Below are 576,716 nucleotides of genomic sequence, written 5' to 3'. Positions count from 1 at the left end.
GATACCCTACCTATTGAAGGTGTATCCTCTTCTGTCTAAGCAGTCAAATGCTGCCAGGCATGTAGGAGCATGGCCTCACATAGAACTCACAACAACAGTACAGGAGGCAAAAAAAGCTCTTGTCTGGTACAAAGAAAGAAAGAACTGGGGGAAAAAACTGTTACTGTTTGAGGTGGTTGTACAGCACCTGGCATGCTGAGAGCTGATCTCCCCTGGAGACTCTGTGAATGCAATTAATATTCCCTACTGCCACCCCTAACATCAACAATACTCTGGCAGTCAAGACTGTTTTTCCAACTACATCTAGAAAAATCAAAAAGAAAACATGACTCTGCCATGAGGCCTGTATAGACCAAATTTACTACATAGAAAAACTTTTAAAGTTTGTAAACTATTTCATTATTTTTTTATTCAGTCTGCTTGATAATCTTTGAGGAAAAATTATGTTTATCTGTAGGAAATGGGCTAGTTCTGTGGCTGCCTGGAGACATAAAAGCACTTCATGCAATTAGGCTTCCCCCTGTGCAGGGTTATGTTTGCTTGAACGGAGCCATGACTGTCTGTGCCCTCCTCCCAGGATCCTGACACAAGGTTTTCCTTGTACATAGCTCACTTCAAACCTGACATGGTAGGACTAAGTGAGCACAGCTGGGTCCCTGCAGCCACGGTGCTGGTCTAATTTGGCAGAACAAGGTAGCCTTGTACAACCCATCCACTGATGAAGTCATGGCCCTTTCCATCAACTCTGAATCAGCATTAATGTCCCTAGTGACAGCTCTGAGAAAGTAATTTTCTTCTTTGCACTAGGTCAGAAGCAGATGTCTTCCTTAAACCTCATCAATGTCACAGGACCTGACGTCATGGCCTTTAAGGCCTTTCTGAAAGATGGGTTTCCACACTGGTAGTGTGGTCCCCCCCTGGTGACCGGCTGTTTCAGTGGATAAATGGTCTGGACATCCCTCATTACTCAGAAATTCAAATCTGAGCATCTTGCTTTGAACTCTGCCTTCAAGGGTCAGGTCCTGAGTATTTTTCATATGATCAACTTGGGATCACTGGCTAAAACTGAAGGCAGGATTTGCCCTTGTGTAGCTTTAAAACTGGCTCCTCCTACTGCCCAGCTTGGTTCCAAGGAAGAAGTGTCAAGCAGATGGAAATACTTACCTTGCCAATGTTTTACAGCATATTTTTATTAATGCAGGCCAGTACAATGTTTTTTTTTCCAGCCCGTTTTGCACAGTTGATTCTTGGTCAATTAATTATCACCCCCGAGCTCACACTAGTCCCACGGTTCCTCCAGCTAATGTGGCAGTATTCCCCATTCCTGTCCTCCACTGCTGCATCTAGTGAACATCCACTGCTTTGCATTGACTGTTTAATGCTCCTGTCTGCAATTAAAGATCCTTTGTGCTACGTAAAGCAGGGCTGGACTAAACACCGAAAGAAATCCACAACTGCCTACCACCAAAAATGTATGTTAGGGATGGTAAAAAGCACATTTTTAACTGTTAACCTTTTGTTGCTTGTCAGCAATCATTTCCCATTAAAAGCACCTGTGCTGGATCTGGTGTAGTGGGTTTAGGAAGTTAATTGAAGGAAAACAGAAAAAAAATATTTCTGCCTGTGCTGAGGCTGGTGGTGTTGGTGAAGATACACTCTGAAGGGAAATGTATTCAACTGCAACTGAGAAGAGAGGTGGGGAAAGAGGATCTCCTGCATCACAGGCCTAGAATATAGGAATCTTGAAATTAATAATTTCTGGGGCATGATCAGAGTCACTTACTTTTGACACTGATTTCAATGTTTTTACAACATAGAGCTAAAACAGACCCAGTGACTTCTCTCAAAACAAACTCCTCCATATCCAGCACAAAAACACTGCAGTCTTGATTGCAAAATGCTTTACGCTACATTTTCAGTTGTTTCAGTGACAGGGGAGGGTTAGTGGGTTACTTACAGGCCTTCCTGGAATGTCAGCACAGCGAGTTTCTGGTGCTCGGAGTAGAAAAAGGCTTCTGAGAATCTCCTCACCTGGGGGAGAAACACACAAGTTAAACCTAAGGTCTGCTGAAAGGCACTGAATCCAATCAGGCTAAGAGCAGTGACTGTTAGGACCAGATTCCTTAGCTTGCTCTGTCTGCATTGCACCACTCTGGTGAGAGAAAAAAGACAAATTCTACTTCACTTTTCCACTCCAGCACAAAGCAGCCGGTGTTGCTGCATATTTTGCTGAAAGGTATGAAGTGTCCCTTGACAGTAAATGACGATTTGCTTACGTGCATCTTCTGTCTACTTTTCTAAAAGCTGTCGAATTTCCTATTTTTTCCCTGTATTCTTAAAGTGGGGCAGATTTCTTCCTTTCCCACTGTACAAACTGTATAGCAACGGAGTGAGTTAATTATAACAATTCATAATTTATCTCTTTTATAGGAACATGCACAGTGACTCCCAAAAGAGTAAAGAAAATCTGATTTCCCAGCCCAGAATAAGTCCTATCATGGCAGAAACACATATGCCTATGTCATGATGCTTATGAACGAGAGCTCTTCAAATCTCTTCATGGACATTAGATCTGCTCATTGTTGGATAATCAATTACAAAAGAGCCACAGATCTGAAGTGGCTGGCAGAGCACAGAGTGTGAAATAAGCTATAAAAAATTCAGTGCTGCTGTCTGCCCTGGAATAAGCTTTGAGTTTAAATGAATCAAGCATAATATGCAATAAAAGGTACTAAGCTGTTAAACTGCAGCCCATACATTACTAACAATATTTGTAAAAGTGACCTCTGTTACAGTGTCAGAAAAAGGCAGTGAAAAGCATATGTCATAGCATCTTGGCATCTCCCTAAATCCCAGCTGTACTTTAACAAATGATCCTTCTAAAAAAAGGACTATCATCCCTTCAAAACAACTGTATCTTCATAGCATGACTTTTCATCCGGGACTCTTAACCTGTTTTCCAAATCTGGGGAAGTATTATTACACACAGTTTGTATGGGGAGGAACGGAAGTACACAAAATGTAACTCATGAAAGGTCAAGCAGGCAGCTGACATCCGTTGAGGCTGGAACAGGTTGGGGATTCACCTTGCTGGATCTGGGAACATATGGAACTGGTCCTTTTCCTCTCAGTCAAGGGAGACCTAGTCAAACTAATCAGGGGATTCTCAGCATCAGCCACTCAGCCAACTTATCCTGAATTTTATGCCTCCTTTTTGCAAGCTCAACAATGTTCCTGGGAGAGAAACCACACAGTTGTTTTGGTCACTCTGGAGAGTAACTGCACCTCCACTGACTTTGACAGGAACCAGAACACAAGCTGAGATGTCTATACATACACTGTGGACTTCTAAAGCTAAGCAAGGTGAATCCTACCCTTTTCTCTATGTCCTTTCTCTGATGATTAGATCAGACTATAAGTTCAGCTCAGGTGATGTACTGAGCTGATGTCTGGTCAATAACCAAAAACATCCTAATGTAAGACACAAGCATTTGCTGAACTAATCAGATAAGCAGATCTGACAAAGTTATCTCAGAAGACAAGTGCTTTTGTACCTTCTTTGTTATCAAGCACAAGAAGCAATTTCCACATGAACAACATTAATATTTTGTTGTGTGCACACGAGAATTAGCTATATATATATGTGACACAGTGAAGAGAACAAATCTGTATTCCTCATAGTAGTTTTGTTTTTGATTTATATATATCTAGCAAGTACAGGCGATATCTACCTCTTCCCACTCATCTTCTTTCCATGTTGGATTCTGGTGTTCAAAGTGCACTCATTTTACACAGGATCCTGGGGCTCATAAAAGCAACAGCCTTCATTCCAGAAATCACAATCTGTAATTTCAAATCCTGGGCTTCACCTTTTCTTCTCCTATCATCCTGCACACCCCATCGCCAATAAATACTCATATGGGCAGAGTAGTATTGGAAACATACGTCCAGCTGAATTATTAATGTCTATCAGGAGGTTACTATTACTAAACTTGCTTTTAACTCCTTAACATTACCCTTAGCATGTGATGTTCCTGAGTCAGATAAGCTGTGACTTCTGGATGGAGAGTTGCCACCTCCAGGAACTGGGTCCACAGTGCCAGAAGGTGGGAGCAAAGCCATGCGAGGTCCTTGCTTATCTGTTCTGCTATCTTCTCTGGATTGCTCAGCAGCTGGAGGAGAGAAAGGATATTTTGAGATCTAGACAGTGTCATGAACGAAAATCAGTTAGTGTGTTAGCTTAAGTCCCTTTAGGAACAACAACAACGACAAAAATCCTCTTGATTTAGAATTATTATTAAAGCTACTATTTTCAGCTATTTTACCCCAAATAAAACCAGTGAAACTTTTGCTTTCACTCTTTAAAAGCCACATATTTTAGCACAAAGGATCTCAGCTACACAATTGGAGAACAAGAATTGGGAACAACCTTAATTTTTGCAGACATTTCACTGCAGATGTAGTAATTGAAAAAAATCAAAGTGGCTTCCAAATTATCCACCAGATGGTGCTGGATGCTCTGAAATAATAAACCATGGCCCGTCATCTCCTTTCTGATAGTAAACGAAGCCTTCTCAGCCATATCATACTAGGATACCAGATGGGTGATCAGGTGGGTGGGGGGAACGAACAACAAACTCAAACCGAAAACACTGTGTCCTCAACACGTAATGAAAACAGACATCCCTGAGTCTGCTGTGGCTTCTCTCCTGCATTAGGACATGCTGGGACCATCTATGCCCTCTAGTTCTAGACTGCAATTCTTCAGAAAAGCTCTGCAGCCCAGGAAGTGCACATCAGCAGCAAGCTCTCTGCATACCAATCTCCCTGGTTTCACGATTCCTTTAGCAAGAGACAGACGTTGCATTTTATCTCCATGTTTTGGCACAAAGAGTATGAGAAATATTCCAGAAATAATACCAGAGGAATTGCTTATCAGTTCTTGGCCAGTTTTTGTTTTATTGGGTTTTTTTTTGGCTAGGACTTCAGTCTAGCTGTGTATTTTTCACATTTTATTATGCAGGTACTTTCCAGATTGGTGACACTGCAAGCTAAGCCATGATTAAAAGCAAATTGTCTGTATGAGAGAGAAACAGAGAAAATGAATGTGTGGATAACACAGTTATTCTCAATGAGTTTATAATGTTTGGGTGCTATTCTATTTTAAAGACTCGTCTGAAATAGCAAAAGCTCCAGTACCCATTCTGGTACTGGAAAAATCAGGGGGATGCTGGTAGACAAAAGATTCTGGCTAAACATTTCGCTTTTCAGAGTCAAGGCACTGCTTTATCTACTGCACTGAATTTTCTATGCTGTATGCCAATTTTTTTTTATGTAGTCAGTACGCTGCCTCTTACATCATAATCTGAAAGCACAGTCTTCCAAGACGCATTATTAAAGAAAGTCATACTAGGAATGGGTGTACAATGGCTGTTTTTCTATTTTCTTGGTTCTTAACCTTTAGAACTTCTTAAGAGAGGAAGGAAGGAAGGAAGGAAGGAAGGAAGGAAGGAAGGAAGGAAGGAAGGAAGGAAGGAAGGAAGGAAGGAAGGAAGGAAGGAAGGAAGGAAGGAAGGAAAACATTACTTATAATTGTGAGAGTCTTACTGCACTGCTACACACAGGACAAGAGCTTAGCAACACTAGCGACACAGGTCAAATTCCAGGGACTCAGTTCCTCAGAGAAAAATCCAGCAACTAAAATGATCACCAAATGTGATTCTGGCTACTTTATTCACTTCTCTGCTGCTGGGCTGTTCCCTGTGACTGCACCTTTCAAACCCCACACAGGGTAGTCTGCCTTTAACAACACTGTCACACAAAAGAAATTGAGAGGGTTTTTTTAGGAGTTATTTTTATTAAATTATTTACAAATCAGTTACACAATTTAAAAAGTATTTCTCTTTCACTTTCTCGTGCATTGAGTATCTGCTATCTTCTTGGGTTGAATATAAAGCCATAGCAGGTTAAACTCACTATTTTTCCTTCTTTTGTTTGTGTTTAATTTTAAAAATGGATGTGGCTCTGGTAACATGGTAGTAATGGGAGACTAATCCCACAGGCTCTTCTCTGTATGGTTTTCAATAGCATTTTCTTTCTTTATAAATGACTGGTTTTCTTAAGTTCTGCTGAAAAAAATGGTTTCAGCTCACATTTTCTAGAGGCAAAATACTGGGAAAGCATTGCCAGTACTCATCTGTACACCATACCAAGATACATATGACTTCAGCACTTACTCTGTAGTGATGGTCAGATGGGCAATGCTGCACCTATGTATCACCAGTATCATAGAAGATCTCAGCATTTATGTGTTGAGAGTCTCTTCAAGTTCACTGCCATTTTCATCAAATTTTGCATAGTTTTAAAGAAAGCTGTCATCCCAGGATGCTAAGGTAAAACATTTTCACGATGTACAGGAAAACCACAGGTTTTATAACACCACAGAGAAGCAGCTGTTCTGGCTGTTGTGGTCACCTATCTGTTGCTATGCTGTTCCCAGCAGCTTTCAAACAACAGTCAAAGCAGCCTGGCTTATTAATATTGCCAGGCAAAACAAGTCAATAAGCTTTTTTGGAGAATAAGAACTGGACAGGAGTTAGAAAATACAGATAAATTAATGCTGGCATTTTCTGATGTATGCCAAGCCAATTTGGACTTTCCTAGACTCATAGCAAAGAAGTCCAAAGCAGACTCTAGACTGTGTTGTCTGACCTCCTATAGCCTAACAGCTTCTAAATCTAGTAGAGCTGAGCCCAACGATTTATGTTTCTCTAAATCAAATTTACATGAAATCAGATTTCTTGCAAAGTAATCTAGTCATTACTTAAAATTAAGATATTTGCCATTTCAAACATTTTCCACCAGTGACTGACAAACATTAACCCATTGTTCATAACTGGAGTATGAATGTGTTTTCAGTTTGGTTTGGCTCCAACTTCCCTCTGTTAATTGTTATTTTGTCATTCTTCCCTCCGTTGTCCCTTCTGCTAATAAACTGAGCAAATCAAACCTATTCAATTTCTGATTATAAAGCATTTTCCCCAATGATCACCTGATGCTTGAACTTCTTTCTAGGAATCTTGACAACCTGTCTGTGTCTCACTTGAAATAAACATGTCAGAAGCAAATTCAAGAGTCAGTCACTTCTGTGCCAAAATCACTTTTTTCTTCCCATGAGTCTCCCTACACATTTATGCATTTTTATTTGAAACAAAATGGTTGTACAATCTGCCAAAGTATATTTTCTTCTGTCAGCATAAAAGCTGTAATTGCAATCTACCCCCCAAATAATTTTTTTCTGTATACTCTGATACTCAGGGCTAAGCTCACTGAAGGATGTTAAAGCAATCCAGCTGGTGACTTGTTAAAAGTGACAGAAACATCTCATAAGTGACTAAACAAAATTATGTGAAATTGTTGGTGGAAAAGAAACATTCAACAAACTTTCTGATGGCACAAAATTCCCTTTTTCCCGTCCCTGATACATGACTGGGCTGTCTCAGTGCAGTTGAAAAATGGACTTGAAAAACATGTGGGAAGATTCTGTTGCAGAAAATACCTGCAGCTCCGTACAAAGCTGAGATAACGTCTCTTCCACAGACAGCTCCTCTAGGGAAAAAACACAAAGGAATAGATCAGGTTTGAGAACAGTAGATGTGAAATGTTAATGCGCTGCTGTTTATTCATGTGAGAAATAGGTCATTTGATATTCTTACCCGACACACAAGTTTTTGTTTGGATGTGGACACTCCACAAACCACCTTGTACAGGGACAGGTGCAGGTTCGACTTCTGCTCATGTAACCTGGACCACTAAACCTGTAGTTTTGGAATGCTATTGTCAGGACAAAGACAACAGAATTTGGTTTTTCCTTGTCTAGTCTCTCTTTTATTAGAATTTTGGTATTTATATCCAACTCCAGAATGGAATGCAAAGTCTCACAACTGTAAAATCTGAGCAAATGATGTGTAAGAAATGGTTCTCCTTACTGTGCTACACAGGACTGTGTAAGTGATACCAGATGTCAGACTAGTAAAAGATTGGGCATCTCTGTATTGCCTTGTGGAATGTGAAGTACCTCTCCACTCCTACAGCAAGTAGCAGTGCTTTGATGTAGTCCTGAGAGAATCCAGCACAGGGACACTGCACTTTAAATGTACCACAGACTGTAAGGCAAAGGAAGATATAAATCAACTGTCCACAAGTTTGTCAGCTTGATTTTGCAATGTGGAGATTTCTATTAGTATCCATAATGACACAAAGTAGAAAAACCAACAGGTCATTCCCCTCCCCAGTCCCCAAATGACGCTTCTTAAATAGTACTAAAGAATGGGAAAGGACTGACTGAGATGGGTAGCACCTTGAAAAGAGCTATCCTCAGCTGGTAAAATCTTGGAAACCATCATTCTCACTTTTAATATCTAAACTACCCTATTACTTTTTTAATATACTACCCAAGGAGTCAGGAAAAAAGAATTAGGAAAGACTTCTGAGATACATACTCTTGGATTTATCTTAACTATCTTTAGAAAACTATGCAAGATTAATCTGAGTGATACAGATGTTTACAATTGAATGAGTCATTTACATTGTCCCACTGGTCAGCGGAGAAAAATGAGCAAGTACAAGATGCAGTTCATGCCATCCTAAGGTAGAAATCACTGCCTGTCAGATAACAAATTTTATTGTCCTAAATGGGCCTGTTTCTTTCCAATGATTGTAAAGAGACAGGCATAAAAATTTGCTTCCTCTTCATCATACTGGGTGAATCTTACACCCCGTGATTTTGCTGAGTTTTGCAACAGGAGTCAGAAGATTAGCCTTAAAACCAAATCTTCAGTAGATTTTCAGACTGTGAATAAAATGACGCAAATAGCACTCTGTTCAAGAGGCTAAAAAGGGTATTTGCATTTAGAAAATTTACATGCGTTACAACAAGTACATTTGCTAATTAAGTGCCTGCTTCAGTACTAGCAGTCATTTGAAAATCAAGCTAATTGTATTTAGAAAGCCAATATGTATTCTGGGGTGGTTCTCGAGTTGGGGTCAACCAACCATATGTAACAACTGTCTCCCAATCTATAAGCCTGTTCAGGTGAAACACAAATAATCTATTCTATGTGCCTGGTAACCAAGATGACTGAAGCATGAGTTTTGTTGCATGTTGGATTCTGTCTGAGAGTTCGTAAGTTGCAAATAAAAATGTTGTATTTTCTTTTTTCTTACAACTGGACTGAATAATACAGTATGTGCTCTTCCCACCCTATGAATTTTAGGGTATCTTGAAGGGAAATGTATGTTGGGGAACAAGACATGAAGTGGAAAATAGGAGCCATCAAGCCCATAAGTCTGTAAAGCATAATGTATTAAGTCAGATAGCTCTTGTGCGCAATCACTGTACAGTGAAACTGGACAATGTTTTCTGCTCCCTTTTTAAATCCATTGGCCAATGCAATCGACTCTCCTAATTAAATTGTCTCTGCAACATAACAAACAGATAACTTCCAAACCTGTATATACCAATACAGAGACACAAAACCACAGACGTGAAATCTTGAGCCACATTCCCTGAATTCAAAGAAACAGGTGGGAGAGCAGGAATTAGTGAGGGATGTGCCTCATTTTCACAGGAATTCCCACTGTCATTACAAACATGACTAAACACAAATTACAGAGATCCTTTCCTCAAATCCAGCCAGTCAGCACTTGCACATTGGACCTAACAGGCCTGATCAGCCAAAAATAAAAGCTGCTGCCAAAACCAGAAAATCTATTAAACAATTGAATCAGGAAGAAAAGCAGAATCATTTTAAAGAGAAAATTGTAATTATGTAATTGACAAATTGTAAATGAGGGGGTATGTTTCAAAAACACTCATACTACCTTTCAGATCTTTCTTTTCAGTTTTAAAAAATTGCTTTCTTAAGAGAAAAAAATATGCTAGAGTCTTCCCCAGTTTTCTGGCAGTTCAGAACTGGAAGTTCAAGACTTCAAAAAGCAACTGAGGCCAACAATCACTGAAAGGCAATTATTTTGAGAAATTTATCAAAATATTTTACCCCTCTACACATCAGGCCACTTCCTAATAGAGGATTTGCACAAGCTGAGAAGACAGTCATTTTTAACAGCATGCCAAAATAAACATTAATCAGAAAACAGGAACAAAAATGCTCTGAAACTCTGAACAGCCTAAGAATATTGATACTAAAATGTGTATAGAAAATGCAGCACTGTAAAATATTCAGTGATTTTAAATGTTTCTTCACTTACCCAACTTCAGGTGTGGTAAACCAGGAATTTCCTTCATTATGAGGGTGTAGTACATGTGAAGTCCTCTTTGAGCATTCAAGAGCAGAAGACAGAGGTCCTTATGCCATTTGTATGCATGCTGCATGCAGTTTTCAGATGGGACATAAAAGCTGCCCTATGTAACAGAAGTGTCAAGAAAATAAAATACAGAGATTAAAATTCACAGTCTCCATTCGTCCTAGGGGTTTCCACAAAAAATCCACTTGTGGATAGCCTTTCACTTCTAATCAAGCAGTTGGCACCAAAGAGAGATTTTAACCACCCATACCTCCTAGCCACCTAACTAGCTCAATGTGTAATCATAATGGTATCTCATTCTACATGTACATTTTGCCCAAACCATACCAAAACTACTAGGTCCCAGCAATGCTGTCACATGTACAAAGACCCTCAGTCCAAACAATCCAACAGAGAAGTCAATCTCTGTCCTTCACACATGTCTCACTGTGGAGCTAAAATCTCCCCACAATGTAGATAGTGCTGTGCAAAACACACCCTCGCAGCTATAGGAAAAGAGCTGGAAAGGACTATGAAGATGGTTGTATTCGCTTTCCTTTTTCCTTATATCCTCTTGTCACCTTCTGCAAAGGTTGCTGCTTGATGGTGTCACAGTACGTTTTTTTTATGTGTATTCATGAAAAAAAAGCAGATGGATGCTATTCTACCAGCAAATACGAGCTGCTCTGTACTAAAGGATCAATGTCTGGATTAGTATATCTTTTGTGGGAGGAGATGTAATTGGACAGATCACAGCATGTTTAATACAAAAATTTCCCAAACAACACATTTATACTTAGAACATAAACCGAGTTTGCATTAGGCCACCATCAATCAAAAGGTTTCAGTTCTGTCAAAAAACATTGCTTGTATAACTTACTCATATTTGAAATTTGCACTGCTCAGATTTAAAATAAAACTATTTATTAAACTGTGATTTTATTTCCCAGGATTTCATGGTATTATGGATTTGCATGGCAAGGTTTTGATAGCAGGGAGAGCTACAGGGGTGGCTTCTGTGAGAAGCTGTGAGAAACTTCCCCCATGTCTGATAAAGCCAGTGCCAGCCGGCTCTAAGATGGACCCACCGCTGGCCAAGGCCAAGCCAATCAGCAACGGTGGTAGCACCTCTGTGATAAGATATTTAAGAAGGGGAAGAAAAAAAGAACTGCAGTGAGACAGCAGTTAGAGCAGGATGAAGAGAGAAACAGCTCTGCAGACACCAAGCTCAGTGAAGAAGGAAGGGGGAGGAGGTGCTCGAGATGCCGGAACACAGAGCCTTCCCTTGCAACTCATGCTGAAGACCATGGTGAGGCAGGTTGTCCGCCTGCAGTCCATGGAGGTCCACGATGGAGCAGATATCCACCTGTAGTCCATGGAAGGGACCCCACGCTGGAGCAGGTGGATGCCTGAAGGAAGCTGTGACTCCGTGGGGAGCCCACGCTGGAACAGGCTCCTGCCAGGACCTACAGACATGTGGAGAGAGGAGCCCACGCCGGAGCAGGTTTGCTGGCAGGGCTTGTGACCCCATGGGGGACCCACGCTGGAGCAGCCTATTCCTGAAGGAAGGATCCACACTGGGGCAGTTCGCGTAGAGCTGCAGCCCATGGGGAGGACTCATTTGGGAGAAGTTTGAGCAGAACTGTCTCCTATGAGAGGGAGCTCACGTTGGCGCAGGGGAAGAGTGTGAGGAGTCCTCCCCCTGAGGGACAAGGAGCGGCAGAGACGATGTGTGATGAACTGACCATAACCCCAATGCCCCGTTCCCCTGTGACACTCGGCGAGAGGAGGTAGAGAAATGGGAGTGAAGTTGGGCTCAGGAAGAAGGGAGGGGTAGGGGGAAGGTGTTTTAAGATCTATTTTTAGTTCTCACTATCCTACTCTGATTTGACTGGTGATGAGTTAAACTCCCTTTTCTCCCCAAGGTCAGTCTGTTTTGTCCATAACGGTAATTGGTGAGTGATCTCTCCCTGCCCTTTTCTCGACCCTCGAGCCTTTCATCATATTTCTTCTCCCCTGTCCAGCTGAGGAGGGGGAACGATAGAGTGGTTTTGGTGGGCACCTGACATTTATCCAGGCCAAACTAAAACACATGGAAAGTTACAAGGAGCAGTAGAACAACTATCAGTAACGGCTCATATTTCTCATTTTCTCTGTATGCATTTTACAATTTTTATCCAACAATGTAGTAGAAAGTTGTGTGAGCACTTGCAATCAATGACGATAGCTGGTTGTTGTTCCCCCAAACAGGAGTAAGTTATCTGTATTGCAGGAGAAGAAAGGCTTATGAAAACAGAGAAGAGAGAAAGCCACCTAGATGCTCTGCCTTTGAACCCTATGAAACATCAGGTAAATTGAGAATGCGTCTAGATCTGCTTTTTATAGCGCATGGGCTGCACAAAGGCACCAGGATAGGTCTCTCACTATTGCGTGGCTATGGAGAAATATGAACAATTCACAACTTAGAACACTGCTGCTCTTTGATGGGAAAAGAATACAGTTCCTACATGCCCACTAGATACTGAATGGCTTTTGGACACTGACTGTGCCAATAGCTACCCATCTCCAGGAGCAACAGTGAAGACTGACTAACCCCACGCCAGTGCATCTCCTGTGTTGCTATCCCTTTGTATTCCCTAAAGCCTGCATCTTAAGCCTCTTAGCTTGAGCTGGGATGTTTCCCTCAGCTTTCTCAGGTAAATCTTCAAGATGTTGAATGGAGAAGATGAATTGAGAGAAATTTCTTAGCAGGAGCTGTTGCGATGGGACAAGGGGTAATGGTTTTAAACTAAAAGAGAGTCGATTCAGACTTGTTATAAGGAACAAATCTTTTACAGCAAGGGTGGTAGAACACTGGAATAGGTTGCCCAGAGAGGTGGTGGGTGCCCCACCCCTGGAAACATTCAAGGTTAGGTTGGGTGGGGGTTTGAGCAACCCGCTGCAGTTGAAGATGGCCCTGCTTATTGCAGGGGATTGGACTAGATGACCTTTAAAGGTTCTTTCCAACCCAAACTATTCTATGACTCTAGATTCTATGCTAACTAGCATTCTGTGGAAGACACATTGGGAACTGCTCATCTTGACCCACAGAGAAATGGCTGATGATAATTGATGGAGTTGATTGTTCTTGGAAGGTTTAAAAACCTCCAGCCTCAGCATGAATCTATTTTACTCTCACCATGGAATACAGAAGCGGAGAGCACAAAGAAATGCAGCTGGAAACAATAGAAAGTGGATTGATATACAACGTCATGAAAAAATGTCTTCTTTTACAATCCATTGCTGATTTTTTTAGGCAAAAATTACTCTGGCATTTAAATGCTACAGTGGCAAGCAGAAGGAAAAATGTGAGATAATTTTATAATTCATATCATATTTTTGTGCAAGACTACACTTTAATTGGTATATTTTCAGCCTTTTTTGGCATATTGTTTAAAACTAAAAAGTAATAGGAAAACACAACTGCAGGTCAGCTCAAAAAATGTGTGAATTAAAGATGTTGAAAATCTTTATCAATGAATTCTGTTTTAAATTCATTAGTGCTTGCTCATTTCTTTTATGGTGATTTTTCAAAATTGACCTCAGGTGAATTAATAAAAATTCTTAGAGACCAGATAGATCAACTTAATGAAGCACAGGGTTTAGGGGAGTATACTTTGCAGAGATTTACACAGTGGCAAAACATACAATGGGGAAAGAATCATAGAATCATAGAATGGTATGGGTTGGAAGGGACCTTAAAGATCATCTAGTTCCAACCCCCCAGCCATGAGCAGGGACATCTTCCACTAGACCAGGTTGCTCAGAGCTCCACCCAGCCTGGCCTTGAACACTTCCAGTGCTATACACTTCCAGAACAGTTATAAAAAATAAACAAATAAGCCCTGTTCACTGTGCATTGTATATTAGCAGCACAGCTTGGTCGTTATTGTAGAAGTCTAGAATAATTTAGGCTGGAACGGACCTCTGTAGATCACCTAGTCCAAATGCCTGCTTTAAACAGGTCTAATCAGATCAAGTTGCTCAGTGTTGTGTCCTACTGAGTCTTGAACATCTCTGAAGAGGTAGATTCCACCACCTCTCTGGGCAGTGTGTTCCAGTGTTTTACCACCTTCACAATATTTTTTTTTCCTTGTATCAAGTCAGAATATCCCAGGTTTCAACTTGTGTGTGTTGCTGTTCATCATGTTGCCATGCACTATCAAAAAGAATATGGCTTCACTTTCTCTTTAATCAGGTAACTATAAATGGCAGTAACATTCCCCATGAAACTTCTCTTCTCTGGACTGAACAACATCAGTTTTCTTGGCCTCCCTTTGTACATCATCTGCTCTAGCCCCTGAATATGTTGGTGCCTTTTGCTGGACTGATTCCAGTAAGTCCATACATCTCTTGTACACGGGAGCACAGAACTGGACACAGTACTCCAGATGTGTCACACCAGAGCTGAGGAGAGCGGAAGGACCGCCTCCCTCAAACTGCTGGCAATGCTTTCAAAGGAGCGGCCAGAACTTCTCTTTTTTGGCAGCACTGTTACCTATATCAGAGAGCTTGAAATGTAGCTACTTTTGTTGCGAAGGACCTCAACCTTATTTTCTCTTTTGTAGACTCAGGAATGAGAAGAATTTACCTGCTTTGTGTCCTCTTTCAAACATTTCTGTCAATTCACCCTACAGATTTACTCAGGGTTTCAGGAAATAAATTAGATTAGTATGAATCAAAAAATCCAGAAAAAATCAGCTATTTCTGAAGATCCTTTAAGTCCAAACCAATTAGTTTCAGAGACACTGCCATGCAAAAGCAACAAGCACCTAGAGTCATTGCCCTACTAATCTGTCACCTGAAGATTTTAAATGTCAACGCAAATTTGTTTATTTGCTCTGAAGGTAACTCTAGGATTGATGTTACTGTGGGGTTTTTTAATGAATGAATAGCAAGAGTGTATGTATGGGTGACTAGGTTGTTTCTTTACCAACAGAGACAAGTGGCCTCCTGATTAACCATTTCAGAGTTCTAGGGTCCTCTGGAATCAGAGAAAACAGCAAAGCCTTTGCCACCATTTTAGCCATAATCTATACAATTCAGTCTGGATCCTGATTTTGCAAAAGGAGATGCTTTAGGATGGAAGAAGTACAGCTAGAAAATGGTGCAGTCCTCCGAAGTAATGCTGGTTTTCCACATAAGTAGGATCCACATGAGCTACTCCTTCTGCTCCCTCCTTAAAGGAGTACCATGTTTTAATATTAAACACTAAGTGAATAAAGACTAACTGTGTGTATTTCTCACAAAAAATCATTCCAGTTTCATACCTTCCACTTTAAGAGAAAACGTATAAGGGGGAAGATTGTAAAATATCTTCAATAAAAGCAGATGATAAGAAAATTCTGAGCTCCGAGAGAAGGACTCACACTTGCAAACTTAGATACCTCTTTCTGAGCTACCACCTCTGATGACCGATGGAGAATTGATAAAAAAACACCACACTGCTGGGGAATGATTGTTTTCATCATAAAGCTGACTTCTAAACTCAAGCAACTGAAATGTGGCCACTTCTTCCCATTAATAATGAAAGAAGCACAGAACTGACCACATGTTCTACACTGTAGACACACAGAATTGGGAGCATCGAGCACAACCACAACAGACAATTCAAATTTCCTCTAGCATTGTTGTCCTTCAAAGTGTAAACTTTCTTCAAATTATTTTAAGACTTGGATGATATACATGTGTGCATAAAGGGCTGAAAAGATTGCTCGTAGATCTCCTTTCTCTTCCTGTCTCATCTGTCTGTGCCAAAGAAAGATGCTGTGCTTTGAGAATACCATTGCATGGGAGGAACAGCACTGCACAGTCTCAATTCAAGGCAATGCCAAGCAGTCCTAGTCTAGGCCATGCCACACATGACTAAGAGGCCATATCATTCAGTTGAAGCATTTTGATGAAACTCTAATAAATAGCAACTGACTTTGAAATGCTGTTATTTAACAGGAGCATCCACCCTAATTTGAAAAATCATCTTGTCAAGATTGAAAGTGAGCGTCATAGAAAAAACACACCAAGCTCCATATCTCTGGTCCTTCAGTAACTTAAAGACATTACTGCTCTCATAACACTGTTTCTTCTGAAAGTTGTTACACGTATACAGTATGCAAAGCAGGACATAACAACAATTATTAAAACCACCTCAGGGATGGTTTAAGCTAATGTGAACTAAGGTCTGTGCATCCTCATTGCCAGGACCCCAGCAGGGCAGGCATTTTTCAGATGATGCCATTATAAACTGCTGCAGCTAAATCAGCTTATCCGTCACTGTTCAGTAAGCTGAGAAATGTCAAGAAATGTCTTCCTTTGGGATGGCCTGAAGAATGCAAACCTTCCACATTCACTATTTTAATTGGATCATCTGTGCATTTATTTGGGTGGTCCCCTATTTCCTACGTTATAGCCTGAAACAGGGATTCAGACTAAATAGTAACAAATCTAGTTCAGTAAAAAACATGGTACATGATATTCTAAGGAGAAAACACTGCCATAAATCTAGCAGTCAGGAAAGCCAGTGGCTATGACCCATTAAACAGCTAATAAGTTCTCAGCTCTCTGGATTTCTTGAATCAGGAGGACAGATATTGATTTACTTCTGGTTAAGACAAAACTCCTATTAAAACAAAAGTTCATACTAAAGCTGACAGTCCCAGCTTGCACAAAGCATGATGGCTGCCCTGGGCTTGTAACATCCATTGTAAAAATACATTCATTTTCTTTGTAAAAGTTCTTATGACCTTTGGAGTTAATTTCTTTGGTCTACTATGATTTTATTCTCACTAGTTTGTAGGTAGATAGATTTTTCTACGCTACTTGCAAAATGCATCTGTACTGATTTCCTTTTCCAAAATCATCTCTGTAACAGGAAACTATCTGTGGCTTTTGCCCCTTTCTACTTGAGAAAATCTTAGGAGCAAATGAACCCCTGATGAATCTTTATTGCAAGACTTACCACCTACAGGTACTCTGATAGCAAAGATGGATGACAACACAGAAGCTAATAGTACTGACATCAGAGAAAAGTACGACTTCATTGTGCCACCATCATCACAGGCAAAACAGATCAAGAAAGCCAAGATATGATGAGAGGCAGTCAGGAAAACAACACAAACAACTACAAATAATGCTGATAATTGCAGACTCTCCAATGGTTTACTTCAAAAAATGTTCTTTTCTGTGTTATTTGAAAGAACATCAGCTTTATTGATTCAAGGTGAAAAAAGAAAAAGTTGTCCCATCAACTGCCAAATGAGAATATTTTCCAGCACCTACCTGATGAGATTCCTTTTTATGTTGAGCAAGTTATCAGTAGAGATGTAGGCATATTACCAAAATCTACACCTAGTGACCTCAAGAGAAGGAAATGTTTTACCAACTTTGAAGACAGAATTAGTGCTGTGAGTGCTAGATTTCAAAAGCTGGAGACAGGGAGGTTGATAACATTGTGCCTTGCCTAATCTCTTATAGAAAACATTCTTTTGTTGTGCTCCCCAAACTAGAAGCAAGGCATTAAAATAAATATATTATACTAAAAGTAGAATCATAGAATCATTTAGGTTGCAAAAGACCCTTAGGATCATCAGGTTCAACTGTTAAACTAACACTGCCAAGCCCACCACTAAACCATGTCCTTAAGTGCCAGGTCTACAGATCTTTCAAATACCTCTAGGGATAGTCACCCAACCACTTCCCTGGGCAGCCTATTCCAATGCTTGATAACCCTTCCACAGAAGACACTTTGCCTAATATCCAATCTAAACCTCCCCTGATGCAACTGGAGGCCATTTCCTCATCCTGCCACTTGCATCTTGGGAGAAGAGATGACACCCACCTTACTACAGCCTCCTTTCAAGTAGTTGTAGAGAGCAATATGGTCTCTGCTGAGTCTCCTTCTCTCCAGACTGAACAGCCCAGTTCCCTCAGCTGCTCCTCATATGACTTACTCTTTGGATCCTTCACTAGCTTTATTCCCCTTCTCTGGACACACTCCAACACTTCAATGTGCTTCTTTGACAATGAGGGGCCTAAAACTGAACACAGTATTCCAGGTGCAGCCTCACCAGTGCCGAGTACAGGGACACGATCACCTCCCTACTCCTGATGGCCACACTATTCCTGATACAAGCCAGGATGCTGTTGGCCTTCTTGACCACATGGACACACTGCTGGCTCATATTCAGCCGACTGTTGACCAACACCCCAAGGTCCTTTTCCTCCAGGCAACTTTCCAGCCACTCTTCCCCAAGCCTGTAGTATTGCATGGTGGTGTTGTGACCTAAGTATAGGACCTGGCACTTGGCCTTGTTGAACCTCATACAATTGACCTCAGACAATTGATCAAGCCTGTCCAGATCCCTCTGCAGAGCCTTTCTACCTTCAAGCAGATAAACACTCTGGCCCAACTTGGTGTTATCTGCAAACTTACTAAGGGTGCACTCTATCCTCTAGTCTGGATTGTTGACAAAGATAATAAACAGCACTGGCCTGGACAGTGAGCCCTCGTGACTGGCTGCCAGCTGGATTTAATTCCATTCACCACAACTCTCTGGGCTTGGTCATTCAATCAGTTTTTTATCCAGCAAAGTGTACATCCATCCAAGCCATGAGCAGCCAGTTTCTCCAGGAGAATACTGTGGGAAATGGTGTCAAAGACCTTACTAAAGTCCAAGAATATAATCCACTAAGTGGGTCTTCTTGTCATAGAAGGAGAACAGGTTAGTCAAGCAGAAACAGTCCAGAACAGTCTTAATTTCTTCATTTCTCAGTTTACTGAGGAGTGATAGCATAAGGAAAAACCTAGTCAAATGCCAGATAAAAACAACTGCCTAGTGTTATGGAGATATAAAGTCTTCAGTTCAATTTGATCCTGTTCTGCAAATCCAGATCCCAACACTAAACCATGGAAGTCCCTTGTCCATCTGTCCTCTAGATGTTCTTCCAGCTTTACAGAGCCAGGTAAAATAGCCTACAAAATAAAGAGCCCCAAACAAATCAAACATTCTTGACAATATCTCTGCTGAATACATTTAAATAAATCAGCCTTTTAAATGAATAGATTTCCCGTATAATGTTTTTTTCAGACAAGAGATTTCTCCTATAATTAGAGTGTATTACTTTGTAAATGTACTTTTTATTTAGAACAAGAGAAAGGAAAATTACTTGAGAAAAGAAGACACTAATTAAATAAGCTTCATGCCAATTCATTATTCAAATGCAGAGAAAAATTTGTGACTCTCCAATTCCAGTGTACTAAATCCATCTGATATCAAAAGGCACCAACTGGATTTTACGCTTTGTAATATACAGTAAGTTGCTTGTATTTGTTTTGTATTAAAGTAATTTCACAAGCTAACTATATGTAATGTTCAACAATAGCTCTAACAGTTGGTAAATGAGACCCTTTACATTTTATCTAATTTGAAACAGCATTTTGCATTTCATATTCAAATTCAAATTGCTTGTCAAGAATTCTAAGATACTACAAAACTGTTCCAGAATAAATAGACAAGTTTTGCAGTCTCCAGCGGTATTTCATTAGCAGACAGAGCTAGCCTACCTTGTCTACTTGTGGTGAAGACCTAGATAACTGCTTGAAACTGAGGAATAAAACTCAACATCCCAAGATTGATACAGTTTCTGAGAGCAATGTATGCCCATTCATCTGCATTCTCATCTTAGTCACCAAATATATACATTTTGTTCTCACTTCAAACTCACTGACTTCATCTCTACTTTGGAGACTGATTTATAAGAGAAAATTTCCTGCTATTTGGTGGCTGAAAATGAAATTATAGTTATGGCTTGAGCTAATACATTAGTATTTACAATTCATTATAAGTTTTTGAAAAAAGAAAGAATGAAAAGATTAACAGTTTCTGGTAATTAGGGATACACCTGAGCTTATGAATAGAAAAATACTCTTTCACATGTGTAAGAACACAAATGACAAAGAGAGATATTTTTATTTTATAATAAAAAAAAAGCAAAACAGGAAGGGAATCATGATCTATAGTATGCAGCTCATGTTATGCCAGTTACGCTTGTGAATTATTTCACAAATATTTATATCTGCAAAGTGTCTGCTAAAAAAACTCAGCCAATCAACCAACCAAGCGAAAAACCCCTAATTCACTAGGATCTTTGCATCAGATAACACTTGTATGAGAATCCAATCTCCTGAACAGTACAGTTGGTTGCTGTCCAAAGGGTGATGCTAGTCTCCATTGCAAAGGTCCTAACAGTAATCTTCAGCTGGATCAGGTAAGACTTCACCAATTGCTTTTCTGCTGAATTCCTATACCAGCTGGACTGCGGTCCTGAGTGACTACCCCAGCACATGCATCATCCATTGTTACTGAGTATCTTAAACAATACATGCAGAATCTCATTAATATCTCGACTGTTTATGAAAGACAGTTCTAGAAAGACTTCTGAAGGAATACTTCCTACTGATCATCCACAAGAGTCTTATCTGCGTTCATTCTGGTCACTTTGGCACAAGGAACTTCCCATCAGAATCTCTGGGACAGACAGACTGACCACCCTGGAAGTTTGGTCACTACACCAAAGCACACAAGTTGTACCAGTCAGCTTTTCTAGGAGCTGCTTGGAGGAATCTCTGGGTCTGGTTAAAATTCCTACTCGGAAAGATTCTACAGCAATGAGCTAATGCATCTTCTAATTGTTACCCCCTTCTCTCAGATTGATCCATTATCTCATCCATGTAGGTGACAAACTGAGGAGTTCCTGGACCACCAGTGAATTAATGCCTTCAGTGCATGGAGTGTCCATACAGTCACAACCCTGACACCCTACTTTTCCATAACTATAACTATAGGATGAACTTGAAATTCATATTTATAACACATTTGTCACTTAAATTCACAGCTCTTGTCAATGATGATAAAATGATTTTTTTACAGTAACTGACAAATGCTTTCAGAAGCATAATTTCCAAAAGACTCATACTACTTATCTTGCAGTTAAGACAGACTCCAATAAAAACAGGTCTGCTATATCTAGCCCTCCACAGAAACAGAAAGAAAACATAGATTTACTAAATGGCTAACATCATTTTAGTTTTCATATTCTCTTGACCTTCTTTTTTATCCCTCCTTTAACCCTGTTTTATACTTTTTGCTGAGAAACCAATCGTAGACCCACAGATGTTCCCTCTTCACATGAGGGGACACACAAGACTATGCATGTTGAAGGAAGTATGATATATCACTGTTAATCAAATCAGTGTTGTGAATGTAAAATGTAAAATCTACAGCTTGAGCAGAGGGCACCAGTGGTGAGAGAAGAGCAAGTTCTTTCCCTATATACTGGAACTGGTTGCATGTCAGAAAAAATTTTTGTCTTAAAGGGGTTATCATGTAAATATGCTAAACTGAACTCTGAGAAAAGACTGAAGAGGAAAAGAATGTCTTCTTCTGAGCCCCAAAACAGTTTCTGTGGCAGAAACGACACAAAATCCAAATGGAAGAAAAGAACCTTGAAGTTTTAAAATGAAGTACTTTCAATGAGAATGCTTAATGAGAAAAAAATCACAGAAAAATCCAGCATTTGGGTTGACTAAGAACATTTTTATAAATATGTAAGTTATATATGTAAAAAACTATATATATATGCACACATGTATGTACATATTTATACTTACATTTTCATTCAGCTATGGAAAAAACCCCTAACAAATATAACTCCCGTTCATTAATTCCCTCATCAACAGAAAATAACTTCTAGATCCCTGTGCCAGACAGTGAAAAATTATTGGCCAATCTGAAACTATACCTTAGTTCAAGGGCATGAAAGTCCACAATGGTCAGCTTGCGGATGCCATTCTGTGACATACTGATTCTTCTTAGCCTGGTTCCCTCCGCAAACACTGCATATTGAATCATACTGTCTGTGTATGTGTCCTCTGCCAGTGCTTCCATCAATTTTTCTAAATGGTGGATGAATTTAACTTTCTTTCAGAGACAGAAAAATACCCCCAAGACATTAAATGTCTTAATGTGTGGTGAAAATTGGCAGCCAAGAAAAAAAAAAGCGACTTTAAATACTTTTCTAAGAGAAAGACTGTAGACTACATATAACAGGCATTGTACACAAATCTTGATCCTATCTGGCAGAAAAACAATACATCTCTGTGTTCTCCATCTGTAAACAGTAGATCTGTGAACACAGAACCTTCTTGAGGGATGAGTGACAACCATATAAGTCAGCTCCTATAAACTTCATTCCTCTAATAGCCACTAAAAGGAAAACAACATGCTTATGGGAGAAACAGTTATGGAAAATTGGGAAAATTATGAACCTCCCATCAAATAACATGAAACCTAAAACCAAACGTGCAAGATAAACAGATATATTGGACTAGGATGCATTTGAATCCACATATTCTATCAACTTCATAAACTGTCTTGCTTGTATTGCTATACTAGTCTGCTATATGATACGATGGTTCATTACCCAAAGCTCTAAAATAAAAGAAAAATTAAATCACAATATTATATATACCTTTGATTTATAAGACACTAGTAATACTAATCAAAAATGTCAATAAAAGACAATAGTTAGAAAGACACTGACAATATACGGAACTATTTGTGCTTCGACGTTCACTAAATCTGTTATGTAAGAAAACATAGGTTGGTATTTCATAAATGTAAGATACAATCTGACATTCATATTAACTCTTAAAAGTCAGTTACTTTGCCAAAATCACTGAGATGTTAATGCAGCAGAAAAAATATTTGAGATAGGAGTCAGATTTAGTGATAATTTACACTTTGTACAAAGCTAGCAGGAAGACAGTATTTGACTTGAGACCCCTGAAAAACAGGAACCATCAGGCTTTAAAGTGAGCCATCCTCTGAACAGGTAGAAGAGAATTATCCTGGTCAGCTCTAACGCTTGTGTCTCGGGGTTTCAATATTATAAGTTACTGCTCAAAACACAAGCTGCAGGTTTCTTAAGTACAAGTGGTTCAGAAAGAAGTGGACAAGAAACTATTTGATAGTAAAATTTCCTTCCAAAATTACCACTCTACTAAAAGGAAAATGCTTCACAGGTCCCACTGATTTCCCTTGAAGTTCTTTTAGGACAAAAAGCTGTTAAAACACTGACAAAGTTCCTATGTCTCATATTGACACTCTTAGAACAAAACATTTTGATTTTTCAAAACTTTCATCTTTTTTTTAAATTTTCTTTTTCATCAAAATCATGATCAGATAGTAGTACATTGTGCAGTTTAAAGGTCCAAAACAAAACAAAACGCTGTCTTCCATGCACAGGTGTTTTCGTTCATTGTGGGGTTTTTCCAGATTCTTCTTCTAGGGGACATTTCACAATTGTTTAATGTCTATTCAATAGAAATGAAGCCAAATTCTGAAATCTCTTCAGCTTGTGTGAAGTCTATTGCCAACATCACTTTAAAAACTGAACCTAGTGTCTGGAGGTCAAGTTAAATCCTATATTTCATCACAGCTGTCTACAATCATGATGGCTCTTCATGTAAAAGCACACATAGGGTATTCTATAGAAGTCTTTAAACAATTATGATGATGATGAATTAGAAGGGCAAAAATTCCATTTCCTCCCCATGATCTCTATGGTTATACATCACCATAGAGAAAATTAAAGCCATAAAAATATTTCTTTAGCAGTAAATAAAGCACCAGGGAAGATGTCTCATGCAAGTTAGAGCAGGTGTCTGACAGGAGCCATACTTCTTCCAAGATAAGCACTGAATAATCTGACACAAGAAAAGTCATATTCTTTCCTTTCCCTCTATTGGATATATGTTTGAAAATGGCACATATTGTCCATATCTTCATCTTATTATTATTAAGAGTCTGTGTAGGGAATATTCACAAAGTACACTGAAATATCCTTTGGCTAAGAGATTATACAGCAATACTGAATAATCATTTTATGGGAAAAACAGTGGTTGATTTTCTAACTGTTTGAAAATAAATGTTTACGCAAAAAAGGGGCCAGTTTAGATGCATATATAGATAGAGATATAGACATATATGCACACACACATATATATAATAAAAACCTTGTCTTTATATGTAATTTTAAATGTAATATTTGTAAATACACAGACACGCACATGGTGTAAATTCTGACTTCTTAAACAAAATAACACAGTGGAGACATCAAAAAGGGCCTTAGTACACTGTACTTTCTGATTAAAGAGAGTCCATGCTGCTTACTCACAGATAAGGAAAGCAAATCCACTCCTGTTGCAGTGATCAAACAAGGACCCCTGAGCTGAAAATCTGCCTGGTTATTACACATCCCTGCAGGCAGCAGGCATAAAACCAGTGAAGTTTTACAATGACACGTTACCACTTTTTGTCTCTCCCACTCATATGTACACAATCACACATATAGAATGAATTCCTGTTCAGTGGCCTGATGCAATTGTGCCATTAGAATTGGCATTCAGGGCAACAGAAAATACCAATAAATTTTGATTCATCTTTTACACATAGCAAGAGGGAAGGATATGTTCAGCTGCTGCTCTGGCTGGGGTGTAGATGGTTTTATGCTACACAATTATGCAGGTTAGCAACTGGCAGAGGAATGTTGCTCTTTGCATCAATGATATGTACTGTCTGATACTAAATACATGAATTAATAAATAAATGCGTGCTTCCCAGGATTTTACAGCATTTCTTTTTACATTTTACAGCTTTACTTTAAAAAGTTTGCAATTAATTACATAGGCAGCAATGATCAAAGCTCTAGCACATATTCTAGTTTAATCATATAGGAATGGTGAGATTAGTATCTAGTAAAACTTTTGTATTTGGACTGTAAATTTGTCCAACTCAGCTTACCACCCTGGACTTACTTCATAGCACATACAGGCATTTTTGGAGCACAGTTCATCCCTTCTAATTCCAATGTTGATGTTACAATGCATTATTCTCTAGAAATGCTCCTTGCTTTCCACAGACTGTTTGTGAAGGAAAATTCAACTTTAATTTGTATGCAGACAATTCAGAGAAGTTCCACGCCAGTGGCTTACTAAAACAAAAAAAAAAAGGAATTCATATAGTTTTTAGCAGTCCTTTCTAGTGAACTGTGATGTTTTAGGGCTTAGAGGTAACAGAGACTCTAACTTAGTTTACTTTTTTAATTCTCCAGCTTCTAGAGCAAGAATCAGGATTTAATTGGGGATTGTATTTATGTCAGCCTGGAAATACTGAAATAGCAATGGCAATAAAAACAACACACAAAGATTAAGAGGCTCTGTTTTTACAAAGTGGTTGTCATTTATAAAATCTGAAGTGCACCATAAATGTGAGTACAGTTTCCCATGTTTTACATTTGAGAAAACTAATGCTTAGAAAGATTGTCTGAACAACCCTTTCCAGGTGCAGGCACAGTGAGAGAACTGCAGGGCATCCTGAACTTGAACAGATATTTTCTTCCCTCAAACAGTATGAATGTTTCAGACATAACGATTTGCATTCTTCACGCAGCAGTAACTGTTGGCTTCAAGGAGCTGACAACCAGTCCCAGAGCAGGTATTTGTCTGGAAATCCTTTCACTTAGAGAAAACGCAGGAACTGGACACACCCAAGATGGAAGTGAAGAGGTGTGTCGGGAAGTAAAAGTACCCTCTTGCGTTGTCCTCACAGTGTTCCCTGCAGGAGGGTATCACCCTGGCTGATGCAAGACCCAACTTATAAATGCTTGTAAATATCATAAGGATGGGTGTCAGGAGGATGGGGCCAGACTCTTTTCAGTGGTGCCCAGTGACAGGACAAGGGGCAATGGGCACAAACTGAAGCACAGGAAGTTCCAGCTGAACATGAGGAAGAACTTCTTCACTCTGAGGGTGACAGAGCACTGGAACAGGCTGCCCAGGGAGGTTGTGGAGTCTCCTTCTCTGGAGATATTCAAGACCCACATGGACACGGTCCTGTGCAGCCTACTGTAGGTGACTCTGCTTTGGCAGGAGGGTTGGACTAGATGACCCACAGAGGTCCCTTCCAACCCTAACATTCTGTGATTCTGTGATTCTGTAACTGACGGCACATTGCCAGAGCACATGGGCTAGTTTAGACTTGACAGACAAATCAGTCAAAACCAGTTCTCTTGCAGATGCCATTTCTCTCACAGTGTTTGGCACAATATGCTATGAAACACAATGAACTTCTATCATACTGCACGCACCAAACTACTCAGGTCAGTGTTGTTTTCTGATGCACAGACCCAGAGCAAATGGTCACTCTGAAATGCTCTTTATTTAATAAAAGCTACAGTGAGGACCACAGCTTCCTATTTAGAAATGCCAAGCTCTATTAAATACTGCCAGTCACTGCCGGAAAGTGACTTCAGGCTTGGATCTCTGTTCACGTATGACTACAGCTACAGGAATAATTGATTTTACAGTTCTATGCCCTAACTGGGAAAAAAAAGAACATGTTAGGTCAACTTAGAAAGAAAATATTTCCTTATTCAGAGTGAAATGAAACAGTTTTTTTTTTTTTAAGGCATTTTTAATAGTGATTGCAAGTTACCTAATTATTGTGGCTTCACATTTCAAGACTTGTCACTTAAGAATCACAATAGACCTTGTACACCTTCTTAATGTGCTACAGATACAAATTACCTTAAACTCATCTGTACATTGTGAAGCTACAGAAGTTGCCGTGTGCTGAATCATGTAACATAGCACAGGGTGCTATAGCAATTTTTTAAGAAGGGGAACAGTAAACAGTAGGATGCAGAGAGGACGTTTGTATGGAAAATATATTCCAACCTACTATTACACACAGCTATTTCACAGATTCCCACAAAGGTGGTGGACTGAACTCAATGATCGCATTACCACTTTCTGTCTCTGACCACAGTATTCCGGCTCTCTCACTTGTTAGGAAAACGGCATACCAATAGGCCACAACATATAAGAGGAGAATTAGGCTGACACTGCATCATCAGCATGTCATTCAATATTGAGAAATAACCCAAGTTACACTGCACTTGCCCCACTGATACTCCATTTGGGTTTTCTGAATTTTGATTCCTTTTTTGCTCTTCCAAAAAGTCTGTAGAAATTGCCTCAAAATTCAATATCACAGTGATCAAACATTTAATGAGTCCTGTTTTTAAGGTGAAGTATTATCACCAGAGGAACCAGAGGAAGAGGGTCCTGATTGATATCCTGCTACTAAGCACAGGATCAACTTAGCAGTCTCATTAAACAAATGTACCTATAGAAACCAAACTCATTTTGTATGCAGCAGATGATGACAATGAAAACTTAGCGTGGACCTAGTGAAATTTCCCTACAAACTGGGCTTGAGTTGTGTGAAGACCTTGAGACAGCCGCACACGAAGCTGCCATTTTAAGCTCAAAACCTCCTAAAATAAAACTACTCAGCTACAATATGTCCATATACAGAGAAAAAGTTAATTACTTCAAACACTGGAGTGCAAACTTGTCATAAGATAAAGGATGGATTTTTAGTGTTACTTCACCCTGAATAAATTCTTTATTTGAAGACTATGTTCCAAATCTGGAGGTTGAGTAAAAGCTATCAGCCAGGAAGTCCTGGTACTTATGACCCTGGTGGTATACAAATCATGCCTAAATTATACACACAGCAGTAATCTGGGTTAGAGAACTGTATTTGAATTGAAAGGTGAGCATGTTGGTGCAGCCTGTTAACTATGTACCAGCATTACCTATAAGCTGAGCAGAGGCAAAAAGAACCCACAGCTAGCAAGTGGGGAATTTGCTGACAAAGTGGACATGGATCCTTATCTACGGGGAAGGAAAAATTATATGGAGTCATAAAACTGGAGCCTTACTTTGGAAGATGTGTAATAAGAAATGGGAGGAGATGAATTGCTGGTTACCCCAAGAAGCAGCACTCTGTTTCTGTATCTCTGCTTCCATGACTGGTGTAAGACTTCAAAGTAGAAATAGAATTTGCTTCTCAGCTATCATTCAGATGAGTGTGTTTGACACTTGTGTAGAAGGAAAGATTCAAAGGCAAAGACAGGGATCTTGCTGTTCAAAGAAAGGCATATATAAAGAACCAGGCAGGACAAAAGTCCGGAAAGGATACTAAAAAGATTTTCAAAAAGCAAGTCCCACTTACCTGAGGTGAAGAATTTCCTCATTTGCAGTTCGCATTTTGCAGAAAAGACCTTTATGAGTTTGATGCTGCCACAAGGAAAATCTGAGGACCCTTATTCAAGCATCATGCATTATAAAATAAGATATATTTCCTTTATTTTAGGAATCTAGAATTCAAAGATCATTCTGAGTCCCCTCATTCTATGCCCACTGGCTTGGCTTCTGAAATGACTTTTACAATGGGTATTATATGAAAATAGCTTCCCAGTGGGTCATTTTAGTTCTCAGTCACAGAGTCTCACGGGACAGAAGGGATGTGGTGCCAGTCATGCCCACCAAAATGTATTTATTCGAGAGCTTTGCCCAGAATTCAGTGTGAAGATGTCTATAATCAGAGCAGTTACTGCATGCGGGTTAATTAGCTTTGTCTTCACAAATGGATATAAAAATTGGAACAGTCATAACACTATTTCTGATCTCTTCCTCAACTTGGTAAATTTAAACATTAGTAACACTGTCAAACAATGGCTAAAGAGGAAATATTTAGTTGCCTTTTGGCAGTGACAAATTATTTCAACCTTTACGGGTTCATTTTTTTAAGCAGTTTGGCATTTCGTTACTAAGGCAGATTTTTTATTTGATTGTTTCTTTCAGTCTGTTACCCAGCCACAGTGTTGCCAAGTAGGTTCCTATGAGTCATATGCAGGTGGGAAGAAATCGTGTCTATACTGATAGCACTATTATTTTTTTTATTATTTGCAAATGCTCTGGCATATCCCCCTCTTTCTGCTTGGTTCATAACTGACTTCTCATTTTTCCCCAAAGCTGTGAGCAACATATGCCCATTTGTATAGGCTCTGTCAAACTGGATCAGAACAGAAGTCCAACAAGTCATGTGTTTTGCAACCAATCATACTAAAGTACCAAATATTCACTGAGGAGACAGAGGTAAACAAAGAAAATAAAATCCAAACCTAAGCCCTGACAACTTCAGAAATTGCATGCCTTCAGGCAAAGTCTTCCTCAAATTGCCCAAATGTTGATTTACGCCACAGCCCTCACAGTTCCCATCCTTTCTGAACAAGGACTGTAGTAACTGTCAGCATTGTTGTCTTGCACAATTGTGGCAAATCCTACAAAGTTCACAAAAGCACCTTTCAGCAATGTGTTATACCTGCTATATTATGATCTATAAAAACGGAGGAAGAAGAGAATCCTTTAATTGGTTTGAAACACGCTATTCTTCAGCTTACCTGAATTTTGTACATTATTGTATTGTGAAAAATAATCAACAGAGTATCTCTTGCAAGATCCTACTCCAAGGCTCATTGTAAAACCAAGTAACACAAATCAGTTTCCATACCTTTCCCAGTTATTTGGCTGAAGATAATTCTACAGCTTAAAGGGTTCCATCACTCAGCTAATTCAAGTTTTCAAAGTGACCAAATGAGATCCATTGGATTTTTCTCTTAGCAGTGTTTCAAAACCTCTTTTTTTCTGGAGTATTACATAAATTCAAGCAATCACACCCCAAAACAATAATTTACAGCCCTGGTTACAGACACCTTCCATCTTGCAAGCAATCAGAAATGCTCCACTTTGGCCTAGGTGCTATAAAGCTGGTCTGTTTTCTTGGATGTGGGGGGAAGTGGCTTCTATGCCTTTTGTTGTCAGGAAACAGCTCAATGTCTAATGCTGTCATGATGCATTCCTGAAGTACTCACTTAAGATACTCTCAGGCAATGAATCATTTATGGCTCTTTGACATGCATGCAAACATACATCAAATTGCAAAGCCAATTATAAAACAATATACAGTCCTTTTTATCACTTCAGAAATCTACAATTTCTGGTTTAACACTGAAACAGAAGTAATGGCTAATCAGAAACTTTCCTGGGTATGTTACTTTGAGACAATTATATTAATTTGTTATAATTTACTGCAACAAAATGGGGAACTTTTGAATAGCTGCAGCTGTATAAATTTGCATAAGTATTACATTTTCACAGGTTCATTTTCCTAGCCCAGTAGATACCTCCTGTATTATGCATAGTACATATACCAGCCCTCAAGTAATTTCGACTCAAAGACAATCAAATTTCATGAGCCATGAGTAGCTTACCATTTATTCTGCAAGCCATCATTTTATGGTTTTAAATAAAATGCTTTTAGTGAGTTTAGTAGAGGAGAAAGAGGGTCTGACTGACAGCTCTGGAGAGTCAAACTGTATGTGTTTAGAAAAGAAACAAACTTGTAGAGCAGAAACAGTGCTTTACCACCCCCAGGAACACGACTTCACACTGTGTCAGGTACAGACATACCGCTCCGTTCTGTTCAGGCTTTCACCCTTGCTTTCCATCAGCCAACTTGTCTACCAATGCCAGGTAGACCTAATTGCAACAGAAACATTGCAGATTGCTTCAAGACCTAACAAAAACCTGTGAGATGAAAATGACTTTTAGTCTGGGTCATCAAAGAGCAGATATATAGTGCCTTCAAGTGACTTTACAGCTTTCTCTTGCACATGGAAAGAGTTTGGGAACATCTTGGGACACCTTATTGCAGCCTTTCAACACTTAAAGGGGGCTTTTAAGAAAGATGAGGAGACACTTTTTAATAGGACCTGTAGTGACAGGACAAAGGGTAATGGTTCTAAACTAAAAGAGGGTAGATTTAGACTAGATATAAGGAAGAAATTTTTTACCCTGAGGGTGGTGAAACACTGGAACAGGTTGCCCAGAGAGGTTATAGATGCCCCATCCCTGGAAACATTCAAGGTCAGGTTGGACAAGGCTCTGAGCAACCTGGTCTAATGGAAGGTGTTCCTGCTCATTGGAGGGGTGTTGGACTCGATGACCTTTAAAAGTCCCTTCCAACCCAAAGCATTCTATGACTCTATGATTCTAAGAACATGACAAGAAGGAAAAGTGATGGGAATAGGCTGTTTGCGTTATCTGACTTACTAGAAACCAGAGGCTATAGATTAATGATACTGCATCTCCTTCACACTTCATGACATACCCAGCTATGCTGGGATAATAGAGTGATTTAGCACACAGATGGCATCAATGCACCAGACCCTATTCAGATACCATACTACCAAGCTGGGAACTGCAGAGGTAAACACTATTGTAAAACTAGAGTGACTGGAAGCTTGATTTCTCAAGGTTTATGCCAGTCAAAGAAGCCATGTAAGCTCATACGCATCTGGCTGTGTCTAGCTTACCCTAAATACATGCTTAGACCTTGATTCTCACCCGAATACTCCTATGTCTAGCTGCTTGAATTCTCACACACCTTTCTTGATTATGCACACAGCTTTCTTGAAGCATTGTCCCCATTTTGCCCTTTTGTTTTTTTTGGCACTCATCAAAACACTCCAGTACAGACTCTGAATGTGCGATTAAGTCAAATCAACTTCAGAAGTTATTCTTGTACTGAAGAGCTGAAGAGCTTCTAAAATTCATTTTATATTGCTATGTGGCTTCAAAAAATACTGTATTTATACTGGCTAAACTTCTGTCTAATGTTATTCACCTCTGCCCGTCAATACTTTTGAGAATTATAACACAGAATCACAGAATCACAGAATCACAGAATGGTAGGGGTTGGAAGGGATCTCCATGGGTCATCTAGTCCAACCCTCCTGCCAAAAAAGGGTCACCTACAGCAGGCTGTAGAGGACCTCGTCCAGGCGGGTCTTGAATATCTCCAGAGAAGGAGACTCCAGAACCTCCCTGGGCAGCCTGTTCCAGTGCTCCATCACCCTCAGAGGGAAAAAATTCCTCCTCATATTCAGACGGAACTTGCTCTGCTTCAGTTTGTGCCCATTGCCCCTTGTCCGGTCACTGGACATCACTGAAAAGAGCTTGGCCCCATCCTCCTGACACCCACCCTGCAGATATTTGTAAGCATTTATTAGGTCCCCTCGCAGCCTTCTCTTCTTCAGGCTGAACAAGCCCAGCTCCCTCAGCCTCTCCTCATAGGACAGATGCTCCAGTCCCCTCACCATCCTTGTAGCCCTCCGCTGGACTCTCTCCAGTAGCTCTTCATCTTTCTTGAAGTGGGGAGCCCAGAACTGGACAGAGTACTCCAGATGGGGCCTCAACACACTGACCCATCTTTATTCTCTTAGACCATTTTTTTCTGTTTGTCAGACTGCTGAAACTTGCCTGATCCTTGGAGAACTCATGAAATCACTGGAGCAAAAAGACAGTTATTTGTGCACAAGCTAATGTCACAGGGACTGCACTTGTAAGTGTTTCTCCCAAGTACTGCACCAAAACTTATAATTCATATTAGCTGTGAAACTGATGCTTCGGTCATTATGACTGGCGTGAGGGTTTTGAAAAAAGGTACAGGCTCTTGCTGTCACTTCAAAATTTATTTCCACAAAACAAGACAAAGTTATTGGGAAAAGAGGGAATCTCTTTCCTCATTCCCCAGTCCCTGAGTTGCTGTCTGGGACACCTGCCAATACCAAAGAGTTAGCTTCCAGATGATGGATCTTGACTGTGCTGTTGTTGGCATCTGTGCTCCTGTTGGAAAGGCCATCAGCTTGGAAGCTATGAGAGTTGATTAGGTCTCCTTTCAAGAACTCTCTCCTCATCAGTCAGTGGGAATTATTGTAGTGTTCCTTAGGGCATATGAAGATAATTTTTCAAAAAAGTACTACTAAGAAAAAAGTACTGAGAAGAAAGAAAAACTGAATCATAGAGCACTCTATCAAAAGGTAGAGAGCAGCCAAGTCCACTTCCTAAAGTGAAGATTAGAAAGGCTGTTGCTGTTGCTCATGCACTCTATTTCAGGAAAGAAAGAAACTCCTGTCCCAAGCCCGCTCCTATAAACTTCCTCAAAAATCAGTGCTGGAATCTGTAGAAAGGGAAAACTTTAATTAAAAGAGTATTGAATAAGTGAATGACTGTACAAACCACTTCAGTGGATTTCAGCCCCAAAGAGAGAAATTATGGCAATGGGAGACAAATAAGTTCTTCAGTATATAACTGCAATAGTAGCTGTGAAAGAAAAAGAAGTTCTCCATGCTCAGTCTATTCTTACCAATCCACTCAGAACTACTCTAAATTAGCCATAAAAAATTTTTCAGCTATACAACTCTAGGTGTGACTTTTTCACAGTGGTATGCAGAGAAACAGAGAGATTTATAAAGATAATGAATCAAGCAGATTTTTAAAGAGAATGCAGCAGTCTGATTCCTTCCAATACATATGCATTGCAGGAAAAAAGCAAAAAAAAAAATAAAGCGGAACTTCCTGTGCAATTTCTATTGATTTTCAAAAGGAACTAATTACCTGTCCACTATGAGCAATTTCTGAGGAATTTCTGCAGAAGGAGACTCCGTCACTGCCCTGTCTGGAGTCTTGCAAGAATCTCCAAATGATTTCATGACACTTTCATTGAACGCCCACAGTGAAAAGATTGAAAAACTTTTTCAGCATCATGTTTTAGACCTAATCCCAAATTAATCTCCCTTTTGAACTCTATCATAGTGCAGATCATTGCCTTGTTGCACCCTGCATGTACCAGATCAAAAAGTAAGAGCCACAGAAAAGAAATATGTCAATGATTAAAGAAACCAGTTATTGTCACATTATTAGTTTCCTTGTTTTCTGCTGCAGCTAGGAAATCATTTAGTTCTTTCTAAAGATCAGCCATTTATCTTCAGGCAACAGAAGATTGTTAAAGACTTCATCAGTAACTATCACAAATGGTGCCCTGAACACACTGATTAAAGGTACTTGTCATTATACCTTATAAAGAACAGTATATCAGCTCTCTCTTACTACTTCAGAATAATTATGCATTAGACATCTGCTGGGGACCCAAACACAACTAATCACCATTTGTATAAGCAAGACAGTAAAAGAATCCTGTTCCTTTAAAAACACTCATTACCAACACAGGCTAACACATGAAAGATGTGCTTTCCATACAACAGTCATACCAAATCAGAGAAGTCTGAGACCAAAAATAAAGCTGCTTCCATGTAAAATCAACAATTGTGGATGAAATTCTGATGTAAACTACACTTCTGCAGTCTGGATTAGTTATATGGAGTAATTATAAATAAAAACTATTGTAAATACTAGGGATTTTTAAAATTAGGTTATTTTAAAATGTGAAATACTATATACAAGCGGTCTTACATACTGAAGTTCTAAATTGGTAAAATCAGAATCTTAACTATACCTTAAATTTGTAAATAATCAGGCATTGTTTGTAAAACATCTCCCTTGGTACACAGTCAAGAAACAGAAAACAGGAGAGATTAAAGAAGACTTGGCAACTTCACAGCCCTCCCGACACTTCAGGTCCCTTTTTTTCTATCAGGAGATAGAGAACCTCTGCTAGTTTCAAAGGGAAAAAAAGAGAAAATACACATTGCCCTTATTTTAAAAAGAAACAGTGGAGTTCTATTCTTTTGCAAAGTTTTAGTTCTTTTGCAACGCTAACACCTTTTTTTTTGCCTTACATTGCCTTCCCTCACCTGCACGCCACTCCCTCAGCCTTTCTCCCCTGCCCTTTTACTCTTTGTCTCTCTGTCTCTTGCTCTGATTTTCTCAAATAATTTTGTTTCAGGGTCAAAGCACAGCAGAAAAAGTAAAGAATTGTGGCCAAAGAGCCATAACTAGACGTAAGAAAAGAAGAATAAAACACATGTGACTCCTATGTAACATTAAAATGTGGGTTTGCATAACATTTTTGTGTTAAGTCGGAACAGCCTAGGTTTTTCGTACATTGCTGAAAAGATGAAAATATTAGCAAACTGTCTGTGGAAATGAAATCTTATAGATGCCATTTTATTTGAATTACACTCCTAGTTCTTGTATTATGTCAGACATAAACTTTATGTCTTTTAGGACAGCTACATCAATGCTAGATGAAAGAAGAACACTTCTTATCAAACACTAGTGCCTTATTAATGGGAAGTCATATGATTAATCAATCTGACTACTTAGAAGTCAATTTATCTGTAGTGTAACTGCTATCCAAATGAAAATAAGATTACTGTGACTACAGTTTATTAATAACCCCCAGTATGTCATTGACTCAACTTGATTATAACACAGCAGGCATGTGATGCGCAATATTACAAAGACATTAAAACAGCCTGACAACAGTGGATACAGAAGAGGTGTATGGTACACGGTAAGGCATAAAACTCCTGAAATGTAAGTAGCCATTCCTTTTTCATTTCTGCAAGAAACAGTTTATTTTTCTTTTATTGTAGATATAGGGTTTGTAGATATTTTTCTGTGTGCAGCTCTTATGGCTGCTGAGATCACCTGAAAGCATGAGTCCGCATGCTGTCCGGACGCAGACCTTGTAACGTCTGAAACAACCCCTTGAACTTCCCTCAGAGGGAAAAGCGATTTAGCAGACCCAAAGGGGAATTCAAATACCCTTGAGAGAAGCTAGTCACACACAGCTCATAAGACTGTTTCATCCCATGAGATCTCCCAAGCCTGCGGTAGATATGATCCTATTTTGAAAATATTGTTAATCTAATGTGATATATATACTCCCTGTGTGTATAGGTTATGGGCTGAAAGAAGAGAGCTTGAGTGCATATTCTTACTCTGTAGATTGTTCTCTACTAGTTTTTTCACCATAAAAGCATCTTCCTTCATATTTATCTGATAACGAAAAATTCTTATTTCAGTAAGAAATATCATTATTGCCTTCAATGTGCTTGAAAGGAAAAGAGTAGTATAGATAGAGAGAAAATATTAGAGAGGGAAGAAAGAAGCAATGGAGAAAGGGAAGATCCCTCTTTGCTAGGTAGATGACTGGGAAGACAGTGGAATACTTAAAAAAAATCACCAAGGCTTAATTATTATAACTACTTCGTTAAGCCAGGAGATGAGGAAACTGTCAGTGGTGTTGAGAAGCCACTTGGGGAGAGCTAGGGAAAATGCACATCTACAGTCCAAAGCCACTGGCATTTAATTAGTGTCCACACTGAGAAGTCATTAGTGCAGAATGAGGAGCCCTCAGGATCTACCATTAAGCTGTGGCACCACAGCAGCCCTAACGCAGAAGATTAGCTTATGAAGTGGCAAGAGGAGCTAATGACTGATACAGACATTCTTTAGAAATTAGGGCAGTCACTTGCATTTTCAGTAAGAAAAATGCAAATCAACTACATAAACTAGATGGGAACTTCCACAGTCAATCTATGGGCCTAAAAAAGACAATAAGCTCGCTGATGCACCCATGTTTTATGAGGAAGAAAGAGATAAAATGGGATGTAAGATCTAAAGACGATATGTGAAGATAAGAATCCTTCACTATGCGTTCAAGAGATGTCTGGAAAACATGACTTACTAGTATTAACATCAGTTTTCAGCAAAATTCTGGCTTTCCTGAGGGCCTAGCACTACTGTAAATCCAACCTCTACTCTATTGAAACTATGTATTCAAATCTTGTCTGAATCATGTGTGGTGGGTTGGCCTTGGCTGGCCACTAGGTGTCCACCAAGCTGCTCTATCACTCCCCTTTCTCAACAGAACAGAGGGAGAAAAATATTACAAAAAGCTCATGGGTCAAGATAAGGACAGGAAGATGACTTACCAATTACCGTTACAGCCAAAATAGTCTCATTTTGGGGAAATTAATTTAATTTATTACCAATCAAACAGAGTAGAACAAGAAATAAGAACAAATCTAAAAACATCTTCCTTCAGGGCATAGCCATCTGCGCCAGCATGGGGTCTTCCATGGGCTGCAGTGGGACAACCTGTGTCACCATGGTCTTCACCAGAGGCTGAAGGGGAATCTCTGCTCTGTCACCTGGAGCACCTGCTCTCTTCTGTCTTCACTGATCATGATGCCTGCATAGGTGTTTCTCTCACATTTTTTCACTCTTCTTCGTCACAGCTGCTGCACAACGGTTTTCACTATTCCTTAAATATATTGTCACAGAGGTGCTACCAATGTCGCTGATGGGCTCAGCTTTGGCCAGCAGTGGGTCCATTTTGGAGCCAGCTGGAACTGGCTCTAATAAGGGGGCAGCTTCTAGTGTCTTCTCACAGAAGCCACCCTTGCTCCCAACCCCCTCCACTACAAAACCTTGCCATATAAACCAAATAAACCATGGCGCTAGTCCTTCTGTTGAGTATGATGACACTAGTGAGGGCAAAGTTCACTTTTGTGAGCCAGTCTGCTTCATGACTTCGTAGAATTTATGTGATAATGAATAAACTGTGGAATTCGTAAGTGCCTTAGACACAGTGAACCACTAATTCGCTGGGGTTTTAAGCCATGCATCTCCTAGACTTGTGGAAGAGGGTGCAACAGGAATGATTTAAAATTCCTACCCATTAGAAACTTCTTCTCAAACGGAAGTAATCTGGAAAAATAAACTGGCTACAACTGTGGGGGGAAAAAAAAGCTCTGTTTGGTTTACTCACAATAGGTAAACCTCAAATAAGGAAAGTCTCAATTCTTTGTAGTGTTACAGAGAACTGAATAATCAGATTCAGTTCCCTAGAAAAGACATCAGACAGAAGACACTTGCCCAGGAGACATATCTTAAGAGCTTTAGGCTGGAGATTTCTCAGATCAAGGAAAACACAGGAAGGTATGTGACAAGTAGAAGGATCCAAGCTTAGTTTTGCAGAGATGAAAATGAAACAAAACCAAAGGAAAAACAGGATAGACTAACATTATCTGTTTCACAGCATGTTATGACATAAAAATGAATTAAGCGAAGTCTCTTTAAAATTCATTTTCACATGTCCTGCTGCCCATTGAGGCTTTGTCTGCCTTGGAAGACAAGATATATTAATTGTTCTAGCCTAGATTTAGCCAGTTGCATCAACTCAAAGTAGCCCACAAACAAAAAAAAAAGAAGTGTGGTATATCTTGAGTTAAGGTACTCAATAGTTACTAATTTGGACATGCAACAGGCAAACAAAAATATATATAAAGTGAGTAGAGAGGTCTGCAGTTTTCATTTAATGAAAAGTGTGGGATCCATTCTCATGCCCACTATCGGTGATCGCAAAATTCCCCAAACCTGGACACAACTAAAGTCCACTTGAATTTACATTCAACAAACACATTCAAACAACCTGTAATGGAATCTAGAAATTTTTAAAGGGAATTAAACTTTACCCAGTGCAAAGCATTGCACCACTGTAAGAAATAATATTACTCCTCTTCCTTCAATCACTTATGGCTTGATATAAACTCCCACATAACCCAGCAGTCAGTCACAAGGCCCTCACTTAGAGTTTGGTTTACCCCTACAGCAGTTTCTTTTCTGGCTCTGTACTGTTTTTTTTTTTATATTAAGCTAAGATAAATAGTCTTTGCTCATTATCATACATCATGGATAGCATATGCAAAAAGGCCATCAGAGTCTATTAAATTAAAATGCTCAGATCAAGAACAGATGTCATGACTTACAGAGGTTCCTGAAACTAAGCAAATGCATATCTGGCCATGTGTAGGTGGAGTGTGCAGCATTATATTTATGATTGTTTGGTATGTGACGTTCTGATGACCTACAGGGTAGCAGAGTGCTAAAATCAGTTCATAATAGAGTGCTTTCATTTTGTATTTAATAGGTCACCTGTTAGAATAATAATTATGCTGTCATTTATAAAAAAAAAAAAAAGAAGAAAAAAAAGCCTATAATCAAAGAAGATTAGTCAACAGAAATAGTAGAAAATTTGAGTTTTCAGCTAAGGAAAACATTTGGGAAAGAGATCAGGTTTCCTAATCACAGCAGACTAAGATTTTTCAATGGAGAGTAAGAGGAAAAATGGGAGTGAACAGTTAGCCTTTTCATTTATCTCTTTACAATTCAGATTTGTCCAGAGGATAATGAAAAGTTGGAACCACTCTCCAAAGAAGCCACTCTCTTGCATGAGGTAGACATGTACAGAGATTAGTCTACAAATATTTGAATCAGTTATTTAAATTTATATGATGTGACTGTCTACCAGAGAGGCAGAGGTTGAGGTCAGTTTGTTTGCCAAAAGCATACAATGACCCAATGGTTTAAGCAGCAGCCTCAGGCCAAACATTCTCTCAGCCTGAGTTAATTCCCTAGTAGTTCTTTTGCACCAGCTGCTCCAGGGTAGCATATTTTTAATATTTATACAGAACAGAACAGCTTCGACAGGAAAGGTTGAGGGAAGCTGAGTGTAGCGTGTCAATCAGAGCCCATGAATCAGGATTTCCTAACGAGTTATTGATTCCAATATTCTGGGTTGAATTTCTAGATCTGAGGAAACATTTCTGACAAAAAACACTTCAAAGTTAGCACTTAAAAAAAAAACCAAAAGCCAAACTCCAAAACCCCCAACTAATCATTATTTTACAAACAAGCAGCTTTGTACTAAAAATTGCACAAGCTCTCCTCTTCACCTGCGGTAAGTAATAAGATCAAAGGCATACACTAACTGTGGGTCTGCCTTGAGTACGGCAATGTGTGTAACACGCTGTCACCAACACACCCAATACTCAATACTCCAGGCACAAATCCTTCCTTCACAACATGCTTAAAAATGCCTCAAGTCCTCTGGCTGTCAAACATAAGACCTGAAAGCAACGATCTTTTTGTGAATAATTAATTTCACCTTACAGCAGAAACCTGGTCAGGTGAATCACGCCTTAAAAGTGTCATTGGCAATCAGGGGGATACCCATACATCTTGAACTTTTCTGTAACAGTTCATATAGGTGGGGGCTGAACACCCAGTAACTGCGTATCAAAGTGCCAGGTGATTCATGCAGAAATGTTTGAAGGGTTCTTCTTCCAACAAAGTCCTGTTACTAGCAATATAAACCTGGGCACAGTCTTCACAGATATTGTGGACATTTTGTGACCAAATGGAAGCAAGACATCACTATTCATTCTCCTTACCTCTGAAGAAGTGGGTTTGCAGTAGCCAGCTCCAAACACTAGATTTTCTAGTGACATACTGGACTGGTCTGGTCCCGCCTCCAGGTTGCCTTTACCAAGCCATGAACCTTTCCCTGGACGAGCAAAACTAAAAGAAGGAAAATTGAGAGGAAAAATAATCAGAGCAGTATTGTTAGAGTCATTGTTGTCCCAGTGCTATTCAATTCCATAGTAAATGTTTGCAGTTTTGGTTTTGGTGGTGGTGGGTTTTGCTTTTACTTCTTTCAAGATGTTCAGCATGTTTCCCTTTCAAAACGAACATTGTCCAGTATGCATTAGCTCAAATTCTGTGAATGGAATTTGCTTTTTTGACATTCAGTCCAGTGGCTTGAGTGTTATCTTTCACTCAGTCCTTTCTCTGCTGTTTTACAGACTTTCTTCATGCATAACAACTTTACAATAGAGACTTTCCATCTATCCACATAGGTAATGAACTTCTCAAATTCTCATCAGGTTTCACCTTGATTGATGCAACATCTTTCTCTCTTGCTGAAACCATATCACCCTTCCTTTCTAAATTGTGCACCATCTCTCTTCACTATTAATATCCTTTATAGCTCATCCCAATTTTTTATTACAGACTGGAAGGTTAGTTCCCCCTTCTCACTGTCCAATGACATAAGCTTCCAACACCAAAATGGTAAGATTTCAGCCCAAAAACTCTATTTCCTTTTGATGGTTGCAGTCCACTCATTTGGGATGCGTTCTCTTATGCCCATGTGAAACACGAATTCACTGTTATTCAAATTCTTCCTCTAAAACCTGATAGAATTTAAGTCAGTTTAGTACTGAGGTCATTATCTCTCAGTCCTGACTGTTATGGTCACTGACTGAAGTGTTCCCTTCTGACTGTACCTGTGTATTTCCTATCTTACAACATGAACGCATTAAGAGTGGAACATCTTGGTTGGAGTTTACTCAGCATCGAGCCCACCAGAGTCCTGATGCATAGCTAGGGCTCTTACCCTGGATTAATCTGAGCAAATGTCTGCATTCCAGTTAATGATGTAGGCTGCCTTTATACTCACTGGAGAGGAATCGGCATTTCTAGTGTATGAGTCATCTCTTTCTGAAGTGGTGATATCAAATAGGTCAGATGAATTTCACCCTCGAAGTGCTTATTTCTTATTGTGGGCTATAAAGAGAGGCTAAGATGACTGCCTCATAAACAACTGCAGGTAGGTGAGATAAATCCCACTGTTAGCCCCTGTGACAACATGTGCTGTACATAAACTACATCTTGATTTCAAGAGAGAAATCAGGCTACTTGTGGCAAACACGAGCCAAATTACTGAGCCTAAAAGGTGATGTAAGCAACTGTAAGTGTTCTTAAAAAGCATGTAGGCAAAGGTGGAATTAAATAATGAACTGCAGAGAAAAAAGAAAACCACATTTGCTGGTCATACTCAATGCAGAGGAAGTGCCACCGAGTTTATGCTACAGCTTTCAGACTGGGACCACCATCTGCAGACACCTGATGCTCAGACAGGCATCCCAAATTAGACGATACTCAAGAGACCTGGTGTCCTGGTTTCAGCTGGGATAGAGTTAATTTTCTTTCTGGTAGCTGGTGTAGTGCTGTGTTTTGGATTTGGGATGAAAATAATGTTGATAACATACTGATGGTTTTAGTCATTGCTAGGCAGTCAAGCACTTTTCAGCTTCTCATGCTGGCCTGGGCTTCCAGGTGCATGGGAAGCTGGGAGGGGACACAGCTAGGACAGCTGACCCAAACTGGCCAAAGGGATATTCTATTCCATATGACCTCATGCTCAGTATATAAGCTGGCTGGGGGACAGCAATTGCTGCTTGGGGACAGGTCAGATATCTTGTGGTGAGAAATTGCATTTGCGCATCACTTGTTTTCTTCTTATTATTGTTCTATTACTACTACTATTACTATTATTATTATTATTATCTCTTCTTTTGCTTTCCTGTCAAAATGTCTTTATCTCAACCCACGACTTTCTAGCTTTTTCCCATTCTCCTCCCCATCCCATGGCGGGGAGGAGGGGAGTGAGTAAGTAGCTGCATGATGCTTAGTTGTTAGCTGGGGTTAAGCCACAACACCTGATCCCCTTGAAAGAACAAAAGCTTCCAAGATAGAGAGCACAAAAAGTCATTTTAAAACCGTAATATGCCAGAACAAAAAGCTCAGGGCAGTGAATTTCATTCTGCCAAAACTTTCCAATATGACGTTATTACTCTATGTAGATCTGTATCACATGGCCACATCAGCTCAGATCAGTCATAATTCATAGTTATCTACATCTGATTCAGTTTTTAAGGAGATAAGAGTCCTGGTTGCAGTACAGAAACACACAACAAAAGAAAGAATGCTTATGCTAAGGATACAAGACAAGAGAAAGGTGCAGCAATATTTGTTATCACCCAAATAACAGGTGACATTCTGATGTGCCAGGAAACTCAGTGATACATGCAACATCAGAAAAGGAATCTGAAGCAAAATTAGGAATTGGACCAGTTTCAGAAACTTAATCACAAATCTCTGCCTCCCCTCTAATTCAAAACTGCTGTTTGTTATATATTACCCAGCTTCATATACTAATAAAAAGGACATCCCATAAGGAGGAGGATGGTGTAGAAGACCTTAGCATATTTCTGGCCTTGCTTATATATGTATTGATTTATGTGATCCAAGAAACTTCCAGCTGGCTGCTTCTAAACAGCATGAAGTCTTTCCATGTATTTCCTACGTGCAACATTTAAGACAAAATAAATAAATAAACTAAAGCAATTTCAAACAGCCAAGAGATAAACACTGCTCTGAATAATTTCAGCTGTTATTGGGCGATGTTGTATGCCCTGGTCTGTTGGAAAGGCTCAAGAAGCAGAAATAAAAAATTATTACTGTGGTATCAGAGAGACAAGCTTAAACAAATGTTGCTTGCACACAAAAAACTCCTCATTTGAATATTAGCAAAGCTTTCAAAGGTTTTAAGGGAGAGCAAAGCACTTTTTAATGCCTTTTTTATTTATTTATCTTTTGCTTTTACAGCAGAGAAGGGATTTTAATCTGCTGGTTTTATGGAAATTGATTTCACATAGCACTGTAAAACAAAAACCTTTTTTGGGAAACCTGCCAAAATGTCATTTTTCTGTTGAGGGAAAGTTTAACTGGAAGGCTTACAAACTGTTGAGGTTCCCCTAATGCTTTCTGAAGTACATAATGTTTGCAGACAATTTTTATTACCAATAACAGGCTGGTTCGCTACATCAAATTTTGTTTTCTGTTTTTCTATTTTCCAGTTATTCCTGCAATCAAGATCATTTGTATGAATCTTGAACCTTGGTTACTTGCATGTGCATTTGGACTGTCTTTTTAATAGCATTGATTTAATATCAACATTTAGATCCTTATCCTGTATGTTAACCTTAGCTTTTATTTGGAGTCAGGATAAAAAAGGTCAAAAGTGGTAATGTGTGCTTATCCAAGAGAATGAACATGTGTGCAGAATTATTAATATTTTCAGTAAAGGAAATAATTTTTTTTGCTTTTTGTTCTTTCTGTTTTTTTGATGACCTTATCCATGAGATGTCTTTATCCTGCAGGGGAGTCTCATAGTTATTATAGCAGCCATCTATGGATACATACTATTGTAAGATGCCTTAGAAGTCCATTTCTTTCCTGTGGTATAGCCTGCAAGATACCAGCAATCAAAATTTAAGAGCTTTCTGACTCAGAGGTTATAGTCAGGCAATTATTTCCAGCAGTCGTGGTTATGTTCTACGAATTTGTGTCCATGTATTTTTGATTTATACTTTTGGCCTCTGTAACATCTTTTGGAATGAATTGCACATTGTAGGAAGAGCTTCACTTTCTGTTTGTTCTGAACTCGCTGTTGGAGAATTGAATGTGGCACCTCTTAGTTCTCTTATGGTGCAAAATATTAAATAATCTTTCCTTGTTTTTTATCCTCTGTGTCCAATTCTTTTACATATAAATGAGATAACAGTTCCCTAGCATAACAAATGGATTGGCCTTGATAAATGTTAATTCGGATGTGTTATTGAAGTAATTCAGAATGAATGCTTTAGGCCAGTTTAATACAACATAATATTCCCTTTGAGATTAAATTGCCGTAAAATGAAATAACCTTTCTAAAATTTTTCATTTAGTTTTTTCAAAACGAAGACCTTTTGGGTTTTTTTGGTAAGCAAAACTTAATTTCTTCATCACTTGTAGTTTTCAGCAGAATGGGGTAAGAAAATCAACAGACTGGAAACTGAACCTTGCTTAGGAATAAAACCTATCTTGCACTATACGAAATGGTCAAACTGAAAAAAAAATAAACAAATGAAAAAACACATAATCATCACATTTCTAACCACAAGAAATTATAATCTTGTGACTGAACCAGGAGTGGAATTTCAGAAAATGAACTTTCATCCCATTTAGGCCAGATCTTATGGAGAAATCACTTCTTTTTCCCTCAGTCCCTTATGCGTAAATTCTTATCCATCTAAAAAGTGAAAAATATACCTAAGTTCCATGGAATTAACACACCTCAGAATTCAACCCTCACATCCTCCACTGACAGCACTGTTTACATTTTACCACGAACTTCCTCCTAACTCCCACAGATCAGAAAAGATGTAATGCACAACACTGATTTCCCTCAGTGTTTTAACTCAAAAGTTTAATATAGCTTTTGGCAAACTACGACTGGCATGTGGCCATAGGTTACATGGATGTTCTGTTATTTATTTTTGAGAATAATATGTGAATATTTACAGATTGTGCTCCTCTAGACTTGTTTGTCTCCTACACAAGGAGTTTCACTAAGGTTATAATCAGCGACTGTAAAATGTTCTGAGATTCTTGGGTAAAACTGATAAGATTTATTCAAATAAAATTTGTAATGGAAACAGATAATCTCTCCCTAGATCCCAAACAAAGTCAGAGGGAGATCTGGTTTGAAATCTCTAGTGTTTTTGATTGCTGAAAAATGCTGGTTCATTTGTCCTGAACCTAACCTTAGTTGCTATAAAACTTGAAAGCGTGGTGATATTTATTCAGTTTTGGGTGGAATTTTTTTGCTTTTTGGTTTTGTGGGTTTTTTTTGAAATTTTGACTCAGAAATACCCAGTTTTTTTCTTATGTGACTTCTCAGCTGGTAGCCCAGGAGAATGGCATATCACAGTGGAGGTTTATTTTTTGCAGATACATAACATATAGTAACAAATAAAAGAAAATTCTAAGGAAAAATCATCCAGTTATTATGCCGTAGTTCTTAGAGGAAAAAACTGTAAACCAATGTTCTTATAATAAACTTAATATGGAAGCAATAGTTCTTTAATGCATAAATATTCCATATTCTTTCTACAGATTATTTTATTTTCAAATACGATGGAGAAGGAAAATAAGTCACGGACTTTACTACCCAGGACTACATCTGTGGCAGTTTCAGATATAAGCTGCCCATAAGCAGGTGCCAGCTACACTCACAACTCTAGAAAAACTGACCTGCATAGTCTGCACTCAGATTCAAGGTGCACAGGGTAGTACAGTGTGTGTATCACATGCAGATATATCAGTGGTGATTCTGAGGAACAGAAAGATGCCTGGGAATAAAAGAATTTAGGAGAGAGAAAATTACTCAAGGATGGCTGGAGTTGGCCTGATTCTTCAGTACAGTGGAGCAGAGCATAACTAGGTCAGGGCTGAAATCTTTAAATACCCCATGTCCCTTTGATTCTGTTTCCTCTTCCAGAGCACAACAAGCTCAAGGCACTGAAAAACTCAGTATATGTGTCCTGGTCTCTCCACCAGGAAAATGTAATTAACATCATTATTTCCCCATCTCAGATGCCACCAAAATTTCTTATTTATTATACAGTAACTTGGATGCGGGCAATTAAGAATTCAATGTTAACAAATAAAATCCTGAAAGTTTACTTTATTTTTCATGTAGACTTTTCATGTAGACTTTTCATGTTTACTTTGTTTTTCATGTATGAAAGTGGGGAAGAGAATAGAAAGTTGAGGAGAATACAGAAAGATGAGGAAATTAAACCCCTTTCTTGTGCAAACTAGCAAAACCAGGTTTGCCAGCTGCCTGTGATGAAGGATCTTGCTTATCTGCAGCAATTTCAAGTCTTGCTTTTTTTTTTCACCCCTTGTTGGGATCTTTTGGGTTTGGATACTTTTTTTCAGATAGATTGAAAATGTTTTCAGCTGAAGACCAAGAGCCAAAGTAAGGCTGCAGATGTTGTGGCCATCGGGTGAGCTGGATTCTGCACAGTCCTTAGACAAAGCACGGCTTTGGGGAGACCATTCTGTACAGGTAGTAACAGTCTGCTGCTGAAATTTAACTCTTACATTTCACAGAATCATAGAATCATAGAATCATAGAATCATAGAATCATAGAATCATAGGTTGGACAAGACCTCCAAGATCATCAAGTCCCACCATCAACCCAACACAAATATGCTTACTAAACCATATCCCAAAGTGACACATTTACATGTTTTTTAAACACCTCCAGGGATGGGGACTCCACCACTACTCTGGGCAGCCTGTTCCAACATCTGACCACTCTCTCAGTAAAGAGATTGTTCCTATTATCTAATCTAAACCTTCCATGATGCAACTTGAGGTCGTTTCCTCTCATCCTATCTCTTGTCACTTGGGAGAAGAGACAAACACCTGCCTCACTACAACCTCCGTTCAGGTAGTTGTAGCGAGCGATAAGGTCTCCCCTCAGCCTCCTCTTCTCCAGACTAAACAGCCACATCTCCCTCAGTCGCTCCTCATAAGACTTGTTCTCTAGACCCTTCACCAGCCTCATTACCCTTCTCCGGACACGCTCCAGCACCTCAATGTCCTGCTTGCAGTGAGGGGCCCAAGACTGAACACAGTACTCCAGGTGCAGCCTCACCAGTGCTGAGTACAGGGGCATGATCACCTCCCTACTCCTGATGGCCACACTATTCCTGATACAAGCCAGGATGCCTTTGGTCTTCTTGGCCACCTGGGCACACTGCTGGCTCATATTCAGCCGGCCGTCAACCAACACCCCAAGATCCTTTTCTGCCGGGCAGCTTTCCAGCCACTCCTCCCCAAGCCTGTAGCATTGCATGAGGTTGTTGTGACCCAAGTGCAGGACCCAGTACTTGGCATTGTTGAACCTCATACAGTCGGTCTTGTTCCATCAATCCAGTCTGTCGAGATCCCTCTACAGAGCCTTTCTACCCTCAAGCAGATCAACACTCCCGCCCAGCTTGGTGGCATCTGCAATCCTACTGAGGGAGCACTCAATCCCCTCATCCAGATCATTGGTAAAGATGTTAAACAAGACCAGACCCAAACCTGAGCCCTGGGGAACACCACTCGTGACCGGCCACCAGCTAGATTTAACTCCATTCACAACTCTCTGGGCTCAGCCATTCAGCCAGTTCTTTATCCAGCGAAGGGTACACCCATCCAAATCATGGGCATCTAGTTTCTCCAGGAGGATGCTGTGGGCAACAGTGTCAAAGGCCTTACTAAAGTCCAGGAAGACAACATCCACAGACTTTCCTTCATCCACTAGGTGGGTCACCTGGTCATAGAAGGAGATCAGGTTGGTCAAGCAGGACCTGCTTTTCATGAACCCGTGCTCTCTGGACCTGATCCCCTGGTTGACCTTCACATGGCACACTCAGGATGAATCGCTCCATAATCTTCCCCAGCACCGAGGTCAGGCTGACAGGCCTGTAGTTCCCAGGATCCTGATTCTGGCCCTTCTTGTAGATGGGTGTTACACTGGCGATCCTCCAGACATCTGGGACCTCCCCTGTTATCCAGGACTGCTGACAGATGATGGAGAGTGGCTTGGCCAGATCCTCTGCCAGTTCCCTCAGCACTCTTGGGTGGATCCCATCTCGCCCCATAGACTTGTAAGTGTCCAGAAAGGTTTCAGGTGAAGAAAGTATAAACCATCTGGATAAACTTTCAGTAGAACACATGCCAACCAGATCCTCTTGTGAATGCTGCTTAATAGGAAATACAACATACAGTGCATTGTTTTCAGTATAGGAAACTATGTGTATGTGGGAGACTATGTATTCAGGTACTTTCTTTAGAGATTATTTATGAGTTGTATTTTTACTTATAAACAGTAGCATATGCTAAGTCCTCTCGGGAAGGAGTGGTGCAGAGGTCTATGGAATTAATGAAGCAGGTAACCATGTTTCTTGCTGTTTGCTTCCTAAATGAGTCCAATATAAGAAAGGCACTGAGCTTGCAGCATGCCTGAGACTAAGTAGGCCCGTACACCTTAGGCATGGATGTATCCCTTTGGGAAAAGCAGAAATATTTTCTGAAGTCTGAGCTATGTTGGGGTAAAGTGCTTTTTCTAACAGCTGACGCTGGGCTAATAACTGCTAGTTCCACTTGCAAAGCCACTGATAGGGAGCTGTGGGAGAAGTCAGTACCTCAGGCCAGAAACCAAACTGATCTATACAAAACAGAAAACTGGAGTCCAAAAGCCTTAACTCCTTCTTCGCTTTCTTCTGCAACTGCTTACTCACATTTAGTCTCCGGAGATTAAGTAAGAGAATAAAAAAGGTATTTCAGCACTGTGTGGAGGGAGCTGGGGAGTACTCTCAAACCTAGACATTGTTCACTTTTTCTGTGTATCTTTCAACAGACTTGCTGGGATCATCTTCTGTCATCCTGGGTAAAATGAGGTCACCAGAGGCAAGACCTTTACTTTCCAAAGAGAACTATCTTTTCTTCAATGGTAGGAGAGATGTGCTCCTAGCACAACTACTGATTTAGATTCTCCTCTATTTCTCCCACATTCCAAAAGTCTGACAATACTGCTCTGTGTCCTGCAGCTGCCAAGAGCATTCAGTCCAGACACCATCACCCTGCACAGCAGCTGTGACTGTGGGAGAGCAAGGGGATTGGGGTCTGCAGCAGCACAGCTTGAACCCTGTGGTTTGCAAGCAGTGTTGTACCACATCCTGCTGTGCCTGGTGGAAGGGTTTGGGTGTAGTGAAAGACACAGGTGAGGAGAGCAGTGTTTTGCGTTGAGACGTTGTCTTTCATGACCATTGTACCGTAATCCCTATTCTCCCCTCTTATTGCACTCCTGCCTGGAAAACCAAAGTTTTGGACTTGGTTCTGAGCAGTTCAGCTTCCCCAGCCACTTCCAGGATGATTTTTAGAGAAGTCAAAGAACTCTAAATGTCAAAGTGAGAATTTTTAACCAAGCTAAAGCCTGTAAGGACAAGTCAAAGCCACCCAGCACCTTCCCTGCTACTCAGAGTCCCCTTTGCAGCAGCATTTGAGAGGGGTACAGCTGCCCAAGGAGCCAAGTGAGGAGGTAATCAAAGCCCCAAAGTTTAAATACAGGCAACAGGGAAGAACTTTGGGGAAGAGTATCTGATTTGCCAACAGAGCTAGCAAAATATGAAAAGCTGAGTCCACAGGGAATACGTGAACAGATAACCGTTCTTTAGACAAAGTTGTTTTCCAGGACAACTTCAGGACAGCAGTAAATTTCAATTTTAAGTAAAGTGTGATCTTTATTTTCTGGGTAAGTTTAGAACTGTTGTTGGTTTACTTTTAAGTCTATACACATGTGTGAAAATAATATGTACACAGTATGTACTATGATGGGATAGTTCAAAGTACTAAACTAAAACACAGTGAAATACTGCATAGACATTATTCCCAATAATGTAACTGGTGTTTATATTTAAAAAACACCTGGTGTTTATTTTTTCTATAATGTGACAAAAAAGACTTTCCAGTCATTCACGTTCTATTGCCTTACAAAAATGAAGCTCTGATTTTACAAATAAACTCTTTTATTTCTCTGTTCCTAGTAAACTCCACTTCTCTAAGTGATAGGCAGGAAAGCTCTGAGCTGTGAGAAAAACAAGTAAGTTGTAGATGGCTCGCTTCATTTCAGAATGCTTAGAATTGGCATTTCTTTTACACTAGTGTCTTCACCCTGATTTATATTTAGAGAACACATGATATAAAAACTCTTTGAGTTTTGAACATTTTTCAAGAAGATAAATCCTCACTATCACACTTTAACATGATTTTACTGGCTTAAGAAAATGAGACTTCATAGTGTGTTGTCAAAAATCCTGATTCCACTGCACTAAGTAAAAATATTGTGTACTTCATAAATGTCCAAAAAATCATATTTTAAAAGCTACAATAATCTGACTACAGAACAGTTGCTTATCATGTGATTTATGCCTAATAACAGTAACAAGTCTCTGCAGCCCCATTCATTACAGGGTAACAAAGCACGGAAAACAGTCATTAAGCCTGATAACTATTGTTCTTTCATCTTTTTATACAGTAGGACAATGAGCAAATTATCTGAGCAAAATTATCTGGTCAGAATTAGTCTGTTACAATCTAATTCACTATTTAAAAAGCCAACACATAGCAGAAGAGAGATACAGCAGCTACCTGTAACTCAGCAGCAGAAAAAAAGACAGATATGTCAGTCTGATCTACTCATATGACTAGTGTCACTGTCACAACCTCTTACAATCTTAATTCATTCTATGACATCATGTATAAGCAATGCCTTTATGCAAATAGAGAACTGAAGCAAAGATCTATTAAGTCAAAACCTGAAACCTGAGGAAAACAGAGTCTACAGGTTTATCTTTTCTTTCTGACACAGTGCTCTTTGCACAATATTTGGCAAACTTACGAGTCTCCTGGTCATCTGGTAAACAGCAAGGCCTTGCTGGAGTGAGGGAAGCTGAACAACGCTTAACACTCCATGTTGCTTCAGGACCAAAGCAGTTTCCTCCTTCTCAGCACTCTTTACCTCACGCGATGACAAGATTGGACACAAAGTAAATTGCCAGAAAGACCTTTGCTTCCCTTCATCTGCTCTAAATATTAGAGGATATTGACCTCCAGCCCTCTTTCATTTGAAGGAGTTCTGAATTATTTTTCTGTCATTACGAATCAGATGATAACATAAATCACACCTAGACCCCATGGCAGCTAGTATTATACTGCTGCATGGTTAAATCAGACAATGTTGCAAAGCAAAAGTTCAACAGAGCCTTATCCAGCACTGACTCATGCATGCCTTCTTCTAGCCATGCCATGAATTATGCTAATGCACAGAGGCCACAAATGAGATTAGAGTCCAACTGTCCTAAATGCTTTACGAAATAACAGGAGAAAAAATTTAAATGCTCTTCATTGCTTGCAGACTAAAGAGGAAAAACAGCCAAGAAAATTTTCATTTTCCCCATGTTACAGATGGGGAATAGTGAGCTCAAGACTAACCAAAATTTCTGAACCTCTTCCCAAAGATATTATTAGTTTTTGATCAGGCCCCAAGTCTTTTATCAAGGGAAGGAGCCTGTGTCAGAGGCTTGCTCTAAACCCCAATCTCCAGAATCCTAGCCCAGGACCAAAACAGTTGAAATTAAATTATCTCTCTGCTTCTTCTATACAATAAGCAAATGAACTGCTTCTCCTATACAATAAGCAAATTAACTCAGAAGAGGAATCTCCTCTGTCTTTCAACAGACATTTGTGTTCTTTACCTGATCAGAGGCTGGTGTAATGCTACCAGTGACGCATGCACGGTGACAGATATCACTGACAGGTGGAAATAGTCAAACATGACAGGAACATGGTGGTGCAGACCTCTCCGAGGGTGGAAGTGAAGACACAGTGTACGGCTGCTGATCATGGGGATCGCTGGAACATCTCTCAGCCTGGAAGAGAAAGAGGCTTACAACGGTTAGTGAAAGCTTGAGTTGTCACAGCCTGAAACATGCTACAGGCAGCAGACTGGGAGATGTGTTAAGATGAATTTTTATTGCTTCCCAGCTTCATAATGGTTTATACAACTGACGAGTATCTTGTGTTGTGCCTAGCATAAATATAAATATAATATAAATATACATATTAAAATAAATAATAAATAACAGGTGTCAAATTATATATAAATATACCGTGTAAAAGAAAAATAGATGTGATTCCAGTTTCCCCTGGTGATTGTCCTTGACATCCACCTATGCACTAGTTCTGGGGACTTCAAGAAGCAGCAGCAGGAAATGCATTTAGTGAACTGCTCAGCTTATTTGAGTGCTCATAGACAGGACAGTTCACTACTTGTGATTTTCAGTGTAAGAACAATCAACTCAGGCAATCTGTGAGAGTTAGAAGCAGTCTTGTGTCAGAGAAAGACAAAAACATTCAGAGTACCTTTCCAGATTGATGATCTTCTGAAAAAACCTTTTGCAAGAGGCCAAAAAAAAGAGTAAGTGAAATAACTGCAGAGAAACAATACAAGTTGGACTGGCTTCTCCTTTTTCCGGTAAACGAAACCCAAGACTTTAATTTAAAGTTTGATTATAACCATTCCAGAAAAAACTTTCCTAGTGTGAAGTCAACCACACGACATCTGAGTCACCTATAGGCAGGAGACTGAGATGTAAACCTGGAGCATGCCTAACCACATCCTCCCAATGCAAGTGAAACTCACTCCTAAAGAAGAATTCTTTTACACCATTAAAGACCCTTCTGAGGCCAAGTGTTCATAGAGCTAAGAAAACCTACAATGAGATGGTTAAGTATGGTTCACAGTTAGTCCCAAGAAGAGTATTTTAATGAGATTTGCAGAATATCCTTTTCTAAAAAATCATTGCTTTTTTTTCTTATAGTGCATTGTATTAATCATTCAGATGATAACAGAAATTAAATGTATGTGTTAGAGCACAATTACATAATCTGAACATTTCGGTTCTTTTTATTCTTGGCTATCACTTGACGTTTGTTTTTTCTCTCTTCTAGACCCATCAGTATCACAGCTGATGACTAATGGTCCAGTCCCACCTGCCTAAGCGAACAAGTTTTCACTATTTTTATCCTGCAGGCAAAGGAAACATGCTCTCAAAATTTGTTTAGGTGCCCTACGGATATGAATAAAATCACATGGGAACAGTCTTAGCATGAAACACAGCTTAGATGACATCTCTGCACCCCCTTGCTTCCTCCTTAAATACTGCTGAAGTCTTTGGAAGCCTTTTCATTGGTTCAGTGAGGCTGAATAGCATCTGGGATCACACTTTCTGCTATGTCTCAGGAAGGGATGCTACTCCCACCTCACCTAAGATTATGGAATCACATGCATTTGGAAGAAATTAAATTCAATGGGAAGACTCTTTCCTCCTACAACACAGAGACAGCCTTCGTTCTTAATACAAGAAAAGTACTTAGCATGTTCATACACCCATCTTCAGCTGGAAACTACTTTATCTCCTGAGATAAATGCACTCCTGAACCACAGCCCTTGCTCACATGGAGGTCAGTGATGACATTGCCTTTAACTTTAACAGCAGCAGAGACAGAACAGCACTTAATATCTTTGAAAACCTCACACTTAAATGAGAAAAAAAAATTCCTTTAAAGAGGAGTATGAGATACACTCTTCAAATACAGAGAAAAGAAACAGAAAGACTTCAACACTGCGGCAAAGGAAAGACTTATCAAAGCTATCCCTTTTTCCAAAGGACTCCTGCTTCATCAAAGTAATTTCCCAAATGAACAGACCCCTGCACTACCATTTGAACTTTAAGACACCACTTACTGTTGTTCGCTATCAGTAAAGTGCAGGTCCAACTTGAGCTGAAAATCTGCCTCACTCAATGCATCTTCCACCTACAAAAAGAGAAAGACAGGTTCACCCTCACAAGTTGGCATCTACAACATTGAAGGCAAAGGTGGATGGCTTTGTCTGATAAAAGGAAAGCCAAAAATATGCAGCAACAGCTGCGCCCCACCACAGTGGCAAAAAGGAGCAAATGTGACAGCAAGTCAAGGTAATTGCTGAAGGAGTCAGAGGCAACCAGAGCTGTCAGAGGTGTTACCTGCTCCTGGGTGTCCTGTCATGTCAAAAAAAGCACTCCAGACAAGAGTAACCAGAGTGCGTAGAGCACTGCATTTGTTGGGAGTCAGTGGAGTATTTCTGAAGCTGTGTTCCCTCACTGAGTGAGTATTCACTTGGGTTATCTTCTTACTGAATGAGAACAAGGACTAGGTTTTCTTGATTGCGAAACAGCCATGAATCCTTCTGGTTACCCACCTGTAACTGATGCAAGGTTCACAGTTTACAATTTAAAGCAACCAGAAATGACTCAATACTGATAATTTCTGATCTCTTATCATTAGACTTTTAGTTTATTTGTACATGAAGGGAGCTGTCAGTTCATTACCTTCACCTGGAAAGGACTACATTGGAAAACACATCCCAGCTTGGCACACTTAAAGCAACTACAAACAATGGAAATAAATAAATTAGAATGGCAGAAGGATTAAGCTGCCCAGCACTTTCCCTTTCATTCCTTTTCTTTCCCAGTAATGTGGTTTTAATAGAATAAAGAAAGTTTTTATTTCTATCAACCTAAATGGAAATATGAATAAAATCTTACACATTTTATTATCAAAATAGTCTTGTTTTCTGTGTAAGCACCCTTTCTTGTATACCAGAGTACAACAGGAGATGTACAGGAATGCAGCTGGAAAAGTAGAGTTGTTCACTGGGGGCAGGGTATCATAAACACAACTTCTTTTTACCCAATTTTTGCCACAACAAGGTGAGGCGAGACATCTAGGTTCTGTTTTTTGTCAGTAGAAAGCAATGAGCAGATGCATACAGTGAGCTGATGCATCCTGAGTTACACATTTGAAAAGGACAATTGACTTGTATTTGTGCCTGTCTCTTTCCATAGACAATAGATAGAGCCTAGAGAAATAACTTGGTCTAGATACACTTGAGTTTTAGACGGCTTGAATTAGGCAAGATGAATTCTACTTTCTCAGGTTGTTTAGCACCTTGTTAACAACAAACTATACCAAAAATGCACTGAAGGCAATGTCAGAGGCATCTAGCCTGCTCTGACAGGTAGGAATCGTAAAATGTATAACATAAACCATGTTTAGCTATGTTTTTCGAAGGTGAAACACCATCTACAGTGTACCTTTTAATGTTGAAGCAAGAAAATGGAGAGTCAAGTATTGATTGTATTTTGACAAAATTATCAAAGAGGTAAAATTTAAACCCTTCTGAGGTAATATGATATTTCTTCCAGCATGACCACAGACACAGAGATGTGAGCAGAAAATTCCAGCTTCTATTTACTGAAAATGTGCTTTCTCTTTTGTGTTCGTCTCAAAACACCTGGAAGTATGTCTTTCAGAAAAAAAGACTTGCCTTTTTAATAAGTTGTTGTCACTAAAAATCACAGTTTCTGGCAGTTGCAAAGGAAATAATCATTATTGAAGCTGCAGTCTGAATTTAAATTAGGAATTCAACTCAAGTATTGTGCTTCAGACAAAGCAAACCTCATTCTCCAGCAAAGGGGATGAAATTTTGGGTCTCTGCCTAATACTGCCGAGCACCTGCAACTGTCACTGAGATCTGAGTCTGTGTTTAAAACAAGTTCAATAGCTAGTGACACTAGCTCAAAACACCTTGAGGCAATGAGCAGATGTCTGAAAGACTTAGAGACATGCACCACTGCATGGGGACATGCATTAAGGTGCAAGTACAGGATACTTTTAATCCCAAAACTGTACAAAAATCAGACTGCTCAGAATAGTGCAAAAACCCACAAAAAATCGGATCACAGTTCTCACTACAGAGATTACATGTTTTCCTTTGTACTTGGAGGTCTAAATATCAAGACAAGTCAAAATTGAACAGTTGTTCAAACATCATTGAACTCTTCATGAGAAAATATCGTTAAAAGGCGTATGCACAGGTTGAGACACAACAGAATTACGTACAGTAGTTACCTGACAAAAGTTACTATACATCTTTGATACCTGCTGGACTTTCATGTGTTTTATTTTTTCCCATTTATTAGAACCACAGGTGCATAAGATCCTCTACACAGGAAAAAACGAAACGTCCTTTCCATAGCTCATACAGAAAAGGCACTGAAATTTCTATCATTCCTCAGTCTCCTGTATGAAATAATATTGTCCTTAAATGAAATATTGATTGCTTGTTTAAGCACTACTAGGACTATTAGGACTATTATTGTGTTTTTCACAGTTATCATTTACAGACTGTATAATTTTCCAAAAGTTTGATAGACTACCAGATTAGATTTTTTTTTTACTCTCCTGAAGAAAAGTTTTAAATTCTCACACCAACCTACTTAAGAAATTAGCCTGAAAAATTTCTCCAGAATATAATTGGTGTTTGATTGTCTAAGCCAAGCAGCATCCTCCCAGATACTCTGTGAAGGGTCTTCCAGTGTTTCTTACAAAGTTCTTTGAGCTCTCAGCTGTGTTAACGATTAAAAACACCACTTGTGAAAGAGAAAATAAAGATCTGTGTTTGTGGAAATACATTAATAATACACAAGGAATCTTGTTCTGTTCCGTAATATTCTGAAATATTTCATTATCCCTGGAAGCATTCAAGGCCAGGTTGGACGGGGCTCTGAGCAACCTAATCTAGTTGAAAATTTTCCTGCTCACTGCAGGGGGGTTGGGCTAGATGACTTCTAAGGGTCCCTTCCAACTGAAGGCATTCTACGCTTCTGTGATTCTAAGATTCTATACACCCATATAAAAGTAAGGGAAATTCAGAACTTCTGAACTCTGGGAAATATCATTGCATGAAAAATAAAATAAGTAATTTTGAAATTTTTCTTTGAAATAGTACATGCATTTCATTCTTTCCTTCTTTTTTTCCCCTAAAATCAAACAAAGCTGAAATCACTTTTGTCATTTCTCATTTGATTAATTCTTCATTGTTTGCATCAGCTTAATATAACTCGGCATTTTCTTGTAACTTCATCTTGCGTCTTGTGGAAACTCTGCAAATTCAGTATCCTGCTCTCCATTGCTGGGGTGTGCCTACATTTCCCCTAGTGCTCCCACCTTTGGCCTCATAGCTTGTGCAAAAAGACCACACATCCATTTGTGTGTGCACAGAATGTTCCAGAAGGTGCTGTCCAGAGTTCAGGCTGTTTTCTAACCTCTGTCTCTCTTGCCAAAGGACTAAACTGATAGCAAAATGCATTTTATTAAACACTGTTTGGCATCTGTACAATAGAAATTATTTTTATATGAAAAGTAAAAGTATTTTATACAATAAAAATTCTATACAATGCAAAGTACTCCAATTTCTGTTGAACCAACCCAGAATCAAATGCATCATTTCAGTTTTGAATTTTAATTTTTCAGGTTTACCTTTACATCATTGGTTTAGCTTTTAAGATCTTTGACAATACTTACAACTGAAGTTTCCAGTGTTCTTGTAATGTACTTCCATAATACTTAACCATTAGCCAGAACGTCAGACTGAATGATCTGGATTTCCCACCTCACTTCAATTTCTTTGGGAAGTACAAAATCTAATACAACGTGATACCCCAGCTTGCCTCACTCTGTCCTCTCCCTGCTACTAATTTGTCACTCAAAGAAGGCAGCAAGGAAGGAGAGAGAAGGCACCTGTTTTATTGCCTGATGAAAGAGGCAGAACTCCGTTTTAATAAGAACGAAAGCAAAAGCTTATGAAAATAAATTAGACTTCTTTGCAACACTAGAGGCTGTCTCAGTCCTGCAATATTGTTTCCTATGAATTCAAAGAATGCTGCATTCTGGGGTAATACAGAAAAAGGCATTTAATCAATCAGAGAGATTTAAAGCACCTTTTATATGGTGAAAGGTATGCTCAGTGTCACTTCCAGGCAGATATTTGAGGCTTCTTCCATCTAATGCCAGACAAAAAAAAGTTGTATTTCCATATTTAAGCTTAACTTATCTTATCTTATCTTATGCAAGAGGAGGGGGAAAAAAAGAAAAAAAAATAGTAGCAAATAATCTAATCTGGACGTGTACATTGGGTTTTGTTGTTTTGGATTTTTTTGTACTGAGCTTATCTCAGCAATCTATCTCATCACCAAAACTACCCTAGCCCCATGAGAAGAAAACATACTGCTCTGTTCTTACACTGCTTGATAATTCCAGCTCTGACAACAGAAACTACACGGAGCACATGAACTCGATACTTCCATTACCCAGTCTAACTTCCTTGTCTATTTATTATAACTTCCATTTACAGAAAAAGCACAGAACAGATCGTTCACCCTCGACCAAAAAAACTCACCTGAGCACACTACTGGCACAAAAAGGACTCACACCTGTCATGTGTTAAATAAGGTATGAAGTTATGAACAGAGATAATGTTTAAAATACTTCACAAATCTTTAGGTGTTTTGCCAAAACCTCATTGTAAGGGTCACACCCAGCATAGAGATTATGTGACAGAGATGCAAAACTGTCTCTGAAGAATAGATGTGGATATAGTAGATTTCTTCTGAGCATGGTGCCCAGTGGGGTGGCACACTTTGGTCTCCCCTGTATTTATATCAATTTTGTAAAGTTGGGGAGAACAAGATACCAAAGCAGAGAAAAAGAGGCCTGGGAGCATTAAGAATTGAATTGTGCTAGTCTCCTGAATACGCAGAAGGTTTTCCAGACCTTTAATTTTTCGTTCTTCAGAGTGACTTAAGCAGCTCATCTTGGACCAACAGACCTGTTTATCCTCTTATTCCATACCCACGAAAACCCAAAGCAACTTCATCTTACAGAGGTAATGGAGTTTTCTCTATGCAAAACCGTTCTCTAAGTACAAAATTGGGCAGCTGTCCTTTTCCCAAGGGACCTCCTATGAAAAGACAAGCGACATGCACATAGCACATCAAGAGTCAAAACTTTTAGTTTTAGCTATGAGGACTCTTCTGGGATTTTTTTTGTTTGTTTGTTTTGTGAGGTGTAAAACTTTGCTGAATAGTAATACAAAAATCATCAGAAACCATGCCTGCTCAACACAGAGGAAACTGCTTTAATTTGAGGGGAGGGACTTTTAATCAGAGATGTTCCACTGAGGAAGGATAAAATTAATATCCAATTAGGCATGTTGCAATATTTTCCTAATGCATATTGATAAACTTGTATTTAGTATTTTTTCATATAAGAACAAACCAACAATTCTAGGGAGGAATAAACAGATGACATAATGTTAAAAAAAAAAAAAAACTAAACCAAAACAATAAGAAAAAAGTGGGAAGGAAAGGGAAGCATGTGGAATAAGCTTAAATTAGGTTCTCCAGCTGTTTTAATTTAGATCTGTATAAAAGTCATGTGTACATGGATTGAAAAAGTACAAAATAGAAATTTTAAATCTCTTCATGTTCAAATACAAAACTGTACAGGGAAGGACAGGTGAGCATCTCTGGCCCCAAGTTCAACACGCAGCATTTGATTCACACTGGCTACATACCTTCTAGGACCCATTTTTGATGGCATGCTGATTTTGCAAAAACGGCTGATGTCATGTGTCTCTCATTACCACTGAGAGCAAGTACCAGTGCCATATATTTTGTACCAGTCCTTGTGCTGGCAAAGTACAGCGATGACACATGGGGCCAGGCCTAAGTGCCATTCTACTGTGACGTTTTCTCCCCTTTCTGTTTAAAAGCCCAGTAAAACAGTACCCTCTGTACTCAAAGATTCCTCCTGGGAACAGGAGTTATCACTGGAAGACATTAGTTTCATATCAGTGCGAGGAAGCCAAAGGTGCCCTACAAGATGGGTAATACTGGTCATGTACTTCCCTTGTGTGAGTGCTCATGTTGGCTGAAGGAGTGGATGCTGAGTGGGGAGCAGGATCTCTGTATGAACCCATTCTAGCTGAGACATGATGGAAAGCAGAGGGGTTGTATGTGGACTATAGGGAAGATAAGCTACAGCAACTCTGCCATGCACTCCTGCAATCAGGAGCACTAAGGAGAAGGGTAAGGAGACCTCCGAGTCATGGAAAGGAACTGGGTAGCTTGGTCACAGTACTGTCACTGCAGTAGCAAAATCCAGTCACGAGGAGAAGGAGAAGGCAGCAGTAATGGATGGCGTGACCTGGATAGGCTGGAAAGCTGGGCAGAGAGGAACCTGATGAGGTTCAACAAGGGCAAGTGCAGGGTCCTGCACCTGGGGAGGAACAACCTCATGCACCAGTACAGGCTTGGGGTGGACCTGCTGGAGAGCAGCTCTGCGGAGAGGGACCTGGGTGTCCTGGTGGACGACAGGTTAACCATGAGCCAGCAGTGTGCCCTGGCTGCCAAGAAAGCCAATGGGATCCTGGGGTGCATCAAGAAGAGTGTGGCCAGCAGGACGAGGGAGGTTCTCCTTCCCCTCTACACTGCCCTAGTGAGGCCTCATCTGGAGTACTGTGTCCAGTTCTGGGCTCCCCAGTTCAAGAAAGATGAAGAGCTACTGGAGAGAGTCCAGCGGAGGGCTACAAGGATGGTGAGGGGACTGGAGCATCTCCACTACGAGGAGAGGTTGAGGGAACTGGGCTTGTTCAGCCTGAAGAAGAGAAGGCTGCGAGGGGACCTTATAAATGCCTACAAATATCTGAAGGGTGGGTGTCAGGAGGATGGGGCCAAGCTCTTTTCAGTGGTGCCCAGTGACAGGACAAGGGGCAATGGGCACAAACTGAGGCACAGGAAGTTCCGTCTGAACATGAGGAGGAACTTCTTCCCTCTGAGGGTGACAGAGCACTGGAACAGGCTGCCCAGGGAGGTTGTGGAGTCTCCTTCTCTGGAGATATTCAAGACCTGCCTGGACAAGATCCTGTGCAGCCTACTGTAGGTGACCCTGCTTCGGCAGGGGGGTTGGACTAGATGACCCACAGAGGTCCCTTCCAACCCCTACTAGTCTGTGATTCTGTGATTCTATGGTAGGAGTAGAAGCTGGTCCTAGCAAGATGCAGAAGATTCCTAGTTTTCTGAGGGGAGGTTGATCTACACAGATACGTAGAATGGGCTATCTAGCGCACAAATGACAAATTACAGTCAATACATTTGAGTTTCTGATATATTGATTTTCCAGTAAATGTCAACATCTTATTCCACTGGAAAGACAAGGTGTAGACTACTTTTCATAACAGACACAGTACAAAGGCCCTATCACAGAATCACAGAATCACAGAATCACAGAATCACAGAATCACAGAATCACAGAATGGTAGGGGTTGGAAGGGACCTCTGTGGGTCATCTAGTCCAACTCTCCTGACGAAGCAGGGTCACCTACAGTAGGCTGTAGAGGACCTTGTCCAGACTGACCTAATGCAGATGTTTATAGTGTTGGCATTTACAAATATACAAATCACCTCAGGCACCCTTGCCAGCATAAGTAATGATGGGTACAGGACCGTCGATTTCCTTCTAATGCAGATGCTGGTACTCGGTCAGATAAATCATGCCTTTACCTCCACCAGCTACATTGATGAGAACTGTGACAGCACAGAGACCCCATGACTACTTCTGAAATGGAGATAACTGCACAATGCAACACCTAAAGCTAAGCAAGAGGAATCCCAGCCCTCCTGGTTTTTACGGGCATCCCAAGACAACTCACCCTTTCGCCATCCAGAAGCAGGTGCACTCTGAAGTTCATTGATTCATTAAGAATGATCTCTTCATTTCTGTACAAAATCTGAAATATTCTGCTGTAAACGTTGTTTTCATGAACGCAGGCTGAGCAAAGGCTGGAATCACCTGCACAAAACAGACAGACTCCTGGTGTGATTTCTGCAGGGAGATTATTATTTCTCCTATGTTTTCACTACAGGATTATCTAGGCAAGTTGCATTAGTACTTATAATTAAACACTTGCTTTCTCAATAATTAATGGTAATGGAGCACATTGTTATTGTGGGTTGCAGGTTCCCAAACATAGTATTTAAAGAAAATAAATGTTCAACTGTAGGTGGGCTGGATTTCAAAATGCGAATAGCTGACCCTGTGACAACACTTACCCTACTAACTTTGTTTCTAATGAAAGCTAGAGCATCAACTGTCTTTTAGGAAGTGTTTTTTTACCCAGCACCATGAGGACTGTGGGCGTTCACCTGTGAAATTTCGTCTTTTATCTGCAATGGGCATCTTTCAGAAGAGGGAGTATTCTTGTCATCTCTGGTGAGCCCAGAAGGGATTACCTGGGAGGCGGGACAATACCCAATAGAAGATATCAAATGTAGAGCCTGGAAGTGCAGAGGCATCTTAAGTTAAAATACAGAAAAAGGAAAAAGTAGCCATTTTTTCAAGATGCCTGTCCTGTGCAACCCTTCACGCCCTTGACCCATGTCATAGCTGTCAGTTTGGCCCATACAATTGGGATTTATTTGAGGAACTCAAGAACCAAACCCCTAAGCTTATCCACCTTGAATTTAGACAGTCAATAGCTTATTTTGTGGGCTGATAGCTTCATAGAATCATTTAGGTTGGAGGACACCTTCAAAATCATCGAGTCCAACCATTAACCTAGCACTGTCAATTCCACCACTAAACCACGTCCCTAAGCTCCGCACCTACACGTCTTTTAAATACCTCTAAGGATGGTGACTCAACCGCTTCCCTGGGCAGCCTGTTCCAATGCTTTACAACTCTTTCTAAACCTCCCCTGATGCAACTAAAGGCCGTTTCACCTTGTCCTATTGCCTGTTACTTCAGAGAAGAGACTAACACGCACCCTACTACAATCTCCTTTCAGGTAGTTATAGAGAGTGATAAGGTCTCCCCTCAGCCTCCTGTTCTCCACACTGAACAGCCCCAGTTCTTTTGTTGTTAATGTATTTACAGAAACATTTTTTCTTGCCTTTCATGGCAGTAGCAAGGCTAAATTCCAGTTGGGCTTTGGTTCTTCTAATTTTCTCCCTGCATAACCTCATGATATTCTTGTAGTCCTCCTGAGTGGCCTGCCCCTTCTTCCAAAGGACATAAACTCTCCTTTTTTCCTGAGTTCTAGACAAAGTTCTCTGTTCAGCCAGGCTGATTGTCTTCCCTGGTGGCTCATCTTTCGGCACATAGGGACAGCCTGCTCCTGCACCTTTAAGATTTCCCTCTTGAAGAGTGTCCAGCATTCCTGGACTCCTTTGCTCTTCGGAACTGCCTCCAAAGGGACTCTGTCAACCAGCCTCCTAAACAGGACGAAGTCTGCCCTTCGAAGTCCAAGGTAGCATTCTGCCAAGCCCCCTCCTTACTTCTCCGAGAATCAAAAACTATCATTTCATGATCGCTGTGCCCAAGAAGGCCTCCAACCGTTACATTACCCACAAGTCCTTCCCTGTTCACAAACAACAGATCCAGCAGGGCACCTGCACTAGCTGGCTCAGTCACCAACTGTTAGGAAGTTATCTTCCACATGCTCCAGGAACTGTCTAGACTGTTCTCTCCCATCTGCATTGTTTTTCCAGCAGACATCTGAGAAGTTGAAGTCCCCCAAGAAAACAAGGGCCAGTGATCGTGAGACTTCTCCCAGCTGCTTATAGAATAATTCATCTGTCTCTTCATTCTGGTTGCATTGTCTGTAACAGAATACCACCATGCCTTGTTGGCCTCCTCCTAATTCTTACCCGTAAACACTCAACCCTATTGTTGCCATCATCAAGCCCTAGACAATCAAAACACTCCCTAACATATGGGGCTACCCCGTTGATTCTCCTTCCTTGCCTATCCATTCTGATGAGTTTGTAGCCATCCATTGCAGCACTCCAGTTGTGCGAGTTGTTCCACCATGCTTCTGTGATGGCCACTATATTAGTTATCCTGTTGCATGATGGCTTCCAGCTCCTCCTGTTTGTTGCCCACACTGCATGCATTGGTGTAGATGCATTTCAGCAGGGCTGTTGATCCCACACCCTTTCTGGGGGGAAAAGCCTCAATTGCTATGTGACTATTTTCAGGTGCTTCCGTGGGTTCTAACACCTCAATAACCCTTGCACCTTTGCTGCCACATGGCTCTTCATCCCCTACCTCCACTGAGACGGCAGACCAAAGGACTTGACGAGCACACTGGCCCTTGCACATTGGTATGCCACTCCCAGCCTTATCTCTAGTGATTCTGTTATCATCCCTTTCCCCCTTCAAATCTAGCTTAAAGCTCTTTCAATCAATCAGCCCTGCTAACTCTTGTGCAAGGATCCTTTTCCCCCTTTGAGACAGGTGTACCCTGTCTGTCACCAGCAGGCCTGGTGCTGTGTAAATCAACCCATGGTCAAAAACCCCAAAATTCCACCAGTGACACCAAGCTTGGAGACAGGTGTTGGTCTGCTGGCTCTTCCTGTTTCCTCCCTCATCGTTCCCTGCAACTGGAGCGATAGAGAACACTGCCTCTGCTCCTGATCCCTTAAACAGTTGCTCTAAGGCCCTGAAGTCTCTCTTGATAGCCCTCAGACTTCTAGTTGTCACTTCACCACTGCCCACCTGAAAAATCAATAACGCATAATAGTCCGCAGGCCGTACCAAAGTAGGAAGTTTTCTTGTCATATCTTTAACCCGGGCCCCAGGGAGGCAGCAGACTTCCCTAAGAAGTGGATCCAGTCTGCTTATTGGATGCTCTGTTCCCTTCAGAAGGGAGTCTCCTATGACAATCTCTTTTTTTCTTTCTGGGACCGGTTTTGACACAGAATGTAGGCTGACTTAACCTTGGTGACACATGCAAGCTAGACAAACCATCATCCTCATCATTGTTTGGTTCCACTTGCAGGCCCTCATACCTATTATGCAAGGGTACCTGGGGATGTAGTGTAGTCATGGAGGAAGCATGCCTGCTGCACTGGGCAGGAACTTGTTGGCATCACCTGTATCCCTTAAGTCACTATGATCAGCGAGGTTGAGAGAGGATAGGGATAGGGAATCCTCTGCATCGTGTCCTGGCTGCGTGTCTCAGGGAAGGTACGGTGCAATTCCAATAGTCAATCTCTCTGTCACATGCCCTGATACTCCTCAACCTACTCACCCCCTCCCGGAACTCTGTCACTAAGTGGAGGAGTTGCTCTACCTGGGCACACCTCCCACAGCTGGGTTCACTGCTGCCGTCGGGAGCAGGGCCCACCCTGCATCCTGTCCCCAGGGCAGCACCATTCCCATTACAGCTCTGTCTGGGAAGCTGCCTCAGTCGAGGTGGATACAGAGTTTGGAGCAGCCTTGGCTTTCTTCTGGGTGGACACCACTGCACCCTGGTCAAGCTGGCAGAGCTTCAGCACCCTTCCTGCATGTCTTTCCTCACAAACTGCCATACCACACCCTTTCTGCCACACCATGGCCTGTTTGCCCACCCTGGTCGCAGTGCTCTTGGTTGCCACCACTCCCTAAGGGCTTCTTCTATTTGGGGGGGAGGAGGGGCTTGCCCACCGTTGCTCCTTTCCCCATTCAGTCAGCTGCTGTCATGCGAGCTACCGGCTACTGGCTGTTTTCTTGGGTCACTCTGGGGTTCCCTCAGTTTGGGAAACCCCCCTGTGCACCACACTAGGGTGCTCCGCTTTTGGCTCATGACAGTACTGGAGCTGCTCACCTCAGCAACTGTATAATGTCATCACAAATGAACTCACATGAAGTCAGATGGGATTTGTCCTTCCTAACTCTTAGGTGCCTCCAGTGTATGCATTTGTTCTGGTTACAATGGAGCCTGTGGCATTTAAGACATCATTCATCTGACAACAAAAAGTGAATAATTTAGATTGAGGAAAATCTGTGCTTGAAGTCCACTGCTTATTGAGTAATTCTTCTTTCACTAACAGGAAAACACAGTGACTTGCTTAGCTGTACAAAACCACATTGGAGGAAACAACATTTACTACAGTGAATTCCTTCCAGAGGATCCTGAGATGACTGTGTGATTATTTTATGAATAACTGGGCATCAGAGTTAGGTACTTTCAAGTTCTGTCTTAGCTGTTCGTCAGAATCCTCTGTCCGTTCTACTTCCATAGCCCCTGAGCAACAACTTCTTGCAAAATTTGCTCAGACCTAGTTTTGTCCCTGATCAGCATTCAGTTCTGTAGGAATCTCAGCTTTTGAAATATAGTCCATTAACAGATGATATTTTGGAACTGTCCTGGCAAGGTGTGCTTAAAAAAGGTGCACCAGTATCAGTGCTTCAAAGAGAGACAGATCTGCGATCATCATCGTCAGGAAGCTAGCAGGCACATGCTTTTTACAAATAGCTTTTCAGAAGGTACTTCTGGGGATTTGGGCCTTTGTAGATTTGTTCTGAGTGCATGAACTGTAGTAAGATAAAAGTACAGGTCAGAAAGTCTTAGGGACTGCTGGTTTGCCAGAGTTTCAAACCAGGACAGGTCTATTCTGCTGTGCTGCTTTTCAGTGCTATTCTGCTGCTTTGCTTTTCAGTGCAAGAATCATACATAATTTGCAATCAGAAGTCAGTGAATCAGGACTGACAGAGGACTAAAGATTTCCTGAAGTAAAGTTTGGTTGGGGCGGGGGGGGGGGGAATAAAAGAAAGAACTTAGAAAAAAGCACACTAAAGGCCCCGGTTGACAAGTGAATGGAGTTTTGTCATTATAATGATTAGTTTTTGTGGCGCGGGTCTGCTGGAACTAGAATAGAGCAGACAAAGAAGTACCTTCTCAAAAAAAAAAAAAAAAAAAAATCACATGGGGCAGGGGGAAGAGCTAATTAAATACCAGTAAGACCAATAATACATGAGCTAATTAATTAGCAGGACCGTAGTGCTGTCATCCAAACTGCATTCAAATCATTTTCCTATCACTGACTTTTAGCAAGCACACCCAGGAACAGCCTGTTTCACCCTGCTACTGTCTTCCCATCGCATATCCTGCACAATAGTTATGCATAAGTCCAGGCAGCCTAGATAAATACACATTTCTTTCACCGTGCTACACCAGTTAGTCTAGAATATTTCAGCTTGATTAGCTCTTCAAAAGCATGCAGTCATATTTATTTTAATTTAAACCTCATCATATTAGAGACACTGAAAAAATTGTATTAGAAGTATAATCCATTCTTATTCTTAGCTGGCAGACAAAGGAAGCTTTATGTTATTTGATTTGGATATTGATATATATCCTCTTCTAGGATGCAATGTTTAATGTCATTTTCTTTTCAAACGCACTCTTGCACAGATCACGCCTCCTGTGTAATTGCTTTAGGAGCTAGATTTGCAAGGTGGCATAAAAAGTCCTTCCTTTTGTTGGAAAGGTCAAAGTCAAAGACATACTACAATTCTTAGGGCTGTCTTTAACCAATGTGAGTGAATATGATATGACAGGGCCAAAAATTTCTCATTTTTAAGCAGAAAGATCTACCTTTGCAGAGATCTGGCAAAGAGCTACAGCAGATGAGTGCCTGATCATCTTCTAAACACAACCCATCTCTGCCTATTTCAATGGCCACAGCCTGCTTCTTTCTCTCTTAAAGTATGACATTAGGCTGGGGCAGGAGTTTTCTCAGAGGAGCGCTTGGCAGCATGAAAATGTCTTAGTAACGCTGACAGCAATGCAGGCATCCTGCCTCTCAAAGCAAAGGGGAACATCTCCATAGATATTGCCCTTCAAGCAGTAGCACTCACTGATGCATTCTGTGCTTTAAGGTACAGACAGGGACCAGGTTGTATGACTGTACTTGAGCTTCTTTCATTAACAAGAAGTGGTACCTGCACCAAACATATCCTTCCCTAGTCTACTCCATGAAAACACCATCATCCCAGTAACTTTTACAAAATTCCCCTTGTTCCTGGGATACCTTCTGACACTCATGTCTCTCTACACCCACAGACTGGTCAGTTAACAGCCAGTGGCAACAAGGTTGGCTTTTGTCACAGATGACATTGTTCAGAGAGGGTTGCTGCCAGGAGACACAGCAGATGTACCCTTGTGTTCACACAGGCACCTCTGTCCTTTAGCACAAGGCACGGGATGGTGTGAGAGCGAAGCTTGAAACTATAGGCTTTCCCAAATATCTTTTTATCATAACCTCAGTTAAGCAAACAGCTCTGAGCTACACCTGCACTGCTCAACAGTCACAGGCAGTCCAAGGAAGACAGACACAGTGTGTGGAAACTGCTGGGAGCTCTCACGCCCTGGTGAGAGCTGGAACTAAGAGCTTACTGATCTGCATTTAGCTCTTTATTCCACAGTTTTAAAGACTCAGGCTTTGGTGAACTCAACAAGGAAAGTCTACTTTTGTGGTAATAAGCTTCTGCTCAGTAAATTTCTTTGTTAGGAGATTAATTTGTGACACTTGCAGTATCTCTTAAGCTAGAAGGCATCCTATTTTCCTGTCTTCTTTTTCTAAGTGGCTATTCCATTTACTGCTTATCTTCTTTGGGCTGAATAGGTCTTCAAATTATCTGGAAAGTGAAAGAGCTCTCAGGGCTGTAAGATCCATTGCAAGCATGAACAGGACAGTTGTGCTCCACAACCTTTTAGTTAAAAGAACGAGAAAATCCTGTTGATGCGTCTCTCTTTCTGTTCTTTCCACAGGAAATATACTGCCATCCCACCACTGCCCGTTGCAATCCCTTTACAGACTGAGTAACGACATTTTAAAAAAAGGAAGCGAAAAAATGCTCTTTGCAGTCGTGCATGCTTTCATACACATACCGTAGACTACCTGTACAGACGACTCAGTATATCATGTCCTGCTTTCCCACTGTCTCCATGTGCAATTTACCCCCCCCCCCAGATACAGTCTAGTCTACATAATCTTCCCATCTGGAAGTTTCTATAGACAGAGATTTCTGAATGTTATTGCAGCACATCATACAGAAATCATCCCTTTAAAAAGTCAGAGAGAGACTTTGCTATTTAGATGTTGGAGACCCCTGAAAACATCTGTCCAGATAATCTTACATGGAAGGAACTGATGGGTAGGTGACCTGTAAACATATTTGTTACTTATCTTCAGTCTAATTTAGTGAGAATAGAAACTGAGTGGAATGGAATAGAATAGAATAGAATAGAATAGAATAGAATAGAATAGAATAGAATAGAATACAATACAATACAATACAATACAATACAATACAATACAATACAATACAATAGTTTTGCATAATGCCTCAGAGCACATAACAAAAGTTGGTATAGGAAAGTAGAAACAAGTAAGCAATGGATAAGAAAATCTTGTTTAACACCTTTAAGAATAAGCACTGGAACCTGAAGTACACCATCAGAAACCATAGTCCTCTACAGTGACATGTGACATCTGGTCTAACTCACTTAACCATAGCTTTGTTGTTGGTAGTAGGTATAATTTGATAAATTTGATAGAGAAATCAACTTTAGCTGACTAATGTGCTACTCTGTTTGTGTTTTGAAGGTGTGTGATATGCCAGAATAACTTCGATTTCTACTTGAAGGACTCGCTGGTACATCAACTGAAAGTATTGCCTGGCCAGCCTGGCAGCATCCTTCAGCTGGTGTAAGGCTGTGACAAGGACCTAAGTTTTACTGATTTTTAAAAGTTCTCATTTATTTTAATTCCCCCAGAAGCACCTTCACACCAATTCTGTTCATGTGAGGACAGGAAGACATTTCTAGGGAAAAGTAAACAAAGGTGTTGATAATATCCTGCAGGTCAGAACTGTAGCCCCAACCGTTCTAAGACTGTAATACACACACTATATAGATTAGCGCCCCTCCTCCCAAACCCCACTGGTCAATTATCCCAGTCGTCCTCTCCAGATACCCCATTTTCTTCATTTTTCAACTCTGAGCTTTTATAGCTTCCTTCCTCTGCTTTCACCATGCCTAAATTACCTCCCTTCTTCCCTTTAAATCTCCTTTATTGGAACCATTCTTTAATCACTTTTTTTTTAATCTCTATAAAAAGGGTTTGAGATGTTTCATAGTCGTTCTACGTCAATAACATTTCCAAGGAGCAAACAAACAGTGAATTCACCTTGGCAGAATCAATTTACAATGACACGCGCATATCTCAACCTCTGATTTCTGTCAAGGAGAGACTTTGAAATGGCAATGTCTTGATGTGGCTGAGACTCGATGATGAATGATTTCCCCAGAGCCACCTAAGTCATATGTACCCCTTCTGTTTGCAAAACAATAGGATTGGCCAGTTTTTATGGCCTCTGCAATCTGTTTGGTGTGTAAGTGATTGGTATGCTCCAATCTGGACAGCTAGATTCTTTCTGTAATTACATTTTTGATTATGCTTCCTACTGATGTCTGTAACTGCTAAAGAAAACTGGAACAAATGTTAAGCAACAAACCTTTTCAAGGATGGTAATCACTCTGATCTGAGACCCAGATTTGCCCAAGGATATTGGTATAATCTGACCTTTAAGAAATGCTGGAGTTTTGTTTGTACGCATTTTTTCAGAGCTTTAAAACATGCAAATGTCTAGTTGCACAGCCCCTAACTCAGAACTCTTGCATAACATTCCTATGACAGGAGGGTACCTTCAAAGCCATGAGTGAAAGGCAGTATGTTTTAGACAGTTTCTGAAGAAAAAACAACCATTGGAAGGGAAGAGGTTCTCAGTTGCAAAACTACCATGAGACCATGCACAGCGAGTGTGATTATCATTACATCACTTCAAATTACTTTTTAACTCTGCTTCCAACAGGTGCCAGAAGCATGAAATGGAATTAGGTCCTGGGTTTATTTTAAAATTGACTATCTTGCTAAGAATAACTTTATATAATGTTAGATTACCGTACACACAGAGCATGAGACCTAAACGAAATGTGAAAAACAGTGTTGTTCAGATGAAACACATTAAAACCTCCTTCACAGTAAATTTTCTCCTATACAACAATTCTGTTAAACTTGCAGGACTTGAGTACAACTTTGCTGAGAATTACAGGGTAACCATCATACTTATACCTCTCCGTTATCTCTGCTTTGAGTAGACTTCAGCTTCTGGGTTTGACAAAGAAAGAACAGAAATAGGATTTACCATGACTCTGTCCTCTATTCAGTAGCCCAGAGAAGTAAGATTAATTACTACTTTTTCAAAATATGGAAGTATGAAATGTGATGACTCAGTCCTGACACTCTGTTGCCGGAAAGATTACATTGCTTCCTATCCCTCACACAAGGCAGAGAACAAAGACAGACATATTTTTTTATTCTAAATATAAAATTACTACTCCAAGCAATATGGCCTTTTAAAAAGATGACTTTAGGTTTACATCCTGCTTTCTCCAGGATTATCTCTCTACGGTTTATTGACCATTTTGTGAGAGGTCTAAAACGAACAGGGAATGATTATACAATCAGGAAAAAAATCCATATGGAAAACAGATCTAACTTCAGATCTAGCCTCTTTAATGCCTTTATGACTACAGCACTGGAAATAAGATAATTATTCAATTGCTGGCAACTTCTTGAATCTCTCTTGCTGTCAGAGAAAAGCAGTATTATTAAGCTGCTGTTCAGATAAATGGAAAAGCAGAGTTCTGCTAAATTTCACTTTAATGAAAGAGATGCTCCTCAATAACATGGGGAAATCAAGATGCAGCAGTTGTAAACAGAGCTTTACTGCAAATATTTCTTCATGAATAACAGTGTACACTTAAACATTTGTATTTCAGATTAACTCAGAGCCACAAAAAGCATATCATAGTCTCTATACTTGGGTTCCCACACAAGAAAATCTCAAAGACTTGTGATACCTTTCAACATAGATGGGTTCATTCTCCCAGGTCACTCGTGCACAGACAGATGAAGGGCATTGCAACACACTCACTTGAGAAAGAGCTGTGAAAAATTCCTACCCACAAACCTTATGTTACCACCAACACAGACATGTTGTGTCAGCGGTTCATGTGATCTTTCTTAATCTGCTTCAGTGGAAAGTCAACTGTTGGCAAATCACAGCAGAAGGCAGTTTAAACTGAGTTAGATGTCCTTGCCCTGAAGCGAATTGGAAGCAATCCCGTAGTCTATTAACATAGGTGAACAGGGAGGGCGATAATAAACATGTATAGATAGTACTGACTTTAAAATCTTAGTCTGGACTAGCTGGAGCCCACTTACCTGTAATTGGAATGATCTCTACAGCACACATCGTCCTGGCTGGTATTGTCATAAACATAACCCAGATATATCTAGTGGACGATCACCTCCCTCACCCATTCAGACACACACTTTGGCCTGTCCTGTCTCTTGGTCTTCAGTATTTGAAATTCCCACTAGCCTCACAAGCAGAGTTGGTTCTTGTTCATAGTCCCTGCAAAATAGGTATGGATTTTATAATTTCTAAGTTTCCTTGTCATCTAATTTCTTCTACTATTGCCAAAATTCTTAAACCCTTGTAGGCCATACTAATTTTGCTATTTTTTAGAGAAAATTAAGACATGTGGGCATTCCTAGAATGAACAGTATACCATCTTGCTAGGAACTAAGCACCATACTGCAAAACCTAACCAAAGCAGACCAAAAAATCTTGTGCAATAGCCCTGTTTATCTAACTTGCTTTTTTTCCTTTACCATCTGTTGGAGCCATATGCCTTCTTCAATAAGAGCTAATTATAGGTCTCCACCACAACCAATCAAATAGTGGTAACTGTTGCAAACTTCAGCTGGAAATTTCATTTCTTCTTTATAAAAATTCCCCCTCAAACTAGACACTGAGATGGCTGCCTTTCTCTGGTTTACTGGACCTGGGTACACAGTAGTTACAGTTGATGCACACATGTCTGTGCTAACATATGGGAGAAATTCGTAACAAGCTGGATAAATAATGAGAGCCAAAGTACAGTTCCCGCCAAGTACATTAGGAGGGGTGACTTTGGGACAGAAAGTGACTGTGTATAATAAATATCCACTGACATGTACTGTAGCAGAGCTCTTAGTGTTTTGAGTTTTCCTTCACTGCCCGTGCGCTGTTGTACTGAGTGAAAGAGAGAAAAAAAAAAAAAACTGTCACAAAATTTTCTGCCTTTTAGCACTAAAGAAGTGGAGCAAAGAAGGTTCCAATACTAAAATTAAATTTTGGAAGAGAGATTCCAGTCAATTTAGAGAACAATAAATCTCCTAATGAGCTCAAAAGAGACAGGATTTCACTTTCATGTCCAATGGGCATTTGTATAAATGTCCATTTGTATAAACGTCAATTTACACCATTCAGGCAAATCTTTTATAACTGCCTCCAGTGTCAATGTCACTCTGCATTGCTGTGTAATGTGAAAGGTCTGAAGGATAAAAATTAATCCAGTACTAAATATGGCAAATGAAGAGTCGAAGTGCCTTTTAAAAACCCCGAACGCTAAGTAGCTTTTTCAGTATCACAAGACTGTGGTTATTTGAGACTCTCAAGCTGACCTTCCAGAATTTTAGAACCGTTCTGGCAGAAATTAGGAAATTAGGATTAAAAAAAAAAAAGGCAAAAAAACCCCACTGCTCGCATCATGTTTTTACAGCTGGAACACCAAAAATGTTTAAAGATCCAGATATGTAAGAGTTGAAATACATAAAAAAAATGTGAATATATGTACTTTACAGACTCTTCAAACATGGATATAACATTAAGACCCACTTGTTATTCCCTCAGTGCCACATAGCATATCTGGCGTCATCTGATCAACACAACAGCAACCAATTCAGGTAAGTCCTGAGTTAAAATCACACACTTTCAGACAAACTGGAAATTAAAGATTTTCCAGATGGGGCTGTAACACTTTCAAGTCCTCTGATCAATGGCATGGATTAGGAACTAAATGCTCTCCTAATGTACTATTGCAATGCCTGCTGTGTTCAAGAAGGTGATGGATGGAGGTCATACATTTACCAAACTTTTATCTTTAACATTATGGCCAGTTGCACTTTACTCATAGGGTAAATTACTGTGAATTAAATATGTAAAACATTTTACAGTCTAATAAAAAATCTGACAATAAATCTAATCTGTCAGATGTAAGAAGTAGTCCGTAAGAACCCACTGTAAAATAAAAAGCCTGAGGATTCAGAGTGAAGGACCTCAGACTCCCACTGGAAGCAGCCACCACTGTTGGACTGTGGTTCTGAAAAACCAGGCAAGTTATTTAGGTATTTAAAAACAGGTTTCTGAACCCCACTCTGGAACACAAAATTAAACACGCAGAAAAGGCTTCAAGGTCCTACAGTTTTTTCCCTCTTTGTGTGCAATACCAGTCAGGAAGCTGCAGCTGCTACAGCTGAGGATCCTTCATGCTACAGGCTGCAGGTTCAATTTCTAGTGTGATATTCAGAGTGTGTTTTTCACATCCACATTTGCAGGGTGATCTCTCCGCATTATGTTCTTCTTCCACATTCATCTGGACCTGATCAGATCCCTTGCTCATACAGGAGAGACCTGGTCCTAGTGACCAGGTGGTGTGTGATTCTGACCACTAGATTTGGTATGCATGTACAGTGGGAGAAAGGGTAGAAACACATCTACCTCTTTATCTGCCCACAAAACAGATGGAAGAACTCGTTGAGTTCCCAGGGGAAGATAATGAGCTATAAATCAGATGTTCCTCTTCTGACCCCAATACTTTCCACAAATTACTATACAATCTTTGTTCTGGAGACATTTTACATGTACAGCACTGGTTTCTCAAGGCGAAAAAATACAAAACAACTTCCAGAAAGGTAGTCAACGTGATGGAGACTGGCAGAATTAGACCACAGGTAAGTTATGTCAAGGCCTCACATTTTCAACACAAGTGTCCTCACAGTCCTTGAAGCAGACAGGTGGCACTTAGATACTCAATCAAAACTGTACAATTTTGTCTGCTTGTTGAAGAGGCTAGAGGAATAAAAATTTCACCTAAATACTAACACACATGCACACAAAAACAAATCACAGTTCCATTTCCTAAAAAAGAGTTTCTGTTAAAAATAACATTACTATTAAGTATCTTCCACATAAGCAAACTATATTGTTAATCTGTAATAGGAACTGTTTCCGTATAAGCCATAAGCTTAACTGAGACCCAAAGTGTTCTTCTGTATGTTTTGTATCTTTTAACCATTCCTTTGAGCAGATATTTTAAACTTTCCATCCAGTTGAGATGCAAGATTTCTCCTTTCTTAGGTCAGCCAGCTCTTGTCTGATTAGTGATTTCATTGCCAAACTGTTTATACAGCTTAGCACAAAAATGCAATAGAACTATTTTCTCTTATTCATTTGCTTCTCCAACTAGATTCCATCAACCTCTGCCACTACATTGGTAAATTTTTTTTGCTTTTTAATTATGCACTTTATCTCAGCTGAAATCCTGTATCTTTATCTGGATCACACACTGACATAAATCAGCAAGAGACCAATCACTTTGTCAATGCATGTCAGGCACAAGCCATTTGGCTTTCTGTCTGGGATTTCATTAAACTGCATTAAAGTTCTCTGCCTGTGATGTGCCAAGAGCATCATTAGCTGTTCTCTTTCTTTCGGCTGCCTTCTGGTAAGGCTATTCATCATCTTCAGGCTAAGTTAAGGGTCATTCAAGAAAAGGATCTGTTATCACTTTCTGAACAGTCTGTCTTTTTATTTGGCATAAACTTTGCATACATATCGTGGTCCTGCAGTAAGCTCTGAAATGGACTAAGCAATACAAGATAAAGCATCCTGAATCTAATCCTACGTACCTTCCTCAACAAAACCTGTCTAAGACTTTGAAACTGAAATGGGCAAAATCCTATCTAGCCAAAGAATCTCACATAAATTCCCCTATACTCAAAATTTTAAATGCCTTTACCTCTCCAAGACAAATAAAGGTGTCAAAAAAGTCTTACTACCACCACACTATAGAGAATAAACTTGCATAATGTTATGGCAGATTGATCAAAATACACCTGAAAATCAATGGCAAAGCTGGGAATGAACTCGCATCTAGTATGAAGAAAACCCCATATTTACTGCCAGACAGATGCACTGCTGTTATACTAGACATCATGTTGTAGGGGTATGTGGCTACACTAATACTGTTTAGACAGCACTCCAGAGATCTGGATTCCTGTGCAATCACTGACTTCTTGAGAGACATCAGGCAGATCATGAGTCATCTCTGTTCCTCAGTTTCCCACATATTAACTTCTCTTCACTTTTTTCTCTGATTTAACCAGTGTGCAGCTGCCATTTTGAGCTGCGAGTTTTATTACAATACTTACCACACTGATCTCAGCTATTATATCTAGCTCGGCTGAGAAATACTGTTGAAGCTGGGATGCAAGCCTTCAATGGCTTCCACAACAGATAAATTGTGCAGATGTTTCCCTAGGTATTTTTTGTCTAGGGACAATCATACTCACAAATTTTTTCTAAAGATTTAATAAAATCTTGGCACTTTTTCTTCATCCTCTGTACTTATCCATGAACATTCCTGATAATTTTGAAAGTAATGATCCCACGTACAATCCATGGAGGCAAATACACCTCCCTGACGTAAGCTGACAATAATCAGGACACATGATATGCAAGATTTGAATTGAAGTCCATGGGGTCATTTCCTGGAGGTACTGTAACATCTTTCAAAGTTAGCAGAAGATGACGGATTAGGCCTGTGTTGCAGCTGCTTACATCTCCCTTCCTAGCTTTTAAACCTTTTCCCAAAGAATACTAAAATGAATAATATATATTCAAGTGGCATAACTTTGGAAACAACCCATCATTTCTGCTGCTGCATTTCAATTAAGAAGAGGAACACGTAATTGCATTCTTCATCTGGATTTTGGTGGTAGGAGAGTCTGAGAGAACAAATATTGGAGATCGCAACTAGCAAATATTGCACTACAGAAACCAGAAAAGTACCTATATAGCAGGGTGAGAAGACTCAAAACCTGTAGAAAAAAAAGCCCTTCTCTTTTCAATACTTTTACAAATGCTGGAAACCAAGGAGATGTTGTTTTGCATTACTCTGGGAATAGTGATGTAAGTTAAGATTGTTCTACAGATATTAAGCAGGAGAAAAAAATTGCAGTGCATTTTGCATAATGCTCATGTCCTGGTAAGGATGTCTGTCCTTGAAAATGAGAGCTATGGGAAATCATATAAGAGCCCAGGTATATGAATCACGGGTAAAAGGCTAAGAGTTAGCTTGTTCTTATTTAAAATTAAAAGAGGGAATTTAAAGACTTGATGAGAACTTTTCACAGAGGCAAAAAGAATGAAAAACTGTGGGGAAATTGGAAAGCATCCAAAATAGGCTTGCCAAGAACTTTTAGCAGAAATGGTAGAAAATCTTCATAAATTATAAGGAGAATAAAAAAAAAAAGGAAAGGAAAGAAGGAAGATTATAGGCATTCTGAGAACTAAATCATCACTATCGTATAACAAGCACCTTAATGCATGAGCTGTTCAAAATTCCCTGGTTTCTGAGGAAAGATGTGGAATACTGTACCGGACCCCTAATTGCTTCCTTAGTGTTCCACAATCACATTAATTTCTTGGGAGATCCGTATACAGTCCATAGTTCACTCTACTTTTCACATCCCTATTGAGATATCTGGATATTCTTATGCATCTTAACCCACTGTTGATGGATTCAACACTATTTGGTGTCAGCAAATTTCAGAGGCTTGTCGTCTTGAAAAAAATTTCCTTTGATGATGCTTAAGGTTGTTTTATTTCAGCATTCTGGATACTCCTTTCTTCCCTTTCTGTCTGAAAGGTTGAATTCAGAGATCAGACTTAGAATTTATGTTGTTTATAGAAGAGGTGCAGACAACAACTCATGAGTTGAAAGAACTTAGCAGCTAGAGATATTCAGAATGGCAGAGTTTATCCACACAGCATGACAACCATTTCCACGGAGTATTTAATATGTAGCTGTAATAGACTTTATGGACAGACACTTTGGAAACTACAGCTGATATTCAGTAGTTTTCTATCAATCACATTGCTCTTCCTGTGTTACTACTCTTATTCTCTTCTGTGCACTGAAGCCAATTATTCTTCTCTTGCACTGCCTACCACATGTCTGCTTTATACTTTAAATCACACTTCTATCTGGACAGCTAGCCTCAAGTAAGTAAACAGCAGCAGAGGATTGACATGTCAATCAGAAACAATGGATAAAATTTTTTGCAGATAGGTGTTCAAAAATTTCCATCACATAACCTCTCTAGCAATTTATGAGCCAATCCTGTCAGAGCTGGAATAATCTTCTCTGTGGAAGGCAAACTTGGGAGTTATTGTGAAACCTATTAACTAAATAAGCTTAAAATAGAAGACATGCGCTGTCAGTGCACTGGTGTTTAACCAGTATTTTGTGAAGAGTTTGTGCTCCTCCCTTATTTATTACAAAAAAAATACAGAGTCAAGAGGACAAAATAAAACCATGACACAAATGCCAATCCTGTTCCAATGACCTCAGCTCTGAACCTGAAACTATAAATTCCTGTTCCACTTTTATCTGGTCTGTGGTAGTAAGTAAATTACATGTGACTGGATTAAAATCCTGGCTCCATATTCCTAAAGCTGGATCATTAACACACACTTCCTCACCCAGTACTCTTCTATACTCAAATCTGGGGGAAGGCAAAGTATCTAGGTTCGCTGAAGAATTATGCAGGCAGCAGACCTTTCTGGAGCCAGAGATGATTGCTAGAAGCTCAGGACTTATGGAAAAGTGGTCAACCCAGTAAACTGGCACCACAGAATCACAGAATCACAGAATGTTTGGGGTTGGAAGGGACCTCTATGGGTCATCTAGTCCAACCCTCCTGCCGAAGCAGGGTCACCTACTGCAGGCAGCACAGGACCTTGTCCAGGCAGATCTTGAATATCTCCAGAGAAGGAGACTCCACAACCTCCCTGGGCAGCCTGTTCCAGTGCTCTGTCACCCTCAGAGTGAAGAAGTTCTTAGGATCTGTTTTTCTTCAAAAAAGAAAAATATTTTTCTCTTTTTTTTCTTAGTTGCAGATGAAGTTCTGCAGAGTATAAAGGCAAGTAGATTCCTTGCAGGATTGAATCCTGCAGAAATTGTGTCTAAATCAGCCCAAATTAGGGCTGAGCAGCTGACTGAATCTTAATTTCTACAGACAAATAAATAATTTAAAGCACACTAACATCAACACCTGGTAAATGTTTCTTTAACATCGTGTTGCCATTTTCTAAATTTCTACGTTTCTCTGGCTGAAATCACTCAAATTTAACTAGTTTTCCTTCATACTTTTAAAATGGACTTCGATGTCTGTTTGAGAAAATTTTCTGTCAGGAAAAGAAATATAAGTGCACCAGTTTCAAGCAAAATTTCATCTAAAGCTGGGTCAGCACCTCTGAAGAGAGCTTGTGTTGGAACGGCAGCTCTTTCTTCAGTGCAGCTGTACTTTTCCTGCTTGAGAACATTGTCAAATCATTTACGATTGGGTCATTTCTGGGAACTCTCTCAAAATATATGAAAAAGAGATGGTTTTCAACTCAAGCCTGCAGGCTTTAAAGAGTAATCACTACTGGAGTGTTTTTGTTTCTTTTCTGGCACAATCTACTAAGATGTTTCATAAGGTTGAACTCTTCCAAGCTGAGAATGGCTTTTCCCTTCATGCTATTTCCTTTCAGCACTGGCTGCATACTAAGGTCTACCTCATACTCAGATTGTCACAAAACTTGCCACAAAAAGTCCTTGATCTTCTGACGAAAACGAGGAGAAACTTTGATCAACTCATCTAGCCACATCTGTTACTCATCCTTTAGCTTTTCACTTAACTCCACCTTCTGATCTTTTAAATCAAGGATAATGCTGAGGTCCCCTTGGTCTATGTTGAACTACACTTGAGAATATTGCAGTGTTATCAAAATCCGGTGCCTTCAACATGAGGCTTGGGTCAGGGGAGAACAGTCTTTATAGTCTGCTTTTGAGCAGACTATAAAGTATGTGAGCCCTATGCCTAATCCCCATGGAGGCACTGCTCCTTCTTGAATTATTTTAGGGAAACAGAATGGAATTTGATAATTTCTTGTTTGTACAAAAGCATCACCAACATACTCTTTACTCCTCCTCTAGTGAGGGATCAGCCACTTGGATCAAGAAGAATAAGTGAATGCAATCAAACTTCTGCGCAGGAGTAGGCTGGCTACCTCAAGTATCTGCATTAAGTCTGATAGACTTAAAGGCTTAAAATACGAGAAGGTGGTTTTATTTTTTTTATCCATAATTATAATCTACTTCACAACTGAGACTACAAAGCATTTATTTAGTCTATGGTGATCACACTTTATGAAATAGAAATATCTCTTCCCATACTTCCCCAAGTTTGCATTCACCATCTTCTTATGCTGTATGAATAGTCTTTACGCTTTTGCTTGCAGTCAACAGGCAAGCAACCTCACAGACACAGGCAAGCACTAAATTCAGTTCAATTCACTTGTGTTTTCCTTAATTGGCTGTCTAACATGAAATCTATCCCCTAAGACCACCCACATCCTGCAAATGAACACTGTCAGGGAGAACTCTCTCTTCTGAAGATACTCGTCACTAATAAGCCTCAGATTGCTTCCTTGCATAAGCCAATTTCCCATTCCACATAGCAATTATGTAAATGAAGGTGAAGTTCCTGATAACTTCCATTGGTTCCTCTCAGCTCACAATTAAAAAGATGAAAAACATTAAATAACATTAAATAACTTTCATTTCAGTCTCGGTAAAGAGCTGGCTACTCAAATTAAAAAATAAAAATAATTTTTTAAAAAGAACATTTTAAAATGGGCTTTCCTCTTTATCCCAAAAGGACAATAATAAATAGATGAAACCCCATCCCCTAGATGATATTGTTCAAAGACTTCACTTCATTGTGTGTAGTCACTCAATTTCCTGTTGCAACCAACTGCTGTCTAAATCAGGCAGTGTGCAATGTAAATGGTGAGCAACCTTCTAGATTAATTCTATTTGATATGTGTGCAGGTTTTGGCTGGAATAGAGTTAATTTTCTTCATAGTAGCTAGTAGAGGGCTATGTTTTGGATTTGTGCTAAAAACAGTGTTGATAACACAGGGATGTTTTTGTAATTGCTCAGCAGTGCTTACACAGAGTCCAGGCCTTTTCTGCTTCTCACACCACCCCACCAGCGAGTACCCTGGGGGCGCACAAAACCTTGGGAGGGGGCACAGTTGGGACAGCTGACCCCAACTGACTAAAGGGATATTCCATGCCATATGTCATGCTCAGCATATAAAGCTAGGGGAAGAAGAAGGAAAGGGAGGATGTTTGGAGTTACGGTGTTTTGTCTTCCAAAGTAACAATTAGGCATGATGGAGCCCTGCTTTCCAGGAGATGTCTGAGCACCTGCCTGTCAATGGGAAGTAGTGAACGAATTCCTTGTTTTGCTTTGCTTGCACGCATGGCTTTTGTATTACCTGTTAAACTGTTGTTATCTCAACCCACAAGTTTTCTCACTTTTACCCTTCCAATTCTCTTCGCCCCATCCAGCCAGGGGGCCGTGAGCAAGCAGCTGTGTGGTGCTTAGTTGCTGGCTGGGGTTAAACCATGACAATACGACATGAAAGCCTTCAACATTGTGTGAATGGCTTAGAGGCAACCCATCACGTGAACATTTTTATAGCCTTCACCACATCCTCACAGTGTGAGTTGTTCACCTTTTTCTTTATCCCTCACAATACTGTTTGTAGATATTGTTCATACTCATTTTACACAGGTGGGAACCTTATGCAGAGTACGACTTGGGCCTGTCTCCTCAGGAGTATTCAAGATAAGCCAATGCAAATTAGGCCTTTGAGGGACTTTGAAGATCTGAATCTAAGTGCCTTGCCTAACGTTTAAGAGAAAGCCTGATGGAGAGTAGGAAATTGAAGCCAGATCTCATAGATCAGTGACAGTCTAGACTCCCTGTTCTCTTTCTCTCTTCCTGATATTGTAGAAACTTCTGTTACTGGAAACCAAAAGACGCAACAATTTGCAGTAGAATTTGGTTTCATTAAAACCTAAAACACAATTAAAAAAAACAAAACAAAAAACAGCCTTCCTATTATAATCCACAAACAATAGAAATTCATTATAGAAGTCTAAAAAACTGCTTTTGTTGCCTGTGCAACACTAGTACAAAAGCACACAATAATTCCTTGGATCCTGTCAGAGGTCCTTAATAGTCTCTTCTAATCTAAATCTTGAAACTCTGACCTCTGATGTGTACATTTTCAACCAAATATTATGTCTATTAACACAGAGATTCTTATTGCTTATTTGTACAAGAGACTTTTCATCTCCCACTAACATAATATCTGCTTTATTAGTACTTGAATGGAGTTATCACACTGCTTCCCACTACTTAAAAGGGTAGGAATTAAACCTTCACATTTCTGAGTACATCACATGGTGAAAATTCAAATCCTAACTTCCACATACTTATTAGAACAGAGCTTACTGACAAGGCTCCCCAGATTCACGTCATACCAGTACTGCCACTCAGTTGCACCCACTAGCCTTGAATTAAATTTTTAGCATGGGATCTGTAATGTCTTATTTTTGTCACAGAAAAGGCAGACAACTAATTTAAGTTGATTTTTTTTATGATCAGTGGAGAGAAATCAAGACCTAATTGGAGAAAATCACTGTAACCTAAAATTCATCCTTCAGATATGTGGAATGAAGTCCTTCCAGTGTTACTAATGAAGGAAACTTGCACTGTAATGTTAGGCTAGTCAGTCTGACTCTAAGGCTACTCAAGTCTGTAATTATTGCTAAGATAGTGTGAGAAACTCCCTTCCCTCCTTCTGAGATTGTGAGTTGAAGTCCAAGGCCAAGATCAGCAGACAGAGATGTAAGTGATGATTCAATCCTATCAGGGGTACAGTAGAAACTGTAGACATATATGCAAAACTCAAATCCGAAGCAAAGTAATACTCACTTCTGTAAACAGTTTCTAGGTGAAGTGTAAGACGAGAGATCACAGATGGATAGACATAAACAGACAAATCCAGGAAATTACGAGACAATATTAGTCACCACGACTGAAAGTACTCTCAGCACAAAAGTAGGATAGACTTGCACTGTTGGAAAACGTCATAGCATTCAGTGGAAAAAGAGGAGGCTCAGGGAGAGCCGCGTTCAAAAAACCTCACTCAGTACTTCCCATTATTTCCATGGATAAAACTTGAACTCGAGTTATACTGTTTTCCAGTTGCTGGGACAACATGCAGACGAAACACAACATTTTTAGCCTACATCTGTGCAGGGCTTTGGGTGGTGTTTTTTGGGTGATAATTATGGAAAAAAATCTTGGCATGGTACCAACAACTGCACAACAGAGCATGGTGGAAATACACCTAACAGCCAGCAAACTTCTACCAAAGCAAGAGGCAGGATGAATAATGTACAACGTGATGACATTCAGCACAAGTACACTGCTCTCGGGAGGTAAGTTGGTTTAGAGAAGATGTTCTATTATGTTGCAGAATGTACCAGGTCAAAGCTAGGCTAAAGATTTGCAGTACATTTTTGTGCTTCACAGTACAGACATCAGCTCTTGTTTATGTCACAAGAACTTGGCCTTAAAGCTGAGTTAACTCACAGTAATAAGGCATGCTGAGATGTGCAGATGGAAAGTGCTACACAGATGTGGCAAGACCTAGTGTCTGTTAATGAGAAGATACCAAAAATCATTAATCAATTTATCTGAGTTGTTTAAAATGAAAAAGTTCTTTTTCTCCCACATTCTTAATTAGTTTGCTCTGTTGCTTATGAAGATATAAATATGCATCTTCCTCCATCTACATGACAGACATTAAGCTTAAGTTTCCCAGAAAGTGAAAGAACATTGCACAACAAACAGGAAGATGTCATCTGCCTAAAAGCAGCCCTAACGTGAAGGTGTTAAAAAGAAAATTTCCACCGAGGTAGTATCTGGCTGCATGTATTATGCTACCCAAGCACTGTGCAGAAAGAGATGTAGCTAAGCTGGTTCCATTTAGGACATAAGCCATGTTCAAAAACCTCCCACCTAGAAGAAAAGTCAGTGGTTTTAATTACATTAACAGACTCCTAAATTACTGTTATTATTGCAACTCATTACACAGTGCGTGGTAGAAATGGTAGGTCAAACATTTCCCTCTTTGTATCCACTCTATTAATCTCTAAAATGTGAACCGACAATAAAAAGTTTCAAGACTGTAAATAATTCTCTGCTCTCCTACACTGTCACATATCCAAGAATATCAAAGCTCTTTATATTAAGTAATTAATTTTCACAATATTCTTATGATACAGATAGTATTAACCCCGTTACACATATGGGGAAACTAAACCAGAGGGAGGCTAATTGCTTAAGATCAGAGCTGGGAAAAAGAGCCCTGCAATCATAGCAATTAAGGACTAGTAAATCCTCCTGGGTCCTCAAATCCTCCAGGTATCATATGCCACACAGGCACATTTATAACTTCAACATAACTCAGTGCTACAGACACTCAGGGGGGTTGTTTCTGTCAAGCTGTGTCCTGAGGTTTTGCTTCTGGTATTCACTGGCTTGAGTGAATGCATTGAACATATACATTGGTTACTATCCTTACGTGCTGTGGTTTCATTTTTATGTTATTTGTTTAACCAGGTAAAATGTCAGTAAGACAGGGCTCTTCTCTGCACTATGCTTTCAATTGAGTTTCTTTTGTTAAAGCAACTAATGCTGCAGTAAGTTTCTCTGAATGAAATATGAGTAACACAATTTCACAACTGTTTCCTCTAACATAATGAAATAGCTTTATTTTTACTCTTCAGGCATACTGTGTTTATTTCATAGATTTTTTTTCTAATTTATTTTTATTATGTGGAGTTTTTTCTCCGTTTAAACATCAGCTTTTGCTACTGACATCTGATGCCTATTAGGTAATGTGCAATAACACTTCTTTAAGAAGAAAAAACAGAAGGTAGAGCACCATCCCTCAGTTATATGCTGTTTTTTTCATAATACATTTTCTTTTCCTCCTCAAACATCATTCACAGCATTTATAAAATACTCTTGTGAAACAGATCTCTCAAAGTTACAGTCTTCAACACTAGAGTAAAAAATTATGGCCCATAGTGGCTGGAGACTGACTTTATCACTTTCTACTCTGACACAGAAAGATATAGTGAATTGACTATTCTGTTCATCTACCCACTTTACATGCAGTCCTCAGAGACACTGGACATAGCGGAATTGAAGGGAGTTTATGATCTTACCAGTGGAAGGTGTTGTGGTAGCAAATTTTTAATATGCATTATGACTTCCCCCATATGTAGGCAAGGGGAAGACATGGTATCTGCAGTAGAAGGAGAGCTTTTACAATCTGTCTGTAAAAACAAAGTTGGTCATTTTGAACTTTCTTAGTTTGTCTAGGATGCATGCTTTTCATCTTGTATTCTTATGCCACCAGCTATATAATTTAAAATCCAGGTGAAATCAGGAGTTTTCCAAACTTTCATCCCTAATCCATCAAACCTTTAAGCAAGTGCTTATTTAATAAATGAGCAGGATCTACTTAAGCCAAGAGGACTGATTTTAAGCTTCAAGTCACAAACCAGCATTTTACTACACAGAATTTTACAGTAGCCACCAGAGAATGTGTCTGGTTCTGGGAGATCGGGTCACATTCAGAGGTTCTGTGTAGTGTGGAGGAAGTTGTGTGTTCATGGAATGTGAAACAGGACCCAAATTTACATGACCCTTGATATAGAAAAGTAGGAAACACCAAAGAAAGTGTGGGGTTTTTTTCCTGCATAGCTTGCACCTGTTTGAGCCATTCGGTTTGTCATCCTGCTTTAAGTGCTTCCTAATCATTCATGCAAGTGCAAAGACATTGCAAATTGTTCTCTGTTCAGGACACACGTTGCTTTTAACTTTCAGCAAAGGTGTGAAAGTTTTGCATGAAAGCCAAGACAAAAAGGGTATTTAAGTAAATGAATAGACACAATATTACTTCTACATGTGGAAAGCTGTAGGAAAGGAAGTGGTGAGTTCCAGCATTACCTGCAGGCTGCTGTGATGTCACACCAGCAAGGGATGCAAGTCTAAAGAAGGGAGAAGGTTTGAATTGTTCTCCTGTTCTTCAGTATGTTATACAAACCTGAGGTCTCATTCTCCTCAGGCCTCTACCTTCTTCCCTCATTTGCTGTACTTTCCTTGACTTCCTAATGACTCCCTCTCACGTTCTTTTTTGTCAAAGAGAGAGCAAGATCAGGCCTTACAGGTTCAAAGCTGCCATTCAAATCAGATTCACTTTCCATGCAAATGGCTGCTACCAAGCAAAGGCTACAGCAAAGCTGGGGTTTTCCCACTGGGACATATGGTCAAATGCCAGGACTGAGCAATGCAATCATCAACATTGCTGTAGTAGTTGCTAGGCACTGCTGGACGGGCTGCCTACAGCATGTCTCAAAGGTCCTGCTATAGATGGGAGATTGAAAGATATGAGAGAACCTACACAATGAGGTCTTTCTTTAAGGGCAGTACACACATCAGTGAGAAAGCAATTTGACTCTAGACACAGTTATATATCATCACACACATCCCGTCTGTGCAACTTAAACGTCAAAATGAAATGTGAACACTTAAAGGGCAATCTCAGTCCAGCAAAAGTGGCCATGCCTAAATGGACTAATTTATTTACTCATTTCTTCTCACATTTAATGGGTAGCTAAGGCAACTGTAAAAAGAAAAGTGAAATTGCTGCATTCAAACCTATACTCTTTGTCCATGCTGGTCATGACAACTCATACTGAAAATCATAGAGGCATAGGATGGTTTGGGTTGGAAGAGACCTCTGAAGTTCACCTAGTTCCAACTCCACTGCCATGGGCAAGGACATCTTTCATCAGATTATGTTGCTCAAAGCCCTATCCAACAGATTGTATCTGATTTTTTTTTTTAGCTTCTTTCAGTAATAAGGAGAACACAAGGAAGATGAAGGCTAACTAATACTACAAGTAAAGGACACATCAAATCTCTCTGATTACAGCTGCTAGAAAGGCAATGGGTGTTCCACTTGTTTCTACTACAAAAAGTTATTCAAATAAAGCAGGTCAATCCTTGCAAGTGGACATGGAAAAAAAACCATATAACCCAAAAAAAACCAATATCCCAAAAAACACTCTCTCTTAAAATTTGGTTTGTTAATGGCCTCAAGCAACATCAGGGGAGGTTTAGGTTGGATAATAGGAAAAATTTCTTTCCTGAAAGAGTGGTCAGACATTGGAAAAGGCTGCCCAGGGAAGTGGTTGAGTCACCATCCCTGGAGGTGTAGAAAAAATGATGGCACTTCAGGACATGGTTTAGCAGGCATGGTGGCGTTGCGTTGGTGGTTGGACTTGATGATCTTAGAGGTCTTTTCCAACCTTAATAATTCTATGATTCTATGATTCTACGAAAAATTACTGTTGAACATTCTTCTATAAAGCTATGCCACAGTTCAAAAACCAGAGCTGTGCTTTGTGCACAAAACACTGGCTAAATTTCTATGGCTTAGGTTCAGAGGGTATCGGACTAGTTATGAAAATGGTCCTTTCTGGACACTAAAGAATCCACGAACAAATCCCCCAGAACGTTTCCCTCTCATTGCATCATTATCCTCTCTGGGACATAGCTTTTCTGCTGATGGAAGATTTTTATTCACCTGCTAGAGGGTACATCTCTCTAGCTATTTGGATTCCTGTTGTTTATTTTACACATTTGGAAAGTTATAAAGTTATATATATACTTGCATCTTTGAAGCAGTACCATCATTTTACAGGTAAGACAGACACAAGGACACACAGTTTATCCTGCTGTCTGTGTTCCCTGTTTTATTCTGTAGGTCAGAAGTTCTTTCAGAGCAGTCCCTGTCAGTGTTATTGACGGGAAATTAAACCAACCAGCATTCCTTGGCTGGCATAGTAAATTAAGCAAATACTTCTGAAAGGCCCACATGTACACTTGAATGCATAGAAAATGCTCTCATTTTTCTAATTTATGGTCACATCTCATATATAATATTAAGCTTCAGAGCTACTGACCAGAGTAATGTCCTAGACAACTGTTAATAGTACAGAGTGCTTTGCTGAACCTCAATTTCAGTTCCTGGTTCATCAAAATTCACGCCTGGCTTCTATTTCCCACTATATTCTTTGTTCATCTGTGAAATTTATGGTGAAAATATAATCATTGTTTTAGTCGTACAAAATATAAATAAACTGCAACTCTTCCACAATTTCATTTTCAATTAATAAATCACCTTGCCATTCCAGAAGGAAAATGTCAATTCATTTTTTATATCATACAGCATTTTTTTTCTGTTAGTGGCAGAATGAAGTCCAAAGAAAATAATAAGAAAGTTGTTCCCACACTGGAGTCTTCTCCTTGCTTTAATTTTTTACCATGAGAAACCATGCGGAAGCGTTATGCAAAATCCTGAATCAAGATATCATCTTTGATTATTCGCTGGGAAAGACAAGGGTACCATTTCCTCTCTCTATTGACTGTGTCACCTTTCCTACTTTTCATTATTACTTGCCTAATTTGCATGGATACGTGAAGGCACAAACTGCAGTCACAGCTTTTTTTTGCTAGGTCTTTTACAAGCACAATGGAAACGTCTCTCTGCAGAAGTTCCTGCAACTTCTTTTATAATAAATGGACAGAAATAGGCGTGATTCAACTCACGTTAAAATAGATATGTTAAATTAGTCCCTCAAATTACCTGTTTCTCTCCTCTGACTATAAAGGGAGACTGGTTGATTAGCTTAGGTGGAGATACAGCACAGATATCAGCAGTTAGATTAAATGATTTTTACCCTTAGTCACAGGTTCACAGGGCTCCTTCCATCTCACTTCCATAACTCAGGTTACAGATAATTTACTGCCTGCCCTTAGAATACAGGCTAACACACCGTTACAAGACAACTGTTTCCTGCTACTATAGAAAACTTGGTGAAAGAAGGTTTGTTAGAAAGCTTATATATAAAATAATGTCAGATATCCTCTCCAGGAAGAACCATTATTACCTCTAACTTTTAAGAGTATATATCTATGTTTTAACTACTAAATATCTACTTCTTACATAGCAACTGTCATCTATAGATCTCAGGATATTTAAATCCTAATTTTTTATGATCTTCTGTGTCCAGTGGTCACTAGGACATCCTGACGTTCTATACTCACAAGAAGTCATCACTCTCTGTGGCACATCCATAATGATGTGCCAAGCAGAACACTGAGACATAACACACCACCCACACGTATTTTTATAGAAAGGCTTAGACATACTTGTGGTCCCCATATGAAAATACAGTTGTACTTTCCTGAAATTATATTAATTTAGTTTACTACTAATTTCGACCCCAAGGTGTTTCAGCTCAGATGCCTGGTGAGGTTTCATGTTTGTCACCTTGGCTGGGTAGCGAAATCTTCAATCCAGAATTACCTGCTAAATATGAAGGTAAAACTTTTGAAGAGGCTGAGGTGACTGAGAATGTAATCATGCTAAATGAGCTCCTTACTGGGGAACCCCTCTAACACTTGGCTGCAGACATGCAGCCATGCTGCCTGCTCCTTCTTATAATCCCGTGTTTATTTCTGCATTTTGGATGCAGAGAAGATCCTCCCTTAACTGGTGATTCATAGCCTTCAACAAAGGTGTCTATGCCCTTTATTTCAGGACTTGAACTATCTGAAAACTGTAGAAAGCATTTTTTAGAAAAACAGAAAGGTGACAGCGGATAACAGCAGACGAAACCAAATTGAGCAGGTGTGTTGATATGCCTGAGGGTAAGAAGGCTCTACAGAGGGATCTTGACAGACTGGATTGATGGGCCAAGGCCAATTCCATGAGATTCAACAAGGCTCACTGTTGGGTCCTGCACTTGGGTTATAACAATGCCATTCAGTGCTACAGGCTTGGGAAGAGTGGCTGGAAAGCTGCCTGGTAGAAAAGGACCCGAGGGTGTTCGTTGACTACTGACTGAACATGAGCCAGCAGTGTGCCCCGGTGGCCAAGAAGGCCAACGGCATCCAGGCTGGGATAAGGAATAGTGTGGCCAGCAGAAGTGCGGAAGCGATCGTGCCTCTGTGTTCAGCATTGGTGAGGCCGCATCTCAAATACTGTGTTCAGTTTTGGGCCCTTCACTGTCAAAGACACGTAGGTGCTGGAGCATGTCCAGAGAAGAGCAACAAATCTGGTGAAGGATCTAGAGAACAAGTCTTATGCGGAGTGACTGAGGGACATGTGGCTGTTTAGTCTGGAGAAGAGGAGGCTGAGGGGAGACCTTATCGCTCTCTACAAATACCTGAAAGGAGATTGTAGAAAGGTGCGTGTCAGTCTCTTCTCCAAAGTAACAGGCATTAGGACAAGGGGAAATGGCCTCAAGTTGCATCAGGGGAGGTTTAGATTGCATATTAGAAAAAATTTCTTCCCTGAAAGGGTTATCAAGTATTGGAACAGGCTGCCCAGGGAAGTGGTTGAGTCACCATCCCTGGAGGTATTTAAAAGATGTGTAGATTAGGCTTAGGGGCACAGTTTAGTGGTGGACTTGTCAGTATTAGGTTAATGGTTGGACTCAATGATCTTATGGGTCCAATGTAAATGATTCTATGATTCTGTGAGAACATTCAGTTGCGCTGTCTTCCTATTTCTTAGCTACAATAAATCCAGCACAATAGCAACTTTTGCAGAATTTTCTAGTATTTTTATAGACCTTTATTCAGTATGTTGTACTCCCTCTGATATATCTTACCTAGAGGGAATCATAGAATCATAGAATAGCAGGTTATTACAGCTGTCAATACACATGATACTACCCCAAGTTCACATTGAATCCAAGAGATGCAGGACAAACGTTCAGTTTTATCTGTTTTTTCTGTAGAAAGACAATATACCTGTTTTTCACTCTTTGCACTAACTCTGTATCCTTTCAAGTACTTGGTGCTCACAGGGATTTATAGCGCCCATGAACTGCTAAGGCAAATCTATTCTGGTTTTGGCTCTGATGACTGACATGAAGAACCTTTGCTGGTAAAGCAGCGTTTTCTCCTGCATGGAATTCTGGATACATTTTGTGTTTTTTACTCCTGTGATCTATATAAAATTGTTGTATGCTAGTTAGTAAAAGTCATTTGTTAAAATATTCATAGTTTGTCACAAGCTGTCCATGCTTTAATGCAATTTCACTTTTTTGGCACTCAGTGAGCAGAAAGTATTAGATATTTTTTAAGATTTTAAGCTGTGATAGGTTAATTAGCCCATTTTGACAGCCCTTTTTCAGAAGTACCTTTCTACTGAAACTTTAGTATTTCAGGCTGAAGGAAAAACAAAACAAAACAAAACAGTGACTTCTGAAAATTTAGGCTTTAAAGGCAACAAACCAGGGTTGAATGTGCCACATCTATCTGCATATACTGAGGTGCATAACTGCTTTTTAGAAGGTGTGAAATATCACTTGCTGAATATTGAAAATACACATTCTTTAGGAGGAATACTCATGCAGACCCTCCATTTTTACAAATGAACTAAAATAAGCTTAATTTGAAAGTGCAAAGACAACATTTTTCAGGCACAAGCTCTTTCAATACACCATCATTTCCCTATTTAAATGTTTGAAGATACTTTTTTACTTATGAAACATTATGTTTAGCAAATTTATATTTGGAATAAATGCAGATGTTATATTTAGGATAAATAATTTCTAAAGGAGACACCATTATTTATAAATTGCCTGATCAAAAAGTTCAGAATGTTTTCTCTCTCAATGTGACTTCTGATTAAAGTTGCACATTTCTGAGATGAATCCTTTATCTTAAACTTACCTTTTGACATTTTGAATTAGCGTCATGGAAAGAATCATATAAAACTACCTCTCTACCCATGCATAGATTCAGCGATGATAAAATGGAAGATGTCCTATTAATTTCCTTGTATGAAAGATCCTAACATAAATGCAGTCTCTTATCGCGGTACTGCTCCGCAATACCAAGGTTCATTTCTCAGATATGCTGAAATGTGAGATGATAGAATAGCTGACCCACTTAGGATCAGCAGAAAGTTTTATGTTTGTTTTCTTAAATACTTAACATTTTGTTGAAAAAGCAGAATCTATGCTTTTTGCAATGTTTATTTCTGTTTCTAAACTCATCACCAGTTCCCCAAGAGCCTTGTTCAGTTAGAGAATTCATGTCTGAAAATAATTCTGTGCTTCAGATACTTAGGTGAGCATATATTCGTTTGTTGCATCACCTAACTGTATAGCTGACACTCCATATATTTATTCAAAATATTAACTTCAGATGAGAAAAATCCCTGAGTAAAGAATGGGACATCACAAGAGGACACCATGTAGTTTTTCATCAGTGCAGAGCAGGAGGAAATAGTTGCCTGTATGCAATTTACCTACTGAATTCATGTAAATGACTATTCAATGTTTAAAGCAATGATGGATTTTAAAGCACTTCTAAGATTGAACCTTACATCAGCCTGAAGAAGAGAAGGCTGACAGAAGACCTCACAAATGCTTATAAATATCTTAAGGATGGGTGTCAAGAGGATGGCGCCAGGCTCTTTTCAGTGGTGCCCAGTGACAGGACAAGGGGCAATGGGCACAAACTGAAGCAGAGCAAGTTCCAGATGAACATGAAGAAGAACTTCTTCACTCTGAGGGTGACTGAGCATTGGAACAGGTTGCCCAGGGAGGTTGTGGAGTCTCCTTCTCTGGAGATATTCAAGACCCACCTGGACAAGGTCCTGTGCGGCCTGGTTTCGGTGACCCTGCTTTGGGAGGAGGGTTGGACTAGATGATCCACAGAGGTCCTTTCCAACCCCTAACATTCTGTGATTCTGTGACTTTGTGATTACACTGAAGGCAGTAATGATCACTGTGTGGGGAAATCAGAGACATATAAGTAAATCTGGGAGAGAAGAGAGATCTTTGAAGGTCAAATCTACACCAGAATGGCAGGTCTGAAACAGCTATGTGGCCTATTTAACCAGAGAACTGAAGTTCATTCTTGGCCTCAAGCAGCATAAATACTGTGTTGGTGCTCTGCATCTGAGCAACTGGATTGTGTTTCTGACAGACCTTCAGGTGGCCACTGATGATGAAGTTATGTGTCTCAGCTTCATTGCCTAGGGCAAGAGACTTGTGGCATCTGTTGGTGCTTACAGGGCCTTCCTAGTTCTGGCTTTCTCCCCTGACCAGGTCTCAGTTTTGGGTTGGGATGCTGTTCAGCGTCTCCAAGTCTGTGGCCTACCCCACTGTCATCTGTGTGATCTGCCCCAGCTTCTGTATGGAGGATACGAAGGTGTCCTGCATAGTTCAAGATCTGCAATGGAAAACCTCCCAGCCACAAATACGCTTTTTAAGCTTCCATACTTTCAGCCATTTACGAAAGGCCTTGACCGGAAGAGGATTGAGACATGCACACAGAACTAACACATCAGTCAGAGATATTCTCAGTTCGCTCCTTTTCATCTTTTTTCTCTGATCTTTTCTTCTTCTCTCTTGGAATATCATGGAATTAGTTCTGTTTAGATTATGGATTAGCAATTCTTAAAATTTCTGACCTTCTCTTATGATCTCTCAGCTAATGAGATTGTCTAAGACAACCCATCCCCAAAATAACTTCTCTCACTGTAAGATCCCCTCCAGATATAATTTTTACTTGTCATGTATGCTTTATTTTATATATAGAATACATATTTATTTCACATTAATAAGCTTTGAAAACAAAGCCATGTGTTTGTTAAAGCATGTATCTCTCCCCCCTTTTCTCATGCTTCAAAAGCAGTAAGCTTATCTTCACTTAATGGAGGCCGAAATTATCTTTCAAAAAGTTATTGAAACTAATGACTGCAATTTCATACTGTTCCACAAGTCATGGTGCTGTTTCTTCTTGCTCTAATGAGCAACTAAGTGCAAATGCTTGTTTGGACTGCATTAAGAAGCCATCTACAACAAAAGATTTTTCTTTAATAATGAAAGTAGAATTCCTTCACCAGGAACTTCTTTGAGATACCCAAATACTAATAAAGAGATTAGGATCACTAATTGTTTATTAAAAATGGACACAAACAGTTCATTAAGGAACATATCAGAAACTTAAATAACCCTTCAAATTAGATCTTAGGTGCAAGGTAGTCACAGATCAACATTTAATTTATGGGAAAAGGCATTCAGTGTGGGTGATCGTGAAGTCGTATAGCACAGTGCAGACACAGGTTACAGCAATGTTCTTCATTTTCTGATATTCTCTCCTACTTTCCTTTTGCACATCACAATTCAAATCATGCTTTTTTTTCCTTGTCACCAAATGTCAGATATTCCATTTTATGCGAAAGCATCAAACTGCGTATATGAAACATCTCTACATCACCAATCAAAAGAGTTAATGTATAATGGCAGTCACAGATACTTTTCTTGACTTGTCTGGAAAAAATACTGCATCTTATCTCCCAAGCCTTACATGAGATAGATGAAGAAAGAACCACATTTTTTGTCTGTCTTTGGCTTTCTGCACTCTTAGACACTAATCCAGTTTAACTGACTAAAATTAGGTGGAACACTGCTACAATCTAATAAAGATTAGCCTGGCTGGTATTAACTTTTCTTAAACATTGTGTATTACTTGCAATTAGATTTTCAGGTCAAGTTTTCAAAAACATTTGTCTATCTGAAAAGTTTTGAAAATTGGTAATGTAGTACTTCTGGATGGCAAGAACAAAGAAAATCTGGACAAAAATCAAAGCCTTGGCCTTGGCCTGTAAGGCAAACAGCTAGGCAAGCTGATAGGTAAGCAGCAATTCATGGCTGCAGTACATGACAATGAGGCATAGTGAGTTTAACAACAAAACTTACAAAAAAACCTGACAGCAACTTTCACTAATAAAGAATAATTCTCTTTCAAAACAGTAATGCATCAAGGCGGTGTGTAGACTACTGCAAAACACTGCAGAAGAAATGAAAATTTATACTTTTCCTGAGATTTGTCTTAGCTGGCATCTTCAGCAATGTAATTCACCCTCGTATTCTTCATAGGCAATAATGCTGTTAAGATTTACCCCAGGCATACCATCTTCCTTAAGTAATCCTCACCTATACTGTTCTCCTGGTCTCCACCATTCTCCACTCCTTCAGGTGGTGCAGGAAATCAAGCTAAAACAGCTAATCGTAACTGTTTCTGACCAGTTCTATTTCTCCCAGTGTTTTGACCAACGACCTTGTGTGCTTACAGGAAAACTTCAAAATAAAAATGTTTTAAAGATATGTTTGTAAGATAAGCTCCTGCAGTCTTTCATCTTGTACCTATAGCCTGGAAATCACGGAATGACTGTGTATTCATAACTTCTATGAATCCTTGCCCCAAAATTTATACAGTAGCCTAAAAACTTCACAAAGACATTTAGTGGATCATAAAATAACTCAACCAAGGAGTTAATTATACAAATGTGCTACTGTAAGATGGCATATTCACTTTCCCAGTTCCTTTAGGTATTTGTGCTTGAGTCATGCAAATTCAGCTCACTGTATGCTGCAGCTGGACACCATCACACAGCGACTTTAAGAAGCCACGGTGCTGAAGAGCACCAAAGGCAAAAGCCCCATAAACCTGCTTAGAAAGGCATTCCTAGAGTTTAGCTTTAAGATATGTCTGTGTTAGCTCAGTCCTGCAGAACTGATGCTGAGGCCAATGCAGTATGTGCTGTTATAAGCTGCACAAGAACAAGCAGAGAGCATGGTTTGTTCTTTCTAAGCTAAAAACAGGCTGCATCAGTCATGATTTCTATTCAAAGACAGGAAGGTAAGTTTCATGGGGGCTGAAAACCTGCATGAGAGCAATTAAAGACTGTTCACAACAAGTCTTGTTCCCTCTCTCCTTTTCATTGCTGAAAAAGTCACCAGCCACCAGTCTTCTCATCTTTACGGAAATCAACCTTGTTAAAAATGCTTAGGAGTATGAGTTAAATGTATATATTTTTATGAATATATATAAGTTCATATGTATATATGCTACATGACATATTTATATTCATACAGCCTGACTCAGTGCAAGCTAACACGCAGCCTTGATGACCTAAGTGATCAAACCACAGAGGCTACTGGGCTCCAACACAGTTCCCCTTTGCTTCGACAAGGGCACATAGCCCATTCTCTTCCCACAATGTAGACAAGATGTGGCCAACATTTGGACCATGCAGTAGGTCATCAAGGCTCCCTGTACAACCTGTTGGTCCTGCACCATGGATGGAGTCCCTGCTGTGCAGCCACCAAGGGAATGCCGGAGACAGGCTTCAGCTTCTACTCTGTTGAATTCTTGAAAAGTCTTTTTTTTTTTTTGCCTCTGTGCTGAAAACATCTAGTGGGAAGCAAACATCACTAGTGCTGTCAGTTCCCATGGTTTTATTGTAAATCCTGCAAAATTTAATAAAAATAAAAGGCCAAATGCAGTGGAAGGTAAATACTACATCTTCTTTGTTTTACTTATTTACATATTTTATATATTTTATTTCTGCATATATTCAGAGATTTTACTTTATAAATTTAGACACTTTTTTCAAAATACATTCTCAGTTCTTATAGATCCTATGAATCTGACAAGAAAAACATTAAAAATAATTCCTTTAAACCAGACTCCTGAATTCCGTCTATTTTGTATTCATTGCTGTTGGTGAGGTAGGAGTTCATTCACTATTTTATAACATCCTTGTTTTGTTGTAATACTACTTTAAGAGGGGCGTCTTATTGAAACATGCACAACAATTTAATTAGTCCTATCCCAGATATCCCCATACTGAGAGAGATCAGTGGCACGAGAACAAAAAGAATATTATGGCCTGTTTGCTTTTAAGTTCAGTCCCATTAAACAATGCTCTCTTGCAGGCCTATCAAATCAATTAGGAAGTACTTGTGAAGATAGTGAAGGAAAAACTGTTTAAAGCCTTAAGAGCTTAAATACCCCCTGTCTTGATGTTAGCCCTATAAAGCTATTAGACTCCCATCTGGATTGCATTAGCACTATGAAAGTCAGCTGCTAATCCTGTAACCACGCTGCCTGCCCCACCTCCCTCCTGTCCATACTTTTACATGAATTGTTTCCAGCAGAGGTGAAAGAAGGTGGGACACTGAAGATGTATCAGACAGAAGAAAATACTAACCTGAATAAAAAGGAAATGTACAAAACAGATTAGTTCTTTCCTTAAATAATATAGCCATCTCTGGTTCAGTGCAGAATAGTAGCAGTTTGGGTTTCCTGTTGTTTGTTGAGGTTTTTTCCCCCTTAGCAAGTAAAATTCTAGCTGTCTTCATACTAGAGAGTATTTAATTAGTTCCAGACTACTTATACCAGAAACTACTGTAATTTGACGACATTTCCAGAGAGCAAAGGAGCGAAGGAGCTCCAAGGGATTCTGGATATGCCAAGGGTGAATTACACTGGAACATGGTGGAAAAATATTTTCTGTCTTCCTTGGGAATTTTTCACACTAAAGGTTTTCCAAACCTGGACTGCATTTATTTATTTATTTATTTCTTTCTTTATTTATTTCCTGAAGAAATTTCTTCATTCAAATTTTCAGTTTAGGAATTTTTTTTCAGGTGATTTCTTCACATTTTTCTATAACTCTTTGCATTCTATACAAATATAATTTGCCTTATAATTTTCTATTTTAATATATCTTATTTAATTGAAACATAATTTCAAATTGAAAAATAGATTTTTACTTAAAGAAAAGAGAACTTTTAATCTACAAAAAAATATTACACTGGAAAATTTTCAAATGTAAAAAGTAAAAAACCACAAAATGTGATATCCATCTCAGGAACTCATTGATCCTGCACTCACATTTTTTCTTCCTCTATGTACGGTATTGAGTCAAAAGGTCTCTTTAAATTATTCCTTAAAAGCTGTTGTCAACATTGTGTAATGGGTTTGCATGGCAAGATTTTGGTAGTGGGGGGGCTAAAGGGATGTCTTCTGTGAGATACCAGAAGGTTCCTTTGTGTCTGACAGAGCCAAGGCCAGCCGGCTCCAAGACAGACTCACTGCTGGCCAAGGCTGAGCCCATCAGCGAGAGTTATAGCACCTCTACGATAACACATCTAAGAAGGGAAAAAACCTGCTGTGGAACAGGAGCCAGAGGACAAGAGTGAGAATATGTGAGAAAAACCACCCTGCAGACACCAAGGTCAGTGAAGAAAGACAGGGAAGAGGTGCTCCAGGCGCCAGAGCAGAGATTCCCCTGCAGCCCGTGGTGAAGATCATGGTGAGGCAGGTTGTTGTCCTTCTGCCCATGGAGGTCCACTGTGGAGCAGGCATTCACCTGCAGCCCATGGAGGACTGCATGTCAGAGCAGGTGAATCCCCAAAGCAGGCAGTGACCCTGTGGAAAGCCTGCGCTGGAGCAGGCTCCTGGCAGGACCTGTCACTCCATGGGAGACCCATGCTGGAGCAGTCTGCTCATGAAGGACTGCACTCCATGGAAAGGACCCATACTGGAGCAGTTTGTGAAGAACTATAGCCCATGGGAAGGACTCCGGTTAAAGAAGTTCCTGGAGGACTGTCTCCATGTTGGAGTGGGAGACGGACCCGGAGTAATGATGAAATCTCAATGTGAGTATGGTCGTTTTCCTTTATTAGTCAGCAAAACAAGGTTTATATAGCAAAGCAGTTACAGCTTCTGATTGGTTAGTTATCTTAACCATATATAGTCAAAACAGCTACAACTCGCTGTGATTGGTGCAGAGCTGCATCTCGATGAGGAAGCGACGATAAGGCAGGAAGCAGCGACGTGGCCGGAATCGGCTAAGGCAGGAATCAAAAACGTGGCAGTCCCCCTGCTCCAGCGTTCCGTGTTCGCCACTCTACTTCTGTAGCAGTGTTCCGTGTTTGCTACTTTCAAGGTCTATCTCCGTTACCAAGCCTGGGTTGCTCAACAGCACCAAGCTATGTCCCCTCTTATCCAGCCAGAACTCCACATCTCCCATGCGAGGAACCCCACACTGAGGCAGGAAAAGAGTGTGAGGAGGAAGAAGCAGCAGAAAGAACTTGTGATGAACTGACTGCAATGCCCATTCCCTGTCCTGCTGTGTTGGTTGGAGGGGAAGAGGTCGAAAAATTGGGAGTGAAGTTGGGTCAGTGAAGAAGGGAGGTTTGGGGGTAAGGTGTTTTAAGGTTTCGTTTTATTTCTCAGTACCCTACTCTTGATTGGTAATAAATTAAATTAATTTCCCCAAGTCAAGTCTGTTTTTTCCCGTGATGGTAACTAGTCAGTGATCTCTACCTGTCCTTTTGTTATATTTTCTCTCCCTTGTCCAGCTGAGGAGGCGGAGTGATAGAGCGGCTTTGGTGGGCACCTGGCATCCAGCCAGGGTTAACCCACTACACACTGAAACTATTTTAATCCAAAAATCACTTAGAATAGTAAACCAACTCTTCCCACTCACAGCAAGGAAAACAACATAAGAGTGGTGTTGGTGAGACGGTGAGATAAGATGGTCAGAATTTCCTCTGCTTTCCTGACAGACGCAAGCATCAAAATTCAAGCCGAACTCAGCCTAAACCCATACCAGAACAGAGAGCTGAACAGCCACTGATCATTAGGGAAATCCAGGTTTGGATCCAAATCCAGGCTCACCCGTTTCCCACACACACTCTCCTCCTCCATGCTGCCCCACCTCCAGTCATGTCACATCCCACTGGGACCTGCTTACCTGTCTGTCCTGCAATCGTAGCAAACAGTCTGTGGGGAATCCTGGATGGGATCTTCAGTCCAGCTCTTATCTGGTAATACCTGGGGAGAAAGAATTAAAAATTACCTTCTGTTAAATAAGTGGCCGCTTGATCCAACCTAAAATTCTGTGTGAACACATCCTCAGCATCCGCACTCACAGAATCACAGAATCACAGAATAGTAGGGGTTGGAAGGGACCTCTGTGGGTCATCTAGTCCAACCCCCCTGCCGAAGCAGGGTCACCTACAGCAGGCCGCACAGGACCCCGTCCAGGCGGGTCTTGAATATCTCCAGAGAAGGAGACTCCACAACCTCCCTGGGCAGCCTGTTCCAGTGCTCCATCACCCTCAGAGGGAAGAAGTTCCTCCTCATGTTCAGACGGAACTTCCTGTGCCTCAGTTTCTGCCCATTGCCCCTTGTCCTGTCACTGGGCACCACTGAAAAGAGCTTGGCCCCTTCCTCCTGACACCCACCCTTCAGATATTTGTAGGCATTTATAAGGTCCCCTCGCAGCCTTCTCTTCTTCAGGCTGAACAAGCCCAGTTCCCTCAACCTCTCCTCGTAGGGGAGATGCTCCAGTCCCCTCATCATCCTCGTAGCCCTCCGCTGGACTCTCTCCAGTAGCTCTTCATCTTTCTTGAACTGGGGAGCCCAGAACTGGACACAGTACTCCAGATGAGGCCTCACTAGGGCAGTGTAGAGGGGAAGGAGAACCACCCTCAACCTGCTAGCCACACTCTTCTTGATGCACCCCAGGATCCCATTGGCTTTCTTGGCAGCCAGGGCACACTGCTGGCTCATGGTTAACCTGTCGTCCACCAGGACACTCAGGTCCCTCTCCGCAGACCTGCTCTCCAGCAGGTCCACCCCAAGCCTGTACTGGTGCATGAGGTTGTTCCTCCCCAGGTGCAGGACCCTGCACTTGCCCTTGTTGAACCTCATCAGGTTCCTCTCTGCCCAGCTCTCCAGCCTATCCAGGTCACACTGAATGGCAGCACAGCCTTCCGGTGTATCTACCACACCTCCCAGTTTGGTGTCATCAGCAAACTTGCTCAGGGTATATTCTAACTCTTCATCCAGGTCGTTGATGAAGAAGTTAAACAAGACTGGGCCCAGTACTGACCCCTGGGGGACACTACTTTTCACCAGCCTCCAACTAGACTCAGCGCCGCTGATGACAACCCTCTGAGTTCTGCCATTCAGCCAGTTCTCTATCCACTTCACCGACCACTCATCCAGCCCACACTTCCTCAGCTTCCCCAGGAGGATATCATGGGAGACTGTGTCGAAAGCCTTGCTGAAGTCAAGGTAGACAACATCCACGGCTCTCCCTTCATCTACCCAGCCGGTCATGTCATCGTAGAAAGCTATCAAATTGGTCAGGCATGATTTCCCTTTGGTGAATCCATGCTGACTACTCCTGATAACCTTCTTTTCTTCCACTTGCTTCATGATGGCCTCCAGGATAAGCTGCTCCATCACCTTTCCCGGGATGGAGATGAGGCTGACCGGCCTGTAGTTCCCTGGGTCCTCCTTCTTGCCCTTTTTGAAGATTGGAGTGACATTGGCCTTTCTCCAGTCCTCGGGCACCTCTCCTGTCCTCCAGGACCTCTCAAAGATGATGGAGAGTGGCTCAGCAATGACATCCACCAGTTCCCTCAGCACTCGTGGGTGCATTCCATCGGGGCCCATGGATTTGTGGACGTCCAGATTGCTTAAGCGATCCCTCACACAGTCCTCCTCAACCAAGGGAAAGTCGTCCTCTTTGTAGGCTTCTTCTTTTACCTCCGGGGCTTGGGATTCCTGAGGGCCAGTCTTAGCACTGAAGACTGAAGCAAAGAGCAATGCTCAAGAGAACATGTATGCTCAGAAATACAAGTCTATTCTTCTGCTTTTTAGTTTTAACTAAAGTGGGTTTATACCGATTTTAATCAGGCCCCTTCTATTTTATAGCAGGCAGAGTGGACACAATGGCCTGATGTGTGACTAATGAGGAAAGATTGTGAAAAGGTCTTGGTTTCTTGCAGGGAAAAGAGACATAGAGAATATCTATGATAAAAGGCAGGGACATCAGACAAGGAGTGACAAAAATTTAATACAAAACAAAGAAAGAGGAAACTTCTGTGGAAAGACAACAAATGTGCTGATCTCACATCTAGGAAAATTCAATTTATACATAGTGATTATCATTCTACTGCTCCATATTGAGGTTACCATATCATGAAAATTTTAGCATTAATCATAGATAAACCAGCTGTATTCTAATTATTTGCTATCCCATAGCTGATCACTATGTTAGATGAAGAAAGACAGAAAAAGACAACATTAGCAAATTCACCGGCTTAAGTTACACATGGTGCAGGTTACTTTTTTTTTGAAAAAAGTTTGAAAATATGAACTCACTCTAAACAGAGAAGAAAAGTCATCCCAGTCTTCCCTCATCACCACTTTCATGAACAAGGAGTAAGAGGCAGTGTACATCACAGTACCTAATCCACTGCCTTGTAGCTCAGGATACCTCCACATGTTTGCAGATCTCCCATTGACCTGCTGTAACATCATGCTGGTGTCAATCCCCCTTTCTCTGCATTTTCCCTCCTATCCTTTGTTTGGTTTATTTGTTTATGAATTCCTCATATTTCACAAGTCCTTGCAGATATTTTTGGCCTGATTTGTGTCTAAGCCTCTAAATACAAAAATAAAGGTTAAATTATAACTGTGAAGGTCTACCCAGCACTTAAGGGTGTTATGACACATGGCAGAATTATTTCCTCGGAAGTGTATAACCGTGTGTGGAAAGGAACAATTTAAACACCAGTTTTCTGTGAACTGCTGTATAAACAGCTCCTACAAGTTACACTTAGCAATAAAATCTTTGCTAGGGTGTAATAATGGATTAACCAGATCAGTGTCTGCTAGGTTAAAAGCTGAAGAAAGGTGTTTTATGGGAAGAAAAAAAAAACACTTTAGAGGCAATTGTGTCATGGTCCTTCACAGCTGAAAGCTCATGTTACCCTACTTAGTCCAACTGGCAGATCCTTGCCAACTTGGATATAATTCCAGCACAACCTTTGACATTTTTATGTATCTGTTTTAGGCAAGAACTTGGGCATGACATCTCTCCATTTACATTTTAGTTTTCAGAAATGAAAATAAAAGAAGCTTAGATTCTAAAAACACACAGTATCTAGTTAAAATTAACAGCAATCAAATCTAAACTGCCTGATCTTTCTCTGCCTTCTGCTGTTCTTGCATTATGGTAGGAGTTTTTAATTAATGTTATTTTCTCCTGATTTCTTCAAGAGCAAGTGCAAGAATTATGCCTTATGACATTTTGAATTTTCATTACAATTGTATTCAGTACTATTTTTTAACTGACAAAAATACCCTATTTGGACTATCATACAGTCTAATCATTTCCAAATAACAGCAATGTGGTACTGAAGGATTGTCACAATAATGTAATGGGACACTCCTCAGTATGCAGATATTAATGTTTTACTACGCGTCTATTGCACTAGACTTATTCCTAAGAATAACACCCTATAACTGTCTGGTTACCTCTTTTAGATTTTTGCTACTCAAGATTGTGGCAGGTTATCCTTGGCTAAGGGCAAAATTCCCACCCAGATGCTCTGTCACTTCCCCAGTGGGAGAAAACACGATGAAAAATAGGATGAGATAAAGACAGGGAGATCACTTACCAGTTACTGTCACAGGCATAAACAGACTCAATTTGGGGAAAATTAATTTAATTTATTCACAATTGGGTAGTAAGAAACAAAATCAAACATTAAAATAACACCTCCGCCCACCCCCTTCTACCCAGGCTTGGCTTCACTCTTTCTGACTCCTCTCCTCCCAAGCAGCTCAAGGGAATGGGAGTTACAGTCAACCCATAATAGCCCCTCTCTGCCACTCTGTCCTCCTCAAACATTCTCTGCTCCAATACAGACCCTTCCACAGGCTGCAGTTCCTTCAGGAAACATCCAACTGTCTACCTACAGCCACGCTAGGGTAATGTCTGCCTTCCCTCACTGTGTGTCTCATGTTCAGAAGCACCTCAAGCAACCCTAAATACTTTCATTAGGTAACTGATATCCAGTGCCTTGGCTGGTGCTCCAGGTTAAGTCATCTAAAGCTGAGGAGACTATACCTAGGTGCCTAAGGTACCAGATTCAATGATCTTGTAGCCAAAACTTTCAGTAGTCTTAGAGACATTCAGCTCCTGAGAGAGGATGCTGAGCAGGCTTCACTTCTTGTCCAGACTAGAACTGCTGACTACAATACAGCCTTGGATATCAAAACCACAGAAAGATACTTCAATACTGGTAACTCCATAACATGGTTATTTTCAGCCTTTATTATTTCCTTTGCAAAATGGACTAGGTGTAATGGCATAAAGAAGCTAGGTCTTCATCTTATTTTAACCTTTCCCTGTTCATCCCCTTAATTTTGGCAAATTCATTTGAAAGTCAGAGATATGCTAGAAGTCATAAACAGACATCTTCCTGTGTACCCACCAAGTTTAACTGCTCAAAACAACAACTGCATAGAAAAGTCATAGAAACCTAAGGAAGTCTCAGATTAAGGATAATCTCTAAAGTTAAATGTCCAGATGTAACGAAATTCTGGAGACTACTAAGGTCTGCAATACTAAGGAATGCAGCCAGAAATGCCACTTGTATTTTATAGGTGACCAAACATATTTTCATTCTTAATGAAAAGAATGACACTAATCAGTTACTAATAAATTATTTATTGCAGATTGTTTGGCACCTAATGCCAAAAGTCTGGCCTTCATAACACAAGGACATAAAGCAATGCTGGTATAAACCATCATGGAATTAAATACATCCCTCCTAAAGAAAGACTTTAGTGAATGGTCCTATGCCCAGAAGAAACAAGCGACTTCTGAATATCCTTTTGTTTCAAGATTTGTGCAGTTTTGCATTTGAGTGCATTGTAATGTCCTGTACCACAAGCTAGCAACACTGTCAGTTAATTAGATTAAAGGCAGAGAAGGACAGTGATGTAGAGGACCTCAGATCGAAGTCCCTCAACACCCCAGTGACATTCACCAGAGTTAGCACACAGAGCAGTGAAAGTATTAAAGGCTCAAACCCGAAGATTAAATTAAAAATTAAATAGCAGTAGAAACTCGCAATTTATCTGTTTATTCCTTTTAAAATTGAATAATTTCCCTGAAAATCTTTGAGAACAAGTCATTTTTCAATGAAAGTTTCAGGCAAAACATTAACAACAGCTCCACGTGAAGTTATAAATATCACAAGCATGATCAAAGAACAGCATCACCTTGGGTGGCCAGAAAAAGCTGAAGACATCCTCCTGTGAGTATCACCAGGACTCTTGTTGTCCAGTTAAAATAAACAACCTCCATACAGGAAACTGAATAAAACCCATTACTTGTTCTTCTCTATTTTTAAGCCATATATCAATATTTAAATCATAAGACAGGCAAATATTATCCGTTCCTCCTCAGAGCTTCCTGTGAGTCTTTGCAGGCAGGGAGGAATTGTGAAACAGTAACTTTATGCTTAAGCCAAAACATGAAAATGAAGGTTCCTGTTCATCCAGAATCTTGGATGTTACTTCACCATAGTTTGTGCATTGTGCAGAAGATTTTCCTGATCTAAACATAGGCTGCCACATGACGCAGAGTCCCACACATTTTCTTCAGCAGTAAACATAGATAAGTATCTGCGTTTCCCCACTCCAATGCCCTACACATCTCCTGGTTGTGACAGTACAAGTAATAGTGAGACCAAGACGTAAAACACAACCATGTTAATATGAGTGCAAATAACAAATAAAACATTCTTTTCTGAGTACCTTTACAAAAATCCACACTGTTACAGAATCACAGAATGGCAGGGGTTGGAAAGGACCTCTGTGGGTCACCTAGTCCAACTCTCTTGCCAAAGCAGGGTCACCTACAGCAGGCTGCACAGGACCTCGTCCAGGTGGGTTTTGAGTATCTCCAGAGAAGGAGAATCCACAATCTCCCTGGGCAGCCTGTTCCAGTGCTCCATCACCCTCAGAGCAAAAAAGTTCTTCTTCATGTTCAGCTGGAACTTCCTACGCTTCAGTTTGTGCCTGTTGCCCTTGTCCTGTCACTGGGCACCACTGAAAAGAGTTTGGCCCCATCCTCCTGACACCTACCCTCAAGATATTTATAAGAATTTATAAGGTCCCCTCGCAGCCTTCTCTTCTTCAGGCTGAACAAGCCCAGCTCCCTCAGCCTTTCTTCATAGGAGAGGTGCTCCAGTCCCCTCACCATCTTTGTAGCCCTCCTCTGGACTCTCTCCAGAAGGTCCTCATCTTTCTTGAACTGGGGAGCCCAGAACTGGACACAGATAGGGCCTCACTAGGGCAGAGTAGAGGGGAAGGAGAACCTCCCTCAACCTGCTGGCCGCACTCCTCCTAATGCACCCCAGGATCCCATTGGCCTTCTTGGCAGCCAGGGCACACTGCTGGCTCATGGTTAACCTGTCATCCACCAGCACTCCCAGGTCCCTCTCCGCACAGCTGCTCTCCAGCAGGTCCAACCCAAGCCTGTACTGGTGCATGGGGTTGTTCCTCCCCAGGTGCAGGACCCTGCACTTGCCCTTGTTGAACTTTGTCAGGTCCTTCTGCGCCCAACTCTCCAGCCTGTCCAGGTCACGCTGAATGGCAGCACAGCCTTTTGGTGTATCAGCCACTCCTCCAGTTTTTTGTTACTAGCAAACTTGCTGAGGGTACATTCTACCCTCTTCATCCAAGTCATTGATGAGCAAGTTGAATAAGACTGGGCCGAGTACTGACCCCTGGGGGACACTGTTGTACAACTGAATACTGTGCTCAGTCCCTGCTAACAGGATGGTATATGGAAAATGGTTTAGACATTGTAAGACCATTCCTTATGTTACAGTGAGGTACTATCTGAATTAGAAATATTATAAATCATGCTGAGAAGCAACAGGAACAGCTGACTATGCAGTGTTCTGGTTTTGCTTTGAATGAAGTGAAACATCTCCAGCTGGCTCTACATACTCTTATCGGGAAGTGGCCTCACAGGCTGGTCTTTCTCACCAGCCTCTTCCCATCTACCCGACAGAAGAGGGAATGGTTTAGTGGGCTGAGCTCTCCTAGAGATTGCATGACCTGTTCTCACCTGAGTGGAACATTGGCTGTGTGGACAACTGCAGCAACAGAGCCTTGAGGGTGGGCTGCTATCTGGGTGGAGGCTGCTATCTGGGTGGAGGCAATTGCACAGACATGGCTTCTCCTTTGTGTAAGCAGTTGCTGTCTGCATTTCAGGCTTGGGAAGAAATCCCACAGACAAGGGCTTTATCTCTGGCCAGATGAGTGAACCTCTCCAAAATGGTATGAGGCATGAACAGAAAAACTACAAAGAATAGGAACATGACCTGGTGGTCAAAATCTACACCTAAAACTGGAAAATCCGGCTGAGGTAAAAATTGCTTTGGCCAGCAAAACAGTTACAGGAGGTCCTCCACCACAGAAGTGCAGGAAAGGACTGTCTGATAGTGATATGGGGCTGACAGTAATGATAGATGAGAAATTGCCTCCAAAAATAACAAGCTATTTTGCCCTTCTGCTTACTTTTTTTATGAAGAACACAGATCGGAAGGCTATAGGGAAGGAGTACAAATCTCGGAAAATTTCACAGCCAAGATGCCAAACCCAAAGATGTCAGCATGCTTTGTGAAGATAAAGTTGAAGAACCTTGGCAGAAGTGGCATGGGAACTGGACACTCAGTAACAAAGGTTTACAGCAAATCCAAGAAATCGATAGTCACAGAAGGGCTGGTGATGAGCAGAAGCTAAACAGTCATTTCGCAAAGAGGCTGAAATGGACAGCACTATAGGTCCTGAATGTGGCCCCAGTAATACAGAAGACTTTAAAGTAGATTATGAAGGAAGGAATAATTCCAAAATAAACCAGAAATTGCAATACAATTCCTGTTTTATCACAACTAGGCTAAGCCTGGCTCTTTAGAATTAGGCTAGGTAGTACCTCTCTTTGAGTAAACAGCTGGTTTGTGTTTAGCCTTTTTATTAAGATGAGAGCAGTGCAGAAAAGCTTATTTAGACTTCAGTAACATAGGGAGACCATGGAAAATCGCCAGTTAATATGGAACAGGCTCCGTGAAGGGAAGATCAGGAAACAGCAAGCTGATTTTACGAAAAGAACTAAAGGAACTTGGCACACTTAACTCAGCAAAACACAGAGCAATCAGATCCCCTCTTGATCTATAAATACACTGGGAGGAAAAACATCAGGAAGGAAGAAGAAGAGTGAGGTACAAGAAAGTACAACATTGGCACAAGAAAAACCACATATAAACTGCTTATGAATAAATGCAATTTAGAAATCAGAAGTTGTAGCTGGCAAAGGAGCAAGACTGTGAAACAATCTATCAGAAGCAGGAATGAAAAAGGATATTTACTTTTAAGGGATGTTTGGTAAATTTCCTAAAAATGTATAGGACATGGATCCTTCTTATTTGCTGGACTAATATTATTTATGCAGGCAGTGAATACCTGTTCCTTCTCTCCTGCAAGACAGCCTGCGTGGGTCACCCTAGTAGCAATGAATTTGCCACCACCACCTTCACTGGCCATTTGTGAATTATTCATTTTTAAAAGTAAAGAGATAATTTGAATATTAACTTTGTTTTCTGATACATGGACACACATTTATCCCTGATGATTTGTACTGACTCACCTAGGGCGCTGATGTTAAAGCCTCTCTCAGGAGCCTGTCTCCACTAACAGATGTATTGGGCGACACTGCCCCTCCTTGCCTCCCACTCTCACCTTTCAGCCTCTTGGCACTGCGGTAGTCCAACCTCCTCTCAGGATTACCAAGATTACTTTCAGATGTCAAGTGCTTGCTTAATGATCAAGCAGGGCACAGAAGGTTGGGGGTTTTTTTCTGGTTTTTTTTAATTATTATAATGCACTCGAATACACAGAGGAAATATTTAGTTTTAGGAGAATAAAATGTTTCTGCTTCAGATAACTCACTGTGCCATCTCTAGTGATCTAAACATAGCACAAGGCAGTACTTAAGCCCAAAGGATTTACATTAAAAAAAGCAGAGAGACATGTCAAGGGAACAGGCTGATACCAGACCTGTTACTGACACTTTGGACACCATCTTCTCCTTGCTTCCTCCTCAGATCAATGGCAGAGCTTCTCAGCTCTCGTCCTACAAGCCGCTGTCTTCCCCTGCTATTGACTGGTAATAGCATTGTAAAGCCTAAGTTAAGGGATGACTAGTTTGAGAAAGGCAATTCGTGGGGTGATATTGATGGAGCACACTACCAAACCAGATCGCTCCCACCAGGAGCCCTGACAGACCAGGCTGTTCCTCCCGGATCATTCCTGCAGCATGGAAATCAAAAAGATTGGCTCTGTAGTGCTGCCATAGGGGCCAGACAAGTTCAAAACTGCATAGCTTCTGTTTGATTTCAGTTATACCTGACCAGCCCCGAGGCTAAAAATTTCATCCCAAGTTAGGCTACATTTTAATAAACAACCCTTGGGCTAATACATATCGCAAACAAACCCGCTGTATGCTTGAGCCTAATCTGTCAGCCTGGAGTTTTTGTTGCTCGTCAGACCAGTGTTGGAGTTGCCCTCCAGCAGCCCCTGTCACCAAACCTTCTCTATTGAATTACTGCTGCTGCGGAGCTGAGGCAGCACATTGTTTTGGAAGTCAATGAGGAAAACCCTTAAAGGCAAGGAATAAGACAATTTCCTCACAAAAACAGTATGTGAAGATACGTCAGATCTCTATGCAAGACATAACTTCATTTGCCATATGGAAGGTTTGGACTCGGGTTTTTCAGCTGGAAAAAGCCCATTCCCTCTCTGGGAACTTTAACAGACCTTTTTGTCCTGCGATGATGATCTCCAGAAGAGGATTCCCAGCTGCCTTCCAACTGAGAGCTACATGTAACATATTTCAGAAGTTTATGCAGGACAGAGGAAACATCTGTAACCACCCAGGAGATCACACTAATCAGTAATCAGCCAAACAAACTATTATTTGCTACACAGACACTGGGGGCTGAAATGTAAAAAGAAAAGCCTCCCATCCAGTCACCTTCATGCTGAGAAAATAAAAACTGAAAAGCAATAAAGCAATATCTGCCTTGAAGGCACAAGCAAAAAGCTTTGGTAAAGGAGGCAACATGGAGCACTATGTTTATTTCTTATCCCTTCAAGGAGACAAATCAGAGGTGTAGCCATGAAGGACTCTGTAACTTTGTGCCAAACAACGGAGGATTTTCCTTGCTTGTAGTGATAATGCTTTCCGTTATATATCTGACAGAGTCAAAAATATTTCACAGATCTATAAAGCGCATGAGTCAAACAGCAGTACAATGCATGAATCCATCCCCTGTTCCTTTACTGCCTATTTTGTCTATACATAATTTTGGTGGACTCTTTGGGTATTCAAAGAAAGGAGCACATGGGAAAAGGCCATGATTTTGCACCTAAGATTGAAGACCATCAGATAAATTAGACTATGTGGTATATCAGAAAAATTATCACATTACTATCTGAGCAAGTACAGCATGCAACAGCCACACACATGAGGAAGCCCTACAATAGGACAACAAAATATTTCAGACAAACCATTTGATCCCTTTATGCTAACAAATCGCCAGGATACTTTTAAATATCAATAAATTAATTTTCTCCCAATCAAGTCTGTTTTGCCTATGATGGTAACGGGGAAGTGATCTCCCTATCTTTATCTTGACTAGAGCTTTTTTACTTTCTCCCCCTGTCCTGTTGAGGAAGGGGAGTGAGAGAGTGGCGGGGCGGGATGTGGCAGCTGGCCCAGGTCAACCCACAACAACCAGATCCACCTTCAGGTGCAGATTGTCTGACGGAAGCTGAGTGATGCTGGAAGTCCTGTGGCTTTCCTGCATCGCTAACTGTAAGTTCAGCTGTCATAGCTCCTAATTTTTACTGATCAAATTATGTTCTTCTCTTTGGTTTAATAAGGCTGCAGCCTCTCTCTCTTTTGCCACAGGTGCTTCCTGTTCTGCCTCTAACTGTTCCTTTAGCACTTGATCACAACTGCCTTCTACAGGTACGCCATGCCTTGTATCATCCAATTTAACCTGTAGAGCAGACATCTGAATCAGGTTATTGTACTGTTGCTGTTGTAATTCATCTTCATTTTGTTTTAATTCTGTTTCCTCTTTCTTTATTTTTGTAGTTGTTGTTCCAACTAGTTTACGGTCTTCCAAGATTTCAGTACCTCTGTTCTCCAGTTCTTGTGCCTATGCCACCAGTTTCTCTATGTCTGTCACAAGCTGTAAGTTCTTGATGATTTTGCTCATTTTCTAGTAAAAACTTACTCTATTTGTCCATGTTCTATTTTATTTCTGCTTGTAAAAATTCTGCCTTATATTCTCTGATCATTCCAGAAGTTTTTGATGTTTCTGTAAGTTTTAACTGGTCTTCTAGTTCCTTTATATTTCGTATCCCACTAATGTTTGCTTTCTGTAGCTTACTTATCCATCAGTTGCCACTGGTTTTCAAGCTGTTTTTCAAGGACTGAAATTTGCTTGTTTAGATAAACAGCGTCCAATAATTAGTTAGCCAAGTCCTGATTACTATGCAGTTGTTCTTCATGCTCTGCACTCAATTTTTTCATTTTAAAGGGCAAGCTCAAATGGTCCTTTACTGATCCTGAGGCTCTAATTTCTCCATTGCTAAAAATTCCACAGTCCTAGGAAGTGTTTATAACAGGAGACAAAGGGTTGCATTATTTCTTTCACAGTTTCGTGGCATATCACTTTCTTTTTATTGTCGTATGTTGTACAGGATATGTGAAACTTGTCAGATTAATGCTGTTTGTACAAAACCTGTAGTTTTTGCTCCACGTTGAATTCATGAAACACTGAAAAGCGTCCACATTTCCTAGCTGTTGAGTGTTTGTTTCTGATTCTGTACTGAGATCTTTAGTCTTTTGGAATAGAAAATACTGCCTTTCTTTGTGTTTTATTTCTTTATTTGCACTATGTATGACACAGTCATGTCTTAATCTGTGTTTACAACTCATAGGAGTTACCCTCATAACTAAGGCTGTCTCTCTGAATTAAGCACTTCATTTGGAGAAGAGCTGAACCACTGCAACCCCATTCTCAACAGGAGAAAATCGAGTTGTAACTAATTCTAGGAACCAGACTTCAAAAAAGAACAGGGTGAAATTCCTCTCCCATACCTGCCTGAGACATCTTAGGAAATGGTTCAAAGTTTTCCCATTGTTTCTTCTCAAGGAAAATGTGCTTCTCAAAAACTTTTTTATTTATTAAGAAAACCTTTATCTTCAAAGAAACTGGAAGTTTAAAATTTTATTTAAATAATAAACTTTGAACAAATGTAATAATCTTCCTTTTATGGAGGCATAGCAGAGACACTCACGTGAGTCAGAGTTTTTCTAAATCAAATGGTCTGTGTGGGTTCTGCTAGTTTAGACTGTTTATCAGAAGAACTTGTCCGGGCAGCCTAGGTCACAAAGTATAATGCATTTATAACCTACAACTTTCAAGGTAATGCATGAGAGAAACGTAGCCTATGTTAAGCTGATGCAAAAGAAAACATTTCAGATAAACATTTGATTGGAAAGAATATACAACCCTCCAAAAATATGTAACAGGAACTAATAAAACTTAATTTCAGCAGAAACCACTGAAACAGTGTCTTTGCACTTCTAATTTTTGTTTTCGGACAGGTACCTTAAGAATTCAGCTGGACCCAGACAGAAATGGAGAATCCTCAGAATTCATGATGGGTGGCTGTTTTGAATTTGTCTTTGCTCTAGTACTGATCTGCTATCACTGAGCTCAGTTTTATGCAGCTCTGGACTGCCCTTGGAAAGCGAGCTGTGTGCTATTGCCAGATGCTTCAACTTTCTTGAACCCCAGTTCATGAGGGTGCACCTGAGCAGAATGGAGACCTGATGTGTTGGGTCAGTGATGTGAAGCAGGGACTGTAACACAAAAGTGCTATGGAGAGAAGAAGAGGCAGTGAGTGAGAATTCCCTGTGGGCTGCTGCAAATGTCACGCCTTGGTGGGAGGCACTTTCCAATTGCAGCATGGTGCTGTGGCTGCTCTCCTTTCCTTGTCCTGCAAGTCAGCCAACAGTGGCTGAAACTGAGCCCAATGATGGCAGATCAGTACCAGAGCAATGGCTGGGTAGGATTATGGACCAGGAGACCATCCTGAAATTACCAGAGATAGAGGCATAGCCATGGAACAAAGCAAGCCTTACGCTGAGACCATGCAACTTAACCTGTCTGGGTGACTTTCTTTCACTATAAGCAGTGTTCATTTTGTATGGGACTTCCAGGTTTTTGAACCGGCCAATTTAGTGACATCAGAATTTAGGGATCTGCTAGATGGGCTAAGTGGCAGAGCTTGTCCTAGGGTCATGATTCACTGTGTATAAGATGGCACTGCATCTCCATTTTGCTCATGCCTCCAAACTTCCTTCTTTTGCAGACTAGTCAGGGGCAATGGCTGGAAGATACTCAGGTTTTGTATTCATTTGGGATTAGACAATTGCCAGGTTGTGAATGAAATTAAAATCTCTCCTTGATCTGCTGTGTTCAACATACCCATTTGGCCTCTAATCAGTATCTCTGTTTCATGGTAACTTTGGCTTTCAGTTTTCTGGGAAGTTGTGAGAATAAGAATATGAAGAGATTTGTATACTTTTTAAAGCAGTGGCCTCTGAGAAGCCATTTCCTGGCTATCATTTTCTGTTGTCTCCTGTTTCTAGGAGTGGGATCCAAAACGTAATAAAATTTAGTGTAAATAACCACTTCTGCAAACCTGTTTATCCGTTTCAGTCTATAAACATTAGAGAAACACTTTAGAACTCTCATGAGGCACCATATTTGTCTTACTCTAGAGTAAAAAAGATGTAATATAAAAGCTTGGATTAGGAAAGAAAAAGAATGGCCTTCAGAAATACTCAGCTCCTTTTATATCTATTAAATGATCGCTATAGAGTGCCTCTTGTTTGCACCCACAACAGTTAAGGGTTACTTAACTCTCTGAGATTATCAAAGTGTAAGATTTTTCAGGTGCTTCAGTTAGAAAAGCACAAAATCTCTCAATCTCTAGCTGTTCGTACAACGTAAGAGCAGATTGAAAAAGGTTACTGCTTGACTGCGAGACTAAATTAAGCCATGTTTTCAAGGTTTCTCATTGTCTTTGAGACAAGGATGTAAGTGCTTATATCCTTATTAGGGTCCTAGTTTCTCTGCCCTCTCCTTTCCCTGTCTCTCTTTTCCAACAATAAAGCACATTTCTTTCATTTTACTCTGCTCTTCACCATTCTACTGCTTACTCCTCTTCATCTCTACTTTACTATGCTGTCTGAAAGGGAAGTAAAGGGCAAATTGCTTTAAGAGTATGGATATGGGACCAAATAAAAGGCAGCATTGCTACCTTGGTAAGCATAAAAGGGCAAGAGCCCCTGAGGTGACCATAAAAGGAGATGTAAAGAGTGCTGGTTGGTGTAATTGTCAGAGAGCTGCAGGAGTGCAAAGGCTGGAGCTTTTATGGTCTGTAGGGCTGCAAGTTTCTGCAGAGAAGAAATGATCTGATGAAAAGCTACAAGAAGCTAGAAGCATAAAAATGATCAAGGTTGTGGCTTACCCCTATCCAAATGAAAGCCTTGCCTCAAATGCATCAAATGCCAAGCGTAGGCTCTGATTCAGCAATACCCTGAAATCTGGAGCTCTGCTATTAACACTTGTGCTCATTTGCCAAAAGTTGTTTATATCTTCTCCACGTTGTACACAGAGCACTCAGCTAATGAGAGCTTCCAGCTCTAAATCTTGGACCCAAAACATACCTACCTGTGTTTGAACTTCGGGTATGCTGAGCACCTCCGTAAGATACTGAGAACCCTTGCATACTGTTTGCTCAGGTGAAAATGAATCACGTCAGGTACTTCTCAAGTCTGCAGAACTGGACAGCATTTGTTGTTAAAACAGGATTTTCTGTCAGAATTAAAAATCAAAGAAGAGGGCTGCCCTCCATTTAGAATTCAAAAATTTCCTCTTATTGAATGCACAACTCCTTTCTCATGCTTCCTTGTGTCTGCATGCTACAGCCTCCTTGTACGTGAAAAGTTTGCTTTCAGTAGACCCACTATGCCTTCTAGCTAAAGAACTAGTTTACTTACTGTACTGCAAGGAGGGTATGCATTCCCTTTCTCTTTTCCTATTAGACTGCATTAAAAGTTAAAGAACTTGAGGATAAATCTGGGGCAAGAATCATAGAAACGATGTGAAAAAAAGCTGTGGAGTCTGCATCGGAGTGCCGCAGTCATGTTTGACTGACCTGCTGTTGTGCTCTGGCACAACAGCCGTGGGTATTGCAGAAGAAGCTGCCAGGCAGACCTGTCATCTTGTTCAATGTTTGTGTAAGACTGAGCATTGAGAGCTGGGGAAATCCTTCCTCTTGCCACCTCCAATGGCTTCCAAAGTCAGGAGAAGGTTCCCTGGGCTGTCCGAGGTGTTCCTCCTACTCCCCGAAAGGTGGGAAGGAAATGCTGATGGTGGGAATGGTGATGGCTGCTGTGAACAAGCACCTTCCACCTACGGGTATCTCCTGCGTCAGACACTTCCACTCCTGTTTTTCTGAGACTTTTCTATATCCTGCCAAGACCCTGTGGTAGAACTAGGTCAGAAAGGCTTCCTGAAATAGCGTTTAATTGAGAAAGTGTCTGGATTGGTGTTCATTGATGTAAGTTCTCAGGAAACATCACGCAAATAAAATGTTTTGAAATAAGCTTGCAGTGTAGATCCAAAGTTTGCATTTGGGTTTAATGGCTTTTTTAATTACTTCAGAATGCAAGAGAAAAGAAATTATTTTTCATTTTTTAATTTAATAGTACATTTAAAATAATTAAGAAGACTTCTGTGCTACTCCACCTTGTATTCTTTTCTGAGTCAGTTTAATTCCAGCTCAGGTAACAACAGAGTTTGAGATCAAAATATCCCTGTTTATATCCGATTCATTGTGGCATAGTGACAAATTGTTTGGTTGCAAAATGAAATATTCTGACCTTGTATGTAAAGAAAAATATTTTTGCAATTGGAAACAATGTGTATCTGTTGTGGGTTAAGCATGGCTAAGGGCCAAACTCCCATCCAGCTGCTCACTCACTCATCACCACCAGGCCAGGGGAAGAAAATAGGATGAAAAAGCTTGTGGGTCGAGACAAAGATAGGTAGATCACTTAGCAGTTATCATCACGGGCAAAACATACTCAGATTGGGAAAAATTAAGTTTTTGTCAACTAAAATAGAGTAAATTGAGCAGTAGGAAACAATGGCAAACATTAAAACACCTCAACCTTTTCCTAGGCCTTTGATTTGGGCCTGAGTGTAAGGAGGAGAAACAAAGAACGCTGTCTCCCTTCCCCCAACCACCTTTCCGCACTCCCGCCTTGCCCCCCCCTCCCCTGCCGCCTCCTCCCCCCGCGGGGCGCAGGGCTGGGGCTGGGGGCTGCGGTCAGTCCCTCCCAGCCCCTCTCGGCCGCTCCTCCCTCCTCCCCCGGCTCCCTGCTCCAGCGCGGGCCCTGCCCCGGGCTGCAGCCCTTCAGGGCCAACCGGCTCCTGCCCGGGCTCTCCCCGGCCGCAGCTCCTGCAGGAAATATCCCCCGGCTGCGGCCTGGGGCCCTCCCCGGGCTGCGGGGGGGGGGCTCTGCTCCAGCGGGCTCTCTCCAGGGCTGCCGGGGAGCCCTGCTCCGGGCCGGCAGCCCCTGCTGCCCTCCTCCTCCTCCTCCGGCCTCGGGCTGCCTCTGCTGCTGCTCCCTCCTGGGCTTCCTCCTCCTCTGCCTCGGCCGCCTTTGGCCCTTTCCCAGCCCTGTTCCCCCCCCGGCCTTCCCCCGGCGCCCCCATCTTGGCTGAGGGGCTCAGCTGTGCCCTGCGGTGGGGCCGCTGGAGCCGGCTGGGACCGGCTGTGTCCGGCCCGGGTCAGCCCCGGCGTCTCCTCACAGAGGCCCCGCTGCAGCCCTGCTGACAGTGCCTGGGCACGGGCACCTGATACTCGACAACAGTGAATCTTCAGCTTTCTTTTTCCCACAAGCACTGTTTCAAGAGATAAACTGAAGAACTTCTATTCCATACCAGGACTGGGGGTGACCAAATCAGCACACCGCAAGGAAATCCTCCTCCTGCCTTTCTCCTTATTTGCCCCATTTTTACTTTCTGCGTCACATTTTCTTTCCTACTCTTTCTCAGCAAATGGGTCGTCTTTATTTCCACCCACTCCACACAAATAAAACTAATTGCTAAATGTGAGATCTTACCCAAATTTACCCATTTTTTTCACTGAACCGCTGGCAGCACTGAAGGGACTTTTCCCCCTCTTTCAGGAAGGGTGAATAGTCTCCTCTGTAAGTACACTCGGTGCTGGTGCAAACCTGACAGATCTAGAAATGGAAATCCCGTTTTCTGCGGAATGGATTCAACACTGACAACTGCATCACAACCTCTCTTGGCAATTTTTTTGTCAATTTGAGTCCTCTCTGCTTTACAGAAAATCTGTACAGAGGTGAAAAGACTTTTCATTCCCAACCGTGTCATGAATCTGTCCCCTCTGCTAAAGCTGTGACCTCATTTTGAGCTAATCCTTAAAATATTAATATCAATGATGTAAGAATTCACAAAAACTTGTGTTCAGAAATTTGTTACCAGGAGAAATTGTTCACAGAAGACAAAATAGAACCAGAGCAGTACTGAGCAATACAGCAGTAGAAACACATGATGTGTGCACCTGAGCTGCTGCCGAATCCTAGAAATGCCAGGAGCTTGTAGCCACTTAGCCTTAGCCCAGTAAAGTCTCCAAGCTGGTTTTCTCAAGGGAGGAAAGACCTAACTACTTTAGTCATTCCTTGTAGGCCACGTTCTCCAGCCCTGCTTTGATCATCTTTGTAGCCCTCCTTTGGACCCTTTCGAGTCTGTCCGTGTCTTGCTTGAATTGTTGGGACCAGAACTGGACACAGCACTCCAAATGTGGCCGGAGAAGCGCTGAGCAGAGTGAGTCAATCACTCTGTCTCTGCTACTAATATCCCTGTGGAAGCAGCCCAAGATCTAATCTGCCTTCATTGCTGCAGCAGCACGCTGCTGACTCCTGTTCAGCTGGTTGTCCACCAGGACCCCCAGGTCCCTTTCAGCAAGGCTGCTCCCCAGCCACACAGAGCTAAGCCTGTCTGGGCTGTTTGGTTATGTCATCCCAGGTGCAGGACTTTGCACTTGTCTTTGGTAAACTTCATACAGTTCTTGCTTACCCGCAGTTCCAGCCTGTCCAGGTGCCTCTGTAAGATGGCTCTCCCTTCTGACATGGTCAGCTCACCACCCAGTTTGATGTCATTAGCAAACTTTGTGAGACTGCTTTCAATCTGATTATCCAGGTCACTTATGTAGATGTTGAACAGCGTGGGGCCCAGCATGAATCCCTGGAGTACCCTATTTTAACAGGCTGCCAGCCTGCGTAGAAACCATTGATCACCAACCTGTGAGTGTGGCCTGTTAGCCAATTTCCTACCCATCTTGCAGACCACCCATCCAGTCTGTACCTTGCCACTTTGTCTGGGCAGATGCTGTTACAGTGTTGAATGCTTTGCTGAAGTTCAGTATCACATCTGCTCAGCCAAGGTCTATGCAGACTACCTTCAGAGGAGAGAGTGCTGCTACACTTTTCTTTGGTTTTTGTGTACCCCAAGTTAAACGATAGCTAGATCCAGTTCCCTCCCATGTCTGAGATCATCTGTATCTTTTTTCTTTTCTGTGCCTATCCATATGGTATTGTTTTCATTCCTGCTGAGGCTGTTCCTGTTTTCATCGAATAAAAATACTAATTGGATCTCAAATCAGCATTGTATATTAGGCATAACAGAAAAATGAAAACTGAGGACTCCACTGACATAAGTGAATTCACTGTGATGGAGCTACATTTTCTCCTTTCTCTAGCCCTTCATCCTAGTTCAGAAAACAATGACTTAGCTAGCTTGTGCCGTCCATTCACTATGTATCAGATAAACGTGTCTAAACTGACTTGTGAATTCCAGTCTGGAAAGCAAAGCACCTAAACATTTGGTCTGATAACACTAACCACCACCAGACTCAAGACTCTCTGTGGATCTCAATCTTCATGCCAGCATTTAAAATACTAATAGACAGATATGTGAATTCTTTAATCAAACAGATTAAATCCTCCAAACCTTCTATCACAGGCAAGTTTGAAAATAATCTCAGATGATGCCTCAATCTGTAAACTTGGTGTTTCATTATAGTGGAATAAATGTTCCAATTTCAACTGGATGATGATTCTGGAAACAGCCTAATTTTAAGAATATTCTCGTCATATCAGGAGCACCACAAGAGTATGGATAGACATCAATGAAGTAATCCTAATTTGTTTATTCTTCCCCTTTCCAGCTAGCTAAATAGGCCATCTACCTTATAGAATAAAAGGCTAGCTGGCTCCTTTTAACCATTTTCCTGTTTGCTAGGACTTTGAGTGCCTGAATTCAGACTACCTTGCTAGTCTGTCTTCCAGAGAATCCTGTAAAATATAGGATGCCATCTGACACTGGGTAATCTTTGGATGGGACCATCGTAAAAGCACAGTTCCTCTCTGCAGGTAGCAAATAAGCTTGACCATCAGCTGAATTCTGAAGAGCCAAGAAGCAGTGCAACAGGTCAAGAACAACCCAGCACTGTTTTCAAGCAAAAGGAGGATCTTAGAACAGGGGCAAATTTTAATGATTTCTTCCTGGCAGGAAGATGCAACAGAAAGGTAAAATGTCAGCCATCAGATGAAAGACCATGAAAGTAATCTAGATGCTACAGAACTCTGAGCGAGATAGCAGAATTTCTCTTGGAGTTCATTGAAAATGATGGCAATGTTAATACAGGAAAGTCAGCATGTAGGATATAAAACTTTTGATATGATGATGCATATAGGGCTGTAGACAACAAGCCTTGCAGAGGAAACTATATTCACACTGAAATACAGTGGTCTCTTGTGACACAGAGAGAACAGATAGATGTCCAAAAGGCATGACTGTTACATCCTTAGAGAGATCTCACCAACTCAACAAATAAGCTGATATGGGTTTAGATAGGTGCCATTTTCATCAGTTAGGACATGTAACACTGTAAAATTGGTCACTGTCCCAGTGGAGACACAGGAGACACTGACTTCTGTATCACAGAGCACAGTGGAGATGCAGAACACTCTAGTCTGATTTTTCAGAGAAAAAGCTCAAATGGTAGTTACAAGAAAAGTACAACACAACTTAAAGATGAGAATTCAAGTGTTGCTAGAGCCAAATGAGATGATATTTCTCAAATCAGTGTCATAAGGACAAACGATCTTACTGACTATAGAATTTGTGAAAAGTCATGGAAGTTAAAAGAGATGACACTGCTGTGGGAGCTCAATTAAACCATGGAGCAGGGACTTCCAGAAACTTGCATCATACGCGTGTTATCTGAAATAGCATGCAATATATGTTGCATTGCAAACTGCTAGTACTCTTGACGGTTTTCCAGCTTATGGGATGCCACATCATCACAGACAGAGCAAGTGAAGGAAGACATCACTAACTCAACTTTTTCCAGTATCTTTGTTCTACTTGGAAAAAGATTCTTAAAGCGAAAAATTGGATCCAGAGTGCTACCACACCAAAGAAAGACAGTTTTTCTTCTTGTCAGAAGGCAGAACATTGTTGGTGAGATCTGCTAGAAGATGGTAAATATCAATATCTTTTGTCACACACCAAATCACAAAGTAATGGGAAATCTGGTTGCCTGTTGTGTCTTCTAATGCAATGTTAATGCGATTTTGAGCTGAAATGTGTATCAGAGACTAGAGATTTTCAGAGAATCCCTGTGTAGAATTGGGTATGACAGCTTTAAGCAGGGGAACAAAAACTGTCAGAAGGTCAGGCTAGATAAAAATTCTTAGTTTTCAATGTTTACAGAACTTCTATGCACTTGATTCTCTGAAATATTTCATAGTGGTTTATTCTTTAAAAACTGCCAATGTGTTTAGCCTTTCAATAACTCCATAAGGTAGGAGAGCACAGGTGTATTTGTTTATCTGGACATAGTTAAGGCAAGCATTAAATAGGTTTATTAATTCCAAAGTGGGATGAATTTGACCTGCTGACTTAAATTAAATTACCTATTTACTAAAATGTCAATGCTGAAGTACTGTGCCCATTGCCAAAAGAAAGAACTTGAGTTCAGTGTGTTTTCTGTTAAGGGATTTAGCTTGCTTTCTTTATCCAGTGGCTGCTCTTATCTAAGTATCTTCACACCCAGTCACTTTCCTTAAGTGCTAGTGGGTCATTACATCCATTTATTTCTCTCCACTCTTCACAAAGTTTATCTTGTGAGGAGGACATGTGAGTCCTGGCAATATCTAGACCAAAGAGAATATGTTAAACTGGTCAGCAAAAAAATCCCAAAATAAATTAAAAATCCACAGTTTCCTCAGCATTTTTAGCGTAGGCTGGTTGCAGACATCACTCTAAACAGTCACATTATAAACTGACTTCTCATTTGTTGTAAGATGTCATTATGAAGATTTATCATGCATAGCCAAATGGGAACAAGAGGTTACTAAAGAACCATTCATTTTTCAGCTGCATTTTATTTGTAATATGTTTTCTTGGCAGATGTTATCCCCATAAATGAATGAATGTTCTGAAGAAACGAAGTGGACATGGATTGATGGGAGAAATTGATCTACATTTGTTAATGTACTTTTGCTGCAGCAAGCACATTAAGTAATTGAAGTGCTGAAAACGATCTTCCCATCCAGAAATACAATCTACTGAGCTCCATTAATGCAAGGACAAAGGCCAATTGTTTTTTCCATTGCATTTCAAGTGCACCTTGTCTGCAGTATACACACCATATAGTTTGATTGTATCCATAGAATTAAACTATCCAGTTGCACAAACAGTTGTTATCTCAAGGCAACACTGAAGGATGAGATGTCAAAAAAAGAGTAATGATTTTGAGTTCCCAACATAAACCATCTTAAAAGGATCTGATCTAGAGATGGTGTACAGTTTTCCATTCTGAAAATTAGAGTTTGAGATGTTTTAAGCTGAATACAAAACTATCTGGAAAATAAAAGTCAGAGACACTCTGGAACAAACTCTTCCCATGCACAATGATGTTTTCTACTATCAGAGCATCTGAGCATTTGTGATTGTACCTTGTTAAGAACAATCTTTTGAGATATTATTACTACTCCCATGTTTGTAGATAATAGCTGATGAGCTAAAAGGCTGTTCAAGCTCAAACTCAAGAATTTTCCTGAACTCATTACTCACTCCAAAAAAGAACAGTCATAGATCATTTGGTTTTGCAACAGTTACCTTAAAATGCATCTTACAAAACTCTGCAGAAGTGTATGGACAGTACTGCCAAGAATAGGATTTCTTCAGATATAGAGAAGCAGGGAAATAAAGCTGAACCACATCTCCTAGGCAGTGCTTCGTCTCTGAAAATGGTGGGCATCAGTCACTAATTTAGGGACATAACAGTGAGAGAAATTACTACTGTGTTTTCTTTCTTCAGCTCTAGTTCGTATGGCAATGTGAAATTTTTCACATATAGTTCCCAGCAATCATTAATACAGAGTTGGAAACAGGCATACAATCATAGAATGAATCATAGAATGGTTTGGGTTGGAAGGGACCTTAAAGATCATCTAGTTCCAACCCCTTGCCGTGGGCAGGGACACCTTCCACTAGACCAGGTTGCTCAAAGCCCCATCCAACCTGGCCTTGAACAGTGCCAGGGAGGGGGCATCCATACCTTCTCTGGGCAACCTGCGCCAGTGCCTCACCAGCCTCAGAGTAAAGAATTTCTTCTTTATATCTAATCTAAATCTACCCTGTTTCAGCTCGAAGCCATTACCCCTTGTCCTATCACTACATGTGCTTGTAAAAAGTGCCTCTCCGGCTTTCTTGTAGGCCCCCTTTAAATACTGGAGGGCTGCTGTAAGATCTGCCCAGAGCCTTCTCTTCTCCGGTCTGAACATTCCTATCTCTCTCAGCCTGTCTTCATAGGAGAGGTGTTCCATCCCTCTGATCATCTTTGTGGCCCTCTTCCTGACTCACTCCAACAGGTCTGAGCTTCAAGAGATTTGCATGGGCCCACCTCTCAAGCCTGTACAGGTCCCTCTGGATGGCATCCCTTCCCTCCAGCATTTTGACTGTACCACTCAACTTGGTGTCATCTACAAACTTGCTGAGGGTGCACTAAATCCCATTGTCCATGTCGCCAACAAATATGTTAAACAGCGCCGGTCTATTTCATGTGCAATACCAAAGGGAAAATTCTGGGCAACATGGTTATTTAAAACAAACACATGTTGGAGAGCCCAGAAATGTTATAATAATTTCAGAGCTTATGAGAACTCCAAATGTCATCACTTCTTAATCCATATGGGCCAGATTCACCACTTGTTCTGCTCCCATTTGGTGTCCATGTAGCACAACAAGAAATGGCTGAGTCACGTGTCGAGAAAGAATGCACACTTTACTTCAGTCACCTTTCACACAAGGCATAGCAGATGATTTTTCTTGGCTATTAACACTAGAATGATAACTAGTCATTAAAACAAATTATTTAAAATTACATATTGCACAACATTCAGCCAACTTGCCTCTGTTTAGTCATAGGTATCAGAGAAAAAAAGTTTAAGTATAATCTAGTGAATCAATACATTCACTTCCTAGCTTTCTTTCTGATCCTAGTCTTGTTACAGTTTTGTCCGCTTTTTCCCATCTGTAGAATATAAACAACTAGGACTTAAGAAAGACATTTTGAAGGATAAGTAAAGGTTGTAAAGTGATTTCTGATCCAAAGATAAAAGGTGGTGATGTTTAAGCAGAGCACAATTTGGTATAGATACTCTGGCTACCTGGGTGGAAATCTTTGTACACACCAGGAAAATTCATAAGAGGTAAGGTTACAGACAGAGAAGGCATTCGGCTTGCTCCTGGAAGACAAACATTAAAATACATCATGCAAACAGTGCTAGCCAAGAGGAATGTCATGCAAACAGATGGGACCGACTCTCTTTGGAAATAAAATGCAAGGTGTGATATTTGATTAAAATCTTGGGTAAAAAAATATAGTTGAGAAGAAGAAATGAAAATGAAACTTTGGGGATTTAGCCAGCTTTTAATGCTCATCAGTCATTAACCTGGAAGATAGCTCATTCTATCATCTATAACATTAAAAACTGACCATCATAAGTTTTTCTTCAAAGCTATTGGTGTGTAATTAGGCAGTGCTTCGCCCATTTTTATGAATCCAATTCATAAAAAAAAAAGTATTTCTACAAGCAGAGATCTTAAATTTAAAGTATTATCCTCTGGAGTATCACAGAGTGGCTTTGATCACCCTTGAGGAAGTTAACTAAGTTTTAAGTTCAGCAAAGCAAAGGTTTTCATTTAATGGGCTAAAACCATGTCTTTGAGATGAATTTCTACTTGAATCAATAGACTTTATAAAATAAGTGGTTGCTTTTCATTCGTGGGTCTTCTAGAGACAGCTGTGATCTTCACTGATGCGTTCAGGTCTGACTGTTTTATCCTCTGAGTATTTGTGCTTAATGATGTAATGAAGAATTGATAACACAAACCCCATAAATTCTCAGAAAAGCATGGCATTAAAGGCAGCATTGAAAATTTGGCTTCTTAACAATGTGACATATTTGTTGAGGAACTGGACACAATAACATCAAGACTTAAGGTGTGGAGCAGTGCATATAGATGAGAAGCAGAACTGAATTTTATTTGTAAACTGCATCTCTCAGCTAAAATCACTTTTCAGCGCTAACCAAATAAACCTATTTTGTGCTGTAAGCTAAATAGCTAGACGAATTACTGGATACCGTGGTGCTGACGATAAATCACTGAAACATAGCGTCTACTGCACAAGCTGAAACTGAGCAATGCAGAAGGAAGCTGCACAGGGTTGTTTCCATGCCGAGGAAGGCTATGGTCACACTTATCCTAAAATCAAGGAGTCATTCAGACTGGAAAGGAACTTGGGCAGTCTCCAGCCCAATGTCTGCTCAAAGCAGGACCAATTACTGAATTTGGACCCAATTGCTGAGGGCCATGTCCAGTCAGGTCTTGAAAAATTCCAGGGATGGAGATTCCCTAGCTTCTCTGGATATCAAATTCCAGAGCTTGGTCATCCTCATAGGTTTGTTTTTTTTTTTCCTTGCAACCAGGATCTGGTAGGAAGGGACCAGGTCTAGCTGTTCTCTCAACAGCTTGTCCTATGTTTAAAGACAAGATTTGCTGCTGGTGATTATGCCATGCTTTCTCTGGGGATATGCACAGTGTGTAGCAACGTGATAACACATTCTGAACACATATAACTTCATCTGTCTCCACTAGTTGCTGTTTGCAAAGTGCTTTAGAGAGGAAAAGTGCCAAAAAGAGCTGCAAAGCATCACAGTCACCGTCATATGAAAACTTGGAGAATAACTTCCCATTCCCTAAAAATTGCACACAAGAACACAATGGTTTTTTGAGGCATCCCACAGTTATTTTATTACCAGAGTTGCTCATTCAGTAATTTCTGGCACCCTCTCTTGTTCAGAATAATTGCGCTGCCACAAGGCTATGCTGGTGTCATGTTTCCGGCTTGTTCTGGTGAAGTTCAGTGCTCTAAAAATGTGTCACTTCACTCGTTCTTAAGTAATAAAGAACTTATTCTTGCAGCACATACACATATATCCTTTCAGAAGCCTGAGGGCTTAGACTCCCTTTCCCTACACACACAGAGCTGAGTGATTCCCAGCAGTAGACACAGGTCCATCTGTAACTCTGTGAATTAGGAATTGCAGTCAACATTTGAAGTGTAGCTCTGTATAAATGTGAACCATTTTAGGTGAAATTGAAGCTGCTTTCTGACATAATTCACTCAGAAAGTCATCAAAGCAGCAATGTAAATGTCACTTGGATTGGGGTGATATTTGCTTCCTTAGAGGAGATAGTATCCAGATGTTAAGGGACAAAGGTTTATTTTTTGGTCAATCAAATACAACAATTAGCCAAGTTTGGGCGTTTCTTCCTTTTAGTTATTTTTTTTTAAAAAAAAAAAAAAAAGCTTGAAAGGAGCACACTTTCTTTCCACTCTTCCAGCACTTATTACCAATAAGGGGTTGTTCAACAAGTGAATGGAACCTGGAGTTAATATTAGTTAAATATTCTTTTTTAAATTAATAAATATTAAATTATTTTTGAAGATTTGGGATACAACTTTCCATGGTTTTTATAGCAAACACAAGCATTAAGAGGTTAATTTTAAATAGTGTATGAGTTTCTTGTCTAATTGCCTGACTCCAGGAAACATGGCTTAAAAAAAAAAAACGTGTAGGTCCTGCACTGAAAGCATAGGCATTGCCAAAGGCTCAGGTACAAACTCTGGTACAGAAATCTTACTAGAAATGTCCTTGCTTAATATTAGGCATCACAAAGATGCTTCTTTAGAGGCGTGAGTTACAGAGGTACATTCCTTGCCAGCCTCTAAATCAGAGAAGACACAATGCAACAAGCCGATGGAGAGACCCCCATTAATGTCAGTGGTTTTGAAGAAGGTTATAGAAGCCTGATTAACATAAAATGCCACATGGTTGTAACTGGTTTCCTGATTGCTTAGCAGTCTTGAAAACTGAGGCTGGAAGAACAGTATGTTCTAAGATGGAGAGGTTTGTATTACTTTATTCGGCTATCAGAACCCATTGCTGACAAGATCACTAAAAAGTGTCCATTCTGCTGTGTTACTGGCTTTGTCTCAGCATCAAAACTTTTATAGCTTTCTTTAGATGCAAACATGTATGTAAACACATTAGCTGACAAGCTTTTTCTTTTTTTTTTAAATCCCGTTCAGTATGTGATTCTTATATGATACTCATCACTGACACCTGAGGAGCCCTCATTAGTGCTTCTACAAAGACCAATGTCTGTCATATAATTTTCCTTTTATTCTCTCCCTTTGGGTAGAAACTTGAGCAGCAGAGTGTTTTCTATTTTAACTCTATACTCTTTGCACACAAAAAGACACTATTGTGTGCTCTTGTCAGAAATGCCAGATCAGGTCTAAGATGCCTGACCCTTGGAGATAATTCCCTGTCCCATAGGGGTTCACTGCACTGCTCCAGTCAGGTCCCAGAGAAGGGACGATCCTTCATACAAGTGCATTTTCCATTTCTGACACAAAATTCTACTTTGCTAAAAAAAAAGAAAAAAAATTGCTGATCACTATTTTCAATCTTGAGCTTAAGACCCCTCATCTAGATTCTGGTCACAGGCTGCAAAGCACTCTGAAAACAGAAAGTAACTTGTACTCTGCTTTTGGCACCAGCTTCCTGTATGTTCCTGTGTCAAACATGCTCACAGTAACCTGTGGAGCTGAGGAGATAATGTGCAGCGTTTTGTAGCAGTTCCCTCGTGATGACATTTCTGTAGCTCAGAACGATTTGCGTTAGGACATCAGAGCAAGAGGGCATCTCCTATGCAAGCAGAGGTAGTAGGAATATCAGTCATACCTGTTATGATTATTATCAGTGAGCAGCCTAGGGACAATCCCAAACTGCGGGCCATACAGACCAGTCAGAGAGAGTTATATATCTCTTTCATTAAAGGAGAGTGAACTGTACTCTACAAGAAGCTGTCGTCTAACTGCTAACTTGTGTCTTGCTTAGGTTCACCTCTCCTGTCTCTGCCACTCACTGAACCACTGTAGTGTGTCACACTTATAAGCAACAGATGGATATGCATATTCTCTGCATAATGTTGTCATTTGATTTTACACCATCTGGTTAATTGTACAACCAGCAATTATTACACAAAAACTGCTGAAAAGACACAAAGAGAACTGACCACAGTAGGCCACAGAAGGAGGTGGTCCAGCAGGCAAGGCACAGTTTTCTTCACTGTATGCTGGCTGCATTTCAGAGGGAACACAAGGTTCTCTGCCACACATAGCATATGAAGCATTATTTCAGGGTCCTGAGTACTATCTATTCAGGCCCCTTATTTCTGAAACTAGATTGTACTAATTATGCGATACTGCCTTGGTTAGCCACCCTAGCAGATGAGTTGGAGTTGGCCTTCAGTTCTCTGTAAGTGAAGAAGTGACACAGAGCAGTTACCTAATGTATTTAGGGTAAGATAAGTCAGAGTATTGCTTATTTGAAGGAGGAAGATAATTTCAAGATGCAAGAGTATTCTACCTTCCACTGACTATTTTGATCATTGGTCAACAGAGTTTGTTGAGATGCTGCTCTTCACCTGCAGAATAGTCTCACATCTTAGACTTCACTCCATTTGGTTTCAATCTTTTCCCCCTACCACTGGAGATCCCACCTCTATTCAGAAGACACAGGGTGCATGAAAACTAAAGATGACTACACTAACTAACTTAAAAGAGAACTGTCTTCATCAATTGTCATGAAAATAACTCATCGTACATGATTCTCCTGAAGTTGGGCATTTGCTACACTTCGGGACATTGATGTTTAGCTTACTGAACACCAGCACCTCAGCTACTTTGATGTGTACAAGTTTGTGCTAAACTAGTTTTAAACCTGTTGGTTCAGTTCAGTGGGTTCTCAGATCTCACTACATGATCACGTAGACAGTCATTGCCTTCTTACTCCTGAACTTTTTTCCTTGTAATTTTTTTTTTTTAAGGTATCTGATACTACCTTAAAGTGAAGGTCTAGATTTACAGTCCAAAAGTGATTTGTATTTCATTACAGGTGGAAAGTTTGAAGAAATGCATATTGTTACGAACAAAGTAACAAGATTTGCCTCAGTCCTAGACTTCAATTTTTTTTTTTTCATATCCTGGCGTTGTACCTCAAAAACTCCAGGAAACAGAGTCTGAACCTCTGAATATGATGTGTATTTTCCAGGTATCCATCTTGAAAAGAAAGGCATTCGTGGATTGCTGAAGCCTAGTTTTCTGAGGGAAGGAGCTGTCGCATTGTGTCTCTGAATCACAGAGTCACAGAATCACAGAACGTTAGGGGATGGAAGAGACATCTGTGGATCATCTAGTCCAACCCCCCTGCCAAAGCAGGGTCACCTAGAGTAGGCTGCACAGGACCTTGTCCAGTCAAGTCTTGAATATCTCCAGAGAAAGACTCCATAACCTCCCTGGGCAGCCTGTTCCAGTGCTCCGTCACCCTCAGAGGGAAGAAGTTCTTCCGCGTGTTCAGACGGAACGTCCTATGCTTTAGTTTGTGCCCATTCCCCCTTGTGCTGTCACTGGGCACCATTGAAAAGAGCCTGGCCTCATCCTCCTGACACCCACCCTTGAGATATTTATAAGCATTCTCCCTCAGCCTTTTCTCGTAGGAGAGATGCTCCAGTCCCCTCACAATCTTTGTAGCCCTCCGCTGGACTCTCTCCAGTAGTTCCTCATCTTTCTTGAACTGGGGAGCCCAGAACTGGACAGAGTACTCCAGATGGGGCCTCACTAGGGCAGAGTAGAGGGGGAGGAGAACCTGCATCAACCTGCTGGCCACACTCTTCTTAATGCACTGAAGGGTATGATTTCATGACTAAGTACACTGAAACACTGTTGTCCATCAGGCAGGCTACAGGAATGTTTTGCCACATCAAAGTTTTGTCTGTTAAGGCAGAGTATCATGTTTTCAACAGCTCCGAATGCTACTGATACTTTGTCTGATACTTCTAGAGTTTTGGAAACTCTGTGACCACTGATCTTTTCCCCAGGGCAATATTACATTCATTTTAGAAGAAGCTAGACTTCATTTTTCCAGTCATTTTTAATCATCACTACCCCTTACACACAGAAACCACCAATGTAAGTGTTAGACACAAAATGCAGCCTGGAATTTGAGGACTTAAAAGAATGATTAGCAGTTGATTGAATCCTGTGATTGGTAACACATGACTTAAATTTATCCTTGTTTTATAATGCATCATTGCCAGAATACCAGCATTATGAAGTCACTATTTCACCTTCTTTGTGCCCTCTGTTCCCTCACAGACCCCGAAAGTTAGTTGCCCTGTATACACAGTAGTTGTGGGCTTTTTTTTCGCTGTCAACTAGATTTTGAAAAGCTTTACGAAAATAAGGTGCAGAAGGATTGCTTCTGACAGAACCAGACAAATCAATTAATTGATCTCTGACAGTCAGGGATAATTTTATTTCCTAGTCTATTAAGGAAAATCAGAATCAGTTAGCTAATTTCACTAGAGAAAATATCTGTCACCAGTTATTAAGCAGCACATGATGGAGAGAATCAAGGATGGAAAACTTCAAAATGTTTTTTCTTCCAGAAATTGCATCACTTATTCTCAACCTTCAGAAGTCTTGCATCACATAGCATTGCAAATCTTTCAGTTTGACCAAAGAAAAGGTTCTTTCTTCCCCTATATGAGCACCTACAGCATTTAAACTTTGATGTCTATAATTACTGACACTGTTACGTTTGTGCTTCAGAAGAAGAGAAATTTAACACTGAGCGAAGCAAACTATTTGCAACACATAATTTGCTGATGACTGTTCCTTTTATATATGCCAGAAACATAGAACCATAAAAAAATATTTACCAAAACAAACCTGATTACTTTTATTTCAGTCTCTTTTCAATATTAACCATTCATACAGGTTAAGAAACATGATTCAAATATCACAAGGTATAATTCAGATAGATTAAGGAGTTGCCACTTCTCGTGGGGAGGGAGAGGTGGCAACTGGCTCTGTGTGCATACAGAATTCAGAGTAGCTTCCAGTGCAATCAAAAGTAGAACAGGAACATTACTGAAGGCCTAACATTTCAAAGCACTTGGACCCTGTGATTTACAGCCAGCAGATCATGCCCTTAATCAGTTTTGATTATTAACCATCACGTAATGGCTCTGGAAGGGCTGATTCTCCCACAACTCTCTTGCTAACCCTTGTTGATTTATTCATTCCTTCATTTGCATGGAGTACTCTTCCTCAAAGGCCTCACAGTTTGCCCAGCCACGCTTTCCCTAAAGGCACTGTCTTTAGAAGGACAGTTAGCCAAAACTAAGTGTTTTGGAAAATACTGTCCTTATTTCTGTACAGTTACATAGTTCCAACTATGTTCCAGTTCCCAGGAATTTCAACATTATGTCAATTATGCATACAGTAGCAGGACTGCTATGTATTTGTGGAGATACATAATCAGGTTTTTGATTATTTTTAAAATTTTGGTTTTGTACCAAGGTATTAAAAGGAAAAATAAGCAACAAAAATTATGATGAATACTGTTCATTGTTGTTCTTGCTTTTGTTGTTAAAAAACACAGCATGTTGGGTTCCCATTAAGATTCCTTTCAGCTCTGCTGCTGTCCTGATGGACAACTTTTCATAAATCACTTTTCTGGCCTTCAGCAGGACAGAATGATATTGACTCAATTTACAAGGCATTCAAAGAAGGAAAACACTAGTTAAATAGAAAATTCCCATCATTATTACTTCTACTACCCTCTCATCCGGGGAGACCATATGTCAGTTCAAGATATCTCAGATGTCTATAGTGAATATCAACAATGGCAATAGGGGAAAAAATAAAAAGCATGCCCAACATAAAATGAAATTTGGCAAGCTCATCTACTCCTTTTCTTTACACTGTTATGCTACAGTGGTAGGGGCTGCTGCGTAGATTAATCCAGTCAGAGGATACTGATCAACAAATAGGAGACACAGTGAAGGATTTTGTTGGAAATGCAAAGGTTAAAACTATGGAAGGAAAGCAAATGTAATACTACGCAGGATATATAATAAAATTAGTGTAAACAAATTTATGCAGTATAATGTATAGTACCATGTGTTTGGAATATTAATCAGTAAAGCAAGGTAAGCATCAGTCGGGAAAAAAAACAAGGGTAATTAGGAACTCATTAGAGTGACAGAAGAATATATTAACTGTGCTAGTGCTAGGTTTACCCCCACACCAGAGATTTGATCTGACTGTCAAAGCCAAAAAAATGATTTTACAGAAATTATTGAATGCAAAAGCAGACCAATATGACAAAAACCAGGCAGCTCGACAGGCAGTAACATGAGAAGTGGGAAGATTCCTGGCTAACCTCTGAACATTCTACCATCTAAGTCCAAAATAATCACTGAACCCACAGATGGGTGTGGATTTTCAAATGTGAGGAAGATCAAAGACATTGCACTGGTCATCAGAACCCTAGAAAAAAAAATCTATATCTAGGAGTGTCTTCTAAGGTCAGAAGGACTGGAATACACAGGAGACTTGTTTTAGAACTCAGATAAACCAAACACCACAAGCACAGAGGATTGTTTTTTCTATTTAACACAAATACTTGGTACAGTCACAATGCTTTCTAACATAAAGTTGGTGGATATTCGCTTGGAGACATGAACAGAATGCCATATGCCAGCTGTTAAAACAAAATAGAACTGTATTTCCTTCATTCAAGTTCACAGCATCTTTTCCACATAGTTCATCTCAGCAAAAACAAATCACAAAAAGCCTGTATACAGTTGGAAACCGCTTTACCTAATCCATCCCAATATCTGAATAAATTCCACAAATTTATTGCAGGAAATGGTGCTGGAGATGGACAAATCAGCTGTGAACCTCCCCTGTGCCAAGGTAAGGCTTGAAAGAGAATATCTAGTGTGCTTTATATATCAGTCTTCATAGATGAAAGAAAATAATATTCCAATAGACCCACTATTGTCTGATCTCCTCAAAGAGTGTTTCAGTATCTTATCTTTTCCTCACTGAAAAACACCCATGGGGTCCAGTATGCAAGCAGAATAACAACTCACACTCAGTTCAGAGCCACCAGGTTGTTATAAAAGATATTAGGAAAAAAGGGGCAAAAGAATAGGGGAAAAAGTACTACAATATGTGCAACCAGAAGTTGTACATATTCTTCTAACTTAGAGGCATGTGAAAAAATAATGTGGCTGCCAGAACCAGAGCTTTATGCAAATATAAGTATTCATGTTCCCTTGTGAAATGGTGGGATTCAGCTAAATTTCGTTAAAAGAAATATAGTCATTAGATTCACGACACTAAAATGAACATGTTCTCATTATAGTTCAATGCAGCTATCATTTAGCACAGAGGCTCAACACCAGTCCAGAAGCAGTTAAAGCAGCTATTGTACTTATATTTGAACAGATGCTTAAAATAATTTAGAACATTACAAGACTATTACAAAAACTAGTCAGTCAGTCTGACTTTATAGTGAATGTAATGTACATTGATCTTCCTTGACAGCAATGAAAGGCCAATGACATCCTTCCCTGCTCCAGAGATTGCATGAAATGTAACTGCATTTGCCAGAAAAGAACCTGTTTTGGAGTTTAACTCTTTTCTGCAAACTACTCCTTTCTAATCAGGTGCATATTAATGGAAACATCAACTCACCCTCTCTGGAAGAGGTCCACATTATGGAATTTGTGTAGCTCCACAGAAAACTCGACCGTTCCCTGGACCTCAGACATGATTTTTTCAGGTCATCACCTTAACAACACATAGATACAGGCATTATAAACATTCGAAGTATTTTGCTTAACAAAACCATGAACAGATTACTACATTTTATGCAGCATCTTGGGATTCATGCAAAGCTTGAAATTGACTGAAGTCAACTGGAATCTTTCCAAGAACGTCATTGGTCTCCATCTTCAGGAAGATAAGCTAAAACCCAGATCAAAGCAGTAATTAAGAGGGGTAAAAAGTCTAATTAAGCCTGAAGACAGAATGATAATATTATGGAAAGTATAAGAAGAAAAAGTAAATAACATATGTGCAAGAATCTCAAAGCGAATTTTAATCAGCTCTCTTGCTGCTTTTGTATGGGAAATTGATTTTTTCGCTTCCCATTTTACCAAATGGCAGATATCCAGGGTCAGCACAGCTCATTTCTGTAAAAGCACAGGCTGAAAAGACAAAACATCTAGATAGATGAGAGCAGAATTCAGAATTATCTTGCTTTTGACCCCTCCTATGACTTAATTAAAGTCCTGGAAGGGAAGCTTCTGAGGGAATATGAATAATTTAAATATTAATGAATGGAAGAGATTCTTCTAAGACAAATGCTGACAATCAAAGCACCTAATAGGCCACAACAGTCAGATCAAGATTTTGAAGCATTACAGCCATTTACAGATAACATCTCACACATTCATTGAATCATAGAATAATTCAGGTTGGAAGGGATCTCAGGATGTCATACCTCACTCAAGGAAGATTTGCAAAGGTAAGTTTCCAAACCAGCCCTATTTAATACACCAGTGTAAATCCTTAACATTTCCTTAATTGTAGCACAGGCAAGTCAATGGCTTTTGCAGCTTTTGGACAGATTTTGAATCTTCTATTTGCCTTTTCCTCCTTCTCTCCCTCAAAGTCTACTTCTGGCAATCTGCAAGCCTAGTCTAGACATTGTCTATAACATCATTGAGAAGGCAGAGATCAGATTTGTTTAATTAACACGTTTATAAACATCATTTTGGTAGCTGTTTGACAGCAGCCAACTGCAATTTCTGAGAAATACCCATGTCAGGGCTATTAATAATTCCCCTATCTGAGACATACGGTGCTTTAAGGGGACAGCTAGCTCAGACTGCAAAGTGGAGAGTTTCTCCATATGTGCTAACCAGTAATTTCCATGGCACTCAAAGATTTGACCATTTCCTCCAATGAAGCAGGATCGAAGAGGAGTTTGATACATGAAGTCCTCAGATAAGCAGTAGGCTGTAGCTTTCTGATAAGTCTCAATGCTTGCTCCTGATTAGTAATTTTCCAACTGACTGGCTTATTACACCGATTATTTTAAAATGTTTTCTTTCTGGCTATCCTCTCAAGCACCACCATTTTTCAAAAAGAGCCCATTCCATATTTAAAAGGTTGTTGATTTTTTAATTCACCCTTCTCAGAAACAAACATTGCAGATGTTGACTCTTGAATGACAAGAATGGGACATAAAATGTACACAGTATAAGTAATATATGTCTATAACTGTGAGAAAGAAAAGAAGGAGTATTGCTAAGCTACCCATCTGATATATCTCCAAGGTAAGGAACTTTACATTAACTCTTGTCAGGCCATGACGTAGGAGCAGTGAAGATAAACTCTAATGCTATTGCTTGACAAAGTACTATTTTTTTTCTGCCACCCCCCAATTTCAACAGGAATTAGACTAATACTTTCTCCTTTTGCTTTCTGCACAGCCTAAGGAGTTGTGTGTTGTTTATATGACATGTATATCACTTATCTACCAGGGTATGTGTGTAATTGTCTTGTCTGAGTGTACGGCATCAAAGCAAAGCAGACGGTGTGTGGGAAGCCAAAAGAAAACCGTGCAATACCACAAAGCAATACTCTGACAAGGTATTTAGCCTTGAGGAGAGTGCTAATTGGAAGGATTGCCTCTGGATAAATCTGCATGTTGTGCTGAGGCATATTTCCCTAGACCAAAAGCTCAGGATCAAAGGAAACTCCATGCTTTTGAAGACACCAGTTTAAAGAGGAGAGGTGTGAATGGATGACCAGCTAGTTCAGACCAGCACCAATGTTGCTGAAGAGAGAAACAATGATGTGAAGCTAAGGTTAGCTAAGATGAATGAAAAATTAAATACATGGAAACACACACAGGTCTTCACTGTATTTACATTTTATTTTGCATGATTTGCACCTTTTCAAAACAAATAGAGAAGAATTTTCCTGGAAAAAAAAAAAGTTTCTGTAACTTTATCTCCCTCACTGATCACCAGAATGAAAGAGTAAATAGCTACCAGACCAGTTTGGCCTTCCATCCACATCACTGGCACATCGGAGGATCACAGCAAATAAATCTACGTCAGATGGCTGTACGGACTGAGCCCCCAGCAGCAGGGTCTGGCAGTTCAGGGAACACCTGACAAGTACTAAAAGGGGCCTCTGGCACACGTTATCATCATGGCATTTAGCAAGGTTCAGAGAAAACTTGCTCAGAGACATAGGCATCATGCTTCAAAGGAAGAAGCTATGAAATTTGACAAAACAGCTGCAGAAACCCCTGGATCAAGAAAACACAAGTGTGTAAAATGATGCACTAAGTTTTCACTGCTGCACCAGGTGCCTACTTAAAGGAACCTAATCATAGCCCTTCAAAATCCAGGGCTTGTGAAGGACCTCTGACCACCCCGTACTCACTGATCACTATGTGTGGCAACCTTGGGTTATAGATAGACGAACAGCTGGTAAAAATAATACTGAAGGATGACATTACATCAGCAATGTAAACACAATAGGGAATGTTGCCAGTACTGAAGTATCATCAATTTATCTAATAAGTAGTTTAAAGAAAAATATAAATGTGATTTTTGAGAAGCCTTTACTATATATTGTTTTTTTCTGAAATGTCTGGTTTTAAGTCAAACCCTTTGCATTTTCCAGAAGAGGACTTAAGATGACACTAGTAAATGTCCACGGGAAGCTACTAAAGCAACAGGGAAGTGTTTTGGTCACATGCTTCTGTAAAAACAGTCCTCATGATCATTCTCATCATGTCCAGAGCACTGGATTGCTTCATAAGGTGCTGCCATTGTCACTATTTGTGCTATGCTGTCCTACAGGCACTGATGTTACGAGTCAGGTGACCACTTTGACAGTTTGTCCTTCCAACTAGAGTTGATGTCCTAACAATTTCAATTGTCATTTTACTTGTAGCAAGGAGACAGTAACTTAAAAGCAAAATCCTTTATACAAATAAATCTCTATGAATATCTGTATGTTAAAGATTGGAGACTGTCTCACTTGCATTTTTAAAGGAAGGCTTGATTATACTCTCCACATCTCCATTGTTGTCAGTGGAGATACCTTCTGGATTGGAGATTATTCAACATATCTTACTGGCCAAACTGCAATAGCTTTATTCATCTTTATCCTTCATTGCTTTCTGCAATCTTTTTGACTCATAACATTCATGATAATGACATTTTAGAGATACAGTCAACTGACCGAGCCCTCTGACAGTAGGTGATTAGTTGGTTGCGTACCATACGCACACAACTGTTAAACACCTTGAATCACAGAATCATAGAAAGTTTTGTGTTGGAAGGGACCCCTAGAGGTCATCTAGTCCAATCCCCCCGCAGCGAGCAGGGACACCACTAACTAGATCAGGTTGCTCAGAGCCCTGTCCAACTAAAAATTGAAGCTAAAAATGAGTCTGAAAATTCCCTGTTGAGATAGGAATCAGCATCCACCCAACCAAAGGGAGTAGAGGAAGGTAAGGTGAGGACAGAGCAGAGTGGAAATAAGGACAGGACATTACATACTCTGACAGTCCATGAACTTTCTAGCATTTGTGCAGTTACATCTGAGTGAAAAATAAACCAGATATTTATTTAGTGCTGTCACTTTCTTGTCCATCTCCACCACAGAACCTGGGGGGAAGAAAATAAGTAAGGAGAAAAAAAACACTGAGGACAAAAGAACAAAACACACTGTGATAAAGGGCAATGACTCATAAACTCAGAAACATTCATTTAGGAGAATAAATCTGCCTCTCAGGAAACACAGCACATACTATCTCCAGGATAGCACTATTGTCCTTACTGCTTTTATAGCATCTTTTATTTTATTCTGAATTTCTTGAGAAGATGATGTTTGTTGCTAGCTGGGCATTACTTATTTATTTATTTATTTATTTATAATTCCTTGATGATGTGTGTAGAATAAAGTCACAGTAAGATAACCTTATTCTCCTCTCCACAAATGCCTTCACCTACTGTAAATTTCTGAGTAAGGATCAAGGGAACAAAGTAAAAGAGGTTTGTAAACGCACAGAGACATGCTCTGAGACTAAACCCTTAGAAGAAGCAGCACACTCATTAGACTAAGTCTCTTCTTTTTGTTGTTGTTTTTCTTTATTAAGTTGCACTGATGTTCACCTTCATGCAGCTAAACTGGATCCCAGTTCTTACACCGGTGATTGCATCTCACTAGCCTTTTTTGAGCATACATTAATTGCTGGAGTCAAAGCAGTAAAAAATTTTAGTAAGTCCTTTCATTACAGGGTTGTCATTAGCTGTTCTTCAGTTTACAGAACCTGTCATTGTTTTCTGCTGGCACATCAATAAAATGGGAGAGATGACGTCTTCAGCAAAGCAATGATTTCAAAAGGTAACATCTCATTTTGTTAAACCAATAATTCTCTTCTAAGATTTTGGGTGATGGAAATGTATCTCCTTTACACTTTTAAAGGCAGCCTATCTAATTGCAATACTATAGATACAAAGATATGACCAGACTTGTTTAGAAAAAACTATATAAATAAGTAGTTAAAATATTTTATATTTTACCCTGGTTCAGTACAAATAGCTAACATAACAGGGACTAGCACCTGAATCTCCCATTAATAATATAATTTTGGACTATTCTAGGGTAGACATGGCACTAAATTTTACTCAGAATGTCTCTTCTTTTCTTAAAACAGATTGTTTTCCCAGCGCTGCTGAGACTAAAAAATTACTGGAATGTAAACTTTTTACTTGAATTATTATAAAATTTCTTTTTTCCTGAGACATGTATCATCCCTGGGGAAATCGCCAAAGATTATGGTTTTACTTCAGCAAAATGATTCAAGCAGGGGTTTATGTCCCTTTGACTTCTTGAATTAGACCTTTCATCTTATTATAGCACAGTCAACAAGCTAGAGCATTTATCCTGAGTCATGGAAAGCCAATGAAGTATGTGATCCCTCAAGAATCACTTTTTGCCACAGCTTTAAGAGTAATAAAAAAAGCTCTGCCTAGTATCCGGTTTCTCACATTCAAGAACTTCAATAAATTGATAAATCAAAATATCTGCACTCAGTGGAAAACAACTATCATCTCACTCAATATTTGGTCTCACTCAACAGTATGTAATGAAGTTGAAAGTAAGGAATATATTCCATAAAATTTGCATAGGTGACGACACAATTTAGAATTTAGTCAGGAGGCTTGTTAGTTTGTTTCCTAAATGCACTTACAAAACCCACAACTTTTAGGTCACTGCTTGTTTGTGTTTTTTCTGTTTGCTTTAATATGTATTACCATTTAAGATTTCAGTCTCAAGTCTACTTCAGAAATCATGTTATTCTTGCCCGTGAGAAACCTTCTAATGCTCTGTTCAGTCATGGAGGTATCAAGGATTCCTTTGTAAGATCTCCAGTCTTTACAATCACCTAACATTATCCAACATAGTTTACAGAATGAGATAGTATCACAGCACAAGATAGCAATAATCCCTTGTAGGTATTTTGCTAGGGTTTTAGGTTTCCAGTCTGCTGTAATCCTTTGATTTTTTTACTTCAATATGCAAGCCAAAGTAAAGACTTGTGATACAGGCAAAAACAAATGCAAGGCATAGTCTTATTCAATCATATCTATTAAATATGGACCTTTTTCACTACATAAACGTTTAGCCTAGTTCAAAATGTTAAAGATTAATTTGTTTTTGTACTCTAGAAGGCTAACTCAGTTTGGATGCAAGCCCTAAAAATAATCTTCCAATATTAAGAAAAAAAAAGCTTGCTGGTTTATATTCTCAGGAAAATCAATGTCCTCAATTGTATCAGATGCATTAGACATATGTTCGTAAAGAGTCCAGCACCATGAATCACTTTTCCAAAGGTTCGTTGATTGTTACTGCCAAAATGTTACGAGTTAGAGACACAGAGACAAATAATAAATGATCCTTTAAAAATTAATCATAAGCCAAAGAGTATTCAGAGTGGAGCAAATAAGAAAGGAGATAGTTTATTTTATGTAAATTTTTTTGCACTTGAAACTCCACTGTGCTTTGTCTTTTGCCAGCACAGCTGGAATTCACAAAGCACCAGTGGTACCTAGTTCACTAGGTGTAGGTACCCATTCAACATCCAGCAACAAAATTAGTGTTATGAGTAAAACCACTTGTACCTCACAGTTGAGAACCTTCACTTCAGATCAATAACTTCATATATATGGTCCACATAGCCACAGGTGAAAACAGAGTGCAGCTAAGGGATCCAAAGAAAGTAATTTAGGAAAACAAGTTAACAACTTACTTCAGTTCCTATCACATACTGTTTGTGGGACCAAGACACATTGGAGAATTTGTACAGGTCACCAAATCCAAGAAGGCTGAGAAGCAATGGTCTACATTATACCCTTCACAGACTGGTCATTTTAAGGGTATTCAGATGGAGGAATAAATCTACTAGGGTAAAAAAAACCAAAAAACAACTTGTGCCAGAGGATTTGTAGGGCAGAACTGAAATAGAGCCAAAATAAATGTCAAGTGCCAGTAGGCTGCTCTTACGAGATATAAAGCCTTTGAGCTATTAGGAAGGATTAAATGTGAACACAGCTGTGCAAATTTAGGTCAGATCACTCAAAAAAAAAGAGTGGAGAACAACCTCAATTTGTCCTCTGTTAGCACGTGCCTGTCAGGACACCAGTTTTGAGTTCAGCTTAGCAGAAATCGCTATCTGCTTACACCAGTTAGTAAGAACCTGCTGTTGGTACTGTGCGCAAAATGAAACAGCAGGAAAAATTCAGACAGAAGAGGAGGGAGAGCAAAACGGAAGGAAAAAGGAGATAATACAAACTTTCACCTGGACTAGCTTCCCACTGCTACATAATCCTCTCTTCTTCACACCTTCCCTATCTCTTCCTTCCCCAACTTGTATTTGTTCTTTATAACCTTCAAAAGGAAAAGGGGTTTTAAAATTTTATGCACAACTGAGAGTTAAACCTCCAGACTCCTAAGAATATCATCATATTCAATCTTCAGCAGTTTTTGTGTCTTACTCCTACTGTTCACCTGAATTATTTTTTTTTTTATTCCCTTTGTCAGCCTTAGAAACAAAATGCATCAAAAAATCAGCAAGTTATTTGAAGCCTATTTAGGACACTCAGATAGAATTAGCCATCATAGTCACATTTGACTGTGCTCCCCTCACAAATAAAAGGAGCTATGGTTTTCTCAGTCTGGCATTTTTTGTTATTTCATACAGGAAATTAGAGCTCTTTAGGACACAGACCATATATTATTTTCCTGTACTCATAAAAGAGCCTTGCAACTTTTTTTTTTTTTTTTTTAAGTTCTATTCAAGTTCATACCTGACTGATCTCCAAACTGCCTGGGCATAGGTCTATATTAAGTCCTTGGGAGTATATCTGAGTGTTTGACCTCATTAAAATCTTTAGCAACACCTAAAGATTAATTCTGTCTGTCTTGTGAGTAGGCCACACCTAGATGTGACAGCAAGTTGACTGAGATCCTCCTTGGAAAGATTCCAGCAACAGGGGCTGTAGGGCTGGAAAGAAGATGTAAGAAGATGGATGAGATGCACCCTCTTGTAAGAGCCATGTGGCTGCCTGATGCGCGAGTAAAGGAGCTATCTGCTTTTGAGCACAAGCTGTCATGTCAATAGAGACAGCAACAAATAATTCAAGTAGGTAACAGAGAGACTTGAACGTCACCATGATGCTACTAACTAGTGACAGCTAATACAGTGAAAGGCTCATGCATTGTATGGTTTTTTGGCACTATTCTGACTGCAGTTCCATTTCTGATAATGAATAATATCATGACACTATCTAACAGTGCTGTAAGCTCAGCTGTCCTTGTCAATTTTTAAATGCTTATACTGTATTTTGCCTGATCAAATTCACTACTGAGCTTCACTTGGGCATGTTATAATCTTCAGATGTTCTGAGGACATTCTAAGTAAGCACTTAGATTACATTTATGGCACTGATTATCCTTGTTTGTGAAAAATTTGAAACATAGACACTTGCCTATGAGATTCATCTCACTGACTAGAAATGCCTTCATATATATGAGGTGTTTAGAGTCACCCTACAGTCAATAGAGATCTAGCAAATAGACTCAACAAGATTCATATGACCCATTGACACCTACTTCTGTGCTGACTACCAAGGCAGCAGAAGGTGTAGACATATACTGTGTTGCTCAGGTGTAGACTTATAAGCCGAGTCCACGTCTAGTTAGATGAATGTCATTCATAGCAAAATGGCACATATAAACAGTATTTTGAATGTGTCTGCAGAATAACACATGAAAAGGGTGAGAGAGCCAGAATGTAATGTGTATGTCTCCATAGATATTATTGCCTTGCTTGTGTTTAAAAAGGATAAAGGAAAAAAACAAGCAAATCATCAGAACTTAATGATACAAGATTTTGCCTTTTTTTTCCCTAAAATATTTTGCCTTTTATGATACAGATGTAAACATCTGGCTGGAATCAACAGTCAGAGTGCCACTGGGTTGAAAGGTGTTCAGCATTTGGAAGACAGGAAATGCCAAAGGTGAGGTTGGCTGTGAAGTCTCCATTCTGTCCTTAATGCACGTGCATCATGTTATGATCAGCCACTGATGTACAAAACCACTTCTGCCTCTTGTAGTGCTCAGGACAGAGAAGTTCTGAGAATGAATCTGGGCTTTTTAGAAGTCTCTTCCCTATTTCAGATTTCAGAAGTTGAATTATAAGGGAGATAAGGGATCCCAGGGGACTCTGCTGGTTCAAGAAAATATGTGCGTATTTAGCAAGTCAGATTTTCTGATGCCTTGATTGCTTGAGCCAAGTTTTGAGCAAGTTAAAGGCTCTTAGTGCAGCCCTTTTAATTTAATAAAATTATCTGAAATTGCTAACAACGTAAACATTGTCAGCAGCTGCTTTAAGGTTTCATATGGAATCAGTGAAGCTAATGATGCTCATAAGGAGGTGTTGAATTGTATGTTTGCAATGCTGGCCCGAAAGAAAACAGCACAGCAAGCAGTGTCAGACTCTTACACACTGAGCAAGACAAGAGCTCAGAGCACAGAAAGTTTGACAAGCAGTTGTGGGTTTGATTATTATCACCAAAAATACTCACAGTCTGGGACAGTGTGGGAAGCAGATAAGGATGTTGGCGAGAGAACTTGACGGAGAGAGACGGTCAGAGCATCATCAGTAGAACTAGGATCTTGTTACTACTGGAAGAGGGAATATATGCAATACTGAAATTAATTTAGCGTGATGTTTTACTTTCAGGTGCACAAAAAAAAAAACCACAAATAAAAATAATTTATTTATAGCCATCCTCAGCTGTAAAATATTTATCAAATTGCAGACAAGTGTTTATTCCAAGGGCCACTGACTACTATAGAAAGTAAAGAATCTTTAGACCATTTTCCATCATGATGATTCTTTGGACAGGCAGTAACTATTAAGCTGGAATGCGGTAATGGAGGAACAGGTGCTGGTTTAGAGCAACATCATTTAAATATAGGCAATAAAATATGCAGAGCCATAATCAGAATGTTGACTTGTTTTAAGCGCTTGGGGCCATGTTGATATAAATAACTGCATCAGGTTTTGCTATAAAGCAAGAGCTATATTAAGTGGTTTACAAACAGAGGAAAAGGCTGACTTATTTGTCATGGCATTGCGTGATCTGTGACAAAAAAAGAAAGGGCCAAATGAGCCACTGCTAGACACGGAGCCAACACAACATGGCCTGAGGTATAGCTGCTGAATAAAACAAGGCTCGCAGAGCCTTTCAAAACAGCAGGAAAAACATTTCTTTCTGAAATTCAGGCCAGCATCTTGGTAAACTTCACCAGAAGGATAGCTCTGCACAACTGGAGGCCTTGGCTCTTATTCCAGCCTTAGAACAGCTGCCCCTCAAGCTTTGCCTGACAAACCTGTCATGCTGCAAGCATGATTCTCGGTCATCTCATGGAGTTAATGACTTTTCTCAGATAAGTGAGAGCTTGCAGGATGGATGTTGAGTTCCTGAGGTTCAGTTGGAGAGGGAGCTGCATTTCCCTTCGGAGAGCTGGGGGCACTGGCAACCCATTCCAAGTCACAAATTACTGATTCTCCAAAGCATCTAATTGTTGGCTTTGCTGTTTTCCTTAACACACTTACTTGAGTCCCAATGCAAACAGTGCCTGAAGAGGAAAGAGAGATGCTAACAAGATAAAGATATCCAGCTTGGGGCTATTTCTCTGAAATCCTCTTTGCTTGTGCCCAAATACTTCCAGCCAAGCAAACTTGGGCAACACAGACAGGGAACATCCTAGAAAGTCAGCTGCTGATGCACCAGTACCACCATCCTGCCACCTTGAAGTTCTGGTTTCCTAGCAGTGATTAAGTATGAGCAGACTTGATGTCCGTGGAATGAGCCAGATGTACATAAACCAGCAATAAACTGCACATTTCTGATGCAGACATCAGTCTGGTGTGAGCAGCACGGTATGCACAGCAGGAAAACGCACTTTTTCTGCAGTTGTTTTGCAGGCTGTAATGAACTACATACTGCCACAATTTACACTGGCACCAGGGCCCAAACAGGCTGGTTTAAGGCAGGCAGGATACCCACACTCTGAAGCTGTAGAGACCACTATTTAGACATAGCCTTCAGTTTCTAAGGTCTAAGCAGATGGCAGCAGGAGATTTTCTTGCCAAAATCACAGAGAACTGGGTTGCTAACAGCTCTACACCCAGGAGAGAATTGCCTGCTGAGGCGTGGGCAGAAAAGAAACTTTGCCCTTTCAAATGGTGCTTCTGAGGCCATGCTGCTTTCTAACAGAATTTAACTACGCTCATACCTGGCTCTTCCCAGAGACCAGAGCTGCTCTTCTGCTGTTATAAGCACAGACCAAGTCCTGAAATCTTATGAGCGGTGTCTTCCTTCATGATCTTCAGTGGAGTTAATAATCAAATACTAGAAGAAATTCAATTTTGGATCCAAACGGTCATTGGGGCCTTTTGTGGGACCTGAAGATCTTTACAACTAACAGCAGGACCTGTTATGTACAAACTTCCTCCTTCCGTACCAAAGAGGAGGGAACGGAGTGGAGACTCCGTGGCCCTGCTCCGTGATGATAAAGTGGGAAGAAATGGTCCTCTAGAACAGATAAGCAGCTCGTCTGGCCCCCTGAGCCAAAGTGCTACCCTCTCGTGAACTTTGCTCGTTTTAATAACATTTTAATACCAAAACACACCTCCATCCCAAAGGCTACCCGCCTCCGAGGTGCGACCACCCCTCTTTGAGTCTGCACTCTCGATTTTTTGTAAACTATACCTTTAAATGTGAAGCGAGAAAATTTTACACCAATCATGACAGAAGGTGAAGGTATGTATGACTACAGTCACTCAAACTCCACCTTAAAGGTAGAAAGAATATAAAAATAGCCAGGGAAATGGGGGATTTTCGGAGAAGAAGATAATGCCATAGATCTTCAGAGAAAAAGAAGATAACACCGTGAGCAAGTCAAGGGAAACTCCACCTCAGACTGCCTCCGACAACCGGGATCGGCCAACGGGCTGAGCCTTGCTTCTCCCCTCCTTGGGATGCCTTGGGTGAGACATAACTAAGCGCTTTTCTCGGGAATAGTTACTCCCTAATGTTTATAGCCAGGCTGTATTATTTATAACCTTTTCAAGCGTTTTATATTTGCACGTGCTTTCTTGCAGACAGTCACTATCACTGGCAATTCAAAAAGCCTACATACCTGTTGCACAAATAAAACTGCACTGTTTAAGTAGTCAGTTGTCACAGTTTCTTACTGAATGCGACCAAATGCGACCGTGCTAGTTCATGAGCACGACTGGACTGAAGGTGCAGACTGCTATTAGTGTATCCAGAATCGTGGTAGTTTAATGTACATATTAAACGCGACTGGACTGGTAGTGGCAAATTGGATATCACTCAGAATTTAAACCTAGCCACACCTAGCCTCTCACTTTGGTGAAGAGCGTTAGAAAGCAAGGGGGTTTATTTTCTTCCAAATTAACGCGACAAGGAATTTCATCAAAGTCCTTATAGTGTTTTCATTACAACATCAACACTATTGCAAAATATAAAAAATATGGGCAGCAGTTCCTCTAACTGTCATTGGAGAATGAAGGAAATACAGAAACATTCGTAGCAAAACCGTACCTGGTTCCTCCTCACTTAGTATCCCATCTCTAAGCAACACAGAAAAGAAAGCTAGGCAAAGAATGTAGTTGGTTGAAGACATTTCATATGGTCACTCCACTGTGTACAGAAATCTGGAGGCTTTGTAAGGATGAAGCTGTAAGGAAGTCACATCTTCAAAACGCTGCAGTCTAATTCTCTCTCTACCCAGCAGACTTCCCTAATTTTGTTGTCAGACTGTTGTTCCTGACAAGAAAAATAAATGAGGGGTAGTTTTTTTGCCTGTTTTTTTTTTTTTGTTTTTTAAACCTCTTTTGTCAAAGCTCTGTGTCTGCAGGGACAGTGTATGGCATAGTGCAGAAATACTTAGAAAAACTAAGGAACATTTCATTGTTGTTCTTCATTACTGCCATATAGTGGTACTGGTTTGCCATGGCTTACAGCTAGCTATCTCAGAGCTCTATTTAATTTTCTCTTCTTTTAGGTAATACAGAGACCAGCCAGAACCAGACTGTGAACACACGAAATACTTTAATTTTATAGAAACTGCAAGACTTCCCATATAAATATTTATGCTCAGATGGACTGAACATGGGAAAAGATTCTAGCAAACCATCACACAGGAACTTTTCCCAAGGCAAAATATTGCCTACTACTCTAGTCTTTTAGTAGAGACAGCAGTGACAGGACGAGGGGTAATGGTTTTAAACTAAAACAGGGTAGGTTTAGGCTGGATATAAGGAAGAAATTCTTTACAATGAGGGTTGTGAAACACTGGAATGGGTTGCCCAGAGGGTAGTGGAGGCCCCATCCCTGGAAACATTCAAGACCAGGTTGGACGGGGCTCTGAGCAACCTGATCTAGTTAGTGGTGTCCCTTCTCACTGCGGGGGGGTTGGACTAGATGACCGCTAGGGGTCCCTTCCAACTCAAAACTTTCTATGATTCTATGATTCTATGATTCTATGAATTTGGAAATTATGGAGGAATTATCCCTGTTACATGGCTTTGCCACCCTAAACTCGTGCTCTCTTGTTTCATCAAGGACAGAAAGTTTACTACGTCTCCTGTATTTAGAATATTAGATATGCATGCAATAAAAATATACTGTATGAAGGTACTACTTGGTATCATAGAATCATAGAAAGGTTTGTGTTGGAAGGGACCTTTAAAGTTCATCGAGTCCAACACCCCTCCAATGAGCAGGGCCATCTTCAGCTAGAAATTAGAAATTAGAAAAAAATTAGAAATTAAAATGTTTCCTGCTCGAACTTTTCGTATAGTGTGGGATAATCTCAGCAAAATGAAATGATATACCCAACATCATGTACTCCCTATGACCAATTTGCAGCCATCAAAGGTATCATTTTGAGTATTTTGCTCCCATTTCACTAATACAATACAATTCCAGGAACAAGAATATCTTGATGAAAATATATATCAGCACAAATACCTTGTACAATACTGCAGTTGCACAATCACACACCAAGTTGCTGAGCTAAAGACTAAAACAAAAGAACTTCATATACTCCAGGCCAGGAATTAATAAAAAACCTAATCAGAACCAGAGAGGTTATCTACGGGCAGAGGACATTTCATCACCGAGGCAGAAACTGGGACAGCATTTGGCGTTAAACACTTCTTATTCAGAGCAGGAATCTTTAGCAAACAAGGATGAAACACAGACCAATTTTTCAGTTTTATGCCAACGTGAAAGATAATACTATTCAGATTTCCACTGGCACACCAGAACTTATCAGATCGTTTGCTTCTTACTAGTTTGAAATAAAGTGTCATCTCGAAAATTGACATTGTTTTATAAGTAACTGAATTCTCTAAAGAGGACTAGCCTTCAAATCCTGACCTTGCTAAATTTTTGAGCTTCTTGTATTTACATACCTCACGGGGAACATTCAAGATCTCTTAAGATTGAAGACTCAGCTTATGGGAGGTACTGACAGCTTCTGGAGCAACAAGTGATGTGACTGTTGGGCACAGATCAAGCATCTACGTTAAAACAAGCAAAGAGCTTTTGCTTAGTCTCCAAACAGGAAAGTGAGGTGTGCGTGAAATTGAAGTCAAGAGAATGCAGTTAATCATAAATTTATAAGCAAAAATAGGTACATCAACATCTAAATAAAAGTCACCATCATGTGAACATCCCTCTTCAGAGCAGGCATATTTAACACAAATGTCTGCTCTGTTCCTGCAGGTTTTTCATAGCCTGATTCTTGGTAACAGATGAATTATTCCCGGTGTCCCACAATCAAATGCTTAACCCCCATTCTTTTTAATTTTTTGTATTAGACATACAATCAGTGTGTAAAACATCACGAGAACTTACAGAGCACTCTGTACTACATGCAGCTCAACTAAATATGCACAAAACCCAGCAAATTTCTTGGATTTCTTATGAACTCATTTTACCTCAGTTGTTAGAAGCATAACTTTGTTTCCAGAACTTACAGAAGAAGTGATGATGGACCTGTGGGGCTGAAACTATCTTCGTTTTTGCATCTCACTGTGAATTTTAGACACCAGCTTGTTGTGCAAGCAAACATTTCAAATTTGATCTGAAAATCAACAAGATGCAATGAACAGAGAGCCTCCAAGGTGTTTTTATTGCCTTCTTAGAATCACTATTATTTTTGCCTCTTATTTTTTACCCCTGCAAATGTTTATACCTACACAAGATACTTTGGGAAAAGAGTAATTTTGGACATCTTGCAGACTGAAATGTGTAGCCGGAATGTCAAACCGCTATTATCTTCACCCATGACACTAAATACAAACGTATTGAAGCTCTATTTTCAACGGCAATTAGACACCTAGGGAGAAATTCCAATGCCTAAACATAGAAATCTAGAGCTATTTTATACCCCCTGAGGTATAAAATAAGACATCTATTCACAAAAAGCAGCTTACCCACGATGTAGGGGAGTCCTGCTTCCTTTGGAGGCAGCAGCTGAATACCAGATGAGACATTCTAAAGCATCTCAAATGGCATCACACACTTATGGTTAGGCAACTGAATCTTTCCTCTGAAGGCTACAAATAATTAAAGCGTAGGAAGTGGTTGAACTTAACCTGAAACAGTCACCCAGCTGAACTAATTCAGCCTCTAGTGACTGCATCTCTTTTGGCTGTAAGGGAAGCTTAAACACTTGGACCTCTACAAACAATGTGTGTACAGACAACTAAATGTAGGTGTCTCAATGTGGGAATGCATCTCATCCTCAAACTGAAATTCACCTCACCTATTTTAGGTATATGAATTGTCTATCTCTACATATGGGCTACTTGTCTAGAAAAGAGATAAAAAGTAGACACCTTTAGAAAGAGATTCCTCTGACCCATTTTTATACATCCATTTTAGACTGAAATGAGTCACACCCTTTCTCTCCACAGATTAGCAGGGGAATCTGGGTGCTTATCTCTGGTGTAGAGTGCTTAAAGACAGATGAGAAATCCCGCTTCCAGAAGAGTGGGTTTTGATTGAGAGCTAGATCCCTGCCTCTCAGAGATACTACAAGACATCCACACATACCTTCAGACACCTAAGATGCATTTGAAACTCTAAAGTCTAAACTGCCAGGTTTCACTGCTCTCCAGAATAAAACTCAAAACAATCCCCTTAAAGGAAACAGAATTTTCAATGATACACGTTTCAGACAAAAAAATTGCTAGGCACGTAAATGCAGCTTTGACCTACAGACTGTATACTTCAAACAGAAAAATAAATCACGAAAATTAAAAATAGATCCAAAACTTTGATGTAAGGACTTCATGTACGAACATCAGACTAATCAGTCTCATTAATTTTAAATCTAATTTTGTTTGTTTATTTTCTTCATATTTTACTAATTTCTAATGACTCTATGTAAATAAAACGTAAGATCAAATAATAGCAAAAAAGACCCTAGGTGCAACAGGAATTGTACTATGAAACCAAGTCCTGTCCACTCAAAATGTAAAATTCCATTACCCTTCACCTAACTCCCAAGACAGGGAATTTTATTTTCTGGCTAATAAATTTTCCACTGCCATATTGTTTGTTTCAAACCAATTTCCAGTTTTGATGCTATAAAATAGCTGCTTTCTTCACTTCATAGAAAGAAAAGAAATATATGCATGCTGGAGAGCACTCTGGCACTCCTCTGGGTTAAAGAAATGTGAATTATTGTTAGAACAAAGTAACAAAGCAGCAAGCCATTTCTTCCCCAGGAGTGATGCCCTGTCATTCTGGGCAAGAAAATATAAAGGCTTATTTTCTCCAACTCATGTTATCATCATCAACATCAGTTTTCCGTGCCTCATGAGATCCCTCTCTTAAAAAAAAATCTTAAAATCTGAAAAAAAAAAAGGTGTGATATCAAGGGGCAAAGTCTCAACAAGTCTTCGAAGTTTTAATCATAATCTTGAATTTATTGTACTGAATAAATATTCATCATGGATTTTTTATTTCGTCCTCCTATTAAGAGCCAGACATCCATGAAATTCAGTTCTCACACAGCACTGAAAATAAGGAAAACAGACAGAACGGAGGACTATGGCAGGCACATGATTTCATCAGGCCATAAATAGCAAGATGTGAAATGTTCTGTCCTTCTGCATTTGAATAAATATCCCTATGAAGCAGATGAAGACAGGTGACCCAAGCTATTTACAACTTCTGTCATAAGGAAAACGCAGTCGTGTTTCCATAATATCCTCATAGCAGAGACAGAAGACGACAGAGCATTCCCTGAGTGTGTGTTTCATGCTTTATGGCAGCTGAGCAACAAACAGGCTGCCAGGTAACAAAATCAAATGTGGGCCAGGATACACATTTCACCTGGTCTAGAATCTCACCCTGATGCTGCAAGGGAGAATCAGTTTTGGCTGAGTCGCTGAGTCCTGTTTGCAGGACCTAACTCTCGCAGGATGAGCATGTTTTAGGCTGCTCCAGCACTTTTTACTTTGTGTTTATATGCAGAAACATGCCATCTGTGTGTCTTCTGAGATAAAATCTTGGCAGCAAAGACAACATCACACACTGAGTAATAGCCCAGTGATTCCTGGAATATACTGATTGCAATAAGAGTAACGAAGTTGGGTAAAATTCTGGTCATGCTGGCATCAACAGAATAGCTTTGTATTCTGTAGATGAGTGTTAAACACCTATTCAGGGAGATCAGAAAAATGAGAATATAAAAACCACTATATCCATCTTCTTATGCCAAAGTTGCATCTGAGGGCACTGTTAGGACTTTATCAGCAGCAACACTGTATGCACTAGAGAGAAGACTATTATTTTAGTAATCTAGATTCTCACACAAATTTGTAGTTGAGCAAAGTTCACATCAAGTGAACTTTGATAACATATCTGTTAAATTCAGTATTGTTATTCATATCTGTTAAATTCAGCAGCTTCAGTATTGTCGAAGTAAAATCTTTGCAGGCTAAATAACACATTTAACTTTGTACATACAGCCTTCTGGCACAGTGTAGATTTTGACTCTTTCCAGACATCCCTCCTCTAGATAGAACAACTTGCAATAACTTGTGTGGGAACTGCTTTTTTTTTTGTTGTTACAGGATGGTGAAAGAAGCTTCTTTCTACTTGCATGGTCAAAGTAGGGATATACTAAGTCATAAAATGTGATTCAACTGAAATCTGCTCATTGCACATAATCTCATTACATGCACGTGCTAAACCAGAAAAAAATGTCTGTGTCTGTAGAAGTAAAAAATAACTTCAATTCTGCATCTCATTTATGAAACATTCCAAATATGGCTATCAATAAAACTTTCTCCAGAAAAGATCTTACTCCCATCCAAAGTAGTAAAACGGCTATTTTCAAAATTTTTGCATATGAATATATGTCCCTATTAAGATTAGGAGATACAGATGACTGTCAAAATTACAAAAAGTGTTCTCACGAATCTGTCAAACTAAATGGGTTTGTGGGTTGATACTGTATAAAGAACATTAATTATCAAACATCATGGAGTCTGAATAACATGATATCTGGAATATTTCTTATCATAGTCAGGTGCTCAGCCAGTGAATATCAGTGTAGTTTCACTGAGATCAAGGAGGGGTTTTCCCTACTTACACCATGGGAAGATATTTGCCACTATAAGTTTAAAATATCTTGTCCTTTTCTGTTCTTGTATAATAAGCCATTATTTCTGCAGCCAAGACTTCTGGAAAACATGATTTCCGTGTCAGAGGGATAAAAATATCCCTGATGTAACACTGGATTTCATTTAGAAAAGCATCAGAAGATTCACAGTTTGAGCTAGAATTTATTATTGATCCTTTCAGCTCAATGCAAATTTGAAATTGTGCTCTGAAACAAACAACGCACTTTCCTTGGTCAAATCCTTATAGCAGCACTGAGAAAATGATCTAAACAGTTCTAAAATTAACCACTGTTTTTTAAAGTATTTTGTGGATCTATCATTAGATCTATAGATGAAAAAAAAGGGCAGGAATCTGTTTTAGATAAGAACTTGTAAAGCTTTCATTTTCTTCCTTTTGATTTATATTTCTCTGATATGATTGCAGTTTGCATCCTGAGAGCACCAGGCTGAGATGGGAGACCCATTTTAATAACCCCTATAGAGACAGAGTAACAATAAGTAATTAACCATTGGAACCTGACAAACCACTGCTTTAAATTGAAGCAACTACTTTCGAAGAAAAATCAACATGATTCCATTTCTCTTCCATCCAGATTGTTGTGTCCATAGAACCTTCTGTACAAAAACTAAACCCCAACTTGGTGTTTATGGGTTTTTTTAAGCATAACAAAATGCCCAAATTTCTTAAACATTGGAAATCCAGAAGCACAGAATGGCTTGGGTATTTATAGCCCTACTATGCCAAAATTAAGGTCAGGAACCAGTCTTCTCACTGGCCTTCTTCATCACATCCAGTGCCTTGTCTGAGTTTTTACCAGCACACCTCACTTGGCACTTGCAATTCTGTATAAGGCCTGCCTGACATAATTTTGGCTGGGCTGAGCAGCTTTGTTCCCGTTTCCCAGCTGAATGCGTCAGGGCAGCTTCAAAACGTGCACCTTTCTGATGAGGTCCCTTGAGTGGCTCAGTCCAGAAAGCATCTTCTGGACATGCTTAAAGCCAAAGAGTAAACTGAACTCCAAATACAGTGTCTAGGAGTGCTTTCACCCAAAACCCAAAGAGCTGGTTGCAAAGGCTGTAAAGAAAGAGGGTTTGGGGACTGAAGGAAGCACCGTAAGGATCAGAGTGGAGATACATGGCTTAAACACAGTCAGCACTCATTTACTACTATATGGCCCCATCTTATGCCTTGCCTGGCAACTCCTACATTTAAATTCCTGGCTTTGGCTTTGACAGTTTTAGTCTTGATGCTCTAAGCAGTCCTTGTGTGTCACTCTCAGCCTTCTACCAGAAATGTATCTGCTGGAGCACAGGCTGCAGAAGATACGTGCGCTGTGAATTTCCAACAGCCTTCTTTAGGAAGAGACCAGTTTCATCAGTATTTCATGTAACAAGCTAAACTCTGAAGTGAACCTCAGATACCTCCCACACTTACTTTCCTTGGCTGGTGGGGCAAAAACTTCCCACAGAGAGACAGAGGAGACATGAGTATGACAGTGTCCTCAACCTTCAGTGGTCTAACTACAGTCATTTATCCGTCAGGGACCTCATCATCTGAAACTCCATCACTTTAGAAGCCAACAAAAATCCTTACTGGTGCTCTTTATTTTCAAGCTTTCTAAAATTTGAGTATTTTAAAAGAAAATACATAAATGTGGAGAGAGTATGACTTCCGTGGGGAGTATCATTTTTGGCAGCAGGCACAGTTAGAAAGCTGCAGCTGGAACTTTCAGTCTTTGAACATCTCATTTATGACACGGTCTTTCTCTGGAATAAGCCTTTTAGTGATGTTACAGCTGTTAAGGTTGTAATTCTACAGAACTAACACATCACAGGCTCCCTCTGAAATCACCAGCTATTTCAGAGGTATAAAAGAACGCACTGGATTTCACTGGGAATTCAGGATGCTAGAAAGCTTGTGAGGAAGCCTGCTTTTTAACAAGCAGATTTTCAAAGAGTCTGCTTTTACAAGGCTACTTTGTGAACTGCTGGCTAAGCATCCAGGTGCTGCAGCTGATTCCAGATATAGCAGGTCTTAAAAATTACAGCAACGCTGTATAAAAATAAGATGGGGAGAGTATAAATTCTGAAGAGGAGAAAATTTTTTTTCCATGCTGCAGAAAATTCTGGAGCTTGGCTAAAAGAATTCTGGATATGTCAGTAGCAACTGACCATGTGTGGCCTTTTCTAAGCAAACTTATGAACAGGTATGCATGAAGACTCTGGTATAAAGCATTGTATTCCATTACTGTTACTAATAGTAAGGAAAACAGATTATTGGCAAAACTTAGTGGTTCTACAAAACCCGTCATATGGGAACTTCATCAATGTTTCATCTCCATATTCCCCTGGGAAGTAAACTTATATTATCATCCTTGTCCTATAACTGTGTATAGGCAGTGAAATGTTTGCTAAGAGCATATCAGGAGAAAAGTGCTGAACAGAGAAAGTCATAAGAACATTCGTAAGTGATCAAACTAAAGGTCCCTCTGCATCATATTTTTGGAGACTGAGAGAGGCAGAAAAAAGCAAGGAGCCATCATCCTCCTTACAGAGGCTTCCAGCCCCCTACAGTAACGCCCCGGCTCCCAGGCAGTTCCTCCCCAAGCTGAATACTCCAGTCTATTTGCCTCTTTTGTTATACAAACTGTTCCATGTTTGTGATGATTCGTGCTCCACTCGCTACATTTACAGAAACAAAGAGAGAAATATAAAGTGTATTTAGAGTGCATACTCACTGTTGATGGCATGCAGTTCGATGGTGTAATGCATTTCTGAACATTTCACTACTAATCTCCTAGTGCTTCCTACCTGTGATTCGCTTTTTTATTTACTCAGTAGTGATCGCCTGGAAAGAATTTTTCACTGTCTTTCTAATATCTCTTTGTGCTCTAAGCAACTATATTAGAGACTTCATTTTGTTTAACTACTAAGGTTTTTAGGATTTTTTCTTGGGTATTTTTCCTCACCAACACACGAATTCTGCTTCTACAGAACAGTTCGTCTGAGCTTGTCTTGACTTTCACTGAAATCAAGGACAAGCTGAATGTTAAACACAGCTTCTGTTTTGATGGTTAGCATGTCAAACCAGGTGTCAGCAGAAGAGAAAATCCTCCTCTTACACCACAACAAAGATGACAGAAAAGCTAATCTGCAGCTGAGAAGTTCAGATCAAATGGAGGGGGATACTACAGTGATAACAACAATAACAAAGTGTTATCATCTTCTCAAATCTAAAGGTAAGTACCTTTCTAAGAGCTATTTACTGGATTATCCTAAAATCCCCAATATCAGTATGTAGGTCAGTTAATCCAGAGTAGGGTAAAGTCCCCAGGCAAAAAAAGAACAATCACCAAAAAATGGGGCAAAAAAAAGAGAGTAACAGAAAACTGTAGAAGCACAGCTGTGAGTACATAAGCACACACAGGGACACGCATCTCCTCTCTGCTAACAGAGCAAAACGACTTCACCTCTCAACTTATTTGAACCAACAAAAGCAAATATGATCTGAGAAGCATTCTGCAGGAAGAGCATAAAAACTGTAATTGAAAGTTTATTACTTAACACTTGGCAAAGCTATTTCCCATGGCAATTTGATAAATACCTTGACTTTTCTGCCCGTCATAACCTCAGACGTTTATTGCCTCATTTGCTATAACAAATGTTCAGTTATTTCCCAACTACCCAGCCTATGTTTAACAGACTGCACAGCAGGAATGTTACCACGGCAGAAAAAAAGCCAAGAGATGAGACTGGAAGTTCAGGAGTGGCAAAGACAACAGTTTTCCAGAGAACTGCACCCATCTTACACAAGAAAAGCTGCTTTAAATTAAGCAGAAAGCCTGCTTCAACAGACTTAGGGAAGCAGAGGGCCCTTCTGCTGATGGAGGGTCTCCTCACTGTTTCCCAGCTACAGGGAGAGCAGAGACCCACATCTCCACAATATACTACAGGGTAGCCAAAGAAATTGTAATGGGGCAAGTCATCTGGATTGTTGAAATGAAGCATTTATTGCTTTATTTACTGCAAGCCAGTCCTTGCTTAGGCAAGATGGTCTTAGCAGGGCTTTGCAATAAAAAAGAATAAGGAGGGGGGAAAAATCCAGTACTGGAGTGGATTGTAAACCTCCACAACAGTGGGATTTTTATGGCCAAAAGTATAAACAGAGCTCTTGTAGCAACTTGCTATGTGTCCTCCCTTTGGTTAATGCAGGCTGACACTGACACCGGTTTGAGCTCTCTCTGCTGCGATGAATTAATTGCTTGGAGGCACAGGGCTATGGGGAGCACTGCGGTGGGGGAGCAGGATAGGGTTCTCCCCTGGGCAAGCATGTCCCCAGCCAGCAATGCAAAATACGTACTACAAGCCTGAAGGCATTTTGGAGGAGAGATGGAAAGATACTCTGATGCTCACTTGAGAATAATGGGGAAAACACTGCCGTCAGAGGACATATCCAGCTTCACTGAGGTTGGGTACCTCACTCTGCAACTCACTCCAGTCGCCAGGGATTTGTGACCACCAGGTATATTTGCCATCTGCATGGCGAGGCACAACCTGCCCTCCTTGCAGAGTGTCTGTGCGTGTAAGTGGTGATTATGAGGCAAAGATGTGCAAGTCATCTCCCAGTCACACTGAATGACACCCATGGCACTCATCTGGGCAGCACCCACAGCTATCGCATCCTCCACATCTGGAGAGGTTTTATCTTTTGGATAAGGAAGTAAAATGGAACAAATTCCCAAACCAATAAAAAAGAACCTGAAATTTCCAACACAAAGCAGAGAACACTAATGAAAGGGGGAAAAAGTACACGGAAGATGATTGCAGTGTAAAACATCAGTCCTGTTGTATTCAGTATCTCCTTTGGTGCTTGGGTACTTCGAGCAGCTGAGGAAAGATCAAAGGACCACAAATAGACGAATGGATTAGAATGTCCTATGGAAACAGTATTAGAAGTTTATTCCTTGCTCTGCATTTCTCTGATATTATTCTAATTAGCTGTATTATGATGGTGGTACCTAGAGGGTCAATTATTTCATTTCACCAGGGATGGCTGCTATATTAATTTTTAAAAGGTACGCTTTAAATATTTACTGAAGTTGTTAAGAACCTACGATGAGATGCCAAGACTCTTCTTACCAACAGGAAAGTTTCCACTGTTTTTAGCAAAGTTAAACTCCAAAACTGAAAGGGAAATATTTGCCTGTCTTCCTTTGTAATAACTCTCCAATCTGAAATAATATGTGATGTGGTTTTTTCCGTATGTTTTATTTACACATTTAACCTGGAGACATTTTCTCTAAAATATTCTATATTTTCAGAGATAAATTCCTCACCTTGGATTAAGAGAAAGGAGAGGACAAAGACAAAATAGAGGAGATGGTGAAAATGTTATTTCGAAGTATTTGACTCTTTTCTTGAAATTCCAGGTATCAAATGCACTTGGATAGAAAAGTTCATCTTCTTTTACACAAAAGCAAAACAGGAAAAAAATATAGTTTTCAAAGTTTTAAAGGAAAATTATCAAAACCACTGAATTATTTATTTCTGAAGTTCAAAAGCACGTTGACAAATAAGAGAAATTCTTATATACATATATGTATATACTTTGACCAAACACTTGAACAGGTGGCCAGAGAGGCTGTGAGATCTCCATCCATGGAGATACTCAAAGTTCGCATGGGTAAGGCCCTGAGCAACCTGACCTAATTTTGAAGGTGGCTCTGGTTTAAGCAGAGGTTTTGTCTAGGTGACTTATAGAAGTAATTTTAAATCAGTCTATGATTCTACGTATGTAAATGATAAATTGTTTTGGACAGCCTTCAGTGAAATTGCAAAGCATTGAGTAAATCTCCAGGAAGGAGATCCATTTGGTCAATCCTTACTGCAGGCCAAAATTTCTCCGTGTATTTAGGGATTCAGGCAGTGGAGGCAACAGATGTAAGAACATAGCTGAATGGGGACCCTGAGCAGTCCCCCTGACCACTGTTCCATTGTTCATAGACTAGATCCAAACAAAGCCATATTAGGTCATTCTTCAGAAGTGAAGCTTGGATTCTGAATCAGAACCAATGCTGAATTTTGAAGTTTCCTATGGCAGACTTTCAGTGGAAAAATCTTGGGAGAGGGATTTTTTTTATTTCTTCTTTTTTGAGAGCCACAGAATATTTGTTGCTGCTGTTGTTTTGAAGAGAAAAGAAACGTTTAATACCTTTTTTTTTTGAAACAGATGATTTTGGCACTGGTGATCTGTTTCAGTGTGTTTCAGTTCTGTTGTTTATTTTTCCACCTTAAAACAGAATTTCATCACAATCAACACCATCTTGTAAAATTACTAACTTTTTTTTGAAAGAAGGAGCATTTTCTGATAGGAAGATATTTCATCACAATTTTTCCTCCAGCATGATCTGTGGTATTTGTTGAGCACATTCTATTCCCCTCACAGTAACTGTGATATCACTGTGCCATAGGCACTAAATAAAAATGAAAATAAACAGGACAAAATGCTCATCTAGCCTGAAGCAGTGGAGATGGAGGGAAGTCAGTAGAGCTATGCTCAGTTACACAGATGAAGGGCCAAACCTGCAAAGTAACGTAGAAGATTTGTAGTGACACCTCAAAAACAGTCACTTTTATCTATTAAAGAGCTCTCGTCTTGACTGCTTGCAGGAAAGACTTCTCATCTTCTTACTCAGCTCTGTAGAGTTGTACCTTATTTATTTCCCTTACTGCTTATCTAAGTATTTCTGTCCCTTTGCTATTTTAATATCAACATCTTCAAGCTAATTTATTGGTCTTTCTTGGTTCACAGATGAGGAATTAGGTGGGTCTGGTAGGACTGAGTGTTCAAGAGTTGAAGTGATTCTTCATGGTGCTGTCCACTGTGTTGTCCGGATTGATATGGGCAAAGCAAGGATATGCACCTGCTGATGGAAGCTACGGGTCCGGTACAATTGTGGTCTAACAAAGATGTCAGTCAGGGTACCTAGGATTTACACACCAGGCAGGATAAATCCTTGAAATCAAAGTTCTGTCCTCTTTGTTTCTTTGCAGTAAGGAATTTCTCTACAACAATATTATCTGTCCATTGAGAAATCTGCATAAATAACCAAGGATCACCTTATATACGTGACCGAGTTGATTACATCAGCAAAAATATTTGGCTTAGATGACAGTGGGCATAAGTTGCAAGAGAGGAAATTATGATCAGAGGTAAGGGAAATATTTTTCACTCTGCGGGTGATTGCACACTGGGAACTTACCCAGATGGGTGATGGAATCTCCATCCCTGGAGATATTTAAAACTCCACAGGACGTGGCCCTGTGCAACCTGGTATACCTCCAGAGGTGCCCCTGCTTTGGGCAGGAGTTGGACCAGATCATCTCCAAAAGTCCCTTCCAACCCAAATTAGTCTTTAATTATATGACCAAGTTTGCAGTCCTTTGCAACTGTGCCTTGCTGACAGACAGATTAAACTAAGCGTGATGCCTGTTTAAACTGACTGTAAATCTACAGCATAAGGATGATCCCATCCCAAAAGGCTTATCTAAACCAGGTCATTTAAAGACTACACATCTGTGTTGTTACAACAAGAAGGATAAAAGGGGAGAGGGTACCATGAAGTGCCATATTTGATGGCACATGTAGAGAAATGTCATCAACTGTAGAGAAACTCGTCAACTGTAGAGAAAGTCATCAACAGAGCTATTGTGGCCCTTTCTTCAGGAGCAAGGATATTTCAGAGCAAAAATGCAGTGCATAACTCAGCAGTCATAACTGTGAGAAAAAAATATTCAAGTGTTACACGAAGACTATCAGGTCCACCTTATCAGGTCCTTTCCTTATACCCCAGGACTCTGCATCATCGAGATTAGAACCTGAGAACTATCACACAAACAAATGGGCTGTAGGTACTATCTCAAGAGGGAAGTAGGTGGAAGCTCTGCAGCTCTCTGAGCTTTCATAGCGGGCCCCTCTGGCAAACACCTACACAGATTTGCTCACAAATGTGAGACTCACAGCTTGTACCGATCCACCCAAATCTCTCCTTCTCAATCCTGCAGGTCTGGGTGCAGAAGGGTAACCGAAGCAGTGCACGTGCGGAGAGCAGAGGGAAGAAAGGAGGTGAGCCCGGGACAGAGATGAGCCTGCAGTGCTGTTGGCTGGTGGTACAATAAGCACAGAGGTCTTTGGCCTGAGAGGTCCAGGGGTCACAATATAAAGGGAATGAAGGATGCCCAAGCTGAGGTGCCCCTCTCACTCCTTGTTCCATACTGGCCGTGTCAACCACATTACAATGTTAGGTGTAAGAGTAGGAGTGGAAGAAATGAGACTGAAAGACCTGATGACATCAGTATGAGGCAGACTAGAGAAAAAGACTGTCGGGGTTGCAAACTTAAATGCGTACCTGTGCTCATATACTACAGCAATATGTGAAGAAATTAAGAGTCAGACAGAGTCAGTCCGATCTGAAACGCTTGTCCATAGCATTGAATTATTTTCTGTATTTACATTTTGAGCCTAATTTAAAGAATATATAGAGAAGATGAAACCTGCAAATACTGATTAGTAGCTGTTTTCTCCTTACTCAGCAGAACTTTTGTAATCTGTAGGAGAGCATTAGCTACTGCACATGCTCTGAAATCAAAACAAAACAAAGAGTAAATGTGAAAATTGTAAACTTACTCTTTTCTCCACTGCTAACATCCATAGGCTGGACTTTGCAACAGAAAGATCGATACATTTTTCCTGGGTTCCCCCTAATGCTTGTGCTGTGACATAGCTGAACAGAGAGAGCTCCTAAAGGAGGATGAGTGAGAAGACTGGAAGAGGATGTAAGTTTACTGGCTGGGTAATACAAAGCTCAACCTAAATTAAAATGGCACCCTATCCTTCCCTTCCTTCCCTACAATAAATGCATATATGAAGAAGTATAAAACATATATCAATATTTAAAAGAATTATAGGTGAAACTTTTTTCTCTTCCCTGGGACAGTTTTATTAAAAGCAAGATCCTTATTTCATAAAAAAACAGGAGAGAAGAAAGTTAGATCAGTGTCACTCCTCATCCCAGTGGTTAGGTCGCTCCCAAGAGGCAGAGTGCTGAGCTTTATATCCTCTGTCTTCCCAAAGCAGAACAGGGAGCCTGGTACTCGCTGTCCTCACAGTCCTGTAACTGGGTAAATTCTAGGGTGATTTGTCCCAGCTCTTGCCCAGTGGATGTGTTCCAAAGTATACAAATAGTTAAAACCTTGATTAGTCAGAGAAAATTGGTCTTCAAGTGGGAGCTAAAAAATTTGAAGCGGGTACAAGAGACATTGGCTTCGACCGCACTGTCATTAATGTTTAATTTTTTAAACACTAAATAGGACAATTTAAATAAATCAAGAAAGACCCGTTCTAAAACTGAAAACCCTCTACAACACTCACAAACCTCTCTCCTTGGAAATGACAGATTAATTTCTACTTCAGGTAGTCTTCTCTAGAGATCAAAGCACCTGAATAGAGGATTTTAAAACCCTAAAATCTCAGGGATGACACTTGAGCTTTGATGTTACTTAACTCTAAATGTGAAGGGCGGTGCAGGGGCTGCAGCTGCAAGAGCACTGCAGGCAAATCAGAGTTTTTCTGAAGTCTGTTTGCTCACCTCTCCTTTAAAGAGCTTCTGAACACCTGCAGCTCCCATTAACTGCAATTTGTGGAAGCCCAGCTAGTCTGGAAATCAGCTCTTATGCCCACACCACAAACTACACTAAAATGAAGCATACTGGTACTTTAACATCAGCAAGTCACTAATAATCTAAGTAACTAATAATTACTGAAAACCACCAGCATACAGCCTGCCTGAAAGTCTTCTATTACTGAAGTATGCATGTGTCAAGCAAGCAAATGCCTAACCCTTTCAACACCTCACTTAGCTCAATACGCTATCTGCATATCTGCTTTTTCAAATAGCTATTAAACAAATTATGCTGTGGTACATCTTTTTTTTTTTGAAACAGTCTACCAGTTCAGAACTCACTCTCAGCCTTCTGTATAATTTTTGTGCCAGGAAGAGATTGAAATACCAATACAGCCGTTTTAGAGGCTAAGCACTGTTAGCAGTGTTGCTAAGAGGACATCAACACAACTGTTAGCCAGCAGCAGTCATGGTAGAGGCTAAAGTTTCAATGGATTTTTGTGTAGCTTCATAGTCTAAATTGAGGGAACAATAGAAGCTATTTTCTTCCATTGTAAAAATCTCTCATTAGTAATTCAAAGTCATTCAGTCAGTTGAACGGGCATTTATTCTAAACACATCCACAAATGAGCTGCTTTAGTGTAGTCAACATATCACCATTAGTCTCGTTTAGGAAATAAAATATGATTTTCAAAACAGAACACAGCCACTCATATTCATTATAGCAGGTATGTAACTACCTGCCTAACAAATATGTGATTATATAAACATACACATATGTGATTATATAAACATACACAGGACTACTATGTGTGCAGAGGACCAGTGCAGTGCATAAATTTTCATTTCAACTACTGTGTACCTGCACGTGACAAATTTTCAAAATGACATAATGTAAATCTACTTGTTGTATGTATCCCCAGCTGCAAAGGTTGCTCAGCAATGCATTTTGATACGGCTTGAAGAACACTCTGCAATTCCAGATTTGTACAGTAAAGCATTTATTCATTTTCCTGAGTTGAAAGCACCTGTGGTGCGGTCAGGGGGTAATAACATTCCCACAGGATTTTTAAATGTACTGGTTCTGTCTTATCAACAGTAATCACTGGCCATTAAAGTGCTAAGATCTGTAGACTGCAGAGCAAAGTGTTGAACTTGCCTTTTCTTGCACAAAGCAAACGTTGCATGGCTCTCCAATTTGTGAAAGTGTCTCTTTTAATATAGTCATCATCTATGATATAAAATCTTTCTGCTTAGTAACCTGCTTACATTGCAGCCTACTTGGGCAGTATTTATTTAAAAATAGGTATTTTTATTTAGAAAAGAAAAAGGACAAAGATAAATTTCTTTCTTTTATTAAAAGTAGAGAAGGATAAAGGAAAAACTGAAAATGCACAAGGTGTCATCTTACATGTGGATGATTCCCCCATTCATGAACTTAGGTCTCTAATATGCAGCTACCTATTCAGCAATATTACCACTGAGCTCAGATAGGAGCAATGAAAGTCAGAGTAGAAAATGAAGCTGGGAATGTACAAAGTCTCAAAATCTTCTGTTATAAGAAAATTACTACAAACAGGTTTATAAGAGCATCTTTTTGTTTCCTTGTTCTAAGGCGTTGGGTTTAGTTTTATTATTGTTTCTTTATTTTTTAATTGTCATCTGAAAATTTAACACCCAGATATTTGGTTCAACGGGAAACAAAAAGAACTAAAAAAGATAACTAAGAAAAATAAAAATAAAAATAAAAATAAAAATAAAAATAAAAATAAAAATAAATATAGAAATAAAAATAAAAATAAAAATAAAAATAAATATAGAAATAAAAATAAAAATAAAAATAAAAATAAATATAGAAATAAAAATAAAAATAAAAATAGAAATAAAAAGAAAGAAAAAGAAAAAGAAAAAGAAAAAGAAAAAGAAAAAGAAAAAGAAAAAGAAAAAGAAAAAGAAAAAGAAAAAGAAAAAGGAAAAGGAAAAGGAAAAGGAAAAGGAAAAGGAAAAAAAAAAAGAAAATATTTCCATAGTGAACAACATGCCTGGGAAAATGCTGTTAATTTTGGAGGGTTTGCAATAAAAGCTTTCAAATTTTTAAGCCCCATTTCATTTTTTTCCTGTTGCTGCATGGAAGACTGAAATAAGCAACAACTTCTCTGAATATAAACACAAAATAATAACAAGTTCTGTAAATAAAATACATGACGTGATCAAACTTTAAGAAATTGATTTTTCCTCCCTTCTTGACTATCAGTTCAGAGCCTTTTTATACTTTTCTTACCACCATGGCAGATATGTTCTCAGGAAGATGTATGATTTCAGAGGACAAGGACAGTGTCAGGATAAGACAGATAGAAGGCTGGACATCCAGCCTAGACAAAGTGATACCACACAATAAAGGTACCACACCAAAACTGAAGATTTTAGAGGAACTGACTCAAGTCCTTTCAACCTTTCCCTTAAATGATGTTTTAAATGACAGAATAATTGCTAGTCATCCACTTTAAAATCCCAAGACCAAGAAGTCACAACAGCAGACTATAGGAAATGTGGATATTGGCCCAGACTGAGCTGCAGGAACAAGATAGGAAAGGTATCATCCTCCTTCAACCCTGGTACACATGAAAATTGACCTTAGGATCTGTATCCTATTGGCCTGCAGACATATGGCACAACCAGAGTGAACAGGATTCTTTACAGGATGAGAAAACTCTTTCCCTCTTTCCCCAGGCTAAAATCCTCCCTCCACCCTGAGGAAATGCTGCTTGTTGGTTTGATAAGGCAGAAAGCACACAAAAAATGTAGCAACCTCAAACTAAAAAATCCACTGTTGATGCTTCAGTAAAGACGTCAGTAAAGAAAGCTCAGGTTTAGCCCAGACCCTAGGTACTGTGTCAACCTAGCATACAAATATGGTGATATACATCTAGACATTTAACGAGTAAAGATGAGAGCTGAAATACCAGGGAGCTGTCTTGAATTTGAAGTACCCAATGTGATTCAGTTTTAGTTTTAGTTTTAATTCATAATTAAATTCTTAATCTTGCTATATCCAGTCAACAGCTGAAAGCAATGAAGCAACTCCCATAGCTCCTTTCCAGGGATTTTCACAGTAAAATATACAAAGTTCTTATATTTTGAAATATATAAAATTCCAGCTGCGTGTAGTGAGTGGATTATTACACTTCACTGCAGCGAGAAGTGCACACAGGAGGTATCTACATGCTATATTTTGTGAAGTCTGTCTTCATTCCTCTCTGCCTGTCAACAGCCCAGAATGTTTTGTCACTACAAAAAGGTGGCTAAATGTTTTAATAAGAAACAATATTTTCTTTTGCAGTCCTCAGGAGGGAGAGGGAATAGCTGGGAATTTAAAGATTGCAAATAAGATATGAAGATATGCTACCATTGAAGGATTTCCTTAGTCAACAGACCACAGACACTGGAAGACAAGAAACCCCGTGGCTCAGGATGATGTTTATTCAAAAATAGTTTATTACAGACTGGAAGAAGAGATATACCTACAACACACACGCATGTGTACACGAAGACACATGCACAAAATTATACACACAAGTTGAATTATACAATGTCAAGACAGGAAAATTCTTTACATCACTTCCACGTGTGCTGCTCAGATGATGATATCTAATGGGAAAATCTAAATGTCTAGAAGACCGTATTCCTCTTGTTTGTGACTGTGGCTAGCAATCCCCACATCAGGCCTGATAATAGTAGGGTTTTGGTCCAGATCCAAGGACATCCTCTGCTGCAGTGTCTGAAAATATCCCGAGTGCTTGTTCAAAGCATATGGAGATGCTGAATGAACGCTTGTACAAACATGCCAAGTGCATGTCAACACTGAAAAGCAGACTCTGCAGTTTTCAGAGTGTTTTTTTGTCATTCGTGCTGAAAATACTTCAAATTGCAGCCAGTCACTATGCTGTTGTCTCATCTCTCACTTCGCCAAGCTTTAGTACTTGCCACTGAGGGAGCACCCTTTTAAATTGCTGGCTCAATCCCAAAGCCAAAAAGGACACCCTCAAGTTTAATGATCCTGACAAAGATGAACAACGTTGAAACAAGTTACAGAAGCAAAACCAGTCAGAAATTGAAGTGCATCTCTACTAAAGTCTGGTTTCTGTAGCAAGCCTAGTCAGAATTCAGGATACACTGCCTTTCTCTTACAAGAATTGCTAAAAACCAGCAAAAATCTCACAACAATTGTGATTACTATTCCAGAATTACAGAGGAATTTTCTGGCTTTGGAATTTTTTAATTTTTTGGTTTAGTTGCTGTTAGCAGGCATTCATGGCACTATCTGAATTAGAAAAATATATCTTACAGACAGAACAGTGAGACTTATGTCAGCCCTTTGCTGCTTCTGGAAGGTCACTTTGTGGTTTTCCGCTGAAAAATCCCTCTCTTACACACATAAGAGCTTTTATTCCATAGAGTTCAAACAGATCAGAAGAGCTGTCTAACAAACTATGTTTTTCATCATCATTAGCTGATCTCCAAGGTGTCGTGTAGTTGTCTGATGCTATTGACGACTAAAATGTTTCAGCTATTCTTGGACAGAAGATAAAATATATATGCATGGGGTTGGTTGCCTGATGTCTCTGAAGATACATGTTTCACTGTTCTGTGTAATTTGGAGTTTCTAAGGTTTATGTACACAAATATAACATTTTCATAACTCAGCTGAGAAGAAATGGAATTAATATCTGTCCATCTCCTGCCAGCATAGAGTGGATTTTCACGTATAGCCCGGGGTAACTGCTGGCACTCTTGGATGTTGCTAAGAACACAGAAAGAATTAAATAGTCAAATTTCCAACCAGAGAAACTATGTAAAGGCTTGGAACTCCTATGAACTCTAAAAAAGTTTTCCTCTGTCTGTGAATTTTTCCTCATAGTCACTTCAGCCAGTGTAACTGTCAATATAAGCATAATTTTTATACACTGAACATTAGTGAATGTTCCATTCACTAAATATTCTGATGAAAATACCTGATCTAGTTAGCTCTTGGATCTCTGCACTGTTTGTTTCTTGGCTGGATCCACAGCAAACATGATCAGCTCTTCAAATCTGCTTGCTGTGGTCCCTATATCCTTTCCAAAACTTCATTTCACAGTCTCACTCTTGCACAGATATTTGTTCAATACAAAATAGCCTGGCACCCTGCTCTCATCTCAAGGTGGAAGAATAATTCAATAAACACTGTGCAACCTTGTGATACAAGAAATCTGAATTTGTTTCTGTGTTGTGACACATCTTGTAGTTGACTTTGGATGAGTCATTTAGTTTTGTTATGTTTCTGCTCCCTTTATGGAAAAAAGCAAAAGCAAAATAAAGGAAAAAAAAGAAAAAAAGCAAACCCGCAGAATAAATAGCATTCACTTGGCTCAAAGGCTACAATGAAATGCTCAGTTAAGAGAGCTGCACGTCCCAGGAAAGTACTTCAGATAGTGTTTTTCTCATGGTATTCCAAATACTTTCTTCTTCCTCCTGCACACAAGGCAATTTGTGCTCCCACAGCTGCTGGTATATAACCACTTTCCGTAAATGCCCACCAACCATTCCTACTTCATGCCGTAAATGTTTTCTTTAGCTTATATTTAACAAGACAGTTTTGGAGCTGGAAAAGTGGAAACCTTTCACCCGAAGGTCTTGGACAAACTCTTCATCTGACGGGCTTGGACACTGACTACCAACCCACATTTATCCCTACTACAATCGTATGATTTTTTTCTTACAGACTTTTGAAACTCTTTTACATAGCACTGATTATAGGCAGACAATGGGAGTCTTTCAAAATCTTTAATGCTTCAATCAAGTATCATCTCTTTTTTAATCCTTGGTGAAATATATGCAAAACATTGCACACAGCATGACTCTTTAGGTGAGAAACTAGAACCTGCTCAGTGTATGACTTCAGGGACAGATCTACACTGCGATCTTCATGCTATCCTGTGCTACAATTGTAGTTTTAAATAGCTTCTGTCTGATAGCACAGCCAAACAGTTAGGACTTTTACAAAAAAAAGATTTTAAATAAAACAGTGGAAGGTCATTTTAAAGGTTAAATGTGGTAAATTTTAATCAAGAACAATCAGCTTAGAATGGATTAATTCGGCACTGGTTTATATCCATACAACCTGATCAACTCTTGTAGGAAGGGGCAAGGAGCAGAACTTGATTTTTTGAAAGACAGAGAACTGAGAGTGTCTTATGTAGACGGCAGGTTCCCCCAGGGTCAAAGTCTCTGGTAACAATACACAATGTGTTTGAGCAGCAGTAGTTTCAAAGGGTCACAATCTGCATTCACATTAAATGCTTTCTGCTATAAAAATGCATTAGCCTCTCTAAAAAAAACCAAAAACTGAACACACACATGCAGTAGTGATCTTTACATGTAACAGAGTAGTATCTATAGTAAAACAGAGTCCCTGTCTCAGGAAAGCTGTCGTTCTCCAGCAGGATACATCCAAGTCATACTGGGACTTCAGGAACTTGCTTTCTTTATAACATTTGAGTGTCACAGGTCAAGGAGGCTTTGGTAGACAGTCACAGGAATGTTACTGGGATTTGGGTCAAAATGCGCAAAACATAGGTACTACAGATTGCCAATACTGCTGAAAAACAGCAACACAATGGGACACAGAGATGTGGACAAAGTAGCCATGATATGAATATTGGTTACACCATGGTATAAAGATTACATGGAATACCTGTAAAATGAGTATTGAAAGTCAATGTGGAAGACACACTCAATAGCAACATTGAGACAAAGAGTAAGAGTTGACTATCAAGCATATCATACCATGCAATGATGGAGAATCTTTAAAGAATCATGGTTCTGTATTCAGACATATGAATTTAGATGGCTACATGTGCACTTAAGTACTCTCCCCATTGCAGTCAATAGAACTGGTGGAGCCTGGAGGATTTCCAGTGCATTCCAAAACAGGAAAATCAGAATTTCAGCCAGTCAGCTGTGTAGATTGTTTCTAAGTCTTTCATTATTTACAAAAACTTTAATAGTTCTGAAAATCTTTTTAAACCCTTCATTTTTCCAGTAACCTATCTGAAATCAGAATAAAGTATTCCAGTACTAGTCACTGAGCCTCATTAAAGACTTAATATTTCCTTCCCATCAGTATTGGTAGTCCCCTTCACACAAAGTTCAACAAAATACAAAGCCAGTTATTAAAGCCTCAAACTTTACATAAATATGTGAAAATATTTGGCTTTTAAAATAATAATAATAATAATTATTATTATCATTATTAACTTCTTTCCTGAATGTATTCAAACACCATATCAAAGAAATTAGCAGGTGAAGTGCTTTTAAAGTTATATAAATCACCGATCATATTTGTTAACTTAGCTGACCCTAATATGGTAATTAACATAGAATTAATGTCTCTTGAAGAGATATAAAACATATGAAATCAACACAATTTGGAATCCAGCCCAGGAAAAAGGTTTACATAAAGAGGATGTACTGAACCATTTTATCAACAACTTTGCACTAATCTTTTAAAGGAAGGTTCTAAATGCTAAATTTTGAAGTGCTAGAATAAACTAAAAACTTGACGACTTTATTCCTAACCCCATGAAACAGAATCTTAATTACATCTTCAGAATGAGATAATTTCATATGCATAAACATTATTCACAGATTACCATCCTTTTTGCTAGGGGATTTTGTCAGCAAGAAATATTCATTCCTTTCAATGGAAAAAAAACCCAACCCAGACACATGCTGTCAGTCTCATTGTAATGGCAAGGAACAAATCTGGCACAACAGCATCTAGTGGCCAAATCATTCAGTCAGTCTCTCTAGCAAAAAACTCCAGCTAAAAGATGGAGAAGAGACATGCTATTGGAAAAAACAGATGCATAATCTGTTTTCTAAATAAGACAAAAGTTCTGAAGAATGGAAACAAATCCATGAAGAAATGAGAGAAGAGCAGTGGACAAAAGAAAAAGGGCTAAGGAGGTAAAGAGTCCTTTACCGAAGAACCCATAGCTTCACACAGATATCTCATCACAGAATCATAGAATCGTAGAATGGTTTATATTGGAAGGGACCTTAAAGATCATCTAGTTCCAACTCCCCTGCCATGGGCAGGGATACCTCCCACTAGATCAGGTTTCTCAAAGCCTCAGAAGTTCTCAAAAGCAATGAAAACTAAGCAGGTGTTTGCTAGTCTCCACCCTCCATGACTTGCAGGTACTTTTCTGCCTGGGAAGAGGGCTCATCCCTTGTTCCTTTGCAAACTTTGGATCTTCTGTTTCTTTGAGGCTCCAAAAATGTTGAAATGTGATCCTGAGATCAGCACAAATAAGCTATGGAGGAAACCCAAATGAAGCTGAGGTCTCACACTGCAGGACTCTATCACCATAAAGAATGTAATTGTGTGAGCAGCATCAAATTGAGAGGGGAACCATCCAAACCCACTTACCTTACGAACCTTTGTAATTCAAAGCTGCAATCCACACAACACATTGGGAACAGTCCGAAAACAAGGAAGGGCAATTTTCAAACAGGAATGTATTGCTTTCACCTAGTGCCTTGGAGGTCAAACGGACATAAAGAAAGTCTATTTCTTTCAAGAAGTGTATAGTTGCATCCTTCATAAGGCAGCTGGTGATTTCTAATCCCCCCATTTTATTAAACCACATCAGCATGGTCCCATTAGACAACACAGGAAGGAAGCATAAGAACCTCATTAGACAGAGAAGCTGTCTTTTTGTGCCAGCAGTCCAAATATCCTCCCATCATCACTCACAAAGGCTGAACACATAACTCATACCTCAATCCCAAAAAAGTCTCACCAAATGTATGAGGGGAAGCCCTAAAGATGCCTAAAAATTATAAATTTTAATAGGCGCATCTGCATTTTAAAACTTGTAGACTTTGTAAGGGGGGCGCAGAAATTGGAGCTTTATTAGGCACTGAACAATTCCCATGTCATTTAGATCTTTTCTTTGCCCTCAGCAAGCAACTCTTCCCCTTGCCTGTTTGTATAGCCTTGGCACCAGGGTTCCATCATTCCCAGCATTTATCTCTCAAAGCTCTGACAGCCGAACATATTTAGTCTTATAAATAGAGAAACATTTATGTCAGTCACTACACTATGTTAATTCCCTAAATTGCCGTATTTTCATTACTCGTTATAAAACATCCCTTTTTCCCCCTCATCAGGGAATGATCTCTTGTGTAAAGGAGATAAATGTGGTTAACAGTCTAATTAATCCTCACGTTAGATAATATTTTCTTAGAAGGAAACACTTAAATTTGTAGAAGGCAAAGAAAGAATATCAATGAAATGGAAACTCCTCTTTCCAAAAAAGACAGTTCAGATTTTCTGTCCACTTATAGTCCCTCTAATCGCAGCTCTTCAGATGTTATTCCTTTCATCCATAGTATTTCCATTCCCATTTCTTAGGAAGACTTCGCAACAGTCCTCTGCCTGTTAAGCCACACTCCCACCACAGTGGATTCCCATATGAACAGAAAAACCTTCTTTGCTCCCATGGCTGGACAAACTTCCCTTCGCTCTTCCTGTTCTCCCCAGGTCATCTGCCACAATACAGGAATTATGGTGCAGCACTGCATCAAATTTACAGTACAAGTATTCATAACAGGTGATTCCAGTGCCTCCTGTTAGCAAAAATTTCTTTGAATTTTCTACCATATGTGACCTAGTCTTATAACCAGTATGGTTATTCTCATTTACTGGAGGAACCGGATAATCAGATAACTATCAGGATATTTCATAGGGCAATGAGGTAGCAATTAATTTGTTAATAATTGTGCAATGCTTTGAAGAGGTAAATAGCTGTAAGTGCTGGGTGCTATAATTAAGAAATTGCTAGATGCAGATAAACTGAAAACCAGAAATTTATATCTGAAATTGCTACAGAGCTACTCACCCTCCATCTAGGGATACTGTTCTTGCAGAAGCTCTTTTGTACAGCAGTAAGCTCGAGAAGGCTTAATTCTGAAAAACTAGCAGGTGAAATGCTAGTCTTACTCAACGCAATAAGCACCTTCCCCTGACTTCAGAACATCTCTGTCTTGAGAAACTAACTTTCATGATGATACTTTTCTAATTTAGGAACCAGCAGGTCATTCTAGGTAAGCAGATTTATTTCTCGAGAAGCCACCTTATCTGCACGCAGTGGTTGAACTGGAATCATTGGCTGTGTCCATCTCAGGTGATTTAGCATTATTGCAGGGGGAGGCCAGGTGTGAAGAAAAAGCTTCTCTGCTTCTATGCCTGGAGATCAGTTTCAATAGCTTAAAATACCCAGAAGTAGTGGAAACTCTTCAAATTTTCATCATACTCATGGGTGGCAGTGATTATACTCATATTGCAAATCAGACTCAATTTTTGCTTCAAGCATGCCCTGAACTCTTTACTTTGTCTCATATTCATAAGTATCATTAGAGTCACTTTGGCAATTAATTGGCCACAAAGTGCTGCCACCTTGTTTTGCATCAATCAACAGAAGACCATGACCTGCAGCAACAAGTTACTTGGGCTCACCATGGAGTCATTAATGATTTGCATCACCAATGGAGGAAGAAAAGCATTATTGCAGCCCAGACACTGTAAAAAAAGTATAAGGGAATTATCTACTGTGGTCTACTGGCTTGAGAAATACCAAATAAATTTGTCTGTTCTTTACATCAAACCAGAGAACTCATCTAAAATATTGTCTCCCTAGACAAGAAATCAAGTAAAATCATCCTTCTATTAACGAAAAAATACCAAATGTAAAGGCAATATGAATTGCCTTATAAGTTCTTTTCCAGTAAAATATGCAAAAACTTTTCTAACTGCTTGTGTACAAAGGGTTTGTACAGGGAACTTGTTTGCAACATCTAGGAAAACAAAATGTGCTTTTCCAGACAAAACTTGATATTGAGGTCAAACTGGATGTATAGCAGCTCAAGTTTGCTTGCAGTCTAGCCTGATTTTGGTGGCACAGCACCCAGGGTACAGAGGGTGCTGGTTAATAGTGCAAATCTGTGCCTAAACTCAAGCAAGAAAATCTTCAGGGGACTAGACTTTTCCACCCAAAATACGGTCCAAATCACTTTTCTTCGTTTTGTGACATTACTTCATGTTGTCTGTCAAATAGAGAGTTGGTACCACTGGATTGATTGCTCCCAAAATATGTTTCCTCACATTTCTAGTAAAATTAAACAAATTTAAGAAACAGCTCAGTTTGCTTTCAAGAACATGCACAGATCTACTAGTTTATTTGATTTCGTAGCAGTAAAAAAGATCTGCAGCTTCTCCCCAGTTCCTAAAATAAATCATTGAGCTGAAAAACAGCATTTGAAGCATTATGGGTAAACAGTCACTTTTGGTAATACAAGCATGTCGAGTGTAGCCACAGAGCTTGCGTACATGGCAACCCAAGGCTCTCCAAGGCTTATTGCTACAGTAGCGAGCTTGCTGCAGTAAGAAGCAACTTCCAGCTTGCATGCAGTTAGGTAGGCAAAAAATTGATATGATTGACTTAGCACAAACTTTCTTTGTGCTGGGAGAAAACCACTAACATCTAGGAAAATGAACAGAAGAAAACAATCCTCTGCATAGAATCACAGAATCACAGAATCACAGAATAGTAGGGGTTGGAAGGGACCTCTGTGGGTCATCTAGTCCAACCCCCCCGCCGAAGCAGGGTCACCTACAGCAGGCTGCACAGGACCTTGTCCAGGCGGGTCTTGAATATCTCCAGAGAAGGAGACTCCACAACCTCCCTGGGCAGCCTGTTCCAGTGCTCCGTCACCCTCAGAGGGAAGAAGTTCCTCCTCATGTTCAGACGGAACTTCCTGTGCCTCAGTTTGTGCCCATTGCCCCTTGTCCTGTCACTGGGCACCACTGAAAAGAGCTTGGCCCCATCCTCCTGACACCCACCCTTCAGATATTTGTAGGCATTTATAAGGTCCCCTCGCAGCCTTCTCTTCTTCAGGCTGAACAAGCCCAGTTCCCTCAACCTCTCCTCGTAGGGGAGATGCTCCAGTCCCCTCACCATCCTTGTAGCCCTCCGCTGGACTCTCTCCAGTAGCTCTTCATCCTTCTTGAACTGGGGAGCCCAGAACTGGACACAGTACTCCAGATGAGGCCTCACCAGGGCAGTGTAGAGGGGAAGGAGAACCTCCCTTGTCCTGCTGGCCACACTCTTCTTGATGCACCCCAGGATCCCATTGGCCTTCTTGGCAGCCAGGGCACACTGCTGGCTCATAGTTAACCTGTCGTCCACCAGGACACCCAGGTCCCTCTCCGCAGAGCTGCTCTCCAGCAGGTCCACCCCAAGCCTGTACTGGTGCATGAGGTTGTTCCTCCCCAGGTGCAGGACCCTGCACTTGCCCTTGTTGAACCTCATCAGGTTCCTCTCTGCCCAGCTCTCCAGCCTATCCAGGTCACGCTGAATGGCAGCACAGCCTTCCGGTGTATCTACCACACCTCCCAGTTTGGTGTCGTCAGCAAACTTGCTGAGGGTACATTCTAACTCTTCATCCAGGTCGTTGATGAAGAAGTTAAACAAGACTGGGCCCAGTACTGACCCCTGAGGGACACCACTTGTCACCAGCCTCCAACTAGACTCAGCGCCGCTGATGACAACCCTCTGAGTTCTGCCATTCAGCCAGTTCTCTATCCACTTCACTGACCACTCATCCAGCCCACACTTCCTCAGCTTCCCCAGGAGGATATCATGGGAGACTGTGTCGAAAGCCTTGCTGAAGTCAAGGTAGATAACATCCACAGCTCTCCCTTCGTCTACCCAGCCAGTCATGTCATCGTAGAAAGCTATCAGATTGGTCAGGCATGATTTCCCCTTGGTGAATCCATGCTGACTACTCCTGATAACCTTCTTTTCTTCCACTTGCTTCATGATGGCCTCCAGGATAAGCTGCTCCATCACCTTTCCCGGGATGGAGGTGAGGCTGACCGGCCTGTAGTTCCCTGGGTCCTCCTTCTTGCCCTTTTTGAAGATTGGAGTGACATTGGCCTTTCTCCAGTCCTCGGGCACCTCTCCTGTCTTCCAGGACCTCTCAAAGATGATGGAGAGTGGCTCAGCAATGACATCCGCCAGCTCCCTCAGCACTCGTGGGTGCATTCCATCGGGGCCCATGGATTTGTGGACATCCAGATCGCTTAAGCGATCCCTCACACAGTCCTCCTCGACCAAGGGAAAGTCGTCCTCTCTGTAGGCTTCCTCTCTTACCTCCGGGGCCTGGGATTCCTGAGGGCCAGTCTTAGCACTGAAGACTGAAGCAAAGAAGGCATTCATTAGCTCTGCCTTCTCCGCATCCTCCGTCACCAGGACACCCGCCTCATTCAGCAGCGGCCCCACATTGTCCCTAGCCTTCCTTTTGCTGCTGATGTAGTTGAAGAAGCCCTTCTTGTTGTTTTTGACATCCCTTGCCAGCTTCAATTCCAGGTGAGCCTTGGCCTTCCTCGTCGCATCCCTGCATGCTCTCACTACGTTTCTGTACTCTTCCCAAGTGGCCTGTCCCTCTTTCCACATGCCATGCACCTTTCTCTTCTGCCTGATCTCCGCTAGAAGCTCCTTGTTTAACCATGCAGGTCTCCTTCCTCCTTTGCTAAATTTCTTTCTCAGGGGGATGCATTGCTGCTGTGCATGGAAGAAGTGTTGTTTAAAAAGCGACCAGCACTCATGGACCCCCCTGCCTTCGAGAGCCCTGGCCCACGGGATTCCTCCCAGTAGCTCCTTGAAGAGGCCAAAGTCAGCCCTCCTGAGGTCCAGGGTTTTGATCCTGCTTATCGCCCTGCTTCCTCCACGCAGGATCCTGAACTCGACCATTTCATGGTCACTGCAGCCGAGTCTACCTCCAACCTTCACGTCCTCCACCAGTCCCTCCTTGTTTGTTAACACAAGGTCCAGCAGCGCGCCTTTCCTTGTTGGTTCCTCCACCACTTGCATCAGAAAGTTATCATCGATGCTCTGTAGGAACCTCCTGGATTGCACCTGCCTAGCTGTATGGTCTTCCCAGCTGATGTCAGGGTGGTTGAAGTCCCCCATGAGAACCAGAGCCTGTGACTGTGAGGCTGCTTGCAGCTGCCTGTAGAAGGCTTCATCAACCTCCTCCTCCTGGTCGGGTGGCCTGTAGTATACACCCACCGTAATGTCACCCGTGTGAGCCTGTCCCTTAATTCTAACCCACAAGCTTTCAACTCCTTCTTCACTTGCCCCCAGGCCAAGCTCAATGCATTCCAGTTGCTGCCTCACATATAGAGCAACTCCCCCACCTCTCCTTGTTGGCCTGTCTTTCCTAAAGAGTCTGTAGCCATCTATGACAGCATGCCAGTCATGCGAGTTGTCCCACCACGTTTCTGTGATGGCGACCAAGTCGTAGCCGTCCTGCTGTATAATGGCTTCCAGCTCCTCCTGTTTATTGGCCATACTACGTGCATTGGTGTAAACACACTTGAGCTGGGCTGTCAATCTCACCCCTGGCCTTGGCACTCTAAGCCTAGGCTCATCCCTAGTGAGCTGGGCAATATCCCCTTCCCCCTTCAAACCTAGTTTAAAGCCCTCTCAATGAGCCCCGCCAGCTCGTGGCCAAGAATTCTTTTCCCCCTTTGTGATAGCTGAACTCCACTTGTTGCCAGCAGGCCCGGTGCTGTGTATACCTCCCCATGATCAAAAAAGCCAAAATTTGACCGATGGCACCAGTCCCTGAGCCACCTGTTAACCAGGTGAGTTTTCCTGCCCCTTTCAGTGCTGTCCCCTGCCACTGATGGGATGGAGGAAAACACCACCTGCGCCCCTGATCCCTCAACCAGTCGCCCCAGTGCCCTGAAGTCCCTTTTGATGGCCTTGGCACTTCTTTCTGCTACCTCGTCTCCGCCAACCTGCATTACCAAGAGGGGGTAGTAATCAGAAGGCCGCACCAGACCAGGGAGTTTCTTCGCAACATCCCTAACCCGGGCCCCAGGGAGGCAGCAGACTTCCCTGTGGGATGGGTCCGGTCGGCAGATCGGGCCCTCTGTTCCCCTCAGAAGGGAATCACCTATGACAATGACCCTCCTTTTTTTCTTAGTTGAGGCAGTTGTAATACGTGGGGCTGTCTGACTCGTTCTAGGCAACCCCCATAAAGACATTTGGCCACACAAGACTGAGGTAACACTCTAAATACAAAGGAATATTCACCATTCCTCATTTTTTTGGTCAGCTATAATGTGATAAAATGGACTACTCTGAACAGAGTCAGATGAGGCAGCATCTCAGGAAAACACAGCTCAGACCTACACCACAGCTTCTTTGGAGACGCAGTGCAAAGGCCCTGATTCTGAAGGAAAACAGCACCATGAAGAAGCCATTTATTTTTCATGCTGTAAATGCCCAAGTAAAACAGAAGAAACTGGATAATGCAGGTTTCCCACAGCTTTACAAAGATATCTGCAGCATAGAAGTAAATCAGCAAGGTTTTTCTAATCAGTTTCATACTACGGAAGATATCCTATGTTTTTTTTCAATTTTTGAACTGGAAGTTTCTTGCCTCAGTGCACTACAAAGACAGTAGACTGTTTTAAAGCTACATATGTTCGTGTTCGTGTTGTCGTTCCAAGACAGAATTATCATCATCAACTTCACTTGGCAAAGCTTGTTAGCATTTCTGTGTCTTAACCAGTCTAATTAAGGCTGTTATTTCATGAGTGGAAAGATCACAGTAAAAAAAATAAACATTTAGCACCTACACCCTATCTCTCAAATTTTGGTATAGTTTTGAGAAACACACAATCCTGTGTAACAATTAATATACTTGGACAACTTGGGGGGTATTACAGGAGAAATATTGGCTAAAGCACAAGCAAAATGGATAAATTGTCTACCCTGAACTCTGGGTATTGCTACCACAATAAATAAATAAATAAATGAAATTGAACGTGGATTCAAGGTGACTCTTCACCAGAGATTCACTGCTGCAAAATATAACAAGATATTGTGTCCATCTTCCTTCCTCTGAAACTCTTACCACCACACCTCCAGGTATTCAAAGACAACCCTGCAAATCTAAGAATAAACATATCCAAGACAGTGAATAACTGATTCGACTTTTCCGTTCAACACCAATCGTAGTAATGAGACCTTCCTTGAAAAATAAACAAGCTACATAATTAGTCTGGTATCCAGAGTCTCTTATATTGCTCATTTCAAGGAACATCAGTCACTCACATCTCACATTACTTCCATTCCACTCAGGCACGGCATCCTTAGTGCTATCGCAGAGCATTAATTCTGTTAGAAATGCCAAATCACATAAGCAAAGTGATACAGAACTTTGTTTACAACAGTGTAAGTATTTCCACAATGTTTTATATTTCCTGCCTAAATTGTATATATATGTTTCCACTTCACATTTGAGCCTTGCCAGGCTCAGAATTATGCTTAGCAGCTCAGTTAAGAGATCAGTTCACACTATCATGAGATGCTCATATAACTCCAAATGAATCAGTCAGGTGTTGGAAGATAGCTTCCAGATCACAACTGCACAAGTCAAGAAACACAGCACTCTTTACAAAAGCTGACTATTAAAGGATATCAGAGAGGAAAGGAAAGATGTAATCTCGAATCTTAAGGGAATGCACACCATTTAGCTATCACCATCTCCTGACTGGCTTGCTGACTGATGACAAGAGCTACAGATGGAAAAGGTGGGAGGGAGTTAAATGGAAAGCTGTCCAGCTCTTACGCTTTCCAGACTGTCAACAGCTCTTCTCTGTTACTTTTTATGTAGCTTTTTCAGTTTCACTGGGAAGAATTGTTCATAGTTTTACTAACTCTAAATTTCTAAGAAACAACATCAAAACCAAAAACACTGGAGTTCTCTGCTCCAGAATTCAGCAAGGACCGTGTCATTGACTCCCACCAGCTTCACAGTGACACTCAGAGAACAATGACAACAGGTCAACACAATTTAGGAGCAACTTCTTTCAGAGATCTGCTGTCCAAAGCTCAACTATGAGCCAGAGAGGTCCATCTTTTTACAAGATCCACACACGTCCAAATGGATGCTTGCTCCTGTGAGCTCCTCCAGTGACATTCTGTCCCTGACTCAAACTCAACAATTCCCTCAGATCAGCCTGTACAACTGGGGAATTCTCACTACATCTAGATTTTAAATACGACATTGTTTTTCTTCCTTACCCTTTCCTCTCCTGTCTTCAAAAGCCAGTTATAGGCAAACTAAACTGAAAAGAGAGTAATAAGGTTTGACAGAGATCTGAAGCCTAAGATAATATCTCAGCAAGGCGTTAAGTCTCCTGAGCCTTTTGTAATAAATAAATGGCATACTGTAAAACACAAATGAGCATCACTGCGGCTGTGATTTCATTGTCCCGATGGGGGACCTGTGCCTGGCATGAGGCCAGCTACATAATTCAATACTGAGAGAGAGCGCACAAATGGACCTCAGGAGGAGGATCGATTTTAATGTAATCCCATCTAGTAATCAAAAGAGACTGAGGGATTAACATTCACTAGGAAATGTCTGCTCAAAGTTGTCATAGCTTATTGATAAAGATAGTTTTGTTTTAATGAAGATACAAAATGCCAGTTCCAGGTCTAATTTTAGCTGCAAATAATCAGTTATTGATGACGTGTCTGGCTGAATTGTTTTAATCTGCCCTAGAATGCTGATTGTTAACTAGATCGGCCAGTATGGATTGGTTTTTCGTACTGCAAGGATACTGCATTCTCATAATGTCTTCATCCTCAAGGCATGAGTTGTCTCTAGTTTCTTATTTTCCCAATGTGAAATGCATTGTTGGCCCCATAGAATCATAGAGTTTTTTCATTTGGAAAAGACCTTTCAGATCATTGAATTCAACCGTTAACCTAAGACAGCCAAGTCCACCACTAAACTGTGTCCCTAAGCACCACGTCTTTTAAATCCCACATCTAAGCACCATGTCTTTTAAATCCCTCCAGGGATGCTGACTCAACCACTTCCCCTGGGCAGACTGTTGCAATGCTTGACAACCCTTTCAGTGAATGAAGTTTCACTACTAGCCAATAAAGTTTCACTACTAGCCAATCTAAAGCTCTGGTGGCGCAACTTGAGGCCATTTCCTATTGTCCTATCGCTTGTTACTTGAGAGAAGAGACTGACAGCCACCTCACTACAACCTCTTTTCAGGTAGCTGTTGTTGTGGTTTAGCCCCTGACAGTAACAAAGAACCGCATGGCCACTCTCCCCAGTGGGGAGGGGAGGAGAATGAGAGGAAAAAGGCAAGACTTCTGTTAAACCTAACTCATGTCTCTCCATCCACCACTGTCCATCCACCTGCAAGACTGTATGCCACTTTGTCTATCCTATGACATGCTGAAAGCAACAAGTCAATATGCACACCTCAAAAGTCCAGATGACATCTCAAAAACCCAAGCAAGATGCGCCCAAAAAGGTTATATCTCCTGCATTATCTCCTCAGAGCAGAAAACACCATACCTGGTCTAGGCTGGGTGAGATTTCCAAGATAAGCAGAACTGACATGCTTAAAACTACATTAAATGACAGAGCATAAGGTCTGTATCTTCTGCCCCCTGTGCTCCACCCTCCCCATCATTCTTGAATATCTGTAAACATTTACCATCTGTAAACACTAATCCTGTAAATCTTTTTGGCTGCACTTATCTTTCAAAAACACAAATCACACAAACAGCCATTTTCAGTGGAATACAGCAAACTGACACGTGCTTTTATGACCCACAAGCAGCTTCTTCCATCAGTGGGGTAGTGCTTGCAGAAGGTGTTGTCCAGATGGTACTTTCCCCTGAGTCTCAGAAAGCAACTACAGGCCAAGGCTTAGCTTCACATGGCTGACAGACCTCTTCTGATCTAGTGCTGTAACACACAAGCAGCAGTTAGGCTGCGCAGCGATACGTGGAAAGGCAAGGTGTTTTGCTGCAGTGGGGTATACAAAATCAATTCCCCAGTTTCCTTCATTATGGGTTTTCCTCACTCAAAAAAAGCTGCAGAGTTTTGCTGCAAATAAAACACAATAGGCCCTAGCCTCAGCAAGAACGTGAGGTCAAGTGAGGACCCTCTGATACAATTTTCACCAAATCTTAGGCTCAGACTCCGGTTTAGAACTGACTTTTGCATCTGGAGTCTCTGTCTGTAACAAGCCAAAGATGCAAATAGTTTCATCACATTGATCTTACCGAAACTTGAATGTGTGTTCTGTTTTGACTCAATTCACGGTGCATTCCTATTCCAAATGTTGGTGTTCAAGAAGCTACATACAAGTAGTCAGACGAAGGTGCAGAAATTAAACCCTATACCACATGTGCTAAAACACATAGCCTCACAGCCTGACCTATCCTCTGCTGATCTCCCACTTCCATCATTAGGATGGGTTGTTTTCAAGGAATGATTTAACTTAAAAGCTCAGGCTTTGCTTCTTTGACAAGCACTCAGTTGCCTCCATTTCCCTGCTTCAGAGCTGTCAGTCCAAACTCACCCCTGCTCATTTTCCAGGCCTGCTGATAGCTCTTTATTCATACCTTGCCAGTATAAAGTACAGGGCCTATTCCACTCCCACCCACTTATTTGCAATCAGCTGGTGCAACTATGACTCATCCACTTCTAATACAGACTTCAGAGACCTGTTCAAGGAGTTTATTAGCTGATCTCACAGTAGCTGTAGCCTTTGTAGTTAGTTGCGACCATTTAGAGAGGAATACTTTTAAAGATTGCCATTTTCTTTCTCTTCTTTCCCTAGGTTAGAAGATGATGGGGTCCTTCTAGAAGACAGATGACAACGGAGATAAGAACATGGTCCTACCTCGGAAAACTGGTCCCCTCCACAGTGCAGGGGGTCTGCATGGTGACAACTCTATAGAAGGAGAGAGAGATAGGAAAGCAAGCCCCCTTCCTATAGAACGATATCGAGGTTTTGGAGAAACAGAGATTGGGTTACAAGTTGGAAGGAGAAAGAATGAAGGTATGGAGAGGGAAGCCAGTGAATGAAAGGAAGAACATCGATGAACCAGTTTCTTTTACTGGAAAATACAGAAATCTCAAACACACCTAAGATGAAGGAGCTACAGATATCAGTAAAAATATGATATTTATTTCTGCATCACCTCAATTTCTTTACAGAGACCTGTTCCATCCTTAGAGCTGAACAAGCTTCCAGGATGCAGAACACACATTCTGCTTCCCAGAGACAGAGACAGCAAGCCAAAGGAGGGAAGGAGTTGAGCATCTCTTATGAGGCAAAAAAGCACAGAGATAGACTCACCTCAAGACCATCCTTCCCAAACTGGACAAAAAGGGAAGAGAAAGAGATTTAATTTTGAAGGTAAGGGAGGGAGGAAAGGGAGGAGCTACCCTCCAAAACCAGAGGTCAGCACAGCTCTCTGTCTTGGCTAATGGGGAGAAAGACAATAGTGAAAGCAAATACCTGGGAGCCATGCCCCAGTAGTCAGCATGGTGATTTGCTGGGCTTAACACTGCAATGAAAGACAAATGTGGCAGGTTCCTATGCAGAGACAACAGAGATGAGGAGAGAGGAGCTGAGGGCAAGTCAGCAAGAGGTAATGATCAGCATATGTCCATGAAAATGGAGATGATCAGGCCAACCCTGTTATGTGCCACTGAAGTCAGGACCTGTTCCACTTAGGGAATTAGGCCTGGTAGATTAGGATGAAGCAGTAATGGCATAACAGAATTGCAGGCAAGTGGCTATGAGACGACTTCCCTTGTTTCTGGGACAATACACAGTATGGGGACATGGAGATAAGAATGGGCCCACACAGTACCAGAAGTTCATTATATTGAGAGCTATTTTACATAACTCTGCCTCCATCTTACATTGTCACCTGGGGGAGGTAATAGAAGATGCTGGCAAAGAGGGAAAAGAGAGGGGACGAGCTGTGAAGGGATGTTTCTAAGATCAGAGAAAAAAAAGAAAGAAAAATCCCTACTGGAGTTTTGCTACCTTTGCCTTCCTGATTTAAACGTGCCATCATGAACACTGCAGTTTTTAACGATGCCTTTTACAATCACAGCTACACAATAATGGCAAATATTAAATCCTAACATGGCACAATGGGGATTTGTCTTGAGAAAGGCACAATGTTTTAATCTACCGTGGTAAAGCAGATGGGTGTCCTTTGAGCCCTGAAGAAGAGATTGCTAATAACCAGTTTATTATAGGACAACTTCACCATGCAGGTGGAAAGAAAAAAAAACTGCTTTCAGTTTTGTTTTCTGTTGTCACAAGCATCTTATTTTTCTGGGTATATACTGAGCCTTGGCATTCTGCAGTGCCTTTTCTACTTCCTCCCTTCTATTTTCAGTGTAGAGTTCTCTGTTCTTATTTTCTAAATTTTGAACAAGTGGAATTCTCATTTTTACAATAAAAAAAAAAGAAAAAGAAAAGTACTGAGAAAGTTAATTAACAGGTTTGAGTTTTTTGCAAAAAATCTTGCATAACACAGTATGCAGCACCAAAACCAAGCTTTGTGAATGCTTTTATCAACTAAAGCACTGTGACATTTAAAAAGCAAGGCAAAATACAGATACCATTCTATGTACTAAAATCTACTGTTATGTGCACAATGACCTAACAATTTCACCACTGGAAAAAAAAATCCTACAAACATCTCTACATATGGATAGGGGCTTATAAACCAAGAAACAGATGTCAGAGTTCACCTTTTGACGTCAGAGTGCTGGAGACAAATCAGTCATGCAGATATGTAAGACCAATGACAGAGGTTTCAATGAAAATTAAAAATAAATCTGTAATGACAAATTAGACAAACTGTATAAGACAAAGTGGCAAGGTACAGACTGGGTGGGTGATCTGCAAGGTCGGTAGGAAATTGGCTAACAGGCCACACTCACAAGTTGGTGATCAATGGTTTCTACTCAGGCTGGCAGCCTGAAAAAAGGAGGGTACCCCAGGGATTCATGCTGGGCCCCACGCTGTTCCACACCTCCATAAATGACCTGGTTGATCAGATTGAAAGCATTCTCTCAAAGTTTGCTAATGACACCAAACTGGGTGGTGAGCTGAACACGTCAGAAGGGAGAGTCATCTTGCAGAGGGACATGGGCAGGCTAGAACAGCAGGTAAGCAACAACTGTATGAAGTTTACCAAAGACAACTGCAAAGTCCTGCACCTGGGATGACATAACCAAAAAGCCCCGACAGGCTTACCTCTGTGTGGCTGGGGAGAAGCATTGCTGAAAGGGACCTGGGGGTCCTGGTGGACAACCAGCTGAACAGGAGTCAGCAGCACGCCGCTGCAGCAATGAAGGCAGATTAGATCTTGGGCTGCTTCCACAGGGGTATTAGTGGCAGAGATAGAGATGTGATTGACTCACTCTGCTCAGCACTTGTCTGGTCACATTTGGAGTGCTGTGTCCAATTCTAGTTCCAACAATTCAAGAAAGATATGGACAGACTCAAGAGGATCCAAAGAAGGACTATAAAGATGATCAAAGCAGGGCTGGAGACCCTGCCCTATGAAGAAAGACTGAAGGCAGTCTCTACTGACTGAAGGTCTCTGCTCCTTTGAGAAAAGTAGGATCAGGGGAGACCTCATCACAGTATTCCAGTGCTTAAAGGGCAGCTACAAAGTGGACAGATTCTCTCTCTTCACAAGAAGCCACACGGAGAAGACAAGGCGTAAACATTATAATTTCCACTGGGAGAGGTTTCATCTGTGTATAACTAAGAAATTTTTTACTGTGAGAAGAATCACTGGAATAAACTCCCCAGGGACATGGTAGAGTCCGCATCTCTGGAGGTTTTCAAGATGCGAACTGGACAGGCTGCTAGATGATCTCATCTCGGTTCCCTTTCCCACAAAATGTTGGACGAAATGTTCTTTTGAGGTCTCTTCCAATCTGGGCTATTCTATGATTCTATGATAATGAAAAGTTATAAAGTGTATTTCCCAGTGGGCAAGTTTTGCTATAATTTCCCTCAGATATTGCTTGATGTAAAAATGAATCCAATGGGAATCTTTCAATTTTTCTCAGCCTCTGTGTCAGCACCTGGGAGATTTTAAACTCATCCTGTAACTGCAAATGTTTTCACTGGCTGTAAAAATGAGCAGCAACTTTTACCCCTCTCACCCATTTTCTTTCTTTAAATTCTCGCAAGACTTAGCCTCTGTCTTTTTGTTTGTTTTTTTGGAAGCTTCATGGCTTGAAAATGTTTTTTAATCTACATTCAATACATTGCCTTTCACTTTCACAGAACACTAACTTTATCTTACATTTTGGAAAATATAAGAGACAAATGTAAGTTGTTTCAATTTTTACTATTCCATGTACTCATCAGTTAGTTCTGCAGAGCACTACTGCACCTAGCCTGGCAAATACGCTACCTTGCTGATATCAAAACCAGGAGTGAAAACCCTTCTCCATCCAAGGGGAAGTTTTTCCTCTACTTCATAGGAGCTGAGAACATCAGTATCTGGCCCTTCAGCTAAGGGATTTTTTACATTCACAGCTGAAATAATATATTAATTCTACTCAAATTCAAATCACGGAAACATCTTCCTTTCGCTAGTAATTCTGGTCACCTGCTTCTGAAGCCTCTTACTTATGATGTGGGCTCCATAGGAGACAATGACCAGATCAAAACGCACTGTCTTAGGAGATGTCATGCTTCTGGTAAGACAGTGTTTTGGAGAGCACACCCATGGGACATATAGCAAGCAATTCTCCGACTGTGAGTGGGTGGGTATTTGTGTTCAGACTCAAACTGAAAACCCTTTATTTCCCACAAAACAGCATTCTTTGAGAGAAATACAAATATTTTTATGGATCTGAAACACTGTTTCAGTGAACCAGCACATTCAATTTTGAGGTTGGGAGTTTTTTTAAATCTAAATAGTGCTTCTTTTTTTTTTTTAATAATTACAATTGGAAATTAAAAAAGGCATTTTAAAACAAAACAAACACTGAACTTTCCAATAGGATTATGGAACACTTTATTTCCAGCTCTGTCCCAAAACAAATTTTATAAGATCAATACTTCCCATAGGTTGATGTTAATTTCAGTGAAAACTTTTTTTAATTGACAAATATTTCACTGCAGGGGAAAAAAATGATTAATTCTTATATTCAGAATTAATTCTCAACCCAGTTCTTACGCACCAAATATTCTATTTACTCACAGAGGATTTTATTTACTGAGATAACCATACATGTAGAAAGGTTTTCCGGAGGATCTCCCCTCCAGTGGTGAAAATTTATTCAGAACCCAGCAAGCGCCATGAATCACTCAAGTTACTTCTTTCCATTGTACATTATTTGTATTCATCAAAAGAGAATTTCATTTTCCTTCATACAGCTTTGTTGTTTCCACAAGTCTCACCTAAGTGTAATAAATCTGCACTCTCTAAGATCTTTATTACTTTGTTGATCATTAACTCAATGATCTTGAAAAAAACGAAGTATTCAGCACTGATTTGGGGCTTACAGTGGATTTGCTAAGACTTGACAAAGATTCGTAAAAGAAACAAGATAAATATTGTTCTTAAAGTTAAAAGGAAGGAGCTTCCATTCTCTCTCAGCAGTTCCATTGCTTCAGACTGGAAGAGACAAAATTTTTAAATGAATATTTTAGGTTCGTGGTGAGCACCCACCCACCTGATCTGCAAATCCTACTGAAGCAACCACAGAAGTCAAGTGAACAGCAGTTGTGCAAGATCATGTACTACATTGCACAGTGGTGGAGAGAGAAGAGAATGAGCATTTCAGTTGTCTCCTCAACATATTGTCATCAATGTCTGGGACACAACTTTTGCTATAGCCATTCACGTCAGCAGTTGCAGCAGCAAAGCATCTCAGCCTCTTCCTGCACCACCAGGGCAGGTGGAGACAGAGGCACATGGACTGTATCTTACACACACCATCCAGGTTGACAGGTCTGTGTGTAGGCTGGGGTCTGTGCACGGGTCTGGGGCTGAGTTTACTGTCTGGATATTTCAATTTTTTCTCAATTTGACACCCCTCAGGCTTTAGGTATTCATCCAGCATTATATTGCTGCTCTCCTTGACTTCAACCAGAGTTAGAAAGACTTGTTGCAAATCAGAAAAAATCTACAACCACACTAGAAGTTTGGGCTCCAGAGGGATGAAAGGAAAAGGCCAAGCTGGAGTCCCAAAGGCAACAGCAAGGGCCGAGCATCAGCATGGGTCATTGTTCCTCTAACAGCAGTTGTAATAACAAGACCTTAAGGTGCAATTCTTTTCATAACGTTGTTGATATGCTGACTACCAGATCTACTTCATCCCTTTGGGAATCAACTTCTAAACCCTCTTCTCTCCCCACACAAAATGTCTTTTCTTTTTTTTTTTCCTACTGTGCAGCCATAACATCTGCAAACACCAGAAGCATGCATATTTCTTTAAGAGAAACTGTGTGTTCCCATAAATGCACCCACACAAAGCACGAAAGTATTCCTTCAAACAAACAGTACTGCGTATCTGAACCACTGCAGAGGTGTGCTTCAGCTGTCTCTGAACCAGCTCCCTCAGGGGCAAGGAAAGGATGACTCTCTGCTTGGGCTAACGGACCCTGCTGAGCAGGAGTTGATCCCTGTGATGTCCTGGTGCAGCTGGGCAGCAGGATAAGGCAGTTACAGTACCTCTGCTTTCCAAGCTGGCTCATGGGGTTTGCATCCTCGCAGCTCAAATGCACTTCCCAAATATGCTACATTTTTGCCAAATATGCCATTTCTTCACTGACTGTATCTTACCACTGAAATCCTTCAGTATATGTACTGTGAAGGGGCTGCTTCACCATTCTTTCACTGTGGTAGTGCAGCCACCAGGCAGGAGTCCAAAGCGGGACATCATACAGAGGAATATGATAGCAGATCAGAGGAAAGGTGGTCTTGCCACGGAAACACCAGAACAGACTGGAAACCTGAATGACAAAGGCAGGAGGCCTGCATATGATTCTTCCTGCAAAAAAGCTCACTATGCCACACATCTTAGGAAACCTAAAGACAAGTGACAAGGGCATCTGAGAAGAGGGATAAAACTCAGGATGTCTGTGGTCTGTTCCATATTTTGACAGTATGTAAGATTGGTTACTCTTGGTAAAATGACAGACATCTACAGTGTAGAATCATGGAATCATAGAATCATAGAATGGTAGGGGTTGGAAGGGACATAAAGATCATCTGGTTCCAACCCCCTTGCCATGAGCAGGGACAATGTGTAAATGGCTGTTCCTCAACTATTTGTCCAGGTTCCCGTTTAGACAGTGGAGACAGTTTGAGCATGGTCTTTCTGCCCTGAAGTAGGCATTCTAAAATAGTTGTCTGTGTAGTGCCTTAGAAATATCTGTTTCTCTATCCTGTCCATAGAATCACAGAATCACAGAATAGTAGGGGTTGCAAGGGACCTCTGTGGGTCATCTAGTCCAACCCTCCTGCCGAAGCAGGGTTACCTACAGCAAGCTTCACAGGACCTTGTCCAGGCAGGGTCTTGAATATCTCCAGAGAAGGAGACTCCACAACCTCCCTGGGCAGCCTGTTCCAGTGCTCCATCACCCTCAGAGGGAAGAAGTTCTTCCTCATGTTCAGACGGAACTTCCTGTGCTTCAGTTTGTGCCCATTGCCCCTTGTCCTGTCACTGGGCACCACTGAAAAGAGCTTGGCCCCATCCTCCTGACACCCACCCTTCAGATATTTGTAAGCATTTATAAGGTCCCCTCGCAGCCTTCTCTTCTTCAGGCTGAACAAGCCCAGTTCCCTCAACCTCTCCTCGTAGGGGAGATGTTCCAGTCCCCTCATCATCCTCGTAGCCCTCCACTGGACTCTCTCCAGTAGCTCTTCATCTTTCTTGAACTGGGGAGCCCAGAACTGGACACAGTACTCCAGATGAGGCCTCACTAGGGCAGTGTAGAGGGGAAGGAGAACCTCCCTCAACCTGCTGGCCACACTCTTCTGGATGCACCCCAGGATCCCATTGGCTTTCTTGGCAGCCAGGGCACACTGCTGGCTCATAGTTAACCTGTCGTCCACCAGGACACCCAGGTCCCTCTCCACACAGCTGCTCTCCAGCAGGTCCACCCCAAGCCTGTACTGGTGCATGACGTTGTTCCTCCCCAGGTGCAGGACCCTGCATTTGCCTTTGTTGAACCTCATCAGGTTCCTCTCTGCCCAGCTTTCCAGCCTGTCCAGGTCACGCTGAATGGCAGCACAGCCTTCTGGTGTATCTACCACACCTCCCAGTTTGGTGTCATCAGCAAACTTGCTGAGGGTACATTCTAACTCTTCATCCAGGTCGTTGATGAAGAAGTTAAACAAGACAGGGCCCAGTACTGACCCCTGAGGGACACCACTTGTTACCAGCCTCCAACTAGACTCAGCGCCGCTGATGACAACCCTCTGAGTTCTGCCGTTCAGCCAGTTCTCTATCCACTTCACCGACCACTCATCCAGCCCACACTTCCTGAGCTTCCCTAGGAGGATATCATGGGAGACTGTGTCGAAAGCCTTGCTGAAGTCAAGGTAGACAACATCCACGGCTCTCCCTTCGTCTACCCAGTCAGTCATGTCATCGTAGAAAGCTATCAGATTGGTCAGGCATGATTTCCCCTTGGTGAATCCATGCTGACTACTCCTGATAACCTTCTTCTCTTCCACTTGCATGAAAAGAAGGCTTGCACCTATTTTGGATGAAGTTGACTCCACTGCAGATCACTAAAGTAAAGCAAATTAAATTCCATTCCTGACCAGGATCTCATTTAAAATGCAACACTCATGGGCCTGCATCTTCCTATACATGAACTAGCAACAGCATTTCTGCTTGGAGATCCTTGCATAAAAAGGTGAGGGGGTATGAGCAGACTTCATTGCAGTTAAAAGAGCTCCCAGATTGTGTGACTGGCCCCCAAAATCGAGGCGGGGGGAGGGGCATGTCATTCATACCCACCTCCACTAGTGTGGCTGCACGAAGTAATGTCTCACAGGATGAGCGAGCGTCAATGTACCTCCAGTTTTGTGCCTGTGCAACCATCAGAGGAAATATTCTGACCCAATGCAAGTCTGCACTCCAGAGTGGGAGTAAATGGAGGTACACTGCCTCCAGATAGTTTAACATCAAAAGTAGGATGAAGGCAGAAAAGAGGACTGTTGATGAGATCATAATCCCTATCATAAATGCACCATGGCTGAATAACCATCTCCATTTATAAAATGTACTGGAATGGAGACTACTCATAACCAAGACTGACTCCACCACTCACACGGTATAGCTAGTGGTATGTACCGATTTTAGATTGTGTGTCTGTCTGAAGACTAAGAAATGCGGTTCTTTCTAGCCAGAATAGGCTACAGGGATTCTGTTGCCAACCATAACATATAAAAGAACTTATAAAATTGCAGTCACACACTGAGGCATATGTCTCACATTTAACTTAATGTTTATCTTGTCAGGAAATCCAGCTAGACCATGCCAACATTTTGTTTCATTCATTCATGCTGTCTTCAAAATCATCTGTTGTTAAGGGAGGAGAAGGAAGGGGAGAGAAAAGAAAATGCAAGAGAATTATCCAAATATAAAAAAAAGAGAAAAAAATTCAAGTTAATCTCACAAATGAGGCGCAAAAACTAAAACACTGTTCAAAAGACTCCATCAGTAACAATATTCACCTTTACTCCTCTCCCATGGATTAAAGTTGTCATCCCCAGTTTCATGTGGAAAATAAACAATGATTCTAAAATCTGCCCTTTGCACATCTACAAGAGGAAGTGGACTCCTTGACTGCTGATAAGCCTTATTCTGCTGAAAGGTTTTGTGATTTTTGCTGCTGAGGAAGTCATCTTGACATGCTACAGACCTGGTATAAGCCACTCCTGAAGAACACACTCATGACAAAAATCAATCACAAGGTAGAGAGAAGCAAAAGGCTGAAATGGCAGGTAGTTATTTCAAAATTGTCTAAAATATCTTCATTTCCTTCACATTAAGAAAAATATTTCATTACATAAAACACAGCTTACACAACTAAATAATTCATCACGATGAATTATTTAGAAAGATGTGGTCCTAGTATGTTTACAAGTCCCAAGCTGTTTTACAAAAGAGGAAACATTTATATAACTGGTCCTCACACTCTTTTTTAAATGTTCTTACGATAAGAAGCTTCTAATTATCAGTGGCACTGGTCCTGAAAGCAAAGCTTTTATAAACTGAGCTTTTGGTGGGAAGATGGGATAAGAGGGAAATGACTAAGGTAGGTGATCTTTTCTTAGTAATTGGCGATTATTGCTGTTGAAGAGATTATTCTTCCAAAAGCCATCCTTTAAGCCTTGAGTTATCTCAGGTATGGTAAAAGGTCTCCAAACCAGACATAATTAAATCACTGACCTGAGGCATTATGTCCCAGAACAGTCATCTGCCATGTACTGAAGCAGGGCAAGCCAGACCCATTTCACGATAAATGTCAGAACTTTCCCCTCTTCAACACGTATTCCACAAGTCCCCAGAGGAAGCCATTTATGCCTAGGAATAAACCTGCCCTTGACAGCCTGGAGATGCGTTTGATAAGTTCATCTTCACCTCTGCCATGCTCTGCATGCTTCTTTCCTCTCAGAGTCTCTGCCAGTTTCCTCTGGGTATCTCCACGGTCAGAACTCCTCATGGAAATGCTCTTTGCATGTGTTGTCAGATCTCCTCTCTCTCTCAAAATAATGTTTCTCTGAAAGCTCCTGCTGACCCTAATCCTGACAATTCAAAAGCTTTTACAGGCCACCCACTTTTTATTATAGATGTGTAAAAACCTGGACTGGATAAAACCCTGAGAAGGATGGTCTGACCCCACAGGTGACCCTGATTTGAGCAGGTGATTGGAATAGAGGTCCCTTCCAACCTCAATTATCTTATGAACCTATCCTATCAACAAAAATGGCTTCTTGGTATTCACTTCATCAATGAGTAAACAGAACGTCAATCCCATAAGGAAGTTAAGACTAGCTAAGAAGGACAGGCAAGGAAGATTGTCATTCCTCGTGCTCCCTTTAGAGTAACCTCAGCCCAGAGAAGTCCACACAAGGGGCACCTATCCCAAGAGAAATACCCTCTGTGCTTTACCTGGCCTGTCTACAGCTGATCCCCATGATTCCAGAGTCTCATGTGAGACGTAAGGGAGATTGATGTCCTCAGATTTACTGTTTGTAATATAACACAGAAGGAAAATGGGCAGAAGAAAAACCCAAGTGCATGAGGAAAGGGCTTACCTCTAGACTGAATCTTTTAAAAACAGTTCTGTTAGCTGCATTTCTTCATACAGTATACTGCTATTTTCTGCTCTGAGGGAAGCACCTGTGGTTGTATAGTAAGCAGATACCAGACTTTGGGAGGGGAAGCAAGGCATGAGTGCTGATGCAGCCACCTGTACTCCTCCTGCCTGTGGCTGTGGTGACCAAAGCAGCTACAGTTGTATCCTTGCGCAGATCTATCCCAGCCACAGTCATCTCTGTATTCAAACCAGTGAAGGATTCCCACCACAGCCAAGGTTTTATTACACACAATGCAGTAATTTCAAATCAAAGCATTCAGCCTTTGCTTATCTTCATTTTTTCAGCACTATGTTGTGTTTGTGTCCTTTATCCAGACACAATGTCTCTTCACTTGTGCCCAACACAGTCAGTTAACTCCCTCTTTTCATTGAGCACCTTTCTTGATCTACAGTGTGTTCCTCGTCTTTGATCTGTCATCTGACAATGAAGCAGATACTCTATGTTGTACTGCTGATTCTGGCATTAGATGTGTCCTAATATAATCTAACTAACTAATGTATTTCAGGGTTCCCCATCACCACTACATCGGGGCCACTCTTAGCTTATTGTCATGGAGACTTCGAAGTTCATAGCAGAAAAAATATATACATGCTAAATCAAATTTTACCTTTGTAAAGCCCAAGTTGAGAGGCTGGGTGTGCCCTTGGAGGCTGTAGAGAAAAGTGGATAAATGTCTTTGAGCACAAACAACCCTTGCACAGCGTTAACTCCAATGCTTATAATTCAGCAGGGATCCTGACATCTGCTGTTTATCCCCAGGCAGGAGCATGGAGCAGAGGAACAGAGTAGCCATGGTTACATCCCTGTCCCTTCTGCAGGTCACTTCCACTTTGTCGGGTGCTACTATGATCACATAGTCCCACCCTAGGACAAACTGGCTTCCCAAGTCATCCTACATAGTCTGGTTCACCCTATATAGTCTGTTTACAGCTCTGGAGAATGATTAACTTGCCAAAGATACCAATTAACTTGCTATGAGGGGCCTTGCACATCTGAGATAGAGTTTGGCGGTCACACACATGGGTCATCATGGAGCACTGCTGATCTAGCAGCTGCTGAAAACAAAAGAAAGCCATTTCACCCCACCCCCCCCGCCAGAGCCCAATGTGCAGTCAGCATGTGCTGCTGTAGGCAAGAGGGTTATGCTGCTGTGTATTTTTAGTTCAACTAGCAGTGACTATTTCTGCATTCCAATTTCTGATGCCGAGTTATCCCACCTTCTGTTTCTCGATTAGGGTATTATTATTAGCTACACTAAAGCGATGAGCTTCCCAGCATGGCAAGTTTAATAAAGCACTAATGTCACCCACTACCAACGCAAGTCACCTAAAGAAAACAAGGCCTAATTTACAGTGCTACTAAAAATTAGCAAGAGTCTGCTGATCATTCCTTGCTAGTTTTTTTGCTGATTTTATTTTTTTCCAACAATCTTTCTTCCCTCTGCAGATGAAAGAATTGCCGCAATCCAAAATGTATTCCTCCCTTTCCCACCATAAAAGACAGACCATATCTAAAGGCTTTTCACATAACCCTCTCAAATTATTATTCCTCCCTGTTTTGGGCCAACCTGCAGATGTTGACCTCTTGCAGAAAAGAGTAGCCTTGCTGAAATAATGTCTCTCTACCTTGTCCATCTTCTGCCTCTCAATGCCCCTGATTTTGTTGCTCGATTCCCTATACAAAGACAAGGAATATTCTAGTGGTCGTGACTTCCCAGGTTAAACCAGCAGCATGACTTTGATCCATCTACGGCAGCCAACAAAAGCTTTTCGACCAATGGGTTTCAGGCTTCCACGCCTTTCTCAAACAACAATCTCTTCACAGCCTTGTCCATTATCTTTCCTTCTGAAAAGACTTTTGTGCATGAGGATAAATCCTACTGTCTCGGAGGTCAGTGGCAAGCATCCTATAGCCTCCAGTGGTGAAAGAGCCCGGTGGCTGTAGTGCAAAGCACTCTAGAACATAACACAATGCAACTTTATTTTCTCTAACATCTACCCTGGCAAACTACGCCCTCACATAGCTCAGCTTAAACACAGCTGCAAAGGGAGAGGGAAACAGAGAGAAAACAATGAGGAGACATGGACAGAAAAGAGAAGTTTTCAGCTGAGATTTTAGACCAAGACAGGCAGGCAAAGAAAATAAATAGGGCTGTGCTGCTGTGTGGTGTAGAATAGATTTATGCAGTGTAGTGTATTCTGTAAGCACCTGTAAGAAGAGTCATTTACAGCAGCAGACACTGCTCAGCTCTACTGAAATCCATCTGCCTTGTCCCGCAGAGAACCTCATGTCTTAAGACATGGGATAGTTGGGTCCTAATAGCACAGAAAAGCTGTGCAGATGTAAGCCAGTACCTGCTGAACAGAGGTACTCAGTCACACAGAAGGTGAGCAGTTGCTACAGGTATTGGCAGCCAGCAAGCCTGCATCATCAGCTCAAAACCCATAGCTCAGAGTCTCAGTCCTCTGCAGAAGCAAAAACACCAGTAAGAAAGCAAATTTTTTCTAGATCACAGAAATCCAGGAAAGTGGTATGCAAAGGGACATGATGTTCGGTAATTGTGTGTTGCCCTATGCTTCTCTATCACCTCTAAAACAAATGGGAGACTTTCTTATGCAAAAAAAAAATCATTTCAGCAACTGTTTCATGCAGACATCCTCAAAGCTGACACTTACAAGCCAAGAACCTTTTTAGCTACACTATGAGGTTACACCATCCACAAGCATCATCTGCCAACAATAAGGTCAAGTCACAGCCACTGAGAAGAACAGAATCACAGAATCACAGAATCACAGAATAGTAGGGGTTGGAAGGGACCTCTGTGGGTCATCTAGTCCAACCCCCCTGCCGAAGCAAGGTCACCTACAGTAGGCTGCACAGGATCTTGTCCAGGCGGACAAGAGGCTACCAGTGGAAAGGAGAAAGAGATAATGTAATAGGGATAGAAATTTTCACACTGAAACACCCTACTTGTAGGGGGTGGAGGGAAATACTTGTTGTTTTGCTCTGTTATTTATGAAATCATTCTCAGAAAATAGGATTGCTTTTCCTGCTGCCACAGTATTTTTGGCAGTATGAGCTGACAAACTGACAGAGATACAAACAACACTTCACTCAAGCCACATCCTCCAAGTAATACTCATGTTCTTTTGGGTCATAAAAAAGTATTGGAACACTGCTTTCTAGCTTCAGAAATAAATGCAATGTTAGCAGCATGTTAGGAACTAAAATCACACATTAGAAGGTGCTGGCAGAGTCAGATTCCTTCCCATTCACACAGATCTGGGTAGTAATACAACAGGAGAGATTTGTTTGCCCAGCTAGCTGTACAAAAAAAAGAGCCTGCTGCTCCTCAGGCTGCTAAATGGTGGCCTTGGGGTCCTAATAGCACAAGTAGTCCCTACCAAGCCAAGTTACATTAAGAAAGTCCTGCTTGTCGTTGTGTGGCATGCTGTGAATCCTTAAAAGCCACGCTGTTACCAGGACATCAGAATTTCAAATTTCCATACGAGAGAGACAGACACCAACTTATTGTAGCACCGCTGCTATGCATTGTCTATACAAGTCTGTCATATAATGACTAATATCTGCAATTCTACCTTTAAAGTCCAATAGGATGAATAACGTCTGCCCTATCCATGACAACACCACATAACTGAGAACAAATAAGAACAAATGTAGATAAATCTATCTACTAGACACAGATCAGAAAGTACAAAATGAGAATTTTGTAAGTATATATACCAGGAGAAGGTCAAACTACTGCTTAGGCTTTCTTATACATGTGATCCTAAGGATGAGAAAACACAACAGGCGCCAAGAACGTGTCAGGATATTGCATCTACCTACAGTGCCACATGTGCAGTAAGAGAAGTAAACTTTCTGGATCCCTCTGTGTCCACTGAAATGAACTTCGATTTCTCTCTGGCTGTCAGCAAAACCAGAATCACTCTTTACCTGACACAGCCATAAAAATGGCTTACTTCAGTACTGAAACATAGCCACATCAGTGCGTCTGAACCCAAGAGAGAAGCAGAAATGCCATGAGATTTCTGGCTGATTTGCAGGAGGACCACCCACCTCCAAGGGATTCTCTTTTGATCTGGGATAACACAGGAATATCCGCAGCATCTGAGTGTAGAAAATCAAGAAATTGTCCCTTTTACACTTTGTTTGGATTCTCCATCTGCTGCAGTGAAACAGGGAAGAAGTGAAACTGCTGAATAACACAGTCCTTAACATTGCAGGCACTAATAACAGGATTAGAGAGAGAATAAAATCATATCTTCTTGGATTTGGAAGATTTGGAAAAAGCCGACTTCTGACTCACTCGCCCAACAAGTTGAGATCAGACAAGTCATGGTGCTGACCTTCTGAAGAAGGACTCCGATCAGCCCAACAGCCACAACCGCTCCAGGTAGTTTCAGCCCATCACCTCCTGGAGCAGTGTTAGCAAAGGTCATGATACATCGCCGGCCCTGGTTTCTTTGCAGCGTGTCAGGCATTGCCAGTGTGCAAGGAAGGGAACTGGGTAGAGGGAAGATCAGAAGAAATAATACACACAAAGTGAGACATCTGGACTATTCATGCTCTTAGACACACTATTCTCAGTGCTGTGCTGCTGGGAAGCGCAGACTCACAGTCTATCTCTCCGACTTGGGGGGAAGGTTTTAATCCATGAGCAAGGAAGCTGACAGACCCCAGGGGATGCTGAGCAAAGAGACCAAGAGCATCCACTACCTGAGCCAATAGACTAGAAAGGAATTATAACCTTTCCAAGTGCTAGTGAGGGTATCTGCTAGGTGAACATAAAGGCCTATATGACATGAGCATGGGTATGAGTTGGACTTGAGGAGAACCTGCCAAGATCAGACTGACCCCTCAAGAAAATGAGTATTGGCAAAAAAAAAATGTCATTTCCTTATCGGGTATGGATGGGCCACAACTCCTGCTAATTTCAAGGGGACCGGACAGATAGGGAGTGTCCAAACTCTAATGTAAAGATCTCCCTCTACTCACTGGCAAAACTTTTATTTTCCATGGTTACGTGTCTGTCTCGTTAAGCAGCAAATCCAGTCAATTGCCATACAGTGTAAAGAGAAAAAAATACAATATTGCAACATGGAAAATCACAGAGTGTGATTATTGAATGGAGTAATAAACAGCAGCTTACACATAGCCTCAAAATAAAATGAATGTCATTGTTAAACTAAATGCAAGGTACAATATTCATCATCAAATCATCTCTTCCCTCTGGTTACTACAGAGTAGAATCTGGAAAACGGCACCTTCCTTATTAAAAAAATAAAAAAAAAAGCCCTGGCTGCAGCATTTCAGAAACCCCTGTCTCAACCTGTTGGCAAACACTGACTTTAGAACAGCAACTATTGTATAAGTCGTCTTTTTGCTCTGAGCTCCAGAAGACACAGTGGGTGACTAATGAAAATAAGGACTGGGATTTAAAAAGATGCTTAGTAATATCATTTGATACAAAAATAGTTGTTTTCCTTAGAACAGTGCTAGTGAACAACACTAAGTGGGCATCAAGAGACCAGCTCTTAACAGCCGTGCACAAAGCAAAAGAAAGGCTGCACTCCCTTTCATTACTAAACAAATATAATATAGTAGAACAAGCCATAAGGCAAAATGAAAAAATCTCTCCTAATCTTTCCAGTTTAAGCAAGGGAAAGAGGAGTGGTGGTGGGGGGAACTGAGAATTAAAAATCTGTTATCTGAGGTGGGGAACATCCTTGCTGTTTACACTGATATCGGACACCATGCCCTGACTTTCCATAAACAAACAGCCCTCCACAGAGGATTTTTACGGCAAAGCAGTGCTCATGAAAACCACAACCTTTCCTGCCTTTCCCAGAGCCATTTCTAAGAGAAGTTTTGCAGCCCTGTAGTAATCAAAAGTCCATGTATGAGTTCTGGCTTCCCTGTCATCATCAGCCCACAGCTAGCAGCAAAGTAAGGCTACGTAAGAATACTTGCAGGGTGTTAATGTGTAATCCCTGAAGGCCTTTGACCTTCAGTCATTTGCTTGTGCTGATGAGAGGATCACTGCTCCGCGCCTCGCTGAGGCACCCCTAGATTATGCACTTTACCTCTCCGCAACACGGATAAACAGCATTTTGATTCTGTCACTAGTACTCCGTATCAGAAGCATGATCAGGTCTGTGCTCTTTTTACAGGCATTTTTACAGGCACTTTTATTCCCACTCTGCTATTACAAAAAGGAATTTGAAAGATTTAAATATTCTCTAGATTTGAAGCAGGAACCAAATCTTATGCAGAAATACTGTGTAATGTGGCCAGGGTAGTCTAGTGTCCTGAGGACTGTAGCACTACAGTGCCTCGGTTTAATTAATCTAAGTACCCAAAATCATCCTCTTCAGTTAAACTTAGTGTCCGTGAGCACTGTTATTAACATAGATCAAACAGCCGCTTGTGGAGAAGACCTGTTGTGATGACAAGGTCAGGTTCCTGAGGAAATCATTTTGCAAACCAAAGCACTGATTCCAAATACTTGTCTGTGTTTTCTTTTTCTATCCCTCGTCCTATCAAGTTCCCTTGGGATGGAACATAATTCCCAAGTAATTTTTACAACACTTCTGCATAAGAACTAGGTGTGAGGTCTGCCTACCCAAATTCCTTGTTCGTCTGTACCTTGCAGGAGGAGGAAGTTTATAATCAGAGAGGAAATGTGGGCTCAATTCTGCCTTCTGTTCTATATCTACAATCTCTAATTATCTTCCAGCTTCTACTGATTTTAGGAGGATCTGCAGACAAGCAGCAAAACGCAGGATGGGGACCAAAAAGCCCTGTGATTTTCAAATCAGTTTTAACAGGAAAGACAGGTGCCTCTTAGTCTTTACTATATTACCTGGTATTGTGTCATGCCCAGACTGTCACCACAGTATAATTAGGAAGCAGAATTTTAACTGTGTTGTATCATAGAATGGACTCAAAAGCCTTCTGTTAAAATGCTTATTGTCATTCAAACCAGTGGCATTTCCAGCCACACAGACAAAGATAATTTGGGGAGGACAAGGGAAGATCAGGACACCAGACAGGGAGAACAGGGATTTGGAGAAGGAGATAGAGACGGCAGCTGTAGCTCTCTTTCTCCTTACTGCTGACAAAATAAATACATAAATAAATAAATAAATAAATAATAGTTACGTGGAAGTGGAAAGAGATCTCTGCAGTCATTACATAGCAAACACTGCTTGGCTTAAACTTACTTCTTATTCTCTCCCTCTTCATGCTACTCAGACATGTACGCACTCATCCACATATATTTGCCTGCACAAGGACGCTCCACGTCTTTGGATCTCTTCTGTTTTTAAAATGACAAGGACTGTCCCCATGTGCCTTTGGCTTAGACCTGTTCTTCCTACCTTTTAAAATGTACCGAGTACACGCTTCCTCACACACAAATGAAGTGAGAATCTCTGACTGCCTGGCCATCACACCCGCATCTTTAAGAAGATTTAAATTATTTTTCTGCTTAGAAGGTGTAAAGATTTAATAGCAGTATTTTTACAAATATATATATACACGTATACTCACAGGTATGATTGCATTGTTATTGCAATGATTTAATCTGGCTTTAAAGCACTTAAGGTAAATGTGCCAGTTGTGGACTACTGCGAGGTTTCTGGTCTTGGCTATTCATACACCTCTCTGGTTTACAGCTCTGCTGAATATGATGAGAGAGATTTATTTGTGGAGTGGGCAGAGACAGAAGTGCGTTGTCGCATGATTTTTTTTTTTAAGGGTTATTAATTACCATGTCAACCTTTGCTCCGCTGCTGCTGTCCACTTTTATTTTGGAAGCACAGCTGTTCAACACTCTAATCACACTGCGTTCCCCAGTCACCCCATTTTCTACCAACCTTTTGGAATATTATTTATTACTCCTTATGTATCTGGGTGGAGGAGAGGGAGAGGGACAGTATGGCAGAGATGGGAAACATGAGCCGGAAAACATGCTTGCCTTGAATTGTCATCACACTGCTGTTGAAAGGAGCGAGCTGGAAAACTAGCAACAAACACTCGCATGCAAACACACGCCAGGCACACACCACATTGATCACGGGGAGTTTGCGAGCAGCCCCACAGCTCTTACCTGGGTTGTCTGGGATCCCTCTGCAGTGCACCTCCCTCAGCTCCCTCTCCCCTATTTTTCCCCTCTGTGCGGAGCAGAGGGGCTGGTGCCGGTGCTGTGGCTGGGTGACGGTGCAGGTAGGGGACAGCAGGCAGCTGGCTGCAGCCTTGGCTGCCGGGCTCTGGCTCCTGCCAGGGCTGCTGCTGCTGCTGCTGCTCCTGACGATGCCGAGGAGGAGGAGAGCAGAGTGAGGAGGAGGAGGATGCTGGCGGTGATGCTGTTGCTATGGTTACTCAACTCAGTGGCAGCGGGGCACCACTCAGCGCAACAGCTGCCCCAGCACCCAGATCTCGTCGGCATCCGTCATGGCCAAAGAGCCCTCCATGTACAGGCAGGGGTGCTTCACCCTTCCAGAGGGACAGAGACGGTGGGGAGGATGGAGGTCTCTCCTTAGCATGGCACTGAGGCTCTGGGAAAACAGATAGAGTGATGCATCCAAAATGTTTGCATTCTGTACTTGTGGGCAAAGAGCTTGCTGTCCTGCAAAGGTCAAACACCAGCTTCCAGGATGCCGGAGTTTCAGTTTTCAGGGGTGCCTTGCATTATTATAAGGAAGTGAACAAAACAACAAAGCTGAGGAGGGCAGTGATTTTCAAAGTTCCTGTTCTGATGCAATTTTAAACTTTTTCTCTTTTAAACTGAAGGCTAACCCTCTTTCTTTTAAACAGGACTTAAAAGTGGGAGTTTATTGTCTTGTTGTGTAAAGGTGATTGCACAGAGGAATCTCCTTAGAAATCAGTTCCTTGTGAGAGAGAGAACTGCCTCTTTCCGTGAAACAGTGAGAAAAATCCTTTCTGAAAGGATCCCTCTTACACAGCCCAGGACACTAATAATTTCGTGCCTAATTGTATGAAGCAAACAAGCTGAACTTCGACTTTTTTTTTCAGCTATCTGAAAAATAAGAAAGGAAAAAGACCTCAGGTGGATGGACTGCCACATGATCAAAAATGTGGGATCCTAACTGAGAAAGACGTGTGAAATCAAGGCATTCAGTTGCCATTTATCTATCAAATCTGCATGTCATGAGGCTCTCATTTTGCACTGGAACATCACAAGACACAGCAAGGTCACAAGAATCAAATGTCACTTCCATCCAAAACTGTCAGTGCAAAGCTGCACAACGCTCATAAGCCATGACAGTTCTTTCAAGAGCTGGTACTGTTTGCAGGACGTTGCGAAACCCTGTCTAAAACCTACTGAAAAGGAAAAATCACCAGTGAAAACTTTCTAAATGGATTTGCTTCCTACTGCCAGAGCTCTGCTTGCAGCCTGCATGCTGCAGACAATATGAATCTACGAGCTTGAGGAACAAAGAAGATGCACTGGGTGGTGTTTCGTATTAAAGTATCAGACCTGGAGCAGTAGTTGCAGGAGATGTGCTGGTGGCAACTCTTCTCAAGGTATTGTAGAAGACTGTCTCCACACCATGTTCAGTTGAAGAGTCATAATGTGTTTCACATAAGGGCATTTTCTATATATCTCATTACTATGAGGGAACCTGGAACTACTCAACTGAGGAGCAAAATGTGCCAGTCAGCATACATTGTTAGATTCCCTTGGAATAGTGTCCAATTTCCCAGCCTCCATGTATCTTATAAAACTAGACATCATATAAACCCTTCCCCCATACTTTTTTTAATTAATATCCTTTTAGGCAACAATTCTGATGTCCACTCAGAGACTATATGGAATAGTTGACTGAAGAGGCCTTTCTACCACTCAAAAAATAAGTAAGAAACATGTTATCTATTTTAATTTTTAAAAATGTCATGTATGTAAAGTTAGATGGTACTCTGAACCCTTTCTCAAGAGTTAAAAAATAATATTTGGTGCATGTATGGCCCAGGGGATTTGCTTCTGTAATTTTGGGTGCAGGGGGAGAAGATCTAATTGCAGTAATTATTGTGAGCAAATCTAAGTCACCCACTCCATAACTAACTGACAACAAAACCCATGGCTATTCTGAACAGATCACTGAAACCACAAACATGTTATTTCTGCTAAATCAGGGAGCATGCTGCAAAATTTATCTGCTGAGGTACGTGTAATCAGCTTGCAAGCTTATATTTTCCAACTTCACTTATTAGGGTTATTTTCTGAGAGCTGCATCTCTGATTTCAAGAACACACATAAGAATAGCAGAAGATAGTTGGCCCCTTTGCCTTCAGGTGCTTCAGCTCAGCCAGGCTGTGTTACACCACTGAGGATCTGTTCACCTTAATTCTCTTGTTGGTGCTAGTCTGCAACACTGAGGAAAAATCCACACCTAAGGAAGTGCAGAGCCCACTAAAACCAATGGCTCTTGTACCTCACTGTCTGGACTCCACAGAGTGCACATCTTCAGCTGTGCCAAGGAGTACAAAATGCATACAATGCTCTAACAAAACAAAAAAAACCCCACCGAAATAGAAAAAAAAAAGGCAAAAAAAATTAATTTGACCTCAGTCATGCAAGGAGGTCCTTCATGGCAGGATTAATGTCTTGCACCAGTTCACCAGGGAAAGAAGTCATGTACAATATGTAAAGCATGTTGATTCCATAAGCAGATATGCTTCTAAAGAAAGGACGTGTCACAATCATCTTTGACAGAGCCTAGAGGAAAAGCTGCATTTTCAGTCATAGCTTTCATTTTTTGGGGTAGAACCTATGTCATGTCTTTCAGCCCTGCTTATTATATGCCCCTTAGGACATCTCAGATGGTACTAGACACCTATGTTTTTGCACCTTAGTCATGCCTAGATTATCTTCTTGCTTTAAGTACTGAAGAGAGAAAAATCAGCTTAGTTGACACTAAGTTCTAAAACAAATCTGTTATATTTTCCCTTGTGTCTCCTTTTCTCTCACCTGTTTTTAGGAAGACACCAAGTCGACTAACTTCGATGTACTTGTCTACAACACCCTGAGGTACAGGCAAATCCCATCCCTAACTCATGTTTGGAAAAGCCATCGCACCAAATAAGACATCTGAGCTCTGATGCCTGTCAAAAAAGATTAAAACCAAAACATACCTTCTGGAAATGCCTTCTTAGCCGCCACCTTAGCCCCACAGGAGCCTGAGGTTTCAGCAATGAAGATGCCTGTGTCCCTGTTTAGCTGCTGAATGTTCCCAGACTGGCTAAAATCTCAACAGTACAGACATCCTTGGACATACTTGGTGTCCCAGAGAAAAACCATAGGCAGCAAATGTCCTATTCGAGAGACTTTGTGCAGAGCTTTTGGGTTATTTAATAACCTGGAGAAGATATTCCCATTAGGAAGGGACCTTTAAAGGTCATCTAGTCCAGCCCACCCCCCGCAATGAGCAGGGCCATCTTTCACTAGACCAGGTTGCTCAGAGCCCCGTCCAACCTGACCTTGAATGTTTCTAGGGATGGACATCTACCATCTCTCTGGGAAACCTTGTCCAGTGCCTCACCAGCTTCATTGTAAAATGTTTCTTCCTTACATCTAGACTAAATCTACCCTCTTTTAGTTTAAAACCATTACCCCTTGTCAGATCGCAACAGGCCCAGCTAAAAACTTTTTTCCCATCTTTCTTATAAGCCCCCTTTAAGCACTTAAAGGCTGCAATAAGGTCTTCCTGGAGCTTTCTCTTCTCCAGGCAGAACAGACCCAACTCTCTCAGTCTTTCCTCACAGCAGAGGTGTTCCAGCCCTCTGATCATCTTTGTGGCCCTCCTCTGGCCCTGCTCCAACAGCTCTGTGTCTTTCCTGTGCTGAGGGCTCCAGCTCCAGAGCTGGACACAGGACTCCAGGTGGGGTCTCACCAGAGTGGAGCAGAAGGGCAGAATCCTCTCCCTCAACCTGCTGGCCATGCTGCTTTTAATGCAGCCCAGGATACGGTTGGCCTTCTGGGCTGCGAGCACACACTGCAGGCTCATGTCTGGTGTTTCATCCAGTAGTATCCCCAAGTCCTTCTTGTCAGGGCTGCTCTCAATCCCTTCGTCCCCCAGCCTGTAGTCATACTGGGGTTGCCCTGAACCAGGTGTAGGACCTTGCAATTGGCCTTATTGAACTTCATGAGGTTCACATAGGCCCACTTCTTGAGCTTGTCCAGGTCCCTCTGGATGGCGTCCTGTCCCTCAGGTGTCTCGACCACACCATAGAGCTTGTCGTTGTCTACAAACTTGCTGAGGGTGCGCTCAATGCCTCTGTGTCATTGACGAAGCTATTAAACAGTTCTGGTCCCAATACTGACCCCTGAGGGTCACCACTTGTCACTGATCTCCATCTGGACACTAAGCCATTGACCACTATCCTCTGGATGCAACCATCCAACCAATTCCTCATCCACTGAACAGTCCACCCATCAAATCCATATCTCTCCAAATTAGAGAGAAGAATGATGTGGGGGACCATGACAAATGCCTTACAGAAGTCCAGATAGATGACACGCATAGCTCTTCCCTTGTCCACTGATGCAGTCACTGTATCAGAGAAAGCCACTAGGCTGGTCAGGCAGGACTTGCCCTTGGTGAAGCCATGCTGGCTGTCTTGAATCACCTCCCTGTCCTCCATGTGCCTTAGCATAAGTTCTAGGAGGTTCTGTTCCATGATGTTCCCAGGCATAGAGGTGAGGTTGACAAGTCAGTAGTTCCCAGGGTCCTGCTTTCTACCCATGTTAAAAATGGGTACAATGTTTTCCTTCCAGACACCAGGGACTTCTCCTGACTGCCATGACTTTTCAAATATCATGGAGACTGGCTTGGCAACTGCATCAACTAACTCCCTCAGGTCTCTGGGATGCATCTTGTCAGGTCCCATAGACTTATGTATGTCCAGGTTCCTCAGGTGGTCACAAACCTGATCTTCACTTACAGTGGGAGGGACTTTGCTCCTCCAGTCCCCATCTTGTGGTCCATCCACTCAAGAGGCATGGGAAGAGAGGTTGCCAGTGAAGACTGAGGCAAAAAATTTGTTGAATACCTCAGCCTTCTCCTTGTCCACTGTTACCAGTTTTCCTGTCTTGTTCATGGGGGGCGTACACTTTCTTTGACCTTCCTCTTCTGCCTGACATACCCGTAGAAGCCCTTATTATTCTTAGCATCCCTTGCCAAGTTCAGCTCCAGCTGTCCCTTGGCCTTCCTGACCCCATCCCTGTACAACTGGGCAATGTCCCTATACTCTTCCCAGGTTATCTGTCCCTGCTTCCAGTGCCTGTGCATTTCCTTCTTGCCCTTTAGTTTGACCAGCAGGTCTCGACTCAGCCATGCCGGCCTCTTGCCTTCCTGTCCTGATTTCTTACACCTGTTTCTTTCCCAGGGGATCCTACTGACTAACTCCCTGAAGAGCTGGCATTTTGCTTTCCTAAAATTCAGGGTCCTGACTTTACTCTTCACCTGACCCATATCCGTCAGGACTGCAAACTCCACCAGTGCAGGACCACTGCAGTCCACGCTGCCTCCAGACTTGATGCCCCCTATTAGCTTCCTTGCATTGGTGACCAACAGGTCCATTATCTCATCCCCTTAGGTAGAGGTGTCTATTACTTAGCTCAAGAAGTTATGCTCCATGCACTCCAGGAGTTTTCTGGATTGCCTACAGCTTGCCATGCTGCTTGTCCAGCAGAGGCCGGTGTGACTGGGGTCCCCCAGCAAGACGAGAGCCTGCAAGCACGGTGTGTCCTGTAGCTGGAGTAAGAAGGCTTCATCAATAGGCTCCCCTTGGTTGAGGGGCCTGTAGTAGACACCAGCCACAAGGTTCTGTTTGTTGCCTCAGTCTATGATTCTTACCCATAAGCTTTCAACCTGCTCATAGCTATTGTTCAGAGACAGCTCTTCACACTCTATCCATTTCTTGATGTAGAGGGCAATGCCTCCACCCCTCCTTCCTTACCTGTCCCTTCTGAACAGCACATTACTTGAGCTGTAGTGTAATAGTCAGTCTACCAATTCCACTAAAAGCAGCATCAAAAAAAACCCTGAAATACCACATTAATTGAAATAAACTCTGAACTGCAAACTTCCCCAGGTACCCGAGTGTCAGTACATAAAATCTTGCACGATGAGGCACAAACCTTGAATTAAACACACATACAGGACAAGTCAAAGAGTGTGTCTCAGGCAAGCTGTCTCATGTGCCGGGGAAAGACATCAACACAAAGCCTCCACCTGGAGCACCCAAGGAGTGGTCACAGGAAGAAACCACATCCTGGCTGCAACAGCTTTCTTCAAGCTCTGGAACACAGCCTGCAGCATGGAAACCCTGTGGCAGTGCACTGTGGATGTGTAACATTTCAACAATGTGGCTAGGGAGCAGAAGGTAGGGCCAAATGCATGCTTCAGGCTAGCAGTAGGAGACTCAACAGTAGTTAATGGACAGAGAAAATTAAGCTTCTCTTTTGATTAACTGAGAAGGTGAACTTGCCTTTTGGTTGCAATGCAGAGTTTCCAGGGACAGTTTCTTTCTACTCAGTCTTTATAATTTCAGGAAAAGGAAAGGTCCAGAGAGAAAATGTCTGGCCCACAAGAACAGGCAGCTCTTTCAGTCTTGGTGCTTTGATTTCTTCTGGATCCTCTATACCCTCTAGGAGCATTCAGATGGACAAGATCCTTTTAGGAAGCATTGCACCATATTACTGTAGCAGAGTTTGAAACACCCTGTGATGCGACAGGAAACACAGTCTCACATAATCCTGTTTCATGCTATGCAACAAAGGAGCGGTTAAGCAAAGGAAGGAGAAAATAGGAGAGGGGATCAGATGCATGCCTTTCATGCAGCTATTTGGTAAGGAATGGTTAACTAAAATGTATCTATTTTGATGTAGCTGGTGACAGTCAGAGTTCCATTATTCCTGCCCCATCACTGGAAGTGTTCAAAGTCAGGCTGGATGGGACTTTGAGCACCTTCATCTAGACAAAGATGTCTCTGCCCATGGCAGGAGCGTTTATCTGTACAGGTCCCTTCCCACTCAAACCATTCTATGATTCTAATAAATATAACAGATTATTGGGGAGTACCACAATATAAAGGTGTTTTTAAAATCATTTAGCATTTAATATGCAGCATTTGCTCGTATCATACAGGAGAATTAAAGGTAAAGACTACAGCGCTAGAAAAAGAATAATCCCTTGCAATATAAAGTATAATTTATCATTTCACTAAGTATGTATTTCACACAAAAAACACATACATGCAAGGATCACAAAGACTTTGCTTGCTTTAATTGTTGTATTCAAGAAAACTTTAAGGGCATAAGCTTATACTTCTCCTTACAAGTCCTTGCACTTATCCCATCCTCATGTCACAGAGTCCTCACTGAGCTGCTATCCATTTAGTGTTTTCTTTCATTTTGCCATTCAATTTGCAGCCCAGCCTCTTATTTGCCACAGCCAACCTGCTAAGTAAACAGCCTTGCTTTAAATAAGAAAAAGGAACATTTACCCACCAGTGCTTCCCTTTACCTGGAAGACACTTGGAAATTTCAGCATACAGTCTTCTCATTCAGGACTCTGGAAGATGGCATGCTAGACAGAAAACCCAGAATAAATAAAATAAGCAGATTTCAAATGCTTAACATGATACAAACATCTGATAGGACTTGAAAGAACTACAGCAGTATTAGGAGTCCAAAAACTACTTCTGAAGTGTCTTTGTGTACCATGGAACAAAGTTCTGGAAAAATAACACATCTACGGACAGTGAACTGTAGGAGTGAGGGATAAACACATTCTGGACATATTTAGAGACTGACCAATATCAGTCACTTAAGCACATCTTTCTATGATCCCCTGTAAAACGCAGTAGGTTGAGTTGGAGGTATGTTTCTTATCTTACCAATGGCTGACACAAAAAGTGAATCCAAGCATGCAATTTATCATCCTCCATCCTCAGCTTCATGCCCACTGGCAGTGGGAGGGGGGTGGAAGGAGGATTTTGTGAATAATCCAACCCAGGCCTGAAAGATCATGTCGGAGACAGCCTCAGGAGCTGCAGAGTGCTTTGCTCACCACTGCAGTACTTGTTGCAGAATCACAAGCATGAGTGCAAGTCTTCCATAGAAGAAGAACAGTGTACGATTCATTTCTAATGTGGGCAAAACTGATTATTTCTCCTAGATTCTTTATAGAAACAGTTAAACTATTTTGGCTGCAGTTTTCCAAAATTAATCCGATGCAAGGCAGATGCCCCTGCATAAAGAGTTTCAGCCCAAACAATTAAGATAAAGCAAAATGACAAACAAGAAAAGCTAGAGTTTTACTATAAGAAATGCTGGACAACATTAATAACACTCATCTGTATCTCTCCCACCTAAAATACATATTAATTCACTAAACAGCCAGATGGGCTTGTTTGTTTAAGACTCTTCCCTGGTGGTTTTAAGCTTCTTTTTTATATATGTCTTTTGTAATGCAAAATACCAGTTGGCAGGCAGTACTAGTAGTACCTTGCTGTTAAATGGAGTTTGAATATAGAGACTAAAAAAAAAATAATCAGAACCAAGCACTTGTCTAACACTACTTCCATTACTTCACTTTGCCGCCGTGCAAGTAGAAGAGAAACACCACCCTCATTAGTGTCTAAATAAACCATGGTACAGATAAGTTAAATGTGCTCAAGGAAATTACTATTACAGGTAGAAAATGGACAGGGTAGCACACAGCTTATTCGAAGATACACTTCCATGCAACATGCTATTCAGCCTCTGGATGGCAATCTGTTGTACAAAACCCAAGTGAGTGGCAAACCAGCACTTTCAACAGCAGTGGAGGTTAATATTTGAGACCTGAGCACCTAGTTTAAGTTGCTTTAAGTGCTCACCTATAACTTCCAACAACCATATGCTTTCTAAGTCAATGACACTACAAATCCCACTTAATGGTAAGATGGAAACTGCTAGAAACATTATCGTCTTCCTTGGCTCAAGGTGGAAGTGCAATGGGATGGAGGAGTAAGAGCAGAGGAAAGTCAACCTCTAAACAGTTCTGGCAAGTCTGGGCAAAGCAATTTAAGATGTCATTATCCAGACTGATGAGTCCCACCTTTTTACCACAGCTCTATAGACTCCATTACAACCACCCCTGTTGATGATAGACGTATCTAGTGGACACTTTGTTACCTAATGTTCAAAATTGGTTTCAGCAAATGGGTCATTTATAGCATCATGAGGTGGAAGGAGCTCAGTGTAGCAACTTTTGAGGCATGTCTACATTGCAGACTGATTTGAAAGACTTGCACAGCTATTGCATGCAGTGTAAATGCAGCAGTACACTGCTTAAGCGAATCTATTACAAGTAGAGATACATACCCATTAATTCCCTCTCTCACTACCTTGTGTTCATTCTCCTCTGTTGAGTTACTAGTAGGCAGGAAGCTTCAGATCCTCCCTCAGCAAAGCAAGCTAAGTTAGCAAGTTTGTAACAGCTACAACAAAGTAATCTAGGGGATGGTAGAGAGGAGCAATGAACCTGTAACCAAAAGGCCATAAATACCACAAAGCTGAGTTCCTGTGTTCTGGCAAGTCAGCAGAGCAGGTTAGAAGCACAGATCGAAGTAGCCCATTCAGAAGCATTAGTAGTGGAGAGACTATTACTTCCTTCATTCTGTAAATGGTTAAAATTTCATGAGGTCTCGTGTTAAAAAATAAAAATAACAGAGGATTTCTGGTGTTAAAGTAAATTTAATTTCTACTCTTCCTGCCCCTGAATGAGCTTAGACAAGTGTCCATCCCATGGTTACCCTGCCACAGCCATAGCAATACAGCTACTCTGTAATTGCTGTGCATTGTATGAAGGGTACGCACCACACAGCCTAAGGGATAATCAGATGTTTGGGACGAGATTCCAGGAACCTTCTCTGATCATTACGTAGCACAGCCGCTGGCTCATTTCAGGGCAGCATTTCCTTTGATGCCTGTTTTCATTTTCTGTGTTATTTTCAAGGAAGCAATGAACTGGAAAATCAAAGAAAATACTGGGATGTTTTTGGTGGAGAGAAAAAATACAGTTAATGTAGAAAGGTGGGAGCTTAGCGTACTCAGACTTCTTGAGGTGCCTTACAATTTTTGAGCTAGCCTATATAATTTGAGGATTGGAGGCAGAGCACTGAATGCCATTCAGAGTACAATGTCTGAGTCTTAGTCTTACGTACTTCTGAAATCCCATAGACCATGGCCACGTAGTGTGAAAGAATAGGTTCTCACCGTTCTTCTGGGTGGCTGGAAAAATTAATCATCAGAAGAAACTAAAACTACCTGCTTTGTAGAGCTACTGCTGGATAAAACCTCCTCTCTCTGCATGCACGGTCAAATAGTGGTTATGAAACACACATGTGTTGTAACTTTAAGATAAACTAAACATTAAGGGTTTGCTTGAAGGGGGCTATGCAAGTTATATGATGCTCTCAGTCTGCAGTAGTTCAAAGAAAGGTGAAAGATATTATCTTGCATAAGAAATCACAGAACCATGTCTCAATATCTGTGTAGACATCTGCTGTTCTTCTTATAGCTTATTACTTATTGAAGAGAGAATGAGAACTGCTACAAATCTAAAGCAAGAGGTTAAAGCACAGGTACAGAGAGCAAGTAGAGGGCTTCAGTGATTTGTCATAGCATAGGATTTATCTTGAAGTCCACAGGTACACAACTCAAACACAATTCCTCCTCTTCATTTGTCAGTATGTTTCTGTTGAGTGTATGACAATGAAAGTCAGGGATAATACATGCCACTAAATGGCTTATCTCAACGGGGAGGACGAAGACGGCACGGATGTGGAGACACAGCTAATCTGAGATGATGGCAACAAAACACCCTCCCACTGCATGTCCCAGCCATGTAGGCATATCTTTAACACTGAGACCATACAGCCTGGATATTGACACCTAAAGATATTTGAATTACTAGAGATGGAAGGACTTGGGCCTTTGTGTTTACTAACTTCTCAGCTGGAGTCTTGTCATGAACAGTGAGGGATCTGGTCTCCCAGCAAACTGAACCCCCCAGCAGAAATCATATCCAGCATTCAATCAAAGCAGAATAGCTTTCTTCATGCTGTTACAGAAAATACTGTTTAAGAAAAGACATCACCCAGCTCCAAAGGAAGAAAAAAGAAAATTGTTGAGGATTTTCTCTGCAGAGTGCCCCTGTCATTCTTGAACAACAGCTGCAGTACACCTTATATAATTTAGCATGGTCAGAGTCCAGGGAATGACTGCAAAGCTGAACTTACATGTGACAGAAAGAAAGGCACTTTTCTTTTCCTTCTTTGCTTCCCAGATCTGAGGGAGGAAAAAAACACATTTTTGTTCCCCTTGTCCCATTCCACCCCAGCAGGAAAAATTCTCACCTACACTAACAGCAACAGAGTCTTAATAAAAGCCAAAGCCCTGGGCACCGCTCCATCGTCAGAGTATATTTTATGGTCTTCTCTGCCACATAAGTGAGAGCAGGAAACTCTGTGTTCACACACCACAGCAGATGGTGTAGGTAGGGGCATGAGGCACCTGGCACTACTCTGCCTACAGCAACATCATGACATAATATCAAGAATATTGTTAGATATACATCCAGCAACCAATGACGAAAACTGCAAAACATGACTCTTACAAACACTGCTGTATCCTTGGAATTACTGATTCAGTGTAGGGATTGGGAAGGAACAAGCACTGGAAACAACAGAGGTTGTGGCTGAGGTACTGCAGAAAAGGTTCAGGGGGTCCTGGTGGACAGTGAGTTGAATGGGAGCCTTGGCATCAAAGAACAACAGCCTCCTGGGCTGTAACAACAGGGGCACAGCCTGTAGATCAAGGGAAGGGATTATCCCTCCCCTCCTCAACACTCTTCAGACCACCTAAATACCGCATCCAGTTGTGGTCCCCCCAGTACAAGAACATGGATAAACCAGAGGAAGTTCAGCAAAGGGCCACTGGGATGGTAGGATCTGAAGCACTTTCCCAGTAAGGAGAGAGTGAGAGACCATGGCTTCTTCAGCCTGGATAAGAGACTGTTTTGGAGGGATGAATGAGGGGTCATCAGCCCTCCCCACTCCCCCGCCGCCTATGGAGAGATGTCATCAAGAAGATGGAAGAAGGTTCTTCACAGTGGTGCATGGCAGGGGGACAAGAGACAGTAGACATAAGCTTAAATAATAAAGATTCAAACCTTTTCCCCATGAGGACATCAAGCAGTGCAACACGTTGTCCAAAGAGGTGGTGTGGTCTCCATCCTTGGAATTTTTTAAGACCGAACTGGATAAAGCCCTGAGCAATCTTAACCAAACCCACAGCTGACTCTGCTTTGAGCAGGGAGCTGAGCTAAAGACCTCCTGAATTATGCTATAATACCTATGACTTGGGTCACTACAGAAGTCACTTTCCCCGTTTTCCAAATCTTCCCTTAGTAGCCTGCCTTGCACTCAGCTTGTGAAAGGAAAAACAGATTATATGCATGCGTACTTCTCAGTGACGACATTCTGGCTAACAGATTGGCACAGCAGGTATATGTCAAACCAATAAAAAGGAAAGCTAAAAACGCTAAGGATAATCACTGAATTTATCAGAGCATTACATCACATTCTTTTTATTTTCCTTTCTTCTCTAGTCACAAACACAGCATCAGCATTGGCTTCATTACCCAGCTCTGAAATTAAATGGGGCAAGAGAGAGACTCAATCTCTTCAACTCAAAGGCAAAAATAAATATTTCCCTTTCCCTTGAAAGCCTGCATGACCCAGTTCCCTGCCAACATCCAGATATGAAAGAGATATGAAAGAGAAAAGGAGGAATAGCTCAAGGTGAAAAGCAGTAGAGGCTCTTCTCATAGCCTGCCTGTTGAGAAGCGATGAACCCTGATCTATTGTTTTGTCCAGTTCCCACGACAAAGCATACCCTTGTTTGCCCAGCCACACGGGACAAGGGATAGTAACAGCCCCTCTATGCTTAAATTAGGTGTTAGCATCATCCTCTGCAATCTACACAAACTGCCCAAACCAGCACGTGGTGTTTGGATTTTGCAGGGCAAAATAGGGTTCTTATGCTTGAGTGGCCACAACACAAACCCATGACAAGCACTACCTCCTAACAGAAATCACAACATACCTATGTTTCATGTCATTGGACATAAGGTGGCAAAAACCTTGAGAGAGATTATTCCAACCCTGGCTATCTTGCTATGAACTCCACAGGCTCCTCCAGTATCCAGGTCCTCAGAAGCTAGATATACCTTTCCCTTCTAGGCAAAAGCGGACTCGTTAATGTTGCCAGGTATCTCACACCTGTATTTTTGTTCAAAACGGAGCAAAAAGTGAGACTGTATTTGTTCTGCTCTGTTCTGTCACCAAATAGCATCATTAATCACTTCCGGCTGAACTTCAGTAAATCCTCTGGTGAGTTACAGTGGTGACATAAGGAGCAAACAGGGTCAGAGTGGGTGCAGAATAATGATGTGTTGCCCAACATGCAGCTGGAAGTGATTCTGCAAAGGGCATAAACAGATTGAAATGGGAGACTTGTCAAACCTAGCCCTGAGCAACAGGACTCTGTGCTCTGGCTAGCCCTGCTGTGGGCACTTCACTGCAGCCCTGGGGAAGTAAAATCCCTGTGGGGTAATTCAGTCTGCTTGGGTAGGAGAGCTCTGTCTTCTGCAGAGACCTGGACCTCCAGAAAGCCATTCAAAGGACACCCATTTGAACTTATCTCAAGCCTACTCAGCAGTAGCTAGGAAAAGTATCAGAATCAAGCTATTAATCATCTTGAGCTACTTCATCTTCAGGAATCAGAAGACTGAATCCCCTCTGAAGCCCTGAGAGGGCTCCCAGTTTCCAGATTTACCTGAAGGCCAGAACCAGAGTTTACCAAAGCTAGTGATTTCTCTGCCCATTCAGTGAAGGAGGACCAGCCTGCAGGCAAGATGGATTGGGCACTGCAGCCTCCTAAGGGTCTCCCCTGGGACAGCACGAGGACTGTCACACATCCCTGCTACTGGGGGGGGGGGGTGTTAAGAGTCAAATGCATTAAATACTATTTAAGTACCATAGTGGGAAGCTCAGCCAGTGATCTGAAGTATGAGGCTGAGCACCTTGTTCCAGATCCTCCATAATCTACAAAAGCAATTGAGAAGTCCCAGTTTTGCAGTTCCTTAAGTTTTAATGATCTAGAATCACACATATACATATATACATAAATATACATTTAAAAATACATTCATATATATACACAGATACAGTCTGCAAATATATATGTTAGTTAATACAACAGCACACAGACATTATATACAAGTATACACACACAATATGATTTAGTCCATAATCACTTATTGACAAGATATCATATGTGCGCATGTGCTTTTGTACGTACAGATGCAACCACAAATTTGGGTCTTAAGGAAATAAGCTAATTACTCATAGGTTTAGTGTATTTAGCACAAATAGAGTTTCAATCCATGTTTCTAAATGGGTTAATTTTTTGATGCAAATCTTCTTTTCCTACTGAATTTGAAATTTTAAAAATATTTTTAGAAGACAATTATTAATACAATGTTGGTTTTAAAGCATAAGACCTATTGCAAAACAAAGTTTTTTAATAAAATATTCTTATATTTCTATTTCTCAAGTTCTAAATTACCATACATTTACATTTTAAATTATCAAAAACGTATTTCTAGGGAAGTCCAACAAATTTATTTCAATCACAAGGAAAATAATCTCTGAACATACCAATCTTTCCATAATTTCACATACATACAAAGGCTTTGTCTGCTTAATCTTTTAAAAGACTGAAAGATTAGAGTTGTTAATCAGTTCTCTAGTATGATCAATCAATGAAATAAACTGAATCTTTTGAACTCATACTGTGAAGGACTTTAGAAAGTTTTTTCCAATATTTCAATCGTTACTGTATTTCCTTTATTTCTGGACTTCCCTTGTTCATTTCCCACGCTCAAACCAGTCCTTGGACATGAGAATGCACCAGAAGAGAAGGTGTCCTGAACACTAGAGGGCAGATTAGAAACAAATTATAAATTTCTCGCTCATCATTCAGCCATTGAATCAAAAACATTCTTCCAGTGATTTTTACCCTTTCTTTTTTCATTCCATAAACAATTTGGATTATTTTAACTTTAAATATCTATGCCAGTGATCACAATTGCATAGCTTTTTATTTCCTCTTAGGTATTGCTTGTGAGCCAAAAAAGGAAACTTCATGAGAAGAAAAATCTCATTAAACTTCCACGTTGAAGGACTGTTGCTTACATCCTTCCTGCAGCTGATTGGAAGTAACTCATGGCAATAAGACTACACATAGGCTGAGCTCTAGTGCAGATGAGACCAGAAAGATCCTTCACACCTTTATGCGTGTACTGGAAGCATGTTTGAGTGGCAGTGAACAACACCCAATGCTGACTGTTTACACATTAAAAATGAGATTCACTTGCTTGGCACTCATTTCACTGCATGCTCCCTTGCTCCAGTCTGGTCCTTTATTTCCTCCACCCCAGTAAACACTGATGTGCAATTCTGTGTCCCTCCTTCTATAACATCATAGACTGAGTTTCCTGCATTTGGATGACAAAGATGAGCTTTCTATCACTGCTAGCCATTGGTGGTCTCTGGTAGAAAGGCAGCCACACGCACGGCATAAGTGACAATTACATTTATGCACAATAGAAGGCTTATTTCCCTTGTGCTGCTAGAAGAAACCAGCCCATAAATGTGTGAGACAATTCAGTTCATATCTCAGGGCAGCTTGAGTGAATACTTTTTTTAAAATCTCTGAATCCCACCTGGGGTTAAGCAATCACACTTCACTCTTTTGCACATCCTTAGCATGTCTCTTCTCACCACCAGGAACCTAGGAGACTGCTGTAATTCAGAGGGATGTCTCAGTACTGTTTACAAACACACCTCCTTGTGCAGCACTGCTCTCTCAGCATAAAAGCAAATACAGACTCTGCAGTATCTCACACATGTAACATCTAGTGCGACGCAGATCATGCTTAGATGTTTTGGGAAGTTGCTTTCTTCTAAATGCTGAAATAATTAAAAAAAAAATACTATTGTTCAAGCCATGATTTTTCCTGGCAAATCTCAGTGCCAAGTTTGTCCCTTGCTCAGGCATCACAGGGTCACTCAGAATATATCTTGTGGATTTATGCAGGCAGAGGAAACAAAAATAGCCAGCTTCTGCTGGCTGAGTGTATAGGCAGAGACATGCACATATATTAGTGTGGCTCAGAGCCTGAACTAATATATCTCAAGGGCTCTCAGAAGGACTTGGGTTACAGACACATGTAACCATGTTATATGACCTCTGGCTCAGAGTGGGCTCTCACAAGCATCCAGAAATACAGACCATGGCCTTCACACTTCCAGTCTCTTCGGGGCCAGCAAGGAGAGCCAAGACACTTTGCTCAGCCGTCCAAAAACAGAAAAGAAATGCAACATGAGCACGATAAACCCTCAGGCAGGGCAAAACGGTGACATCAACTGATCAAACAACAGGTGCCACTTGCCCCTTGGTAAAACACAAGGCACAGGGAGATCTTTTAAAAATCACTCTGAGAAGACTTTGTAAGAACCAGCTCACAAGGTCATTCCTGTGTGTCTCTGTTGTGGGTTAGTCTCGGCTAAATGCCAGACTCCCACCCAGCTGCTATCCAGTTCCGACTCCTCAATAGGAGAGGGGTGAGAATATAAGATCAAAAAGCTTATGAGTTGAAAGAAAGACAAGGAGATCACTTATCAGTTACCATCATAGGCAAAACAGACTTGATCTGGGGAAATCAATTTAATTTATTGCCAATTAAAATAGATTCTAATAGTGAGAAACAAAGACAAACAGTAAGAAACTGCCATTCTTCCACTGTCTTTCCCACGTTCCCGCCTTCCCCCCTCCCCCGCCGCCTCCTCTCCCCGCAGGGCTGGGGCTGGGGCTGGGGTCAGTCCCTCCCAGCCCCTCTCGGCCGCTCCTCCCTCCTCCCCCGGCTCCCTGCTCCAGCGCGGGCCCTGCCCCGGGCTGCAGCCCTTCAGGGCCAACCGGCTCCCGCCCGGGCTCTCCCCGGCCGCAGCTCCTGCAGGAAATATCCCCCGGCTGCGGCCTGGGGCCCTCCCCGGGCTGCGGGGGGGGGGCTGTGCTCCAGCGGGCTCTCTCCAGGGCTGCCGGGGAGCCCTGCTCCGGGCCGGCAGCCCCTGCTGCCCTCCTCCTCCTGCTCCGGCCTCGGGCTGCCTCTGCTGCTGCTCCCTCCTGGGCTTCCTCCTCCTCTGCCTCGGCCGCCTTTGGCCCTTTCCCCGCCCTGTTCCCCCCCCGGCCTTCCCCCGGTGCCCCCATCTTGGCTGAGGGGCTCAGCTGTGCCCTGCGGTGGGGCCGCTGGAGCCGGCTGGGACCGGCTGTGTCCGGCCCGGGGCAGCCCCGGCCTCTCCTCGCAGAGGACCCGCTGCAGCCCCACCTGATAGTCCAATTTATTCATCTGCTGCGAGTTCAGCAGGGATGTTACTGTGACATGTCTCTGTGGAAGAACACAATGCTGTCGAATGTCCTAAATCACAGAATCACAGAATCACAGAATGGTAGGGGTTGGAAGGGACCTCTGTGGGTCATCTAGTCCAACCCTCCTGCCGAAGCAGGGTCACCTACAGTAGGCTGCACAGGACCTTGTCCAGGCAGGGTCTTGAATATCTTCAGAGAAGGAGACTCCACAACCTCCCTGGGCAGCCTGTTCCAGGGCTCCGTCACCCTCAGAGGGAAGAAGTTCTTCCTCATGTTCAGATGGAACTTCCTGTGCCTCAGTTTGTGCCCATTGCCCCTTGTCCTGTCGCTGGACACCACTGAAAAGAGCTTGGCCCCATCCTCCTGACACCTACCCTGCAGATATTTGTAAGAATTTATAAGGTCCCCTCTCAGCCTTCTCTTCTTCAGACTGAACAAGCCCAGCTCCCTCAGCCTCTCCTCGTAGGAGAGATGTTGCAGTCCCCTCATCATCCTTGTAGCCCTCCGCTGGTCTCTCTCCAGTAGCTCTTCATCTTTCTTGAACTGGGAAGCCCAGAACTGGACACAGTACTCCAGATCAGGCCTCACTAGGGCAGTGTGGAGGGGAAGGAGAATCTCACTCGTCCTGCTGGCCAAACTCCTCTTGATGCATCCCAGAATGCCATTGGCCTTCTTGGCAGCCAGGGCACACAGCTGGCTCATGGTTAACCTCTTGTCCACTAGGACACCCAGGTCCCTCTCCGCAGACCTGCTCTCCAGCAGGTTCGCCCCAAGCCTGTACTGATGCCTGGGGTTGTTCCTCCCCAGGTGCAGGACCCTGCATTTGGCTTTGTTGAACCTCATCAGGTTCCTCTCTGCCCAACTTTCCAGCCTGTCCAGGTCACGATGAATGGCAGAGCAGCCTGCTGGTGTATCCACCACACCTCCCCGTTTGGTGTCATCAGCAAACTTGCTGAGGGTACACTCTAACTCTTCATCCAGGTCATTGATGAAGAAGTTAAACAAGACAGGGCCCAGTACTGACCCCTGAGGGACACCACTAGTTACCAGCCTCCAACTAGACTCAGCGCCGCTGATGACAACCCTCTGAGTTCTGCCATTGAGCCAGTTCTCAATCCACCCCACCGACCACTCATCCAGCCCATACTTCCTGAGCTTCCATAGGAGGATATTATGGGAGACTGTTGAAAGCCTTGCTGAAGTCTAGGTAGACAACGTCCACGGCTCTCCCTTCATCTACCCAGCCAGTCATGTCATTGTAGAAAGCTGTCAGATTGGTCAGGCATGATTTCCCCTTGGTGAATCCATGCTGACTACTCCTGATAACCTTCTTTTCCTCCACTTGCTTAATGATGACCTCCAGGATAATCTGCTCCGTCACCTTTCCCAGGATGGAGGTGAGGCTGACCGGCCTGTAGTTCTCTGGGTCCTCCTTCTTATCCTTTTTGAAGACTGGAGTGACATTGGCCTTTCTCCAGTCCTCGGGCACCTCTCCTGTCCTCCAGGACCTCTCAAAGATGATGGAGAGTGGCTCAGCAATGACATCCACCAGCTCCCTCAGCACTCGTGGGTGCATTCCATCGGGGCCCATGGATTTGTGGATGTCCAGATCGCTTAAGCGATGCCTCACACAGTCCTCCTTGACCAAGGGAAAGTCATCCTCTCTGTAGGCTTCTTCTCTTACCTCCGGGGCCTGGGATTCCTGAGGGCCAGTCTTAGCACTGAAGACTGAAGCAAAGAAGGCATTCAGTAGCTTTGCATCCTCTGTCACCAGGACACCCGCCTCATTCAGCAGTGGCCCCACATTGTCCCTAGCCTTCCTTTTGCTGCTGATGTAGTTGAAGAAGCCCTTCTTGTTGTTTTTGACATCCCTTGGCAGCTTCAATTCCAGGTGGGCCTTGGCCTTCCTCATCGCATCCGTGCATGCTCTGACCACATTTCTGTACTCTTCCCAAGTGGCCTGTCCCTCCTTTCGCATTCCATGGACAAATGTGAAGAGTTACTAAACTGTATGCTGACAAGGATAAAACTGTGTCCCCTGGAGAGGAAATAAACACCATTTTGTGTCTTCAAAGTGGATTTGCTTTGTGATCTACTATGGCCCTCGTTACCCCATGTCCAACAGACTGCACCTCATCTCTGCCATCTCCAAGGAGCTTCCTCTCTGTGCGTGTGGGAGCTCAGACCCAGCAGCCAGTTCCTCACAGCAAGGGCACAGCCAACGCAGCACAGTCACTAAGGTCATTTAGGGACAAGGACACACAAAAAGCCTGATTTGGCATAGGAATGCAAAAGTTGAAGGAGAATATGGTGACTCATTCTTGTAAAGGATGAATGTCAAGATACTCGACTAACTTTAAGTGTGATACTGGCACAAGATCAATTGGATATATAATATTCATAAAAAGACTTAGGCTGGAAAATTACAAGATGATTTCTAGCGATCCAAGAATGGTGGTTTTGCCCAGGCAGGATTGATAAGGTTGGTTATGGACTGAAAAGCAAAAAAAAATTGCTTCTCTTGATACCACGAGAAATCGTCTTCTTCCTCGGATCTCGGAGGGGATTTGTTGGATTGAATTTCTGCTGCTGCAAGAAGATAGGAGAAGTGCTGTGTCTCCTACTTCTTGAGGAACCGTATCACAGCAGCTCTAGGTTTTGCACTAGGGGTGGGGAGGTTAGTATTATTTATCAAACACCAAATTGTTCCAGCGTCTGTGCTAAAAAATTGACTGATCTTGGAATGAGTATCAGCAAACTTGAGGGCAATTTATGCCTCTAGCCAAGACCTGCCTGGTATAATTTTTTTAGATGTCGCTGTCCGCCAGTGTGTTGACTAGCAATTTGGATCTTAATTTACATTCATTTAAATGGAAGTGAGGCAACCAAACACCTTGGTAAAACTGGCACCAGTTTTTTTTCATACGTAAATCCATAAATTCATAAATTCACACTTAATAAATAAGACATAGAAAATCTCTGCAGCTATTCTTTGGCCTTTCTCTAGACTCAGTTGTGAGCTCTGTGGTTCACTGAAGATACCTTAGTCTTAGTATGTGCTTGCACAGCAAATCAGTCCCTTGGGGACTTCTGTTGCTATTGTGAGATAAATAACAACAGGAGCTGGGAATGCGTAAGTAATTCACGTGTGCCAGAGAGTATGAATATTCCACCATCTTTAATAAAAGAACACTCTGCAAAAATACCTCTAAACTTCTGTAAGAAAATATATGGAAGAGAAAAAAAAAATCCCAGCACGTTCATCTGTCCTGGTTTGGTAACACTTGAGCAGATTTTGCCCATCTATTAAATTTGCATGCATTATGCACTCCGACCAGGTACTAACTGAACTTTTGTACTTATCTAGAAGAAAGGAGATCAATTTCAGAAGTGTCCTGGATGGCAAACTGCTTCATTTTCAACTTAATCAAATAATGAAACAATTAAAAGGAACAATGAACCTGCAATAAAGCTGGGAAATGTTATATAATCTGGCCCATTCACATAAACGGATCTTAAATTCCTGCTTATTTAACATTCTAAGTTTCCCTTATTGAATAATACATAGTCTATTGAACGATTTAACTTGGAACACACAGCTGAATGTTACATATTAAATATTAAGCGTATAGCAAGGAAAACAGTTGTGTTCCTTGCAGGCATACAACTCTGGGCTCCTGGCTTAGTGCTTCAGAAGGAAGCAGGAGGGCATAGTCCGCATGCAGGGAAGTCTGGTGGAAAATCAGTACAGAAGGAAGCAAAGGGAAGATTTCTGTGATTGATGGGCTTTTTCTACATATTTAGTTAATCTGCATTGATGTGTGTCACAAAAATAAGACATACCTAAAAAATCATCTCTCCTACTCTACAGAATATTTTTCATGGAACAGTTCCTTTGGCACCAAAAGGAGTTGTAAAAGACTGATAAATCACATCAGCCACACTGATTGTATAATGTTAAAATGTGGTGCAGTATTTCTCTTTCCTTTTATTATTATTTAACTTTTTCAATGCGAAAAAAAGGGTCTTTTTATGGACTATTATCCCTCAAAATGCAGAACGTCACCAAGTTCAAAGGATTCTGATGAGGCAGGCTAAATAGAACTGATCAAATTATTTTGGTACAAAAAATTTGTGTGACTGTGTTCACCTCCTCTGACCCCTTAAGCAAGCAGCCACAGCAACATCAGGTGCTCAAGAACACTGCACTTTGAAAATTTGTGAACTACTCAAAACAGTGAAAGAAGCCAGGCAGCATATGAAGTGCTATAAACCGCGGAGATCTTACTGAAGTGAACAGCTAAAAATGGTAGATGGATGAACATCAAACTCATATCAAGGTCTGTCAATAAGAAGTTTGGAAACTTCTTAGAAAGTTAGTTCCTTTAATTATTTTTGATCAATCTTTAAATGCTTAGCAGGGTGCACAGAGCACCTGGTGTGATCTAATTGGACAAATTCAATTAGTTGTTCTGAATACCCTGGTCATCTAAACTGGGAAAAGTTGGCTGGTACCTAGAGACAGGGAAGATACTCATCTTTCTAAGAGCCAGCTGTGATAAATCTCATGTCCCAGTGTAACTGCAGTTAAAATTTCTGCTTGAGGATTAAGCACAGGCTGACTTTGTGGAACTTAAAAGCTGTACTAATAAGTACAAGGATATATTCTGGCCTTAACTATCTCAAACTGGATTTGCACTGCTTGGACTCTATGAAACAAGTGTGACCTGCAGTTACGTCAGCAGTGAACCGTGATGGATGTTTGCCTGGGCAATGTGAGACATAGGGGCCTTCGTTCTTTTACCTGAAGTAACTGTTCTTTCTTACATAAAACTAACTACTATTCACTGCAGCTATTATTTCTAATGAATTATTTAGCAAGATTTAGATGCTAGAAAATGCTACCATTCCCTTTATGAATCCATTAAAAAGGGAGCATGCACCTTGTTCTTGAGCAAAAACACATCAAGGAATTTTTGTACAGAATTTACTTAAAGTTGATATGAAAGAATAAAGTATCAAAGAAATGCATTGTCCATTCAGAAATATGCTTTCAACAACACACCTGTTACGTCTTGCCTTCTCTTTATCACAGAATCACAGAATGGTAGGGGTTGGAAGGGACCTCTGTGGGTCATCTAGTCCAACCCTCCTGCCAAAGCAGGGTCACCTACAGTAGGCTGCACAGGACCTTGTCCAGGCAGGTCTTGAATATCTCCAGAGAAGGAGACTCCACAGCCTCGCTGGGCAGCCTGTTCCAGTGCTCCGTCACCCTCAGAGGGAAGAAGTTCTTCCTCATGTTCAGATGGAACTTCCTCTGCTTCAGTTTGTGCCCATTGCCCCTTGTCCTGTCGCTGGGCACTACTGAAAAGAGCTTGGCCCCATCCTCCTGACACCCACCCTTCAGATATTTGTAAGTATATACTAGGTCCCCTCTCAGCCTTCTCTTCTTCAGACTGAACAAGCCCAGCTCCCTCAGCCTTTCCTTGTAGGAGACATGTTGCAGTCCCCTCATCATCCTTGTAGCCCTCCGCTGGTCTCTCTCCAGTAGCTCTTCATCTTTCTTGAACTGGGGAGCCCAGAACTGGACACAGTACTCCAGATGGGGCCTCACTAGGGCAGTGTAGAGGGGAAGGAGAACCTCCCTCGACCTGCTGGCCACACTCCTCTTGATGCACCCCAGAATGCCATTGGCCTTCTTGGCAGCCAGGGCACACTGCTGGCTCATGGTCAACCTGTTGTCCACCAGGACACCCAGGTCCCTCTCCGCAGAGCTGCTCTCCAGCAGGTCCACCCCAAGCCTGTACTGATGCATGGGGTTTTTCCTCCCCAGGTGCAGGACCCTGCATTTGCCTTTGTTGAACCTCATCAGGTTCCTCTCTGCCCAACTTTATACCTCCCTAGAGAAAGGATAAAGGTGTACTCGTACATTGTTCAGTCTGTAACTGTTGTATTAAATATGAACAGGAAAAGTAACCCTGTGTCTCTCAAAAGACATTTATCAAGCAAGTGCAGAGTCTAAACTATTTTTTATTGTTCGACAGAATCCACCCAATACCAAACAGAAGGTGCCTGCTAGATTAATTAGAAACCTGAGCTTTCTCCCTGATATTTTCATAAAGACAACGCACATAAAAATAGCGGTGGATAAGTAGGATTAATTACAGTAAATTAGACACAAAAAAAAGCCCCTTAGATTAGGTTGCCAGGATACGAAGTTTTTAATTCCAACTGAAAGAGCAAGAGGTATTCACAAGTCACTTGAAATTTTTGCTGTGGAACTAACTTAGGCTTATGTTGCACAGATTTATTTAGAATGCAGCTTCTGAAATTGTGCATCATTGTAACAAAAAAAAAAATAAGCATACGACCAGGCAGTTGTGATGGAGAGACCATTGCAGCAGCGAAAACTTTTTGCTAAGCAGAAGAAACTTGAGGCCTGCCCACAATATTCTCTAAAAGTATTAGGGCTGAATATGCACTTTAAAACTTTAAAACATTCAGTGGAAAACTTCAAATTCATGCTGACTTCATTCACTTTTTACAGCTTCTTCCTGTAACATTTTATGAAGAGGAAGATTTTCTTGACAGTAAACATATTCTTATACAACAACACATTTAGACGAGTGTCTAATTTGAAGTACATACTTAATTCCCGTGCTCTGCTGAATCACGTTCAAACTCTTAGCTGAAAGTAAGCACTTTTGCCTGGTATCACAGATTGCCATCCTGGATCAGAGAAGTCATCCATTTATTACAGTATGTTGTATCTCCCTGGTATTAGAGGCTTCAAGGGATGACACACTTTAAACCCACAAGGGGGAAATTTGATCCATCTCACGTAATCTTTATCAATCTTCTGGATGACAAAGCACAAGATTTACTAGCCACTCTACCACGAACATCACTGAGTCTCTTGTTATCCATGTACAAACATTTAATCCCTTTCTAATTCACTTTCACTGCTGTTCTCAGGAGTTTGCACATCTTAACTACAAATTGTGTGGAAAAAGAAAATTTTTGTTGGTTGAATCTGAACTTCTCACAATTTAGTTTCATTGACTGTGCTTTGGTCCAAATGGTCAGATATAGGGAAAACAGAGAAGCTCTTGATTTATTTCGTCTAGGGTATTAAATTTTTTGTCTGTTTTATAGTATTAAACTTCATAGCTTTGCTTCAGAGGAGACGTCTCCTAGCACTCTGTTAGGGTCATCACCCTTCTTTGCATTCATTTGTGGTCTCAAATATCCTTTTAGAGATAAGGCATCGGTTCTGCACATAGTGTCTCAAGTAAAGATGCCGTTTTTTCTCAGTAGCCTCCAGCATAGTCCTTGTATATCACAATGTGTTTTCTGCTTTGCTGTTTAAAGTTGCAGATGACAAAAGCAGACCTAGTTGGGTTTTTTGGTTCAATTAAATCTATTCTGAAGCTGTTAAAAACTGTAAAAGTGGTCACATTTTTCTCTCCAAATAACGATAACCATCCCACTTTGGACAAAATGGTTGAGAAATCTTTCAAGAAAGTAAAATAGATTGTTTATACATTTACATACATATAAAAGTTTCTTTCTGATATTCTCAGTGACAACTGTGATTCCTGTTGCAGTGGACATAAAAGGAAACTGAAATTCAGCCTTCTTAAAAAAATAAAAAGTTACCACACTGAGTTCTGCTTCAGTGTTTACAGAGTCTCTCTGATACTCTTTATGCGTTCATAATCACATTACCTGGCTTTTGAAAGATCTTCCCTCTGCTGTATGAAAGCCTGAGCTAGGCAAGCGAAGCAATGAATCTGCCACTCATCAGTGTACTGCTGAACGTGAATAAAGGAAGCCAAAGGAAGAAAAGGAGTGATTTCCCCACCACCTCTTTTCTAATCGCTTTCTTCTAGGATAGAATTTCGGACAGTGTCTTTGGACAGCACAGTGCAGTTTAATTTGACAGTGGTCTTTGGAACTGAGAGAGGACTGCTTTTCTTACATATGCGGGGCAGCTACACCTCTCCCAGCAGTTTCAGCCAGAGTATGTGGGTATGTGGCCCTCCAAAGTCTGAACACGAGTGAGTGTCCCTCAAACAGCATGCAAAGTGCAGAGCTTCATTTTCGCTAGCTGCTTAGTGGCATTGCTTCTGAGGAGGGAACAAGCTGTTTCAAACTTGAAGAGTTAACCAGGGTTAGCAAGCTTGGTGGACCTGCAAGAGGAACGACCGTTAGAGACACTAGTGGAAAGAGAGAAAGGTGGGAAGCAAAGGCTGTCTGCCAGGGGCAGAGCACAAAATTAGTCTTGATTTCTACTTTTATTTCCTTTCTGCATAGTTCTAAATTGTTTGGGTTTTTTTTTCCTCACGTATGAAGTTCTGGAAATAGCAATAGCTAGTGTGAGTGAAACAGAGATAGTTTCAGAGACGTGAGGGGGTTCTTTTGTGGAAATGAAAGGAAACAGGAACTATTCAAAGCTGAACCTCAAAATGTATCATATTTAGAGTATTCAGAGCATCTATATTGCAATGCTCTAGTAACATTTGGTGGTATCTCCTGCTAGCTGGTACTGATATTGGAATATGGAGCTTCGTCTATATCTTAACACTAATCTTTAAATAATCTGGGAAAGATGCTTGAAGTAGTTAAGCTTGCCCCAAAAATCTTTCAGAGATACCACACGCTCCATAGCAATTATCTTGGTGACAGAAATTGTGAGCCCAGGTGTGATCTGCTCCAGAGTAAGGCGAAAGATTTCCATCAACAACAAAATAGGGAACCATAATTTCTTTTTTTGTTAAATTGTTTGCTCCTTTGCCCATTTCAACTGTAATCTAATGGAAGATTCTTAGATGAACTGGACCTTTGGGACATGCCAAAATCTCTGTACCAGGACACTAGCAATAAGTCTCACCCCATGCTCAGCAGAATTTATCCATATGGAAGAAGATAAACCCTCCAACAGTGATGTAAGCCCATTTGAAGATAATACTAAGAGAAGGGAGACGGAGAGATGGTTTTTGTAAATTGTACTTACAGAAGTCCTGCTATATAACTGCACAGAAATATACACTTCTCATTACCAAAAAGAAGCAAGAAAAATTAAGATTCATATGAAAGAAAACAAAAATTTAATCTCTTCTCTCCTGGCCCTTTTTTTTTTTTTTCAGCCCAATCAAATGGCATAAACATCGCTATTGCAAATACGGCCTGCAAGCCAGACTGTCCTTGGAAAGCTACACAGTACTACTACTATCCTAAGCCTTCAAGCACTGCAGAAGAACAAAACTGATCATCAGTGTGGTCTTGCTAAAAGAAAAACATTTTCTTATCCCCTTGTTAGATAGGAATAGAATCAAACACTCAGGCAAATTCACAGGATTCAAGTTTAAAGCCAAGGTCTCCTAAAGTTGCTAATATGGCATCTGGTGCTAGTAGGATGCTCAGAGGTGAGAGACGATAAATTAACACAGACAACTGAAGTCCTTGGGTGTCAAACCTCATTGGGAATATAAAACACCAGTAAGAAGTGAGATGAGGGGGAGGGCACAGAAAACTCCCTAAGGAACCTTCAAGACGACACATTTCATCAGCAGATATGAAAATAAAAACGCCACCGAAACAAAAATTTGCAGATACTGTTCTTCAAAGTCTGAACCTCCCCATAGGAGGAAATAGAGTATTCAGAGAGCTTCCGAAATAAAACTCAATAGCAACAAAGTTACTATCAAGCAGGCATCCTTTATTACAGCGCTGGGCAGCACGGGGGATCGTTCCACCATGAGTGCTCCAACAATTTGGCAAACTTTCAAAGATTATATACTATGAAGTCATACATATTCATAGGATTTCTGAGAATTCATATACATAAACATGAGATTTCCTGGAACTCATTAACATATGGAAATGTTCAATCTGCATGCGTAGTCGTCCTCTTTGGTGGTCTTTAGGGATCCTCTGGTGGTCTTCAATAGTCTTCCTCACTTGTCCGCTAGTTGAACCAAATTTGGGCTTCCTTTGTCCATACCTAGTCATTGAATTAGCTCATCAGTATTCAGCCTCGGAATGTTACAGGGGCTTGGTTTAAACTAGTTCCTTGAGTGCTTCTCTTGGCACAGGTGTCCTGAGTCAGTGACTTACACAGGAAGCTTAACGAGCTTGCTCAAGGTCTGATTTAATCTTGTCCTACTTATCAACTCTGCTTAGCAAATAACTAAAACTATCCTTGCGAAGGAAGAACACATAAGAGAACAAGGATGCAAGTGAAGCTAAAAAATGCAAGTAAAGCTTTTGTGTATCACGGTAAGGTCTGAGTCAGTGACTGTCAGGGATTTAGTCCTTTCACCACAATAAGCACAAGGAGGTATCCGAAGTGGAAGATAACAAAAGCCACTGGATATTGTCTGAAGAAAACACAGCAACCACATACCACGGAAATTAAAGCAATAAATAATCTTCCATATACAGGCAGGTAAAAGAAAAGCATTTAGGAGAAGATGGAGAAAAGGGGCCAGGATCTTCTGAAGTAAGCAAGAAACAAGCTCAAGCCACCTTCCAGCCATGGAAAGATAAACAAACAGGACAGAAGTCTAGCTTTATCTCTTTTCATCAGCATCTCATGTGGTTGCTTCTCTGCTTATAACACGGTAGAGTCGGAAGTGACAAGCACTGTTCTTTACGCTTTCAGTTCTACTATCAGTAAAGTAATGATCAGAATCCATTTTCCTCTTTTGGGTCAGGGCTCAATTAATGTCATTAACTTCTTAGGCTACTTGGGTTATTAATTTGCCCTTCTACTTCATTAAGTATATTCAATCCCTATGCTTGTTTTACTGATCTTTTCTAGAGAGAAAAGGCACAGTAGTACAAGTGTTTGAAACAATACAAACCTACAGCACTGGGTTTTCAGAGGTATGTGGCAGAGAACGAGGCCAGGGAAGAAACAAAGACAAAAATTTTAAGATATTTTAAATAGATATTTCAAAACTTCTAAACAGAGTAGATAGGATAGATCAATATAATCTGAATTTTTAAATTCCTATTAAAAATTGTAGTTGTCACAATGACAAAACTGGGAATTTTATCTTCTTACAACACTGCAACAATGTTTTCCCCAAGCTGTTTTTTTGCCATTCTGGCTGCAAGAATGTTCATCACTAATTTTCCTTCCCGCAGTCTTTTCAGAAAGATTCTGAAATTCTGTGAAGAGTTCAATATGAACAAGTGCAAGGATTTTAATCTTTCTTAGAGTAGACAAGAAGCACTTGCATTTTCTGGGGCCTTGTGCTGAGAGCACCAAACCAAGCCTACTGAAAGGTCAGTGAGAGCAATGTAAGAAAAGACCTTCTTTGGTACACCCGGTCTCCCAAATACACCAATATCAATGCATATTCATTGGGAAACAAGGGAAGGGAATGGAAGGGGATGTAACCAGTTAACTCCTCCTGCTTCAGTTAGCAAGAGAAAAGTTCACCAGCTGGAGCAGCTGGTTCATAAGCATTCAGCCACATACAAATGGAAGCCTGTAAATACTTTTCTGAAAATGTTTGCAACCCAGAGGACTGATTTTTCAAATACCAAGCATGTGTGCTTTCTGCAGAGCCACGACTTACATCTTTGCCTGGACTTACGTTTGCTGAGCTAAAGATGAAGAGCTACTGGAGAGAGTCCAGCGGAGGGCTACAAGGATGATGAGGGGACTGGAACATCTCCCCTACGAGGAAAGGCTGAGGGAACTGGGCTTGTTCAGCCTGAAGAAGAGAAGGCTGTGAGGGGACCTAATAAATGCTTATAAATATCTGAAGGGTGGGTGTCAGGAGGATGGGGCCAAGCTCTTTTCAGTGGTGCCCAGCGACAGGACAAGGGGCAACGGGCACAAACTGAGGCACAGGAAGTTCTGTCTGAACATGAGGAAGAACTTCTTCCCTCTGAGGGTGACGGAGCACTGGAACAGGCTGCCCAGCGAGGTTGTGGAGTCTCCTTCTCTGGAGATATTCAAGACCCGCCTGGACAAGGTCCTGTGCAGCCTACTGTAGGTGATCCTGTTTTGGCAGGGGGGTTGGACTAGATGACCCACAGAGGTCCCTTCCAACTCCTACCATTCTATGATTCTGTGAACAACTGACTGCCTTTGTCCCACAAAATATTTCTGCATTCTTCACAAGTCAGTAGAGGTTTTCCTAACACCACTGTCAGTACAACACAACACTAGTCAGAGATAAGAAAAATAAAGTGATTGTAAACGTACTGCCATTACAAAAACTTGACTGTCCCGATCATATGAGAGACAAAAGCTGCTCTTTCAGAGTAATGACAGAACATTTAACACTGCCAGCTACAGAGGAAATTGTTCAATACAGATCAGGCCATAGCCAAATAGAAAAATGTGCCTTGTTCTATCATGACTATGCCTGTGGCAGCTTTGAATACAATCCATCTGAGAGAGTGTGTGCCAGCCAATGCACATGGGCTATAATAAAAAAAGCTATTAAACACTTCTTGAGTTGCAGTCTCAACCTTTGGTTCCATCTTAAGAGACTTAATGCAGCAATAATATCTTGCCTGAAAATACATTCAAGGAATCATTATGCATATTTCATATAGGTATTTCAGCCAGCAGAGGAAGGGTATTAGGGAAGATAAACGTGCCTTTCTGTCTGCAGATGAGGTCATTACATGGAATTCTTTACAGATTCACCACCATCACTTTAAATTTTAGGTTTTCTTCTGTAACATGAAGTCTGGTTCCAGTTGCTCTGAAAGAAATAGAAGTGTCAAGGAAGTTTTATTTTCCTCAGATATGGAACACTTCTGTTAACTAGGAGGTCCTCACCCTGAGCCTAGCATTCTTCTAGGCAATGTTTTGTGAAGGCTAACATTTTTCTTTTCCTGTTGTTCCCCACAAATCTACTAACTGTTGCTTTGAAGTGGTACAAAAAACAGCTATTGTAAAAGGCTGTGTTTGATTATATAGGGATTTGGAGGTTGGTTTGGTTTTTACTGGTTTTAATTACAAACTTCGTAACTGACAGCATTTAATGAAAACTTTTGTTTTCAGCCTCCCTTTGAAAGATTTTTTTGGGGAAAAAAATGAAAATTATGAAATAGATTAAGAAAGAGATTCTCTGTATGCACTACTCAATATTAAACTAATAGCAGTGACAACACACATCATGGACAGCTCTAGATCTTCTGCTTAATTATGGTCAAGCTCCTTCTGAAAAGCTGACCTCCAGTCACTTACTTGCTTGATCACTATGGTTTTAATCATTACTCTGTCTGCAATACAAGGTTTAATCTAGCAAGATCTTAAACTTAAATGAAAACATCTACGTCCTTACATTTTGGCTGTAAGTTGGCAGTTTCATTCGACAAAAATGTTCCTATCTCTGCACATACTTAAAACTCATCCCCTGGCTCTCCTTATCTCACTCTCTGACTAGCAACAGCTTTTTCTCCAGCCTTGATGAATGCAGTTTTGCTGTGCTCATTGTCTACTTGGCATGATGTTTCAAAGGACACTTTCCTGGCCTGCCATGGGGTTGTTTTCTGTCTTTAACTGTCCTCCATTGCCAAAAGCTGTTTCAATAGTAACCTTTCACCTCAGTTTTTGTACTTTCCTCACTTCATCCTTCATTCAGCACTAGGGAGAAGCACAGTTCAGTACAGTTTTCAATTGTTGTTTTCTCATCTTGCCCTGGTATTTGTGCCTTCAAGCAACCTTCCAGAAAAGTGCAGTGGACTATAATACTTCCTTTTCCGTGATGCACTTCACAAATATTTCATGTCTTATAAGCAAAGGCATAGGACTTACTGACACTCAGATCCTAAAAGGAAGACTTGATATGCTTAAGCAAGATATGTTCTAATACAGATATAGTGCAAAATTCTTCTGTCTGCCCTTTGGGAGGGCTTGGGTTAAATGACTATGATGAGCCTTTTCAGCCTTAGTATTCATAACTCTGAGCATGTACATTTCCCCAACTCTTTTCCTTCCTAGGACACAGAAAACACAAGGGCAATCCACTTTGTCCTCATGACAGTCTTTACCCTTACAGGTCTGTCTTACATGTGCTATAGGCAAACTTCATGTTTTGCCAATTACCCATGAAGTTTTCCTCCAAGGAATATTTCTGTTTTGAAGGACATATCAAAACTTCTGAATTTCTTGGTAAATAGGAGTCATGTGGAGTAAGTGAGGTTTGCTCTGTAGAGAATTCCATTTTAGCCATTTGGAAAACAAAAGAGGGGAACTAAAGAGACCAATTGAATCCACAGATGTAATGAATGTTGTTCAAAACAAAGGAAAATGCAGTACTATAACACACTATCTTGTTTTAGTACCAAGTGTGACCAAATCCCCCATTTTCAGGCACAATGGTTCAGTCTAAACATTTGTAGGCTTTTGTCAGGAGGTCAGGTTTCCATCTCACTGGGCAAAGCTAACTGGGTCTATTGTTTCTGGCGAGGCAATAAACCCCAGATGCAGAATCCTAATGCCACGCTTTCTGCTCTAAACTCATTTTGAGCATAGATCACTGGAGAACGAAAATAAACAGTGTTTTTTTGATATAAAACCACAGTTATTGTTGTAATATAGTACTTTTGTATCCAAGGGAGCAGAGTAGGACAAATAAAATGGATGTTCTCCCCATGACATTTTCCAGGATAGCAAAGCTTGTGTTCGTCTGCAGTCAACACTTCCTACCATTTTACTCAAACATTGAGTCAAGGAAGGATGAAATTAAATCATGCATTTTCACTTCTTCACCCACTAAGTATACTTTCATATACAGAATCCTTCCAAGTGTATCACTGAAAGCCAGACACCATCTACCCCACACTGAGTCTATGTAATCAAGTCTCCATTGAAAATACAAATATAGAGCTGGCTGAGTGACTGATAGGCAAATTAGTTCCTGAGCTAAGCCCTGCAGGATAGGCTTGGCAAAGTAAGAGAGTATTTGCTATCTTCTAGAAAACCATCTAAAAGAAAAATGCAGAAAGCTCTTAGTTCAGGAATTACAGCTTCATACTACTCTTTAGTAAATACAGATGCTAGAAATAGAAGCTTGCTTTTGATGTCTTTGCCAGAGAAGGCGAGAAGTCATATTTGTTATTTTGAAAGAGAAAGACTACAGCTTTTTTGTACAGACAGTCTTCACTTTGCTTTCGTAGAGCTAGAGCAAATTCCAAACTATTTGGCTTACTGAAGGTGTATTGCTCTTAAAAATATTTAAGAACCAGATCTCCAAGAAACACTGATCCCTAGCTGTAACCTAAACTTTAGATATCTACTGGTCTTATCAGCTCTCACTGAATTCATCCTGAGTACCTTAGGATCACTGTCAAGGCTGACAAATTGTTTCAGAGACTGTTCCTGAAAGTGTTCTGAATATAGGATATAGTTCATGTACCACTAGTTTGAAAACTATAAAGAAACAAGCAACACTTCCACCAAATACTTCTTACAAACAGATATGTCATTGCTATCGATTCTGTCCTCAGTGAAGCAAAGTAGGTAGGAAAGAGAGTAATTGAAATTTTTTATGCTAAGGTGGATAGGCACAGTTGATATATCAGTTCTTTCAACATAGTAGACAACTCCGGGGTCAGAAGAGAATCACATATGGTTCACTAGCTTCCTGTAGATAGGAAGTATCACCAGTCTTAACCATTTACCTGTCAATGTACTTTCTTCCTGTAGATGTAACTGGGGAGAGGAGAGAGAAAAGGAAGTTCAGGAGTAGGAAAGGAGATGCCTATATCTCTATAAGATTATATGAGCTCTACTGCTTTTTCCAGGAGTGTTATCATTCCTTGAACAAGTGTATTTCTTTGCAAGTTTCTAGTGAATCCTGACTTCATCAGATAAGTAACGAACAGAGGCAAAATTGTATGCTAAGATTTCATTTTGCCTTTGCTGGTCTCTTGCGCATATTACCTTTCACAGTCATCCTAAACAACAAAAAACTCACTCAGAAAGTTTCATCAGTGCTCAAATGTGCAAAAAACACCCACCAGAGAAACAAAAGCTAACAACACAGTATGAAAGAGATGGTAAGGTTGGAAAAGTTGCAAAGCAGGTGGAAAACATGTACGTGCAAGGTGGAATGAAACCAGCTTATATAGCTGGTTTTGCTTTGGAACAGTACCAGAGGATCGCATGTGCCAGAGACCTTAGAAAGCTATCAAGAGGCAACAGCAGAGCTCTGGAGAGTATAAGTGAGGCAGCTATTTAAATCCGAGTGAAACTATTTAAAAAGAGAGAATTGCCATAATATTGCAAAGTCTTTGTAATAAATTGGACAAGGATTTTGGTGATGCTTATTTTGTTTCAGCCCATTTGATTACTGAATATTTTCCCTGAAGGCTCACCAAGACAACAGCCTCTTCCACTGGAATTAGGTTCCTCAGCCAAAAAAAGCCATGGACCTGATCAGATCTTAGCAATACCTCTTTCTCATTCATAATATTTGGTTAGTTGGGAGGGGGAGTGGATGTTTGTTTTGGTTTGGTTTTTTAATGCTCTATGTGTATCATCAGAACAGTTAGGTTGTTTCCATCTAAATATATGTGGGACGTTAGCACAGACCTACAACTTTTCTCAGGAACTGTCAAATTAGTAATCCTGACAGAAAGGTACAATTTCTTCTCTGGTCTTAGAAAATGTAATCTGCTACTGCCACAGTTCCTTGTCAATGAAGAATTTTTGTCCTGTCTTCCTTGGTATCTTTGGCCATGTAGGACACTAAATTGGAAGGGAAAGGTCAAAGCTTCACTAACCCTTGCTCTCTTGGCATTCATCTAAGCAGTACTGAAGCCTATTCTGTTCTCTCTCTGAAATGGAAAAGATTTGTTTCTTCTTAGTCCTTACTATTTTCAAAAGCAACCCAATGGTGAGAGCTAAATGAACTACTCCCTTCTTCATCCCCAGCAGTGTGACCATTATCTGGCCTTTGGTTCCAAAAAACAAGTGGAAAGGGGAGAAAAAAAGCACAGCATCAATAGACATTTTATATTTTGTAATATATTCCTACCCCTTAATTACACAGTTCCTGAAAGGTGCTAAGTTGTGATGTATAATACCTACAGTGCTAAATATTTCTCTTTCCATGAAACAACCCTCCTGCGTTGCAACAATCAGGGCTTTTCTATAATTCAGTCAGGAAACATGTTGCTTTGCTTTACCTGTGCAAAGAATTGTGGGGTTTGGTGTTTAAGGTTTTGGTCTGTTATTATTTGGGGGGAGATGCTTTGGGGTTTTGGGGGTTTGGTTTGTGATGTTTGTTTGTTTTTTTTTTTTTGTTGGAAGAGTGTGGAACTAGGTACCACAGAGACTGGATGAATCAATTTGAGCACACAAGTCTGCATGGCATCAAAGTGAGATGAGACAAGTACAGTGAAAAGAAATCCACGGAGAAGGCATAGGAAGGCTCAGGAAGTTTCTGAAGGTGATACCTCAGGCAAAAACATTACGAGGATACTCAGTACTTTTTACTCCCCCTTGGGTATCCAGTTCAAACCCAGGGTCAGTAAGACCTTTGGTATTGCACAGTCTGGCTATGAGGATGTAGTGAATGGTCGATATTTCAACACATAGAATGAAAAAAAGAGGGTTATAATACTGAAGGAGTATCTATAATCTCTGAACTTTCTCTTGAGCCAGCTCATAGTGTGAGAACCGCTTTGGGAATAAAGGGAGTCTGCCCTTTTTGCTCTGTGGCAGTCTTCACTGGTCTGACCCTCTAGGACTTACAATACTTTTGCCAGTGAGGTGGTAAACGATATTTGCATTCTCAAAGGTAAGAAGATTCTACAGTGCATTGCTGGGTCAATGCCAGAGCACACACTCTGGAAAGCCAAAGTTGCCCCCTGTGAAGTAGTCTTTGTAATAGCTCCAAAATAAAACTTCCTGTGCCCAGGAAAACACAAATTCTAGTATCTTCCGCCAGCTGCTGTTAACATTTCTTTTTGTTTCACAATTAAGCAAAGCTCTATTACAGGATGACCTTCCTATGGGAGTAGAATTAAAGCCAGGAACTCAATAGTTAGGATTATAAATTAAAGAAAGTCAGGCTAGACATACGCTACATTTTCTGTATTAGAAAAAGGTAATTAAGTATTGAAAAAATTAACTTGGGTATGTTCATCACTGAATGCAGAAGTTACATCAATTATCAGATGTCTTTCCCTGCAGTCACAGAAATTATTGACCATAGCTTCGAAGTCCTTTGGCTTACTTCACACTGATGGTCAGACAAGAACATACCAGTTTCATCTGATTTCAAACTCCATGTCTCTGGGGAAAGTGTCTGTCTGTCTATCAGTCCCTGCATTATGGAAAGATCATAAATTCTTTAATAATCACGGAATCATAGAAAGGTTTGTGTTGGCAGGGACCTTAAAGATCATGTAGTTCCAAACCCTCTGCCAGGGACAGAGACACCTTCCAGTAGACCAGGTTTCTCAAAGCTCCGTCTAGCCTGGCCTTGAACAATTCCAGGGAGGGAGCATCCACAACTTCTCTGGGCAGCCTGTTCCAGTGTCTCACCACCCTCATAGTGAAGGATTTCTTTCTTAGATTTAATCTAAATCTACCCTCTTTTAGTTTAAAGCCATTGCCCCTTGTCCTGTCACTACATGCCATTGCAAAAAGTCGCTCTCCATCTTTCTTGTAGGCCCCCTTCAGGTACCAGAAAGCTGCTATAAGGTCTCCCTGGAGCCTTCACTTCTCCAGGCTGAACAGCTCCAACACTCTTAGCCTTTCCTCATAGGAGAGGTGTTCCAGCCCTGTGATCATTTTTGTGGCCCTCGTCTGGACCCACTCCAGCAGGTCTGTGTCCTTCTTCTGTTGGGGGCCACGGAGCTGGATGCAGTGCTCCAGGTGGGGTCTCATGAGAGCAGAGGGGCAGAGTCACCTCCCTTGACCTGCTGGATATGCTTCTTTTGATGCAGCCCGGGGTATGGTTGGCTAATGCACAGGACAATGTACTGGGCCTGGGTGGCATAGAGGTTACTTACTTCTTAGCAGCTGGAATGGTGCTATGTTTTAAATTTGTAATTAAAACACCATTGACAACTCGCTAATGTTTTAACTATTGCTGAACAGTCTTTACACAGCACCAAGGCGTTCTCTGTTTCTCACTCTGCCCACTCCTCTCCCCAGGAATAGACTGGGAGGTGTGCAATATGTTGGGAGGGGACACAAGCAGGCAGATGACCCGAACTGACCAAGGAAATATTGCATGCCATAAAATGACGTGCTCAGAAAAAAAAGGGAAAAGATTGGTTGTGTGTTAGTTCACCATCTTTTGCTCAGAAATTGGATGGGCATTGATTGGCATGTGAGATGGTGAGTGATTACCTTTGAATCGATTGTTCTGTTGTTTTTTTTCTGTCTTCTTCCACTTATTCTTCAGTAATTAAACTTTTTACATTTTTTTTTTGTCTCAACCCTCAAATTTTCTTACTGTTATCTTCCCTTTCCTCTTCCCCTGTCCCACTGTAGGGGTGGAAGTGAGTGAACAACTGTGTGGTGCTTAGCTGCCTACTCTGGGTTAGCCCACAACAAATGGGATCAGAATTAGATTCACATCAAGAAGAGTTCATTGTAGAAAACAGTGCAGCAAAGTCTTAGATTTTTAACTTGAACAAAATAGACAGTAACCCTTGATTTTCCACTACAAGCCTATGAAAAGGTCAGAAACTTCTTTCTTATTTTTTTTTTAATTACTTACAAGTTCTTAGAAATCTTGACATCTCTTAACAGAGATCCACAGCCAAGAATATTGTAAATAAGGGTGCTTATCATAGGTGGATCTGTTTGCACAGGAGGGACCACCTCTCAGTAACAGGCTCAGAGCAGAAAAGAACGTAATGGGTATGATGCAAAGCTGATGCAAATCATCTTTTCCCTGGTGAATAGAGTTAGGCTAATCCATGCCCTGAAGTGGTCAGGCAGATGGACTACATATTCTTTGTAGGTCCCTTCCAACTGGAACTATTATGTACTATTACTGAGGACAATAAGGACTAGAGCACACAGCTCAAGAATGTGTCTAACAACAACAATGCATGAAAGATAGTGTGATAGCTAGGGATGGGGACATTTTGCCTTAACTCACTCTGAGTAGGACTGCAACAGTTTCTACCAGAGTGGCTTTTCCTACAAAAGTAAGTGGAACATTTAGACAAGCCATTCATGCAAACATGTGCAGGGGGAGAGGGACCTGGAGAGCTTTGCTAGGGCCATGAATTTGGGGCAGGTTGATGAAAAGCCAGTTCAGAGCAAGCAAGGCATGAAAGTAATTTGATTTGAGTTTTGCTGCCTCCTACTGAGCAGGAGAAATGATGTAAATGTAAATTAACATTAAGCTAATGGCTTATAGTTAAAGGAATTAAACATCCAGCTTCAACAAGTGCTTGGATGGAACAATGAGATGGTAAAACTTATTTTGTAAAGCAAAGGATTAAGAGGAATTGATGGTCCAGGAGGATCATTAAGTACACATAGTTTAAAAAGAGAGCTGTGTCAGTCCCAGGAACTAACTCTTCGATGCTTGGAAGTAGAAGAAAACCATAGCAGCTGGAGAAAGGCAAGTAAACTTTAAGAACATAGACAGTGGTAGGCTAAAAATGAACAGAAAAAAAAAGTTCATTAGTTGAACAAATATTCCAGAAGGAAAATGGCTGTCAGAGTGACCAAGACAAAACTCAAAAAGAAAACCTAAATCTTTATTTAGCAGGTCTCTCATATTCAGACTTTGCAGAATGGACTCACTGCTCTAAATAAAAAACAAGGCTTAGTGAAAGGTAAATGACTTTCGGGAGACCGGACAGACCCTGATACAGAAGAGACGTAAGATGATGGGAAGGAGTGTTTATTTTTCATGGAACATAAAGTGATCATGGGAAGGGTAGGATGCTACAAGATCCTGTCCAGACAGTGTGATCCTGAAAGACAAGTCCAGTCTGAAGGTGAGTAGAAATGATGGGGGAATGTGAGCTCCTTCAGTGTTACTAGCAGAGATTTTACACAACATTTGTATGGGAGAGACAACTGAGTTGTCCAAAAGGAGCACAGATCCCTATTTCCTACATCCCTCGTTTTCCTCTCAAACACTTCGCTGATGGAGCTTTCACTGCCAGATCCTTCCCAGCAGGCTACAAACTAGGCCGCCGTGAGATAAAGTGGGAGGACTGAGGGTATGAAGAGCAAGTGCAGGAAGGCAGAAGGACAACACAGTTCTGACCAATCGCACCACACCAGCAGCTGAAAGTTAAATACAAAATGAAACAAGTATTGTAGATGTTATTACAACTCATAGGAAAGCATGGACCCCTTTGTCAGAGGGTGGATGGTGCCCTGAAGACATCCCTAACAGTCCTAGCTTAGCCATAAATAATCTCAACTCTATGTTAAGATGAGTCCATTGTCCCACTCAACTCCATCTGCCCACGTGTATCCTCACAGCTAGGCAGGAAGTTCTGTGGCACAGGTATATGCTTAGTCACTTTGTAAAAGGATTTCTGTGCCTGGAAGCTTGTCTGTCTTAGTAAATTTATTAAGAGACACTACTCTCCTTACAGACCTTGCTTTACATATGTCTTTAGGCCCTCCGACTACAACAGTAATACTAATTCATATCTGTCTCTTTACATAACATATTTTTCAACCCTTGAGAGGGAGTTTCCTTAGCAGAACCATAATATAAATGAATAACCTCATTGTAAAGATCACTCTTCACAGATGAGCACAGTTCATTCCTAGCTACGAAGTAGGACTGTCATTCTCTGTTCTGGCACTAGAAATTTTGGGTTTCATTTGTGTTGCTTCGTGTTCAGTTTCTGGATGGGGAACAAACACATCCACCATTAGAAAACAAACACCTAAAGCTGAGTTTGAACAAGCCCTTGGCAGTGGTTTTAGCTCTGAGTACTTTCTTTTAACATGAACACTTTAATTTAATCTCTTTCTGTTGTTGTTACCTGGCTGAGCTTCAAGAAGAGTGGGGCAGCCACTTAGCAAATGAGATATTTCTAAATAGAAAGAGAGAGGGAACAAGAAATCTGTTATCAGAGACAGCCCTGCATTGCCTTGGCGATTAAAAAACTAATGACCCCATAGCTGGAGCCAAACGACTTTATTGTTCTTTCCTACTATAAATCAGCCAAGCCGAATTCAGTCCAAGTAATTATCATGCCTGCAACCTACAGCAGAGAGTGCCTTATGGAATTACTGGCCATAGAAGGTAATCAGTCACTCTGGAGCTTCACATCAGAGCTTGGAGATGGACTTTGCAAAGCTTCCTTTCAACCATGTCAGATTCTAAACCTATAGATCTGGGCTAGCAGGCAGATCCTGGACAAAGTCTGGTGTCATGGAAGAGTTAGAAAGCAGGAGTAGGTACAAAAGGGGATGTAAGCTGCAAAATTATGTTAGGAGTGCAGACAGTAACAAGCAGAGGAATCAGAGGAATCTTTGCTGAGAGTGTGTCTACAAAGTGATTTAAGCCCTCATCCTGAATTGTCTGCTCTTTACCAACTTTTCCAACTATTTGTATTACATAAACAATTTATTCTCAGCCACCTATTTAGCCATTCTTCAGTGCTGCTATCATTTTCCATTCAGTGACATGTGCCAACTGAAACCACCCTCCACCAATCTTGCATCAGCCAAAAATGCACTTGAAAGGTTCACCCTCTTCTGAGAAAGCCCAGCTAGCTCTGCTTCAGCCTTTCTGATGTGGAATTGCCCACAGAGCTTCCTTGCCATAGACATCAGACATTGACCCTGTGGAAACGGCATTCCAATAGAAATGCTTTTTCCAGTCTCACTGTAGATTGTGACTCTTGTTATGGAGTGAATCTTTCTAGTAAAATCCTTTGCAATCCCATTCAGTAGACAAACTTCTATCCATCAAAATAAAAATCTTCACATCTTTCTAAAAATCTACCTCTTACTCCCAAGAAGAAAGTATTGCCAAAGCCAACTCTCAGTATTTTCCTCCAGGGTCTTTTCAGAAATCTTTTTTTTTTTTTTTTTTAAATAATATTTATAGAAGCATGTTGTGGCAGCTTTGTCAAAATGTCTGCAAGAGGGAAGGGGAAGGTGTGCAGAAAAGAAGTGGACCTTTGCTGCCAGCCCCATGACTTCAATACATTCCTGTAAGATCTCTTTGCCATCACAGGGCACTCTGTAAGGAAACATCTAAGAAAGTAGACTTCAGTGGGTTCAGGAAAGCGCAGTTGAGTGGAAAAATTTTGTAGTGACCTATACAGCCATGCCAAACGCACAAGTATGGAGCTTAATGAGCCGCTGTAGTAGTCCCCTGAAGACTGAACTGGCCACAGTGTCCAGAGCTCCAACTGCAGAAAAAACAACCATGTCTCACTCATAACCTTGACCCCAACTTCAACCAAGAAATGAGCATGAGAGACAGCAACCTCTCCTTCTTTCACACCATGACCTCCAGGAGTGACCCTGCTGTCACCTCTTACTCCACTTGAATTTGCAAGGAATTCACCTTACACACTCTCACCCTCCATTTGAGATTTCAGAGTGACCTAGAGAGAGAAATAAGCTGCACATTAATTAAATCCACATCTGCTACAGAAAATATTGCTGCTGCCAGCACTGCAGAGAAATAATATAAAAGGACCCCAGGCCATTAGAGATTGATTTCCTTCCAGTGCTGCTGACTCCGAGCTGTCTCCCCTGCTCTGGATCTCTATCTTTTTGGCTTGCCCTCTTGATCCCATCACTCCAGGGTTTCTGACTGGCTGATTTTAAGACTAATTCTCTCCTCCTTATTCAGTGCTGTCATATTTATGCCTGTTTCCCAAGTACAGAAGGAACATACTTTTCACTCCTCATCTCTGAACCCATGAGTCGCTCTCCATGCATCCAAACTTTCATGGCACAGCCTGTTTCACAGTTTTAATGGCCTTACCACCCTGTTTCTTTGGGTGAGAGATGTGTTAGTACATAAAACCGGGGCCATGGCATGGACTAGAGGGTTAACTGAAATCATTCTTGGCTTTTAATTGTTAGCACACGTTCACTCTGGTGTAATTAGAATGTCAATTAGCAGCCTTTCAGGCAGGTTTAGGAAGAACACTTGCCAGGGACCATTCCCTGAAGGCAATGTGGGCTGGGGGAAGGGGAGGAGAGGGAGTTTAGTTATGTGGGTACAAGAAATGTTTTGCCATTTGACCTCCTGGCTGGAGACCAATGCCTAGCCTGTTTTATTTAGCAATGCAGCAGCACCCTTGCAGTCTAGTTTCTTCTGTTCCCATTGAAAGCCATCTTTGTGTCTTTACAGTGGATGCACTTGGTGCTGGATATGGTCATACTCATCTGTTGTGACAAAGTATCCCCTTCTGCTATGGCACCGAGCCCTCATTCAGTTGTTTCGTGTTGTAGCTCCTGTATGTTCTTGAAAGCTTTGCCGCTGGTCACATCCTTCCAGGACCTGTCCTCAGTTCACCCCTTTGACATGTGTGTCCTTTTCTTTAATTACAAACATTCACACAGCATTTGTTTCTGTCTCCCAAACCTGGCAATTCCCAAAAAGGCCAACTGGCCTCTTCTCAGTTTTGCATTCACATCTCCACACAGGCCATCCAGCAGCCAACTCTAACAAGAGGTTCACTTATCCTTCATGTCTGGCAGATCCATTTCCAACCTTGTGCACCAAGATTAGAGAACTCCAATACAATTTTCAGTAGGGTTTTCCAACAAGATCATATAAAAAATAAAAATTAAAAAATCAGGCCTCTCAACTGTTTTTTCCACCCTTCTTTTATCACCAGTTGACATCTCCATCTAACATGTGTACTGCAGCTCAGACAGGAACTGGATGCAGCCATTGTTGACTAGGATCAAGGGCAGCTCTACATCTGAAATTCACATTGGTACATCAATGGCCTTTTTCTCGCTTAAAAGTGTCTGTTAACGGATTATCCTTTGTCTTCCACAGCCACAGTGGAGCATTCTCTCTGTTGCTTTCGAAGTATTTGAGGCATTTCTACAATCTTTGATTTCTTCTTTTGCAGCGTGTAGCAGCATGGACCATCCACCTCAAGCTTTTAGCCAGCTTTTCTCTGTCACTGCACATGCTGCAGCCTTTGTTTCTTTCTGAGGTCTTCATTCTCTTCTCATTATATTTGGAATAATCATTTAGGAAAGAAACATCTCTTGCACCCAAAACTCTATATTTGTTATCCAGATTTTAATTAATTTTATTGCCTTCCTTTTGCCTGCATCACTTTATCTTCTCCTTCCACCACCTTCTTCTCCCACAGACCTGAGCCTACCTTCCTTTCTTCACTGTTCATTCCTGAATCATTCTCATCATATACCGCTCTTTGCTTTCCCACAGGATCTTTCTGGCAGCATATACCTACCTATCTATTCTTCTGTTCTTCATTAAAGATATAACAAATCTCATGGAAACACACATTGGATAAACATTGTTATGTTATGATCTGAACATGATTCGATTGAAATTGCTTCTTCAACTACATCAGCAGCAAAAGGAAGACTAGGGACAATGTGGGGCCACTGCTGAATGAGGAGGGTGTCCTGGTGACGGAGGATGCAGAGAAGGCAGAGCTACTGAATGCCTTCTTTGCTTCAGTCTTCAGTGCTAAGACTGGCCCTCAGGAATCCCTGGCCCGGAGGTAAGAGAAGAAGCCTACAAAGAGGACGACTTTCCCTTGGTCGAGGAGGACTGTGTGAGGGATCGCTTAAGCAATCTGGACGTCCATAAATCCATGTGCCCCGATGGAATGCACCCACGAGTGCTGAGGGAGCTGGCGGATGTCATTGCTGAGCCACTCTCCATCATCTTTGAGAGGTCCTGGAGGACAGGAGAGGTGCCTGAGGACTGGAGAAAGGCCAATGTCACTCCAATCTTCAGAAAGGGCAAGAAGGAGGACCCAGGGAACTACAGGACCAGTCAGCCTCACCTCCATCCCAGGAAAGGTGATGGAGCAACTTATCCTGGAGGCCATCATCAAGCAAGCGGAAGAAAAGAAGGTTATCAGGAGTAGTCAGCATGGATTCACCAAGGGGAAATCATGCCTGACCAATCTGACAGCTTTCTACGATGACATGACTGTCTGGGTAGACGAAGGGAGAGCCGTGGATGTTGTCTACCTCGACTTCAGCAAGGCTTTTGACACAGTCTCCCGTAATATCCTCCTAGGGAAGCTCAGGAAGTGTGCGCTGGATGAGTGGTCGGTGGGGTGGATTGAGAACTGGCTGAATGGCAGAACTCACAGGGTTGTCATCAGCGGCGCTGAGTCTAGTTGGAGGCTGGTGACAAGTGGTGTCCCTCAGGGGTCAGTACTGGGCTCAGTCTTGTTTAACTTCGTCATCAATGACCTGGATGAAGAGTTAGAGTGTACCCTCAGCAAGTTTGCTGATGACACCAAACGGGGAGGTATGGTAGACACACCAGAAGGCTGTGCTGCCATTCAGCGTGACCTGGATAAGCTGGAAAGTTGGGCAGAGAGAAACCTGATGAGGTTCAACAAGGGCAAGTGCAGGGTCCTGCACCTGGGGAGGAACAACCCCATGCACCAGTACAGGCTTGGGGTGGACCTGCTGGAGAGCAGCTCTGTGGAGAGGGACCTGGGTGTCCTGGTGGACGACAGGTTGACCATGAGCAAGCAGTGTGCCCTGGCTGCCAAGAAAGCTAACGGGATCCTGGGGTGCATCAAGAAGAGTGTGGCCAGCAGGACGAGGGAGGTTCTCCTTCCCCTCTACACTGCCCTGGTGAGCCCTCATCTGGAGTACTGTGTCCAGTTCTGGGCTCCCGAGTTCAAGAAAGATGAAGAGCTACTGGAGAGAGTCCAGTGGAGGGCTACGAGGATGATGAGGGGACTGGAACATCTCCCCTATGAAGAGAGATTGAGGGAACTGGGCTTGTTCAGCCTGAAGATGAGAAGGCTGCGAGGGGACCTTATAAATGCTTACAAATATCTGAAGGGTGGGTGTCAGGAGGATGGGGCCAAGCTCTTTTCAGTGGTGCCCAGTGACAGGACAAGGGGCAATGGGCACAAACTGAAGCACAGGAAGTTCCGTCTGAACATGAGGAAGAACTTCTACCCTCTGAGGGTGATGGAGCCCTGGAACAGGCTGCCCAGGGAGGATGTGGAGTCTCCTTCTCTGGAGATATTCAAGACCCGCCTGGACAAGGTCCTGTGCAGCCTGCTGTAAGTGACCCTGCTTCGGCATGAGGGTTGGACTAGATGACCCACAGAGGTCCCTTCCAACCCCTACCATTCTGTGACTCTGTGATTCTGTGAAAATCACATCCAGATTCACAGCAGACTGGATGACTTTGTGTCAAAGGAGGCCCTTGTTTTATTGTAAAATAAATACATGTTTATGTTTCTAAACAAACACCCTGAAACTCACAGTATTTTGACCTTCAGAGAGGTGTCTCATCTGCATTAGAAACAAACTCACCTAGAAGCATTTTCTAGGCTTATTTTTAAATGAAACACAGGCTTATATTTTTTCCTGTATTGTTAGTTTTATACTGCACACCTTAACTTTTCATGTTATGTCCCTGTTTGTTTTTGTTTCATATTATACTGGCAATTTGTATGACACTGCAAGGATTGTTTATGTAGATATGGAGTGATTAAGATAAAGGTACTTCCTTTATTAATTAGATCACTGTATTTAATGGTGATCAATGTATTAAGTGACAGAAAGGTAAACCACCTGCTGGTGCTGTTGTTTCAGAAACAGAGGTATAGTAAGCAATATGCAGACTACTTGACTGGCATCATCTCAGAAGATTCACATAATTTTCATTCTTCCTAGCACTGCACTGCTCTTGTTCTTTGAGGAAGTGAAAGGTTCTTCTATGATAAATTTACCATTAAGTTTACATTCTGCTATTGCTTAATTATAATCAAACACTAATTAAAGAAGAGGTTAGTTATATTTACACTAGTAACTACTGAAGCTGTGTTAGTCTTGGTATTGCAGTCATTTCAGTTTCCTGAGGACATCTCCAACAAAGGACATAAAATAATGTATGGGATACTTCAGTGCTAATACGTATATATAACTCTTATTTTCAGAAAAGGTAAGCAATTATTGTATGAAAAATCAACTGTTCAACCATTGCAAAGCCTCTGCTCTTCTGTCCACATTTTTTTTACCTTAGACAACCTACCTTTGGGTAGGTATCCACAATATAGCAGCAAAACATGCCCACTTCACCTGTTTTAGCAGTAGTCAGCATCATTATTACAATCATACTTGGTATGTACTTAAAAAAAAAAAAACTATGGTCCCATGCAGCAATGCTGCTTTAGAGAGTTCAGCTAAAAAGAACACAGGTCAATGCATCAAGGTTAGTTTCATTTCCGGGAACTGTAGGGACTGTTCATACCAAAACTACATGTTAAAACACCTTGTAGGACACTGGAGGACACAGCAAGGATTAGAGCATACAAAGGACTGCAACTGGAGACTCATCTACATAGACCTTTGCAAAACTGCAATGGAGGAATCACCCTTCGAAAGTGCCAGCAAATCTGCATGTGTGTAGCACATGCCACCATCTGACAAGAGTGGTCTTCCCCTAAGCTTTAAGACATTGCAGTCATTTCTTAAAAATACAGATATTGTATGGATTTTCTACCTATTTTCAGTCTTTGTGGATAACAGTAGTGCAGAAACATCTTCAGCAGGGACGACCTGTCAGGCATACACCCACAACCCTTCTAATTCGGGTGTCATGAAGAGCTGCATCAAATGCTGAGCCTATTTTAGGGAAGCACAGTCCCCTCCACCACTCCACCCCTCCTAGATGCATCCGTTCACCATGCTCAAATTCCTGCTGTGATCCAGTCTTTTAATAGCTATACAGCACAACCCAGTGAAGTCTGTCTGGCACTATGCTGCTTCTCTCCTTCTAATTAGTGCTGCTCAATAAGTACATCACGCTGATTTAAAGGTTGCTTAAAACTGAACAATAAATAAATAGGTAAATAGAAATCATCAGATGTCCCTGCTCTCCCATGAGTAAGCTTGGTCCTCAGACAATGGCTTAGGAATTACCTGGGGACAAGCACAGCTAGCCCGTGATGCTGCTAAAAGGCTGACAGTAATGCAGTTGGACATTCCCTTTGAACAAAACTTGGCTGCTGGCATGCAATCTGTTTTGAGACAGTTCCAAGAGGACAGCTCTGACAAATGCCTTGAAATTCAGTGCCCGTGGCCCTGCCCTTGCCGTGTTGCTGTGTGTAGCAGAGAACAATGACAGTTCAAATGGCTGGCTGGCAGATACGTTCACAATACATTAACATTTTGTTAGAATCCTGCCAAGTGTCTCTCTGGTCTCAGTGGCAACCAACCAACTGCTTCAGCTACATTTAGAGGGGACAGCTGCTTCATCAAAATATCCCATCTGTGGATAGTTTTGCAGGATGCCCAACATAGTAATAGCCTCTTTCACCCCTTTCCAAATGTATCTTTCATGTTAGAAAAGTCTAGTTTAATCTGCATTTGTCCAGTCCACAAGCATCTTGTTAATAGAAAACAAATATTCTCATTTTCCCAAGGTCCAGCACAGAGACCATAAATTCTGTTCATCAGTCTAAGGTAAGCACCTCCAAGACCTGGCTCATGCCTGCATTCCGCCTCCAGAAATATGTAGAGATTTCGTTAATGGCAGGTCAAATTACCTTGACACATCTAAAGGTGCTAATCCAGCCACTGCTGTGCACCCTAGCAGCACCTGCAAGGCAGCCCCTGAATTACCCAAAGGTTGAATTATCTCACCTTGATTAATTTCACAGAAGGTTTTTAGCTGTGGAGAGACTCCTGGTTCCCTGCAGGGAGCTCCTGACATGTTGTCAGATGGGGGGGGGGGCGGGAGGGTGTAGACAAGGGCAGAAGCAGGAAAGTCAGCAAGAGCTTCAGTGAGCAAGTGCTTTCTCCTGACTCCCTTGGAAAAATAATACAACCTGGGCATATATCAACTCATCAGCTGTCTACTCTGCTACGGAGACATTCTATTTCCCGTTCCACAGTTCTGGGGCAAAGCCACAAAATTTGGTGTTCAGCTCTGATGTGCAGAAATAGAATTAAAGGTAATGAAACATCTGTTTCCCAGTGTGCAAATGGTGTACCTTTGGCTGCTTTGAAGTTGATACAAGCCGCTGTCTTGAAGCCAAGGGTCCCACCGTTACAGCACTGTAGCAATCCTGTTCCCCTTCCAACTCACGTTACACTGGGCATAGTTTTTTAGACTAAAATATCCATAGGAACAGTCAAGATTCACATTAGGGTCCAGGGATCAGAGATGAAGTTAAATGAAGGTTAAGGTTAAAATGAAGAAGAAAGATCAGGGTGCAATTGGACTGCTGTTTTACCAGGCAATATATCTGGATGATTGCTTAACACGTTGCAGTGTGAGCCCCTGCCTACCTAATGCAAGCTGAACTGAAAACACTGAGAGGAAGAGGAGAGTGGCACACATCCAGAGATCAGCCTTCAGATGGGTGCAAGTTTTGATTGGGTTTTGTGCAGTATAATTTCAGAGAACAAATCAGATGTCATCTTAGACAATCAAAGCAGTAACTCTGAGCATAAATCCAAGTCAGCAAAACAGCAACGATTTATGCATACAGCTATCAGATCCATAGCATTCACTCCAAGCGTAAGACAAAGACCATTTTAGCTCGCAGTCAAGAAGACAGACAGTAAAGGACAAAGGAGCAAGTTGAACATTACCTTTTCAACTGGACCCTTTAAGGTCTGATTGCAAAGATTACTACAATGAATAGACGCTCAAATGGATCACAGAGTATTACACATACGTTCCTAAATCAGTCTGCTAGCAAATCAACAAAATGACCATGGTAAGAAAGGTCTACATACACAAAAAGATAAAATAAATTAGATAAATTAAACTTCACTGACTAAAATAAATTAGACTTCACTGACCAGAAATTGTCTTCTCCACCTCCAGTAGCAGAAGGGTATAAATCTCTTCATAACTCTTAAATACTTCAGTGTAAAACCTGCTACAGTCTAGAGACAAGTCCAGTAAAGGCTTACACACTATAATTTATAAGTGCCCATTTTTTTCTTATTTCCTGATGGCTCTGACTGCTCTTGGCTGAAGGGCTCAGCTGTTTCTGAACCAAGATCCAGCTTGGTACAGAACAGCTGTGAAACCCTGATTCTGTTTTCCTAACAAAACTGTTGATGGGACGTAGTGGTGAACTTATGCATCCTCATGGTGAGAACACCCAAGAGTTAAAACCACACAAGACCAGAAAAGTGAAAACAAAGACAGAAAAGTAATAGCAGAGGTGTATTAGTTAGCAGCTCCATCATTCAAGAGGGAAAAAATATTGACATGAAAAAGGTATGAGACCCTAATTAAAAAGCAGACAATCAGAAGATGGCAGCTCAGCAGCATCAGGGATCAGCCTGTTCCAAGAATTAATGGAGATGAGCCCTTCCCTGTCTGATTGATGAGTGCCTTGCCAACAGAACCACTGTGGTGAGCATATTAATGCTTAACCTGCTAGCCTGTTAAACTTAGGTATCTAATGTGTGTATTAGCAGCAAAGAATTGCTGTGTACTCTTTGAGCTGCCTACACTTTGCTTGGACATTGTCCATATGCACTTTAAAGTTGTCTGGATCAAGTATGCTGGAAAAGCAGAGTTACAGTCCACCCAGAAAATTGTCCACACAACCAAGCAGGCCAAGAAGCCTTCTCCTCTCTGTGCCCTCTCCCACTTGCAATCACCCTTTTCTATACTCTGACCAAGAGGTAGGCTAATCAAAATTCTGGCTCTGAAGCAAACCAAAAGGAAGAAGAGGTCAAGTCAGCAATGATTTCTACATCACTGCTGCTATACTTCCTCCTCCCATCACAGTTCTCATACTACTGCTCAGGCATAGTTTAAAAGGCACAGATGTTCTCTTGGTCCAAAGGATCATGGAGAAGTAAATAATATTGCTCAGTTGTGACACAACTGGACACCCTCAAGCACCTTGCAGAAGAATTTCAATTTTTCTGTGGAGGTCAAATCTAACAATTTGTTGCTGCATCCCTCAAAAATCTGAGGAAAAAGAAAAAAATAAAACCACAAATAAAGCAGTTTCGGAAAACCATTCATTATGATGAAAACTGAAATAAATGTACAGCAACACCTAGAAATCTAAAAGTGAACAATAAATCTAAACAGCATATAACTAAATAAAAGGCACTGACATGTTAAATGGTTCAACCACTACTGTAACATTAGTAGAATTGAAACCCGGCTATCAAACGTTATAAAAAACATCTCCCATATTTCTTTTTATTTTTGTATCGAAATATAAGTGCTAAAGCCCAACAAAAAGAAAAACGAACTGTTAAAATCAAGATTTATAGATTGCTACCTGGCATTTAATTTATCTCCTTTCTCTAATTAACAGGCTGTGTCACTGGAAGAGAAGAACACTAATGGCACAAGACAACAGTGTCATCTCCTACTGCAGAGTAAATCCTGAAGAAAAAGAAATCAAAGCAGTTTTTTAAAATAAATCAACAGCCTTGGTCGAGTTGGCTGTCTGCACAGCAGATATTTATTGCCTCACACAATCCTTACAGAGGCACAATATCTGACACCAACTGGTTAAAAATAAATTAAGAAAGGTACTTCCAGCAAAGGAAACAAACAATACTGGTCAATATTTTCTTTCTGGTTAAGGTTAGAAACAGCCTCTTGAGCAGAGGGAGCACAAACCAGAGATGTGTTTAAATCACAGTGCTCAGCCATGAATTCTACCCTCGATCAATTCTGGTGTCAATTTAACAATATATATTGCGATTTCATTTTTATTTCATTTCATATTTCATTTTATTCAGGAAACACATTATATCATTTTTAAGGGCCAGTCATCTTGGAAGCCTCCTGTTTCAGGCACAGAGTGCTCAGCTCTTTCTGGGCTCACTGGAAACACTTTACACGTGATCCCACAGTCATTATCTCCACTACAAAGCATAAGGCACCAAAGTTTTGCTGATGTGAGGCCCGAACCCACGGGGCTAAGCAGCACTTTGAGATACCTCCCAGCTCCCGTTCTTCCCCGGATGAGGCACTGCACTGTCAGAAATCTCAGATATTTTCCAGCTTAGGCAGAATTGGCTCCTGCTGCAGGTATCACCCCCTAACCTAGGCCTGCTGGCAAGCACGCATTTTCAGTGCTCAGCACTCGAGTCTGTTAACCATAGAATCACAGAATCATAGAAAGTTTTGGGTCGGAAGGGACCCCTAGAGGTCATCTAGTCCAACCCCCCTGCAGTGAGCAGGGACACCGCTAACTAGACCAGGTTGCTCAGAGCCCCGTCCAACCTGGCCTTGAATGTTTCCAGGGATGGGGCCTCCACTGCCTCTCTGGGCAACCCGTTCCAGTGTTTCACAACCCTCATTGTAAAGAATTTCTTCCTTATATCCAGCCTAAACCTACCCTGTTTTAGTTTAAAACCATTACCCCTCATCCTGTCACTGTTGTCTCTACTAAAAAGATTGTCCCCATCTTTCCTATAGGCTCCCTTTAAGTACTGAAAGGCTGCAATCAGGTCTCCCCGCAGCCTTCTCCTCTCCAGGCTGAACAAGCCCAACTCTCCCAGCCTGTCCTCATAGGAGAGGTGCTCCAGCCCTAGGACCATTTTTGTAGCCCTCCTTTGGACCCGCTCCAACAGTTCCATGTCCTTCTTGTGCTGAGGGCTCCAGAGCTGAACGCAGTACTCCAGCTGAGGTCTCACCAGAGCAGACTAGAGGGGCAGAAACACCTCTCTCGACCTGCTGGCCACGCTTCTCCTGATGCAGACCAGAACATGGTTGGCCCTCTGGGCTGCCAGTGCACATTGCTGGAACATGTCCAGCCTTTCGTCCATCAGTACCCCCAAGTCCCTCTCGGCAGGGCGGCTCTCAATCCTTTCATCCCCCAGCCTATATTGGTACCGGGGATTACCCCGACCCAGGTGTAGGACCTTGCACTTGGCCGTGTTGAACCTCATGAGGTTCACACAGGCCCACCTCTCCAGCTTGTCCAGGTCCCTCTGGATGGCATCCCGTCCTTCTGGTGTCCCAACCGTACCACTCAGCTTGGTGTCAAAGTCAACATTATCCTAACATTCTCATATACTTTAAAGTTTAGTGTACTTGAATTAACAAAGGCTGCATTTTTAACCTTTACATCAGTAAATAAAGGAATCCTGCAATCTGTTCTGCTAAAAATATAATTTCAATTAGCACAGATGCAGTTATTTTGAATGGAATTAAGTGTAATATTAACAAACTTGGCAGTGTAGCTACTCTCAGGCTAAAGCTAAGAGAGCATTACAAAGTCTAGCAAAGGTCGCAGGTCTCCCTCTGCAGACGTTTGTGGTTTCCGAGAGAAGGCCAGAGGGAACAATGCAATCATCTATTCTGAGCTACTCCAGGACGTTAGACTCTTTCACTTAGTGCAGCTGGGAAAATCCTCCTTCCTTAGTCTGTTCCTACCTTTGAGTTCTTTAAACCATCATTGAACTAGGTCAAATATTTTCTAAGAGATATGATTCTGACCTTATTTAAGATTGCATCTGGGCCAACTGACTCTGGTGTTTCATACAAAGAGCTTTATAAAATAAATGTCCACAATCCTTTCCTCTCAGTTTGTGTGGCACTTTTCAGGCACAATAAAGAAAGATCAGCATCTTCAAACAATGCTATAAGAGTTCAGTTTTATTGTAACCAGATCTTGCCCTGAGCCCTGCCTTTGTCCAAAACCCCATCTGCTTTGCTAGAGAAAAACAAGGCTTCCAACTTTTGAAATCTCAGTGCCCAGCATTTCTCACAACAGCCAGAACAATTCTTGATGCCTGTGGTAACTCCTTCCCTCTGTGCTGTACAGTCTGGGTACCAACTGAAACAAAGGATGACAATCCCAGAAATCAGTCCAGATTTGATGGGAAAGGAAAGTCTACTTTTGCAGTCCTTTTGTTTTAATTTTGCTCTCCTAAGAACTTCCCATATAAGCTTTATGGGATTATGATAAAACCATCTTTAAAAAAAAAAAAACATTTTAGAATAAATGTTCATTTTTAGAGGGTATAAAATTGCATTTTAACAACACTTTTTTTTAACGTGTGCTTTCTGCCTACATCAGAAAGGGTCCCCTGATATCCAGATAGCTCCTGTGTGTGGAGAAAAGAAAAAAATTATCTGTTCAAGAATTCATATGAAATATTACACCCAGCTGTTGGATTACTTATGTAAGTGTACTGGGTTTACACAACAAGGTTTTGCTAACAGGGGTGGGGAGCGCGGGGCTGGCTTCTATGAGAATACACCAGAAGTTGCTCCCATGTCAGACAGACAGTTCCAGTTAGCTCCAAGACAAACCCAACACTGGCCAAAGCTAAAGCCATCAGCAACACTGGTGGAACCTCTGTGACAAAAGTGTTTAAGAAAGCATAAAAAATGCTGTGCAATAGCAGCTATTTGAGAGAGGAGTGAGAAAATGCGAGAGAAACAGCCTTGAAGACACCAAGACCAGAGAATGAGGAGGGGGAGGAGGTGCTCCAGGCACCGGAGCAGAGATTCTGCTGTGGCTCATGGTGAAGACAATGGTGACTGAGGTTGTTTACCTGCAGCCCATGGAGGTCTGTGGTAGCACATCTGTCCATGCTGCAGCACTCAGAAGACCCCACGCCAGTGCAGATAGACATTCTGCAGCTGGTGGAGAGCCTACACCAGAGCAGGCTCCTGGCAGGAACCACAGCCTGTGGAGAGGAGCCCACTCAGGAGTTTTCTATCAGGACTTGTAGCCCATGGGAGCCCCATGTTGGAGCAGATCTTGAAGAACTGCGGTCTGTGGAAAGGACCCGCATTGGAGAAGTTTGTGAAGGACTGCATCCCGTGGGAGGGACCCCATGCTGGAACAGTGGAACAGTGTGTGGAGGAAGGAGCAGCAGAGATGAAGCACGTTGAACTGACCAGAACCTCATTTCCCATCCCTCTGTGCTGCTTGAAGGGGAGGAGGTAAAAGAGTCAGGAGTGATAGTGGGCCTCAGAAGAAGAGGAGGGGTGGGAAGGTGTTTTTAGTTTTGCTTTTATTTTTCACTATCCTATTTTATTATTAATTGGCAATAAATAAAAATAAACTTCCCTGAGTTGCCTGGTTTGCCCACAATGGTAATTGTTGAGTGATCTCCCTGTTCTTATCTCAGCCCATGAGGTTTTCATCTTATTTACTCCCCCTGTCCTGCTGAGCTGGAGTGAGAGAGGCTTGGTGGGTACTTGGTGGCCAGCTGATGTTACCCCACCACAGCAAGGCTCATACAGTATGTCACTGAGTATTCAGTATGCACTTTGAAATGCTTGAATGAAGGGTGATGCACGCAAGCAAAAAACCTGAAGAAGAGGGGGCTAAGCCTACACAGCTGGGCCACAGAAAGAAGGATACAGCAGAAGAAGCACTAAGTGATTAGCACACAAATTAAATAATTCAAATAAATGTGTGACAGACAAATGCAGCAAATAGGAAGATACATGACATAATGTACAGGGACATGTTTAAATGCACGTAACGGGAACCTGCACTACACCTCTCACCTGGCAGCTGCTGGGCGATTGCATTTCATGGTGTCCTGGTTAACAATGGATATCCAGGCTTGCTATTTACTGAATAAAGAAGCCTGTGTCACAAATCTGCTTTTGAAGTCCAGTTCTGTTGTTAAAGGTAACTGTCAGGGTCCTCAGCAAGAGGGCCCAAGTGACCAGCCAGAGGTCATGATGGAAACCCATGACACCGAAAGGAGTCAAACTCCTGTTTTCTGAGTGCGTAGGCTCTTCCATACAGCACTGGGACATCTTTCCTGTGAAACTCTCCAGAAGATAGAGAGAGAATCAGCAGTGGACACGAGAACAGACAAGATTTAATTTGATTGTGAAACTGGCATGCAGTATTACAACTGAAATTCCAGCATTTTCGTCTTCCTTTTGGCTTTGTATTTCTTTTGTTCACCCTCTTTTTCATATACATTATTGCAGAGGAACTGCTGACAGTAGCTACTTCAGATGTGGGACTTTATCATAGCAGGATTAACTAAATCACAAAGACAGAGCCCGCACAGCATCAACCCTCTTCCTTTTCACATCCCAGATGCAGATGGCAATAAGAAATGAATTTTCTCATATTGTAAAGCTTATGTTTTTTCACTCATGAGAAGGATTTTGCTTCAGTTCAAGGAGGGAACTGATTTTACCGTTACAATGGAAAAGATGAACAGGCTCTGCATCAAGGTGACTAATACGTCTGAAAGTTTATGAAGAGGAGGGCTTTTTTTTCTTTCTTTTTTTTTTAAATTTAAACTGTCAAGAACTGTTTTTGCCTTGCAAATAGCCTTGTGCTGAGACACATGTAGATTATTAGCATGAGAACTTGCAACACAAACTTATGATGATACAATCCCATATCGGAGATGGTTTTCATCCCACACACAGACTGGGAGCTCCCACGATATTGTGATAAGTTAGGCTGGTGCATAACACATTTCTGAATTTCAGGCTATCACAGGATTATTGCCTGTGGCAAAGGACTGAACATGATGCAGCCAGAACTAACTTTCTCAAGATCTTTGAGATAGAACAGAAAAGGAACCCTTGCCAGAACAACGCAACAGATGAATTGTGCAAGAACAACTTGGAGATACAAATCATTTTACAAGATTTTCCCCCTGCAAAGATGCTTCTTTAGGGTGATAGGTTATACCGCATGCAAGCTGTTAGTCTGAGGATGAAACCTCAGATAGGCTAAAACCCCTATTATTTCACTAAGGTTACATCCTACAGCTGAATAATATCAAAGGGACCTCACAAATGCAGAAAAGCTCTGATGCAGATAGAGACAAATAGACTTCTTACTACTTTAAGATACAATGCAATGAATAGCCATCGAAAACTGTGTCCTGCTTGTGGTTGCTATGGCAAAAGCAAATTTCTTGCAGACAACCTACTTTCATCCTGGGCAACTCTTGGACTGTACAGGAAGGCTTTTGCAAGGTGAACACCAGCATGGACATCCAGTACAGCACTGCCCACCCTCCCCTTGTGATTCTCATCCTGCTCTAAGTGACCTTTTGAGGGTCCTCCAAGTTCAGACCCAAACAGACATATATTAACTAAAACAAAACCACTAGTCTGAAGAAATTGCACGAGGAAAAGTCATTCCAAGCAATTTTCCGAGACAGATAAGCTCTTGAAAAGACATTTAATCAGCTGTTTCCTTAGTCTTTGAGCTTCACATATTGTTAAGGGAATGTTGTGACTGTACTAATGACTTCCTCCCCAAAAACTATTTAACAATAACAAGGGGATTAAGTTTTTGGGGCTCTTTTTGATATGTTCTGGAACTGAACCACGAACCACACCTTTGCTCCTCACAGACTTTAAACAATAAAACCTTTTCTTCACTCAGATGAGACTGGATTTGAGTTGTGAAAGACTGACAATGGGCTATTAAGTCTCCCGAGCCATTCTGCTCTTGTTCCGCCCTCCCCCCCCCAATTCATTTTTTTTTTCCTAGAGAAACTCTGAAGGATGCCCCACATGATTCATTGGAATTTAATCACACAAAATAAGTGGCCAATTGCAATCTCCATCTTTATAGCTCATTTTTTTTATTAACATGTTGGATAATAATTGGTTTTCTTCTACTGTACATCATAGTAGTAATAGGAATGAGGACATCATCTTCTGTTGTCGAGACACTTCATATAAAAGAATGTCTGGAATAGATTAGACAGCCATGTCAAACTAGTATGAAGCTGAAGCTATTTAAAAAACGCTATTGTTTAATTTTCCTTTTTTAATAAAAAATTATTTTTATTGAAGTCTGTACTTGTACCTTTATCACAATGACAAATTTCTTGTACAACACTGTCTATCTCATGGTAACTTGTTCACATAGCCATATGTAGAAGCAAGGTTTTAGCTTTTGACTTGCTTTGCTGCCATAGTGAATTTATAATTATTTACTGCTCTTTAAATGAAAGTTGAGCTTCCTTCTGCTCACCACAGGCTCAATATGTGTAGTTGCTGTTATGGAGTAATTGTGAGCTTCCATCCAGGTGATCTCCAGATCATGTGGCATGTACTTGCTTAGAGAGCTATTCCTCTACCCTCTGCTTACAGAATATCTCTGCTAAAAGGTATATCCTGTGTTTACTTAACTGTCAGTGCTGCGATTATAGAATCATAGAATGCTTAGAGTTGGAGGGCACCTTTAAAGGTCAAGTAGCCCAACCCCCCTGCGGTGATCAGGGACATCTTCAACCAGATCAATTTTCTCAGAGCCCCGTGCAACCTGGCCTTGAATGTTTCCAGGAATGGGGCATCTACTACCTCTCTGGTCAACCTGTGCCAGTGTTTCACCACCCTCACCATAAAAAATTTCTTCCTTATATTCAGTCTAAACCTCCCCTCTTTTAGTTTAAAACCATTACCCCTTGTCCTATTGCAAAGGGCCCAGCTAAAAAGTCTGTCCCCATTTGTCTTATAAGTCCCCTTTAAGTACTGGAAGGCTTAAAGAGGCTACAAAGTCTCCCGGCAGCCTTCTCTTCTCCAAGCTGAGCAGCCCCAACCCTCTCAGCCTTTCCTCACAGCAGAGGTGTTGCGGCTCTCTGATTATTTTTATGGCCTCCTCTGGCCTCGCTCCAACAGGTCCATGTCTCTCCCGTGCTGAGGGCTCCAGAGCTGGATGCAGGACTCCAGGTGGGGTTTCACCAGAGCAGAGTAGAGAGGCAGAATCCCCTCCCTCACCGTGCTGGCCACACTTGGTTTTATGCAGCCCAGGGTATGGTTATCACAAAGGCTTCATTTGTAAGCTGTGTCAGCAATGTGCTAACTATTTAAGTGTTCAGTATATTGATCCACTTTGTCTTTAATCTGTGCTAAATTGATAATTTACAGTAAATTACAGTAGTGAACATCTGCTTAAGTCAATATGCTGCTCTGAAAACTGGGGAGATCCTGGTGCCGGTGCACACACCCCATTTGGCTGTCCTTGCTGCAAGAGTAGCAACCTGTGGGAAAAAGGTGCAGTGGGCAGTTGAGGGTTGTAACCACATCAACTTCCCATGGTAGCTTTTTTCATCTGCATTTGTATTCACCCAAGTAGTTCAGAAATAGCTGAATAACTGATTTTTTTTCAGTATTAAAAAAAATAACCCCAAGATAATTTGAAAGAGTTCTAGACAAAGCCTAAATAAAGTAGCAAAATCAGGATTACACCATACAAATACGTGACTCCTAGTTTATTTGTACTAAACTTGGCTGGACTGAAAAAAGTGTTAGCATGTGTTAATTGTCATGTCATAGAATCATAAAGGTTGGAATTACGCAGATCCAGAGCCCACAGCTATGATTGAGCCTAGCTGTTGTAAACCCTGTAGATTAAATTTGCCAAGGAACAGAAGGTAGATGGCCTAGAACTTAAATTGCTGGACTTCTGATGCACTTTTATACAATATGCACGTCCGCCTTAAGCTTCACAATAATCTTTTTATGGCACTGCCTCATTGCTTTTTTTTTCCCACGTCTTTTCACATCACTAGCAGTTAGCATCAATGAAACATGCTTTAGCTTTATTTAGCAATTGTTCTCTTTAAATCCAAAGAAAATTCACGGTACTACTATTACTCACTTGCCATTTTCTTCATTTCCTTGCTGTTTTTCTTAAATTACCCCACTGTGGAAACAGAGGTCTGAAATGAAAATTTAGTTTGCATGTAACGTATTTAACTCATTGTTGGAGAAAAATCTTTCAAGTGTAATCACTAAAAAATGAGAGTCAAGATAGAAAAAGAACCCAGTATAATTTAGCTCTGTGAATTTAACACTTCAGATTGACGACTCTGAAATGAGAGCATTTGATTGTAGATGCTTCTAAAAAAAGTTCCCATGGATAAACATAGGTATCTCTGCTTTCACTAGTTTCTATCCCTTTTCAATGTGTCTGTGTTCATCTTTCACTGGTTGATCTCTGTTACTAATGAACTCTCAAGATTCAATGAGCTCTCAAGAACAGCTCTGAAGTTGTTCTTAAAACGGTTTGAGTTCCGTCCCAAATTCAGGATGCACAACACACCATGGAAAGCATTTTTACAGGATCCATCTCTTTACAAAACATTCTTCAGTTAGTGTATAAGCAGGCTGATTCGAACACAAAGAAAAATAGAGAAGAGATTTATGAAAAAAATCATTAAAGGGAAGGACTCCAAGAGCTTTAAAGTTTGGTTTGCTTCATCTGTCACAAAAAAGATTGCTTTCTAAAAAACACTGGAACCAAAAGAAAAAGAAGTCTACTTATGCATTTCTCACAGAAAGATTCATCTGTGTTTTATAACCACACATGGTGCACACCATTGAAACGTTTCTGCATCCCAGACGGGAAAAAGAAACCCTTAGCCAAGTGTTTTCCAGTTTCTTTAGAACAAATCTTCCTGATACTCCATTATTCCCATCAGTCTGAGGTCCATCCATCCCAATTCCTACCATCATCTCTGCCTCAGTGGGTTCATTTCCTGACCCATTTCTAATTCTTCTCACCAAAACGCCAGCTCTCCTCACACTTTGGTCTCTTTTCATCTCCAAAACAAATAGATGATACTGGAAGTCAACAGAGAACAAGGGAGAGGAACAGAAAGCATTGAGCCGCAAGTACCACCAATCCACCTGATTAACTAGACTATGAGTAACTTCAGATCCATTTGGGCTGACCTGCCAAGTGGATAACAGGCTAAGCAGAGGTGGGAGGCTGTGTGAGGACACAGGACACAGCTACCATTTCAAGATCGTTCCCAGTCCCAGCTGACTTGCTTCTTGGAAAAATGAAAGCAACAGTACTGGTAGAACAGGAAAAGAAAGAAGGAAGGAGCAACCAGAGCTACTGACCTATCCCAGTCTATGTTTTACCTGAAAGATTTCTTACCATAGTGATTCGGTACACTGGATTAGACCACACATATTAGTGAAGAAAGAGGAAAATTAAGGCCAGGTTAGAAGAATAAATCACCATGACACCAAATGCTTCCAAAAGCACAAATGCTTTTAACATCTATTCAAATGAATCATAGTCTTTTCTCTGAGTAACAGCAAAGCGCAATGCCAGAAGTGCTATTTAAGATGCTTTAACAGTACTGTAAATATTTAGAGCTTCTTCATTAGTGCATATATTAATTGTTCTTGTAACTTTACTGTCCTATAAAAGTGTTCAGGAATGACAGAGCCAATGATAACAGATTAAAGTTCTAACTAAACATAAACAGAATTAATTTAATAAACACAATTTTCAGTAAACATAAGGAAATCTCCCCATAAAAATCAAGTCTCCTTCAAGCAGGTTATGCTGGACAAACAGGAGCTGCAACATCATTGATTACTGCTTACGTGCCAGCTCTTAATGCTTTTCTGCCTCCGCCAACTGGTCCAACTCCACTCCCCTCTAACAAATCTCAACATTTAGACATTATCTCTTCCCAACACTGCTCCAGCCACTCCAGTCTTTCAACACCAGTTTCACCTTCTCCACTGCCACCTCTTAGCTCTGCAATAGCTTACCAAATAAGTGCACCATAGAACTTCCCCTGGAGAGGAAAAGGAGAGTATTTCCCCAGGAAAATATTTTACGCACTGATGTTTCCATTAATTCCTTCAGAGCACCATGAACCTCTTGGCTTCTACACCTTAGAAGTTATTGAAGATCAAAACAAGCTTTACTGTCCTAGCAAGAGAACATCAGATATGCCTCAAATGTTCCTCAGTTTATCTGTCGTAGTGTTTCACCGTGATATTTGTAATCTGTTCTCAGATAGCACTGTGACAAATAGCACTACATACCACTCTAATTCAAGACTGGTGCTAGTAAAAACAAGAGTGGTAATCATATCTAGAGTTCTCCCACTGGCTGTGATTGTGCTGCAGTATAAATGATGCCTGAAAACTGTGAAGAAGGAGATGAGAATTTTATTTTCTTCTTACAGATGATTCATACCATCTTCTTTTGCCTTTAGGACTGTTTCCCTCAAGTGATAGCAGATACAAGCATAGCTGATTCCCTTTATGACTACCATTTAATGACACATAAGTGCTACTTGCTTTACCCCTAGAAGGATATCAAAACCTAAACAAGTAACAGCATGGAAAGTGAATGAACAAGCAGAATCCATGGGTCTCCCCCTTAGCAAGCTGAGCAGTTTGCTGATATGATGTACCCCCTCTTGGTAATGCAGGTTGGCAGGGACGAGATAGCAGAGAGAAGTCCCAAGGCCATCAAAAGGGACTTCAGGGCACTGGGACGACTGGTTGAGGGATCAGGGGCGCAGGTGGTGTTTTCCTCCATCCCTTCAGTGACAGGGAACAGCACTGAAAGGGGCAGGAAAACTCACCTGGTTAACAGGTGGCTCAGGGACTGGTGCCATCGGTCAAATTTTGGCTTCTTTGATCACTGGGAGGTGTACACAGCATCAGGCCTGCTGGCAACAGGTGCATCGCAGCTATCTCAAAGGGGAAAAAGGATTCTTGGCCACGAGCTGGCGGCGCTCATTGAGAGGGCTTTAAACTAGGTTCGAAGGGGGAAGGGCACATCGCCCTGCTCACTAGGGATGAGCCCAGGCTTGGTGTGCCAGGGTCAGGGGTGAGATTGACAGCCCAGCTCAAGTGTGTCTATACCAACGCAAGTAGCACGGGCAATAAACAGGAGGAGCTGGAAGCCATTATACAGCAGGACGGCTACGACTTGGTCGCCATCACAGAAACGTGGTGGGACAGCTCGCATAACTGGCATGCTGTCATGGATGGCTACAGACTCTTTAAGAAAGACAGGCCAACAAGGAGAGGTGGTGGAGTTGCTCTGTATGTGAGGGAGCAACTGGAATGCATTGAGCTTGGCCTGGGGGCAAATGAGGAATAAGTTGAAAGCTTGTGGGTTAGAATTAAGGGACAGGCTCACACGAGTGACATTACGGTGGGTGTGTACTTCAGGCCACCTGACCAGGAGGAGGAGGTTGATGAGGCCTTCTACAGGCAGCTACAAGCAGCCTCACAATCACAGGCCCTGGCTCTCATGGGGGACTTCAACCACCCTGACATCAGCTGGGAAGACCACACAGCTAGGCAGGTGCAATCCAGGAGGTTCCTACAGAGCATCGATGATAACTTTCTGATGCAAGTGGTGGAGGAACCAACAAGGAAAGGCGCTCTGCTGGACCTTGTATTAACAAACAAGGAGGTACTGGTGGAGGATGTGAAGGTCGGAGGTAGACTCGGCTGCAGTGACCATGAAATTATCGAGTTCAGGATCCTGCGTGGAAGAAGCAGGGCGATAAGCAGGATCAAAACCTTGGACCTCAGGAGGGCTAATTTTGGCCTCTTCAAGGAGCTACTGGCAGAAATCCCGTCGGCCAGGGCTCTCAAAGGCAGGGGGGTCCAAGATTGTTGGTCACTTTTTAAAAGTCACTTCCTCCATGCTCAGGAGCGGTGCATCCCCCTGAGAAAGAAATCGAGCAAAGGAAGCAAGAGACCTCCATGGTTGAACAAGGAGCTTCTAGCGGAGCTCAGGTGGAAGAGAAAGGTCCATGGAATGTGGAAGGAGGGACAGGCCACTTGGGAAGAGTACAGGAACGTGGTCAGAGTGTGCGGGGATGTGACGAGGAAGGCCAAGGCCCACCTGGAATTGAAGCTGCCAAGGGATGTCCAAACAACAAGAAGGGCTTCTTCAACTACATCAGCAGCAAAAGGAAGGCTAGGGACAACGTGGGGCCGCTGCTGAATGAGGCGGGTGTCCTGGTGACGGAGGATGCAGAGAAGGCAGAGCTACTGAATGCCTTCTTTGCTTCAGTCTTCAGTGCTAAGACTGGCCCTCACGAATCCCAGGCCCCGGAGGTAAGAGAAGAAGCCTACAAAGAGGACGACTTTCCCTTGGTCGAGGAGGACTGTGTGAGGGATCGCTTAAACGATCTGGACGTCCACAAATCCATGTGCCCTGATGGAATGCACCCACGAGTGCTGAGGGAGCTGGTGGATGTCATTGCTGAGCCACTCTCCATCATCTTTGAGAGGTCCTGGAGGACAGGAGAGCTGCCCGAGGACTGGAAAAAGGCCAATGTCACTCCAATCTTCAGAAAGGGCAAGAAGGAGGACCCAGGGAACTACAGGCCGGTCAGCCTCACCTCCATCCCGGGAAAGGTGATGGAGCAGCTTATCCTGGAGGTCATCAACAAGCAAGTGGAAGAAAAGAAGGTTATCAGGAGTAGTCAGCATGGATTCACCAAGGGGAAATCATGCCTGACCAATCTGATAGCTTTCTACGATGGCATGACTGTCTGGGTAGACGAAGGGAGAGCCGTGGATGTTGTCTACCTGGACTTCAGCAAGGCTTTCGACACAGTCTCCCATGATATCCTCCTAGGGAAGCTCAGGAAGTACGGACTGGATGAGTGTCGGTGGGGTGGATAGACAACTGGCCGAATGGCAGAACTCAGAGGGTTGTCATCAGCGGCGCTGAGTCTAGTTGGAGGCCTGTCACTAGTGGTGTCCCCCAGGGGTCAGTACTGGGCCCAGTCTTGTTCAACTTCGTCATCAATGACCTGGATGAAGAGTTAGAATGTACCATCAGCAAGTTTGCTGATGACACCAAACTGGGAGGTGTGGTGGATACACCAGCAGGCTGTGCTGCCATTCAGCGTGACCTGGACAGGCTGGAAAGTTGGGCAGAGAGGAACCTGATGAGGTTCAACAAAGGCAAATGCAAGGTCCTGCACCTGGGGAGGAAAAACCCCATGCATCAGTACAGGCTTGGGGTGGACCTGCTGGAGAGCATCTCTGCGGAGAGGGACCTCGGTGTCCTAGTGGACGACAGGTTAACCATGAGCCAGCAGTGTGCCCTGGCTGCCAAGAAAGCCAATGGGATCCTGGAATGCATCAAGAGGAGTGTGGCCAGCAGGTCGAGGGAGGTTCTCCTTCCCCTCTACTCTGCCCTAGTGAGGCCTCATCTGGAGTACTGTGTCCAGTTCTGGGCTCCTCAGTTCAAGAAACATGAAGAGCTACTGGAGAGAGTCCAGCGGAGGGCTACAAGGATGATGAGGGGACTGGAACATCTTCCCTACGAGGAGAGGCTGAGGGAACTGGGCTTGTTCAGCCTGAAGAAGAGAAGGCTGCGAGGCAACCTAATAAATGCTTACAAATATCTGAAGGGTGGGTGTCAGGAGGAAGGGGCCAAGCTCTTTTCAGTGGTGCCCAGTGACAGGACAAGGGGCAATGGGCACAAACTGAAGCACAGGAATTTCCGTCTGAATATGAGGAAGAATTTCTTTCCCTTTGAGGATGACAGAGCACTGGAACAGGCTGCCCAGGGAGGTTTGTGGAGTCTTCTTCTCTGGAGATATTCAAGACCCACCTGGACAAGGTCCTGTGCAGCCTGCTGTAGGTGACCCTGCTTCGGCAGGACGATTGGACTAGATGACCCACAGAGGTCCCTTCCAACCTCTACCATTCTGTGATTCTGTGACTGAAGATCTCCACTCACTGAAAAAAACAATGCACTATCTGAACAGCATACTGACACCCACATCACGTTCCAGGGTACAAGTTCTGTGGAAATCATTTTCAGACTCAGTGGCTGAGATGAGATTAGCTTCACAGTATCATTGTGATCCAGGTTTCACCTTCATTGGAGACATTTTCACATACTGTAGCACTTCAGATACATTGCAGAATTATAGACCTATCGTGATTATGTACAGGATTTCTCTACAGCGTGTTAGCTGACTGGATCCACAGTTCAAGACAGACTATTTATATATATACAATGTAGATATACAATCAAAAGCCTAAACCTTTCTAGTAACAATCTAGGGCACAACTCGTATCGCTCCAAACATAAAGCCAAAATTGGCCTGGGAGATTGTGGCAGAGTAACTCATTTTTCTCGCCTGGCTTTAAAGACAGACTAAATGGATAGCTCAGATCTTGACCACAACAAGGTAAGCATTCAAAACAACAACAACAAAAATAAATCAAGCAGAATTTATCCCGCTTTCTGCCTCTGTATGTCTTATACTAACAGTTTACTTGCTTTGAGAGAGACAGCTTCTTGCGTCCACTAAGGACTTTTTTTTTTTATGTAGACACCTACTGTCCCAGATTACGACAGACTTTTTATTTGTGATAATATTTTGCCTTCTGTATCACCTTGCGTCTCAGCGTGGCAGAATACTTTGCAAACATTTAATTAAGCCTTATGACGTCCCACAGAGGTTGACAGGTAGGTGTTTCATAATCGCATCAGATGTTTAAAATTACTTACATGTATAGACACACAAAAACTGATCATTAGGTTGGGGCAGAAATGGGACCACAATACAGAAGTTTCATTGCCACTTCGCCAGCCTGACTGTCCGAGGACTCTCTGACTTTGGAGGGCCTTGTGTGAACAGTGCTATGTCAGGTGACAGTAAAGCTGACAGCTAGAAGGAAAGGTGAAACAGAGTGTGTTATGGCAATCTTCCCAGGATTTCAGGTGACAGAAGTCAGAGTGTCTAGCCTTCGGCTTTATTCATACATGGACAGAAGGATATAAGATTAATCTCCATCTCTGAAGAGGCTATGGACAACCACAGTGCCCAAGACAGTGTGCTCTTTTCTGACATCCAGAACGGCATCCCAAAACAGAATGGCAAGGTCAAACCCTCGCCCATACAAGCTGGCTGTGTAGCTGCAAGCTGGCATATTACATGCAATTCTCAGATTTCCCCTGGGCTGCTGTAATCTATGGCCACAGCACCTGTCTCACTAAATTACAGAGACAACAAAAAGGAGGAAACAAAAGCAAGGAAGTAGACACTGACATCATATGTATGCTCTACAGTGAGGTCTCAGCCCACTGGCTAATGAAATCAAAAGTCATCTGGGGATTTATCCACAAGTTCCATTCATCATAATCTTTGTGTCTAATGCAAACTCTTAAAATCTTACCTGAATCTATCCTTTTTCTTCTGCTCCAGAAGATTTCTGGTAACCCGCTGACTTGCAGTGGCTTAAGAGAGCCAAAGGACTTGAGTCTGCTCACAGAGGGTTTCTAAACATCTCTAGTTGATATCTTTAGCTTTGTTTGCCACATTCCAGTGACGTGAAGTCAGAGCAGGCAATTTGGTAGATGGCAAAGAGTTTCCTGCTCTCTGCTGAAGAGTCTTACCTCTGAATCCCGACCCAGGCCAGACTACTTTGGTCATATGAGCTGAGTCACTTCTCCATCACATACTAAGTTACCCAGACTTGAAAAGTGTGGCAACAGAACTTCCCTGCCTTGTAGGCAGGCTCTGAAGTAGGGCATACCTCAAATTAAAAACATTTTGCATAGATACTGGTGAAATAAATGTTCCCTAAATGGTGTATTTAGGTAAATAAATACTGGAGTGTGAGGCAATCCTTTTATTGCCATGGTCTTAATTCCTCCATCTCAGCTTTCTTATCTAGCAAGGCATGAAGCAGTATCTGAGAGAAAGGTCAGATGTTCAGGGCTCCTTGGGTACCTTCCACACTGCTGCGCTGGTACAGATTGCTTAAGCATCTTACTCATTTCTTTTATTTATCCCTTTTTGCCATAAGCCTTGATTGAGTAACAGCACAGGGAACAACAAGTCCGAAGGACACAGAGGAAAGGAACACCTGCCAGATAAATATAACTGGTATATATACACTGATCTGAGCCAAAAAGGGTGGACAATTAATTAAACCATTTAATCCATCCAGTCCAAGCTCTCTGTATGCAAATACAATTGGAACATTCTAGTCAGTCACTACATAAAACAGATTTAAAGATCACTTAAAGAAGGAGATTGTTGCAGGATTTTATACACTTCAGAATTTTTTGGCTCTGCTTGTAGAGGAGTATTGTTAGGGGCTATGAAATGTCTCTACCTATTCCACAAGCACACGTTGCGTTGGTAGGATGCACTGCAAGTAATTTGGCTAATGTGCTGAGTTTGGAGAAGACCAACAAGAGCCAGGTAAAAAGCCAAAAGAATTGGCTTTTCTTTCACTTCTCAAAAGCTCCAGTCTACTTTATTATGTCCATTTTTTACAAATGTATATGCTGGCATTTCTAAGATTCATGATGGCTTGCTAAATGCAGAAGATGATTGCTTAAAATAACCATCAGACACTTATCCTAGCCTAGCTTTCCGGAGACCTAGAGGATTTTCAGTAGGACTAAGCACCTGCAACATATTTGAAATTCAAAGCATGTAAAAATCAGGATATGCTTTTCAACAGTATCATGTTGAAAGGCCTTAAACAACCTCCCTGGGATTTTGCACTGAGATCACAACCGTAACCAGTCTTTTTCTATTATTGTATACCTGATTCTAATTCTTTCAATAGCTTCAGGAAAAACATGGCCTTAACAAATATGTCACTGCAAAGCAGCAACTGTAACACTTCCTGCTAGAAATCCCTGTGTATGCCACCAAAAAATAAAATAAAATAAAGGCAAGAAGAATAAATACCCACTTTTATAAAGATTTGCATCCTGCTACTGAGAGAACACATAGTACCTTTGTCTTTGGTTACTCTTGAGAAGCAATGCAGGGACCCATACTCTGTAGGAGCTCTCACTATTGCAGACTACAACAACCTTGCAGGTGACAAGAGACATTAAATAGTTTCCTTCCTACCTCATGGCTTTTCTTGAAGCTGAACACTGATGTAAAGATGAATCAGATCGGGCTGTTCAGCAGAACACAACATTCTCTGGAAACTGTTCCCAGGAAATGCAAATTGAAAGGTACCCGCTGATTTAAGCTGGAATCAGAAGAGATGCCAGGATGCTCTACAAAAGCAATCAGTGTGACTGTTTAGACCTGACACTCCTTCCCGTGGGTGTGAGCATATCTAGGAGTATGAGGCCATTTCAGACTTGTGGGAAACTATGTGTGGAAATACCGGCAGCAGGTCCCAGAAGACTTAAGAGCAACTTGTCAGATTCTTGGGAGATTCTCAATTCATTTTTGCAAATTTAAAAGATTTAAGAATGGCAAGGTCTTCCTAGATGCATATGTTAAGGATAATGTTTCCCTCAGCATTTATAATGCAGCTGGCACCCTGATGAAACTAAGAAGGAACAACAGGGAGACTCACAAAATGTATCATTCCTCTAGCAGGCAATTTTGACCTTATTTTCAAAAGAAGCTCTGGCTAATGAAGCTTTGGGTGTTACTCCAACCACAGCAATTGCTAGCTACTCCAGCCAACCCGGTGTCTAGCCTCCCGTCTACATCTGGGACACCATGCATAGCCACTGCACTCTGAGCATGGCCAACAGATATTGCAGAGCTGTTACATCTCATCTCTCTCAAGTTTTGGCTTTCTGCATGGAGGTACCAAAGACCAGTTTGCCCTGCAATGGTGCTGACTCCTACTACATAATTTGCCCTGGGGCAAGCAGGGGCCATCCTGCCTTGCTGCTCTGCCACTGGGGCACTCTACTGCCTCCATTTGTACATCCGGTGGGAGATGGTGTGTTTAGGGTGTTGGAGTCATCAAAAGTAGGATTGAATTATTTGGGGAGATGTTTGAAAGAAGTCTAGAAGACAAAAAAGGAAAGGAAGAGCCTTGCAGCATTGGAGAACATTTTCTATCTCTGCGATCGGTTAGGGTTTTACTGGTATTCCTTCTGTCGTATGACCCCCTCCCCCAGTCTTTTAGCATGGAAGAAAACATCATTCGGAAGGGGAAAGCAAAGATATTTTTCACCAACCAGCTAAAACCCAAAATGTAACCCCCTTGGCTCCCTGAAACAGGGATGTGTGGGGTATCTTCTCTCAGAGTCCTGAGATCAACTGGCTTGGAAAGACATGAGAATGTGCACTTACAATTTACAACCACCCAGAGACATTTTGGTTTCCCTCTAGCTGAGGACACACAAAAAGAAATAAGGCAGTCATAAGGACAAACGGTCCTTTTGGGACATCAGCCTGAAATAGGTTTCACATAGTCTTTGTGTCCTGCAAAGGTGAAATAAATCTGAAGGACAGCAGACAGGACACAACAACCCAGCCTACAATAGGTCCATTTTCTTTCTACATCATCTGTCTGAAATAGCCTGGTGAGTGCTTTATGTCGTTTGTCAGCTCCACCTACACATACCCCCTGGGGAAGGGCCCGAATAGAGATTTGCATTCCTGCAAATTCTTCAAAACTGACTGATGAGGTCAGCATCAGGTAGCCTCCTTGGTGCCGTGCAGAAGGGAGACTGACAGGTAGAGCAGAGAGAGAGATGAAGAAACGTCAGAAAGGTCCGAGGGCATAGAAGTTTGGGGCAGGGAAAGCAGAAGATGAAGTGAGGGAAGATTCATGAATTCCCAAAGAGGAAGGATGGGGTGGACATCAGGGCAAACATGAGCTAAGAGTAGCTGGAAGGTTGAGAAACAAGTCAGAGCAAAAATCATGTTCAGAAGCTTCTTGTGAGAGTTATATGTTGATTTCCTCTTAAATCCTTTTAGGTGGGCAGCTGCCCGAGGCCAGCCCTGCAGGCTCCAGGAGTAAGATCCTGTTTGGTGCATAACTGCAGGGCAAATCCCATTTGAAGGAGATGTAGGTATCTGTGTGCATTTAAGACTACTGGCCCTGGTGGTCTGAAGCTTTCCTAACATTAGGCACTGCACTAGGCAATTTTATCTCTCTATTTCAAGTCTCTGAGAGCAGAGAAAGCCTAACACACACAGACCATTTTGCAACTGAATGCATTCAAAGTCACCATTTCCAATGTCAGCTGGGGATCTTTTGGTACACAGTACTGAATCTGGAATCATCGCAGAGAGAAATAATGGTGCTATTCAGGTTTTATCTTAGAGATCACATACACAGCGACTAGATGGTTTTTCTCCAGGCGGTCAGTGCTACATGAGAGTGCAAACAGTAAACCAGGTTTCTGACAATGGCAGCACAGATTTTTCCTTTCATGAAAATGAAGCCTTTCTGCACACTTTCCTCAGCCTGGCCATAAATCCCTCTTCACACTAATTTATTGCACTGTGCCCTGTGAATTCACATGAAGACAGCTTCATAAAGGAATATGCAACCATCCTTATGCTCTGCAACGGCATAAAAAAGACTTAGTGTAAACAAGAATAAGGACCAAAGGGACAGCAGTCTGGGGGAAGTCTGGTCCTGTGGCTAAATACAATGACAGCCACTCTGAAATTTGTCTTTTCTTGCAAAATGATGAGGTATCCTGCAAGTCTCCATGACAACACAGCCCAGGCTTGTGTTACAAGATACTTATTCAAGAAGGCATCTAAGAGTACAGTACCTGAGGAAAGTCTTCCAACAATAAAGCCCCCACAGGGTTTCAGCTGCTTTCCCACCTTATTCTAATAATTTTCCATGTTTGTTTTTTTCTTTTCTGAAACTTCAGATAAAAAAGGAATTATACATAGTCTTCAGATTATATCACTGTTGCAATTAAAAAGGCATGCACAAAAATGTCAGATAACATGGAAATCTGACACATTGTTTCTCTGTTCAAAGTGTTAAAACCTTGTGGCTTAGTAGATTTTTGTGTTTCCAGAAGAGCTGTGTTTGTTGTTAGTCACTGTAACAGTGGCCAGAAATGCCAAATATAAAAACCACTGTTCTCCACAGTGTATGCTCTCTAAAATATAAGCTATCAAATTTAGATCGAATATGCTTTAATACAAGATTCTTTTATGGCAAAAGAGGACATGCTTTTACATCAGATAGGTTCTCACCCATGGTGGGATTCAGCTGCTTAAATGAAGGTGTCTGATGCCATTTGAGATGCTCCAGGCTTCCCTGCTAGCCACCAGCTAGTCTCTACTACAGAAGAGACCAGGGTTCCTGCAGGTCTTGTGTCACATCTGTCAGCTCTTCGTGAACAACTCAGACACCAGAACATTTAACACTCAAGTTAAGGGCCTGAGAGCAACTGGTATCTGGCACTATCAGAGTCAATAGCCTTAAGAGGCCAGGATTTCACCTCATAAATCTTATCTAGTACATATCCAGGTTTAAAATATTATGATAAAAAATTGATCAAATGCTTAGTGTAGACTTCATCTCTAGAAAAAGCTTAGACATTTCTAATTTCAGCGTCCATTCCACTGATTTCAGTGTCACTGTAAAATTGCACAAGGTTCAAATCAAGGCCCATAGTTATAAAAAAGAGGGCCTCAAAGCAGCCCGCTTGCCTGTAGGCTGGCCAAGTTTCCCAGCAAAGCTTTCCACTAGGATAACAAAAACACGGCTGGAGCAGAGTAGTAAAATACGTCTTATTAAGTTAACATGGGTGGAGAATTAACCTGCAAACAAATAAGCCAGGCAGGGATCATATACGCTTTAATACAATCTTTTATCAGAGCTGAGGAGTCTAATTAAACTAACGATGGAAAATAAGTACTTAATGAATCTGTAAGTAAATACTAGCAGGAGAGATGGCAGAGTTAATAAATACCTACTTGGGAAGATCTGATCTCCAAAAGAGAGTTAAAAAGAGCAAAGCAAGATCAGAACTGGTAGAGCGCCCTAGCCCACCTCACCAATGGACATCCCAAAGGGGAAACACACAAACAGCCAGGAAAACACCGACAGCCTTCTGCCTTACCTCACTAGTTCTTACCATGCACCTTCATCTCAGTTTCAGTGGAGTGTAAGATCACCAAACATTCAAAACGTTAATGAGTCCAAATGTCCTTTGAAGTCTCTCCTTTCACACATTATATTTCATTGCATTTAAGCCACTGTGAACACTCCAGCAAGTTCTGCCAGGCATTGCCTTTGATTAGAAGGGTGTGTGCAATATCTTGCCAAGTCCAGGAAACCACAGCAATCCACATTTAAGGGTCTATGGAAAAGGTTACCTGAGTTCATGAGAGAAAGGAGGTCACCCAGAATGAGTGAACCACTAAACTCCAGTCGGGCCAGATGAATGCCATGCAAAACCTTGGCAAAGGCCAAGATTTCAAGTGAGTCAAACAGGATGTAAAGTTGAGTCATTCTGCTCCAAGGGAAGGTAGGCAGCTGCTTTCCCTGGGAGCAAGGCTGGTCATCTTACTCTCGTGGAACACCCCTCCACAATAAAAACAGCATTTTATTGGTCTGTTATGGATGCCACCCATTCTTCTGCCTGTATCCTGTTAACTTTGTGAGCTCTGCTGAGACAATCAGCCTATACAACGGAGTGGCAGTCCACAGCTTCTGTTCCTGCTGAAAATGATTCTGCCTTTCTTCCTGAACAATGTGTCACATGGTTCTCCCAGCATTACTCCAGGAAATTCAAATAAGCCACAAAAAACCCAACCACCAAAATAAACAACCCACACTTCCACAGACACCTGTGCCTGTATGTTTAGTTCTCCCTTCAGTCTTCAGTAATTCTCCTCAGCATGTTGACAACTAGTGCTCTGCTTAGAGTACTTCCCCTCCTTCAGTCCTCCTTGGTGGTGTTCAACAAACAAAGAGTTGGTGAACAGCTAATTTCATTCCATTTTAGCTGATTTGCAATGCTGTTCCACAAAACTTTCTGCAGTAAGACCATACATTGTAGCTGCACCCTGCAGGAACAACTAAATAGATTTCTCCTTCACTGTTGACCATCCTTTCCCCAGGGGCTGGAACTCAACAGTAATTTTATCTTAGAAATTTTATTTCTAGCTTGCACTCAAATATGTTTTTTTTTTCTCCTCTTTTTTACAAGAAAACCACATTTCTGAATTTTCTTATCCTTAATAACTAAAACTCACCTGAGCATATGAACCTATTAATTGACCCAAACCAGTCAATCCTAAGTGGAGATGACTGCATCATATCTTAAGATCAGTATCACTACAACAAGCTACCACTACAACAATCTTCCTTTCCCAGCTACTCTCTGGAGTAGCTTCTGCTGCTCTAGACAGCAGAGGATATTTTACCCAGGAAGAAAAAAAAAACAAAATGTCAGAATAGTCTTATATTAGAAAGCTCGGAGCTTTCCTTGAGGATCTTGGTATATTAGTATCCATAATGAAGCGTGATGTAATAAAAACCTTGTTGAAACAAATTATTCAAACAAAATGAAAAGAGTAATCTCTTTGTTTATTTGCTGATCCCCAGCTTCACTTTCCAGCTCAATGGCTTGTGTAAAGTTCTCTTGTACGTTATGGACTTGTACACAGTTGTATTTAGGCTAATCATAAAAACTGTTACCTTGGCCTGAACGAAGTAACTAAGACAATATGATGGAGAGAACAGAACGCCATCTTCATGGGGAAGACAAGACCATTAAGTTACAGATTCGACTGTATTTCTCCTCCTTTACTGTTGTTTTTTGACAGCTGATCTTGACAGCTCATTCAAACAGCAGTCTTCAACGCATTTCAATTACAGGAAGAATATAACCAAAATTTTGCACAATGATGAACTAATGTCAAGGCTGACAGATGGCTAGATTTGAAATGCCTGCTTACACAGAGAACAACATTGATCTGCAACACCTATTTCCAACCCTTACTTTACCCCTTTACTGTATTCCAATACAAAATGACTGTTTTATTTCTTTCTAAAACTGCTTTTCTCTTTCTTCATTCTTTCTTAGTTGAAATAACTTACCAGTTTCAGTGAGCTTGCTCTTCTTGGTGGTGTCTTTTAAAAATAAAAACACATGCCTTAGAAGGGAGAGTGTTTATAAGAGAAGCTCCACCACAGCCTAGAATATGTTAAGTGGTGGGAAGGACTAAGATCCCAAACATGTGCATACATATTCATCTACACCCACAGCATCACTGACAGCATTAGGTGAGCTTGTCTTCCTGCAAGTGGTAGCTCATGTCGAAATGTATAGTTTATATGTATAATATTGAAGCTTCATTTTGTTTTGTTTCCTCTTCTGGAAGCAAGTGTGCTAGCATAAGGAGCAGCAATCCCTTTAGAGACATATACATCTAATACAGTGGTGTTTGCAACAGCAGAATGATGGAGATAGCAGCTGAATAAAATTTTACTTGAGTGACGCAGGTAACTACATTTTGCAATACTGAAATTCCACTAGAACATATAGCTGACGATGCTGATTGTCAGGCTGAGTTAGCCTTGGAAAAATAGTGTTCAAGTGATTCTCCCCTCCCCCCCCTTTCTTTTGTCTGGAACAGAACTATTTTGTTTTCAGTTTATTTTTCAGGGCTGATGTTTCAGAAACTGAAAGTCTAACAACTGATGTTGGAGTTATAAGTGACTAATTCATCTGAAAAAAAACACAGATCAACACAGAAGGCTCTATGTGTCTTTTACAGTATTTTGTGCATTTTCACTTGCACTGTGCAGCTCTACTGGGCAATAAAACAAGTATAGGGCTTGCTTGTTGCATCTGAATACAGAGTAGAGAGCTGCTGAGAGTCTTTCCTAAAAGCAAAGGAGTGTGCTACTTTTTGCCAGCTGAAGTCCTTTCCAACTCAGAAATCTTCTGTTTGTGGATAAAAATAGCCCTGTGGTGACAGGGCTGTGTCCAGCCCTTCTCTCCAGGCCTGAAAAAAGACAGCACCTGGCAAGAACCTGCTGGTGTTAATGAGGTGATGTGCAAACATCGATGGTATCTGCTGCTCTGTTCCTGTGCAATGTGACTTTTCCTCATGTACCTTCTTGCCCTCTATGCATATAACTGTGCAACCACCACATGTAAGGACTTGCTGTTTGTTGTGGTTCTCCTGCATTTTTCAGTCTCAGGAGATGAGTTTTTCCTTTGTGCTCCCCACTGTGAAAGCAGGTCATATTTCCAAAGAATGACATTTTAAACTTTTTTTAACCCTTAGCTCTTCTTTCTATTTTCACTCCTGAAAAAATTTCCAAGTGTTCCTGTCCCCTCCCCATTATCCCTGTCCTAGTTTTTCAAGTATAAGTCACATAGAAGCAAATTTGCTTTGGTTTGTTTTTTTTCAGAAGCAGAAGGACAGATATCCAAGATGAGCCCATTAATTTTTATCTCCCTTCAGGATTTAATTTCTTCCTTACTAACATTTTCTGGGTCACTTCAGAGGGGTTTGCCTATGTGGACTCTCACTGATTAAAAAAAAAAAAAAAAAGGAAAAATCCTTCTAACTCTTAACATTTATTTACTAAAGACTATTGCTATTTAGCTTAAATACCTCTGTTCCCTCTAGGGTACTACCTTTCTTTTCTTCCAGCTGTATTTATAGACAGTTATCTCTACCTTAATTTCATCAAGTGGTGTCTCAAACTCCCAATTATCTTAGCATATCTGCACATCCTATCCTTCATATCTACATAACTGAGGCCTGAGGCATGGCTACTTATTTCACATGAGACCTAGAAAGAACGTGGAAGAACTCTCCCTGTTTTAGGTAGAGCAACCATGTATGTCTCCATCCCACATTTGTGATCCTTCAGCAGGCACAGCCCAGATCCACAACGTTTCCTTTCAAAGGAAAGTGTATCACCAACACTCTGTATCCTGTAGCTGCAGGACTATGGTAATTCCACTTTCCAATGGTCCCAAATTAGCTGGTAGCAGCTCACTCCTCCAGCAAAGAGAAGCATTTTTTTTAATTGGGAATACACCTACGTGGTTTCAAACCTTCACTTACATAACAGAAAAGTTCAAGTGAAGCTTTAAAAGTAGTTCCTGGGTCATGGGCTTTAGTTAAGGGTTTCCCAGTCATATGGGAGCAGAGTCAGGAACGTGAGAATAAGTTAAATCAGTTGGTCTGGTTACAATTTTTTTTTTGGTAGGTTGGTTTTGGGGGTGGGGAAGCACTTCTATGGAAGGAAGGTCTGTGTCAGAGAAGGAGGTCACCACAGACAAACAGATAACCAGGACACTCACATTTCTGCACTTGAAAAGTCTGAGGTATAAAAAATTGTAGTGAACAGATTAGGCAAGATGAATTGGTCAACAAAAACAAACATCTTAATTGGAGGAGAATCTCAGCCTCAGTGTTGCTATAAGTCAGCATGCCTATGTCCCTTTCAATTAAATGACCAAGATGAGTAAAAGACATGAAGATAATACAGTAAAGTAGCATTTGAATATGAGTAGTAGCTCTGTGCTGAATGTAGCATATCAGGAGTTGCTGTTTATGGGAAAAAGTTTTCAAGTGAGAGTGATCCATTTTTCAAGGGATACTGTAAACCATTCTAAATTCTAACCTCAGAAAGGCTTCAATTATGTATTTCAGAAAGCAGATGGCTAGGACGGGATGTGGTAAAAGAATTTAAGATAATGAATGCTCTGGAGAAGATTCTTTCTTTCTCAGGAGTCCAGATAGATGTTCAAGGAAATTAGGAGGTGAAGAATGAAAGGCAGATCAAAGAAATGTCATTTCTAACTCACCATGTGATTAAACTGTAATTAATTGCTATAGGGTGGGGATGAGGCAAAAAAAATAGCAGAATCCTAAATGGGACAGAACATCTACATAGATATCAGGAGTAATCACAGTTATTTTTATTGATGATTAAAATTTTTAATTAAAATAATTCACCCTATCAAAATGTGAAGAAAGGATGTTAAATCTCATGCTGCAGGGCTTAAGAGAATCTCCAAATATTAAGGGCTCTGAATGAGTCCCAACTCAGAGCCGATTATTCACATCTTCCAATTGTTAATTCTGACACTTCAGTCTCACCCTATGATTTCAGATGAGTGGGGTTGGGCCTCTGCTTCTCTTGGGCTAATTAGAATTTCTCAGCCCTAAACCATACTGTCCCTGGGCCCAGAGTATCTGAGAACTGCAGATGCTGAAGGACAAGTTGCTACTCATTACTTCAAAACATATCACCATGAGCAATTATATATGACTATTTGTCAGCTCAAAGTACAGAGCAGAAGATAAATTATATCCAATTATCTCCTGTTGTCCTAACCAATAGAATAATTTCTAGCTTCACTTCACCTACCATCTTCCTGGTTTGCCGTTATCTTGCTACTAATTTGGTGAAAAAAAAAAAAGAATAAGTGGCTTATCATGGAGACATGACTGTATATATAAATAAAGCATGACATGTGAGAACCAAGGACTTAAAACAGAGATGTTGTCTTTTATTGGATCAGATCATGGGAACTCCAGAAATGGTTTCCATCTGATGTGTGTCTTTGACCTGGTGATGCTAACTTAAATGTATTTCTTCATATCCTCAGTTAAGTGCTGAGGCTAATGACTTTAACATTCAGATCAATAATGCCTTGAAGCAGATTGAAGTGATTTTATGGAAAAGGAAACTGTAATATACTGAATCCCTGAGGACCCACCTTGTATCTCTTCAAAATGGTTACAGCATAGGCATTGTCAAGTCTACCTTGATCATGCTACTCTGTCAGCATGGTCCAGTCTTGTTCTGTAGAAACAGCTTCTAGGGATGACAGAATAAGCCTTCTGTCTCTTTAAATGGACTGCTTAGGGTGCCTGTTAGCACAGGTTGATAAGAACTCAGAAACCAATTGTATGCCCAAAGGTAGGGCAAAAAACTCATTTCCTGTTTGGAGGAAAAAATTCATGCAGCTCAGTTATTGCCAAAATTAGAAACTCACATGAAATGCACAAACTTGAACACAGCCAACTTCAGTTCTTCAACTTCAAGCAGATTGCTTTTCTAGCTGCTATTATATTGAACTTTACAAGGATCAAACTTTATTTTAAAGTTGTGTGTTTCGTTGGTAGGTCTGGTTGGTTAGCTTTATCAAATTTCAATCAAGTCTCCTGCATATCTAGTGGGTTTGAACCTACAGCAGAAGGAAGTTAAGAGAGCTAAGAGCGTATATATCACTGACATTGCAGTGTAGGATAGTGCAGCATGTTACACCACTGCAGTAGGAATGGGAGTCTTCTCCCCAACTCCAAAATGACTTTCAGACCACATATGGCTTCCTTTGATCACAGAATCACAGAATGGTAGGGGTTGGAAGGGACCTCTATGGGTCATCTAGTCCAACCCTCCTGCCGAAGCAGGGTCACCTACAGTAGGCTGCACAGGACCTTGTCCAGGCAGGTCTTGAATATCTCCAGAGAAGGAGACTCCACAACCTCCCTGGGCAGCCTGTTCCAGTGCTCTGTCATCCTCAAAGGGAAAGAAATTCTTCCTCATGTTCAGACGGAACTTCCTGTGCTTCAGTTTGTGCCCATTGCCCCTTGTCTTGTCGCTAGGCACTACTGAAAAGAGTTTGGCCCCATCCTCCTGAGACCCACCCTTCAGATATTTATAAGCATATATTAGGTGCCCTCACAACCTTCTGTTCTTCAGGCTGAACAAGCCCAGCTCCCTCAGCCTCTCCTCATAGGAGAGATGCTCCAGTCCCTTCACCATCCTCGTAGCCCTCCGCTGGACTCTCTCCAGTAGCTCCTCATCTTCCTTGAACTGGGGAGCCCAGAACTGGACACAGTACTCCAGATGAGCCCTCACTAGGGCAGTGTAGAGGAGAAGGAGAACCTCCCTCAACCTGCTGGCCACACTCCTCCTAATGCATCCCAGGATCCCGTTAGCTTTCTTGGCAGCCAGGGCACACTGCTGGCTCATGGTTAACCTGTCGTCTACCAGGACACTCAGGTCCCTCTCCACAGAGCTGCTCTCCAGCAGGTCCGCCCCAAGCTTGTACTGATGCATGGGGTTGTTCCTCCCCAGGTGCAGGACCCTGTATTTGCCTTTGTTGAACCTCATCAGGTTCCTCTCTGCCCAATTTTCCAGCCTATCCAGGTAGCACAGCCTTCCGGTGTGTCTACCACACCTCCCCGTTTGGTGTCATCAGCAAACTTGCTGAGGGTACACTCTAACTCTTCATCCAGGTCATTGATGAAGAAGTTAAACAAGACTGGGCCCAGTACTGACCCCTGGGGGACACCACTAGTTACCGGCCTCCAACTAGACTCAGCGCCACTGATGACAACCCTCTGAGTTCTGCCATTCAGCCAGTTCTCAATCCACCTCACTGACCACTCATTCAGCCCACACTTCCTGAGGTTCCCTAGGAGGATATTATGGGAGACTGTGTCGAAAGCCTTGCTGAAGTCTAGGTAGACAACGTCCACGGCTCTCCCTTCATCTACCCAGACAGTCATGCCATCGTAGAAAGCTCTCAGATTGGTCAGGCATGATTTCCCCTTGGTGAATACATGCTGACAACTCCTGGTAACCGTCTTTTCCTCCACTTGCTTGTTGATGACTTCCAGGATAAGCTGCTCCATCACCTTTCCCGGGATGGAGGTGAGGCTGACCGGCCTCTAGTTCCCTGGGTCCTCCTTCTTGCCCTTTCTGAAGATTGGAGTGACATTGGCCTTTCTCCAGTCCTCAGGCACCTCTCCTGGCCTCCAGGACCTCTCAAAGATGATGGAGAGTGGCTCAGCAATGACATCCACCAGCTCCCTCAGCACTCGTGTGTGCATTCCTTCGGGGCCCATGGACTTGTGGACGTCCAGATCGCTTAAGCGATCCCTCACACAGTCCTCCTTGACCAAGGGAAAGTCGTCCTCTCTGTGGGCTTCTTCTCTTTTGTTTACCCTTTTCTTTTTTTTCTTTTTAAAAATGTCCCCTGCAGTGGATTCACCCACCACAAGTTAGATGGTATTCATCTTGACATCTCCTGTGCAGGATGTGGCTCAGATGTCTTTTGACTTTCTTTTCAGAGGTAAGAAATGCTCCAGATCTAAAGTAGGTCAGCATGCCTCCATGCATCCTGCAGTTGCAGTATATAGCCCTCAGAGAAGAGCAGACCCTTCACATTTATTGATTGCTTTGTGGATCTGGCCTGGAGACCTCAATGGCTGTAGACCGGATACGCAGATCTGTGATCATCGTTTTGATGGCTAAGGTATACCTAACCTGACCCATAAGTATCTAGATGCTGTTGTTATCCTCATCCAACTGTATTTTCCAATAACTAATTCCCTCCTACTGCAGGAGCTCAAGATAACAAAAAACAGCCCTCATTACTTTGGTTTGCATATAAAGTCTTCAGGCACTAGTACCTTTGTTTTGCATGTGCAGCCAGATGTATCTACACACATGTATCAAGGCAACCATGTATATGCAACAAGCCGTCTTTCCTGGTGTTCACAGAGTGCTGGGTTGCACTGAATGGCCCAGATGTTTCCTTCCAACTAACTACACCTTCCTGTATTTTGTTGGACATAAGATACGCTTAATTTCCATCAGTACACACAATGCTTGCATGTGTTCTGCTGTGAGTCAACAGGATTTCAGGATAAGAGAACTCAAAATTAAGGTTTGCAAAATCCTTCTTTAGCTCCTATTATCCATGATTAGCCAGAAATAACAGTAGTCACTCCAGGCACTTCACTTGCTCATGGAGTGTATCCAGTGTAGATATTTTTGCTTTGAGAGGCCAGAGCAGATGAGGGTCTAGTTCATACCTAACCCACCATAAGACAGCAATTCCTTTTCCAGTGTTACTGAAGAGATTTGCATAGGGAAAGCATAAGGGAAACATAAGAACTCAATAACTTTATTTTCTGTACCCATTACAAAACACAGCTAGAGCAGCCACAGCCATGTCTTCCATTCAAAAATTCAATGAATGAACAATTCACAATAACATGGTAGACTCTTAAGATCAGTTCCCTTGTCTTGCTTGTATTGATCTTAACCCATATCTCCTCCCCTCAGTCTGCCACAGGGTTTGGTTCTGTGAAATACTAAGAGCTATTGTGAAACTAGTGTCTACCTCCTGTTGAAGCTGGACTATCTGGGCATCGAGAGTCTAAAAAAAGATTATGCAAACCCAGTGACTATACTGAACTTCCCCTTGCCTGCCCCAAACATTTCATTAATTTTTATTTTCTCCCTTGGGTGCTCAGTGAAGCAAAGACTAAAAAAGTTTTTTCCTTTTTTGTCCCAAGGGGAAATTTGTCCTTAGACAAAACAATCACACTCTCTCTCTTTTAGCCTAAAGAATATATCACTGTTTAGATCAAAGCGAAACCACTTCAGTAAACTAGAGGTGGAGAGCTACTCCCTTGTGCTCCTGTGAACATCCTCAAACCAAGTGTTTGAGGTCTTTGCCTCAGATTTGGAGTCAAGGATCTATGTTTCCTTTAGGCAGAAGAAGGAGTTAAACCTCCCAAACCTCCATGAGTGAGCTAACTACTGATCTCTTGGATGAAAGGGTGCCATAATGTCTTTCTGTGTCCTGCTCAAGGCCTGATCTGTAAGAGATGCTCCAAGCCTTGCTATCAAACGGAGAGATACAGGTAAAAGATCACCATGAGTTATTTTTGGCCTGGACAGACATATGAGAAAAATCAGGATTTCCAAAACTAAGGCACTCTAAACACATTAAAGACTGGAGTGGTGAGCATCTGAGGAATTTACCACTGGAAACTCAGAGTCTGCAACCTTGGTAAGTACAGAGTAAGTCAGGTGACTAGAGATTTAGAATCATAGAAGTTTGGGTTGGAAGGGACCTTTAAAGGCCATCTAGTCCAACCCCCCTGTAATGAGGGGAGACATCTTCAACTAAATAAGGCTGCTCAGAGCCCCATTCACCCTAACCTTGAATGTTTCCAGGGATGGAGTGCCTACCAGCTCTCTGGGGAACCTGGTCCAGTGTTTCACCACACTCATTGTAAAAAGTTTCTTCCTTATATCTAATCTGAATCTACCCTCTTGTACTTTAAAACCATTACCCCTTGTCCTATCGCAGCAGGCCCAGCTAAAAACTGTCCCCATCTTTCTTATAAGACCCCTTAAAGTACTAAAAGTTCACAATAAGGTCTCGCTGGAGCCTTCTCCTGTCTAGGCTGAACAACCCCAACTCTTGCAGCCTTTCCTCATGATAATTTTTGTGGCCACCAATTTACCAAGCACCCACACCAGAGCAAACACTTAAAAAGGCTTACTTACCAAACTCCTTCTGTCTTCTTATCTCTATTCAGTACTGGTTTTCCAGAACTGTTCCCTCCTCCTATATGATTTATTTCAAGAAGCCATAAACTTCTAAGAGAAATAGGTCTCAGGACTAGGCGACATATCTGAGAAGAGTGAAAATACCATTCTGTCATTCCTGATTGCTCTTATCAAGAGCAGTTTGTGCTGCTCCCCATTTGATGTGGTGTTTACTGGCTAGTTAATGATTTCATGTGACTATCCTGTGAAAGTGGGAATGAAAGCAACTTCTCAGCTGTGCACCAGAAAATCTGGAGATGTTAGGAAGCATTCTTTATCAAGGACTTATCCTACAAGTGTGATTAACATTCAATTTTCAGAGTTATCCCAGCTAGACTCATGATCTTATGTTGATCAGATGATTCCTTCCATCTTACCTCTGTTGCAGAACTGCACACCTCTGGTTGTTACTTAGAGTTGTTGCCTTTTAATTCTAGACAGGATAGAAATTTCTTCCTGCTATATGTTATAAGACCTTTGTTTAAAAAATCGCTCTCAAATGGTATTTCCTTTACTTCAGCCGTGCACACAGGTAAAGCCCTCTCCTCTGTTCATCTCCTTTCTACTCTTTAGGTACTACAGCTTTCCTTTTACTTATTCACCCAGCTGCAGCTTAGCTGGGCATGTCACTCTCAGTGAGCTCCCATTGATCGTTTCATCTTCCTTTACCATCAGAAATAAGCTCCTTCAAGCAGTTTTGTCATTTAGCTGACTTATTAGTACCTCAAACAAAACCAATTTCTGCTGTCCTTCCATCAACCTTAATGCTAAGGGATTAAATGACACACAGTATTGTTCCCAGCTTTGCCTCAAGTGGTGATATCCACCTCTTGCTCTGATGTGAAGTCAGGATGTTGCCAGAGTAGGGATTCAGCTCTGCAAAGTGCCTACTGGGAACACACTGTGACTCTGCTGCTCCTCACTGGTGCTATGCCCAGGTGCCCTCACATTCCTCTGCGACGTCCCATTTGAAACCACCCCATGTGTTGCTGGTTCTTGACTCATACAGACGTATACAGAGTTGTAATAACACAAGGATTCATAATCGTTAGTGGTCTAGTATCTCACCTGTTATTACCATGCATCAAACCCAATCGATAAAGCAAAATGTGTTATTTGAAAGACAGCCAATCTCCTTACCAAAATTACTTCTTTTTCCTTTAGAAGTTGCTCTAGTGGCTCCATTTGCATTAGGAGACACTTGATTTTAAGAATCTGATAATATGTGAACTGCCTGTATACCAAGGCTTGAAATGAACAAACTTTGCCTTCTTTATCAGAAGCATATTTTCAGTTCACAGCAGATATCCTTCTACCTGGGATCACTATCTGAACTCTGAAAAGCCAATATCCAGAGTAACATTGAGGACCAGACTCAGTCCATCAAACAGAAAAACATTCATCCATCCGCTCTCTAAGGACCCTGTGTAACCGGTGAGGAGAGCCAGAGTCCTCCAGGCGGGGACTCAGATCTCAGGATGGGACAAATTACTCTGAAGAAGGCTTTCTTTTTCTATAGAAGAAACATTTGACAAACAGACAAATGCAGTGATTTCAGTTAAGTATCTGAAATCTAGCATTATGAATCTGGACTTTGAAGAAAGTCATTAATTTTTACAGTTGGCAATGAGATTTAAGAGTATAAACTTCTGTAAATTCATGAATCCGTAACAAAATTCTGCTTTTGTGGATATAATAATTTCTGATTGTTTCCTTTTCCCCACAGCAGCAAGCTTTTACACTGAAATTCCTGCATGGCCTTTTCCTTCCACTCTTTTATGATTTATGTATTTCTGTTTCAGGTATCATGAGCAAACTTTTAATTAATTCACTTTTCCATAATTTTACTTTAAAATCCATTTGCTATGCAGTGCACATCCTTTAAAATGCACTTCAGGGATAACTTCTTGCCTTTTTGTTATGCCTTTACAATGTTGCATAAATCAATAAGAAGTTTCTCTGTTGTTTTTAATGTTAAGCTTCCTGCATGATTACACTTAAAAGGGAAAGAAATGCTTCCAGAGGAAGTAATGTGCTATGGCCCCACAAGACCCAGGTTTACAGCAGGGGTTGCTTTCTCGGTCTAGTAATTTTTGTTTGTAGGCTGATACTTTTAATGGAAAAAGATATAAACAAGTGATGTGAAGAAAAAGTGCACAGATCGTTTTCCTCACTTCAGTGTGTCCTATTGAGATAGAAGTTAGTGAATGAGTGAGGTCATGGTTTAAATATGGTTCAGATTAGTCATGAACTAAATCTGTTTCTAATAAAAACTTCCCAGTGGCCTGTGTAAAAGATACATGATGCTCACCCAGACCTCATAAATAGGCCTAATTATCACATTTGTTGTTTTTTCCTAAATGATAGGTAGTGAGAGAGACTCCTACTCTTCAGCGTAAATTCCCTCTGTCACGACAGCTGGCATGCGGTAACTGCCCTGTAGCAGAGTGGGATTGCATCTAGGGCTTGTCATCGCTTCTCAGGAACATGAACTTACTGCAAAATTTAATGCAAAACCACACAAAATATAGTTGCTAGCTTTGATTAAAACTAAGATAAAACCATCTTCTTCATTGCAGACACTCCTGAAATATTTTAGTCAGAGTTGCCTTCCTGGCCAAAGCAAAAAACATTACTTACTTGGATTGTTATTGTTTCTTTTCTGCTTCTTCTTCCTTATTAAGATCAAAGGGAAAGGCTCAGCACCAGGCAATAGCAGTGGCTGAGAGATGCCAATCTCCTGTTCCCAGATTTCTTATGTTTCTGTTCTCCCACAGCATGATTCTCTGTGCAGCAGAGGCCTAAGTCTCTCCTAAACAATGTCAGAAATAGGAAAGAAGTGACAATGTGATTCCCGGCCCCTGCACTGATGGATGCAGCTGAGCCATAGCACAGGGAGGAGAAAAGTCTCTGTTCCCACGGAGGGAACAGTACATGTTTCCTCTGTAAATTGTTCTAATTATACCCTAATTACCATACCTGGAGGAAATCCTTCAGATGCTCTGCACTGAAATCTCACCTTTAAATTTTGACGAACAGCTGCAAATTGCTATCAAAGTCATTAAGCTACCGATGAGAAGGTCATCAGCTAGCTTGGCACCATAGCTTTAACACCCCCTCAGTTTCCTTCATTCACTTTTCTTTGTTCTGCAGCTTACATGCAACCCAGACACAGGACTGTATTACTGTCTCCCACTGAGAGAAAAAGTTGTGGCAGAAAAAGGTGCTTCATACAGTGGTCTTCAGATTAGGCTCAAAACCCCGAATCATAGTCTTATAGCAGCTTAATATGTTACCATACATAAACGCCATGAATTGGAGCCCTCAGTTGTCACAGTTCATATACTGGAGAATAAACTTAAAAGGATGACAGCTTAATTTAGTGGGCTCGGCTGGGACGTTGCCTGCTCTGTCACCTTTTCCATAGAGGTGGTCTTTTGGGTAAAGATGCAGAGCAGACAAGTAGAAACTGTAAGGTTAAAGTGTCCAGCATGAATTGTGAGTCCTCTGGTCCTCTGCCGTACAAGCTTTTTTGTTCCATTTTTACTCACGTTAACACGACTACAAGATACTGCATATTTGAAGCACATTTCAGTTCTAGGTAGGACATCCTTTTGAGAAGTCTTAATGATTGATGACAAAACCTGAATCAGGAACTTCCTCACCAATTTTCCAGCCATGTATGTAAAAGACATGAAGTCACACCGGGGCTTATTGCATCAGTGGAGTATATGATATTTTACTTTAATCAAGGAAAAGGAGGAGCTAGAATGAAGACGTGTCTTTAAGTAAGTGCTGATGGTACTTAGGACCAGTTCTAAAACAAGGCTCCAGTCCTTGATGTAACCATCAGATATTATTTGATAAAATATCTGGCTGTAAAAAAAATAAGTTTTCAGAAGTGTCAAATGCTAGTTCTCATGCTGGTGTGAGATCTATGTCTAGTATGAGCCCTCAGTTTGCTATTTGTACAGCAAAGAGACATAGCACATCTGTAGGTGGAATATTCATGCATTTTCTATTTTTTTCAGGAAAATGTTTGTGCTATTGTTTCTGGAAGGCCTGGTCCGGCTCATGTTAAATCACAAGGATTCATTAATGCTAAAACACTCCATTCAGCCATACCCAGGAAGCTCTAGAAGACCATCCCTTTGGAGACCTGGAGGAGTAACCTCCTTGGTCTTCCCAGCTCAAAGCACTCAAGAACATGATTGGATCTATTTGCTGAAGGCCTTAAGAAATCAGAGCTGTGGAGCACTGATAAATGCATTAATACACTGTAGTTCAGCTACAGGTTGTGTAACTGAATGCTTACAGAAGAGATGCCTTGAAGATATGAAATGAAGATACGGTGGAATACTGGAACTTTTTTTGTATAAACTGGTTATTCACAATCCAGTGCAAAAATGTTTATCCATCCAGTAAAAGCAAAGCACAGTCCTTATTGTTCTTTTATTTGTAAAAGAAAAAGGACCCCAGTACCATTCAATGTAAGTTACCATACAAGGCAGATATTTTGTCAGGCTTCAGAACACTTCTGCCAACTTTGGTTTTGTTCAGATATTAGTGTTTAAACCAGTTATAAATATTACATAAGAGATCATACATCAAATAATTCAGCCACCACATATTTTTCTGCATTTCCATATTAGGACACAGGGAAATTATCCCGGGGACATCTGATCATAGTCTTAAGACTTGTTTATATTCACTAGAATTCCTCCTTTGCCAAACTATTTAGGAAAGTTAAGGATCTGGCTATATTAAAGAGAAAAAATCTCAATCCTGTTCATTAAACTTCATAGATGTAGTTGGATCTGACATTCTGTGTATCTTAAAAAAAACCAATACCAACAACACTCCATAATGGAGCGCAGTTATTGCACAGTGGGTAAAGAATGTAATAGATGGAAAAACAGAAGTTGTACAAGACCAACAACAAAGGTGAAAAGTAATTTTTTTTATTGATTTATTGCCTGGCTTTTCTTCATTATTCTCTGAAAGGTAGGGCAGGTAATAACTACACTGTGGAATTATTAGTAAAGTTAAGTTTTATATGAAAAACGTAGCATTGTTCACCCATTGAGGAAAAGCATAAAATCAAAAGGAGGCCTGAGGATGGGACACAGCTGCAGCAGGCATGCGAGGAATCCACTCACACAGCAACTCCCTGCAACATACCATAGAGGATGGAGCAGAGTGAAGTTTCTGTGGCCATTCTCCGTGATGATAAAGTGGGAAGAAATGGTTCTCTAGAACTGATAAGCAGCTCATCTGGCCCCCTGAGCCAACAGGTTTTCGAAACCTTGCCAAAGTGCTATCCTTTCATGAACTTTGCTCGTTTTAGTATCATTTTAATGCCAAAACACACCTCCACCCCAAAGGCTACCCACCTCCGAAGTGCTACCACTCCTCTTTGAGTCTGCGCCCTCATTTTTTTGTAAACCATACCTTTAAACGTGAAGCGAGAGAATTTTACACCAATCATGATAAAAGGTATGTATGACTACAGTCACTCAAACTCCACCTTAAATGTAGAAAGAATATAAAAATAGCCAGGGAAATGGGGGATTTTGGGAGAAGATAACACCTTGAGCAAGTCAAGGGAAACTCCACCTCAGACTGCCTCTGACTACCGGGATTGGCTGACGGGCTGAGCCTCGCTTCTCCACCCCTTGGGACACCTTGGGTGAGACTTAACATAAGCGCTCTTCTGGGGAATCTTAGAAATCTCTCTAGAGAGTTACTCCCTAATGTTTATAGCCAGGCTGTATTATCTATAACCTTTTCACGCGTTTTATATTTGCACGTGCTTTCTTGCAGACAGTCACTATCACTGGCAATTCAAAAAACCTCTATACCTGTTGCACAAATAAAACTGCAGTTTAAGTAGTCAGTTGTCACAGTTTCTCACTGAACATGACCAAATGCGGCCGTGCCAGTTCCTGAGCACGACTGGCCTGCAGGTGCAGACTGCTATTAGTGTATCCAGAATCGTGGTAGTTTAATGTACATATTAAACGCGACTGGACTGGTAGTGGCAAATTGGATATCACCCAGAATTTAAACCTAGCCGCACCTAGCCTCTCACTTCGGTGAGGAGAGTTAGAATGCAAGGAGGTTTATTTTCTTCCAAATTAACATGACATACACTTCAAGAAAAAGGGAAGGGAAGGGCAGGGCAGGGCAGGGCAGGGCAGGGAAGGGAAGGGAAGGGAAGGGAAGGGAAGGGAAGGGAAGGGAAGGGAAGGGAAGGGAAGGGAAGGGAAGGGAAGGGAAGGGAAGGGAAGGGAAGGGAAGGGAAGGGAAGGGAAGGGAAGGGAAGGGAAGGGAAGGGAAGGGAAGGGAAGGGAAGGGAAGGGAAGGGAAGGGAGGGCAGGGCAGGGCAGGGCAAGGCAAGGAAAGGCAAGGCAAGGAAAGGCAAGGCAAGGAAAGGAGAAGAGAAGAGAAATAACTAGTAATATCCAAGTAGAATATGAGCAGACATGAAAGGCAAGGTAAGGCCTAGCAAAGAGCACCTGTGATACTGTGATACTCTTCATTTTTGTCGCAATCTGTGGCATAGCTGTGTATAATTCCTCTGGAAGTCTCTGAGCACAGAATGGTATGTAAAGAGAAAGAGAAATGTGATATCCACAGTAGTAATGAAATAAATATATTGTCAAGGTATATGGGGAAAAAAAAAAAAATGTGTGAAATGCTAGTGTGCCCAGCACAGCCGTGGGCATGCTTGTTGTGGAGAAGTAAGTTCATCAGCCAGGAACGGGTTAGAGTAGCTCCATGTGAATGGACCCCAAACCATTTTGCCATGCTAGGAGTCTCTGTACCGTGGGACTATATCAGATCTGTGCTGGCATATGGATGGACTGCAATACCCAGATTAGTGTTACAAGGAAGATTTTTCTGCCCACTGAAGTTCTGCAGTGAAGGGAACAGGAGAAGAGAGTGAGGCTATCCAGTGCTGTGCACATAACCATGACAGATTGCATTGTCCTCCCCAATCTGTTGCTAGGAGACACCCCTTTTCTAGACCACAGGTGGAAAGACGACCTACAGCCTTCACAGAAATCAACCTCTTTCTAAACCTTCACACACCTGTTCAGCAGTACCACCATGGACTTGATCCTGGGAACCTCCAGAGAGACAGGAGCATCCAAAGGAGGTTGCAGGATTATGTCTTGAGACTGCATGTCTCCTTGAAGTGTGCTGTCTTATATTCCTCCTCATGCAGAGACACACTTCTAAAGCACTGGGTGGATTAGCCTTCAAAGTCAGGAAAACAGTCTATCACTATCAGATTTAGAAAGAGGAAGGGAGGCAGAAAACCATATACAGGGCATCCTCCAAATGTTTCTAGTGCACCAGGACCTCTGTCTGGTCAGTCTACAAAACACTAACAGCCGTATGCAGAAGGCCTGCACCATGCTGAGCATCTCCATGGCTCTCTGACATAGAGACAACTCTATCACATTTATTTAAAATTACATATTAGATCAGAAAGACCTGGAGAGTCGTGGGAGAGCACAAAGCAGAAAGAGAGAGAACAATAATAATTGGTTTAATACACCCAAGCAACAGGCTGCCAGTTGGCAGTGCTGGCATTTAGCGTATGAACTGTCAGCACCTGGCGGATTAAGTGGCAGAGCTCAGTGATATGTTTCTGCTGTAGGAGGCAATTCTACACTGCTGAAGGGAATTCAGTTTGAAGGAAAAGAAAACTTGCTCTATATGTGCTCTTGGTTTGCATTGAAATAATAGCAGAGTGGCTTTAGATATATACCAGAGTAGCTGACAACAGGATTTGACCTGACTTCAACAGAACTAGAGTCTATTAGAGGGGAAGGGATGCTATCCACAAGGATGGAGAGCTCATTGTGTCTGTTTGTACAGCTGCTAATGCAAGAAGGTTCTTGATCCATGACCAGAGCTCCTGGGCATTATGAAATACTGATTATAAAATCCATCTATGTGACAACACAAGGCTAAAAACACAAGCTGAAGCATTCCCTAGTGACTTTCTTACATTTAGGATGAAATACAGACAGTCCAAAACACTGAAATGTAAGGATCCTGCAAAGCTATCCAAAGTTAAAATTGGTAACCGCCACAGGGCTTCCAGAAATGCTAGATGAGATTTGCTGTAATTCAGCAAAATACTTGTATAAACGTTGTTGTGTTGGAACAGTTAGCTAGTAATCTGATTACTAGCTAATTAAATTAATTGGTTTATTTTCAAAAGATTTAGGAAGAACTGTAGATGCATGAAAAATTTAGTTTGGGTGTCAACATGATGGAGAGATAGGTGGATGAGTTGCTCAGTGCTGTGTCTTTTCCCAGCCTCTGACCTAGGCTTCAGGCATACATGTGAGCAAGCACAGATTCAGTAAAACGACCCCCGTACAAGGTCATTACCATCTGAGAGCACCAGGAGGCATGTTGGGTGGCTATGGAGAGTGGGCAAGAGGTTTTGTCAAGATTTTTAACGGCTTCTTGTTGTTGATGTTAATGGTTGGTTTTTTGTTTTATTTTTCATGAAAAATGCAGCAATTCTAAAAGCTATTTTCCCCCCATCTGTCCCTCATTTTCTGAAGAAACGAGGTTATGACATACGTATTCTCAAGCCTAGGAATTTGATTCTGCTGCATGTTATATAAGGGCATGCTTTGAGCCTTGTTTTGCTTTACTTGTGGAAAGAAGCTGCTCACCTCCTATCCAGAAAATAGTTTCCTACAATCAAGAAAAATCCTCTCCTACTGGTTTTACTTCAATCTACTTTGTCCCCTGTCCACTCCAGCTGACATTCCTTTCCACCCCTCTTTCCTCAGGTCGTTCTTCCAAGTCCAGTCTCATGTCTCTTTGTATCTGGTCTCCTTGGACTTTGCTCTCAGGTTTGTTGGCTTGAACACCCTACTGCCAGCTTTAGCCAGAATCTCTTATTCTCCATCATGGTGCTTGCGCAAAAAACAACTGTGAACACAAATGATAGGCTTTCTGCTGTCAACACTCATTCTCTGTCAACACTCTGTGCTTTCAACACCCTTTATCTCCAGTTTACCAGAGGTGGGAGGGATGGGATTCAACTCCAAATTCAAGTACTTACGTATAGATGTCTACATGTAGCTGTCCAAGCTCCCATTAAATCAACAGAGATTCGGTCAATCACTCCATAAAGCCTAGAGAACTGTTAATCTCTTGTCACCATTGGGTATCTTTGCTCTCCTCTAAGTTTCTATGGAGCCTGTTGTGCATGTTAACACTTACTTGCATGAATATTCACATAACTAATGTGCATGTTGACACTCGGAAAGACCTTAGGTCTTGTGATAATCCGGAGTCAGTGAAAAGAAGGTTCTGCCCAATCTATGGAAGATACATGTGCTACCACTGCACATAGAGATGCTGTGAGGTGCTGGAGCATGCTCAAAAGTGGATATGACTTCAGAGCTTTTTACTTCTACCATATTTTCTGGAAGATTTACAAACTTGGATATCTGTGAGCCAGCAGCAAAAGTCACATCTCTAAGATGTGTCCAACAACTGGCCTTTCAGCTACTCTTTGCATTAAAGCCTCTTAAGAAAAAAAAAAAAAAAGTCTAATGTCTTTTCTTTCACATGGAAAAAAAATCTTCAATTCTCAGTCTTCAGAATGACTGAAATAGTACAACACACACAGACACATACACACCTTTCAGTCTTTGGCACACACCCAGAAAGAAAAATTTCAGCCAGGGTAATTAAAGTTTGGCAGAGTTACAGGTAACAGAAATGAGGGCAAGTCTTGCATAATCTTCACCCTATCTGGCTCTACTAGCTCAGCTTATGGTAATAAAACCTTTTCCTCAGCCAACACCACACAGACTTCTCTCCTCCTTTCTATTTTCACAGACTTCTCAAGGAGAGAGAAACCTATTCTTTATTCTTCTATTGGTAAAAGCACAAAACTGTTTTTCTTGCCTAATAATAACTGAACAAATAAATAAATAAATAAATAAATAAATAAATAAAAGTTCTTCTCTCAGTTCTGCCAGTGTACTTCCACTTGTTTCATCTAACTTCCTCTCAGGTTATCCATGTGTGACCTAAATGACTGCTTCTCAAATCCTTGCCTCCTTCAGAGATTTCCATGTGGTCTGCATTGTCTTCTTTTCCCCTTGTACCTCCCTGTCACCTGTACACATCTAGCCGTTTTTCATGCTCTACACTGACAGAATCTTTTTAGGTCAGAGACCACTGTTCTGTTCTGTGTTTCCACAGCTTTCCAATGCAATCCTGGCACAAGACTCATCTTCTTAATACCATTGCACAGATACAAAGAAAAGACATGAAAGACATGTACAGCTAATGGCTACAAGCAGATCTTAGCAAATGTTTCAGCTAAGACCTTCTGCTCAACAAAAATGTGTTATTTTCCTTATTATCTACTAGGTCAAAACATAGTTTTCAGCTAAAATGCAGCAAGACCTGATAATGAATCACTGAATCTCTCTACAGAAACTAATCACCTCTCACAGTGCATCTCTTCTTATTGACATTCCCCTTGGCTCAGGAGTGACTCACCAGCTGCTGAGCTATGAACTTTGAAATGTTTACTTTCCCACTACACCGTTTGGCCTCCATTGCTAATGAAGAGTGAGGACAAGGCAGGGAGACCAACCATTCCGTGCCAGGAATGTCTTGCCCTCAATCATCACAACAATCTGTCAGTTAAAAAAATTCTAAAGTTTTTACATGATACATTGAAAGCCATTATTAATTAATCATTTTCAAGACACATAGACAGAAATAACAAATGAAAGAGATGCTACACTACCCTGCCTACAGAAGCGTATAGTCAAAGTAAAATTCAGCACTGATTTCTGCTTTTGCTGCAGTTCTCTGCCCTCCAAGTGTGTGTGCGACGGGACCTCATCTGGGCTCAACCTCTCAGCCACAAGTGCATTATTGTCAGAGACTTCAATTTTGTAGCTGAAAACACAGCTGTGCTGGACAAAACAGTAACCATCATAATTTGTCTCTCCAACAACTAAACCGAGAAAAAGGGAGAAAAAGATGCTGGAGGTAAGAAAAGTAAGGGCTGTTTGCTTTTGGATGATCTCTGATGGGCTTATGAATGTATCATATTTAAGCACTTTTTGAGATGTAAGTGTAGAAGTGAAGGCACTTCGTTATTAAACCCTAGGCAGAAATTTCAAAAATAGTATCACCTGACTCCAGTGATGCCTTCTGGAGACAACAATTTAAGTCTGCTTAGATATCCTGAATGACAACACTTCTCATCTAGTGATCCATAAATTCTTTCAGATTATAAACCTGTTGTGGGCAAAAAAATAGCTTAAATTTTGAAAGCTGACAGACGGCACATAATTGGCTACATGTGTGTTTGTGGCAAATGTCTGAAATTGAACTTCTGAACTCTCAAGCAGAAGCCTGCTACTTGCTAGTGGCAATCAGTAAAGGCTGGCTGTAAATTTTGATAACTTCTGGTCTGAACAGAAACGACACATCCTGAATCCTCCCACCAGTAAAGAGACATGAAAAAGGACCAACAGATAGGAGGCTGATCACTTTCTGTGCATCTATACCTAGACCATTCAGACTGGGAAAATCATGGGCTCTCAGTCTGGAAAGAAGAGAAGAGGTATACTTTAAAAAAGAAGAGATCTTGAGAAGAAACCAAGCCTGGAAAGAAGAAGATGAAGTTGGTGAAGATCCTTGTTGGAGAAAAGATCCTGAGAGTCGGGGAAGGTCCTGGAGGTGGGGCAGATGCACAGAGACAAGTCCAGGGGGACACCCAGGGACCTCACCAGTGATACCGAAGAGTCGTAACTGTGAGTAGCGGCACAGTGCAGAGCGACAGAACTTTTCTCCCAAATGTCTGGCCAGCAGTGACCTTCTTGCAGGGAAGAGAAGACGAATCCTGATGAATGCAAAACACTGTGTGGCAAAGCGTGTGAGTCTGAGATAATCAAGTAGGGTAAAAACTCCTCTCTCCTTGGAACTTAAATAAACTCCAATATCCAGATACACTACAGGTTGTTGTACACTTTGCCTTGCCCTTGGCAAACTCACATAAGCTTTACCTATCTGCCCCTAAAAAGTTTCCTCCAATTATTAATATGCTTTATATTACAGTTTTATTTTAACATGAATAAATAGCCCCATGTTTCCCAAAGGAGTGAGTATATTAGATAGAGCGCAAGGCTTGTGCCAGATATACATTTCAAATACTGCTATGATTCTCCTTATTTTCCCTTATCATCTCTACTCTGAAAGGACCTTATAATCCGAGACAGATACAGACTCCCTTGGGATGTCAGTGACACTCTTTGTGGTCGATTGTTCAAATTCCCTTCTGTATGTACTGAACAATCCCAATGTGTGCTTGCCTGGGGTGCAAGGGATAAGTCTGCAGGGAACACATCCAAGATCTAACCTGACAGTTCACATGTAGCAAGTGACGGACTGATCTAATGACAGAAGATACTAGGGCAGCTTAACCTTCTTGGGATAAGAAGAGCCGATACTCATTCCACTATTAAGGATAGTATGCAAACCCCTGCAATTTCTGAGTGAGAGACTTTGAAAGCTCACTTTCTTGTTCTTGTCCCAGCTTTGAAAAAGATCTCTTCCACATTGCTTAGATTTTAGGGCTCATCTTTCCCCCCAACCCCCCCAAATTTTTGACAGACACAGAAGTGTAATATTGCTTTGCATCCAAGGAAGCACACAATGTTGTAATGTCATTGTTCTTCAGATCTGTTCAACAATATTTTGGTACTCTGAGTAAGGTATCCCACAGGGCAGAGCACAAAGATAGCTGCATCTTCAGCAGTGATTATAGTCATCAAGTACCCACAGTCTGAGGTGCAGGCTGTTTACTCTCTGCTTGGGATCTCTTTTCTCATCATTATCTTTGAATATATTGCAGCAAAGGGACTTGCAGTTTTTGAATACCTTACCTCTATAATTTTATTTTTATTCACTGGCAAACCAAATTATTAAGCTTGACTTTTTTAAGGCATTACACAATTTTTTCTTCATTACTGGACCTTGTGGCTGACAGCTCTGTTCTTGAGATGAATGTAACTGCTGCATCCTCTATTGCTCCTTCCAGAAAAAAAGCCTCACATACAACCTACTGCATGGCTATAACTGGCTTAAGCTTGAGTCGTGATACCAAAGCCTACAGAGTGCTCATAAACCTGCCCCATGGAAATATTTGCCAACTATAAATAGAAGACTGTCAATCAAATAAAAGCAATCTTTTTTCTGAAAATTCTTTGTGGTGCTCCAGGACAACTTCCACAGCTGTTACATAAAAAATGGGATAGAAAGTACTGCTGCTAACCCTAAGGATTTAAGGTTTTTCAATAACTTGCATATACTCTTACTGACTTTGCTCTTTTTTCTGTTGTTCCAGGGATCTTGATAAAAACAGTCAGAAGCTAGAAAAATCTATATGTAATGAGATGCTACTGTGGGCCAGCATACCGAATCTAGTCTAGACTGAAATACCTTTGATAGGTGAGTGAGCAGCAGCTAAATCAAGCAGCCTATGTATATCAGCCTTTTCCTCTGTCTCTAATTCAGGACGTCACTCCCTCTCCCTTACTTAGTAAAGACAAGCATCCTGTGACACTTGCTGTGCTGGACTTGTTTTTCACCATGCTACCTGATGACTTGTCAAGCTTTGGCTCAGTAAGCAGAGACTGAACAGCAATCCCACCTGTACAATTCAATGTCTTTTCCCCACTTAGCATTAGCCCAGGCAGACAAGTGTGAATGTTAATGCTCATTGACCATAGTCTTGTACTAAGCTGATTTTAATTTCTGGAGGCAAGGGGTGTGCTTATCTCTTCAGCTACTGAACCAGATGCATAACGTCCCAGAGTACTTACTGTTGTGAAACTTCCAGCCTGGTTCTTAATGACTTCACCTTAAAGGCAGCAAAAACTACTCCAGCAGGCATTTTGTTTTCCATATGTGAATGAATGCATGAATGAATGAAGTCCAGGCCAAAGGAGTTCATCAGTCACTATACTCTATGTCTTCCTTCTGTTCTGTTAACATGGCATGGAGAAAGCATGAGACTGAATTACCTTTCCTGAGACCTTAGACACTTTTGAAAGATATGGAGGCTGTAATGTATTCATGCCTTGCATTTTCATGGCACTTTTCATTCATAAAATTTATCTGCATAAAAATACCTTAGTTCCTGATCTATCTCTAGCACTGCTACCCATAACAAGTTTATGCTTCAACGATATATTATATACTGAAAACTCTGTAAAAATCACTTGCATCAGGGGAAAAAAAAAGCAGCAATAGAGATGCATAAGCATGCCTGGTTTTGTGAAATTTTATTTTCATTTTGGACACCATTTTGGACAAGTTATTCATAGATACATAGAATCATAGAGTGGATTGGGTTGGAAAGGACCTTAAAGATCACCTAGATCGAAACGCCCTGCCATGGGCAGGGACACCTTCTACTAGACCATATTGCTCAGAGCTCCACTCAGCCTTGCCTTGAACACTTCCAGGGAGGGGGTATCCACAACTTCTCTGGGTAACCTGTTCCAGTTCGGCACCTTCATAGTAAAGCATTTTTTTGTTATGTCTAATCTAAATCTACCCTGTTTCAGTTTAAAGTCATTACGTCCTGTCTTATCATTACATGCCCTTGTAAAATGTTCCTCTCCAACTTTCTTCTAGGCCCTCTTCAGGTACTGGAAGGCTGCAATAAGGCCTCCCCAGAGCCTATTCAAGTATAAAAGTTAACATGCTTTGACAGATGCTACAAAGTCCAGTCTAAAACTCTGCTGCTTAGGTTAGTAATGGTTTGACTTGGCCTCATGGACTACTTCAGTAGTCAAGTAGGCAAGGAATGAAAGACAAGACCCAAAGTAATCATGAAAAAATATATATGCACTTGTGATTTACTGAGTAAATACCACTCAACAGCAATTGAGTGGGAGGATAAAGAGAAAGCTTGCGTTCTTATTTCATAATTCTGTAGGAAAGATCATTATTGGTCATACAAAGTGGACAGTATCATAGACTGGCTTCTAGAATTATATACTTGACTACATGAACACAACACAGCCTCTTAAAATCCTGGATGCTACCCTTGAGAAGCTACTTCCTGAAAACTGGTCCTTCTCTCCCATGCTCTTTGTCATGCTCTAGTTCTGAAACGTTGCCTAAAACCTTGTATGTGCAGCTTTGCAGAACTTTCTTAGTGCAGTTTCCAGTATGGTGGCTTCATCTGATGGTTTATGGAAAACTGTAAGGACTGGTTTGTGTAAATATTTTATTGTATTCTAATATAATGATGGACCTGCAAAGCTCAGAGCTTAAAGCTTTCAGAAACACAATTCCTATTCTGTCATTAAAAAAGGCAGAAATAGAGCTGGAAAGCTATATGCAGATATATGGATATGTATATTGATGTTCTAGAATAAAAGTTCACAATAATTTAATCAATGTTCTTCTCATCCGTTATTGAAAGAATTGTGGGTTCCAGAATAAACAGTAGAAAATACTCATTGATGACTTCATATATAGCCAGCATCACTTGCCTGTGAACACTGCAGAAAGTATCCATTTATTCGCTGCAGACAGTATGGTGCGTTTATGATGGGACTCCAGTAGAGGTAATTTCATGTGAAATTTAGAACTGATTCCTAAGTCATACGAAGTGCTGGAGAAAACAAAGACAGAATGCTAACCTCCAGGATAGACAGATTTCCACCTACTTTAACAAGCTTCATAGATTTTTCTCGAAAGAATAGATTTGTGCTGATTCTCATTATAATTCTTGAAGGACTTTAAGGAAGAATTTGAAAACAAGAGTGTACGGGCTTGTAATGCCAAGAGGTAGCGCATTCCATAGCAGGCTCTCTCGCTTCCTAGGAGATCATTTAGCAAGAAATCAAGGTCTCTGAATTCTGACTGTGTATCAAAGAAACTGTTCAGGGAACAATCTGGAAAGTCAGTATTCTAGTCCAATCTGGAAGTCAGTATTACTTATCTGCCTCAGAGGTTTATTGCAAATAGAGCAGAATATCAAACATTTCCTTTCTAAATCTCATGCTAAAGGTCAAGTGCAGTAAATTGCTGCAGTTTTACAGAGTGTGTGAACTGAAGCTGCCTTTCCTGTAGATCTAGCTTGTACTTTCATACTAGATGAGTCTGCATGTTTTCTTTTTAGTGTTACTGTAATGTCCTTTGTCGCACAGAGACTTTGCAGTTCAGCTCCAAACATGTTTAGTTTTAATTAACATATAAGCTCAGTAATGGTCCTTGTTCTTTTTTAATTTTAAAAGTGCCATTTTTGAGCTAAGAAAACAGCTGAAGTGGAGGGGGCTGGAAAAAAACAAAAAAGAAGATATTCCTTAAACCACAATAAAAACTCAGTGAGACAAGTCATATGTGTTTCACATGATATTTATATGTTCTCCTTTCAAAGGCTGTGGCTGAGCAACAATAGTGGAGTCTGTCTGTTTTCCCTTTGCTGCTGATGCAACAAACTGGCCAGGCAAAACCATCAAGAAGGGAGATGTTTGTGCCTACCTTAGAATAACTAAACATGCCTGGAAGAGAAAAGCTTTCAAGGTGACATGTGGAATGGGCAGAGAAGAAACACGGCCAGGAGGGAAGCTGCAACATGGGCAGAAATTAGAAGATGCCCATATCTCACAAGCAGCAAAAAGGGGGTGAATGGGAACTGACTGTTCAGACTATTGTGAAGTGAGGACAGTGGAGGCTTGAAAAGGAGGTGCTTCTTTATGAAATGGGCTGTAGACCTGGTAAACTCCTTGCCAAAGATGGTGTGGATGCAAGAAGTTTGTGTGGGCTCAAAGCAGGCTGGATCAGTACTTGGAAGGGAGATCCTGGGATTATATGCTAAGCAGACAAGCTACATCAGGTTAAGGTCTCAGAAATAAATACTCAGAAACTGGCAAAGCATTAGAGGGCAGTATTAAATGTTTTTTCCTTGTTCTTATAATTCCTTAGGCTACTTTTTATGGCCCTAATTAGAGAGAGAGTACTGCACAGATGGTCCAGGATAACCCTTGATCTGAACCAGTAAGGCTCTTCTTCCGGAGACAAGCAGCCAGGACTAATAAGGGATAAAAAGAAACTGCTCCAGGGGGTACTATGTGCAGTCTGTCACAATCCCAGGAGCTACTGAAAGATTACCAGAGAGACAACAAATCTCACATAAAGGATCCCATTGCCAGTGCAGAACTGCGTTTATAAGCCTATTTTCATTTGTTCTGCCCCACTCTGAGCTTTCTTGGGTTTAAAATTATTAACACCCTAGTTCTTGTAATACAACCCAGCTTTTGAGGCTCTAAGCTCTGTTGGGAACTTGGCGGGTGGGGGAGTCTTACTTTCAGGAAAATGCATGGGCAAATCCATCTGTAAGCTCCGACCTCATGCTCAGGGTGCATATAACAGACTAAGTGCTACAAGCACGGTGCGTCCAGGCACCAATCCCAGTAGATTAAACTCTCCAGATTTTTTTTCAGGTGTGTAGCCAGAAGACACCAACTAGTTCATCCAGACTCACTGACCAGAGGATCACAGGTATAGACAATCATATACAGAAATGGTCAGTGAAGACCACAATGTGAAATTAATACTGCCCTATTGTGTCCAAAACTTTGTTTGGCCTCAGTGTTTGAATACTTATTTTAGACTTCTCTGACTACAGATTGAAGTGAAAGGGAGTGATCCATAGCTGAGATGTTGGGAGTCCTCTGTGGTAGATATTAAATTAGAGAGCTTACTGCAGCCTATCACTGTAACAGTTCCCCAGTTGTGGGGTCAAGCCAGGACCTGTTTGTTAGGAGATGCCTGCAGAAGACTGCTGACAAGTGTGTTCAGAAAGCAGATAAGCAACCATACCCAGGGTGCAGTGTGTGTCTTAGAGCAACCTGTTCAAGGAAACACCGGTGAGCTCTAGCAAGTTGGGCCTGCAGGGAATCCCACTGGAGAAGAGTGAATGGGTTTGCTCTACGGTCCCTTTGGCCCTTGTTTCTTCTCCAAGAAGCACGAACAAGGCTGGCAATACACAGCACTACTCTCACTTGGGGGAGTCCTCAGTGGGAATCGGTTTGAGATTGTTTGCCTAAGGAGCTCTTTGCAAATAGTGCCAGAGACTAATGACTAAAATCGATCCTGGAGATGAGAAGGAATCAGTCTTTGCTGGCTCCTGAATGATCCTGCAGCTCAACAGCTCCAGCTCTGAAAACATCAACTTAATGTTATGCCTGTAGCTACCTTTATTTTATTCAGGGGATTAGATTAAAAAAAGTCTTCAGGTTTTTTTCCAACAACAATGTCTATATTTTGCTAAGATATCATACATGCAGTGTTCACAGAAAATAACAGACACAGATTTTTTACCATTGTCTTCAGTAAGAAAAGTTCAAAGCAAACTTCTGATACTTCTGAAATAAACCACTGTTCTTATTTAATTTTTAAATTAAATTTAATTTTTAAATTTAATTTAAATTACTTTTAATTTAATTTAAAATTTAATCTTTTTAATGAGATCAAAAGTCATATTTAATTATTTAATTTGGATGACTTGCGCAACTAAAAAGCACATTTCATTTTGAAAAATAGTTGTAAAGTATCCTATGTGCTGTTCTCGAGACAGGAACAAGATCATTTTGGCTAAGGCTCTTTCTACCAGTCTGAAATGCAAGCCATTTCCAGTGACAATCTACCTAGTTCAAATAAAACAAATGTTAGTTTTGCTATATAACCTTAGTCCATTATCATCCTTTCTTTCTGAAGAAACATCTGAAGGTCTGGCAGGAACACAACGACATCCAGAAGTCTGTAAAGTGCTTTGAATATTAAAACAGGCTGAAGAACTGGGATCTGTACACAGCGACTGCCTAAAGGGTCTGCTAAATGAGGATCCAGAATCCATGTGCACACATACCCATGGCATCATATAACTCCTTTCATTTTCTCTTCTACTTTCATTCAGTGAGATCATAAAAAGTTTTCTAGGAAACAAACAAACAAACAAATCCCAGAGTATATGACTGTGCAGAATGTGTCAGAACTCTGCAGAACTGATGTCAGCTTGTGAAGTATAAACAACAGTATAAAAAAAATAAAGAAAAATAACTTTAACATTTCAAATAGACACAATCTATATCTACAGAGCATCAGTTTAGCATATTCCCAACAAGTAACACAGTCTAATAAAAAACAGGACACAGGAAAGGAAGGTACAAGCAGGGTCATCAAGTCTAACTTCTTGGAAGGGCAGGTAACCTTTTGGTAGATACTAGCTCAAAAGGGGTCTACAGAGAAGCTCTGCCTCTTAGACACATATGCCATAGGCCATGCAACTCTTCCCAGTTGCGCAAATCCTGACAACACTATAAACTAGAAGAGGGAATCAAGGACATGACCAAAGTGCTTGAATCTCACAGTTGCAAAACCAATTAGGAATAAGGGATAATTTGTTTTATTAGTGCTCTAGGAACAAATCACAGTTATTCAGTCTGGATAAGACCCGCTTTACCTCTGAAAGGGAAACTTTGCAAATAGCAACTAGACACAGAACCATGCTGTTATTGCTGTGTGGAAGTTCAGAAATAGCTGAAGTGCAACAGTACTCTCTGTCTGAAAACTATGCAGAGGCAACCAGTCTGGCAGATATTTAGCCTATGTGTGCTAATTTTTTTTTCCTTATTCATTCTGTGGACGTACAGACCCAATGCAACGGGTGAACCTCCTAACAGCCAGAAGTAGTGTTGAGAACAAAAAGGAATCCTCCTTTCATCTAGATCAAAAGAAGACATCTAGGCTGATCCAAAACACCCTTTTTACAAGTCAAAGGGTGCAGATATCCTCTAGCTGACACAACTGCCCAGGGGACATACACAGACGCACACTGTGAGCTACTGAAGCTACTTATTGCAGGATCAAAACTGACAGCTGCCTGCTGGCTTCTTAGAAATTGCATGCTACTCAGGCCTGTTCTGAGTTTAAGAAATAGGATTAAGGACATGTATCTGAAAATAAGACGCAGCAAGAAAAGCCAAGGAGGGCTCCCAGATGACAAGACATGACCAAAATTCATTGGGTACCTCAAGACTTGTGCCATTTCCCCCTCCCAGTGACTTCCTTTTCCCTCAACCATGACCAGGCTGAAGTCCTCTGTACAGCAACCAAGTAGGGAAATGGAAGTCAATGTATTCCCACTGATTTCTGAGCTGCATTTCCAAAGTTTCAATCAGAGCCGTCATCCTCTAGTCCCACCGTGGGGCTACCCAGGGCACATCAGGACTGGCCATGACATGGTACAGACCCTACCAAATCCTTCCAGCCTGGATGTGCTTGTGCTCTAATGAGCTCTACTGGAGCCTTGGTCTGTTGCAATAAAGATAACTGTTTCACACAGCATCAGGCCTGTGCAAGGCCATAAAGTCATGATACGTATAAGGAATATATGTACTATGGTGTGTATATATATAGTACTATCTATAGTATAAGTGTAAGTCAAAAAGCATGAATTTTCTTTTTTTTTGGTTTCTGTTGGGGGAGGGGGCTCGGAAATGAGGCTAACCTGCCTTCAAGTCTTGCAAAAAGTTCTGGAAAAAATGCACATTTCATAAGCACCTGGAAGATAACAAGTCACAGCAGCAGCTGCTTCATGTGCCAGCAAGGACAAGTAGCCCATGTGGATTTGTCAAGAATAAATTGTGTTGAACTGATCTAATCCCCAAGTTTAGCAATGTAACAGGCTTTAAGAATACAGGAAATGTGGCTGTCACAAATCTTACCATTACTAAGGTTTTCAAAATGGTTGCATGTGACATTCTCATAAGCAAGCCACAGCAGCATGGTCTAGATGAGACAATGATCTATTGGGTGCAAAGCTGGTTTGATAACTTATCAGAAAAGTTATCAGAGGTGCTTTGTCAGAGTGGAAGGATATAGAAAGTCGAGTGTCAGAGTGGAAGGATGTAGAAAGTTGAGTTCAGCCAGGTGTGTTCTGGATCCCATCCTGGCACATGTTTTCATTAATGAATGAGATGGTAGAAAAAGAGAGTATGGTTATTAAATTTTCAGATGGCGTAAAGCTTGGAGGCATTGTAAGCACAGGAGGAGAGGATTTGAATTCAGAATGATTTTGAAGAATTGTATAACCTGTCTAGGGTGGGAGGGGGAAAGATGAAATTCATCAGTGAAAATTGCAAGGTTACAAACTACAGCTTATACAAATACACCAATACCAAAATTTGCCAATAGCAGCTCTGTAACAAAGTGTGATATCACAGTAGACTGCAAGCTGAATTGCTTGTGAATAAAGAGGAATCACCACCATACAAGAGTGAACAAACAGGGTTATAACTTTCAAGATGTGCAGTAGTCCTTTCTTAGGCAACAGAAAGACTTCAGATGCTATATTGCATTCAGTTTTGAATGCGACTGCTCAGTAAAGATGTGTAGCAGTAAACCAGAAAAGAGAAGCACTACCAGAGATGTGGAAAGCATGGCCAAAGCAGAAAGACTGATAGGTTTGGTGCTTGTTTAATAAGTCTAATAAGAAGCTCTTCAACGAGCTTCAGGTGCATAAAAATCTTGTTGCAAACAGGAATAGAATAGTCTTTTTTTTAAGTCTCTGGGGAATGTAAAACAAAAAGAAGCTTGCATCACAGGGAGAAACCTCAGTTTGAACTTTTGAACAGTGAGACTTGCAAAGTTCTGGAAAGATTTCTCTTTAGACATAACTTTGTGCTAACGGCCTGATCCCAGCTGAACCAATATCTCTGATGTGAGAGTCACTGCATCATACTGAATGCAAGTCCTCGTAAAGTTCATGCATCAAATGACTGGATGCGGGATCACCTTGGGAGTCTCTGCAGCAGTGAGCTCCAGGCTGGCTCTATCAGACACTTCATTCTGGCAAAACTCAGCGAGTTTCAGTGCAAAGACTCAGTGTGGGCTATTCCTTCTGGGCTTTGCTTGTGGCATCAGTCTCTTCCCCTCTTGCTATTTTCTTACTGCCTGAACTGTGCAATGGAAGTTTGTTTGCATGACAGAGAGAATGGTAACACATTTTACAGTTTCCCTAGGGTGGCAGAAAAATAAAAAGCTCCTTGTTGACCGCTGATATCTTTAACAAAAATAAGAAATCCATGGCTTGGATGTAGTATTTATTTGAGCACCATTTACTACCTGTCTCTTCGTTCACAGGCAGAACACTCTGGAGAGTTAAAAACCTTTCTTTGTATGGCTTAGAGTGATCTTCATTAGATATGCTAATAAAGCTTTCATTGAAATTTGATGTGCTGAACGATATGGCACTTGCTAGTGATAGATTGCTTTGTTTCTCCTATGGTAGCATTGCCCAAGTGTAGGGAGACATCTTCAGTTGAATCTGATGCCTCTGAGAGTGACTGATCATATGCAGTCAATGATAGTTAAACTTACTAATCCCACCTATTGGTGTCAGATCTGAACCTCTTACACTGACTCAGTGTTGCATCACCAGAAAATCGTCATTTCTGAAGTCGGACTGTCAAGTTCTGATGAGGGTACAGAACAGAGGAAGACAGAAAGGCAGGTGGCACTGGGGCACGTCCAGGGAGCTGGAGCAGTGGGCTCTCTCATTGATGATAGTCTTTTGGATGGATACCTTCCTGGACTAGAGTACACTTAGAAAACATCTGGGAACAGCTGCCCAACAATTGCACCTTCAGAAGGTAGCACTCTCAGATATCAGTTATATTTGTATTGTACATAGGACACGAGCTGCAGTTTCTTTTGTTTTCTGGTGGTCTGCAAAGTTGTGTTTTCTTTGATCACAGAATCACAGAATCACAGAATGGTAGGGGTTGGAAGGGACCTCTGTGGGTCATCTAGTCCAACCCTCCTGCCGAAGCAGGGTCACCTACAGCAGGCTGCACAGGACCTTGTCCAGGCGGGTCTTGAATATCTCCAGAGAAGAAGAATGCGCAGCCTCCCTGGACAGCCTGTTCCAGTGCTCCATAGCCCTCAGAGTGAAGAAGTTCTTCCTCATGTTCAGACAGAACTTCCTCTGCTTCAATTTGTGCCCGTTGCCCCTTGTCCTGTCGCTGGGCACCACTGAAAAGAGTTTGGCCCCATCCTCCTGACACCAACCTTGAAGATATTTATAAACATTTATAAGGTCCCCTCTCAGCCTTCTCTTCTTCAGGCTGAACAAGCCCAGTTCCCTCAGCCTTTCCTTGTAGGGGAGATGCTCCAGTCCCCTCATCATCCTTGTAGCCCTCCGCTGGACTCTCTCCAGTAGCTCTTCATCTTTCTTGAACTGAGGAGCCCAGAACTGGACACAGTACTCCAGATGGGGCCTCACTAGGGCAGTGTAGAGGGGAAGGAGAACCTCCCTTGACTTGGTGGCCACATTCTTCTTAATGCACCCCAGGATACCATTGGCCTTCTTGGCAGCCAGGGCACACTGCTGGCTCATGGTTAACTTGTTGTCCACCAGGACACCCAGGTCCCTCTCCTCAGAGCTGCATTCCAGCAGGTCCACCCCAAGCCTGTACTGATGCCTGGGGTTGTTCCTCCCCAGGTGCAGGACCCTGCACTTGCCTTTGTCGAATTTCGTCAGGTTCCAAGTTGAATTTTGTGCAGAGGCAAATTGAAGCAGCCATAAGTAAATGCTGGAATCTAATCTTTTAGATTTATGGTAGCTATAGATTGTAGCCATAGACTTTTAAAAACAGAAGGCACCTTTGTAACTGTAACTTGGCATAAAACAAGGTGGAGTGTTATAGTCAAACCTTCAGGTGAGCTAGACTGTGGGTTTGGCAGACTTCAGGTGGTGAGGAATCTGCCATATCCTCAGGTGAACTCTCCAGCTTTAAAAATATTCAGCTGATCTGTAGTCAGAACTTGTCTGGCTTGAGCTACCAGCTTGTGAAGTGTTATGCATTTGTATGTTAAATTAAAGAGCCTTCTGCCCTTGTGTATATTATTCTCCTGAATTTCTATTTGGAGGTTTTTTCATTCACTGCTTTTACATTTCATTACTGTTCTGCTGCAAGAGTTCAAAGTTTTCAAATCAAAGTCCTATGCAATTCCAGGGGACAATGCTCTTCTTCTACACCAGTCTGTTTGCAACACGGTATGGGGTGAAGGGAAATGCATGCACAACTTCCATCAATGCTGAATGTCAGCTTTAGCGATTTCTCCCTCTCCCTCCACCCCTTCACCCCCCAAGCATGGATTATATCTGGGTCTTTTCGTCAGAGGCCCATATCTTAGCAGTTTACTATTCTCCAGTATTAATGCTTGAAGTTTTAATGAGCACAGGCAAACGAGGGTGCTTAGCAACAATACAGATAGGACAACAAATACAGGATAAGCAGTTTGAGATTAGATTTTAATGCCATCTTAATGACAACACCGAGATCTAGTTATTGCTCTGCGTAACTGTGCCACTAGCACAGATATTGGAGTACTGCAGCACATATGCACTGCTGGGGGGTTTCCAGTATGGGAGACGGGATTTTGGAAGCAACCAGGACAAAGGGAGAGAAAGAGGTGACAAACAGCGTGGTGTCAGGACAGAATTTCTGCTAGCTGAATAACATATGCAATCTGCTCAAGCAGCTTAATGGCATGGTCAAAGTGCCCTCATTTGCATTAATTTCTCAGAATTTCTCTTGATCCAAACAGACTGGAGAATTACCGCAAAGTTGATGGCACTATTTATGAAAGATTACATTTACTGGCAGGCTTTAGCCCCCTTTTTAGCTCCATTCACTACTAGGAATGACAGGCATATTATTAATGAATACAGTCAGGCTGCAGAAATTATGTCTGTGGGATTTTTGAGAAGGTACTACTTAATCTAAGCACAGAATGGCCTTGAAAAAAGCTTCTCTCCTCAATGAGGAACTTGTGGGACCCTCTAATATGTGAAACCTGGTCAGCCAAAAACAAAAGTGAAAGCTGTGAGATGCTATAAACTCCCTAAACAAGCTAAAGTCAGCTTGCCTTTTGGGAATCACTGGCCAACAAGTAGAAGGGAAAGATAGCCAAAATTGGAAATGGATCCTCAAGCCCAAACCCTGTGCAGTGGAGAAGAGAAACTGTGAGACAAGATCTGAAGAATTTGACAAGGGACATGAGAAATTGTTCCTCAGCGTTTCTCTAAGATGATGCCCTGGAAGGATTTGACCTGCTAGCCACAAGCCTGTAAAAAACAGTCCAGTTACTAGAATTTCAGTTGCAAACACATCCCATAACAGGGGAATAATGTTGTCTTTACTTGTGCCCTACTGCTAGTACTATCTTTGTACTTATGTCTTATACTAGACAAGCTTTAGAAAGGCAGGATGACCACACATATTGAACTGGGCAGGGGGAATGAGGCAATACCCTCAGAAAGTTTGCAGATAACACCAAGACGAGTGGTACCGCTGACACACCAGAAGAACAGGATGCCATCCAGAGGGAGCTAGACAAGCTTGAGAAATGGGTCTGTGTAAACCTGATGAGATTCAACAAGGTCAAGTGCGAGGTCCTGCATCTAGATCGGGGCAACCGCCCCTGTCAATACAGGCTGGGGCATGAAGGGATTGAGAGCAGTCCTGACGAAAAGGACTTAGGGATATTGGTGGATGAAAAGCTAGACTTGAGCCACCAATGTACGCTTGCAGCCCAGAAGGCCAACCATGTCCTAGGCTGCACCAAAAGCAGTGTGGTCAGCAGGGTGAAGGAGGTGATTCTGCCCATCTGCTTCGCTCTGGTGAGACCTCACCTGGAGTCCTGCGTCCAGCTCTGGAGCCCTCAGCACAAGGAGGACACATAGCTGTTTGAGCAGGTCCAGAGGAGACCACAGAAATGATCAGAGGGATGGAACGCCTCTCCTACAAGGAGAGGCTGAGAGAGTTGGGGCTGTTCAGCCTGGAGAAGAGAAGGCTGCGGGGAGACCTTAGAGCAGCCTTTCAGTACCTGAAGGGGCCTACAGGAAAGATGGGGAAAATCTTTTTAGCAAGGCCTATTGCAATAGGACAAGGAGTAAGGGCTTTAAACTAAGAGAGGGTAGATTTAGTCTAGACATAAGGAAGAAATTTTTTACCATGAGGCTGCTGAAACACTGGAACAGATTGCCCAGAGAGGTAGTGGAGGTCCCATCCCCGGAAACATTCAAGGCCAGGTTGGACAGGGCTCTGAGCAACCTGGTCTGGTTGATGATGTCCCTGCTCACTGCAGGGGGGCTGGGCTGGATGACAGCTACAGGTCCCTTCCAACCCAAAGCATTTTATGATTCTATGATACTATGATTCTATGATCTGCATCTGTGCTAAAAGGAATACTTATTCCGCAATTTATTTCACTCTTAAATCCAAAAGTTTAATGGCAAAGAAAAGGGAAAATCTCAGCTATATTGAGAAAGCCATCTCATATACCACATATATTTGACTGGTAAGATCCATGTAAGACAGCAGACCTGTCTGAGTCCAGAGAATGCATCAATGGCAGAAATGGGAACAAACCCACAGTCCTTCAGCATCTTTATGTTGCTGTCTTGATGCACCCTCTGTCTGACCTAGCACCAGATTCAGGAGCTACTTCACACACAGTCCCTTATCATGCTGCAGATCTCCTCTGAAAAAGAATAAAGTGCAAAGGACTTGCAGTTCATTGTCCTGCTTCTTCATCTCTGATTCTCCATGCTGCTACAGAAAAAGCCAGGTGAACAAGGCACCACTGTCCCTTTACTCCTTTGTTTCCGACATTCCACATCTTAGAAATGATCAGCTGTGGGAAAACCGAACACACTGGTGTGACGCTATTGCATGCCTGTTATAGCCATGCGGTGATTCATATATATAGCACTTCTATAACGAACCTGGTTACCATGCTATCAAATAGTGATGGCTGGTCTGAAAATTTCACAGAGGTCAGGGGCAGACTCAGTGTCAGAGCAGTGTAAAAATCAAGTCACGCTAAGAATATCTGGAGTGGTGCTTTTGTCACCAAGTAAAATTTCAGCATCAGTTCAGATCTCTTATTCTCCTTGTGCTGATCTTTGCTAAAAAGAGAAGAAAATGACTGAACAAGAGACTTAATGGTCCGTGTATCAATGTCTGAAACCCTTTCTCTCTCTCTTTCTCTGTGAACCCTGGAAACACACGTTCATCTCCCAGCAGGCCTGACTCAGCCCTTCTTCTTTCCAGCAAAGACACAAAGCTGCAGCTTTCTATACGTTGGCCAGAGGAGAAATAGGAAACAAAGGAGACAGAGGGCAAAGACATGTATCTATAAGGGAATGAGAGGCTTTTGATAGGAAAATAATGAAACAGAAAGATAATGTGAGGGGGAGTAGCCACAGAGCAAACACGCTCAAAGAGCAAATCTAAGGAGAGGTGGGAGGAAAATGCTGATGAAAGGCTGGGGGAAGAGAGAGCAAAATGAAACAGAGTGGAGTCTCAGCAAATTTCCATAATGTAACACTGATGAAGCCCTTTATGATTTTAGACAATGACTCTCAGAAATGTTCTCTTGCAGGAAGTTTGCATACTCATATTTTAATGTCTCTGAACACTTTCTCAGCCTCAGTAGAAGAGGAATCCTTTTGCTAGTGCTGTGTGCTCTAAATCTGGGCTACCTCTGTGCATCATCGGGTTCCACGGAGCAAGATCAGTAAGATCTGTTCTGGAGGGACTGGCATATCAAATCCATGTCCATGCTGCCTCCAGAGAGTGTGACAGCACTGCACTGAAACCACTCTTCAGGAGAAGCAAAGTTAAAAATATGCTATGTCCTGCCAAAGCAATGGAGATGTTGCTTGCATGGTGCTTTGTGGGACCTGGACACAGGTTTATTCTTATCCAGAGCCAGACAGAAGCCTGAGCTGATTCTGCCTGAGTGTTGGATGTAAAATACCATGGAAAGTAATGGCATTCTGGGCTACCTGAAGCAAAACCAAATCCACAAGTCAGTATGGCCTTAAATGCTTCCAGAAATCGCAGCCTGCAGCTACCTCAAGTCCAGACTCGAGCACCGACCCAGTGTGCAAACAAACAGTATGTATTATTGCTATTTATGTACCACTAGTTGTTTACCTGACTCTGTGCTCTCAAACTAGCTATTGTGCATTTTTTCAGACTGGATGTTTGGCTGCAACATTTCCTAAGATAAATCTATGCAACTACAAATAACAAAAAGTTTATAGTTGTCCCTGAATGAATTTTTGAATGGAATACACCACCATTCAATACCAGTGTCAAAAAAAGGACTGCCAGAGAAATCACCTTACAGCAGAGAGGAAGCTTTTGAGCTCCACAGAGTGATTTCACCAGACTTTTCCATCTGAAGCACATTTTGTTGTGCAGTTGATTTGCACGGAATAAATCCATCTCAGTCACTTCAGGAGGACTTGTAGTCTAGTCTCTCCGTGCCCTATGAAATGACAAGAAATAATTTCTGATCTCTGCAGGACCTCTGCTGCAGACTTCAGGGGGAGGACTTGCCAGCGGATTCCCCTCAAAGTTGCATGAACAATAATTGTATCCCCAATCTAGGTTCACCAGCTCCCCAAAGCTTGCTGGAAGGGATTGTAGATGGTTGTTTCCCAGCCAAAGTGTGTGCAGATTCCTTAAAAGACAGACATCCTCCAGACTCTCCAGTGAGTTGAAGAGCAATAGCAATATTTCCAGTTTCTCCAGATGACGAATGCTGGAGGGGATTGTACCTATTTTGTTGTCGCTCACATCCAGAAAGGTGAGGCTCCTCAGCTGGCAGAGGGGTGCAGGCAGTTCAGTGAGGCTGTTGTTGGCCAGGTGGAGGCTGTGCAGCCTTTGAAGTGCCCCCATTTCTGGGGGCAGTGAGGTCAGGCTGTTGTTGCTCAGAGTGAGCCTCTCCAAGTGACTCAAAGTGCCAATTTCAGCAGGGATTGTCTTCAAGTTGTTGGAGTCTATGTAGAGGCAGGTTAGGTTCCTGAGGTGGCTGATCTCTCCGGGCAGCAGCTCCATCCGGTACCTCAGGCAGCTCTCTCGTTCTGGGCTCATCTCCAGGACCTGCAGCTGGTCCAAGCCAAAGATCTGCACGGGAACAGCCACCAGCTCTCTGCCTGAGATCTTGAGTTTTTTCTTCCCCTCATAATTCGGATCACGCTCTGTAAGGTACCTCCAGAGTGTATCGGGACCTGTAGAGGCACATCCAAAAGAGGTGGCTACATCCATTGTCCCACTAGAACCGTGGCTGGCTGAACTGAGACAGTCAGTGACAATTTGTTGCACACTCCACGGGCAAACTCTGAGATTCTTGGTGGATCGAGGCTCTCTGCCAGGAATGTTACCAACACACATGCAGAGCGTTTGGGTTGCTCAGATACATCCCACTGAGTAAACATTTGGTGTTCTCACCTGATCAGGTGTTTCCTTTCCAGCTCTGCAGTGTACACAAAACCCAGCTCCCGGGCAATGATGTTGCCTCTCAGAGATGACTCCCGTGAGCTGGTGGCAAATATCTGTCAGTGTAGAAAGTGAAACAGCAGCCCTTTGCCTGTGCTTTTCACCAGATTGTTTCAAATCCTTGTTTGTGTGTAGCTCTTTCCTTCTGGGAGCACCTAGGGTGTCATTGTCTCAGGAATTTACATTGGTCAGTCCCAGGGGATTGCAATGGAAGCAGCAAGGCTGGGTGGATAAAGCAAATGGTAAATGGGACAAGATAAAACACGCAGCAAAAAGGCCAAGAAGAAGACAGAATCATACTGGTGGCTTGGGAGCTGGGAACCATGAACAGGTCCTGTCCTCAGGTGAGTCTGTGCTTTTAACATTCAGCAAACACAATAAAGAATCAATTTTGAAATATGGAAATCCTGGTCCCTCCTGCAGAGCGTGCGAACCCCTGCACTGTAGAGATACCATCTTTCTTTTAGTGCACTTGCTCTGGCATATTTAAAGGCAAATGTTTGTTCCTCACCGATATAGCTTTTGTAGGAGAGATGAAAAATGCCAGGTTTATACCAAGCCACTCAGCACAGCGTGTGATGTAGAGAGCAGGACATTTTCCTGGAAGGAGAAAATTGTGGGTTTGAAGCCTCAGGCTAAGCAAGCCTTCTTTTACTTCATCCTCTAATCCTTAAGGCTTTCAGCTATAAAATGCTTAGGACAAGCATTTCAAATGCTTTTCAAGGAGAGAGGTCTCCACAGCATCCCACAGTCTATTAAACGTGGAATACAATGTGTTAGAATCATAGAATCATAGAATCATAGAATGATAAGGGTTGGAAAGGACCTTGAAGATCACCTAGTTCCAACCCTCCTGCCATAAGCAGGGACACCTTCCACTAGACCAGGTTGCTCAGAGCTCCATCCATCCTGACCTTGAACACTGCCATGGAGGGGGCATCCACAGCTTCTCTGGGCAACCTGTTCCAATGTTTCACCACCCTCATGGTGAAGAATTTCTTCCTAATATCTGATCTAAATATAAATCTGCCCTCTTTTAGTTTAGAGCCGTTCCCCCTTGTCCTATTACTACACACCCTTGTGAAAAGTCCCTCTCCATCCTTCCTGTAGGCCCCCTTCAGGTACTGGAAAGCTGTTCTAAGGTCACCCCGGAGCCTTCTCTTCTCCAGAGAGGTAGGGTCTAAGCAGGTCTGCCAGGTCAGGTCTTTTGAAAGGGGAGCATGTCAGCTTTGCTTTCCCACCCTGCTCAGTTCTGATATCCTCAGCCCAGGATTGTCCGGAGACCAGCACCAGGGGAGTGCGTGGCCACATAGATGAGTGATGAGTGCTGGAAACTCCCTATCTAGACAATGCTGATGTGGATTTTGGGATTCTTGTTCAATCCTCTGAACTTACACTTTAGGCTTTGCTGGTTTTTTGTTGTGTTTCACCCTGAAATACAAATTTTCAGAGCTGTTATGTATTGACTGTTACCCTTGACTTGGATTCGGAGTGCTAATACCATAACCCTATTGAAACTAAGACCTGAATTTTCCTCCAGATTAATTTTCAGATTCCTAATACTCAGAATTGTTGTGAGGTTGCTTTGGCATTATAGGCTCCTGAGATATTGGTGGCTGGAGACAGACCTGCTGGTCTTCGTGATAGGAACTGCACATCTATTGAGCTAGGGCTATCACAGTTGAGTACTCAACAGCATGAGCAGATCCTGGGGTCACTAAAACTAGTTACTCCTGTTCTTTAGGATCACCATTAATGTCAACGGGATCTGAAGGTAGCTGTGCTAGCTTCATCAAGGAAGGGTGGACATTTTACACCAAAAAGATACAGGGGAACTCAAGAAAGTCTAATAGTTGTTCATAAGTAAGAACAGATAAAATAGCTTGGAAATATAGGTACATCAGAGATGAATACAGCAGCCAAGGAAAAGTAAGATTTTTGATTTGCAAGGGAAAACTGCTTACCAGCAATGACAGACCTCACAATTAACCATAAAAATAAGACTCGAAGTTAAACTCAGCACCATCAAGAAAGTGCTGAAGAATTTATTGCAGTGAGAGTCATTTCAGACTTGGATGAAAGCCATGTCCCACATTACTAAGGGGAAAAATGTGTTTCTGAGAACACATTGTCAAATACATCTGTCCTGTGAAATAAACTGAATTGCTGTGTGTGCTGCATTCTGCTTAAACACGCTTACCTCTTCAAATCAAAACCTGAGCCTTTCAGACAACATGTTGTGCTGAGTCAAAGCCATGGTCAGCGAGGGAGGTTTTTGGGATTTTGGATATTGTTGTCCTGTTGCACTTTTTCACACTTGGAGTTTGGCTCTGGGTTTTTCTTTACCAAGGTGGCAGGTTCTTTTCTGCTCCATGTTGCAGGACATCCTTCTTCCTGACACTGATCACTGGCTCATCGGGAATGTCAGAATGTGATTAATGTCCCTGTGTCAAATCATTCCCTTGTGCATTCTGCATAAGGTTCATGATCCAAAATGCAAAATTACAAGAAAAACCCCCTATTTTCAACACACAATCCCTTTAGAGACCCAGCAGGATATTCTCATTCTCAGTTCAGACAAACACCAATAAGAATATTGCCAGCATCAATACTCTTGAGTCAAGCTACGCAAGGTATTCAGAAGTTAGCCCTTACAGTGAAAATCTGCTTTGTAAAGCAACTCAGAAAACCAGTTGCAAGTTCATCACGTGTTCATGCTTTTCTAATCAGTTGTTTCCATTTCACAAGCCAGAAGACAAAAATCTACATTTGTGACTTCCAAGTTAAATCCAGATTGATGAAGCTGAGCAGGCTTTCTTGTCTTAATTCAGCTTCACCATTTGCAAAGGTGTTGAAAGGAAAGTCCAGACTCTGATGGACCCTTATTACCTTAAGGACTTCAGACAGGTGCTGAAATTCATAGAATCATAGAATGGTTTCTATTGGAAGGGACCTTAAAGATCACCTAGTTCCAACCCTCCTGCCATGGGCAGTGACACCTTCCACTAGACCAGGTTGCTCAGAGCTCTATCGAATCTGGCCTTGAACACTTCCAGGGAGGGGGCATCCACAACTTCTCTGGGCAACCTGTTCCAGTGCCTCACCGCCCTCATAGTGAAGAATTTCTTTCTTATATCTTAAAATAAATCCACCCTTGTTTAGTTTAAAGCTATGACGCCTTGTCCTATCACTATGCACCCTCATAAAAAGTCCCTCTCCAGCTTTCTCATAGGTGCTTTTAAGTACTGAAAGGCCACCATAAGGCCTCCCTGAAGCCTGCTCTTCTCAAGGCTGAACAGCCCCAATTCTTTCAGCCTTTCCTCATAGCAGAGGTGTTCCAGCCCTCGGATCATTTTTGTGGCCTCCTCTGGACCTACTCAAACAGCTCCATGTCTTTCCTGTGCTGAGGGCTCCAGAGCTGGATGCAGGACTGTGGGTGAGGTCTCACCAGAGTGACGTAGATGGGCAGAATCACCTCCTTCACCCTGCTGGCCACGCTGCTTTTGGTGCAGCCTAGGACATGGTTGGCCTTCTGGGCTGTGAGTGCACATTGTGGGGTCACGTTGAGTTTCTCATCAACAACACTCCCAAGTCCTTTTCGTCAGGGCTGCTCTTAATCCATTCCCGCTCAGGCTGTATTTGTGCTTTGAGTTGTCCTGACTCATGTGCAGGACATTGCACTTGCCCTTGTTGAACTTCAAGAGACTTACACGGGCCCACCTCTCAAGCCTGTAGAGGTCCCTCTGGATGGCATGCTTTCCCTCCAGTGTGTTGACCATACCACTCAACTTCGTGTCATCTGCAAACTTGCTGAGGGTGCACTAAATCCCACTGTCCATGTTGCCAACAATACATAGCATGTCCCAATACAGACCCCTGAGGAATGCCGTTCATCACTGGTCTCCACATCTCCAAATTGGGATGTAGGAGGCAATTGGATCACTGATGCAGAGATTCTGTCCCCAGCAGCACTGGCTCTGCAGAGACAGCAGCAAGGAGGGACTCTTCGTGGTCTCTGATGGATGCTCACCTCTACACAGGTCTGTAGATCTGGGCCAGAGCCTCACTTCACCCCCAGGCTGGCTATGTCCTTGTGCTGGCCTTCCTCCCCATGCCATGGAGCATCAACCTTAAACCTCAGCAGCACTGGACTCCATCTCATGGAGACTGAAAGACATGGTAGTGGATATTTTTCAGTCTGTGTAGTTACTGTTGAGTTAGTGCAGTATTTCAAGAACATTCTCCGGTTATTCCCTGGCACAGGAACAGTACAGGTTCATCCTCTCCCTCTGTGTTTTCTGGCTGCTGGTCACATAGCACTCAAGGTCTCATCATCCGTAATACATATATCCCCACAGCAACTCAATGGGAAAGTCAGTAATGGTGGAAGACAAAGACAGTTATCAAAAGATCTTTTTTCCGTGAAACCCTAGGTAATGTATGCAACACAGCCCCGAGCACTTCTGCTGACTAATTTAGGATGAACTGAATCACCGTTCAGGCTCTGCAGCTCACATTGGAGCCACCAAAGTGCACGTGCCATGGCCTGATGCTGAATCGCACTGTGAGAGACTGAACATGGGATTCAGGTACCTAGACATAAGCATCTTACATCATTTGATGTGATATATAATCTCACCCAGGGTCACCCACTGCAGATTTGGACAGACTCCTCTAGGTCCTACGTCATCCCCTGACAATGTCTCTGGCACCCAAGAAGCCGGATGGTAGTACCCAGCTGTGCCTAGGCATCAAGCCCTGCTCCAGAACCTGCTAAAATGCAATCTATAGCAGGGCAGAGCTTGGCCAGTTTCCACGTTAAAAGACTGACCCATCAGCAAACTCTACTTTCTTTTTTATCATTTTATAATTTTGATTTTTTTTTCAGTTGTCCGGAATGTAAAAGCTGTGCTCAGCTCTAAGCCAGTTTTGTGGTCAGAGCAGAGAGCCTGGGCTTAGCTGCTACAGTTTTTTTATTGTTTCTTTGGAAAAAAGCACACCCATTTGGTTTAGTCCTGAACAGAGTAGTCTTGCTTTGATCACACATCTCCAAATAAACATGTATAACAGTGTTCAGCCTTACACAGTTTAATTATCCCATATTAACAACAAAAGGTGGTAAAAGGACAGCTCATGAAAACAGTATCACAAGGATATACTGAGAAGAGCCACTCACAAGTGACAAAAAAGGAAAGTAATCCATTCCCTGCTACAGCTTCCGAGATGAAGCTAATTAAAATCAGTTTAGAAAACAAGTTGCTTAAATAATTTAGCAGAAAAAATATTTTCTTTAAATGATCTTGTTAGTTTGATTTGATTTTTAATTAATTTATTTGACAGGCAAAAATTTTGATGGAGTAATGATCTATTTGCTATAGTTGCAATAATTTACACACTTGATAAAAAAAAAACCCAAAAAACCCACAGTGATGCCATAAAACCAATGTGTCGTTAGCACCTTTTAAATACGTAAATAATACATTGTCTGGCTCTCTAATGCAATTTAAACAGTATATCCTTTCTTACCACAGCGACAGCCAAAAAAATATCCAACAAAAATATCAGCATATTCCTGTGAACAGACTTTAGGGTGATGTACCAACCGCCTTGTTGCAGAGACAGGAACACTGAGATGCAAATAGCGCTTAGGGGAGAGGCCAGCAGCACTGTCTCTGTTCGATCTGCCACCTCCTGCTTGCTTGGTCACCTTGCAAGATGCTGGACAGACAATACACGTCTGGTTGTCACCTTCCAGCATACAGAGTCACCTGCTCAGGCATCTGCATTTTCTGGAGGGCAGCTTCTGACCGTGCCCAAGGCTCTACTTGGAGGTTTACCATCTGCCATCTGGGCAGACCTAATTTGGAAAGTAATCTCAGGCCGCCTTTCCAAAGACTGCAAATGTGCACAAAGAGACTGAGGCAAAAACTTTAGCAGCTTTTGGTGTTTGAGCTTGCAGGGCAGAAATCCTGCAGATACGCCCTCCTTTCTTACCTTCTATTGCAGGTGACTTTTTACACACACTCACAGAGGGCTTACTTCTATAAGATGCGGCAGCTGTAGAAGTGTCCCTTTGACGACCTGTACCCAGAGAAACTGGGTGGCTATAAACACAGGGCTTGATCTGGGTCTGCAGCATGTGTCTCATACTCCTCTCCCTAGCAACAGATCATGCTTGGTAAATGCCACTTAATTGACTGGAAAGAAAATGAGATTGAAGAAGAAGCAGAGAAATGGCACCCACTGAATTTAGGGCACAGACACAGTCTGGGGTGTCTCCAGGAACAGACTGAACAGACAACCATATACTAAGGAATATGTAGGAGCAAAGGGAATCAGGCTGCGTCTCCTTTTCCGGGCAGAGAAGTTGCAGAGCCCAAGTCTATGCCTAACCCACGCAGACCTTTTAATTGCTATTAAAGATACAGATGCATCTCTCATTCCTAACATGGACTCTTGGCAATGGCTCCAACAGACATTCAAATGAAAAGGTTTATCCGAAAAAACCCTCTAGATCTCCTTCAACTAGATACTACTGCACCATCTCACCCATTGAGGGTTTGACTAGATGACCTTTAAAGGTCCATTCAAACCCAAACTATTCCATGATTCTATGATCTCACAAGTGTGAAATACCCTGACATTTGTTTAACAGAACACCATTATGTATCTACCCTTCGCACGGTGCACTGGAATATATTGAAGTCTATGCCATGCATGGTGCAAGCAGACATACATGATGAGAGACAATCCACAGAGGCTGAGGAGTCACCATCATGACAGGAATTAAATGTCACATTAACATGGCTCAGTTAGCATGTTTGACCTCTGTAAAACCTGCTCATTGCCATCACATTTATTCAAAACAATCTCTCGTGCCATGTTGGGAGGTATATCTTGTGTAAAAATCCTGTTCTGCCTCACCGCTGGAGCAATGGTATCTCACTCAGCCTGGACTAGGAAAAATGGTGCTGATAAAAACAATGTGATCAACCTGCTTTCTGAGTACTGAAATACAGCAAGCTGACCTAAAATGCAGAGCAGTAACAGATATACCACCGACAGTTACTTAAAAGCAGTAAGCTTTTCACTTCATATTTTCACTTTCATTGGTCTTTCTATGGCAAGAAACACAATAAAATAAAATCAAAGAGTTTATTTGCATAGGAAAGAACAAAAATAGCACCACTGAGAGCTACACCCTAAAGACTGTTTAACCCTAGCATATGAACATGTTATTTAATTTCATTTTTCAGTAAAACAGAGGCAAATTTTATCTGCTGCTGGGTGATAAAAATACTCCAAGGCTGGCAAGTAGTTATCTCTGGGCTTTAGCTTTGGGATCTGATTCTGGGGTGCTTATAGACAGCTGTGGCTTCTGCTCAGCTTAGCCAGCTTGGGAGCATCATGCCATATGGTGAATGTGCCAGCAGGGCACGGTGCCTCTTTTCCATCTCCAAAAGACCTGATGAGATTTCCAGACATATTCAGCACTTAGTGCCTGGATCAGGTTCATTACTCCGATCTCTCACTACAAACTGCTTTGTGCAGAAGAGTTTTGAAAATGCAGATGCTTTGCTGGCTGGCACATATGTCCAAGGCCTGAGCACCTCTCAGATATCGACCTTTGTGGGCGAGCATGTCATGGTCAGAGGGTTAAACTCACAAATTACCTACTGTGAAGGTCTTTTCAGATTTCATCCCCTCTTTACTTTCTCTTTGCATTCTCAGGTTGAGTTTGGCAACTAGTTGATAGTGGAAAAGGGACAGTGTCTGACTTTTTGCTTTCGCCCTCAAACACAATTTCCTCAAGATTTCTGAACACTCTTTGCTCTGACCCTTTCAGCAGAGATCAACCTCCTCCTAGACCAGTCTTCAACTTCTCAACTACTCTCTAAAACATGACCTTGCCAAGTTATTGTGATAGTGGATTATCAAAAACAGTGGAGTTGGGTCACACTTGACTTCCTGAGATTTTTAATATCACGGAACTTTCCATGATGCTCTGGCTGATTTTTGGGTGAAGCAGTGGTAGGGAGCTGTGTGTGCCCTGACAATGAACAAGGAATTTGGCATCCCTGAGCTGACAGAGGACAGCATCAAAGCTTTCTGCAGAGGCATTTCCCTGACAGAAGGAAGATAAGCACCAGCTTGTAGAATCAAGCCCTCTGAGTACTGAACTTGCACAGGGAGCAGTGAGGAGGTTTAGATCGTCTTTGTGGTCTCTTCAGGTCTTACTGTGAGATCCCACATGGTCCCATAAAAAGTAGCTTCTATAGGATACAGATCCACTTAAGGGTAGAAGAACGTTAAATTTAACAGGGATCTTCTGGGAAACACACATCGGCTGTTCATAACTGTCTGTCCATTGTAAGTTCAATGTACTGGAGACCTCTTTTCCAGCTTCAGAGTGGCTTTGCTTTCCTCGCCTCCAAGTGGATGACAGATAGCACCAACCATCCTGCAATCGGCCTGTGTCTCACAGTTAATGCCCTGAGCTGCACAATGCAGGATTTGATTTTAATTTCAAGGGTGAAGGGTAAAGCTTTGGAAAGAATTAACCAGATAACAGACAAAAATTTTGGCATCAGAATGGTTTTGCATAAACAGCTACACAATGCATTGATATTACATGCTCTTCAAAAGAGTAAAAGACCTTGTTTTTAATCTTTTAATATGCCCTGATGTTAGAGAAAACAAAAACAAATTCACATATCACATCAAAGATAATAATAATTATTATTATTATAATTCATAAAAATAATCTGCCCGACCGGCAGCCTTTGTTGGCTTTAGAAGGCCTCCCACAAAAGAAACTCTGCTGAAGACATCTGAGAGGTCTTGGCAGACATGATGAATTCAAGTTTTATAAACAAGTCTGGGGATACTTGCTGCATACTAGGGCCCTTTGACATTGGCAGGTCTGGCAGCCAGGCTTGCATAGTAAGCGCACTGAGTAGGATCACACTGTCCATTGGCTCCTGGAGGTCCCTGCGGGCCCATGAGACCAGGCACGCCAGCTTCACCTTGAGGGCCGGGTGGTCCTGGCATCCCATCTTTGGCGTAGCCAGGCTCCCCTGGGACACCTAAAATAAAAACAAAATGCCCTTGGTGAATGACACCCCCAGGGTGCAGTACTCAGCAGTGCAACATCACAGGAGGTGGCTTTGCTGCCAACCTGGATGCAAACATCAGCTTCCACAGTTTAGGGTCTGGCTGGCATGTGTCTACAAGGATGTGGCAAACATATCTCATGTGAATGCAAGATTTCCAACCCCTATGGCATCCTTGGGCTGCACAACTATGCTGTTGCTGGTCTTCCTCTGTCACCAGGTTGTTGAAGTCGTGCAGCTGCACAAGCCAGCTATTAACTTACAGTTATAGAGAGGAGGTGAGGATCGGAAAGCCTGAGGCAAGAGCCAAATTTGGGATATAACTAATATGTACGAAGCATAGTGAACCATTGTTACTTTAAGGCAATGCAGGGCCAGTGTGCCAAATACAGCCCATGGAGTTAGGAAGTCTTCCCTTATTTTCCTTCCTGTTGTGGGTTTGCGCGGCAAGGTTTTGGTAGTGGGGGGAGCTACAGGGGTGGCTTCTGTGAGAAGCTGTGAGAAGCTTTCACCATATCTGATAGAGCCAATGCCAGCCGGCTCTAAGACGGACCCGCTGCTAGCCAATACCAAGCCAATCAGCATAGGTGGTAGCGCCTCTGTGATAACATATCTAAGAAGGGGAAAAACCTGCAGTGAAATGGCAGTCGAGAGAGAGGATTGAGACAATGTGAAAGAAACAAGCCTGCAGACACCAAGGGCAGTGAAGAAGGAGGGGGAGGAGGTGCTCAGGTGCCAGAGTAGAGATTTTTCCCCTGCAGCCCGTGATGAAGACCATGGCAGGCTGTCCCCCTGCAGTGAAAGGAGGTCCACAGTGGAGCAGATCTCCACCTGCCCTCCATGGAAGACCCCACACCGGACCAGATGTGTGCCTGAAGGAAGCTGTGAACCCGTGGGGAGCCCACGCTGGAACAGGCTCCTGTCAGGACCCGTGGACCCGTGGAGAGAGACAAGCCCATGCTGCAGCAGGTATGCTGGAAGGACTTGTGACCCTGTGGGGGACCCATGCTGGAGCAGACTGTTAGTGAAGGACTGCACCCCATGGAAGGGACCCATGCTGGGGCAGTTCATGGAGAACTGCAGCCTGTGGGAAGGACCCACGTTGGAGAAGTTTGTGGAGAACTGTCTCCCGTGAGAAGGATCTCACACTGGGGCAGGGAAGAGTGTAAGGGGTCCTCCCCCTGAGGAGGAAGGAGCAGCAGAGACAACGTGTGATGAACTGACTGTAACCCCCATTCCCTGTCCCCCTGCGCCACTCGGGGGAAGGAGGTAGAAAAATTGAGGTGAAGTTGAGCCCAGGAAGAAGGGAGGGGTGGGGGGAAGGTGTTTTAAAATTTAGTTTTATTTCTCATTATCCTACTTGATTTGATTGGTGATAAATCAAAACTTTTTTTTTCTCCCCAAGTTCAATGTCTTTTTTCCATAACAGTAATTGGTGAGTGATCTCTCACTGTCCTTATCTCGACCTCGAGCCTTTCATCATATTTCTTCTCCCCTGTCCAGCTGAGGAGGGCCAGTGAGAGAGTGGTTTTGGCGGGCACCTGGCATTTATCCAGGCTAAACCAAAACACTCCCCCAACAAAGCAGGATGAAGGCAAAAACCAATCAATAGTTCCTAGTTGCAAAGTAGAAACAAAATATATTTGCTGCTGCTTTGTCAGCAAAGGTAAAGCACAAGCTGTATGCCCCAGGCATAGGTGTTGGATATGACCTTTTATAACATCTGAAGCTACCTGGATCTCTGGCTTCAGCTTGGTCACAACAAGATTCTCGTAAGGGCAAATGAGACACTTCACTGTGTATCTAATTACTAAAGCTTCATTTTGGGTTTGTCCCAAAAGTCAGTTAACCTAACTGTTACTGAGATGGATCATTATACCTGTCAATCAGGTTGAGGAAACAAAGGTGGCTAGATATGATGATAGTGATATATTTCTTCCCTTTGGACTGATTTCTACTAAAATTTTGTATGCCGTATTTATGTTATTCTGATTGTCTATCTAGTATCACAGAGACCTGTGTCCTTACAGAGGTTCTGAGTGATGCGTTTTGTGGGATTTTCTGAATAAACACACCTGGAATTCCTGGAGGACCTATTTCTCCTCGCTGGCCAACACCAGTATCTCCTTTCTCACCCTTTGCTCCTCTTTCTCCTGCAGAGACAGAAAGAAAAATAATAAACTGATGAGTATGATCTACAGAAGTAAATACTACCATAGGTCTTCCATCCACACTGAAGTCAATATATTTGCTAAAATTGCTTCCTAATTGTGGCTAGTCCTCTGAGATGAAATGTTAAGTGGAAATGAAGACTCACCCCACTCCAACTCTGGACAAAGTTGTAACACGCCAGCAATTCCTGGTCACATTAACCACCTCTGGTTCAATAGACTGAGGCTGTTTCTAACACATGCATTTTGAGAACCACTTAGAGGCTACTAACAGGAGGAGTGGACACCAAAAGATGGAAGACACGTCCTTTTACAGGACTTCCCAAACACACAAATTTTCACTCACCTTTGGGACCAACTGGTCCAGATGGCCCTTCAGACCCAGTCTGTCCAGGCCGTCCAGGCTCTCCAGGAGGTCCAGTTCTTCCTGGGAGTCCTTCCTTCCCAGGGGGACCAGGAGGTCCTGGTCTGCCATGGGATGCTTTTACATGTGTAGGCTGTATCTGAGCCAGGAGATAGGCTAACTTTGCTGTGAAGAGAAGAAGATGAGTTTGTTAGGCTAGAACATCAATGCTCTAAGACATGGAAAGCCAGAACCAGTGGCCCAGTAAAGTCCAAGTATTGTCACAGATCAATTTTTCAGGGACACCCATTTATTGTCCCTATGCAATCCTTCCCCAAAAGCCATAATGTTGCCTCCATGACCCTCTCCAAATGATTTAAATCTCATTTCTCAGTAACTTTAAACTTCTCCTAAAGTTCAAACCTAATCCTAAACACTTTTCTCATCCTCTGCTCCTTGTTCACCAAGGACAAGGACCAAAGAAATGTCCTTTCCTGTAGCTGTGCAGCTGGTGGATATTTGTCAAACTGGAATCATTACAGCTCAGAAAGAAGAGCCTATTTCCACTCTGCTACATAGAGCGAGATACTACATGGCTTCTCTGTAGGGACGAAGCTTACATTTCTTGTTCCGGGCTGTTACACAGGTGGAGTTAAAACTAGTGTGCCCTCGTCTGTCTGAGAAGTCAGAAACTGTAACTAAGGCAGCTCCCTGCGTCAGCGTATTCTCCAGTTTCCATGCAGGCATATTGCTTGCCACTTCCATATTCAGACCCTGAGCAGCCTAGGGAGCTCTTAAGACAAGCTCGGCATCACAAAAACATCCTACAGAATGGAGGAAGAAGGGTTTTCTATCTTCTCTTTATTGATCCAAACTCTTGAATGCTTTTAGATTGGCATGGAATCTGACATCTGAGAGTGCGTAAATAAAATCCTTCAGATAAATCACTCCATTGCACCTTGACCTTTAGCATGGAGGAAAATGCCTATAGCTGTGTGTCAGCTGCTCCAAGAGCTGCGTGAGAAGAACTACAGCTCTGCACTTCACTGTAGACACAGTCAGCAATGATCTGCAATTCATGTACTTTGAGAGAAGCAGCAGGTCACATCTACCCCACAGCTTCTTCTCATACTGATGGGTGTGGAACGTAACAGCCAGCAATCCATAACATATATTCTCCAGCTAGGACATCAAAAGCAGGTTTAGACATTCCTTTTATGGGCTCTTACTCTGTTTACTTTCCATTCCAAGGCCTCAAATTTATCTGTTTGTATTTGTATTTTCTCTTGTCTTACCATCTCAGCCCGGGCATCTGCAAGAACGAGCCTACAGCAATGCTGTTTTGGTAGCAAAAAGCCGTGACATGATTAGCACAGGCAATGACCTTGGGTTGAAGAAGGGAGAAAGCCTTTGTTTTGTTGCTGGAAACATCAAGCTTGGGGAACAGGGCAGGGCTCTGAGCAACCTGATCTAGTTAGTGGTGCCCCTGCTCACTGCGGGGGGTGTTGGACTAGACGACCTCTAGGGGTCCCTTCCAACCCAAAACTTTCTATGATTCTATGATTCTATGATTTCATTTTACACACTCCTCTTTCCAGACAGACTTGTTGCAACATTGCTTTCCATAAGCAGGAGAGGTTCAGGTGCCTGTTACTTCACCACAGTTATGGAAAGTTATCTTTCATAGTCTCAGATATAGGTACTGGCTTCCCAGAGCTGATTACTTACTGTCTAGCTGCTTGGCTAACTCTTCTTGGATGAGCCTTCTCAAAGTCTCTAGAGATGGGGATTCCCCCTAGAAAGTAATAATCACAAGTAATAACAAGACATAATAATCACAGCCAGGCAATGTGCAAATGAAACCCTCCACAAAGGGTTTAGTGGGCTGCATTTTGTTGCCTCTTGCATACATAGGGCTGCAGGGACTGCCTGAAAGAAGAATGTAAAGGGACTCAAAACATCCACAGTTCCCAACCTGCTGCCAAGCCACGGGCCAAATGGCATAAGCAGGGAGCCTGGTCAGAGGACATAGTGGATACTCTGTCCCTGTCTGCTTCCTAGAGAAAATCTCCCTCCTATACACTCATACGAGAGGCAGTAGAAGTCGAATCAGGAGACATCCTCTGCCCTACTAGATTATAGTGGAAAGCCTACCTCCTTTCTCAGCATTGCACATTTCCTTGCAGAGAGAAGCATGTGTGCCCTCAGGCTAGTTAAGATGGGTATCTAGACTTGCTACAAACACTCATACTGGATGCATCGCCTGCCAACAGGCCTTATCTCAGGGAACAGAAGCCAGTATATGTATATGATACCCATTGTTCCAAACAAGTACAAGGTTCTGCCTGATTTGAGGCTGTTGAAGGGAGACAGAGGATGCGGATGCCTGGGCTTAGTACCCTACCCAAACTCCAAGAGACAGTATCCTTCATCCCCTCTCTCAGCTCTTTTGTTCGATGTTGCTGTTAAACACCTACAATAGCTGTCAAAACTCAAAGTTAAGTGAACAACAACTCTGGACGATGCAACTGAAAAAATGATGAAAGCATTTTTGGTAGGTTGGAGGAGAATTTTTTAGGTTGTGGCTTTCCAAGAAAATAAAAAATATGGGTTTAGGGTAACCAGACTCTTGTCTTTGCATAACTCAAAAGAAAAAAATGTAGGTATATTTAAAAAAAACACCATTCTGAACCAACAAGATCATATGTTTTCCTTTGTAAATCATAAAGTGAGCTGTTTCACTTAAAATACATCTTTCATTTTTTGGATAAAATTACTCTTTGAATTTATACAAATTTTGAAAATACTTTCGGTCCACCTAAAGACAGCATTCTTCAGTGTGTGAGCTATTGCATGGAAGTGTTGCTTTTCCCTCACTCCTATCTTTTTAACATACAAGGATTCAGTCTGTCCCCTCCGTGTTTATAAAAACCTCATGAGGTCTTCTGAATCAGAAGTTAGTCTCCATTAAGAAATGTTGATTTTACTGAATAACAGAGACATTTCAATTTTAACCAATAGCATTGCTGCTAAGTACAGAATTGGTCTATTTGCTGCCTTCTTTCCAACACAAATTTTGTATGAGAAAAAGCTGTGTTTGTTGGTGACAAGAGAAACAATTTTGTTGTTAAGTGCTAACCATTTGTGATGGCTCTTAATGAATATCCTAGTGATTAAACATGATTGTGGAACATACCTTAAAGGACTACAATTTATCTTTTCCAAATTTTAACCATATTAGTAGCATTAAGCCTTCATAATCATCATTGGATTTTATCAAATGTCTATGTTGTTGAGACAGACAAAGAAATGTTTTGTCTAAAATTTGCCCAGCTTTTACATCAGAGATTATTTCACTGTTTATTCCCCTCTGAGGTAATCTCGAATTCATCCTCAGGATGGGCATAGCGGCTTCACCAGCGCCAGTTATTCTCCTCATTCTTCTACATACATTACCCTCAGGCATTCTCACTAGTGAGATTGTTTCCCCTTAGGGGTAAAAAAAAAAAAAAAAAGAGAAAAAAGAGAATATTAAAAAAAAATAAGATTTCATGAATTTTGATGAGCTGACTCCAGGATTTCCAGGAATAGAGCAGTGACCTTTCTACAGCTCAGCATTTTGTCTCTCCTAACAACCAGCAGCAGAGGAACACACGAGGCCTCCAAATGAAGGAAAGCAGACTCCAGGTGCACGGCCATAGTCACATAATCTGATTTAGGCTTTTAGGGGTATAAGGCATCAGGGACTGACCGCCCTGGCTATAGGTCTGGATTGCTTAGCTCTCCCATAGTTCAGTCCAACACCTCCCCCCCACCTCCCAGCCCTGAGATACGATATAGTCCTCCATTTTGTGCATCAAGAGATAAAAATGCTGCTTCCATATTGTAACACACACTTGCTCTGGTTTCTGTCAGCCTTACTGTAATCTTAGGTACTTCCCTCATCACACACTGTGGCAGTGAAATTACTGTAAAAAGCCCTTCTCTGGCAATCTTACCCTTGGTCCTGGAAATCCTGGCTGTCCTGGGGGACCAGGAGGTCCAACTTGCCCAGTGTCTCCTGGGGGTCCATGGGGACCCATCAGTCCTGGATGGCCTTTATGACCAGGTATCCCAGGATCACCTGGAGGACCCTTTTGTCCTTGAGGGCCTTTTTCACCTTTGATGCCAGGCTCTCCCTAAGAGGAAAAAAATGATAGTACCACCACAAAATAAGACGCAAACTTCTGATTTCTAAGCACAGCGAAACACGAAGAGCTGAGCTGGCAAAGTTACTGAATACATCTGGTGCATTACAAATGATCTACAAATTATTACTGACAGAGAATGATTAAAGAGAGGGCTGGGAGGGTGGGAAGTATGGCAGATCTCTACAGGCCACTTTTCACTCTTGAATGACCTCTTCCCCTAGCCCCTAACTCAAAATAAGTCTCTGTATTTCAACATAATGAAATAACTAATAATATTCTCCAACCTACCCTCTCTCCTTTGGAGCCAATTTCACCTGGTTTCCCTGGTGCGCCCTGGAACAAAATAAGGGTGAGTATGAAAAAAGTATCCAGAATAGTAAATAACAAAGCACATGCCTTTGCAACTATTCTTGTGACCTGGGGAAAATTTATTTCCTGTCAGTCCCACAGATTCCTGAAAGCTCCCCATTTGCTCTCAAATATCAACAATTCAAGAAATAAATCAGTTTGTTGCAACCCAGGTAGCATCCTCGATGATTTTTTTCCCAGGGCACTAGCCCTACTTTGAAACAACTGGGAATTTAACTTACCTCTTTTCCGGGAGGACCTTTCTCTCCTGTTTCTCCCTAAGACATATAGAGAGTGAATTTAGCACCGCACTGAAAGGAGTTGGAAAAAAGATCCTACCTAATAACAAGTCTTGCCTTCTATTTAGAGCACAAGTTTTCTGCTACACAGCAGCAGGTTTGGATGATTTATCCTTATCCTACTGGTATAGGTCATTCCTGGAAAGACATATCTTACTATTTAGATAGCATTTTTTTTAGTGAAGTTGCAGACCATGTAAATGTTTGTAAATAAAAGGAAATAATTTCTACTGAACCAGCTGAGATCAGGACAGAAGTTTCATAAAAAGTGTGTTCCTACTTTCAATACATTTTATTCCTTTTTATTACAGACATTTCATAAACCTTCCTAAAATTTCCTTGAGCTGGTTTAGCTTGATCAATGCCAATGTTATAACCATAAGAATTTAAAGATGTAAGGGATGTAAAATTTTGTAAGTAGAGGTACCATCTTGTAACACACCAGCTGAGATAATGGATATAGAGCCCGTGATAAAGTCTGAGCCTGAAAGCTTGCCTGTGTTTCAGAACTATAGTAAATAATCTCAGTTTAAACAAGCATCCTATTAGGATTTTTTTTATACTCTAGCTTTATAATGTGATAATTGCGCAATACAATTTTGCATTTAGGATTTCAATTAAAAACAAAGTCATTGCAGTCCTGAAGCTCACTGATGAAGTAAAACAAACATTGAACTTGTTATTGCTAAAATTCTGCCCATATCTTTAATGTGTGCATGCAGGCAGTATTTCTCCCACAACCTGGAAACACATACAACATCTTTGACAGTGCTAGCATCTACACATATCTGTCTGAGTAATGCAACTCATGACAGATGTGTGATCACATCAGCTCCAAATTAGGCAGCATCAGACTCACTCGAGTATTCCTTAGGGACACTTCAGTTTTAAATGGCCACCACATTTGCTGCTTTAAATTAATTTTCCAGAAAAATATTTATTTCTTCTTGTTTCATCATGAAACTCCCTTTTCAACCATTAAAAAATAAGAAAAAGGAAGAAAAAAGAATCATCTTGTGGAAGATTCAGCTCTGCTAGATTCACATGAAAACCTTTTAAATCTCATTTGAAGTCACAACAGAGCTAGAAATAAAAATATTTACATAACATTCACCTTTTCCATCCTTCCAGTGGAATGTAACAGATTTTACTTGCCTTGCAAGACTGAAGATATTGGATTTCAAGGCTGTGATATTTCCATGTGTATAGGTATTATTTTAGATCACTTTGGGAGATATATGAATGCTTTAATTGCAATGTACCGCTGTTGCTGGTAACAAAGGAATTTTCCTTTGAAGAGCAAATATCAGAAATACCTGTATTATTATCGGCACTTAAAATTTCCTTTTTTACCTCTTCTGGGGTTCATGCAGAGACACGGTCTGAGTAACTTACATAACCCATACCCACAATAAGAACACTGTTGAATCAGCCTGATTAATGCACACATTACATACTGACAGGCATCAGCTCAGTAAATAAGATTATGGATGTTTGCCTGTAAGAAAAATGCTATTTTTGCCATTCAGTTTCCTTTGGAAATAAAGTGTATGGCTTCTGGATCTGTCAGATCTCCTGCTTATGTTTTTTTACCTAACTAAAGATGACTGTATCCCATCTTCAGCTGTCTAACATTTAAAAGCAGGTAATTAGTGGGTCTAATCCATCCCTAGACATACTTACAGGTGGTCCTCGGGGTCCTATGAAGCCAGGGAGTCCTGGGCTGCCATTTTCTCCTTTATTTCCTTTAGGACCCTTAGGACAGAAACGAGACAGATCCTAGCAGCCCTTTCTCCAACATCTATTTTCCAGACCATGCATTTACAGATACATTGGAAATGGGAAATTTCACTGTAGCAGCAGGACCCCCAAAACCGACAAGGAAAGGAAGAACAAAGCAATTTAGAAAACCAGATTGCAAACACTGTGTTGGCACTATTAGTAAGCTATGCGAGGTCTCTGTGAAAAGATGAAAAGGAAGTGACAGGAGCTACGTTCAATGGCTATTCTGACACTGCGTGGTTTATAAGGTGGTGCTGCAGAGTGGAAATGCTGTGATCTGTGATGACAGGGAAGCAGTGCGGATGGTCATACCGCTCAAATCTGAGAATACAATCAACAGACAGCTATCGAGTTGCTCTTTTGCTTTTATTTCCAGATTCAGTTTAAAAGATGTCTGCCTTTTACTTATCTCTTGTGATAAACTTCCAAACTATCCCTTTTTCTTACAGATCAGGGCAGCTTAAATGGCAGTTCATGACCCAGAGCCACTTCATGTACACTTCTGATATTTTGTTTTTACTCTTATTTTAACCTTTTCTTTCACAACTTGATCCCCCACCTCCTAATTCAGAACATATCCCTTTTTCTTCTTAGAGTAAGACTTGTTTTCATTTTAAGCCCATCTTGCGTAAAGTGAGTGCGAACAAACCGGAGAGGCACAAAGCACACGACATTTGAGTATGCAGTCAGCCCTGGAGATTTCAGGGGCTGGGCTTCAGTGCTCTGTGCAGGCTTAAGAATGAGCACTGTGAATTGGGATGGGCGCTGTCAAACAGCAGATGCAGAAGGAGAAGGTTCCTGGCAGGTTTTACCTTGTGATTACAAGTTAGCAATGGTGCAGGTGGAAAAGAAACCTATATTGCCATGATAACCTTTCTCGACCTTTCTTGTTTCTCCTTTTTTCAAAATAGAAGTATATATATTGGCTTGTCACATCACATTGTGAAGGAAATTAGTGCATTTCCAGACAAGGCTGGAAATAAATGGAGTCATGTACTGCACAAGGAAATAATTCCCATAATAAACTTTATGGAAGGGAGAGGATTAATTTTAATGACAGAAAAATACTGATGAGATGACTGTCTGTTCTGCTGACCAACGCTGTCTCATTGTTTCCCCTTTCTCAGCCATTTGACTTTATCCTTCTTCAATCTCTTATGCTATTTTTGGACTGTAAATCCTCTGGAGCAGAGACTGCTGTTGTTCTGTGTGCAGGAAGCCGCCTGCTGAGTCCCTGGGTCACTAGCTGACTGTCTAGGTAAGATGATAACATGATGATGGTTAAAAAAACCCTCCCATTTGGCACTCACAGGGCATCGCAAAGCCGCAGTGGCCTGGTGAAGAAAGCCAAAAGCAGTAACAGGAATTGGGAACAGGGGTAGGCATGAAGAGAAGAAGAAATGAAGGTTGAAAAGGCAACAGCAGGGATCCATGGGGTAAGGAGCAATCCCAGTGGTCCCAGAAAGGCAAGCAGCAGTTACGCTAAGGAGAAAAAACCAGTAGCACCTATTCTTGGCTGCAAAAAGGCTGTGAGACTGCACCAGTCCTACCCCACCTGTAATCTGTGAATTGTCACCTTCCCATGCAGAAAGGTGTTACTTGCTTCACTGAGACCACTTAGGAGGAAACATCCCTGCAGCAAAGCAATACGTGGTCAGGGCACAGGTCTATGGCAAGACTGAGGTTGCTTTATGGCATCTCAAGTGTCACAAAAAGTGCAGTCCTGCTGCAATTTTTTGGATTTTCCCCCTATTACTTTGTTTCTATCTGAATCTAACAGACCAGAAAGCTGTAATGTCTAGGTGGACAGACAGAGGGAAGAGCCCTGCATTGCAATAAATGTTACTGGAGACAAAAGTACATTTGCATGGATTTTCTGAATCCTGAACAATTTTCAGCAGCAAAACAGAGAAAAAAACCCACAACTTCTTGCTGTCCTTCTTACAGCTCTTCATTACCATGCTGTTCTTCCACACAGGAGGGCCCCAGGGGGTTCATTCTGCTTCGTGATCTTGGTTTACTACCCACTGTCTGCTTTTTCCCCAGGTGCCTGGGGAGGATTTTTCTTCTGCTTCTATTCCTCAATGGCAGCCTGCCAACTCCCCAAGGCCCTCTCCTTCCTTATGACAACTCTTTGCTGGCTGCACCGTCTCTGCTTGCCAAAATGAAATCTACTGGTGAAGATGAGGCATGCCAATCTTTTTTCCATGCCAGGTAATCAATCATTTCCTTTTTCTGTGAACACTTAACTTTTGCTGGGAAAAATGATGACCCAGCCAGCAGCTCAATTCCAGGAACGTAGCCAAACCCCCTTCAATGTCATGGCCAGATGGTGATTTTCAGATCACTGATCTTCAGACATGGCAACTTCAGGGATGATAAGCAGCCACCCATAGTCCACTCCATCTATACTTCCTCATTCACCTCTCCTTGACATAACTGCTTGCTGCATGAGTTTGCCTTTGTGGTACTTACTGGGTTACCTGCTGGGCCAGGTTCTCCTGCAGATCCAGGCAATCCATTCTTGCCCTATGTCAAAAGGAAAAAGTTTAGTGAAGTAACATATACTACAATTAAAAATATCCACCTACTGCTACACCAGCAGGGGTTTCTTTAGCATTGTCCAGCCTCCTCTCTTGGCAGACTGCAGAGGAAGGATCTCTCCTTTGCAACTGACTCCGCAACTTCTGCATGCCTGATTGCATGGCTGACCCCATCTCAGGACAAAATATGAAAGGCATGGACCCAAATTGCCATGTCTGAAGAGGACCAAACCAGTGCTCCTCCTCGTCCTCCTTTTCTTCTCCCTTATCCCTGTCATAAGCAGCATCCTCCTGGATAGATGTAACCACTTGCTATGGCTGTTCCAAGTCACCAGTGTTCAGACAAGCCCTTTTAGTCCATGTTTACAGCACCTCTTGGCATCTCACGGATCAAAGTTAAAGTGCTCTGCAGTAGCTGATAGATATCTCCACATTCCCTCACACCTTCCTATGTTAGAAAGCTTCCTCTCTCAAGTGACTGAGGCAGGTCCTGCAAATTGCTGCCTACCATCCTCTTCTCAGGACTGACATCTGAATCAGGGTCAGATAGGGCCAGGCATCTATTTTTAATCATCTCGGGATTCCCCTTTTTTGGGGAATGGAGAGAAACGCTTGTTCTAATGCTTTGAGGCATTTGATACTTGCCTGACACCAGACAACTCAGAATGAGCCAAATCATCCTTTAAAAGGACCTGTTTCTCACCAATCCTTACAAAAATAGCTAGGCTAACCATCTACAAAGAATAAAGTTTGATGAGATGAAATTCTACACCCTGCTCCTCTCCTCCCAACTCACCATGCAGAGATGTTTTTCACTGCATTGGAGTTCACCATAAAGACCAGCCCTTTTACTGGCAATATTCAAAATCATGCCTCGCGCTACTTATTAGAGAAGAAACAAAGCAGAGGAAGAACAAGAGAAACTGATACTTTGCCCTCCAACATGCAAAACCCCAAGCTTCTCTTCTCCAAAGAAGAATATGACCTAGAGTTATAATAATTTCTGTCTCCTCAAAATTTTTTACTCATTGCTAGTGTTGTGCAGGGGTATGACACATTAGTGAGTAGTGCCAGCAGTACAGAAATAATGAGATAAATTACAAGGTAGACACAGGAGGTCTCCATATGTTCCTGCAGTCTAATTTAAAACCCTACCCTCCCAGCTCAGAGGGACTTGCTGCTCCAGCTCCTGGCATTGCTGGCTGAATCAGCATTTTGCCCTGATTATGGAACATGTTGTAGAATCTCTTTCACTAGCAGATCTTCTGAGAAGGAAAATAAAAATTCATTTCATTGAAACATATTAAAGGTGTGCCCAGGTTCAGCAACAAAGACCTGCATTCCAGTTTGGAAAGGGTTGATTTTTAAGAGAGACTTGAAAAACCCGTTAAATTAATAAAAGTCATTTCTCAGCCATCCCAAATTACACTTTTTGAAATACCAACTAAATCGCCACATCTACACTGAAGCTGTAACAAAACTCTACAGGTGTTCAATTAAACAAAACATTTCCTAAAATTACGTTCTTTTTTGCAGAGAAAATTACAGAGAGCATGACAAAAACCGAATAGTATCACAACTGAGCTCCACACATTTCAAACTGGGCATCCACAATTACTGTCTGCCTTTGAAAACTGAAGCCATGTGAAAAGCGAGTGAGATGCCAGAGCCAGGATGGGAATATGAGCCCTTCTGACACTGCAGTCCTGGCAGAATCCATTAAACCGTTCTTCCCAGCAAGTCAGCAACTATCGCTCCATTGCACTATTATAAGTCTTCATCAGTTTCTAGCAATATCATTCTTATTTGTTGTTCTGAAACAAAGTTTCAAAGTGTTTTAATCAAACATCATCTGAATCTTGCTTAAGATTCTTCTTCCAAAACAGGTGACCTTAGAGCAGCCTTCCAGTACCTGAAGGGGCCTACAGGAAGGATGGAGAGGGACTTTTCACAAGGGTGTGTAGTGACAGGACAAGGGGGAATGGCTCTAAACTAAGAGGGCAGATTTAGATTAGATATTAGGAAGAAATTCTTCACCATGAGGGTGGTGAAACGCTGGAACAGGTTGCCCAGAGAAGCTGTGGATACCCCCTCCCTGGAAGTGTTCAAGGCCAGGTTGAATGGAGCTGTGAGCAACCTGGTCTAGTGGAAGATGTCCCTGCTCATGGCAGGAGGGTTGGAACCAGGTGATCTTTAAGGTCCCTTTCAACCCTTGCCATTCTACAATTCCATGATTCTGGGCTGCAGGACATTCCCACTACACACAATGCACCTCCAGAAATGGCTTGTCAGGAGAGAAAACTCACCGGCTGCCCCCTGAGTCCTCGAGGGCCCTGTGGTCCTATGGGACCAGTATCACCCTGAAATGAAGAAAAGTATTCTGGTGAGTGAGAAAGATTTGACATGGAGGCAAGCAATCAAGCATTTAGAAATGTTCCTACTAAATTACATTGCTCACATATTATGGAGAAAAAGCATTAAAGTGATCTCACTACCCCTTTTCAGTTATGTATGAGGAAGACCAGACTTTTGAATTTTAAATGTCTATCACTAAATGCAGTCTGATTACAGGCGGAAACCATTATTATCATGTTATCTTAAAGCTGGATTTCTCAGGAACACAGATTCTCTGGTATTTCTCAAGAACTGACTACTTTGTTCTCTCTTGAGGGAGGCTTAAGACCTGCTTCTGTCTTCTCTGAGGGGCTCCTTTAGGCTTATCTTCCATTTTACTTTGTAGGGTTCCATTTACAGCACAACAGTTTTCCAGTGATGTAAGGGGGTGTAAATGAGAAAACAGTTCCTCAAGTCCCATGGCAATGGCACATCAGCCACTTGGTACATTGCTCAACAGATGCTGCAGGATCCCATGTCAGCTGCACTCTCCCAGGACTTTGTTATGTGACTGTATTTGACACTAATAATGTCAGAGGATCTGTTTGTACCATCTCTCTTTCCCCTAAGCAGCAGCGTCTTATTCCATAGGTACTCCATAGATTTCAGCAGAGCGACACGTGCAGTAAGGTACAGCTTTTGCAGAGGAAGTATCACAGAACCTGGCCCAGTGGGACCTGCGGAATGAAGCACTGCTTGGAGAGGGATGGCAGAAAGCAGGTCCATGGCTACGCAGCACAGCCTGGGATTCAAACAATGCAGCTTTCTCTGCTTTTCCAAAGATATAGCTGACGTTTAAGTGTCAGCAGCTGAGCAGTGACAAAGGCCCTCAAATTCTTTGTTACCCAATGACCTTTGCACAAATCATTCCCTGCGCACTGCTGCAGTAATTCACCCTTTATTGAAGTTTCTGCAGCTGTTTTAGGTCAGGGTCACTGTGAATGAAAATCTTCATTTGTCAGGAAGCAGGAGATTAGTTTCTGCTTAAAATGGTACACTTACATCCTTCCCTGGTGGCCCCTCACGCCCAGCAGGACCTGTCGCACCTGGCTCCCCCTGCGATTCAGCAAAAAGCAGATAGTTATCAGCTCAAGGTCAAAGACAGACCAGTAACACCACTCTAAGTGTTACAGAGTTTCTGCAATATTGGACTGAGCTCAGGGAAAACTTTTTAAAGCCAGCAAGAGCCTCATACATCATACATATACATGCAGCTTATAAAAACAACTCAGAAGCATCTTCTGTAATTGATGCACAAGGCAATGTACTTCTTTCCAGCAGAATGTGTGCTACTTCTAGCAGAGTCACTGAAAACCACCAACTTCTGCATGATACAGAAACTATCGTAACGAGGTAGAGGTGAGGAAGCCCAGCACTGAATTTTTCAGCTAATCTCCTGCAAAAAGAGCATTTTATTTCCCTGTAAATAGCTGGAATTAGGCAGAAGGACATTCAGTTCTGTATTCCACTTTCTACACCCAGGAGATTTTTCTACTGCATTGCTCAGAACTGAGAGGTGACAAATTTTTCATGCAGAACTTAAGTATTGGGTTTTACGATCCATAGGCAACTAAGTCAAAGGGCTAGAGACATTTCTATCTCATTTTGTAAGTTTTGTCCCTCTACTTACTTTGTGCTTCTTAGGCATTTTTGGAGAAGAGCTGATACTTGTCCAACAAGTGGAGTAGGGTTCCTCACCTTGTACATCCACATTTGTACCAGAGGGATGTGGTATGGATGCATCCTTGAAACTTTCTCACAAAGAGCTATCTCAAAGGGAGCATCAGAGGACTCAGCTCTACCGGCTGCCTCACCTTACCTAGAAGCAGAACTTCAGCAGAGGAAATGAAGACAGCTGCTGTGATTTTATGTCATGGGTGTGACCCATGGAGTTGTGGTTGAAAAGAATCGTGTTAAACACAGACCTGTCATCATTTTTACCTATTGCCTCAGAAAGGTCAACTTCAGTTCACATAGTCTTTCTCAAAGGATCATCACGCATGTGGTACATGTCACTTACCCGGGGACCTGGGGGACCTGTATCTCCTCTCTGTCCTTTGAAACCCTACAAAAGAGAACAAAATCAATAATTATCCATCACCATGTTGCAAGAAACACTAAGAAAACTCTAGCTTGAATATATACTGAATAACCTTCCTAATTTTGCCTAAGATTACTGGGGACTGGTCAGTACAGGCCTGGCATGTCCCAGGGAGATATTACAAAGGGCCACATCATAGGAAGAGCTTTCCATAGCTCCTTAGGCTGCAAGGCCAAGACTGTAGTGTGTGTATTCTTGGTGTGACCAGCCAATAGAGTATTTAACCCTAAATTTCATTGTCCCCATCCTTTCAGAGGGCATGTAACAGCACAACGACTACAGCTGTGACCATGCCTTCTGGTAGAAAGAGTAGCATGATGTTATGTGCTTTAACTTCTAGGTAAGGGACCTACTCTCCTCCAGTTGTGAAGGATTTGGAAATGCCTGTGTTTTATTTTTATTGATTATTTATTAATTTAGTCACAATGCCGTGACTATTCTCAGCCAGGCCACCTCTTTGGTTATATGTCTGCATCAGTAAGGGACCTCATCTGCCCAACAAAAGCTTCCCAGCTACAGTACAGAACAGAGACTGGATTGAACCCTTCAGAGCAGCACCTACCGGTAAGCCTCTGGCACCCTCCTGGCCTGGGAGCCCTGGTTCTCCAGGCTTTCCCTATGACAAACAATCATGTTAGACAGTCTCAGGTCCATGGTTGATGAGAAACTCAGCATGACCTGGCAATGCGCACTTGCAGCCCAGCAGGCCAACCATATCCTGGGCTGCATCAAAAGCAACATGGCCAGCAGGGTGAGGAAGGTGATTCTGCCCATCTGCTCCACTCTGGTGAGACCCCGCCTGGAGCCCTGCATCCAGCTCAGGAGCTCTCAGCACAGGAAAGACATGGACCTGTCAGAGTGGGTCCAGAGGAGACCAGAAAAATGACCCAAGGGCTGGAGCATCTCTTCTACGAGCAACGGCTGAGAGAGTTGGGGCTGTTCAGCCTTGAGAAGAGAAGGGTCTGGGGAGATCTTATCACTGCCTTCCAGTACATGAAGGGAGCCTACAAGAGTGCTGGAGAGGGACTTTTTACAAGGGTATGTAGCCATAGGACAAGGGGTAAGGGCTTCAAGTTGAAAGAGGGTAGATTTCGATCAGATATAAGAAAGAAATGTTTTACTGTGAGGGCTGTGAGACACTGGCACAGGTTGCCCAGAGAAGTTGTGGATGTCCCCTCCATGGAAGTGTTCAAGGCCAGGTTGGATGGGGCTTTGACCAACTTGGTCTAGTGGAAGATGCCCCTGCCCATGACAGGGGCGTTGGAACTAGATGACCTCTGAAGGTCCCCTCCAGCCCAAACTATTCTATGATTCTATGATTCCCTGCTGCTGAAAACTCTTCCAGCTCTTCTCCCTTAGATATAACAGCACTGAGAACTGTGATTGCCCAGGGTTTCTCCAGCAACATTGGAGGCTGAGTGTGCAAGTAGGATAGTACTGACAGACATTCCCATACTTACCCCTACCAGTACTGTCATGAATACAGCCTTTGAGGTTCAAAGGCAGCTTACACCTTTGCACTGGTGCACCTTTACAGTGTTTTAATGTCAGAGGGATAATACCCATAACTGCACCAATACCTAGTCAGCACATACAAAATCATCATTTACATGTAGAAACCAGATGTTTTGATGCAAGTACATAACCATTTGCGGCTGCTGAAGCAAGTGCTCCACATACCGGTTGTCCTAATGACTGGAGACTTGGCTCTTCAGAGAACAACCAAATCCCATTTCACAAATCCCAAGTCACAGAAAGAGGCTGGCAATGCCAGATACTGGAAGCACATTCTTCATATAACAAACACAATCACAAGAAATAACATTCACTGCCCAATTTATTAGCATTTTCCTTTGGCTGACAACTTCGTGGCTCAGCTTTTTTTCCCTCGACAAATGCAAATATAGACTAAGCAGAGAACATCAAATATAAAACCTCTAATCTTGGACAACAGAACTGTCACAGAGCAAACCTGAAAAGGTTTCTTGAAAGATACTTTCTCTAAACTTTTTATGCCCCATAATTTTCTACCTAAAAAATGGATCACTAGGTTTAATGTTACAAGATAACCTTCTTTCACTGCAATATTTACAGTAGCTGTAGAAGTGGAATCACTAAGTTTTAGTGTATTTATGATAGCTGTAAATGTAAAAGAATTCAGTTTCTTTTCAAGATTGCTAGTGTGTGACTCTTGTCAATTACTCAAGACAATATAGCCCTTCTGGTGTTAAAAAAGACATGCGCACAGGTTTCCTGCCCCCCTTCCCTAAGGAGTCCATAGATAGGTAGCCCCAAAAGCAGTAACTGGATGCAGACTCTGATTGCCTGAGCGAAACAGTTTTAAATTGCATTACCGGTTCCCCAAGAGATCCTGGTTTGCCATCTTTGCCATCATTCCCAGCAATGCCCTGTAAATGAAATGCAAAATACGGTATAAGGAAGGAGTCTATAGGCAAGATTGGTGTGATTTTTGTTGGGGTGAGTTTCACAGTGACAATTCTGCTTCATCATGGCATAATTCAGTTTGGCTAACCCTCCAAAAACTACTGCATTTCTACAGCTCAGCCATAATCCTCTCCTTGCCACACCACTGTAACATCATAAACTGTTTCCCTTTCCCATATGGCAAGTCTAAGGGGTTTCCTCCTTTCCTGAAAGGCAAGCACACCAACAATCTTAAAGCAAGATTCTAAAAACAGCTGTTATAAATCATTATAAAGCCATTATCTTCATTCAGCTGGGCTACTTTACAGCAGAAATAGCTCTGGCCCTCGCCCTGTGACAGAGTAAAAAAAACCAAAATGTTGTACTAATACATTTTCCAGAAGAAAAAAGTCTATGCCCAACATGCACTTGAACTTGAGTCAGTGCAAAGGAACTATTTTGACTGTGGATTCAGATAAAGACAATATTCCAGACTATGAATTCTTGTGCCCTTATGCTAGAGCTATTACTTGATATTTATGCTCTGTATGAGAGTACATCTGCCAAAGAATGAGGAGGAAGATGAGAAACACGCTTATTTCGTGTTGGTCGTTAACCCTTAGCTTTAAAGTGACCAAATACAGCATTCACACTGTCCTGGACCAAGGATATAGCATGAACAAGACAGACAGCATTACAGACCATGCCTAGCTTTCAAAGCACCTCAAAATGTCACCTGTTTGTTTTACAAGCCTATGTGTTTGTGAATAGTTCAATGTATTGAATGAGAAGGAGCTGAATTGCACTCACTTGAAGTCCAGGCAGCCCTGGTGGGCCCTGTGGACCCGGAGGGCCATCTTTGCCCTGGAAAGAAAGAAGAAACACTGCAGGTCAGACAAGCTCTTCAGATGCTTTGATTCAAAGATCCAGTAATAACCTAACCGTACAATGTATATTGTTAAGCAGGTATTCTTTCTTGTGGCAGCGGGCACACGGAGGATCTCTCCTCCAAACATGGGCACCAAACACCCTTTTCATTCCAGGTTAAATTCAATCACAATATATGTATTCATTATAATTCCGAGAAATGCTTAGCATACTCATGACTTTTGCAATAACTAATTAGCACATGTTAATATCTTTCACGCATGTCTTTTGGGACCTCTGGGTGGTCATCGGGGGTCTTCAGATGAAGGCCCATACTCTTTATCACAGTGTCCACTGGTTGACCTTTATTTCTGCGCAAACTCAGTTCTAAGATCACATATACCGTGTCCTTCCAGGTTGTTTTGCCCTAGTCTTGTTGCCCTCCTGGTGCCTTTTTATCTCTGTAGCTTGGTGCATCTGCCCTCCCAAGGCCGAGCTGTCTGGAGCAGAATTATTTAGGAGTCTCTTTTATCCTACAGCTATGCCAATTATCCACTGAGGACCAAGACTTGCTTTGGTTTCAATTATTTTTTCTAATGACTTAAAGTGGTAACTCATATCTAAATTCATCCACTACATTCCTAAGTAGAAATGGGGATTAGTACAATAGTTACATCAGTAGATCATTTTATAATACAAACTGTAATAATAAAAAACTACTAACAACTAGAAAATATTATTAAAGCTACTTTGTTATAGTTTCGTGTTTCTTATGATCCCTTCTATCAACCCACCCTTTTCTATAAGACTTTTTTTCCTTTCAGATCAGAAGTTTTAATAATCTTTAGATCATTCCATACTTACACTTCCAGCATAACTGGTTACAGCAATTGCAGCATTGAATCATTACACAAGCTTCAGAAAAAGATTTAGCAAATGTATTTTGACAAGGGACGACTATGAGAAGCTGGTCTTGCAGCCCATGTCACACAGCATACAAGGCTTCCTTCAATTCTTTCTGGTTTAAACTGGAGAGTTTACTGTTCACATAAAACATCCAGTATTAGTTATAAGTTGTTAGTGATGGTGAAACGACTGAAATCACTGGTAATTTTTTCTGAAATTTAATTATATTTAATGTTGAGTCCTTAACTTCTTGCATGAGGTGTCCAGTCAGGAAATAGAAGGTATATATTTCATATCTATCAAATCAGTAGTTATGAGAAGTGGCTCACTAACAGTCCCAAGAAATCCCCTCTTACTCTACAGGATTGGACAACAACATTCAAAGTCTTTCACACTTTCTCAACCTTGGTCATCCATTTGAAAGAGACTTTTAGCCAGCCTGTCCATGTAGTCTCCATCCTTTCTGTTGAAAGTGATCACTGATTTCATAACAGCCATCAGAGGGACCATCACGGTCCACTTATGATGAAGTTCAGGTTGAAATTGATAAGCAAAAGGCACCTTACTCATTAGGAAACCCTGCTCTGGAAATTAATCATGGAATTACACAATCTTAAACTGTTCCAGCTCAACAGCATGCATTAGTCAGGGAAGGTTCATTTATTCCTTTTCAACCTGAAGTTAGCATCAGTCAGATTACCTGTCACTCCCAGGGTTTTCTGATGCATTACCATAAAGTGGCACCTGAACACCCTTCAAATGAAACAGCAGTAGCAAATTCTTCATGGACTTCTCAAAGGTTACATGTGTACTAGTATTTTTAGTGGCACCAAGAAATGGTCTCAGGCCCTGGCATCTGAGCAGTCTGTGCAGTGACATCCTTCAACAGGTTGCTGGTTTCATTTTGACAATCCCCATGCACAGTTCAGGTGTTAGCCTGGGTCATGAAGCATCCTAACAGATTTAGTCATCTTCTTCTAGAGGCTAAGAGATATTAATAGCAAGGACAGACAGACAAGAAGTAGAAATCCTCCTTAGAAGTTCCATGGACTGGATTATGCTCTGGCCAATTTGGAGTTTCTTTTGGTGAGTAAACAAAACTGCAAGAACAGAGAAATCTGTGGTTATTTGTGGAGGTTCTACTTGCAGGTGATTCAGGCTGAACAGTTTGGGGAGCTTTCAAAAGACATTACATGGTTTACAGCTCAGCTTTACCTCACAGAGATAAATACAGGTGAAGCTGGTGGTGAAACACACAGCTTAGAACTTACTATGTCTCCTGGGTTTCCTGCTGGTCCTATAGGTCCGGGTGCCCCATCTGATCCCTAAACAAAATAAAGCAGAAACAACATGAGTTATTACCATATTACATTTGTCGATACACCCCCTACCACAGCTGGCAAAACTGAAATTTTCTTCAGTCACTCAGTTCAGCATTAATTCCATCATTTCTTCATTCATCACAGAAAAGCAGTGCCAATCTCTCCATTCAGTCAGCCTCCAAAGCTAGAATTAGTCAGATAATTGAGGTTGGTCCTGGTCCTTCCTTCTGAAAATAGGGGACAAATAGGAAAAAGCCAATCTTGTGACAAAAATAACTCTGAAGAACAGAAATTATGGGAGCAGTTTGAAACACATTCTGCAGCAGGCAGACTCGTGGAGCCACAAGTCAATGCAGACAGAGAAAAAAGTCAGCAGTAGTTGAAGCAAATAAATATCTAGGGGAACATCACATTTCACTCTACTTTGACAGGCTCAGTTTTACTTTGCATGTTTCCTTTGTTAGTGGGCTATTAAGAGGGTCTCATAGGACGATTTTAAGCATTTTAATCCTACTGGGATAACCCTATGACTGTGGCAGTATGAGGTAAATGTAAAAAGACACAGTAAATGTGTCTGTGTCATTAAATTCTCCTAAAATAATGCTCACAGGAGCACAAATGACCCACAAAGAAGGTCCACGTGTTGGTGCAGTGGCAAAGCTTTCTGCATCCTTTAGGCATTGCTACCATCTGAAAACAGAACTTTAATCTAATCTTCTTTTCTGATACCTGCTCTCATTTAGTCAGTGCAAAATAAATTAAGCATTGAAGAGACTGTGCTGACCCCCAGAACAGACAAAGGCTGCACATCCTTAGCATGCCAGAACCAAACTGCACTGTAAGCAGCAATATGAGTGGTGATGACTGGGCAAAGAAAGGTGACCTGGAAAGAAAAGCCCTTCACTCAGGAAAAGTCTCAACTCTTAAAGGGCACAAGCAGTGACAGGGCAAGAAGGAAATCCAAGTTATTTCAGTCCTGCTTCTGCACTGTCACTCCTTTTTAAAAACAAAGAAGCATAACTGTATTCATGGAGAGAGTGGGGCTAGGAATGAGAAGGATTATGATGGAGAGGGACACATGCAATAGGCCTTTTAATTCAAGAGTAACCCACAAGATATGAAAACTGGAGAAACTCCAGGCTCATACCACTGTCTAAAATTGAGAACTAAAATACTCTTAAATCTACCAGTTCTAGACTACAACCTCTCCACATATAAGAAAACACCTGTAAGTAGCGTACTAAGTAGTCTCTGCAGAAGAGTTTTCATGATCGTTGCCTTGTATAAAGGGAGCAACTGAAGTTTAGCATCAATTTACAGAGTGAGGTGAAGCAACCAGTGAAAAGTGGCTAATGTATTACATAGCAATTATCATAAGTAGGGTACTCTATGACACTCAGGGGACCATTAGGAACCCACTGGAAAATACAAATGCAATGCAAAGACAGGTGGGAATGGTCATTTCTTCCATATGGATCTTGCAACAACCTTTATTTATAAAGAAAATACAGCACCATCTTTGCAACAGAGGAACTTACAGGTGGACCAGGGTTTCCAGGAGCCCCTGCGAAGCCGGGCATTCCAGGGTGGCCCTGCAGAACGAAAGGAAAGACAATCTTTATGCATTATTCACACCTCTAGTTGTATAAAAGTTAACTGGTGATTGAACATTGTGAGGTACCATCAAAATGAGACAATACACAGAGAGCTTGTTATAAGGAAATAAGAAACCATGGGTTTTTAAAGCAAAACTTTAGTTTTCAAATCATACACTTTGGAAATAAACACAGTTAGAGTTAAAGTGTATTTTTTCTAATGTGTACTTTAGTCTATACTAATGGGAGACACGAGCAAGTATTGTGGAGTTGTACAAGGCAGGAGATCAGGCAGAAAACTAAACCTGTTTAAAATATCCTGCAAATCTCATTGAAAAGGTGCTGTTTTGCACCTTACACTGTTGACTCAGCTGGTGACAAAATTAACTATGAAAGTTTACTGTAATTTAGACAATTCTTCTCTCTTCTGTGGCAACTCAGTCCCTCCTAAAAGTAGTCATCCTTACATTCATCTTCTAGGACAACACTGGCTTTTTCAACCCAAAGACACCTGACATCCTGGATCTCATCTAGGCATTATCTGGGGAAATAACTAAAGCTTGGGTAATGTAGAGAATTGAATGCATCCAGTCCAGAGGTAAGGAAACAGATCATACAGGAAGGTTTTTATTGGAGATGGGGGGTGGAAGGCTGTGGAGGGTTGCTACAGTTCCACTCTTCACCATAGCCCATTTGAGCTTTATCGGTGATGAAGAGCTCCTGTCTTCCTCCTCTGCTTCTAAGAAGGGCATTCCTCTACTGACATCATAGGAATTATTGATGAAGGAACAATCACAGTGACGGCACTGTTGGAAAGCACATTCTGGTTTTACCTGTTCACCTTTTTCTCCTGCATCCCCAGTCACACCACGGTCTCCTTTAGCACCCTGATAATGACAAAAAAAGCCACTGAAACTCACTTATATTCAGTATTGTATCAGCTTTTTGACCTATTTCATAAAGCACTTGGACGTTTGAACATAAAACACATAAATTAGGAGTGAGTCCTACTTGCCCTCCTCTTAAATTCTTCCCTAGACTTTCACTACCAGTGTTGGAGCCAGGAATATATGTGAAATGGTCTTTGAGCAGACCCTGCACAGCCCTTTCTTTATGTTGTAGTCTCATGGACACGAAGAGGACTTACACATCCTTATAAAAGTAGACAGGTTGTTAGGAACTTCACTAAATCAGATCTTTGTAAGAAATCATCTGACCCAAGGAAGGCGTCCGCAGTATGAGTTAGTAATGTCCTCTCCCTTCAGGGACAGTAGCAATAAAAACAGCATTTCTAAGGTGCAATTAGAAAATTCATACCAGGTGTTAGAAATTGATTATAAAGATTGATTATAGAATAGAATAAAATCATAGAACTAGAACATAGATTCAGCTGTGTAAACACAGCTGTGTTAAGAAACCATACAATGTGTATGCGTGCAATTGGGATAGAAATTAATTGTATGGATTGTATCAAACAGAATTCACAGAAGAAGTCGAGATGACCCTGAAACCAAGCAAGGCCTGAAACCAGCGAGGGAGAATTCTACGAAGACAGAAGAATAGAAAGAACTTAATAAATGATGTACTTAAAGGAACGGAACGTTTGCCTAGAAACTTATGAAGATTCTAGACTTGATGCAATCAGTTTAATAAATGTATATAAACTGGTCTAGCGAGTTAAGCTTTACCACTCACTGAGGTGATGGCCCAACTCTGAGTGGTGAATAAAGCAAAACCTAGTGTAACCCACTCGTGTGAGGATAAAATTTTTAACAGAATTTGGCGACCCAGATGGGACACTAGGACACAGGAGATGGATACTCAGGATCTTTTCTGGGAACACCCGAGACCAACACTCAAAGCGCCAGCACAAAACAAAAGAACTAGGTGAGTCCGAGAGCTTTTGGTCTCGAGTGTGTTCAGAATGATTGCTGAGATTTTCTCTTGTGTTTAAATTTTGATTGAAGTATTTGATATGGGAACTACACCCAGCATTGAAAGGGGGACAACCCTTGCTGAAGTTTTAGAAAAATGGAGTAAGATACCTTTGTCTCAGACTTTGAAGAAAAAGAAATTGATATTATTATGTCAGGAGGAATGGCCATTTCTCACTAGAACTAGAGGAGGGGGACCTATGGATGTGTAGCCCCCTAAGGAAACTTTTAAGATACATAAGTTAAAATTATTCACAAAACTTTTAGAAGATACAGGAACTGAAGATATTGATTATTGGTGTATTTGGTATAATTGGGCCCAACAAAGAAGAAAACCTGCAGGTAATCATAACAATGGAGGTCGATTATCACCCTCTGCTCCCTTTGCTCCGGAGGCAGATGATGATAATTCTACCTCAAAAGGGATTAGAATGTATCCCATGAAACTGGATTACATTCCAAACCCTAGGGCTGGACCAGGAGCCCCACCAGAGGTCCCTGCAACCCAAGCCGTGGTAAGACATGAACCTTGGAAACAAGGAGATTTAGTAGCTTGGCAAGCAAAAATGCCAAGACTGCGAGATGATGCAGAAAAATGTGCTCAATTATTATCTGGCATCATAACTGATTATTTTCCTAATTGGAATGATGTAAGAACTCTCCTCCTAGAATTATTCCAACCAGATGAAAGAGAAAAATTTGAAGGAAGGAGCGAAGAACGACAGAAGCAAGAAGAGGAGAAACTGAAAGCAGAGAGGAAGAGAGAATGTAAAGAAAAAGAAAGAGAAATTGGCTTGCTCGCTGTAGCGATTGCTCAGAATTATAACCAAAGAGGAAGAGGCCGGGGATTTCCCCGAAGAGGAATCAGAGGAAGAGGCCAAAGAGGCAGAGGTTTTCCTCCCCCTGTTTCCCCATATTTTAACAATCCTAAATGTTTTTATTGTGGTAATTTATGTCATATACAGCGTGCATGTCCCTTGAGACCAGTGACTTCGGCAGTCGAAGTTAGAAACTACGGAGAAAGACCTCCCAGACCTCACTCACAGTAATTGATGGAAGCGGTTGGAGTTAAGGTAGATCATAACGGTCACGTCACAGCAAAGGTAAATGGTACTGTTGTCAATTTTCTAGTAAATACGGGAGCAACTATATCACTATTAAACTTTTTTTGTTCAGCAATTATCAGGAAAAAAAATAAAAGTAAATGGAGTGGTGGGAGGTAAGGAATTACCCCTTTCGCTTCCCCTTCCAGTGGTATTGGGAGGAAAAATGACTTGGGGAAAGTTTATTGTCTCCCCTGAAACACCTGTGTCTTTGCTGAGACGGGATTTGTTGCAAAAATTTAGCACTTGTATCTCTTTAACTCCAACTGGTATCCAATTAATAGTAATTGGCACGTCTTTAATCAAAATACCAGAAAATAAAAAGGAAGGAAAAAAGGTCCCTGAGGAACTCTCTGATATTCCTCATGAATTACGGAGCACTTCTGGAGATGAACTAGGGCTGTTAAAATCAGCTGAACCTGTGGTAATCCAAACAAAAGGAGGGACACCTACTTCCATTCGACAATATCCAATAGTTTCAGAAGCAATTCCTAGTATTGGTAAACAAACTGATAAATTCCTAAAAGAGGGAATTCTAAAAGAATGTAGGAGCCCTTATAATACCCCAATTTTACCTGTAAGTAAAAACAGGTTGGACAATGACGGAGACCCCGAATATAGGTTTCTTCAAGATTTATGAGCAGTTAATAAGCATGTCATTGCACCCCATCCAATTGTTCCAGGCCCAAGTTTAATATTAACTCAAATACCTCCTTGGGGCTAGTATTATACTGTGCTTGATTTAACAGGAGCCTTTTTTAGTATACCAATAGCAGAACAAAGTCAACATATTTTTGCCTTTACCTGGCAAGGAAAACAGTTAACCTGAACACGATTGCCACCAGGTTTTACTAGTTCACCCACTATTTTCTCTCAGATTTTGAAAAATGATTTACAAGATTTAAATTTTCCCTGTTTGTCTGTTTTGATACAATACGTGAAGGATCTTTTACTTTTGAGTAAGACAAAAGAAAATTGTATACGTGATACTAAATATTTGTGTTGTCAATTGGTGCAGAAGGGTCATCGAGTCTCTCCATCCAAACTGCAGTTTTGCAAGACTAAGGTAAAGTACCTGGGATTTTTATTAAGTCCGGGAAAAAGAGAAATTGATCCTGAAAGAGTTAAAATAATACAGGAACTGCCAAGACCTACCACTAAGAAGCAGTTAAGGGGATTTTTAGGGCAAGTTGGATTTTGCAGACCTTGGATCCCTAGATTTAGTGAAATAGCAAAACCGTTGCATGAAGCAACTAGGAATGAGGAGGTGGAACCTATAGCATGGGGATCTGAAAGAGAAAAAGCTTTTCGGACACTAAAGAATGCATTATTGAATGCCCCAACATTAGGACTCCCTGATTATTACCAAACCCTTTAAAATTTGTTGTGATGAGATAAAGGGAACAGCCAAAGGAATTTTAGTCCAAACTTTAGAGCCTCATGAACGACCAGTAGCTTATTTTTCAACTACGTTAGATCCTATAGTAAAAGGAACTCCGTTTTGTATCCGAACAATTGCAGCTACAGCTGAGATGGTAGAAAAATCTAGGTCAATTGTTTTAGGACATACACTAACCGTATGCATGCCCCATGAGGTGGAAATTTTGTTCACCCCAAAGAGCACATCATTATGAATTGGTATTGTTATTAGCTGACAATTTGAAATTGGAAAGGTGCAACATGCTTAACCCTGCCACACTGTTACCTTTGCCAACTGATGGTGAAAAAGATACTCATGACTGTACGCAAATTTTAACATTTACTAGCAAATCTCGAGACGACATAACAGATCAACCACTTGATAACCCAGAGATGAGTCTTTTCACAGATGGATCATCATATTATGCTAAAGAACGATGGGTTGTGGGGTTTGCGGTGACGACAGAAACAACAGTATTAATTGCTGGACCTCTACCTTTGTCTCTGGGAGCGCAACGTGCGGAAATTGTTGCACTGACAGAAACAGCCAGGTATGCAAAAGGGAAAAAAGTGAACATTTATACTGACTCAAAATATGCTTTTAGATTGTGTCATGCAACAGGTGCCCTCTGGAAAGAGACAGGATTTCTAACTTCAGCAGGAAAAACGATTGCTTATGGAAAGCAGATAAAAGATTTACTGGAAGCAATTCAATTGCCGACAGCTTTAGCTGTAATATATATTAAAGCTCACACAGAAAAACAAGACGCCGTCTCAAGAGGTAACCACTTGGCTGATCAAGCAGCCCGAGCAGCTGCTAGGCATTGCAACCTTCTTATGGCTGCACTGCAAACAAAGGAATAATGGACAAGCCCACCGGACATGTACCAACTCTATGAATCCTTAAACGAAGATGAACGATCCTTATGGGAATGACTAGGAGCTCAAAGGCAAGGAGAGCAATGGATTTTGAACACCTCTGTTGCCAAAAAAGGTATTTATTACCCTTAACCCGTTGGTTCCATGAGAAAACTCATGGAGGACCGGAGAGCAGAGCCTCCCAAATTCAAAGACTGTGGGCAGCACCAGGAATTTAAGCTGCAGCACAAAGAGTTTGTGAGAATTGTAAACTCTGCAAGCAATATGCTACATTGCGAATTAACCCATCATAAGGTAAAAGGCCTCTGGCCACCTTTCCTTTTCAAAAGCTCCAAATTGATTATGCTGAGATGCCTAAAACTCTGGGTTATGCATACTTGTTAGTGATTGTAGATCAGTTATCCGGATGGGTAGAAGCTTTCCCAACAAGAAAGAATGATTCAAAATCAGTAGTTAAGAAGTTAAGATTTTGTTAAAAGAATTAATTCCACGATATGGCATTCCAGAAATAATTGACTCAGATAGGGGAGCACACTTTATGGCAGCTATTTTGGTTCAAATATATCATGCTTTAGGAATTAGACAACAATTACACACCCCTTATCATCCGGAGTCCTCTGGACAAGTAGAAAAGATGAATAGAACTATTAAAGAGAAGTTAGTAAAGATTTGTAAACAAACTGAATTAAAGTGGCCAGAAGCTTTGAACTTAGTTTTATGGGATAGTAGAAACACTCCAAGAAAACCTGTAGGAGTGTCCCCTGCAGAAATTCTTTTTGGTAGAATTCTTGCTGTTCCGGGAACTTATGTTCTGGCAAAAACTAGCCTTTTGGATGGAGATGAGCAAATCACTCAATACCTTTTGTACCTTCAGGATTCTTTTTCCCAGATGAGAAATCATGCTTATTGGTATCAAGGTATATCTCCTGAAGTCCAGGTATTCTTTTTTGTAATAATCGTTGTTTGTCTGTTTGTAATTTTTCAATGTATACTAACTTGTTTAATGTCAATCAGTAAGAAGTATCAAAAAAAAGTTTAGAAATATAATAATTAGTAATTGCAGGAATGCAATAAAAACAAAGGAGGGAATGTTAGAAATTGATTATAAAGATTGATTATAGAATAGAATAAAATCATAGAACTAGAACATAGATTCAGCTGTGTAAACACAGCTGTGTTAAGAAACCATACAATGTGTATGCGTGCAATTGGGATAGAAATTAATTGTATGGATTGTATCAAACAGAATTCACAGAAGAAGTCGAGATGACCCTGAAACCAAGCAAGGCCTGAAACCAGCGAGGGAGAATTCTACGAAGACAGAAGAATAGAAAGAACTTAATAAATGATGTACTTAAAGGAACGGAACGTTTGCTTAGAACCTTATGAAGATTCTAGACTTGATGTAATCGATTTAATAAATGTATATAAACTGGTCTAGCGAGTTAAGCTTTACCACTCACTGAAGTGATGGCCCAACTCTGAGTGGTGAATAAAGCAAAACCTAGTGTAACCCACTCATGTGAGGATAAAATTTTTAACACCAGGAAAGTGCCCCGCTCTTTCTTTCTCTATTTCTGTCCTAGTAAAAGCAGAACAGAGGCAGCTAACTCACATGTAGATGTCTGTACTATCACTTCTCAAAGTCAGGCAAGATGAGTCTCACATAGTGAAAAATACTGCGATGATGGAGAACTAATTATCAACAATGAATTACTGGCCATGGAAATAATACTCTGGTTTACTACATGAGAGCTAGGACATAGGTCAGGGAGGGAGGGCTGCTGTTCACTAATTAAAGAGGCCTAATTCATATTGCCAGAAGGCATGAAGCTGCTCATGAGCAAAGATCTCATTTACAAGCTCGAGAAGTGAGCTTGTGTGAACCTCATAAGGTTCAGCAAGGCCAAGTGCAAGGTCCTGCACATGGGTCGGGCAATCCCCAGTATCGATACAGGCCAAGGCATGAAGGGGTTAGGAGCAGCCCTGCTGAGGAGGACTTGGGGGTGCTGGTGGGTGAAAAGCTGGACATGAGCTAGCAATGTGCGCTTGCAGCCGAGAAGGCCAACTTTATTGCTCTCTACAACTACCTGAAAGGAGGTTGTAGTGAGACAGGTATTCATCTCTTCTCCCAGGTAACTAGTGATAGGATGAGAGGCAATGGCTTCAAGTTGCATCAGGGGAGGTTTAGATTAGATACTAGAAAAAATTTCTTCACTGAAAGAGTGGCCAGGCATTGGAACAGGCTGTCCAGGGAGGTGGTTGAGTCCCCATCCCTGGAGATGTTTAAAAAATGTGTAATGTGACACTTTGGGATATGGTTTAGCAGGCATGGTTGTGTTGAGTGGATGGTTGGACTCAATGATCTTAGAGGTTTTTTCCTATGATTCTATGATTCTGTGATTCATATCCCAGGCTTCATCAAAAGCAGCATGTACAGCAGGTCGAGGGAGGTGATTCTGCCCCTCTATCACTCCGGTGAGACCCCACCTGGAGTCCTGTGTCCAGCTCAGCACAAGAAGGACGTGGACTTCTTGGAGCAGGTCCAGAGAAGGCCACAGAAATGGTCTGAGGGCTGAAGCACCTCTGCTGTGAGGAGAGGCTGAGAGAATTGTTCAGCCTGGAGAAGAGAAGGCTGTGGGGAGGCCTTATTGTGGCTTTTCAGCACTTAATGGGGGCCTATGAGAAAGATGAGGACAAACGTTATAGCTGAGCCTGTTGCAATAGCACAAGGGGTAAAGTTTTTAAACTAAGTGAGAGTAGATTCAGACTAGATATAAGGAAGAAATATTTTACAAGGAGGGTGGTGAAACACTGGCACAGGTTGCCCAGAGAGGTGGTATATGGCCCATCTCTTGAAATATTCAAGCTCAAGTTGGATGGGCCTTTGAGCAACCTGATCTAGTTAAAGACGTCCCTGCTTATTTCAGGAGGGCTGGACTAGACAACCTTTAAAGGTCCTTCCCAGCTCAAATTATGCTATCATTCTATGATTCTGTGATCTGCAGTTCTTCTGCTCTGTTTCCGAATGCGACCTAATAGTAGTTTGGATGATGTTAGTAAGGACAATAACCTATGTTTTCAAAAGTGCAGAGCTCTTTGGGTCTTTCAGTGCGAGGATCCTCCTAGTGGATTTAGAAATAAGTCACAAAGGCTGTCTTTGTGTTTTCACCTTCTTGGGGGTCTTGCAATATTTTCTTTTAGCATTTGCGCATGCTGTGAATCTGCCTTTTCATTTAATACATGTTAGACTATTTATTAATTACTTGATTTTACTGGATATACAGGTACAGTTTATAATTAGTCCTGTTACTTCATCCTGTCATTCAGTTTTACTGCCCAAATCTCTGCTTTCTCATAGCATGCAAGAAAGCAGCAGATGTGGTATGTCGCAGGCTGCGTGGCGTTTCTGCCAGTTATTGACTTTACGGGTTGCTAATTCTTTTGCAAATTTTATCCTGGAACTTTCATTTTGATCAACCCTATATTTACTTTTGAGACTACTGCTCTCCCCATGACACTTTTAATTGCAAGATATAAAATTGAACCATGAATCTCTATTATCTTGTCCTACACTCTAATAAGTGCAAGTACAAAGATGTCAAAATAAAATGTTGTTTTAGACAGTAGGTCAGTAATGCAGGGAAGTCTGGAGGAAACTGTGCTCCATCATGAAATCACCTTATCTCTCCCTCCATTGATTTGTTTTGATTTGTCACATTAAGTAGTCATAAAGGTTTTGATTGTTACCAGGCACTGCCATTGTGAGCAGACTGATGACAGACCTCTTAATGGGAAATGCTTGAAATGTGACATTACTGGAATCCTTCAGACACTGGAAGTTTTATGCTGGGCTATGTCCCTAGACCATGAGGGAGAAGTATATAGCTGAAACAAGGAGTTCTTCCTATAATGTGTTTCAGGAAATATTCAGCATCTGTGGATGAAACCACCATGGCAGATAGTGTATACAAAGCCCAGCAGCCCATTGCATCACTCTTAATTTGAAGTGATTCAAGCATATAGAATTCAAACAGGAGAGGAACATGCAGGGTGTCTACCGCCGAGGCTTTAATTTCTGCCTCACCTGGTTTGAGTTGGAACATACTCTAAAGCCCTTACCTCTCACCAAAATCCCGATGACACGAAATTCAACATCAAGAATCAAGCTTTTCACTTTTGTGTATGTGTGTGTGAATAAAGGAATAGTAGAAGACTGTACTGAAGTGAAAGAGTGTTCATGTGGGAAGCTGTGCAGGTCTGTGTGCCAGTGGCACTTCAGTGAATTTCCAGCACAACGCCCACCCAACAGGCCAGTCCTAACCCCTTTACAGAGAGATGAGTGCCACCAAGATCCTGCTTCAGGCACCATACTAACTAGTCACAAAGAAGTTTTCATTAGACAACTTAAGGAAACCAACCAACCTTTGGGCCATCCAGCCCAGGTGGGCCTGCAGGACCTCTGGGACCAGCATTCCCCTGCAACACAGAAGAGGTAGAGGTAAACACTAGTTTCTTGCAGACCAAAAAGGCAGAGTGTGACAACAGTGACCCCTCATTGCTAGAACCATAGAGTCGAGAGGGCTATGTTTGCATTCAGCGTTATAGACTTCTTTGTGCTCCAGCACATACTGTGCTGGTCAATATTGTTATGTTCACATACATCATCAGACAGGCTCATCAGCACAACATTATGTATATCCCTAAGGCAGTAGTTGGCTCTTTCACAAACAAGCTAGCTCTTAAGAAAACTCTGTGCTTGTATTGTATCTGTCCATTGCTATGAGACATGGTCACAGCTGGAAACACAAGACCTCAAGGGTAAACCATAACCCGGGTGCCTCACAGGTATTTAGTACAAGCGAAGATCCCTCCTGAATGAGCCTTTAACTTACCTTGTGGAGACCCACCTGGAACAGTGTGTGCAAGACCCTGGTTAATTAGAATAATAACATTCTGTATGTGGCTTTTTACAGGATTGATTAGTTTCCTGGAACAACAGTAGGAACTGTATTTTCCTTTCCCAGATTCCCTCTTTCAGTTCAAATGGGATGCATCAAAACACACCATGGACAGATGAGTCAAATTCTCAGTTACACCGCAGACTTTTTCACTCAATCATATGCCCTTAAAAGAACTGGAGAGAGACCCACTAGGATGACAGATAAAGTAAAACTAAAACTAAGAATGTTAGAAGAGGATTTCTAGGGTTATGAATAATAAAGGATCTTTGGATAGCAGAAAATCATCACTTTTGCTCTCATCCTGTTCTTACAAGCTACTAAAAAGGTTAAGGGATTGATTTCAGTGTGTGTCACTTATTAAGACCCCTTAACCTCCTTTTATTTCAAGTCTGCAAATTTGTGTGTCTGAAACAGCAGCTACTCCTAGCTCTTTCCCTCAAGCATTCTTATAGCCAACAGATAATCCATGTAATGATTACTGATGTACCAGCAATGTACTCCACTCAATCCTCAGTCACTGATCTTTATTTTCCTTCTCACACACCACAGTCATTTCTCCTTCTGAACAATGAGCATGACTGAAAACACATTTCTGGGTTGTTTGGTGTCTCCCATAGAAGAGACGGTGGACAGGATAAGAGATATTTTGCATTCCTAGATTCCTTACTATTCTGGGAACCAGCATGTCCTGTACCCTGAGCTTTGAATTACAGAAATATGGAGAACTTCACCCACTTCTACTTTCATGACTTCTAAAAGGCTTAAACAATATCGGGAGGGAAAAACACAAGTGCCACTACGGAAGTCCTTCTGGCACAGAGAAGTCATCCAAAGATACTTGTGTCACCAAAAGCAAGGCAGAGATGGCCTTGGCTTATCTATAGTCCTAGTAGCAGCTGAAATACAGTCCATTGACCCCACAGACATCTGTAAAAGAATCAGCAGGTTGTTGATGAAAAAAAAATAAAAAATCAACCATCTAAAAATATTATAATAAAAAACAAGTTTACACCACATCCAAGGCATGGTCACTTCCCTAGCTCTCTTACCATTTTTCCATCCTGGCCGTCTCTACCTGGCGGTCCTCGGAGACCTTTATCACCTTTGAAACCTGGGATGCCTGGCAGTCCTGGTGGGCCAGGAGGACATTCACTGCACACGTCCTGTGAGAGAACATGGAGAAATAAATTAGTAATGGATTGAAGGTGCCTGCAGACACCCATTACAAATGCAGCAGTGTTGGTAGTGGTAAAACAAATAGGTCTTTGCAGTTTGACCACTCTGGCAAGTATCTGAGTTACTTTGCCATACAGAACTGAAGTGAAGGCAGTGTGTAGCAGAGCAAGGGTCAGCGGCTGAGTTCACACAAACTCCCATTGGGAGTCTCCTATCAGTTCTAGTTGGACAGGTCCTAACTGATCATCCAGGATCAACAAACTAAGTAAAAGCTCTTCCAGTGGGACAGCCACAAAGCAAGGCTACCAAGAGCAAACTTGTTTTGAAGCTACAAGACAACTAGAAAACTGTGTCTCCACCAGTTTGAAAGAGCTGGGTTACTGTGCAGAGGACAGATTACTAGGGAAAACTCAGGTGCGCCATAATATCGGGAAGAGTGCTCTGCAAGGGAAACTATATTCAGCAGCTAGCATGGCCAAGGAGAACTCATCTGATGGAGTTCCTGAAGACTAAGTGAGTGTCACAGTATCCTAGCCAAATTCTGTCATTAGCACATCCCTCCTTCCAAAACTCTTTGAAACATCGTAGAACTATAGAATGCTTTGGGTTGGAAGGGACCTTTAGAGGTCATCTAGCCCAACACCCCTGCAGTGAGCAGGGACATCTTCAACTAGACCAGGTTGCTCAGAGCCCTGTCCAACCTGGCCTGGAATGTTTCCAGGAATGGGGCCTCCGCTACTTCTCTGGGAAATTTGTTCCAGTGTTTCACCACAGAAAAAAAAAAAAATTTTTCTGTTCACAAAAAATTTCTTTCTTATATCTATTCTGAATCTACCCTCTCTCAGTTTAAAGCCATTGCTTCTTGTCCTATTGCAACAAGCCCTGCTAAAAGTATTTTTCCCATCTTTCCTACAGGCCCCCTTCAGGTACTGAAAGGCTGCTACAAGGTCTCCTGCAGTCTTCTCCAGGCTGAACAGCCCCAACTCGCTCAGTGTTTCCTCACAGCAGAAGTGCTCCGGCCCTTGGATCATCTTTATGGCCCTCCTCTGGACCCGCTCCAACAGCTCCATGTCCTTCTTGTGCTGGGGACTCCAGAGATGGATGCAGTAATCCAGGTGGGGTCTCACCAGAGTGGACTAGATAGGCAGAATCACTTCCCTCGACCTGCTGGCCACGCTTCTTTTCATGCAATCCAGGATATTGTTGGCCTTCTGGGCTGCAAGAGCACATTGGTGGCTCATATCTAGCTTTTCATCCACCAGTATCCCCAAGTCCTTCTCGGTAGGGCTGGTCTCAATCCCCTCATCCCCCAGCCTCTATTGACAGAAGGGGTTTCCCTGACCCATATGCAGGACCTTGCACCTGGCCTTGTTGAACCTCATGAGCTTGTCCAGGTCCCTTTGGATGGCATCCCGTCCTTCTGGTGTGTCAGTGGTACCAGTCAGCTTGGTGTCATCTGCAAACTTGCTGAGGGTGCACTCGACCTCGCTGTCCAAATCATTGCTGAAAAAGTTAAGCAGCAGTGGTCCCAGTACAGACCCCTGAGGGACACCACTTGTCACCGGTGTCCATTTGAACATCGAACTGTTGACCACTACCCTCTGGCTGCGACCTTCCAACCAATTCCTCATCCACCTAACAGTCCACCCATCAAATCCATATTTCTCCAATTTAAAGTCTCAGCAGTCTTTACATTTCTCCTGTCCTTAGGAAATGAAATACCATGAATACGACATTTCCATTTCAAAGGCAGACACCCTTCAGCAGAACAGGAGTGAATCCTGCCTATAAGAGACAGTGTAGCCCAACAGACAGATCATCAGGCCAATGTCATGGTTTAACCCGACTGCCAGCAACTAGGACCAGACAACATCTTGCTCACCCCTTCCCTTCCCACCAGTGGGATGGGGAGGAGAACGGTCAAAAGGGAAAACTCGTGGGTTGAGATAATGACAGTTTAATAACACAACAAAGGAAATACTACTACTAATAATAATAATAATGAATGTGTAAAACAAGCTAGACACAATACAATTTTTTTCTCACTGCCCAACAACTGATATTCAGCCATTCCCTGAGCAGCTGTCACAGAACCCAGCACTCGTAGATTCGCAGAACTCCTGAAAAAGTTTGACCTCACGGAAAAGTTCAAACTCTCAGAAAAAGAGGAGAATTCCTGCCACCTGGCCAAGCCCCATTTATAAACTGAGCATGGTGTCTATGGTATGGAAGATTTCAATTGGCCAGCTTGGGCTCCCTTCCAGCTCCTGCACAGCTGCTCATTAGCCAAACACAGGAAACTGGAAAGGGTCCTTGATTTCTTACCAACAACTAAAAACATCGCTGTTATCAACATTCTTCTCATATTAAATCCAAAACACAGCAGCTACTGGGAGGAAAATTCACTCTATCTCAGCTGAAACCAGGACAGCTGTGAATTAGGAGGCCTTGCTCCAACACCCAACTTTGTCAATGATCCATTGCAAAGCTGAGGGGTTAACTGTTTTTCTAAGCCTCAGTCCCTTCCTGCAAATTTATCTACTTATAAGTGCTTGAGAGACACACAGAAGAACAGAGACCTTATTTCATCTGGGATCTTAAGGTGCTGCTTTATGTAGAGCTGTATGAAGCATGGAGTGAAAAAGTACCAAACAGAATGAATATGCAAGGCATATAAGTGTCTTGAACTGTAACATAATCAAAGGAAGAAAACAAAGGAACATCAAAATGACATACTGTACCCAAGACTCAGTCCCTAGCTACAGTCCTGATCAGAAATGCCAAATAATACGATACAGTGAGCTCTCTGGAAAAATACTTGGCTCCTTAAGAAAGACAGGTCTTCAGCAAAGGCATTTCACAGTAACAATCCTAAAAGGGTTCTTTTGTTAAGGAGGTTGGTAGAGAAAGACATTTTTTCAGTTTCTTTTAATCAATAAGAAAAGGTTTCTTGCCATGTCCCAAGACCACTTAAAAATCTCCCAACTCAGTCCATTTGAATCTGTAAAGATTTTGCAGTCAGCACCTACCAAATACTGACTCGTTTCCCGGACAACTCTCTACATGGAGAGCAAAATCAGACAGATCATGACTTTTCAAACATAGGTGCATCTGGGGTTAATTACCTGCATCCTTTTAGATACACTATGCAAACTGACTTTGCACCCACAGTTCAAACCTACTCCAGTCACTGTTGAAGGTATATGTGAAAAATCAGACATCTTACTAAAATGGTTTCCATTTCTTGTTTTCGATAATACAACTTGGCAATGTTTATTTCTCCTTGGGAACACAGGCCTCAGAAAGAGCTGAAAAAGCCTCAGAGCTTTTGTGATGTACACCATGTTATAAAGATCTTTGTAGGTCATATCACTGCTGGGGATGCTCAAAAGGCATTGGATTTTGATCTCCAGCATGTGCTCTATTGTCCCAGCACCAGTGCAAGTAGGAGACCTGCAAGTTTCAAGTTTCGACAGTGTTTAAAGGCACCTTTCACACTAGCTCACACACTTTCCCATCACAGAGTGTTAGTTAAGTCTGAATCAAACATAAACTCCCACCATCATCAAAGACTGATTACCTTTACTAAGAGATTTATGTCCTCTGGAGAGAGCAGGGGTGAGGAACCCTGTAGAATGAGAAATTCATTATGTCAGGCAATTTTAAAAGACATTAAGGTATACAAAATTTTCCTAAACATGTTTATGGACTCTCATTGGTTTCCCTTGCCCTGCCTAACCCTCACTGGGCCAAACACATACTTGCTTGCCTACATTATCAATGCACTTCATCATGTGTGAGATGAGTTGAAGTACTCATATACAGGAAATGCGGTTCTTGCTGAGGGTATTGCATGGTGGTGTTAAGAAATTGCCTTTAAAATTTTGGCTTTTATTTACATGCAGGATATCCAGTTATTTGCATACTGTTCCAAAGCCATCACAGATATTAATGGTTCTTAGTGTTTTTCCAGTTGCTCTGCTCTGAAGAGCAGCAGTGGAAATGCACTAAACTGCACTTCTGAGGTGAGGTGTACTGGTGGAAACTGAGTTAAAAGGAAGAAGTAATATAGAAGTGAAGTCACATACTGGTTTCCCAGGAGGTCCTCTTTCTCCTGGATTTCCAGGTAGACCCTACAGATCAAAAGAAAGAAAAATTTGTGAAATTGTCATGCAATAACCTCCTGGCTGCACTTTGCTGAGTGCTCTGGACTAGCGCACATTTCTACTTTCTGTCACTGAGTACCAATGCTCCTTGCACATGATGAACAGTAAACTCCTTAAACTTCTACAATTTTAGAAGTTGTCTCTCTCGATTTTTTGCCATATCTTAATCATGTCCTCTGAACCCCTCCTAAATCTCGCTTATTTTCCTTATGACCCTATTAAATTCATTTGAGTCACAAAGACTGAAATTGCTTTAGCTTGTCACTTGGTCAAAGAAAACACGATGAACTGCAGTAATGTGAAGGATAAAGCTTTAAATCCCTGAAGACAGCTGTAACATGCAAAATGAAGATCTTGCTTTGCACGAACCTTGCAAATAGGTCTCTTGCACCTGAAATAGAAATGAGCCAGTTTTTTTCTATGTTTGTTTGCTTGTTTCTTTGTTTGTGGGGCTGTATTTATATCAGTTTTCATGAGATGAAGGCATAGAAATAAACAGCATCCTTAGAATTTAAGGTCCATGAAGTCATGGTTTGGAAAAGGGATACACCTCCCTCCCCTCCAAAGGACATCTCTTGCTTGTCATTAGCAAGTCATTATTCTGTTAAAATACACCCATCAAATGAGAAACAAAACAAAACAAATAAGAAGTTTGGTTCTGAATCTTGGCATGAAGTAATGCTCACGTGGGAAACTGAATCCTTTGAACAGCACGGTTGGTCACTGCCCAGACGGTGAAAGAAATCTGCACTGCAAGGATCCTTGCAGTAGTTTTTTAAGTTGGACTGGGTAAGATTTTCCCAAACCATTCTCTGCTAAGTTCCTGTATCCAGCTGGCCCATCACCCTGTGTCATTACTCAAGCACATGCATGTTCTATCAATCTTGAGTACCTTAAAGAACAAACAAAATGGCTTCTAACTATAATAACCACATAAAAAAGCTGTCCTATGTGACCATTTTTGCGTCTGCAGGAACGGTTTCTACTGACCATTTAAAAACATCTTCTCTGTATTCAGTTTGATTCATTCTGCAGCAGGACCTACCTGGAGAGGTCTCTGGGATGGTGCCGGATTCCTCACCAGATGTTAATCATCACACTGCAGACAGGAATAGCAGCTTTCAATCAGCCTAGGCTCAGCAGAGGCTACCTAGGGGACTCTCTGAGACAGTCCAAAGTTTCCACGTGGAAAGCTCTTTTAAAAATTGGTCAAATGCTTTGTCAGCAAGGAGACTAGGCGTTCTGCCAATCACCTTGTCTGAAGTTGGTCCATTGTCTCAAATCAGTTCATTATATTCTTTATGTAGACAACCAGATGGGGAGTTACTTGGCTACCTGGAGATTAACAACTAAAGTGCACTGGGTGTGCACACAGGAAAAATTGTGATATCCTGCTACAAAATAATTATAGCTATAGAGCAAACTTGAATTTCATCCTTGTCTCTCACTTATAACTTAAATTCCGTACTTCTTGCTAGAGAAGAGAGAAAATGGGAAAATATATTGATTGTTCTTGAAAATGTGTTAACTGTTCTGGTCTTGTTTAACATCTTCATCAATGATCTGGATGAGGGGATTGAGTGTTCCCTCAGTAAGTTTGCAGATGACACCAAGCTGGGCAGGAGTGTCGATCTGCTCGAGGGTAGGAAGGCTCTGCAGAGGGATCTGGACAGGCTGGATCGATGGGCCAAGGCCAACAGTATGAGGTTCAACAAGGCCAAATTCCGGGTCCTGCACTTGGGTCACAACAACCCCATGCAATGCTACAGGCTTGGGGAGGAGTGGCTAGAAAGATGCCCAGCAGAAAAGGACCTGGGGGTGTTGGTTGACAGCCAGCTGAACATGAGCCATCAGTGGAGGAATGGTGGTGTTGGGTGGATGGTTGGACTTGATGATCTTAGAGGTCTTTTCCAACCTATTATTCTATGATTCTATTATTCTTTTTCTATGTCCACATTAAACACTTCCGGGTGAACAACAACCCTTCAGTTACCTTGACTTTCTAAGACATGAATATTAAACATGAACTGAAGTGGAGCTAAAGTGCAACTGAAGCAGTACTGAAGTCCATGCACGGAAGCTTATTTCTTGATAAGCTAAACCTTCTGTAGGTGAGAACCAAGAGAAGGCAAGGTGTGAAGGAGATTCTTAGCTTATAATTCCCCACAAATGTCCTTCTTATGAATTAAGTACATATAAGAAAACATTATAATCATTTATAGTTTTGCTTCTTCCACAGAGCACCAATGTGGTTGTCAGAAGATTGCGGGATGTTCCCGAAGTTCTTTCTCTTTCACAGATGCCAATTGTCAAGTCATGTATTCAGCATCCTCTCCATTGTGGTTCTCAACCACTTCTGCAAGTGGGAAGAGGGCTGCGTAAATAACAATTTAACAGATCTTGTATTACCAGACCTACTTTGTTCAGGAAGACTCACACAGCACTTTCTTTAAGGAGTGTGATGCAAAGCAAATACATGAGCCATAAGAATCATCCTGAATCAGATAGCAATGCAGAAAAGACAATTCAGAAATGTCTTTCATGATGACTATTGAAGTAGCTATAAATAAGCTATTTCTACCATAGGGCTCACTGACAACCTTTTTCTTAGGGATCTGAAACATGACATGGTACTAACAGTGGAATCTGAGCATTTAAAGAAGATTTATTTAAAGAAGAACATAGGAAAAGACTGCTTAGTTATGAGAAAAGATACAAAAGAAGAGAGTGACTAAAACTGAAATCCTGGGAAAGATTTAAGCATTGTTGTGATATCCACATGGTATCAGATTGCCTGGAGACAAAAAGGGAAGGACCTATTTTCTTGAACACTGTATGATGTGGAGCTGGTGATGCCTTTAACAGGGTGCAAATAAGCCAGGATAAGACATGAAGCTATGTGCCATGGCTGACAGATCTGAAAACCGCTGCCTCCCCAGGAAAAGTCAAACAGTTGAAAGGTACAAGACTGCAAGAAGAGAGTGTCCTTTGAGAAGGACTTGTCTGAACTGAAACGAACAAACCAGATGTAGGATGGTCGCACTTCAGCATGCTCCATTATCAGAGAACAGGCAACAGGAAGCAGAGTCCAAAGTAGAAGAAAGATTGCTGGACTGTAGAGGCCTGGAGTTAGAAGAAGCTGACAACAAGAGCCAAGCTGCAAACAACGCTCAGAACAGAATGAAAATGCTAGAGGGAAGGTGCAGAGTCTGCAAAATCTGACAGACAGGAATGGTCTCTAACTATGAAGTGATGGGAACTGTGCAAATGATATGCTGAAAATTGATGCTCAGATGAGTGATGTCCGTGTAAATAAAAGAAAGAGAATAAGGAAGCCAGTCACATAGGCTTATGGTGGCATAGTTCTATTACAGGACTGAAAATTAAACGTGAAATGCAATAGCGTAATAGCTTGAACAGGTTATAAGTCCCAGGAATAAAAAGCCAATAGCAGGTTAATAAGTGTACTCTGGTTTTGGGTGTATGTACCCTAAAACAAACACAAAGGCTCCTTGGAACCATCCTTCTAACTGTATGGGCAAATCAACCCCAGAACAGAAAACTCTGCTTTTGAGAACCGATGGCAGTAATGTATGCATCCACAAAGTTTTTGTAATTATGAAAATAAATGCAGGGGAAGATTAACTTCTCAGTAATACTGGAACTCAGTTATCAGAATAATTAACATAATTAAAAATGATTAATTCAATGTTTGTGTTAATTAAAACGATCATAATCAAAATACAGAAAGAGACTATTAAATGGGTGCCCTCAATGCTAATAGAAGGACAAGAGAATGTCTCATTCAGACTATTTTTTAATTTAAATGAATTAAGTAGGTGTGTAGAACAGAAGTATTTTCGCTCCCAGAAGACAGGCAAAGAAGAGTGGATGCTTCCCAAAAAATGCGTGGTGTAAGGGGGTTTGGCTGCAGAGTGTCTGCTCCTTTAGGGATATCGGATCAAGGACCATTTTCAATACAGCAAGGGAAAATAAGGAGGAAGTCATAAATAAGATCACACAGGGGCAGAAACCAGACTGACAAATAATAAGGGAGGCAGTGACGGGAACCAAACCTGCACAGTCATGTTAATTGATGTAGGCATGGCGGAGTGGGAGGATGTTTATCCCAGCAAGGTTATCTGATCGGGGACCTTGTCAATTTGGAAACTAAGGGAAAAGGAGGAAACCAGAAACAAAACTGACCAAGACACAGACCTGACAAGAAACAAACCTCATCACTCACACTATCTGATGGACTACCAAGAAACCACAGGCATCACTTCCAGCAAGATCAACCTGGACTTTGCAAGAGATAAGATTGTAAACAAGTGGGACCCAGGACTGGAAGGGATATGGGAACAGATAGAGCTGTGCAGACACATGAGGGGATGTGCAGGGGAAGCAGGACCATGTGTCATGGCTCGTGTCTGGTGTTGGCAGCTGCAGGGGCGAGTGTCTGTACCTTCCCCAGTCATGGTGAGCATAGAGGGTACATGTGTGTTCACTGACAAACTTCAAGCTGGACCAGTCAGCGAGTAAGAGGACCTTGGGTCTGGGCTGGGGTATCAGGCATGCTTCCCCTTCCACTGCAAATCCCCTCATGGGATTGCACAGGTCTATTGATTCCTGCACCTTCGCAGTCCAGGGTCCCCCAGGCTTACAGTCCTATCACTTGTGAAGTTCAGGGTGATCTTCTTGGAAGTGCAGGTCTGTGCTGGTACAACCAGGGGGAACTGAGAGTCTGGAGTGCCCGAGGGATGAGTGTGTGAATGCATGTGTGTTTGCAGTGAGCATCAGGCTGGACCAGCTGGAGAGCAGGCAACCCATGGGGTGGGTAAGGTGGTCCGAGATACTGGCAACAGTGTCATGTGGACAGAGAGGCTGTGCTGATCCTTGAGGAATCTGCAAACACGTATTGTGAGCCTACAGACTGGGGTGTGTGCGCCACCACTAGTGACCTTCTGTCTCTGCCAGATGGAGAGAAGAAGGTGCCTTGACTTGTTGTGTTTATAATGTATGTGAGTCCTGTATGTAGGTGATGTTGAAGGCAGTGCCTTCTCTGTAGCAATCTCTGTGACTGGCCGTGTCAGTGTTGTCTGTGACTGTGTGTCCATGTCTCTGAGATCCATGCACAGCTTTGTTACTTGTTGAACCTGCAAATGGCAAAGCAACAGCTGCATCCCTTAGCCTGGGCAGAGACCCTGACTCCTGGGCATCAGAGGTCGGGAAAGGAGGGACCTGCTCAGGAGCAGCTGGAAGAGGCAACCATGCATCTAATGTCACTTACCATGTAGAACTATTTTTTTGCAACTTTCAGAATATGAGATAGATTTGGCCAGTTTCTCAGAATCACAGAATCACAGAATAGTAGGGGTTGGAAGGGACCTCTGTGGGTCATCTAGTCCAACCCTCCTGCCGAAGCAGGGTCACCTACAGCAGGCCGCACAGGACCCCGTCCAGGCAGGTCTTGAATATCTCCAGAGAAGGAGCCTCCAGAACCTCCCTGGGCAGCCTGTTCCAGTGCTCCATCACCCTCAGAGGGAAGAAGTTCTTCCTCATGTTCAGACGGAACTTCCTGTGCCTCAGTTTGTGCCCATTGCCCCTTGTCCTGTCACTGGGCACCACTGAAAAGAGCTTGGCCCCATCCTCCTGACACCCACCCTTCAGATATTTGTAAGCATTTATAAGGTCCCCTCGCAGCCTTCTCTTCTTCAGGCTGAACAAGCCCAGCTCCCTCATCCTCTCCTCGTAGGGGAGATGTTCCAGTCCCCTCACCATCCTCGTAGCCCTCCGCTGGACTCTCTCCAGTAGCTCTTCATCTTTCTCGAACTGGGGAGCCCAGAACTGGACACAGTACTCCAGATCAGGCCTCACTAGGGCAGTGTAGAGGGGAAGGAGAACCTCCCTCGTCCTGCTGGCCACACTCTTCTTGATGCACCCCAGGATCCCATTGTCCTTCTTGGCAGCCAGGGCACACTGCTGGCTCATGGTTAACCTGTCGTCCACCAGGACGCCCAGGTCCCTCTCCGCAGAGATGCTCTCCAGTAGGTCCACCCCAAGCCTGTACTGGTGCATGAGGTTGTTCCTCCCCAGGGGCAGGACCCTGCATTTGGCTTTGTTGAACCTCTTCAGGTTCCTCTCTGCCCAGCTTTCCAGCCTATCCAGGTCACGCTGAATGGCAGCACAGCCTTCTGGTGTATCTACCACACCTCCCAGTTTGGTGTCATCAGCAAACTTGCTGAGGGTACATTCTAACTCTTCATCCAGGTCGTTGATGAAGAAGTTAAACAAGACTGGGCCCAGTACTGACCCCTGGGGGACACCACTAGTTACCAGCCTCCAACTAGACTCAGCGCCACTGATGACAACCCTCTGAGTTCTGCCATTGAGCCAGTTCTCTATCCACTTCACTGACCACTCATCCAGCCCACACTTCCTCAGCTTCCCTAGGAGGATATCATGGGAGACTGTGTCGAAAGCCTTGCTGAAGTCAAGGTAGACAACATCCACGGCTCTCCCTTCGTCTACCCAGCCAGTCATGTCATCATAGAAAGCTATTAGATTGGTCAGGCATGATTTCCCCTTGGTGAATCCATGCTGACTACTCCTGATAACCTTCTTTTCTTCCACTTGCTTGATGATGGCCTCCAGGATATCTCTGAAGAACATACTTAAGGCTATGCTTTCTTAATATTCGATACAGGAATACTGCTAGCTTAAAATGTGACCTGGATTTTTTTTTTTCCAAAAGGAAATGCAAATAATATTTGAGGTAAATGAGGACTTGAAAGTACGCGTGATATGTGGTAATCCTGTAATGGAACAAATTAGAGCTGCTATAGGGAAATAACAGAAAAAGCCTACAGAAAGCACTTTTCAGGCTTTAAGAATTGGAGCTTTAGTTAAGTGGGAAAAAACCCCGCAAATTTAAAGACAATGTACGTGGGAAAAAGACAACATGTCTCAGCTTCGTCCCAGAAGAGAATCTGTAGCAATTTATGGACATAGTGAACTCTAGAGGATAGTTCATCCAATCACACACCAAGCCTTTTGCTAAGAGTAACATAACAAAATCAAATCAGTACAAATGTACTGTAAACTTGGACAAGGATTTTCAAAACTTATTTTTTAATAAAACAAGACTGTCCTGAGAATTCTTGATATATGATCAATCTGCCAACAGATGTGTCAAAAGCTGACCTTGGGCAGTGCTATTGCAAAAAATTGTGGCACATGATTTTAGGGCACTAGGAAGAAGCTAGAATGTAGTCATGTAAAAAACCCCAATGTGTTCACCTATGAGAGATAATTGTGGCCAAAGCTATTGCAAAAGAACTGTTGACTCTTCCACCTTCCCAAATACACCTGTAAATCTGATATGGTAATACAACAATTTATAGCAGACACACTTCCAAGAGCATCTGATGAGCCTGCAACTGGAAAAAATAATGCAGAAAATAACCTAATGTATGTAAATGTGATTTAAAAGAACTATTCTGTCCCAGAAAAAACATGGAATATATTTGCAAAGGCCACAGCAAAAGACAAGATACTGAGGAAAGTCATTAAGGCTATTGCCACAGAATTGATTGGGAATTATATAGCAAATTCTTATTAGCAATTCAAATTGGAGATTTCGTAACTGATGACATACTGTTTAAACACAACAAAGTACAAAAATGGGCATGCTTCAAAGAACATTGGAATACTACATTGATACAGAATAGTGCAAAAGCAGAACAAAAAAATCCTTTATACTAGTCAGAAAAGAAAATGGAGATCAAGAAACCGCAAATGCATGATCTTGTCAAACTAGGTATCCCTGCTGCTATACCAAGAAATGTTAGTGTGCCCCATAGTTACATTCACACTTCCTGAAACACAGGTAGGATTACTTCCTAGGTGATCAACCAGAGAGCTCCTGAAAGATGTACGGAGTACAATTAAAACAGTGTAATAGAGGATCATTGTGTTTTGTAAGTACCATAATGAATGGTTCTGTTTGGGTAATTTTCTGTGCGGGAAAGGAAAGATGTAAAGGCTGTAGTATTGACTCTCCAAGAGCTGACCAGTGAACGCCGATCTGAGTAGAGCCAGAAAGACTCAGAAAAGCTGGCTCTGACACTGTCCTCACACAATACAGTTGTAATAAACCCATATATTGTCTTTCCTGTTAGGTCAAAAATCTCAAAGATCTGAGACAAGGTGAGGAGCTCTAGGGACAGTTAGCAGGACACAATCAATCCTGAACCTGTGGCTGCTCAGGGACACAGGGTGATGGAGACAAAGGACCATTTCTTCTATCACGAGCTGTGGAGGAACACCCTGGACATAATCATTTGTCTTGTGACAAATTAGGTGGGCAGAAAACAAGACCTTCTTCTCCAAATGCTTCGGGAAGAAAGGACACCCTTTAGGCCAGCTGATGTACATCACTAAAGCTATACTAGGGACGAAAATTGCTTGCCATGGACTCCACAAAAACTTGTACCCATTTCAGATACGATAGCATCATAAAACAGTACTGAAGAGGAGAGTTACAGAAGGCCACTGCCCTCTCCCCACCCCCACAATGTTTCCTCAACAGACACAAATCCAGAGATAAAGCCTTTTAAAATCTTGTGACTGCTCTTGCTGGTTTTCCTCCAAGACTGTTTTCCACACCACTGAGCTGGCTGACCAGCAGAGAAAAAAAAGTATTCCCTTTCTGATTCAACACTGCAACAAAGGCAGGCAGCGAGAGGGGTCAGTTTTCCAGCTGGGAATCTGCCACTTTTCTCTCTATCCTTCAGCTCCATGACTCACCCACTGAGACAGCAGGACAGAGGACAATGCACCAAGAGGTTAAAATGTCATCTCTCATTCACAGCAGCAGCAGCAAAATGAACTCACAAAGAGCTTTTTAACAGCTGTACCCCTGTTTTCATAGAAATATTACAGGTTATTTATCTGAGTGGCTGCTAAGAAGTTCCTAGACAGATTAACAGTCATCCTTTTCCACTGTGGGATTCTTTCCCAGAGTATGCTGACAAGTCCCTTCTCCAGTGTCATTTTAAAATGATTCAGTGGTAAAGACCACGATTTTCCTTGAGACAACTTTCCTTAGCCTAAGAGCTTCATTTCTGTGAATCATCTCCTTTGGACCATCCAAGTAACACGTAATGACTGTGATTGAGTATGAGCACAATTTTTAGGGAAATGAGATTAGAGCATTGGCAAATTTCTTGAGCACTTACACTTTTATTTTACTTACATCCTGGCCAGCAGGCCCCTGTGGTCCAGGGATACCAGGTACACCGCGGGGACCCTGGTAGGGAGAGAACAGACAAACCCACTAATATGAACAGCACTTCTTGGATGTTTCTAAGCTGAAAAGAAGAAATTCTCAACCCAATAGTTATTGGCAAATATTAACTAGCAGTTAAAGAACTAGGAGAGAGTTGAAGGAAAATAATTTCATATTGCTCTATCACGGAATCTGTCATTTCTGTGCCTCAAGACACTTTACATGCAACACTAAAATCAAGCTTCACACACCTTGATTGGAAAGGTAATCATGACTCTTTATAGGCAGATAAGGTTATGAACTGGGAGAAAATATGAGTGAGCACAGGACTGTAGAGGAGAAAAGAAGGTGCAGTTCCCAGTGCCAAGATAGTACACTGGCTAGGACTTGCTGTAGTGCTGGAACTTTGTGCCAGTTCGATAACTGAGGCCACAGTACAGTTATTTGTTTCAATGGATTGCATCCTTGTAAAACTACATGTTGAGGAACTAGATGTGTTTGGTGAATACTGAAATGCAAGGTTTTCTGTAAGACTGAAGTGAGAAACATGCTTAAAAATGACTTATTTTAAATCTTTAGGCCTGCTATAAGGCATAGCATTGTGCCTTGAATTTTGTACCTTCAAATACTTTTTTTGGATGAAAGGTTAAATAGGTGACTCATTCTTTATTTTGTAGGACTGTATTGACAGGTAAGGAAAAGTTGTCACCATGCCAAGACTCTCAACCAACTGTTTCTCATAACTCAATATAGCAGACAAGTAGCTGGTAAAGCGTAAGTGAAGTCCCCTTTGGAGAGTCAGCCACTCTGTGACCCTATCATCCTTGGGCAAAAAGAAACTAGTTAAACATGCCTGCATGAAATCACTTGTAGAAACACAGTTAACGTGGTTGTCCCCTCCTGATAAAATCTGGGTGTAGTTAGAAAGACATACTGTACCAATGACCCTTTGTCTCCTGGGGGTCCCACAGGGCCCTGCAAAGAGAAAACACACAGCAATCAAAACACTAGCAAAGCTTAAAATTAATACCCTTCTTGGCTGATCAGGGTGCATCCTGAAGCATCAAGATAACAAAAATTGGAGAAGCAAGGGTGAGGAAAAGGAGCAAGTTTGAAAGTCTGCTCAAACAGACATTGTGAGAATATGCAATACTCACAGCAGGATGTTTAAGAGAAGGATTAAAGGCAGAGTAAGGAAGAAATTAAGGTGGATTGTGAAGGAAAAACTGGGAGGAAAATAAGTAAGAAAAAGGGACTAAAGAGGCCAGCTGTATGCTAACATGTTGCTTGTCTGACCAAGTCCTGCGCTTTAACACCACAGTCCATCCTATATTCTCATTAAAGACTATTTGTAACACTCTTCAGCATGGGTGAGCTCATGAATCTGAGCTTGTGTGGCTGACTGTTAGTGGGCTTCAAGCTAGATGACCCAGTGAGTAGGAGAGGTCTGGGTGCCAGCAACTGCAGGACACTGGGGTGGAGAGGTCCAGGTACTGTGCAGAGTAGGTGTCCAACACCAGCTGCTGGAAAGACCCATATTTCACGTGTGTATTCTAACAGTGGCCTTCAAACCCGATCAGCCAGAGAAGACAAGCAGGATTGAAACATCCTTGCTCATGTTTATGAGAGTGCTGTTTAGATTTATATGAGTGTTGATAAAGGCATTATTCTCTGCATTGGTCTGCATGGCTGCATGCATGTGTGGGTATGTGGGTGCATTGCATATGCATACGCCTATTGGTAATATGTGCTCAGCATCATTACTGGATGGACTTGGGGACACAGAATCCCAGCACCCTCGCGTCTGTTGAGCTGGGACAGGACAATTGCCCCCAGGTCTTGAAGCCGTATTAAGCTGCCTCTAACATGAGAAAAGCATCTCGAGACCTGTGTGCTGTTTAAGTGAGGTCAAAGCCGGGAATTCAGTGGGCTTCCATATCCTGTTTTTTGGGGGCTGCAACTTTAAAAGGTGCAGCTGAGTAGATGAGCCACTAGAAGGTATCCACTTCTATAGGAACACCACAGAAGTGATGCAATACCCATATCCAGCACAGAGGAGTCTATACGGCATTCCAAACACACCCAAAACAAGGCTTGACCTCACGTCTCTGGGGCTGTGTTTGAATAAATTGGCTCACGCTAGTACTCCTCTTCCTTTGGTTTCTATTTCAGGCACTAATTAATTCACTAATCCTCATACAGTCCTCTGTGCAAGACGTCTTAATGCTCTGCTCAAGCAAAGGCGAAATACATAATTCTGAACCCGTAGTAACATGAATAGGGCAAGGCAGAGTAAGACTCTTCTTATGCAGCACACATATGCATTAGGCAACATCAGCATGAGCATGTGATTTCACCCCATTTCTCCAAGCAGTGGGACACTCCACTAATACGCAGTTTATGGCTCAGTGCTATGTAAATAGTAACTCAATACTTTAGCAGACAAGGTAAAAAAATCCTAATCTGTGTATACCTTTTATGCAATGAGCAATGCCCAAGAGAGATTAAGGGCACAGGAGGAAACCGAGTACGGACTCAAATTAAAAAGAGTTGTCTCACAGCCCCAACGCTGAAAATATTATACACAAAATTTTGTCACATTACTATAAAGGTTATAAGCTGACACCTTTAATTCAGTGTGTAATAAGCACTGAAGCAGTTCCACTGACTTTATTCTTTTTTTTCTGTGGGACTCAGTCCTTGTGAAAGCCTGACGGATTCAAGATTATACAGTGTTTTTCAAACTCCGGAGTCTGCACTGGAGCTGAGGTAATGATGGATCTACAGTGGAGAAAACCTTCATAACAGTTGTTTAAAAAAAAATATTTAGAAAAGTAGATTAAATAAATAAAACCAAGTCAATCAGGAATAGTGATGTATGTAGGTGGCTACTCATCCTGACAGTGATCAAACAATGATGACAGAAAAAATATAATCCTCTGGTGTGAGACAAGTGATGGTCTACATATGGAGTCGAGTTCTTAGCATTTTGTGTTCATTGATATGTGGATGCTAAAGCCCCAGTGAAGAATAACTTTGTCATATGGTGTATATTAGGATGCAGAAGTGAGCTCACCTACCCCTGTACTGAATCTAAAATTCAGTGATTAAAAACTAGCCACAGCCTAGTGACTTTGAAACAAGCCAGATGCTCATTTGCTAATTTGATTTTCATATTAATATTAATGCTGAACATTAAGAAATGCATGAATATCACTGTTCCTTAGATAAATCATAACAAATAACACTCAGAAAAATCTTCAATCGTCGGTCAGCCTGTGAGGACCATGAAGACCATGACACAGTCACAGCGTGAAACAAGACTGATCTAGTCTGCATTGCCACATCTCAGAAAACTAGATTTGTCTACTAGTACTACACAGCAATATGCCTTATCATTTCAAGGTAATTTCCTGTACTAACTGGGAAACTTATACCTAGATAGCCACAGCATGAAAAAAATGCCTGTGATGAGTACAGTATTGTGGCATCTACAAGGGGTTCCACAAGAATGCAAGGTCTCAGATGTGAATCTCATGAGCTTCAGCAAGGCCCAGTGCAAAGTCCTGCACATGGGTCAGGGCAACCCCCAGTATCAATACAGAGCAGCCCTGCCGAGAAGGACTTGGGGGTACTGGTGGATGAAAAGTTGGACATAAGCCGCCACTGTGCGCTCGCAGGCCAGAAGGCCAACCATATCCTGGGCTGCATCAAAAGCAGCATGGATGGCAGGTCGAGGGAGGTGATTCCTCTTCTCCACTCTGGTGAGACCTCATCTGGAGTCCTCCATTCAGCTCTGGAGCCCTCAGCGCAGGAAAGACATGGAGCTGTTGGAGCGGGGCCAGAGAAGGCCACAAAAATGATCCGAGGGCTGGAGCATCTCTGCTGTGAGGAAAGGCTGAGAAAGTTGGGGCTGTTCAGCCTGAAGAAGAGAAGGCTGCAGGAGACCTTATTGCGGCATTTCAGCACTTAATGGGGGCTTATGAGAAACATGGGCACAGACTGTTTAGCTGGGGCTGTTATGATAGAACAAGGGGTAATGTTTTTAAATTTAAGAGGGTAAATTCAGACTAAATAGAAGGAATGAATTTTTTTCAATGAGGGTGGTGAAACACTGGCACAGGTTGCCCAGAGAGGTGGTAAATGCCCCATCCCTGGAAACATTCAAGGTCAAGTTGGACAGGGCTCTGAGCAACCTGATCTAGTTGAAGATGTCCCTGCTCATAGCAGGGGGGTTGGACTGGATGACCTTTAAAGGTCCCTTCCAGCTCAGACTATTCTATCATTCTATGTCCTCTAGCAATTATAGCTAGAAATATAGTTTTCTCCTTCCTAAAGTTTTTTCTCTTGTATATTCAGTGCATATCTAGAGGACTCTGAGCAGGGCTAGTGTCAGAGCACTCCCAAATCCATGTCATCTGAATTAATCTCAGTCATCATTGTACATGCCAAATACTGGAATGATCAAACTTCAGCAATATGAAAATCCAGACTTCCCAGAGGAAACTCCCAAATACAGCTCATGGCCTCCTGATAAGGGTGTACCTTTAACACCAACAGCAGGAGGTGAGAGTAGAGCTGGATGAGGTGCAACTAAACCTTTGTGCAAAATTATGGGGATGATGACTCTCTTGGAACACAACAATACAAGTAATCTGATTTTGTATTTCCCTATCAGAGTGCTGACTGTGTCACTGACATGGGCACATGTCACACTCGTCCCTTCTAATGGGGTGACAGCAGGGTTACGTCTCCCCAGCAGACCAGTCCTGCTGGCTTAGCACAGATCTCAACTCATCCACAGCCAGTGTATTAGGAAGATGCAGAAAAGTCACGAGTAACAGCCAGTGATATCAATCACTCCTATAGCAATTCTTTGCCTTTCTCTTTCAACTAAAACTGAATTCATCAAGAGCCCTCACATCAGACACGTAGACATCTGAGTCACGAATGGCAGCCTCTGGACTCGTTTGTGGTTTGCATCTTTGGAGGGTAAAATGTCCCACAAGCTCTTGGCACAGCTGATCCCAGGGAACTCGTTCCCCAAATGGCAATGGGTAAGTTTTCACCTTGTTATAGGTTATAGCAGCAGCTGCTACTTACAGGGGGTCCAGCCAGACCGATTCCTGGCACACCTCTGTCTCCTGGCTGTCCAGGAAGACCAGGAGCTCCCCTCTCACCCTGAAACAAAGGGAGAAGTTAAAGGCTTAGTGCGTTGTTGAGAAAATGTGCTGAAATGCAATCAGGCCTTACGACATGACATAACACTGGTATATCCTGACCTGATCCTGCCCAGGGAGGAAAGGTACCAGGTTGTGGCAGCATGAGGATATGGCACTGTTGCTATCACATCATGCCAAGAAAACTGCCCCTTTCTTTCACATGAGCCCTAGCCCACCTCTGTGAGTACTCACGACGTCAATATGTGCCACATCACATAACTGAGCAGGAACAAAGCCTCTACAGGTATTTTAATTTGCTTTAGCGCACAGCATCCAGTCTCCAGCATTTGCAGTTGGCTGCAGGGTATTAGGAATTCTCCTTGGCTTGCGGAAACACTAAGCACCATAATGTGCTTTTCTTTCTCTGTGTTTCTACGGTACATGGCTGACCTGCAAACGTTGCTAAATACAGATTATTTATCTGAGGAAGAGAGAATTAGGGATGTTCAGTTACGTCTTAACAGTCTCCTTTCCTTCAGCAGCATAGGCCTACTCATAGAAGTGTATGAATAAGTTTTTGTAAAAACATAACTCATCAGTTCTACCACTCTCTCTAGAGGACTATACTAGAAAAGGAGAGATGCCCCTTCTAGAAAACAGGACTTTCAACAGTAAAACCTGCAGAGCACAGACAAATACTTGACACTGCTTAATGGGCATTGTAGGCAGAGGGTTAAGAAAGAATTCAGCTGCAATACTTAAATTTAATGTCAGTTCTCTTGTTACAGGGAAAAATCAAACACTGTTTTTATGGATTGTATTGCAGTTGTATGATTTGGTCTCACCTTGGCAGTAGACTTGTAACAATGAATCTTATTTATGTTATTTATTATTACACTATTTCCAGCTATATAGAAGCATGTTAGAAAAATTACTGGTGTATTCTACCCAGCCAAAATTCCCTCCTCAATATCCCCTACTTTTTTTTTTCCATTTCTTTATTTCTTCTTAAACTAATACTGTATTACAAAGACAATATACTGCAAGGACAGTGACAGAAAATGTATTCTGATTAGTTCAAACACTCCGGCAGATCCCTTATCTGTTATTTCATTCAAGAACATAATTTCAACACAAAAAGTTCAATAGTATTTTCCCATGCACAATTAAGATTCTTACCATCTTTTGTTGATATTGAATAGAATATTTCATGAGATATCTTTTAGTGGTTTTTTTCTGACTTTTGTAGTAATTCTCAATCTGTTATTGGGTGTGTGATCTGAACCGTCAAAGATATATACAGCAGACTACAATGCATTTATGCAGAATGCAACAAAATTAAAAAAATCATTTACAGAATCTGTTTCAGCGTTCTGTTCTTCTTCCAACCCAGATCAGAACATGGTCATTTCACAGATGAGAATTTCTGACATATCTGATTGAAGATTCAAGCACAATCCAGAAGCTAAGGTTTTTGCTGTTTTATTCCTTTCTCTATTTGCTGTGTACATATAAGGGAATAAAAGTTTCTTTCAGCTGAAGAAATTACTGTCATTAACTTCATCAACTAGCTAGTCTTTGCCCTAACTACAATACAGGAGGGAAAACCAGGACTATCTGGTCCCACTGGACAAAAATTCACCTCGTCCTTGGGAGAAGTGAAGGAAATGAGTGCTATGGGGACATGCTCTTTGAGGGGCTGACAGATGGTCTCAAGAGTAGGTCATCCTTTAGCTATGAAATGTGTCTTTTCTGTATGGATTAAAGGTCCCCAGTTACAATTTCCTTGAAAAAGTGTGCATTTAGCCCTTAGTCTGTGCTGAATTCAGATAACACCGGAAAAAATTTTAAATGTGGAAAGTGAACACAGCTAATTCATATCTTAATATTTTCATCTACAGACATATTGGAATAATAAACAAAGGAACCTCCTAGAAAAATAAAAGTGCATTTTTTGAGTGAAAGTTTCACAAACTCTATATTCTGGTAAAAACCAGACCGTATTTTCACCATAATTTTTTCTCCAGTTACAGAACCACTGATTCACAGATTCACAGAATGTTCGGGGTTGGAAGAGACCTCTGGGGATCATCTAGTCCAACCCCTCTGCCAAAGCAGGGTCAACTAGAGCAGGCTGCATAGGTGTGAAATAATTAGTAAAATTAAGGTTTTACATCTGAAAATTAAAGTTTATATGAAAAAAACATAGCATTGTTCACCCATTGAAAAGCATAAAATCAAAAGGAGGCCTGAGGATGGGACACAGCTGCAGCAGGCATGCGAGGAATCCACTCACACAGCAACTCACTGCAACATACCATAGAGGATGGAGTGGAGTGAAGATTCCGTGGCCATGCTCCGTGATGATAAAGTGGGAAGAAATGGTCCTCTAGAACTGATAAGCAGCTCATCTGGCCCCCTGAGCCAACAAGTTTTCGAAACCTTGCCAAAGTGCTATCCTCTCGTGAACTTTGCTCGTTTTAATATAATTTTAAGACCAAAACACGCCTCCATCCCGAAGGCTACCCGCCTCCAAGGTGCGACCACTCCTCTTTGAGTCTGTGCCCTCGATTTTTTGTAAACCATACCTTTAAACGCGAAGCGAGAGAATTTTACACCAATCATGATAAAAGGTATGTATGACTACAGTCACTCAAACTCCACCTTGAATGTAGAAAGGATATAAAAATAGCCAGGGAAAAAGGATATTTTCAGAGAAGATATCACCGTGAGCAAGTCAAGGGAAACTCCACCTCAGACTGCCTCTGACTACCGGGATTGGCTGACGGGCTGAGTCTTGCTTCTCCACCCCTTGGGACACCTTGGGTGATACTTAAACTCAACGCTTCTCTGGGGAATCTTAGAAATCTCTCTAGAGAGTTACTCCCTAATGTTTATAGCCAGGCTGTATTATTTATAACCTATTCACGCGTTTTATACTTAATAACATCCTATTTGCGTGTGCTTTCTTGCAGACAGTCACTATCACTGGCAATTCAAAAAGCCTACATACCTGTTGCACAAATAAAACTGCACTGTTTAAGCAGCCAGTTGTCACAGTTTCTCACTGAACGCGACCAAATGCGGCCGTGCTAGTTCCTGAGCACGACTGGACTGAAGGTGCAGACTGCTATTAGTGTATCCAGAATCGTGGTAGTTTAATGTACATATTAAACGCGACTGGACTGGTAGTGGCAAATTGGATATCACTCAGAATTTAAACCTAGCTGCACCTAGCCTCTCACTCCGGTGCGTTAGAACGCAAGGAGGTTTATTTTTTGCCAAATTAACACAACAACAGGACCACGTCCAGGTGGGTTCTGAATATCTCCAGAGAAGGAGAATCCACAACCTCTCTGGGCAGCCTGTTCCAGTGCTCGGTCACCCTCAGAGGGAAGAAGTTCCAGACGGAACTTCCTATGCTTCAGTTTGTGCCCATTGCCCCTTGTCCTGTTGCTGGGCACCACTGAAAAGAGTCTGGCCCCTTTCTCTTGACGCCCACCCCTAAGGTATTTATAGGCATTTCTAAGGTCCACTCGCAGCCTTCTCTTCTTCAGGCTAAACAAGCCCAGCTCCCTCAGCCTTTCCTCATAGGAGAGATGCTCCAGTCCCCTCATCATCTTCATAGCCCTCCTCTGGACTCCCTCCAGTGGTTCCTCATCTTTCTTGAACTGGGGAGCCCAGAACTGGATGCAGTACTCCAGATGGGGCCTCACTAGGGCAGAGTAGAGGAGGAGGAGAACCGACTTTGTCCTGCTGGCCACTCTCTTCTTAATGCACTCCAGGATACCGTTTGCCTTCTTGGCAACCAGGACACACTGCTGGTTTATGACTAACTTGTCATCTGCCAGCACTCCGAGCTTCCTCTCTGCAGAGCTACTTTCCAGCAGGTCAGCCCCCAGCCTGTACTGATGCATGGGGTTGTTCCTCTGCAGGTGAGGCACCCTGCACTTGCCCTTGTTGAACTTCATCACGTTCCTCTCTGCCCAACTCTCCAGCCTATCCAGGTCTCTAGTCTGTTGAGTTCCAGTGATGGAGAGAAGTAGTCCACAATGAATGATAAATGTCATGCTCACCTTATGTCCAAAGGGTCCTGGCAAGCCTGGTGGGCCTCTTTGCCCCTAAAGTGAGAGAACCAAAACAAGAAAACAGTCACCCTGCACCCAAACAGAAACCTGGACTTTGAGATAATCAAGGCAGCAACATCCCCACCACCACTCTCCTTGCCTCACATTGTCCAGGCAATTTTTTACTGATAACATGTAAGCAAATCAAATAATCTGCTCATTTCGCTATAATTAAATGCTGTTAGAGAACTTCCATCAAGCTAAGCATTTTTGTACTGGTCACAAGGACAATGGTTATTCTTTGTGGAGACCTCCATTTTCAATGGCCACCATAGCACATTGAAGGATGTTTAATGTTCAGAAATACAGTTTCATTCCTCTCTGCCTTTTTGGATGCAGCACTGTGATCTGCAACATCTGCACAACCAGGCCTCTCATGTCTTCAGTAGACAGCCCACAAGAGCTTCTGACAAGGCAGCCTAACTCTACCAAAAATCCACCATTCTCCTGAAGAAGTTGTGCTCTTTTGTCTAACATTTAACTACTCAAGTGCACAGCTTTCCAGCAGTACTTACCTGTTCTCCTTCTTTACCCTTACCCGGCAAACCCGGCTCTCCAGCAGGGCCTGGCTCACCAGCTGGCCCAGGTAAACCCACTTTTCCTTCTTTTCCAGGATCACCCTGTAGAAGACAACCCAGAAAAACTCTTAGTAGTTTACTAATGACCATTCCTGTCTCAGTTCTTCCACTGGGACTGAAAAATATGTGTTTTTTCTAGACTTCTCATCTGGATTTTGCTTGGTATCTTGTAATTTTCCTTAAGGAAAGTAAAAAGACACTGCAGCATGGGGAATAAACAAGAGGAGTCAGAAACGTGTGCAGTGCCTGCAGGGCTATGATCTCATCGGCATCACAGAGTCATGGTGGGATGGCTCCTACAGCTGGAGGGTTGGAATGGAAGGATACAGGCTCTTTATGAAGAACATGGAGGGGAGACAAGGAGGGGGTGTCACCCTCTGTGTCAATGACCGGCTGGAGTGCATGGAGCTTTGCCTCAGAATGGATTCGGAGCTGACCAAGACCTTATGGGTCTGGATTAAAGGCAGGGCAGGTATTGGTAACATTATAGTGAGGGTCTGCTACAGACTAGCCAACCAGGAAGACCAAGCAGATGACGCCCTCTATAGGTAGATAGAACAGCCTCACGTGCACAAGCCCTGGTCCTCATGGGGGACTTCAACCACCCTGATGTCTGTTGGTGGGGCAACACAGCAAGGCATGAGTTTCCTGGAATGCATTGATGATAACTTCCTTCTCATAGTGACAGAGGAGTCCACAAGGAGAGGTGTTATGCTGGACCTTGTTCTCACCAAAAAGAAGGGGCTGGTGGGGAATGTGAAGCTCAAGGGAAGACTTGGCTGCAGTGACCATGAAAGGGTGGAGTCCAAGATCCTAAGGGCAACGACAAGGGTGCACAGTAAGCTCACTACGCTGGAGTTCAGGAGAGAAGACTTTGGCCTCTTCAGAGACCTGCTTGGTAGAGTACCATGGGATAAAGCCCTGGAAAGAAGAGGGGCCTAAGAAAGCTGATTAATATTCAAGGATCACCTCCTCCAAGCTCAGGAGCCATGCATCCCAACAAAAAGAAACTCAGGCAATAACGCCAGGAGGCCTGCATGGATAAACAAGGAGATCCTGGATGAAGTCAAGCACAAAAAGGAGGCCTACAGAGGGTAGAAGCAAGGACAGGTAGGCTGGGAGGAATACAGAGAGATTGTCCAAGCAGCCGGGGATAAGGTTAGGAAAGCTAAAGTCCTGTCAGAATTAAATCTGGCTAGGGACATCAAAGGCAACAAGAACAGCTTCTATAGGTACATCAGTGACAAAAGTAAGGCTAGGGAAAATGTGGGCCCTCTCTGGAAGGAAATGGGAGATCTGGCTACCCAGAATATACAGAAGGCTGAGACAGTCAATGACTTTTTTTGCCTAAGTCTTCACTGACAAGTGCTCCAGCCACACTGCCCAAGTCGCAGACTACAAAGCCAGAGACTGGGAGAATGAAGAACCACCTACTGTAGGAGAAGATCAGGTTTGAGACCATCTGAGGAACCTGAAGGTGTGCAAGTCCATGGGACCTGATGAGGTGCACCTGTGGGTCCTGAAGGAACTGGCAGATGAAGTTGCTAAGCCACTGTCCATCACATTTGAGAACTCATGGCAGTCCGGTGAAGTTTCCACTCACTGGAAAAGGGTAAACATAACCCCCATTTTTGAAAATGGTAACAAGGAAGACACAGGGGACTACAGGCCAGTCAGTTTTACCTCTATGCCTGGTAAGATCCTGGCACAGATCTTCCTGGAAACTATGCTAAAGCACGTGGAAAGTAAGGAGGTGACTGGTGACAGCCAACACGGCATCACTAAGGACAAATCATGCCTGACAAATTTGGTGGCCTTCTACGGCAGGGTTACTGCATTGGTGGAGAAGGGAAGAGAAACTGATGTCATCTACCTGGACTTGAGCAAAGCATTTGACACTGTCCCTCATGGCATCCTTATGTCCAAATTGAAGAGACATGTATTTGACAGATGGACTACTCGGTGGATAAGGAATTGGCTGGATGGCCACACTTGGGGCATTGCGGTCAATGGCTCAATGTCCAAATGGAGACCTATGAGGAGTGGCATTCCTCAGGGGTCAGTACTGGGACTGGTGCTGTTTAACATCTTTTTCAGTGACATGGACAGTGGGTTGAGTGTATCCTTGGCAATTTTGCCAACACCACCAAGCTGTATGGTGCAGTCAACACATCGGAGGGAAGGGATGCCATCCAGAGGGACCTGGACAAGCTCAAGAAATGGGCTTCTGTGACCCTTATGAGATTCAACAAGGCCAAGTGCAAGGTCCTGCATCTGGGTCGAGGCAATCACAAGCACAAATCCAGCCTGGGCAGAGAATGGATTGAGAACAGCCCTGACGAGAAGGACTTGGGGGTGCTGGTTGATGAGAAACTCAACGTGACCCCGCAGTGTGCACTCGCAGCCCAGAAGGCCGACCGTATCCTGGGCTGCATGACAATAAGCATGGATTTACATTGGTGACCAGGAGGTACTTAAAACATCAAATGCCCACTTTTGTCAGGCAGTAAGGACAGTAGGAGATCATCACAGCACAAATGTGTAGCAGTGACTTCACTGTATCCATATGTATCTCAGTGGTTTTATTAGTTAAATCGTAAAGCTGCATGAAGGTGAAAACCTAATAGCATGTGTAATGGAGGAGGTCAGACAAGACGATCTAATGAACCCATGTGTCTTAACTGCCCACAGACCTATGAAATCATTTCCCGGTTCAGAATACTTCTGTCCCAGGTTATTTTAAATGCCCAAGAAGAAAGGAAACAAATCCATGAAAGAACAAACTTACCTTTTCCCCCTTTGTTCCCTCTTTTCCTGGCAGTCCAGGGTCTCCAGGCACACCCTGGAAAGAAAAGAACTTTAAAGTTTAAAACTTTTTTTTAGGTAGTATTTGATCCTAAATCGCATGGATAGACCTGTGGGTTCAGCACAGTCTTTCTCAAGGATTAGTTTTCTACATTTTGCAGTACAGACAATTTATAATCCAGAGAACACCACAGAAAAGCAGTGTACCAAGTGCTAAAGGCAGGGTGGGGGTTTTTTTCAATATAAAAAAGAGCTGAACAGCAAAAGCAGAAATAGAGATAATCCCAGATTTGTGCATTCTCCTTCTATCAATAGCTATTTCTTTCATTCTGTGAAATCCTCAGCAGTTCCCAATCCATTAATAACAAACCCCCAATCATACCCTCTGTATTAGAGAAGGCAAAAGTCTAACATTAATTTTTTATGGCTACTGCTCCCTAAAGCTATGCATTCATTTTACCCTCCATTTCAGTTTTCAATTCTTCTCATGTCTTGGAAGATTTTGAAGGATTCCTTGTCAAAATATAGATGTTTTAGAGCTGCAGATTAAATACTGTAACTTCCTAACTCACCAAAACAGGAGTTAGCTTTAAGGAGTGGTACTCCATTTTAAGATGTGAAATGATGTCTTGGCACTACTAAGACTGAATTGACCTCCTCACAGGATGAATGTGGTAGTTATTTTCCTTTTTGCACCCATAAAAATTATTTCCAACTACATTAGCTTTTATAGGTAAAATATTGGCATTTCTGTTATAGAAGTTTGTTTAAAGGTAAAATTGGAAAAGGTCTTCATTTTTTATATCATCTTTCAGTATGAAATTAAATCACTACATTAATACCATTAAATCAAATGTATCTTAACAATTAGTAGAAAGGCAATTTAAGATTTCTTAGATTGCCCAGTTAATAAACTCTGCCTTAAAGAGCCCTTTCTGCTAAACCACTGTGCCCAAATACATTATAACATGGGGTCTAACTGCTGCTTTTCACTTACTCCAGTGTAAACCCAGAGAAATCCCAGGGACCAGAAAGAAAATTACTGGTGGAGTATGTAGTAGAGCTAGTCCAAATATGAAAAGCTGTATCGTGCATAACTTAACAATGATGATGAACATCTGCTGAACTAAGGAGGACACTGGATTGATTTCAAGGCTCTGGTTGTAGGATTGAATACTTACATGCTTTCATAATAAAAATGGGAGTTTACCATGCAATTTTTATATTAAGAAATCATGTTTTCAAAAGGAAAGAACAAATGAAAATGAGGCAATGGAAACAAAACCAGAAAGACAATAAACATTGCAACTTCTCTCTTAAAGAGGTGGCAGCAAAAATCGCTTTGGACAATTTGTTGAGGAATGAAACAGCTCCACACCTCCCTGTTGCTACAAATGAAAATAAGAATGTTTCATGGATACACCTTTCCCAGGTACCTCCAGATCTTTCAATTCAATCGTCAAAAAAGTGTAATAAAACACAGCCTTTTGAACCTGATAGTAAACCCTGCAGAAGGGAAAACTAAACATATTAAATAAAGAAATCAGGGCACAGACGGGAAAACAAATACTCTGGTGCATACATACCACATTTCCTGGCAAGCCTCTTGGACCTGGGGGTCCTGCTGGTCCAGTCACACCCTGTTTTAAGAAAATGAAATGTGTGTGCGTAGATAATTCACAAGTTGTACCACCACAGGAACAAGATGTTCCAAGTAAAATTGGAGTTCATGTCAGACAGGGTTTTGTACAAGCACAAAACAAAAAAACACATTTTTCTGAAACACTTTGTAGTGTAAAGAAGCATGAAACAATACAAAATGGATGAAGACTCTGGGAGCTTAAAATTGCCCTTCATCAAAAGAAGTCTCAAGTGTAGCTAAGATACAGGAAGAAAAGTCTGGGCCTGTAACATGAAAAGTATAGAGAAAAGTATGTTGATTTATCATTAAAATAAGAATCTAGGTCAACAAAATATGCTTTGTTGACAATTCTACCATTCTCCACTCTGGGGAACAAAACCTGAAAACACTCATTTGCACTAAATAGATGAACAGCTCAAACCTTTCAGAGTATTATAGTTCTGAATTGTAGGTCTTTTACATCTGCAAATGAAAGTTTTTCAGAGTGGGAAAGCCCGTGTGTGTCCCAGACATGCATGGGGGGCATTAGAGGACATACGTTTGGGGATTTATGTCCCCATAGAGATATATGTTTGGGTTTACCAGGCTATATTTAGACGTTTTCCTCTATACTTGACCATATCAGATTGAAGCTGTTACCTCTGTAGTTGCTCATCACCCTGCTCTGGCCAGGGTTCACCTGTCATCACAGCTTTGCGAGGAAAAGGATTTCTATTAACATACTTAATCCATTTGGGGCTAAACCAGACAGGCTATCTAAAAACATCTGCACAAGCATACGGAAATAATCTATCTGACTTGGAGTAGAGTACAGAGAACCCCTTCTACTGGGACGGCTGGGCAGTAATGTCTTGCAGAAGGACTATGCAAACAGTTGGGAGATGATGAAAATCTTCCACAGCACAGTTCTTCACAAAGTGAATGTCCATCTGTTGCTTTTGGCTCACTAAAAGACAATTAAAGGTTTTTTCATTTCTGTGCTATTTACAGTCACTGGCCTATGAGCCAATAGAAACATTTGGAGCAGTGGCAGTCTGTGAAAAGATGGAAAAAAAAAAAAAAAAGGATGCCTGCATGTGCCTGCATTTCCATGTCATTAACATCCTCCAAGCCACAGGTTATACAAAGATATTAACCAATGGAGACAGACACAAACATCCTCTGTCTCAGCCGTTATTTCAAACAGTTCTTCAGTCTTCCTGCTCTGCTTGCAAAGAAAGTATATGGCCTTTTATTCAGCCGCAAAGGACTTATACGCTCTCAAAATAATAAAATAGGACTTGAATCCTTTGCTGTTCTTTAGCACACAGTCAGACAACAGCAGTGCTCCCTACAACACATGCCTCAGAAAGTGGTATGTGATGATTCCTGTAGTGGTAAGACTGCATTAAATAAAGCAGAACTGACTAAGAAGCTTAAAACCAACCATGACCAAAAATTAATTCAGGCTGCTGGCTGAGAAGTGAGCTCCCTGCGCCAGCTGGTTGCCTGGGTTTGGCTGATATGGCAGTACAGTAGCAAGCTCTGCCGACACCTCACCCAGAAAAGAGGGCATTTTGTTAGACAGGTAGAGACTTGGCCGACAAAAGATGCACAATTTAGATCTGGGCTGATCGGGGCATTGATCTGTTTGGTGTGGCTGTGCCTGTTTGCCCACAAGCAGAGACTCCTCCAGCTGCAGCTTAGGATGTGCCCTGCACCCAAGCAGCCTGGGAGTGCAAATCTGTAAGGCATTGACTTCGGAGTATTTTCGGGTGTGCTGCTGTCTGGGAAAAATGCTGCAAGGGAAGCAGTTACTCACAGTCTCTCCAGGGTTTCCGGCTTCTCCTCGGGCTCCTTTCTGCCCCTTTGTACCCTGTGCAGCAAGAAGAGAGATGCCGTCTGATTAGAGATGGGATGGGACTGCCTGCCAGATAAAAAGACTTCAATATGCCTGAACGTGCATGAGGCAATGTTTCTTGTTAGTCAATTCACAGAGGAGTTTAACAGCTGAGGAAATGGTTCCCAGTTATCTGTGCAGTAAGAAAATAAAATATAAAAATAAAACCCTGAGACGTAAGAAGAATTACTAATGACTGATCAGCTCAGCGGCTGTTTCTCAGCACAGGATGCTGAAACTTGCAGGCATTCATCTAGGCAAAACTCCTTCCTGTCCTCAGGCCTGCCAGATACTTCATTTCCAGCTCAACTGTGATGGTTTAACTGCACAGAGGAAGTTTTTCCTGCAGTTCTTAAAGAAAAACAACAGTCATTTAGAAATGGTCAAAATAGATCACAGTGCAGAAGATTCATGCCAGTCCTACATACCATGTAGCCCTTAAGGATTTTGACAGGCTCCCATTTAGCAGATATTAGTTAAAACTTGCACGGTATTACTGTTTTTTTCATGATGCTAAGACTGCTGTTAACATGTTTAAGTTGTTAATGCCCAAGTAGTAGCTGACTATACCACTTGGGCACAGCACAGATGATGGCAGAGAGAACACTCTCCCATGTTGGCACGAAAACATACCTCAGTGACGACTGGAAATACTATGCATGAGCCAAAAAATTTCCAGAAGATGATTGTGGCCATAAAACCATTTCACATGACCCACAGTGCATTCAAGAACGTATGGGCTGGGGTTGAATCTGAATGCTCTGCAGATCATGGAATCATAGAATCACAAAATAGTTTGAGTTGGAAGGGACCTTTAAAGGTCATCCTGTCCAACCCCCTGCAATGAGTAGAGACGTCTTCAACTAGACCAGGTTGCTCTGAACCCTGTCCAACTTGACCTTGAATGTTTCCAGGGATGGGACATATACCACCTCTCTGGGCAGCCTGTTCCAGCGTTTCACCACCTCATTGTAAAAAATCTCTTCCTTCTATTTAGTCTGAATCTACCCTCTTTTTGTTTAAAACCATTACCCCTTGTCCTGTCACAACAGTCAATATTTTGCCAATGTACTGCAGCAAGTTTTCTGTGAGATCAGTGGTTCAGTGGCATCAATACAAAATGCCCTCTTGAGTGATCCTGAAGTTGAAAGGAGTCTCTCAGACACTACTGACCATGCTACAGAGGTGCCATGTTTCTGCTTTGATTTTCCTCATGTCATCCTGATGTCCAGCATAAGTAAATAACTCTACAGAAGTCACTGAACTTACAACAATGAGCAAGGAGAAATGGGCTGTTGGTGTATAGGGGAAGAATTATTTACAGTGTTATAGAACATGAAGGCACGCCTCTCTGGTCATGTCAAAGATTTTCATCAAGGCTGGGCCCTCTTACCTGTACTCCTGCAGGTCCTGGGACCCCTTGTTCACCTGGGACCCCAGGTAATCCCTGCAAAAACAGAGGGAGAGATGCAGGAGCTGAAGGAAACTGATCCTTTCTTCTCCTGACCAGAACAAGGTGTTTTTCCTTCCTCCCACTGACAGAAGAAAGGATAGTTTTTACAGAGGCTGTGACTGCATGGGACTCTGTCTCTCCTGGAGGATCCATGCAGGACAAGAGCAGTCCAGGACACAAGTGGAGTAGCCAAATGCACAGTTTTGCTGGGCCACATCACTTACTGTCAGTCAAGTTCTGTCTAGCAAACCCCATAGTCCTCTTTTCAGCCACTAAGGCACAGAGCTATAAATTAGGTCCTTAAATTCAGGTAATGTGCTGTCCTCTACAGTCAGTACAAAGCCAAGCACTGTTGTGGCCATTTCCGATGACAGAAGCATCCCAACTACAGAGGGATCATTTCTCCCCCTCTTCCTCCAAAATAGGCAGCTCTCATGTCCTCTCTCTGTTAAAGTTCAAAACCAACTGAAGAAACACTTGGCTGTGCTTACAGGTTCGCCACTCGTTCCTTGATCTCCTTTCTCCCCTTTTCGTCCAGGTTCACCCTGATATAAAACAGTAAGAGAAAGAGAGAAATAAAAGCTATTTCCGTGGCTGTATATTACACTAGTCCTGTTTCTTAAGAGGGGTCTTTCGACCAGATATCAATTTCTAACATAGAGTAGTTTCCTCAAAGGACTTTGAGGTCCATGAATCAAAACTATGATATCACACACTAAGATTTGGAGATCTTTGTCTAGACTTCTTGGACTGTTATGATAATAATTTCAGAAATGTTCATTTAAAAAGAGAATACTTTTCCCTTATAGAGAACAGTAGTTAAAGAATTTACCATTCCAAACTTTGATCAATCCAGCTCCAGTGTATTAAAAGGTCAGATGATATGACCTAAAGCATAAGTAACAAAGCAACTGCACTGCTGCTCTATAGGACCACAGACCTAATGCCACCTAAAATCAGGGAAATTATCCCACATACAGACAGTTCCCTATTCTGCCTATAAGAGAGGGGAGTTCAAGGTCTCATTTTGAGCACTTTCAGAGATGTGCACTGTGCAGCGTTCCCTGATCTCTAGTTCTGTTAACATCTCCATACATTCATGCAAATTCCCCTCCCTCCTGCAATGTCAGTACATTATTTCATGCACCACCATCATTGACTAATGGGATTAATTTATTCCTGTTCTTCCTCCTTACAGTAAATTGAAGATGCTTTCAGACAGAAGTTCATCAGCTTTGTTCTGAGCTCTAGAACAATAATCAGCAAGACCATATTTCTGTTTTTTATAAAACGAAAAGAAACAGCACAAAATTATGGAACTAGCTGGAATAAACCAGGCACTACATGAATACTCACATTTGTGTATTTAAATGAACATATGTATTCAGTCAACAGCAATGATTACTTATTCATTATTTATCATACAAGGTGTTTCAATTATGCAATCAGGGAAGAGTAAGAACATCAGTGATTTAAGCTACACACACACACTAGGAATAGTGATAAGTCAAAATACAGAGCCCAAGACAAATCAGCTTGAATTTTATTTGCATCAGCTATTTGCCAATCATGTCTGCAACACCTGGGAATTCAAAGTCCATTTGCAAATGATTCTTTAACAGACAAAATAAATGTAACTGCATAAATATTACTTATGTCTGTATTTTTTATGCATTATGAATAAATATTATCATCTGTGAGAAATCATACGAGGAATTTCACTCTGCAAGCAGCACATCGTTAGACCAACTTCTAATCAGGCAGTCGCTTATGCCATCTAGTGGCCTTCAGAAAGATAACGGGACCACCTAAAGTCGTTAAGCAGGTGTCCTATGCAACAAACCTGTATGGTCGTGCCTGGAAGTTATTTTACACTATGGCATTTCAAGCTCTGAAACCCTCTTGAGAGAGTACAGCAACAAGCAGTCATACGGCAATAAATTTGTAGGCAGGGATGGTGTTACTAAATGGGAATAAGGGCACATTTTACAAGGGAAAACAAGACTGTAAAGGGAAGAAGTAACTCAACAGGTAAAGGGAGGAAGCTTTTTTAGTATTCTCCTTTCTCCCACCTTTTCCTTGGCATTTGACTTGCATGATGGTGCAAAATTGGCAAAATTCCAGCCTAATGTCCTTGCACAGCCAGAGAACAACAGCAGTGTTTCTTAACCTAACCTGCCAGCAAATTTGCTTGCAAGTCTTCCAAATTTGCTGAACTCCTGACTGTCTGCTGAGAATGTTAACACTGTCTGCTAGTGCTGCACATTGTGGAGACCTCTGCCCCCACCAGCTGGACTTAATCCACTGCCACCCACTTCTTTCCTACAGCTCACTGAACAGAAATGATGCGGTGAGAGCTAACAGCTGCTACCAACCTGAGCCAGATCAGTGCTTACAGCTTCCTTGACCTGCTCTCAGCAGTGTCCTCCTGTAGCCTCAATTAACACGCTAGTCACTTCTGTGCCACTTAAAGAAGAGCAAACGCAGTGGGGGCTCAGCTCTGCCCAGATGCAGTGGGAGATAGAAGGCAAAGTGAGGAGCCATCTTCTCTTTTACTGCTTTTGCCTCTTTCCAGCCATTATACCTGATCAGCACTGTGGTTCTAGCACACCCCATCTCCAAGAAATATTTAATGATTTTAACTCAGTAGCCAAAATAAACATGAAAATGTTTCCTGCACCCCACGGAAGAAACAGACACCTCCTCACACGCCCCCATCCCACCTACTGCCCTGCTGCATCAGCATGTTTCTGCAGAGCTTGCAGCACAGGCTGCATGCACCCAAAGCACGCAATGGAGCTGCGGTGGTGTGTAAATAGGAGCTCAGACTCATTCAGTCAGAGATTTTCCATTTCTGAAAATGACCAAGGTGTGTTTTACATGAAATTGATTTTATCTAATAATAAGTAAACAGAGTAATGGTGCTGCTGCCTTTTATCCAGCCTGTGCTTCCTGTCTCCACCTGTGTAAGTCTCTCCCTGTTACTGTACATCACATAATCGATGGAAAGCAGTGGCAAGTATGGTGTTTTGGAAAGTGCCAGACAACTTTCAGCACCCTGCTGGTCCTGCAGCCTCTATAAGATAACCCATGACACTCTCCTAAGGCTTATCACTACCTTCTGACACATTAATTTGTAAAGCTGTTAATCAGAGGTAACTATGCTTACCTCCCCTTCTCCTCCCAAAGCTTGCAACACTTTTTGCAGCCTTGTGCTGTGTATCATCACATTCACCTTTCACGTGTAAAAATCCCAGCGAGCTGACCTGCTGACACACTTCAAGCCTTTTATTCTTCACTGTCTTGCAGTCCATTTACAAGAGTAATGCACTTATAGCAAATGAGATAATTCCTTCTGTTATTGTAGCACTACAAAGACCACAGAAAATGTCCTTGTTGTGCATATTTCCTTTGTATGTATACTAGCAAAGTACGAGCTAAGGCCAAAAGTGAGCCAAAGAATCTCCTGCACTACCTCACATTTCTATTTCCTTCCTCAGCCTCTGAAGAACCTGTCATATGTACTTCCTTTTCTAATGGCACTCCTAGAGCCTACCTCTGCCATTCATACATGCCGTAAAGCCTCCTAATCCTTGACAAGCATATTCACATACCTGTGGTGTGATCCTATATAATGCTCGATTTTCTCCACATGCACTGCAAGTGGGACATAAAATGTCATTTTAAACTTCATTGAAGAGGCTGGGATGGCATACAGCTGTGTCCCAGCCACAGTTGGCTTGGATGCTGCTGTTACCTGGACTGCCATGGACTTCTCATCATGGCTGGTTACAATGGTGAAGTTGCCCAGAACCAGATTCAGGCTGAGCTCTTTGCTGAAAGCATTTAATAACATGGAAAATACTAAGGTGCTCTGTGTCTATCAGATATAAAGGACAATAAGCCAGAGGCCATGCTTACTACAGATGTTACTTACAGGAATCCTAGGGTGTGGGGTGAAGAAGGCTGGCTGGAAGAGAAACCGGATTGTTAAAAGAAGCATAACCTGTTTTCCTTGAAATGCAATTATTTACGTATTCTCCTTGTCATTACAGATTACATATGCCATATATCCATCAGCGGGTTTACAGATGAGCAATTCATTGTAACACCTGGCTGTTTGGAAAAAAGCCCACAAATATCAGACATTTCCTAGAGTACTTGAAATATTAAAGTAAACTGAAAAAGCATCCTGTATGTCTCACCACTGTGAAAAACCAAACAATCTTAACCTTGAACTATTAGCAATCTCCAGCTCACTTTTCCACTTGGAGACTTTCTCAGTATTATTAAACTTCCTAACTCCGTGGCTGAGCTTGATGTGTTGTCTCTCTGCTTTGTACCACGTACAAGACATATACAACTCAACATGGTTGTCTTTGGGATTACACAGTCGTCTTGTAGGACTAGACATAAAAAAAATCAAGTTTTGTAGAAAGAGGCAATATCTTTTATCAAAACTGACAAAATTAAGAAGAAAAAATTAGTCCTTGGTGAAATGAGGATATGTCATAACTATCACCTACTTTTACAGCTGACATAGAAATAATTTCTCCCTACAATCACAGGAAGCTTGAGCAGTTGGGCATATCTTCTTTATAACTAGCCATGTTGCACTGTGTTTATAAACCACCTTCTCCGCCTTGACGAAGACAGATTTATCTTTGGTGTTGTGACAGGACCATTATTGTGTGATACACATAAAGTGTTCTTACATGAAAATGATGCCATAAAAAGCTGGAGTTGAAGACTCAGTGGTCGGAAGGGAGGACCATTTGGCACAGATTCAAGAGGCCCAACTAGTGGCAGGGAGTAAATTATGATACCTCCTCCATTGCTGCATGAAGATCTATAGGTGCTTGATTTTCTCCAGCAGACTTTGATTCAAATTCTCTTCATAATATGACTGTGGCAGCTGTAACCAGTGGTGATGAGCAGAGCTGAAAAGTGAATATCTGCCATTTTTTGGAGGATCTGCAACTGGGATCGGGCCTCCTGGTGCAATAACAGGCCTGGTCCTAGTGCTTACTCAGAATTTGCTGGACGGAACTGTGAGGTTTATGTGTTTACTTTCAGTGGTTGCTTGTTTAATTGCTTGTAGAGAACTTCGTTGTAATTATGCTCATGCTCCCAAAAGTAATTTTGCAGGTCCTTTTTAAAACAATAAATTGGTGTTTTCTTGGTCTTTTTTTTATTAGCAGAAAGGGTATGTGCAATCAGGTATGACTGGTTTGCGTGTTGGATCCAGTACTGAACCCAGAACGAACTCTGGGGATGAGATGCTCTTTCTAGGCTTACAGCAGAGCATGGCACTGTGTGTGATGGAGGCTCTGGGAGGCTACACCATTGCTGAAGCCAAATCCTCCACCCTGTAAGTTCATGCCAATGAGAAATGGAACCCTCTGTTCTTCCTAAAAGAATGTGAATTGTTCCCCAAGAAGGCAAGCTGCTCTTCACTGGTATCTGTTCAGAGCCAGTCTTATCCTGAGGTCTCAGTTGGAAAAATTTAGCTCACCCTGGAAAATCTGTACAAACAACACTCCCTGTTTTCAGCTATGACCTTCTTCAAACAGCTCCCACAGCTGATAAGCAAATCACAAATTGAATTTAAGTGCTACCACAAGGCGAGGACATGCAAAAATGCTGTTTGCAAAGAGGCAGAGGAGGGCGTAACTTCCACCAAAAATAGAAAGACCAAATACACCTCGGTATTGCTTCTCTGAAGCAAAGGGAGATAATCTCAGAGTAAATGAGTCCTAAAGTTTCTGAGGAGAAATAGGGATCTTGAAAAGTTTTGTTTATGAGGAATTTACATGGAGGAAGTGTGACAATGTCTCAAATATTTTTACAGCACAGAACGCAATCTTACTTACAGTTGCAGGTAAGCCTGGTGGTCCAGGAGAACCCATGTCACCCTAAAGAGAGCAGAAAAATACAACTAAGGATATAAAATGATGCCTAAATAAAACTCAACGTTATCAGCTGGAAGATGCAACATTACCAGGCGAGATGTGACCCGGTGACAACCTGTCAGCTCAGTGACTCTGAAAATTCCATAGTACTTTTCTGATGGTGGAATTTACTCCATTTCTCTGCCCAGAATTTCTGCTGTCCTTGTTTTATTGTATGCAAGATTCTCACTTTTCTGTCTTTACCACTTTATGACTTTATCATTGACCTGACTTCACAGGTCAATGAATTTCTAATGTTGCCCCATCCAGTGCACAGTAGATATGGAGTTTAATTTGCATTTTAAGTTAAAGTTCATCAAAATTCTTGATTGAAAAACATGTTCTAGCTGAACTTCTTTTGTGGATGGAAAAAAAAATCCTCCATTCTTCATCAAAAATACAAGTTTCTAAATCCAGTCCTCACCCTCAATAGATGGTGAAAGTCACTGGTAAACTGAGGGCTGATGTATCCTAGGAAGAACAAAGTGGTACCTACGTCCCGATGGCTATTGCCACTATAATGAGGGCAAATTTTTCACTATACAACCATAGGCACAGGCAAGATCAGTGCTTCATCTTCATCTTCGTGTTCACAGTGGTTGAATGTAAAGTTTGGTGAACATTACCTTTGTCTAACTCTTTCATTTTCAATAAAATTAATAGCATTGTGATGGTAGAAGCCCAGACCATTCCTTAAATTATCTAGCATATCACAGGCAGGCACAGAAAAGTTCTTTAGAATTTAATTTCAGGCTCATTTCTATCAGACAATTTTAAAACAAAGAAAAGTTTACTTGAATTAAAGAAACCATCCTTAGATTTCATTAACTGCTTACTATTTCCTGCAATACTCAATAAACAGTTTTCTCTATCCTATGTACAGCTTTTTCTGGTGCTTCTCAGTAATGGTCAGCTAACAGGCTTCTAATGTTTCCAATCTTCCTCAGATATTCTCTTCCATCATTTGTTTCTGTGCCCTTGTGCCTTTTCCTCTTGTGTCTGAGGAGCATGCTCATTTCATGACTCACCTTTTCTCCTCTTTCACCTTTCAGTCCTAAGAGACCATCTTTTCCTTTTTCTCCCTAAAAGCAGGGAAAAGAAAGCAGGGAATATGCATGTTTTGATTTGATTACATCAGTCCCACTAGAATATTTTACACTTTCAGTTGATGTTAGCTATCCTCCAAGATGTAGTGCAAGCAATTAAAAATGTATAATTTTGGAGATGGCTTCGTAAAATCCACACTACTTTCAAAAGCCAACAAACAGCAATTAAGTTCATGGGAAGGAAAGCACCAATCCTAAATCAACTTTCATGTAGAAGATCCTACTGCCTGATGCAGTTATAAAAAACAGATTTTTTCTAGTTGGACAAGAGAGGCACCAGAACAGGAGTTAAAACCCAAAACTGACATTCATACTATCAGTTTTGTTTATGTTACAGATTTCTGCCATCCATTCACTGGTGCCTGCCTCTCTATTTTGCCCAGGTAACCTGGTCATCTGAATGAAAGATGCTTAACAAGGATGGTATGAATACTCCTCAAAGTGCATACACAAAATGCATTTATCCTGTATTTGAATAGGAGCTATCTGACCTACATTTCTACTATTTTATATATAGAGAGAATAATTCTATATCCTATACTCTACAATATATATAATATAGCAAAGTGAACGGTAAGACCTCAGTTGATTTTAGATCCTTCTTGCTCACATTCAAGCATGCAGTCAGTTATCAGGAGTACAGGTCTCATTTACATGGCTAAATTTACTGTCAAGCCCCTGATCCATCTATTTCCCAGTATGTAAATGCCTCTGGAGGTCTGGAGCTAGCCAGGGGAAGAAGTAGACACAATGACTTAGATGGAAGTTAGGCCATCAGAAAATGACCCAACCATCTGGATCCTTCTCCAGGGCTCAGTGACAAAGGGTATTTGTGACTTTTTGTTGTTATTAATTTTTTTTATATTAAATCAGGCAGCTATTTCTGAAAGTAAGGCTTAAAGACCACTGTAGTCTTCTACCTCCTCACAAGTGATAACCTTCTGCGTTTAGGATAGGCGCTGTCCATTTGCACCTCCGCTGCAATTAGGAACGGTCACTAGGCATTAAAGTACATTTTGGAAGGGTACTTGGTGACCTTGCTGGATGTCAATCAGATGCTCACCACAGCAACCATGCCAAGAAAGAACATCATCTAGAGACACTCGAGATAAGTCCTTCTGGTGTAAAATGGCCAAAAAAAATCAAGCTGTGGCTCAAAGACACTCACCTTGTCCCCTTTTTCTCCTCTCAGTCCAGGTAAACCCTGAGGACCAGGAAGACCTGCTTCACCCTGAATGTAAGAGAAAGAAGTATGTGAAATCTAGGAACAGGCATCAAGCATGGTTTCTATTAATAAATCCTGTTACTCACTAATATAAATAAGAATGAAAAGGCAAAATGGTGGGGCCAAATTCTTCTCTCACTCATGTCAGCTCCTCAGGGTAGGCTAATCCAACCACAGTGCCCTTAGGCCGGAAAGGATGAAACACTGGTTTAGCTGTCTATCTCTTTGCATGTCTGATAGTAGACTGTGACTTGTTCAGAACTCATAATGACTGCAGATGTTTTCTTCTTGATACCTAGTGACACCAGCATACATATGGTTTATGCTGTAGGCCAGAACCTGCCTCAGTTTTCTCATGAGTTTGATTAGAGATGTAGTTTGCTGAGAGAAAATGGAATTAGTCTGACTATCAAATAATTTCTTATTCTTGAAAAATCACAACTTAAAACAGCAACTAAGACCTCTCTTTTTTTTCTGTTACACTGTTGACAGACACTATGGGATTTAGGACAAGTTTTCTTCATGCTGCTCTGTAGCAGGACCAAGCAGGCAAATAGAAGCAGTTTAAAAATTAAATATAACTTTTATTTTCATTTTTAATGAGCTGGTGTAGTTTAGAAATGCAAAACCTGCACTGTTTTAATCTGAATGGTACAGATGTTGCCTGATGAACAAACCTAGAATTTTCTGGATGCACTCTTGCACATTTGGATTTCTTTCTGTTTGAACCTTATCTTTGAGTTTCTGCTTTATAATACTTCCTATTAGAGTAACTATGATCCCTGTGTCATGTGATTTGTCCTAAATATACCAAGTATTCTCCAATTTAGGTCCAGGTTGACCCAGTTTGTCATCTGAAAATAACCATGTTATTTTCTATTCATAATTATTCTGCTATATGAATTTGTAGCGCAATATCACAAAGGATCTCAGTCATGACAGGAACCAAGTGCACTAAGAGCTATATGAATACAGAATGAAGAAAAGGTGATCCCCACTTTCAAGATAATATCTCTGAAGTATGGGAAGGGTCAAAACATTATCATGATATAGGTGCAAGGAGTCTGCAGAAGAAATCAGGTAAGGAACAAGATGCTGTGGTGACTGAGTATGACTAGGAACATCAGGATGATGTTTGTGCTGCCATTCAGCGTGACCTGGACAGGCTGGAAAGTGGGGCAGAGAGGAACCTGATGAGGATCAACAAGGGCAAGTGCAGGGTCCTGCACCTGGGCAGGAACAACCCCATGTACCAGTACAGTCTTGGGGCGGAGCTGCTGGAGAGCAGCTCTGCGGAGAGGGACCTGGGTGTGCTGGTGGACGACAGGTTAACCATGAGCCAGCAGTGTGCCCTGGCTGCCAAGAAAGCCAATGGCATTCTGGGGTGCATCAAGAGGAGTGTGGCCAGTAAGTCGAGGGATGTTCTCCTTTCCCTCTACACTGCCCTAGTGAGGCCCCATCTGGATTACTCTGTCCAGTTCTGGGCTCCCCAGTTCAAGAAAGATGAGGAGGTACTGGAGAGAGTCCAGCAGAGGACTACGAGGATGGTGAGGGGACTGGAGCATCTCTCCTATGAGGAAAGGCTGAGGGACTTGGACTTGTTTAGCCTGAAGAAGAGAAGCCTGAGAGGGGACCTAATGAATACTTATAAATATTTCAAGGGTGGGTGTCAGGAGGATGGGGCCAGACTCTTTTCAGTGGTGCCCAGCGACAGGACAAGGGGCAAAGGGCACAAATTGAAGCGTAGGAAGTTCCAGGTGAACATGAGGAAGAACTTCCTCACTCTGAGGGTGATGGAGTGCTGAAACAGGCTGCCCAGGGAGGTTGTGGATTCTCCTTCTCTGGAGATATTCAAGACCTGCCTGGACAAGGTCCTGTGCAGCCTGCTGTAGGTGACCCTGCTTCGGCAGGGGGGGTTGGACTAGATGACCCACAGAGGTCCCTTCCAACCCCTACCATTCTGTGATTCTGTGATTCTGATTTGGAAAATTCTGAAGACAGCGACATTTGGTGACAGAGGAAGTGGTGTTTTGCAAGAGTCACTGCAGCATCCTGGCTGACGGGATATCCCAGAGATTATGATGACAGACGGAAGGCCTAACATTAAATGGAGAAAAAGGATAATTCAGAGGAAAAATAAACACATGTGGTGTAACTTTGGCCCCTGGAAAGATACTGAAGCAAAATGTCAACGAGTTTGTGTGAGTTCAAGGACAGAAAGATAACACAAAACAGCCAACTTGGATTTGTTAAAAACTAATCATGTCAAACCCATCCAGTTCCCTCCCTTGATAGGATAACTAAGCAGACAAGAAGGAAGCATTTATGTGATGTATCTTGACACTAGTAAAACATCTGACATAGGCCAGCATGATGTTCTCATTACCAAACTACAGAAATACGGTGTAGAAAAAGGGTGTCTGAAGGATAGTGTACAACTGATTGAAGGAAATACGTTCACACACCTTTGTTATTAGCTTTTTCCTGTCAAATTCAGAGGATATATGAAGTTCTGTAAGGGTCTGCACTATTCAATATTTTAATTTATGACTGAGGTGACAGAAAAGAAAACATTTATGAAACTTATGGATAACACCACACAGCAGAGAGAGAGGCAAGTGTTTTGGAAGGTGATATTAGAATTCAAAACAGCCCTGTGTGGGGAGATGATCCCGAGCGAGTGGCAGTGCTTTGGTTGGGTGTCTGACTGTTCGTTACACTGGGCCTGAGTTTGTTTGGCAATACCAAGTCCTGCACTTTTCCCACAACTGCAAGCCTGGCAGTTTGTTCGCTTGGCGACAATGAAATGACATTGCTGGGTGGTAACCACAGTAACCACTGAAGAAGGGTGTAGAAACTGCTCCCCACTAGCCTGATGTGAGTGCTCCTGAGGAACATCTGGCCGCCACCATGGTGATCTCCTCTTACTTGGGACACCAGGTAAGGATACTTTCCTGAGAACTGAGCAATATCTATGAGGTAGGTCATAAAGAGTTTTGGAACAGAAGCAGAACAGTCCCCACTTGCAGGGTGGTGTAATAGTTATCCACTTAATAAGTGCCTTATCCCAGTAAACCTCACGTGGTACTTTGGACTCGGAATCTTATTCCTTCAAGGGGTAGATAATGACAGAGGATCTGACTGCGACACCCTGACAAATAGGGAAAATGGTCAGCAATTCCTAAAATTTAACAGCCATGGAGAGACTGCCACTGCTTATGGAAATCTGCTATACGAGACTCCTTATGGACAACTTCTTCCCTTACTCCCTCTAAGTCCAGTTTGTGGTATAGATGGTGCGTGTTCTGCTTTATTGCTCAAGACTACGTGAGGTAACAACAATTCTCCCATTTTAATTTTATAGCTGAAGATTGGACTGATACTGCTAGGATTAAGAAAAGACTGAGGCTTTGAGTGGTGTACACTTTGTATTCAAAAATCTGAAAATGTATGCCAAAGATGGAAGGCTCTGTCTTATACATATTTCTCTTTCTACTGATTTTCATCCTACAGTTGAAAAGTTGGCATGCGGATGACAATGTTAACATCTATGGTTAGTGGTCCTGACTGGGCTCTAGACAGCTGTGTCTTTTAGGAAATCACAGGACATTTCCCTGGTTCTTCACTGAGTTCAGCAGTTGTCTGCTGAAACCCAAATCCCAATACATAGACACTAAGATAACCATGTAACTTCTAACAGTCATCTGGGGTTATTTCCTAGCAAGCATTCACAACCTAGGAATGACAGCATGACTCTTTGCATCACATAGTTACTTTAAGTTCCTCATTTTCTAGAACCAGCACCCTGGGTTAATGTAAGGAAAACAAGCACTTTTAAGCCACTCTGCCTTCCTTTTGTTCCGTATTCACCAGGAACAAGATGACTCAGTTTTCCAGCATTCAGTGAAAAATTGGATTTAGCATATTTTGTTCTGGAATTTTTGCGTTACTCTCCAGCCATAAGTCTCATCCACCCATCTGTTGCATCTTCAATCACAGATGCAAATGATCTGCACAGATCTTATTACTGGCAAATTCATGTGGTCACTTTCTATCACTCTGACAAGTAGGCCTTGCTGCTCAGACTATTTTTGCTGCTTACCTGCTCACCAGGTTGGCCACGGCTCCCTGGTTCACCCTGGAAAAACAAAAGCAAACCTTTAACTTTGCAAGGACCCGACCCTTTTGCAAGAACACATTCTCATTGGTAAAGTGTGTCCCTATGGTCCTGGCCAACTTTTTTCTACCTACTTCCCATAAGGCACTGAAACTGTCTGCTTGAAGGCTTGGGAACCCAGACAAGAGGGACCTAAGGCAAGGGCTGAGTCAGATCTTCCTACACATGTAGACTTGAGAGAGGACCATCAAAGAGGGTGTGGTATTTTGGAACCATGAACTGAGAAAGGCAATGAGCCACATCTGCTCATCCTCTTATGGCTCTAACTTTAGAGGAATCTTACTCTCCTGACTTCAGTATAAGACTTTCCAAAATCAGGCCTTGACTGACTCAGTGGCTAGAGAAAACTGAAATAAAACACCTTACCTTAGGGCCAGCTTTTCCAGGAAAGCCTTCCTCACCCTTTTCCCCTTCTTGTCCCTGAGGGAACACAAGAGGTTAATATATAAAGTGCTCTGGTAGTGCAGCATGTTTACAATTGATGGTGAGGAATATTTTGACTCAGAACCCAAGTATCAGCCTGAGGATGTAATTGGAACCATGTGAGGATAAGTTTCCTGGAATATTTTTCCATTCTAGTAGTGCTTGCAACCACATCTCCAGCACTCATCACTCTACTGGAATACTTCTGGAATAACACAGAGAAGTCAACCACTGTTATATTAAAAATGTCCGTAGTGAATTACCTGAACAACATAATCTCCATTCAGTTTCTTCAAATTGTTTGTGGTTATAAACCTGTATTTTTTCTGTCAAAAATGAAACCAAATGTGGGATTGGGACCTTGGCCACTGGGCTTCTTAGGTAAATACTTTGAAACTGATCTTTCAGGGTGAGTGGTGTCAGCATGGAGAGCAGAGACTGCAGTGGATTAAGAGCTGAAATGTGCTACATAGCTGGGAAGTGCAGTAGGTACTATACATGGCTGTGGCTAAGACACAAAGATTTCTTTAGCCTCATAAATTTGTTATAGGCTCCAAATTCCTCACCTTTATTCATGAATAAATGGGAGCTGGTGACTCTGCTAGACCTAGGCTCAAGCACTCAGCAAGAGAGGCAAGTATAAATGTAGAGTGTTACTGGAACAAGTAGGCATCATAGTGCTAAAGCATCAGAATCAAGAAGACCACTGCTGATGCAGTCCAAGGTGGTGGATGGTTAAGACCTGTTGTCTTTACCCCAATATATTGTCATCATCCCCAAAGCCTAGCTTGGCCTTCATTGTCAAAGTATGGCACATTTCTTTGACACTTGTTTACACAGCAAAGGCAAGTCAACCAGAGTGTCTCTGACCTCTAAATCTCCTGTCTTCCTTCTCCCACTGCAGAGACAGCAGAAGAGACAATTCTTTGCAATCTGACATTTGCAGAAGCTTTCAAATGTGGCATAAGAAGTAGGAAATAATGAAGAACCATCTTTCTGCCACACAGACCTACAGCAGCCTTAGGTGGACAGCATCTCTTCTTTCTAGCCCTTCAGGAAGGAAAGAGAGGAACATCTTTGGAGCCTGCCACGTTTCTTTGTTCTTGTTTGTGCCTTGGACACATGCTTTGACTTGACAGTGTCACTGGCTTTCCTGAGTGACAGTAGAAGCTTCTCTGTTTTCAATGCTTAGCTGTGTTTGCCAAATAGAATGAAGTAGTTGAAGACTGGAAGAGGATCTCTTATGCCTGCTGTATTTACAACCAGCTCCATCTTCATAACAACTTAGTACCGTGCAATCATGGCAGATGATTTGGCCCTGGAGCTTCACCGGTGTCTCAGTGATGTGGGATTGGTGAGGTGGTGTTTGGCTCTGAAGATGTGTTACCCTTCCTGCTGATGCTTGCTAGCTCACCCAGATAAGCTGTCCAGGCAAGCAGCTTAATACCAGCGTATGTGGTGTCACTTGCCTTTTGACCTGGAAGCCCAGGAAGCCCATTGAATCCATCTTTGCCAGGCAACCCCTGAAGAAGAGAAAATAATAAGTTGTAAGAGCCTGTTGTTTAAATTGTTAACACCAAGCTCAGCATAAGCACGCTCAATTCATCCCTCTTGCCACTGACCTAAGCTTAAGAAAAGAAGAACCATCTCATACATTTTGTTCTGACTTTTTCCCTACTGTGACTCAAAATATACACAAGTTCTCACAACGCACGTATCTTCTCGCTCAGTTTCCAGCATCCCAGTTTTGGTAAGTGACCGCTGGATGTCAGTGTTGTTACAGAGAAACAACAGTATAGCGATTTTAGGCACTGTGGCTTCTTAAATAACTTTACAAATTACATTTTTAGTTATAATTCTCTATTAGTCTCTATTATCTGTAGCTATAAAGATGTTTTAAAGTCTAAAATGTTGCTAATTTCTTCTACAATACATAGAATCTTATAATTAAGTTATACAACACATGGTGACAGAATTGTTCAGCAAGGTAAGAATTAAAATTATTTCCTGTAATGCATTTAAAATGGTCAGAAAAAGTTTTGTCCCCTTTCTGAGTGCCAGTCAATACACAAGCACTGCAGGCTGTAGGTGGCACTTCTTAATACAAAGTATTTCATAATTCACCTTTCTTGACTTAACAGCCAGCAGAACTTGCGATGCTCTGCTAAATGCGAGATTTTAATTGTGAGTTCTACAGCCTGATTCAGGAAACCCCATGTGTGGAAGAACAATAACTAGCAAATGCAAAATGACTTTTGAAAGGTATCATATAAAGAAAATATCATGGTCCAGTGTGTAGGAATAGTGGAGCTGCATCTGGTAAAATTCTGATTCACTAAAGGCAACAGAGGCTAACACTTGCATTAAAGGCAACAATGTAGGAGCCACATTAAAACCTTGTGTGTGTACAAGCTGCGGGAAATGAAGCAAAGACTTGAGAATTAAAATATCTGAGTTCATTGAGAACATGGAGGCAAGGGAAGTAGTTCCTCAACACTTACAGCTGGTCCCGGTGGTCCAGTTTTACCAGAAACTCCAATTTCTCCTGGCAGCCCCTGATAAATGAAACCAGAACAAAAAAAAAACAAAATCAGTATTTCTGTCCTTTGCAGCTACCTTAATGGAGGTTGCTGCTTTCAATTTAAGTGCAATTTTCCCTTCCACAGTAGTCAGGTGTCTGCCTTGGGAGGTCCTGCAGACACTGACTTGTCCCCAGGTAGCACTGTTGTAGCTCCAATGCTTGGCTCAGAGAAGCTGTCATCTAGGACCAGCTGTGGCTTTTCAGTGAGAAAACACAAGAGAAAACATACACTGCTGAAGGCCCTGACTCAGCTCCAACTGAAACCCTTGAAGTAAACTTCTCCCAGGCTACTTTTTCCTCTCCTTCCCATAAAACAACAACAAAAAACTCTGAAGCCTGTTTTCTTACAGGTGTTCCAGGTGGTCCAGGAGGTCCAACAATGCCTGGGGGGCCTGGAGGTCCCTGTAAGACAGGAAGAAAAATTAGTTTATTAAACTCTCTGATAGAGACTGAAAGCCTCAGGTCTTTCCCTGTGCAGTTGGGGCCTGATTTGGTACAGCAAAAGCACTTAGCTATATGTCATCAACTTGTATCAAAAAATGCAAGATGCCAAACTGAGCTCCTAGGGAACCAGGCTCATGAGCAGAACAGGATCTCCTGCTTAAGCCACTGATCACTATTGCTACAAAGTGAGCTCCGTCCTCCATTCCAGTACAAGAGACAGAGCAGCTAAAGGTCATCAGTGGTAACATACAACAGAAAGGCTGTCGAGTGGGATCCCTTGTAGCAATCAGCCTAATTTAGTCTTGATTAATGTTGTTTCAAAGCGAATAATTTACCACTGCAAAAAGACCTCTGAAGTAACTAATGAATGGACAATGTAGTGGACCAGGTATTTTAAAACAGGTGCACCAGCATTTTAGTGCTCTACATTAACCTTGTTGACAGCAACAGATCCTCACAAACTCGTACTTCAATGAACACATTCCGTTGGAAATGTCCTAGCAGTCTTTCTTCTTCCTGCAACAGCTCTTCGTCTTCGGGAAAATATTCTCTCAATAGCCAGGCAATTTTTAGAGGGATTTGGTTTTGTGTATTGAGCAAATTGTTAAATCTGGACTCCTAGCTGAGCATTGTTTCCATACTCAACAGGTCTTAAGAGGTTGCCTGAGATGCAAAGGTGTTTGTTACTTCCAGCTTCCACTCTAGACAAGACAGGATTTCTCCTGTGCTCATAATGAAGCATGTGTTCATCTATTTTTTGGCTCAGAACCTAAGCAAACAACACTAGGACGGATGTGAGAAATGGATATATGACTGAGTTGAAGTTTTACCCTAGCTGTCTGTTTCTGTCTTTCCAGCATGATGATTTTCTTAATTTTCTGTTTTCAGCATAGGGCGAGTTCTGGTGTGTTTGTACTTAAAAAAAAGAAGCAAGTAACAGTCCCCCTTGCCCAAACCCTGTGTAAAGAATTGAAAGTGAGCAATTGACACAAGATAGGAACCGGCCAGTCAGCGTTTTCCTTGCTAGACCTGTGTCAATATCACAAAGCACAGCTTTTGTGATTAAGGTATTACGAATCAATATTAGCATTTCACATTAAAGGAAAAATGTAGCTGAAGAGAAGATAATGGTGTAAAAAAAGTGAGGACAAGGAGTTATTTGTGGCATGGTTTGGCAGAGAAGGTAGCAGATAAGCAGTCTTTTCAGAGTACGCTTGTAAAATTCAGCCTGAAGAGAAGACAGCCTCTCACCAATAGATGGGGCAAAGCGACCAAGAAAGGGACCTGCAGATGAACTTGGCTCCCATGGTCTGCTTTCATTGCGACTCAGAACAGACATGAAGTCATCTCACTAATGTGTTCGCATTTGTAGAGTGCCTCAAATGTGAGCACAACTAAAAATTCCCCAGAAAAATGTGCCTTGGGATGCACTGATTCTGCTGACATAATTCCTAGGAGCCCTGCATCGGCTTCTGGGGATGTTGGTTCAGCTGCTATTACAGAAGGGTGCTGCAGTTAAGAAGCTCTAGTCTCCTCAGGACACACCTGGTCAAGACCATCCATCACTTAAAAGAGGCTTTGCCATTCAAAAAAAGGAATCAACAGTCCAAATTAGCCCAGCACAAGATCCTGGACTGCATCAAGAGAAGCGTGGCCAGCAGGTCGAGGGAGGTGACTCTGCCCTTTTACTCTGCTCTCGTGAGACCCCACCTGGAGTACTGCATCCAGCTCTGGAGCCCCCAACATAAGAAGAACATGGAAGTGTTGGAGCGGGTCCAGAGGAGGGCCACGAAGATGATCAGAGGGCTGGAACACCTCTCCTATAAAGACAGGCTGAGGGAATTGGGGCTGTTCAGCCTGGAGAAAAGAAGGCTCCGGGGTGACCTTCTAGCAGCCTTCCAGTGCCTGAAGGGGCCTACAGGAAGGATGGAGAGGGACTTTTCACAAGGGTGTGTAGAGATAGGACAAGGGGAGAATGGTTCTAAACTAAAAGAGGGCAGATTTAGATTAGATATTAGGAAGAAATTCTTCACCATGAGGGTGGTGAAACACTGGAACAGGTTGCCCAGAGAAGCTGTGGATGCCCCCTCCCTGGCAGTGTTCAAGGCCAGGTTGGATGGAGCTGTGAGCAACCTGGTCTAGTGAAAGATGTCCCTGCTCATGGCAGGGAGGTTGGAACCAGATGATCTTTAAGGTCCCTTCTAAACCTTACCATTCTATGATTCTAAGAGAAAATACCACACTGTAGACACAACTGGGTGGAGTGGCCTCAGACACCAGAGAGCTGGAAGTTCTGCTTGGCCCTACTCCACCTCTAGGAGGATGGTAATGCTGAGAGGTCCTGCAGAAGATATGGGGTCCAAGAAGGTGCTTCTGTGAAGTGTGGCTGCAGTACTGGGAAAGAAGGCAAAGGTACATTCTGAAAAACAACAACAAACTGATTCAGCACCAGAGTAGACTGTGTGTAAGTGCAGGAAAGAAAGTGCAGAATTTACCTTTGCGGACTTTCCTTGCCAATTCCATTAGTTCCTCCCTAACCGCCCAATTTTGTTCTCTCTCTCTCTGCCGATAACTGAACCGCCTCCCACCATCAAACACATATTCTCCGTGGCCCTACAACAGGAAGTTTCTATCAAGAGGTGAAAACCCCAGCCAGGACCAAGCCTCAGCCCAAGCATCCCCAAGTATGATGCAAGTTACCCCACAGAGTACAGATAGGGGTCAATCTGACCTAAAAGAAGTCTTACTCAAGCATCTGTCAGCAACGAGGGTAATCCCTGAAACTTGACGTTCTACATCCTCCTCATCCCAGCTATTTCTGCTAGCAACTCTTGATATTCTCACTATTTGAGGCAATTTCTAATTATTCTGTTAAACTTTCTATATTCTGGACCACAAGAACATTGTGCAACCATAAGTCTTGAAATGGAAGCAGACTGATCCTTACCCTAAATTGCCACTAATAATTCCATTTCATTGCTCTCCATGAGAGAACCATCCAGGATGTAATGCCCAAGACTGGCTTACTCAGGTAGCTTTGCTATGTGTTGCACCAACAGATGTTACACCCAATTAATGGAAAGCTCTTCTGATAAAAGCGTCTCTGAGATGGACGTAGAAACAACGGTTTTATGCAATAACCACCAGTAGTCCTGGGAGATGCACAGGATGCTGACAGTCTGCTCCAGCTGACTGCGTAGACCAGTACATCCAGTATCCTACTGGATTTATAGCTTTCTGCAGCCTGGGCTACAACAAGTGACTGGGAAAAAGAGAAATAAAATGGCAAAACAACAAGAAATTGCAGAAATACATCATATGTGTCCTTTACAAAGCCCTCCCTTTTGCTACTGTCCAGAGCAAATCAGTTTCACTCGTATATAATATCCTGTTATCATAACCCTTCTCCTGACTTCTGAGTATACTTCAGAGCAAGGACTATTCTTTCTAAATTTTTAGAAAGGAACAAATCTGACAGAATTTATTTGTGATAAAAAAAACCTGTAAAGCAGCAGCAGCAGGACAGTTTGTAATACTTTACCCCAAAATCTCATGCCATCTGTTTTCTTTGTTTCCCTTTTTTGACTGAATCCAGATTTAAGTACTTGATTTAAATTGATTACCTTTTTCAGATATCTTGTGATGAATTGTACAGATTAGAGCCCCTCTCCCAAATCCAGTCCCTAGTGTTGTCCCCTTAAAACTCTGAAGTAGTAGAAAATAATCATGTAAAGTTTTTTTTCTGGCTGATAGAGAGTGACGTGTGCTTCCCAGATGCTGAAGCAAAACCTGATATATGAAAACTTTATTCTAAAACAGGACAACATAAACTCAGTCTGGAGAAGAAAAGCAAAGCACGGATCTGTTTTCAAAATGTTCAAACCAAAGTAAGCTGTTTTGAAACAAAAAGATTTCAGACGTTCATTAAAATCCAAATAGTGTGTAGAGGTGTATGTGTGTCATGTGGGACATCTTTAAAACTTTGGGGTCAGAGGGGGACCAGGCTTGTGTGTCACCCAGCTCTATTCCTTGTCCAGTGTAATGCAGGGCTAGCTCTCAGGAAAGATATCTGACACTCTCCATATTCGAGGAAACGCTGTGCCTCTTCTCCAAGATCCACTAAAAGATGTTCTCTTCCGATGTGTTGCTTGCTGAAAGACAGGCTGGAAAAGGCAGAACCATTAAGATTTAGGTTCTGTACTCCCTAGGGAAGCTCTGAAAAGGAACAAAAACCTTTGTCTGTGACTACATCAGTAGGCTGCTCTGCCTAAATCTCTTTTCCATGAAAGAAGGCATGGCTATGTTGTACTGGAAGGTGAACAAATGCCATTCCAAGATGGAAACTGAAGCCTGGTGGCTTTTCCAGACATGTACCTCTGCAGGCAAAGCTTGCACAGATATTTTTTCTGCATATTATTCCATGCCAATGACTTTTACACTATGAGAAAGGTTTAGATTAGCTCTTAACCCACGTGAAAACAGACTGTGGTCTGGGCTTTTTCATCAGTGTGCCAGCTTTATGAATGAGAATAACCTCCGGGACACACAGGAGCATCCTGTTTGCTGCCACAATGGTAGCTAAATGTATAGCTATGGTGCTGACAGCCTTTTCTCTTCCAGCATCTGTGCTTGTCTGCTTCAAAACCAATTACTCTCTGCAATTTCACCTCTCAGAAAATCCCCTTCATGTTGGCTTTGCTCTGTCTCCCCTTTATTCCCACTTCTCTCCCATCAGACATAAGGCTGTCGCAGCTAGTTTTGTGGAGCAGTCCATGTGTCTCACTATGTCCCTTGCTACTCCAACTCTCCGTTTCTCCTCTGCTGCATCCGAGTGGGTTCTAGGATCAGCTCCTCAGATCTGCTCTTCATTTCTCATCCTAGGCACTACAGTATCCACCAGCACAAGTACTATGAATTCTTTTCAGCAATGCTGCATTACAGCATCATATTGGTCTCTTTGCTTAAATCCTGCCTTACAAACCAAGAAAAAGATAAGAGGATATAGAAAAAGGCTGTTGCTGGTGACACTGAAAACCAAAAAGCTGAAAGAGCCAATAGATTTAAGCATTTACCTATGATGCATGCTCTGTAGTCAGCTTCAGTAATAGTGCCATAATTCATAAGAAAATGAGGTCTCCAGTTATTTCACCAGGTGGCATTGTCATTGAAATTCCAACATTATTTTTAAAACTAAAGTTTTTCAACAAAAATTCTCTGAATTATTTTTCCAGCTCTGTAAAATTACCAAATAAAGTTGACTTTGTATGTAGCAGTCTCGCCAGGAGAATTTCTTGCTTCCAGTGAAAGGTGGTATTTGTTTGATTTCATCCCTTAGTGTAGGATATGGACATGATCTTTTGTCTGAAGAGGAAGATTTATTTCCCTATGTGTTTGCTTTGAGCTGGTTTACTGATTCAGTACAGCAAATGGGAAAAACAACAAAAAACCTCCCTTATGGTCTTCTGTTTCACTACTATTAGTGATCTGCACTGGTGAAGACTTTTTTCCTTTATTTTTGTTAAAGGTATAGATCTTATTAAAGATAGCTCTGAGCATTATCTTCTAATTTCAAGAAGCACTGGCATAGTTTGAATTCAGTCTGAGCTTTGGAGCTGGGGCCTGTATCTTTTTCTTACATTTCTCAGTGTTAACTTGCAATATAAGAAGGAGGTTAAGGACAGCATGCATTTCAGAAGACACAATCTATTTCCTGAATTACTTAAGAAAAACTGGGCTTGATCTCACTCCTTACGGACAAGTCTATACTAATTAAATCACTGACAGCCACGACCATAAAAGTTATATTTTGTACTGGTCTTCCTTGCAGGTCTTAGTTATACCAGCAGGTTATCTAGCATAAGATAAACCTCAATAACAGCCCAGAGATGTTGCAACTGTGAAGTATGGCATTTCTGCTTAAAACTCAAAGAGTTGTGAGTTGTTTTGCTATCTCACAGGTGGACAGCAGGTACATGCTCAGCCTGGGTAATCTAGTGAGTGGCTCGGTGGACCGTAGGTACCTGCTTTAGGAGAGCTTTGGGCTCAAATGATGATATTAACTGGATCTTAATCAACAGGACCTCAGACACCAGCATCCCCATCCTTAACCCAACAAGTGCTTGCATATGGAGCTGAGTCTCAGCCCTGGTAATTCAGTGATAGAGCTCAGAGTGTCTGAGCCCTCAGTTAGGATTTGGGCATCAGTTCCCCTCTCTGCTGAGCCTCTGAACACAGCCTTCATGGCTCACTTAGCATACAGTGCCTAACTGCAGGTCTCCTTCCTCCTCCTAAGGAGGCCTTATTACATTTGCAAACATTTGCAAAGGTGCCTCATCAACTGCCTTCAGCCCCTTCTCTGAACTCTTCCTACAAACAGATGATGGGATAGTAGACAAGGTATGCTGAGATCTAGGGTGACCACGCATAAATGCACATCCTCATTGCCTCCTGTCCTTGGTACCCATCAATCTATTTCAACTGAAAGCACTTTACAGAAATGCTCATTTTTCAGTCTGTATTTGAACAGCCAACTGCAATAAAAGTTTGGGCCATGATTAAGGTTCCTGGAAACTAAAATAGTACAAATAAATAATAACAACATAAACACATTATGAGTTCAGATGTTTATGCCCTTGCTGCAGGAAAATCATTCATATCCACAGGGAAAATAAGACCCAGAGTGTCTACTCCATGCTTAATGATGTTGCAAGCTGCAGCATTTCTAAAGGTCACTGGAAAATAAATGCTCATTTTTGGGGGTGTTGACTGGACAACATGGAACAAATAATCACATGGACTTGTCCACCACCACAGCTGATCTAGAAGGAAAAAAACACTTAAAAATCCTTTGGTATTAAAATATAGTCTGAGTTTGTGTATGCAAGAAGAGAGGCAAAACTAGGCCTAAGCTATTGTCACAAAATATCCCCAGGCTAGCTGAGAAGTTGCCTCCTAGCTGCTGCTTCAGGATCTGATATTTAAACTAACTTTCAAATGTGACCACACCGAGTCAATGGTCCTTGAGAGTCAGACTAACATCACCTCAACTGCAGTTCATCACCGGATCTACTGACCCTGCTCCAGAGTAGCCCTCAGGCTAGTTCCCTTGCACAGCTTCCTGATCTTTCTGTGGCTTCTCAGCTGGACTGAGCATGGCAGCAACTATTTTTCTTGACAAAACCCAGCAATAACTTCAGATGGTCTTTTCTATGTCTTTCAGCAGCAAAGTGTCTTTTACAGCTCCTATATCCACTCCTTCCTTTTGCCCACACACCTATTAATGGGGAGAATCAGGTCATAAAACAAAAGTACATTGAAATTTAAAATACCAGAGGAAAGGCAGGTTATTTTAGTATCTAATCTAGTTTACGTATGACCAAGTAAACACTATGGAGATACCACAGGAATAGGTCACACAGGCTTCCATACATGACTTGGAAGAATATCCATGTAACTACAGCATAAGGTAACCACTTTTTTTCTTGGTATTTTTGGGGCATAGTCTTATTAAGAAAAAAAAAACCAAAATGCTGATGGAGTGCTTCAAAAACCTAACGTCACAAAAAGTGCTGCTAAGCTGAAAAGCCGTTTTGTCACAAACTGAATGTAAGCACTTTCTCCAAACAGAAATATGGAAATCTGCAGTAATATGTCCAGAACAGAGTGCTGCTGCAGGAATAGGAACAATATCTTTTCCATTCTTACTCAGCTGAAGTATCCCTCGATGAGGCTAGCGATTTTAACTAACACAAAATTTGCTAATTTTATTTAGCCTGTGCTGAAAGGAAAATTACTTAATGCTATGTCAGCAATTTTCTCAGACACATTTATAAAATTTCTAACACGTTCTTTTTGTGGTTTTTTTTGAAAGTTGCAGGGAACTGGAGCTGAACAAGTGTGATGATAATGTTTGGATGGATGGTGTCAGATATCTCAGAAATAATGCATGGAGAAAAATCTTCTCTCAAAAGCAAGGAAAATCCTCTCCCTGTAGTTCAGAAGTTTTGGGGGGGACATTTTAACATTATCCGATGGAAAAAAACAAACAACAAAATCTTTTAAATCCATTAGAAATATTGTCTTCATTCCTCTTGAAAGCTGCTGATGAAATACTTGCAAATCAGACACAGTACAAAAGGAAAAAGTCTTAAAAATATGTAAGCTAGTATCAAGTGGTGTTTTTCAGGGCAAGGTTCCCAGCTGGACACCAGGGTCCTCACCTGCACAGGGTCACAAGCCCTTGCATTGCCTCTCTGATATCCTCCATAGACATGTGAAATGCTCATTACAAGAAGTCTGCCACAGAAACTATTTCTAGATCATGTTTCCTTGTTACAAGGCCACAGCTTGCCAGAGGAAATAAATGAAAAATCAGAATCTGCTGTCTACAGTGTGCTGTTTGCTGCAATACACCACCAACAGCTGTAGTGATGGAGGCTCTTCATTGCTGCCCAAAACTTCATCAACTATTAAACAAAATACCAAAGCCAAAGACCCAGTTCATTAATTTATTACTGAAAAGGGAATGAACGAAAAGCTCAGTTTTGTCTTGAGTGGTCAGCTTAAAGTGAGATTGCATCTTTCCTGCTTGAGGGCATTCCTGCAGGTATTCTTCTTATTGCAGGGGTGACCCTACAACGTAACTTGGGTCAGCTGAGTTTGGCTACAAAGTTAGTAAGAAACCAAGCCACAGGCAAGTGTCAGTGTTATAACACAGCACAGTACGTGTAGATGCAAGGTGGAGCCAAATTCTCTCTGACAATGCATAATGTACACAGCACTATTTTGCCCTTATGATGTTGCAGATGGTGCAGTCTGGAGCACTATCTTGCCAAAAGCTTTTAACAAAGGAGCTAAGGGGTCATTAACTTAAGACTTCCTCACAGAGATAATGAACATTAAGTTTAAAGTCCCTGCTTCTACCTTCCTCAATAAGCCAACACCTATCCCTCTATAACAAGTAGAAATGTGAGTATCAAAGCCACAAAACCAGACTTGTCCTCAAAGAAGTGTGCTTTCTGAACAGCAAATGCCTTTTAAACTGCTTCGTCCCTCAAGACTGCAGCACAGGAGGCATATCTGCAATTGCCAATTCGCACAGCCAACGATTAGCTGAGACACTGTCCTAAATATTAGAAAACACAAATCATTGCTTTCCCTCTGGAATGATACTGCTCTAGGCACAAGCGATGGGGAAATGCTGTACAAAACACTTCCCTACGCCCCTCTTCATAGGTGCTGGAAAACCATGGAAAATAAGAGTAATTGCTGCCCGAGAGGCAGACTGCTCTCAATCACAACAGGATGAATTAGTTTGGCTCCTAAAGGTGAAATACCAAAGACAGTGCGGATGAGAACTAGGTCATGGCATGCTGCATTGTGGTTCCAAGTCACTTGTTGCCACAAGATATATTTTTCCATGTATTATATGAAAATTAAGAAAATACCGCTTACCTGAGGGCCGATCAGGCCATTGATTCCTGGGAATCCTGGTTCTCCCTTTTTACCCTGTTCAACAGAACAGCAAGTATTAAACACCAGGGCAAAGACTGCTACTGACTTTCTAAAGTACCCCAAAACTGGTAAATCATCATAATGTGGGTACACAAAACACAAAGGCTAGAAACGAAGGCAGCAGACACCATTTGGACATAAAACTCCAGTTGTCTTTGACAGGTCTGTATCTCTCCAAATTGTGATAATAGCCCCCACAGATGAAGGCTGGCCTCATGCACATCTAGACGTCTCTTACACTCTGTAGTCCCATCAGGGTGATGCCTGCAGGGGGTCAGAAAAGTCACAGTGCTGAGATACAGCCAAGGATGTTACCACATATAGACAAATGCTGAGAGGCACTTCCATTGCTGCTGTCTAGCCCTTCACCCCTTCTTCCTTGCACTGCCTCATGCATTAAAAAATACAATAATTAAGAACTCTGATGCCTGGATGAATACAAAATATTCACAATCTCTAAGCCACGAAACAGGAGTCCATGAGGCATTTCTAACTAGGGTTGGCATTACCATCAATAGACAGCGCTCACTGACTCCTCTTCAGGCAAAAAAGATTCCTGCAGAGAAAACAGACACTTCACTGGTGCAAGGAAAGGACAAGTCAGGACCCGGAGTATACCCTTGAGACAAGTTCACCTAGACTGATGCTGCGACATCTGTGTTCCCCATGGGGTTGACCTCAAATAGTCCACAGTGAAAAATCCTACACTTGAATAGGAACTACACCAGAAGAGGAAGAAAGCATGTAGTAAGGATGCATGAAGAGCTGGAGGTAAGGCAGAGGTTGGATTTATTTCTCATCTCAACAGCTGACTTGCTGTTACTTTGGGCAAGTCACATGTTTTGTGACTCAGATTTCTTCTGAAAATAATCTGTCCTTCCCTGATGTGTAATAGAAATTAAATCATTAATATTTCTGAGGTTGTTAGTAATTTACTAGGAGTGTACAAGAGGAGTCATGTAAATAACCAAAAGACAGAGAAGTGATTTTTTTCTCCCTCATTTCTATTTCTCATCTAAACTGATTTTCTTTTTAGAAGGATATTATAATTAAGCAAGTTTTGTGTCACTGATGATGTGGTTGGTCACACAGATATGTTAGAGTCTATAATTTTCCCTTTATTTTCTTCATTGAAATATGTCCAGAAACAACACCTATAAACAACAGCTTCCTGCTAACTTCAATGAATGAAAAAACTAAAACATCACAAACAAAACACATTTTCATCATATTTTCCCCTGTTTTGACTGAGATTCATTAGCTGGTGTGTCAGATTCTGATCTTTTCCTTATTTTTCTCACACAAAAGAAGTGCATCTGTCATATACAGAAGAATTTAAGAAGAAATTTGAAGGAGTGATTATTAGGTCCTTGGGTATCAGAAGGAGTTTGTAGCCATTTCCAGGACCCCAATACCCATAAGAGTCTGCATTGTATATTCAAGTACATGCATTATTTACGAGTGCTCCTTCTACTTTTTCAACATGCTTCACTTCTTTGCTTCTCAAAGCCAAAAAGAGCCTATTTTTAACCTGAAGGACTCATGTCACCACATGATTCAACATGTTTTCTACTTAAAGATGTGCATTTTGCCAACTGCCAAGGTGCTCATATGAAGGATACTGTTAAAATACTCATTTAAATACATAAATAAGCTTATGAACAGAGCATACAGGGTGCAGTGTGTGGGGCCAGACATGGGAGATGAGTATGACTGCATGTCACCTTCAGTTTCGTATCAACACGGGACCCATGCGTTAAGGTGGCTGGTTCCACAGCTACAGCACTGAGACCAGCATACAACACAGTGCAACTGACTCCTTCATGTCCCGCCAACCTTGCTGAGCACTGGGCATAATTAGCACCCACCCTGTACTTCCCCTTGCAATGTTTATGCATCTCTTTAGACTCTAATTCAGAGATAGCATTAGAGGAAGGAACCTGATATAAACACTTATGATAATCCCTTGAAGGAGCATAATGGTATTAGCTTCCTAAGTAGTCAGCCTAAATCAGGTATTGCAAGTTGAAGAGCGTGAACATACCCTGTTGTGTACTCTACACAAAACCACAATGGGTGATACATACATTAGTGTTTAGGTCAACAAAATCCCAATGAGTGTCGTAACCTTGCAAGTGAAGAGATGGAAGTAGTACATGTAGACCTGATTTGGAGGTCCACAGGAGTGTGGCTTTAGCAGCTCCAAAGCTTAAGGATGTTATCTGGTTACAATTTGTTGAACTTCTGCTTTTTGAAAACTTGATCCCACCTGTAAAATCTTTTGTGGAGAACCTGAGGAAGGTTGTAGTAGCACCTTCTCCCAAAACTCATCTCAGAAGCCAAGAAGGTGGAGGAAAGACATGTTTTGCCTCCTGTGACAAGCATGCACTGGTTGTTCTGTTGCTACACTCATGGCCAGGCACATTAAACTGTGGCAGCAATGAGAGACATGAGAGAGGCCTAGCCTTTCCTTGGGTATAATGCTGAGAAACTTTGGTGCTTATCAAAACACTGAGAAATCACTTAAAGCAACATATAATTATACTGATAAAGAGGCTGAGAGTGTAATTTCTGTGAAGGGGATATTTTGGCCACTCAGATGTTAGCCGAAATCAAACTACAACAGATTTGCACCGTAACATTACAGCCTGTCCATAAAGTACAGAAATACTTGCTGGGAGAAATTATACCTATAAGAGCAAAGCTCACCAAAATGTCACATTGCCTAATAGCATGACAGATAAAACCAGCAATTATGCTCTGTTACTTATAGTGAGAATCAGCCAAGTGTGCCAGAATGCGTATCCTTCGACTATATGGAATGCATATTTGCCTTCATCAGCAATTTGAACAATATCACAGGTAAAAATGTGTGGGTTATTAGAAATGGATATATTTACCTCACTGACAATCACAGCTTCATTTCATCAATGTTTGAACTCCCTGAAGGTACCAGTCTTTTACAGTCTCCCTATGTATTGGATAATGACAGTAAGTTATGAAGTGACAGCATCTCCCTAGCTTGAGGATATGAATACCATCAGGGTTGGCCAGCTTATGGGTGATTATTGGGGCTGTTATGACAAACCAAAAAAAGGGCCATAACAATTTCTGGACATCGAGAGACTAAACCTTGGGACTGGCTCCTTCCAAAAAGTCTACCTGATTTGCTGGTCAAACTTCTTCTCCTCTCTCTCTTGGATTATTTACACATCTGCCCCTGGAGATACCAATCAGCTAGCTCCTTCCCTTGGACCCTGTGAGTCTAAGGTTGTTCAAATCAAGGGCAGTTCATACACAGAGAGAAGAGAGCTGAAGACTGCCCATTTGAAGTTCTGACTAGCCAGAACAGGAACATTATATGCAACAACCTACTTAGACAGGAGAGACATGGGTCAAGAAGGGGAAAGTCAAATACATGTATTTCTGTCCCACCGCCAAATGCATGAAGAAGAGCTCAGCAGCTGACTAGAGATCTGATAAACTTATCTCCCTCGTGACAGCTAACAGGGATAAACTTCTCATGTGTTGGCAAGTGCTCTTAACACGTAAAACAAATATGTAACACTTACTGAGACTCATAGCCTTGTAATCTAGTTGCAAAGAGACAAGAAAGATTTGTTAAGCTCCTGTGCTGCTCTGACTTCTGGAATAAACATTCATTGGATGTGGACACATGAACACAAAAATCTACTGAAACAGGACAGCTCAATTAATGATGCAGAAGACACCCCTTTGCAACTCATTCCTGGAGCTGCACTTGTTCCTCTTGCCACCAACCTGACAGACCATAACACCAAACTTTGCAATTAGCTCACAAAAAAGGTCTTGTAGTAAAATTTTTCTAAGTTACCTCTGTTTCTACATCCCGCTCACTCTCATTCTGTGCTTCACATAAATAATTTTGTGCATGAAGTAACTTGAAAAAAGGATAAATCATATTACTTATCTGCCTGACTCATACATTGGCGTCTTAAACATGGAGAAGGATATTCGTTAAAGGTTACTATTCTAAAAAGATATTTTCCACTAAGTTTTTTTCCCCATAAGACCATTCTTACTATACTATGGGGCTCCTGTATTTTTTTTTTCATTTTGCACTGATTGTCCTTTGACCATGGGAAAACTTTGACAATGCAAATTTGGAAAATTAGGCTGCAGTACAGCACATCAAACTCAGAATGGGTCTGGATAGCTGCTACCTCATGCCCATGTGGAAACTACTGCTATAGGATAAATGTTGTCTCTTGGTTTCCTCCTGAAATTTCAATCACTTGAATGAGCCTGTATCATATCAATAAGAGGCAAATTCTTGAAATCCAAATTATTTTGAGCACATTTAAGAACCCTGTGCTTAGGCTGGATTACCCAAAGATCTGCACGCTTTCCAGGAGCATGTCATATATCTGTACCTTTTGTGTCTATCAGGCAAAAAGTTGAGTTTATTTCAAACAAATACTTCATTAGATTTGGTGTCAAAAAACTTAAGAGCAAAATCAAAGTACTACAGTTCTCTTCAATTTCACAGAAGAAAGTGGAGGACAGGAAGAGGGGAAAAAAATACTAACCCACCCTAAAATGAAATGAGACTCTCAGAGTTCTACTCCTTTTTCAGGCAGTTTTAGTAAAATCAGAGAGACAGTACTATCTATCACTCAAAGGTCTTATGGGACAGATGAGAACAGCAAAGCTTCTTTCTTCCCAACATAACCCAGTTGCCTGGTTCAGGCTGGAACTGTTATCTCCTGTCCCTAGACAGGATGAAAGGATGGACATGAATTATCAGATTACCAATTCAGCAGATGTACTGAGGAGACTCTGCATTTTTTCTGTGCCTGTAAAATACTTCAGGACCTGAAAACAAAGCAGGCTAATAGAGCAGTGCTTTTAAATTCCTGAAAGATGATTTTTTTTCTGAGCTTATGCTCGTCTTAGTGTATTTCCACTACTGGGCTACTCCTTAAAATGTACACAGCCTTCCGATTCTCTTTCTGCAGTAAATATGTCTGTCAGTGTGCAATATTACAATTACATTGAAAACACACACTCCGTATCGGAGCTCTTGGGATCGGGATGCAGGAGGAAAAGGTTCACATTCAACAAGCTTAGCTTACGGTAAATTTGGCAACCAGACCCCTATAATACCATCAGCTTTTTTTTTTAGAGCATAACAGCCCCTTCACACCCTGCTCCCAAACACATCTGGTTTCATTTCTTTCTAAATAAAGCATGAAGAAGTTGCTCTATCACATTCTTCAGTCAGCTCAGGAGCCTTTCTTTTTCTAATGCCAGTTAGGGTCCTGTAACGCCTTCTTCAGTCTGTCTTCTGCTCCCTCAGACCCCATCCTCCTACACATCAACAAATCTCAACCTCAGAGCACACTTTCTATGACTTACCAGTGACCTTTATGCTTTTGAGAACACCTAAGAGTATGCTGCTTTCTTGTCCACGACTTCTGGAAAGTTTGTCTGAGAGTAACATGGTGATGCTCGAAACAACTTGAAGGTGACCTATTGGGTATGGCTGAGCTATATCTAAAGTTCTCTATGCTTTCAGATAGCAAGGCTGGTTTGGTGGCAAGCCCTTGACAGGCAAAAGAGATGTAGAATAGACTCCTAGAATCATTTAGGATGGAAAAGACCCTTAAGATCATAGAGTCCAATTACAAACCTAACACTAACAAGTCTACCACTGAAGCATGTCCCTAAGCACCACATCTACATGTCTTTTAAATACCTCTGACAATGGTGATGAAATCATTTCCCTGGGCAGCCTGTTCCAATTCTTGATAACCCTTTCAGTGAAGAAATTTTTCCTAATATCCAATCTAAACCTTCCCTGATGCAACTTGAGGCCATTTCCTTTCGTCCCATCACTTGCAGCTTGGGAGAAGAGCCTGACACCCACCTCACTACAATCTCCTTTCAGGTAGTTGTAGAGAGCAAGACGGTCTCCCCTCAGCCTTCTTTTCTCCAGACTAAACAACCCCAGTTCCTCCAGCTTCTCCTTGTAAGACTTGTTCTATAGACCCCTCACCAGCTTTGTTGCCTTTCTCTGGACACTGCCAAGCACCTCAATGTCTTTCTTGTAGTGAGGGGCCCAAAAATGAACACAGTATTTGAGTTGCGGCCTCACCAGTGCCAAGTACTGGCGGACAATCACTTCCCTACTCCTGCTGGCCACACTATTTCTGGTACAAGCCAGGATGCTGTTGGCCTTCTTGACCACCTGAACACACTGATGGCTCATATTCAGCCGGCTGTCAACCAGTATCCCCAGGTCCTTTTCTGCCGGGCAGCTTTTTAGCCATTCTTCTCCAAGCCTGCAGCATTGCATGGAGTTGTTGTGACCCAAGTGCAGGATGCGACACTTAGCCTTGTGGAATCTGATGCAATTGGCCTCAGCCCATCTGTACAGTCTGTCCAGATCCCTCTGCAGAACCTTCCTACCTGCAAGGAGATCAGCACTTCCAACACAACTTGGTGTCATCTGCAAATTTACTGAGGGTGCACTTGACACCCTCGTCCAGATCATTGACAAAGATATTAAACAAAACTGGCTCCAATACTGAGCTAATACGGGTTCTTGGTCTTATGTGTGGTCTTAACCAATCTGTAAGATCAAGGCCAGAAGAAGCCTTGGGCGATCAGATGCCCTGGTGACAGAGCTTCTTCACCGCGCTTGGTTGTTCAGCCATACTTGCACCACACATTAGCAGAAGACTCTGCGCTGCTCCAAGAAATGTCCAGTCTAAGCAGGGGTGATGGACAAACGTTTATGCAAGCACAGTGAATGCATTTAAATGAGAGATAAAGCCTGCAGTAGCCATCTTAAGAAATTAAGTAAAGGCACTTTCTTTATTATAACACAAATGATGACTCTTTTCTAAAGATTATGCCTTGTTTATTGTCAACTGTACTACCCCATATATTCTTTTATTTCTTCAGCAATAATGGGAACAACAACTTCAGTCTAAAAGAATATCATACTTCCTCTTTTCCTAGAAATCTTGCTAAGATGTATGACCTTATTCCTGTCAGCCATACTGTCATTAGGGTATTTGGCACAATATGCCATCTTCTATGGAATCTGCACACTGTGTAGGTAGCTCCTGCATTGTATTTCTAACACCAGCCAACGTTGCCTCTGTCTTTGCATAGGTCAGGATCCTTCATTTGCAGTGGACAGTGATCTGAGAAATTAATTCCTCTATTAAATGGTTCCAAACACATCTTAAGTTCATTAGTAGTTTGTGTCAGCTGCATTACAGCTAGCTAAAGAACTACAGGCTTCTAAGAACTCCAACAAATGGTCATATCTACATCCCTGTGTTGGGACAGGTGCTCTGTTCATGTATTGACTTCATTTACCTCTTAGTTGTGAACCATAAAGAAAAACCAGGGTTGAATCATACTGCAAAACTCTAAATGCGTTACATCAGCCCCTGTGCAGCGTGCTACTTGAAAGGATCCTGAAGTCATTCTTGCACTGTAATCTGTTCCTTATTTATTATAAGATATTTATTTATTACAAGATAATAGTACTATATTATTAAATTTTCAGGAGATATAAATTGGTCCAGTATCATGTCTTGAAATACCAGAGGGACCAGCCAAGCAGATGGTTAGTGATATTCATCTGTTCTACACAGGTCTGCTAAAAGGAGTTTCAAATATTTCTCCAGTTATGTCTGATTTTTCTGTCCTTACCGTAGCAAAAAAGGCTACGTCTATGCTAAATACAGTTGGCCAGGGCTCCATATGCAAGAGCACAGGAGCCTGTGCTCATGCTGCTAAACTCTCCTCACAAATGAGGATGGTTTTTGTCATCCAGCCTGCCAGATACAGTCACCTTGCAATGCAGAGACATTTGTGGGAGACAGCTGTTTGGCTTGACCCAAAGGTGTGCTGGGGAACATGCTCAGTGTTAAACAAACCCATGCTCACACTGCTGTTCTGGCTGTTAGGTTTGCTCACTTGTACAGCCTTACACTCATACCCCTATTGACAGGGGTTGCAGAGGTGAAGAGATGCAAGTGTCTTAGATTTGAATCATAGAATAGTTTAGAATCATAGAATTGTTTAGGTTGGAAAAGACCCTTAAGATCAAGTCCAACCGTTAACTTAACATTGCCAAGTCCATCACTAAACCATGTCCCTAAGCGCCACGTCTACACATCTTTTAAACACCTCCGGGGATGGTGACTCAGCCACTTCCCTGGGCAGTGTTTTCCTGTGCTTGATAACTCTTTCAGCGAAGAAATTTCTCCTAATATCTAATCATCAAGCCAAGTCTTACCACAAGACAGGTCCGGAGCCACAAATGAGACCAAGGCATTGTGATCCCGTCCATGTCCTCCACACCAGGCTACGCTGCTAGAAAGACTTCTTGTTTGGGTGTCTGCAAGAGGGTTCACTACAGCTCTGAGCTGTGATTTCAGAGCCTGCCCTCATTTCACATACAGTCATTTAAAACTAGACTCAAATAAATATTTGTGGAGATTTCTGCTAATGGCATTTTAGCTGCTAAGACTGTCTAGAGAAATACTTTCTTTCTGCAACCAAATTTCAGTGGAGGAAAAGAGGGTTTTCAGGAGTAGTCAGCATGGATTCACCAAGGGGAAATCCTGACCAATCTGATAGCTTTCTACGATGGCATGACTGGCTGGGTAGATGAGGGGAGAGCGTGGATGTTGTCTACCTAGACTTCAGCAAGGCTTTCGACACTGTCTCCCATAACTTCCTCCTAGGGAAGCTCAGGAAGTGTGGGCTGTATGAATGGTTGGTGAGGTGGATTGAGAACTGGCTGAATGGCAGAACTCAGAGGGTTGTCATCAGCGGCGCTGAGCCTAGTTGGAGGCTGGTAACTAGTGGTGTCCCCCAGGAGTCAGTACTGGGCCCAATCTTGTTCAACTTCTTCATCAATGACCTGGATGAAGAGTTAGAATGTACCCTCAGCAAGTTTGCTGATGACACCAAACGGGGAGGTGTGGTAGATACACCGGAAGGCTGTGCTGCCATTCAGCGTGACCTGGATAGGCTGGAAAGTTGGGCAGAGAGGAACCTGATGAGGTTCAACAAGGGCAAATGCAGGGTCCTGCACCTGGGGAGGAACAACCCCATGCATCAGTACAGGCTTGGGGCGGACCTGCTGGAGAGCAGGTCTGCGGAGAGGGACCTGGGTGTCCTGGTGGACGACAGGTTAACCATGAGCCAGCAGTGTGCCCTGGCTGCCAAGAAAGCTTATGGGATCCTGGGATGCATTAGGAGGAGTGCGGCCAGTAGGTTGAGGGAGGTTCTCCTTCCCCTCTACACTGCCCTGGTGAGGCCTCATCTGGAGTACTGTGTCCAGTTCCGGGCTCCCCACTTCAATAAAGATGAGGTGGTACTGGAGAGAGTCCAGTGAAGGGCTACGAGGATGGTGAGGGGAGTGGAGCATCTCTCCTATGAGGAAAGGCTGACGGAGCTGGGCTTGTTCAGCCTGAAGAAGAGAAGGCTGCGAGGGGACCTAATAAATGCTTACAAATATCTGAAGGGTGGGTGTCAGGAGGATGGGGCCAAACTCTTTTCAGTGGTGCGCAGTGACAGGACAAGGGGCAATGGGCACAAACTGAGGCACAGGAAGTTCCGTCTGAACATGAGGAAGAACTTCTTCACTCTGAGGGTGATGGAGCACTGGAACAGGCTGCCCAGCGAGGTAGTGGAGTCTCCTTCTCTGGAGATATTCAAGACCCACCTGGACAATGTCCTTTGTAGCCTGCTGTAGGTGACCCTGCTTCGGCAGGAGGGTTGGACTAGATGACCCACAGAGGTCCCTTCCAACCCCTACCATCCTGTGATTCTGTGATTCTGTGATTATGTAAGATGGTAACTAATGCCTGGATTTCTATTTGTGATTCATCAAGAACTGTACTAATGGTGAATGAGCAGTGTCTGCTAATCTGTTCTCTCTCCCACGTGTAGGTTATCCATGTAGATCCACCAAGCCCAGGACTTTGATTCATCTCACGTATTCAGTCACAGAATAATGGCCTTTAATTAAAAAATATATCTATCCACCTAAGATGCCTGGTGACTAATAAAAACCCTTAGGAGAAGTCTAACCAGCTACACACAACAGAGTCTAGGGAAACATTCAAAGACAGTATGGATCAAATGACATCTGTAATCAAATCATCTTTAGCAGGAGCGTTTTGTGTCCTCTTGCAGATCCTGATGGATCACTGTCCTTTAGCCAGCTAATATGCTCTATTAATCTTACTGAAGAAACAATGTTTCGCAGCAGGCTTTAAAACCAGGACAATGCAGAACTTGTCAACTCAGTAGAGCACAACACAGTTACTTCCCAAAGCGATAAGGTGATATTTTCTAGAGACTGAAAAAGTACAAGAAAGCAAGTAAATGCCCTTTTCCACTGTGGCATTAACATGAGACTGCATGCCCCATCTTCCCAAGGAGAAGATTCCTAAAAGCCATGCTTACAGTTCAATTTAATGTTATGCAATTCAACAGAAAGTCTGTAGAAAACCACCTACCAAGGTACATATTTCTTCCCTGTACTGTCCTTTGCCCATAATCCTCCCATGCTCACAAGCAGCACTCTCACATCCACTCTTTTAACAGCACTGGTGCTAACTCAAGTGCAAAGCACTACAGGCAACCCCCATGATCTCCTCTATGGATTAAGCTATGAACAAGTCTCTGTGACTACTTAAAAAAGTAACACATCAAACAGCAGTACTAAGACTGAAGTGATTGCCTCCACAAAGGTTAAACAGCTTTCTCACTTCCACACTGAGCTGTTGTCTAGCAAGATGTCTTTCATAGAAATGAGCTGAAGCAAGGAAAGGCAGGTTTAGAGCATGCAGTAACAATATCTGGCCCACTATGAAATTTCCTTTTTATCAGTACTTGAATATTTCAAGACATAACTCTATGAGTCAGAGAAAATCCAGTATTTTTCTTAACAAGAGGAAACTATCTAAGCTCCTGGTGGAGACTGGTATAGCAGCTCCCATTTTGTGTGAGCTTCAGTTTGAGTACAGACCAAAAGGAATAGAAAATGGTAAGTATTGCAAGTGTCTCCATTTATTTGGCTTCCAGGACAACAGTATTTCTCTGAACTTTCAATCTGTCCGTATTACTAGTGGCTCTACACACTCAGAGTCGTATCAAGAATCCTCTTGGCAGCGAAGAGCAGATATAAAGACAGGAGAGCAAATGACAAGAAAGAAACTTTCTTAGGGTCCCACAGAGAACTGCATGTAATCTGTGGACTCCCGAGAGGTACTGAAAGTTGCTGGATCATAGAGAAAGAATAGAGGAGAGGATATGGGCTTCCAGGATCCTTAAATAAGTAGAAAAAACATATGTAAAGTGGGTCAAAGTACAAAATCTAATTGAACAAAGTTGTCCTCAGTCTCTTGAGACTTAGATTAAATAAAAACAGCAACTCACCCTTTGACCTGGTAAACCAGGGACTCCAGGCTTGCCTTCCAGACCAGCCTCTCCCTTTAGAAGTGAAAAGTTTTAGAAAGTTGACTGAGTAATTAAAACTAATGAACTATGCAACCATTTCCTAGCTGTTTTGTGCTACTGTTACTGCATGACTACCTAGACAGCTCTTACCTGATAATTATGTTGTCCTGTGAGCAGAAAAGGATAAGAAAACAGGATAGAGAAAAGTGATAATGCCCTGATTAAATACAGAGCACACAACTACATTTAAATTACATAATTAAAACCACATTTACCTAAGTAACGCATCAGCACAGTGCCATCAATTTTACAAAGCTCAATCAACAGTGAAGCACAACAAACAATTCAAAAGCAAGGAAATACATAGTATTTGCAAATGAGGCAGCAGTGACAGTCTGAACTGAGATGTCCTGCAGAGTTAGGTAATAAAATATAACCAGAATAAACTACAATTAAGTCAAAGTAAGAATGCTGGTATGTCTAAATTGTTGCAAAAATTGTGTTGAAACACAAAAACACACACACAATTATTGTTTTTTATCCACTGAATATTTTAGCCAGGCCCTTGTGGCATAAAGCCGACCCCTTTTACAGCAACTGTTGTCTGACCTTCATTAGAACGGCGGTTTACAAGTTAACAGTGGTGCCTCTCTGAGATGTGTTGAATGTCCGTACAGCTCTTCAGAGCATTAGAAATAGAAAAGAAACAGGTTCTGCATGATAACAGCCTTGAGGCAGAGTCTGCCTCTGTGTGATGACTGCCCATGTCATGGGTCCCACTTCCATATAGTCAGAGTGGCCATCCACAGCAGGAGACCTTCTCTCAACAGTGAAGAAAACAGGAGGTTGAAGGCAGGTACTGTTTAAGATCTTAGCACCTGAATAACGTATAAGATTTTGCATGTTTGCCTCACACTAGTCTGAGTTTCAGTTTCTGGGAACTGCAGCCAGTGAGAGAAACAACTTACTGGAGGTCCAGGAAGTCCAGGTTGGCCTTGTGGTCCTCGTGGCCCAGGCTCTCCCTGCAGAAATGTTTATTTAAAAAGTTTTAAAATAAGTGTATGAAAAATTACATGGGCATATTAGTCATGTTGGCCACCTTTACAGGGCCTATACCACCCCTTTCCTAATAGGTCCCAAAGAACCAGTGCAGAGACCAGCTGGTTTTCTCCTTAATCCTTTAGCTGTATGAATTATCAGCACTCATTAGACTGCACACAGACTGATCCACCCACACTCAGCAGGCATTTATCCATAACTGGCTCTTTGTTTTTCAAAGCTAGTAACTACCAAAGACACTGGGCTATCCTGGATATCCCAATAAAACACTGTGAGCTGGGGTTCTGTGGTGGAGAAAAGCAATTCTTGCAAAAACAGCTTCCACAGGCATTTCCCCTGAGCCAGCACAGCTGTGATGGGCTTTAAAGTATCATTTATGTGATGCATATCATTATATTAAATAACATTTAAATACAAATAATGTTCCTGCCAACACAAAATCAAAATTTAAATATATTTCATTTGTATGTAGGACTAACAGACTGAAGTAACAGGTGCCTCTCCCCTATCTGAGTGCCCAGGTTTAGAGACAAACTCAGCATAAAACTCAAATATAGTTTAACTTTCATATGAATACTTCCGTGGACTTCAAGAATTGCGTAGCTGACTCTCCAGTTTATACTTCTCATTAATGTTAGATTCACTGCATCTGAAAAAAACATGGCCCTTTTTCCTTTCTTATTTATATTCTCCATTGTGAAAAGGAAAACGTGTTTCCTGGTGGCCTGAAAATGCTTCTATCCACCTTAATTTTGAGGTATTATTTTAAAGCAAAATGTAATCTAACAGTCAACTGAACTACATAAAATTATCCTTTCAACGGAAGAATAGATCTTGAATCTATCTTACTTGCTCTCCTTTTAGGCCTTCAGTATGCACCTGCAATAAAAATGCAGAGTCATAAAGGAGAAAAAAGAGGAAAGACAATGCAGGAGGCGCCAGGGATATGATGGTCCCCCACAGGGTATTTTTCTCCCCTTGCCATTCCCTTGAGATGCATGCTAACTGCTACAGCTCCTCAAATCCTGTTGCAGGCTGGGGGAAATATTCTACTTAGAAAGCTCAGATTTACACAAGGTTTACTCACTCAGTTACTTAAGAAGTGATTTGTGTGGCTGTATGAACCATAAGAACTTAATTCATTATGTCATCTCTGTAAGTATGTTAGTAAAATCCCCAGCTCTTGCCTTGTTTTAAATTACAAAGATCTACTGAATGCAGAAGGCATCATATAAATAGTAGGCTGACTTTGGATATGATGCATGCTCAGCCTGTTCTCTACCCACCTCCCAGAACTTTAGGCTCCTTTTCAGGTTTTATACATATCTTTCAAAATCTCTTGGCAGCTGTTGTCGCATCATTGATTTCACATTTAAGCAGGGCAGTAAAAGGCTCTTAACCAAACAGGGGTTGTTTTCAGAGCTCTCTCTTTCTCCCTCCTTTGTTTTCTATTACATTCTGGGTAAGAAAATTGCCTGCTGCCCTTCTTCTAATTACCAGGGAGCTTCTCCTTCTTATCTTTAGCACCTTGTACTTCTTTGGCACAGTGCTAACGTAAAGGTTGCTGGTAACAGTGGTCCTTTCATGCTTTATATCAATAGTCCAAGAGTGCTGTTTCCTAATTTTAATTCGATGGTTTTGAAAGTAAGAGAGATACTCCCCAGCTGCTTTGTTACCAGCCCCTGCAGAACCCTGTTCTACACCTCTCTGCATGCTTTGTGGTAAATCTTGTTCCTCCATTCACTTGGAGATAACCTCTTCACACAGACAATACTAACCTCTGGACATCCTCATGTCCCTGCTAGTGACACCTCTGGCATCAGTGAAGGCATTGCTGAAGGCAGAGGGATGCACAAAACCATGCAGTTCTAGTACCACAGCAAAGAGCAATCCCCTCCCTTATTTTCTCATTTTTCTTTTCTGTCACTGCTTTCCTGATTTCAGCACCTCAGGTCCTAGATGTCTCACATTTCATCAGGACTTTTTCAGATATAAGCCAAGGAAAGATCATTCCCCCTCATCAGAAACCACCTTTTTCTTCTCCTATCGCAACTCTCACATCCAGCCCATGACAAAAGCACTCAGTAATTCAACTCAATTCTGAACTTTCATTTGGCTTTATAACTTTCACAGGCTCTATTTTCCAAAGGCCTCTAGGACCATCAACTCAACAACTGTCCTGGAAATCACACAGTCATGTCACAGCATTGTTCGCTCTGATGCACTTCAGGCAACGCTTTCATTGCCTCTTCAAGTCCTGATCTTCACATTTCAAAATCTCCCAAAACTGTGGCTGTGCATCTCCTTGTTGGTACTCATCATTTGCCTTCTTCAAAAATCTTCACTGCCCTAAACTCCACTTTTTTGGAAAAAATATTTAAGAACATCTCTCATTTAGTAATGTCCTCCTACGCCCAGCTTCCACCTTCTCTTCTCATGCAATAATACCTATAATGTTTGAGAAAGCTGAAAAAAAAATCTTACTGAAGAGCCAGGCAGTCCTGGAAGTCCTGGTTCACCCTGCAGGGAAACACAAAAGAAACGGAAAAATGTAACATAAAACAGAACACAACATAGACAATATATAACATAACACAAAAGAAAAGCAAATCTCTGAGTATGTTTTCCAACTGCTGTTGTACCTTCTTCTTTTCAATACCATCCATTAATTAATAGATATGCACATGTAATCCCCACTAGCTCTGTTTTCTCTACCTTATAGAAGAATGCAAGAACTGGTTGTGTTCTCTGTTACTGTGATGTTACACACAGATTTTAATGACATTTAGTGACATAAAATGAATGATGCACTGGACGCATCACAACATTAAGTCTGAACTTTAAAAACCTTGTAATTGGTGTACACATACCACACAAATAAACCTGACTGATGCTCAGATCCCTAACAGAGTCTGCAGGATGGATATTTAGGGGCCAAAATGCTTTTGATTTTTAATAAGCAAAAATTCTTTGCAGAAAGTAAAAAAGTGAGAAATGGTACCATTTTCCCCAAGTCATTTTACAGAGCAGAATCACGCTGTAAGTGTTTGCAGGACACCGAGATGCTACACCCTCTTTACATGATTTATTGCCATCTAGGCTACCAATTTGTTCCAGCCCATTTTTCTACAGCAGTGTCCACTGTTTACTATGCTTTAAAACTAAGTGTCCAGAAGGTTTATCCTGTACTTTAGGTATGGACTAAAGCAAAAAATTATCATATAGCTTCCTTTCACACTCTATTTATTCATTACTCATGTAGGGCTCTGAATGACCCAGCATATCTTTCATGCTCTTTCCTCTTAACACGTTTAACTACTATGCATTATTTATTCTAAAGAGAGTCCATACTATGCCAGAAGGATTGAAGAGACACATCAGCTGCACTGAAAGTAATGGAGTAAGGAGCTCAACATCTTCTGGAAGCACCAAATGGATGGCGTGTTATGGACTCAAGACTGCTCTCTACTGCACACATACTGGAGCACAAAGGTCTTCCTGTCGCTTATCACTTCAGTGGGTGCGCCCTGCTTGTAGGGGCCTCTGAAACCTCACCTATAGCTATTGAATCTGAGTGGGAAAGTAATGGGAAATAGCAAGATTTGTTTCCGATCTCTGCATTCTTGGATAAGACTCCCTGTTTTATCTGAAGGAGAAAAGGAGAAAGAAAATGCAGAATTGAGCATGCCTCTCCACTCATGCCAAAGAACTGGTTAGGAAACACCAAAACTATGTCGCTTTTAACAGCAAGGGAAACATAAGGATGCTCTGGAAACTCTAACAGCTCTGTAAAATAAGGAGGTCAAAATTGCTGTTGACAGCAGTGAATAATTATTTTGCAGGTAAGAGTGTTGGGCTCATTTGATTGGCATTTTCTGAGTCAATTCTGCAGTTCTTGTATCAGAAAACCAGCACCTACACAAACATATTGACATTTCTACCCACCCTTCTTAGGTGAGTAAGATTTCCTGAGCCAAAATGCTTTCTACTTGCTTCTGCTTCCACTGAGGGTTAAACTAAGAGCAGAGGAGCTATAACCAGACACAATTTAACACCCACTTCTACCCATTTAAGACTGAAGCAACGTCAGAAAAGTGAAACATTTAAATGCGTATAAGCTTCGTTTATTCCTAAATGAGATAAATATTAGGGCCAATAGCCCTGATATTTCCAGGACGGAAGGCCCAAAGAGGAATCAATAAATGTGTGTAGAAACCCCTCCCATGCATCCCATCCCAACTCACCTTTTCTCCTTTGGTCCCACTGGCACCTGGAGGGCCCAGACTGCCAGCAGGGCCCTATAAACAGGTAAAACAGAGAGAAGAATCTTTGTTTTACATACTGCAGGTCATCAGTTGCAATTCTTTTAAAGTACAGCAGAAACATCAGGCTGCAGTTTTGGGTATCAGCAGCACAGTTCTGTCTCATTGCTGGGGTAGGAGCTAATACAACATGCCAGGAGCTGTGACTCTGCTGAGTACAGAGCAAGGGGAATAAGGATGGAGATGCCACAGCAGCCACGATAACAGCAATCCAATTTCAGCTGGTTTAGAAGGATTGCAGTTCAGGGAGTACGTCAGTGTCAAACACAAAATTTAGGATAAAATTCGGGGATGAAGACTTGCCGTCTACTAGGTGTCTAGACATGAAAAAGGCAAAATATCCTCAGAAAAACCCAACTTCTATAATAGGGTGTCACTTGGAGAAATGGTTCCTTAGAAGCATTAAACAATCAGCATCCACCTTCACATTTCTCTGCAATTTCTCATTTCATCCACATTTGCTGCAAGTATAAACCAGTCCCGCAAATAACGTAACGAGCATGGTGAACATAGTTCATTGTGATTCTAGTGTTGCATCAAGCACATGAAAACATTTCCATCTTATAAGCATAGTGATAAACACTAACTAGACAAATACTTCTTAGTATAGGGTAAATGGTGGCTGAGGAACGGAGCAGAGACAAAGCAATGATTAACCGCCAAATCCCCCATGGACAAGCAGAGAAAAATGTAGTGTAATAATCTTTATCACCTTACAGAGACGAAGGTGTAGATTTAACAATGATTAAGATTGCTAATGACACTATACCTCACCATCTACACACAAAAGTCGTGTCTGGTGTGGAAACAAAAATACTTCCCAACAAAATCAAGTTGAAACTCTGGCTGTGAAAAGAGCGAGAGCAAGGCATTAGGGCAGCATGTGGCTGCGGTGCTTGCAAAGCACCTTCAGGTCAAACCCCAGGAGCCGCTTTGTCTGTGTGAGCAGTTGGATTGACCACCTGAAGGTGAACTGTCCTGAGGGTCTGACATGCAGCTCCTCCACCTCTACAAATGCAAAAACATGCCTCCAAATGATCCTTTATAGAGAGGGACATAGCAGGGGCTAGTGAAGAGGATGCAGATGCAGAAGCCTGGAGGCTTCAGTCTCAAGGGTGGCCATGATTAGCTGCTTGGCTTTTGGTAAATCACTTTTTAGCCTCTGCTTATTAGTCTGTCCTTTGCTCTTTAGACCAGAAGATCTTTGGGAGTAAAGGATGCCTCTCATTAGGTATCATACCCTGAATAATGAAAACCACCTTGTGGGATCTACAGATAGCAGCTTTAGACAAAGCATTATCTGTCTAATCAGCAGAAATGTACATTTTCTGGTTTCATCTTGTCTTAAAAATGTAAATAGTTCCAAGCCTTTCTTATAGAAAACACACCAAACATATTAAATCCAGTTCTCCCCTTTTCATGTTGTGGGAGGGAAAAACAAGTTTATAAAAATCAGGCTTAAACAATTAAAATTTTTTATATGTTTCCTTATGTTTTTAATGAAAATTCACACAAATATCTAACCTATCATGTTTAAAGGACTGGCATTTCCTTTAAGTGGATATTGCATTATAATTTAATTCTAAAACCAAACAAAAAAAAAAAGAAAACTGTGCTAACAAAGATGCTTAGAATAAGGAGTACAAAAACTGCTGGTGCAGTGGGGTCCTGCCATGACTCTGCAACCACCCAGGATAAGTCTCAGTTTTAGAATGAAACTTCCACTCATTCCAAAGAAAAGCCTCCAGTCATTGAGTTTTTGCCACATACCTGTTTCCCCTCCACACCTGGCTTTCCAGGGAACCCATCTAGGCCTTTTTCACCCTGGAAAAAGAAGAGAAGGAATCACTGTAACTCAAATCTGTGGTGTTTAAGTCACCATTCTGCAAGACATGTCCATGTTATCCACTACGAGAGTAAGGAATAAGAAGAGAAATTAGAGCCAGTCCAAGAGAGAAAATGGAAAAAGTCCCCACATCTGTACTGCAAAACATTGCTGAGACCCTCTGTCCAGTAACAAGGAGGTGAACCAAGTGTCATCAGTAGGAAACTTTTATCCTCGCTAACGTTGCTAACTGTTGGTACCTGTCTATCTAGAAAATTTAGCACTGAATAGCAGGGATGTGAATTTAGAGAGAAGAAGCAGTTGCGTGCCAGCTTTCCACGAGGGCATCCTTCCTCTGCCTGCTGAGGTGGATTCATGAAAACTGGACAAAGTGCACCGGGAGAGCATCATCCTGAAACAGCTCTTACAAAAATAATAAATCCACAATCCAGCAATAGCTCATTTTTACCCAGTTAAGAAAAACCTTTCATTTTTCCCCTTAGCTTTCTGTAACCTGGGGGAACAATTAATCTATTTCTGTATGTCTCCAGAGTTGGACAGTCCACAGAGTCCACAGGCAATCTATTCCACTACTTTGTTTTTAATAACTGAAGATATGTTTTTTTCCCCTGCAAATAAACCTTTTTCTTGCTATAGTTTCAGACTGGTATTTCTTTCCCTAACATCCCACACAGAGAGCAGACTATTCCCTTCATTTTTCCAATGGCCTTTTATGTTTTTGAAGACTTCCAAAATTTCCGCTTCAAACTTCTCTAGCCTAAACAATCTCAAATACTATCAACTTTTCTTCATGGCTATGTTTTTCAGACCTCTGGTCATTTTTGTTGCTCTCATTTGTGCACTGTCCATTTTTTCCACGTCTTCACTGTATCTAGGTGCCCAAAGCGGGACATAGCTGAGGTTCACTTTAAGCAGAACGAGTATTTCATGTGTTATAGAATATTCTTCTGTTTAAATCCCAGGATAATGTTTACTTTACCCCAAGCCCCTTTCTTCAGGACAGCTCTTTAATCAGTCCTGCTGCAGTGTGCAATTTGCTGTCACACACATATGAAGCATCCTGCAGGTGCCCCTTCTCAATGTTCCCTTCTTCTGCTTTGGGGAATTATGTTTTCAAGATCATTTTGAATCCTGACCTCCACTACACTTCCACATTCAAACTTAACACATTCTATATTGTATACTCCAGGTCCTTGATAGAGATGACAACTAGGTCAATGACATACTCCTGCTGCACCTCAGCTTTCTCTTACAGATTTTGGCCCTTGACCCTTCCAGCCTCTTTAGTTTTAAACTCTTTGAAATAGGGACTTTCTCTTACTGCATAAATGCTTAAAACTCTGTAAAATGAAATACTAATTTTGCTTCGATCCTGCACATACAGCTGAATACAAATCACCAAATACACACACACACTGCTATTGTTAACTTAAATGTACATGTAAAAATAAATTCTGTAAGTACAAGGAGTGACAGGAAAATATTAGTTTTACTCTATTTTTAAAAAAAGTTTCAGACATTTTAATTCTGGTTACTATCCCACATGGTCCCTGTTAGACCTCTGTAATTATCTGCAAACCCACACTTACGGCATCGGATTTAATTAGCTTCTTTTGAAAACTACATTGATTCAGCAAGTCAGAAACAGATTTGCAAATCAATTTATTTCTTTTTCCCCTTTAGAAAGTCAATCAAACTTCTAACAGAAATGTTATCTCAAAATGATGCATCCAAGGAATGAAATTAGAGACATCTGTACCCTACAAAAAGCAGCTGAAAACCAGCATCAGATGTCCAGATTTACTTGCTTTTGGGCCAATAGTTTCCACATTCATGGTTTCCCTTGCACTGACTGAACTAAGAGTATCCTGAATTTGAGACTCTCAGTAAGCAACAATCTGGTGGATTGCTGACAGAATGTGCAGTGTATTCTCAGGAGAATTTTTAACATCGATACACTGCAGCAACGAGTACTTCACACATGCTGTTTGAGCTGCCAAAACAGAAAAGTGTAAATGTTCTTACTGCTACTGATGGGGGCTGGGAAAGGCAAATGTATTATTTATACAAATGTATACAATAAGGCTCTTTGAAAATACTCCAAATGATTGTGCTTTCAGTTGTTTCTTCAGAAAAATCTGTCATTATAAATATTTTTTTTCCATTCCTTAAAAAAGGCTAAGGAAAGGGTTTGGTTTTTTTTATAAAGAAAGAATAAACACAATAAAAGTGTTATTCTCAAACTTTCACTTCAAGATTCCATTTGCTTTCCTTTTGCTCTACTGGTTTTTCTGCTTTTAACCAGTGGAACAAAATGGTGAAGTTTTAAGCAGCCGGGGGAAATCCCGATTCCACACAAACTTTAGTGATGTTTTCTGACCTCTACCACTTAGAAAGTGTAATGATTTTTTGGAAAAATTATTTCCCAAGAGCTTGCAGGGCCTTGGGAAAGACTGGAGGAGAGCAAACCCACCACACAGAGGGACCTAGGAGCAGCAGACCAGCTCTACTGCCTCCTTACATGAACTCTTCTCCCATACAGCCGACCAGGATTGACTAGATGGACACATCCCTATGCAGCAAAAGCAAAGCCACATGTCATGTTGAAATGCTGTGCATACCACATACATATTTGGCTTATGTTGGCAGGGAAGCTCATCACACTTAGCTCTGCAGAGTCTGTCCTGGGGTCTACAGCAAGCCCACTGGATGCAAAAGGACTTGAGATGTCATTCACACTGTGCAGTGGCTCTCCTAAAGTGCAGGTGTAACTGATAACACTGGATCTGGAAACTTCACTATAAAACCTCAGTATTTACATCGAAGGCCCCAGGATATAAGAATATAGCAGCAAGATGTGTTATGGGATATTTAGACTTTTTTTCATACTAGGGTGCAGATTCGATAGACCTATATCTAGTGCATGGGCCAGCACTCTCATCTAATATAATAAACACTTTTCCTCGCAGTCGCAAAGAAGGACAGGATGCGTAGGTGTCAGTATTCAAGTTACAGACTCAAGAGCAGACAATGAAATATTTGGCCCGCCGAATTTACGCCCACTGTTTTCACAGTAGTACTGACTGGTAGAAGTTAAAGCAATGGCAGTGGATGCTCCGAGACCAGCATTAAAGCCTGGAAAATATCACAGTACAATTGTTATAGCAGAGATCTGGCTGCTCCAGAAAAAAAATGTAAAGGGTGCTCTAATTGTGCATATCCTTTTAACGAAACAAAACCTAATTAATTTCTTCCCCACTTTAATCTTCCTCTAGCTTAGACAGCTGCCTGCCCACACACAGCTCCAGCTTCCTCTCCTATCACGGTGATGTCAGAAAGATGGATTTTCTTCCGGGAGCCAAATATTCCAGCAGATTAGACAACTTCGCCTCTGGAAAAGCAGCGGAGGCACTGGCTAGACACAACACACTGAGCCAGTCCTGTGAAGGACTGAGGCAAAAGCGCGAGGGAGATGAAATATGATCCAGTCTTTTGCTCTAGCTGTAGCAGCGAGGACAGATAATACAAGACATGGTCGTGGCTGCTTCATCATAAACAACAAAATGGAGACTGGGAACAGACACCTTAATACACGGTAAAGGTAAACACAATATCGCACACTAAGGGTCTATGGATCATTTTTCCCAGTAGGCAAAATCTTGGTGTAAATCTCTGGGTTTCTTCTCCAGAGGAGATGGAGAGTGAGAAATGGGAACAAGGCCACACTAGCAAGCTAATAACTCCCTCCTTTGCACAAACATATACAGCCAGATATCACTAAAGACCTCTTGACCACAGGCAAAGCTTCCAGACCAGTGATGAGATATTCCTGTCTCAGGATCAGCTTGAGACATAATCAAGACAGGCTATTGCTCAGGTCTGCAAGAATGGCTGTGCTGCCTCTTTTGCCTGCACGAGAAAAGGGGTGTCTTGGGTCTGACTGAGAGCCTGGTGATGCCCCATCTCCCACTGCTTGTCAGGGCAGGAGTGAACCGGTACCTGAGTCTCCTGTCAGTGGTAGAAAAATGCATTTTTGGTGGCATTTCTGGGGAGCTTTAAGCATTGCCTGACAGGTCTACAGAAGTGTCAGCATATCTGTGGTCTCTCCAAACATGACAAGCAAACAGAAATAACGAAAGACTTGCATCCACATAGCTCTCTATTTAAATGCTTATTCCAGGGATAATAGGCACTTGGTCTCTCTAGTGAACTATAAGTGTGATTCTAATCCCAGAGAGTCCTGTACTGTGTAAAACAGCTGTTCCCAGATAGAAGAGAGCGGAGAACTGAGAAGCAGCACCAGTTAGATGAAGGCTTTAACAAAGAAACTACTTGATACTCCTTAAAAATTGAGCTTATGGTGATGGGAGAAGGCAGAAACAGAAGAAGTTGGACAACCTGAGCAACTGCAGTGAGATGGGAAAAAGCTGGATGCAGGCGTTGTCAGCAGCAGTCAGTGGTCATTCACAACTCTCAGGTGGTGCACTCCACGTGGACACCCTGCTACATCTCCTCAGCGGCATCCCTTCATCCCATCCCTCCTCTCTCTCCTCCATCGTTGGCTACACAAGTCCCTAAATGTGTGCTTAGTAGATAGCAGAGATCCATAAAGCCCTCCTGCACTCCCACAGAGGGTCATTCCCAGGGAGCACCGGGAGGTGCAGTGCAGTGAGGAAACTCCATCACCAGTCACCCTCCAGAGTTGCTGGTTTGGCAGCCTGCCCCACGTAAGGGGCAAAGGCAAAGAGCAGCCTGGCTTTTCGTAGTATGAAGAAGCCATACCTTGTCTCCTCGTGTTCCCTTTTCTCCTCTTTCTCCTTGTAGACCCTAAAAATAAAAGAAAAAGAGATTATAAAGCTCAATGTAAGTAGAGGCATAGTTACCTTCTCTAATCATTCACCAAAACACTGTGCGTGTCTGCACAACCCACTCAAGTGAATCTCAAGGACATTTTCTGTAGTGCCAGTCCTTAAAGTTGGCCATGAGTATGGTCTAAGCAGACTCACAGAGCATGGATGACCTGTGGGCCCAAGAATGTCTGTAATATTATACTGCACGCAGACACACCACCCTCCTGCCAGGAGCAGTGTGGAGGAACAGGGAACACACCACAGCTGCAGATGGTCTGGAAAACAACCAAAGCTCTGCATTTTTCATGTTGCTCATAAACAATGAGGACTTAGGCAGAGGACAATACTGATGGAAAAACCTATAGCATAAACAAGCAAGAATGCCCTTTCCTGGTGGTTTTGGATGCAGTAGTTAGGCAGGCAGCAGGTAGCTCTGAGAACTAGCAAATGCTAGATAATCCGTGTCCTGGAGACCCAAGCACATTTTTGAGCTGTGAATCCAATGCCAGTGTACATCTGGACTGCATAATTCATCTTCTCCCAGGTACACCAGAACCATTTGCTGAGGTTTAGTTTGATGAAAGACACCAATGCTAATATAGGTGATCGTCTCAACAGGCAGTAACAGATTCCACCTTCCCTTGGCACAGGAAGCACCTTGTATTTTACATTTATTGTACCAAGTAAGTAACCCACTAATAGCTACAGACAGAAAAACATGCTCAGTCAGCAATGATCTCTCTAAAACTGCCAAAGCTTACAATACTTCTTATTCTAATAATACATTTGTATTTAAACTTCAATTTACTTTACACTATAATGGAGGCTTTCCTCCAAGCTAACTCCAAGAATTACTTGTCTGGCTTCATTTGGCCCATAGTGTGATTTAGATAATTGTTAAGATCTTCAGATTTCAGGCCATGATTGAATGTAAGCAAACTCTCTTCAGCCCCGTCCATCTCTAACAACCCAAATTGAGCCTGTACAGATTGCTACGCTGTGCAGAATTAACCCTACAATTGCCAAAAAGCAAATGGTAGGAAGTTTAAAAATATGACTCCTTTAATGCAGTAATAACTATAGGGCCCTCATGTAGACTGGGTAGATGATTATTGCCTTGCTCCTCCACAGCAGCCCAAGCCAAATGTCAGTCTTATGATAGGAATGGATAGGAACTTCAGTAACAGTGTACCATGAGTCCTTTTCTTCTCACACAAAAAGGTGACTCAGGCAGCAGGAAGAAAGTGTTCTCATAGCTTTGTCTGTTTATCTCATTAATATTTCAAGAGTCTATCACATGGTTATGCCATCCCCACACTCATTTCGCCAGCTTCAAGCCTAATACAATTCAGCCTTAGACCTCACAGGGAAACAGCATGCACCTAGGCAAAGACAAAAGTGCTCAAGCTATTTTGAACACATTGGACCCCTTGGTAGTGAGTTGTAAAGCAAGTCCTCGGCTGGCACAGGGTAATCTTTCAGTGCATGAGCACGTCTGGTACGGCTCTAAAGCGCACTGATGTACAGTCGGGTCATTAAACCTCAGAAAATCCAATCAGCCTTTACAACACCAGCTTAAAGGCTGCCTCCGTAATTACCAAGGTGAGACCACAGGACAGAGATGTTAACTCAATGGAATCTAATTTATTTTGGTCTTCCTGTCTGTTCTTTTAGAGCAGGTTTCTCCGCTGAGCCCAAAGGCTATTCCCTGACAGTTTTGAAAATATGATTGGAAATTTGCCGAGAGGTGGTGGGTTTTTTTTACTGTTATGAAGAAGTTTTCAAGCACCATATAAATGGTGCATCAACACAGACCAAAGCAACCCCTACCATTCTGTGATTCTGTGATTCTGTAATTGCATTACAGTGGTACTATCACAAAAATCCCCAGCTGTTATCTTGGTAATCAGGTCATTTCTACTGGCATCTCTCTACTGGCCACAGGTCTGTTCTCATTTAAAGAAGTCAGAAGAAACTCAGTGAAGTCAAGAAAATGTCACTATTTGGACATATTACAGGTAAGTGGTCAGACATACCCTATAACCGCTTAACAAAAAAAAAAAAAAAAAATATAGGTGGGAACACACTGGAAAAGTGGAGAAAGTTTCTAGACTGTCAAAAATGTAATAACAGTCATGACTTACCGGTGCTCCTACGTAGCCTTTAATTCCTGGAGGACCCTGTTTTCCCTCGGATCCCTGACAAGGAATAGAGATACAGTAAAACATTAGAAACTGTTTCACATAAAAGACCAAGAATAAAATCAGTTATTCAACACTGTAGCTTGCACTCCTGGACTCACAGGAGGCTGTTGAAGCTCCTTGACTGTCTCAGTGCTAATACACAGAGCACTGTCTGACTTTCCAGCTACTTACCCCAGATGACATCCAAATGTTTTCCTGTTCCCAATGCTCAGACATTAGCAAGTTTTATTCTTCTGCTTTCAGTCTTGCCATACAAGGGCAAACCATCCCATGCAAGTTTCCCTACAGGTTATTTCAGAGTAGTGGCAATGTCAGTTGTTGCCTGCCTGTTGTGTGTAGGGTGACTGAGCTCTGTCTTAACTCCTGAACACAGCGTTGATGGAACACAGCACAGGCATGCATTGCTGCAAATGTTGCAGCAAAGGCTAAATCCCAGCATAAACGAATCACAAACTTCAAAATGTCATGTATTTTGAAGAGTAAACGAAAAGAAACAGATCAGAACTGCATTCTGCAATGTTTATTTCCAGCATAAGCAGGAGAAATGCAAGAGGTTCAGGTACATTTCAGCAGTCCTTCAGGTGGCTGCACACTGACTGGCTCCCTGGAGAAGGTAAACTGAGATGAAGAGCACTCTCACTGTGTGCTTTGATGTGCCTTACAATGCTTGCAAATGGTCTGGATCCTCAGCTGAACAGGCTCAGCCCTCAGAGCCATCCTATGGAGACAGCCTGGGCCTGACAATTTTACGATGAGAACTGATTTTGCATTTTATATCACCGATTTGACTGATTATTTTGTTACTTATCTCACTCCCCTTTCTCTCTTCCTCTCTCATCAGGTTGAATCTGGATAATGCTTCAAAACAGATCAAGATTTTATTTTTAAATCATTTCTACATTTCATATTAATAGATGTTTCTTATTTAAAAAAAAAAAAAAAAAAGAAAAATACAAGATGAGTTTGCAGTGAATTATTAGCAGAACTGAGGATTTTTTGTCCCAATGAAAGTGCCCAGTAGGCTGGCTATGTCACACCACTTTTTACACTTGCTTTAGCCCAAATGACAATCCCATTTGGAGGAGTTGTTAGGCACAGTCCCGGCAGGCTGGCTGGACTGTACTTGGCTAGTGTTTCAACACCGCTGTAAGGAATGCATTGTCAAAACAGTCCTCTCCCCCTGCCATAAAGGACTTGATTTGTTGAAGCAGATGAAGCCATGCCCTGAAGTTTGTGACTAGTTCATCAGCCCAGCTGTAAAGTTGTTGAACCCATGTTAAGTACCGAAGTGAATCACATAGCAAACTCGAAAGGGAGATTCACAAGCAGGTTAATAAGAGCTGGGCTTAGGCACAAGCAAGGGTGGCTGCAGGATGTCTACAACATAAGGTACCAGCAGATCTCTCAAGGACAGGAAGCAATGTAAGTCCTCTAATGGCAGAGGGAGAGCAGAAGGCATGAAATTAATCTCTGCCTTTAGCCTGCAGAAAAATACTACTGTCAAAGTCTAGTCAAAACCCATACAGAAATAGAGGCCTGCTCGCTGTTGTCTGAAATTACCAAAGTCCAACTCTGTACCGTTACATAAAATACGGTTATAACACCCAGCAGAAGTTATAGATAAAGCAACTGGATTTGTCTGGATGAGAAGACTTGCTGATCTAACTCAAGTCCTGTGCTGAGATCATGTCAGGTAAACAAGTGTGAGACCTTCAAGAGCTGAAGCAAACAAGAAGAAGGAAATTTGTCAAAATTAAACTCTTACCTAATACTTTATATTTCGAAGGCTTGATTTTTTTCCCCCTCTCCCTCTGTTTTTTCTATGGAGTGCAGATAACTGTCAGTTCAGATGGGAATGCTATAGGTATGTTGGTACCATAGCAATGACAGCCACAAAAACTCTCTTTAACCTTTCATTAAAGATGTAGAAAAAACAGAAGGAAAAGATTGAATATTTGCTGCAGGATTATACAGGCTGAAGGGCCTGGTCTCAAAAATTCAAGCTTTGTTTCACCACTGTAATATACAGTGAGGGACCTGTGCTATAGTCTTTTTTCTCTGGACCCACTTACTCCATTTAAATTAACCTACCAGGTTCCACATATTTATGTGGGAGCCTTGTCCACTGACCAGTGGGTATTTCCTGCCACCTCAGACCACTGTGGCATCTTCTATAACCAGAAGTTCCAACACTAAGTAGCACAAGACTGACTTTGAGAGCTCTTCTTTGCTTCCACCAGCTAGTAGCCAGCAAGGTGACACATACTTCTTGGTGAGCAATGAAGTTTACTCACCAAGTTTGATGAAAAAGAAAAAAAAACCAAACCCCCCAAAACCCACACATTTTTATGATGAAGACACTGAGCTAGGAACAATCTCCCCTGGAGACTTCACTGAGCAGCAAAAGTAGTAAAACTGGAGATGACATACTGAGGCCATTTCATTCCTGTAACCTATACATGTACCCTAATGGGCTCATCATCCATTACGGTACCTTTGTGGATTGAAGTTCTGTTACCAGAAGTCTGCAGGACCCTTGTCTGTGCTACTGGAAGCTTCACACAATTAATGAGGTCTGTAAAAGTTCCTTAAAAGAAAGAAACTGCCAGTAATATCAACTGAGGCAAAAGACTGGAAATCCCTCAACCAAGCAGATAAACAGGGGACTCAATTTCCTGGGGTGCACATACAGCTGCTGAGCATGCACTGCTCTTGCCTGGCTCAATACAAATGAAGACGGATTGAACCAGTAAGGATCACATCCCCACCGACCAGACAAACTGCAAGGTAGCTCCCCACGGAGCCTGAGGTAGAGCCCAAAGCCAGGGTATTTATGCTGAGGATTTTAAATAAAAAGAAGTGATCTGGCAAAACCCAATCATTACAACAATAATCAGAGAAGTGCCCTTCCTGACTGACATCTTCACCTACCTCTACACACCCCGTTCAACACTAGCAAGGTGATTGGGCTTTATACCAAGGAGCAAAGGAGTGTGGATTCATATTCTAGATTTTAAAGCCCTGTCAGCAAACTCAGAATTGTTTCTTAAAATAGCTCAAGCCATAATCCAGCTCAAGGACACTGCATATAGCCAGTGCATCTGTTGAGGTAAATAAAACTCACCATGAATGCACACAATTGTGTTATCTCTAGCCAGTGTAGCTGAGAGGTTGGGGTTAGCCAAGCTCACCTCTTCCCTGGGAGCATTTGGCACTGCCTAGTCAGATGGCTTTAGGTCCAGCCCCACCAGCACCCGTCCTGCCAAGCCCATAGTGCTGAATTTCTATTCGGCATTGCCTCATTACTTGGCTGAACTATATGTGCCTGATGATCCTGGTGGGAAATACAGAGAATTTTCCAGGATCAAGCTCTTCTGAAGGTAGATGTAGATGCCTCAGTTTAGCTTCATTTGTAAAAGCTCTGTAAAGCGAGGGTGAGGAACTTCATACCAAGAGGAGCATCATATAGTCTGCTGGTTTGTAATTCCACTATGGGAAACATGCAGGACAGAGAGAAAATATGTATTTATTTATACGACAGGAGATGCACCACTGACAGGCATTTGTGGATGATGAATCCAGTTCATTTCATCCACTTCCAAATCTCACTGAAGGACAAAACAATACCGAGAGTGGCTCCACTCAGCCTAGCCCAGCCCTGCTTTGCAGCTGTCATTCATCCCCTGCTGAACATGGTGCCATGCAGCTTCCACAATCAACCCCTTCGTGTTGTTGAAGGCAATACGGCTCCTGCAGAGAACTGTGGGATGGCTGCCAAGTATTTCTGCTAATCCACAAACACACCATTAGTTCCGATACTCTCCTGATGAGACTTGAGGAAAAGATTAAGATTTCCCTCTATGAAAAAAAAAGACTTTTTGGAGAAAGCACCTCTCCATAGCTGAGGAACCCAGAAGGACTTATATAAATGAACTTCCTCATAGACTCCCTTCAGATAGAGCCAAGTGACAATCAGGACTACACCTGGAAAAGTGTTCAGGTACTTAACTCCTATTTGAGCACAAAGGCATCAGTGAAATCAGTGGGAGGTTTAGATGACCAGATACAACTCTTCCAGAAAGATGTGATGCTGGAAGACCTTTGCTGTGCAGGAGCAAAACTGGATGCGGTAAATTTGGGCAATCAATCTGTTCACCTTGCAGCACCTTTCACAGGCTGAGCTGAACTTGACGTTCATGATGCCTCTGCAAATACGCTTGTCACCATCTTCTTTTTGTGTTACAACAACAAGACTGAAACCAGCTGATGGGTAGTTATTTCCTCAGTAACTAGGGAACAAGGCAAGGAGAGCTGAGGGTAAAGAAGTGCTCATGAGAAAGGCTTCAAAATTTAGTCACATTTCTGACATTCAGCTAAGTCTTACCAGATCCCCATCCAGAAGCACCTTGTCTGAAGCAAATCCAGCAATACAAGCACTGCCTCAAGTTCTGTATCACTTTTGCCACTGTGTATTGGTGCAAACAGAAGCTCTCAAAACAGGAAGAAACATCTAGGCTGGGATCTCTCCATGTTTTTTTCCCCCCAGTTGAAAACTAGGGATAATAATTCTCACCTGCATCTTTGCAAGAGTTGGGAAGGCTTACTGAAGACATGAAACAAAGCTCATGTGCCCCAAAATATGTTCTCTTCACCTTCTCCAACCGTGCTGTTGATTGAACAAAAGGTATTTCTTCTTTTTACATACCTTGCCTAATTGCTGATACCTTAGCAGACCCCTGATGAAAATGAGCATTTTAAGTTTCTTCATTCACCAGTGAGAATATCAAAAGTCATAAATAAAAAGTAATTCAAGCAATGCACACATATAAAAAAACAGTGAAAAAAATATGCCTGTCCATGTAAAGAACACATAGAAAGCTTACCTTTGGACCTGCTTGCCCAGGCAGTCCAAATGCTCCTGGCTGTCCTGGTTCACCCTGCAAGTAACAGCAATAACAGTGGCAAATGTTAATGTTTTATATATAAAGGCTAAGATGGCTTAAAACAGTCATTACATACAGCTTTAGAAATGGAAAGTCTATCCTGTTCTACAGTCCTGAGTACCATGATCCAGAGATCTGAAAGCTGGCGGTGTGCTTTCTTCACAAAAATAAAAGCAGAAAGAGGCAAATCGAAAACTGAAGCAGATATTAATCTGCTCTTCAGACTCAACCACCTAAGTAGCAAGAAATGTGCTACTTAGGTTGTGAACACCTTCTACCGACTACCATCTACAAACATGGATTCCTTGGAGATAACGTAATGCATTTATTCTTGAATAGTGACCTTTCAGTGCAATAGACACATCCTATAAGAAATTCTACAAGTTCAAGTAAGTCACTGTCCAATCCCAGAACATGCCTTGCATGGTGTGATAAAGTTGTGTCAGTTCTGGAAGCTATATTGGAAAATTATCACAGTTTTTCCAAAGTGGGACGAGTGTGGCACAAAGCAGAAACAAGATGTAAGTAACAGGAAAAAAAGAGCTTTTCTGCTGTGTACCATTATTTTGTGTATGCCTACCCTTCCAAAGAGTCCTTTCCCCAAGATCCTCCAGTTGTCACCAAATGACTGCCACAAAGGGACAGTGAATGAGATGATAAAGGTCCAACATCGGGATGAAGATAATCCATAGGGATGATGATCAAGCAGGAGAAAGGAGGGAAAGCTCTAAAACACACTTTTACAAGATTCTTGAAAATGTGGATTTGGTTTTACGCCTCATCTGTAAGGCAATATTTGGTATGCTGCATCCTTCTTTGAGCTAACCCTGCATCTTTTCCTTTGCTCTAAGCTTTAGTAGTGCACTAGACATGTTCAGCTCCTTCCTTCTGTGACCAAGACATCTATTCCTCTAAATCCTGTCCATTGTGGAAAAGCAAGATGGTCCTCTACACCCCCTGCTCTCTCCACTAGCCGATGAGTCTTTGCCAGACTTAAAACAAATGGCCAGGTTCTGCAGCTGCAGCTATTAACCAACACAACCACAGCTGTGGGTGCCAAACCACAGGCTGCCGTGACTGTCCCCTTCCCTATCTTAATGAATGCTGACAGAGCTGCCCCAGGAGCCTCCCAGGATGGCTCATCCATACGACACCTGCCACTGCTGCAAACGTGCGAGGGAGAGTGCTAGGGCTATTAAACTCCTGCCATTTGTTTCTGTCACTGCTCAAATGGCCATACAAATCCCCAAGACATGTTCCACTCAATACAGATTGATTTCCACTGCCTGCCTTGCACAGAAAGGCAAGGATTATACAGGAGGAACAAAAAGGCTTACGGCTTCTCCTTTTGCTCCATCCTTCCCAGGGGTGCCAGGTGAGCCCAGGGATCCCTGTAACAACAACAGAATTATCATCAGCACAATATTAACACCCGTTGCAAGGGCAAGGACATGAGTAATGCCTCAAGACAAGAATAAGGAATAAGGAGAATCATTTCAACACGAACATTTATTATTTACAGTCTCTGGAGGAGCTGCTGCTGATATTAACATACTATGGCCAATTGATGAGCTTTTAATGAGGAACTAGGTACTCTTGGCCACTTAACTCATTTAAGAATTAATTAATATAAAAGCTCTGCAGCTAATTAAACATGTAACCATCGACTCATCCTAATATCATCTCCCCTCAGTCTCTCTGTCCACCATTCCATTGTCTCGAAAACCTGTTTTGGCACTAAATTCTCATTTATTTTTTAGATAATTTTTTTTTACTTGATGCTTGTACTGTGTCCATCGCAAAGCTCAGAACCCTCTAGGTACAGTTATAATGCACATAAGTAATAAGCCTAAAAGCAAACAGAAAAGAAGTCTCAGAAAAGAAGTCTTGGAAAACTCAAGCAGCCCTCAGGAACTGCTCTGGGAAGTGAGTCTCAGAGCTGCAGAAGCGCAAAGCCATAGAAAACAAAGAAACAAAACACCAGGCACCACTTTTTAAATCTTCCTATGCATCAGGATGAGTGGAACTAAATATGTTGAGGTTGGCAGCACCACAGCTAACGGGGACTGTGGCAAATGCAGGGAAAAGGCAAGATTTCCTGCGTGCAGCTGGCAATTTAAAGAGCAAATAGAGAATGGAAAGACAATAGACACACAACAGGTAAGCCAATGTACACAGTGAGGAACTGGCTCAGTGTTTTTACTTCTAAGCACTGCAGCACTTTCTTTTTCAGTGTATTTTAAAAAAAGTCTCAAATGAGAAATAGACACAGGCACTGCAAACTGCCACTCTGGGCTGTGATTATACTGAGCTGCTTTGTTGTGTACTACTTGGAGAGGGATCCTGCCTTGCAATCCTGAATATTTAGTATTTTACAAGAGGTGGGAAAAGTTTAAATTCCTAAAATCCCTCCTGCAAATGATGTTTAAGGCATTTTTGACAAATGTGTCCAAAGTAAATAGCAGTCAACAGAGCTAGCTCAGTGTGGGACAATTTTAAGCAGCTCAAGGCCATCTCAGTCCAAAAGCTATTTATGTTCAGTGCAAGAAAGGACATGATAATCTTTGGCCTTCCATGTCTCATACTGAAGAGACACCGGTGTTTCTGTATATGGAGGCACTAACACTGAGCTTCTATTCTGTTTCACTCTTCTGTTTGGAGTTTTGTAACATTCAGATGAAATTCATGCTATTGAGGTCTCCACACGTTTGTCAAATGTGGCTGAGCATCATTAATAGGTTTAAAGATTTTAAAGTGCACTTTGCCAAAAAATAATACAACAGGATAGTCTCTTTTTCTTAGCACCTCACTAGCACAAAACAAGAAAACACAGAGGTGAAACAAAAGACTTAAAAGAGAGCCTGTTTCATTAGCCTTACACAGCAGCTTTATAAACTCTTAAACTTTTCACAGCATAATTAATGAAAACTTGGACTTACTTTTTCTCCTTTATCCCCTTTCAGTCCAGGAAATCCGGGGGGCCCTTCTTCACCCTACAACACCAATGGAAAAAGTAGCTCATTTGAAATGCCATACCATTCTGTGGTAGATTTGTGGATTTTGGATAGCATAGTTATCAGCTGTTAGGACTTAAGGCCAACTTCTCCTCCTTGCTGTAACAATGCTGTTCTCAGTCACCTGTAACTTGCCCATATTTGAACAATTTCACTTTCAGTTTTCCATTCCAGTGCCTTCCTCTGGCTGATGCCTCCCTCACCTCCTTTTTGTAAAAATCATGCGGAACCAGTCTTTTTCCACGAACAAGACTAGACACCTATCCTTGTGAAATAAAAGTATTTGAAGCATAGAAAAATTCCACTGAGAAACTGTCCTGTTGCCACTTTTCAAAGTACGAGGACTTGAAATTCAGCATGGCCAACTTACTGCCACACCAAATTTCTAATTGCATGGAAAATTTTGGAAAAACATAAATGTGAGAGTTTTTTTCTCCTTTACTGGCTCACTGAAGGCCAGAATGTAACCTTGGAAACCACTCCATTTAGACCATATCAATAGGTACCTATCATAGTCAACAGCTAACTTCACCAAAGATTCAAAGTAGATTTCAGCAAAAGCTCTGTGAATGGAGCAGGATTGTGCCCATTGTCATGGGGTACTTGGTCATGATCCAACAGCCAGCCTACACCTGTCCTGCATGTTTGTGCTCCCACTGATGGCACCCAGGTTTCCGTTACTGGATTTTACAGGAGATGTTGGCATGAGTCCTTCAATGGACTGTCACCAGTATCTCTTCTACCTGAAACAGAGGACATCCATATGTGGGATGTAAAGTCACTAGCACAGATGGCAAATGACATGCTGCAAAGCAGAGCTGAGTGACTGAGCATTTTTTCCCTATCTGCTTCTGTAAAATCCCAGTAATACAGAAGAATACTTTTGAAAGAGCATGAAAGTGGCTAAGCAGTTGATGCATGTAGTTCTATATTGCCTGTATACATATAAGCACTACCTACACATGCAGACAAATTCAGGCCAAATTCTGCCACAGACTTGTTTGTGACTGTTTCTTCCTGCATGAGCAGACCAGCAGACTTAGATGGATGTATTCCTAGGGCAAGGTTCCAGTCAATGTCAGACAGAGTGACAAAATCTGGCCTTATGTATTTATAGGTACATTAGGCACTTGAAGGTTAATAAATGATAGTATCTGGGAAGTATCTGTGCTGTATATGAAAATTAAAATAATTAGATACTTTTATAATCACATTTCTTGCTAACTGAACCTTCATGAAGCACTCTGTCTAGAATTTGCAACGCAGCTAGTGGTAAAAATCAGATCTGGTGTATTTGAATGGCTCCCTAATGAGACAGAAAATCCATCAAAGAGTAAATGTGATTTTTAAGGAAATCGTTTGGTCTAAGAGGTCAATATAACTTGAAGGAACTGATGTTCCATGGCAAAGTGTGCAGCATAGGTAGGAGAACTATTTGTATCTTTTCTACGCAAAGTAAAGGAATATGGTTAATTAGCTCCTCCTCTTTTTTTTTCTTTTCTTTTTTTTCTCCATGAAGTAGCAGCTCCTTGGAACAGCTGAACAAATTAAACCTAGCCTCAGTCAACAAGTTTGATGCAGAGTGCTCATAGAGCCATTCATGCTGGACAGGACCTTGTGAGGTTTCTAGTCGAACTTCCCACTCTAAGTACCATCAACAGTGAATTCAGATTAAGTTGTTCAGAGTTTATCTAATTTGGTGTTGAAAACCTCCAAAAATAAGGTTAGTCTTCTCCTAAATGTAAATCATAACTTATCTCCTAAGCCAAGAGGACCACAGGAAGAGAAAAAGCCTTTTCCTTTTGCATTTTTTTATTTATTAAGTAAAGCAGCGCAATTTTGTCCTTTTGAATTTTAACAGATCTCAAGCAGCTGCCTACAAAGATGTGAAGCCCAGAGCAAATCTGTTGGCCCTCACAAAGAAGAGGCTGCATGGGCATTTGCAGGAAAGTGCTGTAGAACCTCTCCCACTTGGAGACCATACATGCCAGAGACAGCTGGTCAGCCTGAACAGCCCCCCACAGACCAGGGTCACCAAGCAGTGAAGAAAGACTGGATATAAGGAAGAAATTTTTTACAATGAGGGTCGTGAAACACTGGAACAGGTTGCCCAGAGAAGCAGTGGAGGCCCCATCCCTGGAAACATTCAAGGCCAGGTTGGATAGGGCTCTGAGCAACCTGGTCTGGTTGAAGATGTCCCTGCTCACTGCCCAGGGTTTGGGCTAGATGACCTCTAAAGGTCCCTACTAACCCAAAGCATTCTGTGATTCTATGATTCTATGGGCTTCAGGGATGCAGCGTGCTCAGGGAATATGTGATCCAGCAAAGCCCAACAATCTGAAGAGCTCACTAAAGACATTTTCTTCACTTGTATCAACTGCCACCGCCTCTCTCTTGCTGCATAAACCTAAGCACCACACGCCACACATCAGACAGCCTGGCACAGAGCTGAGCCTTTACCGGAAATAAAGCCAGATTTTTTTACCAGCTTGCAGCGGAAATCTTCAAGTATCCACTGGCTTTACTAGTTCCTCCCCAAGCAGCAAACTGCACAGAAGCAACCTAGACTCTAGAGACAGATTTAATGTCCCCTGGGGAACCACCAAGCTACAGAGTGGAAAGGGCTCCTACTTCTGCCCTTTCCACCGACTCCTGATTAACCCTGGCTAGCTGCTTTGCATCCCTCACTAAGCAAAAAAACCTGTCAGGCTAAGGGTAGGTTCAGCAGATGTCTGAACCTTGATAAAGGCACAAGAAGAGATTGTCTTGCCTATGTCAAAACTCTCGCATTCATGAAGTAAACTGTGTAATCCACATGTGTGAGCAGTGGAAGAGAGCAGGAAGCAGAAAAGCATCGGTACTGCTGTGCTCGCATAGCGTCAAAGTAGCTGTGACAGGCAGGGGTGGGAAAGCAACCAACAGCTTGCACCCTTAACTCACAGCCAGCTGCCAAAGCCCCCACTGAGGATGCAGCTAACTGGAACTGAGTCCTGTTGCCAGAGCAATTTACTTCACTAAGCAACTCTTTTTTTTTTTTTTTTTAACTAACCAACTTCATGAACTGCATTGCAGAACAATCACCTTTTCTTTTCCCTTGTCCACCAGATTTTTTCAGTCAGGTAAAATCCCAAGCATTGTGCTCAGCATGCTGCTAAGACCCAGGGAAGTGCTGGTGTACCCAAAAGGTATCTGTTCTATCCTGGAAATCACTTTCTAAAGCCAGGGAAAGTTGCAGTTAAAAAATGACAAAATAGGCCAAAGAAGAAATCACAGGGGCCTGAAATAGCATTGTTCAAGAGGAGTTCTTGCTGAGGAGGTTACAGCTTCGGCAATTAGGCTCAAAAGGAAGGCAGCAGATTTCCCTGAGTACTTTTCCCTTTCCAGGCTCACGAGCATGCTGTCCTTTTCTTACTCACCGGAAAACCAGCCACTGATGTTTAGTTTCATCCTCTGTGCTGCACAGCCATTGGCCTTTAATCAAACATTTCCACCAAAGCAAGAGAATAAACACATTCATTAGCTCACCATTGACAAAATATTTGTCAAAAATGCCTAGATTTGGCAAACTGCCATCTGATCTAAAGCAACCAGAGGACTTTTCTCACAATATGGCTGTCACACAGGAGCAGATGCTGCTGAGCAAGAGAGGGCAAACAGGTACTGCATGTACTGAAGTCATATATTGACAGAGACTGTGAGTTTACAGAGGTTGTGTAGCACACAGGTAGCTACGTATTTCTATAAATGCCATTTTTGGCTTTTCTGTAGTTATTCTGTGAATATTTACTTCAATTACAGCAACGCCTCATTTGTTCCCTGCTTGGGTCACTCTGCTGGACACTGTATCAATAAATATTAAACGACAGACACTATGCTCCAAAGCTCAGTTTACAATTGCAAGCAATGTGTAAATATAATACAGAAATAGAAGAAGCAGAGAGCACAGGCCAGTGAAATAGCTGCCAAGCAGACACAGTCTGCAAGTGTTCTGGGCTGGAGGACCCAGGCATCACACTGGGAAAAGAGGTAGGCTTCAGCAGCTGGCATTGAGCCCTGGGGAGGACAAGTACATTCCTTTCACCAAGGCCAAACCTGGCTGTGCCACCGACAGGGATAAAAATGATAGTATATACCCACAGCCTGGCTGCATTCCCAGCTTCAACACAATGAGAATCTGGCGGTGGCATGTAAACCACACCTATCTGTTTCTGCCATGTGTTTCTACTGCCACCCATCTACTTTGTGGATATCTGAACTTCAAAGGCTGTCCCCTATTTGGAGAAACATCTGGACCAGAATAGGAAGGTAACAAGGATCAAGGAAACGAGAAGCAGCAGCAAAAGCAGAAGAGACTACTGACATGGAGGAGAACAGAGTGTAGCATCTAAGGAAGCTTCCCTTAGGTTCAGCCTACATTTTCTGGAGTGGTTTTACACTTTAGATGGGGTGACCTGTGGCTTCCTTGCTCAATGGTTTTGTGGACAAAAACTTAAATGTGTAGGTTGTGATAGCTGGGAGGAAGTGCATTAACAAATACAGCAGCTTGCCTTAGGGAGTTCCTAAAACACTGAATACTGCAAGATCTGAGGATGTAGGACTAGACAAATCACTCCAAAAACTCCATGTTTTGCTCCTCAAAGAATAGATATAAATTCTGCAAGCAAATTAGGAAGGTTTTCTGAGCCATACTAATCCAAAAAGTTCAAGCAGAATTCAGTAAAAAGGAGATAATTTTGAATTGGCTCGTATTTACTTTTCAATGAAAGTGTTCAGAGCCGTACAAAGGATAAAAAGCAAGACCTAAGCACTTCTTGTGTTCTTCTTGGGGGATCTCAAAGCAGGGCTTACATGGGCACATGGTTTGTGCAGACCCAATGGACAAAAATTAATGCCACATTATGAGGAAATTCAGAGCACAGGCAACTCTCAGCTGCTGCAGACAGAGTACCGGGGTGACGGAACTTCCTGTGCCTCAGTTTGTGCCCATTGCCCCTTGTCCTGTCACTGGGCACCACTGAAAAGAGCTTGGCCCCATCCTCCTGACACCCACCCTTCAGATATTTGTAGGCATTTATAAGGTCCCCTCGCAGCCTTCTCTTCTTCAGGCTAAACAAGCCCAGTTCCCTCAACCTCTCCTCGTAGGGGAGGTGCTCCAGTCCCCTCACCATCCTCGTAGCCCTCCGCTGGACTCTCTCCAGTAGCTCTTCAACTTTCTTGAACTGGGGAGCCCAGAACTGGACACAGTACTCCGAACATGAGGAAGAACTTCTTCTCTCTGAGGGTGACGGAGCACTGGAACAGGCTGCCCAGGGAGGTTGTGGAGTCTCCTTCTCTGGAGATATTCAAGACCCGCCTGGACAAGATCCTGTGCAGCCTACTGTAGGTGACCCTGCTTCGGCAGGGGGGTTGGACTAGATGACCCACAGAGGTCCCTTGCAACCCCTACTATTCTGTGATTCTGTGATTCTGTGATGAAGAATAAAGATACTCTCTATGGCTTCAAGTATATCATCCATTAAAAACAGAGAGGTGAGCTGAGGAAGTATAGACACCCCCAGGTGGGTTCCTTTATTAGTTTGTGTACATCAGCAGAGTTATCATATTTCTACGTTCGAGCAAGGATGTCTTCCTGGTACACCAGTGTCGCATGGATTTACCAGATCATGACAGCTCTAGGTTAGTGATCTTTCCATGGTCATGAAGGTTTTTTAAAAAAATCTTCTGTTACATGCTCACCATACACACCAATAGCTTAATTTGTTGCATATCATCCAACAATTCACCTCACTTGGGTTACAGTGAGCCTCACTACTCCATAGTATAGCCTGAACTTTATGTGTCTGGTCTGTGACCAAATTATACCTACATCTCATGTAGATCCTCCTATGGTTGAGTGGACATAACTGAGAAATTACAAAGTACATAACCTTAATTGCTAGATCATATGTTTCTTCAGAGTGGGAACAACTAATACAGGGATTTTGCCATATCCAGCCTCATAGCAGAATTTCTCTGAAAAGAAAGGCACCTAAAATGGAGAAGGAAGGGATCTGCAGGTATACGGAAAGGTACAGAGGCAGAACAATTCAGTATTACCTGAACCTAGAGAAACATCAGGAGCACACAAAGAAATAATCCCTCAAGGATTTTCTCAAGCAATCTACTCAAGTTCAACCGCTTTTCTTTACTCCACTTGCAGCTCCTTAAGCAGCTGCCAAGTTTACAAATATTTCTTCCAACATGAGAACAGCTGTGGCCTGTAATCACATATTTTATTTCAAACTCTGAGTTGTGGCCTATGTTAATGGAAATGAGAGGAAACTAAACAAGAAAATAATGGGGAAAAAATCAGTCCAAAACACATGGTTAGATTCTGTAAATCACTGGACTTGTCCTTCAGCTTACAGAGCCGACGACAGAAGATAGATCATTCTCAGGTCAGTTCTATACATTTTATTTATTTTCTCTTCCAAACTGGTCTGCATCTAACACAAAAGTGCCACTTTTCTAACCCTAAAATGAAATAAAAATTTCCAATCTTTCATATAACGTCAATAAAGGTGTCACTGGGAGACCTTCAAAAATCTGCCAAGCAGAACCCCATGAATCACACACCCAGCATATTGACAGCTGCACAGACTGGGGGATCTATATCCAAGGTAGGAGACAAAACAGCGAGAGCTGAAGAGAAATAGAAAAAGAGCATCAAGATGATATGGAAACAGAAGCAAAACCGAACTGCTCAGTGTTACCACTTCACCATTAACACACCTCTATCTTTTGTTAATTAACTTCACAGCATCCCTGTGAAATGAGAAGGAAGTTACAGCAAATGTAATATTGCTTTCACCTCATGAGGGTGACAAGTCAGAGGCACAACTAAGTAGAAGACATATGGAAGGTCACAGAGTCTGGAATAAAGATAGAAGCTCAGTCCAGGTTTCCTACGTTCCAGGTCAGTGACCTAACCATAAGTTTAATTTTTCTATCTCCTGGCTCTTTGGCCTGCATTTAACTTGGCAACCTAATGTTCAGAAAAAATAAACCAGAAGACCATGGGTAAGTGGCCTACTGTTGATCCATGGTTACATGCTGAACTGTTTTCATTGTTTGATGAGAAAAGTGAAGGAGTACAGAAGAGATATTGCAAGTTCAGTGTGATCTTCAGGTTCAAATGTCTGAACATTTCCAAGAGACCAGTGTCTGGAAGGATGTAATACCTTTCTTTTCTAGCTTTTTTCCACTCAGGAGCTACTAACTTGAGGAGGACGAAATGAAAGATTTCACAACTTTGTCTCCAGCAGCTATACAAAATAAATATTTTCTTGAAAAATATTATAAATATTGTGTGTGTCTTTTTTTAGAATGGCGAGGCAAACACAAAGGTTTCATTAAAAGCCAAGGATGATCGGCACATCAATTGAGAGCTGCAGTGGATACATGTAACCCAGCTCCATTTTCAAAAGCTGCTGACCAGGCAGGCAGCAGAAATGAATGCCGTTCTCCCACCACAGATGCAGGATTCTATTCACTTAATAATGCTAAGACCCTATTAATATTTTGCCAAATGTGACACCAAAACTGGCATTATCTTCTGCTTCCATCAGAAATAAGACACACATGTCAAAACGAAGTTCACTTTAGTTCATTCTAAGAAAAGAAGAAAATTTTCGCTGCTGGGTCTCTGTATTAAATTCTGATTCAATAAACAGAAAGGTCACGTGGATATGATACGCAGGGGTCAGTAGAAGTCATAGGTTTGGCTAGTCCATCAGGAAACCCAGACAGCTGGGTTAAATGATAGTTACAGGCATTTTTTTTGTACTGCAAACATATCAAAGATTTTATTCAATGCGTTGCACAAAAATCAATTTTCTGCAAAAGGTACTTCCCAAGGAGAAATTCAAGGGGACTTGTCTTTCAAGGGTGTCTGAACCCTTGAACCTTATCATGAATGTCACGGACCCTATCATGAGACCAGAAGGGTCCTTCTGACCCTTCATTGTATGATCCTAGTCATTCTTCTGAGGAGATTAGGTGCCTCATTTTTTCAGGGACGCCAACAGATATCTCTGTTTGAAAAAAACCTGATACTCCACCTTTCCATCAAAACTGGTGAAATAACAGCTCTGTAGCCATTAATTTGACACGTGGTCACCCATAAACTTGGCGCTGCAGAAGTGAAGATGCACTAGACCTTACTGATGAAGTAAAGAGCTATACTCCGATCAAGATCACTGTGGAGTTCAGAGTAGCCTGGAAATCTCCTAAAGACTTCAAAGTTGTCATTGACACCCAAGATCCTGTTCATTAGCTTCATATCAGCTGCATCCCAACCGTGACACTCCTTCACTCAATACGTAAGTAATTGGTGAAAGGCTGGTGTGGACAGACACAGTAGTTTGACAACTATTGAACTGATGGTTCATCTGCAATCAAGACTTCCCCAAATGGAGTATTTACTTGAACAAAACATCTACCTCTGCAACAAACAGAGCACAAGTGAGTACAAGGGGAAGTTGTTGTGTTAGAAATACTTTCTGGTCAACAGCTAGAAGAGTTACTCAATCAGTCATTTGCTGAAATCTTCAAATTAAGAAACAGTCAAACATTTTGCAGACATATTTATGATTGAACATACTGAATGAGAGGTAGAAGATACCTGGAATCAGTTGGTATCACAATCCCACTACACAGAGGAATAACCTGAGAAATAAACTGGACTAGAGTGGGTTGGATTCCCAGAAGTAAGATCAGTAGTTCCTGAAATCTCAGTTGTTCTTGTTTGCATGGTTGAGGCAAGAGGGTCCTCAATTAAAGACACATTTTTCAGACACTTTGAAATATGAAAAGCATAACAGCTCTGCTCTGCAAAATTCCTTGTCTCAAAGTACAAGTTGATGCTCCTTCCTGGCACCTGCCACTTCTCAGAACCAGACAAAGAGCTTGCCAAGTGCTGGAGGAGAATTGTTCATTGAAGTAGAAAAATAACCCAGTCATGTATCATGACATTGATTAACTTATGTTCTTAGGTCTATAAATAGCACACAGAAAATAGTTCTGGTCTTGTGAATGATATTCTACGTACTGGTTGATATTTTGCCTTGTGAGAAAAAACTGTTAATTCATCTTGCTCTGTTTCTGGGAAGTCCCTGATGCTTCAGACACCCACACATCCCTCAAAAATTTCAGTAGCTCTGAGAAGAGCACATTAGGGCAGAGGAATACCGTTCCAGGGTACTCCAAACTCCAGTGCCAAACTGCTCTTAAACATCTGCTGCTACTGCTATTCCACATTTATCCCTTAGAGTTTATTCCAGCACCTCACTGGAACATGTAGAAAGATTTTCCTCAAGATTAACCACATTATCTAGTCCATGGTTTCTCCCTTTCTTGCAGAGCCTATTCATTTCAGTCTCTCACTGCTGGTTAAGTTCGCAAAATCACTGATCATTCTTCTCATTGCTCTCTGAAACGAGCAACATTTCTTCACATCTCTCCTTAAAAGTCATGGTCAAACTAGAGACATCCTCCTGCCTTAAGATCTATCACCACGTACTTTATAACTTGCAGCAATATGCCTCTGCTGACTGCCAAACATACCTGATGCTGCTCAGTCAAGTCTTTGCCAAAATTATAAATTGTTTTCGTCCAAAGAGTCATATTTGTTTATGAAGTGGTGCTGCTCCCTAGGTCTTTTTCATCTCAGAGTGCATTACAAAAATCGTGATCTTTCTTCCCATTTTACTTGAACACTGAGGTGCAAGAAGGCGAAAAGCTAAGGCCAAGATCCCCCATGGAGCCAATGATATAGAGACAGAAATACAAACTGAGTCTCTAGAGACCCTAACCTACTCACAACACCAGCTGTATGAGATTCTCTTGAAATAACTACCACTAATGGTCTGTACATCGTTTCACCAGGAAAGCAAACTCAATGAATGCCATGAAAAACCCAACATTTTCCTCATGTGGCACTCACTACTGTGTGCACGTTCATTACCCAGCAGGGTCTGAGACACAAATCACCATCTTTCTGTCAAAGTCACAGACAATAGGCCTTGTGGACATTGGGAGATATAAAATCTCTAGGTAGTGGTTAAGAAAAAGGGTAAGAGACCCAAAGGGAAAATTAAAGACATCCAGGGTTGTACTTAGGCAAGTAATGAACAGCATGGTGCTGCCATGGTGTCACCTGCCCCCACGCCGCCCATACACCTTTAAAGAGTCCATGAACAAGGCATCTGCACCTTCCCAGCCATGAACAAGAAAACTCAGCCTGGCAACAGCTCTGATCCGTGGAAAGGGGAAGATCTGGCTGCTTAACTAGATAAATGTGAAAATGTGTAGAAGGGAGAGCGGTAGGGGACACTTAAGATGCCTTTGATAGACTGGTGATAGCAACTTGCTTTGTGTAATGCTTCAACTCTTTGTGATTCATTAGTCTACAAGATACACTGCAGAGTGTATGCTCCAGACTACTAGGAAAGCTTTTTTATTTTCCGTGTAACAGGCAGCTAATCCATACCTATCCACTGCAATATTGCTCTCAGGAGCATCCCGTGTTTGAACAACAGTTATCAATGACAGAATCAAGGCGATTTGTCCCGTCCCCCCTGGCCCCAGCTCTTCTATAAGAAGAAGCACAAAGTTAGCAAATCATTCTCATGTGCTTCCTTTCCACACTGACCGTGGGTCCTGGCAGAGAAATCCTCTAAAAAAAAAAAAAAAAAGTGCTGGAGACTTTGGAAACTTCTGGTTGCCAGTAGATGTCATTATATACCAGCAATGTACCTGCCAGCCAGGGGCCAATGCTGAAAAGAAATAAATGTTTTCTACATTTATGTAAGGAAAAAACCCCAAGATACTAGTATTCTTGCACTGCTGAGAATTAAGCTGTCACGATGTACCATTAGTATGTAACCTGGCTTCGAGTTGTTTATTACAATCTGCAGCTGTTATTCTGGGTCACAGAAAAACCGTAGAATTTATCTAAACCCCTCTAATTATTGTTAAGAAAAAGAACTCCGTCAAACCACTGGTTGTGCACTGGCTGTGCAGAAAGTACTTTAGCTACAGTTAAGAGGACTCAAAAATACTGAACGTGCAGAATGAAATTTCCCACATACACATGAGATTCAGAACATACTCGGAGTAGTAAGACAGATACTAACATGAATACACCTCACATTTTAATCTGAAGACTCAGAAAAGAAGTTAGAGATACAAACAATTCCAGTGAGCTGCATGACAGCCTCATAAAATAGATGAGGTGTTATTATACAGATGTTAAGGTGCTGGACTGAGAGGTGAAGTGTTGACCTTAACCAGATGAAGTCAGTACCTAAGAATGGTTCCCAAGAGAGATGATTCTCAGCACAAAAAATAATAAGATATAATAATAAATAATATTAATAATAACCTGCAGATATTGCACTTTTACTTTTCATTACCAGGTCAGTCTGAGCTATGCTCACATTATTTTTTATTCTGCAATAAACTAAGAAGATCTGAGTACTAAGAATGAATCCCAAGGAGGCAATGTTTCCACAGCCACTGTCTCCAAGGAACACCAATTACTGGGCAGTTGGGGTTTTGTTTTCTTTTCGGATTTCAGATTCAATAGTATCTCTAAAGTTGGAGATATTTTCCCATTTTGTTACTGTCAAGATGTCCTTGCTGAAAGAGCACTCCTTCCCATTCTGGATACTGACATGCAAAGGCTCCTGCTGCTTCCGTAGGCTCTTGAAGTCACCCTTCGGCTCACCAGCCCTGGATAAACTGGGTGGCATTTAAGAGTTTGGGGAGCTGGCTACAATGACTGAACACCACAGCAGCCCAAACAAGGTCTGTAACCTAACTGGAGCACCTTCCCTGCTCCAGGCTCAAGGTTTCAGTAATGAAAAGGACACAGACATCAACTCCTGGAGTGACAATCAGTTTTACTGGGAAGTTGTAGGAATAAGGACTAATTCTTAGTTCGTGTAAGCTCAAGCTTCACATCATGTAAGTGCTCAGAGAGCACGTCCTTCTTCTAGAAGTTCAGATGGTTGTTTGCCCTCCTTTGTATTGAACTTATCTTTGGTCCCTGCTTGAACTACACTGCAGCAGCCTGGCAATGCACCCTGCTAATCCTGACCTTGACTTGCAGGATCACTTTCCTGGCTTAGACTTAGACTTGCTTTATCAACCGTGGACCAGTCTGATGATGTGGATTCTCAGCTGAACCTGGCTACCATCACTGACCCATTCTGCTTCCTTGCTGGGGTGCTATGCAATAGCACCTGGCTGGCGAGGTCCCTGCCCTTCCAATCACGGTATTGCTCCCAGCTCCATCTCCCTTACGGCACAGCTGGTCCTTGCTGCACCCTAGAACTCAGAGATCTGTCTCCCAAATATTATTATAGCTCTGTGTGTCTAAAGTACCACTTTCAGCTTCATCCTTACCTATAACCATGTCACATACACAGTCCCTTTGGTCCCAAAGTGCATCCTTTAAAAATACCCAAGCAAAAACTCTCCTTTGCCATCAAACCAGCATGCAATATCAGACTCTATCCCATTTTACAGGCAGAACTGCACTTGTGCCCCAAGTTAGCGGATGCTAGCCAGCCCTGACCCAGAGGCACTGCACTCTGGCTAATTTGGTAAGCCCTGCTGGCAGCACCACACTGGGGTAAAAAGGTTACATAGCTTTCAGGTCAGACCTTTCTTATATTCAGCTGCCCTGGGGTAAAGATACATAGCACAAGGCTCTATGCGGAAAGACTGTATCTAACAGGGTAGATTTCCACAGCTTTTCTAGAAGCCCCAAAAATGGCAATAACTCCAGTTTGGAAGTAAAGCCTTTTTCTGAAGGATCTAGCAGGCAAGATGTACAAAGCCTGGAGGGAAAGAGGTTCTCCAGCTTCACTTTACAGGAACAAAGACTAGTTGCTTTACCCAAGGTCAGCAAATCTGTGGGATCCAACTTTTAAGCCTGGGTCTCCCTGCAGCCTATCACAGAGCCTTAACTGTCTTCCTGCTTTTGTTTTCTATGCTTGGTCTTGCAGTCACTGCATCTCTAATAAGCCAAGCCACTTCAGAGGTTTTATTGTCATTAGAAATCCTATAATAATTCTTCTGCACTTTTATCAGAGCAAGTCGTTACCGTGAAAAAAACATTGTTAGGAGAATATAGACTTAATCTACTAAAGTTGTTTCTCATATTCATTACTGCATTTGTGATTATTAGCATGAAGGGAAACAGATAAAGCACAAAGGGAAAGCCTGGATACTCTTGGAAACACATTAGTGACAGAAGTCCCAGTGTAAACCATAACGAAAATTTAATCCACCACCTCTGCAGAAGGTAGGTGCTCCTGGTTAGAGTTTTCTCCTCTGACAGATTGGTTTCCTGTGGAAAAACACAGTAGTGATCACTTGACTTGGTTGTTTCATGCCGCCTTTCTTGTGTTTCCTACTTTTCTTCACCAGCTATGGACAGTGTTGGCCCAAGCCGTAAGTGGACTACAGAATCTTGTGTCCTCTTCTGGGCAATGACGGTGTTAGCAATATTCAGAGAGGAGTTCCAATACCTACTGCATGAAAAGCAGCTTCATTTTGTTAATTTTAAACTTGTCATTGGCTAGTTTGATTTGCTTTGCCTAAGCTTTTACAACAGAAGGGTCAGAGATAATTTCCTCCTGATCTCTATACCAACCACTTTCCCACCTGTAGAGCCTTCTCATTACCTTTAGGATGTTAGAAGGGTGGCTCAGCACCATTGCACAATACTCTGTACTTTGCAAGACAAGGGCACAAGTTGTTAAAATCCTCCAAGTTAAAGTTTTTATGGAGGCATTAGAAAGGCAGGCTGGCTCATGATGTGGATGGCTGTGCCCCAGGAATGCAGATCTCATACTCTACAGAATCTCCCTTGTCAAACATGATTTCCCCGACTTTGATCAAGAGTCACTGAAACCCTGTCTTGCTTGAATTATCCCAAAAAATGCTCTACATCTGTTCCTTCTGCCCTCACTCCTCTCCTGCACCCACTCCTCTTAGATCAACAGAGTTTTGAAGATCTGAGTTATAACCTTTGTAGGGCCAGACCGTCTGGTCTAGAAAACATCCATGTGAATAACCTACAGAACAAAACCAAAATACTGCCTTTCATCATGATCATGTCATATGATTGGACATTTGTCCATGTATAATAATCCGTTCAACAAGGCAAGTTTGTGCAAAACAAGTGAATGAACACACAGTAAAGGGACACAGATTTATGAGCAGAAATATGACACAATACATCTAATGCCATAGGGATTAAACACTCCGAGGGCTGCAAGATGACAGCCAACAGTGGAAGTTTAAGATCCAGTACAGAGCAGTGACAGCTGAATCACACCTAACCAGGAAATCCACTTGAGAGCAGTCTACTTGAGCTCCTGCAGACACCTTATGTTACTTTGGTTTTTTATACCTGTGCACAATTACTTGGTCTGCACATGCAAGTTTCTGTACATAAAAATCATCCTCTATCAGGATGAGATATTTAGGCCTGGCAGGGCATGCTGGGCTGTTGCTTGAGTCATCACAGTGAATTTCCTGGTTTTCAAAGTCACACAAGACCTCAAGTCGACATGACTTAGGTTTTTAGCCCAGCTGTTATTATCTTTTGGTTTACCACTAATGAAGTTCTTGGCATGTCATGTATTCTAATACAAGCATTATTCTGGCTTTAACTTAGTGATACAACTGAGGTAATGGCCTGGAGAAGCAAGGCCGGTGCCTCTGCTGTCCTCCTGGAAAAGCACAGGATTTGCCCTCCAACAAATGCCTCAGACGTCACAAAATTGCCCTACATACCATACTTGGCAAAAGCATGATCTGGCAGGTGTTTGGCATTAGCACAGCTGAAGACCAATACTATAAAAAGGGGATGACTTTAATCTTGTCATCTCAGTCTTTTCAAAGGTGACATATCCTTACTCTATCAACAATTACAATGTGAGCCTTGTGCTTTTAAAGCAGCCCACAGCATGTACACAGCAACGATCACACAGACTGCAGCTGTTTGAAGTCCAGAATCTCTGATGCAGTTTCCTAGCACTGGCTCATACCCATAAAAATCAGGGAAACAAAGCTGTCACAGCCAGAGCGAGAAACAAGAATTCACACTCATGCAGCCTTAGCAGCATGGCAGGCAAACAGAAAGGAGCCACGTGAATCCTCTTTTTCCAGGTGTTCTTCTATCTGGGAAGGCTTTAAATGCATAGGTTCTCTCCTTTTTTCCCAGGAATATACACAGCAACTAGCATTGCAGGCACTTGCATCCCAGCTCCTCGCGGTTCTGGCTACTTCCCTCTCATAGACACTTCTTCTGATGCCAAGACACAGACACGGTACTCCGCTCTTATGTGCAATAGTGATCCATTGTATGCACACCACCTGCATGACTGATCTCCCCCACTCACAGTCCTACCTCTTTCTGCTGCTCAAGGCTCACCTTTGCGCCTGAAGGCTGACTCTGTAGGTGGTCTTTCATCTTTGGAAAAAATTGTACGTACAAACACATCACTGAGGCGAGCAACTCTCGTGCTGTACAATCGGCAGTGGAGTGCTCTAGAACAGTGTACAGAGAGGTTTCCTGAGGAGAGCCTCAGGGGAGCAGAGAAACCCACCAGGAGCCCACAGCTTGCGTGACTGCAGCTGAGGAGACCTTGACGGGTCCGGCAACAAGGGTGGCCAAGAACCCACATCTATAAAAGAAGCCTCGGGGGATGACTAGAAGACCAGCAGCACCATGACCAGGGTGGGCAAACAGGCCACGGTGTGGCAGCGAGGTCTTAGGAGTCTGGAGGGCTCCCACTCAACTGGAAGCTGGCAAATGTTGTCCCAGTTTTCAAGAATGGTAAGAAGGAAGACCCTGGTAATCACAGACCTGTCAGTCTGACTTCAGTGCCTGGTAAAATCACGGAGAAGGTTATACTGAAAGCTATTAAATAACACTTGAGAGACAATGCAGTCATCGGTCACAGCCAGCATGGGTAAACGAGGTGAAAGTTCTGCTTCACGACAAGGTGACCCATCTAGTTGACCAAGGGAAGCCAGGAGACGTGGTTTTGGTTTTTAGCAAAGCTTTTGGTACTGTCTCTCACAGTATCCTTCTGGACAAAATGTCCAGCTCACAGATAGGCAAGTCCATAATCTGTTGGGTGAGCATCTGGCTGATGGGTGAGGCTCAAAGGGTTATAGTAAATGAGGTTACATCAGGGTGGCAGCCAGTCACCAGTGGGGTTTCCCCAAGACTCATTTTTTGGGCCAGTACTCTTTAATGTTTTTCTAAATGATCCGGACACAGGAATCTAATGTACACTATGTAAATTTGCCAATGATACTAACCTAGGAGGAGCTGTAGACTCCCTCAAGGGTAGAGAGGCCTTCCAGAGAGATCTGGTTAGACTAGAGCACTGAGCAATCACAAACTGTATGAAATTTAACAAGAGCAAGTGCCAGATTCTCCACCTGGGACAGGGTAATCCTGGTTATGCATCAAAATTAGGGGACCAGAGGCTGGAGAGCAGCCCTGAGGAAAGAGTTTGGTTAGTTTGGGTTGATGACAAGTTCAATATGAGTCAACAGTGTGCCATGGCAGCCAATACGACCAACAGAGTCCTGGGGTGCATCAAGCACAGCATAGCTACCCAGTCGAAGGAGGTGATTGTCCCACTCTACACTGCACTGGTGCAGCCCCACCTTGAGTACTGTGTGTGGTTTTGGGTGCCTCAGTATAAGAAGGACATAAAACTATTAGAGTGTGTCTAGAGGAGATGAAAAGATTGTGAAAGACCTTGAGGGCAAGACTTATGAGGAGCAGTTGAGGTCACTTGGCTTGTTCAGCTTGGAGAAGACAAGGCTGAGGGCTGACCTCCTCTCAGTCTACTTCTTCCTCAAGGGGGGAAGTAAAGTGGGAGCTTCTGATCTCTTCTTTCTGGTGGCCAGCGATAGGACATGAGGAAACGGAATGAAGCTGCATCAGGGGAAGTTCAGCTTGGACGTTAGGAAAAGGTTCTTCACTGAGAGGATGCTTGGTCACTGGAACAGGGTCCTCAGGGAAGTGGTCACAGCACCAAGCCTGTCAGAGTTCATGTAGCATCTGGATGACGCTCGTAGCCGTGTAGTTTAGTTTTAGGTAGTCCTGCAAGGAGCAGGGAGTTGGACTTCATGATCCCTTCCAACCTGAGATATTATATGACTCTATATCCCTAGGCTCCCTTTTTAACCAAACCAGCAATAAACAGCTGATATATCTTGGCTCTCCATCAGGAGCAGTATTGACACTCAGCCATTGGGCAGACTTAGGATACAAACTCACCAGGTACCAAACACGCTTCCTCCACAGATGAAGACAAGCTGCCTCGGCTGGCAGGAGCACCAAATAAACAAAAGAAGCTGGCCAGAAATTCAGGGATCTCTGTGCCTACACATTCATTTGGGCCAGTCAATGCTGTTTGGCTACCCCAGTCAAAGAAGTTCTGCATGTACTGTGGGGTCTTTTTTTTTTCCCCTCCAATTCAAACTTGCAGACCTATTTTTCTAGGCATGACAATAATACAGATGGAGTGATGTTTTCCGACACTTTTCTGCAGAGATCAAAACATAAGAAAACAAGAACTTGCTTCAACTGCAGCAAATTCATATTGTAAACATCATGTTTCCCATCAGACTGCTGACTCTTACCACCTGCCAAACACGAGCTGGTTTCCAAAGGCTGAATCCTGAGTCTCAAAGGCTAAATAGTGGCTGTCAGTGCGAGGACTGCAGGAAGATGGATGCAGAAATGTGAGCTTTATAGCCCCCATGTCTCTAGCCTGGCTTGATAATATTTCCTGCCATGAACAACCCTCACTTAGATTGTAATTTCATATGATGCATTACCATTATACACAATCAATATATCATAATCTTAGAAAGAACAAATGAGAAGATTCAATGGCCATAAATGCCATGTTCTCGACAGTGCAGCATTCTTTCTTTCAGATCACAAAACAATTTTATTTTAAATTCTCTGAGCAATTGGATAGCCACAGACCACCTGGAAAAGAGCTCCACAGATTCTTAATACCATTTTCAGTATGAATTATGACTTCTTCCTTAATACATCCCTGTCTCTCCTAGACTCTCATGTCAGTCTTTTTCCATTGCTTCCCAAAATTTGAAATTTCATTTTGGTGATAAGGAAAACACCCACAACCAGGTGTGATACGGAGCTAGAGAGAGAAAAGATACTTCTCTGCAGTCTAGGTCTCATTTTGTTGTGGGGAATGGGAAGTATGCAGCCACAATTACCTGGAAACCAACATTTTTAAATGTAAATTAGTCTAGTTGTGCTACTTCTTTCCCATTGTGGATCACCATTGAATGTATTTTCCAAAATAGATAACCTAGTAATTTTCAGTGGTTATTCTGTATCCTCAGTTTTAACCTCCAAGTCTTCATATTCTGTCCCACCTACTATTCGCAGTAAGAAAATACTCCGGCTTTTGTCCTTCAAACTATTCATGAAACTATCCAATGAAAAGAAACAGTGCGGCAGTCTCCTCATGATCCAAACTTAATCCTGTTGAAAATCCGATAAATTCAAAATTATACTTTCCCATTGTTATTCATCCTTCCAGCCAGTTGCTTTACTGCATTATCCTCCACGATCTCTCTACTGCTTACACAAAGCAAAGATTATGATTTCAGTTTGATAGTATTTTATGTGCCAATGCACAAAAGAAATTCAAAGAACATGAAGGGGAAAAGCAATGAACACTCAAAGGCTTTTCTGTAGAAGGAGGCACAACACAATATAAAAGTTCCCCATAAAGATCCAACTGTATCACATCTCTTGCATCCTGTGTATTCCAAAAGCAACCTCCGAGCTACAGAAGCAAACAGCAAGTGACTCTCATTTAATTAGTGCAGTGAAGGATTAGATCTTACCTTTTCTCCTTTTTCTCCTCTGCCATAGGCTCTGCCCTAGAAATGAAAGAAGAGGGGAAAAGGTACATTTGATAACCAGGGTGTCAAACAACACTCTAAATATAAAATGTATATTTTCCTTGTTCTACATCTGAGATATATGTATCTATCCATATATATCATATCTACGTGTGTAGACATACAAGTACAGGACAGCTACATAGGGAAAGTATATTTCTTTGGGCATAATTGCTTGATAATAATTCAGTGACAAATTAAAATAGAAAATCTATCCCCAATTCTCCTACTGCAGCGAGGAAAACATCTTATTTCCTATTCAGGGCAGAGTCTGATATTAAATTTCCAACACCAAAGATGCCAACAACGCTTATTAGAATGAATTTCACATAGGTTTAAAGATTTTCTAGCCCAAAAACTCAGTCTGGCGTTTGCATTAATTGCAGCTCTGGCAAGCTGTATCCTGGTCATCTGAATATAAAAGAGTTGAGAGAGATTTGCATCTTCCTTGTGTTCAGGTGCCTCATACTGTCCCTGTTGGATGTGTGGCTGTGCTATAATCAAGTACACCCAAGTCACATATTTTAATTAGAAGGCCAATACTAAGTCAGTCATCAACTGTATTCAGGGATGAACCCACCCATTTCCACTCCTCTGAGAAATTCTGTTTGGTGCCAGAAAGATCAGCTTTCCCTTGGGATAAAGGCCCAGCAGACAGAACATGTTCAACAGGGCACATTGACATAGTGAGCAAATTCTCACCATACAGGAGAAAACAACTACTATTATTTCCATTTCCTTACTTAAAATCATTCTGGTATTTCTCACTTACTGACTCTCCTTTTTCTCCTCTGAGTCCAGGAAGCCCTTGGCTGCCACTTTCTCCCTTGAAAAAGAAAGGGTGTTAATACCACAGAGTTAATTCATTCCTTTCTTGACAGGCATAGAAATAGCAGATGAGATTTCCTCCTACACCTCCATGTTGGACTCATTTGTGAAATGTACCATGTTAGTGTTTGTATTTTGTGGTCAGCTTTCTGTTGTTTTGATTTTTTGGGAAGCAGTGCAACAAGGGTTTGACTGAGATTGTGGACACTTCTGATCTCACCAGCCTCCGCTGCCAAGATTTCAGCTCCTGCTATAAAGACTGAGTGCACCTCATGACATTTATACTGATATGAATGTTCAAGTTCTCAGATTGATTTTATATTCTATTTTTCTTATGAAAACACTGCTAGAAGCCTTCTGAGTGCACTGGCCAGGCAGAGAGCTTTCTCTTATGAGGTACTTCAAAAATCCTTATTTTCTATTGAGCCAGGAAGGACTTGGAAGGGTGGTTTGCATAAGACCTAGAGGATGTACACCTAAAACTTGGAAAAAAAAACCTGTAAATATCGTCAAGATTTTAGAGCTATTTTTTAAAAAATTCAAACCCCATTGTTTTCATTCTGACTAAAGTTTCATGATCAGACTACTCCTCCCTTCCCTTGCAGAAGTGTGTAACACACACAGAGTCACTCTCCTTGCTTGCTCCAGTAGAAGAGAAGAAAAGGAACACAGAAAAAAGACAACTGAAAGCATACAAATTGTGATGGGTAGAGGAATTAAAACTGCAGAAGCAAATACATAAGGAGGAAAAGAGAAAAATTGTCAATCAAAAACCAAACAAAACATTTTCTTCACTTGTCTTCTAAAAAGAACAGGGGTAAAAGGGATAATGAATCAAGGAAGATGGATCATTTAATGAATATTCAGCAGACACAGAACTAAAAGTGGTGCTAAAACCAGCATGTGCAGAAAAAATACCTACAAATCATTTTCACATACAGCTCTGTAGTCACAAAACTGGAAGAAGGATCAGCTGAGGATACACCCATTACTAAGACTAGTTTAAGGCTATGTGCAGTGCTGCCAGCAGTTCCTTCAGTTCCTCTAGCACAAGGAGCTGCTGGAGAGCAGAGGGCTCTGCCCACACACCTCTACCGAGCTCCTGCCTCATTCTCATCCAAAATGTATGTACCAGAAAAACACTCTGCTGAGCTCCCCATCCATCACAAGCAAATACAATGTCCTCGCCTATTTGTACCTCCCATCGTCTTTTGCTTGTAGGGAGTTTAGGCACGTTGGACTTCAGTGTAGGTATGGTATCAAGCACAAAAAGTCTCACACCTGAGCAGGACCCTCCAGCACCACAGCAGCAGTAAGTCCAATGACTCCTGCACTCTCCAAATCTCCCCTTGTGGACCACAGTACAATTAAATTTGGAGGCTCTGTTCAATTTGTCCTGATCTATGCCCCCAAAAACGTGCTTACCTGCAGCTGACACTGAAACGTTTGTGAGGCTCATGCTTTCTTTTCCTCAGACTAAGACAGGCTTTTGAAAGCACAGGAAATATGAAAGTTTCTTTCTTTAACCATCCTCATTTTTTTTGCCAAAAGAAAGAAACCTTACAAAGCAGGTAGCATAAATGCAAAAACAATGTCACAGTCAATTCAAGTAGGCTATGGCAAAATACATGAGTATTTTATTCAACTGTATGTTTTAAGTCACTTAGAGTATATGAAAACTCCTTTCTAAATTGGACAAAAAAATACATCCTGCTACAGCATGTCTAATACACTGGACTTCTCAAATTTCGCAAAGGCAGGTAAGCAATGTCATTTCTATGATGTGGACAAAAACAGATCTCAGAGAAATGACTTTTTCTAAACTTGGATTGAGAGTGATGCTGGAAGAGCGCAGAAGCCGGTAGACCATCAGGCCAGTGCCCCAACCAGCCAGCCTGGCTGCCTGCAAACAGCATAGCATGCAGAGCAAGTACAGAAGGCAAATAAATTAAACTGGGCTGTCATTAGCATCTAAAGTTTATCATAGGACCCAGCTTCAGGCACGTTAGACAATTCATCCAAAGGTATTTCCTGCCTGATTCTTCCCCCGTACCATCCCTTACTCTATGTCCTTCCAAAACCTGCACGCTGTGTTTCCACGCATTACCCTCAGTTTGGCAGTATGGATGATTGAGGCAGAAGTGCTCATCTCTGAGAGATTCTTTCACTTTTTCTAACAACTGCAAGCACTCCTGTTTTGTCCTGCCTTTGGAGACTTAGAGTGGAACAGAAACTCACTGTCTTCCTATACTTTGAATATTTCACTGATCAGATGGTACCATAAGTAAATTCTGTCCAAACTTCCTCCCTTAAAAGAAGGAATATGTTATGGGAGCTCACAATAGCAGAGCCTGAACTCCAGTCTCTCAATCTTCAACTCCGATAGATGACAAACGTATTCATTTTACTTAACAGACCTTCAAACTGACCTATTTTTTGAAGGAAACAGAAAGAACCACATACTCATTATTCCTTTTTTTGGATAAAGAGTGAAAAAGCCACCAGCTACTACTGGTCTAAGGAAAACAAATACAAAGCAAACCCAAAAACTCTCTTAGTTTCAGGAAGGAGCTTCACAGTTCTCTTGCCTTTATCAGCCTCTCACAAGATCCCTGTTTTGCAGCAACAGGGGGGTGTTTTATTTTTTTGACACTGATCTCTCTCCCTGTTAGTATGCCCTGTTGGGATTCCTTTCTCAGTTGACTCCCACCAGCTGCGTACTGTTTCTCTGATACAGCTGAACCAGCTGCTTTCCTGGGTTGTTGTGTGGCCATGTAGTCTCTCACAGGAAATTTATCACTATCATCCTACAAAATACTTTTGGAGAATGCTCAAATACCTGCAGCCTACATAAATATCCCTTGGGCTCCAGTTATTCAGGGGTAGATTTCAGCTTTGCAATTCATCCCCCATAAGAGATGCTAAGTAGCGCTGATATCTATGGAGAAAATGATGAATGTAGACACAGAGTCCTGATATCACTCTGTTTCCACCTTTTTCTGACAGTTTATTTCCTTATTCATTTGTTTACTCCCACCTCTCTCTGTTTTGTCAATTAATGTTTGGTCATTTCTTATTCTCTACTCGCTTATTAGCATGTTTTAATCAAACCTAAATATATAGTAGAGATCATACGATTTTTTTTTTTAGTGTTTCTTGAAGCTCCAGCTCTTCGATTTAAGTAAAAAATCAAAATCTTTCATATTTGTTACATTAAAAAAAACTTTGCAGCCCTTCTCATTATACAACAACAAAGGTTTAAAACGTAATACTTACACCTTAGAAATATGGAGCCAAGAAGAATGACCCTAAAACATATTACTGGATATTTACAACCACATAATGCAGAAGCTACTTATATTTTTGTGGGCCCTTAGTCTTTCCTTAATAAAGTACCAGGTGGTAATATTGGGGAGTTGCAAACAGCATTCATTTTCTTCCTCATGGCCAGCATTTTAGCCTAGCTAGCTTGACAATGTTGCAGAGAGAGAGAGAGGAGAGAGATACTAGCTCCTGCACATTGAGCAGGGACTTTGAAAGGCTGGTCCTTGGCGATAGCGATGCAAGACTGCTGTCAAGGATGGTATACATTATTTAATCACAACATCTTTGCAAGTCAGGAGCGAAATCTCTTACTTGCCTTATTTAGCAGATAAAGAACCTAAGTCATTTGTCTCAGATCATCACATTTGTACCAACATATTGTCAGAGCCTAGATTTAAATGGCACCTTCCCCAGCTCCCTAAGACTGTGACACAGTCCAGTCCTGCCTCAGCTGTATAGAAGTCATGGACCACTACAGTCCAAGAGGAGTTACACACATCTAGAGAGCTCTTCAGCAACCCACATGCAGGAGGGGACAGCCATTTCAGGATCCATCACAGAAATCCTGCTGGTGCTGTGCTTAGTTATATACTATTCTATATTCGACTTGTATCCCCTGCACCCCAGCAGTGTGCCATGTTGCACTGTACAGATATCCCCACCAGCACATAGACCTTGTCAAAGTGGTGAAAGACAACAGGGTGTTGCTGCAGTGTGCTTTTATTATTATAATCATCATGCTTCTGCAACCTCCTCACAACAGTTGTGGCTCTGCCATTCTTCAAAACAGCCCATCATTATTTAAGCTGTCACAGATTAAAATAGAAAGTTGCTATTTACATACACGTGGAAGCATAAGGAAACATTTTCTGCAGTCTCAGTCAGGCACATCTGAGCATTAATGTGCCCATGTTCCTTCATTCCAGCAGAAAACATACTCCAAAACACACCTCCTCACCATCCAAACTTCTCCCTACAGACAGAAGACCAAGCCTTGACAAAAAAACAACAACACATTTCTGAGGATGTCTGACCTTCAAGACCCAAAGATTTCTTCTTTCCCCTCCTACAGTGTTTCATAATAATTGAGTAAATTTTGGTGGAATGTGTCTAGTTTATTCACCAAACAGGTATAATGTCTGTAACTGAATTTGCAGAAGTAATTCAGATGGAAATAATTTTGAATACATATTGTTCCCAAACACTTTTTTAATCATACAGATGTGAAACTGGGAACCAGCAACACCACCAACTTTCACCCCTTCAGCAATGTTGTGAACCCTTGCTTTCCTCCAGTACAAGTGCTCCCTTTAAGTCAATTGTCTCGCAGCTCTGTTCGTAAGCAAGCACAGAAAGAAAACGTGTGTATGCTGAATGCACACACGTGCATATCAAAGAAGCTTGCAGAATATGCAGGATAATATAGAGGTTGCAGTGTGAAATTTGACGCAGAGATCACAACCACTCTCCCACCCTGATATCTAGGAAGAATAGTTCTAAGCAAAGTGGCCTATGTTTAACATTAGCTCATGACTCAGACAGTCTTGCTAAGGATAACAGATTGTGGCGAATTCTTTAGCCTCAGGAAATTTTGCAAAGCGTGACTGGGAGGCTGCTACCTAACCCATGGATATCTCGTACTGCTGAGCAAGGCACAGCACAAAAGCAGCACATGGTTTTCCAGGTGACTTATCATGAAAGCTGTACATGACCTAATGAATAACATTACCTTGCAAAATTGCCAGATTAGAAGCTACAGGAAAAGATTTTGGAACACATGTACTCTAAGAATGACGTAAAGCAGCAACAGAGAAGCCCACGTGCAAATCTGGAGCAAAGACACAAGATGGCCAGTGTCCTGCACTCCCAGGCTCATCCAAAACTATCTGAAGTCATATGCCAAATTGACTCTTATTCCTCAAAATCAACACTTCTACTGACTGTGAAACTCTTTTCTTTGTTGTTGCTTTTTCTGAGCAAATGAACTAACACGTTACTAACCTTTTGACCTTTAGGACCTTCAAGCCCAATTGGACCTCTCTCCCCCTAGGACAAAAAAACATGATTAGTCATACTGATCTTCTCATTATATAATAGAGCAAGGGCCCAATCCCACAGCAACTGAGGACAACAAAAACGTTTTCAGGTTTTAGTGAAGAACAGACTAAAAATGGCATGCCCACAAGAGCAGTGACAGTGAAACTGGCTTCTCAGAGGTCCTAGTCACAGCCAATATAAGCAAGCACACTGCTTTTAAAAACTATGAGATTTTTTTTTTCAGTATGCTTACATTTACTTCCAGAATCTCTTCCTTTTTGTTTGAAGAAGGATGCACATATCTTGGCTGGATAAGAATAACCACTTTGTTTTCAAGGTTGTTACCAAGACTATCAGCATGATTGAAAACACTGAGTTAGGTAAAGAGAAAACACCTGGAGAGACTGCCATTACCTCTACACATGTCCCACCTGTGAATGACACATGTCTGGCTCTTCCCATGAAGAGCTTCCCACCACTAGGTCTTAAAGTGCTTCACGAACAAATACAGCCCTTCTTATAACTCACTTGCACGGTGTCATACCCTATTTCCAAACTCATCCAGCATGACTCAGGTAAAACACACTCATTTCAACACTCACCTTTTGTCCAGCAGGACAGGAGCAGTTGACAGTCTTGAGGTGGCCAACTTGCTCATTGCCAACAGTGGGCCTCACTTCCAGAGGAGGTGCTTCCGTCAGAACCGTGACCTGGCACTATACCCAAAAACCCAAGGTTAGGACGAAGCCTTCCATGCTAGAAAGCTTCCTCTTCCACCCGGTTTAGAGAAACTGCACAGGCATTACTAGATAACACACAGCTAAATGAGTCATAGAGAGGAACAAAATCCCACAAAAGCCATTCCTTCAAGTAATGGGAAAAAATGTGGCAAAATAAACAGTTAATCTCTTACTTTAACCAGGATTGAGGGGAGAAGAGTAAAAGGAGGGTGGAATTTTCTAGTGAGAGCTGGACACAGTTAACTAAGCAGCAACTGGCACCGGTTTAGCTCTTCCTAACTAAAACCAGTGGGAAACTTTGCATATTTCATGCTGAATTTCTGTCATTCCATCACTACTTCAAGGTTTTGTTTTCCCAGACAGTTTAACAAGGAAAGAGCAACTCGGAACTTCAAATTCCTCATACGCATTGCTCTGCAGTAATCCTCTTCTGGCTCTGCCACATAACCAATTACATAGTCAGGTTTCATTCTTAATCATTGAAAAAATGATGATCCCACACTGTCATGAATTCCCTGATTTATGTAATAGATTTCAAAAAAAAGTGTTCATGTGAAAATGAATAAAATGACAAAAAGAAGCTTACTGGTCCAGAGGGAATGTCACAACAGGTCTCCAGCTCAGCATGCCGAGAATCACAGTAAATAACCATCCGCTGAAGATCAAACTAGAAGACAAAGTGAGGCAGTAGTCTCAAAGACAGTAAATTATTAAAGACCGCATGTCCTTTTGCTTGGATACAAACAGTGCAGATGAATACAAACAAAAACCAGATGGGGCTAAATTCATAGTGATTCTGTGGATCCTGTAGTTAATATCTATCTCTCTCTGTATCAGTAATGGACCAATATCTCAGCATGCTTCAAGAGTGTTGAGCTAATGAGACCCAGAATATGCCTATTAAAATTCTGGTGCAGGTTTTCATACAAATAACAAGGCATGCTAGTCCCCATGTCCTGGACAATTTTTTCTGTCTGAGAAGACATATTCTGACCACCTCCGTCCTCCCTAGAATTTCATCTGCACATAAAGTTTGTTTTTCTCCTGTTGTGCCTTGCATCTTCTGACCATTTACCCCTGCTTGTGAAATGCTATTAGCATGTTTAATAGGCACATTCTATCAATTTTACACAACTAAGAAAGATTAGAGAAGTCTCAAAACACCAAACAATCGCACATAATTTATATGGGGTTAACACTGCTAATGGACAATGAGGTCCAACTTGCAGGTCTCAGCTTCAGTTCAACTGGAGCAAGAGTGATTTAATATCAGGTATCTTTTCTGAGGAACTGAGAATATGTCATGACTCTCCTGATTAACAAGCTTTCTTTTTTTCCCTCATCTCTTCCTATCAATCACAGGTGGAAACATTCATAATACCAATATCAGACAGCAAAAGTCCTTTACATATGTAGTTCTGTTCCCAGTCTGATGGTATTTGTGGATTATTTTGTCTCCAATTTCAGCTATAGAACATCCTGGGACTAGACAGAAAGATTAAATTAATTTCTCATTTTTGATCCCCACTATGGAGATACTGACTGTCTGACACAGAAAGACAACAACTCTTGTACATGACGAGCTGCCAATCTGTCTTAGTTATGTAACACAGGTAACGCTTCAGTGATGTTGCTTCAGGAAAAGGGTCAACTACAACACAACCCTTAAAACCCCATTCACGTGCTGCAAACCCAATGCTGAACGTTACCCCAGCTCTGATCATCACACACTGTACTTACGTCAATGGGGATGCTATCATACAAGCGTTTGCCAATCACAGTTTTTCCTTGAATGTCAATATTTTCCCTGTCTTCAATAGGCAGCATCTGTACCAGTCCACAGTCTATGTAAAGCGAGACAGCCTTTGACTGAATGCTGAGGGCAATTTTGTGCCAGCTACGGTCGAAAAGATCACTGACTCGTGCATTTCGGAATACCACTCTCACAGCGTCCTTGGTGAGCCCAATGGCATTGTACTCCACAGCTTTGTTCTCTCCATCCAGTCGGATTGAGACCTATGGGCAGACAGAAATGGTCTTGCTAGTAAAGTACAAAACCTCTTCCTTCCTCCTGCCTGCCTTCCGTTGTGACCGACCCCCAAAGTTAGGGATGGTACAGCACAGGGTGAGAAGCCCAAGCAAAGAGCAGAGGACAGTTTTCTGTGAGATATGAAGCTGGACAGGGAGCCTACACCTTTTCGAGTAAATAAGACAAGGAAGGGCACAGGCTTAGACTCATGATCATCTAAAGACTTGTCTTGTGAGTATAATCCTTGGCTTGTTTTCAGAAAATGCCACCTTGATGCCTGCCAGGCAATGGTTGGCCATGGTTGGGTGGTAGCATGTCAGAGGCATCTACTCAAAGGCAGATAGACAAAGATGAGACTGTTTGGGATCCCTCTGTCCTGTGCACTCCTGCACTACTTCTTGGCAGGTTCTGTGCTCTTTAGTACCCTTAACATGTCCTCAAATGTCCCATGGGTCATGGACAAATCCCTCACTGCCTGACAGGAAACCAGTCTGCTGAGCTGTAGCACTGCCCACATTTTATTTCAGATGTTTTGAACAGAAAACAGAAACACAGAGTAATGATTATGCCTTAGGCTCAGAGGAATCCTAGTACCATGTTTTACACAGTGTGGACACAACCAGGCCATGCCACTTAAAGTCAATGCCAAAGACTGGCTCCTGGCCTAATCCAGTTAATTAGAAATAGAAGAGATGATTTCTAGACATATGGGAAAGTTAGGAGGGTTTAAGGACAGGTGGCCTCAAATGTCTTCCTTTCTGACTAAAATAGTGCAACACACAAAAAATGAGCTCCCAAGTCACCATTCTTAAGCAAAACATTTTCAAGTGTGAGTGGGGAAAAAGTCCACTTTAATTCTATATTATATCATGTCACTCCACTTGATCACTGCAGAATCAAAATCCCACTGCTGCCTCCCTCTGTCTTTCTCCCTCTACCTGTCCCTGCCTTTCTTCCCCCACTAACCACTCCTAAAAGCATCTTGCTACACCCCACCCCACAATGTTGCAAGCTAGGAGCAAGGAAAAATAGGCTTTTGAAGACATTGTGTTTTTAGTTCATTTACAGATTGACTCTTCTTTTACCATAGGCAATTACTAACAAGCAGCAGGGAATGGGGCAAAGCGCAGAGCCAGGAGAGCAAACTGTGCCCGCAGGCTGCAGAGCTGGAAGGAGTTTGGCCACATTGGCACTGAGCCATGTCTGATTTAAGCAGCTCAGGGTAGGCTGACTCCAGATCTGACCCAACATCTCCATGCAGCTGAGCGCCGTGCTGGCTGGAAATGCCAGCTCCGATCAGCATTAGCTCAGAAGTGTCTGCAGTCAGTAAGCTACGCAGGTCTGCAGTGCAGTGGCCAAACCACTACTGACTTTATATGAAACAAGGCTCATGAGGCTCTAAGGCACTTCTGGCAGCACAATTTAAGGCACTTTCAAAAATATTACTGAGAATCTTGAGTGGCTTTTTCTCTCCACAACTAAGCAGTTCAAGATTTCAGCTGTCTCCAAGAAGCACTGAGCGATATACATGTTCTCACTCTGCTGGAATTAAGCAGGCATGTATCACAGTAAATCATGTTTCATTTAACAGAGTGCAGCTGATAATAATTTCCATGTAAACCTTTAACCATTGTCTGAAACCTAGTTATCTAAGTCCTCAAATTGCACCTATCCTTCACTGTGAGTTCCCAAAATCCTTTTGAATACCAGTCCCAAAGCAGCAATACTGCACTAGTACGTGAGCCCATGCCGACAGCACAGTTAAGAGTCATGGGTAATGCCATTGGCACCATGTTGGTACTGAGCAGAAAAACATACAGCCCATCCAAACCACTCCCTCCTCAAGCGCACTTGAACCCCTAAACTATAGCATGCTGGTAAGAACATGCTATATAGGAACAGACAGCCCTTTATTATAGTCTTCTGGTATTTTTCTTCTGAAAGCCTGAGAGTACTTGACAAAAATTACAAGACCAAATTCTGCAGCAGCCAAGACTCTGGGTTGTGGAGCAATAATAGGTGTTACATCCACATCGTAAGAAGCAAACTGATAACATCTTTGCATGTTATCCAGATAACTGTGCAAAACCTTGACATGAGTCACAGTTCTGTGGTACATCCGTGTGGTTATCTTTTTCCAAACAGGCAAAATATTTTCCCTGAACAGAATTACCTGAACAAAACAACCAAAAACTCAAAAGTGGTTTCAAGAGCAAGGATGGTACATTTTTCTCCCCCTTTCCAATGAATATATCTATCTACATGCTAACAACAAAGAAGGTCTGTTCAAACCTTCCTGCAGGGTTGGAATTAAAGGAAAAATGAACTGAAAGACACGCAAAGGGATTTTTACTAGTCCACAAGGAAAAAGGAGTGGGAAGTCAAGCAAGAAAGCTGATTCATGCAACAAAAGAGAAACAAGGCTGCTCTTGCTGGCTGCAAAGGGCCTCGTACCTGTGGTATGCCGTACTTGTCAATAATTTGCCAAATATACCAGTCTTCTTTCCTGGAAGCCTTCCGAAATTTGAAGGTAGTTACAAAGGCATATTCATCAGGCAGACCTTGTGGAAATACATCCCTGGTATGGGGAGGGGAAAAAAGAGCAATGTATCAGGCTTATCAGTGAAGAACAGAACTTCTAAAACTCTTTGCATGTCCCAGCAACATTTCCCAAAAGTATCACGTGATTCCTACAAAATCTGTTGTATTTGGCAGCCTGCAGAGAGATGAACATGAGCTTGTGGCCTCCAGGTGGTTCTGTTCTTGAGGAACACTTTTTGGAACAATGGTGAAGTTCTCAAATTAAATAAGAAACAGTGAAAATCTGTAGTCTAGTATTCATTATGTTAAAGCATTTGTTTTTCACCTGATGCTTCATTTCATTGCAATCTGTAAACCATCCTGTTTTTCTCTAGGTGCACTGGAGAACTGTGACATCTGACAATGGGCAGGCACACCTGAAATTCTCTATACATGTACAGTTATAGCAACAAATACTGTAATATTTGCTCTGAAACAGGCACTACACCTCATGCCTGCCCAAGATGTTCCTTGGATGATGGCCTGGAACAGAAGAACTTTCTCAAATCAAACATTACAAACACATCAGGTAGAAATTTACTCAGTGCGACACCATGCTCCATGCATAAGTTCAGCGGCTGTAACTGTGACACCTCTGCTTTGCTGAACAGGGAGATATAGGAGCATGTGGTTGAAATCAGTCCCCCATGATATCACATTGAACCTTCAGCCTGATAACCTGTAACCAAATCTGTAAGAGCCATCTGCTGGCCTCTGTGTCTTTCTGGATACCTCGGAGTTGGGAACAGGATTACCAGCTTGTGAGCCTAAATTCAAAAAAGGTTTTCAGATGCTGAATGCCCACAGAAATAACTGGGAGTTAGGTACCTAAATATCCTTGTGAGTCTGGCTACACCTCATCACACAGAGGCTGACAAATGGCCCATCAGGTAGATTTAAACTGACAGAAAGCTATAATGACCTATTACGTGTCACCCTCAACTGATTTTTAAAGGTGCCAAAGAACTGGCTGCAAGTTCCTGACAGAGAATGTCTTCATGCCAAAAGCAGATCTAGGCATTCTCATTGCTTTGAAGATATGACAAAAGCTGTTTCTCAATTGCTTGGTCCCTGCATCTTTTACAGAGGTGCATTACTGCATAAATAACAAAAACTCTGTTTGTGAGTTTTCATTTATTTCCTCACTAAAAAATAATCTCCGTCTAGAAGCTCAGCTTTACTTAGGAATCCATGGGCAGGAATTGCTGTCCCCAGAAATGTTTTATTTCCTTCTTTCACCCAAGGCTGAATAGAACTGATGATCCATATTATGGAGCTTTGCTGGATGCCTGGTACCTACAGGGAGCACTCTGCCCGCTCCTTGGTCTATAATTCTGACAACAGGATGGATTGCAGAAGAGGCCATTATAAAACTCCAACACAAGAGAATCCCCCAATGCCACAGGTTAGTCTAAGAGTTAATTAACCTAGCTCCAAGGTCAGCAGAATCACAGCTTCTACAAAGAAAAAATGATAACAGCTAAGCAGAAGATTCTCTTAGCCATTGCCCATTTTGGCAATCTAACCTCCTTCTTACACGCTTTTGCTTGGCATAAGAGCCTGCATCTGTGACAATCAACATGAGATCCTACATCTGTAATAATAACACAACGGAGAAAAATAAGAGTATCTGTTCTCATTTCAGTCACTGAATGTAATAACAATTAATAGGGTGCCTGCATTTGGTAAGGAATAGCATAATTAATGTATTTGGGAAATTTGAACACTTTTACAACAGCTAAAAATAACTAATATTCAATGTAACTCATTGACTATTAGTGGTTTTTATGTCTGTGAAGCAAGGCTGTAGAAAGCCAGTTTGTGTTCATGTGCATCACATCACCAGAGGCTCTTAGAATGACCAGGAAAAAAAAATAAAGGAAAAAGGAAAACAAAAGGCTGTAGATGGATTGTCACAAAGAAGAAAAAACCTCACCTATATATCCTTGGCAGACATTTCTTTGGCCTCTACTTCAGAAACCCCAACGACGGAATAGATACAATCTCCTTCGGTAACTTCTTTCTGTGTTTCACTATCCTACATGCTACTAAAAAAAGGCTATCCTAAACCTCACTTGCCGCAGTTTAATCCTGCGGAAACAACTTTTTTTCCAAGAGGAACCATGTAAACAACTTGTTCTTCTCTCTTCGCTGCAGCCTTTTGTATGTTTATAAGCTCTCCCCTCCGTCTTCTACACTCTAAAAGACCAAAAAAGCCTTCAGTCATTCCACCTCAGTCATGCTTGATCTCCTTTACTTTGTTAGAAGTCAGAGACCCAATGTTTATATCGACACTAGTAAATAATGGTCAGGGTCCATTCACTAGCTAGCAGTGGATGTCGTCTACCTCCATTTCAGCAAGGCTTTTGACACGGTCTCCTGTAACATCCTCCTAGGGAAGCTCAGGAAGTGTGGGCTGGATGAGTGCTCAGTGAGGTGGATTGAGAACTGGCTGAATGGCAGAGCTCAGAGGGTTGTCATCAGCGGCGCTGAGTCTAGTTGGAGGCCGGTAACTAGTGGTGTCCCCCAGGAGTCAGTACGTGGCCCAGTCTTGTTCATCTTATTCATCAATGACCTGGATGAAAGGACAGAGTGTACCCTCTCAAGTTTGTTGATGACACCAAACTGGGAGGAGTGGCTGATAGACCGAAAGGCTGTGCTGCTGTTCAGCGAGACCTGGACAGGCTGGACATTTGAGCGCAGAGGAACCTGATGAGGTTCAACAAGGGCAAATGCAGGGTCCTGCACCTGGGGAGGAACAACCCCATGCATCAGTACAGGCTTGGGGCGGACCTACTGGAGAGCAGCTCTGCAGAGAGGGACCTGGGTGTCCTGGTGGACGACAGGTTAATCATGAGCCAGCAGTGTGTCCTGGCTGCCAAGAAAGATAATGGGATCCTGGGATGCATTAGGAGGAGTGTGGCCAGCAGGTCGATGGAGGTTCTCCTTCCCCACTACACTGCCCTAGTGAGGCCCCATCTGGAGTACTGTGTCCAGTTCTGGGTTCCCCAGTTCAAGAAAGACGAGGAACTACTGGAGCATCTCTGCTACAAGGAAAGGCTGAGGGAGCTGGACTTGTTCAGCCTGAAGAAGAGAAGGCTGAGAGGGGACCTAATAAATGCTTATAAATATCTCAACGGTGGGTGTCAGATGGATGGGGCCAGACTCTTTTCAGTGGTGCCCAACGACAGGACAAGACGCAATGGGCACAAACTGAAGCTTAGGAAGTTTCAGTTGAACATGAGGAAGAACTTCCTCACTCTGAGGGTGACGGAGCACTGGAAAGGGTTGCCCAGCGAAGTTGTGGATTCTCCTTCTCTGGAGATAATCAAGACCGGCCTGGGCGGGGTCCTGTGCAGCCTGCTGTAGGTGACCCTGCTTTGGCAGGGGGTTGGACTACATGACCCGCAGAGGTCCCTTCCAACCCCTACCATTCTGTGATTCTGTTTGATTCTGTGAATGCTGTTCAGTCGAATGTTTCTTTTCCAAAGAGAGTGATCAGATCCTGACTGCCTTTGGCGAGCAGTCTCTGGCATGCTCCATCTTCCACACCAGGCCCAGGCACTGTCTGGGATAACACTGCTTGACATCAGCCAAATCTAACTTGACATGAGCACACAAACAGGTGAATAGCACAAGTGATATGAGCCTAGGGCTCACGCCCATGAATTTACCATTTCTTTGGTTAGTAAATAAGCCTACAACAAACTCCTCAGGTGTGCTCCTATTAGTCATTCTTCTACTGACTTCACAGCAGATTTGGAGAGAAATATTTCTTTTAGATGACAAGCACTTGCCTGACAATAGAGATCACAGAATCAGATAGGGGCCACAGCAAGATCCTTCAACTGGGAAGTCTGTTCTCACCAGTCCCTTAGAGCAAGGTGCTGTGTCTCTCACCCCTGACTTCAGCACAGCATCTTGGCCTTTTTCCAACTCCAATACCATGAGAAATTTTGGGACAGGTCATAGACCAAGCTCAACAGCTGTCTCTGGTATGGGCGAAGAGTGAGGGAAAGAAAAAGACAGGGCTGGGAGAGAGTGGGAGAGAGTGCAGCATTGAATCACATACCTCCAAATCATTGAGGGTGGAAGGGACCTGTAGAAATCATCTAACATAAAGAAGGTTTTTCTTGTGTTCACATTGAACTTCATGTTCTGCCTTTCCTCACATGAAATGTATATGTTTGAGAAGAAGTGAGGATCAGGGAAGCATTCAACAGATTTCATGTTTAGTGTAGGAGATCTTGGTAGATTTGGGTAGAATTTTCTTCTCTATTGAGCAGAACAAATGATGACACCAGGGCAAAAGCTCATAGAGAAAATCAAGGCAGGTAATTGAAGTCAAAGTTGATGTCAAAAGCCAAAGTCTCCAGACAAACACATCAAGGTATACATGCACAAAAAACCCCGAGTCTCAGAAACTGGGGGAGACAACTCTATATAAAGGACAAACAGATGATGACTAGAAACTAGGCCAAGCATCAGGAAATTCTGTGAGGTGGCAGCTGGGATGAGGACCAAGTCAGACTGGAACCAGACCAAGCAAGAGAAAATTGAGGGGTGGTCATGGCAGGAAGAAGACTCTGGAGTCAGGACTAGCAGAAAAAGATGGAGAACAGAAAAGGATAATGAGCCAAAAGCTTGGCGTTGGCCAAGACAATAGTAATGAGAAACAAGCCTGAGTTCACAAAAACAGAAATTTGCTGCACAGCTTTGACCAGAAAACCGATTAAGGAGCCATAAGCAAACAGTAGGACAGCCCCAGTTACCTGAGGAGCGGGGAGAAGCACCAAGCAGCATTATGAACTAGCCCTCAGCCAACTAGAGTCATGTAAGTCCCTCAGTGACTGATACATTGATTGTGGCCACTTTCCTGGCTGTTGTGCTTGTTTATTCACAGAACCATCACAGGATGCCTCATCGCAAAGAGGAAGAAAGTTCATAGTTGTAGGCTCCAGATCGGAGCATGAATAAGCATATTTCCCAGGCAGCTAAGCTGGCACTTTGTAAAAGAATTAGTGCTTACATAAAAAGATACAAAACATTTAAGCAGATAATAAGTGAATTATATATATTAGTCCGTTCGTGATTTCATATCTAATTAGGAGATATTGCCATCAGTTGCTAAACGTTGCTTGATGTTATCTGCAAGACAGGACAGATGGTTTTGTTTTGTTTATTATTCCAGTTATCAGTTTTATGCAGCTTTAGAAGATTGCATTTTCTGTGAGCAATGACCATACATGCACCATCTCAGAATCCTGACATCCAAAGGCTAAAATGAACCAAATATGCGGACACCTTCCATGATGATATATCCATTTGGGTGCATTCCCAAAATTATAACAGTATGGAAGTTAAAATACAAAAGGCTGAAAATATAGAAGTTCTTCTTTAATTCCATTCAAAAGGAACCTTAGTCATTCCAGTCTACTAATTATGGATGTTTTACTTCCAATTGTCCTGGGCCACAAAATATTCTACTTATTTTAAAAACAACAACAACTAAATGGGTGCTATCTGAGCAGAAAGAAAGTCATCATAGCTGGCTTGTCTGGCTTCAATCCCTCAGTCTTTCTGGAAAAATAACAACAGAAACAACAACAACAAAGTACCTCAATCCTTAATTTCAAAAAGGAATGCGAACGGACAACCCTCTGTAATCACTGTTAACTTGTTCCAGTGGTTAATTAGGTTCATTGCTAAAAGCATGACTTTCTTCCTTGCTGTTTTTTGCTGTCCTTAACAGGTAGCTGCTGACTTTCAGTCTACCACTACCCTTAACACCAAAGACCCTTTACTAAACTTTGATTCCCGAGAGGTTCTTGCAGAGAGCAACCACCTCAGTTGCTAGCTACTTCTTAATTTTACCTGACCACACTGCACTTCTTGAATTTCTCACTGTTAGACTTGTCTCCCAGTTCTTTAAACTTGCATTCATTCCAATCCTATCTACTGAATTATGGAAACAAATACTGGGAATAACATCCCAGCAGTGGTATTAGAGTTGGCTGATATGGAGGTAGTCAGCTCATACTTGACAGTTCCTGCTTATACATCCAAGGACTGCACTAGTCCTATTTGTCATAGTATCACTGAGAGCTCAGATTCAGTAGATTGTCATTCCCAGAATTTCTTACGTGCAACTTGGACTTCTTCACTTCAAGGACTTCTTGCTATGTAGTCTTGGTGGCAATGCTTTACCGTGATAAAGCACACTACCACTAGTTGTTACAAGCCACAGCAAGCAGAGATTCTACCCAGAGACTGCTGTGAGCCAAACAAAATAATAGATTTATTCCTCCACACACACACACCAGTTATGTATATACTACTTATCAAGACCAAGGTGTCTTTAGTTGTCTGGCCTTCTGTCAGATCATGAATTAATTTACCTTGAGACTTGATATCATTTATGGACTTTAGAGCAAACTGTTTTCCTTTCAGTGTATCATATTTGTACTTTTTTTTTTTTAAAGACTGTGTGTATATTGAGAAAGACGGAGAGGGGAAAAGGGCAAATCAATCCAGGACAAAATAAATATCATAAAATCAAACAAGTGTGAGTCACAGGACAATCTCAAAGATGCAGTGAGTTGAGTAAAAGAGCTAAAACAGAATAAAAAATAACAGCGCTCATCCATATGAAGGAAAAGTATTACTATTGATTTTTTAAGCTGAAGTTCAAACCAGCACAGAGAAATTTACTGCAAAATTGTTAATGATGAAAATTCAATCTATGGCTCATGGCTACTCAGTGAAATTATGCACTCACTCTTTTCAAGGCTAATGCTAGCAGGACTCAAATGACAACCAGAAAAGAAAGTATTCTGATAGACTATGACACAACTGCCAGCCTCAGGTAATAAAAGGCTCCAAGGACTGAATCCACGTTGACACAGGATTAAAAATTGCTTTCTGTTAGGAAGCCAGAACTTGTATTAGCCAACAGATAACAACATGTACAAGGAACTGGTCTCTTGTGATTAGCAAATATGTACCTCAGTGGGAGTGCTGCCACATATTCCCTTTAGAAGCTATTTACTAAGCCTTAAATTCTTTCTTGAATTTCTTGATACTGTTCCTCACAACCACTGAGATACACTGAAACCAGCTCATAATCCACCAGAATGGAGCCCGTAGTTGGTGCAGAGGCTCCCGACCATGTAGTATAAATTCTGTGCCACCAGAAACAAAAGAACTGATCAAAGTAGCAATACATCTGTAAGTACTAGATAACTCCAACAAGGTAACCTAGAGGAACCAAATAAAGCAAAGCAGAGGCTCAGATTAAAATAAAGTGAAAAACTAGGGTACTCACTCAGTTTTCTGAACAACAGGGAAGCTTCCAAGTCTTACATAAGCAGTCTGAATTCCATTTTCTTTCATTCCAAAAATCTGTTTCACGCTGAAAGAATCCATCAGGTCAAATCCTGTCCATAATGGAAGTGTAAATGCAAGACATTGATCAGACAGTGGTACATGTCTTCAACTGTACTTAGTTATCTTAGCCCATAAACATAGTACTTCAGAGATTAACGTTGGTCTTGTTCAGAATAGTCAGAAAAAAATTCTGACATGGTCTTCTCTGCTTAGTTCAAAAACTCAGAACCAAGTATAAATTCAAACTGTAAATGTCCTGGAGAAATTAGAATAGAGTTCTTCAGAAATCAACAGCTATTGTTTCTATGGCCAAACGCCCTGAAAATGCTGTATAATTCATTAATTCCTATGTAGAAAAGCATATAGGTGCAGACTGAAACACTACTTCATAGAACCATACAACCATAGAATGGTTTGGGTTGGAAGAAACCTTAGAGATTATCTACTCCAAATGCCCTGCCATGGGTAGGGACAAGTTTCACCAGATCAGGTTGCTCAAAGCCCCATCCAACCTAACCTTGAGCCCTTCCGGTGATGGGTCATCCACAGCTTGTCAGACCACCTGTTCCCATGTCTCACCTTCATCGTAAAAAATTCTTCCTAGTATCTAATCTAAATCCACTCTCTTTCAACTTAAAACTGTTGTCCCTTGTCCTGTCACTACAGGCCTTGGCAAAAATCTCTCTGTCTTGTAAGAAATCAGCACCTTTTATACACTGAAAGGCCACGATAAGGTCTGCTTGGAGCCTTCTCTTCTCCAGGCTGAACAACCCCAACTCTCTCAGCCTTTCTCCGCAGAAAAGGTGTTCCAGCCCTCTGATCATTTTCGTGGCCTTCCTCTGGACCTCTTCCAACAGGTCCATATCTTTATTGAAAACTGCTACTCCAAGATAGTTGACTACATACACTTGTCATGTTGCTTTACTACAATTTAGTCTTAGTACGATCAACTCATCACTAGATCAAAACAATCCCATTGAACATTACAGGCCTGGGGAAGAGTGGCTGAAAAGCTGCCTGGCAGAAAAGGACCTGGGGGTGTTGGTCGACAGCCGACTGAATATGAGCTGGCAGAGTGTCCAGGTGACCAAGAAGGCCAAGAGCATCCTGCTTTGTATCAGAAGAAGTGCAGCCAGCATGAGTAGGGAAGTGATCGTCCCCCTGTACTTGGCGCATTGAACACTGTGTTCAGTTTTTGGGGCCTTCACTGTCAAAGAAAGACATTGAGGTGCTGGAGCATGTCCAAATAAGGGCAAAGAAACTGGCAAAGAGTCTAGAGAACAAGTCCTATCGGGAGCGGCTGAGGGAACAGGGGTTGTTTAGCCTGGAGAAAAGGAGGCTCAGAGGAGACCTTCTCACTTTACCTGAAAGGAGGTTGTAGCGATGAGGGGGTCAGTCTCTTCTCCCATGTTGCAAGTGATAAGACAAGAGGAAATGGTCTCAAGTTGTTCCAGGGGAGGTTTAGGTTGGATATTAGGAAATATTTCTTCACTGAAAGGGTTATCGAGCATTGTAACAGGCTGCCCAGGGAATTGGTTGAGTGATCCTCCCTGGAGGTATTTATAAGACATGTAGATGCGGCGCTCAGGGACATGGTTTAGTGGTGGGCTTGGCAGTGTTAGGTTTATAGTTGGACTCTGTGTTCTTAAGGGTCCTTTCCAACTTAAATGCTTCTGCGATTCTATGATTCTGGGATTCTATAAGCTATTAATCTTGACTGCAGCATTTGTGTAAAGCTTGTGACTTTGTTCTGCAAGGCTTATTAGCTCAAACATAAACCACACACGTGGGTATATGCAGTTACAGCATCAATATGGCTCCAGCCACAACCAACCCATGCTTTGTGACATGAAGTCCCAGCTGCTAAATCCTGCCAAGGACAGTGGGGCTACAACTGTGCCATGCTCCTGAATACATCCGGTTCCTGGAGGCGCAATACTGTGTGGATACAGCCATCCTGCATTCAGTTTCAAACTGGCTCTGCAAGAAGGACATCCAAACTAAAACCCACTCCCAGAACCAAACACACTGTGGGGTTTGAAGCAAAAACACTGCAAAGGGCAAGTTATGAGTGACTGAGCAGAGAACCTGTGGTTTTCCTTTATTTGGGTTATTCCGAACTCTTGTCTCCCTCACGCATGCACAGTTACACATATTAACTCCTGTGTATGTAATTCCAGCACACAAACTTGGTGATATTATAGCAGATTAATTTGATAGATTGATTTTAAACTGTGGCAGTGCATTGAACTTTTTTCTGTTAATGAGCTCCTAAAACATTTCTAAGATAGATAAACATTTTTGTGTGGTGAACTTAGGCCTGAAGTTTCTTAGGTTTCTTAGTTGTCCTCATGAACCTTGCAGGCTGAAAACCACTGCACAACTTGAAAATGTCTGCAACAGGAAAAGCTACCCACTTAATGCTATTATTTTTCAAATTTATATGAATAAATAAGTGCAAAAAACCTGTGTGGGCCAGTTTCGAGGCAAATTAAGATGTGACAGCAGACAACAAATAAAACATAAAGCTTCTGTCATGGAGCTTTTTCAAATGAAATAGCTTTTTCTGAGGAAATATAATCTGAATTGTTTGCAAAGACAGAAATGGTTGCTTGGTGCCAAGTTGAGGCCTTTTCTATTACAGTAACTTTCCTGGCTGTCAACAGTTTTTCCCTCCTGTCCACTCTATTTTCAGTTATTACTGGACATTGAGGAGAGTAAATAAGGTGGTTAAGATGCCCCAGGGCCTCATGGCTCCACCTCATAATCACCTCTGCAACAACTCCAGCTATACACCCTTCTGACATAACCGTAATCAGCAACAATTATAGCTATAAATCATAGCAAATAGACCCTACCAGAACATGAGAGCTCCCTTCTGGCTATGACATAAAAAACAGTATGACCTGTTCACGTAAAGCCTCCCATAGCTCATTTCACCATGCAGTACATATCCTTCATCTACATCAGCCACAGAAATGTGAGCAAAGCAGTTGAGAGTTGCTGGTAAGAAACGACCACGCTGACTGGCAAGGGAAATTGAAAAGCATTCACAGGAGCTGAGCTGTGGATGGTGGAGGCTGAAATGCTGCCTAAGTGGCATCATAATGTCAAGCCACCAGAGTCCTCAAGGTGTGGAATGTTGCTAATCTCATGGAGCTCATAAAGTTCCACTGCTCAAAATACAGAAGTGCAAGATACAGTGACAAGAACTTCTTTCTAGTTTTCCCTGTCATTAGCTCAGACCGAAAGTTGCGCTCATCTTTCTCAAGTTAACTCAAGCTGAAGTTCACATCATAAGAAATTGTGAAGGTGTATACACTAGCATGCTTTTCCAATGGAAACAAGTCAGGAGTCAGATTTAGTCATCCCCTTTTTTTTTTCCCTGAGATTCCTTAACAATATGCAGTTTAGAAAGCCTAAATAAAACCGTGAAACGTATGCAAGGTTATTAAAGCTATTTTGCAAGCAGAACTTGCACTAATGAAAATGCATCACGCTCGTAACTTAGACTATCTCATTTGCATTCAGGGTTGAATAAAGCACACAGGTAAATCATAATAGGATTTTTCTCATACAGGCTATGGATTGGCAAATTGTGATGTTCTTGATTTACTTTCCATTAAAGAATGAATGAGCGTTGTTCTTTAAAAAATGTCATGTAGGTCTACAGAAAAGTTAAGCCCTAGATGTGTTGGAGTCCACACTCAAAACCAGCAAATGGTTTTGTTTCAATCACACTATTAATTTGTTCTCTGTCAAATTGAGATATTGCCTCCAGTTTCCATAGAGGGAGCTATGAAACAAACTAATTCATGTTTACAGAGTGCTTCACATGGGGTTCATCTGGCTAAATGTCAGCTCTCTAGACAGGGTAATAACAAAGAGTCTCGTTCAGTTAGGCACACAAAGTCAAATACAGGCACTTGTAGGGAAAGATGAATCTCATACTAAAACAGATGCCAAAAGTGCGTGTTTCTCTTCATCGACATAAAGAGAGCTTAGGATGCTCAGGTTGCATTTTAAATCTCCCTTAGTAAAGATCCATAGCTGGTGAGACAGCCTCCACTCTTAAAATCATAGAATCATAGGTTGGAAAAGACCTCTAAGATCAAGTTCAACCATCCGCCCAATGCCACCATGTCTACCAAACCATATCCTGAAGTGCCACATCTACACGTTTTTTGAACACCTCCAGGGATGGTGACTCAACCACCTCCCTGGGCAGCCTGTTCCAACATCTGACCACTATTTCAATAAAGAAATTTTTCTTAATATTTAATCTAAACCTTTCCTGACGCAACTTGAGGCCGTTGCCTCTCATCCTAATGCTAGATACCTGGAAGAGACCAACACCCGCCTCACTGCAATCTCCTTTCAGGCAGCTGTAGAGAGCGATAAGGTCCCCCCTCAGCCTCGTCTTCTCCAGACTAAACAGCCCCAGCTCCCTGAGTCGCTCCTCATCAGACTTGTTCTCTAGACCCCTCACCAGGCTCGTTGCCCTTCTCTGGACACACTCCAGCACCTCAGTGTCCTTCTTGTGGTGAGAGGCCCAACAATGAACACAGTACTCCAGGTGCAGCCTCACCAGCACTGAGTACAGGGACACAATCACCTCCCTACTCCTGCTGGCCACACTATTCCTGATACAAGCCAGGATACTGCACAAGCTTGGATATGCCACAAGCTTAGATACTCCATTGCCAACCAAAGACCATGGAGGTAATTAACACTTTGATTTCTGAAGGATTTCAACAGCATTACAGAAAATGTGGCATCAGGCCATACACTAAACAACAAAGAACTGTGCTAAGGATGAGATGTATTTCACCTAATTTTGCCTGTCTAAAAAGGAGATGCCTGATCTATGTGGGTTGTCTTTGTTCCCTTGTGGATCAGCAGAGAAATATAGGAGTGTCTAGGAAGACAACTCATCACATCTGTCTCAGACCTATCTAAAGACAGGCTGAATCACTCTTTCGCAGTGCCTACCTCCTTCCATTCAGAAGAAAGGGACCCCATACAGACAGTAATTTTCAGACTGCTGAAATTAGATTAAATCTATTCCACTCACAGGGAATGCTTTCTGTTTTGTGCACTGAATAAGGCAGAAGTAAGGAGAAAAAAATTATAACTAATCACTTAATGATGTCTCATTTGCCATAGGGATTGAATAGAGGTTGCAGATTTTTAAATTCAGACCAGCAATATCTTAAACCTGCTATCCTGACCATTCACTGTAAAAGTCTCCTTAAGAAGATACCTTTCCACTTTTAATTGAGAGAAGAAACAAGCAAACCCAAAATATTGTCATTTGAGCTGAGGAATTAGTCAAGGCAGATTGCCCGTAGGACTGGAAAGAAGACATCTAGGGAAACTTCCAGATGAATTTGTTCTTTAAAGTAACCTGTAAGATTATTTCAGCTGAAGAAAACAGATACTTTATTTATTTATTTATTTATTTATTTATTTATTTATTTATTTATTATTATTATTACTACTATCATTTTGTTTACTTCATGTACCAGGAAGCACATTGGATTGAGTCTGTTTCCTTGTTGACTTTAGGACTGGAACTGGGATTGTGGGAGAGACAGTGTGATGTTTTTAATTTAGTCTTGAACCACAATGCTAATGTTAAAAAATAGGTGATGGTGTAATCGTTTCTTCAACACTTGAACTGGCTTCTTCACCTGGTACTCTTCTTTTGCTAACAGTGCAGTGGAAACAGCTCACTTAGATCTTTTCCCAAACATCTCACTGGCCATTTAGTCGGTCATGCAGCATTTCTGGGCTGGAGTGACAGCAGAAATATGGTCTGTCCATTGTTTTTTCCACCACCAAGGTGAGATCGCGCTCTCAGTGCCATACTGAAAATGAGATCCTACACATAGCTTCCCAGTCCTTTCCACAAGTGAAACGGGAAGAAATGTACCTGCCTAAACTAGCAAGGACAAAGCTACTGTTACACATGCCTTGTACCACACTCAAGCACAGGATGAAAGGGTGGGACCTTCCTGTTCTCAGTTGTTTTGATTTAAAAGGTGGTTTTTTGTGTACTGGGGCAGGTGTAGTTTCCCAGCTGGCTTATAAACTATTTAATCAGCAATGCCATAAATATGGCAATTAATAAGATTAATAATGCTCTTTGATCATAAACCTCCTACTTCATTATAGCTACTAAAACAATATGGGGCCACTGAAACCCTCTAACACGATTACGTCTTCTGAAAAGCAGCACACTCTAGTGTATTAACATTAAAATTAGAATAGTGACCTGAAAGAGAAGCTCAGATTCCTAACAGCATACTTGGCTAGAAAAGCAATTTCTTATGCACTGCTCTGCTGATCAAATCAGCCAAATGTGTCTTTACTAGCAAATAATAACTGCCTTACAGGAAGCAGCCCAGTTCTACAGAATCAGAAAACACACCCAGATCTGCCTGTTACAGGGGAAAGATGGGCAAAACTTGGCACTGGACAATTTCTACATGGTTTAACTGTAATATGCAGCCAGATTCTCTTTTACAGGAAAGATGTCCACACTTCATCCAACCACACCCTAAAGTGTGGGCTAAGCATGATCAAACAGCTCTGTGCTTATCCAGTGTCCTACGACATTTCTTTCAAGATCATTATTTCAAGACCAGGCTAAAGGGGCCATGGTGGCTGCCCTGAGTATGAGCTGGACTTCTGCCTGGCTTCATTAAGGATCTGATATGGACAGCACAGTAGCAGCTAGTGTGCATGCTGAGATTTTCCTGTTTGTCCTATGTTCAGAGGCAAAAAGAACCCCCAAAAAACAGCACACAAACCCAGAAAACCAAAGCAATGAAGGGAAGCTTTAATAGCCACAAAATTCAGCAGTGTGCACATTTGGAAAGTCTTTTCAAAATAGAAGGGAACCATTAACTAATTCTTTAGCCTAAAGAAACCTCCTGATAAAAGTCTCCTGCTTTGCCAAGGAGCCCAAGATAACGCTCACGGGGGAACCACTGGGCTGCTTCTAGGTGTGAAAGTTTCTGGTGAGACAATGGCCTGGAGTGGAATGTGGAAAGCAGGTGAGAAAGAAAGCAGAAAAGCATCGGACATCAGAGCCTGAAGTGATGTGTCCATAATATAATTATTATGGAGGATTTCCTGCCAGAAGCACTACCACAAAACAAAGTCGTGTTTTGAGGAAATGCTCCATACTCCGATCTTGCATAAACTCTCAGCTGAATTATCAGCTTTGTCAATATATTGATGGACTATCACCAATAGCCAAGGTCAGAGAGGTTGACATCAGCTACTGTTTCTCTGAGACTTCTGAAAATAGTCTGTATTGCCTGTGATAAAACAGCATTATGTCACTTTTACTAGAGGGAGGGCAATGGCAATAAACTTTACAGTAGACTAGAGGAGTGTGTAAATTCCTAGGAAAAACAGCATCACTTGGGAGTCTTTCAGCAAATAAAAGATCTTACCAATTCTGTTGCCGAACAGTTTTTCAGTCTTGAAAGTTAAGCTTTCACGGATTTCCTGTGCTCACAAGGAAGAGCCAGCATGCTCACTAGATCCTGAACATCCCTTTCAGTTCCTCCAGTATTGTCTGCAAGGCTACTACAACTATAAAGAGGACTTATTTTTGATACCTGTCTTAGTTAATTTTTGTGCAAATATATGCTTTAAAAATAACAGAAAAAAAAATGTTGTCATACTGTATTCTAAAATTAAACAGTGCATTTAACCACCTATGTCTGGCAATTAGTTACCTGAAGTTAGCGTGTAGATGAGGGGTCCGGTATTTCTTCTACTGTGTCTGAACCTTGGCATCCTTGTCTTCCACAATGCTCTAGGCTGAAAACAGCTGTTTCTGGACAGCCAAGATGTGTCTTACTTCAGGGCTGGGACAGAAGTAAAAGTGTCCAGTCCCTGAACAGGTGACCTACTACTTTATTAACCGTGTGTTGCTGTTATAGTGGCCATCGTCTGCTACATTTTTGCTGTTCCTGACATTCCTTTCTCTACAGGAAAGGAAATCTGGCAAGAGCTGACAGAGCATCAAATAATTCAGGATATTTTTAAGTGCTCACTGAAGTCTCTGTCTCCAAGACTCTTCCACCTTTTTAAAATTACCTACATCCATATCAGTATATTATTGCCCCAACCACAGTTCCATTTGACAAGAAGAAGTAGTATTTAGGAAGGGGTGAGTTGCACACTGATGGTGTCATCCTTCAGTGTCCTAGTCTTTCTGGCATGCTGGCAGGAGGCAGCCAGAAAGCCCTTTTCCTCTTTCTTGATGACCAGCAGCTTGGGTTGGTGAGATGTCAATGATGACAACACTGGGTCAATGTCAAAGCAGCCAGACACTACATCTTCACATTGTACCAGCATCACTGTGGGGCACACTGTTGTCACTTGTTTGCTCGTGATAATCTAGACAACAGGGAAGGTCAGAGTCCTGCAGCTCAGATACTGTTTAGACCTGTCTCACTGTGAATGACTGTAAAAAGAGATTTGAAAGAAAATCTTTTGCTGGACTCATTTTTTTTAACTCTCTCTGGCTGTCGAAAGAAGTGATTTCCAAAGGCTTAAACAGGACAAGAATTCTGTCTTCTTGCTCTGTTTTATTCCCCTCTATTTGACCTCTCCAGCAAAGACAGAAAAATCAACAGCTTATTTTTTGCACGTATAATTCACCCCACATCTAACACTCGCAGCTCAACATGCTGATTCAGCACCATCAGCCAGCAGTGGTTATTGCCAAAGCCTTAGGAGCTGCACCTCTGGAGGAACAAACCAGAGAGATCTACTGGCTGCCTACAAGACTCACATGAAGTACTGTGTTGAGTAAAGGGGTTGCACAAGGCATTAAAAAAATTAATTTGTTATATTTTACAAGCAGCTTGCAAGGAGATTTTGGACGATAAAATTTTCCAAAGCCTGTAGATAAAAGGGCCTCAAGAGTGTTTTAAAGAGGTTCTTGCTATTAACCAATTGCCCACTTTTTGCACAGACGTTACAGTTTGGATTTAATCAGCACTTCATGCTGGTACCACATGCTTCTCACCAGATCCACCAGACTTCTGTGAGGAGAGCATCTAAGAGCTTAAGCTAATAATGGGGCTTTGTTGAAGCACACGGAACAGCTCTTGCACCATCATGAAGAAGATATCTTCCAGCAAGTCTACTACCTTCTGATGTACTTACCTTCTGTGATGTTCCATAAGGTGGCTTAGAGGACCTTTTAGATGATCTCAGTTTTATAACAATAATAAACCTAATTTACACCTGGTATACAAGGCCACCACTCAGGCTATTGGTTTACTGATCCTGGTTTTCTTCCTCTGCACCACAGCACTGGGAGAAAAAAATTCCACTTTTTCTTGGCCCCAGCAAAGCAGCAAGCCACAAGCGTCCCACGCAGATCAAAAACAGGGCTTGATGTCAGCTCAAGCACCAATCCACATTTGGGATTACAAGAAGCAGAAACCTTGCTTGAGGTATATAACAGAGATACACCTCAAAACAAAGCAAGCTTGAAGAGTCTGTGAGGCAAGTGAGGAGGCGGTCACCAAGTTGAACTATGGGCCAGTCTGTTTCAGAAATATCGGTCTAAATCTTCAGTCAAAACCAGAGAGGACTGCACTTGGAACCCTTACACAGGAAAGATAAAACTTCAGGAAAGATATAAGGGATACAAAACCAGGAAGAAAATTAATCCAAAGAGGCAGTGTGAGAGAGAGAGAGATGTCAAAACCACAAGCAAATAAATGAATGCACAGTTATAACCATCCCACATGGTGGAAAGGGCTGTTGTCATCTAACCCCCAGCCTGTTGTAAAAACAGGAAATGTCCACAGCTGCTGCCTCAGAGGCAGCACCTTTCAACACCTGATGTCATATTAATAACACACCACTTCACATGATGCATTGTTCTGTTTATCTACATCAGTCCACTCATTCTTTCTTACCCGTTTGCCTCTCAGTTTTCAGACAGTTGCAAGTGGCATATTGAATGACACTGAAAGCTGTTTTTGACACTGAACTCTTTGCCTCATTACTGAAGGCTTTTGTGTGTTGAAATCGTTCTCTGTTTTCTCAGTGATGGACATTTGGCTTAGTGCCACAGGCCCTCTTTCAACTCCTTTCCTGCTTCAGTGATTTACAAGATTAAACAGGGGTTCATTATTCCTTTGATATCCTTGTATGCGAGATAGGTTTGCACCAGCTGAACTTACCAGGACTATTTGTATTAGGTTCTGGTTTTAATTAGTTCCTCTATTTTGAAGTTCTTTTCTGAGTTCCTCAGGCCCTAAGGTGCTCTGTGTTCCTCTGGAAAGCCATAAAATGATTCTACGAAAATGGCAGAACTGCAGACGCATCACTTGGGATAGCAGTAGGGAGGACTCTACACTTCTTTGAATAAACGTTTTGTTGGTAGCACCCAAGAGGACTCTATGCATATAGCTGTGAAAAATGACAGTGGTTAAGTGTTTCTGAAATAAGACTGACAGGATATATGAATTCAACAGAACCAACGACAATTCTTACTGCTTGTTCATACAAGAGGCTAGTCTTATTTTTAGGGTAAGAAAAGGTATTTGAGGAAAAACACGCTGCAAAGACATAACCTGCTAGATTCTCCTTGTAATGGTACTATCTGGGCTATAGGAAAAACCCATCAAGATGTCATTCATGAAAATAAAAATATTCCCATTAATTTTCGGTGCTACAAGAAAGGCCTAAGATGAAAGCAGGTAGAGACTGCTCTCTAAGAGACTGTGGTGGTTTGTTTATGCCAGACGATGAGCACAAAACAGATTAGATCTACCGGTACACCAAAACCTGACCACAACTGTCATCAGGGAACTTTCACACCAGACAGACTGATTTAACTCCAAGTCTTAGGGGTAGGTTATTGAAATTGTATATGTGCCTTCTTCCCCTCATGTGTGCACAATGGCCAAAAAGCTTGCACTGATGAAGAACCACGGGATGGTTTCTCCAGGTCCCTCTTTTGCAGCAACCTCTTTCTGAAATAGAAGTAATCTAAAATATTTGGACCAAGACATATCTGGAAGTACCTCATGGTTAGCCAACCTATTAGTGTTTTTATAGGAAAAGGACTGTTTGCTTCTTGGGCTATGAATAGTAAAATATTGAATTTATTTCCTTTTCATCAACTTCAAATGCACTGGAACAAGAAAAAATCCTGTCTTGTTTAACTTCTGGAAGATAGAAAATACTGCTAGTTTAAAAAAAAAAAAAGCATTTAGGGATAGATTTAGTTTTATCTTTTTAACATGCAGGTAGATTTGAATACTTCATGTGCACATCCTCATGCATGGTTAACCCTTGTTAAGTCTTTTATGTGAATGGAGAAGTCAGAATTTGTCACTGCTGAGATTCAGACCAGGGAAAGTCTTTCACAGGGACTGCTCAGCTGTTACGAGTTTTCTTGCTGCAGTAGCAGACTCAAAAGTAATTTCAGCATTCTTCTCCACATTTCATGCTGTCACTGAGCAGCTCAGCCAGGTCACCTGCTCCAACAGAGATCGGATGCCTAGTGCTGGACAGGTCATTCACAGAGCCAGAAGTCCACAGAGCTCCAGGATGTTGGGTAATATCTACCTCTCCGACAATATTAGGAAAAAGATTGATTTAAAACATGGGGGTTTAATTCAAGGAACTCCTCAGCCCAGCTCTGTTGGTGAACAGCATGGTTATGTGTACTCTGCAGGATGCTTGAGTGTTTCCAGGCTCCTGATCCAGCTGCACATTTTGCTGGCACCCTAACCCCGGTTGGGGTGACAGTATGCTTTCATTTTCCAATCCTTTAGTTTCTGTAAAAGGGAAATTCCTTGGTACCCAAGAGAAACCTCCCCATGCTGGATAACTGGGGGGTCTGGTTACCAGGCACGCCACAGTGCACATGTAATGTACAGGTTAGAGCTAGCCTGTAGGACTGCAGTGGCTACGCGTCAAAGTCACAGATGATTGCTTGACCTGTTTTTCTTAGAGTCACCGGGTATTAAAATGTCCTTGAACATGGGCGAGTCATTTGGCAACCTCTGAAACACTTCAAATATCTTTTAAGTGCAATGATCTAGGCTATAATGTTGACATTAGCTATTGGATAGTGCATAGACTCCTAGAAAGCAAAGCCAAAGGGACTCTTAAGGTCACCTGCACTGAAGGTATCCCACTTACCAGCCAAGAGGACAAATCCACCCCACAGCATGAATTCAGCTATATATTCCAGCTCACAGGAGACTGAAATGACTCTTGGGACTACAAGTAAAGGTCAGCTGTTACTTTCTGTATTTACTTCTCATGGATATAACAGCAGCTATAGCTAGATGTATGTGTCTCAGGAGCCCTGTTTCAAATTCCTCTCCAGATCCTTAGAGATTGGAGAGCATTAGCACTCAAGACAGTGTTAATAATTATTTACGAAATTTTGTGTGGGGGACTTCCTAGGGCAAGTCAGGAGGGGGAAGAGGAAATAAGAAGCCCTTAGCCCTATCTTCATTGTCACTGCCTAGTGACGGGTCCCTGAAAAACGTGACAGCAAAGTGCCCGTGCCATGGCACAGCAAAGCTTCATTCTTCTGCTCCATCTTCCATAAATGCCACAGCTGCATCCAGTCCTGCATATACAGGTGTAACACTGAGGATGGAGAGGAGAGTAGCTGGTGTCCACACAAATAGCGTGCTTCACCATCACTGCATATGTGCAATCTTTGCTGGTGACCACCAAGTCTGTGCATCCACTGCCTGAAGACAGTGACCCATTACAAATCTCTGCAGCTATTCATGGATTTTCCACTTGCCTCTCAGGGGCTTCCTAAGGAGATTATAAGATGGATGATATGGACTGCCAAGTGCAAAGGCAGGACAAAATGCCCATCACATAGGCACCACAAAAACGCTTTTGTTCCCCAGAGGACATTGGTCTAATGTGCTCGTTCTGCAGGTTCAACAGACTGGACACTCCAATTTCCTCCTGCTACCACGTGTTTTAGTGGACAAATATAAATAGTCCCAGGGATATTATAATAAGCTGGTGAGTCACCGGCATCTCTGGAATGCAAACCCTGTGCTGCAAAGCGCAGGATGCTGGAGACATGCTGACAGTTAAACCCCGCCACTGCAGTCTAAAATTGTAGGGTACTAGTTTTACAACCAGTGCCTCTGTTGTAAAATGCCCAAACATCCTTTATAGAGCTACAGAAAAACACAGAGGTCAGAAATACGCTGGCATTTTGCTCATTTGCACATGGAGGTTTCTGAGATGGGGAAGAGAGCTAGAGGCTGATGTCAATCCATGGTACAACCCATAATGCAATTTCTGCTGTTCTTCGTGCATGCAGTCTGTGTGACTCCTTAGGAGTTAGAGTCAGGGCTTTTATGTTCCCTCCTTGCCCTGTTAACACCATCCAATGTAGGATGTATAATGTGATGTAGTGGTTGGAAGCATCCTTCCCCTGGGTTAAATTCTCTTGGCACTTACGGAAATCATTGCAGATCTTCCTTTACTTCTGTGGCAGACTGTCTCTGAAAATAGCAGGCAGTATCTGTTGAGGAATGTTATCTCCTCTGGTGGATAATGTTGAGGACTAGAGCTCACCCCTTTTTAAATTCTAGGGATCATCCAGATTTTGCAACCAAATCCCATTTGCTGCAGGTCTTGTTTAAGATACAAATAATTCAAATGTGAAATTTTAAAACTTCAAGAAGTCTAATTAATTTTCAATATCTTTCATGTGTCGTTTCAATGCAATATAATGGTTCATAAAAATACACAAGGGGCACACATTTAGGGTGCAAGATATTATCATTGTGTTTTCTGCCTGGTCATGATTAATAGTAGGCCATGATCCTTTGTTAAATGCTGATGGAACCAAAATGACAATTCAGCAGTATATGAAATATAAAGTATTACAACTGGGATTTTATTTTGAGTACTTCAGGGCAGATGAGTTAAACCCTCTTTTGTCTTCATGTCTCTACTCGATAAAAAAAAAAACATGGCACCCACAAGGATGCTTAAAGAACTTTTTTTTACAGTATCATTAAACATTGCTTTAAAATATCAGACTTTCTGGAGGAGAAACAGTGTTTATCCTTGTATTCTAACCAGATTTCTTGCTTTCTGTCAAAATTCTCTGTCATTTCTAATGCCTGCAGCAACACTTATATTCTGAATTTACATATTATGAACTGTTAAGCAGATGCCACTTCACTGCCGAAATTTATATCAGTAGCAGAGTAAAGCTGCCTATATATTCTTACCTCATGCAATCCTGTTTCACTGTGGCAAGCCTTACTGAATGCTACAGCTAGTGACTTTTTATTTAAATGCTGTGATACCAGAGGGTCATCCTCTGCTATGAAAGGACTCATGACTGTCCATCATTGTTTATTTGTCTCCATTATTACTACGCTTGTTCCAGTACTTCATATCTGACAGTTTGAAACCTTCTTTTAATGTCTTGAATGTAGCTTTTAAAAAATTTATATATTTTTCTTATTGTACTCTTTGTCCTTCAACCTGAGTGATTCCCCTGTCTCCCTCCCGCTATTCCCCTGATCTATTTGCAGAAAGCAATAGCATCTCCCCATTCCACTCGCACACTGCAAGATTAACCAAACCCAGTGTTTCAATCTCCTGTTTGAAAATAGTCGCTCTGGCTGCTGAACATACCAATAGCTCCTCGAGGCTGAATACATCTTTCCTGAGCTAAAGAGGTCTGAGTACACTTTTCCAGATAAGCAGTAATCAAAGTTCTGTCCACTCCCATGAATTCTTCCCTATCTCTACAAGACCTGCTTTACCCCGTCCAATAATGACCTCTGCCTTTCTCCGCAGCTGTACAGCACTGTGACTTACAAACCTTGCCTGACTAAGACACCATCAGTTTCCAGAGTAAGAGCTTATAGCAGAAAGTCCAGTTATTGATCCATACATACCATAACAGGCCTTTTAAACTAACAGTCCCAAGTCAGTTGGAAAAATTCCCAGGTTTTTGAGGCCAAACAGTTCCTCCTTCAGGAATATTCTGATCCCAGTCTTTATAGTGGAAGCTCACAGAGAAGATTAGACCTAAAACTGTACCCTGAGGAGGTCCACCACTGTTTGCCCTCTGGCCTGTTATGCCCTTTCCTAGAAACTTCATCATTATCTCCCTGCTAGCCAGTTTCTGGCTCACTTTACAACACTGATTAATCTGTACCCTCTTCCACTTTAGTAGTGACTTTTAATACAGTACTGCAACAAACACTAGCTGAAGTCCAGATAGACAAGATTTACTTCATTCTGCTTGTCTAAAGAAAAAAAAAATCACATCTCTTTTAAAAGGAAAATGCCAGTTTAGTCTGTTGTGTCTCCTCCAGCTCATAATGTGTTTTTTTATGCAGTTATTAATTTGATTATGCATGGAGCCATCCTTCCTACCCTCACCCCAACTCTCAGCCTCTGAGTTAACAAAATTCCAAGCATCTTCCACCTCTCTGTCACAGCACTGATTCTCTTCGTCTCCCAAGGTTTGTCCTTTTATAGCTCTTTTTTTGATTTAGCTTCTTTTTTTACTTCTACTAATCCAGAGTGACTCAATTCGTATTCATTTAAATGCAGACACAGACTTTAAGGCAGCAGGTTATGCTATAACTTGTATGCAGGTAGGGTATACAAGAAAGGGCTGGCATTGGTGATGCTCTGCATGAAGCTATTGCCTATGTGGTCTCCTGGTGCATTTCACTCAATAAAAACATAAGAAAAAAGATTGCCAGAAAGATTTCTGTCCCTCTTACCTTCAATTCTGATGTCTTGAACTTGTCTGAGAGAGTGTTTAATCTGAGAAGCCTTTTAATACAGTTTTCCCTGTCCCCAAACTGCGATTTACTGCAACTTCCACTCTATGGCGCTGCACTTTGCATCCATCTAGAAACAAGCTTGTGCAAGAAGTAGCTATGAAGTTCTCTGTTAGGAGCCTGCTGGGCAAGGATCAATTCTGGTTGTCATTAAGCTTCCAAGTGGAGCACAAGACACAGGTGTCAACTTCAAATCCTTGCACATATGAGGACCTGAGTAGCAGAGGAACAGCCTTCCCCTCAGTGCTGGCACCGGTGAATCCACAGAAAACCCAGAGCTGAACAGGTCTCACAAGTGTGAGGGAGCAGGAGGCAGGCTGCTCCTCAAAACTGAAGTGCAGTCCTCTTTGGGGCAGAATACAAAAGCCTTTCAGTAACAACTACCAGCACAACACATTGTTTTGGAAGAGGAAACACAGCGCACAAAGCCAACAGAAATTTTCCAGTTACTTTAGCTGGAAGAAGGAGAGGATTTTCTGTTGGAATTGGACCCAAAGGCCCAGAGTCTTCAGAAAATGCTACAGACTATGTAAGGAGTACGTAAGGTCTGGAAAAGCATTTTGGTCCTATACTAGTCCACCTCCAGCAGCTAAATGACCTTTAGCAGACCTAGAATATCCATTCAACGTTTTCCAGAGAAGAGGCATGAATTTTCCTAATCACCAGGAACAGGAAGAGAAAGAAATGATTGTTGTCTCACCATACAGGGGCAATCAGGAGCCTTCTACAAATCCTCTTGTAATGGTGGAGACGGGCCAGAGAAGTCACTTTAATTAAATACTGTAATGATCCTGTTATTAAGTCACTGCATGGCATGGTGAACATTTACACTTTACAGGGAACAGAGATTCCCCAGGACAAATAAATTACAACCCTATGCTATCAGTCTAACCAGGGGAACAGACATGTTGCAATAACTGAAATTCTGTTTAGATATATCAGAGGAAAAAAAAATAAATCAGTGTGATAGTGACCAAACTGGAATTGTTGCCCAATTACCTGTGGAAAGTCCTTCTTTGGAACTACTCAGAACTTCACTGTACGAGGCTCTGAACGATCTATTCTAACTTCAAAGTGGACCTAACTTGGAAGTAGGCCCTGCTTTGGGTAGGAGGTTGGACCAGATGATTTCCATAGGACCCTTCCAACCTGAACTACTCTACAGACCTAAGACAGAAATATCATCTTTTAAGTTAAAATAATGAACAATGATTTGCTTCCTAGGAGGCAAGTGGGATTTGAAGATAAAGGAAAAATAAATCAAAAACTTCTCAGAAGATCATAAGCATATATATACACATATATAAATACATATGCATATATATATCTACACTTCACTCAAAACTTTTGCACCATACATGAAGTGGGATTCTTGTCCTTTACACTGCTCAGCAGAAGATACAGTTTTGAAGTCAGATGAAAGCATAGTGTCTATTAATTATCACTTGAATTGAAATGCAGATAAGCATGAACTAGACACAGGCAGACATTTGCAACTCCGTTCTTCTGGAAAGGATCACATAGAAGATGATCATCTGAGAGGGGATGCAATCCTCCTACTCATTTTGAGCAGCAGCTTCCTCTGCAAATAGGTTCATTCAGAATCAGTATTTGCTGAATAGCTCTGCTGTTTGCACAGCCCAGTGACAGGACTGTCAGAACAAGTTAATGCAAGATGCAGTAACTGACAGCAGTTGAAAACGAGTGTTTGGAGATTATGAGTTTGGGTCTAATGACCAGAAAAGATGTTACCACCCAGCATTATCACAGGCTTAGATGTAATCAGACTGCAGTCAAAATAAGCTGCCTACAGACAGCACAGTTGGAACTGATATTTTGTGCAGGCAGTAAATATCCCCCAATGAAAAAAATCTGAGCGAGTAGCAGAGCTGTCAGACCTTGACCATTTCTACTTATAACCAACTTGCAGAAGGGCCTCCAGCCTCCCACTGCAGTGACTTATGTTCTTGGGTCAGTCACAGATATTCCCAGTACATCCTTGATGAGCAGCTTTTCTCTGCCAACAGCTCAAACCGTCTTAGGGGGGTAGAAAAGACACACAGCCCACGCATGTATCTGGCAGATTAAGTTTTTCAGTTGGCTGGAAAGTTATACCAGAACTCTCAGCAAAGCAGAGGTATCACCAGACTGATTATCTTCTTGATCTTTCACAAAAGATGGTTCTTCTTGGGACTTATTATCTTCTATTTTCCTTTTTTTTTTCTTATATACACATATATAAGCATTTCTTCAGTGGTAATTACCATTGTGCTTGGATGTCTCACAACAACCACAGACCAAATAAATGGACATTAAAACTCACCAAAAGTGGAGTGGTAAAAAAAAAGTCATCTCCAAGACTTAACGAATTCCTCTATCTACTACACTAAGCTCCATCAGCTTTTTAATTTGCTGTCAGATCAAAAGAAAGCTCATGATTAATTTGCTGTCAACTGTCAACAGACAACTCTTTTCCAGCCCTGCAGTTTTAATGTAATTCTCCACCACTGACTATGTGTTGGATTAAGAAAATGCCAACTAGGAAAGGTGTAATGAATCAGAATATCACACTAGAAACATAGAGTTATACTATTTCAGTTCCCAGATGTACAGCAGAAAATTGTTTCTCTTTACCCGGAATCTCATCAGTCCCCCCACTGGTGTGCTTGAATCCATCTCCTTCCACGTGAACATTTGGACACAGGACATCTGAAAAGCAAAGAACAAGTACAAAATTTTCAGAGGTAAACACATAATTTTGGAAGATATAGAACTAACAAAGGCTGATCTCCTGGGTTTTGTCCAAGACTTGCATATGATCCCACAGCAATAATTCTGTTCCCTGTCTCTACCCACCCTAAATACCCTTCGTCTGTCCTATCCCCTAACCACTTTCTGGGCAATACACTGTGCCTGTTTTCGAGCCACTTTTTGATAACTGGCCAGCCAAGAAGCTAAATAGAATAGATGGCCAGAGCCTTTCCCTCAGCTAGGACATCACTCTGGGTTCTTCTCTTTCACTAGTCTGTAAATCTGAATGAAAGTCACTGAAACTTAGAGAAATTTGAAAACATGATTCCACTCCCAGGTTTGTTGGAAGGAAATTTCTGAAGGCCCAGCTGACACTGGGGTTCTGTCCAGACTTTTTGGAAAAGACAGTTCCTACTCAGAAACACGTCAAACCTAAAGTGCTAAGACAAGAAAGGGAATCCAGAGCACAGAACAATGAAGTGACTTTAGTCACACCAAGGTCCCATCACAGGCCAGTGTCAGAGACAAAAATTGAAGTCCACTCTCCTGCATCTTACTGCATTACTTGTGATTCCCCTGTTAACACTCATCCAGGACCATGACTGTTTATGTATCTGCTCCTTGAGTTTGTTCAGTCAGAAAACAGTGTTAAATATGACTAAAGCTTTGAATAATATTCACCCCTACACACAGGTTTCAAAAAAAAGTCGTGAAAATACCCAGCCTTTTTCAGCCATTTCTCATGCTCCCAATTAGTGTCAACAAAATCACAGGTAAATGCTTTTCTGCAGAGAACTCTCTACCTATCCACCTCTTTCCTGCCTTATCTTTGAAGTAACATTTATTTATGCTTTGTTTTCCCAGATCAATAGGTAATTGCACACTTGTAAACAACAGGGACAAGTAGCTCAAGGAATCTGTTTAATAAGAATATAGAACTGAACCCCTGACTTTTCTCTGCTTGCACAGCCCCATATTTATGTCCTTTCTCTGATTTAAAAAACAGCCAGGTGAGGACAGCCAACTCCCATTCCTTGACTTGCCCAGTTGCACTCATAATAATATATACATCCCCTGCAGTTGCAGTACTCATTGTGATGCATACAGTATTTAGCATCCTCTCCACCTGGTGTTTAGCGCATTATTCCTTCAGTATCATTAACTGTTGTGCTTGTAAAGGAGCAACAAGGGTCAATTGCTCCCTAAAGGATGGGAAACCAGGAGCTGAAGGTGACCCAAGCCCAGGCAATGCCCTCACTCACAGGGGTCTCTGAAGACTTTCTACAGCAGGCCTATTTTGAATTGTGCGTGAAACTACATCCAAAATCATGAGATAAAAATTACTCTTCTGAGGACATTGCCAGCAGGTCCTATATCTCTCCCCCTGCTTCCTGACTCTCAGTAAAAAATACAATATTCCACAATGTTTGGTTAAGCCTAGCAATGAAATCAGATATTTTTCCTGCTTTATTGTGCTAATGAATTTGCAGTCCAGATTATCAGCTGCAGATGAGGCACTCTCAGCTCAGTGGAAAGACAGGGGACTCTAAAAGCCATTGCCAGAAGCCTCAACAGCCAATGCAGCAATCAAAACCAGTCACATTCAGCCACCCCTTTGCTGCAGCAGTGGGGGAGGCCAGAGAGTGGTTGCTTGTGTAAGTTTGTAATATCTGAATCATTTCAGATTTTCTTTGGACCATCTTTAGGGCTGCTGCTTCTGCAGATGAAAGTCAGAGTAGTCACTTTTTTCTTTCACCACATCAGGAACCAATACCGATTGATGCACAGGGTTGCTTTGTATAAATTTTAGCCAGAGGTCTCTCATGCTCCCTGAAGCCCATTGGTTTGCAAGGGATGATACTTCACTCATATCTGCTTACGTCTGAACATTACACAGGTGAAACTATGTGGTAGGCTCCCCTCCATCAGAGGTCTGCAAAGCTTCCCAATAAATAGGGAACCTCTCCTCTTCTTGGAGGACTTCAAAAGTTGAAAAAACTTTTAAACCATTAAGCCTTTCAAGAGCCAAAATTAGGCCACCTCTATTCCCATTCAAAACTAAGCTGTACTGACAAACGATTTCCTTATCAGTGTCACAAGCCCTGTGCAGATGTCATACTAATGCTTTGAATTTTGGTTTTTCTAACAACAAATGCTCTTTTGGTTACAGGCACTGAGTTGGTGCAGTAAAGTGCACTTCTGAGCCCTAGTCTCGGAATTGGAAGATGTATGGCTGTGCAGTAAATTAAGGAACATAAGAAATTAACACAAGCAAAATTTCCCCAAATAAAAAGTAAATAAATGGAAGGCATGAATAAAATCACAGAAATGTCATTCACCTCTGCTGCCCAGGACTTCTGAGAGTTACACAGAAAAGAATAAGACATCTCATACGAAGCGGGGTATCTCTTCATACAACAGGGAGGTAATGTCTGAATTACGGATACATAAATGATCACTCCAATTTTTAATGACTTCACACACCCTCTGCCAGGTCCAATTAGAAAGAACCATGCCTTCCCAGCAGGGAAGTATGAGCTAGCAAAAGCTTCCTGGTTTAGCTCCTGGTTTGGAACCAGGACTATGCAATTGGCCTTGTTGTAGAACTTTCTTGCCAGAAAAAATAGAAATGCCAATGTTAATAAAATTATTGTCTTCTTCCAGCTCTTTCCTTTAAATCTCTTATTATCTGTGAAAGAACTGTGGCCTCACTTTGTCCTTCATTTTACAAATGTCCTGTGCTCCTTTTGGCTCCTCCTTTCCTGTCTGCATATAAGGCACAAGAATAAACAGTCCACAAGGGGAAGAAAATAATTGCAATGCTCACTTTCCAGTTACAGAATAATTCAGAGAGGCAAAAAAGAGGATAGTGCTTTACCATCCAAGTTAGCAGTATGTCTGCTTGTGTCCAAAGGAGCAGTGTGCCAGACTGACAGCACATCAATCGGTCCCAACCAGCAGTCAGGTCTCATTGCTACACCCAGGGGTGGATTGATAGGAAAGGCAATACAAAAGCTGTTCATCTCCTTTCGAGCCTTTTGGTGAGATCCCTGATACAGACGAACGTTTTAACATCTAAGAAGAGTGTTTATGCCCATTCTTTCTGCTACTGCCAGGTCAAAATTTGAGCAAACACTTGCAGTACTTGGAGGGTTTACAGCAATAAGCATCCACCACAAATGGCAGAGTAATAAAATCTACACTGCAGCTACATCTCTACTAATTTGTGAACATTTACTAATTTGCAAAATAAAAGATACAACTGACAGACCTGAGCTTTCAGCCACTGGTCCTTGTTACATCCTCTCTGGCCATGTCATTCAAATCTACACGAGCTTGCAGTTGCTTTTAAATTCATAGTGTTTAAAACTGCTTCCTTGTCCTTAACTTTATGTAATATTCTGTCAGTTCTTTGCTTTATCCACAAATTTTATCATCAAAGATGTTCTGTTTATGTCCATGAGGTTCATCGAAGTTTTTAATAGCACCAGAACTGCTATATATCCTTTTACAGTTGCACTAGAAACGATGACTTTCCACTGACACCTGCTACATCAGTCAGCTCTTAATCCTTCGTAGAGTGTTACTTTTTAATGCAAATGTCATTCAATAGGAAATAACAATGTCTAAGAACAAGTGTATTATATCTAGGCAGTTACTATGTCAACCAAACTGTAACTCTCTACAGAAAGAAATTAGTTTTGTTAGAGATGATCTCTTTCTCATAAAATTATAATCCTTGAATAGGAATACATAATAATTCCTGCTCTGTAATACTTTATTAACTGGCTTCAATGTCAGTTATTATTTTTTTATGAGTGAGATCAGGCAAACTGGGCTACAGCTATGTGTCTGAATAATTTTTCATTTTTTAATAGCTATATATTATCATCATTTCAAAGTCCAATAATTGGTGTTGTACTAGGAAGCTATGTGTTTTCTGAGGTATCTTTCTTCTCTTTCACTTTTGTTATGCTCTAGCAGTCCAAACTTGCCAAAGATGACTCTATGTTTTGTTAGGATGGCTGGTGAATTTCTCCTATAGTCACTTGCTTCTTACAAACAGAAGGTCCATCCAGGGCTGCCATTTGGAATCTCATTTCCTTCCTCTAGGGACAGAGTCCTCAGCAGATGACTTGCTCAGTGCAGGATAACCATTTCATTCCTGTAGCCCCCTTTTTCACTCCTTTTTCACAGATCTCCAAATGGTTCAGAACTATATGCGGGTGTCACATCAATGAGAATCATAGAATCATAGAATGCTTTGGATTGGAAGGGACCTTTAGAGGTCATCTAGCCCAACCCACCTGCAGTGAGCAGGGACATCTTCAACTAGACCAGGTTGCTCAGAGCCCTGTCCAACCTGGCCTTGAATGTTTCCAGGGATGGGGTCTCCACTACCTCTCTGGGCAACCTGTTCCAGTATTTCACCAGCCTCACGGCAAAAAATTTCTTTCTTATGTCCAGTTCATCCTCACACAAGTCTTAGTGCTGACTCAAGGACAGCAGTTTTCTACCTTGCTTACTCCTGGATTGATCTTTACAGATAACCACAGGCACATAGAACTGACAGGAGATGAGCGTGTCACATCCAGGATTCTGTTTTTCCACCTTGATCCCTGTCCTTCCTCACTCCAACCTACAAGGCCCTCTGCAACAGAAGGTTATTTGATAAGATGTCTGCTGCAGAGCTGCTTACGTATAAATGAGTAACAACAGAAAATATCAGGAAATAACATTGTAATTGTAGTGACCATTGACTCTCCAAGAGAAATGGACACTGTATATCTTTCAAAGAGGCACTCAATTGCTTCCAAGCACTGGGGACATTTGCTCATGGAAAATGTATCCTGAATGCTTTCAAAAGATGTTCACACGTCTTATAGTGACTGTGGGCCTGGTAGAGTATTATTGGTTTTGATAAAAGAAGATAGTTAGGACTGGCATGTACAAAGCTTAGCTTTCACATTGCAAGACTACTCTCCCTAGGTTTCTTCTACAGTCGAGAAAGAAATAACCTCTGATTATTTAGAAAAGTGGTGATTTAGAGAAGAAACATAGACAGAAACATGTAAATTTACCCCAAAGGGCTTTGTATTCTCCATTAAGAATGCACTTTGAAGAGATGCCTTTAGTGACAATTAGATTGCGATCTTTGCAATGCATCATTTCAGAGAGAACACACCAAGAACTGATGCAATATATTTGGCTCTGAGAAACTTACATCTTCTGAGCTATCTTAGCATTCTCTACAGCTGTCTTGGACACCAGTTTTAGGAAGGCAGCACCACTCTCTGGAGATGTCTCTTGCTGCACTGAATATTGACAGAGCTTGAGTACCTCCTCTGCAATAAATAAATATTTTACTTTAAAGCAGGTAAAGTTAGGTGGGGCAATTCCCATCATCAAAACACTTAAGAACGTGAAGGACATGAATGACTCTGTCCTGCTTCACATGACCACGAAATCCTCCTCTGAAACCTGCTCATCACTGAGCAAGCTGACTTGGTACATCTGAGCTTCTTGGTTCAAGGAAGCACAATGTAGTTTTCTGAAAGTGATCTAACTGCAGATAACACCCTTTTCCTTAAGTAAATCATACTGAGATCTGTTTGATGATAGTGAGTTTTACATAACATCCTTTAGACTATTCCCTAAGAAAAAATCCCAACGCTGTCAAACATTTTAAAATTAAAAGAGACAGTACATCTTACAGAGTATATGCACTGGAAGAGACATGTCAGCAGAGCATGTCAGCTCAGAAACTTCCACTAGCATTAATTAGCATTAATAACATATTGACGTGAAACTGAAATAACAGTGATTGCTGCAACATCGGAAAAGAACAACGTGAATGATCTGATAGTTTAAGTCTCTTTGTCTCCAAGAGATTTCAAAGGAAAGAAAATGGAAAAGGACAGAGAAAAAGGGAAAAGCAAAAGTGAAACAGAAAAGAACAGAGAGAAAGACCAGAGAGAATGGGAGAGAGAAAGAGGAAGCAAGGAAGGAAGAAAGGAAGAACAAAAGACATAAAGAAAAGAAAAAGAGGGAGAGGACAGAAGATAAGAGAGAGAGAGGAAAAGAAAAAGAGGAAAAGGAATAGAAAGGCAAAGGGAAAGGGAAACAGGCTAGTTTGACATAGAAAAATTCATTTAGGATCTATAAACACACAAATGGAGAAATTATTTTGCACTGTACTGGGATACTGAGTCTGCCAAACTCTCCCTTGAAACTGAAGCGAGACAGATTGAAGCTGTAAGGCACTTTTTCCTTTCTTATATTTCCTTTTTCCACCTCTGGACTAGCTTATATGAGAAGGACATGAGACTCTCCCTCCGCTGAGAACCAGAGATCCTGCCTGTGAGTAGCCTCCAGCCTCGGCTGAGCAGTAACTCAGCCAGACCCAAGGGGCAGGTAACGTGCTGCAGTGCTGCAGGAGCTCACACCGTGGGACCATGGTGTTCCTCCTTCACCCCACAAGTTTATGAATCTCCATTTAGAATCATAGAATCATTTTGGGTCGGAAGGGACCCCTAGAGGTCATCTAGTCCAACCCCCCCGCAGTGAGCAGGGACACCACTAACTAGATCAGGTTGCTCAGAGCCCTGTCTATTTGTACTGTAAGAAAAGCATAATTATTGGGCGAACTGCCGCCTTCAGAAGTCTAATCTGAGTAGCTGTTTCTTAAAACACCTTTTTGAAAGCAACTCCCTCACTTGGAAAGTTTGGTTAAAGTCACAGCATCGTGTCTATTAAAGCAATCGCTGGCCACAAATGGTGTGACCCTGCAACCGCTTAGGGCTTTCTATGGAGAAACCTTCCCTCTAAAATGCCAGACACAAACCCCTGTTGCCAGTCCTCCATTCTTCTGTCCTTAGGACGCTGCTGAATTGGTTTCTTCATTTTAATTTTTATTCTTTCAAGAATAAGTAAGCCCTCAGCTGCCAAGGGCTGCACCACGACTTGTGTATAACGAATGCTGAACATGTGTAGCTGTCAAGTTACAAAAGAATAAAATAGAGAGGTGAGGACAGACACACAAGAAGGTTAAGGCAAACATTATTTATCACCACTTTCCTTTTTTTTTTTTTCCCAAACTGAGAATTTTAGGATTCCAGAATCTCAGCAGTACCCAGCGCATTGCCAGAGGTTCAGCTTCTCTCTGCATGTCCATCATTATTCAATTCCCACAACAGAAAGTCTCTACTTTCTCTTAAAAAGCGTGATATTCCCTACCTAAACATTTGAATTTTCTCATCCCCTGACAGAGATCTTTAGCTCACCATAAGTTCTATCCATGGATAAGGAAATAGTCTGATAAATCACAGAATCACAGAATGTTCGGGTTGGAAGGGACCTCTGGGGGTCATCTAGTTCAACCTCCCTGCCAAAGCAGGGTCACCTACAACAGGCTGCTCAGGACTGCCTCCAGGCAGGTCTTGAATATCTCCAGAGAAGGAGAATCCATGACATCCCTGGGCAGCCAGTTCTAGTGCTCTGTCAACCTCAGAGTAAAAAAGTTCTTCCTCATGTTCAGACAGAACTTCCCCTGCTGTAATTTGTGCCTGTTGCCCCTTGTCCTGTCGTTGGGCACCACTGAAAAGTCTGGCCCCATCCTCCTGACACCCACCCTGGAGATATTTATAAGCATTTATAAGGTCCCCTCTCAGCCTTCTCTTCTTCAGGCTAAACAAGCCCAGCTGCCTCAGACTTTCCTCATAGGAGAGATGCTCCAGTCCCCTCATCATCTTTGTAGCCCTCCACTGGACTCTATCCAGTAGTTCCTCATCTTCCCAAAACTTTAGACCAGACTTCAAAACAATTGCAAGCAATAACTGTTCTTCAGCCACTGTTGAAAGATGAACTCTGAATCTTGTGTGCTTTTCATAGTTAAACAATTATAACCTTGCAAGAAAGAGAGATTTGGGGGATTTGGAGGGGGTACCTGCATAGAGCAAGGTTCATTTTTTCTGTAGTTAATATTGCACAGTTTTTTAACATTGAAACAAATTTTCCTACTGAAGCCTACACTTAAAGGGGAAGGGTCTTTTCTTCTTAAAGTTAAGAAGATTTCGTGAAAGTAGTTTCTCAGAGGAGCGTTCTCAGACCCCATTAGTTCTGCTGTTCAATTACTTAGACGGTTCGCTGTGCAGCAGTGCCTCCAGCACACTTAACTCCCTGCAGTCAGATGATGACAAAAATGACTGTTATATACAGCAGTACCTTTATTTGTTCTTTTTTTTCTTTTATGAAACATTGTACATGGACCATTATGAAGGCCCAACATTTACAGGTATTTTTTCCCCACTCTTTTAAAAATACTTCTTTCAAAAGAATACCTTCACCCTCTGTGCATATTCACTAAATATCTTTTACAAGTGTTCACTGTCAGATATACTTTCCCAGCAAATTAACCGATCCTTAAAGTGCCACCCACCATTGGAAACAAATTAATAAGAAAAAAAATGGCATATTTTTCAACTACAATGGTGGCAATGGCACTGTAATGATACTGCAATTGCTTCTATACTAATATTATAATTTGTAGCAAGACGTAGGTAAAACAGAGCATCACAGCAATTATATGATTCCACCTTGAAGTTTAACGCCTTACGCAATTCTCATTTCCTTTCTGAAATCATAACATATTTTCACACTGTGAAGTTCAAAGTCCATCAGTGCCAGAAAAATCATCCATTCATGACTGCTGCAACCTAGGTGAATCCTGCCTTTTTCCCTTCAAATAATGTCTACATTGATTCTGGATGAGGTTTCCATGCTTGCACACCAAGGCACTCTGTCTCCACAGTTATGGGCCTCATAAATGCTCACAATGAAATGGAAAGGGTGTAAGAAACCCTCCCCACAACACAGCTTATAAACTGAAAAAAACACGGCTATGGCCCACCCTGCTCCTCATAATATCTCGAAGCTGTGGCATTGTCACATTTTCCCACTAAAACATTATTCTAAAAATGCAAAAAGACCCAGCTGCATCACTCTCCAGACTCCCCCAGCTGCTGCGTAGGTCTGAAGTGACTGCAGTGGGAGTGTGGATATTTGCATTTGCAGGGATCCCTCCCCCTTTATCAGCACAACAGCCAGAAAATATGGTTCTCTGAGTAACCACACATTCAGTGCTCAGCACTGTTCAGTCGATGTTATACTCCACACAGAGGGCAAGCAAAACTATGATTAGATATTACACCCCAGAGGTATTACACCCCAGAGAACATTCATGAAACAATCATTTAAGGTCCCAGGCAAAAGGACACTCTTCTTTGGCTCCTTCTACATGATTGGAGAAGCAAGGCTCCTTCAGAGGGCCATTCAGAGCAGAAACCCAAACTAGATGCCCTGATTTACCCCTGAGAAAGCTACTCTCTTCCCATTGGTTACAGGGAGAACCTAAGGACACATGATTCCCAAGTTAGACATCCATCAAAGGCATCACAGTTACATCCATCCAATTAAAACAAGCATGGCTGGGTGCATTCCTGGGCACTGAGGCATGTTCAAGCCTACGTCTATGCTAGCAAATGGTCTTAGCCTCCAAAACAAGGTGGCTGCTGACCATGAACACTCTCTGGCACATTGTAAGCACCCATCTGGGCCCTAGAAGTGTTAGACAGGATGTTAGCTTGCCTGGGCCAAAATGTGCCAGACATCGGTGCAGATGAGTGTATTACATTGCCTGGGAATGCTTCTGGACACATTTATGGTTACTAGTTTAGATACAGCCTGTAAATATCCTCCTTTGCTACGAGCTCAGTAATAAAGATCAAAAGGACCCTCTTGGGCAGAAATGCTAAATTCATTTTATGGTCACAGGTCACCAGTTTTTAAATGGATTCAGTTAAAACAAGAAAGTGGCAAAGGGGCTGAGTGCACAGCCAAGAAATGTGGTATCCTGCTTAAGTAGGGACAGGGGAAATTCAGGGAGTTCTGGCATTGGCAAAATACTTGAAGTGCATTGAAGGTGAAAAAATAAAAAAATTGTTAAATTCTTTTCCCACATTTTGCTTCCTGTCCTGCCTCACTTACACTGGAACTGTTCACATATACACGAAAAATATTGTTTTCCCCACAATCTGTCAGGTTATGCTATGCATTTATGCCACCTTCTCGCCCTGGATCCAAGCTCCTCTTTCTTCTCTTTTTGTTACCATCCACTGGCTTTTTTATTTCTTACATCTGTCTGTCTTGTACTCTGCATCTTGATTCCAGAAAGGACAATCCTAGTACAGGTACTCAAATCCCAACAGCACACATGAAGTGACAACTACACAACCCCACCGACACAGTGAACGCTGAACAGCCCAGCAGCCCTGTCGCTGGGTTGATCCCATACTCTAAACCTTAGCCCATCTTCAGATGTCCTTTAAAATTTCCTAGAGAAGCTCTGAATCTTGGTAAGGTCTCATCTTTCCAAGAGATACCTACACTGCAGTATTCATTGATAGCCTCTCCCGCTCTAACGCACCCACACAAATGCAAGAAACTCGTTGGACGGCTGACAGCAGACGTATATTGTCAAGAGGACTGATGTAATTAGCATAATTTAAATGAGCAGCATACAGAATTAATTTGCACATGCTCGCACAGGGAATAAATGGCACTATGGGAACTATGACTATAGCATCAGGCCTCAGCACTTCCAAGCTAATTTGCTTGTGTCTGCCCCTAAACAAATATACAGACTGCATGCCAGGGGGCTTGTCGGCAAACAGCACAAGGTTTTGAGGAAAGCAATTAGCAGCTGCAGCAATTTCCACCCAGGCTGTGAGCTGATTGCTGCTCTGGGGTATGAGTCTACCCCTTTCTCACTGCTTCTCCCATCTTGGAAAAGATGTGAAGCTTCACCATGAAAAGTGTGCTTGATCTGAGTGAACTGCAGGATTTCTCCTGAGTGGCCAGTCATTGCCTGAGCAGATAAATTGCCATAAAAATGTCTTCATGCTGATTACCTATAAAGTATTCAACAGGAAGACAGTATGGAGTTGAGTTGGAGCACATCTTCCAGGAGCCATGAAGCCCTTCCTGAATGGCTGCTCTATGGGCACAGATGGACCATGTCACTCTTGACCCAGCTACTGGGCTCCTTAGGATAATTTTAGCTGTGTTCACTGCCTGTACTTCACAGGCTGGAGACAGCAGGGTGCTGTAAGGCTGAGAAAAATTCCTGCTTGCCCCTATGTCCCAGACAAAAAAAGCCCCAAATTAAAGATACTATTCAGCTGGCTGTAGGAAGACAAAGCTACACCACCTACCAAACTGAGGATCCCAAAAGTGCAGAAAGAAGAGATCAGCACATAATGCCTCTCTAAGGATGTAGATAAGGATGAATTGTCTGCGGATGGCAACAGAAACCACTCTAGGGAGACTGACTGATCTGCTGACCGTCTCATGGCTGCAGAAATGTCAAGCATCCAAAAATTCCATTGTTCTCTTCCCTTCTCACTCATGAAGTTTTATAAAATAAGGCTTCTCTTTTTCTGGATTTTGCACCATTGGATATCGATCAATTCCAATATCCATCAATGTAATGTGCAAAAGAGGCTTCTATGGTCTATAAGAAGGGCTGAGCTGAAAACTGTGCTTTATACACCTTTAGAAATTTACAAGGATCAATACTACACATGCAAGCGTTGATTGTAGGAACAGGAGGAAAAGAGTCTCCAGTAAGAGAAGCAGATCTCTCTTATCTTGTGTCTTGTGCTATTAAACAAATAATATTGAAGCAAAACCTTTCTAGGAGCAAATTTCACAACAGGGAGATGGTAGCAACAGTAGCAAAAAATGCTAAATCTCTTATAGCAATAGCTGGTTTTAGGATGGACTCAAATGTTGTAAAATGTTATTGACACAAGAGAAAAGGCATTTTGGTTTCATTTGGTTTTTAAAGTAGCAATTCTATGTTAGCCCTGTAATTGAAACAACTGAGATGATTAAAAATAAACCCAGTGCAAATCTCTGGTAGGTTGGCTCTCACTGAATAGGAACATTACAATATTTCTACTATAAAACCCCATCAACCTTACTTGCACTCAGCTTTCATGAAAGCACATTCCCCAAACGAGCCCAATGGAGCGGTACAGCTACAGATCTGCCGAAGCCATCCGTTCCCACTGCTGGTTGGAGGTACAAGCCAGTCTGTCCATTGTCCTCCCTTGTGCCACAACACAGAGACAAGAGTGTAGAGTCTCCTAATCCAAGCACTATCAAAATGGTGTGATGACAAGTTAGGGTTTATAAATTATTTTAAAAAAGAAAATCCTAAGAAGGCTGAAAATGTTATTTTATTTGTTAAATTGGTATGAAAACAATGGTTTCACCAGAATACTCATAAGAAATCCAGGTATGGCATTCTGTTACTTCAGAGTAGTTGAAGAAATGGATTAACTAGAAGCAACTTTGTTCAAAGCTGGTGGCTTTACAGCTGATCAATAAATACACACTAGTTGTACTCATAACTTTCTAAAGAGAAATATAACTCAAGGACATGTTTAAGAGGGACTCTGGCTGGCATTACTCTTCTGGTGTAATTATACAACTGCAAATTGAACAGTATCGTCTTCCATGTGGGTATTTTTGGTGACTACTGTAGCAGTAGCTTTGGGACTCGAACCAACAGCAATATAATTATATCACTAGAGCAAAGCAAGAAAGTTTCCATGTAAATACAAGGCTTAATTCTGGTTACAAGTTTGGTTTTGTTTTGTAAAAAATTGTAACATCACCTTTGCAAAACAGAGGTTTTTTAAGATAAACAAGTGACTTCAGCTTCCTCTTAGAAGAAGCCAGGATAAATTAACATCCTGACAGAGGGCCTGGATGAGCTTCACAACTCAGCAGCTTGCCTGGTTGCAGTCCACATCATTCCACTACCTGAATTTGACCTTTCATAGGCAAAATGCTGAACTGGCCACACAGAAGCTGAAGGTAGAGGCGGGCACTTGGAAGGCCCCTTCACCAACTAGAGAAACCAATCTGACTGTTCTTTGGTGGTAAAGGTCTTCAGAAGAGATCCTTTGAGAGCAAACCATCCCCCTGATAATTGTCATGGGGATAAACCTTGGGGACACCACTGAAAACAGTGTAGGGATGAAGTGACTGATCATGTGAGAACAAGGGAGGATCATGTGAGAACAAGGGAGGATCATGTGAGAAAAGCTCTGGTTTGCCAAGCCTTGTGCCATGATACAGGACTGTCCCACCATGCAATACACTTGTGCTGTCTTATTCAGGTATTTGCAATCAAATTGCGCTATTCTTCTGCTAGGTTGCCAGCAATACAACCCAAGCGTCCACACAGACATGCCAGGATGAGTTAATGCTGTGAAAGTTCCAGCTACATAGCCACGAAAGGTACACCACAGCGTGAGAGAATGGGTGCCTACAGACGACCTGCAAACTTGTTGCAACTGTACCCATCCCCACGGTTCCTCTCTAGGAAGATGAGCACGCTGACTGTCTGAAGGGGCACATGCTTTGCACCGACTTTTAAAAATACATTAAACAATTGACATTTTGACCTGGAAACAGAACTTCTTCACTTTGCAAAAAAGATCAAAATGATATTTTAATAACTTTAAAACTTTTTTTCCAGTCCGTCTCCATCACCAAAAACTTATCTAAAATGGCTTTTCCCAGGAAGTTTCAGTCAGGCAGTTAATTAAGAGGTCCCAAACCAGTTCTGAGATGTTTCTTTTCCTATACAATAGTAATGTCCACAAGCCCATACATGTACAGCTATACAGCTCGGGAAGTGGATAATTTTATCTGCTTCCAGTTAGGGAAGAGAGATTTGAAATTAATGTTTAAATCAGAAAAAAAATAATTGCAGGTGGAAGTACAGTATTTCAACTCGAGAGCCTCTGATGAGTCCCGAAGGACAACTTTCAGCCATTGCTCATGCTACATACCCTCTCAAGTCTGGGAAGGAAAGCGGTTTCAGAAAAGATCTTGTGGACTCAGGAAAAGACACATTCACTCTCATCCAATGCCTCAGCAGCCGTTCAGCCGGAGAAGCAGTCTGTGGTGAAATCAACCTCCAGAAAGTGTCCTTGCAGGGTCACTGCACACTTTGAAGCATTAAATCTCAGAAGCTGTTGTGTGTTTTTTTTTTTAATTTCCACACCCCTATTTCTTTTTCAAGGACCTCTGGAACCTGCATTTCAAATTTAAGCCAAGTAACAATTGCTTTTTTTCCTTGTCAACTTGTCTTTTTCCAAAGTGATGTTTCTGCAGAGCATATACTGAGAACTGCTGGCTTGAAGAATCATCAGGCAAGGCTGTGTAGCAGCGAAGTGAGATTTCCTAGTAAGCTGCGCATCCTCGGTCTGCATCACCCTGCATGGAGGTCCACTGTGATCCTCTTCAGCACAACCCACCATGTCTTTCCCCAGTCCAGCTTGCCTCTGTTGGCTCCAGTGCTGCACTAGGTGGACACAGTCATGCAGCCTCTGAAGACCCCTGAGTCTATGTCTTTGTACAGCGCTAAAATGAAGATGCTCTCCTTGCACCAAAGAGCCACACAGACACTGAGAACTGGGCAGACTCTCATGCTTTAATTTAATTAATTTTTCCCCTTTTCTGCATTAGCAGAGAGGCAGATTACTCCTAGTGTAGTCAATCTGTAAAAAAGTAATTCTTTGAGTTCTTCAGTGGTTATTACCCACGCTATATGCAGAGTGCGTTGGGCACAAAGCAAAATAAAAGCAGGGAGAAGCAGGCACAGAGTTTGCCTGGGATGTTCACATGTTTCTACACACAGAGAGGGCACAGCTAGAAGGGCTCACAATCATCTGGCAAAGAACAGAGCAATCAGCTTTGGTTTTAATCAGGGAGCAGTACAGAACATCTTCCCTGCAGAAAGCTCTCTGAGGGTCATTCCCAGTTTCCCATAGGATCCAGAAGCAGTGGGGAAGGTCTGTGGGTACATGCTACAGGGGAGTTAGCTATGCAGCTGGCGATAAATGCAGAGCTGTTATCTGGGCTTGGTCTTAGCATCTGTCCCTGGTAGGCTACACGAAAATAGTAGCACAGCTTTACTTACCAGGGAAGTTGCACTTTCAGTGAGGTTTGGCTTGCAGCTATACACTACTGCTGCAAAGCAAGAACGGGAAGAAGAACTGATGTTACCACAAGGACTGCAATGCCTAAGGAAGTTACCAGCTACTCTTTGTAGGCTGGATTCCTCCCCTCTTAAAGACAGACTTGAGTCTTAACTGAATGTGGTGAAGGTTTGTGCATGTTTACCTGACCTAGCTTGCAGAGGTACAGCCCTGGAGAGTGGATATTTTATGTGCTGACATGAAGAAGAAATTGTTTCTGGACAAGGATCGCAGGAGAATTGAGTTTGTGCTTGCAGAACTGTAGCAGGGCACATACTGTGTTGGGAGTTTGCATGTGATGGAAGGAATAGTGGTGAAGTCTGCTGCAGGATTATGGCTAGACACATTAAAGCTTTTCATTAGCACTTTCTGATAAGATTATAAATATTCTGTGCAATTAACACTAGCTAGAATGGCCAAAATCATGAAGTGGCAAAAAGTAGAAGTTCATTATAAAAATTATGCATCATACATGAGAGGGGAATGCAGAGGATGGACAATAGAGCTAAGGAAGTTAATCCAGTTCTTAAAAAAAAACTTTTAATAACTCAAAAACACACCCCACAAGTCCCGGTGTGGACCAGTTGGCCCTTTGCCACCTTCTACTTCAGGGCAATGGAAACGGGATCCATCAGCTCAGCAAATACCGCCAGTGAACAAAGGCCCCACTGCCAGGATTTGTTGGCACAGGCACCATTCCCACGCATCACCCCACATCCCCTCCGGAAAGCAGGACTGCGTATGACATGTCTAGTCCAAGTGTCCCCGCCTGGCACCAGCACCCGCAGCTTTGTCCTCTTCCCCTCTCTGTTTCCCCCTGGGTGTTTTGGAGGCCTGAGCTGTCTGAACCATCCAGGGGGTTCCCTCGCACACCGAGCCGACCTCATTGTGCTCTGCCCCAGTGAGCACAACTAATAACCACAGCTCGCCTCCTTTAATTGAGGCTCTGATTAACCGAAAGTACCAATCCCTCCAACAAAGGGAAAGCTACCCTTACCGCAGAGCACAGCTGCCACTCACCCAGGTCCGCACTGGCATTTCACAAAAGCTGGTCTATTTGCATGGAAAGCAACTGTCACAAAAAACAGCTACGAGCAAACAGAGGCCAGCATGAATTCCAGGAGAAGTCCCCATGGCAGAGAGCATGTCTAGCTTTCGGCACCCCACACTTGCTGAGCAACAGCAGCTTGGTTAAACTGTTTTGTCCTGAAACAGGATTTTCTAAGAAGCAGTGGAAGCCCAGAGAAATGGCATACATACTGGTGATGAAAATTACCGCAACGCAGAGGGTGTGTTTCAGCTCGGAATACAAAACAGATCGTCTTTTCTGCAGGCACTGGTAAGAAAAACGCTAATTAGTGCTAAGCACGGTGATATGCCAACTCTCCTGCTTAGTTACTCATTCATTAAAGTGAAATTAATCTGGATTTTGATCAATGTAAATGAGTGTAGAATGTAGCTGGGTGTTTTGCTTTGTGAACACACTTCTGCTGCTGTTGCTGGTAGCAGAGAAACAAAGCTAGAAGTGCAACACAGGACACCACAAACTAAGCCCTATCCCTAATGACCAAGGCGTGTTACGAAACGGTGTTGTGTCCTGTTATGGCTGCTAGCCCTCAAAACTCAATTTAAAGATGCAGAGACATTCAGGTGAACAGAGATTAATCTAGATAAGGCTCACACAGAATTGTTGGGGATCAAAGGAAGGAGGCAGGAAAGGTAACATGCCTCAAGTTCCTCATGTGTCAAAGACAGCTTTGGCTTGGTAAACAGTGAGAAACCCTTACGTACAATGCATCACATTCTTGGATTTGGCCATGAGGTACCAAGTGCTTTTGTATTTCACTGGGCTCCTCATCCCAGCGACATCTCAGAAGTCCATGGGGCCGGATGGGATCCACCCAAGGGTACTGAGGGATCTGGCCAAGCCACTCTCTACTATCAACACTCCTGGATTACAGGGGAGGATCGCCAGTGTAACGCCATCTGCAAGAAAGTCCGGAAGGAGGATCCTGTCAGCCTGACCTTGATGCCGGGCAAGATTATGGAGAGATTCATCCGGAGTGCTCACTGGGCATGTGCAGGACAACCAGGGGATCAGGCCCAGCCTGTATGCGTTCCTGAAAGGCAGGTCCTGCTTGACCAACCCGATCTCCTTCTATGACCAGGTGACCCACCCAGTGGATGAGGGAAAGTCTGTGGAAGTTGTCTATCTGGACTTTAGTAAGGCCTTTGACACTGTTCCCCACAGCATCCTCCTGGAAAAACTAGCTGCCATGGTTTGGATGGGTGTACTCTTCACTGGGTAAAAAACTGGCTGGGTGGCTGTGCCCAGAGAGTGGTGGTGAATGGAGTTAAAACCAGTTGGTGGCCGGTCACGAGTGGTGTTCCCCAGGGCTCAGTTTTGGGGTCAGTCTTGTTTAGTATCTTTATCAGTTATCTGGATGAGGGGATGGAGTGCAGATGACACCAAATGGGGCGGGAATGTCAAACTGCTTGAGGGTAGGAAGGCTCTGCAGAGGGATCTGGACAGACTGGATCGATGGGCCGAGGTCAATTGTATGAGGCTCAACAAGGCCAAATGCCAGGACCTACACTTGGGTCACAACAACACCATGCAACGCTACAGGCTTGGGGAGGAGTGGCTGGAAAGCTGACTGGTAGAAAAGGACTTAGGGGTGCTGGCTGACAGCCAGCTGAACATGGGCCAGCAGTGTACCCAGGTGGCCAAGAAGGCCAAGAGCATCCTGGATTGTATCAGGAATAGCATGGCCAGCAGGAGTAGGGAGGTGATCATGCCCCTATACTTGGTACTGGTGAGGCTGCACTGTGTTCAATTAGGGGCTCCTCACTACAAGAAGGACATTGAGGTGCTGGACCATGTCCAGAGAAGGGCAGAGAGGCTGGTGAAGGGTCTTGAGAAAAAGTCTTATGAGGAGAGGCTGAGCGAGTCGAGGCTGTTTAGTCTGGAGAACAGGAGGCTGAGGGGAGAACTTATTTCTCTCTACAACTACCTGAAAGGAGGCTGTAGTGAGGCAGGTGTTCTCTTCTCCCAGTTAACTAGCGATAGGATGTGAGGAAATGACCTGAAGTTGCACCAGGGGAGGTTCAGACTGGATATCAGGAAAAATTTCTTTCCTGAAAGAGTGGTCAGGCATTGGAACAGGCTGCCCAGGGAAGTGGTGGAGTCACCATCCCTGTAGGCGTTCAAAAAAGGTGTGGATATTGCACTTCAGGACATTGTTTAGCAGGCATGGTGGTGTTGGGTTGATGGTTAGACTTGATGATCTTAGAGGTCTTTTCCAACCTTAGTGATTCTATGATTCTATCTCAGAATAGACTTCACAGTTCACTGTACGAAAACCCAAATCCACACAGATGGCATCATGAAGGATGGGATGTGCATAAGGACTACTTACAAATCTTTTAGCTGTGCTGCTAAAGGAAAAATGATTACAGCATTCAGGACTAGCTGAGGGAACCCACACCGCAAAACAGTGTAGTATGGCCTCATGCTTCCACACTCAAACATCCCATCTGCTTTACAGTGCTCAACACATCTGTATTTCTATAGAAATCAAACTCATTCTTTGGCCAGGAAGGCAAGAAGGCAGAGCCAAACTATTCTCCTCACTCCCATCCACTCAAAATCAAGATGCCACATTCCTACTACCTATTAGGGAAAGGTGCTTGGCCTAGTATTGTCCTATTCCATGAACCATGTCTGACCTTTGTTTAGTAAGAACTCGTTAGCACAGAGTGAACCCATCCCACTGAGTGCGTCATGATGGGACAGTGCCAGGGTACCTGGTCTTGTACTGGCAGTAGTGTAGCTTCCAAGGGCCTCTGTTAACACAGCACATCACTCTGTGTTACATTTCTCCTTGCTCCACTGTGCATGCACATGCAGAGTCAGGTTTTCCAACACTGATCCTCAGCACAGTCATCCACAGAGAGAGATTCCTTATTTAAAGTGGTTGCCTCAATCCCAGAGCTCACTCTGAGGTATCTAAACCCAGCAGTGATGTGGCTGAGTTACTCCAGCACTGATTACAATGGAGCACAAAGGATACAAGTACATGTGAAGTCCTTATGTACCAGTGGTAGCTACTACTGGTAGCTTAAGCTTCACCAGACTGTTGTCTTAAGCTACTAGTGGTAGCTGTCCTGGCAGACAAGAGGAGACACAAGCAGAATGCCTTCCAGATGACAGTAACTCCATCCTACAAAGGCCCAGACAGGGGCATTTCTTTGGGCAGGACATGTTTTTATATGACTTATGGTGTTACAGAAAGAGGGAATTTTCATATAAGAAGTAAGACAGTGCAGACTGAGTCTTTTCAAAGTTAGACTTGATCCCTCTTGAATCTTTTCTTTCCTAGCCATCCACTAGCCATCACATCATCAGCCTTACAGCAGAACTGACTGTCTATAATGATCAGCCCCAAGTCCTGTTCATAGAATCATAGAAAGCTTTGGGTTGGAAGGGACCTTTAAAGGTCATCTAGCCCAACCACCCTGCAGGGAGCAGGGACATCTTCAACTAGACCACGTTGCTCAGAGCCCTGTCCAACCTGACCTTGAATGTTTCCAGGGGCCTCCACTAACTCTCTAGGCAACCTGTTCCAGTGTTTCGCCACCCTCATGGTAAAAAATTTCTTCCTTATATCTAGTCTAAATCTATCCTCCCTTAGTTTAAAGCCATTACTCCTTGTTCTGCTGCAACAGACCCTGCTGAAAAGATTATCCCCATATTTCCTATAGGCCCTGTTCAGGTATTGCAAGGCTTCTACAAGGTCTCCCCACAGTCTTCTCTTCTCCAGGCTGAACAGCCCCGACTCTTTCAGCCTGTCCTCACAGCAGAGGTGCTCCAGCCCTCTGATCATCTTCGTGGCCCTCCTCTGGACCCAGCTCCAATGGCTCCATGTCCTTCTTGTGCTAGGGGCTCCAGAACTGGACACAGGACTCCAGGTGAGGTCTCATAGAGCGGAACAGAGGGGCAGAACTGCTGGCCATGCTTCTCTTGATGCAGCCCTGGATACAGTTGGCCTTGTGGGCTGCAAGTGCACATTGGTGGCTCATGTCCAGCTTTTCATCCACCAGTAACTCCAAGTTCTTCTCCTCAGGGCTGCTCCCAATCCCTTCATCCCTCAGCCTGTATTGATACCGGGTGTTGCCCTGACCCATATGCAGGACCTTGCACTTGGCCTTGTTGAATCTCATGAGGTTGATACAGGCCCATTTCTCGAGCTTGTCCAGGTCCCTCTGGATGGAGTTCCTCTTGAATTGTTCCACCATTGCCTCTTTGGGAAGCAGGCAAGTCAGCGGGAGAGATATGGACCCAATGCTCCTGGTCGGAAAGTGAGAGCTTGATCTTTGCAGTGATCATCAGCATGAGCATATGGCCTCTTTCCCTGTTAAGTGTTAGATATGTGGTGCTATGTTCTGTTCCCATAACTGACTCAGAATTAGTTACTGAGAAACATCTAGGCAGCGTTCCAGGCCACCACACCAGGAAACCAATCTATTGACTTAAGGACAAACAAAGTCAATTTGTCTCTAATTATCTCCACTAGTGCACGGTTTGCCTTCTAATCAAAGGACATGTTTTCCATTCTTTCTTTCTTCCCATCTTCCATCCATGACAGGACAAAGATGCTGCAAGCCACCCTGTACATATAGACACTTAGAGATTTAACGATCCCTTCCACCAGGGTCTTAGTCTAAGAGAGAGACTCTCTGGTGGCTCTTCTGCTGGGAGGAAACATAAGGCAAATACATTGGTGATCTCTCAACAAAGAGATTTTTTCAGCTCTCTGCCGGATTCACAGATTTCACAGCTACAGAACACTATGACCAGCATCAAGGCCTCTTGCACAGGACATCAGACATCTCATGCCCACAGCAGTATCTGCTTATTTGAAAATGAATCTCTACTTTCTCAGAAGAAAATGCTATTAAAGACAGCAGTTTGAGGCTTAGCTGAACAAGACCGCATCTCTTACAAAGACATCAGCCTGCATTTTGAAGAAGACAGAGGAACACACCCTACCATCAACATGCCTCTTGAGAAGCAACCTTTAGTTTCTACTTTTGTCTTGCTGAAGGGATTCAGAAAATCAGTGTGACATACTATTTTTCAAAGTGGTTATGGTCTGGTTTGTAATGCAGAGGTTACGGTCTACTCAACAATTCCCATAAGTGCACCAAGTTTCAGCACAGCTGGTAGGACCACGGTTTTCCTGTTTCCATACTTCTCCAAAGGCATGATGAGCACTGATGGTCATATATCCTGTTATATTATTGCATAGGTAGTTTTGAAATTTTGATCATTAGCAACACTGGTGTTTAATGTGGCATGAATTTTCTAAGTCGGTGCAAGGCCATTTACAACTCGAAATAAAAGGTTAATTTAAAGGTGAGATTCAGATTCAACCCAAAGCAAGGAGTGATAGACACAGACTGGCAGTCTTGTTCTAAAGGAAGTATATTTTAAACGGTTTCCCTAGACTAGGATAACTAAAACACCCACAATTTCCATACTTTTGATCAGAATATGTTACAGAGATCATGTTGCTCCAAATATAATAGAGGTGAGAAGCTCCAGAGAGACTATAAGGCCTTTCAAGTAAACTTTGAGAACATAAAGAGACAATGGCAGTATTATCTCTGGTCAGTGAAGTTCTTCTGATGAAAGGGCAAATTCATCCCTGGTCAGAAACAAGTCTTGAATCATGAGGTAGATTCATGTCTGCTGTAACTATTGAGCAGGAACGAATTTCAGCTTATACATAGGAAACAGAGACATGAGACATGACTATAGGCACACCTCTTCTGATCTGAATGGAGGTCTGGGAAAGCAATAGCTAAGGACAGGACAGTGTTTCAATGGGTCTATAGTGGAGGCAGTGCTGGTACCGTGTCCACAGCACCATGTTTCCCTCAACATCTTGCACAATTACTTAGCAAACCCAAGTTTTCATCACAAACTATCTGTCCAGCGAAGCGTAAAGCTGCATGTCTAGATCCAACCAAATCTTCACACTAACTACTTTATACATGTATATAAACTGCCAGATGTAATTGATGTTGATTTGATGTTACCTTGGTGTACCTTACTAGAATCTCTTCCTAAGTTGACCAATTTTAACTAAGAGTATCCACCTTTCAGAGTTGGATTTCATTTCTTTATGCTTCACCTTCATTGAAAAGAGCTGCCATAGCAAAACGAGTTGTATCCAGCAGGGAAAGTTAAATGCTGTTAGGCAGAATAGTAGGGGAGCAAGCACTGTGTTATGGTTTCCCAGGTGAAAGATTACATTAAATACTTCTTCACACTATCACCCTAGCACAGTTCCTCCTCAGTGACAAACCCAAAAGTGTAGGGAGAATCAAACTTGGCATCAAGCCTGATGTTTCAGACAGAAAGTGACATGAAATGCTCAGCCTGAGAGCAGGAAAACACCCAGACACTAGTTTCGCTTTACTGACTTCAGCTGCTTTTTCACAGGTCCTACCAACCCTAGCAAAATCATCCACAGTCTGTCAAACCCCACCCATACCACCAAAAACCCAACAAAAAATACAGAATTGATTACACAGTTATAGACATATTGCAGATACACGTCTACGTTCACCACTTTCCCATCCAAAATTAGATAATTAAACATCTACTGATTTAATGAAAACTCAGTCTGTGCTATTCTGAAATTGGGACACTCCACACCCCCAGTGGGAGAACAGATCCACCCAGCACAGAAAGCATGTTTAGCCATCCCTGTGGTTTCCATTCCCTAGATTTTATTTGCATTTACTGAAGGAAAATTACTTGATTCACTTCCAGTTAAATATATATATATGCACATATATACATAAAAAAAACCCACTGTGGGTGCTATAAAAAGAACTGAGTACAGAAAAGGACAAAAGAAATTACGCTGGATAGAGCCTGTACTCCAAAACAGGCTAATTTCAAGGTAGGATTGTTGAGGATGCTCGATTCCACTGGGAGATCACAGAATCACAGAATGTTAGGGATTGGAAGGGACCTCTGTGGGTCATCTAGTCCAACCCCCCTGCCAAAGCAGGGTCACCTACAGCAGGCTGCACAGGACCTTGTCCAGGTGGAGGTGTGCAGTCCCCAGTCAGTAACCAGGGGGAAGGGCCCATAGCCACAATCAGATGAGCAGCCAACACCTTCCACTTACTGACTTGATCAATTCTTCATCTCCTGCTCAGTTTGAAACCATCCAGTTACAGGCAGAAGCTCCCTGGGCTAAGCAGATGAAGGGGGGAGTGCCCTTGGTGCACTCAGTCCCACTGCTCTCTGGTGACACCAGGCTACTTGGAAGCTTATGTTACAATGAAGCGTGGGTGGCAGGAGAAAAACCACAGGCAAACCAACCTCTGTGACTATGAACTTATTGACATAGATTTATCTGCTCTTCGTGGCATTATTCCCTCTCGTTCCACCACAGCACAAAGTTACGGGTAGAAAACACTTTTTCTGAAAAGTTGTTTTTCTCCTGTACGTTTTGTGGTGAAGGGAAAACAATTATCAAGAAGAAAAAGAAAAGAACAGAAGATCAAAGGGCCAGCCTCACACAATTACAGCCTCAAGTGCTCCTGCACCACTCCTGAACTTCACCAACATAGCATTGTCCTGGCGCGACACTGGCGACGCCTGTCAATCAGTGGTAGAAGAGACACGAACAGAAGCACCTTCTGGAAAGCTACAGAGCCATGTCAGGTTCGTGCTGAGTGCTGGACTGTGCAGAGCACACTAGGAATGTGTAGGGACTTATCCCCCATACCGAATACCTCCACGTATAGCCACGAGTGAGGAACAACCTCCAGAGAAGAATTTCTACATTTGTTTCACCTCTCTTCCCTGCTAGTAAGACCAGACTTATTTTAGGACTGAAGAGGTTGGATGTGACGCCAGGATCTCTAAGGCCCAACATGCATCCTCTTTATGCTTGGGTGCACCAAACTTCTCCGACAAATCTTCAGAGTTTCGCATAGTGAAGGGAACTGCACCACGCGTAAATTAGGCCAACCGAGGTTTTTTTTCTGAGGTCTTTCACTGCCCTGTTGTGTGAGCTTAAGAAAACCATTGGATTCACTAGAAATAACTCAGAATTGATGTAAATGGCTGTACAAATTTGTGGCAAATCAGAGTCTAATACTTTCTCATATGTTTGGTTAATTGAATAATTATTATATTGCTGCACTACTAGTTCACAGAAAATAATTTGCAGTGAGATATTACTGAGCATAAACAAATATGAGTGGAACTACTCCATGCTCCAGATGAGAGTCCCAAAATAAAACTTGCTGCTTTAATTATAATCTCAACTAAGACCACTAATGTTAAAAGAACTTAAAAAAGGAAACAAACTGCAGTAGGATCTGAACAAGGAAAAACTTTCTTGTCCCTGTGAGACCAAGAGATGGTTTGGAAATTTCAGCAGGGCGCAATATTTTACGATCAATGTATGCACCCGTGAAAACCAAAGAAAAAAGCTGAGACTTTTCTTTACTACAAACCTCATGCACTAAAATAAATAAAACCCCACCTCCAAAGCCAAATTACTTGAGAGATGTAATCATCTCAAAAATAGTTCGTAGAGCTAAATGTGGTGGCAGGGTGTAGCAACCCATCCACTAATTCCATTTGTTTAGTGGTTCTATGCTGAATGGTTGTGCTGTCAGCAAGTACCCAGGGCAGTATTTTTAACCAAATAACAATATGCAAAAGGATTTACAATGAAAAATTCCCACCTGCTGGGATAAGTTGCTAATTAGAGACGATAAAAATCCTTAATTCTGAACCAGCCATAAATGAAAGAGATCACTGTGTACCATCTCACATTGAGTGAATCTGCAGTGTCTCACAGCATACAAAGCTGTGAGCACGTAAATATTCAGTTGGTGACAAACACATTATAAATATACTATTAGCCCAAGCAATCTAGTTCTTAAGGATATTATCAAGGCCACTACAGAGTCAAAGAACAGTTTATCAGATAGGTAAACAACACAAGCATCAGCTGCTGTACTTGCTAACAGAAATAGGAACAGCTAGTGGAAATGATGTTGAATTTTTGAAAGATTTGTAGCTCTGCAAATTTTACACTTGCCCTTAAACAGCTCTGTTAAAAATCAACATGCATGACTCACTATTCCAGCAGAGAGCTCAGATAGCTTGGAGGAGTAGCTAGCAGATACCTCCCTAAATATATTGATTTGTAACTAACACTGTAAATTTTCTAGGACATTTTGCCTTTATTCATGAGATGTTATATACTCATAGTTCAAGTAAGTCTCATGGCCTATGCATTACAGCTAAGATAATGATGACTTCCTTCTGGGTTTACACTCTGTTACCCTTTTCATTAAAGCAGCGAGCTCTGAACTAATGGGGCCACAGGTGTGGAAGGGGGGGTCACGTCTCTGGAAGGGGAGTTGTGATTGTAGGCTGTCAATAAGCTGGACTAAGGCAGGAGCATTATGTCCAGTGTTTGTACCCCAAAGAGACTCCTGGGGCTGGGCACTGCCAAAATACATAGGGAAATAAAGTGTCAGGAACTGAAAAAATATGGATATCCAAGGTTCTTAATCTAGACACCTAAGCAATCTTTCCAAAGTGCCAAGCAGATATCTTCTACCTCTGCAGGAGCTGTGCAATGTGCTTCACCAGAGAGCACTGAGACTGGGTTTCAGGAATCTGAGGCTCAAAGGCTGGTCTGGATCACTTCAGTCCCCTGGGACTGTTAGCCCTGAGTACATCCCCTCTTGATTATGGTCCTTATTATGTGTGTCATGCTTATATACAACAGCCAAAATATTCAAACCAAGCCATGCTGTCTTTCAGCAGAGACTACTGCAGAGCCACCATTCACATGGACACTTCTGCAAATGGCACCCACAATGAATCTGTCAAAAATCTAAATGAAGATTTTTTAATTACCTAAACCCATACTTAGGAATCTTCTGGTTCAGTCATTTGCCAGCTTTCCAGTCCCATTCATAGTCCCAAATCCACAGGATGTGCCCGCTGATCTTCCACTGTTTTTTTGTTTTTTCCTACAAGTAAATTCTTATCTTGTCTGTATGGGAGGACAATCTGCATATCCCAGTAACACAGACTTGGTTAACATGTGAGTTGGTCTGAGCTGGCATCCTTCCCATATTGATTCCAGTAGAGTACAGTTTGTTTTGGTGTCTGACTTTGCTACAGTGAAAACTGGAAAGATCATTAAGCAAGAGTGGATTTGAAGGCCTGTCTCAGGATGCAACCTTCATGCTTCAATTAACAAAAAAAAAAAAAAGGTTATTTGCAGCAAAGGTGTCTTTCAACAACACTAATTAAAAAAGCTGTCTCCTTCTCCTTCTCTGTTACTCGTAATTGCATTTCAGCCATTAGTTATTTTTTAAAGCATTATCTGCTTGCTATAATGAGTCAACAGACTGCAGCAGGTAGTATCACAACGCACTTTACTTCCAGGCATAATTTATCACAACATTTAGGAAGAAGCCCAAGATAAGGGAGAGAAACCCATTCTTTTTGCAGAAGTGGTCTCTCAGGGATAAAGTACAATTTAGCAGCATAATGTTTGACCCAAAACATATGGCAATACTTAATAATAGTTCTCTAAACTGGCATAGTCTCCTGCGACTGCACAAATACCACAGCATCAGGTAGCAGATGAGAAGTGCAACACACGCACCCGAGCTTGCAACCACACTGGCCTATATTTGCATCAGTAATGAAAATCCCATCAAACTGATCTACTGGCTTAAGGAACTAAATCTTACTGCACTCCCAGAATGCGGTGGGGCAAGCTTCAACTCTTTCACTTTTGGCTGTCAAAGTGAGGAGTCTGGTGTAAGGTAGTTATCTAATCTCCCTCAAAAGTTAATGAAAAGACATAGGCACTCAGAGGTCGAATCATGCCACCTGTCTTGGACAGTCTTCTCCGAAAAGGATGAATCACTCTCTGGAGGTGTCTATTCCCTTCCACTGACTATCAAAAGAGTCTAGACAAACAGCTCTCAGGCCACTGCAATTAGATGATGTGAATCCCACAGAAGATACTTGAATATGAAGATACAATATTGTTTAATTCAATTTATGGATCTCAGTTCTGACCCAACATCTATTTTAAACTCAGGAACACCCTCAAGCTACTAAAGTGATTTTCCAAAAAGTGTTAGCACTAGTGACTAAAATTCTGCTGCACCATCCTACTTGTGTCATATTAGTATTGCAGCCTCTCACAGAGATGTTATGTCTTCACCGCCAGAACTGAGAGGTTTTTACAGGAGATAACTAATATATGCTATCCATCTTGCCATAAAACCCTGGAGGAACAAAGCACAGTGATTTCTACTGCAGTGTAGCTAAACGAAGTCTCGCCCAGAGGTGGTGGATTGGGTTGACTGTGTGTAGTTATACTGCAGTAAAAATGTCCTGTATTTCATCTTCACTAGGGCTTTAACATGTTATGGCTTTTTGTCTGCCTCACTGTAAAAAAAAGACTGATGCTTCAGGTTGAAAGGACACAGCTTTATTTTCCAGAGTTTATATATATATAAAAAAACATACAGAAATAAATGTACATCCTATACACACACACATACACACATATATATATATATCATATCTAAATTTCTGAATTTCCTGAAGTACAGATCAAGCTATAACCAAACTGACACTAAATGTTGACTAATAAGCTGTGAGGAAGTGAATGGGGTTTTGAAACCTGACATCACACAAGGCTGCTATTCAACAGTTTAAGACAACAAACAACAAAAACCACAGTTTCATATTCAGCTACCTTCCCTGAAAAACACCCTCCCTACTTCTGGTCAGCATTAGCAGTAGTACTCACAGTGCCCAAAATGGAGAACTTGCCGAAAGGCATTTTATGCAGAACTCTGATTTGTTCTCCATTGTTTGTAACCCCATTAACATAGCAGAGCTTGTTACAACCTCTTATTTGCATTTTAAAGAACCTAATTAGTACATTATCCAAAAACAATTCTCTTAGGTGTTCGAAATGCTCACACTGTTTTTGTTTCATATTATAAAATAGATTACTGATTTGAAAAGGAATGTGGTATTTGGGTGTAACTTGTAGGGAACTTGCTGGGATTGAAACACTAACCCTACAATTTACTAACAAAAATAGCCCATCAGCTAAACCATGCTGCAGCTCTACCACTGTGGAAGAAAAATTCTCAGCAGACCAGTACATTGCAACTCAATTTTGCCTGTTGGCTCAGTTAATTTGAAAACAAAATGAGAATTTGAAATGCAGTGGCAGAAAGGGCTGATAACCTTTATAAACTTCCACAGAAGAAAGGATGCACCAGTTCATATTACCGAAGAATGAAAAAGGAAATGGCTATGCCATTTGAGTTTGAACTCCAATGATAACACGAAGATCTCTTTTGCAGAGAGTCCGCGCAAGGTTTACTTGTATCAGAGACACCTACAGATTCAAAACGCGCCCTTAGAAATTTAAATGACGAGCTTTGGTTTAGTTCTGAGCATAGGGATAAAAAACATGGGCTTCTAAAGACAGCTCAGCAAGACACAGAACTGGAAGCAATTGTTTCATCCCAGGTGGTCCTGCCTATTTTGTTTCAGGAGTTCATGTGACCCAGGTAGGACCTAGGTCTGAGCAGGGTTTTGTTCTTACAGTTCACTTCTGCCTGTGAAATTGTTTCTGAAATCAGTTTAACATTCAGGTGATGCAAAGGCCTTGATTAAATACTGTGAAAGGACACAAATTTTCCAGTGAAGCTATTTGATGAGAAAGTGGCTGTTTACCCAGGCCAGAGTTTTTGTAATCAACTTTTCCCAAGTGTCACAGGCAGCCTGTGACCAGCACCAGCTGTGACCCTCTGGCAAGACCCAGCACCCACCGTGTACATTCAAGCTCCCTCGTTACCTGGAATATTAGGATCTGTGGCTCTCTGCAGTATTGATCACAAGACTCTGAGGCTTGAATATATGGAGCCAGAAGCGAGAAATCCAGCCCTGGGAGACCAAGCTCACCATAGCTACAGGGTGTTTACAGAAACATTAGTTTCATAATAAGCTGCAGGGTTCAGCAAACCCACTGGGTTTCAGGAAAAATGTAATATGCTATAACGGGACCTTTGATGAATCGCATGGGATATTCCATGTTCTGACATTCACACTTCTCTATCATTTGGAGTAAATTCTACCAGCTCCATCAGAAGAACTGGGACTAAATCTCCATAGCACCTTTCCAGACTTAGCTTTCCCTATCCTAAATGCAAGTACATCCTGAAATCGTGGAAGAGCAGAGGAAATCTGTGATTTACAGGTGCAGCTAACCAGTGCAGGTGTTAGTCTATCTCCATTTATAGCCAGTGCTGAAAGATACCATTAGATTTTTATAGGAATAGCCATGTAAAGCATAAAAAAAAGGCAGGCCTAGATCATGAAACAGGTGATGTCCTTTCAGTCTGAGGCCAGTTTAGGGGCTGTTAATGAAGGAGGAAGAAAGCCCTGGCTGCACAAGAGCTGCTGAGGTTTAAAGACGTTTTAGCTTTGCGAAGAACACATAGCAAGGGTTTTTATTTCATCTCTTTGTTTTACTTGGACAGAAAAGCCTGTAAATAAATTCTGAAACCTCAGAGGTTTTTGTCTGCCTTGCCCCAATCTCGTGCTGAGTATCTGCCCAGTTTCAGAGGTTATTCTTTCTACTGAGCATTCCTTATCAGTCCAGCAGAAAGCAAGCACCAAGACAGACAGTGCTGCCCTGAAGGTGAGTCCTCTCTTTTATCCTGTCATTCGGACTCTATCGGAGAAGACGGAAAGCTTCCTTCTGATTGCAGCTGGATAAGTATTGGGCTCCACAGCCTAGTTTTGAAAGCATGGAGCACCCACAGCTCCTGCAAAATCAATGAGGACTGCAGGCAGCGTTAAAAAAAAAGCTACTAATAACTTTCAGCACATGACAATATGTTCCATTTTTTTTGCCTGTTCCTATTTCTGTATTTCTCTTTCATTCCTATACTATTTAGAAATGGCTCCCATAGTCACCATATATTTTCTCTTTTTGTTCTCTAAATGGCACATTACTTTTACATAAGATGTAATTTCTCCTGCCACTGAGACTCATACTTCTCCTGACTGTCTCAATGTTTCTTTCTAAAGTCTTGGACTTGCTTTTATTTGTCATGAGTCTAATCTTCACTCTGCCTTTACAATTAGTTTTACTGTACATCAAACATTGTTCACAAAGATTTCTTGTCCGAAATGCAAGAAAAATCTGTTACAAACTAGGGAAGATGTTATTATTCAGCTAGATTCTGTGATTTTGGACAAGATGTTTGAAGTCTAGAGATTCATTGCTTGATATAAAGTGATAGTCCATGGTTTATGATGCTACTATTTGCATGTAACTGCTAAAGAAAAAACCTAGAGATAAGAAAGGCAGGTGCAAAAGGTTTAATCGATCTCATTTTATTACACTTCTACCTTCAGACTTCCTTATTAAGCTTCCCAGTGGTCTGTACAAAGTTGCAGGTTTGGAACAGACTCCTTTTCTCAGCTGTACGAAAGAAGAGTAGAAATAACACCATTTTCTGCCACAGTTATTTCTAAAACTACTTAGTTTGGAGGACTGTTGGATTCATCCCTTTGCTCCCTAAGCAAAAAGGAGAAATCAGGCCACAGCTGCTGCAAGGATGAATTTCCTCCTCACCTGAAGGCACTATCTAAGACGTTGCTTTTTCCAATGTACAAGGGAAGAAAAATAAATCAATAAAATGTTTTCCAAAACTGTAACAGAGCTAACATCCATTCTGGGGAGAGAAGGTACCTGGGTGCAAGATCACAGAATATCCAAGTGCTGCCTGGAGGCACTGACAGACAGTCTGTATCTAAGTGAAGGCAGTGGTCAGCTTGCTCATCCCACCTACCAGTGACTCCTAGAAAGATGCTCCCAGCCAGACAGCATGCGTGTCCGAGGCGGGAGAGCTGTCGTTACAGTTACCCACCACCCATGACCCCCATATAACCAGAAGCTAAGTCAATATTAAAGCTGCAATAATTATACATACTGAAGACTATTTAAGGAAAATGGAACAGAATCATGAAGAGATCTGTCTGCAGTGGGATATTTTTGTTAAACATGCAGTTTTTTCAAGGCAAGCCAGCAGTGCTGAAGCCTAGCAGTGGAATTTGAATGGGAAGAACCTGCACAGCAATCCACTTTGTGCACATTTAAACTGGAGGATAGCAGAGCACAGGCTCACATTTACAGTGGGAGCACATGGAAGGCTTTCCCCAGCTTGCTGGAGTGCTTAGCTAATATTCATCAAGCTGATATAAACTAGCATTGAACCAGAGGATGCAGTTCAGGTCTTAATCCTGTCCCTTGTTATTTGTTCTCACTTTGTGCCAGTTCCTCCCCTGGGACAGCAAATGTCCATGTGGCTGCATAGTGAACTAAATCTGAGTAAAAACTAACCCAGGAAAAAAAACAAGAATATTCATTGGCTCCCTGCTGTAGTTCATGCTGGGGCCATGTACGTGCCTGTGCTGGCAGATGGGAGAAGGAAGTTGGAAAGAATAAGACTTTCTTTTTTAGAAGTGGGGGTGGCTTTAGCTGGTCATAAAACAGCACTGTTGCTAATCTCAGAATAAACCTATTCATTTCAGAGTCCCAAGCGAAATAGGAAGTTATTTAAATGATATAGAGTTTACACAGTGGCAGAACAGAACTGTAGTCATGATCTGGGAAAACAGTCATAGAATCATAGAATTATAGAATGAAATGCTTTGGGTTGGAAGGGACCTTTAGAGGTCATCTAGCCCAACCCCCCTGCAGTGAGTAGGGACATCTTCAACCAGACCAGGTTGCTCAGAGCCCCGTCCAACCTGGCCTTGAACGTTTCCAGGGATGGGGCCTCCACTACCTCTCTGGGTAACCTGTTCCAGTGTTTCACCACCCTCATGGTGAAAAATGTCTTCCTTATATCCAGTCTAAATGTACTGTCTTTTAGGTTAAAACTATTAACCCTTCTCCTATCACAACAGGCCCTGTTGCAAAGATTTTCCCAATTTTTCCTACAGGCCCCCTTCAGTCACTTCTACATGATCTGTGCAGAAACTGAGGACCAACCAGCACCCACCGTGCACTCCCTGAGCGTGAGAATTTCTGCCTGCCAGGCACTAGTTCTGCAACTGTGTTGCTCGAAGTTGGTGATGACTGGACCAAGTGGAAAATCAGATCTAAGAGTTTCAGGCATTTGCCTAGAAAACAAAAAATTCTGTAAGAGAGAATTAATATCTTTGTTGTGCTTCTTGGAGCCATAATCCAAGACACCAGGCTGTCCTTCAACCCCCCTAAAGGCAGAAGAAAGTTGCCTAGTCATCACCACTAAGCCCATCAAATATTTTATCTCCTCCCAGTGTATCATCCATGAAAAGTGAATTTTTTTCTTCTCTTTCAAGGAAAAGATAGAACAGTTGGAAATTCTGTTACAGGCCTTTCATGCCTTCACAAGATACCGCAGTTACCCAGCAAAAGTGGTGAAGAAAGAATGTGCAATCCTGTCATCTGTGACATGAGAGACTGCTAGAAGTTGGAGATGTTATAGAGCTTGAGAAAGCCACCACTGTAGCTAGGGGAGAAGAGCATCAAGAAGCAACAGGAGATATTGGATCAGAGATTATATCAGCTGGGTCACTGCCTAGCTGCAGCTTTTAAAAAAGCAGCAGTTGTCTGCTGAGCTTTTAGTAGACTTCCCAAACCATCTGGAAGTGACTAGTTTTCAAGTGAGAATCAAAATGTTAGTAGCTGTACTTAGCCTGGACACACTCTTAAGCAGCCAAATGTGGAACATTCCACCAAGAATGCTGCCTGTGGCAGGTGTAATGTATATGTGAGGTAGAAGCACAAGAGTTAGATTAGCTTCATGGGACATATGACATTGCACTAATCAGACTTCAACCAGTCTCTTAGACACCAATTATTACTCCAAAACACCTCACCTTTTTCTGCATTTAACATGGAGTTGGGTGCCACAGATTTTTCCAAGTAAAAGTATATGTGCACTTGTGGCATGTATCAAGTTCTTCCAGCTGACAAGAAGCTATGTCCACAGTTGTAAGAGGTCTCTACAAGCCATCACAACAACGAAAAAGAGCTCTTGCAATAAGACCAAGAAAGACTTCGAACTACCATTAAGCTGGATTTTTGAAGAACACAAATAATGTCATACTCCAACTATGAAAGTAAAACCAGTCTACAAATTCCCAAGTCCACAAAGTCTGCTCAACGGACTGAAAGAATTAAAATTACTACCACAACAGAGTTCGTTAAAATACTTTAGGATAGTTTATTGAGTTCCACCTCCTTTCCTATTTCATCATGTCTAAAGCAAAGATATCTAGAAATAAATGCTTTTACAGTGAAATCTCAGAGGTCAACAGGGAGTTAGGCAAATACTGTTAGGTGCTGATGTATTTGTATATTTCAGTACTCATGCGAGATTACATATATATAAGCAGAAATCCTATTTAGGAAACATGTAGCACCTCCGGAATGTTTAGCAGAATGCGTCTCTCCTGCTTTCCTTTGAAGGCATCACCCATGTTTGCCTGCTGACTATAGTCTAGAATGCAATGGAAATGTTTGGCAAAAATATCTCTCACTGCCATAATGTCCCACTGAGCAGACATGTTTTTTTTCTGTTCCGCTACGCTTACTTCCACAAGATTAAATGAGAGCTAAAATGCTATTAATGCACTTAACGACATGTTCTTAGCAATAAATTCAGCCAAATATAGCAAGATGGAATGACTGAGTCTAGGACAGACTAGTGAGACCAGAGACAAGGGATTCTGAACAGCTGCTGGCATGAAATTCAGTATATACAACACTGCATGACTCTTCACATTTCAGTAGCACAGCAGTACAAGGACTGAAAGACTCATCATTGGGAAGTGCAACAAAAAAACTCTCTACCAGTTCCGCTCTTTGATTCATGTGTCTCCCAGGAGCTCAAAAAGGATTACATCTATTAAAACACTACCTTGGCTGTGGCAATATATGTTTTTGTCATAGAATGTTCATGAACTAAACAGCTGTTTGGCATGTGCCCTCATCACGTCCTCCACCCACTCAGTGGTTTGTATGTTCCTGTTTTATGCAGTGCTGTCATATTAAAATTTCAGAAAGTAAACTACAGCAGCTATTAAAAGATTTACCTTCTAAATATGTGTAAGGCATAGCCCTTACAGTGAATTCCTTTCCTGTTTCTACAGTGTTAACATGAAATACAAAAGTGGCACATGCACTAGAAAACACTTGGTCCTGTTCTCTGCCAGTCCTTTCCCACCTCCCAAAACAGTTCTATCATCACATATTCAGATAACAGAAGAGTTACCTGTTCTCTACATTAATACTTCTGCAGATGGTACTCTCACTGTCTCATCCTGTATTTTAACTGTCAGCTCCACTGACATCAAGAATTTCTTGTTTGTTTAGATCCGATCGAAACATCACACCCATTAAAATCACTTTGCATGCAAACCAATAAATTAAATAAGTATGACAAGACTGCCAAAAAGTAGTTTCCCCTACTTTAAATCTAAGAAGAAAAGACTTGGAGAAGATGTGCAACATCCTTCCAAGCAGAAAAGACGGATATACAGAGAAAGAGAATAAACTCCTCCACATCCAGTGAAGACAAGACAAAAGCAGGCACCAACTGGAGTGAGGCCAGACATTGAAAAGAAGGTGTCCCATATCAAGGCTGGGGTGAAGGATCTAGGGATGTTACAGCATCTCAATGGAGTCATGGATCTGAAGAACACTGCCCAGGAACACCTATGGCAGACATGTCAGCTGTAACTGCTGTTGCAGTGGAAATCAGTCCATTGCACCTGTGTTTGCTGCCTTAGTTAACTTCTCTTTCTATCCTGCATCCACTTCTTCAAAGCCACTCACATTCACTCTGTCCCATGTACCTGGATATTCAATTCCCCTTGTCACTGTTATCTTCCTTACATCTCATTATTCTGCCTGAGTGATCCTCAATATGTGCACATTATCTACTCAATGTTTGCTCAGCTGGTTCCCTCCTCTCTGCTCCCTTCCTTATTAATGTTCACTGATGGCAGTCTGATCTCCTTTGTTCTAAACCAATCCATTTAGCAGCCTGTTTTCCCCTTAAAAGTTCCCTGTATCTGATAAAACTAAACCCTTGCATTTCACTTACTCTTTTAGAGGCTTTATTTCTCCCCATGGAATCCACAAGTGCAGGTGGAATCAAACACCACGGAGAGTGACTGCAATCAAACTCAAGATGAAGGAAGCTCCCAGTAATCCTTTGTGATCTAATAAGAAGTGGTATGTACACATGTGGGGACGTAGCATGGGCTCAGAAAGCCACAGACAAATCACATTATACCCTGACTGATGGATAAATGATTTTTCAAGGAGATGACAACCACCAACCCAGGTACAAAGTACTGAAAACACTTGTTTTAGAAAAGGCAAGTAATAGGATTTCAAAAGAAAATCACATTTTGGCAGTTCAGCAGCTGCAGTAGGAAGTTGGTTGAGTTTGTTCCAGAAGGGTTTACCCTTCATTATTACACCTCAGTTTTGTGTATGACTACATGAGATATTCAGGAAAAAAGGCTGAGCTCCTTCAGTCTGAATAGCTAATAATCAATATTCACCATGTCTTCCACTTGTATTGGGATTATACTATACACACACACTTTTATTCAGACTGCAAAAAAAAGCAGTCACACCTAGATATTGTTGGGCGATGTCAACTGGTTTATGCCTGCTTGTGCTAGTCACTCTTTAAGAAAAAACATAACCCAGGGAGTTATGTTACAACTTTTTTCTTGCAAACGGAGGTCACAGAGAGCAGTAAAAGAGCCTCCCAACACCACCCACAAGGCCTGTTTTTTTTCAGGCAACTTACTGTCACCCAATCTCTTCTTCCTGGTATCCAGGGACAGGACACGTGGGAATGGTTCAAAGCTGTGCCAGGGGAGCAAGAGAGTGGTCAAACACTGCAACAGGCTTCCTAGAGAGGTGGGTGATGGCCCATGTCAGTGTTTAAGAGACATTTGGGCAATGCCTTTAATAACATGCTTTAACTTTTGGTCAGCAATGAAGTGGTCAGGAGTTGGACTAGTAGGTCCCTTCCAACTGAAACTATTCTATTCTATTCTATTCTATTCTATTCTATTCTATTCTATTCTATTCTACCTGACAGTAAAACAAGGTCCTGACCTGCAGAGCTGGTCACTATAAGGCTGCAATGTGTTGCAGCATCACGCAAGGGAGTTATCTGTTGTCTTTCAAGTACAGATCTAGGAACCAGAGCAGTGTCTCATGATTTCGACCCTCAGAACTCACAGTAAACACAACACATACTGCAAACAGCAGCAAAACCATATAGCTTTTATGTAGTCACTAAGAATGAGAGTGAGATTTATGAGTGGTTGAAGCAGAAAGGGCTATGTGATTGTGGTTCCCATTAGTGTGCTGGGACATACCGGCCATAATTCCATTACAGTCCTCTTCACCAAGGGGCTGGAAATTCAAAGTTCATCTATTCAGTGTGAATTTCATGCACTGTTCTCCATCAAAACTCACTCAAAACATAACCAAGGTTTATGTGGTTGATAGCCAGAGCACTAGTGAACACCATTTGTCAGTAGAGTTGACACGATGAAATGCAGAACAGCACAAGTATTCTTTCGCTTTCTAAAGGATCATTCTCACCAGCATCCAGAGCACTCTCTTTATAGTACATTTCCAGGAAATACAGGGGAAAGAACCCAGTTCCACTATAAAATAAACTAAAATCCTGATATAAATAAGATATTACCCTTTGTATTCAGTATTCCAAAATATTACATAGAAATTGAACTGTATCAGAACCAAAAGGGAATTCACATTTTATTCTCTAGTTCACTACTAGAAAGTGACCTACAGTTAATACTGACTTGGGCAGAAGAACCCAGAAGTGATCACTTTGTCACACTCCACATAGCAAAATTACTTCTTACAGAGTGGAATAGATTAGAAGACACTAAAATAAAGAATTATCAGCATAAAACAATAAGCATGAAAAAAAAATCACAGTTTATGCTAACTGAATCTATTGTAATTCTAATTGTGTAGAAGAACTGGAAGCTCTACTTACTTTCACAGAGACGTCTTCTCAACTTCCCCCGAATTTTATCGATGGCATTGTAATCAGAGACATGAAACACGTGAGCAGACTTGGGTTCTGAAGCAATCTCATCGAGTTCCTCTTTTAAGGCTTCACCAACTCCCACAGCAAAGATTCTAATCCCAGCCTGATGGGCTGCAGTGGCTGGATCCAAGACGTAATCCTGGCTCCTTCCATCAGTCAAAAGGATAGCTACTTTTTTAACAGTTTGATCACTGAGTCTCCCACCAGCTTCTTTGGAAAAACTGTAGGCGTTGATGTACCTGAGAGCATCTCCAGTGTTTGTATTACCCCCATAATACTTAATCTTTCTTGCAGCCTCTTTGATTTCCTCACGGCTTTTGTACTTTCCCAGGTCGAACTCTGTGGTTGGATGATCACTGTATCGCACCACACCTACGCGGGTTTTATCTGGGCCAATCTCAAAAGTTTCCACCAAATTAGACACCCACTGCCGAACTTTCTCAAAATCTTCTTTTCCAACACTGGAGGAGGCATCCAAGATGAAGACAAGGTCATAGTGAACATTCTTGCAGCCTGGAAGAGTATCAGAAGACATTGCTAAGGGAAGATGAAAGAAGAGGACCAGACATACCAAATATTCCCTAGGTACAGCTCCCTGGTGAGCAATTTGGTGGAGGCAGCAAACCCCCTCCTTATTCTGCAGAGAAAGCGCAGATTCTCAGTCTTTCTTCCTTGTGATTCACCCCATCTGTTTTAGGACATCTACAGTAGATCAGCACACACTTCGAAATGCAAACCTTTCCCCTCCTGCACTACGAAGTGCCTCTGCTCAATATTTCACCTATACTATGAGCATGCATATGAAGCTGTTTTTCTAAAATTTCACTGGAGTGCCTTTGCTTAGGCAATGCTCTAAAATGACCTTGGCATATCAAGAGACCTGCCCTGAACTTGGCTATGCCAATTCTGCCATGAGTAGTGAAGTTTTCATGTTTCCTTTTGCATTAATACATGATTTATTTATGCTTACCTAGAAGCAGTTCTTTTGCTCAGCATGATAACTTGGTGAAGCAAGTTTATAACAAGATCATTATGATTTTGAAGCTCTCTGCCACTATTGACTAAAGGATGACTCACTGAATACTGAGATGGCTTCCTTGACAACAAAGGGCAATTGCTTTGTAAGGGAAAAGTTCACTTATCTCTACAATCACCGTTTTGGCTCCAGCCATGATATTTGTAATCTGAGGGCTGTGTAATCCAAAAGGCAAAAGTATTTTAATTGTAGCTCGCTTGCCCTATGAAGCCAGACTGGTCATATATTTGTCAGCCACTTGCCAAGAAAGTAGATCTCCCAGGAGATGTTTTCTAGCTCTTTCTGAATATATGCCAGCCAAGAGGCAGTATATTCATAAAAGACCCACAGATACCAAAGATTTATCAAGTTAATGCCCCAGCTGGACAAAATATGTCTATATATCATATGTTTACTTAATTCAGCATTATAGACCATAGTCCCTAACAAATTATGAGTTTCAAGATTGAAAGATGCTCTACAAAGTCAATCTATCTATGGTCACAACCACTAACCATTGTTTCTCCTGTAGTTCTTGTCTCACCTCACCTCACAAAGTCCAACTGCTTGTTCAAACCAATGGTAAAAAGCTTATTTGACACATCATCTAGAGAACAAAGCACATACAATACGAGACACTCTGCCTTACATATCATAGCTGGTCCATACCAGTGCCTGTGCTGCTTTATTTCTGTCAGTGTAACAGGGCTTTTCTACGTCCCACTGAACTGGAGATATATCTGTCCCCTAGAGTGCTGACAATTGCCTTTACGTCCTGCTGCTCTCCCAGAGTCTGAGAAGGTAGCCCAGATGTACCCACACCCATTGAGAGCAGATCTGTTCTGTTGACTCCTGTTTCACTGCAGAACCCTGATTCCCCCAACTGTTCCCACTACAGCCACGCTAATAACCTCCTCTGGGCTCTGATCAACCTGCCTCCTTCGGTGAGAAAATCTGAGAGTATTTGCGAGAATACGTAACTCCAGGGTATGCCCACTGCGGACAGTTTAGCTCTCCATACATTAAAAAGTGACATTCCCACTGTACAGTTTGAATGTTTTTACATCAGACTAGTTCCAGCCAGGTCCCAGCAACTAAATGTCCATCAGTGACTAATACCTTAGACCTGCCTCACCTCTGTGGACTTCCCTGGAGAATGGCTGACCCTGGCTGCTGATTCAGACCTGATCCAGACTTTGACTTGCTGGCTCATGTTCCCGGCTTGATCTTGGACCTGCTGCATCACTATGAGTTCGTCCAGGAATTTAGATTGTCATTGAGCCTGGCTGCCATCCTCCATCTTGCCCTGCTCCCTGGCTGGGGGTGGTGAGACAGGTTCTGGCTGGTGAGAAACTGTCCTGGACCCCGAGTTCCTGGATCCTCATGCCTTAGAAAGTGGTCTGTCCTTGCTGCACTCTTTACCAGAGCTAAAGCACTGATGTAAATACACCCACTGTGGATGTCAGCTGAGGACTGGGACTTTTTCCCCTGGAACAGACCAGTGAGTATGGAGGTACCATACACTGTCCATCCAGCCAAGCATTTGCTTGACAGCCAGCTCAGTGAAGAGAAATACGAATCATGCTACACAACAGTGGGAGGAATGATGCTGTTGTAATATTTGCTCACTGAGTTCCATCATTTGAGCCTACAGGAAGACCACAAAGTTTTCTACCATGCCCAGATTTGCTCTTATGGTTCATAATTTAGCTCTGGTGCTTTTGATCATGCCGGGGGTCTTCACCTGCCCTGAAGAGGACAGGAATCCTAGAACAGCCCACTCCACTGGAAAGGAGACTGTGGGTAACTCAGCCACATGAAGAGTATTTGCCTTCAGATAAAAGCATTATAGGTAGGCGTTATAACACTGTAGGTCAGTGCTCATGGTATTGCATGACAGCTGTGAGGGCAGCTGGATACACACCTGGTGTATTGCAGGTGACAATAAAAAATGATCATCATCTCTTGCTTCATTAACTTCTGTAGCAGAGTACATCCCAGGTGTTACTGTTCCTTCAAGTGTCTATGGGAAGAACCTATGCACATGGGTTTGGGTCATGTTGGAAACAACCTGTCCACGTGGGATTGTGTTCTGTGATGGCATATTGTTAGTGATGGAATGCTTGTCTCTAACCACAGAGCAAGAAAGGTCTGGCTGGATACACACAGACACTCTTTCAAAGGTAATCAGAGTGTGGAGACGACAGTATATATCATTTTGTATTATGGTATGTAAGTTACATTATATCTGTGTATATTGACTAGACTGCCAAGTGCAGTTCTTCTGGATTTTTGCAGAATACAAAGAATATAATATATAACAGTAAAGGGTAAGCAAGAAGCCTCCACTTTCCCTCAAAAAAAATTCATTATTATATTAATCTATCCAGTCTGAAAGAATATTAAGTGACACTAACTAGAGAATATAAAGCTTTAAGTATAAAACCCACAAGGTACAGACCTTATTTTAACGACTCTCAGCAGGTGAGATGAATGCAATTTAAAAAGAAACAGAACAGACAGAATGAATCCTGTCTGTGCTGAAGGGCGATGAGCCTTAAAACAAGAGGGGCTTAAGGTTTAAAAAGTGATGTCTATACAGGCAGTATTGCAGGGAAGAAAAAGATGGTCTTTCAGGATTATTTTCTTAGAGTCAGTGATTCTTTGCTTACAGAACTGACAGCAGTGAGATTAAATGCTGCAGAAAAGCTTTTAGTAAATATTAATCTGCATTTTTAGCACTGTAATGTCCACTGCTCGACAAAATTGATTGTTTTCCAAGAACGCTATAATAATATTGTTTACTGGCAGAAACAGTTCACATTAAGGGGATATGGGAGATAATTCATAGAAAGTGAACCCTCAGTTTTGTAATTACAGGAATACTCTATGGAAGCATAATTTCAGGAGTTGTGTTCATCCACTCAGACACTGAGTCAACCCTTTTGCGGTATTGCCATTAAAAGTAGATGACAAAACATGCCATAAACCCAAAATTATTTAAAGTAATCACAGAATGAACACATAAACAGTACCGCCGCATCCTTCCTGTAATCCACAGACAGAAAAAAAAATTAAATTTTACTTTGATTTGTTACTAAGTACTTACTCCTGTTAAACTTCATCCAAAAAAGCCTTGTATAGATCACTTAGCAAAACTGTAAAGCAGCTATTCTTTAGACAGAGAGAAGGTCTAAAAAGTCCTTCTATTTCGTATAAATTACCCAAGGCTACAGAATAGCATGTTTCCTAGAAAAAGAGACAGAAAGCCTCCACCTCGAAGTACCTTTGGGCTTTTATACCAGTAAATTGCGTAGGTCTGCAACCATTTTCTACCCCTGAGGTGCAGCATCATTCACATCCAGATAACTCAAATCTTCCTACTCCCCGTCCAAAATACAAAGTGTTCTTGTAAAGACTGCGTATAGAACAGTCACTCAGCTGCACCAATCTCTAATGCACTGAGTGGCATTTGGGGGAGAGTGCTCATCAGCACAGGCCGAAAGTCACACCAGGGACTATGCCAGAAACAAGACAGTATGAAGCAAGAGAGAGTATGAACAGTGCCCCAGCCCTATTTAGCTTTACTAGGAAAGTCCCAGACAGACAGAAGATTCACCAGATCTAATCTGAAACCCACTGAAGGCAATGGAAGAAGTCATCACCATGCCACTGAAGAGTAGATGAAGCATATTCACTGTAAACTGCATGATGCTCCCCTTCCTCTGGGTGGTTGAGCTAACCCAGCTAAGCCTGCAGCAAAACCAGAGACCCCTTGATCCCTGAGCTATCTCACTTCCCAAGGTCGACTTTATGTCTTTGCAGCAGTAAATGTCTTGCTTGGGTTTTCTTGTTTTCCTCCTAGCAACGATAGCTTCTCAGCCCCGTAAAAGCCACAGCAGCTACTTAGCACGAGGCAGTAAGCTGAACAGCACTTACCTGCTCTTTGAGCCTCAATTCTTGCCCCGCTGAACACAAATGTGAGAAGAACCAGGAGATGGGGCACGCGGCATCTTCCCGTAACGGACATATCTCCTTTCTCACATCAGCTTGTCTTTTCGGTGTGGCGAGAACCTTGCTAGAAATGCAGTCTGTACCCTGAAATACAGAGCAAATGTTATCTCATAGAAACACAAACAGTAGTAATGATGCAAGTCATGGGAGCAACGTTTTGCGGAGTTGTCTTTTCTGCCTGTCATTTTATTTGACTAGACACAAACCGCTCAGACAAAGAGGCAGGAGTTCACCTACTTTTCAAAAGCTATAGCCTTTCACTCGCTCTATTCAGCGTGCAACAGCCTGAATGGAAAAAGGAGAGAGATTACCAGATTATTATACTTTAATTGAGCCCACTGCCAACCACACAATCAACGCACTGGAGTGGAAACCATTCCTGACCTGGCCTTCCCATGCATTCTTCATTAGGAGATACACAACACAGAGGCGAGATACAAACCACTGCAAACCACACACAACTGGTTCTCACCTCACCCGTTGCTGCTTTCAGTTCCAGAGTCTCAGAAATGACTCACGTTAAAAATACATGGCTGTTTTCATACACATATTTGTTCCTATCGGTCCTTCTCTACAGGAGTAAACTCAGCAGCTCCAAAACACATCTTTCAACTGTTTCATTTAAAGGAGTGAAAAAGCTCAAGTAGGTGATCTTCAGTTTAAGGTCATTTGTTTGAGTTTACCTTGACTGAAGTCACTGAAGTCAGCCGGTTTTGGAACAAACCAGGCAAAGTGTCTGGGCTGTTAAAAAGTTTAGCTATGATTCCTAACACTAGATCAACTCGTTTTAAAAAAAAAATTATTACTTTATTATTGCTATTGGTTTATTATTTTTTATTAGACAGACCATAGAATCATTGCCATTCTATATATTATATATATATACACAAAGGGGAAAAGAGTTTCCACTCTGTAGCTCTTTACTGCTTAAGTAATCATTTTGCAAAACTTTCTCCCAGCTCCTGAATCCATTTTTACTTCTGTAATGCACAGATTTCTTTGTTCATTTTGTTAGGGAATTTCTGCTTCCTCTGTCTTTTAACACAATCAGTTTCTCACTGTTGATAGCCAAGTAAAAGAAGTATGAAGGGGACACTGTATGTCATAGCATATTGCTGCAGGGTCGATTATGCATTCTAGGATATTTCTTTTCAAAGCAATAGGGTTCTGTGGGAATCACAGACAAAAAGAATGGTGGTGTCAGCATCTGTTCAAAACTAACCTTAATCAGTCAAAAGTTGGGCTCTACCATCTGTCTCAGAAATAAAGTGCATGTCATGCTGGTTTAGGAAATTATTAATAAAGGGGAAAAACTTCTGTGGTTGTCAGGATGTAGCTGTAAATCCTTATTCCCAGGACAAAATACAGGCCTCTCTATTTTCAGAAGTCCATATCATACGCAGACAAGGACATAAGGGATACATCTAATAAACCCTGCACCCTACAAATAAAATTTGGAAGTATCTGCCAGCAGTGGAACATAAATTCAAGAAAGAAAAAAAAAAAGAAAAAAAAAAAGTTGTACTTATTCAAATACCATCCCTAAATGGGCACAAGCAGGTGCTGTAGTTTACACCTCAGCCAGACGGTGTCCCTCCGAGACAGGGAGGTGCTCAGGTCTGAGCAAACTGGAAAAGGTTGCAGGGTAAAAAGGGCATGAAAATATCACCGTGCGCTACAGTAGCTAGAATTTCCTTTTAAAAAAGTACATTACTGAAATACCGATCAGACAGCCGCCTGCAGAGGGATCAGGACAAGTATTACTTAAAATAGCTATGGCAGCCTTCAGCCAAAGGTTGTATTTTTTAGGAAACATTGGTTTCTGGCACTGGTGATGGGAGGATAGGTTAATGGCAGCAGTGAGAGATGGGAAACCAGATCTGCCGTGCGGCCTTCTGCACTTCCAGTGCTGCGAGCTCAAAATGTCCTTTCTCTGTGTCTAGACTTGCATGGCTACAAAGATTTATAAATATGATATTAGAAACAGTCTTTGCCGGCTGCTAACCCCCATGAGGCCAGGATAAAAGGAGCAGAGCACCAGCTGGTGTCAGTCAGCAGAATGGCGGGGGGATGGACCAACACGGGCTCCACAGGCAGCGGACGTGGCTTGACGGGGAGGCTGGTGGACCTGGTTCACTCGGTACATGTGTGACTTCTGCCCCAGCAGAAGGACTACCTATATGACGAGGTCTGAGAGCTGCATCTCTCAGGCGTCGTTCGTCTCCAGTCTTTGCCAAAACACTTCAAGAGCTCGTTGCTGCATTATGAATGCTGAAAGGTGTCTCAGAAGAGGCATTTAGACTAAAAATAGTGGGGAAAAATCCCCAAATCAAATCAGAACATCTGCTTAAAATCTATAATCATAACCTGTGGTAGCTTTAATACACATTTGTGGTTTAATATTATTCCTGCATTCAGGCCAAAATACATAGTTTTATCCATTTTTATAGCATGAAGAACTGAACCAAGTCTCTTAACTTGCAACTGCTTTATGTATGGATATTTCAGTGAGAGAAAGCTGCCCCGTTCACATCAGCAGGACTCACATCACCGCAACAGAGTCTTCAGGGGTATTAGAAGACAGTTTGGAGATAAAGCATTATTAGTGATGGGTTTCACACTGATTTCTTTCCCACCTCAGTTCATCACTGTGAGACTGAGCACAATTTGAGATTATAGCCCCCGTTCAAAATTTATTTCCCCTTCCAGGAGAAAGGGTCAAAAAGGAGCCAAAAGTGGGACAGTTTAGGCTTCAGTGTGATCCAAGAATAAGAAATTCTGTTTAGTGGACCCTGTTTTCAAAAGGTTAACATGGATTGCTTTATTACTATTATTTTTAGTTCAGTTTATCATGTGGGAATAATTTTCCTCAAAGTAGCCTAAGCCAATGTGCATCCTTTAAAAATACCCCTTATTTTCTTTTACCTCACAAGCATCACTTTGGGATTCGCTTGTGACACATTTAAACGTACTAAGTAATGTTGCAAAAAGAACTAACAAATCCTATCATGTCCGAGTTTATTAATAAACAGCAGACTCTGTGTCTGAGGCCTTGTTTTTAATAGTTTAATGGAAAAAAAAGAGGTGAGTAATTCTGGCTACATGCAAACTTGATGTGGGAATGGCATCCAGGCTGAAGAGCATGCTGGTAAATGTTAAAGTGAGCTCCCTACACTTAAAATACAGGCATAATACTAAACTATTCATACCACCTCACAGCTGAACAAACAATATGTAGAAGATAGACAAAGCTCAGCTTCGGTATGGCTTTTTCAGAGGGACTGGTATAGAGTTTTCGGTCAGTGAGCACCCCTGGTAAGGCCTCTCTACTTTTGAACAATAAGCAAACACTATTTGGGAAACACACATTCATGAAATGCATCATTAAAAAAAAAAAAGAACTGAAGGAGAACTGGGTCTTCTTGTCTCAAAAGTATTTTAATATTTTGCTCACTGTTGAGTTTCGCTTGAACTCTTGCATTTTAAGGGACGCTGCTTTGTCTCCTTGAGCTTTATCTCTTGCGATTGGGTACAGAGCTAGGGCTTTGCTATCCAAAAAATTGCATACATATCCAGAAGCAAACCTCATAGCTGGGCTGCATTTTTAGGATGGGGTTTATTCCTAATCGAACCAAAGTCAAAGAACATTCTGACATCAGTTTATTTGGAAAGTGAAGCCCCTGTCCATTGCGAATAAGATGCTGGTATTTTCTATCCTGCTCTCTCTTTGTCCTGCAGAGCCTGATACTCGAAGGGACATACAGAGACTTTATTCTAACTCTGTTTCTCAGATAATGCTGTCACATCATAGCAATTCAGGGGACAAGGAGGAGAAACTTGTATGAAAGCCTAGAAGCAGAACTGTTTTTTCAGAAATGGCATCTTCAGAAGATGAAGGGAGAAGAAGGGGCAGGTACAAAGAATAGGGCAGAGAAAGAAACTTCACGGCATTTCTAGGACAAGCAGGTTGAGGGAGGTTATGCGCCCCCTGTACACTGCCCTAGTGAGGCCCCATCTGGAGTACTGCGTCCAGTTCTGGGCTCCCCAGCTCAAGAAAGATGAGGAACTACTGAAGAGAGTGCAGCGGAGGGCTACAAAGATGATGAGGGGACTGGAACATTTCTCCTATGAGGAAAGGCTGAGGGTGCTGGGTTTGTTTAGCCTGAAGAAGAGAAGTCTGCGAGGGGGTATTCTAAATACCTATAAAGATCTTAGGGGTGGGTGTCAAGAGGATGGGGCCAAGCTCTTTTCAGTGGTGCCCAGCGACAGGAAAAGGGGCAATGGGAACAAACTGAGGCACAGGAAGTTCCAGCTAAACACAAGGAAGAATTTCTTCCCTCTGAGGGTGACGGAGCACTGGAACAGGCTGCCCAGGGAGGCTGTGGAGTCTCCTTCTCTGGAGATATTCAAGACCCTCCTGGACAAGGTCCTGTGCAGCCTGTTCTAGGTGACCCTGCTTCACCAGGGGAATTGGACTAGATGATCCCCAGAGGTCCCTTCCAACCCCGAACATTCTGTGATTCTGTGATTCTGTAATTTAAGCACAAGCACTGGATATTCCCTATCTCAGTGTCTCTAGAGACTGGCTTTTCTGTCCTGGTTTGAGAGAGGTCACCAGCACCAAAATACACAAGAGTCAGAAATTAGAGTTAAAGCTAGAAGTCAAAAAAATAAAACATTTTCCATGATTTCTTTCATCCTTCAGAGGAGTGATTCAGTCACAAAAGTGTATTAATAAAACAAAACAAAACAAAACTGGAATCAATAGCAAAATGAGCATTTGCTTACGTGAGCAAAAGTTCAAAGACCCTACAAGGACAGTACAAAGATCACTGGTTCAAGGCTGAATGTAAAAAGCATGTTTAGTTATGGACTTCAGTCTGCTCATAAACATATCTGAACTTTTACTTACATTACTTTACACTATTCATCTTCCCGTTAAATTCAAGTGGGGGCTGATGTGATTATTGTGCTTAATTTCATCCATTCGTCTTCTGCCACTGAACATCACCGTACACCATATAAATGTTCTAACTATGCTGGCATTCATAATGTGATTTTAATGTCTTTGGTATGCTCCTCTGAAGAAGAGGTTAGCCTGGGGTGAAAAAGACAGCATCCAATTATACAGCTTTTCACACATACACAAAAAAGAAAAACAAAAAAAAAACCCAGACCAGAACACTAATACATCTGACATCTTAGTAGAGTCAGCTTGTTGACCGTGTCTCTTCCAACTACTGAACTAAGCAATTTAATTATCTAAATTATTGCTGATATGAGCAGGAAGCCAACCACATAGAAGAGAGATGGGGTTTTCTTTCCCCTGATCAACACATGCGGTCGTATATCTTTGATCAATGCTTTCTACAGAAATCATCCAATGGCATTTTTGGAAGACATGCATCTTCCCAGGTCTGATCCAAAGCCAACTGTAGTTAATGAAACGAGGGCCATTGATTTCAGTGGGCATTATTTCAAAGCCCCTGAGAATAAGAGAGCAAAAAATTCTCTGCTACCATCAGAGTTGTTCCTGAGATACTTTGTTCAACTACAACAGATCCAAAGTCTGCTGAAATCAAGGAGGAGACTGTCAGCAGCTCCACAGTGTGTTGGATGTGGACTTCCACGCACCCTACTAGTGAACAGCTCTCCAGTGTCTGCTCTAAGTGCCATCAAGGCTGCAGGGGCTGAGATGTTTCTGCTCTTCTTTTGCGATTACCACATCTCAAGAGCAACTTCTACCGCAATCCCTAAAAAAATGATCAGACACAGAGAGATGGTTAGCATGAATGCTAGCCAAAGCAATCTGTCAGCTTCGTAGGAGATGAAATGGGGTGGTGGGAAAGAGCTGCAGACCATTCAAACCCATCAGTTTGTTTGCCTTAGCTGAACTCTATTACTGCCCTGAAGTACTTGGTGCTGGAACTCCCAGGGCCCATGAATGATAAATACCACTGCTTTTGGAAATAAGTTTGATTGTGCAAGAAAATATTGAAAAATGACGAGGGGAAAAATGATAAATAGCTGTTTCCTAAGTGACAGATATCTGTTTGGGAGGCAGAACAAGACAGGAATCAAAGAGGGGAAAATATCATACAGAGGAGTGTAATCAAGAGTCTTAGAGGACCATAAAGCATACTCCAAGGGGGACTGGATTAACTCAGCATGGGTGTTTCCTAATTTCTCTGTGCTCCACTTTGCAGCATTAGAAATGTTCTTTTAACCTCTGTGGTGTCGCACATGCACACACAAGGAAACCTGAGAGAAGGTCCGAATTAGAATTCAGCCACTCCTGACTCCTTAACCTATGCTTGGATCACGCATCCCTCAAATTGACCCCTTTGTAAACACATCTACCACAGGCACTTTAAAACAATCTCTTAGGGGTTGCCTGCCAAATCGCTGCAATTCTAAAATATCCTAAGCGCTAGATGAGGATGTTGCAATGTATTTTCGCCTGCTGCAGCCACACAGTGTCTGCAAGCTAAAACATTGATGCAATACCCCCAAGTATAACTTTTCAGTGCTTTGTCCAGAGGGAATTAAGTCCAGATTTAAACTGGACTCTTCCATGTCAGGCCTAGAAATCTTTCTACTGATTGGCTAAGAAAACCCGAAACTAACCTGCAATAAAAAGTCTCTATGATAGAATCTCCCAAATCCTACAGTCTGTGGTTAGGGTACTACCAAATCCACACCACCATTCCCAAATTAATTTTGTTACCTCTCCTGTATACTGGCTGGACTCACTCAGTGGGACCAGTCATGTGCTGTGTCTATATCCCAGCTCCCTGATGGGACAGACGTAGGTGCACTCCATTCTGCAGTGCCCCAGCTGCTGTGCCTGGGAGCACAAATGCCACAAAGTGATGCTCAAAATCTTTTAGATTTGGTCAAATGGCCAAAGCAAGTCATAAGGGCATGCCACAGTGTCTCTCAGTCTCCCGATGCAATTTAAGAGAAGCAGGAAACAAACTACATCCCTTGCTAGTGCAGAAAAATACATTCTAAAGCAATGTGTTTGAGAAAGTTGCACCCAGCAGTTCTTCAGCTTTGGCATCATCAAGCAGTCCATAAGGAAAATCCATACTGCACCATATGAACACATGTGTTTATTGACCAGTCAAGCGGTAACCCTGTCTCACTTCAGCTAATAAAGAGTTTGAATTTCAAAAGAAATCCTACACCTCAAAAGCTGGCTCTGTATAAAACCTTGTTCCGCAAGCATCTTAGTTAACCTAACTACCAAGGAAAAAACTCACAGGAAGTGTCTCAGAGTGTATGTGGGGTACAAGGGATTATGAGAGCTGATAAGGGGAACATTTGCCTCTCTGCTTTGGGAAAACAAATGCCTGGAAAGCAGGGGTTGGCCAAGAATGAGATGCCAGCACCTGCAGTGCTCATACTGACAGCTTCTTTCCCCAGGTTTATCTACTAGATGGCAAACCCAGGAAGAACATCTTGAACTTGAAACTGAAGCATTGGTTCAATACTTCTCGATGAACTTTTCTTTGTAACAAAGTAGCTTTTCAGTGCTGCATTTTGTTTGAATTTTTTTCACCCTTAATTTTTACTTAATTTCCTCTGGAAAGCACTAGCCTGAACCTCTTTACCATGGACCAGGGCATTGAAACGGAATAGGAGACTCAGAGGTCAGTTAACTTGTCATAATCTTTTTTGGGAGCTATCCTCTCCTAACCCTAAAATATCCCCAAATATACAGTCACCTAAATTGCAAGTCATTTGCACAGCATGTTAGTACATGTTATGCCTCTGAAGTGGCTCATCCATTGCGGTGCAAATATGTTTGGATCCTGTGGATACTAATACAATGAAATTATTAGATACGTAATAATTTATGAATGGTGATGGACTTGCTGGGGGGAACACACACTCCAAACTACATGACTCAAATGCAGCTGCACAGCTCACCCATCCCAATAGACTCCATCGCACCCTGGCTAAGTGAGCAAACTTTATCCATACTCCCTTGCCTCCTTCTTTTAAACTCAACACAACTCTGAAATGCCTTTCATGTTGTCACAGATGCAGAGGTTGCAGCATACACATGTCCTAGTGAAGGAAATGGGAAAAGTCCACCATCTGCATGTAATACAAGGCACACTGGCTGTTTAGGATGAGAGCACTATTCACTGGCCTTCGTGGGAAGAGGAGCCCAGTTCGTACATTTAAACTAACAGTCATGGCTGGCTGCAGGATATCCAGATTAATGAGGAGTGCTGTAAGCAAGACAAAGATGAAAATGATGTCCACAGAGCAAGCAAACAGTTCAAACTGTAGCAACAGTTTGCTGTGGAGTGCAAAATCGTGAGATTTGTCCCCAGTACCGCATGCTCAGGCTGTCCTTACTGCCGTATGTGTGGAGCACTTTGGTTTATTGCATGGTCACAGAACACTAGTCTTTTGGCCTAAAACCTATAACCTGTATGGGGAAAGTCCCACAAATCCCATTTCCTCCAAAGCAAAGGCAGAGCTGTTCCAGTCTACATTAAGTGCGAGGAAGAAGCCTTTAACATTGAGCCCCTCGAGGCTATCCAATATGAGAGTCCTCTACTCTTACAGAGCTCATTTCCTGCTTTTTATATCCTCATGGAAGTTCTTCAAGCTCTTGGAATGAAACCTAATATTTTCTTTTTTAGTACAGTAGAGGATTATGTCAGTAAAAAGACCCATATGTCATGGCTTTATATAGTCAGCTAGCAGAGACGGAGCGAGGAATCAGGACGGGATAACAGTCTAAATCTGTTTGGAAAATAGGCAACATGCTTTGTAACAAAGAGGAGCCTGGTGAACGCATTTCCCAGAACTCCTACTGGGGCCAAGGCACAGAAGAATTGCTTTGGATTCCTTGCCCTATGCCTTTTGAAAATGGCATGGATAAGAACTACCAGAATCCCTACAAGCTCCAGGAATGAACTCATATCCATTGCCTGTCACTCTCAGGGTTATTAACAGAGCTATGCTAATTTGAAATGTACCGCACAGCCATCCACCACTTCCCCGACATTTCTGTTGAACTGGTCAGATGACACAAAATTTACCAAATACAGGAATATAAATGCCTCCTACTTGCACTATGTGGGTGAATTTCTCCTCCACATGTTCCGACAACCTGTCGGCCATTTACTTTCATGAAAGCTTTTACAGAAACAACCGCTACATTTGATTAAGAGAGTCAGTATTGCAAATCCTCGCTATCACAGAATCACAGAATCACAGAATGGTAGGGGTTGGAAGGGACCTCTTCGGGTCACCTAGTCCAACCCTCCTGCCGAAGAAGGGTCACCTACATCAAGCTGCACAGGACCTTGTCCAGGCAGATCTTGAATATCTCCAGAGAAGGAGACTCCACAACCTCCCTGGGCAGCCTGTTCCAGTGCTCCGTCACCCTCAGAGGGAAGAAGTTCTTCCTCATGTTCAGACGGAACTTCCTGTGCCTCAGTTTGTGCCCATTGCCCCTTGTAATGTCACTGGGCACCACTGAAAAGAGCTTGGCCCCATCCTCCTGACATCCACCCTTCAGATATTTATAAGTATTTATTAGGTCCCCTAATTTCCCCTAATTTTCATGGTCTTTGCCTTTGTAATGAAACCCAGAACTCTACTGTGGTCACCAACACACCAGCAAAAGTGAAAGATCTGGGAAGAAAGGCCTTGAAGACAAAAGATACCTGTTGTTACTTGGGGAGGTGCAGATAGCAGGGTTACACCCTCAGCCTTGCCCCTTTCTGAAGCTTTTTCTCTTTACTCAGCACTTGCAGGGGGCATTGTCCCCTCTGTGGTATGCACTGTCTGAAATCCACCCAAGCTGAACATCTTCATGCTCTTATCTGCTGAGAAAAAGCATGACCACTTCTCTTTTAAAACACCAGAGAAAAAGGATGGCTGAACAGATACAGGCAGCTTTCAAGCAATGTTTTCCCATCAGGTGTGCTAGGAAAAAACCATTCTTTGCCTCCTTATTGCAGCAGGGCCCCAGGGTAGAAATCAAATCATGGTTAGTCGACATTGCAGCATTGGCAGCAAAGCATTTTGGGAACTGACCTGAAACACAAAGTGGGACTGGAATCCACATAGGATTTCGGCTTTTATTCCTCATAATTGCTTAACTTGAACCATTTAAGGCAGAGGCAATTCTGGGAAGACCCAACAACAGAACTCTAAGGTTAGACATCTTGACCACTTTAGGCGTCTGCAGAGTGTGAAGATGGTATGGAGGATTTGAGACTGAAAATTTTGCAAGTGAGTGCCTCAGGTGAGTGCCTCAAATGCTTCTCTCTCCTGTGAAAGGAGCTGGGGCTAGAAAGAGAGAGAAGGACTCATTTTCTCTCGACCACAGAGGTCTGCATTGTGGATGTCTTCACCAGCAACGTAGACTCATTTAAAGTAAGAAAAAGAAGAGAAATATGAAGCACAACCTTACTGCGGCATCAGCTTTGAGTGAAGACAAGCATATGCTTGATGTCTCAGCTATCTCTGCCCAGCAACACGGCTACCATCAACATGGGACAAGCAGGTAAAGAGAACACAGACGAGACAAGCAGAAGCAGTTTATTCATAGAATCATACAATCATAGAAAGTTTTGGGGTGGAAGGGACCCCTAGAGGTCATCTAGTCCAACCCCCCCGCAGCGAGCAGGGACACCACTAACTAGATCAGGTTGCTCAGAGCCCTGTCCAACCTGGTCTTGAATGTTTCCAGGGATGGGGCCTCCACTACCTCTCTGGGCAATCTGTTCCAGTGTTTCACAACCCTCATTGTAAAGAATTTCTTCCTTATATCCAGCCTAAACCTACCCTGTTTTAGTTTAAAGCCATTACCCTCATCCTGTCATTGCTGTCTCTACTAAAAAGATTGTCCCCATCTTTCCTATAGGCTCCCTTTAAGTACTGAAATGCTGCAATCAGGTCTCTCCGCAGCCTTCTCTTCTCCAGGCTGAACAAGCCCAACTCTCTCAGCCTGTCCTCATAGGAGAAGTGCTCCAGCCCTCAGAACATTTTTGTAGTCCTCCTTTGGACCTATTCCAACAGTTCCATGTCCTTCTTGTGCTGGGGGCTCCGGAGCTGAACGCAGTACTCCAGGTGAGGTCTCACCAGAGCAGAGTAGAGGGGCAGAATCCCCTCCCTCGACCTGCTGGCCATGCTTCTCTTGATGCAGCCTAGGACACAGTTGACCCTTTGGGCTGCCAGCGCACATTGCCGGCTCAAGTCCAGCCTTTCGTCTATCAGTACCCCCAAGTCCCTCTCAGCAGAGCTGCTCTCGATCCTTTCATCCCCCAGCCTGTATTGATACTGGGGGTTGCCCTGACCCAGGTGCAGGATCTTGCACTTGGCCTTGTTGAACCTCATGAGGTTCACACAGGCCCACCTCTCCAGCTTGTCCAGGTCCCTCTGGATGGCATCCCGTCCTTCTGGTGTATCAACCATAACACTCAGCTTGGTGTCATCTGCAAACTTGCTGAGGGTACACTCGATGTCGCTGTCCATGTCATTGATAAATATATTGAACAGCACCGGTCCCAGTACGGACCCCTGAGGGACTCCACTCGTCACTGGTCTCCATCTGGACATTGAGCCGTTGACCACTACCCTTTGGCTGCGACCATCCAACCAATTCCTTATCCACCAAACAGTCCACCCATCAGATCCATGGCTCTCCAATTTAGAGAGAAGGATGTTGTGGGGGACCATGTCAAAGGCTTTACAAAAATCCAGATAGATGATGTCCATTGGTTTTCCCTCGTCCACTCTTGTTGTTACACCATCATAGAAAGCCACTAGGTTGGTCAGGCAGGACTTGCCCTTGGTGAAGCCATGCTGGCTGTCTTGAATCACCTCCCTGGCCTCCATGTGCCTTAGGATATCTTCTAGGAGGATCTGTTCCATGATCTTCCCAGGCACAGAGGTGAGGCTGACAGGTCGGTAGTTCCCCGGGTCTCCCTTTCTACCCTTTTTGAAAAGGGGCACAATGTTTCCCTTTTTCCAGTCACTGGGGACTTCCCCTGACTGCCATGACTTCTCAAATATCATGGAGAGGGGCTTGGCAACTACATCAGCCAGTTCCCTCAGGGCTCTGGGAGCATCTCATCAGGTCCCATGGACTTCTGTACGTTTAGGTTTCTCAGGAGGTCCCGAAACTGATCTTCACTAACAGCTGGAGGGATTTTACCCTCCTGGCCTCCTACATGCCATCCATCGACTCGGGAGAGGTGAGGAGAGAGGTTGCCAGTGAAGACTGAGGCAAAAAATTTGTTGAGTACCTCAGTTTTCTCCTCATCTGCTGTTACCAGTTTGCCGGTCTCGCTCATGAGCAGGGGTACGCTTTCTTTGACCATTTTTTCTGGCTGACATACCTGTAGAAGCCCTTCTTGTTATTTTTCGCATCCCTTGCCAAGTTCAGCTCCAGCTGTGGCTTGGCCTTCCTGACCCCATCCCTACACAATCGGGCAGCTTCCCTATACTCTTCCCAGGAAGCCAGTTCCTGCTTCCACTGCCTGTGCAGTTCCCTCTTCTTCCTTAGTGTGACCAGCATCTCTTGCCTCAGCCATGCCAGTCTCTTCCCTTCTTTGCCCGACTTCTTACACTTGGGGATCGAGAGCTCTTGCGCCCTCTGGAATACATCCTTAAAGATTTGCCAGCTCTATTCTGTTCCTCTGTCCCTGAGGACCGTTTCCCAGGGAGTTCTTCTGACTATCTCCTTGAAGAGATGGAAATTTGCCCTCCTAAAATTTAGGGTCCTGACTATGCTCTTCGTTATTCCCATTTCCCTCAGTAGGATTAGTTCCACCAGCGCGTGGTCGCTGCAGCCCAGGTTGCCTCCGATCTTGACATCCCCAACGAGCTCACTCGCATTGGTGGCCACCAGGTCTAGTATCGCATCCCCTCCTGTAGGGGTGCTTATTACCTGGCTTAAGAAGTTGTCCTCAATGCATTCTAGGAACCTGCTGGATTGCCTACAGCTTGCCGTGTTGCTTTTCCAGCAGATGTCGGGATGGTTGAAGTCCCCCAGTAGGACGAGAGCTTGCAAGCGCAAAGCCTCCTGGAGTTGGAGGAAGAACGCTTCATCTGTCAGGTCCTCTTGATCTGGCGGCCTGTAGTAGACACCAACAACTAGGTTCCCTTTGTTGCCTCTCTCTCCGATTCTTACCCATAAGCTTTCGACCTGCTTGTAGTTATTCTTCAGGGACAGCTCTTCACTCTGTACTGTTTTCTTGATGTAAAGGGCAACGCCCCCACCCCTCCTTCCTAGCCTGTCCCTTCTGAACAGCCTGTAGCCATCAAGAGCTACATTCCAGTCGTGGGATTCATCCCACCACGTTTCCGTGATGGCAATCAGGTCGTAGCTTTCCAGCAGCACAACTGCTTCCAACTCCTCCTGTTTGTTTCCCATGCTGCGTGCGTTTGTATAGAGGCATTTCATCTGAGCTGTCGGCCTTGTTACCTTCACAGCAGAGCACTCCTTTTTTCCCTTGAGGTGCTTCATGGGTATTTTCTTGTTGTCACCTGATACCTCAGGCGCCTCCAGCTCCCTTCCGCAAGACTTCCACATTGCTGCAGTGTCTCACACATGCTGCTGGGCAACGGGTTGAGGGCTCCTACTAGCTCCCCATCCCTCTAACCATTGTGTATCATCCCCTAGCCTGTCTCTGGCAAGCCTGATAGGCTCTTCTTCCCCCTTCACCTCTAGTTTAAAGCCCTGTCAATGAGCCCTGCCAGCTCCTGGGCAAAGATCCTCTTCCCCCTTTGAGAAAGCTGGCTCCCATTTGATGCCAGCAAGCTTGGTGCTGTATGTGCCATCCCATGGTCAAAGAACCCAAAGCTGTGGCAGTGACACCAGTCACGGAGCCATGTGTTAATAGACTGAGTCTGCCTATGTCGCTCAACCTCTCTGCCCACCGCTGGAAGGAGCAATGAAAAGATAACTTGTGCTCCAGATTCCTTTACTAATCGTCCTAGGGCTTTGAATTCTTTTTTAACTACCCTCGGGCTACTTACTGCAACTTCGTCCACACCCACGTGGAAGAGCAGCAGAGGATAATATGCTGAGGGTCGGACCAGTCTAGGAAGATTCCTAGCAATGTCTTTGACCCGTGCTCCCGGGAGGCAACAGACTTCCCTGAGAGGAGGGTCTTCCCGGCATATCGGACCCTCTGTTCCCCTCAGCTGGGAGTCTCCTACAGCTATGACTTGTCTCTTCCTCCTTGTGGAGCTGGTAGTAATATGAGAGGGAGGGCCTTCTGATCTTTGTGCCTCCTTCGATGTGGATGGGTCAACCCCTGCACCATCTACCGTCTTGTCCTCCACATCTAGAGCCTCATATCTATTATGCAGAGGCACCTGTGGAGATGTGGTGGGCAAGGGAAGGGTTCGCCTCCTGCCCCAATTGCGGACCCGCTTCCACTCACTGTTTACCTTTGCATCCCTTCCTTCAGCCTGATGGGGGGAGATTACCAGTGCCCTTTGGTCCCGGGCCTTTTTTACAGGTTGTTCCTGGGTAGACTCCTGGGTTGTCAGGGCACGGCTCCACCAGTCGGTCTCCTGCTCGGCCTCCCTGATGCTCCGTAGCCTATCTACCTCTTCTCTTAGCTCTGCCACCAGGCAGAGTAGATAGTCATCGTAAGTCCTAAACTGAGATAAAGCACACTTTATTCCTCTCAATTTCTGAAGGCAATATGCAGAAAAAAAACTATAGCCAGAGAAAGCACGCAAACCACCCCTATTTTCTACCAGGAAGAGTTCTCGTCACCACTGACACTCCTGTCGAAAGGATAAGAAACCAAAAGTTGTGCTCTAAAGCCCATACACAGCTCTCATGCCAGGCAACAAATAGATGAAGTTACTCGTCTACTTACTAGCTGATAAGTAAGGTTACTACCTGCCACCCCCGCACAACAGCTGAGTCTACCTGTCTGTGCTTAAGGCAAGGGGTGGGACAGTGTCAGGTCAATAATCACGACATTGGCTGGAAGGGTTTTGAACTATCTCAACTCACACTCCATCCCATCCCCTCCACTCAGCTTCCTTCCTTTTAGTTCTTCTCACAAATCTCAGAAACATCAGCAGTCATTCTTCTGCAGGAAAGAGAAAGCAGAAAGAGAGAAGGCCATGAAAGAAATAAATGAGTATAAGGAATCACGTGGATGAAACATGGAACAGCATCAAACTCAGGTCTTCCCAACATTCTCATTTATTCGTATCTCAATTTCTCGTAACTGTAGGCGGAAGTGTGATATCAAGCTATCTCAGAAAGACCTGAAACTTAAAATCTTACTTGATTCTTCTTCCTTACCTCTTCGTATGTAATATCCTGAATTTGTACCTTAAAAGAAGAGACAGCTGTTGGGTAGGCAATAGCAGATATCAAAGATTTTATCTGGCAGTTGGAGGATACTTTCAAATGGATAAGGACTCAAAAATATCAAAGTTCCCATTACTTCCAAAACTGGTGGCAATGTTGCAGACTGAATTCTTATCTCAAGAACAGAATATTGATCTTTAGGTATAGGTCTTTTATGATACTATGCACGTGTCCATGTGTTCTGTCCAGGTAGATGGCCAAGGGCTGTGTGATTACATCAGGAAAGCAGTATTTCCTTGAAAATACAGATGACTGAAAATGAGCGAGCCAGGATCAGACGGCAGGACATACAATAGTCACCAGGAAAATAATAGCAAATGCAAAATTGGAAACCTTAGTGGATGAGAAAGGTCATGGAAAAATTGTAGAAACAGAAAAAAGAGATACCCACTTAGACAACAGCGCTAGAACTTAAATCGAATTACTTCTGTGCCTTTCCAGACTTTAAAGATGAATTTAAGATACTGTGTCACACTAGGCTATTTCCTAAGACATTGCAGAGCTTTGGCCGGGATTTATGTCATTTAAGTTTAGACTGTAGATGTCCAGTTAACACTGTACGTGGTTTTATACTTGAGCTCCTAAGTACAGGTCCCCCTTCAATTTCACAGAGATGAAAAAAAAATCCATAACCAGATTGATTTTATCTTTTTCTAAGAAGGATAAGTAAAATAAATGAACTACACACAAGAAGTGCTTATCTTCCCCAGATGCAGTAAAGGGAGACTAGACAAACAGCTAAGATTTAGATATTGATATTTCAAAAGATACTAATATTTCAACAGATGTCTAACAAAGTCAGCCGAAAGCAGCAACACCTAACAGATGGTAGTAGTAATAACAGGAAATTTTAGTAAGTTCAGAGACAGAGAGTGAAAAGACTTGAGTATAAAGTCTTTGTCTAATGGGGAACAGACAAAGCATATCCGGATTTCTAAACACATACCCCTTCCTGAATGATGCAATTGTCTTAGAAAAGCAGGTTTGAGTAGAAGGACCAAAATGGAGCTAGGAAAGGCAATGTCTTTTTTAATTTCTACACTGGTTTACACAAAGAGAGCTTAAGAACATCCTGTGCAGGATTTAGTCCAGTTTCTGGGTGAATTATAATGGATATGGGAACTAAAACTATGGGGCATTAATGCAATCCTGGATTGCCTAAACGGTTAAACTTCAGTCTAAGTTTTCTGTATCCATAAACTGCATTGGATGAAGTCAGCCCTGATGTTCAACTGTCCTAAATACCAGTGGATAGTGTTTTGCTCACACCGACTCTGCAAGCAGACTCAGGTACCTGTAGGTCTGAAGATAGTCCCTCACCAGTAAAATAAAGGTTACAAAAAGGCACCGAGTACCATTGCCTTTTCTACATCCTTTTGTCACTACATTTCCCCACTAAGCAGCAAACAGGTACTTTTCTTTGCTTTCTTTCTGAAGGAAAATGCCAAAGTACTAATGCACCTCCACGATGGGCAGAGATGCACAGGAATTTACCCCCTATACAGATAAGCAAATAGTTCAAGCACTGTTGTTCTATGAAGAGTAACTGGTTTAATCTGTCTGTTGTCAATTAAAAAAGAAAGAAATAGATTATGAGATTGTGCTTATTTTGCTATTTTGTCTCTCTTTTAGCAAGACTGACCGCCCATTCTTTGTTAGATTCTTTGTTATTCTTTGTTTTCCATGGGTACATATAACTCCTAGTTTAACGTATGAAAGCTTTTCATATTCATGTTGATGTATTCAGGGAATAACTCTTATCTATAGATTCTTACAGATGAAAGGGACAATTACATACAATTTGACGTCCTGGCAAATGTGAGTCCAAAATTATTCTTAATAATATCAGTATCTCATCTATATATTGTACAAAATTTGCAGCACGTTTCCTGCTCTAGAGAGTCATCAGTCTTGATTTATGAGGCGCATATTCCTTCACCAGAACTAGAAAGTTGTTGAAGTGCTCAGCTGCCATCACCTGATGTGCTTGAACTCTAGAATCAACGCATTCATCTTCTGTTTGCAGTGTCCTTACATTTCATCATGCTTTAATCTGAAATATTTCCCCGGCTTCTGGGGCCCAGAATTAGTTGTCAAGCTGGTGGTTAATAAATAGAGAATTTGAATTTTTTCCCTACCAAGGTAAACACAAAATCTCACAATGCTGTTAGCTATTCCCTAGCCTAAAGAGAACCCCAAACAGACAATGAAGAAATTATGTAAAACACCAGCTCAGTTACATTAGCAACATTTCACTTGCACAATAAAAAAAAGAACTAACAAGATCAGCTTAGCACCTTGCCTTTTTCTACTTCCTCCAGAAACTCTAAACACTGCTGCTGCTTACCAGTGGCAGCTTAAATACTTTAGGAGAGAATCTAAACACAAGGTGATGCTGAATCCTCAGGCTAAGAAAAACTACGCATTTGTGTACAACTAAACAGTCAGTACCTCAACAAGTTCTCCACAAAACCCTGCTGGTAGCTATAGCAACTGCATTCACTGTATTTTTACTAGAAAACATTTTTTAAAGCCACTAAGAAAGTACATTTTTCAGCCATTATTTAGGTTTCTAACTTTCAGGCCTTTTGATGCAATCCTGCTCTCCATTCAGCTTCTACTTGGCATGCATGGCATGTGAGTTACTGGGGTGATTCCCAAATTCGGGAAAGGAATTTTCTCTGAAAAATTCAGCATGATTAAATCTAAACTGCTGAACTGTGACTTCCATTTCCAGTGAAACGCCGTGCCGGCGTAAACACTTACATCTCTCAGGCAAATCGGACATCCGAGGAGAATTACACTTCAAGCAATAACTGCTGTAAGTCCCAAAGCATTATCAAGGGCATGGGAAAAGACATAATCTTTAAGAGGCCTAAATCGTTAGATCTGGAGAAATATTTGCTGTATCAGAATTCTGGTCTTGCCACATTTACTTGCTAGCAAGTGCTGTAAAGCAACAAAACTTCAACACTACTAGGGCTATGAAAGCTTTGGAGAGCCATTACACTTAGTTCATCTTACAGAAATTGTGCCTTTCCATGGCATGATCTTCTCTGTGTGCTTGGCATCATACAGTACAATAGCCGTGTATGGCATTTATCAGCTGAAAGGGACTCCCCCCCCATCTTCAAATAGCTGTGTAAGACCAGGTAAGAGTGCTGCTGCTTTTTTGTGTTCTTTGAATCAACCACCTGAGCAGAAGAATGCTGTGGGCTTAAGTCTTCTCTCTGGTGCTCCCATCTGGATGAACAATAGCTTTGACTCTCAAGTCTGAGAAAGCACACTAGCACTTCAATTCTGGTCTCCCCTTTGAGAAGGCAGAATTTTATTTCTCCGTCAGGTGTACGAAGGAGAAAATATTGAAAGCATAATGCAGGTCTTCAGCCTTGATGCAGACCTTGTACTTCTGAAGTCTGTGGAAAAAATCTTTTCAGAGCTAATTGCAAAGCATATCCGCTCTCACACCCCCCGAGTCTCTTCTCACTGACTGGAATGCTTCTTGCTTTTCCACATCACTACATTAGTTTGAGCTATTGATTCTTTATTCACGTGTAGCAGCTTGTCTAACTTGCCTATGACTTCACTAATTATGAAAAGTTCACCATGAAGAACAAAACAAAAACCACAAAAAAACATTCTTCATAGCATACTATTAGATTTCTTCTAAAAAGCTTTGCTTTGGGATACTTTTTGTAAAAGTTAATCCATTACTTCTATAAAGCATTCAGTTATATCCACAGAAATGCCACTGGATAACCATGAGACCTGCGTTTTCCCTGGTTTTGCATGCTTTGTAAGGTTGAAAGCATTAGAAAAAAAAAACACAACAATGTTAAAAGATAGAATAAAGGTTTCAGCATTAAGACTTTTGATGTCCACCTTAAGCTAAAACAGAGATAGCTGCAGTTCAATGCAACAGAAACGCTAATTCTTCCGTCACACGTTGCTGTGATGTTATCACAAATGTCATTCAACATTCCAATATATCAAAGTATTATGATACCTAGAAAATATTCACAAGTTGTCATCTTGTTCCTAATAACATCTTAGAGGCAAAAAGATTTCTTCCCCACATACCAATGTACAAAAGTGTCAGCTTTATGACTCCTGCTATAAATTACACGAGGAGGACTCTGTTTCACTGGCAACAATTCAAGAACAGGAAAGTCAGGACAATGAAATGACTTCAAAGGAACATGAGTTATTGGAAAGATCGTGCAAGTGAAGGCTCAGTATTCAAGCTTAACACACTTCAGTTTCATCAGATTCCAAAGAGCAGGAATCAATTATTTTTTTGTAGCAGCAAATCTCTGGTATCTCGGAGCCTGGGTCCATCCTGAAGTGCAGCTGCAACTCTATGTATTGGAGTAAATCAAACATAAAAACCAAAACCAACCACAAAAATCCCCAAGCCCCAGTGGAATTGCCACAAGCGCAAAATATGAATAAAGCCACACAGGCCCTGATGCTGAGGCTGACCCACCTTTCTGCAGAGGACAAGCTCTTCAAATAAATATGTTACCAAAGCATTTAAATCCATTCAACAGCAACTATTCTACTTAATGAGAGACTTCTCTTCAACCACAAGTTATAAATAGGAGCATTGCCTTTGCATAGTGTGAAACTCACAGCAAAGGGAATGTTTCTAGGGGAAATGCAAAGATTTCATCTAGGATGTTTCTCATCTTAAGAAAGGAATGAGAGGAGGGAAATCTATGTTTTCCCACCACGTGGCTCTCAGCCATGTTAAGACCTACCTTATTTCTGATCTCTGTCCTGCAGCAGAGGAATGCCTTTCTCGCAGGTTACAGCCCTGTAAGTAAACAGGCAGGGACGGGCAGGATGTGGGCAGACCTTGGGATCTGCTCTACTCCTCCCAGGGACCAAAGTAGCCTCACAGCCACCACAAATGCAGAAGAGAAGGATGGTAACAAAGGGCTATCCCCACTGTGGTTCCTCCCACGATTACTGCTTGAGCAATGTCTGCCCTCGCCTCCCGCCTGGCCCAGGACAACCCATGGGCACTGCTTAATGCCCCTTTCATTTGCAAGCAGATGCCCCAGTCTCTGTGTTGGTCCCATTATCAGCGGTCGTGTACTGGGGAATGCACTGGTATTTGCAGATTCCCATTTAATTCAGATTGCTGCCTGGCAATCTGAGGTCAGCAGCTTCTAGTCTGTGATTTCAAGCATTTGCTGATGAAATTGCCTAAAAATATTATTGCCAGAAATGTTCTAGCTCACCTGCTTTTGCTGTAGAGAGCAGTCTGAGTGCAATATATTTTTGTAACTTGTCATATACAAATTTTAACTATATTTAAGTCATAATATTAAACATATAGATTTTGACAATTATTGAAGGCATTAAAAAAGTTATATATTTAAAAAGTTATATGATTTTAGTATTTCAAGTGTACCTGCTGAACTCATCACACCAGTGGAAGCCAACACAATTATTCTGTTTTTAAATACCACACCCTGAATTATGTGATTCAGAAATGGCCACAGTCTTTGCTAGCTCTGTTGATTTAGTAACACAGCTTACAAAAAGATCAATGTTCAGACAATCCCACTGGTATCTCAGTATACCTCTTAGCAGATTAAAGCACTCCATAATTTTTTATTCAAGTGATAGAATCTGCCCCTAAATCAAGACACCACGATAGAAAACTCAGTAAATTGGGAGTCATTTTCCACTTAAGTCTGTATAACACCAAATACACTGTTAAAATCTTAAATCACAGATAGCTATTGCTAGTGACAGAGCCCTTCTTAAACTTCATGGATTTATTCCCAGAAAGCATTAAACCCAAGGCAAAGATTGCATTAATTTTTGTATCGCTATTTCCCATTCTGTCAGACATCGTTTAAACCATATCCCAAAGAATCAATTTTTACTGTTGAAGAAAGCATCAGTGTGAAGAAGGTGAGAGGTCTTTCTCCAAACTTGGGTGATACAATGAGAGACCCTGGAGAAAGAGACATCAGCAACTTAAATATCGAGATAAAGCAATACCTGAGTTCCCACCCATCCAGGTTTCTTCTGAAATCTCTAAAATCTGCTTATCTTCATCAACAGTTCTCATTACAAGTTTGGGATTTCGGATCCCACAGCCTCTGGAATACAAACAGGTACTGAAAGAGAGATGCATGCAACTATTTTTATACTTGGTCACCAAAGGACTCAGTTTGCATTTTCAAATGCATCTTAAAACTTTCACTTCAGTGGAATCACCAAAGGAAGATTTAAGTGCCTCCTTCAAGTGTCAGGTTAATTTTTTTATTTAACAAGATATGGATACCCTATGTCTTCTTTCTCCCAGAAAATAATAGCACAATCTTTAGAAAATTTGCCCCAGAATGTAATACTCAACAACCTGCGTTTGCAAATTTTAGCTTTAAATTTCCATTCTTTTCATTTTTTGTGGTACATATCAAAGTGATTTTATACCCCAGGGGATAAAATTCAAGACTAATTTGTTATTCAGTTTGACTTGTTCAAGAAGGTCAAAAGCTTGTCTTTTGGGACAAACCATGAGCTAAAAACGATGACCCCCAGTAAAACACAAGATTCCACAACTCTAGGGACCAAAGGACAGTGCTACTTCAATGTGCATGAGGTGGTTTTTAAAAGGATAAGCCTGATAATCATCCCTATGCCCAGGAGGAAGACTCTGCCTTTGGCAGCAAGAAACACACTTGCAACAGCAGCAATGCCAGAAGCATGAACTGGTATAACTGACTCTCTTTAAAGCCCAGTAAGAAAACAGGGAGTCATGAGACCTACTGCAAAACCTACCAGACCTTCCTGGTCACTTGTCTACTGCTCAGGTATGGGTGCTGCTCTTGGGGTGGTTGCAGCTCCCAGGCAACTTAGGAAGGTACTGAAACAGGTTTTCAGGAAGAAAGCAGACTTAGTCAATGAATAAACAACACAGGCAGATGATGGGATAAATAGGGATATGTTGGACAAATACATCCCCCAACTCCTCTTTTAGCCTGCTTAAGTCTCCTGAAGCACATCTATGTGTATCTTCACCCCAGATGTGGTTAACGGACAGTCCCTCTTAAAACACCTTGGGGGATTTTGGCAGGGGAACGGTTCAAAGTCAGGCTCTGCCCGAAAGGGTTACCCATGCTTTTCCCACAATAGTGCCTCTGAGTTTCTCTATCCTGAGAGAGCCTTTTAAAGTCCTAAAACAAAATGCCCCCTGACCCCATCTTCGAGATGCCACCATGCCTCAAGTCTTCCGTTAGGATACATCTCCCAGTAAGTATCTGTTATGAACTGAATTAGAAATAGCTCCTATAGTGATGAGAAAGGGTTATAACCAGGTTCCTCAGCTGTCACCTGGTCTTTAAAATGCCAATTTTTCGTACGGGGGGCTTGCACAGTGAAGGATTTGTTCTCCATAAGCTTAATGTGACGGAGCAGGAACTAAGCTCAGTCAGGCAGCCCAAGTCTTGCACCAAATGGAAAGCCCTCCTGTCCCATATTACCTCTCCTGGGACAGGAGCAAAGGGTGCCTTGTTTACCAGACATGAACCCTGTCCCAAAAGACTTTGCAATCTAAGAGATAGAATTTCACAAATCCTGTGAACACACAGCCATAAAGGATTCAAAGGGGATTAGTAGCCTCCTCACTCTTCCCATTCTTACAGAAGATATTTAAGGAGAAAAGCTCTTCTATTTGCTTCACTGCCATCCGATACAGCATCATGTTAGAGACAGAGAAGGGATTAGCACTTATCTGATCAGACAAACAAGCTAGTTAAACAAGAAGAGGTAGTAATGAGTCAGAAAAGCTGTATGCACAATGGCATGGATCCTCCCACCTAAGCATGGATCAAGAGTATTCTTAATACTGTTCTTTAATTGAGAGACTTCATAGATACAGGCCAATTTTTACAGACAGCGTAAATGACAACAGAAAAATCCATGCTCTGCGGAGCCTTGTAATGACAAATCAGAATTAATAAACATTATCCCATTTATAAGAGGAATAAGTAAAATGATCATTTACTTAAGTGTCCATTTCACACAAATTTGTCACCATGCTCCAGAAATTATTTTTGCTGGCTGGTTTCAGTGCAAGAGAAACACTGTCTTCATGTCAGTATTGTCTTAAATTGGCTACGGGGGACAACTAAATCAACTCAAAGGCTAGTATTCCCCAAAGCCAGCGTAATCCTTCCTCCTGCATGGGCCCTGGAGGAGAGAAAGAAGAGCTTTCTTATGATAATGTGCAGTCCAACAGCCTAATACTTCCTATATCATCTATACATGATGGAGCACTTAGCTACATGACATCACTGTCGCACCGCGTATCTCCCGAAAGAACCTAAATCTGACACCTGGGATAAAATTTCCACATCACCCTGCTACAACACTTCCAAGCCCTCCTGCTCACCTAAACTGCTAGTTTTAATCGATACAAAACTTTTCTTGCAGTGCTAATTTATTGAGGGAGAGATGCCACTGCATGTCGGTCAACAGCCACGGCTCCCCCCAGCCTGACTGTGGGAAATGCAGTCCTGCTACTTAACTCTGCTGAGCAATGCACTGAGGCCTTATTGAAATGACATGGATTAACCTGACCAAATACAGAGATTTACAGTGTAACTGTCTATATCCGAGTAAACCACCTACCAGCCCTTCATAATCCGTATAGAGGAACAGACAGTTTGAGGGAGTAATACATTTCAAACAGGTCAGATGAATTATCCTGCAAAACCTGCTATTTTTCTTCACCAGATCTAAAGGCAGCGAGGGGTGTCTGGCTAAGCGGGAGAGTCTCCAGCAGACATCTAAAGCTAGGTGAGGTGACCCATCATGACATCTTGGGCAGAAAGGGCCCATCTCCAGACATACTGCACCTCTCTACAGACCCAAGAAAGGTTAAATGCCACACAAATGAGTGGCACAGCCATTGCTCCAGGGCTATGTCCATCCATGTCAAGTGCCACGGCAATTATTTAAGGGAATTCAGCCCATGATATAATGAATCTATAAGTCATTAATGAAGAGAAAGATGAAGGCATACAGCTAAGGGAAGAAGTGACACTGATTAACACAGAATTGTACCTGATTATTTCTGGTGTGTTTTTCCCTTGCTTTATTTTTTTTTTTACTTATGAATCCTGAAGACCTACAAAGCTGCCAGCAACTCCTTCAACTAGGGGGACAGACTCCCCAAAACTCTTTGTACCTGTGAGCTCCCTCTGTGTCTTCCTCGGCTGGCTTGGACCTGACTTATGGGTTATTACATTCAAAAATACTTTCTGGAAGAGAGACAGGGAGCAAAAACAGACACAGAAATGAGGAGAAATTGAAGAGTAAATAGTTTAAAGTTGTTTATCATACCAGTGAAATCTGGCGTAAGGGTACTTCATGCTTTATCTGTTTTGCTGTGTGCTGTTACCAGTCTTACCTCAGAAACTGCTAAAGGAAAAGTGATCTCTCTTTGTGTTAATATACAGCTCAATCAGATGGTATCCTGGAAAGCAGCATGTCTCCAACTTCCCTGTATCATCACATCTAAAATGAGCAACTTAATTTTATAGCCCACTCATAACTGCCACAGCCTTCCTGGGGTCATGGCGCATAGTCTGGGAACGGCTGCTAAGGGAAGTGAAAAAGATGCTAAGGGAAGAAAACACGACAACAGAGATATCTCCTAAAAAAGAACAAAAAAGTCGAAGAAGGCAATAAAAAAGACAGAACAGTGAATAAAAAAGAAAGAAGAAAGTACTCAGAAATGCCCAAATAACTTGAATAAAAAAAGAACAGAAAATGCCCTCACTAATAAACCCAAGGGATGGCAAAGAAAGAAGCTAAAATAAGCCCAACTGTAAACTGTTCTAATTTCAGGTATCAATCATAAAAGTACTTACACATATAATCAAGAAAATCCTCCAGAAAACATAAAAACCACTCTTAGACATACTCTAGAGGCAGTATCATAATTAAACAGAAAAGCAGGAGAGGGGAAATTAGTTTGAATGAACTCAAAGACAAGATGGCTTATGAAACGTCGGACTTGAACAAAGGCTGTCAACCGATCAATTAGGAATGAGCATTTCACTCCTGCCCCAGCCTCCCAGAGCAGTTGAACAGTTTTATTAGCTGTGTTAAAGTGTGGTCCTTTACAAAAGGAATGATTTTTTTTTTCTTCCTGCTGCAGGAATGTGAAGTCACTGGCTGTGTAGAACTAGATCGTCAGGTCCCATGTTCAGACAGAGAGCATCCTGGGCTGTGATGCAGCGGATCTTATAAACGAGGCAGATTTGAACTTTGCCAGTACTCACACAGGACCAGATGAATTTCAGGTGCTACAGAAGGGCTATGCCTTGCTGCCTCTTAGCAAGGACCAAATTAATTTCCCAGACAGGAGTTAAAACCACTGCGCCTGACCACCCCGTCTAGATCTAGTCAATGGGGTTTGTTGAAGATTTTCTGGTATAATTTGTGGAGATCAGCACTGAGCACCTTTGTCTTATCAAGTACTGCAATGGACTGAAAACCACACATACCTTATCATATCACTAGGGTATTTCACTTACTGTGGAGCAAAAGCTGTGTCCTACCGCTGAAATGGATAAAGAGATGCAGGGATGCCCACTACAAGAAGTGCTTTGACATGGGTACCAGCTGTTGTTTAGTTTCTAAGAACTGCAGCAGTAAGCAAGACAGTCCATGCAGGTTATTTGTAGCATTTATCGGCTGATGAAATTAGAATTACTGAGGTTCTGTCATACAAGTGGTAATTAGTTTTATACTAAATGCGGAGCCAACAGAAATCCCCCTGGTACCTCCAGCTCTAAACTTTCCAGCTCAAATAAGACATTTGCAATTGATATGCAGAACAATTCTTCTTATGACAATCAATATAAACCTGGTTTCTCTGGAAAGAAGTACCTGGATGCTGCCAATAGGCACATAATTCAATGCGGTTAAGTAAACAGCACTGCAAAAATTGCACTTGGGTAATAAGCAGTCAAACCACATCCAAACATTGGCTAAGCTTAGAACAAAGAGCACGACTCCAAAAATATTAAAATGGTCAACGGTTTAAACTTCTCCTCAAGTATGATGTGAAATACCGCAGTTTTGGAAACCCTTATTAAAATCACTTAAGAATCAATGTTCAGGACATAACAATAATCAAATCAAGTTGCTTAAACCGAACTCAAGGGATCCTTCTATTTTGCAAAGAATCAAAGATTAATTTCTAAGGAACTGAATCAATGCAAAGTAAATAGATTCTGATAAGCTGGGGAAAGATAGCTTACATCTACTGCATAGTAGATAAGCTCTGCGATAGCAGTACTCCCTGAGCAAAGGAAATCCAGAGAACTGCATAATCAGGACTGACAGCACTTGCAAAATATGACCCATAACTCAATTTCTTTCCTTCCTAATGAATTGTCAAGGCTAACACAGCCTGGAGAAGTTTTGTGGCATGTAACCAGATCAGCTCTAGGTTTTGCACTTTTTGCCCAGCTCTGCAGGTACATCCACCCTGGTATGGGATTTGTGACTCCTCGGTGGGCTCTCAGGACAGGCTGCTTCGCTATTTCTGTAGCACGAGAATTTGCAGGCAAGCATCAGGGCTCATGGGCACCTGCCCTATCTTTATTTCTAAATTTCCTCCATACTAGGGAAGAAATGGGAAATTTTTAAAGAGTATTCATACTGGTTTACAGCAAAAAACCTTTCAAAGGCAAAATACTTCCAGAAATCTCCAGCTCTAGTTTGTCACTGTACACAAAGATACGAGGTATTTGCCGTGAAATCATCAATATAATAAAGAATGGCAGCCCAGCCTATCTTCAGTCTCCCAAGAAAAGCAACTCTCTTTTTTAGGTTGTTTTTAATAGCACAAGGAAATAGAAGCTATCTCACTATTTGCATCATTTGTGATGTGAAATCAATTTTCCGCTAACCAGTAGGAAGTAACTTATCTGTTGTACATCGATAATGTTTATCATAGAAGTGGGTTGTTTCTTTTTTTCCCTACTCCGAATTAAATCTCTACTCTATACCACAAGTCCCTGGCAGGTGATAAGCCCACCATCTACCCACATACTGCCAATTCTGCAACAGTTTTCTCTAGGCAATAATAATGTGTGCATATGTTTTCCTTGCTAGGTGGAGTATCAGCTATTTAATCTTCATAGACCTTTTAGTGGTGCTGAAGAACAAATACTGTCCGACTCCTCTCACCCTCATACTCAGACCAGAAATGAACAGGCAACTTTTCCCTCAACCAGAACTGTCAGTCCTGTTATGCAAATCATATTCACACGATAAAATCTTTCAGCCTAGCCAGTGGAGCTGGACATCAGGAGTAGTGCAGGGAGAAGAAATCTGTGCACACTCTCCCCCACGCCCACGGCCACTGGGTATGCCAGCTTGGGGTTTGTAATTGCTGGTCACAGCCTTCATGGCAGCCAGCACCAGCAAGTGCAGAGGAGATCATATGAAGGAAAGGAAAAGTCCCGAGATGGAAAACAAGGGTTGTGGCGTTCTCAGTGTTGCGTTACTAGCTCTGAATAGAAGATCATGTCATTTTTGTTCACATTTCTCAATAAATGGAGTACAGACACACTGTAAGAGTCATGGAAGTGGGCTGGAAGCTCATTAAGGTAGCTTCATGAATGTCTTGGACACAAAAAAGAAGTGCCTGACTGCCCCATCCTGCAGTTTCCTTACTCTACGTGGCTTCAGAGTCATGCCGGGGTTAAATCTGGGTTCTCAGGGCCTCATTCCCACACATAAAACAGCTGTGTACAGATTTTTTCACGAGTGACATGCTCCAGGACAGAAGGGGAGAAAGATGTTAGAGGACAAGTCATTCCATACATCGCCAAAATTGGATTCAGCTAGTCTCTCCTGGCAACTCGAATTCTGGAAATGTTGCCTGTCATTAGAGAATACATTATTCCATTAATAAAACTGAGTAATTTAATCCACCCTGTCATTGATAGGTGGAAGAACTGACTTGCACAGATTCAGTGATTCGCTAAAGGTTGTGCAGCTCATCTGCCAGAGCATCCTCTGTCCATGGCCCCTGACTTCAGTCCAGCAGGCTTTTTCTCTGTAATGTTAAGGCAAAACTCCTTACCTTCACCTGTAATTTAATGACCCTTGTGCAATTCATAAACCAAGAACATTAAGACTAACACCTTCTCTCCCCTGTAAAACAGCCCAAAACCTAGCAGTGCTTTTTAAACAAAATTTTAAACCAAAAAATGTAAAATAAATGTTATGATTTACTACCTGACAAGATCTCATACTCGCTTGCCAAGGAGAAAGTAAGTCAGAGTGCAGCTTGAGCAGACCACTTAAAGTCTTAAGACACAAAAGTCCCCCAAAAGCACAATGGGAGACATTTGCAGAAGCTTCTCTCTCTGAAAAATATATGTCTGTTCTTGGCTCTGCTAACTGAGCTGGGACAGAGTCATCTCAGCTGAGCTTTTCTCGTGCTAGCTTCAGAAGTCTGATGTGACTTCTGTTGGAGGGGATCACAAAACCTTGAGCAGCAAGTGGAACAAGCCATTAGGAAAACACCAACTAAAATGAAGCATATGATGGAGGAAATTAGCAGAGTGAGCTTGTGGCGAAATACAACTAGACAGTTTCTGATATGTTCATTTTCCTGCTTTTTTCCTGTTCTACGTATATTCACTACAAGAATTTCAAACTATGTTGCCAGTTTCTCAGTTACAGTTTAGTGATTTCTGTAGATGCCATCTCCCTGTTTCCTCATTCCCAAAATTTGAGCTCTGAAGTTCCAAAACATCCTTGTAACCGCTGGCAGTGCCTAATACGAAGTGAGCAATATCCCATAAGGACCAAACATTCCTGTTTTTGGACTCATTTGGCCACAGAAAGACCTGCAGGAACGGCTCCTCTCTAATGAGCTAGTGCAGAGCACTGCCCCATCTTCCTCGCTAGGGAAAACAGAGTTGGAAAGGCTGGAAGGGGATATTTTAGCATCATGGGAGACATTAAAATTTATCTAAGAAAGACTGGGGAATTTGGCATTACCTGAATAGCGGAAATATCCCAGTATCACCCATATTATTGAGGCGTGGTGCTACACCAAAGACGTTGATATGATGCAAGTTTCTTCTTAAAGGTTTTGATCCTCATTATGAGAAAGGGGAAGAGCTTAAGAATGGTTTTTAAAAAGGAAGAATTGCAATCACTCAGCAGTGATTAATCAAAACAGATTTGAAAATTTTTAGAAGAAAGTGTTACAGTATGACAAATTGAAATATCCTTTGAAGCCAACAGAATTACCGAGGAAATCTCAGAAAAGTATTTTAGAAAGAAAGTTATCACATGCTGGACACAAAAGCCTACTTTTATTCCTATTATTTTCAGTATCATAATCTCCAGAATCAAAAGCTGGCTCCAGCATGTAGCAAAGAGGTTTGCACTAAAACTGTATGAAATGTCAGCAGAAGTAAGAAAAGACTTCTGTGTATGTATAGGTGTTACAGACTTGCTCACCCCACACATTGTCTGGGTCTCTGAGCTCAGAATAACTTCCCACAGACCACAGAAACTAATTCTTCCACTTAATTCTTCCTCTGTTCTGTCCCCACTGGGGACTTTGTTCTTCCACCATAGAAGTCATTCTTGTGAGTCATACCGATACTTCCCCACAATAAGTCTTCCACCATATGTACTGTTCCAGCCCAAAGCATCTTCTCATTCATGGCTTTGGTCTCACTGGAATTTGAGACATAATCACTCAAACTAGAGAGAATACATTTGCACTGGTACAAAAAGAAAGATTTGGCCCCATACTGATCCCAGGAGACAGTGGCGCCATTACCTGCTGTTCTGGAAGTCAGAAGACCTTGCTTCTTCCCTTCACTTTGCAATGTGTTGAGGACCGCCCTTCTGCAAGTTACCTGGAATAATTCCACCCAAAATCAGACTATATTCATCCAGTTGGCAGGCTGCCCATTACTAAGTTTAGAATAAGGCTCTTCACTTCTCCGAGCCTCAATTTTACCAGAAAGGATCCCAAAACAGTAGATCACCTTTTACTAGAAACCACAGAAGCACAACACACTTATTGAAGACCCACAGTGAATCTGCAATACATACACAGAACCTTCTTTTGAATAATATTCCATAAACATTTCACTGATGTAAAGTCTATCTTCATGTACTTAATATGTCTTACTGGATGTTACTTCAGAGCACCTTCCCAACCACAAGACAAAGAGCATGGTCTTTGTATATTCAGAACAGCAGCATTGCGCTGGGAAATATGCACGACAGTTGGTAGAAAGACTGAAACTTCATTAAAAGCTACTAAATGTTTACTCTTAAAAAAAACAGAAAGAAGTCAAAGAACTTTTGAAGTGGAATAAACCTTGCAATTGCCCGCCGGACCTATTTGAGAAACTGCCTCTACTATATTTTCAATTAGTATTTATTTTTCAGTATTTATATAAACTCTCCCAAATGAGATGTCTAAACAAGAATTTGTAAAAGAAAAAGAGGAGATTCAGGCATGCACCTAGAGCAGTCCTGGGTGGGAATTACGCACAGAGTTACACAGATTTTGCAGGTACATCTTCCTGAGAATGATTCCATTAGTGTCCACACTGCGCAGATGGGCTGTGTTATTTTAAGGTCTTAATCAAAATACGTGCAAACAGGCACAGCACCACGTGCATACTAATGCCCGTGAAGTGTCAGCTGCGGAGCAGTCAGTACACTTTTTTAAGAACACTACCTATGTAAAAATACAGAAGTGAAGGAACTGCTGAATTAAGCAGCTTAGAGGAAGGTTTGGAGGCTACAGCTAGAAAGTGATGCATAACATGTTTGTAATAAATACAAACTGAAGAAAACATTAACCTGTTACCACGGCATGGTACTCCCACATACTGATAGAAACTGAAGTGTCAGACAGAACACAAGAAGGTGTCAGGTCATCAAAATCCCAAGGTATATATGATTAGGAGAACCAAACCTAAAAACAGTATTTACAATGTAATCATGACATCTCTAAAGCTCCTGTCAGCTCTGAATTTTTTCAATGGCTTTCCTCAGTGAAGGCATTACGCATCCCTCAGTCTCCGCTTTATCATCTGCGAGGAAGGCACTCTGCATCCGCTAATCACAACTCCAGGGCTGTACCAGGACCTAAGTCCAGAAGAGAGACTCACCTAGCAGACTGAGGTCTGAAAACTTTGCTGACTATAGAAAAAGTTAACAAATCCAGCTTAAGAACAATGTAAAACAGTTCCTTCTGGATTTTCTTTTTAAAAAACAGATCTTGTTCCTGCATGTCTGCGTCCTTTAAAAAAAACTTGAGCTGCCTCCTTGCACAAGGGAAAAAGGAAAAGAAACGAACAAAACCAAAGTTGTGCCCAGAGTCACAGTGCCCCTGGTGCCAGGCTTGTAAACCCAAAAATGTCCTCTTACCTGCACAAACACAGCACCACCCAAAGCGGTAACTGGTGATGGCTCCTGTGCCGCACTCCGCACGCAGCCGAGGTGCGCTCTGCAGGGGCGGCAGCCCGGGCAGGGACGTGCTTGTGGCGATGGGTGGGCAGGGGCAGGGGCACACACGAAGACAGACGGACACGGGCACACAGACGGACACACACCCCCCCGAACACCCCGAGCGCACACACGGGCTCACAGGGACGTGGGTGGGTGACAGAGTGGGGATGGGCAGAAAGGTGGGTCCTCTGCCCACCCAGCCCCGCCCCGGCGGGGGAGACCAGGGGAGAGAGGAGAAGAGGAAGAGAAGAGGAAGAGGAGAGGAAGAGGAGAGGAAGAGGAGAGGAAGAGGAAGAGAAGAGGAAGAGGAGAGGAGGAAGAGGAGAGAAGAGAGAGAGAGAAGAGAGGAGAAGAGGAGAAGAGAGAGAGAGAAGAGAAGAGAAGAGAGAGAAGAGAAGAGAAGAGAAGAGAAGAGAAGAGAAGAGAAGAGAAGAGAGAGAAGAGAAGAGAAGGAGAAGAGAAGAGAAGAGAAGAGAAGAGAGAGAGAAGAGAAGAGAAGAGAAGAGAAGAGAAGAGAAGAGAAAGAGAAGAGAAGAGAAAGAGAGAGAAGAGAAGAGAAGAGAAGAGAGAGAGAAGAAGAGAGAAGTAGAAAGAGAAGAGAGAAAGAGAGA

The 576,716-nt window shown here is 41.8% G+C and overlaps 3 protein-coding genes and 1 long non-coding RNA gene across 4 annotated transcripts in view; all 4 read right to left on the bottom strand.

Moving 5' to 3' along the window:
• Positions 1-200,402, bottom strand: part of FAM135B (family with sequence similarity 135 member B) — a 218,949-nt gene extending 18,547 nt beyond the window's left edge. The window contains exons 1-12 of the mRNA XM_075415511.1: positions 200,204-200,402; positions 142,882-142,981; positions 133,394-133,489; positions 99,825-99,904; positions 61,846-61,985; positions 53,998-54,068; positions 51,947-52,120; positions 40,357-40,483; positions 10,270-10,423; positions 7,559-7,608; positions 4,017-4,172; positions 1,958-2,031 (exon numbers count right to left, since the gene is read on the bottom strand). Coding sequence (XP_075271626.1) covers positions 1,958-2,031; positions 4,017-4,172; positions 7,559-7,608; positions 10,270-10,423; positions 40,357-40,483; positions 51,947-52,120; positions 53,998-54,068; positions 61,846-61,985; positions 99,825-99,904; positions 133,394-133,470 — 1,103 coding nt within the window. The 5' untranslated portion in view covers positions 133,471-133,489; positions 142,882-142,981; positions 200,204-200,402. The remainder of the gene's footprint in view (positions 1-1,957; positions 2,032-4,016; positions 4,173-7,558; positions 7,609-10,269; positions 10,424-40,356; positions 40,484-51,946; positions 52,121-53,997; positions 54,069-61,845; positions 61,986-99,824; positions 99,905-133,393; positions 133,490-142,881; positions 142,982-200,203) is intronic.
• A 109,650-nt stretch (positions 200,403-310,052) lies between these two features.
• Positions 310,053-310,976, bottom strand: LOC104331121 (uncharacterized). The gene has a single exon (XM_009936399.2). It carries the CDS (start codon positions 310,974-310,976, stop codon positions 310,053-310,055), a length of 924 nt encoding a protein of 307 aa, XP_009934701.2.
• An 8,732-nt stretch (positions 310,977-319,708) lies between these two features.
• On the bottom strand, positions 319,709-539,297 carry COL22A1 (collagen type XXII alpha 1 chain; the record flags this gene model as incomplete). Its single annotated transcript, XM_075417222.1, has 63 exons — positions 319,709-320,167; positions 322,270-322,347; positions 322,712-322,894; positions 324,437-324,503; positions 326,707-326,886; positions 327,187-327,231; positions 327,489-327,524; positions 329,229-329,300; positions 331,803-331,856; positions 334,177-334,230; positions 335,267-335,320; positions 336,285-336,329; positions 336,928-336,981; positions 338,720-338,773; positions 339,600-339,653; positions 341,834-341,887; positions 343,423-343,476; positions 344,313-344,366; positions 353,240-353,293; positions 354,828-354,941; positions 358,535-358,582; positions 359,043-359,087; positions 368,377-368,430; positions 369,349-369,384; positions 373,513-373,590; positions 377,648-377,692; positions 378,214-378,318; positions 381,065-381,118; positions 382,668-382,721; positions 384,525-384,578; positions 385,996-386,049; positions 386,547-386,600; positions 389,993-390,025; positions 391,929-391,970; positions 393,035-393,088; positions 394,281-394,343; positions 398,440-398,475; positions 398,881-398,934; positions 400,407-400,460; positions 401,439-401,492; positions 401,867-401,920; positions 411,416-411,469; positions 422,933-422,986; positions 423,922-423,975; positions 424,862-424,891; positions 426,497-426,532; positions 428,257-428,310; positions 430,105-430,158; positions 434,963-435,007; positions 437,175-437,228; positions 442,118-442,171; positions 443,515-443,568; positions 445,117-445,170; positions 464,164-464,199; positions 464,993-465,046; positions 470,374-470,418; positions 471,012-471,125; positions 471,736-471,816; positions 472,890-473,165; positions 475,633-475,756; positions 483,083-483,194; positions 501,639-501,713; positions 539,099-539,297. Coding segments are annotated over 63 exons (4,386 nt in total), but the record flags the coding sequence as incomplete, so codon positions are not given.
• Positions 539,298-539,360: 63 nt separating this feature from the next.
• On the bottom strand, positions 539,361-576,156 carry LOC142360720 (uncharacterized). Its single transcript, XR_012763311.1, has 3 exons — positions 576,025-576,156; positions 544,107-544,265; positions 539,361-539,665 (listed from the first exon to the last, which is right to left on the bottom strand). It is a non-coding gene; the product is annotated as an uncharacterized LOC142360720 (long non-coding RNA).
• Positions 576,157-576,716: the final 560 nt, after the last annotated feature.

This window comes from Opisthocomus hoazin, chromosome 3 (genome assembly GCF_030867145.1).
Source record: "Opisthocomus hoazin isolate bOpiHoa1 chromosome 3, bOpiHoa1.hap1, whole genome shotgun sequence".
Classification (NCBI taxonomy): Eukaryota; Metazoa; Chordata; class Aves; order Opisthocomiformes; family Opisthocomidae; genus Opisthocomus; species Opisthocomus hoazin.
Note: the sequence above shows the minus strand (reverse complement) of the source record. Positions and strands in the feature narration are given on the sequence as shown.

What these genes read in the sequence shown, in the direction of transcription:
- LOC104331121 (XM_009936399.2), bottom strand. Translation starts at nt 310,976, where the DNA reads ATGTGTGTTGGTAACATTCCTGGCAGAGAGCCTCGATCCACCAAGAAT.